The sequence below is a fragment of the Pleurodeles waltl genome, chromosome 7 (assembly GCF_031143425.1).
Source record: "Pleurodeles waltl isolate 20211129_DDA chromosome 7, aPleWal1.hap1.20221129, whole genome shotgun sequence".
Lineage (NCBI taxonomy): Eukaryota > Metazoa > Chordata > Amphibia > Caudata > Salamandridae > Pleurodeles > Pleurodeles waltl.
This window is the reverse complement of record NC_090446.1, coordinates 1382713207-1383260663: the sequence shown is the minus strand read 5'-3', so window position 1 is coordinate 1383260663 and position 547457 is coordinate 1382713207. Positions and strand designations below refer to the sequence as shown.

At 45.4% G+C, this 547457-nt stretch overlaps 1 protein-coding gene across 10 annotated transcripts; it reads left to right on the top strand.

Annotated features, from left to right (window-relative positions):
- The first annotated feature begins 80833 nt into the window (after positions 1-80833).
- LOC138246371 (carnitine O-palmitoyltransferase 1, liver isoform-like) lies at positions 80834-470490 on the top strand. Of its 10 annotated transcripts, none has more exons than XM_069200931.1 (20): positions 80835-81864; positions 161796-161822; positions 177885-178047; positions 182197-182336; positions 184590-184761; positions 185553-185654; positions 207713-207850; positions 218561-218638; positions 268769-268876; positions 271811-271898; positions 290663-290858; positions 319350-319538; positions 338496-338601; positions 338731-338847; positions 376862-377026; positions 395414-395548; positions 396161-396313; positions 413064-413177; positions 413564-413656; positions 466590-470490. In XM_069200931.1, the coding sequence occupies exons 3-20, from the start codon at positions 177907-177909 to the stop codon at positions 466677-466679; spliced, it is 2325 nt and encodes a 774-aa protein (XP_069057032.1). In that variant the 5' UTR covers positions 80835-81864; positions 161796-161822; positions 177885-177906; the 3' UTR covers positions 466680-470490. The 10 variants fall into 10 exon arrangements, with proteins under 10 accessions (XP_069057035.1, XP_069057032.1, XP_069057029.1 ...); XM_069200928.1 differs by having other exon boundaries at positions 177882-178047; XM_069200932.1 differs by lacking the exon at positions 80835-81864 and adding an exon at positions 93505-93610.
- Positions 470491-547457: the final 76967 nt, after the last annotated feature.

Genomic DNA, 547457 nt, shown 5'->3' with positions numbered 1-547457 from the left:
AAAGGTGAGTGTGATGGTATTGTTTTTTTCCATGCATTTACAGATTGCAACATTGTATCTGCATTTGCAGGTCGTGGCAAGAAAACAGGTTGGGAAATGTGGCAACATTTTCAGGCTGTCACTGAAACATTTAGGTGGTCATTCTGACCCTGGCGGTCTTTGACCGCCAGGGCGGAGGACCGCGGGAGCACCGCCGACAGGCCGGCGGTGCTCCAATGGGGATTCCGACCGCGGCGGTAAAGCCGCGGTCGGACCGGCACCACTGGCGGGGTCCCGCCAGTGTACCGCGGCCCCATTGAATCCTCCGCGGCGGCGCAGCTTGCTGCACCGCCGCGGAGATTCCGACCCCCCCTACCGCCATCCAGATCCCGGCGGTCGGACCGCCGAGATCCGGATGGCGGTAGGGGGGGTCGCGGGGCCCCTGGGGGCCCCTGCAGTGCCCATGCCACTGGCATGGGCATTGCAGGGGCCCCCGTAAGAGGGCCCCTACATGTATTTCACTGTCTGCTGCGCAGACAGTGAAATACGCGACGGGTGCAACTGCACCCGTCGCACAGCTTCCACTCCGCCGGCTCGATTCCGAGCCGGCTTCATCGTGGAAGCCTCTTTCCCGCTGGGCTGGCTGGCGGTCTGAAGGCGACCGCCCGCCAGCCCAGCGGGAAAGTCAGAATTACCGCCGCGGTCTTTCGACCGCGGAACGGTAACCTGACGGCGGGACTTTGGCGGGCGGCCTCCGCCGCCCGCCAAGGTCAGAATGAGGGCCTTATTAAGCTCTCTCATCACATATTTCAAATAACCGCTCCAGTCAGCTTCAGCAATTTGTAATTAGATTATACAATAAAAACATTAAAACAGATTCTGTTAACAAGTGTTGAAGAATGATTGTGACCAAACTTAATTGGTCTCTAGACAATGGACCACCAAGTGAGGCTGCTCTTTTACATCACAGCAAGAGAGCTATTTTCCAAGCGGGTTGTGTGTGGTCTCAGTGGTGGAATGTGTATCCTGGTATCCTTGTCCCAGCTCAGTGGGATGGGAGAGGGAAGATTCTGGGTATGAACCTCTGTGGCCACGTTTGCCTGATGCTTCAAAATACTGCAAGGAACTTGTTAAGTGTGGATGTAAAACATTGTGTACCTCTGTGGCCACTTTTGCCTGATGCTTCAAAATACTGCAAGGAACTTGTTAAGTGTGGATGTAAAACATTGTGTACCTCTGTGGCCACTTTTGCCTGATGCTTCAAAGTACTGCAAGGAAATTGTTAAGTGTGGATGTAAAACATTGTGTACCTCTGTGGCCACTTTTGCCTGATGCTTCAAAGTACTGCAAGGAACTTGTTAAGTGTGGATGTAAAACATATTTAGCTGTTCAAAAGTTAAGGGGGGTGAACAAGTTATGTGGAACCCCCTATATATTTACCATATAATATATACAAGCCCTCCTGCTGACTTTTAATGTTGACACAATTTGCTTACTTTCTAAACTGCACCACTGATTAATCTTAAAATCTACAGCCTTTCATGGCTGGTGCTTACCTTTGCTTAAAGCAATGTAGAAGACAAACAAATATAGAAGCGGAAACATGCATGGCTGCTGTGCTTGCTCGGAATTCTCCACTCCACAATACAATGTGTTTTTTACCTTTCCTTTATTTTAATTTCTTTTTATTTCTTCGAGTGTTAGTTTATCGAAGCATTTTGCCAATGTCCTAACTTTTCTATTTGTTTTGCCATGTTCTACTAGCATGGTTGAAATAAAAAAGTGCTACGAGTCTCGTCACTGTGCTTTATTTTACTTTCACCCATGCTGCATAGAAGCTGCGCTGCTGTACAACTTGGCAAAAACACTGACAAGTGTAATAGATTTTGTAGCGGCCGCATCACACACCACATCACGGACCACATCACACACCACATCACGGACCGCATCACACACCACATCACACACCACATCACACACCACATCACACACCACATCACACACCACATCACAGACCGCATCACACACCACATCACAGACCGCATCACACACCACATCACGGACCGCATCACACACCACATCACACACCACATCACGCACCGCATCACAGACCGCATCACACACCACATCACACACCACATCACTGACCGCATCACACATCACATCACAGACCGCATCACACACCACATCACACACCACATCACACACCACATCACGGACCGCATCACGGACCACATCACACACCACATCACGCACCACATCACACACCACATCACGGACCGCATCATGGACCGCATCACACACCACATCACACACCACATCACACACCACATCACGCACCGCATTTGAATATGAATTTTAGATTAGCATTTTATGCTTGGATACAAGAGTGATTAGTAATTATCATAAACAGCACCTGTTGTTTCAAGAGGTTCCCATCTTCTCCATTAGCGGAGTCGAGGGGGTGGGGAGGAGGAGTAGCGGTGACTCCTCAGTTCTGATCCTCAGCGAAGGTGCTCCCTTGCCCACTGTGTGCTCTGTAGATCTGGTCTGGGTGGTCCGCAGTGCTTAATTTGTGCTTGTTGTTTCCGGTGCTGAGCAGCAACACTTATTTTTGAGGGCCGGGCTTATTGTTCTGCCCCAAGCATTTGCTGCGAGCAAAAGACACATATAGGAAAGACGGAGGAAGAGAAAAACGAAAAAGCATCACAATGGGAGAAAGTGTAAAGCTGCTGGAGTGAACTGAAGGGGCAGGGAGTGGCTGTAAATGGATTAGAGCGGCCCGAGGTGGCTTCAGAATTACGCTGCCTCAGTACGCTGCGTTCCCACATTTAATTGCAGCAGCCGCGTGTTTAAAGGGAGGGCTTTGGGCACCAGCACATTTTTATTTACAAATTAAGCACTGATGGTCCGTACAGGGCTGCCCTTGTCCTGTGGATGTTCTCAGTGGCACCTCAGCAATGGAGGCTGAGACGTCCGCCCTCCGTCAAACTTCCACAGTCAGACACACGCAACATTTACACAGAGCACACATTGCATACAGTCCAGCCATCTGTATATTAGACAAACGCAAGCAGACACCCACCACACACATGCAAACTTCAAGCAGTACCGACGCCCATGCAGCACACTGCACAGGGACTCACACTGCAGACACATTAACATGTACTATGTATAGCATTCACACAACGCACAATGGTGGCACAATGACACAGTGAACACAGGTTAGAAGTACACAGAACGGAGACTTGGGAGATTGTAGGCACATGCGCACTATATAGATACATACACGACAAAGATGAACACACATTACACGCAACACAAACATAAAAGGTGGCTACAAAGCAAAGCAATACTCACAAAACAGGACCAACGACTACAAATTTTCCAATTTACACTACAGAGATGCGGGCACATGCACTATCCAGGGCATAACAAAGGTGCGAACTCTACAAACACAGCGGTGGCGCACATTCAAGGACACATAAACAATGTCTAATGTTATACACAACACTGGGCATATCTGATGGGAATCTGCGGCACTGACCTCCTTTGCAGTCCAAGATGGAGCAGCTGTGGTGTGCAGAAACTAACACCTACCATATTTCCCAATGCAATTCGAGCTCAATTTCACAGTAGTAAACTAGAGACGTGACAGGCTAAATTACTTTTTATTTATCTAAAAATTCCACTAATTCATGTCCGTTTCTTTCAGCAGTGCCATATGGAGCTTCTTTTCATCAAACATACATTAGCTCATTGTTTGATCTTCATGATCATCTGGTTGCTCGAGCTAACTTTGTTTCGCTCCAGACTGGTTTGTGATTTAGATGTTTATGCACGGGTAGGTTTTCTATTCTTCACAGCTACTCTCAAATTAAAGAGTAGCACAATGAAAGAGTAGCGCTATGATGCGGTCAGAGCTGGCTACTTCATAGCGCTTTTTCCATGACTTTCCGCTATGCTGAGCAGCAGCCGTGCTGCTATACAGCATGGCTAAAAGATATTGAAATTGACAACACCAATATTTCTCACTTTGCCAAGAGCTATTGGTGCTGCCAATGCTTGTTAATCTATGAGGGCAGCACTCCAGTATGCATGATGATGTAGCAATGAGGTTCTTACGTTCCTGCCCTCCTCGCGCCAGGCACACGCTGGTACTCTGCAGGTTGCAGATTCTATGAGGATAGCTCTGTAGTTGTTGGAGTACATGGTGTACCCAATATACAACCAATGGGCGAGAGTGTCCCCCCTTCAGTGTACCAGGGTGTATAACAACTACCTAGTAAGGAAGTAAGGGGCATATTTATACTCTGTTTGCGCCGAATGTGCGTCAAAAGTTTTGACGCACATTTGGCGCAAACATTGCCCCATATTTAAACTTTGATGCCCGAGCCCACTAACACCAAAATTCCGCTGTGTGCGTAATTTTCTGGATGCGGTAAACCGCCTTGCGTTAATGACATGCAAGGTAGGCATTCCCGTCCAAAAAATGAGTTAGACACACGTGCAGCATATTTATCCAACCGCGCAAAAATCCTGCCCGGCTGTGAGGCGGAGTCGGAAAATGACGCACAGCCCGATTTGCGGAAAAAAATAACGCCTGGGTCAGGGCAGGCGTTAAAATGGGGCAAACACACCAGTACTTAAGGAAAACACACAGAAGCAACAGCAGAGCTCCAAAAGGAAGACATGGAGGTGCTATTCATCCAGCATGCACGCAGACGCAGACGCAGAGCACAGGACCAACAACAGCAGCTTCTACAACACCAGCAGGGACCCCAAAGGCACCGCAGAAGACAGGAGAGGATATTCCGCACCAGGACAACCCTTCTGGGACTCCGGCAACAAGACATCATCCAGAGGTACAGGCTCAACTGGCAAGCCATTCAGCAGCTGCTGCGCAACATTGAGCCACAATTGGCACCCAGCTTGCAGACACCCCACACCATTCCACCAGAAACCAAGCTGCTAGCTGTACTCCACATGTTGGCAAGTGGCTCCTTCCAAACCACTGGTGCCCTGGTTGCCGGGATCTCACAGCCCTCATTCTCTGCCTTCCTACCTAAGGTACTGGATGCCATCATCTCCCTCACACCCCGCCACATCAGCTTTCCCAACACACAGCAGAAGCAGCAGGAGACCAAACAGGGGTTCTACCAAATCAACGGCTTCCCACACATGCTTGGTTCCATTGACTGCACACATGTACGCCTTGTGCCACCTGCTGCAACCAAACATCTATACCGCAACAGGAAGCACAAATACTCCATCAATGTGCAGGCCATTGTCGATCACCGGGGATTGATCACCAACAACATGTCAAAGTATCCTGGGAGTGTACATGATTAATTCATCTTCCACCACTGCACCATCAATCAACACTTCCAGGATGGACGATATGGAAATGGCCTACTTGTTGGTAAGTACAGAAACCTACTTATATACACACAGCAACCCTCTAGGACAAACAACACATACACCACTACATTGACACGTGGCCAGGAACACACTGAGGTAGTGACACCGCTAGGCATGTTTGATATCCTCACCCATTTGGATACACACCTATGGACAAATGACACAACCAAATATCAACAGATGCCACTCCACAGACACAATGGAACAATTTAAAACAACACAATGACATTGACATGGCCTCAACTGGCAGTACAACTTGGAAGATTAATCTTTCAATATCACATCACTCCTGCTCTCACATTGCCCACTACCAATAAGCAAGTGGACTGTGCTAAGAACACATATTGATGTGACAATATTGAAAGTGCACATTTCTACACATACGGATTGAGAAAATTTCACACACACACAACAGATGTACAGGCATATGGACCTTCTGACAATCAAAATAACAACCTCACAACCAAGTTAGCTAGTTGAACTAGAACATGTTCAATCATATAGGTACACGTTAGAACCGGAGTCGACTTGGCAAGGGCAGAGAAATAGGTCTGCAGAGAATTTGTCACACATGGGAAATTTGTGCATAGTCAGTTGTCAACACGTCAGTGCTGACAACGTATGGAGATGTGTTGTACATTGTCACCTAGCCAAATCTAAGGGCCTTACTGATGTTTAACTAATTCTATTGCACATGTGACATTGGATGGGATGTCCAGGGTAAATAGGTGCAACCATGTTACCACCACTGTGGAATTGATTCTGTGTATGGAAGTATCATGTCACCCCCAGTTAAGACACCTCTTTCACATGACATAATGCAAGGGAATACACAATGTACTGCAACTCTACAAAAATACTGCTGACATCCGGTCAATCAGCCAAACAGCAGTTCAGATAAAGGAAACAACCCAACGCTGATGGTACATCCTAGAAGCCTAGGATTCCATACAATAACACAAACACAGATGAGTCACAGACAACACAAGAGAACAACTGCTATGCAAAGTGATAATCATGGTGCAAGCAACATCAACATTTTCTCACTCATTTTCTCTTTCAGCTGATCAGGGGTATGGGACCCAGCCATGGATCATGACCCCATTTGCAATCCCAAGCACAGCATCAGAGCGTGTCTATAATGAGGCACATCGGAGGACACGCACCATAGTCAAAAGGACCTTTGGCATCCTGAAGTCAAGATTCAGGTCCCTCGACATCACCGGAAGCAGCCTCCTATACTCACCTGAAATGGTGTGCAAAATCATTTTGACCTGTGCCATCCTGCACAACATATGTGTAAGAAGGAACATTCCCCTATATGAACCCGACCCACAAATGCCTGAAGACGAGGAAGAGGAGGATGCTGTCCATCAACAAGAGGGGGACCATCCAAACACAGCTGTGGGATTCTGTCGGAGACAACATATTGTCCAAAGTTTCTTTTAACTCTACTCATCCATCACTACTGTCTTACCATATGTCAATAAACACCTATACTATTCACTATATCATGGTCTGGGTAATCATTTTTGCATAACATTATCCTTAACAATCAGAATCAGAGTGTAGCCTCATGGAGCATTTCAGAAATACAGATTAGGATACAGAAAAATCCACATCATATTTGATGGGTATGAATGTACACCCAACTTCACACACACTCTAAATAACATGTATCCTGTCCATTTCACATTTGAAGGGCAATATCAGATGAGCACAGCTATTTAACACATACATGTTGGCAACATGGTTCATTTCAGCATATGGCACACAACTAAGACACCATCATTCAATAAGGTAAAAAAATGCCTCATACATGAGGCAGTGGATGTGCTATTGCATTGGTAACAAGAAGGTATGACCAGACCCTTGACATCAGTAAGTGTTACATCAGCTATCTTTGCAAGGAGTATGTGTGACCAGAATTCCATATAAGCAGCAAATGGATAGCACAAGTGCCCCAGGTATGACTAGCATTGCTCACAAGACATCCCCTGCACATGCCAGCCGAGGTCATAAGTCCTGCCACTGCCATGCTCCCTGTCTCACCCCACCCTTCTTCAGAGTGCCCTGGAAATGGAATATGTGTACCCAGATAATCACTCATCTACACACACCCAGACTCACATTCTGAATCCCTCTTTAGTATGGTATGCCATAGTCATTGATCTTCTGTCTGCATGGACTTCTGGTTGAATAATGCTCTGCCTTGTAGTCTGTAGGACCTGTAATCACCTGTACATTGCTTCCTATGTGAAAGGTACTGTCGGTCCTTTGAACTTGATTCTCACCTACAGGACTTGTGAGAGACTGAGGCTGTACACACCTGTGAGCACTTCCATGCAGACCAGCCATTTGAACACGCACTGCCCTTGCAGCTCCCTGGAACGGCATAGAAACTGCCATTATAATTATAACACTGTACTGCATTGCCGTATAAATCACTTGTGTAACACAGGCCTTGGGTTATTGTGTTACGTTCCAACACACAGGAAAAACACAGTTTTCATTTTCCACAGTGTTGTTACAGCTTTGACCAGTCTCAGTCTGCTCATTGTGTATTTGCCTTGTTAAATTTGTGTTCCTGATTGACCCTGCATCCTGTTAGCCTGACTGGTTCCTGTCTTTGCGTTACCATAAAGGTTCCCTGTGGCTACATTTGTCTCATAGTTGCTTTCCAAATCCTCACTTTTCTCCTGGGGTATTGTGTCAGGTAGGTCTACAATGAATACTCAAATACATTGTAGAGTGTAATCAGTTTACTTATCGTATCATGGGGTGGAACTTGTCTTCAAATACCCTAATCATGGCCCATCCCTTGTCTGGGTTTCATGTATGCATGAGTGACAAATAGTGACAGTGTACCATGGCTGTATGCATGGTTTGGGTATGGTGCCTCCAGCACAACAAACAACGTCAGATAATGTGCATGAAATGTCAACACATGTTAGTACCCTGACAGTCCACACGCTGATTCACATTGCCCCCAACATATTGATGGGGCTTGCGTGGTGAATAGCTGTGAGATTAATCAGCACAGAGGCACTGATGTTCCCGGCTGCTGTGGGAATTTTAGAGGCCACCCTGTGTACAAATGCGAGTAAACCTGCTGGTTTAAAATTCCTGATCCATTCACTTTGTCAGCACCCCAAGGTTGCCCTGTTGTCAGTCTCATAACACGTCTGCAGTGCCATAGCTGGACTATCCTCATGTGTGTTCACAATTCCTCTTTGGCTTTCCTTCAATTCAGCTGTGAAGGATACTTTGTAAATGCAGGAAATGGCTCCACAGACTCATGACTAGACCTGCACATAACTGTGACAACATGGATTCCAGTATTGACTCAGGCTGCACATGGCCCTACACACTTGAACCGGACACTCTTGTGCAATTAACCACTGGAAATATGTGCACATGTGCTGCTTGGTCTGCTGGTCCTCCACTGCCACAGGAGAAACATGGCTCCTTTATGTGACTCCAACTGTGGCTTGACATGACATTTGTGGATTGTATTTGGGACTCGGTGTCACAAACACCGTACCCACATAGCATTATCCAATGCCTGACTCATGGGTAGTATACAAACAAGTGCCTAGGAAGTAGTATCCAACATTCTAGGACATGTGATGGCTTAGTCTTGGAACATTGCCATGATCAACCGTCTTCTATCTATCCTGTGCATGGTTTGTCACTGGTGATGCTTATGTCCCAAAAAACCTAGGAAGTTCACACAGCATTTGTTGCTACTTGTATGACAAACACATTTCCTTTCTCATTTCCACACTGAATAGCATCTGATGGCTGGACACATTGACTCCACATGCATACAAGCAGATTTGAGAAAACGCGTGATGTTCACACAGTGGGACAACTACATTAGTAAGAGCCAATTCACACACATTGACACATAGGCATTGAGTTACTGTATTGAGTTACGTAGACTTGCTATCCTCTATTGACACAAAACATGCCCAAACTGGGTAATACCTATTTGTATTCCACACGTTTGGCCATCTATTGCGTCAGTGAAGAGTGCAAATCCGGTACAACAACTAGACGAATAGCATCTGATGGCTGGACACATTGACTCCACATGCATACAAGCAGATTTGAGAAAACGCGTGATGTTCACACAGTGGGACAACTACATTAGTAAGAGCCAATTCACACACATTGACACATAGGCATTGAGTTACTGTATTGAGTTACGTAGACTTGCTATCCTCTATTGACACAAAACATGCCCAAACTGGGTAATACCTATTTGTATTCCACACGTTTGGCCATCTATTGCGTCAGTGAAGAGTGCAAATCCGGTACAACTACTAGACTCCTCAGTAGTATGATCTGTCACATACACCGGAATGCACAGTGTAGGTGACAACAGCCAATCTCTGTATTGTCACACCTGTCATGTACTATTACAAATGAAAAATTACCCAAACCCAGTCAAAGACAGAAATTTTGACAAGTACGTGTCAAAAAATGACGCATATGCGTCGAAAAAGACGCTCATTGCCATGATACATCCATTGGCCCTGAGCGGTAATTCCCACACTGTACCCCATGAAATTGGTTAAGTATGAAAAATATTAGAAAATATGGATGCAGGGTCATTTCTAAGCGTGTGCGTAAAAGAAAATGACGCACAGACTGTAAGCGTTATAATATTTTGACGCATAAGAATAAAAACACCCCGTATTTGAGGTAGGAAGTGATGTAACAGGATAGCCTGTTTACCGAATTGGTACAGTGGGTGTACTTTCACTTTCATTTTGCAGTCTGTGATATTTCCTGACTGTGTGGCTGTGTTTTGACTTGTCTCTCTGTGCATTTTGTGATTTTGTCTCTTGTGTGGTCTTTAAATTGTCTTTTGGTGTTTCCTAAGTGTCTGTGGTATCCTGTGTAAGTGTATTTTTTGTCATTTCTGGTGTATAAATTTGTATTTGTACTGTTGGGAGTCTGTTGTGGGTAATGTTAGTTTGGGGATAGTTGGGCTGTTTTCTGTTTTTTTGTTTTCATTTCCCTCTCCTACTTTCCCTCCATTCTCCTCTGTACCCCTTTATTCCCTTTTTTTTGCAAGCATGTTGGGTAGGCCTCATCTTGGCAGGATGGGAGTGGAGGAGCTGGGGGGATTTATTTGGCTGGTGTGCCACTTCCTACCTTTAAGGATAGAAGCAGGCGGGCGTGTGATACAGGGGTATCAAACAGAGGCAAGGAGGCTCCAGTGGACAAAGGTCCTGTACCATCTCAAGAGAATCTACAACACACCGCGCAATGACCACCAGCTGAAACATCGTTGGGCTGACCTGGTTGCCAGGGAGCAAGACCTGCTGGACCACCTGGGGATTGTGATTGGTGGCCCTGTTGGTGAGTTCAATTCAGAGAAATGTGCACATTTAAATGCTCTGTAGTGACAGTAGCAGATTTGTTCATATGATGCAGGCAATGTTTTTGGACATGTGGAATGCAAGTTAAACATACAGTTGCCATGAGTTATACAATAATTCCTACACATTACCGTCATTTGTTGACGCAACAGCTGCACTAACTTACAAAACACAACAGGAGCCTGTAAATTAGTGCTGCCTTCACGTCAATAGATGATGCAAATGTGGCTCTAACATATGGTCTGTGAGTGTACCAGGAAAGACATGTTTTTAATCGAGATATTTTCAAGAAATAATGTGTCCCTCAATTATTTCGGATACATGTCTGAACTGGATTCTGACACATACGTACCAAGTTATAGCTGACCTCAGGTAACATCTGATGTTTGGGCTTTGTTGTGCCACAATTAAATTAGGGATGGATGACAAAAGTAATGCACACGGGTTCATATCTAAATGGTAGGTGCAACTTACCATAGCTGTTGCACGTAAAATGAAGCAAATTATACAAATTGAGGGGTAACAACTATCCCTGGCCCTCTGTACATTGTACCTGTGTGTTTTACATTGGTCTTAGTCACAATAGCTGGGTGACTGGTATTGTAGTCCTCCAGGAAAGTGGCTTTGCATGTCTCTCATGGATACACATGATGCGAGGAATACACTCCATGAATGAGTCTGCAAACAAATGATGGAGCATGTTTGCCACCACATGATAGTTAGGGCCAATGCATGTGTGCAGATATGTGTGTATCACTCACTGGAGTGCCCGGGTCTGTACATGTTTGCAGTGGTATGTCAGATGCAGTATCATCATGTCTGAGAGGCTTGACTTTCTGATTTAATCTTAACCACTGTAATTGTATTTGGAAGTGTTGTACAGTGCACAGACATTGAGCACATTTCTTCCTTCTATGCTTTACAGGTGGACCTGCACCCTACACTATCGGAGAGGTGGCTCGATTTGTGGACCCAGACATCTCCAGTAAGTGTTGATATTTCTGTTCGGTGTTGTGTTCGCTGCTGTTGTGTGATTGACTACTGTGGGTTGGACACATAGCAAGGCGTGATGCGCTGGTCAATGATCAGATATGTTCCTTGAGTGGAGTATAATTTTTTTCCCATCTTTGAGTTTGGCAATCATTAGTGTATAGTCATAATTTGGGATTGTAGGGCAGCCCTGTAGGCACAGCCATGTGAATAGGGTGACTTTTGTGGATAAAACTTAAATTCAGAAAATGGAGCAGAGGACCATATTTGTGATTTAGTCAGCAAGTCAGACCCTGATTCTCACAGAATAGGGATGCCAAAGTCTTACCCACAGACTTCAGCTTCCCTATTCACTAATGAACATGTTTGACTGTATGTTTGACTTCCTAGCAGCATGTAGCTCCACATGTTGTGCTATGTGTATGAGGCACTTGAGTACAATGGCTTAGGTGTGCATACAGCTTATGGCCAGATGTGTGCTTGCATCTCTCTGCTTGTTGTAAGTCATGAGTTACTGGTAGGAAATTATGTTGACAATTGTCAGCATTTCCAAACATAAGTGTGGATGGGATTGCCCAAGGTTTGGGTGTATCCTAGTTGGACATCCTCCTTACCTGTGGTGGACTGCCCAAACCCATGTACAGCTGTCCAAAGCTTCCTGGGTGTCCTTGATGTTTGAAAGTATTTGTTGCTTGTCCACCACCCCCATCCCCTCCGGCACAGGCGTAGGGTTGTGAAAATTGTACCTAGGACTGATGGTCCAAGTTTAGTACACATACATGTAAATCTGTAAGTCACTTGTCCAAAACTAGGATACCCACTCATGATTAGCAACTGCATTCTATCCCGGCAATTCCATTTACAACTCGCAGATCTTGTGGCCCTTGATTGTCATCCAGAAATTAGTCATTAGTTGGCCTGTCACTGGTGGAGGACTTGCAGCATTTTGTTACGTGACAAATGGCTGAACAATGATGCATAGGTCATTTAAGTTGTTACCCATTATTGCTGTGCTGTTTGATAGGACATGTGTAGGCTGCATTGGCATGTACTTCCTCAGGGACAATCAGTGATCTGTATGATGATATGGGCTGTTTCTGGTACATTAGATGTATTGTCTGATTTACTTCTGGAGCCATATCACACACTGAAGTACCTAATGTTTGGTTTTATATTTGTTTTAACAGCTGCCAATATGAATCCCATCCAGATTCTGGAGTTTCAGCGCAGGGCGATGCGTTACCGCCACATTCTGGATGTGTAGTCTGGGTTCCGCAACATGGTAAGGCGTTATCGCCATGAAAGAGCCTCCGGAGTGTGGAGGGCATTTGCCCAAGAGGGCCCTTCGGTGTCCACCACAGCCACCACCACCAGCACCACCACTACCACCCAGGTGGCACCAACCTTAGCAGGCACCTTAGCTGGACCGTCAACCTCCACTGCTCCAGGACCTGTCACAGCACCACCTGCACCTCCTCCTACAGGAATGGCACCGACAAGGGGACATACTTCTTCAACTGGCACCCAGACCGCCCCTGCTGCAGCCATTGACACAGCAGATTTTCAGCGGATGCAACGGAACTTGGATCGTATGTTGAGGAAAATGACCAGGCTGCAGCAGGAGGAGGCATAAGTGAACAGGAGGGTGCGTGCCATAAAGAAGACCCTGTGGAGGGCGAACCTGTAAACATTTTACCCTCAGCCATGATTCCCTCCCCTCCCTCCTCTTTCCTGGTTCTTTTCATTAGTGGGTTTAGGGGGCTTAGTGTTAGATTAAAATAGGCTGTTAGTTTAGTTAGTAGTAGTGGGTGGGAGGGTGGGGGTATGATACTTTTAATATCTGTTTTTTATTATGTGTGTGGGTGGGTGGGGGAAGATGTTGGGGTTTTGGTGTTTAAAAAAATAAATATATAAGATATAAAAATACAAAAATATATACATTTTAGTATAAGATAGGATGTGTTTAGGTTAGTATATGTTGTCCTCCATGTGTCCCGTCTTATAAGGGGGGTGGGTGTTTGATGTTTAGATCGTTTCGTGAAATGTGATAAGTAAGTTTAGCTTAGGTTAGTTAGGGCCAGTTGTGGATAATGTGTAGTTAGGATAGGTTAGGTTAGGTTAGGTTAGGTAAGGTGTTTCCCCTGGTTTTAGCTTCTGGTTTCACAGTTTAATAATTATTTAGGTAACCCTTTACAGTATGTGTCACGTGCTTGGGGATCAGGGCCTTGGCATGGGTGAACAGTGTCTCTTTAGTATTAGCTTTTGTGTCCCATCCTGCAACCAAATCCCAATTGAGCTGTTACATTGGCAGCTACACCAAAGCTACTTTGCTACGATTCTGCCATCCATTGCACCCACTACTCAAGGTTACTATGTATCCCAAAGTGTTGTTAATTTTTGATGTATGTTTTCAATCTCACATACTTTGCTACCAGAATTGGTATTGAGGACACTGTGTTAAGTCTGCCTGCAGCCTGATGTCCAAGCGAATCCTTATAAGGTGAGTGGTAGTATGCTCTCATGTAGTATGGTATACATAACTCACACCTATCATTTGTTACAATGTTCAGCCTGGTTACATATTTGTACGTACACTCATACACACCCATTCATGCAGTGTGGTGTGTGTTAGGTAAAATTTGGGTCATATGTCACATACGTAAGTTTTGGCTTGAAGAAAAAGTTGAAGGCAATAATTTTTGGCTTAGACATCCCTTAAGGAAGCGTTATTCTGTCCAACACAGCATTATGGTGTATAGTTTCTATTTTCCTCAGAATTAACCCTCAGGAAGGGCAGATGATGGTACAATCCAGACCACAGTGCATAGTTATTAGCCAACATTCTTTCAGGTCAGTTGTATTGACAATCTATAATCATTGACCTGAGGTAAACATCACTGATGGCCATCACGGTTGATATGTCACATTACACAGAGACAAAGTTGTTGTGTAAGTGCTATTTATTTGAACTTGCTGTAGTGCTATATGTACATTGTCCATGATTGTGAGTCAATTAGTGTGACACCTTCCATTGTGATCCTACACAAGTGCAAAAGGACATGTCATTGGACATGCTGGGGTGAAGTGTCAGACAGTGCAGATGGACAGGATTTGCCAATGAGTTAGTGAGAGACAATCACAGGGCAGGGTGACAAGATAAACAGTGGGCTGAAGAACACTGCTTGAATGCAGTTGTTGCAAGACTGGCATGTTACAAAGCACAAGACCTTGGTAATAGGTGGCCATGTGGCAGGGACTAGTGCTACCGGGTACTTTTACAGGTGAAAGTGATCTGTTCCACATCTTCATCTTCTGATGTGTGTGTCGTCTCCTCTGCCCTTGGTGGTGGTGGTTGTGAAGGGGCAACACACACCTCAGTGTTTGAAGACGTGGAGTCAGACACCCCGGTAGCTGCCAACTGTGGGGCTACTAAGGGCAGTACTGCAGCAAGGAGGAGCTGCTGGTTCTTAAGTATAGCAGCCACATCACTGTGGTAGGCAGCCAGGTCGGCCCTGAGGGGTTCAATATTGCATTTGTGCACGTGTTGACAGGATTTGTTGTTGTAGGTGTTGTGTCAACTGTCTTACAGCTGTGCTGATTTCCTTCAACCTTTTTTCAAGTTCCTGCAAGATTGATGTTCGCCCTTGCATGGCTGCTGCCTGTTCTGCAGTTGACATCATGCACAAACGCACCCCCTCTAGGCTGGCTGCCATATTTTCCATCCCCACCCGCACCTCCTTGGCCAGCTCCCGCTGTACTCCAACTACAGTTCTCTCAAAGCTGGTGCCGGTGTTGTCAGAGTCCTCAGCTGTGTTGGAGCTGGCAGGTCGGACAATTGGAGTGGTGGGTGGGTCCTCTGTGATGGCTGCTACTTCTGTGCTCCTCCTTGTGACTGAAGGTGGGGTCTGGAGGGTCCAAAGGACATCTTGGAGGGTCTGCTGGCTGATGTTTGTCAGCTCATCATCCATGTCATCAGGGAAGTCCAGGACAGGCATATCTGCAGGAGAGCCATCGTCCTCTGCAATGAGATATGGTACAATTAGTGTGTGTGTGTTGTGGGATTTGTAAGGTGACGTGCCTGCCTTCCTATTAGTTTCACATTGTGATCTTGGTTCCTGTTCATTGTTCCTGTCTTTCATATTAGCATTCTCCCAGGCCTATGCCCCACCTGCATGTCACATGTATTGTGGTCAGTTTGGGGACTTATCAGCATCACATCCTCTAGGTGTTGTTTCTGGCCTATTTGTGAAGTGCCACCTTCTTGTCCTACTCAACCCTCCGTCTACTTCCATTCTCATGGTGAGGCCTTTCACTGGCTGTGGGTGTTCTGATGGCACTTGCACCACACTTAACAATCTGGAACTGACCCAATCTCAGATATTTCACATCCACCTATATGTTGCTGAGACCTAGCATATACTATGTATTGCATTGGCATGGCACAATACGGGTCTCAGCATTGGTAGTGTGTACTGCTGATGTTGGGAAATGTGTGCTATATTGGATTGCACTAATGGTCCTAGCAGTGTTCCATTTCCTCCTCTGACTATGCGGGTGTATTTCACTAGCCAGTTACATATGTCCTCCCCCTCAATGCTGTTGTCTGAGCAGTATGACATTTGGGATGTTGCATGGTGTCATTGGAGCTATTGTGACCCAGGCATAGGGTGGACCCTGACATATGCAGCATGGGTATGACATTAGTGCTGTGTACCTCATAATGTTTATGACAATTGCTGATGTTTGTAGCAACTATGGACATTCACATTTGACAGGATTGGAACATTTGTATTGATTTCAGGGGATTGATAACGTTGTCATCCTGAACCCTCCAATTTGGGTGTGGTTGATCCATAGGGACGTTACTGCCATTAGCTACTTGACCTGCACACACAGCGGAGGTGGTAGTGGCAACTGTTGTCAATGTTAAATTCCACTTGCAGATATGGCCTGAGATTGTTAATCTGGCCCTAGTTCATGTAGGGAGAATACTGGCTGACGTGTGACAGCAGGCCAGTTTAACATTGTACCCTACCCTCATGGCCTGGCTTTACCTTTCCAACATCCTTGGCATGGCAGCATACCCCCATGAAAAGGTTGTTGGTGTAGTGTAGTACTGTGCCCCAGGTTTCCTCTGAAGGGGTTATGCAACGTACTGTGCCCCTTTACCCATGCCACTCCCTGAATATCATGACTTACATGCATTGTGTAGTAGGTATGTCACCCCCCCCGGTTGCAGTTAACAATTAGGCATTTTAGTTCCCCATGCAACTTACCCTGCATATGTGTTGTCTCCTGGTAGTCTGTGCTGTCCTGTCCTAGAATCCCTGTCACGATCTCCTCAGGGATGACGGCTGCCACCATCTCCTCCATTTGGTCCAGGGCCTCCTGCGGTGCTGGACTCCACCACCAGTCTACAGTGCTGCCTTCCTGTTCCTGGCCATCTTTTCCTTGGTTCTGCGCTTGCAGTCATGCCAGCGTTTCTTGCACTCTATGACTGTTCTCCGTACTTCTGCCACACTGTTGATCTTGTCAACAATTTGTTGCCATATTGCCTCTCTCCTACTAATTAGCAACTTTGAGGTGACAAACAGTAGGTGCTGGTGTTCCGTCACCTCTTTCACCAGAATTTCCTGCTCCTCTGCACTGAAGCAACACTTTCTTTTCTTCTTCTCCCTGTCCTGGGTCTTGTTTGGGCCCTTCTGGCAGGTTCCTGGTCTGTTGTCATCTTCCTGGGGTCTGCGCAAGCATCTGGGATCCGTTTTGGCTCTCCTTAGCACATTTTGGTGTGTTTGTGCTGCTTTTTGACGCAATTGCCTAAAAAAACGGCATGTATCCAGTTTGCGACGTCGGAAACCGGCTCACAGTCATTTTCGCTACATTAACTTTGTTTTTCTTTATGACTTGATGCATTGATTTGAGTAAAAACAAATGACTCACAACTGTGGTTTGTGCCGCCGTGCGTCAAAGTATACATTTGACACCTGAGCGGCGCAAATAAATGGCGTTAGCAAGCTGTAAAATTTTTGACGCAAAACTGCACCGACGCAGTTTTGCGTCAAAAAGTATAAATATGGCCCTAAGCTTCTTAAAATCAATGCTTAATTTGAACTGGTGGTTTCCGGTGCGGGGCACCGGAACTTATGTTTGAGGGGCGGCCTTATTCTTCTGCCTCAAGCATTTACTGCGAGCAAAAGTCACATATGGGTAAGACAGAGGAAGAGAAAAACGAAAAGGCGTCACAAAGGCAGAAAGCTGCAAGAGTGAGCTGAAGGGGCAGGGGGTGGCTGTAAATGGATTAAAGAGGCCCGAGATGGCTTCAGGATTACGCTGCCTCAGTATTCTGTGCCCGCACATTTAATTACAGCAGCTGCGTGTTTCATTGGAGTGCTTTGGCCACGGCACGCTTTTATTTACACATTAAGCACTGCTTAAAATGTTGCCATGGTCTAATGTCAGAAGAATGGGGACTGGAGTGTTTAGATCCTGTATCTATGACCCGGTCTATTTTTTTGTGTGAGAGGATAATTAGGAGACTTGAGACAGGCCTGAGCAGCCTACCTTCTCCCCCTGAGTATATAAAAATGTCTTTGTGTGCCACGTTTTAGGACCGGCTTTGAGAAAGGGTTTCTTAAAGAGAAAATATACTTTTCCTGTGGAAAAAAAAGCTAAATTGGGCCTCTGCTTAAAAGCAATGCACCTGAGCGTGCAGTTTTGTACCCCATGTGCAATTACGCCAGCAGAAATTTCAATACACGGGTGTAAGAATTCAGGACAGTTTTTCCTCATCCTCTGAGTGGCGCAGCTTACAGACCTCCTGCAACAAACTGTTCTGAATTCTGCCCAGTGGTACATTTGCTCAGGTGCGGGTGCAAATGTATGACTTATTTTGAGAATCAGGTACTCTATGCCTCAATTGCATATGAGAGGGTAACACACTGACAGCTAGAAGCATATAGAAAAACAGCTAATTGAAACACACCAATAAATACATCCATGAAAAATATACATACAAATAATAAACACCAAACAAGAGACAAATGGCGCTGGATTAAGTGCTGAAACACAGAGGCCAAATGACATGCATTGTGGGTACCTTAGGGGTACTTATGTGGTAAGCAGAAGCAAAGCAAGGATGCCATGGGCCCTGATGCAAGGGAAGACAATGTGCCCTTTGACTGCTCCAGGGATAGTAAAACACAGCGATTTACAGCAGTGGTTCCCAAACTTTTTCGACCCGCGGCTCCCTTGACCAATTGGCCGTTGGCCACGGTTCCCCATTACATTACATTTATTTGGCAGGCGGGAGGGGGGGACTACAGTGTGCACTGTAATTCTCATTCATCAGCCTTCTAGCAGAGACGTTGTATAATGATGGCTAATGCAGCATGAGTTCACAGTGAGGGAAAAGAGAATACATTAAAATGCTAAATGCAATCCTGGCAGATTGTTGTTTCTGTACACCATCAGACACTGAAAGAGGATATGTATAAATTCCTACTGAATACATTCTGGAACCAAAATTATATCAATTTGTTGCAGGGGTAAGCCTGGGAATCTATGATAATTTAAAGGCCTGACTGACTGTTACTAACACAGGAATGTAGAAAAACATGTTAACACCAGCATGTTTCACTACTTCAAAAGAGAGTAAAATATCAGCAGTATTCCAGGAAAGCTGAAAGAATGCAACAATGAAAACAAAACTGAGGGGCATATTTATACTCTGTTTGCACCGAATTAGTGTCATTTTTTTTAACTCTAATTCGGTGCAAAACTAACTCCATATTTATACTTTGGTGCTAGACCCCTCTAGCACCAAATTTATGGAGTTAAAGTCATTTTTTGAAAGTGGAGACCTACTTTGCCTTAATGAGATGCAAGGTAGGCGTTCCCATGCAAGAAATGAGTCTATGGCCTTAACGCCATATTTAGGAGCATATTTATACTCTGCTGCATATTTATACTCTGTTTGCACCGAATTAGTGTCATTTCTTTTACTCTAATTCAGTGCAAAACTAACTCCATATTTATACTTTGGTGCTAGACCCATCTAGCACTAAGGCCCTGATTTAAACTTTTTTTGCACCGGATTAACGTCATTTCATGACACAAAAGTGGCGCAAACTTACAAAATATTGGCCCTTATTCATACTTTTTGCTGCAAAACTGCAGTAACTCAGTTTTGCACCAAAACGTTTAGCACCGGCTTGCACCATTTCTGTGCACCAGCCGGGCACCATATTTATGGAATGGTGCAAGCCGGTGCAAAGGGTAGGCTAGAGTTTTAAAAAATTACTTTAGTCGGGTGGGTCTGGCAGTATAGAAGAAAAGGGTTTAGCACCAAAAAATGGCTTTAGGCAGGTTAGAGTAAAAAAAAATTACTCTAACCAGATTAGCGTCATTTTATGGTGCTAAACCTACCATGCCACATGACTCCTGCCTTAGAAAAGGCAGGAGTCATGCCCACCACCCCAGTGGCCAGCACAGAGGACAGGGGTCCCCTGGGCATGGCCACTGCACCCTGTGACATGTATGGGGCCCATTTCAGGGCCCCCTATGGCACTTTAAAAAATAAAGGCCCATATTTATACTTTTTGACACAAAACTGCGCCAACGCAGTTTTGCGTCAAAAAAATTAGCTCCGGCTAACGCCATTCTGAAGCGCCATGCAGGCGCCGTATTTATTCAATGACGTTAGCCGGCGTTAGCCGCCGGCGCTGTCTGGTGTGCGTTAAAAAAAACAAAGTACACCAGGCAGCGCCGGCGTAGGGGGAAAATGGCGTATGGGCGTCCAGAAATGGTGCAAGTCAGGCTGAGGCGAAAAAATCGCCACAACCCGATTTGCGCCATTTTTTTACGACGCCCATCCCCCATTGAAATGACTCCTGTCTTAGCAAAGACAGGAGTCATGCCCCCTTGCCCAATGGCCATGCCCAGGGGACTTCTGTCCCCTGGGCATGGTCATTGGGCATAGTGGCATGTAGGGGGGCACAAATCAGGCCCCCCTATGCCACAAAAAAAAATAAAAAAATATACTTACCTGGACTTACCTTAATGTCCCTGGGGTGGGTCCCTCCATCCTTGGGTGTCCTCCTGGGGTGGGCAAGGGTGGCAGTGGGTGTCCCTGGGGGCAGGGGAGGGCACCTCTGGGCTCATTCTGAGCCCACAGGTCCCTTAACGCCTGCCCTGACCCAGGCGCTAAAATCCGGCGCAAATGCGTGTTTTTTAGACCCGCCCACTCCCGGGCGTCATTTTTGCCCGGGAGTATAAATACGACGCATATGCATCGCAGTCATTTTTTAAGACGGGAACGCCTACCTTGCATATCATTAACGCAAGGAAGGTGTTCACGCAAAAAAATGACGCTAACTCCATGAACTTTGGCGCTAGACGCGTCTAACGCCAAAGTATAAATATGGAGTTAGTTTTGCGTCGAATTTGCGTCGAAAAAAACGACGCAAATTTGGCGCAAACGGAGTATAAATATGCCCCAAAATGCACTTACCTGTACTTACCTGGGAAGGGGTCCCCCATCCTCGCAGTCCCTCTAGTGTGGGTGGGGGTGCCCCTAGGGCCTAGGCAGGGCACCTCTGGGCTTATTCCATGGTGTTCCACCATGGAAATAGGGCCACAGGTCCCCTAACGCCTGCCCTGACCCAGGTCTTAAAAAATGGGGCAAAGCAAGCTTTGCCCCATTTTTTGACCCCTCCTCCCTCCCTTGCACCATTTTTACATGGGAGTATAAATATGGTGTTAAGGCCATAGAGTCATTTTTTTGCACTGGAACGCCTACCTTGCATCTCATTAAGGCAAGGTAGGTTTCCACTTCCAAAAAATGACTTTAACTCCATAAATTTGGTGCTAGATGGGTGTAGCACCAAAGTATAAATATGGAGTTAGTTTTGCACTGAATTAGAGTTTTTAAAAAATGACGCTAATTCAGTGCAAACAGAGTATAAATATGCCCCTTAGCGTCAAAAAATTATGCTAATCTGGTCAGAATCATTTATTTTGACTCAAAACTGCCTAACGTCATTTTTTTTTAAGCTAGCATACCCTTTGCACCGGCTTGCACCATTCCATAAATATGGTGCCCAGCTGGTGCTAAAAAATGGTGCAAGCCGGTGCAAACATTTTTGGGGCAAAACTGCCTTAGTGCAGTTTTGCACCAAAAAGTATAAATAAGGCCCTGAGTCTCCTTGAGTGTGTAGGGCAGGGATACCATTCTTCTCAAAAACTGCACTTGTTGTCTGGATGAGGTGGCTTACAAAAGTGGAAACACAGAAAAGTAGAATTAAAACTGTCCTTCAGCAATAAAAATGATGCAACTAGAGCTGATGCTCCGAAGTCTGTGCTCATACTGTCATCTGGTGGCTATTACAGTAACTGCAGTTCATTGAAACGATCTGCAAAGGTTCACTGCTGAACAAGGTGTTCAGCGTTGACAGTTTTGAAGTGACCGTGGCGCCCCTGGCTGAGATTGGTGGCACACTGGGGTGCCACAGCAGACAGTTTGGGAACCAATGATTTACAGGGTTCAAGATGCACCTCAGGGCTGTGGGCCCTGGTGCCACTACACCTGCTGCATCAATGGTACCTGCACCCCTGTGTAGTGATACTTCACAGACTCTTAAATATCCTTTTGAATCCGCCCTAAAACTTCTAAAATGGAAAAATTTGGGAATACTCACATAAGTTCATACAAACAGAGAGGGCAGTGTCCTCATTGCACTTTTACTAGTAGGGAGTTGGGCATTTTGGAGCCAAGTCACAGAGGAGTACACTGCGCAAAGCACAGAAAGAGTTTATTGCAGCTTCTATCACCACAGCAACCAACAAACCTCATGAACTTTCCAAGGTTGGGAGTTCCTTTGTGGCACCCAGCGCTCTACAAAATGTTAAGACCCCCTCTGCAACACTGTGTGAAAAACTCTTGGAGTTCTTTGTCAAAACAATTTAATTAATTTATGAGAAATGTCCTGCCCATGTGGTGCCCGGTCAGAAAACTGACAAGACTCACCTTCAGGCCTCATACTTGAGAGATTTGCTTCTCTTATGCTTTCTGATGTGTCCGCTTCTTTGGCTAGATGCAAATCGGGGTCTCATACTGACCCCTGTCTCCCTGACATTCTGAAGCGAGTGGCAACTCTTAGGCCCGTATTTATACTCCGTTTGCGCCGAATTAGCGTCGTTTTTTTCGACGCAAATTCGGCGCAAAACTAACGCCATATTTATACTTTGGCGTTAGACGCGTCTAGCGCCAAAGTATGGGCAAATAGCGTCATTTTTTTGCGTGAACGCCTTCCTTGCGTTAATGAGATGCAAGGAAGGCGTTCCCGTCTAAAAAAATGACGGCGACGCAAATGCGTCGTATTTATACTCCCGGGCAAAAGTCACGCCCGGGAGGTGGCGGGTCAAAAAACCCCGCATTTGCGCCACTATTTAACGCCTGGGTCAGGGTAGGCGTTAAGGGGCCTGTGGGCTCAAAATGAGCCCACAGGTGCCCTCCCCTGCCCCCAGGGACCCCCCCTGCCACCCCTGCCCACCCCAGGAGGACACCCAAGGATGGAGGGACCCACCCCAGGGACATTCAGGTAAGTTCAGGTAAGTATAATTTTTTATATTTTTTAATTTTTTTTGGGTGGCATAGGGGGGCCTTATTTGTGCCCCCCTACATGCCACTATGCCCAATGACCATGCCCAGGGGACATAAGTCCCCTGGGCATGGCCATTGGGCAAGGGGGCATGACTCCTGTCTTTACTAAGACAGGAGTCATTTAAATGGCGTCTGGGCGGCGAAAATAATGGCGCAAATCGGGTTGAGGCGATTTTTTTGCCTCAACCTGACTTGCCCCATTTTAAGACGCCCTAACGCCATTTTCCCCCTACGCCGGCGCTGCCTGGTCTACGTGGTTTTTTTCCACGCACACCAGGCAGCGCCGGTCTGCTAGCGCCGGCTAACGCCATTCCATAAATACGGCGCCCGCATGGCGCTTCAGAATGGCGTTAGACGGCGCTAAATTTTTTGACGCTAAACTGCGTTAGCGCAGTTTAGCGTCAAAAAGTATAAATATGGGCCTTACTGCTCCCATTTTACTTAAACTGTGGAATGCTTCGTTAGAGGGAGCCAAGGTGCCTCAGAATTGGAAGGAGGCAATGTTACTCCCATTCGTGAAGAAATCCAGTGCTGACCCACAGATGCTTAGCAATTTTCACCCGAGCTCCCTACTCCCTGCAACCAGTAAAATACTGAAAAAATGGGTTTATAGCCAAATTTTCACCTTCTTAGAAAGTAATAATTTACTCCATGATACCCAGTCGGGCTTCTGGGTGGGCTATAGCATCGAATCTGCCCTTTTCGAGGTCACTGACTTCATTAGGGTTAACCTTGACCAAGGCTTGATGGCCATGGTTGTCCTTCTTGATTTGTCAGGGACCTTTGATATGGTCTCCCAATCCATTCTCTTGCATCAACTCGGGAAAGTGAATATTCAAGGTTCTGCTTGGGCATGGTTGAAGTCCTATCTGGAGGACCGCTCTCAAAGGATTTTTCTCCCTCCCTTTTCATCCTCAGCCAAACGCCTCGTTTGTGGGGTTCCTCAGGGTTCGGTTATGAGCTCTACCCTTTTTAATATATATGTTGCTCCCTTCGCCAAATTAGTGGAAGCATGAGGCATAAGCATTACCTCCTATGCTTATGATACGCAGCTGATGCTTGCATTTAAGGAAAAGGAGTTGAGCACATTGGCTGTTTAAAGACTGACTGAGGACAGTGGGTGATTGGATAAGTGTGAACTGCCTCAGATTGAATTCAAGCAAAACTAAGATGTTTTTTTCGGGTCCATGGATTATTCAGACGCCAACAACTGGTGGCCACCTGAATTGTGGTCTCCTCCTTTCTCAGCATCGGTGGTAGGAAATCTAGGGGTTAAATTTGATTCTTTCCTTTCATTTGAAACCCAGATTGAAGCAGAGCCTGACAGCTGCTTCCTCATGTTGAAGACGGTTAAGAAAGTGTTGCATCTGATTCCACTGGACTGCCAACAATCTGTAATTCATGCGTTGGTGACATCAAAATTAGATTATGCTAACAGCCTCTATTTGGGCTTATAGATCATTCAAAATGCAGCTGCCGGGTTGATCATGAAGATCCCCTCTTGTGTCTCCGTGACACCCCCTCTATGAAGCCTTCGTTGGTTACCTATCAGCAGCCGCATTAAACTTAAAGTCCTCATGTTTGCTTTCAGAACCTTTGTGCAGAGAGGCCCTGGTTATCTAAGGAAGCCATTGCTGCCCTATGGTCAGGCTAGGTCATTCTGGTCCAATGGACAAAGACTTCTCTTGGTGCCCAGGATCTCTAGGGTTAGAAGAGATGGTCGGTCCTTCTCCTATTTAACTGCCAAACTTTGGAATTCCTTGTTTTCCTATCTGTGCTTTGCTCCTTGCGAACAGGCCTTCCGCAGACTCCTGAAGACCTATTTGTTTGATAACTAGGGTGTCATAGCCTGTATACAAGTTAGGGCCACGAGCGCCGGGGCGCTTTCATGGAGGCAGCCATGAGCTTCATGAGTTTATTGTATTGTATTATGAGTACAATGCAGTAGTAGTACTCCAGTAGTATCATGTACTCATAAATGCATTTACAAATCGGAACCACAAAGTCATAAAATGCACAAAATAACCAGTAAGAACAGCCTCCAAGCTGGCACTCAACAAAATCTAGCATATCAAAAACACTGACAAAAAAAATCCAAGTAGTACATGATAAGGGAAAGGAAACTCGGTAGTGGATGCAGCCAGCACAGAACAAAAACATTTGGATGCTGCAAGAGAGTAAACCAACCTAAGAGATCATGAAAGGAAGTAGCAAAGCGGGCTTGAGGGGAAAGCCACGGCCAGATCCTTGAAGGATTTTCAGGACATCTTTTACATCATGGAGCTAATTTACATAGTCGGTGGTTATCCTGAAAATCTGGAATGGTTCCAGTCCTCCTGGCTCTACAATGGCCATTCCAGAGATGGCGTACATGAATAAAGATCAGGGTGGACATTATATTTCTTTTATCCAACACACCAGTCCTTAGATGAGTACAGGAAAGAAAAGGCTCAATTCACAAGATTTGTGCACCCTAGTAAAAGTAAACATTAATTACATATATAGAAGGTCTTTCCAATCTGAAAATCCTGTTCCTGAGTCATAGAATCACACACATGATACATTTTCCTTGCGAGCAACTCTGCTCTGTGAAATAAGTTTATCAGTGTTTTCACATGATAAGTTGGTGCACCAACCTCTTGCAGGTCATTACCTACCCACAAATCTCTCATAAATGTTCTACAGTCAAACAAAGCAGCAAATGCGCATTCAAGGATTGAATGGTGAAGGGACATTCCCAAAATTGATAGGCATGTAGAAACTGGGATTTCTAGATAGGAAACTTAGGGGCATATTTACATGAAATTGGCGCATCAGTTTTATTGCGTCGCCCTTGCCCCACCTAACAACACCATAGGTGCCCTGTAGTTATGATACAGCACACCATGGTGCACATTAGGCCAATAATGTAAAAATGTTTGATGCTATTGTGGCGCTTTGCTGCACTAGCGTAAACATTTTTGACGTTAGTGCAGTAAAGTGCAAGGAGGCCCTGCTTGGAGCAGGCATTACAAATGACGTAAAAAATGGCACAGTGAAATCTTGTAGATTTCACTGCACCATTTTTGCAGGCCTCTTAACCCTCTCCTTGCATTCATTGCTCATAATGTTGTGCAAGGGGTCACAAAGTGGGGCAATGTATACATTGTGCCACTTTGTAAATATGGCGCAGCAAAAATTGCATCCTTGAACCACATTAGCATAAAAAAAATTATGCTAGTGTGGCGCAAGGGCCTTGTAAATCTGGCCCTTATTTCCTTCGTGTAGAAACAAAATCAAAACGTTTAGAAGTGCGAACAAGTCCATTGTTATGTACTAGAGTACTCTTCAAAAACTGCGACTGATGTGAATTTCGCAGAATATTCCTGGAATCATTTCTAAATTCAGAAATTTACTATTAACATACACATAAGCACAAAGGCATAATTACTGATTTTTACTGGAGATATTTGTGAACTGGGTCCAAAGTTCTTTTCCATTCAAGGAATAAAGTGCACAATAATCTCTTCCTAAGCATGAACCTGTGAAGTCTCTGCTCATGGATGAAGCTCTTCACTTCCTTCACCTGGCCTTTGTGCATGCTGATTGCCAGGCTCTGCGTCTTCCACTCAATTCGTCACTGTCCTTGGCAAGGAGGCAACTCCAAATTCCAAACTAGGATACTTCATGGTACAAAGTTATTCCTTTAAGGGTTGCCAAAGGCTGACCGACACTGCCACCTAGTGTACATAATGTATAACTGCTCATGGGAAAATGTATCTCAATAAGTGCAACTGCATATTTTTTCCGCGCAAGGAAATATGCTTTTAACCATGGGGAAACCGCTTTCAACACAGGCCTGCAAATTTTGGGATGGTCCGTTCGTATTTCTACCATGGAAAGACATATACCTCTGGTCTTTCTTGGCTTGGTGAGTTGCTGGAAGACTCACCCGGAGTTTCGGCCAAGTTCTGCCAGCTGCCGTGTGGGTGGAGTATTTATCTCGCCCGTGGTTCACCAACAGTAATTTGGCGGCGCAAGTGAGATTTGGCGTCCTTTAGCATGATTCTCAGTTGCTACACGGGCAACCTGTGAATTGTCCCCAACGTGGGCAGTCGCGACCGTTCGTTGTCAGAAAGCTGCCATTTGAGTAGAAAATCTAATAGAGTTCCAGCAAATCGACTCAAGAAGCAGCACCCTCTGACGTGGTGCATGGCGTGATACAAGCTCCTGGCGCTAAAAATCAGTGCAAGCAGTACTACATGCCTGTTTATGCCCAGTTAGCTGAATCTCGCAGAGAGTTCATGGAACTGCACGGAATTCCACAGTGTGAGTCTCCGCGAGTTCCACCCACCCCTACTTGTCTAGTTAACTCCCTGGATCCTGACTCTCTGTCTCACTCGACTCTTTGCCTTCAGACTCCCCTACCCCACTGAGTTACATGGTGGAATGTAATTTCTCTCTGGGCTATCCAATCTCGGAGTCTCTTTCCATCCTTATATTGCTTAGTATATTCAAAATAAAATGGGCACTTTACTAAAAGTTATGTTAAAAATGAGGTGCCCAATATCTTGTGTGTATGTGCAAGGTTTAGGAACTAGCTAATTGGTATTATTGAACTGAAAGGATGACTAACAGAGTGTGCAAGATAGTCATATTATTATTTTAGCAAATCAGTTGACGTAAGTCACACTGCTTGAATGTCAAACTCTGCTTGACAGGTCTGCTTGGGATTTGCATATAAGGGGGCCTCCCCTGTCACAGGCCAATGTTAAATGACCCCTGCAGGGCCCCTTCTATGTTCCCCCAACAAGGTAGGCCCCAATCACAGTGGGCCTCTTTCTGAAATTATGGTGTCAAATCCTGCTGCAGTGTCAAATCCTGCTCGACAGGTCTGCTGGAGTTTTACAAAGAACACTTGGCATGCACTTCCACAGGCGAAAAGAGGATGCAAGGCAATTTTTGTGTATTCACTGTTTGGCTGCTGGAAAATCATGCTTTTTTCTATCAGACTTCTGTCTGTGGGTTCATTCGGGGTACAGCGACTGTCCCAAACTGTATTTAGGTGTTAGATGTGGGAGGACACTAGGATTGCCATAGTACATACCCAGCCTTCAGAGCCCAAGTTTAGTATGGCCCATGAGCCATCTTGAAAATGCCTAAAATGGGTAGGGTTAGCCCCAGGAACCTTTAGGGGATCCCCAGGAGTCATTCCCACACACACACATGTGCAAGGCATAAACGTGGCATCTCCAGGCATCCACTTTAGAACAGTACTGGACCTAAGGAAGATCAGAAGAGGACTGAACCTGCTGTTTGCAACCTGAAAAGAGCCCTGGAAGACTGGACCTGCCCTCTCTCATTTACCTAGAAATTGTGTTGAACCCCAAGGCTCATAAGGCTATTTAAGCTCCAGGGACACACCATGCTACAAGAGGCCTTTTCCGCAACAGACAAACTGACCAGTGGCAACTGAACTTGGACTGGACCCTTCTGCATGCCATCAATGTGGGGAAAATGTGATTTTTTAGCTAAATTTGAGGTTTGCTGAGGGTTCTAGGTAAGAAAACACTGGGGGATCCACGCAAGTAACACCTCCCTGGACTTCCTCGGGTGTCTAGTTTTCAGAAACATCTAGGTTTGGTAGATTATCCTAGATGACTGCTGAACCGATGATAACGTGTCCCGTCTTAAATAATTAATTAGTCTGGGACTCGTTTTAGGCCAATTAATCTTTTGACCCTGATTGAAGACACCTCAGGACGAGTCAATTAATCAACATAGCAATCAATAGAACAATAACATCATCAATACTCACTATAATAAATCTATTCCATTTGGATAATGGCATAAGTAAGAATCAAATCACACCAAGATCTCTCAGTCATGAAAAACCACACAATTTTTTGTAAGATTTATGATATTTATTACCTATTGGTTACACTCTACTAGTAAGTTTATTAGTCTCAAAACCAGAAAACACATCAACACGTTTATAATATGACAACTCGAATAAGATTTCATCAAAGCAAAAATCATAAACATTAGAACAAAGCACAACGTCAACATGGGTTAAACTTAACTGAATATCATTAGCGCATTATTCAACAAAGCATAGATTCCGTCATTTGTCTATTTGCGTCCGTTTAGTGAATTCCTTAACTAACCTCGAATCAGCATTAGCATGTTGGGCTTCATGCAAAACAATTTAGCAACACAAATTTCGAAACATCTAACTATGGTCTCTATCAAAAAAAGCAGTTGGTACCTAGAAAGAAAAAGCAAACAGACAATTACAATTTCATCATCATATAGTTACCCTCCGTAATGGGTCAGCATAGAGAGTCAGTCTTCGTCCTCAGGACAACAGTTGATTCGCCATCAGCCAAGAAACACAGCAAAGTTCAGTAAGACGGCCAATAAGGGACACTTCTCTCATAAGGAGGAAAAGTATGAATCAGGCAAGGCAAAGCAAGGATAGTTCGAAGAATTAAACCGCAAAGTCTTTAAGACAGAGTGGCAAAGTGTCTAGGCAATAGCAAAGGCACGTAAAGGCTGATTTCTTCTTGTGTCCTACGATTTTATCAAACTTGTTGTACAGTCCCCTAATTTCCAATTGGGCAAGTTTTGGTGCACCATTATCTCCATCCAATGGTTTACTTGTCGCCTCATTAAGATTATCATCTCATAACAGTTCTCACGTAGTTTATTGGCTTCAGTAATTGACGTCCCCAATGGGTAGAATGTCAGGTACAATTTCATGTTCTCGCGGTCCTCTCACAGACCCAGTCAGTAGTTCCATTGTCTATACCAGTTCAGGCGACCTTGTACCTGTTGCAAGTTTACACTGTTGCATTCGGCAAGAATGTCTCCTTGAGCAAGTCGAGTCTCATGAGAAAGAATTTACTATGGTTACACACATCTTCTAGCTTCTTGAAAAGTACAACTACATGTCCTTCAGCAAGTCAGCACATTGCACATTAGAAAAACACATTTAATATGAAACCAGACAGCTAGGCCCAACTCATGCTAACTAAGGCCTAGTGATTAATTAGAAAAACCTTAACGTATAACCCTTGATACCAATACAAATCATACATTAGTACATTAATATCTCAGTATTAGTCAGTTTCATTTATAATCGTATACGTTGGTGGCCACTCCTCGTGGGCACATTTCAAACACACGTTTAGTAAAAGCACATTAATATAATTTCTATGCGGCATCATTATGCATTAATTCGTAAACATTTTATGTTAATTTTGATTATAAAACTACACTCCAACACCGAGGACCAAAAACGCAGGTGCCCCCCCCTGCAAAACCAGGTAGTTTCATAATTGATAATTTCGATATGTCTATGTAGTGTTTTGGGGAATTCCCTGTCGCGGTCACTAGGCCTACCCGCACAGGTGAGGTACCATTTTCATCAGGAGATGTGGGGAAATGCTGGGTAGAAGGAAGTTTGTGGCTCCCCTCAGATTCCAGAACTTTGCAGCACAGAAATGTGAGGAAAAAGTGTTTTTTTGCCAGATTTTGAGGTGTGCAAAGGATTCTGGATAACAGAACCTAGTGAGAGCCCCACAAGTCACCCCATTCTAAATTTCCCTATGTGTCTAGTTTTAAAAAATGTATAGGTTTGCTAGGTTTCCCTAGGTGCCGGCTGAGCTAGAGGCCAAAATCCACAGCTAGGCACTTTCCAAAAAATATGTCAGATTTCGATGTAAAAATGTGATGTGTCCATGTTACGTTTCCTGTCGCGACCACTAGGCCTACCCACACAAGTGAGGTACCATTTGTATTGGGAGACTTGGGGGAACACAGAATAGAAAAACAAGTGTTATTGCCCCTTGTCTTTCTCTACATGTGTTCCTTCCAAAGGTAAGACAGTGTGTAAAAAAGATGTCTATTTGATAAATGCTCTGTAATTCACATGCTAGTATAGGGACCCCAGAATTCAGAGATGTGCGAATAACCACTACTTCTCAACACCTTATCTTGTGCCCATTTTGGGAATACAAAGGTTTCCTTGATACCTATTTTTCACTCTTTGTATTTCACCAAATGAATTGCTGTATACCAGGTAACCATTGAAAACCCATTGCAAGGTGCAGCTAATTTATTGGCCCTGGGTACCTAGGTTTCTTGATGAACCTACAAGTCCTATATATCCCCGCAACCAAAAGAATCCAGCAGACATAACAGCATATTGCTTTCAAAAATCTGCCACAGCTAGAAAAAGTTATAGAAGAAAACTTGGACAGAAATGGCTTTTTTCACCTCAATTTCAATATTTCTTTATTTGAGCTGTTACGTTCTGTAGGAAAACCTCGAAGGATCAACACAAATGACCCCTTATTGAATTCAGAATATTGCCTACTTTTCAGTAACGTTTAGCTGTCCAGGATCTAGCATTGGTTTCATACCCATTTCTGTCACTAACTGGAAGGAGGCTAAAAGCACAAAAAATTGAAAAATTTGGTTTTCAGATTCAAGTCTGCCTGTTCCTGAATGCTGGTAAGATGTTGATTTTAGCACCGCAAACCCTTTGTTGATGCCATTTTCAGGGGGAAAAACACATGCTTTCTTCTGCAGCCGTTTTTCCCATTCTTTTTTAAAAAAACTACATTTTATCTGTATTTTGGCTAATTTCTTGGTCTCCTCCAAGGGAACCCACAAACCCTGGGTACCTCTAGAATCCATAGGATGTTGGAAAAAAAGGACGCAAATTTGGCATGGGTAGCTTATGTGGACAAAACGTTATGAGGGCCTAAGTGCCAACTACCCCGATTGGCCAAAAAAAGGCTTGGCACAGGAGGGGGAAAAGGCCTGGCAGAGAAGGGGTTAAGTACTGAATAAATATTTTGTATTCATTGTCTCTAAGTTAAGCCTGTCTGCTTTGTGCCATTGGTACCCGATGGTTCAGCTTGAGTTAATTGCGAGACTTTGGGCCAACACAAAATTATATTAATTTTTGAAGTCACTTTGTGCGTCAATTAACAGTACCAATTATTATTTGATTAGGGAAAGGGGCAGTAATCAAGTAGTAGATCCTTTTTCTTTTGTTGACAGAAATTCTACTTTTAACTATATCCATACAGATTGCAGAAACAATTTAACAAAGTTCCTCAAAAATCCCTAGTAGATGTATGAAGGCTTTGTCACCCTGGCATCACAGAGTATAATTTATTTTCTTCTTTTCATAGTCTTAATCAAGAATTGATTACATAGCTTTGAGCAAGATAACTCAACAGGCAGTTAGTGCAGAAATTGGTGCAATCCTCATCTCAGACCAGTCCTTAGTACTCTTGATCTTGTTCCTGTACTAACAAAAAGAAACAGCTGATAATTTAACAATGCTTGACTAAATAACTCTAAAGTTATAGATTCTTTTCAAATGTGTGTGCAACATTTTTTTGTTATTAACAAAGCAAAAGATTTTTCCATTCCATTGATATGGGATTCATTCAGAGCTTCATCTAGGGACTTCATTATTAATTTAATTTCTTCTAGGGCAAGCAAATGATCAAAAATTAAGATACATAACACAAAACATTAACATTTTAAGGAAGTCTTACTATACATCTAACTACAAGCAAAAGTTTCATTTGTTTCCTTATTTTTGAGATTGAGTGCTAAACATTATTTGGGACAAAACATGTCGGGAAAACTACTTACCAATTATTTAAAAGTTTAAAAAGAGAGAATGAGAATACAGTGTATTTATAATAATCAAAAATCTTTATGACATAAAGATTCTGATCTTACTAGGATATGTTTTGATTTTTATAACTCTCTTTCTCCTGATACTGTTCCAGCAGAAGAAGAAATATCATTTTACGTTGCATCAGTATATAAAGAATTTTCTACTGATATTGATTTATCCTCTTTGAAACTGATATCTCTATAGAGGAAATTAGAACTGCTCTAAATTCACACACAAAAACATAAAGCAGCAGGGCCTGATCATTTTTCATTCAAATTTAGTCTACATTTCTCTCACATTTTAGTTCCCAAATTATTGGAATTATTGTTTTTTTTCTCAGATGTTAAAACATATCACTGTTGCTTTCAGGATTCTCCAATCTCATTGCTCCAAAAGAAAACAAAAACCCCCAATGTTGTACAAATTAGAGGCCAATTACCTAAACTATTAGGATGTGAACAATCTGTTTTTTTTTTAATGGCACGCCCATTACTGATAAGGCAACAACTTTATTTAATATCCTTAGAAAATCTTATGCTTATGGTAACATGAGTTTCCACCCGCTGGCCTAGTGGACAACAGCCTACAGCATTGTCTTTGGCTCGTAATCGAGCCAGGAGCAATGCTGTAGAGCCCAGGTTGCCCCAGCACCCTTGCAATGTTCCCTGTCTGCAAAGCTGGCCGGAGGTCCCCCTGCACTGCCCATGCTAAGTGCTAAGTGCATGGTGCTCCCTGCACCCGTTCTCCACCAGCACTTTCATGGCATTGGTACCGCCAGGCGGTCTGGTGCCACCGCCAGACTGCCTGGATCTCCGATCCTGGCGGAGCTGGCAGTTCCTTGGCAGCCCAACCGCCAGAGTTGTAATGTGGTGGTCAGACTGTCATCCGCAAATCTGGTGGTCTAGTGACCGCTTTAATTAACCTGTTGAATCGTTGTCATATTGTGGTTGATTAGAATCTATAAAAAGAAAATAGTCCTCTTAATTTTATATACCATATCATTGATACTTGTAAATATTGCAATTAATTACTTTAAAAAGATTGATACTTTTTTATTCAGATTTTTATGAAATCAATAACATTTGTGTATATCACTGTCAAAGCTGTGACTTAACAAGTCAGAAGGTGGTGTAACTTTTAGTCAAGATTTGGCTTACAATGAGGCCTTTCTTGTTTCTTGGTTCCCAAGTACCAGAGGTAATGCCGACCCTTTGTAGTCGTCACAATGCTGCTGGCACAAGGAAACCCTGGACAGTAAGGGCGTACAGGAGGGAGCCTCAAGGAGAAAAACCTGATTGGTTAAAAACCTCCTCTACGAATACACAGTTGGAGCTTGAAAGTAGTGCCGGAGTTAGGAGCTGGGTCCTGAGAGAGTGGACTAGATTAGAGGGCAGGAGCCAAAAAAGAAGCACAGACTGGCCCGAAGGCTGGAACTTAGCAAGGACTGAGCTGGAATAAGTAAGGCTTTAAGCAAAGGCTGGAGCAAAGGCTGGATCAAGCGCTGGAACAGGTGCTGGAGCAGAGACTGGAATGGGGCCTGGAATGAGAGCTGATGCACTCACGAAGGAAGAAGATCAGGAGGAAAAGCACACAACAAAGAACATTCGAAGCACTCAAGAGCAAGGATGTGGCAGAAAACACCTCCTTTTATAGCGGAGGAACAGAATGCTATCTCAAACTTCCCATCACTTCCATCTTGGATTGGGAAAAAGTCTCTTCCCTCCATTCAACCTCTGCCATCTTCCTTTGGGAAGAACAATACCTCCAATTCTTGTTACTACAGGGGTCGGCTGGGGGCAAGACTGCACCAGGCCTGAAACTCAAAGAGAGATACAAACTCCATTGCCTCCAAGGAAAAGAGTGTTTACGAGACAGCCTCCTGGCATCCCCCAAGGCTCCTCCCTAAGCCCAACACGCTTGAATATCACTTGCAGACATTGTGTGATCGCATGACATCAACATCATCTCCTACACTGATGACACACAGCTCTTCCTCTCTCTCTCTGAACGGACCCCACCAAGATGAAGACCAGCTTCTACAAACCACAAATGTCACTAACTTAACCTGCACGTAACAACTGGTAGCTTGGCAAAAAAGCAGCCAGGCTTAATTTAGATGCACTGTGTTAAGTATTTTACATACAGTAATTAAGTGAAAACACAATGCAAGAGATACCCCACACCAATTTAGAAAACAGTGTAAAATAAAATAAATAACATCAGACCAAATTACACCTATCCAGTCAGTAGAACTGGAGATATGCAATAAAAAAAATACTGGCAAGCAGTATAAAACGCTAACTGTGGGTATTTGGTACCACTAGACTGGGAGAAAGTCACAGGTTCAGGCCGACCACGATGCAAGGACCGGTTACAGTGACCAGGTCAGTCCTGCTGAAAAAGTTACCTTCTCAAAGTCTAGCATGGAGAGTTTAAAACATCAGGATTTTACAGGAGGAGCTCAACTGATGTCAGCCAAGGGTCCATGAACTGAGGAGGTGCCTCTTGGGGATCAGGAACTCACTCCAGCAGAGGCCAGCATGGCATGGCTAAGGCAGATCCAGCTGCAGGCCCAGTGGCAGCAGTTCAGCTGAGAAGTTGCAAGGAGGCCTCTAGAGCATTTTGTGTCCTTGTAGCTCAAAACAGGAGGAATCACTCTGGTAGTCCTGGGTCTTTCAAGCAGCAGGGCAGTCCTCTGCGGAACAAGGCAGGACTCAAGCAGCAGGGTAGTCCTCTAAAGATCGCAGCAGCCTTCAAGCAGCAGGGCAGTCCTATGAACAACAAGGCAGGCCTCAAGCAGCAGGAAAGTCCTCTGAAGTAAATGGCAGGGCTTCTGAAGTTTTCCACAGGTTCAGTAGTGTACTGAAGAGTGAGTCCGGTCCTATTTTTATACCTGGTGTCAGCTTTGAAGTGGAAGAAACTTCTAAAGTGTTCCCCCCCACCAGTTGATTATGGAATTTCCTTCCTCCCTCCCAGGCTCCAAGGGATCTAGGGTAACAATTGACTGGTGTCAAGTTCTTTGTGAGTGCCTCTGAAATGTAAGTGGGGCAGGGATCAACTCTGACCCTCCCATTCTGACAGGATGGCCCTCTCCCAGCTACACAGAGGTATTATTGTTCACTGTCTGGGCCCAGTATACATTCCTGATGAGGGTGCAATTAACAGGCCCTGCCAGCTAGAAGCTCCTAGAAGGACTCAGAATATTTAGGGTAGGAAAGTGTCAACTTTCTAAAAGTGGCCTTTTCAAAATTATAGCTTGCAATCTGACTTTACCATTAAAGAGGACTTTATATTACAACTCATTTGCCTCCAAACAAGAGATTTATACTTGTTCCCAATCACAAGTTAGCACTTAGTAAATGTTATAAGGTAACCCAATGTTATCCTATGGGAGAGGTAGGGCTCAGAATAGTGAAAAACAAATGTAGGAGTTTTTCACTACCAGGACATGTAAAACTTAAATGCACCCTGCCTTATTGGCTGTTTAGGGCCTACCCTAGGAGGGACTTATATGGTTTTAAAAAGTTAGTGGACATTTAGAACTGCACCCAGACTGCAATGGCAGGCCCGAGACATGTTTTAAAAAGCTACTTAAGTGGGTGACACAACAAGAGCTGCAGCTCCACTAGTAGCACTCAATATCCAGGCCCTGGGTACAAGTGGTACCCTATACATGGGACTTACAAGCAAATTAAATGTACCAATCAGGTGTAAGCTAATTTTACCATGTTTGAAGGAGAGAGCACTTAAGCTCTGGTTAGCAGTGCTAAAGTGCACAGAATCCCAAAAGACAACAAAAATGCATAGAGAAAATAGGAGGGGAGAAGGCAAAAAGTTTGGGGGTGACCCTCCAGAGCGGGCCAGTTCCAACAGTTAATGTAAAAGCAATCTTGCTTCACACTTAGTAACACTATAGAGCATATAAATAGAAAACATGATAAACTGACACACTTTGAATAAGTTGTGGAAACATCGTAAGGGCCTGAGGGTAATCTTGAATATTCTATTTTAAAAACTTTCAATACAAATCACTTACTTTGATGATATAGTCCTATGTACTTAAGTGAAACACTGAGAAATCTGTAGATTTTTTTCTTTTCATGTTGGAGCCTTTATCATATATTGTCTTGACATTTGTTGCCTAATTTACATCTTTTGATGTCTCTGCTCATGGTTTGGCTCTCAGAGCGAAACCAGACTCTGGCTTGTGTCCTCTTCAGAAATGCAGTTTCCCCTAACCCTCGTGCCTGCCCCACATAAATGAGATATCCCAAGCATTCTTATGTCTTCAGTCTGGGTGTAAAGTGTAGAATGCCCATGTGTTTCTTACTGGCAAAATAGCAGCCAGTCAATGTATCCATGAATACAAGAGCAAATGCTTATTGGTCAAAGGGCAGCCAATAGAAATGGCTAAAACAATCTTGTATTTCAGCCATTATGATTGACCACCCTTTGTCTACTCAGAATTGATGTGTGTTGAGGCTATTTGCTGATTAAATGGCTAAAATACCCTTTACCTTCCTGGACAGCTTAGTAGAATTCTGGCAGTATTTTATTAAAGTGAAATACTTGATTCTAATTGTGGATTTTGCCAGAATTTAGAGCCAGACCCAGTACATGACCTAATTTCTGTTGTACTGCTCCACTTCGTTGGTCGCCCTGGCTCCCATCTATTTGCTTCCCATCCCATTTTAGTCTCCCCTCACAGGCGCCCTCCTTTCTGTCCCTCTCTCCCTGATCCCTATATCTCTATTCTAGATGTAATGCATATGAGTCAAGCTGGCTGGTGTCAGGAATAGCTTGCCTTGTAGACCACATTGTTGATTTTGTTTAACCCCTTCGCTGCCAGTCCTTTTCCCCCTCAGGTGGCAAACCTTTTTTTGGCTGTTTTGGGCAGTTCGCTCTTAGGCCTTCATAACGTTATGTCCACATAAGCTACCCACGCCAAATTTGCGTCCTTTTTTTCCAATACAGTAGGGATTCTAGAGGTGCCCAGACTTCACGGGTTTCCCTGAAGGAGACCAATAAATTAGCCAAAATACAGCAAAAAGTTTTTTTTTTTTTTTAAATGGGATAAAAGGGCTGCAGAAGAAGGCTTGTGGTTTTTTTTTCTCCTGAAAATGGCATCGACAAAGGGTTTGCAGTGCTAAAATCACCATCTTCCCAACTTTCAGAAACAGGCAGACTTACATCAGAAAAACCCATTTTTCAACACATTTTTGGCATTTTACTGGGACATATCCCATTTTATCTATTTTTTCTGCTTTCAGCCTTCTTCCAGTTAGTGACAGAAATGGGTTGTCCTACAGACAAAAACAGCTGAAATAAAAAAAAAAATGAAATTGAGGTTAAAAAAAAAGCATTTTTTCTTCACATTTTACTCTGTAACTTTTTCATGCGGAGTCAGATTTTTTAAAGCAATATACTGTCACGTCTGCTGGACTCTTCTGATTGCGGGGTTATATGGGGCTTGTAGGTTAATCAAGAACCCAAGGTACTCAGAGCCAATAAATGAGCTGCACCTTGCAATGGGTTTTCATTCTATACCCGGTATACAGCAATTCATTTGCTGAAATATAAAGAGTGAAACATAGGTATCAAGAAAACCTTTGTATTTTCAAAATGGGCACAAGGTAAGGTGTTGAGAAGCAGTGGTTCTTTGCACATCTATAAATTACGGGGTGCACATACTAGCATGTTAATTACAGGCCATTTCTCAAATAGACGTCTTTTTTACACACTGTCTTACATTTGGAAGGAAAAAATGTAGTGAAAGACAAGGGGCAATAACACTTGTTTTGCTATTCTGTGTTCCCCAAAGTCTCCAGATAAAAATGGTACCTCACTTGCGTGGGTAGGCCTAATGCTCGCAACAGGAAATGCAACATGGACACATCACATCTTTACATTGAAATCTGACATGTTTTTTGCAAAGTCAATAGCTGTAGATTTTGGCCTCTAGCTCAGCCGGCACCTAGGGAAACCTACCAAACCTGTGCATTTTTTAAAACTAGACACCTAGGGAAATCCAGGATGCAGTGACTTGTGGGGCTCTCACTAGGTTCTGTTACCCAGAATCCTTTGCAAACCTCAAAATTTGGCCAAAAAAACACTTTTTCCTCACATTTTGGTGACAGAAAGCTCTGGAATCTTGGAGGAGCCACACATTTCCTTCCACCCACTGTTCCCCCAGGTTCCCGATAAAAATGGTACCTCACTTGTCTGGGTAGGCCTAACGCCCCCAACAGGATATGCCCCAAAACACAACGTGGACACATCACATTTTCCCAAAGAAAATAGAGCTGTTTTTTGGAAAGTGCCTAGCTGTGTATTTTGGCCTCTAACTCAGCGGCACCTAAGGAAACCTACCAAACCTGTGCATTTCTGAAAACTAGATACCTAGGGGAATCCAAGATGGGGTGACTTGTAGGGCTCTCCCAAGCTTCTGTAACCCAGAATCCTTTGCAACCCTCACAATTCGGCCAAAAAAACACCTTTTCCCCACATTTTGGTGACAGAAAGTTCTGGAATCTGAGAGGAGCCACAAATGTCCTTCCACGCGACATTCTTCCCAAGTCTCCCGATAAAAATGGTACCTCACTTGTGTGGGTAGGCCTAGCGCCCGCGACAGGGAATGCCCCAAAACACAACGTGGACACATCACATTTTCCAAAAGAAAACAGAGCTGTTTTTTGGAAAGTGCCTAGCTGTGGATTTTGGCCTCTAGCTCAGCTAGAACCTAAGGAAACCTACCAAACCTGTGTATTTTTTAAAACTAGACACCTAGGGGAATCCAAGATGGGGTAACTTGTGGGGCTCTCACTAGGTTCTGCAACCCAGAATCCTTTGCAAACCTTAAAATGTGGCCAAAAACCACTTTTTCCTCATATTTTGGTGACAGAAAGTTCTGGAATCTCAAAGGAGCCACACATTTCCTTCCACCCAGCCTTCCCCCAAGTCTCCCGATAACAATGGTACCTCACTTGTGTGAGTAGGCTTAGCACCAGCGACAGGAGATGCCCCAAAACACAACATGGACACATCACATTTTCCCAAAGAAAACAGAGCGGTGTTTTGGAAAGTGCCTAGCTGTGTATTTTGGCCTCTAGCTCAGCCGGCACCTAAGGAAACCTACCAAACCTGTGCATTTTTTAAAACTAGACACCTAGGGGAATCCAAGATGGGGTGACTTATGGGGCTCTTACCAGGTTCTGTTACCCAGAATCCTTTGCAAACCTCAAAATGTGGCCAAAAAAGCACTTTTTCCTCACATTTCGGTGACAGAAAGTTCTGGAACCTGAGAGGAGCCTCTAATTTCCTTCCACCTAGCATTCCCCCAAGTTTCCTGATAAAAATGGTACCTCACTTGTGTGGGTAGGCCTAGAGCCCGCAAAAGGAAGTGCCCCAATACACTCTCTGGACACATCAAAATTATCAAATACAAAACTACCTTTTTTGCCGGGGGGCATCTGCGTTTTTGGTCCTTGGCTCAGCAGCCATACAGGGAAACCTACCAAACCCAGACATTTCTGAAAACTAGACACCTGAGGCAGTCCAGAGAGGTGTGACTTGGATCCCATAGTGTTTTCTTACCCAGAATCCTCAGCAAACCTCAAATTTAGCAGAAAAATCAAAATGTTCCCACATTTCTGTGTGGGATCACCTCACTGGGACAAACTGCCTACCATTGCCTACCACCCAACGTTTCCCCCAGTCTCCCGATAAAAATGATACTTCACTTGTGTAGGTGGGCCAAGTGCCTGTGACAGGGGACAGCCAAAAACATGCTGAAATTGAGGGGGAACCAAAGCGGGTCCAAAACGGCAATTTAAAAAAAAAATGCTGAGTGGTAGGAATTTTGTGGATTCCTGCAGATTCTGGAAGGTTCCATCACAAAAATGTGGAACAAATATGTGATTTCAAGCAAAGTTGGAGGTTTGCAGGGCATTGTGGGTAAGAAAATGGTGCAGGGTGCACGTGAAGCACACCACCCTGGATGTTTAGTTTTCAGATGTGTCTAGGTCTTGTGGATTTTTCAACATCACAGCGTCCCAATCCAAAAAGTGCAGCCCTCACCATTCCAAGTAGGACGATTTTGAGAGTTAGCCAAGCTCTCATGGCCCAAATGTAAAACCAAAACACCAAATAATCAAATATCCTCTTGCTTGCCATGGGATAAGATGTTTTAGTGTGTGGGGGGAGAGCTGAAAGACTGTTACCCCCTTCAGTTGGGGTGGGGCATAACCATGCCCATACTGGTTGGTAGCCACCACCACACTACTTTTTTTTTTTAATTCCCTGGCATCTAGTAGACATTCTGCCCCCCCGGAGAGTGGATCGGGGGTAATTGCCCTGTCTCTGTCCCTTGGGGGCAGATGGCCCTTCCAAAAATAAGGGGGGGGGGCAGATTTGTTCAACACTAATGTGCCCACTTGGGGAGCGACCCTTGCCAAAGGGGCTGCCCCCCAAACAAAACACACATACACACACACCAATCCCTGGTGCCTAAGTGGATTCTGACTAATAGAAATAGGCCGATTTGCCCCCAAGCGGGGCAGAAGTGGCCTAAAATTAATTTTACCCCGCCAGGGGAGCAACACTTGCCTAAGGGGTCGCTCTCCTTGCGTGAAATTGGCGCAAAAAAAAATCCCTGGTGCCTAGTAGTTTCTGCCCCCTTGGGGGAAGATCAGCCTAATAAAAATAGACCAATCTTCCCCCAAGGGGGGCATAAATAGCCTAAAATAAATTTGACCCCAAGGGGAACGACCCTTGCCTAAGGGATCGCTCCCCTTGCATGAAACTGACACATAAAAATAAAAATCCCTGGTGTGTAGTGGTTTCTGCCCCCCTTGGGGGCAGATTGGCCTAATATAAATAGGCCAATGTGCCCCAAAGGGGGGCAGAAATGGCCTAAATACAATTTGCCCCGCAGGGGAGTGACCCTTGCCCAAGGGGTTGCTCCCCATTTATAAAAAATAAAGTAAACAAAAAAAATATATATCCCTGGTGTCTAGGGGTTTCTGCCCCCCCCGAGGGCAGATCGGTGTAATTATAATAGGCCGATCTGCCCAAGGCCAAAAAATATTTTGCCCCCCTGGGGACAGCCCTTGCCCAAGGGGCTGCTCCCCTTATGCGTAAAATACAAAGAAAAAAAAACTGGTGTCTAGTGGGAATTTAGTCTGCCGCGATTGCGATTGTGCAGCAGAAATGCTGAGAAAGACATCAAAGGAAAGGAAAGGCATTTCCTTTCCTTTGATGCCTCTCTCGGCCCCTCCAAGTGATCGGAGGAGAAATGCAGAAGCATTTCTCCTCCGATCGGCGTTGGAAGCTGAGCTTCCAGTACGGAGGAGCAAACCTCTGATGAGGTCAGCACCCAATTGCGTGCTGATGTCATCAGACGCCACTGGGTGGTCAGGGGGGGTGGGTGGAAGGGGAAGTGATTCCCCTTCCATCCCTGCACTGGGGGCGCCGAGGCGAGGCTCATGGGGGGAGCGCTATGAGCCAGTCCAAGAACCATTACGTCCTTGGCGCCTCAGTGTCGCAGCCAAGGACGTAACCTTTTGATTTGTCAAAAGAAATAATTACAGTGCAGGAAGAAGACATTGTGTTGCATGTAACTATCTAGGGACAATATATAGTTTGGAGCAGGTGGCAAAAGCAGAGAATAACAGGAGTGTCCCTGGGGTTCCACACTAAAAAACTATCGATGGTACTCTGAAAAACTCTCTGAAGAGAGCATTTAACTAAAGTCCTCCAAATTCTGAATAACAGACCATTACAAAATGCTGAAACTGCCCTGATGAAAATGTTAACTCAGATACAACCACATGTGGCCACCAACACCATTGTGTACTGGGAAATAAAACCCAGAGCTTCAGATCCTAACAGAGCTTCACCAGAATATGCAGGTCTTGACCTACATGCTTACAAAATTGCTCAACTTGTCATAGGTACAGTCTATGGAGGATTGGTGAGGAAGGGGACTGCCCCAGTCCTTCTGACAGTACAAGGAACGGGAGGTTTTGGTTCAACTGACAAAAATCCTGATGCTAAGGTGCGGGTAGAATGGCCCTCAGAACCTGCAGAAATTATAGCCAAGGGCCCTAATATTGTTCTGATGATCATAAAACTAAGGAAAGGAAAAGGGGATCACATTTCAGGTGACAAATGTTATTTGCAAGAAAGATCATACTACGACTTGCCTCTGACTATGAGTGTGCCGTGTGCTCTCCCTTTGGGCATGTGCGTGTGCGGTTGGGTGAGACAGCACCCCCAAACTGAACCTGATTGATCAATCATGTTGTGCAACACCCCTGCTGCTTTTGAAGGGCAATACCTAAGGATCCATTTGGCACCAATTGTGCTTCACAGATCAAAGTTCTGCATGGGAATAATGCAGAATACCATGGATGTCCTATCAACCTGTTTGATTGCAATTCTAATGGAACAAACAATATGGCTTGTTATCACCTGTTGACTGCTGCCAGTCACATTAAGCATGTTTAAGTTGCCAGTTGGTTGACTATTCTCGTATGGGAACCTCACTTTTACTTACATTCCAGCAAACATTACAGGTGAACTGTGTACCTTTACATGATTAGGGCTCATGTTTCCATCTAATTCTATACCAATTTGTTATCTTAGAGACACGATTCAATCAGTTATTATCCCAATCAGAATATATAAGCTTCAGTCTTTTTATTATAGGTGTGTCTGGTTTAACTGTTTATAATATCAATAAGTTAATCCCACTTCCATTGCTTTATAGTGATTGCTATAGTCATTTCATTATGTTGCTGTGTACAATGCATACCTGATTTGCTTGTAATGTTTTTTTTTCATTTTTTTTAAAAAGAGAGGTTGATTTTAGGAATATATAAGGTATATGAATCATTGCCAAAAGGGTGGAGTGTTATGATATGTGAGTTTTGACCACTGACTCCATGTTGCACTTAGCCTAGCAGCACACCATCACATCAGTGACCTCCAACTTCATTTTGCCTATTGACTTTATTTTAGCATTAGCCACTGCCACGTTAAAAGCTGCAAGTAGTTTTCCACATTGTGCAATGTGCACATGTTTTTTTTTTTAATGTTCTTTCCCACTAAAGGCTTAGGCTGATAAGAATGTACTAAAACAGCAGGGAACAGTCTTGTTTTGAATTGGCACCTTGGGATTGTGGCCAAGTCCCGACGTGTTATTTTCAAAGCTGGCCTAAAGCAATTAGCATTTTTTGAATAAATAAACTTCTGCAGTGAGAGGGAGGTTCTAGAATTTTCCTCTCTTGTTTGTTCAAAGTATAAGAGGCCGAGACCAGATGGACCAGGGACTGGGAGTGTTAGCAGATCTCAGGCATATCGAGGACGCAGGAGTGTGTCATCCTTCCTGTGAATAAAATTGATCTCTCTCTCTCCTCGATCGATTCTGGGATCTGGCGATCTGATGCTGAATAGGAGAGAGATGAAGCAGTTGTGCCCTTGCCTCATGGTGATGCATATTTTTGTATTCATTATTTGCTTTGCATTATAATATAGAAACATATATTTGCGGTGTATATTGCAGTGGAGAATCATTTGTACATGTTTTCATTTCATTGCTGTGACCGTTTTTAAACGTGTGCTTACAGCATGCTAATTTCCTTTTACGAACCTTGCAACGTGAAATAATGAATGTCTTCTTCGGACAAAGAAGTGCATTTCAGAGATTTTTGTCAGTGCATGAGTGTCATAACAGGGAGGTAATTCCAGGATTTAGCTGCAACTGTTGCTTCGGCGGATGTGGGGGGGTGTTAGAGAGAGGGAGGCGGAGTGCAGGAATTTGGAGTGCTGGTGGAAGTTCAGACAGGGGTTGATGTAGGCTGGTTCCTACGACAATACTCTGTGCCACTGCTGACATTTTGGCACCGCCTTTGCTGATACTAGATGCATGTTATGAATGATATGGAGGCTAAGTGCTCTCTAGGTACACTTTTTCATGGCACACATGTTTTTTGTCATTGTTAAATTCTGGGACTGAGAAAAACTATGGTGTAGCAGTAGTGGTCACTGATTCTCACTTTAGTCCTTAGTTAAAAACAAGAAGAGTTTTTTTTTTGCATCAAGGGGAACATGGTGAAGGAGTGGATTTGACAACTTGCATAGAGATTGAGGGGGGAGTTTGTCAAACAGCGCCTCTGCATCTTGAGACCAAAAAAGTTTGCTCAAAGCTAAGACGCCTGGTGTTATGAAGGTACGTGTGGATACGAAGCTTTCTAGCAGAGCAGATCACATCCACTAGAGAATAGATCTCAGCAGATCTCAAAGGAGCCTGATGGTTTTCCAAGCTCTAAGTCAATACTGGATACCAGTAGCTACACCTCCCTGAGGACTCGAGATATGTTACCATGCTATCCATCCATGGCTCTCTGAAATGACACTCTGAATTTTGGGATGACGTCCAGTGCTGAAGTGTTTCAAAATGGCATCAGAGAAAACCCAAAATGACATAAGAGGAAATCAGTGTGTCATCATCATCAATGATGGGATACTGATGTACAGATTGGCAGTATCATGAACGTCTGAATATGGTGCTCAGACTAATCCATAAAAATAGATTTACACTTCAACAAGACAAGTGTCAATTCTGGAAGCCCAGGCTGCATTTGTTTTTACAAGTTTATGATTGGCAAGGTTTTTGTAAAGGCGAAAAAACATAAATGACATAAACGCAGTCTCTGCATGCAACCAGAACTTTTTAAGGGTGATTTTGCATCAGGTAACTGGCGCTCCCTCTCAAATTAAACCAACAATTATCCAAGCGGTGCCCAATCACTGGGAAATCCCCCAAAAAACCCAGAATGATAACAGCAACTGTTATCCAATATATTAAATTAGAGCGGCACTCAACAATGTTCCTAATACAAAATATTTGATAGTTATAAATGTCCATAAATGAGATAGTCCTCCATAAATTCAACCATAGTGTTCTTTATTCTTCTTGAAAGTTCTTGTATCCAAAATTGTTCATATCACTGTCCCTTCACACCGTCCCAGTCAACACGTGTTTCGTCTGGGGAATACCCCTTGACTTCTTCAGGACTTTCTTATCTCGAAATAGATAGTCACATACGTAGAAATATGTGTTTAGTTGATGATCATTCAATGATTATTATGCTGCAATGTGTAATCTTACTATGTATATTACAAGTACTAAATTTATTTGGATTCCCCTGATGTGGAGGAAGCGTATCCAGTTTTGGTTGAACTACAAACCGCGAGTACCTCGGAAAAGTGTGCAAAAAAAAAAGAATTTACACTTCAACAAGACAAGTCTCAATCCTGGAAGCCTAGCCTGCATTTGTTTGTACAAGTTTATGATTGCCAAGGTTTTTGCAAAGGCAAAAAACATAAATGACATAAACGCAGTCTCTGAGCCACTGAATATTCATGATGTAAGACAAATTCCAGGCATCAACACATAGAGTAGGAGGTACATTTGTAATCTGGCTTCTCTTACTTTAAGTTTCTGTGAGATAAGATGGAATCACAATAGATTGAAAGACATCAAAAATGTTTCCAAACGGTCAGGAATGACCTTGATGGGATATTTCAACCCACATTAGAAGCGGGAACCCATACTAGATTGAGGTTCCTGAAGACTCGAAAATGTGCTACTGCAAAAGACTTGATTTGGGTGGTGTGCGCTTACCACACACTAGTGGGCGTCTGAATTGTAATTCTCCCCCACAGAAGAGATATCAGGAGTACTGGTCCTTTCTCATCCATCTAGATTCAGCAGCTCAAGTTAGCCAGTTCTTCTAGATGTCGAAAAGAATACTTTTGAAGTGCTGTACAACGGGCTTGACTTCTTTCTTGAAGTGATGTCTAACCAGCTGTCCCTTACCAAGCCAAAACTATGAAAACAAATTTGAAACATGTTAATAACATAAGTGTAGATGTAAAATAAAAAAATCATACTTCAATCAGATTTTTGGGCCTGAAAAATGTACAGTCCAAATGCATAAAATGTCTATAAATACAGATTTATTCAATCTAAGAAGTGGGAAACAACTATGATGAGAGGCACATCTGAGAAAGTGTTAGTTCGAAATACTTTTAAGTAACTCATAAATCAATGTTTCATTTTACATGCTTTCATCATTGAACACAAATGTGATTTCCTGTTTGAGAAAATCTGGGATTCAAATATGCATTAAAAGAACGCTCAGTGCTAAAATCCACAATACTCCGCTTAGACTTTTCATGTGGATTTCACAGAGGGATGGGGTGAAATCCATCAGTTCTAATCAAGCAGCACTGTGTTCAAGTCTTCTTCCTTTTAGTCACGCAAACTCCATATAGCGCTATAGATCATTATTAAGACACCGTGAACCTACATCCTGCCATGTTGGGTGCTGAAAAATCAGGCAGAGTTACTTAATGTCCATCAAAATCAAAGAAATGAGCTGCAGCATAGTGTATGTATGCACAAAGCGCGTCCCTGGCATTCTTGATGGCTTTTCGTCCAACAGCGCCACTGCTTGGAAATTGGGGATCCTTAACAGAACTCACGATTTCTTGGAAATGTGATCTAGCAGCTGCCTCTTATCTACAACACTGTAGATTTTCCTAGTAATGATAAAGAATAGGCTGCATTTTATTAAAGTTTTAGAGGCATGTATTATGCTTTCTCTTCTTGCTTTACTTTAAATAGCAGAAGTCAAGATATCACATATGGATTAGGAACAAAACCCAATAGTAGAACAACATTACAACAATAATTAAACAATTAGAGGTGTGATACCTCTTTATAAACTATTTTGATTGCAGAGTGAGAAGACATAGAAAGTATAAAATTAATAAAAAAATTATAAAACATAGGCAATATTGGAAAAACAATAGACACTGCTGCAAAAAAAGTAAACAATTCTTGAGAAAAGACTGTGAAACTGTTCTTTGGAGGAAATGATGCAGATTGTCTTGTACTATGCAAAACATTTGAAGAAGGTGGAGATGGACCAGTCTTCCTGTTGTAGGATACCTCTGAAAACTTCTTATGCAGAGGCACTTGCTGCAGAAGTGGACATTAGAGGGAGGGAAAACAAACAAAGGCCCTCATTATGTACATGGCTGTCTGGACCGTCATGCCGGCGGTGGCGGTAATTGCCACCAATGGCATGGCGGTCCAGACCACCATATAATGAACGTGGCTGAACCGCCATGTTTGAAACGCCGCCACCGCCAGGCTTCCGCCACCAGGCAGCCTGGCGATGGGGTGGCGGCGTTTCTGATCCGACTGGGCAGCGCTGCCGGTCGGATAATGAGTCATATTCAACCATCCTGATTGACTTAGGGCCCCCATGCACAGCCCCGTCGCGCATTTCACTGCCTCATTTGCACCCGCCGCACTGCTACATTGCCGCCAGCTCCATTTGGAGCCGGCATCAATGTTCAGGCCCTGCATTCAGCTGGGCCGGCGGGCGGAAACACTGTTTCCGCCCGCTGGCCCAGCTGGATGTTGGTAATGTAGCCAGTGGGGGGTTCTGCGTGCTGGCGGTCTTCTGTTGACCATCAGCTCCAATCGTAATGACCCCCAAAGTTACTAGAATTGTAAGGTGGAATAATACTCGCCTCCGTGTCTTTAATAAAATTAAGACTTTAGGAAAATCTACATTTTATGGCAAGACCAGAGGCTCATATTATGCATCTTTAAAGCATGTTGATAACCACAGAAGAGGCAGTATTAACAGGTTTACAATAAAACGTATGAAAAGTTCTGTCATTTGACCAATCAGCCGATCTCAGAATGTCCTCTAAACGTGAACTGCCAAAAAGGCCTTAGATGTGACAGCACCTTCAGAAGAAGATGTCCAAATTTGGAAGTGTCAATGGCTGGTAATGACATAATCCATCTAACGCAGCAAGCAAGTGTAGGGTAAGAGACAGGTTTGTGTGGTTTCCTAAAAGAGATAAGGAGTTGGGAGTCTGAGGACGTTCTGGGAAGCATGGTCTTTTGTTCATATATTTTTTAAACAATTACCTACACACAATTTGGGTTGAGTTGGACAATAGGTTTAAACACAGTAGTCAAATTCGTTTTTGTGCATTTCCTTATATTAAACAAAACACCTGTGGGATGAAAATGACAAGAAGAAATATCTAAGAATCTTACATCTGAAAGATGTTTGATGGAAACTAAAAACAGTAACATTGTTAACTTGGAAGATAGCATTTTGACAGATAGCAAAATATCTTCTGGCCAATTATTTACCATTTGAAAAACCAAATGAACATACTGCAATTGCCTATATTTCGGAAGAGGAGGATTACAAAAAATGTACTCCCTTTAAAAGTCGGCTACAAGAGGCTGTTCTCCAACTGGTTTTCCATTAATACGGGGATGGTTTGCCAAAAGTCGCTGCATGATACATGCTGACTGGATGGTAGGTTTTTCCTTCACTAGAATGTGATGCCACAAAATGAATGATTAGGGTGACATCTGCTTAAAAAGAATTGAAAGAGTTTCCCAAACAACAGCTTCACCAAACAGTTCAAGTTGATTTGTATGCCTTTGAAGTTCCTGTGGCCCAGGACTTACTGGTGTAGTTTGCAGCTTCTGGCGAAATGTGTGAAGCAGCCCGTGGTGTCATGTTACCTTCCAGGTCAAAATGGTTAGGATATGTCCAATATTAATTTGTGCATGTGACCGTCCAGATTCAGATGTAGGCTGGGAAAAGACTAGATTAACATTGGGAAATCCACTGAGGGTTCCAAGAGAGATGGGTATCTTACCTGTGACTGCAGCTACTAAGACGGTCAGGAATTGTTGGTGGGTGCTGGCTAGGCTGGTGATAGGGAAGACAAAGGAGGCAGAATACTGGTAGAGAGCAGCCCAAGATCACACAGAGAGTCAGAGGAGAGAGGCGATTAAAAGGAGAAGCTCTATTCAAGGGAATAATAGAGAGAAGGCTCAGAAAGAACATGCAATGTGGCACCCAAACTAACACCTCAGGACAAACGTGCAAGATATATATATGACTTGACGGATCACCCCGAAACGTTTCATGCGCAACAAGAATCACCAAGGCACTTAAAAGAAAAATTCTGTGAAGATTTGTCAAACGGTGCCACAGATAGAGGCAAGTCAAAAAACGCTTTTTCTATGGAAACATGGTCTTAACTATAACTACCTACTGGTGACTGCCATTAGGTCCAATATATATATATATATATATATATATATATATATATATATATATATATATATATATATATATATATATCACTGAGAAGAGGTCCTGCTATTCTTCCTGCGCTCGCCTGTCGAGGTTGGTGCACAGAACAATGGGTGCAGGACCCATTTAAAAATTACCATCACTTGATAATCAAACACTGGCACTCCATGCAGTTACTGTTCTTTATTCACTCCAAGAGTCCATTCCATATCATAAGACCATCATAACACAAAAACAACAAAAATGGGGCAACGCGTTTCAACCTTAATGGTCTTCTTCCTTGGCCCACAAAGTATAGCAAAAAAGCACCAACCATGTGGCCCCTCCTATTTCAAACATAACTAGTACCCCCCATCAGGAACATAGAAGAAATCCTTTTTTTTTTCTTTTTTATTATTTATTCTCCTCCTCCTTACTCTATTCCTTCTTCTTCTACCCCATATATCATATATTTCCTATTTGCCTTCTCTAATTACATATTTTTTTTACAAATTTTTAATCTCATTTGTCCCATACACAAAATACCAACATAACCACAATATTGCTTATTTAACTGATTAGATGGCACATGGACTGTGCTATAAAATAAAATAATACAACATAATTCAGAGCCCTGAACAAATCTACTCTATCACACCTCATAAAATCCGACTAGCCAATATGAACAAACAGTTCCTCGTCCTTGTTCAATCCCCAAGGATGGCGACTATTTAATTGAATAATATATTCTGATTCCAACTTCCTCAATTGCCTCACTCTATCTCCACCCCTTGGGGTATTCTGCACCCTGTCAATACCAACAAATGTCATCTTTTCCACCTTCCCACCATGAGCCAGATTGCAGTGGCGAGCAACCGGGTATGTTACATCATTCTTCGCTATTGCTCTCCAATGCTCAAGAATCCGCTTCTTGAGGGGAAAAATTGTGCTCCCCACATATTGTAGCCCACATGGGCATACAATAACATAAATAGCAAAATCTGAAGTACAACTTAGAAATTTTCTAATGTTCTCCTTTTTCCCTGTGGGTAACAGATAATCCTTACGGTTGGTGCTGTGTCTGCATGCTTTACATTTGCCGCATTTATAGAAACCCTGTTGCTTGTCCAAGAAGGTTCCCTTCAATTTACACATATAACTGCGTACCAAAATATCTTTCAAAGAGCTACTCTTCCTATAAGTTACCATAGGAAGAGGACTCACTAACTGTCCAATCACCTTATCTGCCTTGATCAGATGCCAGTGTTTAGTTAGAATCTTTCTAACTTTCAGTAAATACGCATTAAAAGTAGTCACAAATCTTGGGGAATTAATTTCAGTGTCTTTCTTATTCGGCATCAATAACACTTCCCTACGAACTGCCTCTACCTTTCGGCAGGCATTCTTAATAATTTTATTTGGGTACCCCCTAGATCTGAACCTTTGTACCATTATCTCTTGTTCCCTTTCAAACCTTTGAGGTGTACTACAATTTCTATTCGCTCTCAGCAATTCCCCATAAGATATGCTCCATTTAACACTGGACGGGTGGTGGCTTAGGGCATGTAAGATACAGTTGCAAGCTGTGGTTTTTCTATACAATCTGGTTTGTAGAGTGCCTGCTTCGACCCTGACCTCCACATCCAAGAATTCCATAACCTGCTTGTGTGTTTTATACGTAAAATATAAATTTAAACTATTTTTTGGAAACCAATTTAGAAAATCAAATAGCAGTGGTTCTGGACCATCCCAGATCATAAATATATCATCCATATACCGTGTCCAGAAGATGATATGCTGGAACCATTTAACATTTTCATCCACCATAACAAATTGTGTCTCCCACCACCCCATGAAGAGGCAGGCATAACTTGGAGCAAAGCAACTCCCCATCGCAGTCCCAGTTGTTTGCCTATACCATTGAACTTCATACATGAAAAAGTTATTTTCCAAACAAAACCTTAACATTTGCAAAAGCAACTCAGAATGTTCAAGGAGTCTTATAGGTTTGTCCCTGAAAAAATGTCTACACGTCTGAATTCCCTTATCATGTGGGATGCAGGTATACAATGATACAACGTCAATGGTTACCATAATATACTGAGTTTGCCAAGGAATAGCTTGTATTTTTGTTAGAAAATCTGTGGTATCTCTACAATAGGAGGTCAGACTGAAGACATAAGGGCTTAAGAAATGATCTAAATATATAGAAGCATTCTCCAACAGACTCCCTCTCGCTGACACTATAGGTTAACCTGGGGGATTTTCAATATCCTTATGTATCTTGGGTAACATGTAAAAACAAGGTGCCAATGGTTTCCGCACCAATAAAAACTTAAACTCATCCTCAGAAATTAGACCCCTGTTGACACTTTCCAATAATAAACCGTGAAACCTGGTTATTGATTCTCAATACAAAGTCACAGTGGATATCTCATAACGATTAGAGTTTAACAATTGTCTTTCTGCTTCCTGTTGGTACTTCTGTGCATCCCACAACACCACATTACCCCCCATGTCGGCAAGCTTAATAACAAAAGCGGTTGCTTTCTTTAAAGACATTAGTGCTGAACGTTGACCTGAAGTTAAGTTCTTTGTGAACACATCATCCGCCGTCCTCCACAATTTGAACAAATTGAAAATCACCACTTCATGGAAAGCATCAATATTGTCATGTGGCAAAATTGGATTACATCTGGATTTCAGTTTAAAATTACTACCACTCATACTGCCTGTTTGTAAACCCAAATCACCCAATAACTCAGTATCTGTTGCCCAAGTTATTTCCCCTACTTACAGCTCACGTAAAGCAGCTAGACCATCTATATCAGTGATAGTCAATTCTGAAGTGCCACCTGTGTTGACCGCTTCCTTTCTCTGTGTAATAGATATATCTTTCTGTTGTGCAAAGATGTTCATTAGCTTTAATTTTCTTACTAGATGAAAGACATCAATTTGTGTTTTCGTATAATTAAAATTCGCTGTCGGGCAAAAAGATAAGCCTAGTTCCAATACTGTTCTTTCATCCTGGGATAGTACGTGAGATGAGATATTGACTACTGTCAGTTTTCTATCATTCTTAATTTCTTCCTCCTATTCTGATGCGTGTTTTTGCCATTCGCTTTTTCGCTTTCTTGCTGACATGCCACTTCTCCTGGTCTTCTTATTTCTCCGCCTTCTCCCCTGCCTGGCGGGGGGTTTCTCTGTGGTCTTTGGCTCATTTGTAAAAAACGATACTCCTCCAAAGTTGTGAACGGTTGTCCTGTCAAATTGCTTGGGCCCGGTACCTCCTCCACATCGGAGATATTCTCCACACTGGACTCTGACGAGGACACCTCCTGTCGTCGTAAGGCTTCTCCCTGTCTGTAGTCCCTTCTTACTTGATCAAATCTTCTGCTAAAAGTAAGGATGCGTCCCATTGCATAATCATTTTTTATCACATAGGAATTTCCTCCTCTTCCTTGCCTTTGTTTCTTCTTCATACTTTTGAGTCGCTCCTCCATATCCATACAGAATTTTTTTATGTAATCTTGTGCCTCGTGCAGTTCCAAGTTTCTCCTTAACTTATCAATTTCCTCACTGGTCTGTGTTAATTCCATCAATGCATATTTAGACAACAATTCTAACATACTTTTGCATGTTGACGCCATTAAGAGTGACCATTCCTCCAGCAACTTAGCATGCGGATTGATATGCGTTGGAGTAATCAATATTCTAATGCCACGAGGAACCCGGCCAACCTCAATGTAGTTATCCAGTGAAATTACCTCCCATGCTCTATTGATCTCTTTCTTCTTAAGTTTCTCAAGTTGCCACAATTGTTGTTTCAGGGACACTACCCCCTGTGGCACCCCATCCTTGCTCCCATAAATTCCAGGTGTTGCACTGCTAGCAGTTTCATCAAATAAGCTCCGTGCCTCCTCCATCCTCTGGCGCAACGCCTCACTCATATTTGTGCTGGTGGAATTTTATGAGGTGTGATAGAGTAGATTTGTTCAGGGCTCTGAATTATTTTGTATTATTTTATTTTATAGCACGGTCCATGTGACATCTAATCAGTTAAATAAGCAATATTGTGGATATGTTGGTATTTTGTATATGGGACAGACAAGATTAAAAATATGTAAAAAGAAATATGTAATTAGAGAAGACAAATAGGAAATATATGATATTTGGGGTAGAAGAAAAAGGAATAGAGTAAGGAGGAGAAGGAGAGAAAATAATAAAAAAGAAAAAGAAAAAAAAAATGATTTCTATGTTCATGATGGGGTGTACTAGTTATGTTTGAAATAGGAGGGGCCACACGGTTGGTGCTTTTTTGCTATTCTTTGTGGGCCAATGAAGAAGACCGTTAAGGTTGAAACGTGTTGCCCCATTTTTGTTGTTTTTGTGTTATGATGGTCTTATGATATGGAATGGACTCTTGGAGTGAATAAAGAACAGTAACTGCATGGAGTGCTAGCGTTTGATTATCAAGTGATAGTAATATATATATATACATATATTTATATCACCATCAACTTTTCTCCGTATGAAAAGCCTAATCCAAACAGGGCGGTGACGGCACAGAGGGACGAAGAACCCTCTCAAACATTCCAACAATTTTCTCCACCATGAAGAAAAGCACCAAACTCCGGTTAAAAGTGAAATGAGGCATTATTTATTTTCAGAAGCGAAAGTTCTTGCATTTCCCTGACGCGTTTCAGCATCTCAGTTTCAGCCTTAATCATAGGTGCTTCCGTTTAAAAATAGCCATGTGATGTAACCCATCTTTTGTATCGTGGCATTAAAGACACATAGGGGGTCATTCCGACCCCGGCGGTCAAGGATGCGGGAGCACCGCCAACAGGCTGGCGGTGCCCCGCAGGGCATTCTGACCGCGGCGGTTTGGCCGCGGTCAGAAGAGGAAAACCGGCGGTTTCCCGCTGCCCTGGGGAATCCCCCAGCGCCGCCATGGGGATTCCGACACCCCATACCGCCATCCTGTTCCTGTGGGGGTAAGAGGGCCCCACAAAGAATTTCAGTGTCTGCTGTGCAGACACTGAAATTCGTGACGGGTGCAACTGCACCCGTCGCACCTTCCCACTCCGCCGGCTCCATTCGGAGCCGGCTTCCTCGTGGGAAGGGGTTTCCCGCTGGGCTGGCGGGCGGCCTCCTGGCGGTCGCCCGCCAGCCAAGCGGGAATACCAGAATGGCCTCCGCGGTCAGCGGGCGGCTACCGCCGCCCGCCAGCCTCAGAATGAGGCCCATAGTCGCTTTTAGTTGTTCAGTCTTACATGCAACGCAAAATTTCAAAATTTCAAAATTCCACTGCCAAAGTGTCAATATTTATTTCCATCGGTCCGAGTACACTATGGGGGTTATTACAACTTTGGAGGAGGTGTTAATCCGTCCCAAATGTGACGGATATACCAGCCGTATACGAGTTCCATAGGATATAATGGACTCGTAATACGGCTGTTGGTATATCCGTCACTTTACCGTCACTTTTGGGACGGATTAACACCTCCTCCAAAGTTGTAATAACCCCCTATGTATCCATATTTATCATCAAATTATTGCTCATATTTTTCGCTTCCCATTTAATCATTGCCACGTTTCCATCGCAATGTTTCTTTCATTTTTAGAGTGCTTGGCAATAAACATCTTCAGTTTACTTGGAAAGTGTCTCTGAATATCCAATTTCATTTTAAGACACTCTGCAGCTGATCATACTTATATGCCTTTTGATTATAGTCCAGATAACCTGTGCTTTCCTTTTTGCATGCCTCACAAACACTAATTAACCATCCCTTGCCCGATTTTCATGTTAAACACAGTTCTATAATTCATTTTGTGGTCGGAGTATCCATATCTTTCAATATACAATGTGATGAAACTGGCGGATCTGGCTTCAACCGTGTAAATCACCATCAACTTTTCTCCGTATGAAAAGCCTAATCCAAACAGGGCGGTCACGGCACAGAGGGACGAAGAACCCTCTCAAAAATCCGGTTAAAAGTTAAATGAGGCATTATTTATTTACAGTAGCGAAAGTTCTTGCATTTCCCTGACGCGTTGCGGCATCTCAGTTTCAGCCTTAATCATAGGTGCTTCAGTTTAAAAATAGCCACGTGATGTAACCCCTCTTTTGTATCATGATATGAAGTTATAAATCTTATCTTTATATTTTCTTTCTTAGTGTCGTCAATCTTCTCGACCAAAAGGTCATCCCTTTTGATCTGTCTAACTCTCTTCACAGCTTTTTGTATAACAGCCTGTGAATAGCCTCTTTCCATAAATCTTTTTGTCATTACTTAGACCTCATTCTCAAATGTGACATCCAAACTCCAGTTCCTTCTAGCTCGTAGTAGTTCCCCGTATGGAATACTGTAAATTACATTTTTTGGGTGACTACTCATAGCATTTAGTAGGCTATTCCCTGCAGTGTCTTTCCTATATAATTCACATTCCAATTTGCGATTCATTACCTTAACTCCCACATCCAGAAATTCCAACTCAGCTGAATTAATTGTACAGCTGAACTTAAGATTCAATTGATTGTCATTCAGTTCCTCAACAAATTTCAAAGCTGATTCCTTATTACCTTTCCATATGCAAAAAATATCGTCAATATATCTTACCCACAGGACTGCTCGGTCTTCAAAACCTACGATATTCCAGACCACCTGTTCCTCCCACCAGCCCAGGTATACACCCGCGTAGCTAGGGGCGAAACAGGTCCCCATCGCAGTCCCCTGGCACTGACGGTATAGGGTATTGTTGAAAATGAAGAAATTATAAGTCAGACACATCTGTACCATATCTAAAATCATTTCCGTGTGTAAAAGATATGATAATGACCTTGCCCTCAAAAAATGTCTCACTGCTTCAATACCCTTCTCATGTGGTATACATGTATATAGGCTATTCACATCTAAACTTAAAAGAAGATAATCTTCCTCCCATCCTATTCCATTCATTATCCGTAAAAAAAATCTCTTGTATCTTTTATATAGGACGGTAAGGCCTCCACAAGGGGACGTAAAAAATAATCTACAAACTTCGAGACATTTTCCAGCAGGCTCCCACTAGAAGATACAATGGGCCTCCCGGGTGGATTTTTAGCATTCTTATGTAATTTAGGTAAAAAATAAATTGCTGCAGTTTTAGGGAATTCAACCTTCAAAAATTGGTACTCATCCCATTCAATCAAACCAAGTTCTTCCCATTCGTCTAATCTGTCAAATACTTTTTTCTTAGCAGATAACATTTCGTTTTTATCCACCACTGAATAGCTCTCTTTATCTTGCAGTTGCCTTAATCCCTCCTTCAAGTAATCATCCCTAGATAGAATTACAACATTTCCCCCTTTGTCAGACTTTTTAATTATCATACTATTATCGCTCTACAACGACTCAATCGCTTTTCGGTGCTTCATTGATAAATTATCATATTTTGATCTCCTCTTGTACCTTAAAGCTTTTAAACATCCAATCACACCCTTCTCAAAAACATTAATTGCATCACAATTTACTTGTGGTGAGAAAGTCGATTTGGGTTTGAAATTACTTGGACATCTCTCATCAATTTCAATTCCCATTTGAGATAAATTCATAATTGGATCCTTTTCTGCTTTTATACTCTCATCAAGTTCACACAACGTGTGTAACAATCCAATGTCTCCAATTACTAAATTGGAAGGCCTATTCATAATACTTTTATCTCGCTCCTTCACTTTAGTTTCAAACCACTTTTTTAACTTTAATTTTCTCACAAAATGAAAAAAATCAATGCGACTTTGTGTATAATCAAATTGCATGACTGGGCAAAATGACCTAATGCTAACACTTCATGTTCTCTATCAGAGATATTTCTATTCGAGAGATTAACAACTGTCATTCTTTGTGTTATTTCATTGACGTTTGGCCTCTTGTCTGTACTCCCATGGAACCTTCCTTTGATTCCCTGAAACCTCTCCTTAGTTTTCCACCTCTTCCTCGTCCTGGTTGAACTTCTCTTCCTCTTCCCGCTTGGCCCATTGATCTCCCTCGGGCTATTAAGTCAAACTCCTTTAAAACATTGTCTTTTACTCCACCACTGTCCGACTGTGAGGAGATATCACTCTCACTTCGCTCACTATCACGTACCTCTTTAGTCACTTCCTTTTGTGTTTCTTGCAGCCACTTACTTGCTACAGTCCAGATATCTTTAATCAGGCAAACAAACAAAAATGGCAATGAATCCTCCAACGCATTTCAGGAGACTTCTTTTTGAAGGAATTATATTGATTATATATATATATATATATATATATATATATATATATATATATATATATATATATATATATATATATATATATATATATATATATATATTTAAAACAACATAAACAATAAAGGGTGGGGTAAAGCACTCAGGAGCGCCACAGGGTAAGACTGAAGCTCAGTAAGTTCCTCACCCACAATTGCTCTTACAGAATCTGACTGCTAATACCCATGTTTTTGATATACATGCAAAGGAAGGGTCTGTGGAGCTGACCCCTATTGTGATGTCATAAAAAGTAACAAAGAAAATACCGAAACACCACCTAGGTTGTCAGCTGAGTACACGGATCCTGGCATTCAAGCAGGAACATGTATGGCAGTAACAGCGAGGGTGTAGAACTAAATGCAACCACGATAGACAAGAAGCTAGCAAGGAGGAGTCCTTAACAGGAAAGAAGGGAAAACAAAGAGCACACTTGTCAGAAAGCAAGTAACAAACATACAAGACAGCAGGAAAACAACCATCTAGGAACTGGAACAAGGAAATGGAAAGTAAGTCTAGGACTGGGAAGAGGAAAATACAGAAGGAGAGGCTTCAAGGGAGCGCAAGACGAGCTAGTGCAGGAATAAGAAAACAAGGAAACACAGCTGGCAGAAATAGTTAAACGAACAAGTAGCTGAGGCTCGGGAGTCAAGTAGCACTGCTGGGAGTGCTAGTTCAGGAACAAGGATTAGCTAATGTTCAAAAGACAAGGTAGCATTGCGGGGAGTGCTAGTTCAAGACCAAGGATGTGCTACAGCTTATGAACAGGAACAAGGATAGCTACAGCCCAGGAACAAAAACAATTACAGCTCAGGAACAAGGAATAACTACAGCTCAGGAACAAGGAAAAAAGAATAAAAAAAACTCAGGAAACAAGGGAGGAATAACTAAGGCTCTGGAACAGGAACAAGGAAGAACTGTGGTTCAGAAACTTCTGGAAACAAGAGTCATTTTACCAGACAACAGCTACAATGACCAACACTGGACTGAAAGTAGCTGAGGCTTAAAAGGGCTCACAGTAATCACATGCATGTGCTGAATTCCTCTACCCATCCTTGGCCTGCAAGGATGGAGACGAAGCAGTGAGCTTGGGATTCTAGGTAATGGAGTTCCAAGCAAAAGCAGACTGGCTTCCACAAAACCCGGATTAGATTGGGAATGGATGGTAATTTGCAAATAGCATCCAAATGGTTGGAAGTCAGGATATGCCTGCAGGAAAAGGTCTGGAAGCTTATTAGAGCATTGGAAAGTTCCACAATTTGGCCCACTGTTGATGGGCATGAGAGTGCAGGAAGCAAACACTAACAAGCCTTCCGATGTCTTATCTGAGTCATAACCATGTTAAACACGAGGAACGGAGGAAATGCATAGTTGTTTCCTTGGGACCAACCCTGTAGAAAGGCATCCAAAGCTAGTGCTAAATTATCCGGTCTCCAGCTGAAAAACCTCTGTAGATGAAAATTACGTCTGGAAGTGAACAAGTGTATTTTGAATGGACTCCATTTGAGAAAGAGCTTCTTGAAAATGGAAGGATGAAGTCTATAATCTCTTGTATCCTGCAAATACTGGGAGTGCCAATTTGTGATGGTATTTAGAGACCCGAGGAGATATTCTGCTCTTAACAAAATTTTGTGAGCAAGGCAAAGTTCCCGAAAACCTTTGGTGAGTTCTGCCAGGTGTTTGGATTTTGTACCTCTGCGATGATTTAAATGTCTCACTGCTGTGAGATTGCCCATCCAAAGAAGAATGGAACAACTTACCTTGCTTTCTGCAAAGCTCTGGATTGCAAATGAACCTGCAAGCATAAGACAGAAACCTTGAGATTTGAGATGAGCAACCACTGGTTTCATCACCTTTGTAAAACACCATGGTGCTAAATACAAACTGTTCAGAAGGACAGAAAATTGATATTTTTCCCTCCCATTGAAACTGAAGATACTTCCAGAAACAAGAATGTACAGGGATATGTATATGTCCTGCAAATCTAAAAGGACCATCCAATTATTTTATAACAGAGAATTCCTAAAATGAATGAATGATAGGCTCCAACTTGAAATGAATGAATGATAGGCTCCAACTTGAAATGATGGCAGACAACAAACAGATTGAAATCCCTCAGATTTATCACAAGTCTCATTTTCTTGTTTTTCTTTTGTGCCAGAAATATACTGTTTAAAAAACCTTTTGGGTGTAAGGAGGTTTCTTGAATCAACTGTTTGTGTAAAAGATTTTGAATTTCTTTGGCTACTATATAATTGATTTTGTTGGAAAATGCTAAAGGTGAAGATAGATAAGCCTGAAAAGGAGTGGTGTAAAGCTCTATAGAATAGCTGTGATCCTTGTCCAGTACACAATTGCACTTTGTGGAGAATAACTTTTTTTAAACTGCCTACAGAAATAAGGCTAATATTTTGACTTACATGTTGTATTTTTGGCTCTATACACTCTCCAACCCCTTGAGTCTCTGCCTCAATAAGGGTAATATTGGGATTGGAAGTCCTGAGAACCATGGCAGGAAAAGCCTCTGAATGTTTTATTCCTGTGGAAATGAATGGCAAAGTGGCTCCTGCCTCTGTCAGCCCTGGCAAAAACCTGTTGTCCAAAAACCTTATGTAGAGACTGTGGCGCTTTGTCCAGAGATGTGAATGCAGTAAAACACTTGCTTAGTTCTTCTTAAAAGAATCTCCAAATAGTAAACCTTCAGCTTTAACCCCAGCATCCACCACAGCTAAATTTGACAATTTAGGTTGGCCCTTTTGGCCTGGAAGGTAACCAGACAGCCTGGGCTGATTCAGGCATTTCATCTGAAGCAGCAAACTACATAAGTAACTCATGGGGCATAGGAAATACAAAGGCATCCAGTTTTAGGAGGAGTCCTTCTCTCCTTTGGTGGGTCATAGTGGAATTAGCATTTTCCAACAGACAAATGACCCTCTGAGACCACAAGGATAACTCCTCAGTGGCTATTATTGAGTTCTCAAAAATGCTGACTCAGCCATGTCCAGAATACGAGCAGTGGTTCCCAACCTTTTGACTTCTGTGGACCCCCGCTTTATCATTAGTAGAACTCGGGGACCCCCACTGAATCATTATTGGAATCCGGGGACCCCCACTGAGTCATTAGTGAAAGCTGGGGACCTAATCTGTTAATATTATTTATTTTTCTAAGCAGTTGCGGACCCCCTGAGAAGGCTTCACGGACCCCCAGGGGTCCACGGACCACAGGTTGGGAACCACTGCTGTATTTTATTGGTTAAACTTTTAGGAACCTTTTTACTCATAGGAGATAGAAACCCCTGCTTTGGAGGAGGCATTGGAGGAACCAAGTCCTCTGCCATGAGTGAGGAACTCTCACCAACCAATAGAGCATTTTAAAACTTTTTTGAAGTCACATCATCTTTGTTTGAAGTAAAATAATTATTCTTTAAGGTAGATGTTTTGACTGACATATTATGTGCCTTATGCTTTCTGCATTCCCTGCAGAATGGGCCAAACAATTTTTTTACATGATATTTTTTACAGTATCCTCAATATTTTTTGTCATTTTATTCATATAGGAGGATACAGCTTGTTCTACAGAGGATTGAATTAAAGAGTTTAAATTATTACAGAAATCCTTACCCTCTTCATCTTTATCATTATAGAAAGTTGAGGTGTTAGTAAATTCCATAATAAAATATGTATATATTATTATAAATAATAATTACAGTTTAGTAGTTAGATTAATTTAGTATATTTCTTTAAATACAAAATTTGATGGACGCACTATGGGGCAAACACTTAACCTGCATCAAACGAGTTAAAACTTCTAGGAAGAAAGTCTGGGCTTTGGAGAGAAACCCACTTCTACAAGGAAAAAAACTGTTGTGACAAAATGGAGAAGCCTCCGTCCTCTCTGAGGCTGAGGGCGGGGTTCCACAAAGCCACACACATAAGAGGCGTCAACCTCCTAACAGGATCTCTTGTCAGGGAGGAGGCGGCTCTAAAGCATCTTCGACCACTTTCACAGAATCTTCTCAGCAAAGGAATGGCCAGGCGAGGAAGTGGAATGTGCTCTGATTGAGTAAACAGTGGGCAATCGGTCCAGAAAGAAAAGTGAGCAGCGAGCCACCCATCCGGGAAAGTAGAAGGGATGAGTGTGCATGAGGAAGAAAAAGGCTGTCAGGAAATAACGGTCAGAGGGTATGAAAGAGCAGTTGCGCACTATAAATTAGTTAACTTGCACTAATTATGATTAAAGACTCTAATATTAAAAGGCATAATATATGTAAATATACACCAGTAAAGAAATAATGACGATGCTGAGAATGAATACTTATCTTGATTGTGAGCAGCAAGAAAAGAGGATTGTTTGCACTCAAGATAGGTGTTATAGAGGTATTTCACCTCTGATTGATTAATGATTGTTCTAATTTGTTCTTCCATTGGCTTTTGTTCCTAAGCCTTATAGGATACATAGGCCCATATTTATGTAAAATGACGCACAACTGCAATTTAATGCGAGATACTGTCATTCCCAAGCGCCATCCGTGCACCATATTTAAAAAATGATGGACGATGACGCTAAGGAACGGCTAGCGTCATAAAAGATTACGCTACCCGGTGATGGATGGCGATACAAACAATGGTGCTAGTGGGCCAAAAATGATGCTAGACTGATTAGCAGCAAATAAAATCTGCCGCTAGTCAGCCTAGGGTCATTTTTCGGTTGCACAAGCAGCCAAATAATTATACCTGTCTAAGAATAGACAGGTGACAGTACCACAACCACAATGTCCAACACAGGGGACCAGTGTCCCCAGGACAACCCCAACAGAACCAGTACAAGCCGGGTGGGGGCAAATAAAAGGCCCCCAGTGACACACAGCAGACAAGCATGTGCACAGTTGATATCGGAGGCACCCCAATCAAAGCTCTCATCGACACCAGTGCCTCTGTCAACATCATGAACTCTGCCCAGTTTGAAAGAATCATGCCACAACCAAAACTAGGGCCGCACAAATCTACATATATGGGGCAACAGGGCCTCTGTTACTGAGAGGAGTTATAGAGGTAATGGTGAAGAACGACAGAAAATCAACATGGGCACGATTTCATATAACCAGAGGCAACACGGGTACTCTCCTTGACTGCCACACTGCAGAAGACCTGTAGCTAATTTATTTTGTGCAGCAGCTGCATGAATCGCATGCTGGGGACGTTCTACAAGAGCTCCCCCAGCTCTTCGAGGAGATGGGTATTTGAAAGACTTAAAGGTACACATTGACAAGAACATGAGACTCATGGCACTCAGACACCAATGGGTGCTGTTCCACCTGTGGCTGGTGGTGGAGAAAGAGAAGGATCAACTTGAACAGCAAGAGGTGAGTGAGAATGTCACTGAGCCAACACCTTGGGTCTCACCTCTTGTGATAGCCCCCAAGCCCAAACAAAATGGAACCATCAGAATGTGTGTTGACATGTGGCTCCCGAATAAGGCCATATGCAGGGGGCAGCATATAACCCTGACTGTTGACGATATAGTAGTGGACCTCAATGCGATCTACCACCAACTTGAGCTTGACCCATCTCACTGCTACACAACCACATTTCAATGCATGTAGGGCTCTCTAGATATAAGCATTTGAACTCTGGAATATTGTCAGCAGCAGGGGTGTTTCAGAATGTCATCTGTGAAACCCTCTCTGGTCTGTCGGAGTGCTAAACATTAGCAATGACATTTTGATATTTTCTGATGCACTTGAGGACCACCACATATGGCTCACGGCGACCTTCAAGTAGCTAGCAGACTGGCGGCTAATGTTGCATAAGCAAAAGTGCTTGTTCTACACCAACTCCATTGAGTTATTTGGATACCTGTTCTCCAGTGAAAGCCTACAAGTAGACTGTAACAGCCTACCCGAACAGATCACAACAGAGTATGTAAGTTTGAGTTGTTTATTGAAAAAACAACTGGATAGGATTTGTCATTGGGATGCTTTGAAAATAAAAGCTGGGAATACAAAGTATCTGCGGATACACAGTCTGGAGTTACATCACTCCTCTTTTCCTTCTCAATGACTTTGTCTTTCTAAGGCCGTTGGTCTCTCCTCTCCTCTTCTACTCCCCTTTCTGTAGGACCCTCCGTAAACAAAAAGAGGTATTTTACCTATCTGGAATATCAGGCTATTACCCACCACCCTTCACCAGTGAAGTTGTGCCTTTTAACGTGTGTGACATAGTCGCAATCTCAGGGCCCTCACCTGGCCCCTGTGTATCATGTAAATCCAACCCATCACCGTGGTCCCTTTACCCCCATTTAACAAACATGCAACGGATCACTTGCCTTGTGCTACGGCTCGTCCCCTGAGCCATAGTGCTGTCGACCTCAGCATCCTCTCCCTTGGGGCCAACAAGGTGGGAACAGACATGCAGTCAGCTCTGCTCCCTTGCTTCCTAATGGTTTCTCACCACAACACCCTCTCGAGGGCAACAGTCCTGACCTCTTTCATTCTTGCCACTTGAACTGCTTCGTATGTGTCAGGCTCCTGACCATCCGCTGGGCTCTTTCTTGCACATCTCGGTGTCCTGTTCACTCATTGCATCTTTGCTTGGGTCGGCCTCTTCTTCCATCTCAACATTCCCTTTTGAATCAGCATTACCTCTCCCATATAGCGGCCACAGGGGCATGACCCAGGAATTCGCACAGATGAGCACAACCAGGTGACTAGAACTGCACCCTCCTCATAATGCCGGGAAATGGCCTTGGTCATCTAGGGCTCCTCGGCATACCACTGGACGGCCCTTCCACATAGACCCAAAGAAAGTTGAAGCCATCCAGAACACTGCTGTCCCACAAAACGCATTTGAGGAGCTTCCTCCAGCTGGCCACTTACTATGGATGTTTTATCCCAACCTTTGCAACCCTTTCAGAGCTACTGAGAGCTCTGACGAAGCCCAATGCTCAGTGGGATTGGGACTCTCGCACTTCCATAGCATTCCGAAAAGTAAAGGAGGCGCTACTGGCAGATGCCACCATGATGGATTTCAATCCAAGGTGCAGGACAGAACTAGTGGTGAACGCAAGCCCCGTTTTGCTTGGTGCTGTGCTCATGCAAGAAAAGAGTGAAGGATCGTTGGTCCCTACCACCTACGCAAGTAGGGCAATGATAGGCACAGAGACCAGATAAGCACCGATTGAGTGTGAGGCGCTAGTAATCTAGTGGGCTTGCTGCCATTTTCATTTGTACCTGTGCCAACAGAGTTCTGGGTCGTGACTGACCACAAGCCACTTGTCCCGCTGTTTGCTGGCACAGCCAGGAATGGGCCTTCTTGCATCAAGTGGCGGGCTGTGCAGCTCCAGACATACACATTTGAGACTGTATACCATCTGGCTGTGAATAACCCATCAGACTACCTCTCAAGGCACCTGCAACACAAGCTGGCTCTAGGGAAACAGGAGAAGACAAAGGGGCAGAGGATTTTGTAAGGATGGTGGTACATGAGACCTGCCCACAAGTGCTTTCGATTGAGGAGATCCTGAAAGCCACTGAGCAGGACAGAGGCATGTTGAGAACAAAAGAAGCATTCTGTGGGAGGCAGTAGCGCAACTTCTTGGAAGGCACCAAATCACTGAATGCTGATGAACAAGTGTAGGAGGCTGGCCTGGCTTATAGTGGGTACTTGATGGTACTTACACCTTGTGCCAGGTCCAGTTATCCCTTATTAGTAGATTAGTAGATTAGTAGTGTTCTAGCAGCTTAGGTCGATAGAGGTAGCTACAGCAGAGCAGCTTAGGCTGAACTAGGAGACATGCAAAGCTCCTACTATACCACTTATATCATATAGGTACTATATCATAAAAATCAAAATACTCAGAGTTACTTAAAATAAAGGTACTTTATTTCAGTGACAATGTGCCAAAAATATCTCAGAGGATATACTCCCTTAGGAGGTAAGTAGAATACACAAAATATACACACAAACCAAAATCAGGTAAGTAAACAGTTAGAAAAGTAGTGCAAACACTGTAGAATACAATAGGATGCAATAGGCCTAGGGGCAACACAAACTATATACTAAGAAAGTGGAATGAGAACCACTTAGGGACCACTGGCCTAGTGTAGTGTGTAGAGGGTTGCTGGGAGTGTAAGAAAACACTAAGGGTGTCCAAAATACCCCACCCCAAGACCCTGAAAAGTAGGAGGAAAGTGACCCTACTTCCCCAGAAACACACTAAAGTCGTGATAGGAGATTCTGCAAAGACCACAACAGACTGCAAAGCACTAAAGACGGATTCCTGGACCTGAAGACCTGTAAAGGAAGGGGACCAAGTCCAAGAGTCGTGAAAGTGTCCGGGGGGCAGGAGCCCACTAAACCCCGGATGAAGGTGCAAAATGGCTGCCTCTTGGTGGAAGAAGCTGAAGATTCTGCAAAAACTGAAGATGCCAGGAACTTCTCCTTTGCGCAGAAGATGTCCCACAGCGTGCTGGAGGATGCAGAGTTGTTTCTTTGGAGAAAGACCGCAAACAAGCCTTGCTAGCTGCAAAGGTCGCGGTTGAAGAAAAAGGGTGCTGCCCTGGCCCAGGAAGTACCAGGAGGTCGCCACTTGGAAGAAGAGACAGAGGGGGCCCTCAGCAACACAGAGAGCCCACGCACAAGAAGGCAGCACCCGCAGAAGTACTTGAACATGGGTTCAAGAAAACTGAGCACGGCGGTCATCTCAACATCACAAAAGAGGGTCCCACAAAGCTGGTGGTCAACTCAGCGAGTTGAGCAATGCAGGACGGAGTACTGGGGACCTGGGCTAGGCTGTGCATGAAGGATTCCTTGCAAAAGTGCACAGAAGCCCTAGCAGCTGCAGTTTACGCGGTGCACAGGATTACTGTCTGGAGAGGGGAGGCAGACTTACCTCCTCCAAATTTGGACAATTGGACCACTGGACAGTCTGGGTCACTTGGGTCCACCACCTGTGTTCCAGGGGCCACGCTCGTCAGAATAAGAGGGGTCCCAGAGTACTGGTGATGCTGAAGTTTGGTGCCTGCTGGAGCATGGGGAAGATTCCGTCGACCCACAGGAGATTTCGTCTTGGCTTCCAGTGCAGGCTGAAGGCAGACAGCCACCAGAGCATGCACTACCAGGAAACAGTTGAGAAAGCCGACAGGATTAGGCGATACAATGTCGCTGGTAGTCTTCTTGCTACTTTGTTGCAGTTTTGTAGGTGTCCTGGAGCAGTCAGCGGTCGATCCTTGGCAGAAGTCGAAGAGGGAGATGCAGAGGAACTCTGGTGAATTCTTGCACATCGTTATCTGAGGAAAAGCCCACAGGAGAGACCACTAAATAGCCCTCAAAGGAGGATTGGCCCCCTAGTCAGGTAAGCACCTATCAGGAGGGTTCTCTGACGTCATCTGCTGGCACTGGCCACTCAGAGGCCTCCATTGTGCCCTCACACCTCTGGATTCAAGATGGCAGAGGTCTGGGACACACTGGAGGAGCTCTGGGCACCACCTCTGGGGTGGTGTTGGACAGGGGAGTGGTCACTCCCCTTTCCTTTGTCCAGTTTCACACCAGAGCAGGGACTGGGGGTTTCCTGAACCGGTGTGGACTGGCTTATGCAAGGAGGGCACCATCTGTGCCCTTCAAAGCATTTCCAGAAGCTACTCCTCCCCAGCCCTTAACACCTGTTTCCAAAGGGAGAGGGTGTAACACTCTCTCTCCGAGGAAATTCTTTGTTCTGCCTTCCTGGGACTGGGTTGCCCAGACCCCACGAGGACAGAAGCCTGTCTGTGGGTTGGCAGCAGCAGTAGCTGCAGAGAAAACCCCCGAGAGCTGGTTTGGCAGTACCCGGGGTCCATAGTGGAGCCCCAGGGATGCATGGGATTGGCACCCCAATACCAGATTTGGCATGGGGGACAATTCCATGATCTTAGACATGTTACATGGCCGTATTCAGAGTTAACATTGTGAAGCTACATATAGGTATTGACCTATATGTAGTGCACACGTGTAATGGTGTCCCCGCACTTACAAAGTCCGGGGAAATTGCCCTGAACTATGTGGGGGCACCTTGGCTAGTGCCAGGGTGCCCTCATACTTAGTAACTTTGCACCTAACCATCACTCAGTGAGGGTTAGACATATAGGTGACTTATAAGTTACTTAAGTGCAGTGTAAAATGGCTGTGGAATAACGTGGATGTTATTTTACTCAGGCTGCAGTGGCAGTCCTGTGTAAGATTTGTCTGGGCTCCCTATGGGTGGCAAGAGAAATGCTGCAGCCCATAGGGATCTCCTGGAACCCCAATACCCTGGGTACCTAGGTACCATATACTAGGGAATTATAAGGGTGTTCCGGTGTGCCAATTAGAATTGGTGAAAATTGTCACTAGCCTATAGTGACTATTTTAAAGGCAGAGAAAGCATAAGCACTGAGGTTCTGATTAGTAGAGCCTCAGTGAGACAGTTAGCCACTACACAGGGACACACATTCAGGCCACAAACTATGAGCACTGGGGTCCTGGCTAGCAGAATCCCAGTGCGACAGGCAAAAACAAACTGACATACAAGTAAAAATGGGGGTAACATGCCAGGCAAGATGGTACTTTCCAACACAACCCTCTTTCCCCCCCAAACGAGGGACAATAAGGCTACCCTTGCCCAGATAAGTCTTCATTGTCTAAGTGGAAATATCTGGAGAGTCCATCTGCATTGGAGTGGGTATTCCCAGGTCTATATTCCACTGTATAGTCCATTCCCTGTAGGGAGATGGACCACCTCAAAAATTTTGGTTTTTCACCTTTCATTTGTTTAAGCCATAATAGAGGTGTGTGGTCTGTCTGAACAATAAAGTGAGTACCAAACAGGTAGGGTCTCAACTTTTTCAGTGCCCAGACCACAGCAAAGGCCTCCCTCTCTATGGCAGACCAAAGCTTTTCTCTTGGGGTCAACCCCCCGCTGATAAAAGCAACAGGTTGATCCTGGCCCTCAGTGTTAAGCTATGATAGAACTGCCCCTACCCCTAATTCAAAAGCATCAGTCTGGACTATGAATTTCTTGGAGTAATAAGGGCTTTTTAGGACAGGTGCTGAGCACATGGCCTGTTTTAGCTCATCAAAAGCCTTTTGACAGCTAGCTCTCCACAATACCTTTTTAGGCATCTTTTTACTAGTGAGGTCATTAAAAGGAGCAGCAATGGAGCCATAGTTCTTAATGAGCCTGTGAGGTCTAGGTAAGGCTCTTACCTGGGTTTGAGTTTTAGGGGGAGCCCATTCCATAATGGTCTAGATCATCCCCTGCAGTGGTACAATCTGTTCCCCACCTACCAGGTGGCCCAGATAAACCACTTTCCCCTGCCCTATCTGGCACTTTGAAGCATTGATAGTGAGGCCTGCCTTTTGAAGGGCCTCCAAAACTTTCCTTTGGATGGACCCAGCGCTCTTTCCCAGGTGGAGCTAAAGATAGCTATATCATCTAGATATGCTGCACTAAAAGCTTCCAAACCTTGCAGGACTGGGTTCACCAACCTCTGAAAAGTGGCAGGTGCATTTTTCAAACCAAAGGGCATAACAGTGAACTGATAGTGCCCTCTGATGGTGGAAAATGCTGTTTTAGGTTTAGCATCTTCTGACAACTTAATCTGCCAATACCCTGCAGTGAAGTCAAAAGTACTTAGATACTTGGCAGAAGCCAGTGTATCTATAAGCTCATCTGCCCTGGATATAGGGTGAGCATCAGTTTTGGTTACTTGATTGAGACCCTTATAGTCAACACAAAACCTCATTTCTTTTTATCATCTTTAGTGTGAGGTTTTGGGACAAGTACCACTGGGCTAGCCCAAGGGCTCTCAGAAGGTTCAATCACTCCCAGATCCAACATTTTCTGTACCTCTTGTTTTATGCAATCCCTGACATGGTCAGGCTGCCTATAAATCTTACTTTTGACAGGTAAACTGTCTCCAGTGGTGATTGTGTGCTAACACCAGGTAGTTGTACCTGGAATCAGTGAGAAGAGGTCAGATAATTGGCCTTGATTTATACTGTTGTCCTTCTGCTCAACAATAAGGCAATCTGTAAGCACCACTCCCTCAACTAAGCCATCAGCTTCAGTGGTGGAGAAGAGGTCAGGGAGAGGGTCACTCCCTTCTTCCTGCCCCCTCATCAGTTGCCATGAGCAGGGTTAAGCCAGCCCTGTCGTAGTAAGGTTTCAGGCAATTGACATGGAGCGCCCTAAAGGGACTCCTGGCAGTGCCCAGGTCTACCAAATAGGTGACCTCACCTTTCTTTTCAACAATGATATGGGGTCCACTCCATTTGTCCTGGAGGGCTCTTGGGGCCACAGGCACCAATACCCACACCTTCTGTCCTGGGTGGTACTGGCTCAGGACAGCCTTCTGGTCATGCCATTGCTTTTGGAGCTCTTGGATGGCCTGAAGGTTTTTATTGGCCTTTTTCATATACTCAGCCATTCTGGATCTCAGGCCAAGTATATAGTCAGCTATGTCCTGTTTAGGAGCTTTTAAAGGTTGTTCCCAACCCTCCTTTACAAGAGCAAGAGGACCTCTTACAGGGTGCCCAAAGAGGAGTTAAAAGGGGCTGAAGCCCACTCCTTTTTGGGGTACCTCCCTGTAAGCAAAAAGGAGGCAAGGTAACAGGATCTCCCATCTCCTTCTGAGTTTTTCAGGGAGTCCCATTATCATAACTTTGAGAGTTTTATTAAACCTCTCAACCAGACCATTTGTTTGTGGATGGTAAGGGGTGGTAAACTTGTAGGTTACACCACACTCCTTCCACATTGCTTTGAGGTATGCAGACATGAAGTTACTACCACTGTCTGACACCACTTCCTTAGGGAAACCCACCCTGGAAAAGATTCCCAGGAGGGCCTTTGCCACTGCAGGAGCTGTATTGGTCCTTAAGGGGATGGCTTCAGGATGCCTAGTGGCATGGTCCACTACCACAAGGATGAATCTATTGCCTGAAGATGTTGGAGGGTCAAGGGGGCCAACTATGTTAACCCCTACCCTTTCAAAGGGCACACCAACCACTGGAAGTGGGATTAAGGGAACCTTTGGAGTGCCACCAGTCTTGCCACTGACTTGGCAGGTCACACAAGAGCGACAAAACTCTTTAGTGTCCTCTGACATATCAAATCAAATCAAAATCAAATCATTAACATTTATAAAGCGCGCTACTCACCCGTGCGGGTCTCAAGGCGCTAGGGGGGAAAGGGGGGGTTATCGCTGCTCGAACAGCCAAGTCTTTAGGAGTCTCCGGAAAGCGGAGTGGTCCTGGGTGGTCCTGAGGCTGGTGGGGAGGGAGTTCCAGGTCTTGGCCGCCAGGAAGGAGAAAGATCTCCCACCCGCCGTGGAGCGGCGGGTGCGAGGGACGGCAGCAAGTGCGAGGCCAGCGGAGCGGAGGGGGCGGTGGGGACGTAGAAGCTGAGGCGTCTGTTGAGGTATTCCGGTCCCTTGTTGTGGAGGGCTTTGTGTGCGTGGGTGAGAAGACGGAAGGTGATCCTTTTGCTGACTGGGAGCCAATGCAGGTGTCTCAGGTGTGCGGAGATGTGGCTGTTGCGGGGTACGTCGAGGATGAGGCGGGCCGAGGCGTTTTGGATGCGTTGCAGGCGGTTTTGGAGTTTGGCGGTGGTCCCGGCGTAGAGGGTGTTGCCGTAGTCCAGGCGACTCGTGACAAGGGCGTGGGTCGCGGTTTTTCTGGTGTCGGCGGGGATCCAGCGGAAGATCTTGCGGAGCATGCGGAGAGTGAGGAAGCAGGCGGAGGACACGGCGTTGACTTGCTTGGTCATGGTGAGAAGAGGGTCCAAGATGAAGCCGAGGTTGCGGGCGTGGTCTGCGGGGGTCGGTGCGGTGCCGAGGGCCGTGGGCCACCAGGAGTCGTCCCAGGCGGACGGGGTGTTGCCGAGGATGAGGACTTCCGTTTTTTCAGAGTTCAGCTTTAGGCGGCTGAGCCTCATCCAATCTGCGACGTCCTTCATACCCTCTTGTAGGTTGGTCTTGGCGCTGGCGGGGTCCTTGGTGAGGGAGAGTACAAGTTGGGTGTCGTCGGCGTAGGAGGTGATGATGATGTCGTGCTTGCGTACGATGTCGGCGAGGGGGCTCATGTAGACATTGAAGAGTGTCGGGCTGAGCGATGAGCCTTGAGGTACGCCGCAGATGATCTTGGTGGGTTCTGAGCGAAACGGAGGGAGGTAAACTCTTTGGGAGCGGTTAGCGAGGAAGGAGGCGATCCAGTCCAGGGCCTGGCCTTGGATCCCGGTGGAGCGTAGGCGGGTGATTAGGGTGCGGTGACAGACGGTGTCAAAGGCAGCCGAGAGGTCGAGGAGAATGAGGGCGACTGTTTCACCGTTGTCCATCAGGGTTCTGATGTCGTCTGTGACTGAGATGAGGGCGGTTTCCGTGCTGTGGTTGGTTCGGAATCCGGTTTGTGAAGGGTCGAGCAGGTTGTTGTCTTCCAGGAAGGTGGTCAGCTGTTTGTTGACGGTCTTTTCTATTACCTTGGCTGGGAAAGGTAGAAGAGAGATGGGGCGGAAGTTTTTCAGGTCGCTTGGGTCAGCCGTAGGTTTCTTTAGTAGGGCGTTGACTTCAGCGTGCTTCCAGCATTCGGGGAAGGTAGCAGAAGAAAAAGAAGAGTTGATGACGGTCTGGAGGTGCGGGGCGATGATGTCGTCGGCTTTGTTAAAGATGAAGTGCGGGCAGGGGTCCGAAGGGGCGCCGGAGTGGATAGAGTTCATGATGGATTTGGTTTCTTCCGTGTTGATGTGGGTCCAGTTGTTGAGGGTGGTGTCCGGGGAAGCGGGTTCAGTGGTGTATGGTTGGGTCTGGTGTCCGAAGCTGTCGTGGAGGTCGCTGATCTTGCGATGGAAGAAAGTGGCGAGGGATTCGCACAAATCCTGTGAGGGCGTGACGGCGTTGGCGCTGGCGCTGGGGTTGGAGAACTCTTTGACGATGCTGAAGAGTTCTCTGCTGTTGTGGCTGTTTTTGTCTAGTCTGTCGGTGAAAAAGTTCCTTTTGGCAGTGCGGATCAGGTGGTGGTGTTCGCGTGTAGCGTTCTTGAGGGCGGTCATGTTGTCAGCGGTGTGGTCCTTGCGCCAGGCCTTCTCAAGGGCACGACAAGTTTTCTTTGATTCTTTGAGGGTGTCAGAGAACCAGAGAGGTTTTTTGGTGTTGGTCTGTCGATGCGTGCGTTTGAGGGGAGCAAGGTTGTCAGCGCAGTTGGAGATCCAGATCATATGAGGCCAGAGAAACAGGGGGACAAGTCTTTCCCAAGTTTTCGTCTGGCCCAAATGCCCAGCCAAAGGAATGTCATGTGCCAAGGTAAGAAGAAACTCTCTGTACTGCAAGGGAATGACCAATCTCCTGGCAGCTCCAGGTTTAGGGTCCCTTGACTCTGTGTACAAGAGGTTGTCTTCCCAATATACCTTATGGCTATCACTGACATCCCCATTCTGCTGTTTGACAGCTTGCTGTCTTAAACCCTCTAATGTGGGACAGGTTTGCTGTGCCACACTCAGCTCTTCCCTGGCAGGCCCCCCTGCACCCAAAAGCTCAGCAGTGTCTGCTGCCAGCTCCTCTTGTGTAGGTTCTGCACAGGGAGAGGATTCCTCTTCCTCCAAAGGGGAATCATCTATAGAGGGAGGGATAGTGGGCAGGGATTTACCCTGTCTACCCCTAGTTTTTGGGAGCACTTGGTCCATTGTTCCAGGATCCAAGTTTCCCAGTCCTTTTTGCTTTTTGGCCTGAGCCCTTGTCAAAGCAAAAATATGCCCAGGAAAGCCCAGCATTGCTGCATGAGCCTCCAACTCCACTTCTGCCCAAGCTGATGTTTCCATATCATTGCCTAGTAAGCAATCTACAGGTAATTCCGTGGCTACCATAACTTTCTTTGGACCAGTAACCCCCCCACCCCTCCAATTGAGATTCACAACAGCCATGGGGTGGCTAAGAGTGTTGTTATGAGCATCAGTCACTTGGTATTGCTGACCAAGTAGGTGTTGATCAGGGTGGACCCGTTTTTCTATCACCATAGTTACACTGGCTCCTGTGTCCCTGTAGGCCTCAACCTCAACACCATTGATTAGGGGTAGTTGATTGTACTTATCTATATTTAGGGGACAAGCAACCAAGGTGGAAAAGTCAATGCCACCATCAGAGACTAAAACAGCCTCTGTGGTCTCCCTAACAAGACCAACCCCAACTACATTACCAATAGTGAGCACAGCTACACCCTTGGATTGGCTATTTGTAATAGATTTCCCACCACCACTGCTATTACTAGGGGCACTAGGGGTTGCAGTTGGGGTTGTGGTGGTGGGAGGTTTGGTGTTTTTCTTTGGACAAGCGGAATCACTTGCCCAATGGCCTTTTACTTTACATAAATAACACCAAGGCTTTTTCTGATTGTTTGAAGAGGATTTGGACCCACCACCCCCAGAGGATTTTTGTGGGCCTGATGAAGACTCAGAATGTTTACTTTTGTCCCCACCCTTGTCAGAAGACTTACCATCCTTATTCTTGCCATCCTTGTCACCCCCTGTATGAACTTTTCTGTTCACTCTTGTTCTGACCCATTTGTCTGCCTTCTTTCCCAATTCTTGGGGAGAGGTCAGATCTGAGTCTACCAAGTACTGGTGCAACAAATCAGACACACAATTGTTAAGAATATGCTCTCTCAGGATCAGATTATACAGGCTTTCATAGTCAGATGCTTTACTGCCATGTAACCAACCCTCCACGGCCTACACTGAACAGTCAACAAAATCTGTCCAGTCTTGAGAGGACTCTTTTCTGGTGTCTCTGAATTAAATCCTGTATTGTTCAGTGGTTAAGCCAAATTCATCCAAGAGTGCATCCTTCAAAACTTAGTAATTATTGGCATCACTTTCTCTGACAGAAAGGAGCCTATCCCTACCCTTTCCAGTGAAAGATAGCCACAAGGTAGCAGCCCACTGCCTTTGGGACCAACTATACCATACAGGCCCTCTCAAGTGCAGCAAACCACTTTTTAATGTCACCCCCCTCCTTATAAGGAGGTTTCTGGAATCTTGCTTTGTAACAGGATTACTATCTGAAACACTGCTGCTGCCACCATGGCGAACCAACCCCATTCTCTGTCTTTCCCTCTATATATATAGGGATTCCCTGTCTAAGACTAGCTGCTGCTGTTTAAGCTTCAGTCTGGTCTCTTCCAACTTCAGCTTTCTGAGTTCCCTTCCCATTAAGTTATCCTCAGGGTGGGAGGCTTGGGAATGTTTGGATACAGAGGAAACGTGGGAACTGGCAGAGAGAGACCTGTCCCTAACTGGCTGGACCCTAGTAACCTGGCCTTTAGGAGTGAAAGATGCCTTACTAATGTGTGAATCTCTCCCACTACCAGTGTCACTAGGAGGCCTGCTAGAGGGCAGGTCTTTGTAAGAACCCTCCCCAATCTCTTCAGGGAATTCCTCTGAGTCTGACTGGGCAGCTTCCCCTCCTACCTCATTCTCCTGAGATGGGCCAGACTGGTTCTGGTCACGTTCTAAGAGCAGGTTAAAGAGGAATTCTTTTGTAGGATTCTTACCAATGCTTAAACCTCTTTCTAAGCAGAGACCCCTCAAACTTTTGTTGTTTAAACTCTCATAGGTTGCCTGGACAACTTTGGGAGTGAGCTCTACTGAAGACATGATAGAAAAGGTTTAAGACAGAGAGAGAAAAAGCTTTAGAACTTTTGAAAGTACAGAGGAAAACTTTTTCAAACTTTTTAGAAAACTTTTTAAAGTTTTCAGAACTTTTCAGAAACTTAGTAGAAAGTTTTAGAGCAGAAAAGTAAACTGTTTTGGTTCAATGTACATATATTGAAATATGTGGTATATGTTTTTCTTATGAAAAGCACTAAATGACAAAGTGGTAAAGCAGTTACAAGTACTTATCCCACCGCTGCACCACCAATGTAGGAAGCTGGCCTGGCTTATAGTGGGTACCTTGTGGTACTTACACCTTGTGCCAGGTCCAGTTATCCCCCATTAGTAGAATAGAGGTGTTTCTAGCAGCTTAGGCTGTTAGAGGTAGCTATAGCTGAGCAGCTTAGGCTGAACTAGGAAACATGCAAATCTCCTACTATACCACTTATATCATATAGCACTATATCACAAGAAAACACAATACTAGGAGTTACTAAAAATAAAGGTACTTTATTTTAGTGACAATATGCCAAAAGTATCTCAGAGGATACCCTCACTTAGGAGGTAAGTAAGATACACAAATTATATGTACAAACACCCAAATCAGGTAAGTAACAGTAAGAAAAGTAGTGCAAACAATGTAGAATCACAATAGTATGCAATAGGTAGAAATAGGCCTAGGGGCAACACAAACCATAATACTCCAAAAGTGGAATGCGAATCACGAATGGACCCCAGGCCTATGGTAGGTTGTAGAGGGTCGCTGGGACTGTGAGAAAACAGTAAGGGTGTCCAAAATACCCCACCCCAAGACCCTGAAAGGTAGGAGTAAAGTTACCCTACTACCCCAGAAAGACAGTATAGTCGAGATAGGGGATTCTGCAAGAACCACAACTGCTACCAAAGCACTGAAGATGGATTCCTGGACCTGAGGACCTGTGAAGGAAGAGGACCAAGTCCAAGAGTCACGCAAGTGTCTAGGGGGGGGCAGGAGCCCACTAAACCCCGGATGAAGGTGCAAAAGGGCTGCCTCTGGGTAGAAGAAGCCGAAGATTCTGCAACAACGAAAGGTGCCAGGAACTTCTCCTTTGGTCAGAAGATGTCCCACGACGTGCTGGAGGATGCAGGAGTGTTTCCACACAGAAATACCGCAAACAAGCCTTGCTAGCTGCAAGAGTCGCGGTTGAGGATTTTGGGTGCTGCTGGGGCCCAGGAAGGACCAGGATATCGCCCCTTGGAGGAGGAGACAGAGGGGGCGCTCAGCAACTCAGAGAGCCCCCACAGAAGCAGGCAGCACCCGCAGAAGTACCGGAACAGGCACTTAGAAGACCTGAGGACAGCGGTCGACTCAGAGTCACAAAGGAGGGTCCCACGACGTCAGAGTCCAACTCAGCGAGTTGGGCAATGCAGGAAGGAGTGCTGGGGACCCAGGCTAGGCTGTGCACAAAGGAATCCTTGGAAAAGTGCACAGAAGCCGGAGCAGCTGCAGATCACGCAGTACACAGTTTTGCTGTCTGGTGTGGGGAGGCAAGGACTTACCTCCACCAAATTTGGACAGAAAGGCCACTGGACTGTGGGAGATACTTGGACCCAGCTCCTGTGTTCAGGAGATCACGCTTGTCAGGATGAGAGGGGACCCAGAGGACCGGTGATGCAGAAGTTTGGTGCCTGAGTTGGGAGGGGAAAGATTCCGTCGACCCACAGGAGATTTCTTCTTGGCTTCCAGTGCAGGGTGAAGGCAGACAGCCCTCAGAACATGCACCACCAGGAAACAGTCGAGAAAGCTGGCAGGATGAGGCGCTACAATGTTGCTGGTAGTCGTCTTGCTACTTTGTTGCGATTTTGCAGGCGTCCTGGAGCAGTCAGCAGTCAATCCTTGGCATAATTCGAAGAGGGAAGTGCAGAGGAACTCTGGTGAGCTCTTGCATTCATTATCTGAGGAATAGCCCAGAGGAGAGACCCTAAATAGCCCCAAAAGGAGGATTGGCTACTGAGAGAGGTAAGGACCTATCAGGAGGGGTCTCTGACGTCACCTGCTGGCACTGGCCACTCAGAGCTGTCCATTGTGCCCCAACACCTCTGAATCCAAGATGGCAGAGGTCTGGGACACACTGGAAGTGCTCTGGGCACCTCCCCTGGGAGGTGCTGGTCAGGGGAGTGGTCTCTCCCCTTTCCTTTGTCCAGTTTCGCGCCAGAGCAGGGCTGGGGGATCCCTGAACCGGTGTAGACTGGCTTATGCAGAGATGGGCACCATCTGTGCCCATCAAATCATTTCCAGAGGCTGGGGGAGGCTACTCCTCCCCAGTCCTTCACACCTATTTCCAAAGGGAGAGGGTGTAACACCCTCTCTCAGAGGAAATCCTTTGTTCTGCCTTCCTGGGACCAGGCTGCCCAGGCCCCAGGGGGGCAGAAACCTGTCTGAGGGGTTGGCAGCAGCAGCATCTGCAGTGGAGACCCCGGAAAGCAAGTTTGGCAGTACCCAGGTTCTGTGCTAGAGGACCCCGGGATGCATGGAATTGTCACCCCAATACCAGAATGGTATTGGGGTGACAATTCCATGATCCTAGACATGTTACATGGCCATGTTCGGAGTTACCATGGTGATGCTACATATAGGTATTGACCTATATGTAGTGCACGTGTGTAATGGTGTCCCCGCACTCACAAAGTCCGGGGAATTTGCCCTGAACAATGTGGGGGCACCTTGGCTAGTGCCAGGGTGGCCACACACTAAGTAACTTGGCACCCAACCTTCACCAAGTGAGGGTTAGACATATAGGTGAATTATAAGTTACTTATGTGAAGTAAAAATGGCTGTGAAATAACGTGGACGTTATTTCACTCAGGCTGCAGTGGCAGTCCTGTGTAAGAATTGTCTGAGCTCCCTATGGGTGGCAAAAGAAATGCTGCAGCCCATAGGGATCTCCTGGAACCCCAATACCCTGGGTACCTAGGTACCATATACAAGGGAATTATAGGGGTGTTCCAGTGTGCCAAAGAGAATTGGTCAAATTAGTCACTAGCTTGCAGTGACAATTTTAAAGCAGAGAGAGAGCATAATTACTGAGATTCTGGTTAGCAGAGCCTCAGTGATACAGTTAGGCACCACACAGGGAACACATACAGGGCATACATTATGAGCACTGGGGTCCTGCCTGGCAGGATCCCAGTGACACATAGGCAAAAACAAACATACATACAGTGAAAATGGGAGTAACATGCCAGGCAAGATGGTACTTTCCTACAATGCTGCACAGGACCACAAAGTGCACCCCGAGTGATCTGCTGATGCGAAGACCCACCTGGGATGTCTTCCCTGCAGGACCTAGATGGAACCCAGCCACCATTGATGTACAGACTATCTATGAGAAGAGAAAGGCCATGAATGACCGTGCAAGTCAAGCATGCAAAGGAGCAGAACTGGTGTTGGGAGACAAGGTGATCATGCAAGACTGTCACCCATGGTGGAAGTTCTGCACGCCATTTGAGAAGAAGGTGTGGAAGGTCAACATCCAAGGGATGATGGTCATCGTCCAGCGAGGACAATCCACCATAGCCAGGAATGTCTCCTGGTTCAAGTGAATTGGGACCTGGACAATTGATCTGGATGACAGCCAAGAGTCAATGAATGAAACGCTTGAAGCAGATAGTGTGGAGCCCAGAACTTGGCAGGTCACGATACAAGAGGAGCAAGAGCATGCAGTGGCTGTGTTAAGGGTGACAAGCCCCTGGTAGGTGGCGGATCTGGGGGCATTGACACAGGCACTCCTCTAAGTCAGGAGTCAGGTGCCCAAAGCCGGAAGAATGAACTCAGACCTAACCCTTAGACAAAGTCTGAGAGACTATTCCTGTTGTATTCCAGAGAAAAGTTTCCGGATTGTCCTATTATAATAAAAGTTGGAAGGGATGTGGAGTGCCACCCGGCCTCTATGATAATTTGTATCAAGCATACAACCAAGAGCCAGGCGTGGCCGGAATTTACAACTAAAGGAAGAAGTCATGATCGCTTAGGTTCACTCCGGGGTAACACGGTATTCCAGGGTGCGTGTGTGTGTCTCACCTCCCTGCATACATGAAAATACCCGCTCCAAGAGGGAGACTACCGATTTTTGAAGGAAAAAATTGCTCTATTTTGGGTACCCCCACCTGTAATGGCTCCGCTTCAATAGACGTCAATGGTAGAATTACATTGTCCAGCTTATGTATGTCATTGTTGTACTAGCAGAGACCCCGCAGCGGATGCCACAATAACCTGTTTAGATTTACAATATATTTTCAAAATACACATTGATATTCAAAATATAATCGAAAATATTAGACTGCTATATACACTAAACATTGAAATATACGTTTTGTTTGCTGTAGGACTCGTTGTTCTTACGTAAGCGGTCGTGGCTTTAAAGTGTAGATTACATTCATTTTAAATACTATTATCAACATGGCCGAAACGTTTGCCTATCAGCTCAAGTTGTAGTGTTGTCCTTCTTCCGTTTCGCTGTTACTGCCACATCTTAGTCCTTCGTTTACGTTCAGGCGCTCTTAGGTCCCGTAGTCCTTCGTTTACCTTGAGACGAGCCCTTCGGTCCCGTGACGTCTCTCTGGCAGCGCGACAACGCGTGGCAGAAGCATTGTGACTTCACTGGCTGGAACGCTCGGTGCCAGGAGGCGGGGGGGTGATTGGGGCACGCGCCGAGACAGAAGCGGGAACATCCAAGGATGCTTTAGGGAAGGGGGAGGGCGGGACCACGAGACTGAAGGGACGTTAACACTCACCGGGGGGAGAGGACCAAGGGAGGGCCACTGACCGGCACCGAAAACGGTTATCCTCAATTAAAGAAGAGGAGGACCAAGTTAAGGGCGTTAGCACTCGAAGGACGAATTAACTAATAGGAGAAGCACCAATAAAGAATCTATAAGAGGAAAGAAAAAGTTTTAAGTGCCTGCGGAGGGGCAAGAGGTCTAAGGAGAGACGAAAGGAACGAGGGTTTTTATGGGTGGTAGAGTATGAGTAAGAAAGGGGTAAAATAGAGAGGGCCATTGACTCCCTGGAGAGTGGCAGTAAACCGCTGGAGATTCGTTATCTGTAAGGGAGGGTCGGGGGGCGTTAATAGCGCATAATGGCGGGCGTTAATAGCGGGCTGGCGCGAGGATAGCGATGTTGATAGCAGGCAGGGCGGAAAAATAGAAGAACAGTGGAATAATACCTAGTGGGTGCTATTTCTGCTACGAAAGGGAGTGGCAAAGAGCCACGGTGATAAACTATAGTTAAGAATTAACAGATGTTGGCGGAAACGGGGATGTGTAGGTTTCTGGTTATAGAATAATAACTGGGAGTGGTTAGTTACATGAAGGACAGGGGAGGTTGGTCAAGACGGGAATAGCAAGGGGCAGATGAGGGCCGGGCTTCGCTGGGAAGGGCAATCAAAAAGGAACTAGATTACACAGAGGAGGCACATGGGAGGGAATAGGCTTTCATCATAGCGTGGCCCCTGCACATCTCACAGGCCAAGGCTTCACCGAACGCGCCCTTTGGTGCCAGTGGGCGTTTGAAGGGGTCTCTGGACTTCTGTCGCTGTGGATTGTACAGAAAGGCACCCTTAGCGCTTGTGAGTATTCAAACATCCCTGTCTGCTTTTCTCATCTGGGGCAATCCCTCCATTATCCATCCCTATTGTGGTTACACTTATTTTCTTTCTTTAAAAGGCAAAGAATTTAGGTGTGCTCAAATAATTTAATAGTTAAAAGGGTGTTACTCATAAGTATTAAATGTGCTACACAGAGTGATATGCACATACATATGCAAATGTAGGAAGAGTGTCTGTTAGTAAAATAAAGTACCACCAACTGTACAATATAGGTTGTTTCAGTCGGAGTTTAGTGACCATTTAAAGGCACAGTGCGGCTCATTTGGAGCATTTTGCTGTTTTAATTTGTGACCCCCTCAAACATGGTGTATATATAGACAAAAGGAATCAACACAAACGAAGTATGGCTGTTGTCCCCCCCCCACACACTTTTTAGATTAATTATGTCGTGTTTTTAATATCCCGAACTGACGTTTTTCTACCTAAAGACACAGTAACATTACTTTCACTAAAATTGAAAACCAGTGGATTACGTTGCACTGAACTGAAGTCTGTTTGGTGATGGTGAAGTGTAGCACTTCATTTTCCTTGTTTATGAGACATGCAAAGGGAGATTTCACACACCCAGTTTGGGAACATAGATGTATATAAACAAATGGCTAATAGTCATTCTAGACTGAGAGGCCAGAGACCTAAAGAATAAGCAAGTGTTGCCGGGGTGCTTGACACCTGAAAGAAATGTAAATGTGCACTCTTGTTAATTAGCAGATCTCAAAGTTGTTTGAGAGCCAGTATATGCTTGAATTTATTAAGTTATTTGAAGCTTGATGCTGATCAAGATTTAAGCTTTTTGAGAGGTCAGATAAATGTTTCACTAACTAAGCTCTGGAGTTCATCTTTTTAATGTCTGGTTATAGCAAAGACTTGCACTAGGCACAGTCTACATATTACAAAAGATATACAATTTGAAAACACTTGTTACCTGTTGAATCTTTTTGCACATTTTGTGTCAGCCTATTTTATAATTCAATGCAATATTAAATTAACATATTTACTGTGCATTATGTTACAGGCTTGTACCTTGTAGCACCGTAGATGCACATCACTATGTATCACCACTCCAACCAGGATTCAATTCTGAAACTCTAGATACATACACACGAAGACATCTGCAGTCGCATTAGCCTATTAAGCTTTCATAATGTTAGTGCATTTTCCACCCATTAGTTTAACTTGTAATTATTTTTAATTTAAGTTGTGTACGTTATAACTTATACGCGGCACCCAGAAGGTTAAAGGCCAACAAAATAATTAACAGAATATTTTATTATTTTCAGCCAGATACGTCTCTGACCCCGCCCCTTCACTCACTGACCCCTGCTCCCATTACACTCTGGATCATAGTTTCCATACATTTTTTTAATCCCCTTCAACCTCTTTTATAGCTGAAGCAATGCTCAGTTTCAGGAAAATTAAAGTGCAGAGGCACTCAGCAGATGGTCCCTGCAATCTCTTACGTTTAGATTGCCATTTAAGGCAGGACGCCAAGGCACTGTCACTGGTCGCCTGGCTTGTAGAGACATCGAGGAACACTCTGCTACCTCTGATTAGACCCATCCGTATGCAAATCAGCGTTGGACCTGCGCCATAAAGAAAAGTCCAGCTACAACTGCCAAGCCAGGTCCTTGCTGAACTGAAACACAAACAAACCAAGACCAGTATCGGCCTATCTGGGCTTTTTCAGTCAGGTGCAGCTTAGTCATAGTGGCACACCCACTTGTGGGCTTACCCTTAGCCACTTAGGGCATTTAGTCAAACACACAAAAGTTGATGGGAGGAATTATTGCAAGTAGTCGCTTCATTTCTGTGAGAAAGGTCTGAATAAAGCTATGATTTAAAACCAGGCATGAATAAAGGCAGCAGACTACCAGAAGGGTATGCTGGCTGGCTGGCTGGCTGTCATTGCGAGTGACACTGCAGCAAATGTATGAGCTAAAAACTTTAGCCACCCATTGTACCAGCTGCCAGTTCACAGAAATGGGGAGCTGTGATGTTAATGGTCCTCTACAAATGGTTTGAGTTTTGAAACATGGTATACTGAATGTATTTTCCATATGGATGGAAGATATAATTGAACAGCTACGGAGGATAAGTGTAGGCAAGGGAGAGTGGACAAAAAATGTGTAAAAAAAAAAGACACAATCCCCTACAGAAAACAGTAGTGTAGGTCAATAATTACAGCTAGCATTCTCTTTCATAGGTTTTGGCCCGACGAGTACTTTCTGCGATCTTATGTTACGCTTGAAAAACCCTCATAAGTTCTGTTGCACCTGGGGGCAAGATGGTAAAACGTGGGCCACCACAGAACACATGGGTGAGATTTCATACATGCAGAACAATGATGTTACCTTGATGGTGTTGAGTATTAACATAGCTAAATTCTGAAAGTTTATCCCATTGTTCTGTGCAAACATCATACATTTTGGTGCAGGATCTGATTTACACGTTGTTTTTCAGCATTCTAAGATAACAAGAAGCTAGGACATGCTGTCTAAAGAGAGTCGTACAGTTTTGCCAAATAAATGTATGCATTGTTAACCATGGTCAGATACAATAGTAGTTGAGGATGAAGTGTCTTTCCATTCCATTTCCGGCTGTGCATATCTTTTAGAGAAGGCAAAACATTTGCCGTTGTCGATAATACCTTAACCATTACCATGACCTTCGTTAATGTATCATGATGAATGCATTAAAGTCGGTAGCAATTGCGGTTTAAGACTGGGAGCAATGGGAAAGAGAAATAGGAAGCCGGAATGATTGATGTTTAGGAATTTATTTTGAGCGTTCATTGTACTGCATCCTCATTTGAGGAGTGCTACTAAAAGTATCATGTCAAATTGCAAAATATATTTTACCATGTGATGATCTCAGACAGCGATACTGTGGTAAACGGTCAAGGCTACATGTAGTTCCCAACATGACCCTTAAGGATTCTTTGTAGAAATACACTTCTTCCTGTTTTTGTTGGCGTGGTCTTGTGGAAGGATTCAAGGCATTCAAAATCCATAGTATTAATGCGGTTCTTTCATGTTGGCAAGAGTGGACTGGGCAAGCCTGATGATGTTTGTTAGAAATGTTTACTCCAGTGACTCTTCTTTTCTGGGTAACATTGTATCATGTTCATGTTGAATTTAGCGTACGTTTTACCGGTATTATGTTGCTTGTGCTAGGCAACTACTTTCAGCTGGTGGCTGCAGGTGCTCTGTTTCAGGGGACCTAGTGCGGCCCATTTTGGCAGTCCCGTGGTGCAGTGTGGTCGACCTACCAGGTGGTGGCATACGCCGGTCGCACGTGCAGCCGGCGAAGAGGGAATTTTTAAAGCTGCAAGTCTCTGCGCATCTGGCATTAAATCTGACTCTCAATATTTTCTTGAAGGAAAAAATATGGGGAGAATTGCCAAGAGGAACATCGTTGAGGTAAAGACTGCATGCGGAGTATTTCACCAGTAGTTGATTAATCTTTGAAAGGCAGCAGGTGCCTTGCAATGTCCAAAGGGCATACGTCACTGCTTTTGCTGGCCAAATGAAGTCCTGAAATCAACCGCTTGTGTGTGTATATATATATATTTTTTTTTTAAATAAGAAGCAAATTATAGGCTTCACATAAATCTCGTGTGGTTATGATGTTAGCAACCTTAATAGACTTAGAGATATTGCTGGTGAGTAGTAATGCGTACTGCTTCTTAATGGTTAATACATGGCGACATAAACCACAGTAGAGGGGAAGGGAGAGGGACCAACACACGTCCTCCCCAAACTGACCATTAGAGTTGAAGATGATTGACCTTCATTCTTCTTGGGTAATGTTTTTCTGTCTTCTAGTAATCAATGTGCCTGGCAGATTTATTAGAAAAAATCAAATTTCGGCCTTGGAGTTATATCATGAGCAGTGTGTCCCCTGCTCCCTTATAAAACCTATTCGATTTTAGAATGGCTTTCACTGAAGACTGAGTATAAATATTAGAAGACAGAAAGGGCTGGGGTGATACCCAAGGATCACTGTACGTCAGACTAAGGCAGTGAAGAATAAGGTGAGTACATTTGGTGGTAGGCACCTCTGAAGAGCCACATTTGATTACTGCTTCGCCAAGCACAATAGTAATATGGAATGGTTTGTGGTTTAAAAGGATGAGAGCCTCAACACTAACTTTATCCAACTTGAGTCAACTACTGCCAGCAGAATGAAATCTGCCACCCAAGGGGGAGCAGGAAAGAATGCTTGTACTGTAGCACACGTGTAGAAAAGAGATAGCACATGGATGACGTTTGTATAGCATGAATGCAGTAGGGGAGTTTAGAAAGTTCTGTCCATACTCCAGCTTGCCTCACCAAGGAATGGTAATGCCTTCAATAGGTATACAAGATGCATGAAAAGTACTGAACTGAGAACAGTAGCGCTCAAGGATGGCTGCAGTAAAAGGATGGACAAGGCTAACCACTGTAGCTACTACACGAATTCGTTATGGGGATATAGCATGCAATAAATCATCATACTGGAGCATGAATACAGTAAACAGAAGACTATGGAATAGGTAGACCCCAGCATGAATGTGGCAAGTGCCTTTTTCAGGGAGTATCAGTACCGGAGCATGCTACAGTAAGGGGATGGAACAAGGAATGGCAATACTCCAGCATGAATGAAGTAAGACGATTGAGCAAGGAATGGCTAGCAGTGAGACAAATGACTGACAATTATCAATAGTTCAGAATACCTGATGTAAGGATGAGGAGCTCACATGCCATCACCCCAGAATGCCTGAAGTAAAGGATGAGTCAAAGAATGATAATTTTAGCATTCCTGCAGTGAGTAGATAAAGTACCAAGTGGCAATATCCTGCATGCTGGAATAAGTGGAAGGAGCAAGGAATGACCGTACTGGACAGTGCTTAAATAAAGTGTACATGGTGGAATAGCAATACACTATCTAAATTCCTGTAGGGGTATATTGAAAAAGCTGACAATACTACAGAATGGTTCAATGAGGGCTGGAGCGGGGAATGGGAATGCTCCAGCCTTCCTCTATTAAAGAGATGGGACAAGTGTGGTCCTGCTTCTCTCTTCATTTTTTTAATTGTGCTTTTTTTTTTAATCATCTCAGACAAGCATAAGCAAAGCCAACAGGTATTTACCAAGCTGTTGCAATCGTAATATATATTTTAGTGAATAGTGCAAGCATATGCCACAAAATAACAAGAATACAAAAAAAGGAAACATGCTGCCGTCTGTATGTGTTCGGTATTTGCTTGCAATAAAAAATGTAAAAATATCAACTATTACATATGCTGTTACTGCAACAATGTGTGCTTCTCAGTAGCAGGTGTGTGTAGAACAGGTATAGAAAAATGTTTTAGTTTTAATATGTTACTGACAAATATATTTCTTATTGTTCCAAAGAAAAGGTCTGTTTCGTTTTCAGTTACTGAAATCTGAAAACCTAGTTTAAACATATAGGAATAACTAAAAATAAAAGAGAGAGGATGGAAAGACGAGCACTGGCAAAGCCGGTAGATTTAATCTATACAAGAGATAGTGTTTTTTTCAATGTCTTTCAGCCACGTTATACGGAAGCATGGAGTAGAGCGGCATAGTGCAAAGTCAAGTGGTGTAGAGTGGCGCACACTCCACTCTACTAGTAGAGTTGCATAGAGTGGAGTGGCTAGACTAAAATTGCATAGATTGGCTTGGCATGGTGTTGAGAGCTAGTGAGTAGAGTGGCTTAGAGTTACTTAGTGGAGTAGTGTGCAGTGGTGTAGAGTAGAATGGTGCAGTGGCATAGAATCCTACAGCATAGAGTAATGTAGAGTAGAATGGTGTAGTGTGCAGTAGCGTAGAGTAGAATGCTGTGGTGTAGAGTGCAGTGGTGCAGATTAGAACTCTGTGGCATAGAGAGCAGTGGGGAAAAGTAGAGTGGCATTGAGAAGATGGGTGGAGCGTAAATTAGTGTGGTGTAGAGTGCAGTAGTGCATTGGACTGGAATAGAGTGCAGTGGTGCATAGAGTGCAGTGTCATAGAGTGGTGAAGAGCAGAGCGATATAGTGTGCAGTGAGTTAGAGTAGAGTGGTTCAGTAGCATAGAGTGCAGGGCCACAGAGTACAGAGTAGGGAAGTGGAAGGGAATAGAGGAAACATGGAAAGAAGATGGTCGGAGGAATAGAAGCTACATGGACGGGGGCGTTATAGGAGATGGACTGAAAAAAACAAGTACTCATATAGTGTTTGAATACACAGAAAAAATAGCTCCAGAAACTGGAGCAGTGGATGGACCATGCTCCATGGGATGGCCAAACACATAAAGAGGAAATGACATGATGTCCACATGCCATGACAAATGGGAGCGAAGCAAACTAGAGTTATGCTGAAGCTAACAAATGGTAAGCTATGGGTGTGCTCTAACCCACTGTATGTAAACAAGTCTCGTTGAAACAGCTTATGTGCTGTGTAGGGAAAACCTTAAACATTGGCTATTTAAAGTATTGGCTTCCTCAAGCATAGGCACAGAAGTGCACTTCTAAGTGGACGTGCTCATGAGAGTAGGGAAATGCCTTCACTCACAGTGAAACTGAGCTAATGATTGAAGTGTGGTTGTTCTATGCAGTTGTGGGTAGAAGCAAAATGTTAATGACAGTTTAGCAGGCCAATAGATGAAGAGCTCTGATCCGAACTCCCTCATAGATATATATATATTTATTCCATATGGTTACTACTGTTTCCCCTAAATATTCTACAAAGGAATTCCTTCCTCGTAGTATGTTGTAGAACTTTAAATTTCCAACAAAGTTAACAATTTGACCTTGCTTTGGCCCTTTCTGCATTACAGTAAAGCAGCGGAAAAGAATGAGGAATAAATTAGCATTTTTAGGTTCAAGCCTGTGGGAGCATGCGCTAGTGCACGTGTCTCACTTGCGAGACACTGTTGTTAACAAAAATGGCTTGGAGCCTGCCCATCACTTACTATTTGTTGGCTTGTGTGGCATTCTTAATTTGTCGCTTCCTCACTTTCTGCGGAGCGGGGATCAATCGCTGATTGAATCAACGTAATCATTGCCTGCCCTTTACTCCTGACATGATCGAGGTACTATTTCGTTTTATTTTAGTGCCATCCATGCAATCAAAAGGCTTGTGGCTGGCAAAAACATTCTCAGCAAGACAAACACAACTACAAAGATTTATTTGGTATGGTTAACTTTCTTTTATTTTGCCAAGTCTTCTTTTCTCACTTTGCACTCATGTTTTCTTTTGTTTTTGCTTGTGGATGTTCTCAAAAGATGAGGATTATCTTATTGCAAAGCGGCATTATTTATTTCTTCTGCATAGTTTCTGAAGTGCTTTAACACATATCAATGCCAAAACCACCCCCTGAATCCAATCCACTCCAGTCCATCATAGACCCATCTTCCTAATTCCAATCCAAAACAGTCTACTCCACTCTAATCTTCCACACTCCACTGTGTCCTCCTCCAGTCCAAACAATCTGCCGCACTCCAGTCCAATATCATCACACAAGTAGTCTTTCAGGGGAAGTGTAGACCTTGAATTCCACGACAAGTAATGAAATAAAAACCCACCAGATAGTTAAGGGTTTTTGTCGCTAATAACCTTTTATTAAAACTTAAACAAAATAATTCCCTATTATTAAGTAATTCTTCATTTGATATGCTTGAGAAAAAGATTATTGTAAAAAAAATGAAAACTTTATAGGAAAAACCTTTTTTGTTGCATGTACATAGGTGCTCCTATAAAGTGATGGTGCAGTGAAGGTGAGCAAAGTGAGTATAAAGTACACCCAGTGTAATTTGTTTATTTACAAATATGTGGGTGAACCGAATCTTATGATCTTTAATACAACACCCGAAATAGCGATGTTAAAAATCACAACATAATGTTCAACAGTCCACATTAAAACATGTCGGCGTTTTGACCCAGAACACTATATTCATTAAAAACAGATCATCAGGACAAAACGTCTGTAAAGGAAGCACCTAAAAGCGAGAAATTACAAATAATGACATGGCATTCTTATGTACATAATGTATATTAATCATAATTGCTCAAATTAAACAGGCCTGAATCAGGAACAATATCCGCAAACCTGTAAGATCCATGCGAAAGTGAATTAAACAGTGGTATGGAGTGCTTCCATTCAGAAACCACAGAGACAAAAGCTTTTCAAATTGAGCGAGCACAAGTCCCTTGGCCGTTAGTTCACCTTGTCAAGGGTGCTACTTTGCTATATAAAGACGAAAAATGATCCAAAGTCCCTAGGTCAGTGCTATCTCGATATAGCTCATGAAAACAAGCACAGACTTACAATATATTCTGCTTGATCTGGAACCAACCACTAATCATTTAAAAATAAGCATCTAAAGGGCACATGTCTGTGTCATCTCTTCCCCAAAGGCCTAGAAAGGTAAAAGAATCTAATGAAATTATGAAGAAAACTTAACGTGGGACGATCAAGTCCCTTTCTTGGTGAAGCCCAAAGCGTGCAACTGGTGCAGCCCTTCTGAATGCAGGGTCCATGTGTAGGCCAGGGGTCCAGCAGAGCAGTCTTTCTTCATCTTGTCTCTTCCTCCAGCAAGGATCTGAAGTTCGGGGCAGCTCTTCCATATTTATTCTTGCTCCTGGGGTGAAAAGCAGAGGGGTGCTCCTTTCTGATCATGTGCAACCCACTTCTCTCTTGAGTGACCACTTCTTGGGAAGTATGGCAAAAATAAATCCAAGGGAGCAACATTCCTCCAAAATCCAAGATGGCAAAAATTCAGTCTTAGAGTTTAGGTCTGGCTGAATCCACCCACAGGTGTGGCTAAGCTTCCCTTAACACACCCCTTTCCAGCCCCTCTCTAAATCTAATCAGGGGGCACCTGACTGTCCGGGGCTGCAGGAAATGGGGGTAGGTCGAGTTGCTGTCCCAACTATACTTCCCTCTTTTAAAGTCCAGTTTGGCTGCTCTCACTCCATCGTGTTATACCATCTGTTTTGGCAGTTCTCCTCCCACTAGACGCTTTATTTGTTTCAGTCCAGGCCACTTCACACCTCATCAAGGCTGCCTTGCCCAGGCTGCCAAAGGCTGACCAATTAGAGAAGGGCACTACAGGGCTGAAGTAATAACTTTTAGCAAGAGTTCTACAACTTTTCCTTTCCAAGTTATATTACATTTAACAGTGGCAAGTTGTTGGATTTACTATAACTTTTCATTTGGTACCAAACATGCTATGTTTAGCCCCTTCCTATGGAAGCTAAGACTTTATTATTTTAAAATATAGTCTATCCGTGTTAGGCCATGGAGCCCATTCGCTACAATAGGGAAAGCGGATTTGGCTATTTTTCCCTCACCAGGGTTTATACAACATCTTTTGTAAAGTCCCTGCTTATAGTTTGGGCATACCTTAGGGGTTCCTTATATGTAAAAGTAATGTAGTGTAGGACTTTGGAAGTACTTTTAGTTCCAAAGTCAAATTTGGGGTTAACTTTAACTTAAAAGCAGCAGGCAAGGCAGGGTGGCTTTTAAAATGACACTGGGCACCACAGCAGTGAACCTGAGTGTACTGTCTATACTGTGGCCACTAAACCTACACGCCCTACCATTTACTAGGAACTTATAGGTAGGGTGGTACAGCCAGTTATGATTAGCCTACTCCGCATATATTATTTTAATGAGAGCACAGGCCCTGAGACTGTTCAGAGTCAGGAACCCACCAGTAAGAGTGAAAAATGGGGCAAAAAGTTACGAGCCTTCTGCAATCAGCCCAGTTTTCCCACATCATCTTACCCAGGACCAAGAGTAACTGGGTTGCCCCTTTTTGGGTTTTAAATTACCACTCCAGTCCAAAGCAGTCTGCCCCGTTCCAATCCAAAACAATATGCCTCACTTCAAACTAAAACAGTCTCCCCACTCCAGTCTGCCCCGCTCCAATCCAAATTAATTTGCCCTACTCCAATCCAAAACAATCTGCCCCACCCCAATTCACCACAATCTGCCCCATGCCAGTCCAATCCCTCGCCACAATCCACTCCCTCCATCCCAGTCCACTCCACTCTACCACACCCACCTCCAATCCACCTCAGTTCACCCACACTCCAATCCAGCCCACCACAATCTAATGTACTCCAGTTCAACTGCACCCCACTCCCTCCTCAATCCACCCCACTCAATCAAATTCACCCCACTACACTGAAAAACCGAAACAATCTGTCCCGCTCTAATTTGCCCCACGTCAATCTGTCTGACTCCAATTTGACCCACTTAATTCAAAACAATATTCCCCACTCATTCCAGTCCACCACACCCAAAGCCAATCCACCCCACACTAATCCAGCCAAGTCCTATCTACCCACCTCCAGTCCACCCCACTTCATTGCAATCCACCTCAGTCTGGTTCACCCCAATACAATCCACCACACTGCAGTCCAATCCACCCCACTCTTATTCACCCCACCCCCACTGTACTCCACTCCATCGCAGTCCACCCAATCCAGTACACTGCACCACTATTTTGGTCCACCCCAATCCAATTGAATCCAGTTCAATCCACCCTACTCCACTGCAGTCCAATCCATTCTACTCCAGTCCACCCCACTCTACCCCGTTCCAGTTCACCCCACCCCACTCAATCAAGTCCATCCAGCCCACTACAATCCACCCCAAAAAAGTCCAATCCACCCACCCCAGGCCATTCCACTCCACCTCAGCCCTTTACTCCCCACTACAGTCCACTCCAACCACTCTACTCCAGTCCAGTCCACCCACCCTAATTCACCCCACTCCAACCACCTTCTGTAATTCATCCACCCTACCCCAGTCCTGTCACTGCAGTGCAGTCCACCCAGTCTAAATCAGTCTAATCCACACCACTCTAGTACACCCCAATCCATTTCATTTTACCCCACTTCAATACAGTTCCACCCATCCATCCAGTCCACTGGACTCCACTCAGTCTAACACACTCTACCCCCAATCCAATCAACTCCAGTCCACCCGACTGCCTCATTCCACTCCTAACCCAATGCACTCTCAGTCCACTCTTGCGCCTCTGCACTCTATAACACTCTGCCACTGAACTCTACTCAAGGACACTCTACTCCCCCCTACTCCAACAAATCTAGTCTACAACATTCTATCTCTTCCCCCCCCCCCCAAAAAAAAACAAACTCTAAAACAATCCAAGCCACTAACATTAGCCATGCTGAACAGCAGCCACACTGTTGTACCTAATAGCAAAAACACATTGCCACAGTAGCTCTTATGTATTCGAGACTTATCGGCTTTGCCAGTGCTTGTTTCCGAAGTGACTGTGAACGCGGCGCCGCTGTGTGCGCCGTTCCCTGGCACACAGCTCTAGTACTGCTCGCCAGGCACTAATGCCACTGTTGTATTTACTATGAGATCCGGTACTTATCACCTCTGAGGCCTCGGCAAAAAACGCCAGGTACTTGTACAAGTCTCGTTGCCACCAGGAAGGTGAACGCACGCCCTCTCCCCCTTCCCCCCTCCCCCTTGTCCCCTTTCACCTGCTTACTGATCCCGGGCAGCCCTATAGGCGGAGGCGTTGCTGACTGCTAATGCAAACAGGCCAGACCTGTTTGGAGAGACCCGGGACCTGACTTGCCATTCTCGCTCTTGCAGACGTGTGCAGGGAGGTGCGAGGACAGTGCTTCGTTCACTCCATGTCCTGAAGTCTTCTCGTTCCAAGGGGCCCTCTACAAGATCGGGTAGGTTGGAGTGGGCGAATGCTCAAAAGGGGGCTCGGTGGCTAACCGCCCATGCTTTGCCTCGAGAAACCTTCGAGTTTGCTACACAGTGTTTCATAGCGCGTGGGCAGTTGCGCTTAGCGATGGCTGTGTTTTGTTCCCGCTCATGCCGGGCAGAGTCTCGCGCACTTGCCTGCTCAGTCTCCCCACCCCTCAAACGATGTGGCCAAGGCCTAATCGGCTCTGCCCCCTGGCATTGACATCCCTTTTGTTTTATGTCGTGCTTTCTGTGCCTGAGTGCGTGTGTGGATTGCTTAATCACCTTTACTTGGCAGCTCGCGTTCCAAACTGATAAGGCTCCAGATAATTGGGTGGATTTAAGGCTTGCATTTTTTTTAAAATCACGGAGGATCGTTTACGGAATCTTCTGACGCAACCTCTTCTGCTCATCAAGTTCTCTGGGACCACGGATTAAGCTTTTGTCATTGCCCATCAGTATTACTGAAACCCCTCGCACATCCCACCAGTGCTGGAGCCTCTTGCACTGGCCTCCTGGGCGCATCCAGCTTCAGACTGCTCGTGACTGTGGCCTGATTGCTCACTGTTCAGACCCTTCAGTTGCTGCCCTCTAGTGTATGTGTAGTTTGCCACACTGCACGCCAAAGAGACTCCCAACTTCGCACCCTTCCCACCTGTGAACATGTAGCATCTTGTGCTGCCGACCAGTTTTCTTCTAGGTATTACCTCTGCCCACTAGTGAGTATCTAACTTCTGCCTCTGCCCAACAGCACACACCAAAGGTATCCCACAAGTTTTAGTTCTCTGCGTTCAGTGTTCTGAGCACAAGTAACAACTGTTGTTTTATGGGGACATGTACAACTGCAGCAGTTAAAAAGGGCACCTTGTTAAGTTCGGAGGCAAAATATGAGAATTCACCAAAAAAGTAGTATCTGTTGCTGAACCATCAAAACTGATTAAGCCACTTAAGAAGGGCAGATCTAGTGCTCCTACCTCCAGGTAGTTTCAAACATTTCTCAGCTCATTTAACGCATTCAGTGGTTCTTGACTGTCAGGCCCTGGTAGATGATTGCTTGTGCCCTAGCTTTGTGCAGCATTCATGCATCTGATGATGAGGGTTCCTACTGCTTAGACTTTGGTCTGTGTTGGCCTGGTATCTTGTGCACATCTGCCTAAGTTGTGTTTTGGTGGTAGAATCTTGCACATGGTGATGTAAGGGGTTGCACGCCACTGGACTAGTGATTTTTTTTTTTTTTGGCATTTGCCAAGACCTTTTTGATTTTACCAAAATGATCTGGATAGAATACTTAGGTCTAGGAACTTTTAGCCAGCCCTCTTCGTTTGTTGGTCTGTTGTTGTCATTCACATTTTTTTTCTACCCACTACAGTATGGAGCAAGGGGTCGTGCGTAAACCTTGGTAAACCTCTGAGCTCTATGACCCACATCTCATGACCAATCTGACCACAATTTGAGGGGGGACAGGCAGCGTCCTTCAAAACCATAGCCTCCAGGAGAGCTTTGAAGACTTCACTGCATCTCTGAGTGATGGCATTCTGCCCTGTCACAAGGAGCACATCCACATACAAAGTAGTTTTCAAAATGTCAGAGGCTAATGGCACTGTGTTATTTGAAGACCAAAAATATTTTGCTTAAAACGATTGAATTTGTTTTTAGTTTGAGGACACCGCAAGCAAAACATGTTGGCGGTATTGCGGACCTTTTGGCTTTGGCATTGTTGATGCTTGTACTCGCCTCTCTGTTTTGTTAGGTTGGCTGCTTGCATAGCTCTCGATACCATTACTGATTCTGCTAATAGTCCTGAGCGCAACTGTCTCAAATGTGATATTTGCATGACCTTCCAATTCCTTGTTCTTAAATCTTTTGAATGTGTCATTGCAATACTTGGTATTTCAATTCACATTTACGTTAGAAAACCATGTGCTTTAGCACCTCTCTGTGTAATTCTAAAACATCTAGGATTGGCACACCCTTCTGTGACGGTTGTGATTATTAGCTAATATATGTACAGCTCAGTATATGACAGTGCTTTAGTCTTTTGGTGGTGTCATTCCTAGGGGGTCAAATGTTTGTGTCAGCTTGAGATACTTTATTTTCATACCGCTCCATGTTGGTGGTTCCTGGTGCTTGCAGTGTTATTTCTGGCAACCTGAGATTTTTTATTTGCAGAACGCACTACGAGGAATTTCTGGCAGATGTATATGTGCCAACTCTATTATTTGCGCACCTATTTGAATACAACATTGATGCTGGCTGACTTATGTATGCTTTTCTCTGTTGACAGACCCAGTAGTTGCCCAGAGGTTGGCCGTCTATTTCTATTGATGCGTTTGTTATGCGTGGGTCTGTGCTAGACTGTTTTGGCCTTTGTACAGAGGTGACCATGTTGACCTTTACAAATGTTTCATTTTTCAGTATTAACAATGAGGTTTGGGAACTAAGTTGGCTTGGCAGGAGATACTTCTACGGATTCTCTATTTTTCAGATCTCAGCATTAAATTGTAAATTGTGGCAGTCATGCAGGAAGCATTCTTTCATGTCTCCCTTTTATGTTTGTTTACTTTTACTTCAGCCTAAATTGTAGGTACGATCCCTAAAGCAGTTGAAGCTAGTCTACGTGTTAAGTCAAAACACGCTTTTTGCTGGTAGCAATCACTCCAAGCTCTTTAACATTCTGCGGAGAGTGGCATTTGGCCTCAAGAGACGAAACCCGGTCTCTTCTTTTCTCCTATTGGCTTCCTTTTTGGGCCACAATTAAGAATCTGTCTCAGACTTTGTAAGGCCTAATTGGAAAGGTTCACGTGTATTGTGCCTTCTTGGGTAAACCTCTGAGCTCCACGACCCACAGCTCATGACCAATCTGATCAAAATTTGAGGGTTGACAGGTAGCGTCTCTCAAAACCACAGCTTCCTGGAGAGCTTTAAAGGCTTCTCTGCATCTTTTTAATCCCCGGGAGTGCTCGCCCTGGTTCTTTTTCATGGGTGGCTGGTTTTTCATCTGTGCCAACACATTTTGGTGTGTACACCCGTGCCTCAGGGTAACCCTCGTTAGTGCTGTCTATCACGCGGTTTGCTCGGGTATCTAACACAGGTCAGTCATGCCTGAGTTGGGGGAATGGCTTGTATATTTTTAGGGTGCATCTGATTGACGATGTGGCTTGGTTTTTGTGAATCTCATTGCATACCGTGTTATATTAAAACTCAACCTATGTTTTCAAGATATCATGGTGTAGACGATTTATACTGAATTTTTATTTAAAAAGTAATTTCTTATCTCATGATTTATAACAATTCTCTTTTGTGAGCATCTGAAATTTTGGTCACATAGTCTCATGCCATTCATCAATGAGCCCAGCAAATCTGTACTCGATGTTACATTGACCCTCATGCTAGTTATTTCCAGTGCAAGTTTAAAAAACTTAGTGGGTGCTCTGTGCGCCTCAGAGCTGTTGGCCATGGTATTGACTCATCTTTGGAACAATATGGACCCTCCGGTCCTTTCTCAGTCTCCTTGGTTTGCATCCTGTTAAAATGTATTGAGACCCAATACCTTTACCCTCCCATGTAACCTCTGCAGGTGCTCCTGTTCGAAGTGTGAGGGACTTCTTGAATAAAAATATCAAAACATTAGCTATGACATCCTTTGTGAGCCTGTGCCACATCCTTTACTAAGGGTTTAAAAAAAAAAAAAAAATGTTTCACATATAGCTTACAACAAGTAACAAGAACAACAGGAATGTAACAGCACCCAAGTGCCTGATCTGTAATACTGTATAGTCCGTCATCCAAATGCACAAGAAACAGGATATCTTAATAGATACAATACTCCAACCAAGCAATACATTGCAGTATATGACTGTCGCAATTGTGGAAAACTTCTGGACAATGATGAACTGATAAACACAGAGAGGTGGAAACAAGCATTTCAGCAATCACAATATAGTACTTAATAGTATGTGTCCAAGTGTGGACAAACAACAGTACAGCTAGTTCCAAAACTGTGCGAGCTCGGCGCCAACTACATCCCAAGCGGTGCGTTCTGTACGTGAAGAAATGCCTGTAAAGGTGCCCATGTGTCAATGGGTCGTACATTCGCCGGCAGTAAGTCCCAGTAAATGTTCAGTTGTTCCTGGCAGTACGTCGCATCATTCAGCCAATCCGCCTTGTGCAGGCTGCGATCGCGCCCCCAACACATGGCAACTCTGGGCCAAAATAAGTAGCAGTCCCACCAACTTTCTACAGTGAGGCTCTATGTCCTTAATATATCCTAGAAGTGCAAGCACTGGGGTGCGCGGGAGCACTAGGCCAACCATCTCATCAATCACATCAAACACCTCCTGCCAGAAGGCCTGAATGACTCTGCACTTCCAAGCAGAGTGCCAAAAGTTTGCATCTATTGCCGCGCATCTAGGGTAACTTAAGTCTGACCACAAACCCATGTGACAAAGCTGCTGCGGAGTATACTATAATCGATTTAATAAACTTGAATTGTATAAAGCGCAGCCAATAATTGGGGGATAGGGCGCACATATGTGCACAGCAGTATTTCCAGATATCATCAGACAGGGACATATCAAAATCATGTTCCCATTGCGCGGCCTAGTAAAGGGAGCATAAGTCTGCATAGTTGCGTATAATTGAGTGACGAGTCGCCTAGGCGTTGGGACGGAGTATTTCAGCTCCAGCGCCTGAAACACCAGAGGAGATTAAGGAAAATCACTCTTCTGTGCGTGAACCGCAGCTCGGATCTGTAAATATGTAAAATGGTATAATGCAGTGTTGTAGAGTTCACAGAGCGCTGCTGCGGGGGTCACAAATTGGCCCTCTGGGTACAAGAAGCCTATAGTAGTCGGCTGCATATTGCGAAGGCACCTTCGCACATCACCAATACCCCGTGACCAGCAGAGCGGGCTGGTCTAGAAGCAGCATATAGGGGGTATACAGAGTTAAAGCCCCAGTACGGCCTGAGAGCGCCCGTAAAGCCAGGGTCTTAAAACCATGTCAATGCTTGTTCGCGGGGGTAAGACTAATGCCCTGGAGGCAGATAATGGATAGGATGGGTCCAGAAGTGAGCAAGTTGCACCTGGGCACAATTGTAATATAATTCGAAGTCCGGAGGTGCCAGACCACCCAACTCAAAGGGCTGGGTCAGCATGTTCCATGAGATTCTGGGCTGCCGTCCCACCCACACCAGCGATAGTAACAACGAGCGAAACCTCTTTTTAAAACAAGAAGTGAGAGGAAGGGGGATATTAATGAATAAATAAATAAAATTTAGACAGGACCACCAACTTGCTGATCGCGATCCGCCCCTTGAGCGAGAGGGGAAGAGAACGCTAAGCTGTGATCTTGTCCTCAAACCGGAAGATTGCTCTACCATAGTTTTCAGTCCAAAGGTCATTCACCTCTGCCCAGCCAGATCCCCAGGTAACGCACTGGCTCTGTTGCCCAGTGAAGCAGGTACCTCAAGGCGTGCAGGACTATGGCGTCCATCAGTGGAAATACAACTGATTTCGTCCAATTTATTGCAATGCCTGAAAGCTGACTGAACCATATAAACTCTAATACAATAGCGTCCAGATTATTATGTGAGTCCTTCACATAAAAGGTAACAACGTTGGCGTACATCGATACCAAGATGGGGTACTGCCACAAGGACAACCCCTTGTTACTGTGATGCAGTCATAATCGCTTGGCTAGTGGCTCCATTGCCAACGCAAAATGCAGTGGCAAGAGGGAGAAACCCTTTCGGCTGCCCCTGAAGATCAGGAAGGATTCAGTGACACGCCCAATGATTCACAATCTCGCCGCTGGGTTCGAATAAAGTAATCAAATCAGTTGAATAAACATGGGGCTAAGTCCCAACTGGGCCAGCAGCGTGAAGAAGGGCCATGTGAGGGAGTCAAATGCCTTGGTTGCATCTAAAAAAATAAATTGCCACAGCACAACCTTCTGGGTTCATCAACTGGGCCACTGCAAAGAAAGTTCGTAAGAAAGTTGAGTGGCCAGGTACGAACCCCGACGGGTCCGGCAGCACAATGGTAGGGTGCAGAGGCTGTAGTCTAGATGCAAGCAGTTTCGCCAGAATCTTATTATCCACATCTATTAATGACGGCAGCCTATAAAAATTGCAAAATCTAGGATCTTTCCTGGGCTTTAATATAGTGATAATGAGCGCCTCTCAAAGCGAGGAGGAAGAGTGCACCCTTGAGGAATTCCACAAGCATTTCTAGCAAATGCGGCACCAGCAGTACTGCATATTCCTTATAAAAGCCTGCCGTAAGCCAGGCAAGTCCCGGTGACTTGCCGCTTTAGAACCCACATATCACTTGAATGACATCTTCCTCAGGGAATGGGGAGTCCAGGTACTCCCTGTGTTCTTTTCCCAGCCATAGAAGGCTGATCAAATCGAAATAATCAGTGTAACTGAGGACCATTCGTCAAGGAATACAGAGAGGAATAAAAGTCCTTCATAATGCGTTGAACTTCATCTGTCCCCGCATTTGACCACATCCTCCCTCCCCCCCCCCCCCCCCCCACCCGCCCAAGGTTTACACAGCAACGAGGCAAGCACCTTACCAGCGCATTGTCCCTCGTCATAGCGCCTCACAGTTGTCTCCCTCCCCAGAAAACAGACTTCACGTTGTGTAGACTCATCATACTGTGACATCTTGTCCCTGGCCTCCGCTTGGAGGGCACTGTGTAGTGACTTGTAAAAGTGTCTTTCCAGAGATGCAAGTTGACCCTCCAGTGCAGCCAACTTGCGGCGAAACGCCCAGAGCATGCCATGCTGCTTGGAAATATATATTTCCCGGAGGACTACCTTAAAAGCTTCTCAGAGAGTACTGGGAGATGACACCGATCCCTTGTTCAGGGTAAAATAGTCAACAATGGCCTCCCGCATATCCATCCTGAATTCCTGTTTGACAATGCAACAGAAGGGAGACGCCTCGTAAAGGTTCTCCTTACACTCCTGGGAATCCACAGCTCTAAAAACACTGGAGAGTGGTCTGATAATGTTTGCGGCAGGTGTCTAACTTCCGCTGTCTAGTGCTGCGGGTCTCTAGTGCCAAGCCATAAGTCAATGTGGGACCTGCTATTATGAACAGTATTGACGCAGGTGCCTTCTATAAGCATACCATGCTTAGCGCGCCAGATATAAACTAGGGCATGCTCTGTCATAATATCGTTCAAAACTTTTGCAGCAGCCGGGTGTGGGGGTCATACGCAACTACCACGGTCCACAGCTGGATCAAGCTTCACATGAGTTGCCCCTCTCTCCTCTCCACCCCCCCCAATAGTAATGTCCCGAGCCAAGTATGGCCGCTAAGTGCCATAACTCTGTGAAAAATTCTGGGTTGCCCACATTATGGCCATAAACGGACACCAGCCGGAATGGTCTAACAAAAATCACTCTTGAGATCAGAACATAGCGCCCCTCCGGGTCGCAAATCACTACCCTGGTACGCCATGACAACCTCATGTGGATAATGATTGCAACACCGCGAGCATAGCAAGAATACGCAGCCATGTAGCTCTCTCCCATCTATCCCGCACGCAGCCGTGACCTAGACTCCACAGCCAAGTGGACCTCCTGTAACATACAAATATCTATGCCATGTCAGTGCAGATATGCCGACGTCAAGCACATTTCACGCATATCATTCAGCCCCCTTATGTTCCAGGACAAGCAGTGAAACTTTGTACTCTCGTTTTTGAGGCAACATGCGAAAACCCTCAAACCTTGGTCACACCTACCTCCCCGCCAAGGAACTGCCCGACACGCATGTGTGGGTAAGGGAAAAAAAGGGAGCAAAGGCAACTCCACATTAAACTCAGTGTATAACATCCTACATACCACCTACCGCCCACGTCCGCCTCCCAATCGGGCTAATCAGCCTACACCCTCCCAGATTATTCCCACAAATAATGTAAATAACCGGGAGCCCAACAGTAGCCATGGACTCATCCTTGGCGGCACCAAAGAGACCAGAATTCCCTTCCCAACATAGGGATGGGTAGATGGGAGACCAAATAAATGTGGAAAACAGAACCAACCAATACCACCAGTCATAATGCATAATTTTCCAGGACAGGGGCTAGCCAGCTATATAGTATGCAACCAGAATAGTCTATGCTCAATCATTGTCACTCAGACATCCCCCGTTCTCTCCGTCACCCTCTGGGGCAGCCGATTCTGATTTCCTGGGGATAGTTTTCACGAATATTTCACAGCCTGCCTGAGATCTGTGAAGAAATGCAGCTTTCTGTTGTGTTAAATCCTCAATTTTGTAGGTAGATTAATAAATACTTAGCAACAGTTCGGTTCACCGGCAGGAGGTCCCTGCATGCTGCCTGAATTCCAGGGGTGTCATCTGGATAGATGGTAAGTTTGTTGTTATGGACAATTGGGTTGCGCTCTCTGGACAGGCAGAGAACCGTATTGCGGCCTCTGTACTTTAGGAGGCGCACTATGATGGGTCAGGCCCTGTTGGAGACAGCAAGGCGAGAGATCTGTGCGCCCACTCCACCACCAGCACTGAGGACAGGGCACTGGCGAAAAGCAACTTCAGCACGTCCTCCATATGTCCCATGTCTGTGGATTCAGGGATACCTAGGATACGGGGGATGTTCCTTCTCGAGCGCGCCTCAAAGTCCTTGTTTTTCTTATGGATCACATTAAGCACGTGCTCCATCTGAAGAAGTTGTTCGTCAGAAGCATGGCGTCCATCCTCTAGGTCAGAAGTGCAGGTCTCCACCTGATCCAGCCAGGTATCATGGGTCCTCTTCCATATCCTTTAACTGGTCCATGCGATCAGTGAGATGGTCCCAACTTTGTGTCTATGCCAGCAAGGCTTTGCTTGAGGTCCAAGAACATAGCCTTAATGGTCAAAGATTGCGCCTCCTCCTCTGGAATTGAATCAGTTGCAACCTCGTCCAAACTGTCTCTACTAACATGCCTGGGTTGTGAGTTTTTTTGTTTGCTTATGGTCAGTTTTCCCCATGCTGCAGTCTCCCAACACGGCTGGTCACACCACAGGTAGGGTGATATTCAAGATCAGTAATCCCATGCTCCCGGAAACCTTTGCTTTGCGATTTCTCGCATCCAGTGTAAGAGTGCCCAACAGCACTTCTGATTACGGCTGCAGATGAGGGTGCCCTGTGAGTGCCCTCTCCTTCCTGCCTGGCAGCCCTGTAATCTCCACCGCCCTCTGAAACTGATTGAGCAGCACGCCTCCGCACTCACCAGGCACGCTCACCTCTCTTATGTCACAGCCAAGTCCAGCCAGGTCTTGGCCACACGCAGCCCAGGTACATGCCTATCCAGCTCACCAGCTACAGAGCAGCGCTAGTCTCTGTGTCCTCCGTGCCAGTGTCAGGTCGCAGATCGCCCAGCACTTCCCCATGGTGATCCTCCCTCCTACAGGTACAATCAGGTCGGTCCCGAGTCATGCTTCACTCACCGAACATACGCACCGTTCGGGCCACAGTCTTCAGGGCCGCAGTCTGGGTGGGTGCTAATCCAGGCAGCACCCCCCTCCAGGGCTGCAACGAGAGCCACTCTAACTTCAAGCAGGCCCAGTGCTTCACCCACCACACAATCAGCGCAGCAACCGCCACACTCGCCAGGGCCTCTCTTCTACCTCTGTCAGCAGTTGGGGAGAGGGTGGGGGGGGTTGGGCACCCATCAGCGCTCCCTGGCCAGCAGCTCCGTGGCTGCAGGGAAGACGGGCCCCAGCCAGCAGAGCCAGCCAAAAGGCCTGCGCAGGCAGGGCATTCTCTCCGCTGTAGACCCCTAGGCTGTGAGCAGCCCCGTGGCCCGCCACCTTCGGCTTCAGCGTGGCCGCTGATCAGAAGGTCTGACTCCATGGCCTGTGCCACAGGACCTCAAAGCACCCTGTTGCAGCACGTCCACAGCAGCCGATGGTTCTCAGGGTGAGGAGAGATGCAGGATTTATTTTCTTATCCCGCAAAGCCTCACGAAGTGGTGGCCATCTTGCATCCCGGCCACGTCCCTCATCTTTTACTAAGGTTACCGTAATTTTTAGCTCATTGCATACAGGTGCCACAGGACCATGCTATACACGCTGGTGATGGCTCCTCTTGATTCTGCCTTATTAAACCTCTCCTGGCTAGATTTCACTGGTTGCCAATCAAAGACTGTATACCGTTCAAGACTTTATGCGTGATCCACCATACCATGTATAGCCAGTCTCCAACCTTTATTAAAGACAGGCTTCAGTTATAACCACCTACCAGTCATTTGAGATTTTGTAACGCTCTTCTTTTAGAGTCTCTGAATTAAATACAACCTGTATTGTGGACACAGGTCCCCTGGTGTAGCTCCTGGGCTGTGGAACTCACTCCTTTTGGACATCATCCTAATCCCCTCTCCAATAATCTTCCACCAGCCCTTTATGATGTGGCTCTTTAAATACAGACTGTGCTTATTTTTCCTTTGAGGTCTGGCTTAACCTATATAACGTAAGCTTTGTCTCCGCCCAGAGCATTATCTCTCTTGCCCATCATATTGTTGGCTATTCAGTGTATCATTCTACCACATATAAAGTACTTGCACGATGCATAGAGAACTGTTTTACATCTAAAAAGTACACCGAATCATCACTGTTTAAATTATTTATCTCACAAATGCATTGTATGCAGAGAACATTTGTTTTTGTTTTTCATTGCAGCTGATGTTTTCATATTTTACTTAGGACTCAAAATGCAAGCAAGACCCATTATTGCTTTTGTGAGTTCTTGGTTAGGACTTCAGCTTGCAACATTTAGCACCAAGAAAGGTTGTAAGGTTGAATATGTGCATAGTGAAATGCATAAAAAACTACTTTTGAAGGAAAACGTTACCGCATAGCACTACAAAAATGCTCACCGAATGTGTGCTAATTAGGTTTTGCCCAATAGGTACTCCATTCTTGAAAGACCTTTCGCAGGAAAAGCATGGTAATAACCCATCTCGATTAGATCGGGGACTAAAGATTGCTGGTTGGAGAGTTTGAAACACAATTCGGTTTTCTGGCACGATGAACCCATAAGAATAATTAACTTTAAATACGGTGGTCTTTGCTTGACTTCTCTCTGTGCATTTCAAACACTACGGTTCATTTGGCATCCTCCATGTGCATGCTTTCCTTATCTCTAGCCTTTGTCTTTCGACAGAAAACTACCTCTAAATAATGCCACCCCATAAAAAGATTAACACTGCCACTTAATTGCCATCTTTTAGATAAGTGGAGGACGCAGGACTGTGTGGGACCCAGCTGACTTCCTCCCCAGCCATCCCCAAGTATCAAAGTATAGCTACTCTATTTCTTATGTCGTTTTAATTTCAGGTCAGAAGTTAAAATTCTAGTTATGTAGCTCACTTATTTATGACCCAGCATCCAGGGTTATATACAAACTTCAAGCCTTAAGTTTAGATACTTATTCGTTTTTTTTACCAAACTTTTCTTCTTCTAAGGGTACTAGAAAGGGTTCTTATATATTAAAAAATATTTATTTGTAAGTGCTGTTTCAATGGATATTGGTGTAATCACTTATATAGATGGACACATACAAATCTCTTACATACGGGGCTTGGGGAAATCAAACTGACTCCAAGCCATAGTTTATCTCTTAAGTGACATGCAGGGTTTATTTCCTTGATAGCATTGCGTCAATGAGTCAGGTTTCAGCTAACTCCCAACCAGCTCTGAACTCACAGTACACAAAGCGTGGGCACTTCTGAATGTCAAATTAAATCCTGTCTGTAATAGTTTTTGGATCCCTTATTTCTCTAACTCCGATTCACAGGTTGGTGTGAACATTTTTAAAAAACCTATAAGGTCTTGATTTAAAGTAAGGACTTAGGCCTTTAGTTACTGTGCTGCCAACTGAGATGAGAACTTTAGACTTTTGTCACTGTAAGCATATATGTTTGTTATCCTCCTCTTCTTGAATTATTCCCAAGCCAGCCATTGCTTGGAGAGAGCCTCTGGCTAACTTGGTTAGCTGTTGCTATGAGATCTGTTGCTCTCTGTTTCGATCTAACAATAATGTTTGAGACTGTCCGCTTAGAGCCAAAAATTAAGTTTGACTTTGGGAGCCAGTTTTGCCTACAGCCTCAGGAAAGTTTGCTTCAATGCCAGTTCTCTGACTAAATGAATTTCATTCTTGTACTGTGTAGATGCCACACTGTTGTAATGTGCCTGCTGCGATGTGTCAGCTGCTGTTTGTTTGGAGGAGAGTTCCAGAGACCAGGTCACTGTTTGACCATGGCTCTGGACCTACTCCCCTTCAAAAAGCCTTACTAAACCTGAGTTGTTAGGGATTTCCCTGCCAGACAACTTCCTGCTTGTGGAATCCCCAAGAGAAAACAAGCTGTCAAATCTGCTTTCTTGCTTTTAGGTATACCATGCAATTCCAAAAAGCTCCCCCAGAAACCTATTTGGTCTCTTGTCTGAGAAGTACCTGCCTGTATCCATTTCCTTGAGGCCTGTGTGCGTGGAGAAGCACCAGTGAAATTATTACAGTTTAAGAAGGAGGATACTGTAGTTCCCCTATGTAGTATTTTATAGGGCTTACTACACCTGTATGTAAAACAAAAATTGCATTCTGTACGATCTGGGTATTACTAAAATCTATATTTCTGAAGCCCATTTTATCTTAAACCTTTATGTGAGTTTTGTATTAGTCAATCTCACGAGTACTCACTAACATTTTCCAAGGGGCCAGAAACTTCAGTCTGTGGCATGACCAAGGGCTACATTGATGCCAGCAGTGTGGTGGTCAGGGTTGGGGAGGTGTAAAGTGGGTGTAGGGAAGTGACGCCTGTACATCTTGTGGTTGAATTTCACCTAGGATCAAGCCCAGCTTCCCCACTTGATTAAATTGTGTGATCCTCGGCAATTGTTTTTTTTCCACTTTGCTTCTTTTTTCTTCATTATCACGTATAAGAGGAACTCGAAATGTGACTTGAGGATGTACCCTGTAGAAAACCTTCTCTTGTGTTTGATTGAATAAAGTATAATATTGTTCATATACAATAGTAACCCAGGCCAGCCAGAGGGTGCACATAGCAACTAACTTGCATGCTTAGTTCACTATTGGTATTCATGGTGTTTGAAAACTGTCACTTAAAAAAACACTTCAGTGAACTGCTTTACTTCTGATGTACTAAGTTGAACCGCTTTTGCACGTTCATAAAATACACTTTTTGTACTTTGAAATGACTTTAAGATATTTTTACACGTTGGTTGCATGAAAAGCTTTAAAAGTGAAGGTGCTCTTAAATTAAGTGGTACAGGACACCTGCTGTGCATTTTTATTTTTAACTTCGAGTTGTCTGTAAATAAATGCTTACAATGTAATTAACCCCTTTGCTGCCAGGCCTTTTCCCCATCAGGTGCCAGGCCTTTTCTTTGGCTATTTGGGGCAGTTTGTGCTTAGGTCCTCATACCTTTTTGGCCATATAAGCTACCCGTGCCAAATTTGCGTCATTTTTTTCCAACAACCTAGGGATTCTAGAGGTGCCCAGAGTTTGTGGAGTCCCCTGAAGGAGACCAAGAAATTAGCTAAAATACAGCGAAATTTTCGTTTTTTTTTTTTTTTTGGGGTTCTGCAACCGTTCTGTCCAGGGCACCCGAGGGGATAATATCTTTACAAATGTTAGTGCTTTGTAAACAACAGCCTAGTGCTGCAGTTCAACTTGGGGTTGCAAGTGAAGGTCAGAAGGGTGGCATGTGGCTCCCAGGCTATACTTTGATTATCACTGGTCTATTATACTGTGCGTGAAGCAAGTTGAAAATAATGACTTGCATATTTACACAAGCTCTGCCCTCGTGGCACAAAAAATAGACAAGTCACTATTCTCCACTGCACCATCCAAGATTAAAATCTGTAGCTCTCCGGTTACACACTGGCCTCTGCAGTGCATGACTTAATAGAGGCTTCACAATGACTTATAGTGCATTTCCCACTGAATTACATTTTTAAAAATTTGTCATTTAAGATACGTGTTATTTTATATGTAGCTACCTGACTGTGAAAGACCAAAAAAATTTACAGAATATTTTGTGTTTTTAGCCACACCTTTGACCCCCACCCCCATACTCATTGCCCATGCCCCGCTGCATGCAGCATCATAGTTCCCATACTTTTTTTAATGCACTTCTACCACTGAGGAGGAAGTAGGCTGGTTGGTGTGCTGAGAAACAGTCTATTCAATCCACTACCACAGGCCTAGCGGCTCCATATGATGCTGTGAGAATTTCTACCTGCAAAGGGTGCCTAGGTTTAGAGATCTGTTGCCACTGTTCTAATCCGAATTGTTGAGCTATCACCATCCTTTACTCATTGCCCCAAGACAGGACCGAAACACATATCTGCCAGACATCACGTGGGTGAGGAGTTCAAGATGCCCGATGGGTAGACCACTCAGGAAGACTTAGCCTGCCTCTGGTTCACATTTGAGCAACCACATCCCCTTTGTGAGTCTTAAAGACTGTAGGCCTTCTTGTGATTGATTTCCCCCTACGCAACCCTCCACTGTGACACGCGCGCACAGTTGGATCAGTCCGTGGCTGCACACCCTCTTGTTTCATTTCAGCCATTGTGCTTGTCGATCCAATATTCTTCCATGGTAACCCCGCCCCCCCCCAAGACGGCCCATTCCCAAAAATACTTAATAGCACATGAATCCATTTCTTGATTTGGGAAATGTTGGCTGCAGTTTATTAATATTTATTTGCAGCCTATTCTCCTTTACTTTTATGAGGGCCATAAATCATTGTCATATCACAGGCATTCAAATAATAGGCCAAGATTTGCCATAAATCATGTTGCCATCCACGAGGTTGAAAGTCCATGAGTTCATTGCTTACATTTAGGTCATAATCACTTTTGACATATTAACAACCCCATAAATTGCCGATACCTGCATTCAAGCGTTTAGTCCTTTAGGTATCTTGCACCTTGGCATTGACGTTATTCCTTTTTTATGTAGGAGGATGCTCATTTCCTTTTAGGCTTAACTCCGTACCTTGGTTAGTCCTTGTGTCCAGCTCTCCAGCAGACCTGGGCTTTCATGTATCTTCCCCCCAACTGCCTTACCCCAGGCATCCCAAGGTAAGTAGGCCTCCACCCTGCTGTGTTGGGTGTGGCCTTTCTTGTTCTTTAATGCTCCTTTCCCCTGCAACCCTTGGACCCAGCCTGCAACATTTGTACCTTGTGTTTAGGGCGGGTAGGTGTCCTCTTTAAATAGCTGCCCGGCCGCCCAGGTAAGGGCGAGTTCTGGGGTGGCAGGCCACTTTTGAGCCCTCACCTATGCCCCTGGGACACAGTGGGGGAAATTCAAAAGATACTTTGTACACCATTGGGCCATCCTTGTTTATTGCCCCCTTTCCGCTCCCCCCACCCACCCCTGTGCCGAGGCTCGGAAGGACGGGGGGTGAGTGAAGGATTGGGGGGAGCCACTTCGGTTCCCCCCCCCCCCCTTTCTCTGCACACCCGTTTGGTACTCTTTTCTCGAGGGCTTTGGAGGGATTTCTGCTTTAGCCCATTGTGGCCCCTTCAGGTGCGGCCCTTCGCCCAGATATACTGCCCACCAGTGCATCCCTTTCCCATGGCACCCAGCCATTTCACATAGGCTAGCTTGTATAGTCTAATCTATGGTATTCTGCCATAGACTGATTTCCATACGCTTCAGCTCCATCCCTCAGCTACTGTGACCGGCGACCGACTGCTGTAACCCCTGGAAACATCATCACACTGGTACATAGGCCCATAATTAGCAGTGTTGCCCCAAACATTCAGCTGAATGTTAAGCCATTCTCACGGCGACCAGGCACCATGCTAGGGTTTCTTGCATAGGTAATCCAATTTCTGTTTATTTAGTGAACACAAAGTATTCAGTGTATCACACTAGTGGTCATGATCTATCTTAATATTGTCTATTATGCAGTATATCGAACAGTATTAAAACACATTTGCACTTAGTAGGAATAATAATCTTAAAGATGGACCACTGATTGGACAACAGTATTATCTCCAGTATTTCAGTGCTACCTGTATCACACTGAAACTGTGCATCTTTACTGTTTGCTCTTGCTGCCCTTTGAAAGCCCGAGCCCACGGATGCCCGTGGGATTTCAGTGAACGTGCATAGTTTAAGGTTCTACTATGTCCACTTCTAGCCAATGATGGTCCAGCCGTCTCTGAATCCTGTAGGCACAGCCGCCGGACCGTTAGAGCTCATATTGGAACGCCGCTAAAAATGAAACAAAAGTCAAGTGATAACGGGGGGGTTTCCAGCTGGCCAGCCCAGTCCTGATATTCCTTCGCAGACAATAGTCTCTTCTTCACCTCCGTACAGAACAGTGAACGCTTAGCACTTCATTTCCTCGCCCCAACTGGACTGTCGCCAGGCGGGGTCTCCGTTTTCCTCACCACTTCCTTTGTCACTCGGTTCTTCTACATAGCCCGGCTCTCAGTTCAAGGGCTGGCAGATTCCTGGGCCTGGCGGCTGTCGCCTGCTTCCTCCTGGTCTGGGGCAATGATTTACCAGCTAGTGAGCGTCGTTCAAAAATGCACACCTCGGCACGGGGCGAGAGGCCGCTCCCCTCAGGGGCCCACGGGGACTCTTGAGTTTTTCCGTCAGAGCCCGCCACGGCCTCGGCACCTCGCACCTCGCCTCCTCCCACGCCGGGCGCGCGTGACGCGGGCGAGACTTCCTGTGGCCTGTCGGCAGTGTGGCTTTCCGCAGGGTAGTCATAAATAGATATGTCGCCTGGCTGGAAAGGAGCCCGTCGAAATGCTCTGATCCAGGCCCAGCTACAAAACGAGCGCTCAGAAGCTTTTATTAAAGGGAAGGAAGCCTCCTCTTTCACAGCCGCTAGGAAAGGTATACTTTCGTTCTTAGTCACATAGAAATGCCGATTATGCTCTTTTTGGATCGTGCAGTCTATTTTTTTAATAACGAGCATTTGCAATGCAGTCGGTGTCCCTTTTGCGAGAGTTAAAGCTATTGGAGTTGTAAATTATAATGTTTTTTAGCCATGTGTTTTGGTTTGGAGTAGAAAAACATTTCCTTTGTACAAAAAGATAAAATAAGTGACGTGTTTTTAAGCGTATGTATGTATGTGTGTCTTTGTTTATGCAAATCAACGTAAGCGGATTGTATTAGCCAGCAATCTATTTCATATCATAGAAACCTCTTTTATTACGAAACGAGTGAATGCCCTCCGGTTTGCTCTAGTTGAAAGAGCACATTCATTAGAGACTCCCAATCTGCCACACTAGTATCCCGGCCCCCTCGTGTGCTTCAGCTAGAACCTCAGGAGAAGAAGTGGCTATCAGCACAGACATGGAACTGAGTTTCAGCGATGGCCTTTAAAAAGCGAATCCCTTTCTTTCACCTCATAGTTGCCATTTCAATTCTGGAGCAGACTGGTAATGACCAAACTCTTTTACCGGATGACAGCGAGTAGACGGGGCAACAGCCTTGAAGCTGCAGCGCCGTTGTCGTACGTGAGTTAACGCACGAGGCCGGAGGGACAGAGCTAGTCTGTCTTCTATGTTTAGACGCCTCATGACGCCACAACCAATCTGTAACGAGGACGGTCGTGACGTCAGGCGGCGGCGCGGCGGAAAGGCAGAGGCGCGAGAAAGCGCGGTGTTGCGGCCGGCCGGCTGCTCGTGGGCCTTATTTCTTGTGGCAAGAATAAAAGATATTAACATGAAATCTGCCTCCTTCGCATCCTTCATACTTGCCACTACAAATGGCGACGAGGGTCACAGCTTCTACCAAGGCCCACGAGTGTAGCCCACCTTACCTGGTGTTTCGGGAGGCCAGTGGAAAGCGCTGATATCTCTTCACTGGGACTACGTGCAACCCCTAAGGCGCTGATGCTGCGGTCTCCACACGATTGACTTCGACGACTCCTACCGTTCTGCGCAGCCCAGTAGCCTCCCGCTTTCCGGCCATGTCGCAGACAGGTCATATCTGCGTACCTCCTCTCTTCCTGGACTCTCCCGGTAAGCCATGCATGAAGTGGAAAGGATGGCTGCGCGCATTTGAGAACTATATTATCTCAATTGATGGTCAAGGGTATAGCCCCGAACGGAAAAAGTCGTTGCTATTCGGACTGTTGGGGAAGGCTGGGCAAGAGAAAATCATCATGAAAGATGTCCGTGTGGATGGGGCCGAAGGCACGGATGATGTTGATGAGTGGCAAACTCACGAAGCCAGGGATGTAGTCATTGATGAGGAGGAATGTGTGAATACGCCTTCCAGGCCAGGAATAAGTGGACAGGCGAGTGCGGAGCGATGCGAGAAGGCATGGCGTGGCTTGACGGCTGCCTCAGGACAGAATGGCTGCAGGCCCGAATCTGTGGAGAGCGACAGTCACAATGTAATGGGGTCAAGCCTAGAGGATGCGTGCGCCGTCAAGGCGAATTCACTTCAGTATGTTACTCCGAGCAGGCCAATTAGGCGTATCCGAGCACCCAAGAGGTTCGAAGATTTTGTTATGAGGTGAAGTTCCTTAAGTTTCTTGTTCTGTTGAAAAGGGAGATGTCGTACGTGAGTTAACGCACGAGGCCGGAGGGACAGAGCTAGTCTGTCTTCTATGTTTAGACGCCTCATGACGCCACGACCAATCTGTAACGAGGACGGTCGTGACGTCAGGGGGCGGCGCGGCGGAAAGGCAGAGGCGCGAGAAAGCGCGGTGTTGCGGCCGGCCGGCTGCTCGTGGGCCTTATTTCTTGTGGCAAGAATAAAAGATATTAACATGAAATCTGCCTCCTTCGCATCCTTCATACTTGCCACTACAGCCGTGGAAACGTTTTAAGGGAATTTAGTTTACAAACGAACCCTTCCAGTAAGGCACAGTGTGCCTGTCAACATCTCTAAGGCACTGGGTAGCTAAACAAGATGTGAAAGCTCCTACGGAGGGGGGCGCTTTGCTCATAAAGGTCTGAATGACGTTTGAGAATAGAAGTGCAAGTGACTAACCAGGATCCGTGTCACAGACAGAGTCTGTGGGTATTTAAAGGAGCTGCACTAAAGCTACACTTTAGGAGAAAAAACACATTTCCCCTTGAGCTTTACGAAGGGACATCCACAGTTCGGTGCTTAATTTGAGCTTTGTTTAAGTACATTTCGCCATATTCGAAACAAATCACTTCTTTATAAAAGCAGACATTTAAGCACCTGCATTCGGGGACTGTTGAGCAACTACAGAAGGTGAAGGAACCATCTCCTCTACTTTATTTTTTAAACCCAGGACATTTTAAATTGGATGCACAATTAAGACCTTTCGGCTCTACCATTGCTTGTTTTACATTGCCAAGGATCCTGCAGCTCCCCAGCAATAAAGTTTTACAAAACACATGATAAAATAAAACTACCATTGGCCAAGTCAAAATTCTGACAGCCAACAACAGACCTACTGGTTTCCCCAGTGTTTGCTCACCATGTCGGGAAAAATCAGAGCTGCATTTTTGGGATAAGCTTCTTATTAAAAGGTGGATTTCTCACTTGACAGCCCTCAAATGGATACTTGGATTATTCATAGGAAAACCGCTAAACAAATATTCCAACTCTTGCAACAATGGGAGGACGTGGTAACGCTTGTTTCATGTATATGTTTCTACTGTTTCTTTAGATCACTTTCAGCAGATGATAAAAAAAAAAATCTTGATTTCAGGTAAAGGTCTGAGAGAGTGACAAAAACACTTTTTGCGTGATCACTGGGTTTCTTTGTCTTCGACTTCAGCCAATTTGCCATTACTCGTCAAAGCTTCTTGACAGTCAGTTCAGGCTCAAAACAATGAGTAATTGTTCGCCCCTGACTTGAGGGCCTAAAGATTAGTTATGCCGTTCTGAGAAATAAGAGCAAGAAAAAACAGAAAGATTCTACACCAAGTAAGACGTAGAGCTGTCGTGCTCTGTCAAAACAAAGTTGGATGTGAATGAAAGAAAGGGTCTACTTGTGTTAGGCAGACAAAGGAGATCTTACAGCAGAGTTAGACCACTAGAAAAATATTACTCTTTTTACAGGTCAAGAGTAAGTTATTTGCATAAACAGTTGACATTCCTTTAAAATGTTGCTATGGGGCACTGTTATAGTATGGCAATGACAGAGCTAGTTTCTCCCTGTTAAGAAATTTTAGCGGAAGCAGGAAACCAATCAGAAGTGCAATGGCGGAAAAAATGATGGGATTTTAGAGAAATATGATTAATATTAACACCTCTCACGTGTGCTATTACTTATGCACAGAAGTGATTGTGTAGGCATTTTAAGTTAAAAGTGTGACGGGCAATCACCTATTGAGTAGGGCTGTGTGAAGCTGAGAGCAAGCCTCAATTGATGTCTCTCATGTTTACCAATCCCATACAAAGCGCTCCAATAGTGCTGATTAAGTTTGCACTGAGTAATACTTGAAAGCGACATGGAGCGCAAAGGGGAGAGACAAGAGAGTAGCTCGATCTTAAAATGAAACAAATAGTAGTCCAGAAACCATGCGTAAAACACAGATGCTGCATATGTTAATAGCAGTTGGCTGGTTCCCTCGAGGAGGGCTAAACACCGGAAAAGACATGACACATGCATGCCTTTTACAAATGAACTCAAGGGAATTTTAAAAGGCAAGCCCAGAAACCAATGAAAGTGATGGGTGTGGTTAAGGTCCACAGAATAGATCACAAAAGGTCAGAAGCGCTTGCGCACTCAACCTAAAAAGAGAATAGCACTTGTTGCCAAATTCTGTCATCACTGAGGTGAAAGTTGAGATTCAGATGTGGGGCTTTTACCCCTACTCCCCCGCCTTGTCTCAGCCTTTTCTCCTGTACACTTCTACCTCCCGCCCTTCTAGCTACCTCCATGCGGAGCTGTAAATCTGAACGTGCCAAAAGACCTGTTGAAGGGTGTGATTTAGGCATAGATTAGGCCTGGCCACAAAATTAAAAGTGGCCGTCACTAGCGAGTTAGATGGCTAAAAAGCATCCCACATTTGCAAACTAGGGCAGTTGTGTACTTTAAAGACACACTGCATAGGTGTTTGGGCAAAATATGGGAGACTGCATGCATTTGTGCTTGTTGTAGTTTATGTAGGAGAAATGAACAGTAAAAAAACTGCTCACCTGATGATAAAACTGGCCCACAAACACATCAACACAGCCTTTCACTTATCTATCAGACCAGCCCTTCAGGCACTGCCATATTTCCCTATAGGCCAGTCGATCCTGACCTGTGTGTCACATAAACCGGTTGCTAGAGCCTGTCATTCCAGTCTGACCATGATTATCTCCTGGTTGTTTTACAGCATTCTTACCTCGCCCCTCCTCTTCACTGCACCGCATCTCTAGGCGGTGCCCTCCTAGCTATGTTAGGCATCTGCTGTAAAGCTGAATAGGTCAAAAGGCCAGTAGTTTACAGGGCATACGTCTTTCTCTTTCCGCCCTGATTCCAATCGCTTGTTTGTTAGTTAACACTGCTTCCTCACTGCACACCCCAGCTCTAGCTGTTCTTTCTAGCTTAATACTGTGCTGCAAATCAGGATTGGGGAAAAAGATGCTTGCAGTTGCATAGGCAGACATGTCTTTTTCTAATTCCGACCTTACCCTGCTTGCCCCTCCGTTGCTTGGTGATGCCACTCCTTCCATTCTCTGCATCTCTAGCCCTCGCGCTACTCAATCATGACATGCTGGATGAGCCCGTCGTGCTCCTTTCCTGCTCGGATTCCAACCAACTCTTCTTTCCCCAGCTCCTCTCCTTTTCTCTGTCGCCTCTTATCCCTTTATGTCTTAGTTGCCACGATTCTGCACCCTAAAGCTGATCATAAGAAAAGAGTCCAAGGACTAGCAGCTTTTCCTCACTCTGAAATGTTTTCCTTTCCTTCGCTTCCCTCCTTCCCCTACCACGTTAGTGGGTCTACTCAGTCTCTATGGAACAGAGGAACATGAGCCCCTTCTCAACCCAAGGTCTTCATATGTCTTGGTGCTGGACGTGGGCAGTAACATCACAGAGGATGGAAATCTTAGTGGATCTATATGTAGTCAGATGGTCTTTTCATTGCCCCAACTCCTTTCTGCTAATCCCTTTTTTTGCGGGGGGGGGGGGGGGTTTGCTTCCTTGCCGTTTTGACAGACTGTGTTTACAGCTCAGAGGGCGTATTCAGTTCTGTGGGTAGGCCTAAAGCCATTTTGAGACGCATCCAGAATGGTGTTCTTCCAAAAACTTATCCAGGATGCTTATTGGGATACAATGAGGGGTTTTAAAGCAGGGGAAGACTTTAGCATGCTTCGAGGGGCCAGACACTGAGGCAGATAAGTGGAGATTAATCATTTCTAAAAAAAAAAGGAAGGGAGTACAAGATTCTAGAGGCTTAAGATGAAATCTGGTCTGATGGGGTCATCAGGAGAGCCAGATTTAACTTGGCTACACAGGATATGTAAAGAGGACAGGTAGAGGAAAGGCAAAGTGCTCTGTGTGACCTTAGGACTGTTGTTCTTTGGCAGAACAGTACAGTCCGACCCATCAGAAGTGATGTTAGAGGTGAAGAGGGAATAAGTATCCTTGATTTTACCAATAAAATAATTTGATAGTTTATCGCAGTGTTCGCTTGAGGCTACAATAGTTTCAACCGTAGCACTGGCTTCATTATGCTGTTGACTAGGTTGAACATTTCTTTCGTGGGATTGTTGCTATTGCAGATTTTCTTTAAAAATAACTCCGACCTGGCCTTCATAGTAAGCTTGTTATATGCTTTAATAGTTGACATATATTGTGCTTTGGAGGAGGGACTATAAGTTTTTCTCCAGGACCACTCTAGAACAGTGGTTCCCTAACCTTTTGACTTCTGTGGACCCCCACTTTATCATTACTGGAACCCCCACTGGATCATTATTTGAATTCAGGGACCCCCAACTGGGTCATTACTGAAAGGTAGGGACCTAATCTGCTAATATTATTTAATTCTCTAAGTAGTCGCGGACCCCCTGAGAAGGCTTCGCGGACCCTCAGGCTTACCCGGACCACAGGTGGGGAACCACTGCTCTAGAACCTTAGTGTTTTTTAGAAGTAACAATTGCTCATTGAACCATGGAGCAGAATGCTCCTTTTTTGACTGGAATCAGGCTGCCAGAGTGTTATTTTATAGTCATTTCTTTCTTTCTTTATTAAAATATTGATACGTTTTGGCCTATATCATTTGGGCCTCCTCAGGACAAAATACAAGGGACTGCATTATCCCTATCACCTAAAAAAAAATATTCAGAGCATATACAAAAAACGTTTTCGAATTATTATTTTTTTACCAATATTCACACCATGGTCTTATTGGACAGGCTGTATTGCTCTATCATAATTAGCAAACCCTAGTTGTAATAAATATAATCTGCGTGATTTAACCAATAATTAAATTTCTTCCTATTTGTGTTGCTGTATCAGTGCTACCCTAGATATGGTCAAATTTTGTCTTCCCCCGGAGTGGAGAGTGCCGGACATTCATCCTATGATACCAATGTTTCAGCTTCTGTCCTGGATTTCAGTGAGGATGGCATTGAGGCTGCTTGGTCTATTGACTTCCTGCATCCTGCTACTCTACCACGTCAGATGGTACATGCAGGCTCAGCAGTGTTACCCGAAGGCACAGTGTGCACAGCATCAGTGAAACCTATTGGATTCCATCCAGGCTTCAAAGGAGACTGCAAAAAATCTGCAGCGATTGCTGATGGACTCCCAGTTGGCCAGTGGCTAATACCTCTCCCTACCCCACCCAGCAGACAGTGGTCACGGATACATCACTATTGGGCTGGAGAAGCTGTCTGGGAGAGGTGGAGATTAGAGGACTCTGGTCTCTGGCAGAAACCCACATCCACCTGTTGATCTGCTTGGTGTTGAATGACTTTCTGTCATCCATCAAAGGGAGTCTAAAACAGGTGCTTACAGACATCACTATCACCGTGTAGTATCAAGCTGCCACGCTAGGAGTATCAACTGTTGCAGAAACTGGGCAGGGTCCTGCAGTCCGGACTTAGCATGCTGGACCTCCATGTGAGGAGAATGAGCTGCAGCAGCTAGTCTCCTTCTGTTTTCATCCTAGAATTGTTGATGTGATTCTGACGTCCAGGCAGCCATCTAGGAAAGCAGGGTAGGCGGGGCACTGGGACAAGTTTGTGGCTTGGTGGGGGCACCTATGAAATTGACCTGCTACAAGCAAAGCTAGCTGAAGTGTTTTGTCATTGGCCAAGTCAGGGCTTGTGTTGGTTGTTGTTAACCCCTTCGCTGACAGGCCTATTCCCCCTCCTGTGCCAAGCCTTTTTTTGGTTATTTGGGGTAGTCCGCGCTTAGGCCTTCGTAACATTTTGTCCACATAAGCTACCCACGCTAAATCTGCATACTTTTTTTCCCAACATCCCTGGGTTTCTAGAGGTACCTAGAGTTTGTGGGCTCCCTTGTAGGAGACCAAAAAATAAGCCAAAATACAGCTAACATTTTGTATTTAAAAAAAAAAAAAGGGGGGGGCTGCAGAAGAAAGCATGTGTATTTTTATCCCTGGAAATGGCATCAACAAAGGATTTGCCTTGCTAAAAATCACCATCCTTCCAGCTTCCAGGAACAGGCAGACTTGAATCCGAAAACGACATTTTTCAACACAATTTTGGCATTTTACTGGGACATATCCCATTTTTACTATTTTTCTTGTGCTTTCAGCCTCCTTCCAATTAATGACAAATGGGTGTGAAACCAATGCTGGATCCCAGACAGCTAATCATTCCTGAAAAGTATACAAAATTCTGAATTCAGCAAGGGGTCATTTGTATAGACCAATCAAGGTTTTCAGCTAAAATAAATTAAAAAACAATTGAAATTGAGGTTAAAAAAAGAGCCATTTCTGTTCATGTTTTCTTCTATAACTTTTTTCCAGCTATGGCAGATTTTTCAAAGCAACATACTGTTACGTCTGCTAGACTCTTCTTGTTGCGGTTATGTATAGGGCTTGTATGTTTATCAAGAACCCTAGGTGCCCAGAGCCAATAAAGTAGCTGCACCTAGCAATGAGTTTTCATTGTATACTGGGTATACAGCAATTCATTTGGTGAAATATAGAGAGTGAAAAATAGGTATCAAGGAAACCTTTTGTATTTCAAAAATGGGCACAAGAAAAGGTGTTGCACATCTCTGAATTCCGGGGTCCCCATACTAGCATTTGAATTAGAGGGCATTTCTCAAATAGACGTCTTTTCTACACACTGTCTTACATTTCGAAGCATGAAATGTAGAGAAAGGCAAGGGGCAATAATGCTTGTTCTGCTATTCTGTGTTCCCCCAAAATGGTATCTCACTTGTGTGGGTAGGCCTAATGCCCGCTACAGGAAACGCAACATGGACACATCACATTTTTTCACTGAAATCTGATGTCTTTTTTTTTTTTGGAAAGTGCCTAGCTGTGGATTTTGGCCTCCAGCTCAGCCAACACCTAGGGAAACCTAGCAAACCTATACATTTTTGAAAATTAGACACCTAAGGGAATTTTGAATGGGGGTGACTTGTGGGCTCTCACCCAGTTCTGTTACCCAGAATCCTTTGCAAACCACAGCATTTGGCAAAAAAACACTTTTTCCTCACATTTCGGTGATAGAAAGTTCTGGAATGTGAGAGGAGCCACACAGCATTCCCCCAAGTCTCCCGATAAAAATGGTACCTCACTTGTGTGGGTAGGCCTAGTGCCCGCAACAGGAAATGCCCCAAAACACAATTTGGACACATGACACTTTTCCAATGTAAACAAATGTGTTCTTTGCAAAGTGCCTTGCTGTGGATTTTGGCCTCTAGCTCAGCCAGAACCTAAGGAAACCTAGCAAACCTGTACATTGTTAGAAAGTAGATACCTAGGGGAACCCAGGATGGGGGACCTTGTGGCGCTCTCACAAGGTTCTGTTACCCAGAATCCTCAGCAAACCTCAAAATTTGGCAAAAAGAACACTTTCCTCACATTTCGGTGCTGCAAAGCTCTGGAATCTGAGTGGAGCCACAAACTTCCTTCTAACCAGCATTCCCCCACATCGCCCAGTAAAAGTTGGTACCTCACTTGTATGGGTAGGCCTAGTGCCCGTGACAGGAAATGTCCCCAGAACACTACGTGGACACATCAAAATGATCAAATACAAAACTACCTGTTTTGGGGGAGAGGGGCACCTGTTTTTTTGGACCTGGGCTCAGCAGCATCTAGGGAAGCCTCCCAAACCCAGACATTTCTGAAAACTAGACACCTGAGGGAGTCCAGGGAGGTGTGAATTGCGTGGATCCCCCAGTGTTTTCATGCCCAGAATCCTCAGCAAACTTCAAATGTAGCTAAAAAATCACATGTTCCCCACATTTCTGTGTGGGATGACCGCACCAGCACACATTTTCTACCACTCAACGTTCCCCTCAGTCTCCTGATAAAAATGATACTTCACTTGTGTAGCTGGGCGTAGTGCCTGTGTCAGGGAAGAGCCAAAAAGATGTCAAAATTGAGGGTGAAAAAAAGGGATCCAATAGGGCAGTTGCAAAAAATGTTTTTAGGCTGACAACTGGGGCAGAATTTTTATCGGTATAGATGAGACCATGCTGGGTGGTAGGAATTTTCTGGATTCCTGCAGATTCTGGAAGGTTCCATCACAAAAATGTGGGGTTTCAAGTAAAGTTGGAGGTTTGTAGGGCATTGTGGGTTAGCAAATGGTGTGGTGTGCGTGTGAAGCACACCACCCTGGACTCACCCAGATGTTTAGTTTTCAGATGTGTTAGGTCTAGTAGATTATTCTACAGGGCAGCGTCCCAAAGTCCAAAAAGCGCAGGCTTCACCATTCCAAGTGCTCATACTGGTTGGTAGCCACCACCCCACTTTTTTTTTTTTTTTTTAAATTCCCTGGCATTTAGTAGGCTTTCTGACCCCCTCCCCCCCGGGGAGTGTATCGGAGTATTTGCCCCATCTGCCCACCGGTGGGCAGAAAAACTTTCACTATTTATTTGGGGTGGGGTTATAGCCATTCCCCCACCCTCTCTTTTTTTCTATTATTCTTTTTTTAAATTAAATCTTCTTTGGTCTTTGCTGGGCTTTGTGCCCCCATTGGGGGCATATGGGCCTTACACAAATAGGTGGATCTACCTCCAAGGGGGACAGAAATGGCCACCAGTAGTGGCCCCCCATGGGGAAGGACCCTTGCCCAAAGGGCTGCCCCTCCAAACAAAACACACACACACCAATCCCTTGTGCTTAAGCGGTTTCCTAATACAAATAGGCCGATCTGCCCCAAAGGGGGGCAGAAGGCAGAAATGGCCTTAATTAAATTTTCCTCCCGGTAGAGGCCCTTTGCCTAAAGGTGAGCTCCCCATCTGTAAAAAAAAAATAAAAAAAATCCCCGTGCCTAGTGGTTTCTGCCCCCCCCCGGGGGCAGATTTGCCTAATTAAAATAGGCTTATCTGCCCCCAAAGGGGTGCAGAAAAGGCCTGAAATAAATTTGCCCCCCACAGGAGCGACCCTTGTGTGAAATTGGGGCAAAACAAAATCCCTGGTGTCTAGGGGTTTCTGCTTGCCCACGGGGCAGCTCGGCCTAAGAAAAATAAGATTATCTTCCCCCAAGTGGGGCAGAAATGATTCCGATCCACCCAGGGGAGCGACCCTTGCCTAAGGCGTTGCTCCCCACTGTAAACAAGTAAAAAAAAAATATATATATATATATATATCTATCCCTGGTGTCTAGTGGCTTCTGCCCTCCCCTGGAGGCAGATCGGCCTAATTGAAATAGGCTGATCTGGCCCCCGGGAGGGGTGGGGTGCAGAAAAGGCTTTTTTTTTAAAAATGCCCCCCAGGGGAGCGACCCTTGCTCAAAGGGTCATTTGACTTTATTGTTTATATGAAAAAAAAACACACTCCCTGTTGTCTAGTGGGCATTGCTGCAGCCCAGTTGCTTTATGATAGGGCTGCAGAAATGCTCAAAGACATGAAAGGAAAGGCCTTTACTTTACTTTCATGTCTCTCTGCCATCCCCCAACCCCCGATCGAAAGAGAAATGAAAGCATTTCTCTTCAACCGCGCTGCGCAATGGGGCGGCCTCTGATGAGGTCCATGTGCGATCGCACGCTGATGTCATTAGAAGTCACTGGGATGGGGGCGATGGTGGAAGGGGATGCGATTCCCCTTCCATCCTTGCCCTGGGGATGTGGGTGGAAGGCTATCGGAGGGAGCGCTAGCGCTTCCCTCGAGGGCCAGTACAAGGACTTAATGGTTATGTCCATGGCGCCTGAATGTTGCGCTGCGGGACGTAACCATTAAGTCCTTGGCGGGGAAGGGGATAAAGGCTATTTGTTGACTCTTTCAACAATTTTGAGGTTGCTGGATCAGCATTCTTTGATTAAATCACCTGTTGTGAAGCAGCTTTCTAAAGGTGTACACCGTATGCTTCCACCACAACCCTTTGTGGTTCCACAGTGTGACTTGAATTTGGTCATCACTTTTCTAATGTATACCCCACTTGAGCCAATGCTATTCCTCTTGGCCCTTAAAATTATTTTTCTGGTCACGATCATGTTAGCTTGTCTGCATGAGTGAGCTGCAGGCCCTCTCGGCCCAGCAGTAGAAGGAGAAAGGGGACGAAGGAAGAGGATGAAGCTGAAGTGGAGAGTAAATGAGTGGCAAGGGGGTGAGTAAAGATGAAGGGGAGACAGTGGGTCTTCCCATCCTAATAAAACAAAAAATATTTTGAAAGGCAGTGAATGAGCTCCAAGATCTGTGATAGGTTTTTGAACACATTTGACAAACTCAGGTTTTCATCTCCTCATGCAAAAAAAATATATTTTTTGTATTCCACTCTTAGACGACGTGATTTTTGCACTGTTAGAATAGGAAACCACAAGAACATCTTTATTCTTGTTTTCTACCTTAATACGAAACATGATTTTGATTACATTTTTGGGGTTTTCTGATGCAATATAAGTTGTGTTCTGAGGTGTGACAGGTAAAATACCAGGATCACGCATGCCTGTGTGATTGATGGACTCTGCCCATTGAGAGCGGAGTTACTGAACTAGAAATTATACATTTGTTTTGAGATTGACCCAGATCTTTCATTTTCGCTTACTAATACTTTATGGTACCTTTATAACTGACTTATGTCATCATCCTCTGTCTGTCACTCATTGTGCCTTCCGACCATTCCCCGAATACTTCCTGGGTAGGAAGTTCCCATCCATGTGCTTTTTTTATGATATTATTTTTAAAAATACCTCTCGTTTTGGCTGTCTGTCGCTCGGTTTTGTGCTCCGACAGCTTCCTTCTCTATTCTTGTGTCCTCTGTTACCACTCTATGCCCAATCCTCATTCTCTTTTCTGTCAGCTCAGTTGCCCCTACCATACACCCATAGTACTCCATTGTTTCTGTGCACCTTCCTATCTGCTTCATTATTTTTTAAAATATTTTTTCTTTATTTGCAATTGCTTGTGTCTGGCATCTGCATTCTTCTGCGGGGCAATTCGCTTCCTGGCCTCTTGCTCCCTATCCTCCCATTCCAAACCCCTGTGCGTTTTTTTTATAAACTTTTCTGAGAGATCCTGGGAAACCACATATTGCTATTGGGCCACCCGCTTATTTTAGTTTCAAGTGCATACTTTTTTTTGGTTTTCAATTCGCAGTTAAAATGACCATTACCGATCTTGGAGCTGTAAATTAAAATGATAAAATAGGTGCTGATGCGTGCCCACGCATGCACATGCATGGGAAGACAACTTGAAATGCTTTTTCTTTGATTGCTCCCTGTATATGTGTGCATAGGACTGAGTGCTCCTGCAGCCACCTTGAATGATTTTTCTTAGAAAACAGTCGAAGATGGCTTCCTCTGCATTGTAACTCACCGTCTACAATTTTCGTGTTTTTTTTTCCCCAATAACTGTGCCAGAACTTGTTGTCTTTAATTCAAACCGTGGTCTCACTACTGAATGCACAAAAGTTATTTCCATGTAGCATAGTGGTACTGGTGCCTGGTTGGACTTAGTCATGGGGCGTGGTCACTATGTTCTCCTCATCTATAACCTGCCTTAATAAAGAATTGCTTCAGAAAAAGGAAAAGTTACCAAAAAGTTTTTCGCAAGATAACATACACTGAGTCATGAGGATCAGCCTGTTGTGTAAGGCCAAAGTCACTGTTGTCATTACTGGCTGAAACAGGAAGTTGTATTTGGACCTCTCAATGGGACTGCCTATAGACCTATTTATTCGCAGACATTGTAGTTGACAGGATATTCGATTTCTAAGGGTTTGAAATGGAATGGCAGTTGCCAGCTATGAATCGACATCAAATAATAACAAATCCTATGACAGTTTCTTTATTTTCTTGCTGCTATCCCCTTAATGAGTAGAGGAAAATATAGAATTTTGGACCCTGATGTGCAGATCTTCATGAAAAATTGCAAACCATAGTTCTGTGTGAATATGTATACAAATTAATATACTTCTCTAAGGTATGAGAAGGTGGTCTAGGAAATTGGGGCGCCAATACTGGATTTGTTGGCGAAGGATAAACATGCATGTGGAACATTATCACGTGAACTCCATCACTGCTTCTGCTTGTATTACTGGCGGGGTTCTTCCAGCTGTAGCATGAAACTTATATTGGGTGCTCTTCTTTTTTGCACGTCCCAACTTACTTGTGCACTTTGAGAAGTTTTGGGAATGTTGGTAAAAGGGCTCGATATTGTGACTAAGCCGGGGTACTTGGCCTCAGCAGAATTGTAATCTTTACAAAGATTGAACTCTTATTACCGGATCTGTTTTGGCTCTGTTGTGCCAGGCAACATTAAGAAAATGTTTTCTTGGCTATATAAGTAGGAATGGCATGGCATGCGGTACAGGTTGGCAGCCCAAAGTAACCCTGAAAAGAGCAACTGCCTGCCAGCTGCATTTTGAGACAAAACTGCACCTTATATGCAGCTGGTATTTGTTGCAACCTGAAGAAATGCTAAGATGCATACTGTAGCAGGTGATGCGAGATCCTTTCAGAAACTGGGTTTTATTTGTTGTTAATGCCAGACATACCGCATCAAGACGACTTCTCATTAGTTTAGTGTTTGGCATATGTTCTTTAACAAAGTTCGTATTTTTCTCCTTGCAATGGTATGTGTAATCAGTTTTTGTTTCAGCGGTCAACTCCTGTTTCAATTAGGCAATTGACTACTGTGCTTTGCTTACTTGATTATGAAAGGGATGAGCATGCTTGAAGGGGTTAAAATGAGGACCAGGTGCACAAACGGACAGGGTGCAAATAGTGGCCTCGAATTGTATTTGTGCTGTGTCTCTGAAATTGCGATGAAACATATATTATGATGGTCATAGGGAAAACTCTCCAATTGCGGTCGAGGAACGGCCTGCCTAGTGAATATTAATTAAGCAGATCGCTATTTGTGGCACTCTGTGATTGGCTGCAGATTCAGTAGTGGTAGCCTGTAAAAGAACATCAGACCACCAAACCTGTTTGTGTTCCCAAACAAGTAGCAATATATTTTGTTTAGGTCCACTGTTTTATTTTTTTTTATTTTTTTTTTAATAAATTAAAATATACAGAAATAAACAATAATGTCGGGAGTCTTTACCAACTGCACAAATTAGGTGGTGATAGGATCCTTCTCAAAAACCCCTTACAGCATGAACTGGAACAATTGTTTAGCTAGAGTTTAGAGCGTATAAGAAGGACGAGTGTTAATGAGAAAAACAAAACCACATCAAAAGGTTGCGCTCCAATAAGCAGCAGCACTTGTACATTTTTACTGACATAGTTAAAACATTGTGGTCAGTATAGGCAAAAGAGTGCAAACAGAGGTGTAAAAATATGCATAAGCAGAGCATGTGAGTGACTAGGAAGGGAGGAAATGAAGAACAGAGAAGAATAGTACCTTTTAAAAGGTGTAATTGTTGTTCCCTGTGCAACCTAACCTATTCTCTCGAGTGGTGCCTAAAACAGAGTAACAAGAGTTGTAGTAGATTTTCTGACAATATTCTTATTTATTGCAAATGTGTGACTAGCGACACCAGTACGGGCTGATGGGCACATCTTAGGTGAGACATGCCTCACAGTGTGTGAATAGCTAGATGCTCAGGATTTCTGTTCAGATATTGAGTTTATTGGCGATGAGGTGTGTGTTTCAACTCAAGCTGCAGTTAACTCAGTTGGCTGAGGAGCCACATGTATGCCAAGTGTAGTTGTAACAAAGTCGAGTTCTGTGTGAATCTTAAATGTCTCCGATGTGAGAACTTATGTTGTCCAAAACTAGACATGAGTTTACAACTAAAGAACATGTGCTTGAGGAAACTGTGTTTCTTACAATTCCAACATATGTTGTAAGACTCCAGACCTAACATGGCTGACCAGGTCTCCTTGGACAAGCCAGATTGTCCTCAGATTGTAATGAGGACATTTTATTCTTGTTAGTTGGCGTAATAATCTTATATATTTTCGATGGCAGGTGCCTCGGGGAAGCCCATAATGCTGCTATGGCTGTGATGGGAAGAGCGTGGATTCTCCGAGGACACCGAACTCTCGTTTTACATAAGAGAACTATCTGGCTTTATCAGTTCAGTTAGTTCTCTGTAAGTGTTGAAAAGGTGAACCAACTTTTAAGTCTGTCACTATTTTGTCATTTAAACCTGAGGACCCTGGAAACTTTAAGTTCCTGTATCATTTCCTCAGCCGAGGAAGCAGGAAGCCTTGATTGAAATATCAAGTTATTTCTCAGTTTACGTTGCATTCTGTCAAAACTTTAGAAATACATGTTGGCTGTTGGCTGTACTAATTCCTCTATATAAAGAAAACCAAGCATCATTCCTTCTTGCAGATGTAATAGCACTCTAGAAGCCTGTTTTCAAGTCATCAAGTTCATAAATTAAAACAGATTCTACCGAGAAGCTGGACCTAAGGAAAGAAGGGTAGAGTGTGACACAGTCACTCCTAAAGTTATGATTGATTAGTGTGTTAAAGGAGATGGCACTAAAAGTTTGCTTCAATGGCGTCTGTCAGCAATTCCAACTTCTTATGTTGAGCTGTTAAAGCAGGACTCGCTTGCAGCTATCCATATTTGGATTCTAAAGTGGCAACATAAGATTTTGTGGTTCACCGGTAACTGTTGAAACTATTAGTAACTCTCCATCTTTACTTCACACTCAGTTTATATCAAGTCAGCCCTATAATTTTTAATCAGACTTCAGTGACTTGATCCGCGGAAGGCAGCTTCCCTTAACAAAATACACTCCAAATCTTTTTGATGAATATATAACCTGATCGTTTCTGCTCCCATCTTTGCACATTTCCCTCAATTCCCTGTACCTCATTTCATTGCCCTGCAATTTCTTGCTCAATTTGTGTTTACTTCTTTCCTGTCTTTATGTTTCTTGGGTTTTTAGTGTACCATTAAAAAGATGATGTCATTATATAATCGAGAAAGAGGTTTGGAATTGACATAGTAGTCCGATGACTAATTTATTTCATACTTTGTAATGTTTCTAACCATGAATACCCAAGTAGTTAAACCTGTGCATTACATTCTTTTTTCATTATGGGGCACCGTTTTTGTTTAGAGTGCTTGTACATGAATGGACTGGAGATAACGTTTCATTGGAAGAGACCGACGATGTGTTTTAGTGGCTAACTGAAAAGAGGAACTGCAAGGTGTGTTCCGTATTTTTGCCCCCTGCGACCCCAACGGGAATGCTTGATCTTCAGTATTATTGACATGAATTGCATTAATGCACTGATGGAGCGTTATACAGATGTGATTTTTGTCCGCTTCCGTTTAATTCTTGCATCTACTGATCTTTATTCAGAGGATTTTATGATGCCCTTTTGATGCTTACGGTAGGTGATTAGGTCTACTGAAAGCATTTTCTTGGTAGAAGAGTTCAGTATTCAGAATGCTGCGTATTCAATTATTTGTATATATGTGGAAGGTTTAGGAGGCGAGTTGTGGAAAAGTATTCACCCTGGCAGAGTTAAACATGATCTGAAATTCCTCAGGCCTAACTGAGAAAAGGTTGCAATAGGGATTTGTATATTTAAAAATAAGATGATTTAAAGGTTGAAGTATAATGTGATAGAGTGATAACAGAAGAATTGTGTCCTTCAGAAACTGTGGCATTACTGTTCGTTGTAGGCATTTAGTACTTTGGGGACAGTGCCTTGAAATGAGTTGCTAATACCTTTTCAATTCACAGTAGAACTGGCCTTTTCTTTCAGTTGCTTTTGTTTCTCTGGTGTTGGTCTTCATATTGTATTTTAAATGTACATGGTACATCTTTTCTTGTAGGGCTTTCCGTATCTCTCCCATCTCTTCTATTGTGGTAGTAGAGATGGGTAAAAGATTCATTTAATTACACTCCTTGGCAGAGAAGACCTCTAACCCAAGAGTTCCACTTTTTATTATTTTATAAACCAGATCTCCGTCAGTATGAATCAAGGGAAGTTTCTTGCTGTGTGCTTAGAAGCACAGGAGCCTTGCACATGTGCAAGCCAAGCTCACTGAATTGTTGGTGCTGCTCATTTTAGGTTTGTATTTCGGGGATAATCATCTCAAAGAGTCACAATCTTGGAGGTTGGGGTGGGGTAGAACACTTAGGCCAGTTTGCTCACATCTGTCAAAAGAAATATATTGTCATAACTGTTCTTCATTTTAGAACATAAGACATTACTTAATTTAAGGAGTTATGCTTAGTAACTTCATGAGGTCTTATGGCCTAAATTGGGTGGTCACTCTTAACTTTTTGCCTGCCTCCCTCCACTTTTTGGAGACAGTTTTTTGCTGGTTTTAGGACTCTGCGCACTTTACCACTTCTAACCAGTGCTAAAGTGCATATGCTCTCTCCCTTTAAACATGATGACATTGGATCATACCCAATTGGATTATTTAATATACTTATAAGTCCCTAGTAAAGTGCACTATATGTGCCCATGGCCTGTAGATTAAATGCTACTAGTGGGCCTGCAGCACCGATTGTGCCACCCACTTAAGTAGCTCCTTAACCATGTCTCAGGCCTGCCATTGCTAGGCCTGTGTGTGCAGTTTCACTGCTAATTTGACTTGACATTTAAAAGTCCCTCCAAGACTAAAACTCCCCTTTTTCTACATATGTCACCCCTAAGCTAGGCCCTAGGTAACCCATAGGGCAGGGTGCCGTGTAGACAAAAGGCAGGACATGTACCTGTGTAGTTTACATGTCCTGGTAGTGTAAAACTCCTAAATTCGTATTTGTGCTGCTGTGTGGCCTTTCTCCTTTCATAGGCTAACATTAGGGCTACCCTCATATACTGTTTGAGTGGTAGCTGCTGATCTGAAAGGAGTAGTAAGGTCATATTTAGTATGGCCAGAATGGTAAAAATCCTGCTGACAGGCGAAGTTGGATTTAATATTACTATTTTAGAAATGCCACTTTTAGAAAGTGAGCATTTCTCTGCACTTAAATCCTTCTGTGCCTTACAATCCATGTCTGACTAGGTTCAGTTGACAGCTCCCTTGTGTATTCACTCAGACAAACTCCAAACACAGGATGCTCAGCCTCACTTGCATACATCTGCATTTTGAATGGGTCTTCCTGGGCTGAGAGGGAGGAGGGCCTGACACTTTTATTTCAAAGGACAGTAGCCTGCACTCACACAAAGGACTGCCACACTCCCTACTGGGACCCTGGCAGACAGGATTGAACTGAAAGGGGACTTTGTGCACTTTTAAACCATTCTTTGAAGTCTCCCCCCACTTCAAAGGGACATTTGGGTATTTGAACAGGGCCTCTGCCTCTAACGACTCAGACACTTCCTGGAGAAGAGAACCCGAACCAGAACCTGCACCCTGCCAAGAAGAACTGCCTGGCTGCCCAAAGGACTCACCTGACTGCTTTCTGTGAAGGACTACTGACTTGCTGATGCTCTGCTGCCTTGCTGCTCTCTGGCTGTGCTGAGAAGTGCTCTCCAACGGCTGGGATAGAGCTTCCCTCCGATTCCTTTAAGTCTCGGGACCAAAACGACTTAATTTCTGCAAGAACTACTCCCTGTGCGGCGTAAATCGACGCACAGCCGGCAGAAAACAACACACAGCCTGCATTGCAGTGAAAAATTCACCGCACACCGAACAGGAACAACGCAGCCTGACTTTGCAAGGAGAAGATCGATGCAGCGCCAGCGTAGCGACTGGAAATTCAACGCACGGCCCACTGGATCGACGCACAGCTGGGTCGGAACGAGGCAGCCGGACTTCCTGAGAGGAATCGACGCAGCACTTGCAGTGCGGTAGAAATTTCCACACAGTGTCCACTGGATTGATGCAGCCCCTGTGACTTCGTCCTGCCAGCATCTGATTTCAACACATCGCTCCAGGGGGGTCTGAAAACCCTGCAACCCGAAGAAGATCCAAGACAGAGTGCCGGAAATCGACGCAAAGCCTTCCCTGCTTGAAATAAACAACACATCGCTACGTGCGGCCCGAGAAGTCAACGCACACCTCCCTGTTTTCCACGCATGTCCTGCTCCTCTGCAGTTCCTTGTGGAGATTTTTAACGCAAACCAGGTACCTTGTGCTTGCAAGAGAAAGACATTTGTTGCTTTTAAGAGACTAAAGACACTTTATTTAAATTTTACAGTGATATTTCCAAATATACTTATTGCATCTTAATCGTTTTGACCTGCATCTTACTAGATAAATATTATATATTTGTCCAAACACTGTGTGGTGTATTTTTGTGGTGTTCTACTGTGTTATTGCATGATTTATTGCACAAATACTTTACACATTGCCTTTTAAGTTAAGCCTGACTGCTCAGTGCCCGGCTACCAGAGGGTGGGCACAGGATGATTTGGATTTGTGTGGCTTACCCCGACTAGAATGAGGGTCTTTGCTTGGACAGGGGGTGACCTGACTGCCAACCAAAGATGCCATTTCTAACAAAAAACATGATAGTTGCTGCACACATCTCAAATCTAGGTCTATGTTTGTATATGAGGAATTCAGGTACATAACTTGACTGGGAAAGGGTTACAACCAAGCATAGTGTTGGGTCTTGATAATAAAAGTCACACAGTTTCTTACTCTGTTCATGGTTTGTGGTGGAGTGCTGTCCCTTCAGGCAGGTGAAATCATGGTCTTGGCAGAACTCCAGACTCTGTCCATGTTGAGTATTGACACAAGGGGTGACTGCTACTAGTACACGAACATAGGGTTGTAGGAGACACATAAGCCCTTTCACCTCTTCTTTAAGCTAGGCCAGGATTAAGCATAGTGTAGCATTAGTCGGTACTAAAAGCATAATGTAACATTAGTCAGTGCTGCTCTGGAAAACAGCAGGGGGACAGAAACCTTCCTACTTCTGCTTCTTCTTCTGGGGTCACTCGATAAAACAAAGAGGGGTGTGGTGGTTGCATGGACACTTAGGCTTCCATGCCTCTTCTCTGACTCATCTCAAAGATTAGAGGTATAACCGTGGCAAAAGACACACTGGCCCTCATGTGCTTCTTCGTCCACTTGAGGTAATGAAGGTACAACAGTGGGCAAAGGCCAGGCAATTCTTCAGACTATTTATCAGCCGCTTGGGAGAATGCAGGTGCAACAACAACTATAAGGGCATTAACTCTTTTCTTCAGTGCTTCTTGGTGCTACAATCTGCAGATGGGATTGCAGTTCCTCAGGCCTTTGGTCTCAGTAAACGTGATATCAACAGACTTTCCCCACAGAAGTGCACACTGCTGACCGGAATGAAATTCATGTCATAACCAGTAGTTTCTCCCCAACTAGGTCGTAGCCTCCTTTTTTTTTTTTTTCTTCAGGTTGCAGCAACAAGAAGCCATGACTTCTCTCAGAAATCCCAAATAAAAATACAGACTCAAGGACATTAGGCCACATAGGCCATAGCATTCGATTTTGGATGAAGCATATAATACAATTTGGAAGTCTTAGCACAGGTAACACTGGGTTCAGAAGGTAGTACAGGATTTTGGCTGCAAACATGGTTGGTCCACTATTACATGCTGGTACAGAGAAACATTCCTCCTTTTAGTGTTTCTGGTTTGGGGCATGAATGAAATCTAGCAAAACACACTTTACTGACCATGAGATTTGAAAGTGGTAAAGGTATTCACAATGGGGAAGTAGTTGAAAGATTCCTCTAAGGTATTTCGCTCTGCTTGAGGCATGGGCAACCAAGATGGTCGGCAGGACATGCCTCAGAGGCACTCCAATATCCCTTGTAGACATCCTGTAAAATTTTGGCTGAATCCTGACCACACATTGTGCATCCAGAGCTGATATACTGTGAGCTCGCTGGCTGTGAGACTCTGGTGGGCTTGCCGTCACAGTATTTTGGATCTGTGACCTGGCTCGGGGATCTGGGTATACCTTCTGCCCCTGGGCGCTCTGCCATGCTGCTGATGTCACCCTGAGCCAAGGGGGGGGGGGGGGGAAATCACTGAAAAAGTGCATGCAGCAGACATGCCCATGGATGGGCTCAAAATGGAGGTCTGCACGCTTAAACAACAGATGGCCAAGATGAGTACATTGATGTTGGAGCGCTAGGTGGAGGATGCCGAAGGACACTCCTGCTGAAATAATCTCTGACTAATAGGTTGCCCAGAGAAGGCAAAGGGCACCTCCACTGCAGATTTCTTAGAGAACTAGATCCAGAATGCATTAAAACCTTGGAGTCTCTCCGTCCTGTTCGAGGTGTAGAGAGTGCACAGAGCACTATCTGCATCCCTGCCCCTGTAGATTCTCAATTGTAGGGACAGGTACTGTGTTCTGAGAGCATTGAGGGAGACCACCGCAATACACTATGAAAATCCTAGAATTGCCTTTTACCCGGATTGTACTCAAAAGGTGCAAACAGAAAAAAAATATTTCCTGGAAGTAAAACAAAAACTTATGAATTTAAAATATATGCTGCTTTATCAGACACGTTTTGTAAGTAGTTGCTAATGGTAAATCTCATTTCTTTGAGTGACCCGAGGAGGTCTGGAGTTGGCTGGAGGTGTGGAACAATGTCATGTATGGAGGGGCTAGCAGACTGAGATGCTGCAAAGGGCATGTTGGAACTACAGGAAGATGCAGCAGCTGTGACTAGTCGGAGACCAAGGGAGAAAATTTGTGGAATACTCATTGCATTGTGAATTCAAGTGGATTTGGAGAAAAGGTATATCCTCCTACAGGGCATGTTAGATGGGTGGGAGGTGAGCATAGTTAACACATACTTGCCTAACATAGATGACAAATGTTGGACATGGCCCTTCTGAGGGAATTTCCATGAAACTTTTTGCTTTTTCCTCCCAGTTTTCTGCTGACTCTCTGCATGGCCTTAGGACTCTGGGCACTTTCCCACTGTACTGCAGTGGGAAAGTGCGCACACCCTTCTTACACATGCCAGGAAGAGGCGCTTAGATGGTTGGTTGAGGTGCTATATCCAAGAGTGCCTTCCACATACCCGGGGCGGGTACGGCCCTGGCTACTAGTGGGACGTTGCACTAATCATGCTACCCACCAGAATAGCCTATCAAGCTTGTATCTGGCCTGACAATGCAGGCCTGTGGAGGGGCAGTTGTTCCTGAGCTTAAGTTGGCACTTCTAACTTCGTGGCCAACCCTGCGAGGGCACTCCGCTACCCCTAGAGCACCCCCTGAGGGCAGAGCAGGTGGTAGGCGAAGGGCTGGGCAGGTACACATGGGTTTCCCTTGCCCCAGTAGTGAAGAACCCCCACGTGGGTTTTCCATACCTAGGGGATCAGCTCTTCCCATAGGTTTTGCTGATTTTCTGTCCAGCGAAGTTGGAGCTCTGGGCGCTTTTGCACTCTTAAGTACAGAGCAAAAGTGTGCGCACTTATCCTACATATGTTAGGAAGTGGTGCTTACCTGTGTGTGTGCGCACTTGCACCTATGGTGTTATTTAACATGAGACTAACCTGTCATAGCAGGCCTGTGTGTGTGCACTTGCACCTATGGTGTTCTTAACTATGATAGCAGCCTGTCGTACCAGGCCTGTGTGTGCACACTCGCACCTTTGGTGTTCTTAAATATGAGACCAACCTGTCCTAGCAGTCCTGTGAGGGCTCACTTGCACTTATAGTGTTCTTAAATATGGGACCAGCCTGTCGCACTAGGCCTGTGTGTGCGCACTTGCACCTAATGTGTTCTTAAACATGAGTCCAGGCTGTCATCGCAGGCCTGTGTGCTCACCTGGACCTATGGCATTCTTAAGTATAAATCCAGCTTGTCGTAACAGGCCTCTGTGTATGCATGTGAACCTATGGTGTTCTTAAACATACGTCCTGCCTTCCATTGCAGGCTTGTAGGTGCGCAAAGGCACTTATGCCCAGGGAGTGAAGAATAGCCATGTGTGTTTGCACTATCCATGAGAGCTGCTCTGCCCATGGGTTAACATTGGCAAAGTTTACCATTACTCCTAGCAGCATAATGTTTACTATCATTGTATTTGTCCTGACAAACCCCTGCCTATGGTAAGTGGTTTTGACAATAATAACTTAGAAATGCCACTTCTAAAAAGTGGGCAATATCTGTGCTGTAAAACATTTTCTGTGCCTTTTAAATTCGAATCTAGTCCACAGTAGGGGCTGGGGGAGCATTTATGTGCATTCCCCAGCGACCGCAATAAACCTTGGACACACAACATGGAATGACAAATTTCTGCTATTTGAGAGCCTGGCTGGATAGTATGGAGGGAGAGGTTCTGACACTTGTGTGGTGGACACTGCCATAGGAATCTGTAGTGCATGAGGAGCAATTACTGCCTTTGGAAGGGACCACGCGCCCCTCCTAAATGGTGGCTGTACTGACTGTCTGATGCTGTCTCACCCCAAAGTGTGCTCTCCAAGGGCTTGTCTGCTTGCCCCCCTGTCCTCTGTGGAGGTTCATCAGGACATCAAAGACCTCCTACAAGGGACCCATACCTTCTACCTGTGACACCTGGAGACCAGTGCCCTCTTAAGTGCCAACATTGTCTGCAGGATCCCATCTGGTAGTGGAGGGATGACCTAGCTAGCTAGACTCCAGTATTGTGCCTGGAGACCGGATTGGCTGGTGTGGAGCCCTAAAGGAACTGCCTGCGTTCCAGGAGTGCAGCCCTTTATCGTGGGGCCTCAGCATGCATACGCATCAGGTTGCGACCCTTGGAGGTGGGGGGCGTATCCGTACCAGTGCCGTATTCTGTCTGGTGTGGCACCACTGAACTTGTGCCTGTGTCGGTGACCGGAATTGTCTGGTGCGACTCAAGTCATCGCTCACCAGACATTGTGGCCCATTTCTGGGTGGGGGGTTGGCAGGGTTTGATGCGTGCTGAGGAATGGATTTATGTCCTGGAGTGCATGCCCTGGCTGGGTGCTGTTATGAACGGTGCAGGATCATGCCCGTGCTGGAAGGCATGGTGCAGAGACGTTTGAGTGAACTTCCAGAGTGATGGCCAAACCTCAATTTGTCGACTGCTGCCTGATAAGCCTGTTATCTATTCTTCCCTACCCCTTCACCCATCCCATCCCATCTTTTCCCAGGGACCCTGAATAAGTGTGGCTCTGACTGTGATCAGCCAAGGCTTCTTTAATGTCCGGTCTGTGAGGGTGAGGTAGAAGGGGTTGGTTGAAAGGTGGAGGGGGGTTTAGGACCACACTGTCTGAGAGTACAGTAACAATTGACCTGCCAGATATCAGTGCACTGCTTTAGGGGAGAGAGAGAGAGAGAGAGAAAGAGAGAGAGAAAGAGAGAGAGAAAGAGAGAGAGAAAGAGAGAGAGAAAGAGAGAGAGAAAGAGAGAGAGAAAGAGAGAGAGAAAGAGAGAGAGAAAGAGAGAGAGAAAGAGAGAGAGAAAGAGAGAGAAAGAGAGAGAAAGAGAGAGAGAGAGAGACACTCTGACACTCTGACACTCTGACACTCTGACACTCTGACACTCTGACACTCTGACACTCTGACACCTGGCAGAGAGGTGTGGAGTGAATGTGTGGGAGTGTGATTAACTGCACCGCATGATGGTATTGGTGTACACGTTGTTTCTTTGCCAAGACCTACATGGCACCAAAGGGGCAAGTAAATTATAGAAGCAACCTGTCCCATGGACAAGTAGATATTTTATTAAATTCACCACCCCTGCTGACAACAGTAATTGTTTTCTGCCCCAGCAAGCACTGATCTGGAGAGAGCTCCCCTCATTCAATTTTTGACTGGCTTGTTAAGACTTTTTGCAGGCTCTTTTTTTTCAAGTTTCTACTCTTGATACTTCAAGGATGTTCTCCAGAAAGACTGACTTCAAGCCCTGGCAGGATTTGCCATTACCTGCTTTGCTGGCAGTCCATGTCAGACAGGTGGGATCTGTAGATAGTCTGAAGGTTCTACTCCCTCCCATTCGAGACTACGCCTCTATCCATGCCGCTGTCCTTCAATCGCATGATAGATAATTTTTTGTCCCTTCTTAGAAAGGAAGTTACAGCTCTCTTGTCCAAGGGAGCCATAGAGAGGGTTCCAGTGCCAGAAGTAGGCTGTGGTTGTTATTCCTGCTACTTTCTGGACCCGAGCAAGGGCAAGGGTCTTTGCCCTATCCTAAACCTTCAATCCCTTCCTCAAGAAGTAGTTCAAGATGCTCACACTGGATCAGTGACTATCTGCTCTGGGCCTAGTAGACTGGATGGTAGCGTTGGACTTGCAGGGCTCTTATTTTCATATCCCTGTCCTGGCTGCCCACTGACGTTACTTTTGGTTTGCAGTAGGCCATACGTACCCCTTTGGCCTTAGCAGCACCGCTTCAGATGTTCACCAAGGTGATGGCAGTGGTTGCAGCTCATCTGTGGATAACAGGGGTTCTAGTTTTCCCCTATTTCCACAACTGGCTGTTGAAGGCAGGCTTGCCCCCAGGCTGTCTCCTCCCACCTACAGACTATGGTGGACCTCCTTCATTCTCTAGGGTTCACTGTAATTGTGTGGAAGTCACACCTGACTCCCTTTCAGATGCTCCCTTTCATGGGAGCTGTTATGGGCACAGTGCAGTTTTGGGTTTATCCTTCCAAGCCATATGTCCAGGATATTCGGGCTATGATACTGATATTTCAGCATCTATCCTGGATTTGGGTGGGAATGACACTGAGGCTCCTGGGCCTCATTGCCTCTTGCATTCTGCTGGTGACACGTGCCCCATGGCATGAGAGCTCTGCATTGGGACCGGAAATTCCAGTGGGCATAGCATCAGGATAATCTCTCTGACAAGATCCAGATCTCGGAAAGAACTGTGAAAGATCTGCAATGGTGTTTAATGAACCATGATAGGGTCGGAGACAGATCTCCCTCCCTTCCCTAACCAGCTCTCATAGTAGTGACTGATGTGTCACTCCTAGGATGGGGTGTCTCTGGGAGAGGTGGGCATCAGAGGCATCTGGTCTTTGGCGGAAACCGGACTTTACATCAAACTGTTGGAGCTCTGTGCGATCCGTCTGGCTTTAAAAGCCTTTCTTCTGTCTATCAAAGGAAAAATTGTGCAGGTATTCATGAACAACACCATCACCATGTGGTACTGCAACAAGCAGGGCGGGTGGGGTTATAGACCCTTTTACAAGAGGCTCTGCACCTCAAGAAGTGGCTGGAACAGCGGGGCATATCCCTGGTGGTTCAACATCCGGCAGGATCTCTGATGGCCAGAGCAGACAGTGAGCTGAAAATGTGTAGTGGGTCACGAATTGAGTCTCCATCCGGAGGTGGCACAGGGTCTCCTTTAGCAGTAGGGTGAGCCTTGGTTAGATTTCTGCAGAGAACACACAAAATCATCAGTTTTGCGTGTTGGAGTTTCCAAGGTGGCAATTGCTTGGAAACGCGATTGGTCTTGAGTGGAACTCTGGCCTCCTGTACGTCTTTCTGTCCATAATGGGATCACGAACGACTGGGCCCAAGTATTTTTTGTGGCTGCAGACTGGGCCCAAGTAGTTTTTGTGGCTGCAGACTGGGCATGGATAGTGTGGTATCCCGAGCTGCTGAGCATGCCCATCAATCCTCCAATCAGACTGCCCTTTCTGGAGGATCCTATGTCTCAGCAGTAGGGGACAATTCTCCACCTCAACCTGTCCACTCTCCGCTTTCTTGCCTGGAGATTGAGCTCAACAGTTGACAGCTTCTGACATTCCTCTCGACGTCTGTATTGTAATCTTGGAAGCCAGGCGTCCCTCCACCAAACCAGTATGTGCCTGTCATTGGAAGAAATTTGTGGCATGGTGGACAAACATGTCTGTTGACCCCCCTTTCCGCTCCTCTCTCTGAGGTCCTGTTCATACTTTCTCTGACCCAGCAGGGCTCTGCTATGGTCACTCCTAAAGGTTATTTGTCTGCCGTTTCTGCTTTTTGGAGGGTGCTTCATCAACCTTCTTTGTTTAAGGCCCCTATTGTACATAGGTTCCTTATAGGTCTTGCTCATCTTTTTTTCTTTTTCCCCATTCATTGTGGCCTGATGGGATCTGCATTTGTTTTTGACCTTTCTGATGTGCTCTCCTTTTGAGCCTCTCCACAAGTGTCCTCTCATGCTTCTCACTTTGAAAACTGCCTTCCTTGTGGCCATTACATCTGCCCACGGGGTGAGTGAGCTGCAGGCATTGTCATCTAAGCCACCCTATCTTTCTGTGTGTCCTGACAAAAAGTGGCGATTTGCACCATGGCCTCTTGTCTGCCAAAAGTTGTTACACCCTTTTCATGTAGGCCAAACCATAATCTTGCCTACTTTTTTTTTTTCTTTTTACACCCCTGCATTCTGCTAAGGGAGAAGAGAGACTCCATCACCTGAACCCAAAAAGAGTGTTGCTGTTGTACCTTGAGCATACAAAACAGTTCCAGGTGGATGTCCAACCCTTTATATAGGGTGTGTGGGTGCGAAGGGTCAGGTAGTGCAGAAGTGGACCATCTCCAGATAGGTCATACTCTGCATTAGGATCTACTACACAGTGACCAAAAAGCAACCCCCTGAGTGTTTGGGTGCTCATTCTACTCAAGCAAAAGCTGTGACTGTTGCATTAGAGAAGTGTGGCACAATGGTTAGAGCGGCAGACCCTGAAGTGGAGATCTGGCTCAAGACCAGGGTTCAAGTCCCGCTTCGGCAGGTCTTGGGCTCAATTCCCTTGGACCAGATCATTCTCGCCTCGGTGCCTAATCTAATTAATGGGTCCCGCTCTGCAACTCTGGGCAATAGCTTGCTTAATCTCCACAACGGCCCCAACAGCGCTTGGATGCCTGGCTTCACCCTGGGGGTGCCCAGGAGTGGGCACCTCACAGGGAAAAGCCAGGAGGGGTTCCATAGCGGTATGACTACAGCGCCTTGAGACCCTAACTGGTGAGTAGTGCGCTTTACAAGTGCAAAGTTTACAGTTTATTAGCACACGGAGTTCCAGTCCTTGACATGTTGGGCTGCAACATGGGCACTTCACCACACTTTTACCAAACACTATTGCCTGGACAGTCAGGTCAATAACCATTAAGGGTATTGGCCTGGTTTACTTGTCCCCAGAGATCTGTTTATGTCTACTTTAACTCACACTTTCCATTATTCTGGAGCCTGATTTCTTCAGGTTCCAAGAATCAGGCATCAGTCGTATCAGAGGGGTTCTTTTTTTATTTTATGACACTACTAAATTGTGGAACTTCCTGCCCTGCTACTTTGTGGTTTGCATCTGATTACTTCTCTTTTAGAAAGCTTTCGAAACATTCCTGTTTCAGCAACAGTAGTGCAATTACTTATTATGTTAGTTTTTAGTGTCAGGACATCCAGTTTCTGGGGTAACAGCACGGTTTAAAGGAATAAATTATTAAATCAGTCAAGAGGGTTGAGCCTTAGGATGCCATTCAGACCGACCTTTCCCTGGGCCAGAGGTGGCTTAGACAATGGGATGGAACCTCATCTGTAGGGAAGTCCCTCAGACCTTTGCAGATTTGAAGGTGGAAGTCTGGTACTGGGAATGCCCTTCATGTGCATTTGAATTGAGAGGAGCGAGTTGAACCCTAGTGTTTTCCTTCATCATTGTGTAGATTGAGAAGGGCAAGTTGAGCCCTGGGATAAGCAGGTTTATCCCTGTGATAGGCAAGTTGATTCCCCTGAGATGCCATTCATACCTATCACATTGAAATAAGTTGGCAGAAGCATGGTGACATTAATGCGTGCACATATTGATATGTGTGGATGTATCCTGGGATTGTCCTTCTGATCAGTGTAGATAGGGAAGGGTGGTTCGAGTCATGGGGCTGTCTTTCAGATTATTGTAGTGTGATGGGTGTGTCTGACTGTGAGCCTATTTCTCTGGCTGAGAGAAGTGGGTGAGCCATGAGCTATTACTCAAACTTCAAAGTTGGAGGTTCATTTATGGGAATGCCCCTCAGGCCGGTGTGCGTTAACGTGGCCAGAAGATTGGTGTGGTTAGCACTGATGTCTGCTGACCCTGCAGAACGCAGCAGAGAAAGATTTGATTCCACCCTTACCACTTACTCAAACACAAAACAAGCAAGAGGTGTGCAAGGTCTTAATTCAAATATAGGAAACGCTCCTGAGTCTGAGATTTTCTGCACGCCTCTCATTTGCGGTGCTTAGTATTGCTACTGCAATTTCTCGCCCTAAAGCAGTGTTTGTGTTGTCTGTGAGCTCTTGAGAAGGGAAAACACCTATTATTTCATGCTGCAACCAGACATTCATCCTTACCCTGCTTGTGTCGGGAACCTCTCTTCTAGGCTTTAGCAGCACATTCTCTTGGAAAAAAAAATAGCTAAGTTCCTGGGGCTGACGAAGAGCATGGTAACTCAGAGCAGTTGCCTTGTTTATAGTATGTTAGCCTCTCTGTCGGTGCACACTGTGAAGCCAAAATCAATCACTTACCTTCAATAATTGTTTTTAGGGTCGAGCCTACGTCACATGCGTATCGCTAGCGAGACGCTTTAGGTATTAGAAAAGGGCTCGGAGCCCCGTCGATGTCACGTCAGTGTCTTTCATTGGCAAGTTGGCTTGCCTGTTAGAATCCGCTTCTTTTGATTAGTGGAAGGCACGAATACGTCATGCCTTTTCCATGGTTAGCCCTCCTCGAGTGCAGCAACTAAATACAGAAAACATGCGAGGCTCGCTGGGGTTGTGGACTACTTTTTCTCTGTTTTCGGAGCGCGATCTCGCTGGGCAGAAGTTGAGCGCTCCGTTAATTGCACTTTTGCCGGTTACGATCATAATTGCACTTTTGTGTGAACTGTACAGCGCGATAGCGCTGTTTTTTCCTTTTATTGCAGGGAAAATCCCGTTGGGACAAATGCGAGACCCTAGTGCATTGCAAATGCTTGTTTTTTTTTGTTTGTTTTTTTGCATCTTGTGAAGTACTGAGAAGTGTCTGTTCAGGATATACCTTTCTGATTCTCTGCTAATCAGGGTGTTTCCCTCAGAGGAAACGTTACCTTTAAAGATTAATACAATATGGTTTTTGGGTGTGGCATTTGTAATTTAATCTACTGGTCCAAAGGACAAAAATGTAACGTAACTCTACATGACCTGAAAAAAGGTCTCCTTGGCCCACGTAGCCCGTATTTCAATTATAAAGGCTAACAGCGAATAAAATAGGCTTTTGTTTGGAACAAAAAAACTGACCAACTATAGCAATGCTTCGCAAAAATGTTTTAAACGAAACATAATTTTATTACTGAGAAAATTGCTATTATCCTTATTCTTCCAGTGCGTACTGAAAGACGACAGTAAATGCTCTTCAGTAACTGGCTTCTGGGACTGCTATTTTGGACATCCTTGTCCACAAAGAAAGTTGAATCCCTTTTGCATTTCCATCAATTTTGCACTGAAGACAGGACAGAAAAGATCATATATTCGGTGCAGTCGTAGAGGTTCTGTCTATTGTCACATACTTGCCGAATCGCTCAAATAGTGGAGGCTACATTCTGATATCAAGATGTTGCACATAATTCGAGGCTCAGTGTATCCTGTCAGACAGTTTAAATTTCACAACAGGTGCACTATCCGAATATTTCAAAATACTATGCCAGTCTTACTTTCCAATGATCATCATGTAGAGCTGTAATTTCAAGTTGGCCCTTGTTCAAAAATACACTGCTGCGCCTGATTCACATTTGCTGAAATTGAAATAATGTCCAAAATGATGCAGTCAGTGGTTCCCAGAAGTGTACTATAGTGGGACACATGCTTGCATAAAGATTATTTACTTGGGGCATGGAAATACTCGTTATGGCAATGCTTCTTTGAACTGGACCACATATGAAACTAGATCATCACTCTGGGCAGTGTGTTAACTGCAGCAGGTGAATTTGGAATGGGAAACAAATACGATTCCAAACATTTTTGTTTCTTCACCCGGCATTCGCCACCTGAAAGAAGCAGTCATCAGTTTTTTATTTATCACCCCATGTCTGTCACAATGTCACGCAAGACCAGGAGCAGCAGGACCCCAGAGTGTGTTTTTTTTTTTTTTTTTTTTTTTTTTTTTTACCTGTCAGTCTTCAGGTAAGTGAAGTGATTCTGAATCTGCAGTTGGGCCTTTTGTGACTACACTGATTTTGTTTCCCACACCGACTTTAGTTTTCCCCTTCACCAGTTGCTGTTTCAAGAAATTGTATTCATTCTGAGGTCTTACTAGCTCAGATCTCTCAATTCCTTCTTAATTGGTTCTTCTGTTATTGTCTTACCGACGGCACAAAAACACAACCCACTGCACAGCCACATATCCCGGCACAGACAAACATTTTTCTGCTCAGCTTTAGGGGCACACCCTGCATAAACCCCCAATTAAAACCTGTATTTCCCTTCCTTTCTCAATTACACTTGAAAATGCATTTCTGTAATCTGAATGGTATAAGAACATGAACTAGGCCTATTGCATAAACAGTATTTAAAACCTATTAGGCATATGCAATGTTACTTTGGGAATATACAAATGTACTGTCAACAACCCACTATATACTATCTGTCGCTGAGGAGAAACTTCATTTATGTGCAACAAGATCACCACAGCAGAAACTGTACATCAATTCTCCCATAGAACCACACATTTTTGTGTCAGTTAGAAATAGCGGCCTGAAGCAAACTGTTATAATGTGATAAAACTTCACTGGCTACTACTGCTCAAGGGCGACACTTCTTAGTGGGGGTTCTTGCAGATATCAAGTATGCCTGGTAGGGACCCCAAATATCTTTAGGGCGACTGCATTGTGGCACTAATTCACAGTACACGTCTGAATGTACATTACAAAATGTCATGCTTCTGTGCCAACCTGCATGTGTAGTAAAGGAGCCACAGGCCCGCCTTATGGCTATCCGGTGTTTGACTAGCAACAAACCAAGCGCCACCAGACGTTTCACGGTCTTCTGCACTTCCTTGACAAACCCCAACAAGGTCGCCAACAGACCAATTGTCCGCGCTTCCTTGGTAATAGTCACAAACACAGTGAATACTGCTTAGAAAAATGTCTGCACGCTGGGACAGTACCAGGCTAGGTGTGCAAACTCTGCATCTCCCGCCCAACAGCGTTGGCATCAGGCACTATCCTGGAGGCTGTAGCGACAATGGCCCTCCAGAGTGTAGTGTACTCTGTTTATGTATTTAGTATGTAATAGCTTGTGCCTGCTATATAATGAAATCTTTGTCATATTGCAACAATATTCCCATTGCTGGTCGCTTTCTGAGAGTCCATGATCCCGCTGCCCCTTCAGTCTAGCCTGCTGCGTGTCTGGTCTACAGGCGTCTTGTGTGTACGCAGAGACACCAAGCGCCTGGTTGTAGTGGACTGCAATAGAGATGTCAGAGCAGCCATCTCCGGAAGTTCCAGAACGTCGTTGCCCAGTAATTCTCGCATTGCACTATGCACTCTGTGGTATTGAAATTTCGTTAATGCAGTGGGCCCGTCAAGGCCACACCCACAATAGTTCCTGTGCAGATGCATACCTTCTCCTGCAACGATAAACACAATGCACAATCAGTCTGCACACACCACCTGCAGATACACACTCCATGCACTGACGCACATACACCTGTCTGCATAAACATGCACAGTTCTCCCGTAGACGAAAACTCATCTCCTATTGATAGACACAGAGGGATTCTCCCAGCCAAGAGATCCACCCATTGCTCTCTACAAAGTCACACTGTTGAAACGCACACACAGTTCGCATACAATGAACTTCCTCCCTCCCATATATCATATAGGTAAACACAGTTGCCTCAAAGGCACCTCTAGATATCTCTTTTTCAAGGTGATGAGGGTTGTGGGGGACATCTCACCCTGTCCACTCAAGTCATTACAGTCTGCGGTTGGAAGTCCCTGAAGAGATTTTAAACAGAAGCAGTCGGAGCTCGTTTGGATTAAGAACTAGCAAGATTTATTGTTAGGCTGGGACTCACAAGCTGTAACAGTGGCTAAGTCATTTGTGTGCCATGCAGAGACTAAAATTCACTGACTGACTCTGAAAGGTCTGTATGACATGTTCCTAACTTGGAAATACCGATAAATCAAGATATTGCGAAAGAAAAGTGTGAAAAAAGGCACACATCTTCCAGTCTAAGGAGGGGTCATTCTGCAAACATATGATAAGGAAACTGCCATCTAAGAAGCGTGCAGAAGGGTAATGGTTCATATAGATTTGTGGCAGGAATATCCATGAGACAGGCCAGAATCCATAGCAGACTTTCAAGTTAGCCACTGACTTATATACAGCAGGGAGTACCTTATCCCATATATTTCATGATTACACCATCACCCGCCCCACTAACCACTTCAAACCTTGGTGCGTAGTTCTTTCATGTGACCGTGACAGCATGTTTGCAAAGATGAATAAAAATAGAACCTCAAGTGCAAAATTAAACACGAGAAACCTGTTGAATGTTTCAAGAAGATATTAGAAACAGTTCAATTAAAAAAGTTCTGGTTTGCATTTAAATGCTGCATGGGTGCTTACCCCACCTCCCACCACCTCTCTCAGCTATTGTTTTTAACTCACCCCCACCCTCGTTGTTTTTAATCGGCTGCTTTCCCCATCGCTTTAGTCATTCAAATGGTTTCACCATACTCGCCCGAGCTGTTTGTTATTTGTTCCCTGCTTCCTGCTGTCCATTGTTTGTGCTTTCTTCCCCTCGCCCTTCGCCTAACTTTCCAAAACAATAATAAAACAACCCCATCAAAAACGCTGCACATACGCCAGAATTTAATTGAAGCTCTTAATTTGGACGCGCAGAGACGGTTGACGCGAACACTGGTGGGTAGATCTTGTAGGCCTCACGTTTTAGGAGCTGGAATGTTGGTTCCGGGGCGGGTGCTATTTATTGATTGCTCATGGTGTGGAAGGGGGTTCAGTGAAGTGTATGCACATCTGCAGCTTGCACGGTGTCCCAGGAGCACTCCACACTTCCTACGTTGTTGAAATTGGAGTGCATTTCAGGAAAGCTCTTTCTTGCTTCTATTGGTTGTTTTTCACTACGAGACTCAATAACAAATCTACGGCTGCGAATCAGAAAGGCTCAGTTCTGTCCACTCATTTGACTTACTCCAAACAGTTCCCCATGGGATCCGCAGTCATGCCAACCCTCCCGATTCAGACGGGAGACTAACGATTTCAAGGCTAGTCTCCTGCCTCCTGATTCTTGCATGCAAAAACCTGATTTCTCAGTGAGCTTCTGCCGACGGGGACTGGTCTTTTGTGACTTGGAGTATGAACTGCCAGTAACCTACCTGCTCATGCAGGCCAGTGATCAACAGTTTTGTCACTCTCTCTCTCTCTGCCTGCCATAGCGCTTTCTCTTTGCTCCTGACAGGTAAGTAAACACACGATGTAAATTTGCATTTCTGATAACTGACCCCTCACCCTGCAGCAGCACACTTGCAAGTCCCACACAAGACGATAAACCCGATTTGGACATCAATGAAGGCCAATGGGAGAAATACGTTCTCCCAATGTGTGTTTTTTTTTTTTTTTCTCTTGTAAAATTGTTGGCGTGTATAGTCAGCGTCTTCCCTATGAGCACCGTTTAAAATATTCCCCTTGGCATCTTTCGGACCATCTGTTCATTTCGTTCCACTTCAGTCATTTAAAAAACACCTGATTTATTTAGAGGGGTCTTTTGCTACAACGGGAAGCATCACAGAGTGAACCATCAGAGGCACACATTTTTTTTCACAGCTGCAACTCAGCCTGGGCTCGGAGTTTGTAGCTGCCCGATCTCCGCTGTACAACCTTCAGGGTGCTGGACTCATGAACAGTCAGCCCCACACCACCAACATGCCCCGCACCACTGTGCTAACTCGGGCTCGGGTTTTGTCGAACACTGCAATAAGTGTTCACAGTCTATCTGATTGTGTTGTCGGTTTGGGGCCGCCCCGTCCCACTAGGCAGACTGGGCTGCCGGGTCTTTGCTGAGAACCCTGCTGGAAGCTGGGCGTGTAGCTGGGGGCCTACCGGGTCTTTGCTGAGAACCCTGCTGGAAGCTGGGCGTGTAGCTGGGGGCCTATTCCAGTAAGAACGTGCCGGGTCTTTGCTGAGAACCCTGCTGGAAGCTGGGCGTGTAACTGGGGGCCTACCGGGTCTTTGCTGAGAACCCTGCTGGAAGCTGGGCGTGTAGCTGGGGGCCTACCGGGTCTTTGCTGAGAACCCTGCTGGAAGCTGGGCGTGTAGCTGGGGGCCTATTCCAGTAAGAACGTGCCGGGTCTTTGCTGAGAACCCTGCTGGAAGCTGGGCGTGTAACTGGGGGCCTACCGGGTCTTTGCTGAGAACCCTGCTGGAAGCTGGGCGTGTAGCTGGGGGCCTACCGGGTCTTTGCTGAGAACCCTGCTGGAAGCTGGGCGTGTAGCTGGGGGCCTATTCCAGTAAGAACGTGCCGGGTCTTTGCTGAGAACCCTGCTGGAAGCTGGGCGTGTAACTGGGGGCCTACCAGGTCTTTGCTGAGAACCCTGCTGGAAGCTGGGCTTGTAGCTGGGGGCCTATTCCAGTAAGAACGTGCCGGGTCTTTGCTGAGAGCCCTGCTGGAAGCTGGGCGTGTAGCTGGGGGCCTACCGGGTCTTTGCTGAGAACCCTGCTGGAAGCTGGGCGTGTAGCTGGGGGCCTACCGGGTCTTTGCTGAGAACCCTGCTGGAAGCTGGGCATGTAGCTGGGGGCCTATTCCAGTAAGAACGTGCAGTGCCTTTGCTTACAGAGCAGCTGGGGGACGGGGGCAAGGAGTGTGAGCGCAGACCACATGCTCCTTCAGCCTCAGCTATCAAAACACTATTCTGCTGACTTTTTCTCAGCGTGATATAGGTAGGAAAAGCCTGTATCATCTTGTAGCTTACGTGGTCAAATATTTGGTGACGTGCAAGACACTTGAGGCTTTGTACCCACAAAAAAATACATGCAAATATGAAATTTCTGATGGATACAACTACCTGTGGATTCCTCACCTAATGAATACTCCCATGGCGCCAGCATTCGACGGAAATCTTCTTACTAGTCTCTGCACGTCGACGAGGACGTCACTCCAGCCCACGCGACGCCGTCTGACGTCATACAGGCAATAAGAGGTCCTCGACGACGTGCGGACGTCAGTTCCCTTTTTTCCGTGCATTCGAAACGGTTATCTTCGAGGGAGCAACTGTTACTTTTGTGGTTACAGTGTATTTTTGCTGCGTAGTCTTTCGCTGTGGTAATAATGTCGCAGAGAAAGTCTGGATTCAAGCCTTGTCGTGAGTGTGGGGGCAAGATGTCGGTGACGGATCCTCATTCCGATTGCCTTTGGTGTTTGAGCTCCGACCACGACGTCTCGACTTGTGATTCATGCCAGCACATGAATCCAAAGGCCCTCAAGGAACGTGAGGCGAAGCTGTTTATGGCGAAATCAAAGGAGAAGCATCACAAGAAGTCTTCTTCTCCAAGACATCGGCGTCATCGAGACTCCCGGCGCCGTAGAGAATCTCGGCGTCATTCGAAGGAGACTCGTTCCAGGTCTTCGGATCGGCGCCGAAGGACATGGGAGATCAGTCCCACGGTTACGCCGCATCCTTCGATGCCGTTGCCCTCTCCGGCGTCTCCAACTTCACCTGGACAGGCGTCGGTGATTGAGGTTCTGGAGCCTCAGGTGTTTTCTCCGGTGTTGCAGACGTCGAGGCCGGCGTCGGGGTCGCCTCCGAGACAGGCACCCCAGTATCCGGCTTTTCCCACCCCTGGAGCCGATAGTTCCGCATTCTTGAATGCGATGTATGCCATCTTCCAACAGATGGCTCCAGGGGGTGCTCCGGCTGGGCCTTTGGCCTTTTCATTGGGTGATCCTGCGCCTCTTCGGCCGGCACCCTTTATGCCCTTTCTCCCTTTTGGGAACGTGGGCTCGGCGCCAGTGTCGGCGCCGGTGGCCGCTCCGGTGGCTTCAGGATTGGCCCCAGAGATTTCCATCCCGTCGACGTCGGGATTTCGGCCTGTGACTCCGGTGGGTCCATCTGCTTCAGCTCCTCTTTCGTCGGCGCCGAAGTTACCTGTGGCGCTGGACGCGGTGTCGGTGGCTTCTGAAGATCGGCGCCGATCTTCGACTTCGGCGGAGGCATTGTCGACTCCGCGTATTGAACAACGGCTTCATTCGAGGAGACGTGCTCTCCGTTTATTAGAGGAGCAGGAGTACCAACGAGCCCTGGAGGAAGGAGAGCTAGAGGACTCGGGTGATGGGCTGCGTGGTCTGGAGTCGGCCAGTGGGCTGGACACTTCCCCTGAGTGGCATCTTTCGTCCCCGGGAGAATACACTGAGGAGGCTGCTTCCTTTCATGCAGTGGTACGGAAGGCAGCTAGTTTTTTGGACCTGCCTTTGCCGGTGGTGGAGGCTAAACAAAACCTTTTAACAGAGGTGCTACATCCGGCCTCAGCTGCGGCGGAGCCTCTTCTGCCATTTAATGACGCTCTGCTGGATCCGGTGTTAGAGGTGTGGAAGAGGCCGGCATCTTCCCCAGCAGTTCACAGAGCCGTGGCCAGGAGGTATCGGGCGGCTCCGACTGACCCTGGTTTTCTATCTAGACACCCTACGCCGGAGAGCTTGGTGGTGCAGGCCTCCTGTTCATCCAAATCAGCGCCTGGTTCTTTCCCGACGGTGCCTGGGGACAGAGATTCTAAGAAACTAGAGGCGCAGTCCAAGAAGATTTTTTCGTCCTGCAGTCTGGCGTTAAAAGCCACCAATGCAACCTGTATCCTGGGGAGGTATATTCATGCTCTGATGGATGACATTTCCTCATCATTTACAGAGCTTCCCCAGGGTCTTTTGGATCTTGTTTCAAATGCCCAGGCTGCTGCGACCCAGATTATCCAGACGGGACTGGATACCACCGACTCGGTAGCCAGAGCAATGGGCACAACTGTGGTGGCAAGGAGACAGGCCTGGCTCCGTAACTCGGGCTTTTCTGCGGATGTACAGTCCACATTGTTGGATCTCCCGTTTGATGGGGACAAACTGTTTGGAGCCAAGGCTGATTCGGCCTTGGAACGTTTTAAGGAAAGCAGGGCCACGGCTAAGTCGTTAGGGCTCCAAGCTCCTTCTTCCACGGCCTCTTCCAGATTTTTCAGGAGGTTTCGTGGATTTGGGCGTGGCTCTTCCTCCTCTTCCTTTCGGGGAAGATATCAGCAACCTGCCTCTTCCCATCCCTATAGATCTTTTAGGGGGAGAGGTAGGGTCCGCACCAGAGGAGCCTCTCAGCAGCACTCTGCCTCTTCCTCATCCTCTGGCGGGGTGCAGCAGGGGAAGCAGCCTTAGGCTTCCACCATTTCCCACTCACTCCTCTCCTGTAGGGGGAAGATTACAGCATTTTCTCACCAAATGGAAGACTGTTACAACGGACACTTGGGTTCTCAGTATTGTGGGAAAAGGCTACACCCTTCCCTTTCGGGAGTTCCCGTCCCTCATCCCGCCCCGTCCTTCTTATTGTTCAGAAGAACACCTCCTGTTGCTAGAACAGGAGGTACAAGCCCTCCTTTCAAAGGGCGCGGTGGAGTTGGTCCCAGAGCAGGAAAGGGGTCGAGGATGTTACTCAAGGTATTTCCTGATTCCCAAGAAGGATGGTCGTTTGAGACCAATCCTGGACCTGAGGATCTTGAATTGGTTCCTCAAGCAGGAAAAGTTCAAGATGCTGACCCTAGCACAGGTGCTTTTGGCGTTGAACAAGGAAGACTGGATGGTGTCTGTCGACTTGCAGGATGCTTACTTTCATATCCCGATACTCAAGTCACACAGGAAGTATCTCCGGTTTGTGGTGGGATCGCAGCACTATCAGTTTGCGGTCCTTCCGTTTGGTCTTACTTCAGCACCTCGAGTCTTCACGAAGGTGATGTCGGTGGTTGCGGCAGAGCTCAGAAGGAAGGGGATAGCAGTATTCCCTTACTTGGACGACTGGTTGATCAAAGCCAAGTCCCCAGAGCTTGTGTCGCATCATCTGCAGTCAACAACTGTAGGAAGTTGGCTCTGTATGTGCTATTTCAAAGTAAGGAATAGCATGCACAGAGTCCAAGGGTTCCCCTTAGAGGTAAAATAGTGGTAAAAATAGATAATACTAATGCTCTATTTTGTGGTAGTGTGGTCGAGCAGTAGGCTTATCCAAGGAGTAGTGTTAAGCATTTGTTGTACATACACATAGACAATAAATGAGGTACACACACTCAGAGACAAATCCAGCCAATAGGTTTTTATATAGAAAAATATCTTTTCTTAGTTTATTTTAAGAACCACAGGTTCAAATTCTACATGTAATATCTCATTCGAAAGGTATTGCAGGTAAGTACTTTAGGAACTTCAAATCATAAAAATTGCATGTATACTTTTCAAGTTATTGACAAATAGCTGTTTTAAAAGTGGACACTTAGTGCAATTTTCACAGTTCCTAGGGGAGGTAAGTATTTGTTAGGTTAACCAGGTAAGTAAGACACTTACAGGGCTTAGTTCTTGGTCCAAGGTAGCCCACCGTTGGGGGTTCAGAGCAACCCCAAAGTTACCACACCAGCAGCTCAGGGCCGGTCAGGTGCAGAGTTCAAAGTGGTGCCCAAAACGCATAGGCTAGAATGGAGAGAAGGGGGTGCCCCGGTTCCGGTCTGCTTGCAGGTAAGTACCCGCGTCTTCGGAGGGCAGACCAGGGGGGTTTTGTAGGGCACCGGGGGGGACACAAGTCCACACAGAAATTTCACCCTCAGCAGCGCGGGGGCGGCCGGGTGCAGTGTAGGAACAGGCGTCGGGTTCGCAATGTTAGTCTATGAGAGATCTCGGGATCTCTTCAGCGCTGCAGGCAGGCAAGGGGGGGATTCCTCGGGGAAACCTCCACTTGGGCAAGGGAGAGGGACTCCTGGGGGTCACTTCTCCAGTGAAAGTCCGGTCCTTCAGGTCCTGGGGGCTGCGGGTGCAGGGTCTCTCCCAGGCGTCGGGACTTTAGGTTCAAAGAGTCGCGGTCAGGGGAAGCCTCGGGATTCCCTCTGCAGGCGGCGCTGTGGGGGCTCAGGGGGGACAGGTTTTGGTACTCACAGTATCAGAGTAGTCCTGGGGTCCCTCCTGAGGTGTCGGATCTCCACCAGCCGAGTCGGGGTCGCCGGGTGCAGTGTTGCAAGTCTCACGCTTCTTGCGGGGAGCTTGCAGGGTTCTTTAAAGCTGCTGGAAACGAAGTTGCAGCTTTTCTTGGAGCAGGTCCGCTGTCCTCGGGAGTTTCTTGTCTTTTCGAAGCAGGGGCAGTCCTCAGAGGATGTCGAGGTCGCTGGTCCCTTTGGAAGGCGTCGCTGGAGCAGGATCTTTGGAAGGCAGGAGACAGGCCGGTGAGTTTCTGGAGCCAAGGCAGTTGTCGTCTTCTGGTCTTCCTCTGCAGGGGTTTTTCAGCTAGGCAGTCCTTCTTCTTGTAGTTGCAGGAATCTAATTTTCTAGGGTTCAGGGTAGCCCTTAAATACTAAATTTAAGGGCGTGTTTAGGTCTGGGGGGTTAGTAGCCAATGGCTACTAGCCCGGAGGGTGGGTACACCCTCTTTGTGCCTCCTCCCAAGGGGAGGGGGTCACAATCCTAACCCTATTGGGGGAATCCTCCATCTGCAAGATGGAGGATTTCTAAAAGTTAGAGTCACTTCAGCTCAGGACACCTTAGGGGCTGTCCTGACTGGCCAGTGACTCCTCCTTGTTGCTTTCTTTGTTCCCTCCAGCCTTGCCGCCAAAAGTGGGGGCCGTGGCCGGAGGGGGCGGGCAACTCCACTAAGCTGGAGTGCCCTGCTGGGCTGTGACAAAGGGGGGAGCCTTTGAGGCTCACCGCCAGGTGTCACAGTTCCTGCCTGGGGGAGGTGTTAGCATCTCCACCCAGTGCAGGCTTTGTTACTGGCCTCAGAGTGACAAAGGCACTCTCCCCATGGGGCCAGCAACATGTCTCTAGTGTGGCAGGCTGCTGGAACCAGTCAGCCTACACAGATAGTTGGTTAAGTTTCAGGGGGCACCTCTAAGGTGCCCTCTGTGGTGTATTTTACAATAAAATGTACACTGGCATCAGTGTGCATTTATTGTGCTGAGAAGTTTGATACCAAACTTCCCAGTTTTCAGTGTAGCCATTATGGTGCTGTGGAGTTCGTGTTTGACAGACTCCCAGACCATATACTCTTATGGCTACCCTGCACTTACAATGTCTAAGGTTTTGTTTAGACACTGTAGGGGTACCATGCTCATGCACTGGTACCCTCACCTATGGTATAGTGCACCCTGCCTTAGGGCTGTAAGGCCTGCTAGAGGGGTGTCTTACCTATACTGCATAGGCAGTGAGAGGCTGGCATGGCACCCTGAGGGGAGTGCCATGTCGACTTACTCGTTTTGTCCTCACTAGCACACACAAGCTGGCAAGCAGTGTGTCTGTGCTGAGTGAGAGGTCTCCAGGGTGGCATAAGACATGCTGCAGCCCTTAGAGACCTTCCTTGGCATCAGGGCCCTTGGTACTAGAAGTACCAGTTACAAGGGACTTATCTGAATGCCAGGGTGTGCCAATTGTGGATACAATGGTACATTTTAGGTGAAGGAACACTGGTGCTGGGGCCTGGTTAGCAGGGTCCCAGCACACTTCTCAGTCAAGTCAGCATCAGTATCAGGCAAAAAGTGGGGGGTAACTGCAACAGGGAGCCATTTCTTTACACAAGCCCCCCCCAGCCCACAGGCCAGGAGACTCAGCCCAAGCTGGGAGAGTCTTCCTAGTCTGTCAGGCGAGGAAGAGTAGGAGAAATAGGCTGGTTAGTTGCAGGGCCTACTCTGCCTTACATCCTTCTGTTCAGGTCATTCCCTTTGGGGAACTGACCTACTTCCACAGTGATAGGACCTAGTCTGAATTGCCTCTTGTCTGCCTCTTCAATGTCTCCACCCATTCTTTCTATTTTGGTCTTAGAGGTATCCACCTCTGCTAACCTTATCTTGGCCAGGGTTACCCCTAGCTTACCCAGAGAGGTTACCCAGAGCTGGAGTAACCCCACCATGACCAATAGGGTCAGGGGGCCTAACTTGCTATTTGGCATGGGGTCAGACCACCATGCTAAGGATAGTGCAGCCATAAAGGCTAACACCCAGCAGAGGCCACTGACAGCTGTCAGTGCCCAGAACCACACCTTTAGCTCTTCACCTAAAAGGGAAGGGGCTAAGTTACAGGCTTCTTTGGGTTCAGGTTGCCTGTCTGCTGTATTGGAGTGGGGGGTTACCACATCTTGTAGTAAACACCCTTCTTCCACTCTTTCTTCTGTTAGCTGAGGAGCCACCCACTCAGGTTTAACAGTTGCCTGACTAGCCAGGACTTCTTGTGGGTCAGGTTGGACTTTATCAGGGCCATTTTTGGAGTTCTCCCCTACTGGAGCAGAATCTCCTTGGCTTGCTGTAACCTTGGCTAAAGGTTGTCCACCCTTCCTACTCTGTTTTCTTTTCTTCTTCTTCTGGGGCCTGCTTGCATTTACTGCAGAGGCAGGACTTCCAGAATCCTTGGGAGAGGACTGGCACGGGACCAGTTCCTCTCTTGAGCTCTGACTAACCTCTGGGTAGTCATTTCCAAGGAGACAATCAAGGGGGAGGTCTGTACTGACTACTACCCTTCTCCAGCTAAGAGTGCCACCCACTTCTATGGGCACTAAAGCCACAGGCCTCTTAGTGACCCTGTCTAGGCTAACTCTTACCCTGGCAGTCTCACCTGGGATGTACTGGTTTGAGAGCACCAGCCTGTCATGCACAATAGTGTGACTGGCACAAGTGTCTCTCAGGGCAGTGGTTGGGATTCCATTCACCAGTAGGTGGTGGAAGTGTCTGCTTCCCTCTGGAATCTCCAACTCACCTGTTGGGCCCTGTTTCCAGTTGAAGGCTAGGAAGACCTCCTCATCTGAGGAGTCATCTCCCATGGCTACACTGGTTACCCCTGGAATCTTGTTCTGGGGTTTGTTTTTGGGACAAGAAGTGTCCTTGGTGTGGTGCCCAGACTGTTTACAGTTGTGGCACCATGCCTTAGTGGCATCCCAGTTCTTACCCTGGTACCCACCTTTGTTTTGGGTTGTGTCTTGGGGCCCACCCACCTGTTCTGGTTTTTGGGGGCCTACAGAGGACTCTTTTTCTTTGTTTCTAGTGTCACCCACTTTCTCCTGGGGAGTTTTTGTAACCCCTTTCTTTTGGTCACCCCCAGTGGAAGTTTTGGTTACCCTAGTCTTGACCCAGTGGTCTGCCTTCTTTCCCAATTCTTGGGGAGAAATTGGACCTAGGTCTACCAGATACTGATGCAACTTTTCATTGAAGCAGTTACTTAAAATGTGTTCTTTCATAAACAAATTATAAAGCCCAACATAGTCACACACTTCATTTCCAGTTAACCAACCATCTAGTGTTTTTACTGAGTAGTCTACAAAATCAACCCAGGTCTGGCTCGAGGATTTTTGAGCCCCCCTGAATCTAATTCTATACTCCTCAGTGGAGAATCCAAAGCCCTCAATCAGGGTACCCTTCATGAGGTCATAAGATTCTACATCTTTTCCAGAGAGTGTGAGGAGTCTATCCCTACACTTTCCAGTGAACATTTCCCAAAGGAGAGCACCCCAGTGAGATCTGTTTACTTTTCTGGTTACACAAGCCCTCTCAAAAGCTGTGAACCATTTGGTGATGTCATCACCATCTTCATATTTTGTTACAATCCCTTTGGGGATTTTTAGGATGTCAGGAGAATCTCTGACCCTATTTAAGTTGCTGCCACCATTGATGGGACCTAGGCCCATCTCTTTTCTTTCCCTTTCTATGGCTAGGAGCTGCTTTTCCAAAGCCAATCTTTTGACCATCCTGGCTAACAGGGGGTCATCCTCACTGAGAGCATCCTCAGTGATTTCAGAAATGCTGGACCCTCCTGTGAGGGAAGCAACATTTCTGACTATCATTTTTGGAGACAGGGCTTGAGAGGCCCTGGTCTCCCTATTTAGGACTGGAAGGGGGGAATTGCCCTCCAAGTCACTAATTTCTTCCTCTGTGAAGTCATCCTCAGAGGGGTTGGCTTTTTCAAACTCTGCCAACAGCTCCTGGAGCTGAATTTTGGTAGGTCTGGAGCCAATGGTTATTTTCTTTATATTACAGAGAGACCTTAGCTCCCTCATCTTAAGATGGAGGTAAGGTGTGGTGTCGAGTTCCACCACATTCATCTCTGTATCAGACATTATTTTGCTAAAAGTTGGAAGACTTTTTAAAGAATCTAAAACTGTTTCTAGAATCTAATTTCAAACCTTTAACAAACTTTTAAACTCTAAAAGACAATGCTAAACAGGGACTTAACACACAAGGCCCTAGCAGGACTTTTAAGAATTTAGAAAAATTTCAAATTGCAAAAATGAATTTCTAATGACAATTTTGGAATTTGTCGTGTGATCAGGTATTGGCTGAGTAGTCCAGCAAATGCAAAGTCTTGTACCCCACCGCTGATCCACCAATGTAGGAAGTTGGCTCTGTATGTGCTATTTCAAAGTAAGGAATAGCATGCACAGAGTCCAAGGGTTCCCCTTAGAGGTAAAATAGTGGTAAAAATAGATAATACTAATGCTCTATTTTGTGGTAGTGTGGTCGAGCAGTAGGCTTATCCAAGGAGTAGTGTTAAGCATTTGTTGTACATACACATAGACAATAAATGAGGTACACACACTCAGAGACAAATCCAGCCAATAGGTTTTTATATAGAAAAATATCTTTTCTTAGTTTATTTTAAGAACCACAGGTTCAAATTCTACATGTAATATCTCATTCGAAAGGTATTGCAGGTAAGTACTTTAGGAACTTCAAATCATAAAAATTGCATGTATACTTTTCAAGTTATTGACAAATAGCTGTTTTAAAAGTGGACACAGTGCAATTTTCACAGTTCCTAGGGGAGGTAAGTATTTGTTAGGTTAACCAGGTAAGTAAGACACTTACAGGGCTTAGTTCTTGGTCCAAGGTAGCCCACCGTTGGGGGTTCAGAGCAACCCCAAAGTTACCACACCAGCAGCTCAGGGCCGGTCAGGTGCAGAGTTCAAAGTGGTGCCCAAAACGCATAGGCTAGAATGGAGAGAAGGGGGTGCCCCGGTTCCGGTCTGCTTGCAGGTAAGTACCCGCGTCTTCGGAGGGCAGACCAGGGGGGTTTTGTAGGGCACCGGGGGGGACACAAGTCCACACAGAAATTTCACCCTCAGCAGCGCGGGGGCGGCCGGGTGCAGTGTAGGAACAGGCGTCGGGTTCGCAATGTTAGTCTATGAGAGATCTCGGGATCTCTTCAGCGCTGCAGGCAGGCAAGGGGGGGATTCCTCGGGGAAACCTCCACTTGGGCAAGGGAGAGGGACTCCTGGGGGTCACTTCTCCAGTGAAAGTCCGGTCCTTCAGGTCCTGGGGGCTGCGGGTGCAGGGTCTCTCCCAGGCGTCGGGACTTTAGGTTCAAAGAGTCGCGGTCAGGGGAAGCCTCGGGATTCCCTCTGCAGGCGGCGCTGTGGGGGCTCAGGGGGGACAGGTTTTGGTACTCACAGTATCAGAGTAGTCCTGGGGTCCCTCCTGAGGTGTCGGATCTCCACCAGCCGAGTCGGGGTCGCCGGGTGCAGTGTTGCAAGTCTCACGCTTCTTGCGGGGAGCTTGCAGGGTTCTTTAAAGCTGCTGGAAACGAAGTTGCAGCTTTTCTTGGAGCAGGTCCGCTGTCCTCGGGAGTTTCTTGTCTTTTCGAAGCAGGGGCAGTCCTCAGAGGATGTCGAGGTCGCTGGTCCCTTTGGAAGGCGTCGCTGGAGCAGGATCTTTGGAAGGCAGGAGACAGGCCGGTGAGTTTCTGGAGCCAAGGCAGTTGTCGTCTTCTGGTCTTCCTCTGCAGGGGTTTTTCAGCTAGGCAGTCCTTCTTCTTGTAGTTGCAGGAATCTAATTTTCTAGGGTTCAGGGTAGCCCTTAAATACTAAATTTAAGGGCGTGTTTAGGTCTGGGGGGTTAGTAGCCAATGGCTACTAGCCCGGAGGGTGGGTACACCCTCTTTGTGCCTCCTCCCAAGGGGAGGGGGTCACAATCCTAACCCTATTGGGGGAATCCTCCATCTGCAAGATGGAGGATTTCTAAAAGTTAGAGTCACTTCAGCTCAGGACACCTTAGGGGCTGTCCTGACTGGCCAGTGACTCCTCCTTGTTGCTTTCTTTGTTCCCTCCAGCCTTGCCGCCAAAAGTGGGGGCCGTGGCCGGAGGGGGCGGGCAACTCCACTAAGCTGGAGTGCCCTGCTGGGCTGTGACAAAGGGGGGAGCCTTTGAGGCTCACCGCCAGGTGTCACAGTTCCTGCCTGGGGGAGGTGTTAGCATCTCCACCCAGTGCAGGCTTTGTTACTGGCCTCAGAGTGACAAAGGCACTCTCCCCATGGGGCCAGCAACATGTCTCTAGTGTGGCAGGCTGCTGGAACCAGTCAGCCTACACAGATAGTTGGTTAAGTTTCAGGGGGCACCTCTAAGGTGCCCTCTGTGGTGTATTTTACAATAAAATGTACACTGGCATCAGTGTGCATTTATTGTGCTGAGAAGTTTGATACCAAACTTCCCAGTTTTCAGTGTAGCCATTATGGTGCTGTGGAGTTCGTGTTTGACAGACTCCCAGACCATATACTCTTATGGCTACCCTGCACTTACAATGTCTAAGGTTTTGTTTAGACACTGTAGGGGTACCATGCTCATGCACTGGTACCCTCACCTATGGTATAGTGCACCCTGCCTTAGGGCTGTAAGGCCTGCTAGAGGGGTGTCTTACCTATACTGCATAGGCAGTGAGAGGCTGGCATGGCACCCTGAGGGGAGTGCCATGTCGACTTACTCGTTTTGTCCTCACTAGCACACACAAGCTGGCAAGCAGTGTGTCTGTGCTGAGTGAGAGGTCTCCAGGGTGGCATAAGACATGCTGCAGCCCTTAGAGACCTTCCTTGGCATCAGGGCCCTTGGTACTAGAAGTACCAGTTACAAGGGACTTATCTGAATGCCAGGGTGTGCCAATTGTGGATACAATGGTACATTTTAGGTGAAGGAACACTGGTGCTGGGGCCTGGTTAGCAGGGTCCCAGCACACTTCTCAGTCAAGTCAGCATCAGTATCAGGCAAAAAGTGGGGGGTAACTGCAACAGGGAGCCATTTCTTTACAACAACCCAGTTGTTGTTCGACCTGGGTTTTTCGGTGAACGAGCCCAAATCTCACCTAGAGCCCTCTCAGCGCCTCCTGTTCATAGGGGCAGTACTGGATACAACATTGGGTCGGGCCATTCCTCCGCCTCACAGGATTTGGTTCCAATGTTTCGAAATGGAGCGGTAGTTCCAGTCCTCAAGGTCCTTCGTCTGCTCGGTCTGTTTGCCTCCTGCATTCTGTTGGTCACGCATGCTCGCTGGCACATGAGGGCTCTTCAGTGGTGCCTCCGAAGGCAGTGGTCTCAATACAAAGGGGATCTAGAGAGTACTGTCAAGATCTCCAGAGATGCTGCTGTGGATTTGAAGTGGTGGATTGCAAGCAACAATCTTTCACAAGGAAAGCCGTTCCAGCAGTCGCCACCAGTGGCCACAGTCATAACGGATGCTTCCACTCTAAGGTGGGGAGCTCATCTGGGGGATCTGGAGATCAAAGGTCTTTGGTCCCCAGAGGAACAGATGTTTCACATCAATCTGTTAGAGTTACGGGCTGTACGTCTGGCTCTCAAGGCCTTCCTCCCTTCCCTTCGTGGTCAGTCGGTACAGGTCCTAACGGACAATACTACCACGATGTGGTACATAAACAAGCAGGGAGGAGTGGGGTCGTACCTTCTCTGCAGAGAAGCTCTTCGACTATGGTCCTGGGCAAAGGACCATCAGATTTGCTTGATAGCAAACCATCTGGCCGGAGTCTTGAACGTGCGTGCGGACAGTCTCAGTCGCCATTTCTCGGCAGACCACGAGTGGCGTCTCCATCCAGATCAAGTCAGTTTCATCTTCCAGAGGTGGGGGTTTCCTCGGGTAGATCTGTTCGCCACTCGAGAGAATGCGCATTGTCAGTTATTCTGCAGCCTCCAGTATCCGATGCAGGGAACGTTGGGGGACGCGTTTCAAATAACCTGGTGCGGCCAGTTGCTTTACGCGTTTCCTCCCATACCCTTGATTCCTCGAGTATTGAGGAAGATTCGCCAGGACCGGGCTCTAGTCATCCTAATAGCTCCGGATTGGCCAAGGAGGGTATGGTACTCCGACCTTCTCCAACTCTCAATGTGCCCTCCGCTCCGTCTCCCTTTCAGGGCAGACCTCCTCTCGCAGTCGCAGGGGCAGGTTCTACACCCCAACCTCCAGAGTCTGCACCTACATGCCTGGAGATTGAACGGGGCAACCTGAGTTCCTTCTCTCTCCCACCTGAGGTAGTGGATGTTATATTAGCGGCCAGGCGACACTCCACTAAATCTATCTACGCTAATAGATGGTCTAAATTTGTTGCGTGGTGTGGAGAGAGGCAGATTGATCCTTTGCATGCTCATCTATCGGACGTTTTGTCTTTTGCTCTGTCTCTAGCGCAGAAAGGTTGTGCAGTGGCTACCATTAAGGGTTATTTATCGGCCTTGTCAGCCTTCATATGTCTTCCAGACCAACCATCTTTATTTAAATCCCCTATTGTTATCAGATTCTTGAAAGGTCTTCTAAATAAATATCCTCCAAAGCCATTCGTTATGCCGCAATGGGATTTGTCCTTGGTCCTGACTTTCCTTATGGGGTCCCCTTTTGAACCTATGCATTCTTGCCCCTTAAGGTATTTGTTTTTAAAAACAGTCTTCCTGATAGCTATAACATCAGCAAGGAGAGTGAGTGAGTTGCAGGCCTTATCAGTAAAGCCCCCTTATACAACTTTTTATGGTGATAAGGTGGTGTTGAGGACCAAGGCTGCTTTCCTCCCGAAGGTTGTTTCACCCTTCCATTTGGCTCAGGCAATTACTTTGTCCACGTTCTATCCTCCGCCTCATCCTTCCAAAGAGGAAGAAAGACTGCACCGTCTGGACCCAAAGAGGGCGTTGAGCTTCTTTATTGATAGAACAAAGGATTTCAGGCTGGAGGATCAGCTGTTTATTGGATACGTGGGCAAGAGGAGAGGAAAGGCAGTCCACAAGAGAACACTATCCAGGTGGGTTGTTCTTTGCATTAAAATATGTTACGCTTTGGCAAAGAAGGATCCTCCTGAGGGCATTAGAGCTCATTCCACCAGAGCTAAGTCGGCCACTTCGGCCTTGGCCAGAGGTGTTCCTGTGGTCGACATCTGCAAGGCCGCAACTTGGTCGTCCCTTCACACTTTTGCAAAACATTACTGTTTGGATTCTGAGGTTGGAAGGGACGGCCATTTTGCACGGTCGGTGCTGCAGGATTTCTTGGTTTGACCATTTCGGCACCCACCACCGGGAGTGGTACTGCTTTGGGACTCTATTCATTAGGTGAGGAATCCACAGGTAGTTGTATCCATCAGAAGAACGAGTTACTTACCTTCGGTAACGACTTTTCTGGTGGATACATTAGCTACCTGTGGATGCCTCACGGTCCCACCCGCCTCCCCGTTGCCTTTCTGGTCTTACCAAGTAATCCTTGAGTGCGCTCCTCTTGGTCTTCGAGGGTGCAATAGAGGTTGTGTATAATATATTTATATATGTATATATCTTTGTGTATATACTTGATGTGTATATATATATTTTAAAAGGAGAGAGTTATATATATATATAAAAAAGATTTACAGTTATTCATGCAATGTTGTGTATTTTTACAATGTAATGGGATGTTGCCTTGCTCTTTCATTGCATTGCCTGGTTGTTCTCATGCACGTAAAAAATGATTGGTACTGACGTCCGCACGTCGTCGAGGACCTCTTATTGCCTGTATGACGTCAGACGGCGTCGCGTGGGCTGGAGTGACGTCCTCGTCGACGTGCAGAGACTAGTAAGAAGATTTCCGTCGAATGCTGGCGCCATGGGAGTATTCATTAGGTGAGGAATCCACAGGTAGCTAATGTATCCACCAGAAAAGTCGTTACCGAAGGTAAGTAACTCGTTCATTTATAACTTTTATCGTATAATGCAAGATTTTGGTTTAACAGTTAGATTCAAATGCATTAAGGCATGGTTCATTCAGAGCTTCTCTTATAAAATGGCTGACTGGATGCTAGTGTTAATTGCTGTTTAAATTGCCACCTTTATTTGATTTTAACCCGTGGCATTGAAGCACCTCACCGTAGATATCATCTTTTCTGTTGCCACCAAGGAACAGTACTGTCTTAACATCACCAACTGTGCTTTTTAGGTCGAGCCTAGGCAGCGCAAGTGTGCTGTCTCCGGACATGTTGTAATCTACTTCTGTGGGCTTTCTCCACTCCTATAACTTTCATTTGTTCCTTGGCTTGTTTTTCACAATAGGCTTGATTTTGTAGGTAAATGCTGCATGTTTGTCCTGCATTGAAGCTGCTTTGTGACCGCCTTAGAGGCCGACCCTGTTACATGGATTATTGCATGATGGACCGTATACCATAGTGTGGTGCTCTGCTTTTTTCTTTTGCTTCTCCGCTTCACGCCCCTTGTCCGTGCAATGTTTCTTCCTCTTCCTTGTTTTTGAGCATGCTACTGTTTCTTTGTGGTGACTGTGGCCAAAGGCTGCAAGCTGGAGTTTTTCATTTACATTTTTTGTTTTTGTTTTTTTGTTTCATATAGTCGAACTCGATCGGAGGAGTGCTTTACGTGAGTACCACTTACGTACAAGTTTAGCAGTTGAAAAATATACAAACGGATGCTTTTTAAATAGAAAAAACAGATCTTCATCATGACTCTCCCAGCACAGCAGGAGAGCCAATACTACAATATTCACTGCCCCACAATGCTTTGCGGAGCATTTCCTTTACAAAACATTTTGGCCTATAACTTAGCCTCTGGTGGTCCTACGACAGTGGAATCACCACCAAACTGCTCAGCACACACACTCTTTCTGTCTAGGTAATCTCTGGGTCCCCACGCTAGAATGGGGGGCGATCCCAAAATATTAACCATTCCCACCATTCAGTGTCTTTTTAAGCGCTCATGGTTTGAACTTTTGTTTTATAGCTGGGAGTAGTTTTGTGTTTTTAAGGACCTTGTTCATCATAATATTGCAGTAGGCCTGCTTGGCCTGAAAATGTGTAAGGCACTACTCCCTCTAAGGGCTGTCTATATGCAGTGCTTTAAATGGAAAAATAGAAGTGCAGGTACTCTCTATCTGAGTACCTGCTTGTTTCTGAGAAGTTCCGGTACTCTCCAATTAAAAGTATTACGTTTTTCTTGAGATATGCCGGTACTCTCCCTCTCAAAATAAAAAAGTGCCGGTACTCAGTACCGGAGAGTACCGGCCCATTTAAAGCACTGACTATATGGTTATATCACCATGTTTCTTCAAGTGCTATTTTTATTGTGGTGCCCTCTAGGGGCTATTCTGAGCGTTGCAGTGAAGCTACTACAATATTTGCTGCACTTGGAAACTCCCCTCTTAATGATTTGCGGGGAATTCTTTTTACAAAACATTTTTGCCCATAACACCCCTTGTGGTGGTCCAAGAACAATGGGACCAACATCAAAATGTTCAGCATGACGCGCTCTTTCTGTCTAGGTTATCTCTTGGCTCCCATACTAGGTTGGGGGGGGACCCCACAATAATGACCCCTCCCACCATTCAGTGTCATCTTAAGTTCTCTCATGGCTGGAACTTTTGTTTTACAGCTGTTAGTTTGTGTTTTAAGGGCCCTGTTTGTAATATTATTCTAGTATGCCTGCTAGGCCTGAAAATGTATAATGCATGTAAGGAAATGCCTCCTTGGCATGGTTACCCCCTGACTTTTTGCCTTTGCTGATGCCAAGTTATGATTTGAAAGTGTGCTGAGGCCTGCTAACCAGGCCCCAGCAGCAGTGTTCTTTCCCTAAAACTGTACCTTTGTTTCCACAATTGGCACACCCTGGCATCCAGGTAAGTCCCTTGTAACTGGCACCCCTGGTACCAAGGGCCCTGATGCCAGGGAAGGTCTCTAAGGGCAGCAGCACGTCTTATGCCACCCTGGGGACCCCTCACTCAGCACAGACACACTGCTTGCCAGCTTGTGTGTGCTGGTGGGGAGAAAATGACTAAGTCGACATGGCACTCCCCTCAGAGTGCCATGCCAACCTCACACTGCCTTTGGCATTGATAAGTCACCCCTCTAGCAGGCCTTGCAGCCCTAAGGCAGGGTGCACTATACCATAAGTGAGGGCATAGGTGCATGAGCACTATGCCCCTACAGTGTCTAAGCAAAACCTTAGACATTGTAAGTGCAGGGTAGCCATAAGAGTATATGGTCTGTGAGTCTGTCATACACGAACTCCACAGCACCATAATGGCTACACTGAAAACTGGAAAGTTTGGTATCAAACTTCTCAGCACAATAAATGCACACTGATGCCAGTGTACATTTTATTGTGAAATACACCCCAGAGGACATCTTAGAGATGTCCCCTGAAAACATACCCGACTTCCAGTATGGGCTGACTAGTTTTGCCAGCCTGCCACACACCAGACATGTTGCTGGCCACATGGGGAGAGTGCCTTTGTCACTCTGTGGCTAGTAACAAAGCCTGTACTGGGTGGAGGTGCTTCTCACCTCCCCCTGCAGGAACTGTAACACCTGGCGGTGAGCCTCAAAGGCTCACCCCCTTTGTTACAGTGCCACAGGGCATTCCAGCTAGTGGAGATGCCCGCCCCCTCCGGCCACGACCCCACTTTTGGCGGCAAGACCGGAGGAGATAATGAGAAAAACAAGGAGTCGTCACTGGCCAGTCAGGACAACCCCTAAGGTGTCCTGAGGTGACTCTGACTTTTAGAAATCCTCCATCTTGCAGATGGAGGATTCCCCCAATAGGATTAGGGATGTTCCCCCCCCCTTCCCTCAGGGAGGAGGCACAAAGAGGGTGTAGCCACTGGCTACTATGCCCATCCAGACCTAAACACACCCCTAAATTGAGTATTTGGGGGCCCCCAGAACCTAGGAAAATAGATTCCTGCAACCTGAAGACGAAGAAGGACTGCTGACCTGAAAGCCCTGCAGAGAAGACGGAGACACCAACTGCTTTGGCCCCAGCCCTACCGGTCTGTCTCCCCACTTCAAGAAAAACTGCAACAGCGACGCGTTCCCCAGGGTCCAGCGACCTCTGAAGCCTCAGAGGACTACCCTGCATCTAAAAGGACCTAGAACTCCCGAGGACAGTGGCTCTGCTCCAAAGAAGAAACAACTTTGCAACAAAGAAACAACTTTTAAAGGACTGCATGTTTCCTGCCGGAAGCGTGAGACTTTCCACTCTGCACCCGACGCCCCCGGCTCTACCTGCGGAGAAACAACACTACAGGGAGGACTTGACTGCGACCCTGTGAGTAGCCAGAGTTGACCCCCCCCTGAGCCCCCCCAGCGACGCCTGCAGAGGGAATCCAGAGGCTCCCCCTGACCGCGACTGCTTGTTTCTCCCTACTCAAGACACTGCAGCCCCCAGGACCTGAAGGATCCGACCTCCAGTGCAGAAGATACCCCCCAGGTGGCCCTCTCCCTTGCCCAGGTGGTGGCTACCCCGAGGAGCCCCCCCCCTTCCCCCCTTGCCTGCCTGCTTCGCTGAAGAGACCCCTGGGTCTCCCATTGAACTCCATTGCAAACCCAATGCCTGTTTGCACTCTGCACCCGGCCGCTCCGTGCCGCTGAGGGTGTACTTTCTGTGCTGACTTGTATCCCCCCTGGTGCCCTACAAAACCCCCCTGGTCTGCCCTCCGAAGACGCGGGTACTTACCTGCTGGCCGACTGGAACCGGGGCACCCCCTTCTCCATTGAAGCCTATGCATTTTGGGGACCACTTTGACCTCTGCACCTGACCGGCCCTGAGCTGCTGGTGTGGTAACTTTGGGGTTGCCCTGAACCCCCAATGCTGGGCTACCTTGGACCCAACTTTGAACCTTGTAGGTGGTTTACTTAGCTGCAAAACTAACAAATACTTACCTCCTCAGGAACTGTTGAAATTTGCACTGCGTTTAGTTTTAAAATAGCTTATTGCCATTTTTGCCAAAACTGTACATGCTATTTTGCTGATTCAATGTTCCTATGATACCTAAGTGAAGTACCTTTCATTTGAAGTATTCATAGTTTATTTTAAGAACCACAGGTTCAAGATTTACAAAGAAAATATATTTTTCTATACAAAAATCTATTGGCCTGGAATTGTCTTTGAGTGTGTGTTCCTCATTTATTGCCTGTGTGTGTACAACAAATGCTTAACACTACCCTCTGATAAGCCTACTGCTCGACCACACTACCACAAAATAGAGCATTAGAATTATCTCTTTTTGCCACTATCTTACCTCTAAGGGGAACCCTTGGACTCTGTGCATGCTATTTCTTACTTTGAAATAGTACATACAGAGCCAACTTCCTACAATGCAGTACGCCATTCTAGGTGCTAAATATATGGTTACACTGCATTACATTCTGCCTTTCTGTTTTCATGTGGTTATGCTCTAGGGGATGACTATATGGTTACATGACCATGTGTTTCTTAGACATGCTGTTTTTATTGTGCTAAGCATTACAGTCAAGGCACTACGACAGTTACTGCACACTGAAACTCTCCCTATAATGCTTTGCAGGTCCGTCCTTTTATGAAACATTTTTGCCCAAAACTCACCGCGTGGTGGTCCTAGGACAAGGGAACCACCATCAAAACTGTCAGCACGAAATGCTCTTTCTGTCTAGGTCATCTATGGGTCCCCGCAGGAGGTTTGTGGGGACCTCAAAATAATATTATAAAAAAATATAATAAACAATGGCAATATTATTATTTGCTGCAGACAGAGGAAGAAGGTGAATGGAAATGCTTGAGTTATGTGCAGAACCACTGAAATTATGTGGCAGAGAGGACCAGCTATGCTGCAGGGTTGACCAACTTATCTGGCAAGAAAAGTCCAGATATGCATTTACAACGCCAATAGCTCTAACTCAGGCAAATGCGAGACCTATTGCATTGCAAATGCTTGTTAGGTTTTGCCCACACAGTGCTAGCGCTGTGCTTGCAAACTCTCTTGTATTGTTAAAAAAAAAATATATATATATATATATATTTTGCATAGGTGAAACCTATTGGGTTTGCAAATGCTTGTTATAGCTTTTAGGTGCATACGTATTGTTTTCCAACAAAGTCTGGTTTATTGTAGCAAATGTATGCACATGATATTTTCTTTAACAAGTAGTTCCTTGGCAGCTTTCTGTGGCTTAGCTGCTGATGTGTACATGATTGAGGCCTGTAACCTTATCTTGCTGATAGCCTCTGAGGATTCTTCTCAATATAGTTGCTGTTTAGTATGTTCTTGACATAACCAAATGTAAAAAGGTCTTCAACTTATCCTGACGACTTCTTCCCTTCTTGTGCTGTTGCGTAGATTATGTGCAGAAAGTACAACTTAGCATTTGGCTGAATTCAACCCAAGTTAAAACTTCTCTGAATCTTTAATGAGCCATATTCTATTCCAGTCGAGTTATCAGTTTCCTTTGACGTGTTTTTTTTTATTTTTATTTATCAGCCATCTCTCCTCCCATCTCCTGTGAAGTAGTCTTTGTAGTATTTCTCTTATCTTACTATATGTCACATAAGTGCATATATTGGGAGGTACAGCCGACAAGTGCATTAATTTAAAAAGAGTCCTATAACAACTGTCTGTTACGACTAACTGATAAATTCAGACCCTAGCCTGGATGTACATGTGAACGTTTCATCCTATCAGGAGTGATAGGTGTAAGCAGCTGGGTAATGAATGTGAAAAATGCGAAAAATGTTGAAGCAGCTTGACCATTGCATTAATTAAGTGTCCTACCTAGAAAAGCATTTGAACTTTCGTACTGAGTGCTAGTGTCCATGTTCAATTCCAGCATCAAGTTGAAAGGTGGTGTGCAAGAGAAAACTTGTCAGGTGGATGGAGCAGCACAATGCATTATTGTCTGTTGCCAGGATACAAATGGAGAAAGTATACAAAGCCGAACCGCTGATGGCTAGAAAGCAGGTTCCTTAGACATTGAATCAGACTATTTCCCATATGTGTTATCTAGTTGAAATCTCTGTGCATCTCTTATGTATGGTTATACATCTGCATATTTATATATTTAACTCCCACTGCAGAGAAAAATACATTAACTTACTTTCCCACACCAGCACTCTGATTCATCCTATTCCTCTTCCAAAATATCCCCTACCTCCACTCTGTCATCCCGAACCTCTTTTAATACTATGAACTTCCAAATAATCCTTTCCAAACTCTCCCCTCCTCGATCCTTCATTTATCCTACTCATCCAACTAACAGGATTTTCGACTCCTCTCAAACTTCTTTTACTACTATTAATTCCCAAATAATCCTTTATAAACTCTTGTCTCCTCTAACCATCCCTTATCCTACTCATCCAAGTAACCGATTTGCTTGTCTACCACTCCCAATAAGCATTTATATTTCCCTCTACTAAGCCACCACTAATCCACTTTTGGAGTAGTGTACTATTTTCCGAAAAAAGCCTTATCAGGCATAGTATGTGCTATATAAATACAACTACATAGCCCGGGCTCCCTTTCCAAGTAGTGATGCAGCAGCTGTCCATGCCCTGCCTCTCCCAGTGCTGACTGAGCTCCTGCCCTCGATCCAGGTGAAGGTTCACCTCCCCGCACCCAGGAGTGTACGTTTACCGTCACATTCCTTTCTAGGGAGGGAGCTCAGAAGCCCACACTGAGCTGTGAAATGTTTGTGAGTTTACTGCCTACTGGCACATGCCATCTGTAATCCTTCTGTAGCATACACTTCTGGCCAGGCTCCGCAAGAGGTCCAGCCCCGAGTTAGTAGACTCATCTTCAATATGTGTTGTTTGCTTGGAACAACAGCTCTTTTGGTTTTCGACCCTTTCCAGTGAATGATATGAACTGTGTAAAGAAACCGATTGTGTCCTCACTAGTAGTGTGAGTAAGTAGCTCGTGCTCGTCAGATAAGCCAGCTACGAAATTGAATATTTGTGAAGGGTAGAAGGTGTCGTGTACAACTAAATTTGTCATCTAGATGGAAATTGAGGGTATGATTGGTATAAAGTCTTTTTGATGTAAAGTTAATTGCAGATAAGGACTTGTGGGGGAAATGAACTTTGACTTCTGAAGTGTTTCTGACTTAATAAATATATGCATTTCTAGTCGCCTCTTTTTGTCCTGTCAGTAAGTAAATGTAGGTATCAGCATGTATTTGGTAAAACCTCGTGCTAAATCTTATTTGGCCCCCTATTTTTTACCTGTCCTATGCTGACTGGCAATCATTTTGTACGATTTCTTCAACCTTAATATAATGATGCCTCAACCAAACACCCCACTGTAAAACCATTGCATTCTTTACCCTCACCCCCTCTTCTGTTTGTCTGACAAGTTGTATTCTTAATTTTGTTTGGGAATATAGTGAACACTTCTAATTTGTATTGTTTTTCCCTTACTCATCAGTGTCATATTTCGGTCTTTTGGTTTCTTTGTATAATATAAACACACAAGACTTTGTCTCTTTAGCATTCTTGTATTTTTGTCTATTTTCACCTTTGCTTCCATGACTTATTCCCTACTTTTGGCAGATGTTGTAGACCTACTTCTCTGATCACGTTACTATCCTTCCTAGTTTCACACAGATGCTCACCTCCCACCCATGTCTGTCGGCTCTTGAGATCCAGAGTACTCTGTCGCCTTCTTTTTGTTTGCTAGTGTGGCTTAGTGGTTTGAAAAGTCCGATGCCTCCTTATTTTCACCCGTATGCTTCCACAGTGCTAAGGCCTCCTGGAGAGCATCTCCCATCTTTGGAAAGGTGAGCTTCTTGGACTCGGTGGATCTCGCCTTTCTGTGGTGGGCCCTGCTGTGTTCTTTGCTTGAGTTAAGGTGTTTTTTTTTTTAAACATTAGACCCTGGAGTTCTCCTTCGTAAACATATACAACATGGTACTGCATTATGAGTCAGCTCTGTGAGTAGCTTCCTAAGGCAGCTTAATGTGAGCCTCCGAAAGAGAGACCTAGATAGCTTTATCCCCTAGTTATGAAAGCAAGGGTGGTACCGCATTATGTGCTGGGACAGAGAGAGAGGTGCTTGATCTGTTATGCCTCAAGTTGGGGGCATGGATACAGTTAGACAATCACATTTTGCTGATCCTGAAATTCCAAAGTGTGAAGGTTAGTTAAAATATAGAGGTTGAATGGTTCCTCTAAAACAGAGATACTTAAAGTATGGCCTGGGGGCCGCTTGAGCCCCTTCTGACCTTTACATGCAACCACCTGGTAAACATCAGCAATGGGCTGCTGTTTAGTTGACTGAACACAAACATTCAGAATTTACACCTGTTTTTCCCAACCTTCTGACTTCTGTGGACCCCCCACTTTATCATTACTGGAACCTAGGGACCCCCACTTAATCATTATTGGTATCCGGGAACCCCCCACTGAGTCATTACTGAAAGCTGGGGGACCTAATCTGTTAATATTATTTAATTTTTTAAGCAGTCGCGGACCCCCTGCTTAGGCTTCGCTGACTCCCAGGGGTCCCTGGACCACAGGTTGGGGAACCACTAATTTACATGTTAACTAAAGTAAAGGAAAAAAAGTTGTCCTACACAGCTTGGCTTTTGGAACATGTACGTTTTTAAAGGCATTGTGCAAAAAAAGATGTTCAAAAAGTGTATTTTTTTTTTTTTTTTACATACAAAAGTGTTTCACCCTAGTACATCATATTGTATCACTGCATTGAGGGGCTTTTATTAGAAGTGATAGTGTTTCATGCCTCTTCCCGCCCCACCAACAGTGCGATTTTTGATCAGAGGCAAGTAATAAGTCATGTGCACCCACTGAGTGGCTTAGGTTCTATTTGGAACAACATTATAGTTTATTAAATCAAACGCAAGAAGCCTTTGTACAGTACACATCCTAAACTCATATATTTGAAGGTGCTGTTGTATGTGAGGAAAAGGAGGCAAAGCGAAATAAAACAGTTTCCTGAGAGCACACAATTGGTCAAACGGATGAGCCGGGATTGGTCCCACTTTTTTTGGTTTCATAGGGTATAATTTTGCAACTACAGGAGTATCTCTTCCGCTCATGTTTTATAGCAAAAGTAAATGCTCTGTCTTTATTTCTTGAGGTTAGAATGTGGGTGGCAAACAAGTGACATGAAGGCTCAGTTCGTTATGACCTCTAGGATATAAGGGAACCTTGAGTAGAGCCAGGCAAGGCTGGAGCTGGGCTGAAGCCTGTTGTGGCCCCTCCAGCTCTTACACAATTACAAAAAATTATACTTCGGCATAGGAAGGATATGATTTGACCTTCAAAGTAACACCATGAATATCCACATTATGTACATGCTTCGCTTCCTCTACACCCACCTTAACTGCCCCCAATCCTTACCCTGCTGGCATCAGTGCGGCCCTCAGTCCTGCCATAGACTGACATTTTTGGCCCCTGGGAAAATATTTGTGAATACCCATGCTTTAAAGGATTTCATCCTCCTTTAATAGCTACACTGAAATTCACGTTTGGTTGAATTGTGGGCTGAAATTCAGGTCCGACTAGTCTAACCAGTGCTGCACGTGTCTGCATTCTGGTACTTGTTTGTGTTTTGCATTATAAAAGCAGGATTACATGTAGTTCGATGGCATCTGTCGCTGTAGATACACATGGTATGCATGAGCTCGCCATCTGGTGTTGGGTCGGAGTGTTACAAGTTGTTTTTCTTCGAAGAAGTGTTTTCGAGTCACGGGACCGAGTGACTCCACCTTCTGTGCTCATTGCGCATGGGCGTCGACTCCATCTTCGATTGTTTTCTTTCCGCCATCGGGTTCGGACGTGTTCCTGTCGCTCCGAGTTTCGGAACGGAAAGATAGCTGAAGACGGAAGATTTTCGACGGTATCGTTGCGATCCGGTTAGAGATAGACACATACGACGACGCGTTGAACATCGGAGCGCTTCGGTGCCCTTCGGGGTAGATTTCGGCACCCCGTCGGGGCCTAGTCGGCCCGACCGCGTGGAGGACAACGCCGATGGAACGGACCCCGTTTCGATTCTGCCCCGAATGCCACAACAAATATCCTTATACGGACCTACACTCGGTCTGTAATCTGTGCCTGTCACCCGAGCACAGCGAAGAATCCTGTGAGGCCTGTCGGGCGTTCCGGTCCCGAAAAACTCTGCGCGACCGTCGAGCGAGAAGACTGCAGATGGCGTCCACGCCAAAAGAGCGTCGACAGTTCGAGACAGAAGAGGAACAGGAGGAATCCTTTTCCATCCAGGATTCAGACTCCGACGAGCTACACTCTACAAGAACTGTGAGTAAGACGTCGAGATCAAACCTTAAAAAAGGAAAGAAGGCCCAGGAGACGCCACTGCCAACCGGCCATGGCTCCACCCAAATTCTCGGTGACCAACAATCGGCACCGAAAAAGGCCCATTCAGTGTCGAGATCGTCCGACTCCGGTCGAGACACCGGCACGCAGCCTCCTCGAGACCGAGAGAGTGCTAAACAGAAGCATCGACACCGAGAGTTCGGTGTCGACACGGATCGACGCCGAGACAGTGGCGCCGAAGACCATAGAGGCCCAGAATTTTCGGCACAGAAAAAGAGGAAGGTTACCTCGGAGCCGAAAAAACAATCGACAGGGTTTTCGGAGCCGAAAAAAGCGACATCAGACCCTGTTTCTGGCTCCTACACTGAAGAGCATTCTATGTCTTCTCAAATGAAGAAACATAGATTTGAACAAGAACTGCAATCCACTGACGTGGATCACACGCAAAAGCGTATCTTTATTCAGCAGGGGACTGGGAAGATCAGTACCCTTCCACCTGTCAAACGAAAGAGAACGCTTCAGTTTACTCCTCAGCAACAAACAGCACAAAAGGTAACACCTCCTCCCTCGCCTCCACCTGTAACTCCGGCTTCGCCAACTTACACCCCGTCACATTCGCCAGCTCACACCGCCATGAGCCACGATGACCAAGATCAGGATGCGTGGGACTTGTACGACGCACCAGTGTCTGATAACAGCCCAGACACATACCCAACTAGGCCATCACCACCGGAAGACAGCACAGCCTACTCACAAGTGGTGGCTAGAGCAGCACTATTCCATAATGTGGAACTACACTCGGAACAAGTAGAGGATGATTTTTTATTTAACACCCTCTCCTCAACCCACAGCTCCTACCAAAGCCTGCCGATGCTCCCAGGCATGCTACGCCATGCAAAGGACATTTTCAAGGAGCCAGTTAAAAGTAGGGCAGTGACGCCTAGGGTGGACAAAAAGTATAAGGCGCCTCCTACGGACCCCGTATTCATCACCTCTCAGCTGCCACCAGACTCTGTGGTGGTAGGGGCTGCCAGAAAACGGGCAAACTCACACACTTCTGGGGATGCACCTCCCCCAGATAAAGAAAGTAGGAAGTTCGATGCAGCCGGGAAGAGGGTTGCTGTCCAAGCAGCAAACCAGTGGCGCATCGCAAATTCACAAGCGCTGCTAGCGCGATACGACAGAGCCCACTGGGATGAGATGCAGCATCTCATTGAACATCTCCCAAAAGATCTGCAAAAAAGAGCAAAACAGGTTGTTGAGGAGGGTCAAAACATTTCCAACAATCAAATACGCTCCTCCATGGATGCAGCAGACACGGCCGCAAGAACCATTAATACGTCGGTTACCATCCGTAGGCACGCATGGCTCAGAACGTCTGGATTCAAGCCAGAAATTCAGCAGGCAGTGCTTAACATGCCAGTAAACGAGAAACTTCTGTTCGGTCCGGAGGTCGACACAGCCATAGAAAAGCTCAAAAAGGACACTGACACTGCCAAGGCCATGGGCGCACTCTACTCCCCGCAGAGCAGAGGATCTTATAACACCTTCCGCAAAACACCTTTTAGAGGAGGGTTTCGGGGTCAGGCCACACAAGCTAGCACCTCACAGTCCGCACCGCCCACCTACCAGGGACAGTACAGGGGAGGTTTTCGGGGCCAGTATAGAGGGGGGCAATTTCCTAGGAATAGAGGAAGATTTCAAAGCCCCAAAACCACTACCAACAAGCAGTGACTCACACGTCACTCACCCCTCCCACACAACACCAGTGGGGGGGAGGATACATCAATATTACGAAGCATGGGACAAAATAACTACAGACACATGGGTCCTAGCAATTATCCAACATGGTTATTGCATAGAATTCATGCAATTCCCTCCAGACATACCACCAAAATCACAAAATTTATCAAAATACCATTCACAGCTTCTAGAGATAGAAGTTCAAGCACTACTGCAAAAAAATGCAATAGAATTAGTACCAAGCACACAAATAAACACAGGAGTTTATTCACTGTACTTCTTGATACCAAAAAAGGACGAAACACTGAGACCAATTCTAGACCTCAGGGTAGTAAACACATTCATCAAATCAGACCACTTTCACATGGTCACACTACAAGAAGTGTTACCATTGCTCAGAAAACACGACTACATGACAATCCTAGACCTCAAGGACGCATATTTCCATATACCAATACATCAATCACACAGGAAATATCTAAGGTTTGTATTCAAAGGAATACATTACCAATTCAAAGTATTGCCTTTTGGTTTAACAACCGCTCCAAGAGTATTCACAAAATGCCTAGCAGTAGTCGCTGCACACATCAGAAGGCAGCAAATACATGTGTTCCCGTATCTAGACGACTGGCTAATCAAAACCAGTTCGCTCACACAATGCTCAAACCACACAAATCAAGTCATACAAACCCTCTACAATCTAGGGTTCACCGTCAACTTTGCAAAATCAAACATTCTGCCAAGCAAAGTACAGCAATATCTAGGAGCCATAATAGACACGACAAAAGGAGTAGCAACGCCAACTCCACAAAGGATCCACAATTTCAACAGGGTCATTCAACACATGTCTCCAAACCAAACAATACAAGCAAGAACAATACTACAGCTCCTAGGCATGATGTCCTCATGCATAGCCATTGTCCCAAACGCAAGACTGCACATGAGGCCCTTACAACAGTGCCTAGCCTCACAGTGGTCTCAAGCACAGGGTCACCTTCTAGATCTGGTGTTGCTAGACCGCCAAACTTACCTATCGCTTCTATGGTGGAACAGTATAAATTTAAACATAGGGCGGCCTTTCCAAGACCCAGTGCCACAGTACGTAATAACAACAGATGCTTCCATGACAGGGTGGGGAGCACATCTCAATCAACACAACATAAGAGGACAATGGAACATACATCAAACAAAACTGCATATAAATCATCTAGAATTATTAGCAGTTTTTCAAGCACTAAAAGCTTTCCAACCAATCATAACCCACAAATACATCCTTGTCAAAACAGACAACATGACAACGATGTATTATCTAAACAAACAAGGAGGAACACATTCAACGCAGTTAAGCTTGTTAGCTCAACAAATATGGAAGTGGGCAATCCACCATCAAATTGGTCTAATAGCACAGTTTATTCCGGGGATCCAGAATCAGCTGGCAGACAATCTCTCTCGAGATCACCAGCAAGTCCACGAATGGGAAATCCACCCACAAATTCTGAACACCTACTTCACACTCTGGGGAACACCACAAATAGACTTATTTGCAACAAAAGAGAACGCAAAATGCCAAAACTTCGCGTCCAGATACCCACACAAGCAATCCCAAGGCAATGCCCTATGGATGAACTGGTCAGGAATATTTGCTTACGCTTTTCCTCCTCTCCCTCTCCTTCCTTACCTAGTAAACAAATTGAGTCAAAACAAACTCAAACTCATTTTAATAGCACCAACGTGGGCAAGACAACCCTGGTACACAACACTGCTAGATCTGTCTGTAGTACCACACATCAAACTGCCCAACAAACCAGATCTGTTAACGCAACACAACCAACAGATCAGACACCCGGACCCAGCATCGCTGAATCTAGCAATCTGGCTCCTGAAATCCTAGAATTCGGACACTTACAACTTAGCCAAGAGTGTATGGAAGTCATAAAGCAGGCCAGAAGGCCATCCACTAGACACTGCTACGCAAGTAAGTGGAAAAGATTTGTTTGGTACTGCCATCATAATCAGATACAACCACTAGAGGCAACTCCAAAACATATAGTAAATTACTTGCTCCATTTACAAAAAGCAAAGCTAGCCTTCTCTTCTATTAAAATACATCTTGCAGCAATATCTGCATACCTGCAAACTACATATTCAACTTCCTTGTATAGGATACCAGTTATCAAAGCATTCATAGAAGGGCTTAAAAGAATTATACCACCAAGAACACCACCTGTTCCTTCATGGAACCTAAACGTGGTTCTAACAAGACTCATGGGCCCACCTTTCGAACCCATGCACTCTTGCGGAATACAATTCCTCACCTGGAAAGTTGCCTTTCTCATCGCCATTACATCTCTAAGAAGAGTAAGTGAAATTCAAGCGTTCACAACACAAGAGCCTTTTATACAAATACATAAAAATAAGGTCGTCCTACGACCTAATCCAAAATTTTTACCAAAAGTTATTTCTCCATTCCATCTAAATCAAACGGTAGAACTACCAGTATTCTTCCCACAGCCAGATTCTGTGGCTGAAAGAGCACTACATACATTAGATGTCAAAAGAGCATTAATGTACTACATTGACAGAACGAAGAACATCAGAAAAACTAAACAGCTATTTATTGCATTCCAAAAACCTCATGCAGGTAACCCAATATCAAAACAAGGTATAGCCAGATGGATAGTTAAATGCATCCAAATCTGCTACCTTAAAGCAAAAAGACAACTGCCCATTACTCCCAGGGCACATTCAACAAGGAAAAAAGGTGCTTCAATGGCCTTTTTAGGAAACATCCCAATGCAAGAAATATGTAAGGAAGCCACTTGGTCTACGCCTCACACATTCACCAAACACTACTGTATAGATGTGCTATCCGCACAACAAGCTACAGTAGGTCAAGCTGTATTAAGAACTCTATTTCAGACAACTTCTACTCCTACAGGCTAAACCACCGCTTATGGGGAACTAACTGCTTACTAGTCTATGCATACCATGTGTATCTACAGCGACAGATGCCATCGAACTGAAAATGTCACTTACCCAGTGTACATCTGTTCGTGGCATCAGTCGCTGAGATTCACATGGACCCACCCACCTCCCCGGAAGCCTGTAGCAGTTCAGAAGTTACCTTCAATTTTGTACATTTATATATATATTACTTAATCCTTTAATAGGTACATACTTACATTTTTCATTGCGCGGGCACTATTACTATAGTACAACTCCTACCTCACCCTCTGCGGGGAAAACAATCGAAGATGGAGTCGACGCCCATGCGCAATGAGCACAGAAGGTGGAGTCACTCGGTCCCGTGACTCGAAAACACTTCTTCGAAGAAAAACAACTTGTAACACTCCGACCCAACACCAGATGGCGAGCTCATGCATACCATGTGAATCTCAGCGACTGATGCCACGAACAGATGTACACTGGGTAAGTGACATTTTCATTTGACAGCAACAACAAAAAAAATCTGGATGACCAAGCCTCACCTGAAGCGGGGAACTCAAGCGCCGCCTGTGCACGAAATACCTGTCGTGCCCGAGATTTCTTGACCTTTCCGAAGGGGTTGAAATGGTCAGTCCTAGCGTTTATTAAACGCAGACACAAAGATGAAATCTTCACTCGCGGGAACAGAGGTTATTCCGGGCTATATGTTTCCTTCTGAAGGTGCCGTTATATCGCAGATGTGTGAATGCTGTTTTTTGTTCGATCTTTCGAAGGAACCCCGAGAGACGACTTCTCCTCACCCTCAGACCCCCTCCGTCTCCAGGACTGCTGCTGTGAGCTCCACACGCGGGGGCACCGCGGAGACCTCGCTAGCGCTTGGCAGGTCCACTTCTAGAACTGTCTTCAGTGTTGGGCACCCTTTACAGACGTGTCCGCATGAAATCCTAGCCGGGGCCTCCTTTGTCCTTGCATAGTACTTTAATTTTGCTCTCTAATATACTTTCTAATTGTATCAGTCAAGGCGGTTCCTATTTAAGCAAAATCTACCTACATTCGAAAATGTCAATGTTTTTGTCGTTTTACAGTCCTGTAATGTGTAATTTTCTTGGTTTCTCGTGAAAAAATACTTTCCACTTTCAATCTCGAGCACGCTGCTGTCTTTGTGCGAGGTATCCTAGCGTGGCTCGCGTCTCCTGCAGGGACTGCGCCCCGCCTTGGCGCGTTATCGCTGCCTTATCGGGAGTAATTCCCCGGTAGTCGGCCGCTGGCTGTCTCCTTCCGCGCAGCGCCTTGTGCCTATGGGCGCGGGTTGCTGACTTGGCCTTGAACAGGCGATACCGTATCTCCACGGGAGCGGCGGCGAAAGCAGGGCAGTAAAACCGATACTGTGTCTTTAACCGAGGATTTGCAGACGGTGCGTTACCTAAGGAGGTTTCAACTCCAAGCTTTAGCCACTTTCTGCAGCTCGGACTCTTGTCTAAGCGGGGAATGAGGGAGCAGTGAGGGATTGAACCTACACGGCTCAAGTGCTCGGCTGTTCCACGTGGTTCTCCGTGTCAGGTGCATTCGGATGAGAAGTCAGTTTGCTGTGGTGTTGTGTAGGGATGATTGCACAGCCTGATGTCTGATGCCGTGTGCTGGTGATCTTAAAGTCTATTCAGCTGAACTGTTTTTTTCTTCTTTGTACCCTAGCAGAGGGGGACGTTACATCGCTATCATGGCAGAAGCCCACCAGGCCGTCGCTTTCCAGTTCACAGTCACCCCCGAGGGCATTGACCTGCGGCTCAGCCATGGGGTGCTCAAACAGATCTTCCTCTCTGGACTGCGCTCCTGGAAGAAGAGATTTGCACGACTTAAGGTGAGACACGAGTGATTCTTCGTACAGTGCAAGAAGTTGTGCACTTGAATGGAAGCGTACCAAAAGCACACATTGTGCACTGCATACATTCAACTCACTGCACCGCATAAAAGCACACACAACACGCATCTTCGGTTTTCGCCATCACAAAATAGCATCTTATTTTCAGAGACACAACACACAACACACAACATGAACCGGATACGCAGTCCAAGGGAACAAACACGTACAGAAATGCTGAGCTATGAGAAAAAGGCCAGAGCTGGAAAAGCATAAGTACTGCCAACGGTACAGTACCCTTGGAGTGTGTGAGACTGTAGGGCCGTGCCCCCGCCTGTCCTAGTGGGGTATTAGCACGTAGATGGACATTACTGTATGCACCCAAGAACAATAAGCAAGTAGGCCTGTATATGTTACGTTTTTGTGTTGTCTGACAAAGGCACTGAGTTTTAAGACTGGGACAACGGAGATGGTGACGATAAACTAGTGCAGGGGTGTGGAATTTATTAAAATATCTACTTGTCCAGGGGACAGGTTGCTTCTCAAATCTACTTGTCCTGTAAAAAGATCTACTTGTCCCTTTGGTGCCATGTAGTGTGGCGACAAATTATGGCAGCAATTAATAGCCTCTCTGATTATGCCAGGGCTACTACCATAGTAGGGCTTGAATACTTGGAGTTTCAATCACTACTGTAGCAATTTCCTTATTTTGCCACCTTTCTGCAGATCTGCATACTGGGGCTGGAGGAAGCAGTAAGCAATAGTTCCAGGGCTGGAATACCTTTGAGTCTGCAAACCTACTAACCTGCATGTTTTAAAGATTTTTACCAGCTTCTCTCTAATATTTTCCCATAATAAGAAAGGTTGGACATTTACTCCTGACAATGGCAGAATTAGAACTTCTTCCAGGGTTGGGAAGAAAGTGGCTGGAGGGAAAATGAACTTGCAAATGCTCAATAGATTTTCACATGAGCACATCTACACATCGTATTTACCCACGCTAAAATACAGTTCACAAATATTTTATAGGGGTACGACATATACCATGGGTGCACTTTTGTGACTTTCTTTAAGAATTTGGGGCCACAAGTAGGTAGGTTCAGATTTGTGACCTGCAAATTGCGAGTCGCAAATCCGAATGTAGGATGGTGTCCTTGACACCATCTGTGATTCGCAAGGGCTTCGCAAATGCCCACATCATGAATAATCATGAGGTGGGTCGCAATTTGCGACCCCCTCACGAATGGTGGCCTGCTGGAGACAGCAGACCACCATGTCTGTGACTGCTTTTCAATAAAGCAGTTTTTTTGGGTTTTTTTTGTAATGCAGCCAGTTTTCCTTAAAGGAAAACGAGATGCATAACAAAAATGAAAAATGAAACGTTTTCGTTTCATTTTTTCAGAGCAGGCAGTGGTCCGCAGGACCACTGCCTGCTCTGAAAAAATGTTTACAGTGACATTCACAATGGGGAAGGAGTCCCATGGGGATCCCTTCCCCTTTGCGAAAGTGTTAGCACCCATTTGAAATGGGTGCAAACTGCGATTGGTTTGCGCTCGCGTTCGCGGTACATTGCACTGCGAGTTGCAATTAGGAAGGGAACACCCCTTACTAATTGCGAGTCGCAAACCCGTTTTGTGATTCGGTAACCAGGTTACTGAATCGCAAAACTGGGTTTGTGCATCGCAATGTGCTTTTTGCATGTCGCAAACAGCAAAAGTCGCTGTTTGCGACATGCAAAAAGCTACCTACATGTGGGTCTTGGTCCCTAATTAGGTCTGGTGTTAACAAAGACATTTTGTTTTTATTAAACTTCTATTTCTCTCTCTTTCGGCTGGCTTTACTGTGAGTGATCGCATTCTGCTCTTCCACAAGGAGCATATTGCCACACAAAGTAGTTTTGTTCAGTGTCAGGAACTACTGTGGCAATCAGTGACGTAACGAAACTGGAGGGTGCCCCTTTGCAAAGAACATGGAGGAGCCTCCTCTCCAGACTCACTCAGGGCAGGTGCTGTGCTGACGGGGCCCCCTTGAGGGCAGCTGCGGGGCCTTTGTTATGCCGCTGGTGGCAACGTGTGCTTTAAGAGTTCAAAAACTTTTTGGGGGGGTTTTGCCAATGTTTGTTACAATGTTGAGGGCCTGGTAGCTCCCACAACAATAAAGTGTTACAAAAGCCATGTCAAAACAAGACACGCATTGATGAAACTAAAAGACTTATAAAAGTATGTCAGATCAGTTTACTTTGTCAGTGTTTGTTTATTTTCATGCTTCCCATAATCGTGTTGAAAATGGTTACACTGATTTTCCATTAGAAATATTTTTGGGAAATACTAGCATGCATCAACACATTTTACTAAATGACACTTCATTTGCATATAATCAGAGAGCATTCTGGGAGCATTATACTTAGCCTCTTAGCCTAAACTTTTCAAACATGTGTGTACACGTTTTTTTTTTTGTACTGGAACCAACGTCAGTAGTGAAGTGTGACCTTAAAACATTTATTTACAGCAAGCACCCTAATAATGAAGGCTTTCAAATAATGAACCATAAATACAAGTTCGAACAGCATTATCTTTTGGAAACACATTACCTCAACTGCAGAGAGTTCAACTCTCTGTAAACAGGCAGCCAAAGGGTTTGTGCTGCAGGGGGTTGGGCCTACTTGTCCCAAGGACAAAGTAAACATGAAAACTTGTTGCCCTTGACCCCAAACAAGATGTCCCGGGCGTCGGGCGATAGGAATTCCACATCCCTGAGTGTGGCATCCATATAGGTCTTGACAAAAGCCCCGTAACCACATGGACTGAAACATGTTGATACACGTTAGGGTGCAATGATACTAAACTCCTTTAAGAAAAACACCCACCTAACATTTTTAATCATAACGGAGGTACCCAAGATTAGAGAGATACTGGGATCCCCTCCAGGTATTTTTAACTTTTCACTGAGAGACCCCATCATATGTAATATCACAGGTGTCCCCTAGAATGTGATTGAGCCCATCCCGGTTTCTAGGGAGCAGGATGCGACCTAACGCTGAAGCATCACACACACACTCACAACACGCACACAATGCTTCTCTTGTTTCCCTCACTGTTGTATGAAACTTCACCCAGCATGGTACCACTGACATGGCAGACAATAGTTAGAAATGTTTGCTTGTCATTTGTTTGAGTATTTACTTAAGTTGGAAAACTTTCGCATATTTCATGAACTTTATGTATATATATATATGTGTGTGTGTGTGTGTGTGTGTGTGTGTGTATATATATATATATATATATATATATATATATATATATCTGTGGTTATGGAGACAGTTCTGGTGGACCTCATTAGAACGAAGATGATGTGACTGGGTCATCATTAAAGCCGCCAATCTCCCAATTCCCTAAATGCTGGAGATAAAAGTAGATTTTTTTTTTCACATCATCTACCACTTTGCCAACTCTGATGCAAACATTCTTTATTTTATAGAACTTGTCCATATTGGATTCATGCCCCAGTCACTGCCACACCTGCCTGACTTACTACGCTTAGCGTTGGATGGATAGAAGTTTGCATATATGCACTGTTTACATGGGACTCGAGAAAGGGAAATCATGTCAGCTCGGTTGGATTTGCATTCCCCTCCTTTCCCTGTCCCAGTACTATAATTGGAATGCTCAAGGTGATTGGTAGCATAGGAGCAGGGACCTCATGCCACTTAGGCGCCCCCCCCAGGGAATTATTTACCCAGGTTTTATAGTTTTCACTCTGCAGCCTTGTCATTACGTTAAAACCGTAATTCGGTTTACTAATTAGTGGGCTCTGATCTTTTGCCTTGCAATTATCCAATACCCAATACAAAATGAAACGTTAGGGTGGGGATACTTTATGCTGATTTTAATACCATTTCAATATGACTTTCTACATTTTGAGGGATATTTAACATTTGAAAATGCATTATTTTCCATCACTATTGCAAAACTCAGTGTTGGAAGATCATCTGTACTAATGACCATCGGTGCATGAGGCTTGTGCTCTCATGTTGGTTGTATGAGCTGCAAGTAAGTTAGTTGCACAGCAGTCACTTGCTTCAATTTGTAGAGAACTCTAGGATGGGAGATTAGCAACAAGAAGTGTGTAATGTGGTGTTCTTGGTTTCAGAATACCTTTGTTACCGGTGTGTATCCTGCCAGTCCTTCCAGTTGGCTCTTTGTTGTCATCACCATCATGGGGACGATGTACGCCCGTGTGGATCCTTCCATGGGCATGATCGGAAAGATAAAGGAACAAATGCCTGTTAGGTATGTGGCTGTGTCCTAATAATTTCCTGGTTTGATGCTTCCTCCTTTTTTCCTAATTCCCATTTTTTTCTCTTAAATTAATTTTAATTTCATTTTTAATATGGAGATTTCACCAAAACTGTTCTAAAAGTGTCACTGGTCAATTATTCATGAATAAATTAAAATCTATAGATAAAACGAGCAAAATACACATAATGAAGCTAAATCGGAATTAATCTGAAGTAAAGCACGCAGGACATGCAAATGATGCAAGCAATTTTTGAAGATGAACCAAACTGGCCAAATAATGGGCTTCAGGGATAGCCATACACGTAATGTCTCTATTAAGGATCATTACTGAGAATGCCGGAGAGAAACTGGGCACGTGGTAGTGAAGGAACACCGGGATGAATATGAGAGGCAGATCACACAACCCAAAATGGTAAATATAGAGACGTTGGAGGACTAACAGAGGTGCCTGAGAGGATGAATGTATTTTCAAAACACTAAGAAGAGAAAATTATGGATGAACAAGGAGTCAATAAAAAATAGATAAGAATAATGAAGATATGAGTAGAAAATGGGAGCCGAAAGATCAGTTGCCCTGCACCTATCGAAGGGAAGTATTTTGGAGTCTAAGGAGAATAGTCGCACAAGGAAAGTACCAAGGTAAGATTCAGGGTTTTGATAGCTTGAAAAGCAAGACATTTTGTACATTTTATGGAGCTGATCTCTGTGTCTGTAAGGAACAAAGTGTGTGGTGAGATCGCTGGAGAAGAACTGAAGTTAATTCTAAAATGATCTGCTTTGTTTGCCTATAAAAAAAGGGCTGGAGGAACCGAGAAAATTCTTAGATGAGAATATGAGCTCTCTTTTATAGATTGGGGAAGAGTATCATAAGGTTGAACAATAGCAGTAAAAAAGTGTTTACTTGTAGTTGAGGTGTAAGTGAAGAGAATTGGCAGAGATCCAGGATTTGACAGAAGAACGACCATTAGAAACAGTACAAAGATGAGAAAAAGAAGAAAGATTTGTGAATCATCTGTGGAAAAGTGGCAGGATAGGCCAAGATGAGACTTTGAAGGACACCTAAGGAGTAAACACTGTACCCCATGAAGCACCTTTAAGAAATAGGAAGGCAAGTACATCATGACAGCCCAAGAAATGTGCTAAGAACATATCACTTAAGGGAGAACCAAGATACTGTAAGTCTAGAGATGATACTCTGATGTAGTGAATGCAGAAACTTTGACAACAGTGACTTTTGTAGTGAGCTGGTTGAAAGTTAGAATAAAAATAGAAAAGACTAGCAGTCAAAGAATTTATAAATGTGATGATTGATAATCATTTTAGTAGGTTGAAGAGACACACAATTTTCCACCTTATGTTTTTACTACTGTAATAGGGACATTGACTGGCAGGTGCTTTTATGAAATACTGAATGGTGATATTCATAAAAATAAATTTATCTGAGAGTAAAAAGTGAAAACATTTCTTCAGCATGGAATAGAAACACGAAAGGATGGGTGAAACTCGAAATAATTGGTGAAAACACTTTTTGTGTTGACCAGAAAAGTGAAAGGGTTCAGGTTACGATAAAGAAGAGGAAGAAGTTCTGAATATAGGAAAGCGAGATACCAGTGTGAAGGTAGCATGGATGAAACATAAGATGTAGAATAGAATAGTAATGTCTGGTTAGATGTAATTGGCAAGGTGACTGGGTCTGGTCAAGTCTGGATATTAGTGACCTTTCCTAAAAGTGTCCTCTGTTTTTACTTTGTCCGTTTTATTTGAATTCTTTGCCTCAGAATTTCCTATATTTTTTCTATCTTGCTTTCTTTCTCCTCAATATTTCACTTTTACTCTTTCTATATCTGTGCTGTCCTTTATGAAATTAATCATACATAGCGTTAGGCATGCTCTCCATGTTTACAGATCACTGTCTCAGTGACTGTCCCGTAATTCTAGGTGTCCTGTCACTGATGTCGGTCTCTGTCCATTCAGATATGCCTATGAAGTCTGTTCTGCTTCAGTGACTTGCATTGGTTTCTGTTTACCTCCCAGGCACATTAGACCCTGTGATGGCTCCTGCTTTGTTTCAGACAGACCCCGTGTGATACATTCTTCCTGGTGATTAGTGTCTTTGATGCCTCCTATCAAACAGATCAGTTTATTATGCCCTACTCTGTGGTATTTTCCCCTGTCCATAATTGCCTAATTTTGTCTCCTTCTGCTATTCTGTGACATTTATCTTCTTTTCTCTTTCATTTATAGCACCTATTTGTCTCACCAAGGACAAAGTATCCTGAGTGCCCTGCTCTTTTCAACTGGTCTTTGGCTGGCTCTCATCCTAACCATGCGCTTCATTTTGAAGCAGCTCCTGTCCTACCATGGCTGGATGTTCGAACAACACGGGCATATGTCAGTGAGCACCAAGCTATGGCTGGTATGTTTCTTTGATTTATATTTGTCTCTCTAAGTGGCAGGTACTAGTTGCTTAGTCGTTTTTACAAAGGTTTTGTTGTTGTTTGTATGACGGTTAAACATTTTTAAAATCAACCTAACCATAAAACCTACAGCACAGCTTTGGGAGAGGCTGGAATCGTATACTTATTTTTTATGTATGTTAGCAGTGCAAGATGGCATCAAAGCAAAATGATCAAAACCGTGAAGCAAGGGAAGTGGATGTTTTTTTAGAAGATTAGGACTGCGTGTAAGGGATGTGATGGTTCATTCAATAAGTAGGAAGAGATCTGTATTTTTGTGGTTGAGGGAAGAATTCTGTTGGATCAGTGGTTGGGTGGGAAAAGCTTGGACAGGAACAGCTTGAATTGTTTGGTTTTTGGGTTGGAAGAGGCTGAATGATGCTCTGGATAAAAATATGGAGATATTTGATGGTTTATGGCCGGGTGAGAAGATGTTAGTTGGTTTGGGATTTAGATGTATCAAGTGGATTGTTGGATGCAGGCAGATCAGAGGTTGTAGGGGATTAGTTAATAAAGATTTAGTGGCCCACTAAAATACTGGGAAGAGATAATAGTCTATTCTTGAAATGGCTAGAGAACTGATGGCTAATTGGGTGGGCAGTAACTGGTCATATAGTTTGGTGGGCATATGTTGGCTGGTTCGGGGTTTGTCTGAAGACACGAGGCAGTGTTATGATAGGAAGGGAGGATGGTAGATTTTGAGGAGATAATACATTTGTAATGTTGTAATGTTTTTGTTTTCTGTCCACAGACTATGGTAAAAATCTTCTCAGGTCGAAAGCCCATGTTGTACAGTTTTCAGGCTTGTCTTCCTCGTCTGCCTGTTCCTAGCATCAAGGCCACCATGCAGAGGGTGAGTCTAGAGTCCCAAACAGCTCCAGTGCAGGGAGAGAGCTGAATATATATAGGCGTGAATACCTCCAATCTGTTATTATAAGGACATTGCAAGTCACACAAGAGTTCATTGACCATATAAACTGTCTATAAATATTTTATTCCCTATAATACACAATCTCAATATCACCCTTCGCACAAACTGCTTAGATTCTTAGTGCGTTGCTCTTTCGTGTTAAAGAGGTAGGTAGGATGTTTGCAGACATAAAGAATCTGTAGTGCAAAATTAACCACACCAAAAAGCAGTTGGATATTTACATATTACGGCACATTTATGGTTTTGCATGCAATTCATGCATGTAACATGTTTGGGTTCTACATTTTGAGTTTAGAATTACTCTTTAGTCAGTATACAGTTTTTTGTAGCGCTTCCCTATGTTTTTAGTACTGGAGACCTGGTAGCACACTGTCAGCCATTGACCACCTGACGCCAAACCTCGTGCACAACATCTAACATTATGTATAGCGGCTACACTGTAAATTCACACTCATGCAACCATGAACAACAAAGTGAGTAACCATCTAGTCTATCTCCAAGAAAGGGTTTTGCAGCCTATAAAGCATTATACAAATAATACAAATCAAGACACTCCATCTGGTGATGCTTAAATGATAAATATTCACTAAAATCCCATAACAATACATTGTAACAAAAGTTGGGAGTTTAGAGGTCCTCTTTCACTTGACTGTGCTCTATAGGTGAGCAGAGGCTGCCACTTAAAAATGTCTTTCTGATTGTTCCTCTTTCGGATTTTTAAGGGATTCTTTGAGGCAGTAACATACAAATAAATTAAACCTTTGGAAGAATGAAAGCAAAGGGGATATGTTCAATAAATAATTATTTCCCGATGTCTGTGTAACATGTTTCTTTACCACAATGCACCAACCCGGTCTGTTTCTGCACCTGACAGAGGAAGATGTCAGAGACATTTCTGCCTATTGCCCATATTCATTCTGAATTCCCATCTCTCAGATTATTTTTTTTTGTTTTGTTTGGGCTTGAAGGCCAATCTGTGAGACGTTTTGGGTTCTTTTCAGTGGGTGAGCTGACGGTTACTCTCTATATTCTACTCTGTTCTCCTTCCCACAAGTTATTCGCATCAGCACTCTTGCTCAAAATTAAGACACTTTTAGACCTCCGAGTTCTAGGGTCATTTCCTTCCTGTGAACAAGATGGGTAGGTGTGCAAATTGTCTTCACCTCTTAAATCTTTTTCTACCCATGGCAACTTTCAAGATGAGACGACCTCAGTTTACTTGGGTATGGCCTCTGTGCTATAGAGTTACAGGGTGTGCACTTCATACGTCTATCTGGAAGTCGCACAGAAGGTACTATTTTTTTTTTATGGCTAAATACAACCCGAGTGCTACACCATATGGATTCATCATAATCAAAACAATATGTGCCAGCTTCAAATGAAAGGAGATCCATAATTTACTACTATATACATTTCGGATAAATCAAAACCTCTTACTTTCAAATCTATCTTGTGATTATACTGTAGGTCACCTTCTTGCTCTTTCTTTGTGTATGCAACAGAATATTAAGTTTATTTTATACCATCCAGAGTATTGTACCACTTCAGAATGAATTGATCTACCACAACATAGAGGTTGTACAAGGTGCGTGTGGTCACTCATAAAAGGCTTAAAATCTTTTTTGAAGACTTACTCCCTCTGTCTTCTTACTGGCCTTATGAGACTTAAATAACAAAATACCCCAACATCATATATTATACACTAGAGAAATAACCTTTTCTTGTCATTTTACAGCTGTCATGGGAAAGTTCTGTGTGCCTTTTGTCCTGTCCATGACAACAATGAGTGTACCTGTTGGACGGGGTGGGGGAAATATTTTGTTCTCTAACTAATAAAGCTTTGAAAAACTTGAAGAGGGAGTTTTGACAGTTACATAATTGAATGCCATTTCCTCAATTCTTTAATTAAAGTAATTCCCGGCCTTAAACTGTTTAAGCATTGAGAGTGAGATAGGTTGCAAATAGTAAGTAATCCCACCAAAATGCATGGATTTTGATCCAGTTCCAACTTTGCTGCAACAAATGTGCAACCGTTTTCCAAGACAAGACTGGCAGCGTTTCCCAAACTGTTGGTTATGAACCAATTTTGGTAGGTTGTGAAAGTCCGAGCAATAAATAGATGCCTTTAAATTCTGTATTTATGGTGTCACATTTTCTGCACTTCAGAAACAGAGGTCAAATGTCAGCCTATGTCTTCAGACAAACTCTCTGTTTGCCACTCAAGCAGGTTTTGACATCCATGGACAATGGGCAATGCTTTTTCGATCGGTTGGTCCAAGATATTTGCTTGTGCCTTTTTTCCTTTCCCCTGGTACCCAGGGTGTAGAAGAAGGCAAAGGTAGAACATTGTACTCTGATCCTCAGACGCTCCGATGTGGCCTTGCCAGTACTGGTACAACGAGTTGCCGCAGTTGACAGTACGTTCAGCCATTCCTTTTAAGGTGCATCCCAGGATCTTGTCCAGACATCATAGAAATATTCTCCATCACCATCCCAAGTCGCTGAACTTGACAGAATGGGATCTGACTACCTAGAATTTGGCCATTTGGTTTTATCACAAGAGCGTAACATATTCTGGTGCAGGCTCGCGCTTCAGCGACCAATAAGGCTCACAACGCTAAAGAGAAGCATTTCTGTGCCTTGTGCAGGAATAAGGGTCATCATACGCTTTAAATAAAACCTTCTCATATCCTGCCATATTTGTTAAGTTTGCTCGAAAGTGGTCTCAAATATTCTTCAGTCAGGGTTCATCCGGCTGCAGTCTCAAGATTTAGAGGGACTGACAGTTCGACATCTGCTTTGTTTTCCCAAAGGATCATTAAGCAGCTCATGAAAAGGATTTAGAGAGCATTTCCACCTCTTTGACATCCTCTGGTTCCATGAGTACCTAATACCGTCCTCCGACAGCTGATGTTACCTCTTTTTGAGCCTATACATGGAGTGGACTTTAAATTTGTTTCATGGAAGACGGCACTACTCCTGGCTCTGACATCCGCTAGGAGAATCAGAGAGATTCAGGAATTCACTGGCAGAGAACCTTTTCCATGGTTCACTAAAGACAGTGATACTTTCCTAAATTAATTCCTAACATACCTACTGAGTTCCATTTGAATAAATGCCATTCTTAGATCCTTCTTTCCCCATATGTCTTCACCAGCAGAGGTTCATTACCTTCTCTAGACTTGAGTAGATAGACAAAACAAAGGGCATACGTACAGCAGACCACGTATTTATATCACTTGCACAACTTCAAAAAGGCCAAGCTATGTCCTGTCAGCCTGTATTGCTTTCTGTCACGCCAAAGCCATTCGTCCTCTCCAGGGAAGAGTAAGGAAGCTTTCCGCCAGGGCGTGGCTTCAACTGCAGCGCTCTGTGCTGGGGTGTCTTGGAGAGACATCTGCCATACAGCCACCAGGATGAGGAGACATACCTTTCCGAAGTATTACTGCCTAGACGTGGACGCAGAAGCTGACCCAGCAGTGGGATAGGCAGTCCTGAGAAACCTGTTACATTAAAGGTGAGCCTGCTTCCCGCTTTGATGCATTTCATAATGTGTTCTGCTTGCTGTTCTGATTCAGGTATATAAATATGTAAAAGATTAGTGTTGGAGAAGAAATGTTACTTACCTGTATCTCCAGGTCTCCAACATTGATATTTTTTATATATTCATATGCGACCTTCCCTCCTGCCCCGTCAGAGGCTCATTGTATTTTGTTCTCACACTCTTGAAACTTCCAACTTATTGGCTGAAGTTTGGGTTCTTTCAAATGAGGTAGATGTGTTAATATACTATGTTGTTTCAGGCCTATGGCCGTTTTATTTTATACACTGTATGTTGTGTGTATGTTTACAGTGTATACTGTTATTTTAATGTACCAGGAATTCCCACCCTGATGCTGGGAATGAATCAAGCATGTGAATATATAAAATATATAAATGTTGGAGAACTGGCGTTAGAGTTGAGTTAAGTAACTCATTTCTTCCTTTAGTTCCTACTGCCAGCTTCAAAATGAGTTCAGATTCTAGTGGGCTAAAGGCCGGGCTTCTCATAGGATTTCTGCTTGTGGCACTTCCATTTCAGACCACTTCTTACAGGCTTCTGAAAGTATGGTTGTAGGATGGAGAATGCCTACAATTACACACACGTTTTGTGGTCTGCTCAAGACCTTTTCTATGGGTGAGCATTACGATCTCAAGACGGTCCGTGTAGAGCAAAATTCCTTTCTTCCTTACCTCCAAGGGAAATTTGTGTATGAATGGACAACACAGCCACTGTTGTTTGTTTGAACATTCAGGGATGGACTAGCTTTTTTTGCTTACAGTCCAAATGTGGGTTATTCCTCTCGCTGCATTCCACTCCGAAGGAAAGTGGAGTATGGAAGTGGATACGCTGAATAGGCTTTTCTATGCTGCTGATGAATAGTATAACAAGTGAAAGGTGGCACACATATGGAAGGTAGGACATAAGAATGGAGCTTTCCTCAGGTAGTCTGCCATAGAGAAGAATTCCCAGAATCTCCATTTTACATTTCGCATAAGAGCAGCCACAGGATCTTGAGGGGTTACACGATAGGGTAATAATAGGATTTTTTATTTCTGATGGATACAACTACCTGTGGATTCCTCACCTTATGAATTCTCCCAATGCGCCAGCATGCGATGGAAACCCTCTTCCCAGCCGTTTACTTCGGTGAGGACGTCACAATTGCACAGCTTTGCACGCGACTCCGTCTGACGTCATCGTGGCAACAAGAAGTCTTCGCTGGCGTGCTGACATTAGTTCCCTTTTTTCCGTGCCTTCGACGCAAACGATTTTCTCCTAGCTCTTAAGAAGCTACTGTTTCGAAGGTGTCTTATTGTACTGTTACAATGTCTCCTTCTAAGAAGTCAGGGTTTAAACCTTGTCGTGAGTGCGGGGGTCGTATGTCTGTGTTCGGACCCTCACGATGACTGTTTATGGTGTCTCATTTCGGACCACGATGTAGAAGAATGCGTGTCTTGCCAAAGGATGAATCCGAAGGCGCTGAAAGAAAAATAAGCTAATTTATTTTTAGCTACGGTGAAAAAAGGACACAGAAGTCACTGATGGTCCAAGACTAGGGACTCGTCATCCCATAAGTCGTTGAGGTCACACAAGCAGCGGCTCCGGCATGACTGTCGACATTGTTCTTCTAGAGATCAGTCTTGATCTCGGTCTCCATCTAGATAGCGTTGTTCACCGTGGGAGGTTAGGCCTACTGTAACTCCCCAGCCTGGGGTTCAGGAGTTGGTGGCACGGGTTCCGGATTTGACCCAAGTGCCGCATGAAGATCAAAGGTTTCCTGCCTTCCAGACTCCGGGAACGGATCCAGTGGGGTTTCTGAATGCCATGTTCACTATTTTTAATAAGAGTATGGCCCCTGCTGGTGCACCGGCTGGTCCCACGGGTCCTTTGGCATTCTCCATGGGCTCTCCGGCTCCATACAAGTCGGCTCAGTTCGTGTCTTTTTGTCAGGCTGAGGGGGCCCGATCGGTTCCGATGGCATCACCTTATGGGCGGATGGCGCCGATGACGGTGCCTCATATGCCGACGGAACTGATGGAGTCAATTCGGGTGCCGGATGGGTCCAGGTTGGGACGGAGTGCATCTCCTTGTTCTCCCTTAATGCGCCAATCTGTTTTTAAGCCGGCGTTGTCAACTATCTGTCGACGCAGAGGTTGGAGGCCCAGTTGAGGAGGAGAGCACTGCGGCTCTTGGAACAGCAAGAGTACCAGAGACAGCTATTGGAGGAAGGTGAGATTGCTGAGCCCTTTGGAGAATTTCAGGACCTGGACTCAGCTAGTGGGCTGGACACTTCCCCGGAGTGGGATCTTTTAATCCCCGGGGGAATTTACGGAAGAAGCGGCTCCCTTCCATTCGGTTATTAAGAAGGCTGCAGATTTTTTGGAGCTTCCATTGCCAGCTGCTGAAGTTAAAACAAACATTTTTACTGAAGTCTTACATCTTGTCTCTACTTCAGCGGAGCCCTTGCTCCCTTTCAATGATGCTCTTACAGAGCCTATTTTAGAGGTCTGGGGAAAGCCTGTTAGATCGCCAACTTTGCCCAGAACTGTAGCAAGGAAGTACAGTGTTGCTCCTGGGGATCCAGGATTTTTGTCACAGCATCCGACTCCTGAGAGCGTGGTGGTCAAGGCTTCTTGTTCAGCTCGTTCTGCACCAGGCTCCTTTCCTGTTACTCCATCGGACAGGGAGTTCAAGAGGATGGAGCAAGTGGCTAAAAAGACTTTCTCATCTTGTAGTATGGCCCTAAAATTGGTCAATGCTACCTGTGTGTTGGGTAGATATGTGCACGCCCTGATGGACACGGCTAGAGCTGTAGTGCCTAACGTGCCGCAGGATATGCAGGGGCAGTTCTACGAGCTCCTGTTGGACACCCAAGCTGTGGCCAAACAGATCATCCAGTCTGGTCTGGATACTAGAGACTCAGTGGCCAGGGCAATGGGTACTGGAGTCGCCACCAGTAGGGATGCGTGGCTAAGGTCTTCTGGGTTTTCGACAGATGTCCAGGCAACTTCATTGGACCTCCCTTTCGACGGTGAAAAGTTGTTTGGTGCCAAAGCAGACACTCCCTTACAGCGCTTCAAAGATTGTAGGGCCGAAGTCTTTGGGACTGCAAGCTTTCACATCTAGTTCTTTCAGATCCTTTAGAAGGTTTAGGGGGTTTGGCCTTGGAGCTGCTTGTGGTGGAAGACCTCAATCCACAACTCAACAGCCTTCCAACCTTCCTTATAGGTCCTGTAGAGGGTGGGGGAGGGTTAGGACAGGAGGAGCCACCCAGCAGCACCCTGCCTCATCCTCTTCCTGTGGGGGAGCAGAACATGGAAAGCAGCCTTAGTTTTCCATCCATTTTAAGTCTTGCTTCTCCCTTAGGGGGAAGGTTATTTCATTTTCTCCACGAGTGGGAGTTAGTCACATCAGACTCCTGGGTACTGAATATTGTGGGGAAAAGGGTATGCCCTTACTTTTCTGTAGTTTCCCCCTCATATCCCTGCACGTCCTTTGTTTTGTTCAGAAGATCATCTCCTCTTGTTGCAGCAGGAGGTTAAAGCCCCTTTTTTAAAAAGCGCAGTGGAGTTGGTTCCAGAGCAGGAAAAGAGGTCAGGGTTGCTATTGAGATTTCCTTTTTCCCAAGAAGGTTGGTCGATTGAAGCCTATCCTGGATCTGAGGATTTTGAATTGGTTTCTCAAGCCAGAGAAATTCAAGATGCTGACTCTAGCGCAGGTGCTTCTGGTCTTGAACAAAGAGGACTGGATGGTGTCTGTCGACTTGCAGGATTCTTACTTTCTTATTCCCATTCCCATTCTCAATCACGCAGGAAGTATCTTCATTTTGTGGTGGGGTCACAACACTACCAGTTTGCGATCCTTCCTTTTGGCCTTACTTCCGCACCTAGAGACTTCACGAAGGCGATGGAGCTGCATGCAGCAAATCTCAGAAGGAAGGGAATATCTGTATTTCCTTACCTGAACGATTGGCTGATCAAAGCCACGTCCCTAGAGCTTGTGCTGCATCACCTCCAAATGACAACGCAGTTGTTCAGTCTGGGCTTTACGGTAAACGTGCCCAAGTCTCACCTGGAGCCCTCTCAATTCCACCTGGGGCAGTATTGGATACAACATTGAATCAGGCCTATCCTCCGCCTCAGCGGATTCAGGACATTCAGGCGTTGATTCCAATGTTTCAAAATGGAGCAGTTGTTCCAGTCCTCAAGGCCCTACATCTGCTCGGTCTTTTCGCTTCTTGCATTCTGTTGGTCACTCATGCACGCTGGCACATGAGGGCTCTTCATTGGTGGCTCAGCAAGCAGTGATTTCAACACAAAGGGGGATCTTGAGGAGTCGATAACTATCTCCAGAGACGCTGCAATGGATCTATGATGGTGGACTGTGGGCGGCAACCTTTCTCAGGGAAGGCTGTTTTCTCTTCCACCACCGGTAGCCACGGTCATTACGGATGCTTCCACTCTAGGGTGGGGTGCTCATCTTGGGGACCTGGAGATCAAAGGTCATTGGTCTCCAGTGGAACTTGGCAATATGTCTGGCTCTCAAGGCTTTCCTCCCGTCCCTTGGCGGCCGGTCAGTTCAAGTCTTGACGGACAACACTACTGCGATGTGGGACGTCAACAAGCAAGGAGGTGTATGGTCGTACCTTCTCTGCCGAGAGGCACTGCGGCTCTGGTCCTGGGCGCAGGACCATCAGATTTGTATAGTAGCAAATCATCTGGCCAGAGTTCTCAGTGTACGTGCGGACAGTCTATCGGCATTTCTTGGCTGATCACGAGTGGTGTCTCCATCCGGACCTGGTTCTTCACATCTTCCTGATGTGGGGTTTTCCAAAGATTGACCTGTTTGCCACTTGGGAGAACGCACACTGCCCGTCTTTCTGCAGCCTCCAGCATCTGGTGCAAGAAGTGTTGTGGGGCGCGTTTCAGATGTCTTGGTGCAACCAGTTGCTTTACATGTCCCCCCCCCCCCCCCCATACCTTTGATTCCTCAGGTTCTGAGAAAGATTCGCCAAGATTGGGCTCAAGTCATTTTGATTGCTCCGGATTGGCCGAGAAGGGTGTGGTACACAGACCTGCTCCAACTCTCACTGTGCCCTCTGCTTCATCTCCCTCACAGAGCAGACCTCCTCTCGCAGTTGCAGGGGCAGGTTCTACACCCCCACCTCCAGAGCCTGCACCTACATGCCTGGAGATGGAACGGGGCAATCTGGGTTCCTTTTCACTCCTGCCAGAAGTGGTGGATGTTATCTTATTGGCAAGGCGACACTCCGCCAAGAATGTTTATGCCGGCAGATGGGAGAAATTTGTGGCTTGGTGTGGAGAGCGACAAATTGATCCCTTGAAAGCCCATTTGTCTGATGTTCTGATATTTGCCTTTACTTTAGCACGGAAGGGTTGTGCATTTGTGACTGTCAAGGGCTATTTATCGGCGCTCTCTGCATTTCTGTGCCTTCCTGATCAACCTTCTTTGTTCATATAGCCTATAGTTGTTAGGTTCTTAAAAGGCCTAATTAATAAGTTTCCTCCCACTCTGTTTTTTTTATGCCTCAGTGTGGATTTAAATTTGGTTTTGACTTTAATGGGTTTACCGTTTGAACCTATGTATTCTTGTCCTTTAAGGTTGTTTGCTTTAGGCTCTTAATGTCAAACCTCCCTTTACGTCATTCTATGCTGACAAAGTGGTGTTGAGTACCACAGTGGCTTTCCTTCCTAAGGTTGTCACTCCCTTCCATATGGGGCAGTCTATTACTCTTTCATCCTTCTAGCTTCCTCCTCAACCTTCAAAAGAGGAAGAAAGACTCCATCGCTTAGACCCGAGAAGAGCTCTCAGTTTCTATGTTGAAAGAACAAAGGACTTTAGTTTAAATGACCAACTCAAGATAAAAGGCAGAGCTGTCTATCAAAAAAAAACATATCCAGGTGGGTCATTCTTTGCATTAAGATCTGTTATTCATTGGCAAAGAAGGTTCCTCCTGAGGGTATTGGAGCTCATTTCACCAGGGGTAAGTCTGCCACTTCGGCATTTGCTAGAAGTGTTCCTGTAGTGGATATTTGCAAGGCAGCAACTTGGGCTTCACTCTATACTTGCGCAAAGCATTATTGCTTGGATTTGGAAGTTAGGAGGGACGGCCGTTTTGCACGATCTGTGCTGCAGGATTTCTTGGTGTGACCGGTCAGGCACCCACCTCAGAGTGCGGTACTGCTTTGAGACTGATAAGGTGAGGAATCCACAGGTTGTTGTATCCATCAGAAGAACAAGTTACCTTCGTTAACGTTTTTTTCTGGTGTATACAGTAGCTACCTGTGGATTCTTCACAGTCCCATCCGCCTCCCCGTTGGCTGTCGGGTCATACCAAGACTTCTTTATTATAAATGTATATACGTGTTTGATTATTTTTTATATAAATAAATGTTGTATTTATTTATATTATATTTGTATTGCAATATGTATGTGTGTATGTATATATATATGTGTGTGTGTGTGTGTGTGTGTATATATATATATATATATATATATATATATGTTCGATGGCATGTGTAGCTGCAGATACACATGCTTTGCACATCCCGACATCTAGTGTTGGGCTCGGAGTGTTACAAGTTGTTTTTCTTCGAAGAAGTCTTTTCGAGTCACGAGATCGAGGGACTCCTCCCCTTTCGGCTCCATTGCGCATGGGCGTCGACTCCATCTTACATTGTTTTCTTTCCACCATCGGGTTCGGACGTGTTCCTTTTCGCTCCGCGTTTCGGAAAGATAGTTAGAATCTCGGAAAATTCTACGGTATTGTTTGCGTTCGGTATCGGGTTAGTTACAACAGATCGACACCGAATTTTGAAGAGCTCCGGTGGCCCTTAGGGGTTTTTGATGCCCCGTCGGGGCCTGGTCGGCCCGACCACGTGTCTCTTCAAGGCTAATGGAACGGACCCCATTCCGCTTCTGATCCAAATGTTACAACATGTATCCTTACACAGATCTGTATCTGGTCTGTAACTTGTGTTTGTCTCCAGAACAAAAAGAAGATACTTGTGAAGCCTGTCGAGCGTTTCGGTCGAGGAAGACATTAAGAGACCGAAGAGCGAGAAGACTACAGATGGCGTCGGCGCCGACAGGACAAAAACACTTGGAGGAGGAAGAAGAAACCTTCTCCATCGAGGAATCGGACGAGGTCGATCCCGAGCAGATGCCGAAAACCGTGAGTAAGATGTCGACACACAAAACTCACGGAAAAACCGCTAAAGCCCAGGGGACGCCACCGCCAGCAGGCCATGGCTTAACCTGAAAAATAGGTGACCGATCATCGGCACCGAAAAAGGGCACGCATGTATCTAAGACACCCGACTCCGGTCGAGGTACCGGCACAGAGCAGACTCGACCCCGAGACAGCGGGTCAGAGCAAGTTCGGCACCGAGAGGGCGGCACCGAAACGAGTCGGCACCCGGAGACCGGAATGCCGAAAATTTTAAAAAGTGTCGTCTGAGCCGAAAAAGACTGCCGAAAAAGTTTCCATTCCGAAACATCCGGCCTCAGAACCGAAAACAAGTTCCTACACAGAGGAACAGGGACTGTCCTCACAAATGCAAGGACATAGGTTCGGACAAGAACTAGAGTCAATGGAGCCAGACTACACTCACAGAAGGCTCCACATCCAAAAGGACACAGGGAAGATAAGTACTCTTCACCCAATTAGGATGAAAAGAAGACTTGCCTTTCAAGAAAAAGAGAAGCAGCCACAGGCAAAGGTGGCAAGACAAGTAACACCGCCACCATCTCCACCACGCTCAACGCACACATCACTGGTAGCCACTCCACCACTGATGCAGTCCCTAACTCATACTGGAATGAGTCAGGATGATCCAGACCCATGGGATCTTTGATGCGCCAGTATCAGATAACAGCCCAGACTGTTATCCAGTGAGACCGTTGCCACCTGACGACCGTACAGCCTACACACAGGTGGTGTCAAGAGCAGCTGCGTTTCATGTCACCCTGCATGCAGAGCCTATTGAGGATGACTTTTTATTTAACACACTATCCTCCACACATAGCCAATACCAAAGTCTCCCTATGCTACCTGGAATGCTAAAACACTCCAAACAGGAGCCTGTAAAGGGCAGGGCCATAACTCCAAGGGTGGAGAAGAAATACAAGCCACCGCCAACAGACCCTGTAAACATCACGCAGCAATTAACACCAGACTCTGTGGTAGTAGGGGCAGCTCGCAAGAGAGCGAACTCGCACACCTCAGGAGACGCACCACCTCCAGACAAGGAGAGTCGCAAGTTCGACGCTGCGGGGAAAAGGGTTGCAGCACAAGCGGCCAACCAATGGCGCATTGCCAACTCACAGGCATTGCTGGCGAGATATGATAGGGCTCATTGGGACGAAATGCAACATTTCATTGAACACTTACCCAAAGAGTTCCAAAAAAGGGCACAACAGGTGGTGGAGGAAGGACAGAGTATCTCGAACAATCAGATACGCTCGACAATGGATGCAGCAGATACAGCTGCTAGGACAGTAAATACAGCAGTGACCATAAGGAGACACGCATGGCTGCGTACATCAGGATTCAAGCCGTAAATACAACAAACCGTGCTGAATATGCCATTTAACGGACAGCAGTTGTTTGGGCCGGCGGTGGACACTGCTATCGAAAAACTTAAAAAGGACACTGATACGGCCAAAGCCATGGGCGCACTCTATTCCCCACAGAGCAGAGGCACATTTCGTAAAACACAGTTTCAAGGACAAAGCACAGAACCCACAACCTCACAAACAAGGCCCACTTATCAGAGCCAATATCAGCGGGGAAGTTTTCGGGGACAATATAGAGGGGGCCAATTCCAAAAGAGTAGAGGAAAGGTCCAAAGTCCCAAAACTCCTCAAAACAAGCAGTGACTTGGACGTCACAAATCCCCAACACTTAACACCTGTTGGGGGGAGACTAACCAAGTTCTACAAACATTAGGAGGAAATAACAACAGACACTAGCAATTATCCAGCATGGTTATTGCATAGAATTTCTCAAATTCCCTCCAAATGTCCCACCGAAAACACACAATATGTCAAAACAACACATGGATCTTCTAGAACTAGAGGTCCAAGCGTTGTTACAAAAAGATGCAATAGAACTGGTACCAATTCATCAGAGAGGAACAGGAGTTTACTCGCTGTACTTTCTCATACCCAAAAAGGACAAAACTCTAAGACCTATATTAGATCTCAGAACATTAAATACCTACATCAAATCAGATCACTTTCACATGATGACATTACAGGACGTAATCCCATTGCTCAAACAACAAGACTACATGACAACACTAGACCTAAAGGATGCATACTTCCATATACCGATACATCCTTCACACAGAAAGTACTTAAGGTTTGTATTCCAAGGGGTACATTACCAATTCAAAGTGTTGCCATTCGGGATAACAACTGCGCCAAGAGTTTTTACAAAATGCCTGGCAGTAGTGGCTGCACATATCTGGAGGCAGCAAATACATGTGTTCCCGTACCTAGACGATTGGTTAATCAAAACCAACACGCAAGAACGGTGTTAACAACACACAAAGTATGTCATAGAAACTCTCCACAAACTAGGTTTCTCACTCAACTACACAGTCACACCTTCAGCCGTGTCAAACACAGCAATACTTAGGGGCGACAATCAACACAACAAAAGGGATTGCCACTCCAAGTCCACAAAGGGTACAGACATTTCACAAGGTAATACAGGCCATGTATCCAAAACAAAAGATACAAGTCAAGATGGTGATGAAACTACTAGGCATGATGTCCTCATGCATAGCCATTGTCCCAAACGCAAGGTTGCACATGCGGCCCTTACAACAGTGCCTAGCATCACAATGGACACAGGCACAGGGTCAACTTCTAGATCTAGTGTTGATAGACCGCAAAACATACACCTCGCTTCAATGGTGGAACAATATAAATTTAAACCAAGGGCGGCCTTTCCAAGACCCAGTGCCTCAATACGTAATAACAGATGACATGATAGGGTGGAGAGCACACCTCAATCAACACAGCATCCAAGGACAATGGGACACTCAGCAAAAACAGTTTCACATAAATCATTTAGAAGTACTGGCAGTATTTCTAGCATTGAAAGCATTTCAACCCATAATAAGCCACAAACACATTCTTGTCAAAACAGACAACATGACAACAATGTATTATCTGAACAAACAGGGAGGAACACACTCAACACAGTTGTCTCCTGGCACAGAGAATATGGCATTGGGCGATTCACAACCACATTCGCCTAATAGCACAGTTTATTCCAGGGATTCAGAATCAGTTAGCAGACAATCTCTCTCTGGATCACCAACAGATCCACGAATGAGAGATTCACCCACAAATACTAAACACTTACTTCCAAAGATGGGGAACACCACAAATAGACCTGTTTGCAACAAAAGAAAACGCAAAATGCCAAAACTTCGCATCCAGGTACCCACAAGATCAATCTCAGGGCAATGCGTTATGGATGAGCTGGTCAGGGATATTTGCATACGCTTTTCCCCTTCTCCCACTCCTTCCGTATCTAGTAAACAAATTGAGTCAAAACAAACTCATACTAATAGCACCAACCTGGGCAAGACAACCTTGCTACACAACACTATTAGACCTCTCAGTAGTGCCTCATATCAAGCTTCCAAACAGACCAGATCTGTTAACTCAACACAAACAACAGATCAGGCATCCAAATCCAGCATCACTGAATCTAGCGATTTGGCTCCTGATGTCTTAGAATTCGGACATCTAGACCTTACACAGGAATGTATGGAGGTCATAAAACAAGCAAGAAAACCAACCACAAGACATTGCTATGCAAATAAGTGGAAAAGATTTGTTTATTATTGCCATAATCATCAAATTCAACCATTACATGCATCTGCTAAAGACATCGTAAGCTACTTACTGCATTTACAAAAGTCAAAGCTAGCTTTTTCATCCATTAAAATACATCTTACCGCAATTTCAGCTTATCTGCAAATTACGCACTCAACTTCATTATTTAGGATCCCAGTCATAAAATCATTTATGGAGGGCCTAAAGAGAATTATTCCACCAAGAACGCCACCAGTTCCTTCGTGGAACCTTAACATTGTCTTAACACGACTCATGGGTCCACCTTTTGAACCCATGCACTCATGTGTGAGACAATATTTAACATGGAAAGTAGCGTTTCTCATTGCCATCGCATCTCTAAGACGAGTAAGTGAAATACAGGCATTTACCATACAAGAACCCTTTATTCATATACACAAGCATAAAGTAGTTTTACGAACTAACCCAAAGTTCTTACCAAAAGTCCTATCACGGTTTCACTTAAATCAAACAGTAGAACTACCAGTGTTCTTTCCAGAACCAGATTCTGTAGCTGAAAATGCACTACTTACATTAGACATCAAAAGAGCTTTAATGCACTACATTGATAGAACAAAACAAATACGGAAAAAAAAAAAATGTTCGTTGCTTTTCAAAAACCTCATACAGGGAATCCAATATCCAAACAAGGCATTGCCAGATGGATAGTTAAATGTATTCAAACCTGTTATCTCAAAGCAAAAAGAGAACTGCCTATTACACCAAAGGCACATTCAATTAGGAAAAAAGGTGCTACTATGGCCTTTCTAGGAAACATTCCAATGACTGAAATATGGAAGGCAGCCACATGGTCTACACCTCATACATTCACCAAACATTACTGCGTGGATGTGTTAACAACACAACAAGCCACAGTAGGACAAGCAGTACTACGAACTTTATTTCAAACAACTTCAACTCCTACAGGCTGAGCCGCCGCTTTTGGGGAGATAACTGCTTACTAGTCTATGCAAAGCATGTGTATCTGCAGCTACACATGCCATCGAACAGAAAATGTCACTTACCCAGTGTACATCTGTTTGTGGCATGAGACGCTGCAGATTCACATGCGCCCACCCGCCTCCCCGGGAGCCTGTAGCCGTTTCGAAGTTGATCTTGAACATTTGTAAATTTGAAAATATATAACTTTAAACCACATTATGTACATATATATTTACTCCATTGCATGGGCACTATTACTATAATACACAACTCCTACCTCACCCTCTGCGGGGAAAACAATCTAAGATGGAGTCGACGCCCATGCGCAATAGAGCCGAAAGGGGAGGAGTCCCTCGATCTCGTGACTCGAAAAGACTTCTTCGAAGAAAAACAACTTGTAACACTCCGAGCCCAACACTAGATGGCGGGATGTGCAAAGCATGTGAATCTGCAGTGTCTCATGCCATGAACAGATGTACATTGGGTAAGTGACATTTTCCATATATATATATATATATATATATATAATGCTTTCGTGAGTTGTGTTTTCATCTGTTCGCCTCAAAGGCACGTAAAAAAAAGGACGTGAAGAGCTGGGAAGAAAGTTTCCGTCTAATGCTGACGCATTAGGAGAATTCATAAGGAAGTCCCCAGAAGTTCTTGAACCCCAGCAATATTCCTAGCCTGTACAATGTTCATCTGTTTTCGATTCTGATTTTCACAGCAATTGAGCCCATCAAAAGCATTTTATAGATTGTCTGTTTGTTTTTCCTAAACATTGAGACACTAGAGAAGCATTCTGCTTTAAAGATTTAGCTTTTCAGTTGGGCCTTAGCTTGATCATAGCTGCTTGTATGAACAGGTCTTGTAGATCTTCAGCTTTGTAAAACAGTTACTTGCTGAATTGGAAAACTGCATTCTTATGTATAAACTCTATTCCCAGAACGACCAGAGAGCACCATGCTGCCGTTTAAATAGCCCCGTCTTTTTGGTGAGAGCTATGATTGGAATACATTCTTCACCTATTTTGCAACCTAGACCATTGGGTTCTTGACTGCAGGGATGCTAGAAATCTAGATATATCCATGTAGGTGCATCTGTGGTGCCTTTACAAAGACCCACCCAGACATTTGTAGCTTAACACGTTGCCCGCAAAGGACGTAATGGTTACGCCCCTTGGCGCAGCGCTCGGGTGCCACGGACATAACAATTATGTCCTTGTGCCGGCCGGCGGGGGAAGCGTTAGCGCTACCCCCCGAGGGCCTCACACACCTCGCCCAGGGCAGGGCTGGAAGGGGAATCGCCTATTTTTATTAGGCCAATCAGAAACCACTAGACACCAGGGATTTGTTTTTTTTTAACGATAATTTCTCTAAAGGGGAGCGACCCCTTAGGCAAGGGTCACTCCCCTGGGGGGCAAATTTATTTTAGGCCATTTTAATTAGGCCGATCTTCCCCCCAAGGGGGGCAGAAACCACTAGGCACCAGGGATTTGTTTTTTTTTTACATTTTATTTTTTAAAGATGAGAAGAGACCCCTAAAGCAAGGGTCGCTCTCCTGGAGGGCAAATTTATTTTAGGACATTTCTGCCGATCGGCTTATTTCAGAAACCACTTAGGCACCAGGGATTGGTGTGTTTGTTTTGTTTGGGGGGCTGCCCCTTGGGCAGGAGTTGCTCCCCTTGGGGGCAGATCAGCCTATTTTTTGTAAGGTCCATCTGCCCCCAAGAGGGCCGAAAGCCCACCAGACACCATGGAAGAATTTTGTTTTTTAAAAAGAGGGTGGGGTATGGCCATAAGCCCATCCCAAATAAATGGGCACCAAATTGTTCTGCCCCCTGTGGGCAGATGGGACAGTTACCCCAGATATCCTCCCTTGTGGGGAAGGGGGGGGGGGTAGATGGGGGGGGTTAGGGGTCAGAAAGCCTACTAGATGCAAGGGAATTAAAAAAAAAAAAAAAAAAAAAAATAGTGAGCTCGTGGCAACCAGCCATTAGGGGCATGGTTATGTCCCAACCCCAATTGAAGGAGGTAACAGTCTTTCAGCTCTCCCCCGCACACTAAAAGAGCTTATCCCAACGACAAGCAAGAGGACATTTGATTATTTTGGGTTTAGGTTTTAAATTTGGGCCATGAGAGCTTGTTTAACTCTCAAAATCGTCCCACTTGGAATGGTGAGGGCTGCACTTTTTGGATTTAGAGACGCTGCCCTGTAGAAAAATCTACGAGACCTAGACACATCTGAAAACTAAACTTTGCTTGAAATCACACATTTCCCCCACATTTTTGTGATGGAACCGTGTGGAATCTGCAGGAATCCACACAATTTCTACCACCCAGCAATGTCGCATCTATATCAATAAAAATTCTGCCCCACTTGTCAGCCTAAAAACAATTTTTGTTTTTTCCAAACTGCCCTTTTGGACCTACTTTGATTCCCCCTCAGTTTCAACATGTTTTTGGCTCCTCTCTGTCACAGGCACTTGCCCCACCTACACAAGTGAGATATCATTTTTTATCGGGAGACTGAGAGAAAGGTTGAGTGGTAGGAAATTTGTGCGGTGATCCCACACAGAAATGTGGGGAAAATGTGATTTTTTTTTATTTCTTTTTTAATTATTTTTTAAGCAAAATTTGTGGTTTGCTGAGGATTCTGGGTAAGAAAACACTGGGTGATCCATGCAAGCCACACCTACCTGGACCCTTGGGTGTCTAGTTTTCAGAAATGTCTGGGTTTGGTAGGTTTCCCTAAATGGCTGCTGAGCCCAGGAGCAAAAACAGGTATTTTTGTATTTGATAATTTTGATGATGTGTCCATGTAGTGTTTTGGGGCATTTCCTGTTGCGGGCACTTGGTCTACCCACACAAGTGAGGTACAATTTTTATTGGGAGATGTGGGGGGAATGCTATGTAGAAGGAAGTTTGTGGCTCCCCTCAGATTCCAGAACTTTGCAGCATGGAAATGGTACAAAAGTGTTTTTCTTTTTTTTGCTAAATTTTGAGGTTTGCTAAGGATTCTGGGTAACAGAACCTGGTGAGAGCTCCACAAGTCACCCCATCCTGCATTACCCTAGGTGTCTATTTTTTTAAAAAATGCACAGGTTTGGTAGGTTTCCCTAGGTGCCGGCTGAGCTAGAGGCCATAATCCACAGCTAGGCACTTTCCAAAAAACACATCAGATTTCACTGTAAAAATGTAATGCATCCATGTTGTGTTTTCCGGCATTTCCTGTCACAGGCATTAGGCCTATCCACAAAAGCGAGATACCATTTTTATTGGGAGACTTGGGGGAACACAGAATAGAAGAACAAGTGTTATTGCCCCTTGTCCTTCTCTACATTTTCTCCTTCCGTATGTAAGACAGTGTGTTATAAAGACGTATTTGAGAAATGCCCTGTAAGTCACATGCTAGTATGGGGACCCCGGAATTCAGCGATGTGCAAATAACCACTGCTTCTCAACACCTTTTCTTGTGCCCATTATGGAAATACAGAGGTTTCCTTGATACCTATTTTTCACTCTTTGTATTTCACCAAATAAATAGCTGTACACCCGGTATAGAATGAAAACCCATTGCAAGGTGCAGCTCATTTATTAGCTCTGGGTACCTAGGGATCTTGATGATCCTACAAGCCCTATATATCCCCACAACCAAAAGAGTCCAGCAGACGTAACGGTGTATTGCTTTAAAAAACTGCCATAGCTGGAAAAAGTTATAGAAGATAACAGACAGAAATGATATATTTTTTTTTAACTTCAATTTCAATTTTGTTTTTTAGCTGTTACTTTCTGTAGGAAAACCTTGAAGGATCTACACAATGACCCCTTACTGAACTCAGAAGTTAGTCTATTTTTCTGAAATGTTTAGCTGTCCGGAATCCAGCATTGGTTTCATACCCATTTCTATCACTAACTGGAAGGAGGCTGATAGCACAAAAAATAGTAAAAATGGGGTATGTCCCAATAAAATGCCAAAATTGTGTTTAAAAATGTGGGTTTCTGATTCAAGCCTGCCTGTTCCTGAAAGCTGGGAACTTGGTGATTTTCGAACCGCAAACCCTTTGTTGATGCCGTTTTCAGGGAAAAAACACATGCTATCTTCATCAGCCCTTTTTTCCTTTTTTTTTTGAAAAAATTATTTTTTTTCTTTATTTTGTCTAATGTCTTGGTCTTCTGCAGGGGAACCCACAAACTCTGGGTACCTCTAGAATCCCTAGGATGTTAGGAAAAAGAAAAAGGACACATTTGGCGTGGGTAGCTTACGTGAACAAAAAGTTATGGGGGCCTAAGCATGAACTGCCTGAAATAGCCAAAAAAAAAGGCTTGGCACAGGAGGGGGTGTAGGGGGACGGGGGGGGGGAGCTGGCAGTGAAGGGATTAAGAATCTGGGCACTCCTTATTCTTGTGAGTAATACTCGGTCACTCCCTTGGTCCATTTTCTTGAAAAAGATTTAGCATCAGCCACGTAGTTCTACTTAATCTTTGTGCTTGGAGCCTAATGCAACATACATTCACTTTGCCCTGTATAACACCCCATTATTCTTATCCAGTTCGGAAGCTGGGAGAGCAGAATGAAAGAGGAATAATAATGACCACATAGTAATGCAATTACTTTTAGTGATTGTTACTCTCCCCCTTTGTTAGTTTTGCTCTAACTTTGCCTTCCGGAGAGAAACATGATAGATTTGGACCGAGATGATTTGTGATCCTCAAGTGGGGGGTGGGGGGGGGGGCAGACCTGCACATTAAGTAGGAATGGAGTCAGTGATACATTTTAATAGAATGGCATTGTTTTGTTCATCCTATGGCGCAGGCCATTCCCACCACTTGTGAATAATGGAAAGGAGTGAACTACACATACTGTGTTCATGGTTGCTCCCAGGATGCCCACCTGTTATGGTTTTTTGAACCTCAGTAAAACTGCACAAATACCCCAGCTTGTTATCCATGAAGCGAACTTCAGTGATAGTACTGCCTGGTAGCACACTTCCCCTACCGATCTCTAAACTTGAGTTCACCGTAAGTCCCAAAGATATGGATGTGCTAATAATCAGACGTTGCTACTTAGGAGGTTACAGGTATTTCTGGATTGCCACTGGCAAATAGGAAGAAATCATCTAAGTATAAATGTCTGGTAATTACCAATGCTGATTAACTATTGTTGTATAGTGTATTTTTCACAGGCAAGGGCATCCTCTCCAAATTCCTGTGCTACAGAGTTCCAACTTGTATTTTGAGTTGACTATCATTGCTGTGGAAATAACCTTTACTATCGCCAACAGAAGCTAGCATTCTGTATGTCCTCTGTCCTAACAGTACCGAGACAGCAAACAAGGCTGCCTGGTGGTCTTATGTAATGTTTGAAAGTGCTATGCTTTCTGGATATTTTTCCACAACAATTTGCTTCATGTGATTTCTGGTTTTACATTTCCTATTATATTTTGGGCCTTAAATTCTCAACATGAAAAGTACAGTTGGCTTTTAAAAGGGAAAAAAAAAAACCCAGGTGGCTGAAATATAGTCCATTGCTGTATTACTACAGGTAAGTTAACTTTTCAGTTATGCCACACTTTTATTCCTGAGGCAGTGATAGTTTGCTGAACTTTCTTACTCGGAGAACATTGCAGCCATAACTTTATTTTTTATTCTTCTATTTTATGTCCTCCTGTCACCTCAAATAAGGACACTTTTACCCTGGACTGCGACTTGTGCTTATGTCTGTGTCGACTACAGTCAATTGCACAGGCTTTAACTCTTTACCTTGGCTTCCCTAGCCACTACTCACTTGAGCGGTATAATCATTGGACATGGTATTCTTCATCAAGTTTCAAGCACATAAAAAAAACTCTTTCCTCTGTCCCCTTTTTGCTCTTTTTACTATTGTTATCAAATTCCCTAAAATACCTCACTGACTTCCACCAGTCACACCAAGTAAGGATTGAGCGTTGACACCACTATAATGTGAAAAATGCAGGGTCAAGTGACCTGTAGATTAATTACACATCCTTCTGTTGCTAATTGATGTACTGTACTTCTGTTGCATGAGGGTCTTCACTGTATGACATCATCAAGTTTTAAGCATTCCTGATCCTCTGGTCACCACAGAGTACACTCTCAGTTATGATACAGAGGAACCCCTGCAATTCTAGGCATGTCTCATGTCCTTAGTGCTGAAACCCTATCCCTCCCTTATAGTTCATGCTAGGCACCCACACCCAGCTCTAATGGTGTTGCTGAGTCCTCACTTAACCCTCTTCCTTTTCGCCAATCCTCTAAATGCTTTTTGACATACCTCTAAATCAGTGCACCTCAATCATGACCTGTATTTCCCCTGATATACCAACCCTGGGAGCCACCCTCACTCTGCTGTTTCTCAGCCCTGCCCTGAAGCTCACTTAAGCCCAATCACAGCTTTATAAATATGATTTCAAAAATAGTTACTCTTCCCAGGCCCTCCGAATCATTGGGTTTGATAGTATTTGTGTGCCATGAGTATCATTGTAACGTTGCATTCATGCCATGTGGTGATATTTGAATAGCCTTTGTTGCTATGTGGAATGTTCTGAGTGCGCCCTGATCGGAATCTTTTTGTCCAACAGTACTTGGAGTCTGTCAAGCCTCTAATGGATGATGATCAATTCAAAAGGATGACTGCCTTGGCAAAGGACTTTGAGGTGAACCTAGCTCCCCGGCTGCAGTGGTACCTGAGGCTGAAATCTTGGTGGGCGTCTAACTACGTAAGAGGAATTATTTCAGTTGAAACTTTCTTTTAAGTATGTTTCCTCTCATTTTTCAGCTCTCAGATTGTGGCTGCAGCCTTCGTCTTAACTCATGCTCAGAAATTGTTCTCAGGTTCAAGATATGGCATATTATCATACAAAGCTTCTTTGATCTGGTTGTTGTCTCTTTCATACTTGGCACCAGTGTCATACTTCGATTTTCTCTATAGCACATTATTGTTTTTTCCAGATTCGGATGAGTGAGTGGGTGTAAAAAGACACTGTTGAATGGCGACACTAGACACTTAATTACTCAATCTCTATTTTCACTACTGCCATGTTTCCTGTCTAGGTCTCCCTCCCTTCTCTGTTTCTGTTTCAACATGTGGTAGAACCTTTTCTATTTTCAAGCCCATCAGATCGTTGACTCCAAAGGTTGCATGGAACTGTTGGACCTTTGTTGTGCATAATAAGACTAAGCAGATACATATGTGTCTTACGAATTCTATATTCCTCCTTTCTGAGTCAGTCACACATTCTTGGGTAGCTTCTCTTGGTACCTAGCAGTGTCCATCATCTTGGAAATACAGCCAATATGAAAGCATTCTATACATATTCCTTTAAACTCCATCTCAGTAGAAGATTTGGTGGTCGGGGTTACAGAAACCCAGTGCATTTGTGAACTACAAAAGTGACTATGAAAATGTACACAATTAGTTTGGAAAGATTGTCTTTTGTTATAAATGGGGTCTGTAGTTGGCAGTGGTTTGCACCCCATCCCTCACTCTAGTCAGGGTAAGGGAGCCACACAGCTAAGATAACCCCTGCTTACCCCCTTAGTAGGTTGGCAAGAGCAGTCAAGCTTATCTTAGAGGCAAAGTCAGGGGTGTGTAATTTAATAAAATATCTACTTGACCGTAGGACAGGTTGCTTCTTAAATTTACTTGTCCTGTAAAAAATCTACTTGTCCCTTTGGTGTCATGTAGTGCGGCAACAAATTACGGCAGCAATCTCATTAAGTAAGAGCTCTGATAATAGCATGTTTTAAGGACTTTCACCACCTCTTCTCTAATCTTTTCCCATAATGAGAAATTTGGAAATTTATTCCTGACAAGGGCAAAAGTAGAAGTTCTTCCAGGGTTGGGGAAAAAAGTGGTTAGAGTGAAAGTGAACTTGTAAACGCTCAATAGATTTTCACATTGGCAAATTTACACATGCATATTTGCGTGTGCTAAAATACAGTTCGCAAATATTTTCTAAGAGTACGATTTCCTGGTCTACCTCTGTAAGTTCTTGTGAATTTATCAAGGCCTCTAATTCAAAGGCATACCATGGGTACACTTTTGTGACTTTCTTTAAGAATCGGGTCCCTAATTAGGTCTGGCATTAACAAAGACCTTTTGTTTTTATTAAACTTTTATTTCTGTCTCTATCAGTTGGTTTTACTGTGAGTGATCGCATTGTGCTCATCCACAAGGATCATATTGGCACACAAAATAGTTCTGTTCATTGCCAGGAACCACTGTGGGAATCAGTGGCGTAACAAAACTGGATGGGGCGCCCCTGCAAAGAACATGGAGGCCCCCCTCTAGACTCACTCAGGGCAAGTACTGTGCTGAGGGTGCCCCATGGAGGTGGTCTGCGGGGCCTTTATGCCGTTGGTGGCAATGTGTGCTTTTTGAGGCCAAAAACATTTTTCTTTTTGCCAGGGTTTGCTACAATGGTGAGAGCCTGGCAGCTCCCACAAAAATAAAGTGTTACAAAAGCCATGTCAGAACAAGAGAGGCATGGGTGAAATCAAAAGGCTCACAAAAATTTTTTTTTGGATCAGTTGGCTTTGCCACTGCTTGTTTATTTTCATGTTTCTTATAATCGTGTTTAAAATGGTAACCATGATTTTCCATTAGGAATATTTTTTTTAAAATACTAGCATGCACCAACACATTTTACTGAATGATGCTTCAAAGAAATAGCACCTAAAATGATAGATGCGAAACGTTTTTGTTTTTATCCCCATTTCCATTTTTTTCTGAATATTTTATTTTGAAAGCAACAAATGATAACTCTTGCTTATAAGCTTCTGGAAACATTTGCATCTAATCAGAGAGCATTCTGGGAGCATTATACTTAGCCTCATATTGTTAAACTTTTCTAATGTGTGTACACTTTTTTTTTTTTCTTTTTTTTTACTGGAACCACTGTCAGTACTACAGTGTGGCCTTAAAACATTTATTTATAGCGCTCACCCTAGTAATGAAGACTTTTAATTATTGAACCATAAAACAAGTTTGAACAGCATTAACATATGGAGACACATATTATGTTAACTGCAGACAGTTCCCTTCTCTGTAAACTGGCAGGCAAGGGGTTTGTGCTGTAGGGGGGTTTGGCCTACGTGTCCCAAGGACAAGATAAACATGAAAACTTGTTGCCCTTGACACCAAACAATATGTCCCGGATGTCGGGCGATAGGAATTCTACCCCCCTGAAAGTATACACACACACCACACATGCACACACACTCTCACTCTCAGTCCACACCAGTTTACAAAAAATAGCCAATATTTTTCTGAGTAAAACAAGACCAAAACAAAAAAAATCTAACATGCACAAGAAAAGATAAGAATTTTTAAAGGTTAAATCTCAATAAAAGTGCTTAGAAATACAATAACTACAACTAGGGCTATCACAGCGTCGTTGACTGAGTCGCTTCCAGCAGTCCGACACCACTTGTGAGGGAGTGTGGGTCGGTCATGGAGTCGCACAAACCCCAGGCACAGTACCTTTGGTAAACAATGAAACAAAGACGTTGTACGGAGTAGGGAAAGTGAGGCGTTGCTGGAGCCAGTGTGGCGTCTGTTCCTTACTGCTACCAGGGAGGTGAGGCCGTCCATTCCTTACTGCCAGGCAAGGGAGGTGAGGCGTCAATTCCTTATGGTTACAGGGGAGGTGATACAGCATTGGTGGTGAAGTGTCAGTGCCTTATGATCCAGCAGAGTCAATGAATCCAGAAGGTCAAGACACGAGGCGTCAGCTTTGCTGTGTCATGATTACACCATGGGGCCACAGGTGCTCTGGCGGAGTCCGGTGTCCCAGACGTTGGGGATACAGCACTCAGGACTCACACTGTGCCGGGACTTCAGAGGCACTGCAGCAGCATCGGGCCTGCCTTGTCAGTCGTGGTTGTTGGGAGTCAGCAGGGACTGTGAATCCTATTACAGACAGCGGCACCGGTTCAGAAGTCACTTCTGAATCCATGCACTTGGTTTCGTTTTGGATACACCAGAAATAATTCCCAAGCGCCCAGTAACTGGATTTGGCACCACCTTGTGAGTCATTACTCTCTGCAAGAGAGCCCAGGTGCTTGCTGATGAAGTCTTTTATGTCCCTGAGCCTTCTTAACAGGAGGCAAGCTCAGTTCAAGGTCTTAGAGAACCTTGGAAAGCAGGATGTAGAAACTAAATTCCAGTCCTTTCACTCCCAGGACAGAAGCAGCAAGCACCAGGCCAGCACAGCAAAGCAACAGGCAGAGCGGCAGTCCCTCCTACTACATATCTCTCTTCTTCCTGGCAGAATATCCTCAGTCCAGAAGTGCTCTAAAGTTTTAGTCTCCAAGGCCCAATACTTATACTCATTTCTGCCTTTGAAGTGGGCACACTTCAAAGGAAAGTCTTTGTAGTGCACAAGAGGCCCCAGACCAAATCCAGGGGGTTGGAGACTGCTTTGTGTCTATTCAGGTGCAATTGTCAGTTCCTCCCTCCACTCTAGCCGAGGAAGACCCATCAGGATATGCAGGGCACGCCTCATCTCCGTGTGTGTGACTGTCTAGAGTGTATTCACAAGCATCCCAACTGTCATTCTGACCCAGACGTGTATTCCATAGGAAGACAGAGGCACAGAATGGTTAAGCAAGAAAATGCCTACTTTCTAAAAGTGGCATTTTCAAACTTAAAATTTAAAAACCAACCTCACCAAACGATGTATTTTTGAATTTTGAGTTCAGAGACCCTAAACTCCTTATTTCTGGCTGCTCCCAATGGGAAATTACACTTGAAAGATGTTTCAAGACAATCCCCATGTTAACCTATGGGGGAGATAGACCTTGCAACAGTGAAACCAAATTTAGCAGTATATCGTTACCAGGACATGTAAAACCTATTGATACATGCCTACCTTTTAAATATGCTGCACCCTCCCCATGGGGCTGCCTAAGGCTTATCTTAGGGGTGACGTACATGTAGTAAAAGGGAAGGTTTGGGCCTAGCAAGTGGGTACACTTGCCAGATTGAACTGGCAGTTCCAAACTGCCCACACAGACACTACAGTGGCAGGTCTGAGACAGGTTTACATGGCTACTCAAGTGGCTGGCACCATCAGTGCTACAGGCCCACGAATAGCATTTGATTCACTGGCCCTGAACACCTCAAGTGCTCTTTACTAGGGATTTACTAGTAAATCAAATATACCAATCATAGATAAGCCAATTACAAATCCAATTTAGACTGAGAGCACTTGCACTTTGGCACTGGCCAGCAGTGGTAAAGTGCCCAGAATCCTAAAGCCAGCAAAAACTAAGTTGAGCAAAGGATCAAAACTGGAGGTTAGAAGCCAATAAGATAGGGGAAACCACACAGAGAGCTGACAGTTCTAACATCTGTGAAATAATCAAAAATAAAAAACACAATTTTTCATGATCTGTGAATTCTCTCTGGCCCTGATGTTAGAGTCATAGCAATTGCACCACCTTCCCAGAACTTGATACTACTTACCGGGACTGACCTTGTTCCTTGCTTATTTTTTAGCATATTTTAAAAACATTTGAGGGCCGTAAGTGACCCTGTGACCTCCACTAAACAAATGTTTGGTGGTCGATGGCTGTCACAATGAGCTATGTGATCCTCAAAGGATGCTGACCCAAAAGTTTTTTTTCTTTTAAAAATTGTTTTTTCTCAGCAAAGTACATCAGTGATCAGCAGAAAAGTAAATACAAAAAACAGTACACAGTGTAGTGGAACAAAAACAATACTAGCAGCAAGAATGACAACCAATCACCAGTGGCAGAAATTAGTTACAGTTCAGAAGAAATCCACAGTTTAGGGCACAAGTCAATAGCAGCTACAATAATCCCAAATCCAGAGCGGCCTACAATTTTCATTGCAATTATGTTAATATAACATTAATTTTAGACCGGAAATTAGACCCTCATACAGTTAGTGTTGTGCAATAAATAACAGTAATATCGGTCCTCAGTCTATTCATGAGAAGAACGCAGCAGCCGGGTTTCTTGAATAATAAAAAAAAAAAAATAACAGCAGCTTTCAAAATGTCATTTTGCTACACTTCAGCTGCCTGCATCCAAGTAGTTAGTGGAGCCCAAATTCTGGCTCCTGTGCTGTTACTTACATCCTTTCATTTTATACAGAGAGGTTTTGATATGATAAATTGCTAATAATCTTAATTTCCACATCGAAAATTTTGGGGGTGGGGGGGTTAGCGCTTAGCCATTCAGATGTTATATTTATTCGAGCAACAGCAAAGGCAATAAATAGAAAGCACAATTCCCGTCTAAGTACTTCATTGTTATCCAGTCTCTCCGGCACCCTCAGAATCACAAGGGAAGGTGTGCTAGACATCAAAACCCAGTACTAACCCCCCAAATCTTTAAATTTCCTGTATAAATATTGCTAATTTTTGGCATTAAAAAACATATGGACGATCTCTGCATCCACGCTTCCACAATTGCATTTACCACCTTGTCTGCCTGCCACATACCAACCCTTGCTGGTGTATGATACAGAAGAAATATAGTTTTAAAGTGTTGACTCTTGAGATTAGTTGTTAGCAGTGCCCTGTTAGACAAATCATAAGATTCCTGGACTCATTGACCCTCTGCACCCAACCTGATCTCCTGTTTCCTATTCTGTAGCTCTAAGTCATACGGAGATGCCTGTATTAATGGGTCATAGATCAAACCATTTTTATCTCTGCAAATTACTGCTTCAACTTAAGGAATTTTCAATAATGTCTTTGTATTCCTTCTGTTCTTAAATGAAAAGTCTAGTATCTGAAGAAATTTAAAACCCAAAACCTTGAGTAGAAATCTAAATTGTACGTTTAGAATGCCACTGAAAAATTATCAACATTTTTTAGGTCCCCACCCAACAGCTACACAATGCAACAGGTATCCTTACATTTTTCCTGAGACCATGATCTGTGTGTGCCATTGTCACTGAAATTGCTTCTGTTATGCAAGTTAAGATCCTTTGCCCTCTCCATCTTCATAATTGGGTTCCAGTGCAGGCTGAATCTAGATGGCAGCTGAAAGAAGCTGACTCCCTATATATAGTGTGCTAAAATGAAGTACACTGTGCAAAGAGTCCAGTGGATCCCCAAAGGTTTGCAGAAATAGATAGGTCTAGTGCTCTTTTTGTGGTAGTGTTGGCGAGCAGTAAACCTTATCAAAGGAGTTGTGTTAAGCATTTGTTCTTCTCACAAAGGCAGTGAATGAGACACACACTCAAAAAATAAATCTGAGACCAATTTAGAAAAATAACGGTTACTTTTGTATATGCTTTGAATCAAAGAACTTCATTATAAGGTAAACTGTTTTCATATTAAAAATACTTTGCTGTTTCAAAATTCAACAATTTTCAAAGTCTTCAGTGTTAATCTACAGGAGGAAAACAAGAATGCAGTTTCATAGGTAGGTACACAAATTTCAATCCCAATCTTCAGGGTTTTAGACTAGCAGTGGGCAATGCTCAGGTTAGTACCAGGAGTGCACCCACAGCGGCCCGGGGCGACTGGGTTCAGAGGTCAAAGTCTGAGTCTGTGCCCAATGTTACTCAATGGAGACTTGTGAGGAGGGGTTGATGATGTGCTGCTCACAGGTAGGTACAAGTGGTGTTTCCGAGGGATGAGGTGAGCTGGGGGGGGAAGGGAGTGGGCTGTGGTTGTGGGGGCACAAGGCAGCACTAAGCTTACACCCTCAGCAGCGCAGGGTTGGCCAGGGGCAAAGTGCCAACACAGCTTTAGGCACCCAATGCTATCCAATGGAGATAGTGGGTATCCGCTGAAGCACTGCTTACAGGTGAGTAAAGCGGGGTTAAGTGTCGGTCTCCTGGGGTTGAGGTGAGTACAAGGGGGGTGCCACAAGGCAGCTCCAAACTTAAACTGTAGGTGGCACAGAGGTGGTCGGGTGCAGAGTGCCAATACAGGATCGGGTGCCTAATGTTATTCAATCGAGAGGATGACTTTCAGAAACTGACTGCAGGCTCTGGCCAGGAGGCTGGGAGAGGTCAACTCACAGCTGCCCAGATAAGTTGAGATGCCAGGGATTGTGGTTCAGCTCCCGTAGGCACAGTGGCTCCAGGTGCAGAGGTGTCTTTTGTCAATAGAAACAGCCAACCAGGCAGGTCGTGGTCAGGGGGGAGCCCTCAGATTTATGCTGCAGGCATTGATGTGGAGCCTGGCTGGAGTCAGCCCACAGTGGACTCTTCGTCAGAAGCGCTGGGGAACCTTCACTGGATTGGTGGGCCACTGGGACTCAGGCCAGGGGCGTCAGGTGCAGAGGTGGTCCCAGGTGGCGGTTTCGCAGTTATTCTTTTAATATGACTTTTGGACAGAACTGCTGTCAACAGGAGTTCTTGTGCTTTATTGAAGGCAGGCAGTCATTCCCAAGGCTTTGGAGGTCTCTGGGCTGCAGGACAAGTCGTCTCTTTGTGCAGGTTCTTTGAAGACTGCAGACAGGCCAGTAGGGCTGTGGCCAAGTCAGTGTATGTCTTCAGTCTTTTCTGCACGTGCGGCTTTGTGGTGTCCAGCTTTTATTAGGTCGACAAGAATCTCATTCTAGAGTTCAGGGGTGCCACCTAAATACTGAATTTAGGGGTGTTACAGGGAGTGCCAGGTGGTAGAGAATGACCTACTCACTTTTAGGGTGACTACACCCTTCCTATGACTACTTACTTTGGGAGGTGGGCATAGCCCTAACCCTATTGGTCTAATTCCTTCCATGCAGGATGGAGGAATTTAAAAAGTAGTGCCCACTTCAGCTCGTCCACCCTAGGGGTTAGACTGGGGGTCTGCCTCCTACACCATTTGGAGAGGCCTGGGTCGCATTTCAAAGGTGGTGAAGCCTTTGAAGCTCCCCTCCCTGAAATGTCCATCTAGCGTGGGAGAAGAGGTCACACCTCTGCCCAGGGCAGACCTTTGTTCTGAGCCCTCGAGAGCATTGGCTCTCAGCTCAGGGGGCCAGAACTCGGTCTTAAGTTGGCTGTACTGGTTTTGACCAGTCAGTGCCCACGCTAGGAGTTGGTAGGTTTTTCAGGGGGGCATCTGTAATGTGCCCTCTGAGTGCATGTATTAATAAATCTATCACTGAATTCAGTGAGAGTTTATTAAAATAAGGTGTTTGATACCAAACATCCCTACTGTCATGAAGCCGTCATGTAGCTGGGGAACTCGTAATGACCAGTATCCAGCACTTCTTCTTAAAATGGCTTCACTGTTCATTTACTATTTCTGCGAATCAACCAAGACATAGCAGGGACATACCTGCTCAGGCAGGTATGGCCTCGTAATGCACCCTGCCTTTAGGGCTGGAAGACCTCCTAGAGGGGTGACTTACATATATTGCATACAGTGCAAAGTGGGCAGGACACACAGGCTGTGAGCCATGCCGCGTTTTTCATTTTGGTTCTGCACCAAGACGCGCAGCCTGTGAAAGCAACACAGTGTGCACTTAGTGAGGGGGTCTCTGAGGGTGGAAACATTTGTGCTGCAGCCCTCAGGGGCCTTCCTTCAGTACCCCATGCCCTAAGTACCGGGGGTACCATTTACTAGGAACTTATGGTGGTAGCTAAAGTTTTGGCAATTGGGGAAAACGACTGTGCAGTTTTAGGGAAAGAGATCTGGCACTGGGGACCTGTTTAATAGGGATACAGTGCACTTACAGTCAAAATTGCACCCGAAACCAGGCAAAAAGTGGGGGATGTCCATATCAAAGGAGGTACTTTCCTACAACAGCTTTTTGACCGCTGCAGTGTTACAACTTGTATGGCTACCAGTTCTGATGGATACTTCTAAATGCAGATTTCCAACATTGTGATCTCTCCAGGCGTCAAACTGAATTTGGAAATTCTTGCAGTAGCACCTGCGCACCCAGCACCATTGGCCCTCCTTCACAACTTCATTCCACTTCCAAACATGAGAACCCTCCATGCTGTTCAGGAGGTCACCTGCTATCGAATTTGGTTCTCTTGCTTAAGCCTTATTGCTTTACATAAATTATTTTGGCAGTTTGCAAGGATGTCACCATCAAAGACAACAGGTTTCCAGCCGTCTTCTGTGCCTGGTTATAGACCAGCAAAATTCTTCCCTGTGGAGCTTCAGCTCCAGACATAATTCCAAGCCTGACAAGTGCTCCATGATGCTTCCATAAGCTTTCTGGAAGAGTGTAGCCAAGCCGTGGTACCAGGCACAAGAAGCAGGGTCACTTCTGATTCACATCGTGAGGACAGGTGGCTGGCCCTCGTTCAGGTCGTTCTAATCAGGTAAGTTAAAGGCGAATTCAAGAGGCAAAAAAAAAAAAGACCGTGCAAGCATGGCTGTTTTTTGACATCCCGGTACTCTTCTCTAGAGTGTGGCCATTAATTCGATGTTTGGGAAGCCAAGATACCAGCTTTGCCTTTTTCTTTGGACCAGATGCTAAACCTGGAGCCGATGGGCCCCAAGTTCCCCTGTACATCATTGATTCCATGGTTAGTTGTGGCCTTCAGAGAGGCCATACTAAAGATTTACATATTCATTCTGGCTTTCTCTGAGCTGCATTTTGGCCCCACTGACCATCAGTTTAACTTCTGCCAGTGGGCTTTTAGTGGCCCAACTGGCTAACAGTCAGTCCGCTACACCTCCAGTGGCACAGGGTGTTCCTCAACTTCTCTGTCACAGGCCTTTCAAGTAGCTTTTCGATCTGCACCGTCTTTAGCTCCAGTTATATTGATTCCAGCTCCTGTTTGGGCTTCTACTACTTTTAATTTTTTGGGCTTCGTCTTTGGCTGTCTTTTTGTTCCTCTCTTTCTAAGCCCTTTCTGCCATTTGGTAGACTTACACCCGTCCTTGTAACCTCCTGACAATCTGATTTTCTTTTTTTTGTTGTTTTTAATAACATTCTCTTACTGTTCAGTTTGCTATTTCACATCTTGCCCCCTCGTGTCTAGCTGCCTTGCTCCTCCATTTAGCCCATTTGTGTCTAAATTTAGGTTCGACATTGCTTACATGTGTGCCTAATAATTTTCTGACTCTTTGCTCTCCCTTTCTTGTACCAGACCATATCTTTGTTCTTTCTATTGCTTTTCCTTATCTCAATGTCAGAATTTCTCCTTCACTTGTGTTTTGGTATCACTCTCCCTCATGTCATCTTATCCTCTTTGTTCTTGTCTCTCCATTGCTCTGTTCCCTCTTAAGTTTTTTCGCATCTATATTTGTTCCTTTTAGTGTTCTTTTCAAAGCTCTCACATATTCAGAATCTGTCTTTTCACTCATGCCTTGGTACTTCTTCTTCAATTTTCATGCCTACTTCCTGTGGCTACATTCCTCTTTCCCTCTTATGTCTGCTTACCTCGATTCTTGACTTGTCTGTTGCTGTTTGTTGTTCTCTTGTTTCTGCTTTGTTGCTTCAAGTTTCTCTCCAGTTTATTTGCTTGAATTAATTCTTTTAATTTATTTCAGGTAAGCGATTGGTGGGAAGAATATATTTATCTGCGTGGACGAAGTCCTATCATGGTGAACAGCAACTACTATGCTATGGTAAGACCTATTTCTTCTAGCTACCTTTGCTTTTTTTCTAAACATATCATTCCCCTCAATAATACCTCATTGTACAACACAACGTTAGAGCTTTTTTCCTCTACAGTTCATCATGGTGCAGTTATTTGGATACCGGTCTTTCTGTACTATACTTGTCAAACATACCCTAGTATTTCTAAGGTCCCTGTGTCAGACAAGCATGTAATGAAGTCTGTACCATAGTATTTCTAAGGTGCCTGTGTCTGCCACGCAATTAATGAAGCCCATACATTACACTACAATGGTATTGCCATTACTTTTTTGTACTGCCTCTTGCTTTCCCTCATTAACACCTGGTTGTGAATTCCTGTGCAGCCAGGCACTACTAAAGAATGTTTCTTTGAAAAGAAATGTCATTTTAAAACTGTTTGTGCAAGGGTCCCTGTGACCTACCCTTCTGCATAATAACGGAAACACACATCCTACCCAACATATCAGAAGAGTGGAGAGCAAAGTTTTGTCATCTGTATTGATACCTCTTTCAGTGTCTGCACAGGGGCATTCTTGCATTTTCTTTTTGTAGCAAAAACTGAAGATATAAGAATAGCCAAATCTTAGAAGAAAGCAGAGCATAATTAATTGCCAGCTTTGGTAATGACACCGGCTTAACTGGTCTGGACTTATATGCCATTAGACCTGGCGTTCTTGAGCAATTTACTTTCAGTCTCATGGGCATAAAGTATCCCCTCCGAACACCAGTGTGAAATGCACTATTTCTTCCTTCCACCATAGTGTGTGCTTAGTGCTTTAAGAGGAGGAACTAAGGGCCATATGTGCTAAGATAATTGTTGCAAAAACAATTTGCTGCCTTTTTGTGTGTGACCAGAATCTAGCTTTGCATACCAACCTATGTACTAATAGAAGTGTTCGTAAAATAGGGCTTGAAGAAGGATGATCACATTACCCTCATACCAGTGGCAGTCCATTGGTTCCCCTCCCACTCTGCACCATCTTCAAAACCAGTTGCACCATTGAGAAATCGTAATGACCAGTACTTCCGCTTATCTTGTAGACAAGCTCACTGTCTCCAATGGTTTCTGCTCTTTACGGTCGGTACACCCTCAGACTGCAGACATAGAAGTATACAAAGGAGAAAAAACCCAGAAAGCCTTTCCTGTTTATGCACCCACCATCTGGAATCATATTGTATCCATAAGGCCACCTCAAGGTTGTTTCAGTTTCGGGAAGACCTGAAGACACACCCCTTTAATGAACAATGCATCACGATGCATTAACCATGCACAAATCACCTATCACTAGTTTTTGTCTTTGACCCTGTGCACTCCGCTGTCTTTTGGTTAGGTTTGCATTGTAGAAATACTGCATATTTACATCTGTATGTACATAGGGATAGGCAGGTGGTTGCAGAACTGGCTTTCTTCTGCTTATTCGTTAGGCAGGGTGTAAATTGTGACCTCAACCAAATGGCTGCAGTGACCGGAATGATGGCTTGGGAGGGACAGCATTCTACCATCCATGTCACAACATTGAGCCCTAAGCCAAGCCTGAAAAAGCACCAAACTTTGAAGTTCCAGCAGGTGAAACTTTTCTACTCGGAGAGCCACACTTTACTACCAGTAAGCCATTGGCGAAGGACACCAAGCCATGTAAACCATCACCACCACCTCAACCCCAAGGCACCAACAGTCCTGCCTTGGAACCAAAGTCAGTGCCAAGGCTGCCAGTCACACCCACCCAGAGGTCGGCACAGAAGGAACTTTTAACTCCAAGGTTGGAGTCTAGTAAGGAACTGATCCTGCAGCTCCCAGAGTTCTCACGTGTGAAATATAATATCTTCATCCATCCATCTACTGAGGAAATCCTTACCGCCCCGTCACAAGAGCAGCTAATAATTCACCCTTCCAAGTCCTGAAAAAGAGAAGGCTGACTTTTGAAGATCAGCTATCTTGAGACTCCCTCCCCACTTCTTTTTCTATTCCAAAGAGAGCCATGAATAGGGACATCAGTCCACTGCTACTACCCTCTGCCCCTAAAATTGTGGCTCCATCCCCATGCACTCATACACCCCTCCACACCCAGAATCTCCCCAGTCAGATCAGAAAAGCCCATCCTACCCCAAGGACTCTTATTTTGAACTAGAAGTGTCTTGGAAAAGTGAGGACCCTGGGGAAGATTGCTGGGTTGACCTTCCAGATGACCCATTCCCCGTTAAGGTGACCCTACAACATCTAGTAATTTTGAGGAGTGCATAGCTATAATGTTAAATTGCATATGGTGCAGGAGGATGATGATTTCTTCTTCACACGGAGAGGTGATTCCTCTTAATGTTTCAAGACATGCACACAACTGCCACAAATAACTTTAAAGATCTAATGGAGGCTGGGGTTGTCATTTCCTCCCCATTACCCCTTTGTTTTCCCTTTTCCCCCCACCTCACCACCAAAGGTATAGAGAAAGTTCAAAGCATCCACAGATGACCTTGTATACATTAGGGACCAGGTTCCATCTCACTCGCTGGTGGTCAACATGGTGAGAAAATAAGCCTCCATATGCACATTAGACAGGCAATGCTCCTTCCCTGGAGAAGGAGAGCAGTAAGCTAAATGCAGTGGCAGCTGTCACACAGTCAAGAATCGCAAATTCTTGGCTTCCTCTTCTGATAAAACTACCACCATTGGGAGATTTGGGAGACAATGGAGGAGTTGATCAAACGCCTCCATAAGGTCCATCAGAAAAAGGGACAAGGACTTGTGGCTGAATTTAAAAGATCTCCATTGTGATCATAAGGTGTACGTTGGATGATGTAAATATTGCCTTGAAGGAGATCAATACACATATCCTCCATGAAATCCTGTTTGGTTATGAATTTCTGGCTTCAGGGCAGAATTTCAGCAACGTGTTCTAAAAATACCCTTCAACGAAAAACATAGTTTTGGGCCGCATGCCAATACCATGCTAGAAAATATATAAACAGAATGGGGGCCTGTTCGTCAGAACGATGTCCCATTCTATACCCCCCTCCCTTTGAATACACTTGTGCCCCTTATCATTCAAGACCTGTCAGGGTAATTATGAAGTGTTTCCCTTCTCCATTGGTAGGACATGGCCTCCAACAAGTGGGTGATTTCATTCCACCGTAGCATCACAGCACACCCTCATATGCGAACATCTGCGTCTAATGATGGAGGAAATACAGGCACTTCTCGACAAGAGTGCCATTTAGCTGGTGCTCCCACACTAGTGTGCTGAAGAAGTATACTCCCTGGACTATTTGATCCCCCAAAAAGGATTCGACCTTAAGGCCAGTCTTGTACCTAATGCCATTAAATCACTATATAATATCAGAGTACTTCTACATGGGCACCCTGCACTACATCATTCCTTAGCTCGAAGAGGGGACTTCATGGCGGTCCTCGATCTGAAGGATGGCCTACTTCCACATCCCCATATATCCAGTCCATCACTGATATCTCTGATTTGGGGTAAATGGACCACACTACCTTTTGGGGTAACCACAGCCCCAAGGGTGTTCACAAAGTGTTTAGTGGTGATGGCAGCGCATTTGCGCAGAAACACCTCATGTCTTTTCATAGCTAGATGACTGGCTGATCAAAACCAGCTGATCAAGACCAGCATGGCAGTCAGTCTGGCGTGCTGTGCTTTTTGGACAGCTTTTCCTCCCCCTCCCTGGATCCTCTATGTGGTCAGGAAAAGCGGCAAGTGTCAGTGACCCTCATTTTGGTGCCACCAACCTCGCAAGACAACCATGATCGTTCATGCTGCTGGAGATGTCAATGCATCTGCACAATATACTTCCACTGAGGCCAGATCTTCTGTCTCAGCATCTGGGTCAGCTTATGCATTCAGACCCCCAGACAACTCAAACTACTGATCTGGTACCTGAAGCATTAGAGATCAGTTACCTCAAACTTCCACAAATGTATGCAAATACTGCACGAGGTGCTTAAACCCACTAATCTCCTGCTACACCACCAAGTGGAAAAGATTTGGTGGACACCCTTAAAGTCTCTCTCCAAGATCTCATTCGCTATCCACTACATTTACAGAAAGCAAGATTGGCATACATACCCAGCTGTTTATATCTCGCAGTGGTGCTGCTTGCACGTAAAATAGGAAACATTTGTCACTCTTCAAAATCCATGTCAATAAGTCCTTCATGAAAGGCCTCAAGAGTGTCATCCCTTCAAAGACCTATCCAGAGCCTTTTTGGAACTTGAATGTAGTCTTCACTAGACTTATGGGCCCTCCTTTTGAACCATTCCATTCATGTGACATAAAGTTCTAGATATGGCGTGTGCCCTCTTTGGTGGTCATTACTCTGGGAAAGATTAGTGAGTCTCAGCCCTTGATTAGAAAAGAACCTTTCATCCAGGATCATAGAGATAAGTCAGTCCTGAGAAGTAACCCAAAATTCGTACGAAAGGTTTCCCTGTTCTATGTAGGGCAAACTACTGAGATGTCCATTTATGTCCTGTACCCCGACTCTATAGCAGAAAGGGCATTACATGCATGAAACACACTCAGCCACACATAGAAAATCCTGTTTCCAAGGCAGTCATTTCCAGATGGCTTGTGAAATGTATCTATACCTCCTCCGCTAAGGTCAAGCCTTTACTTGGCCAAACTATATTAAAAACCTTATTTCAAAAGGCTGCATATCTGTTTACTAGCCAGTGCTTAGGGGAGAAACTGCTTTTCCATAGCTGCCTTTCCATAGCTGCCAAGTTTTCATTTTGCTTACTTATGACATTTCCATGGTTTTAGGGTGATTATGTGTGACATTCTATTGCCTTATGTGTGACACTTTATCAGCATGTAAAACCAAGCAGAGGAGTCTCTGTGATGACTTAAAATACCAGAATTGACTTCCTTTTGTGCACGGTGGCACTGTATAAATGACCGCATTTCTCTGAAGTCCAAATGGGAGGCCACTAACTAACATACGTATTGTAATTTGATTATACCAGAAATAACTGGCATCTTTCAAACCTTTAACCCATCACCTCATTGTTATTTAATGTAACTTCTGAAATGGGAACAGTATGCCCAGAAGTGAGTCCAGTACACACTCTCCTACATTTTCTTCCTCCCACTAAAGGATACAACCTGGGCCAATGAGGAACCCACTTCAGCCATTGGCTAACTTCACTGTGAGGGACAACATTCTGCCCTTTCTCAAGTAGCACATGCATATACAAAGCATTTCCCTTTAGTTCCATGGACTACTGTGGTACTGTGTGCTTTTTGAGACCAAAGATAAAATATATCTTTTAGTAAATGTTTCTTTAGACAGACGCATCCCAACAAAAACGTTTTGCACAAATCTTGAGAAAACAAGGTTGACAAAGCCAAAAGGCTGTGGGCCAACACCATACCATATTATTAATTGTGTTAAGTTAAGCCGCACCAGCAAAGACACTGGAGTATGAGGAGTATATCAGCAGCCCGAGGATCTCTGTATGCCACTGGTTGCACAGCAGAGCAGCTCCAGTCATCCAGCCCAGACCCTGGACCAGCAGGGCTGGTAAGTAGCATGAGGTTTGCCATGCAGTTACACAAAGGATTTTTTTTTTTTTTTTACTTACATATAACTCTTCCAGTATTGGTATCTTTCATAGGTTCATATGCTTGAATCAGAATAGTTAGCAGTTACATAATATATACTTTAATATCATATTTATATCTTATCACAGCGGATGGTGGGTATAAATATACATATCATCATGCATGGGTCACCTTATTGGAAGAGATTGCATAGTACCGCTTGTCCCACAGCTGCATCACTGCGTCGCGACAAGTCCAGGCAGTAATCTTGAGTGAACTTATGTCTATTTTTGCAAGTCACTGCATGGCATATGTTTTGAATAGGCACTTTATGTGCTTGATTAGACCTGCAGTGGGGGAAAGAAAATCAGACAGTCGGACCACTCTTGTGGTCAGCCTGGTCTATTCCATCGTCCCTTGGGTGCAGGTTGTCTCTTTGTGGCAGTGGTTTCTGGCTCAGACACAAACAAGCCTTGGTGTGCTTGCAACTGCTCTGGTACATTGGGAATTGGTGGCGAGTGCCTTCTGGTGGGCTTGGCGTCTCCAAACCTTGCGTGGAGGCAAGTCTGTCCTCCTGGGGCATGGTATCTTCCTCCTGTGTGGCTGCTGTGTTGGTGGATTGGTGGTTAGCAGATCAGTGGACCGGATGTCGCAGTTGGTGTCTACAGGATGCAGGGAAGTGGCTCCGTCACTCCTGCTGGCTGGTTTAAGAAGTGCTGACAGCCTTCTGAAAGTTTTGAGAGAGGTGCAGCTGCAGAACGAGTTGGGTCTGGGCGATTGTCGGGACAGCACCAGGTAAGCAGGGTTTGATGTCCTTTTTCAGGCAGATGAGTCTAATGTCCTGGTGTTAGAAGCTACCTAAACACTGAATTTATGGGCATTCAGGGAATATAGTAGTAACCCAAAGGGCTATTACCTCTGGGGTGACTACACCCCCTATATGACAACTTCCTGTGGGGCGTGGTCATAACCCTGTCCCAGAGATCCTAATCCCACCAAAAACAAAATGGTGGAACCCTTCCTTCATGGAGCACATCAAGCAACCTAAATTAGTGTGGCTAGCCTGGTAGTGCAGCATGCCTACTACATAACTAATTTCCCACCTTTCCTGGTGCCAAATGGGCCTCAGGGCAGGGGGCGGCATCTCCCCGGTGTGGGGGAAGCTAGGATTGTATATGAATGGCAGCAGGGACTTTGACGTCCCTGTCCTTGGTATGCAGATTCACTAGCCATCCTGCTGGAGGAGGTGATAATATCTTCCTCTAAAACAGGTATTGTTTCTGGCCTCTGACAGCGTGGGGCTCTCACCTTCAGGGGGTCAGAAACCCATCTGTTTTGGCAGGCTGGTTGATACCAGTCAGCCAGCACACTAGAGGACTAGTAGATTTTCAGAGGGCATCTTTAAGGGGTCCTCTGGGTGTGTGGCATAATAGATCCATTGCTGGCATCAGTATGGGCTTATTAAGATGGGGTGTTTGATACCAAACACCATAGGTTTCAGTGAAGCCATTATGTAACTGGGGAACTCGTAATGATGAGTGTCCATTGCATAACTCAAGATGACTTCCCTGTTCACATGTAGCATCTAGTAATCGAACTAGACATCACTGGGGCATATCTGCGCATGCAGATATGTTCTCACATCGGATGTAATGCACCCTGCCTTAATAGGGCTCTAAGGCCTGCTGTAGGGGTGCCTTATAGATATATTGGGTGCAGAGACTTGGGCATGACACACGGAGTGTGCCATGTCATGTTTTCATTCATGCCGTGCACCATGACGCAGTCTGCAAAGGCAGGCTGTGTGCAGTTTGTAGGAGGGTCCCTCAGAGTGGTACAATACATGCTGCAGCCCTTTTTTTTTTTACCATTTCTGGTACCCAGGCTGTAGTACCACGTGTACTATTTACTTGTGTGCAATTCAACCTTTTACCTTGTTTTAGGGAAAGAGCACTGGCACTGGGGTTCTGTTTAGCAGGAACCCAGTGCACCTTCGGTTGATAAATCTCTGTCGGAGGCAAACAAATGTGGATGACCATGTCAAAAGATGAACTTTCCTAGTCTTAACCTTTTCTCTCAAAGTCCTACCAGACCTAGAGTGACATCATTGAATAGCTGTAGATATCCATCTTGCTAAGCTTGCCTTGGAAACCGGGCCTCCTTTGTTATGTTTTCCATATGCAACATTTGATTTCTGGCCTCTAATTGCAAATAAAACTTTAAACATCTCTTTACATCTAACATATGCAAAGTTCTTTCTGCAGGTGTTTGCGGATGTGGGAAAAAAATGTCTTAAGTTATAGATAGCACCTTGATTCTAAGAACTAATCCAATGTCCATTCCTAAAGTTCTTTTTGGGGAGACTACCACAACGCTTTCTATGGCGGTATCGCCACTCTTCTCCTCAGAAGACTTCAGACCATACAAAACATACAGAACACTGCAGCCAGACTCTTCCTGGATCTCCTCGAAAGGACCCACATCACCCTCCACCTCCCCAACCAGCAGAGATGCCAGTTCAAGATCCTCTCGCACCCCTACAAAGCCCTAAATGATCGAGGCCTGCTCTAAATCAACCATCGATTGAACTTCCACCTGCTCACAGGACACTTTTGCTCTGCCTCATGCGCCCTCGCACACACCCCCTGCATTCATCGCAGTGGGGGCTGCGCCTTCTCCTGCATCGCCACCAAGACCTGGAACGACCTTCCCGCTCCACCCCCGAACAGCACCCTCCCTGGTGGACTTCAGAAAGAAACTCAAGACCTGGCTTTTCGATAGACACACCACTCTCAGCACCCAGGGACCCCTAGGGGTGATAGTGCCTCTCTATACTAATACTTATGGATTGATGACATCCTGCTGAGAAGTGATTTCAGAAGGCGAACAGAAACGGACGTTCTTTTTGACATGTTTTGTGCCAACGTCATGAGTTTATTTTGTCTTCTTACAAGAATGCCTTGTTTTGGAATGTATCCAGAATTGCTCCCAGAAAAATTATCTTTGTTGATGGACAAAGGAGACACTTTTGGCAATTGGCTGTTAGGCCCAAAGATTGGAACGTTTGTAATCAGGTCATTGTAGCTTTTGACGTTTGGTGTGCAGATGGTGCTTTTACTAGCCAATCATCGAGGTACGGAAAGATCTGGAGGCCTTTTTGTATTAAGTGGGCTGCCACTTGGGTGAGACATTTCGTAAAAATCTGGGAAGCTGACCGGAGACTAAATGGGAGCACGTTGAATTGATAGTGAGTGCCGACTACCATGATTCTGAGAAATTTGGGATGTTCCTATTGAATAGGGCTATATAAATAAGCATCCTTCAGATGTAGGCTTGTCGTGTAATTTTTCTTAAAGGCACCCCTGCTTACCATAATTAGCATCTCCTTCCGGAGTAGACTGAGATGAGGTGGGAGCCCTCGTTTTAATGGAGTGGTAGGTGGAATCTGGGTGAACTCTCAACATATTACCATATTTGATAAGATCCAGGACCCATTTGTCTAATTCTATGTTCTGCCATTGATGAGAAAATGTTTACATTTTTTCTCCCACAGAATGGTGTCCTCTGTGGGGGGCATAACTATCACTATAAAATCATCACTCTTCTGCCAGTGTCTCTTGCCTGCGCTGTCTGCTTTGTCCTTGCGGGTTGCTTGGAGTAGGCTGCCACTGGCAGCATCATATGTGGTTGGTGTTGCGGGTAAGCTGGCTGAAAGGGGTGCTGAAAGGGGTGCTGAAAGGGACAAGTCTGATACCTCAGGTATCCTCCTCGATATGAATAAGTGCCTTTTCCTCTGGCCTCTCTGAAAGGTGCTTTTTGAAATTGTAATGTGCTCATAGATCTTGTGGTGTCAGTGTCTGCCTTCATTGCTGGTAAGACGTTGTCGACGTGCTTTCCAAACTGAGCTTCACCATTATATGGCATATCTAATATTTTTGTTTGCTCCTCAGGTTTAAATGTTATGGCCTAAGGCGACTGATCCTGCCAGATATTCGAACCCTATTTAAGCTATATCCACTGCACAATGTATGATTTCCGAAGAGGATAATTCTCCCTCCTGTAGAATCTTCTTTGCATCTGCCCTATTTTCCTCCAGCAGGAAATCCATGTATGTGGCAATGTCTGACCACATCTGGCAGTCATATCTGCCCAGTTTTTCAAGTGATTTGGTCACTTGTACACTTGCTTCTGAGATAGTTGAGAACCTTTTCCCAGTGTTATCGAGGCATCAATCAATAAAAAAATTTATTAAGCGCACTACTCACCTGGGAGGGTCTCAAGGTGCTGAATTGGGGGGGGGGGCAAAGGGGGAATGCCGTATTACTGCTCAAAAAAACATGTTTTTAGGAGCTTTCTGAAGGTCAGGAGGTACTGGGTCTTGCGTAGGTTGGTGGGGAGAGAGTTCCAGGTCTTGAGGGCGAGGTAGGAGAAGGATCTGCCTCCGGAGGTCGGTACGTTAGATGTGTGGGACTAGGGTGAGGTCAGCAGAGCGGAGGAGACGAGTGGGTGTGTGGAAGTTCACTCGTTCGTTGAGGTTGGCTGGTCCAGTGTTGTGGAGGGATTTGTGAGCGTGGATGAGGACTTTGAAGACGATCCTTTTTCTGATGGGCAGCCAGTGAAGGGATCTGAGGTGAGCGGAGATGTGTTTGTGTCGTGGGAGGGTGAGGATGAGACGTGTGGCTGCGTTCTGGATATGCTGAAGTTTTCTGCTGAAGCTTGGCTGTGGTACCAGCATAGAGGGGTTTTCTTAGTCTAATCTGCTTCCGATGAGTGCCTGGGTGACGTTTTTTCTGGTTTCTAGTGGAATCCATTTGAAGGCCTTCAGTAGCACGCGAAGGGTGTTGAAACAGGCGGATGATATTGTGTTGATTTGCTGGGCCATGGAGAGAGATGAGTCTAGGATGATGCCGAGGTTGTGTGCGTTGGTGGAGGGTGTTAGGGGTGATCCGAGGGTGGTGGGCCACCAGGAGTCATCCCATACCGTCTTGTTGGGGCCGAAGATGCCAGATCTCTGTTTTGTTGGAGTTGAGTTTGAGGTGGCTTCCTGGTGAGGGAGATGACGAGCTGGGTGTCGCCTGCGTACGAGATGATGGTGATTCTGTGGGGGCGGAGGGTGTTGGTGAGCGGGGCCATGTAAATGTTGAAGAGGGTAGGGCTGAGGGAGGACCCTGTAAATGATCTTGGTTGCTGGGGACTGGAAGGGTGGGAGGCGGACTTACTGGGTTCTTTCAGTGAGGAAGGAGGTGAGCCAGTCTAGGGCCTTGTGCCGGATTCCTGCGTCGGAAAGGCGCGCGCGGAGGAATTGGTGGCAAACAGTGTTGAAGGCTGCAGAGAGGTCCAGGAGGATGAGAGCGATGGTCTCGCCCTTGTCGACTCTGGTTCTGATGTCGTCGTTGCAGGCGAAGAGGGCGGTCTCAGTGCTATGGTTATTGCAAAATCCAGACTGGGAGGCGTTGAGTGCGTTGTTTTTCTCTAGGAAGTGAGACAGTTGGGCGTTCACTATCTTCTCAGCGACCTTGGCGGGGAAGGGGAGAAGAGAGATGGGGCGGTAGTTGATGAGGTCTTCCGGGTCTGCTTTGGGTTTTTTGAGGAGTGCGGTGACTTCGGCATGCTTCCAAGTGTCTGGGAAGGTTGCGGTGTCGAAGGAGCTGTTCATTATGGCACGGAGCTGGGGAGCGATGATTGGGCTGGCTTTGTTGAAGATGTGGTGGGGGCGGGGGTCTGTGGGGGAGCCTGAGTCGATGAAGTTCATGTTTTTTTTTTGGTTTCTTCGCTGTTGGTAGGGGTCCAGGTGAGGAGTAGGGTGAAGTGGGGGGTTGTTGTGTTGTCGGTCATGTCTGTGGTGGTGATGGTGGGAGCGGATGGTGTGAAACTGTTGTATACGTAAGATTTTGTGGTGGAAGTAGTTGGAGAGGGAATTGCAGAGATTTTGTGTGTGGGGGGGGTCGATGGTGCAGGATTTGGGTTTGGTTAGATCTTTGATGATGGTAAAGAGTTCCTTGCTGTTATGCAAGTTACTATCTATGCGTTCTTTGTAGTAAGCCCTTTTGGTGGCCCGGATGAGTTGTTGGTGTTTGTGTATGGCAGTTTTGAGGGTGGAGAAGTTGTTCATGGAGGGCTTTTGGCGCCATGCTGTCTCAGTTTTGCAGCATTCACGCTTGGAGTTCAGTGGTGAACCAGGGGGCGGTCTTGATGTTGCGGGTTTGTTGTTACTTTTCAGTGGGGCAAGGGAGTCTGCGCAGGTTGTTAGCCAGTGTGTGAGGTTGTGAGCAGCGATGTTGGGGTTGTTTGTGAATGGGGGTGATTTTTGTGTGAGCTTGGCATTCAGGTGTTCTATGGGGATCTTGTCCCACATTCGGTAGTGGGTGGTGTTGATGGTAGTGGGTGGGGGGTTTCGTGAAGAAAAGTGGGCGCAGTGGTGGTCGGTCCACTGGAGTTCGGTGGTGTGTGTGACTGATGTGGTTGCTGGAGGTGAAGATTGTGTCCAGCATGTGTCCTACTGAGTGAGTGGGTGAGGTGACCAGTTGTTTGAGTCTTAGGTTTGTGAGGTTGTCTAGCAGGGCTGTGGAGTTGTGGTTGTGGCTGTTTTCAAGGTGAAAGTTGAAGTCACAAGGAGAATATAGTCTGTAGAGGTGAGGGCGTCGGAGCTGATGGTATCAGTGATGGCGTCACAGAAATGGGGGCGTGGGCCTGGTGGTCTGTAAATGAGGGTTCCTCTGAGGGTGGTGTTGGCGTTTATGCGAAATAAGATGTGTAGGTTTTCTGTGTTGTCTAGGGTGTCGAGGGTGTTGGTGGTGATCTTGATGGTGCTCTTGTGTATGATGGCGATGCCTCCTCCTGGTTTATTTATGCTGTCTCTGCGGGAGATTTTGTAGCCTTCTGGGACGGCTATGACTGTTGGGTTCTGATGAGGGGTTCATGCAAGTTTCCGTAAGGAAGGCGATGTCAGGGGAGTGTGTTGTGATCAAGTCCCAGAGCTCGATGGCGTGCTTGTGGACGGAGCAGGTGTTAAGGAGTATGCAGTTAAGGTGGTTGCGAGGGATGTTGTAGTTGTGCGTGTAGGTGTTGTTGGTGTTTGTGGGAGTGCAGGAGAAGCGGCATACGTGACATGTGAAAGGTCCCTGTGTGTGCTTGGGGTTGGCCTGAGTGCAGGTGGGGTGTTGTCCTGGATTGAGGGCGTGGAGTTTGGTGGAGGAGTAATGCTGCCTCTGGGGGTCGGGGCAGCGAAGGCCAGGAGGACTGGCGCTGGGCGCAGTCCAGGTGCAGACAGGCTTGCCTCTGACGCGCCCGCGGCGCAGCCGCCCTTATGAAGCGTAGGTGGGAGGGGGTGGCCAGTGGGACTGCGAGGGGGGGCGGGGCCGTAGGGGACGCAGGAACGGGGGTACCGGCAAGAGCCGGAGGGAGAAGAAAGGCAGCAAAAACAGCAGAAACGAAGTGGGGCACAAGGAGGGCACAAATACAAATTAAATCACATGTCTTTGTCAGGCGGGGTTGCTATTGGTGAGGAAGGGTTCTTTGATCGGCACTGTGCAGCCTGTGCGATGACAGAACCTGGTTTTGCCTATCCAACCAGACATGCTGGTGAGTTCTTGGGAGCTTTGTATTTCTTATCCATTCTTGGAAGAACTGATGTGACTATGGCAGGAGTTAAAATTATCTTTATTCCTTCCTCCCAGATGTAATCAACAATTGAGATTGCCCATACAGCTTTTATAGATTGTTCTTTAAAATCATATAGAAAACAATTGGATTGTTTGATTGTTATTAGAAATTGGAATCGTTCGGCTGCTCTGTCCATAAGGGTATGGAAACCCTCAATAACATCTGTTGGGGAGTCCACCGGTTGTGGTGCAGGAAGTGAAGGTGTCAGAATGAGACAATCGTCCCATTCATTGGACACTAATTATCTAGAATTTCACCTTCTTCTTTGTCATCCGAGGAGACGGCTCTTCCTGAAGAGGCATGGCAATATTTGATACCGGGGTCATTCTTGGAGTGGCAGATGGTGGCTTAGATCCAGGTGATCTTGGTATAGGAGGTTGTGGACACTTCAGAGATTGTTTACCTTACAGGTTCAGGGAGGCATTTATAGTAATCCTGCAACTTGCCCTGCAGTTCTTGCACTAGAGCCACAGACACCTTGCACCATGCCCTCTGGAGTTGGAGTTGGAGTTGGAGGTGGAGCGAAGTGGGGAAATTGCTCCAGATATTGTCTATGCTTTTCTATATATTGCTGACTTTCATAGCCATTCTCAGTCCGATTCATCTTCTTCCTGGTACTTGACTTGAAGTTCTGAAGGACATTGAGATGTACCAATGGTTCATCATCATTGCCAGACTCCTTCACATCTAATAGATGACTTGCTAACAAGGGAGACACCATGCTAGGTGAAGTATGTTCTGAGTGTAACATTTCTTTTAGTGATTTGTCTATTGTTGACAGTATCGTTGATGTTATCACCAGTTCCAGTGTAAGGTGTAATATAGGCGGTTTCTTCTGCAGTTTTGTAATCTATAGCTGTTTTTGCCACTGATTGTGCTGTCAATGAGGTCTTTGCCGATGAGGTCATCGTCAACGATGTTGGTAAGGTGGTTATCGAGAAGGTTCTCGCCCGAGCTGGTGTAGTAGACATTATTGTTGTCAATGTCATTGACACTGCCATCAATGATGATTTTGATGGCAGTGGTGTTGTTGATGAGACTTTCCTTGCCAGTTTAGATTTTGCCATGACAGGTTCTGAATAGGATTTCTCAGGATGTAATGCCAGGCTGAATAGGGAGTTAAAGGCTTTCAACTAGTAGCCCTTAAGAAAGGTTATATCCTCCTTCTCTCTATGAGAAGTGCCTTTCCAAGACTCCTGGTGAGTCTTTTTCATGACTTTTCTGTGCGCCTCTGGTGACCTTTGGTGCAACGTCTCCCTTTCATTTGATCTCTCTTGTGAGGTAACAGTATCCTCACTGTTCTCATCAGAAATGACAGCTGTTTTAGATATAAATTTTTGTAACCACAATAACAACCTCCCTTTTTGATCTTCGTGAATTTTAGATGAAAGTGTAAAGCAGATTTTACAGTCCTTTAACTTGTTGGCAGGGTGAAGGCAATACATATACTCCTTGTGAGGGTCTTAAGAGTGAAGCCTTTACTTTCCACAGGTCTCACAAGGTTTGAAAAGTCATTTTTTCAATGGTTCTGACATTTTAGTGCCAGGTGCTGAGAAATTAAACAGGAGTAATCTTGATAGAGTATAGCTGAAGAACTGAGCAGAGCTCAGGGAGACTCTCTTTCACATGTCATGTGGTATAAAATATGTGGGACTTTTGGTCTAACTTCAACTTTGTGAATGAGGCCCAATGTCTCTTGTCATTATAAGCTATGTATGCTACTTCTACTGCTTTAGAAGGTACTGTGGGACGCCCACCTTGAGGACTGGGAATTATTCAAGCATGTGAATCTTTGAAAGATCCAATACTGGAGAAATGGTGTTACAGGTGTGAAAGGGGCAAGGGCTGTTGCCAAGACTAAATGTTCTAAACATTGGTTAAACCCAATATCATTGTATGTATAACTTGCTGACTCCTCATCACACTGTAATATGAAAGCCTGAGGTCCTGTTGGACTACATTGCATTCCATTCACCACAGAGAGAAGCGCCTTCAGAGAGAGGTTACAACACCCTTCTGTCACTGGCTCCACGGGAGAGGGTCGAGCAGGGCTTGAGCCAGGACTAGGCCATGCAACAACTGCCATGAGCAGAGCAACAGCACTGAGCAAGCAGAGTCTGGTCCTGGGTCAGAAAGAGAGGGTAGTGGGCTGTCTCAGCAGAGGTGGGTGGCATCCATCACTCTGCTGCACATATCTGTACCATCCACATACACAAACACACACAATATACATCTATATGTGGTTAGGTGGCAAATTAGGGTATACATTTGACTGCACATTGGTGAGACCCTCTCAGTTTGCACCAAATAACGTTTCTTGAGAAATGAAGAAACCTTCAATTACACAATAGTGTTGGACGATCTTTAATGTTTAAATAAGACTTTCTTTTTTTTCGGTGCCAACTCCCTCTAGACTGTTTAAAAGGGTTGTCCTTGGCTTGGTACACAAAAGGCTAGTGCTTTTAATGTTTAAATGATGTTTACACTCAGGATTGCATGTTTAAGTTGCCTGCCTTGAATTAGGTGCAATATGTATAATGATGTTTCTTACTACAGTTTACATCCTCTGATTGCTTACTATTTCAGAAAGCTTTCTTCCACTATACTTCTAAAATTCTGCATGGAAAATTGACCTTGACTTACTCCTGCATGATTACCCTTTTCTTTTTTCAGAGTGACCCTCTTCTTAACTTCCATCCACTGCATGCCTTCTATTTCTGAGTGTAGCCTCCTGCCGGTCTGCCTGAATCCTTCTTTGTATTTCTGCAGTTGGTTAATACCTAATTTCATGGATCACAACCTCTCCTCTTTACAAACCCTATCTCTATAATTTAACATTACCTAATCTCGGCCATCTTCTCGATCTCACCATCCATTCAACTGAAATCCATAGCCCCCCATTAATTACCACATGTAACTGGAATTAATATATAACAAAGAAACTGGAGTGAATGCTTATAATTTCTTCTTGAGTGCAGGTTTTAATCTCATAACCACTGATTTAACTACTAACCTTGTATCCCGGAATAGTGTGCTAATCCCCATTAAGCACTTCAATGCCTCGTGAGGGGTTGTAAGTGTTATATAAACACAATACAGTGTAGAATGTGCTAATTATAGCATCATGTCAGCCTCTGCAGTCAGCATTCAATTACTGCTTTGTGCTGTCACATAGACTAACTGTAGGAAGTTGGCTCTGTATGCACTATTTCAAAGTAAGGAATAGTATGCACAGAGTCCAAGGGTTCCCCTTAGAGGTAAGATAGTGGCAAAAAGAGATAATACTAATGCTCTATTTTGTGGTAGTGTGGTCGAGCAGTAGGCTTATCAAAGGAGTAGTGTTAAGCATTTGTTGTACATACACACAGGCAATAAATGAGGAACACACACTCAGGGACAAATCCAGCCAATAGGTTTTGTTATAGAAAAATATATGTTCGATGGCATCTGTCGCTGTATATACGCATGTTTTGCATAGCTCGCCATCTGGTGTTGGGCCGGAGTGTTACAAGTTGTTTTTCTTCGAAGAAGTCTTTTGAGTCACGGGACCGAGTGACTCCTCCTTTTGTCTCCATTGCGCATGGGCGTCGACTCCATCTTCGATTGTTTTTTTTCCGCCATCGGGTTCGGACGTGTTCCTGTCGCTCCGAGTTTCGGAACGGAAAGATAGCTAATTTCAGAAGATTTTTCGTCGGTATTGTTGCGTTCGGGATCGGCGTAGTTAGATTCAACACCGCGTCTAAGATTGAAGAGCTCCGGTGCCCTTCGGGGTAATTTTTTCGATCCCCCGTCGGGGCCTGGTCGGCCCGACCGCGTGCAGAAGAACGCCGATGGAACGGACCCCGTTCCGTTTCTGTCCCAAATGCCACAATAAATACCCCTATACAGACCAACACTTGGTCTGCAACCTGTGCCTGTCACCTGAGCACAGTGAAGACACCTGCGAGGCCTGTCGTGCGTTCCGGTCCCGAAAAACACTCCGAGACCGTCGAGCCAGAAGACTTCAGATGGCGTCCGCGCCGACAGCCCACCGGGAGTTCGAGGAACAAGAAGAGGAGGGAACCTTTTCGATCCAAGAATCGGACTCCGAAGGATTCGACGATACACAAACCGTGAGTAAGACGTCGAAAACCACTCAGAAGAAGATTTACAAGGCCCAGGGGACGCCACTGCCACCAGGCCATGGCTTGACCCATAAATTCGGTGACCGACCGTCGGCACCGAAAAAGGCCCAAACAGTGCCGAGATCGTCCGACTCCGGTCGAGACACCGGCACGCAGACTTCTCGGGACCGAGAAAGTGCTGGAGACAAGCATCGACACCGAGATACCGGTGTAGACACGGCTCGACGCCGCGACAGCGGCACCGAAGAAGATCGACGCCGAGAGGTTTCGGCCCCGAAAAAGAAAAAAGTCACCTCGGAGCCGAAAAAAGATGCAGACAGGGTTTCGGTGCCAAAACAAACTGCAACCGACCCAGTTTCAGGCTCTTATACAGAGAGCACTCGCTAACCTCCCAAATGCAAAAGCATAGGTTTGAGGAAGAGCTACACTCAACTGATGTAGACCATACGCAAAAGCGTATTTTCATACAGCAGGGGACAGGAAAAATAAGCACCCTTCCCCCTATTAGAAGAAAGAGAAGATTGGAGTTCCAAACTGAACAAACACCACAAACAAAAGTGGTGAAAAAAGTTACCCCACCACCCTCTCCTCCACCTGTGATTAACGTCTCACCAGCACAAACTCCATCACATTCCCCAGCTCACACCACCATGAGCCAGGATGACCAAGATCAAGACGCATGGGACTTATACGACGCCCCAGTGTCAGATAACAGTCCGGAGGCATACCCTACGAAGCCATCTCCACCAGAGGACAGCACTGCGTATTCTCAAGTGGTGGCTAGAGCAGCACAATTTCACAATGTAAGCCTCCACTCAGAACAGGTCGAGGATGACTTTTTATTCAACACACTCTCCTCCACCCACAGCTCCTACTAAAGCCTGCCTATGCTCCCTGGTATGCTCCGGCACGCAAAAGAAATCTTTAAGGAGCCGGTCAAAAGTAGGGCAATCACACCAAGAGTGGAAAAAAAGTATAAGGCGCCTCCTACAGACCCGGCTTTCATCACTACACAGCTGCCACCAGACTCTGTCGTTGTAGGAGCAGCTAGGAAAAGGGCCAACTCCCACACATCTGGAGATGCACCACCCCCAGATAAAGAAAGCCGCAAGTTCGATGCAGCTGGTAAGGGAGTCGCAGCACAAGCTGCAAACCAGTGGCGCATCGCTAACTCCCAGGCACTACTTGCGCGCTATGACAGAGCCCATGGGGATGAGATGCAACATCTCATTGACCATCTGCCCAAGGACCTACAAAATAGGGCAAAACAAGTGGTTGAGGAGGGACAGACCATTTCCAACAACCAAATCCGCTCCTCCATGGACGCTGCAGATACAGCTGCACGGACAATTAATACATCTGTAACTATCAGAAGGCATGCATGGCTCCGAACGTCTGAATTTAAACCAGAGATTCAGCAAGCAGTTCTCAATATGCCTTTTAACGAAAAAGAACTGTTCGGTCCAGAAGTGGACACAGCGATTGAGAAACTCAAAAAAGACACGGACACTGCTAAAGCCATGGGCGCACTCTACTCCCCGCAGAGCAGAGGGAATTACAGCACATTCCGTAAAACACCCTTTAGAGGGGGGTTTCGGGGTCAGAGCACACAAGCCAACACCTCACAGGCAACACCGTCCAGTTACCAGGGACAATATAGAGGAGGGCAATTCCCTAGGAATAGAGGAAAATTTCAAAGCCCCAAAACCCCTACTACTAAGCAGTGACTCACATGTCACTCACCCCCTCCACACAACACCAGTTGGGGGAAGAATAAGTCATTATTATAAAGCATGGGAGGAAATCACTACAGACACTTGGGTTCTAGCAATTATCCAACATGGTTATTGCATAGAATTTCTACAATTCCCTCCAAACATACCACCAAAAGCACAAAATTTGACAAAACATCATTCCAATCTCCTGGAGATAGAAGTGCAGGCACTATTGCAAAAGAATGCAATCGAATTAGTGCCAAACACACAAATAAACACAGGAGTTTACTCACTGTACTTTCTGATACCAAAGAAGGACAAAACGCTGAGACCAATCCTAGACCTCAGAATAGTGAACACATTCATCAAATCAGACCACTTTCACATGGTCACACTACAAGAAGTATTACCATTGCTAAAACTACACGACTACATGACAACTTTAGACCTCAAGGACGCGTATTTCCATATACCAATACACCCATCGCACAGGAAATACCTAAGGTTTGTATTCAAAGGAATACATTACCAATTCAAGGTACTGCCTTTCGGATTAACAACCGCACCAAGAGTCTTTACCAAATGTCTAGCGGTAGTCGCTGCACACATCAGAAGGCAGCAAATACATGTGTTCCCATATCTGGATGACTGGCTAATCAAGGCCCATTCGTTAATAGAGTGCTCAAATCACACAAATCAGATCATACAAACCCTCTTCAAACTAGGGTTCACCGTCAACTTCACGAAATCCAACATTCTGCCGTGCAAGGTACAACAATACCTAGGAGCCATAATAGACACAACAATAGGAGTAGCCACTCCAAGTCCCCAAAGAATTCAAAATTTCAACACCATCATACAACGCATGTATCCAACACAAAAGATACAAGCAAAGATGATATTACAACTCCTAGGCATGATGTCTTCATGCATAGCCATTGTCCCAAACGCAAGACTTCACATGAGGCCCTTACAACAGTGCCTAGCATCACAGTGGTCTCAAGCACAGGGTCATTTTCTAGATCTGGTGTTAATAGACCGCAAAAACTTACCTCTCACTTCTGTGGTGGAACAACATAAATTTAAACAAAGGGCGGCCTTTCCAAGACCCAGTGCCACAATACGTAATAACAGATGCTTCCATGACAGGGTGGGGAGCACACCTCGATCAACACAGCATACAAGGACAATGGAACGTACATCAAACAAAACTGCATATAAATCACCTAGAACTTCTAGCAGTTTTTCAAGCACTAAAAGCTTTCCAACCAATAATAGTTCACAAATACATTCTCGTCAAGACGGACAACATGACAACAATGTATTATCTAAACAAGCAAGGGGGGACGCACTCCACGCAGTTAAGCCTGCTAGCACAAAAAATTTGGCGTTGGGCAATTCACAAGCAAATTCGCCTAATAGCACAATTTATACCAGGGATCCAAAATCAACTCGCAGACAATCTCTCTCGAGATCACCAACAGGTCCACGAATGGGAAATTCACCCCCAAATTCTGAACACCTATTTCAAACTCTGGGGAACACCTCAAATAGACTTGTTTGCGACGAAGGAGAACACAAAATGCCAAAACTTCGCATCCAGATACCCACACAAACAGTCCCAAGGCAATGCCCTATGGATGAACTGGTCAGGGATATTTGCTTACGCTTTTCCTCCTCTCCCTCTCCTTCCTTACCTGGTAAACAAACTCAGTCAAAACAAACTCAAACTCATATTAATAGCACCAACTTGGGCAAGGCAACCCTGGTACACAACGCTGCTAGACCTATCAGTAGTACCCTACATCAAATTGCCCAACAGGCCAGATCTGTTGACACAACACAACCAAAAGATCAGACCCCCAGATCCAGCATCGCTGAATCTAGCAATCTGGCTCCTGAAATCCTAGAATTCGGGCACTTACAACTTACCCAAGAATGTATGGAAGTCATAAAGCAAGCCAGAAGGCCATCCACCAGGCACTGCTATGCAAGTAAATGGAAGAGGTTTGTTTGCTACTGCCATATTAATCAAATACAACCATTACACACAACTCCAGAACATGTAGTGGGTTACTTGCTTCACTTACAAAAATCTGACCTGGCTTTCTCTTCCATTAAAATACACCTTGCAGCAATATCTGCATACCTGCAGACTACCTATTCAACTTCCCTATATAAGATACCAGTCATTAAAGCATTCATGGAGGGCCTTAGGAGAATTATACCACCAAGAACACCACCTGTTCCTTCATGGAACCTAAATGTTGTCCTAACTAGACTTATGGGTCCACCTTTTGAACCCATGCACTCCTGCGAAATACAGTTCCTAACCTGGAAGGTTGCATTTCTCATCGCCATTACTTCCCTAAGAAGAGTAAGCGAGATTCAGGCGTTTACAATACAAGAACCTTTTATACAACTACACAAGAATAAGGTCGTCCTAAGGACTAATCCTAAATTTTTGCCAAAGGTTATTTCACCGTTCCATCTAAATCAAACAGTGGAACTTCCAGTGTTCTTTCCACAGCCAGATACCGTAGCTGAAAGGGCACTACATACATTAGATGTCAAAAGAGCATTAATGTATTACATTGACAGAACAAAGAACATCAGAAAGACTAAACAACTATTTATTGCATTTCAAAAACCTCATGCAGGAAACCCAATATCAAAACAAGGTATAGCCAGATGGATAGTTAAATGCATCCAAATCTGCTACCTTAAAGCTAAACGACAGCTGCCCATTACACCAAGGGCACACTCAACCAGAAAGAAAGGTGCTACCATGGCCTTTCTAGGAAACATCCCAATGCAAGAAATATGTAAGGCAGCCACATGGTCTACGCCTCACACATTCACCAAGCACTACTGTGTAGACGTGTTATCCGCACAACAAGCCACAGTAGGTCAAGCCGTATTAAGAACATTATTTCAAACTACTTCCACTCCTACAGGCTGAGCCACCGCTTTTGGGGAGATAACTGCTTACTAGTCTATGCAAAACATGCGTATCTACAGCGACAGATGCCATCGAACTGAAAATGTCACTTACCCAGTGTACATCTGTTCGTGGCATCAGTCGCTGTAGATTCGCATGTGCCCACCCGCCTCCCCGGGAGCCTGTAGCAGTTTGGAAGTTACCTTCAACTATTTGTATATGTATCATCTCAACCTTAAATAGGTACATACTTAGTCACTCCATTGCATGGGCACTATTACTACAATTCAACTCCTACCTCACCCTCTGCGGGGAAAAACAATCGAAGATGGAGTCGACGCCCATGCGCAATGGAGACAAAAGGAGGAGTCACTCGGTCCCTTGACTCGAAAGACTTCTTCGAAGAAAAACAACTTGTAACACTCCGGCCCAACACCAGATGGCGAGCTATGCAAAACATGCGAATCCACAGCGACTGATGCCACGAACAGATGTACACTGGGTAAGTGACATTTTCATTTCTTAGTTTATTTTAAGAACCACAGGTTCAAATTCTACATGTAATATCTCATTTGAAAGGTATTGCAGGTAAGTACTTTAGGAACTTTGAATAATTACAGTAGCATATATACTTTTCACATAAAACACAGCTGTTTTAAAAGTGGACACACTGCAATTTTCACAGTTCCTGGGGGAGGTCAAGTATTGTTAGTTTTAGCAGGTAAGTAAATTACCTACAGGGTTCAGTTTTGGGTCCAAGGTAGCCCACCGTTGGGGGTTCAGAGCAACCCCAAAGTTACCACACCAGCAGCTCAGGGCCGGTCAGGTGCAGAGGTCAAAGAGGTGCCCAAAACACATAGGCTTCAATGGAGAGAAGGGGGTGCCCCGGTTCCAGTCTGCCAGCAGGTAAGTACCCGCGTCTTCGGAGGGCAGACCAGGGGGGTTTTGTAGGGCACCGGGGGGGACACAAGTCCACACAGAAAGTACACCCTCAGCAGCGCGGGGGCGGCCGGGTGCAGTGTGCAAACAAGCGTCGGGTTCTCTGTAGATTTCAATGGGAGACCAAGGGGTCTCTTCAGCGGTGCAGGCAGGCAAGGGGGGGGGGGCTCCTCGGGTAGCCACCACCTAGGCAAGGGAGAGGGCCTCCTGGGGGTCACTCCTGCACTGAAGTTCTGTTCCTTCAGGTGCTGGGGGCTGCGGGTGCAGGGTCTTTTCCAGCCGTCGGGACTTTAGGATCAGGTAGTCGCGGTCAGGGGGAGCCTCGGGATTCCCTCTGCAGGCGTCGCTGTGGGGGCTCAGGGGGGACAACTTTGGTTACTCACAGTCTCAGAGTCGCCGGAGGGTCCTCCCTGAGGTGTTGGTTCTCCACCAGTCGAGTCGGGGTCGCCGGGTGCAGTGTTGCAAGTCTCACACTTCTTGCGGGGATTGCAGGGGTCTTTAAATCTGCTCCTCTGTAACAAAGTTGCAGTCTTTTTGGAGCAGGGCCGCTGTCCTCGGGAGTTTCTTGTCTTTCTTGAAGCAGGGCAGTCCTCTGAGGATTCAGAGGCAGCTGGTCCTTGGGAAAGCATCGCTGGAGCAGGTTTCTTTAGAAGGCAGGAGACAGGCCGGTAGGACTGGGGCCAAATCAGTTGGTGTCTTCTTTTCTTCTTCTGCAGGGGTCTTTCAGCTCAGCAGTCCTCTTCTTGTAGTTTCAGGAATCTAAATTCTTAGGTTCAGGGGAGCCCTTAAATACAAAATTTAAGGGCGTGTTTAGGTCTGGGGGGTTAGTAGCCAATGGCTACTAGCCCTGAGGGTGGGTACACCCTCTTTGTGCCTCCTCCCAAGGGGAGGGGGTCACAATCCTATCCCTATTGGGGGAATCCTCCATCTGCAAGATGGAGGATTTCTAAAAGTTAGAGTCACTTCAGCTCAGGACACCTTAGGGGCTGTCCTGACTGGCCAGTGACTCCTCCTTGTTATTCTCATTATTTCCTCCGGCCTTGCCGCCAAAAGTGGGGCCGTGGCCGGAGGGGGCGGGCAACTCCACTAGCTGGAGTGCCCTGCGGTGCTGGAACAAAGGGGGTGAGCCTTTGAGGCTCACCGCCAGGTGTTACAGCTCCTGCCTGGGGGAGGTGTTAGCATCTCCACCCAGTGCAGGCTTTGTTACTGGCCTCAGAGTGACAAAGGCACTCTCCCCATGGGGCCAGCAACATGTCTCGGTTGTGGCAGGCTGCTGGAACCAGTCAGCCTACACAGATAGTCGGTTAAGGTTTCAGGGGGCACCTCTAAGGTGCCCTCTGGGGGTGTATTTTACAATAAAATGTACACTGGCATCAGTGTGCATTTATTGTGCTGAGAAGTTTGATACCAAACTTCCCAGTTTTCAGTGTAGCCATTATGGTGCTGGGGAGTTCGTGTTTGACAAACTCCCAGACCATATACTCTTATGGCTACCCTGCACTTACAATGTCTAAGGTTTGGCTTAGACACTGTAGGGGCACAGTGCTCATGCACTGGTGCCCTCACCTATGGTATAGTGCACCCTGCCTTAGGGCTGTAAGGCCTGCTAGAGGGGTGACTTATCTATACTTGCATAGGCAGTGAGAGGCTGGCGTGGCACCCTGAGGGGAGTGCCATGTCGACTTACTCATTTTGTTCTCACCAGCACACACAAGCTGGCAAGCAGTGTGTCTGTGCTGAGTGAGGGGCCCCCAGGGTGGCATAAGACATGCTGCAGCCCTTAGAGACCTTCCCTGGCATCAGGGCCCTTGTTACCAGAGGTACCAGTTACAAGGGACTTACCTGGATGCCAGGGTGTGCCAATTGTGGATACAAAAGTACAGGTTAGGGAAAGAACACTGGTGCTGGGGCCTTGTTAGCAGGCCTCAGCACACTTTCAATTCAAAACATAGCATCAGCAAAGGCAAAAAGTCAGGGGGTAACCATGCCAAGGAGGCATTTCCTTACACTAACTCTAGAATGTTCAACTCATGTTTGACTATTTGTATCAATACAGTATACAATTTGTTAATTATAGCATCCTGTCTGACTCTGGTGCCAGCATTCAGTTGCTGCTCCTTATGGTGCCATGTGCCAACTTAGGAATGGTCATATCATTTGTCAGCTCTGCGGGTCAGCCCTGCCTGGCTCCACCAGCATGGAGCTACTGTTCAGACTCTTTAACATGTTGTTTGATAGAAAAGGGGTAAACCTGGAGATTACTACAGGAAAGTCTAGTAAACCTAGAAATTAAATGCAGAAGGATTCAAATGAGACCAATAAGTGTGCAGGATCCGTATAGTAACAAGGCTTCATGTGGCAAAGGATGCATATACATATGTTTGAGGCATGTGTGGATGTAAATAGGCATGCTTTGCATACTCATGTCTGCTAGTGTTTGATATGTGCAGGTTGCTTTTCTTTGAAGAAATCTTTCGATTCGCGACTCCTCCTTTTGGTGATACTGCGTATGGGCATAGATTCCATTGTTAGTTTTTTTTCCCACTTTCTGGTTCAGACGTGTGTGCTGACACGATGGTTCCAGACTGGTAACGGTACTCTTTTGACTTGTGCTTTACCCTTGTTGGTATTGTTTTTGATCCTGCTTTCCTATTTTGCATATTGAGGAATAGCTACATCTATGGTTGAGTCAACACGCTTCGACCGCGGCCCCTTAGGTTCTCGCCCTTTGTGCCATCTTCCTCAGTCTTCCCCAGTTTCTCCAAAGAATGCCCCACTGGTGATGGAACGGACAGTATTCAGATTCTGCCCTTGCTGTCCCCAAACAGACTTACATCAGGTATGTAACCTGTTTTTGTCCCCAGAACACAGGGAGGAGGATCGCTAGGCTTGTTGATCTTTCCGTTCCTAGAAAACTGTACGAGATTGTTGGACATGCCATCTAGAAATGCAGAGGAGAAGCTTTGAAGACAGTCCTGATATCTTCGGCCATGAAGACATCAGTTTAGAAGGAGAACAATGCCCACAGGCATCCGCTGCGGAAGAAGAGCCTTCCTCTCTGGAGGGCAGTTTCGACTCTGATCTCAAAGTCCACCTGGAGATGCAGGAAGTTACACCGACTCAACAGTCCTTGAGTATGGGCCCCCATCTCTCCCTCAGTCCCATGCTGAACATTGTAAAAGACACACGGCCCCCTCTGAACAAGAGGGCCTTGGTCAACCACTGCGTTCTGGCCATGGTTGGCACTGAGTAACACGTTTCAGACGCCCCGCTGAAACACCAGCCAAATCCAAAACCTTTAGCATAGAGCACGTCCGCGCCGAGCTGACAGTGGTTATGAGCAGACTGTTGATGTCCACCACATAGACTCCGAGTAGAACTCCGGTGCCGAAATACAAACATTGTTGGACCTGAAAATGTCGAAGGCGGCTACAAACGCGATTCTGGAAAGACAATCAAGCCTAACCTTCACAAACTGCAGGAGAAGCCGCCATTCCTCCACCAGTCAAAAGACAGTTGTCTTTCGAAGAGGCCCTCCAGAGAGAGGAAGCAATTGGACTAAGCAACTCATCCTTTGCCTCTTCCGTCATCACCGCCACAACATTCGCTACCACACCATTCATTGTCTCCACCACACTCTGAGATCCCCTAGACATCTCATTTCAGGGATCCCCACAATATTATACAGGTGACCACATTGCAGGGTATGACACCTTTGGGATAACACCATACACCTATGATATAGAAACTCCAGGTGATAAGGACCTGGCAGCTCAGCTCGACAGTGGGTTAAGCGTCACAGGAACATCGTAACGTCTCTTTCAGTGGTGCCTTTCAGAATCCTGACTTCCCACCAGCATTCCACTTGCAGTGTTGTGAGTTTTTCCCTTCATCAAACATTGAACAAAAAAATATTTTTCATAACTTTGAACATAATAAAAACAGTGTAACTGGATCAAAGAATATAGTCTTCTGCATGAACCTTAAACAGGATGTAAAGAACTAGAAAACATTGTCTGAATAAACCAGAGAAAGTCCAGTAACATTGCATAATAAAATTTCACATAGGAGCTTGCATATTAATTTTAGCATAGTTACAAGAACTTCCCTTAATTCAGATATGCAAAGGTATAATAGACTGCTGTGGATGTTTATCTATACCGGATCAGATTTCTATGTTGGTGGACACTCCTCCTATTTCTGTTAAGTTTCATTTTGAATAGATTAAGAAAACTCAAGTACCTTATCTTTCTGTGGGAGCAAATGTTTTTTTGAAGTATCTTGACCAGAATGTGGATATGAACTAAACTGTTGAGGAAGGAGTTTTACAGCTTAGAACAATTCCACCAATGACCGCCTTCCATTCGAACAGCATTGCTGCAAACTCTCCACTTTTACTGGGTTAGAACATTTTGAATCTCCTTTTTTGAGATGATAACTTTTTTTAATTCTCACATAATCACCTACAACAACTGTTTTTTACAACACTTTCTTTCTAGTTTCAAAATACATTTTTGTTTATGCTGAGCAAGTGGCACATTGTTCCTCATTAGAGTAGCCATATCTTTCACCTCTACTTTTTGTTTCAACCATCTTGACATCCAGGCTGGTCTGAAATCTGTAGCTGGCTTCCTGCCCCTAAGGAGCACAATTGGAGAAAACCAAAGTAGAGGACTGAGGTGTAGTAGGATAAAATCACAACATGGTTGGAATAGTTGTGCTAACCTCTCACTTGTTCTGAAACACCCAACGTACACACTCACCCAACACTCTGGCAAAGCACTTGAAAAGACCATTGCTTTGGGGATGATAAATTGAGCTGCTAAGATGTTTATTGCTGCTAGAAACTCTTGGACTTCGGAGGAGACAAACTGTACTCTATCTGAAACTTACCACTGTGGGAAACCTTCCCTCATGCATACATCTTTTAAGAACTTTAGCACTGTTTTAGATTTAGGTTCACCAATGAATCTTACCTCCAGACATTTAGTGTAATAAACAATAAGTACCAAAGAAACTTGAGAGGGAAAAGAATAAGAAGGGCTCACAAAGTCAATTCCAATTTTTAGCCATGGTCTAGAAGGAAGTTAAATGGAAGTTGGAGGAGGAGTGGATATTTTCAACGCTTTATCACTGGTGGAACACACTGCACAGTCCTTGACTAACATGTCAATATCTTTGTCCATTTGGGGCCACCAGAATGCAGACCATACCCCACGGTTCATAAAAGTAGCCCCCACATGCCCATTGTGGGCTCATTCCAAAATTTAATGTTTGCGTAGTGACAGGGGCAATCAGTTTGTTTGATTTCATAACTAACCCATCTTCTAGGGACAATTTTTCAGCAACTTTGCAGAAGTGTTGGATACTGGGAGCCGGCATTTTGTCTTTTGACCAACCTTCTATCATATACTTAGAAACATGACCAAACACCACATCGTCTTGTGTGTTCGACTTCCACTCATACTCAGAAAATGGTCCCACCTTACTCAGTTCCACAGAGGCTACCAAGCAACTTTCATCCTCAAGTTCACATAAATCAACACCTGATGTGTTGTCTTTGATAGGAAAATGAGACAGATAATCAGCTCTTCCATGCTTCCCTCCTGGAATTTGCTGAACATCAACTTGAATTTGCAACAAGCGTGCAGAGAACTTCACAGTTCTGGGTGTGTTGTTTTTAACGTTGTTCCCCCTCAGAATGTGCACTAACGGCTTCTGATCAATCTGAATCACAAACTGGGTTCCCCACAGGTACATGCAAAACTTTTCAATAGCCCACCTACACACTAATAGTTCTTTTTCAATTAATCCATAGTGACACTCTGGCTCACGAGGAACCCTTGAGGCAAAGCCGATAGTATGTTGTACTTTGCCTGTTCTTTGGGTAAGAAGAGCACCCAATCTACTGTTGCTGACATCAACCATCAGCACATATGTGAGTGCGGGATCATATGATTTGAGAGACTCCGCACTTGGCTTGATCAGATGCACTGGCACACTCTTCATTGTAACAAAACTCCCCCTCTTTCTTTAAATGGGTCTAACTTTGAACGGAAAGTCCTTGATAAATCGTGAATAAAATTCACACAACCGAAGGAAGCTTTTAACACCAACTTTGTCCAAAGGTGGTGCTGCTTGTAAGATAGCATTGATCAATCACGGTTTAGGCCTGATGCCAGAGCTTGAGATCTACATTCTCTTTTAATAACTCACACTTTTCTTTCCTTAACACAATTCTCTGTTGGTGGAACAGTGAAAGAACTTGTTTGAGTGTGTCATCATGTGTTTGCTTATCATGAGCAAATATTAGTACATCATCCTGGAATATAGCACGTTCGTCATCTCCTTAAGAGTTGTCACAGTCACTATCTGGAAGACTGAAGCTGCTGATGCCAAAACAAATGGCCTTCTGCAATACTGGTACATTCCTGGTGGTGAAACAAACACAGTAAAATGACGGGATTCAAGCTCCAACTCTGTTAGGTGGTATGCTGAAATTAAATCTAATTTAAAAAAATACTAACCTCCAGCAACTGAAGACGAAACTTAATTAATTTTGGCAACAGGATAGGAATCAACTCGTATCTCTTTGTTGAGGGCACGAAGGTCAATAGACACTCTTAAATCTCCATTCCTTTTGCATGCAGCCACTAGTGGAGATAACCACAATGAGATCTTCACTTGTTCAGTATTCTCTTTCTTTGCCAACATCTCCAGTTCCTTCTCTAAATCATCATGCACACTAAAAGGCACATCCCTCATCTTATATTTTATGGGCATGGCACCCTCTAACTTTAATTCTGTGTCTTAACTCTTTGATCCTTCCCAGTTAACCTGAAAAAACTCAAGGGAAAAGTTTTTTAACAATTCTTCAACTATATCAACATTTCTTTTGACCATTACTTTTTCTTTGGTTCCTGGTTTTAACACCATACCAAATAACCCTTGGTGAAACCACCCAAGGAAATTTAGTCCTTTGACTGCTACGTAAACTTTGCCATGAATGCATCCTCCTTTGAACCACATTGTAACTTCAAAGTATCCTAACAAATCGGATACTGGCGAGCAATCAGTAGGTAGTAGAGTTTGGTCATTCCAAGCATACTAGTAGAGTAGAACAGTTCTTTGGTGATCATAGTAATGCTGACACTGAAGTCAACTAGAAGATGCAACACTTTGTCTCGCACTTCGATATCTACACAATGGTTGATGCAGTCAGAAGGATCGGCACTTTTCACATTGTTTTGACCAACTGCAAGAACCATATATGGTGCATTTCTTAACTTTGGAACGTTTTGCACCTTGACACATGTTGGGAAAATTTCCATTTTGCTGCACAATCTACCTGAGATATCTTTAGCAGGACAAGTTTTTTGTGAATAAGATTACCATACCTGAAACATGTATTAGATTGACAAAAAAATTAATATGATTTATTTTTACCGTAGGATGGTGAAAAAAAAACAAAAAAACTTTGTCTTTCTTGCACTGAATGGGATTACTCTTTATCTTCAAATTCCTTCACTGACTTAAAAAAAAATTTGTCTTTCTTGCACTGAATGGGAATACTCTATCTTCAAATTCCTTCACTGACTTGAAAGATGTTTCTATACTCTTGGCGATCTTAATGCATTCAATAAGTGAAAGGTTACTTAAAGACAACAGCTTCTGGCAAATAGCTTTGTCAGTGCATTAAGAAATAAACTGATCCCTAATAAGCTGATCACTAAAATTCTCAGACTCTCATTCTGCCTCAAGTTTCCGTAAAGCTGAGATATATATAGTAGATTTCTGTGACTTCTTGAAGAACTAATGTCTGGAAGCCACCAAGCTCAGTGGGACATCAAATCTGGTTTTGAATTTTTTGACATCTGCTTGAAAATCATCCAGCTCTTCCTCTCCTGGATCTTAAACTGGCAAATCTGGTAGATGTTTATACTTAGATCTGCCCTCAAAGCCTAGCAAATTAAGTAGTAAAAATTTATTTTTGCTCAGGTCTGAATCTTACAGCCCCGGTTGCACAAAGATACGTCTCAAAGGCATCGAACCACTGCCTCCACAGGATAGGAGGTTCCCTGAGTGTCTAAAAATGGAGGTGGTGGTGAAACCGATTGCATGTCTGCAGTTACGTACTGAAACTGAAAATATTATGTATACAATCTTCAGAAATTCACTACTATATTGGAGAGGATGACAGCTGAAAAAAAACTAGATTAGAATTTGACCTTATTTGACCTTATAAAGGTATGCACCTCACCGTGTGCCACTGAAGTGTTGATATGGTAATAAGACTGTTCTATAAAGTTGCATGTAGTAAATAAAGACAAACTTCTTCTGCGTCAACATGTGTTCTTATCTTCGAATATTCTCCAGTGCCCGCACAATCAATCAGATGCAACCAGATACTTTGAAATTGCTTACAAAATTGATGTGCACATCACCGTGTACAGGTAAGAAGAGGCGCTTTCTGTAACTCCTGTGAAGCTGAAACACTCTGTAATGTGAGTGGCAACAAAATAAAACGTGACCGGGACTGTACTTAGTCTTATAGAATTAGCCAAGTGAATACATACGGGCTCTAGATGCCTGCCTAAAATGCTGATGTGAATCAGATTGTTGATAACTTGCCTCTTGGCATGTCCTGCATTGAATGAGTGCGTCTCCTTCTGCTCCTTTAAGTCTGCTCTTGCTCCTACACGGGCGCCGGTACAGGAAACCCGCTGTGACTTGATGGGAGAGGCGCAACAGTTTCGCCCAAAACCACGTTTAACATTAGCAAAGGCACAGCACTGGCAGACACGTCACGGGGACCTTCCTTGATGGCAGCGGTATGTGTAGGTTCTGTCAAGGGGTGGCTTTGTATGGTCATCACCACAAATAATGTGGTAATGATGACACTGGAGACAATTAGTTGGTAATTAAAGTATTTAATTACATATAGAAACCCCCGTTATAGCACAGCTCAACAGCGGCTTAAGCCTCACAGGAACATTGTAACTTCTTTCAACTGTGCCTGACTTCACACTAGAATTCCACTGGGAGTGTTGCAAGCTAAACAGGGGCGTTGCATGCGGGTGTGAAGTCAAGGATAATAAAGTAGGGCTGCTGCCTCTCATGATGTACAACTCCACATAGAACCTCAAGAAGAGAATTTCCTCTTTGAGACACTTTTATCTACGCACAGGCCCACCCAGTACTTAATCATGCTAAAGGGCATGTTATGCTATACTGCAGACATTTTTAAAGACGTGGTTAGGGCTGGGATAATTACACCTAGGAACGATTAAAAAAAAAAAAATCAAATCCTCCCCATACGATCATATTCATATATATATATATATATATATATATATATATATATGTATGTATATGTTGGACGGCATGTGTAGCTGCAGATACACATGCTGTGCACATCCCACCATCTGGTGTTGGGCTCGGAGTGTTACAAGTTGTTTTTCTTCGAAGAAGTCTTTTCGAGTCACGAGATCGAGGGACTCCTCCCATTTCGGCTCCATTGCGCATGGGCGTTGACTCCATCTTAGATTATTTTTTTTCCGCCATCGGGTTCGGACGTGTTCCTTTTCGCTCCATGTTTCGGGTCGGAAAGTTAGTTTGAATCTCGGAAAAATCGTCGGTATTGTTTGCATTCGGTATCGGGTTAGTTACAACACATCGACACCGACTTTTGAAGCGCTCCGGTGGCCCTTTGGTTTTTTTTCGATTCTCCGTCGGGGCCTGGTCGGCCCGGCCACGTGTCTCTTCAAGGCTGCTGGAACGGACCCCATTCCGCTTCTGCCCAAAATGTCATAACCAGTATCCGTATACAGATCAGCATCTGGTCTGTAACTTGTGTCTGTCTCCAGAGCACAAGGAGGATACCTGTGAAGCCTGTCGAGCGTTTCGGTCGAGGAAGACATTAAGAGACCGAAGAGCAAGAAGATTGCATATGGCGTCGGCGCCGACAGGACAAGGGAGTTTTGAGGAGGAAGAAGAAACCTTCTCCATCCAGGAATCGGACTCGGACGAGCTCGATCCCGAAGAAACGCCGAAAACCGTGAGTAAAATATCGAAACATAAAACTCACGAGAAGACAACAAAAGCCCGGGGGACGCCACCGCCAACAGGCCATGGCTTAACCCGAAAAATAGGTGACCGATCATTGGCACCTAAAAAGGGCACGCTTGTGGTGAAGTCATCCGACTCCAGTCGAGATACCGCCACACAGCAATCTCGGGCCCGAGACAGCGGCTCCGAGCAGATTCAGCACCGAGACAGTGGCACCGAAATGGGTCGGCACCGAGACACCACGACGCCGAAAATAAAGAAGGTTTCCTCGGAGCCCAAAAAGGCGACCGAAAAGGTTTCGATTCCGAAACATCCAGCCTCGGAACCGAAAACAGGTTCCTACACAGAGGAACAGGGATTGTCCTCCCAGATGCAAAAACATAAGTTCGGAGAAGAACTTGAATCAGTAGAGCCAGACTACACTCAAAGAAGGCTACACATTCAAAAGGACACAGGGAAGATAAGCCCTCTTCCCCCAATTAAGATGAAAAGAAGACTTGCCTTTCAAGAAAAGGACAAGCAGCCACAGGCAAAGGTGGCAAGACAAACAACTCCACCACCATCAGTGCACACATCACCGGTAGCCACTTCACCACTGATGCAATCCCCGACTCATACTGCAATGAGTCAAGATGATCCCGACGCATGGGACCTTTATGATGCTCCTGTATCAGATAACAGCCCAGACTGTTATCCTGCGAGGCCGTTGCCACCTGAAGACAGTACATCATACACGCAGGTGGTCTCAAGGGCAGCTGTTTTTCATAACGTCACCTTGCATGCAGAACCAATTGAGGATGACTTTGTATAATACACTATCCTCCACTCATAGCCAATACCAAAGCTTACCTATGCTCCCGGGAATGCTAAAACATTCCAAACAAATATTTCAGGATCCTGTAAAAGGCAGAGCCATAACTCCAAGGCTGGAGAAGAAGTACAAGCCACCGCCAACAGACCCTGTTTATATTACGCAGCAATTAACACCAGACTCTGTGGTTGTCAGGGCAGCTCGCTAGAGAGCAAACTCTCATACCTCGGGAGACGCACCACCTCCAGACAAGGAGAGTCGCAAATTCGATGCTGCGGGTAAAAGGGTTGCAGCACAAGCAGCAAACCAATGGCGCATTGCCAACTCACAAGCACTTTTGGCAAGATACGATAGAGCTCATTGGGACGAAATGCAGCATTTCAGAGAACACTTACCTAAAGAGTTCCAGAAAAGGGCACAACAAGTGGTGGAAGAAGGATAAAGTATCTCCAATAATCAGATACGGTCAGCAATGGATGCAGAAGATACGGCTGCAAGGACAGTAAATACTGCAATAACAATAAGGAGACACGCATGGTTGCGTACGTCAGGATTCAAGCCGGAAATACAACAAGCCGTGCTGAATATGCCCTTTAATGAACAGCAGTTGTTTGGGCCGGAAGTCGACACTGCTATTGAGAAACTCAAAAAAGATACTGATACGGCAAAAGCCATGGGCGCACTCTACTCCCCACAGAGCAGAGGCACATTTCGCAAAACACAATTTAGGGGAGGGTTTCGAGGTCAACCTCCAGAGGCCACAACCTCACAAGCAAGGCCCACTTATCAAAGCCAATATCAGCGGGGAGGTTTTCGGGGGCAATATAGAGGGGGACAATTCCAAAAGAATAGAGGAAAGTTCCAAAGCCCCAAAACTCCTCAAAACAAGCAGTGACTTCCAAGTCACACATCCCCAACACATAACACCTGTGGGGGGGAGACTAAGCCAATTTTACAAACATTGGGAGGAGATAACAACAGACACTTGGGTACTGGCAATTATCCAGCATTGTTATTGCATAGAATTTCTCAAATTCCCTCCAAACGTCCCACCGAAAACACACAATATGTCAAAACAACATATAGATCTTCTAGGACTAGAAGTTCAGGCATTGCTACAGAAAGAAGCAATAGAATTAGTACCAAACCAACAGAAAGGAACAGGAGTTTACTCTCTGTACTTTCTCATACCCAAAAAAGACAAGAGTCTGAGACCTATATTAGATCTCAGAACATTAAATACCTACATCAAATCAGATCACTTTCACATGGTGACATTACAGGACGTAATCCCACTGCTCAAACAACAAGACTACATGACAACACTAGACCTAAAGGATGCATATTTCCATATACCGATACAGCCTTCACACAGAAAGTACTTAAGGTTTGTATTCCAAGGGGTACATTACCAATTCAAGGTGTTGCCATTTGGAATAACAACTGCACCAAGAGTTTTTACAAAATGCCTGGCAGTCGTAGCTGCACATATCAGAAGGCAGCAAATACATGTGTTCCCGTACCTAGACGATTGGTTAATCAAAACCAACACACTAGAACAGTGTTCACAACACACAAAGTATGTCATAGAAACCCTCCACAAACTAGGTTTCTCAATCAACTACACAAAGTCACACCTTCTGCCGTGTCCGACACAGCAATACTTAGGGGCGACAATCAACACAGCAAAAGGGATTGCCACTCCAAGCCCACAAAGGGTTCAGGCTTTTCACAATGTAATACAGGCCATGTATCCAAAACAAAAAATACAAGTCAAAATGGTGATGAAACTCCTAGGCATGATGTCCTCATGCATTGCCATTGTCCCAAACGCAAGGTTTCACATGCGACCTTTACAACAGTGCCTAGCATCACAATGGTCACAGGCACAGGGTCACCTTCTAGATCTGGTGTTGGTAGACCGCCAAACATACACCTCGCTTCAATGGTGGAACAGTATAAATTTAAACCAAGGGCGGCCTTTCCAAGACCCAGTGCCACAATATGTAATAACGACAGATGCCTCCATGATAGGGTGGGGAGCACACCTCAATCAACACAGCATCCAAGGACAATGGGACACTCAGCAAAAACAGTTTCACATAAATCACTTAGAACTATTGGCAGTATTTCTAGCGCTGAAAGCATTTCAACCCATAATAAGCCACAAACACATTTTTGTCAAAACAGACATGACAACGATGTATTACCTAAACAAACAGGGAGGGACACACTCAACACAGTTGTGTCTCCAGGCACAGAGAATATGGCATTGGGCGATTCACAACCACATTCGCCTAATAGCACAATTTATTCCAGGAATTCAGAATCAGTTAGCAGACAATCTCTCTCTGGATCACCAACAGATCCACGAATGGGAGATTCACCCCCAAATACTGAACACTTACTTCCAAATGTGGGGAACACCACAAATAGATCTATTTGCAACAAAGGAAAACGCAAAATGCCGAAACTTCGCATCCAGGTACCCACAAGATCAGTCTCAGGGCAATGCGTTATGGATGAGTTGGTCAGGGATATTTGCTTACGCTTTTCCCCCTCTCCCACTCCTTCCATATCTGGTAAACAAGTTGAGTCAAAACAAACTCAGACTCATACTAATTGCACCAACATGGGCAAGACAACCTTGGTACACAACACTACTAGACCTCTCAGTAGTGCCTCATGTCAAACTACCAAACAGACCAGATCTGTTAACGCAACACAAACAACAGATCAGACATCCAAATCCAGCATCGTTGAGTCTAGCAATTTGGCTCCTGAAGTCCTAGAGTTCGGACACTTAGACATTACACAGGAATGTATGGAGGTCATAAAACATGCTAGGAAACCTACCACTAGACGTTGCTATGCAAATAAGTGGAAAAGATTTGTTTATTACTGCCATAATAATCAAATTCAACCCTTACACACATCTGCCAAAGACATCGTTAGATACTTACTACATTTGCAAAAGTCAAAGCTAGCTTTTTCGTCCATTAAGATACATCTTACCGCAATTTCAGCTCACCTGCAAATTACGCACTCAACTTCACTATTTAGGATACCAGTCATAAAAGCGTTTATAGAAGGCCTAAAGAGAATTATACCACCAAGAACACCACCAGTTCCTTCATGGAACCTCAACATTGTCTTAACACGACTCATGGGTCCACCTTTTGAGCCCATGCACTCTTGTGAAATGCAATACTTAACATGGAAAGTTGCATTTTTAATTGCCATCACATCTCTAAGAAGAGTAAGTGAGATTCAAGCATTTACCATACAAGAACCATTTATTCAAATACACAAGCATAAAGTAGTTCTACGGACAAATCCTAAATTTTTACCAAAAGTCATATCACTGTTCCACTTGAATCAAACAGTAGAATTACCAGTGTTCTTCCCACAGCCAGATTCTGTAGCTGAAAGAGCACTACATACATTAGACATCAAAAGAGCGTTAATGTACTACATTGACAGAACAAAACTAATTCGAAAAACAAAACAATTATTTATTGCTTTCCAAAAACCTCATACAGGAAATCCAATTTCTAAACAAGGCATTGCTAGATGGATAGTTAAGTGCATTCAAACCTGTTATCTTAAAGCAAAAAGAGAACTGCCTATTACACCAAAGGCACACTCAACTAGAAAGAAAGGGGCTACCATGGCCTTTCTAGGAAATATTCCAATGACCGAAATATGTAAGGCAGCTACATGGTCTACGCCTCATACATTTACCAAATACTACTGTGTAGATGTGTTAACGGCACAACAAGCCACAGTAGGTCAAGCAGTACTACGAACATTGTTTCAAACAACTTCAACTCCTATAGGCTGAACCACCGCTTTTGGGGAGATAACTGCTTACTAGTCTATGCACAGCATGTGTATCTGCAGCTACACATGCCATTGAACGGAAAATTTCACTTACCCAGTGTACATCTGTTCGTGGCATTAGTCGCTGCAGATTCACATGCGCCCACCCGCCACCCCGGGAGCCTGTAGCCGTTTAGAAGTTGATCTTAAACATTTGTAAATTTGTAAATATAATATTTTAAACTACATTATGTACATACGTATTCACTCCATTGCATGGGCACTATTACTAGCATACACAACTCCTACCTCACCCTCTGCGGGGAAAACAATCTAAGATGGAGTCGACGCCCATGCGCAATGGAGCCGAAATGGGAGGAGTCCCTCGATCTCGTGACTCGAAAAGACTTCTTCGAAGAAAAACAACTTGTAACACTCCGAGCCGAACACCAGATGGCGGGATGTGCACAGCATGTGAATCTGCAGCGACTAATGCCACGAACAGATGTACACTGGGTAAGTGACATTTTACATATATATATAAAGTACCACCACACTCACTGATGATTACAACTGCTCGCAAGCAGGCCAACTCACAGGCTACCGGAGAAGCCCCGCCGCCTAATTAAGAAAGTAAACATATTGATGTGGCAGGGAAAAGGCTTGTGGCACAATCCGCCAATCACAGGTGCATTGCCAACTCAATGGGTCTGTCGTCGAAACAACCGCGCACACTTTGAGATGGAAGATCTCCTCTGTCTCCAAAAGCAAGCTAATATCAAACACCTCCATACGATGTGCACTGGATTGTGCCGATGTGGCAGCCAGAGGCATCAACACCATTATTCTACTTTGACGCCACGTATGGCTTCGTAGTTCTGACTTTAATTCAGAGGTGTAAATTAGCCTAGTTAATTTCCCGTTCAACAAAGTGCATCTCTTCGGTCCCCAAGTTGACCAGACCTTAAAGGAAATTTAAAAAGACACTGAGATGGTGAAATCAATGGGGGCCCTCCAAACATCTACGCCCCATGGCTCTTTTCACTGCTCCAGCTTTTGTGGAGGCTCCAGAGTCTCCTGAGCCGCCGCTTCCTCCTCCTAACACCACAGTCATAGCCAACAATCTTCTCCAAGAGGTTACTTTGAGACTCATACAGAGGCAACACAGCCAAGGATAGAAGCAAGGGTGCTTCCCCCACATGGCCGAACACCCACCACTAAACAATGACTTCCCTCTCCTCCCACCCCCATATCATATAACACTTGTCGGGGGTTGTTTACAGGATTTTCTACCCACATGACAGTCAATAATACCAGAATAATGAGTGCTGAACATTATTCAACCTGGCTGTTGTCTGTAACTCACTACCACACCTCCCAAGATTCCACCTCACACTCACAGACTATCAATGGAACATCAAACATTGCTCAAACCGAAAGATCAAGCTCTTCTACTCAAAGGAACTAAAGAACCCATCCCTCATCAACACCACGGCAGAGGAGTTCACTCCCTAATACACAAAAAGGAAAGTTCCTTTTGGCCAATCCTGGATCTAAGGCTACTAAACGAATGCATCCTATTGGAACACTTCCACCTGGCCACCTTACAAGATGTGATTTAATTTCCTCCAACAGGACGACTTTATGACTACACAAGATATAAAAGCAGCATATTTTAACATACCAGTAAACCCAGCTCATTGCAAATATATCAGGTTTCTGGTGGGTGTCGAACATTATCAGTTAAAAGTCCTCCACTTCGGAGTGTCTTCTGCACCTTGAGTGTTCACCAAGTGTCTAGCTGTAATAGCAGCCCATCTATGCAGACAAAAGATAGACGTGTTTTCATACCTGGACAATTTGCTTATCAAAGCCAACACTCATCAACATTGTCAACAATACACTCAGATTACATTAGATCTGCTCCACTGCTTGGAATTCACCATCCGTGTTCTCCAGTCTCACCTACAAGCTCTACAGATACAACCATATGTAGGGCCTATTCTGAACACCCAAATAGGGCCAGCTTATCTCAATTCTGCAATAGTTCAGATTTTTCAAACACTGTTACCTCCGTTTCAGACAAATCAGCAGATAACAGCGAGGACAGTCATGCGCCTCTCAGGGATGAAGGCCTTTTCTATTGCCATAGTACCCCATGGCCCCCTACACATGGGTCTGTTACAGCAATGTTTAGCTCAGTAGTGGGTCTCAGTCAAAGGGTCAATTGGAGGATCACATGTTGATAGACCGCCAAACTCATCACTCTTTGCAGTGGTGGAATACCATGACGTTGAAGGGTTGGCCTTTTCTCAACCCTGTTCCCGCATAACTGTCACAACAGACGCATCACTCATGGGATTGAGTGCACATACAAAGAACCTCACAATACAGGGTATATGGAACTCACACCCTGGTGTCTACATATCACCTTACTTGAGCTTCAAGATGTTCACGTAGCCTCAAGAGCATTCCTACCGCACCTCATTCACAAGGTTGTCCTAGTCCAGATGGACAACCTGACAGCCACGTACTATCCACAAAATCAGGAGGGAGGTGTTTAGGGTGGAGTGGGAGGCACGGGGTGGGAGGCACTGTCTTTGCAACTATAACAGCTATCACAGACCATTTGGAGATGAGCATACATCCATCACAACATTCATCTGTTAGCAGAATATCTACCAGGCACAGACAAAGATTTTTCACTCCTTCTCAGCAGGAAGCAGCTACAATTCCACAAGTGGGAACTAGTCACCACACCTTCAAACATCTCACCTCGAAAACACAAACTCTCATGGAACATCGAAACCTGGTCAGACAGGAGGTGCAGGCTCTGCTTCACAAATTAGCCATAGAGCTGGTCGTTCTTCAGCATCAAGACTCAGGAGTTTACTCTCTCTATTTTCTCGTCCCCAAAAAAGATGCATCATTATGGCCCATCTTAGACCTCAGGCTCTTAAATCATTACATCCCATCAGAGTACTTCAACATTGTCACACTTCAGAACATGATTCCATTGCTCTAACAATGTTTGTGAGCAGTAGACTTAAAGGACGCCTACTTTCACATCCCAATCCATCCAGCTCACCGCAAATACCTCATGTTTGTTTTAGCTGGAAGTCATTACCAGTTCAAGGGGCTCCCATTTAGTCACTATCGCACCCCGTGTGTTCACTAAATGCCAAGCAGTAGTAGCAGCACATCTGCGCAGGCAGAGCATTCATGTCTTCTCAAATCTGGATGATTGGCTCATCAAGGCCAGTACACTTCCCCTGTGTCACCATCACACTCAGACTACCTTAGATCTTCTCCAGCAACTAGGGTTTACCATCAACATAAAATAACACCTTCAAGCTCCACAGATTCAGCCATTTTTAACACAATTGGTATTAGCCTAGCCAAATGTAGTCAGGATCCAGCACATCCAAGTTCTACTACAACAGTTTCAACCCAATCAACACAACAGTCAAATCAATTATGAGACTCTTAGGCATGATGGCATCATGGATTGCTATAGTGCCACATACTTGACTACAAATGCACCTCCCTCATGAATGTCTGGCACGCCAGTGGTCTCACAGGGTCAGTTACAGGATCTAGTGTTGGTAGATAGCCGCACTCATCACACTCTGCAGTTGTGGAATACACATAACCTGTTAAAGTGGCAGCCGTTCCTCACCCCTGTCCCCATATCATTCTTGCAGCGGACGCGTCTCTCACAGGATGGGGTGCTCACCTACAGGATCTCACAGTTCAGCTTCTCTGGGACATCAAACACCAGGGTCTCTACATCAACTAACCTGAGCTTCAAGCTGTTCACCAAGCATTGAAAGCGTTCCTAACTCACCTGATAGGCAAGGTTGTCTTGGTTCGGATGGACATGACAGCTGTGTACTATCTACTAAAACAGCGGGTGACACACTCTACAGTTATCACGCCTATCTCAGACTTTGGCATTGGGCAATAAGTCACACCATCCATCTGCTAGCGGAACACCTCCCAGGGACTAACAACGACTTTGCCACTTCCTCAGCAGTATGCAGCAACAATCCCACAAGTGGGTACTTTACCCCCAAGTCCTCCTCCAATACTTACACAAATGGAGGTTTCCACAGATAGACCTGTTTACAGCCACAGACAATGCAAAATGCCCAGACTTCACCTCCAGATTCCCACACCCAGTATGCAAGGGCAATGCTTGATGTATAAACTGGTCAGGGATATTTGCCCACGTTTTTCCACCTCTCCCTCTTCGTTTGTGGTTCAAAAGCTCTGAGACACGTCTTTCACCCTTATTCTGGTAGCTCCCATTTGGGCTTCTCAACCATGGTTTGCCACACTCCTCGAGCTCTCTGTAGTTCCCTATGCAAAGCTTCCCTTCAACCTGGACCTTCTCACTCAAAACCTTAGAAAAATCAGGCATCCAAATCCAAAGGAACTCAAGCTTGTGATTTGGCTCCTGGGGTCATAGAATTTGTTTACCTTAATCTCCCACCTGAATGTATGACCATTCTCAAAGAAGCTTGTAGACCTACAACTATAGTGTGTTATGCAGCTCAGAGGAAACTATTTGCTTTCTACTGCTGCAATGAACACATTGAGGCATTCCAAACAACTGTGCAAAACATTGTTTGCCATCTTCACCATTTACAGGCTTTGGGCTGCACTCAATATGCTTACATTTAGCTGCAGTGACTGCATATTTACAAAACAGGCAACACTTATCCTACTTCAAGGTACCAGTTATTGAGGCATTTATGGAAGGCCTTATAACAGTGAGCCCATCCAGAGTTTCCACCTGCACCTACATGGAATCTCAACATTGTATTCACCGGACTTATGGGTCCACCATTTGAACCATTACATAACTGCCCCCTCCAATTTCTATCTTGGAAGGTCGCATTTTTGGCGACCATTACTTCACTTACACGTGTCAATGAGATCAAGGAATTAACCTTAGTAGAACCTTTTTTCCTGCTACATAGAGATAAGATGATTCTTCAGACCAACCGAAAATTCCTCCCAAAGGTGGTTTCCTCTTTCGACCTCCATCAGTCAGTTGAATTACCTGTTTTCTTTCCGCAGCCAGATTCAGTTGTGGAAAGGGCACTCTATACACTGGATGTGAAAAGAACTCTGATGTATTATATTGATAGAATTTAGGAGTTTAGTAAAACCAAACAACTCTGTTGCTTTTTTGCCCCCTCACAAAGGAAAACCCATATCTAAATCCAGTATTCCTAGGTCGGTAATAAAATGCATTCAGACATGCTTGTGGCTTTCCTGGGCAATATCCCAATAGCTGACATTTTTAAGGCAGCTACATGGTCTCAACACCACACACTTTCACTAAACATTACTTTGTGGATATTTTACCACACCAACAATCTAATGTAGGACAAGCAGTGCTACGCACCCTTTTTCAAACAAATGCAATACCCACAGGTTAGCCAATGCTTTCTGGAGGGCACTGCTTTACAGTCTATGCCCAGCATTTAGCCATATATGCTTCAAACGAAATATGTTACCCTTTAAGCATCTGTTCGTGGCATGTAGTGCTGTTGATTTACATGCACCCACCCTCCTACCCAGATTCCTGTGGTCGTTGCAGTTCCTTCTTATAATTTCTTATGCATGAGTATCTCTCTACTAATACTCGCACTCCATTCTCACTAGACTGCGGGAAAACAATCTAACAATGGAGTTGATAACAATGCACATTATCACCAAGAAGAGGAGTCACTTTGCTCTATGCCTCGAAAGACTTCTTCGAAGAAAAACAACTTGCACACATTAGGACCCAACACTAGATGGCAGGAGCATGCAGAGCATGTGAATCTGCAGCACTGTGTGTCATGAACAGATGCCTACAGAGTAAGTAACATATTCCTTTCAGACCTTTAGGCCATCCACCGTCTGCAAGAGAAATGGCCCATTGACACCAAGCTGACGTGTAAAGTTTAGAAGTGCTGGGAGCCCAAGACTGGGAGATAAAGACCTCTGCTTGCTGCAGATGGCCATACAGACCCCAACGTCTCATGAAAGGCCCCATGTCACGAGCCAGAGAGACCCTTCATGAACAGAGGATGATGCCTCCCCAAGGAATTTGTCAAGACATCCGGAAAGGGGGGAAGCTGAACTGTAAAGTCACACAAGAGGCCCCTCAAAGGCGAAAATCACAATTGGGTTCTCCAGGAAGGGGTCACACAAATTAAGGTCGCTCTCTGAAGCAGCACTTGAGTTGCCACACAAGGAGTCATCAAACTGGGAAAAAGGCATACATTAAGCCCTGACCTCAGTTCTGAAGAAAAGCATCTATCGCTAAGACCAGAGAGTCTGGCCCTTAACTGTAAAACTGTGGGAGCTTAGAAATGAAATGTGAAGTGAACAGATCGATCCAACAAGGAACCTCAAATGTGTTGAAGCCAGCAAAAGAGAAGGTGATGAAGCTTCTAATCGCTTGGATCCCACAGTAACTTGGAGTTCCAGTTCGTGACTGCTTTGGCCCAGCTGGGAAGATGTTCTACAATCAATGTGGTCTTGCGCTGAAGGCAAAAATGCCAGAAGTCCATGGCAATTTCTGCCAGCATGAGCGATCTGTTGCCCCACAGTTTGTTGACATAGTGGACCGCAGATGCATTGTATCAGCAGAAGGACGTAGCCTGAGAACTTCTGAGGAGATAGCACTCTGATGGCAGAAGAACTCGCCAGTAGTTCTAGGCAGTTGATGTGTGATTGGAACTCCGATCAACAGCTCGCATTGGAGATCAAGCCGCCTCATCTGCTGGCATCTGATTCAATAATACCATCAGCTGGGAGCTGAATATCGCCCTACATTTCCATGCTTACATGTAGAATAATCAACATTCCGTTTTGCCCTGGTCTCCTGGGTCATCGGAATCATAACACAGTAGGACAAACCCTTCCTGAGGTAATGGATCTTGGGGTATTGAAGAGCCTGATAACATGGCCTAAACTGATTAGGCAAGAAGCCCCACCACACAAGCGATCTGCAACAATGAGACCCGAGATGAGTCTGCTCCAGCTTAACATCCCTGACATGGACAGGGCAACAGTAACTGCATCCTCATTAAATCTCTCTGGAAATCCAGGAGCTCTACTAAATGTGAGGAGTCATAGACTGTTTTCACATTCAGGAGAAACCCCAGTTGCTGAAGAAGAGAGATAGCCAGAGTCAAGTGGGACAGGAGAAGGTCCCTCTCCTGGACCAGGATCAGAAGGCTGTCTAGATAACGGAGATGCGCCACAAGCACATAAGAACTTCACAACAGCTTTCATCAAATTGGTGAAGCATCAACGGACGGATGACAGCCCGAAAGGAAGAGCTGAATTCTCATAGCAGCGGTTCCTCCACTGAAATTAAAGGAAATTTCTGTGTGGAGGAAAGATCAGAACTGTAAGGTAGGCATCCTACTGGTTGAGTCGAACCATTCACTCAGCCACCCAGTAGGAGGTCCCGGAGGAGGTGGCTACCTTACATTCTGAAGTGACGATAACACACCCAACTGTTGAACTCTGAGGTTCAGGTCCAGCCTGTGACACCCCTCCTCATTTGGAAACCACAAAAATGATACTGCAGAAACCATTTGGATGTTGAGAGAAGGGGTATATGGCCTTTTCCCTCAGGAGTCTTGAGTTTCCTCATCTGTGGCTCCCTGATCTGAAAGGGAAAAAGACAGTTGACATGAGGGAGCCTGTTGAGAGACAGTCCCATAGAACTCTGTTGGATAAACTTGCACTTTCTGGAGAACCCCGGAGTCTTGAGTGATCTGAGCCCAAAGGTGGACGCATCCAACCCCCACCCCCAAAAGAAACTTCTGACTTTGAAATCAGACTCACCTGTATAGAAATCTGCAATCTGCTGTTCGGTCCGGGTCAGAAAACCTCCTAGGCCATGCTCAACCCTGTGGCATCGGGGGTGAGTGTGATAGTAGGTAACACTGCCGGAGTCTTGTCAGTTAATTGCGGCGATCATCTAATCCACATTGGAGGCTTCGTAGGAAAGCCCGGCCGAATGAGTGACCTCGGTAGCCCCAGTCCCTGCCAAAAGAGCTTGTGTTAAATAACTTCTTTAGGGTCCACTGGACTTTGTTGAGGGCAGTGAAAGTTTTAACAAATTCGTCCAAGTCCTTGACAAAGGAGTCTCCGAAGAGGGGGCCAGTTAGCATTGCCCAGGTGGCACACTGGTCCACCGCGCAAGGACCTCTTTGTCAATGGGAACGTCAACTCTCAGCTCCAGAATCTTCGCTAGAGTGGCAGAGGTATCTAGTCAGCGATCTTAATATGAGCGTCAAGCCCTGTGAATGCCCTTCTTTGTGTTTTTGGAGAACTCTTAAGGAAATGAGTTAGTTTGTGTTGATCGCCTGTGTATCAGCTGCTTTATCATCCGGAGTCGGGCAGAGACACAATGGAGTGGAGCCTGGCCCAGACCTCTTTATCAAACCCCTTGCGGAGGTGGGCATGTATGTATGGGGCCTCTTTAGGGTGTGGAGTCCAGTCAATAGATCTGAGGTATCATCAGTGTTAAAGTCTGGGAGATCAACATGAGAGACATGATAGGATGGGTTGATCAGCGGGTCAATCTCTTTTTGGAGGGGCCCTCAGCAATGTCTGGAGAGGGAGCATGGGAAGGGGTGGATGGTATGGGTGTTTGGGGAGGAATCATCCCTCTGCTGAAGTACCGGATCAGGGTTAGAAGGGGGTTGGACCCAGATGGCATGCTGAAGATGTGGTCCAAGAAAGTTTGTGTGAGATGAACAAAAGTCTCAGAAGGAGGTCATTTGTCATCTGAGGCATTAGGGAGGATCTTTGAGGGGCCAGGAGTGGGCTTGAGGAGGGGAGTGGAAACAAGAGTGGGTGGAATGGGGAGACACACTGTAATAAGGCGAAGCTGTCTGGCAAAAGGTTGCAGGGCCAAATCAGTACCTTGTTCACGGAGATCTGGGCAGACAGAGGAATCGAGGGCCTCCGCTAGTTTTTAGGTCGAGCCTGCAAGCACTTTGACCTGTTGTAAGTAGTGTGGGCTTTTAACCAAGCCCACCTCACGCCCATCACTTTCACTCATTCGTGGGCTTGCCTTTCAAAAATACCTTAATGTCATTGATAATTGCTTTACGTTTGTCCCGCCTTGGGGCGGTTTTGTTATTGCTGTGCAGACTGACCCTGTTAAATGTATAATTACACGATTGTTGAAATACTTCTATGAGGGTGAGCTATTTTTTTCTTTTGTGTCTCCCCTTCGTGCTCCTTGGCAGCCATGGCCCTCACACCGCTCACAGTACAAACTCCATCAGCGGTATTGGAGCGCTGATCACATTGTTTACACTGTTACCCAATCAGAGTCATTTCTTTTGGCTTTCCCCTTCACTCTCCATAGCTTTCTCAAAAACTTGTGTAATTGATAAATGATTTAGGTAAAAAAACAAAAATCTGCAATGTGGCTCTCTCGGCACAACAGGAGAACCGATACTACAATATTCACAGCACTCGGGAAAAGTAGCCCCATAATGCTTTGAAACATTCTTTTGGAAAACATTTTTGCCCACAACTCAGGCTGTGGTGGTCCTAGGACAATGGGACCACCACCAAAGCATTCAGTGTGCCACACTCTTTATGTTTATAGGCCCCCACACTACATTATTGGGGAACCCAAAATAATAACCACTCCCTCCATTCAGTGACTTTTTTTAACCTCTCTCAGGGCTGGAACTTTTGTTTTACAGTTGAGAGGAGTTTGTGTTTTAAGGGTCTGGTTTGTAATATCATTGCAGTAGGCCAGGGCTAGCCCTGAAGATGTGTAATGCACTAAACCCTCTAGGGACTACATATATGGTTACACTACAATACTTTCAGCTATTTTCTTTTCATGTGGTTATGCTCTCTATGGGCTAACAAATGGTAAGGTAACCAGGTTTCTTACAAATGTTGTTTTCATTGTGGTGTCCTCCAGGGGGTGTTCTGAGCATTACAGTCTAATGTCAAACGTTTACTTCTGATAAAGGTGTTTGTTGGGTTTATATGATAATTGTATATGTTTTATAATCTCTCCTTATTGCAATTACGACCATGATTCCAGCCAACTTACCATCCTTATTACACTATGACTGAACACTCTTGAAATGTTTGGGTGACCCTTCCAATTTACTTCTCTCGTTACTCCTCCTTGGCTGTCTTGTTTTAGGAATTGTGTTAGCCAGCCAGCAACTCTGATGGTGGGGTGGTAAAAATGGTATTCTATTGGAGCTAGCATGGCAGATTTTAGTTAAGATGCTAAATGGCAAAATATTTGGCTGCAGATAGAGGAAGAGGGTAAATGGAATTTCTTTAGTTATATGCAGGGCCACTAGAATTATGTGACAGGAAAAAAACAAATTATGATGCAGGGTTGACCAATTTGTGTGGCAAGAAAAGTTCGGTTATGAATTTACAACGCCACTAGTTCTGACTCAAGCAAATGCGAGACCCATTGCATTGCAAATGCTTGTTTTCCTAGCATACATTCTTTGACAGTGTAGGGCTCATGTGGCCGTGGTATGCTGCAGAGAGAGAGGTTTAGAATGCCCTGGTGGGAAGCAGCCTTTACCACGATGGCCGAACACTGCGCTGCAGTTACAATGCGGCCGTTAAATTGAACGTGTCTCCACCACGCATTCCTTTAACATGCATGTCTTTACAGTGAATTTAAAGTCCTACGCTTTCCCTATTGTTGGGCAGACTGGCGTTGGAATAGTAAATTGTAGTGCTCCAGAGCCCAGTGCTTTCCCTAAGGCATGTCGTTGTAATGATATGCGTGGTAAAGGAATGCGTGATAAAGATCCATTTGTTGTAAAGACTGTGGAATAACAGCATGTGTGTTAAAGGCATGCATTGTTCTGATATGCAACCGGCCCTGGTTGCTCCGTGCGGCTCTCCTGACTGAAGGGAGGCCGCGTGGGGGCACAGTCTAAGCTGACAGGTGGCAGAGAGAGGACCGAGGCACGCCAGGCAGCCTCTGAAGGGGGAACATTCAGCACGTAGAATGCCATGAGCGCTGCTCATGCTGCAGTGAAAAAACAAAGCAATACCTAACAAGCGGGATGTACAGTAATGTAGAAAACACATCTAACAGTGGAAAGAACACTTAGTTTGGCTGCAGTATCAAAGAAAGAGGTTTCCTCGTGGGTTGGCTGTATTTTAGTGTCTGATGAGCCCTGATTGTTTGAGGGATTTATGGGAAATGTAGTTTCAGGTTTACTGTTATTTTATTGGGTGCTGAAATTTTGCAGTAAACTTAGAGAAGCATAATCTGAGTCTCCTGTCCTGAAATCGAATCAGCAATCTACAAGCAGTTAGTTACAGGTTAAGTAACAGTTTCCTTTCCTGAAATAAGCAGGATTAGCTGCCTTCTAGAAAGCACCCATACTATTTAATTAAAATTATTATATTTTTTCATTACAATTGCAAGCATATGACTTCAAAGTTAGCTGGTATGTTTTCATTTTTTCTCTTCCGTGCTTTATGCTTGGCAATTAAAAAACTAAATTATATGAGCTTGTTACGGCAGACCTGTTAGCTAGCTATACAAGTGCTTGTCTTTTAAGCCAGTGCAAACATGGAATCTCTGTTTTGTCCTCAACCTTTGATGGAGTCACTTTTAGGGCTTGTTATTATCATTTGCTTGTTTTTATTTTTTTTTATTTTTATGATCTAGCCTCTTGCTGCTTTCACCTAGTATACTTTTTTCCAGCAGGATGCTTTGTAAACGCTTTTTTGCATTTCACCTGCCTCTTACCAAGCAAGATATTCTTATAGTCCCTTAGGGACACATCCCCATCATTCCCCTGTAGTGGATTACACCCCCTCTCTCTTCCCTTTATTGCCTCACCTACCCCCAACGTTTACTCTGTCTAGCTTAGAAGCTGCTGCGCTGCCCTGCAGTCACCTTGAAGTCTTCATGATTGAGGGAGAGAGGGCTGTAGTCTGTACGCTGCTGGATCCTCTTGGTGGACAATTCCTATTGAGTACAGGAGAAGAAAGCTGTCTGCTCATGTGCTCGCTGGGCCCCTCCTCCCACAATCTCTTCTTTTAAAGTATGGTTTTCTGTGCCTCAGCCCACTTCATTTTGTTTGGCTGCTATCTTTTGGTGTTCGTCCATGCTTACGTCAACTTTGAAAAATATTAGACTACATTGGATGGAAAGAAACAGTTGTCTCTATTCCGTAGTACATGCTAGTAAACAGCTAACCCACACCTCCATTCCTGTTTTTTTTTCTTGGGGAACCTCTGTGATCAAATATTTGAGGCAAACACAGTTTTATAGGAGGGCATTTTTCACAATTATGTGGTTCAGCATATAGTTAGAATGAAATGGGTAACAGAATAGGGAGTAACTCAGAATTGCAGGAATTCTGTACAGTAGGTGTACATTATGTCTTTTTGACGTGTAGTAGATGTGCTTAATAATTAACCTTTTTCCATTCTTAGGATTTCCTCTATGTTACCCCGACTCCAATCCAGGCGGCTCGAGCAGGTAACACAGTCCATGCCCTCCTGCTGTACCGACGCAAGCTTTCTAGAGAGGAGATAAAGCCGGTAAGCAAGCTTGATTCTAATCATGACCAGAGTTTTCTGGGAAGCAAAAATGAGTCTCTTTATATAAAGAGAAGTGTTGTAACCCTCACTTTATAGAGCAGTGTATTGTATGTTTTAACAGGCAGTCTGCCTCTTCTGACAAAACAGAGCAACTGCCATACAGGGAAAGCAAGCTTCCTATATACATAATGAAAATATTCCCCCGCTATGCATGAAAAACATCCCCAGAGCCACCCAGCCTTGACAATGGCTGCAATCTGCTGTTCTCCATGTTGAAGCTCCACCATTTTGCCAGTCCTGAAGTTCAGTGAGGCATGGTGTTCTGTTCTGGACGTAGGAGCCCACTGAGTATCACAGGGTTCCCATTGTGTGATACAAACATGCTTGCTGATGGTGCTATAGATTGTTGTGGCACCCCAGCAACTGCAGAGTGGTGGCGCTGACACAGAGGGAATCCACATCAGATATCATTCATGAGGGAGAGAGAGAGTCCACCCGGGAACAAACACTCGGGGATAGTGTTGAACACTGGATATTTCTGTGAAGATTATTGGGTCACCGCCTACTCACATCAGCTTATTTTTGAGCCCCAGGGTGATAGGTGTGCTTTGTGGCAGAGAAAAAGGTGTGGAACATCTGATTCATAATAGCAGAAAGGCAGCACTACCTGGGAACGAGTCTGAGCCATATGCAAATGAATTCTTAATGGTGGGGCCCTTTGCCATGCTTCTGATGAAACCGATATTAACACAGTACTTCAGTACCGGAGTCACTGTATCTTCGTAGAGGCATCCTATGTAGTCTTAGTTGGCTTATAGAAATGTCACACAAGCAGAAGGACACTGAAGCGGACTCATTCTTAAAGCCCAAAATTCTACATAGTGAAGGGAAACCGGAACCAGGACCCAGATGAAATAATGGACATTATATGAGCTGTAGAGGGGCGAGAGGTTGCTGGTGAAATCAGTTAATTATCTGCAAGCTTATTCCACCACCATGCTAAGCAACAGTGAATAGGCTATTGTTGTGAAATTTAAAATGAAGGTACTAGCTGGGAGTGCTATACATTTGGAGCAAAGCTGGTTAAAATGCAGAATATTTGCTCTCTCAACAAATATCCAGATTGTAAAAGAGACCACTAAGACGACCTCAATGTAGTTCAGACAACGTACCTTGGAAATGTGACTTGAAACAAAGATTGCAAGTCTTCAAAATGCACAGATACACAATATAGGGCTGTTCTCTGATCAGGTCGGTAAGGATGTACTGACTAAACCGACTGAAGATCTGGGTGAACGAGAAATAACATGATTGGCTACTCTAGTCTGGTGAAGACCTTTAAACTACCAACTAAAGGTCCAGCTGGTGGATAAGTTAGTGGTAGAAATGTACTGGTGACTGAGGTCACCTGAAGGGTGGGATAAATTAAGAGCGATTGTGAAGAAAAAAAGCGTTCTTATCTGTGGGGTGTTGAATCTATACATTTCCTGCTCTGATAAATGACTAATCAGGGCTCTTGCTCGTTTACAAATATGCCCATAACGTGAACCTATTGGCCAGGTTCTGCTTCAGCTTTATCCACCGTACCATCTTGTAAAAACTCATAAGTGTTAGTCACCCACTGGCCTGAATATGTTGAGCATTTGCTCCTCTTCTAGTATGGCTGAGAGGTTTTATTCTTAGAGATTAAGCTGTAGGCAGTATTTCTTACTTTTGATTCGTATCTGGATGTGTATATTTTCTTCCCAAGAGCCCATTTTCTCTGGGTGACAGAGCTTGCTAGTCAGTTTTTTTTGTTTGAGGACAGATCATAACCAAATGCTGTTTGTTGATGCCAGAGATGCTTTGCTATTCCGTTCTGTTCATGTTGAACTATTCATCCAGCTTCTAGGGTTAGAGAGATGCATACATATACAGTATGTTATCTTATTATTAAAGTACTTGTAAGCACATTCAGTTGTTTGTCCCCATCAACCTGTAACAGAATGGGTGGCATACTTCTAATAAAGCCCATTCTTAGATGAGCTTAATTTGCCAAATGTATACCATGGACTGAAACTGACATCTTTATCTTGTATTTGCCAAAGCTAGTTTCATCTTGGAAGGCTGTCTGTCCCTTTTGTCTGTAGAGGCTCTGACCCAGGCAAACCAAATCCAGGGGCTTCCTATGAATTGGGAAATGGTAAGGATGCCCGTGTAAGGGTGTCCCCTGAACACCTTGGTCTAAAAAAGAAATGTTGGTTTAGTATTTCCCACCTGTTGCACTTCCGTTTTCATTCAAGTTACGTGTGACATTCAGTTCTGTGTGGCAAGAAAGAGGGCTGCTTGAAGCTTTTCTGTAATCAGTGACCTTCAATCCCATTTTTCTCTCTCGGTGAAGAAGAAATGTGTCCTCGTTGAACTTTTGTGTGGCCAACGATTAGCAGAGCAGAATTGTAATCCTCGATAAAAGTGTTATTGAAGCCTATTGACCAATTTTTTTTTTTAATGTATTATTTTGTTGTGTTTTCTCTGCAATGTCCAAAATAATTTTAAAGTTCGAAAAACATTATTCAAAACTGCTTGTTTTTCCTGAAAAATTCTGTAGAATGTTGCGGGGTAAATGCCCAGAATCCTAGAATTTCACTAAAAATATTTTGTTGAGATTTTGCACAAATGTACATAATGTAATTTTTTGTGCAATATGAGTGAACCGGTGTTCCTGTGTTGCCCATAAAAATATGCAGAATTCCTTTTAACGTGATGATTTTTATTCACTGAAGTAAGGGGTCAGGGCAATCGTCAGGGCAAGGGGTATGTGGGAGCTTTAACACTATTATGAAAATGTACTTGATATCCATGTCAATTATTTGCATTCTGTTATCTCCTCTTCATGGGCACCTTTTCGGCGTTGGCCTTGCATGACCCTTCCCTGCCCCCTTTCTCCGAGCACAGAGCAGGGTCCCTGGATCCATAATCCCGCTGTGCTCCGCCCAGTGGGAACGTTCCTTTAACACCACCCGCATTCCCAGAGAAGAAACCGGTAAGTGCAAGTAGGGGTCATAGAGACCCCGTGATGGTGGTGGGTGGTTCAGAAAAAAGGTGGACTCGCCTCTTTTTTTTCTATCTTATGCTGCTCCATTTTCTTCCGTTTATCTTTGTTTTGTTCACTTGGTTTTGAGCTTTATTTACCCAGTGAGGCACAACACACAGCAGTTCCATAGAAATCTTTCAGAATATGGAATACTTTAGTCCTAGTGTGGGAATCACTCTTTGTAGGAAACTATTTTATTAATTTTAAGTTTATATAAGAAATTGTGTCAGAGCAGCTGTGTTCAAAGTATCTCATCAATGCCGATGATTACTTGGTGTGTGTAATCTATTCCAGAAGTCCTTTGTAGTATGTCATTCGCTATATTTCCATACAGCTGTTGAACAAAATAAATTTTTCACGTTAGTATTAATTGTACAAGTTAAACAATGTGATTGGGGGGTCTGCTAGGGTTTATCGGTTTCTGTATCTGTTAATTAGACGCATACATTGTTGTCATGGGGTAGGAAGACCAGGAGTTCATGTGCCATATCAGCTAATTGTGTGCATGTTTGGGGATGACTCATAGTGAGGGTTCATACTCCAGCCGTTGGGGTCCAGTACTTAACCTTTCCTACTCCCCTTCTCCCAGTTATTCACGCTAAGTCCCTGGCCACCAACACCAGTAATAATCAAGCTAATGGTGGACTGCCATTGGTGATTCCATTATTGAAGGAAAGTAATATCTTTTACGAAGCCGGTGTGGTGCCTGTGCTGCTGCACCTTTTGCATTTCTCAGAATGAACCACTTCCCACTTGTAGTGTGGCACAGTGCGCAGCCTCTCTCCCAATTGCTTGTACTCTGGTTGATTTCCACTCATGGACTTTTACCTACCACAAGAGCTAGGCCAAAAACGTATTTCCAAGTTTCATCTTCTTCCGGCCGAGGTACAAAGCATAAGACAAGTTTCCAGATTTAAGTAAGGTCTCTGTTCGCTGCAGTGTGGATTCTAACATGTCCTTAGTCCTCTCCAGAACTCAGTTATGTTCTGGCAGGACCGGACCGTTTTGTATAACTTGGTTTAAGGGCAATTGGGCAATTGCACTGTGGGTATGCCCAGACGTGGGTCCCTTGCTCACTGTGCCAATGGATTCAAGCTAGCCTGGCTGATGAAGGGTGATACCCTGAAACCGGTCCCAGGATGCTTGTTTCGGGTACAGGGAGGACCTGGCCTGGCAGTTCGGGCTGGACTGTTCCCATGAGGAACAGGGTCAAGACTGATTTGCATATGGCTGGGTCCAAACTGGGGTGACATGATGAGCAAAAGAACAATGGATTAAACCCAGATCTGTGACTGGGGGTGAGTGTTTGCATTGTTCAGAACTCCTTCCATCATCCTTTTGTGTTGCTAAAGTTGCCCTATGTGAGAAGGGTATACCCAGACGTGGGTCCCTTGCTCACTGTGCTACTGGATTCAAGCTAGCCTGGCTGACGAAGGGTGATAACCTGAAACCAGTCCCAGGATACTTGTTTCGGGTACAGGGAGGACCTGGCCTGGCAGTTCAGGCTGGACTGTTCCCACGAGGAACAGGGTCAAGACTGATTTGCATATGGCTGGGTCCAAACTGGGGTGACATGGTGAGCAAAAGAACAATGGATTAAACCCACATCTGTCACTGGGGGTGAGTGATTGCATTGGTCAGCACTCCGTCCATCATCCTTTTGTGTTGCTGTGCTGAGTAGTACATCAGAGAGAGAACATGGGTTGAGTGAGAAATTGTCTATGCAAAAAATTGACTTGTCACTGCAGTATCAATAACCAGTCTTTATCCATCTAGTCTATAGCTATATCCTGTGACCATTCATGCCATAAGTCTATATGATCAGTGTTTGCATTGGCCAAAATCTCCTGTACAGTAATGTCACCGTAGTCCTTCATATCCCTACCTTGGGCAGCATCTGTAGGCAATTGGATGTGTTTGGTTCAGCAGAAACCTCCCCTTCCCTAATGAATCCATTGCTTTGACCAGGCCTCCATAAGTCATTACCTGACTTGCCATAACTCCTGTGTGTAATGCCAGATCTCTGAAAACTTTGAGGGTTTTGGATTCATACTGGTCCACCACGACCTGCATGCCGTGTATATTCCATCACACTGTCCATTTCTGTAGCAGTCTGAATAACACTTGAAGTGAAATACTTGGAGCATAGATCCTCTCCACAGACACCCTCTTCTTTCAGCGCGTCCAACAGACTGGAAACTTCATGCACTGCAGCCTTCTGTTTTTTTAATCTACGTTTTTCCCCCAAAAAGTGAAACACTGTTTTCACATAAATGTACAAATAATGGACGTCAAGCTTAAATCAGAATCGCAAAAAGTATGCACATTGGAGTATTACATTACTGGGCTGTGGTATGCAACCATTATAAGGAAATCAATTGCTTATAGCATAGTCTGTACCATATATGTTCTTGGATTATTATAATTTAGTACCAAAAACTATTTCCGAGGCAAATGTGACCGCATTGAGCACACCAGTAAAGTGGGAAGGAGAAAAGAAAAAAAAAGATGGGGAGGCTGGACAAGAGCAAATCACAGGTAGTGTTGTATAATGTGTAGTTTGTTACATTGTTTCGGTATGATCCCAAATGTATAGCCTGTTCTGCTTTTTTATTTAAAAGCATCTCTATGATGCCGGAGAAATCATCACAATAATCCATTCCGTGGGGCCTCTTTTCAAGGTGAAGTTTAAAAAAAACAAAAAACGGGGGGGTTCCTACTTCTCATCAGATTTAACATCACCTTTCCAGCGGCACCATTCTACGTTCTTGGGTCTAAATAGTGTACTATATAAAGTCATAACAATATTCCCATATGGCTTGTTTAAAGGCTGATATGCATGGTTTATAGCACCAGTATGCGGGTCCTGCAGAACCATATGTCAGAAGAGATATTTTCTTTGACTAAAAGGTTGTATCTATAATTACAATGTTAGGAGACGTATCGTTAATTAGGAAACTCAACTAATTGTGATCTGTTTTGTGACCACTGAAATCTTACATTATGCTCACTTGTTATAGGCATATTTCCTGTTGACTGGAAAGTAGTGGTGGTCTGACCACTATTAAATAAGTCTTCAGTGAATCAGTTCAACTTGGACATTCATCTCCTTATTTCCCAGCCTCTATATATATTATATTATTATATTATATATCCAAACTACTCAATCCCACTGCTGCAGAACTGGAGTTTTGGGCCAGAACACAGAAAATGTTAGAGCCCAAACACACCTGCATTTATTGGTGCCTTCTCTTTCAAAGACTGTTTCTGACTGCGGCCTTGGCGTTTCTACGTTATGTGGAGTCCTTTCTGTTCAAAATACCTCAACCCACCATGATTCCACCATGTTAGTGCAGTCTTAAGCTGGTCCACTGGGGCTAACTCAATGTTCAGCATTGCCATCCATATTGTTCACTCTTTAGATGCTCCCACCTGCAAAATTATTACAGGTATTATCAGGCTTGCTTTTTATCTATGCTAATACTACTCTGACTTGAATCTATCAAAACACCTTCTGTAACTATTTATCAATGGTCAGCTTGCTGATGGCCAGTGGCTTTCTGAAGATGAGCCCTTTTAAAACCGAGGTCTCTCTCACAACTTTAGACTCCTCATCTTGAAGAGGCTTAATTTTGGCCATTCGTAATAGGACCTAGTTCTAAACCAGTCTCTACAAATGAGAAACGTAGGCATCCTTATCAGCAGTTCAGGCAACCTATTTTATTGTCTCAGCTTTTTAAAATGCTGCTTACCACTCCTTGATCCTGGACAGCGGATTTAAACTGGAAAAACCTTTATCCAGACCGTAGTAATAGTCTGTATCGTGGATCTCCCAACACACGTCCTGTAACATTTTCAGTGGGTCACAAATGTATCTAGAGTTTTGTTTGGTATTAACCAACTGTTATTTACTTCTTGTTGCCAAACAGATTATTTTAAACAGCTGTGCATTGCACGTGGGGTAGTCTGTACTGCAATCCCTCAAACTCTTGCATGCAACTTACAGATCTACTGTTAACTTGCAAATTAATGCAGTGCAATTCTTTGAAGGCTTAGGATCGATTTTTGGGCCTTTTACGATGCTGCAGCCAGGTTCTGTAATGCACTCCCTCCATGACTTACATTAACACTAAATATTTATAGCTTTCACTGATTGCTATTGACAAGATTATTCAATTCTTATTTTTATCTGTTATTTTTTAATAACTGTTTTTATTTGCATTTTATATAAACACATTATCATGCCCCATCCGGCACATAGACAGTAAAAACATTGACATAGCAAGACACAACATAGGAAGGTCAAACAGATACAGCTTGGTCGTCTGTTGTATAAATTGAGGGTAGGGTTACCATCACAGTTAGGTCTGTCATTCCAAACATTCAGCAGTGTGATCTGCATACAAATTTCCCTGTCTTCCCAGTGGTGCATAGCCAAAAATCATAATATGCCCTCCAGGGGCCCCTTCCTTGATGAATTTTTTTCGACAACTACGGGCCTGATAAGTCACTTTTTCTGCCATCATATAGAGATTCATCCCTGCTTTCTGTTCAAATTCCCCTAAAATGCTACACCAATATACCTGAATATGTGAGCATATCCATAAGGTGTGCATTTAGGTGCCAACGTTCGCCCTGCAATGTATGGAGGTGGAGTCTCGCTCTGTCATAGTATGATTGATGCAGAATTTGGAATTGTATTAATCGTAGTCTGATACGTATGGCCACTTCGCGTGGGTGCATGAGAGAAGCCTCCCAAACAGTGTCATCTAGGGACCCCAGGTCTTCCTTCCACCTCTCTCAAGAGTCGTAACATATCTACCATGTTGTTATTCAATGTTTTCCCTTTGGAAATAGGCGTGACTGGCTTGGGAGGGGGGTAGCCTCTCCAAGCCACTGGTTTGCTTTGAAGGGCACATTTGGTGCCCTCTGTGCATAAACCAGTCCACACTGGTTCAGGGACCCCCAGTACCTGCTCTGGTGTGAAACTGGACAATGGAAAGGGGAGTGACCACTCCCCTGTCCATCACCACCCCAGGGGTGGTGCCCAGAACTCCTCCAGAGGGTCCCTGGGTTCTGCCATCCTGATTCCAAGTTCGACATGGAACTCTTGGAATATCTGAGTGGCCAGGCCAGGCAGGTGACTTCAGAGGTACCCTCTGATAGGTAGTTACCTGGTTAGGGGGACCAAGCCCCCTCTTTGGGCTATATAGGTTCTTCCTCTTGGGGGTGGGAGGGTCCGGGGGTCCTCAGATTCAGCTTGCAAGATTCCAGCAGGACTCCTCTGCAACCTCTGCTTTGACTTCTGGCCTTCGAACTGCGACTGGACCCTGTAGGAACCTACAAGCTGCAGATTTGCGAGGACGACTCTTCTGCAACATTGTATCCAGAGTTCCTGCCAGCTTTGCAATAGTTTCCTCGCTGTGCATCCTCAGAAGACTGCAACTCTTCAGCCTGCACAAAAAGAAGGAATCTCCCTTGGGGTGAATGCATCACTCCCCTGCATCCACAGGTACCTGGTTGCATCAATGACCGGCTGCGTGAATCTCCCCTCCTGAGTGGCGTGGATCCTGCATAACAGGTGATGGTCCAGGGAGTTTCCATTGGTCCTCTCTAACACCTGTCACACTTTGGTGGTGGTAAGTCCTTGCCACTCCACACAAGACCACACCCCTGTGCACTGCGTCCTTTGCAGCTGCCAAGGCTTGTTTGCTTCACTTCCAAGGAGAACTACAGGCAATGTGTAGCTCCAGCCCCCAGCACTCCCTACTGCAACTCCTGGGCCTCTGCGTGGTCCTCCGGCAATGTGGGAGCAACTTCTGTGGTGCTGCGTGGGCTGCTTCAGCGACTTCTCTGTCCTTGTCCCGTGGGGACACCTGTGGGTGCTGCCTCAGTTCCTGTGGGCCTTCTGCGACGCCGAGGGTCCCCTGTGACTCCCCCTCCTGGACCTAGCTGGTCCCCGATAGCACCTCTTTTCCTCCAAATGCGAATTTGCCTTTGCCAAGGCTGGTTGGTGGAAATCCTTCAACACCCGTCTACAATCCAGCTACCAGCTTTTGCACTCATCACGGACTTTTCTCTAGCTTCTGGGCTGCAGTTCTTCGTCGACCAACTCCAAAAGGTACATTTGGGTGGGTAGTATCTCCTACTCCCCCTGGACTCCGCAGACACTTTTGGACTTGGTTCCCTCTCTCCACAGGTCTCCATCTTCGGTAATCCATTGCTGGTTGCTTGCAGGCTTTTTCTGGGTGACTTCTTTGTCTTCTTTTCATTCTTTAGGGTGTTTTTGGGGAAATCCGGTGTTTTACTCATACATTCCTGGTCGCTGCGGGGTACTGTATTACTTGTGTGGTTTCCTAGTATTCCCAGCTCCCCTCTACACGATTTACTTACCTAAGTAGGGGTGCTGTATTCGCATTCCACTTACTTAATGGTTTGGGCTCCCCCCAGGACTAATATTGCTTATTGCTATTTTACACTGTTTTCCAATTTTTTTTTATCCTCTTACTTTTTATTAGTATATATATATTTATGTATCTATAGTGTATTTACTTACTTCCTATTTGAGGGTTGCCTCTCTAGTATTTTCTGATACTGTGTCCCGAAAATAAAGTACAGCCAAGTGTGTAAGTACTGTGTGACTGTAGTGGTATTGCATGAGCTTTGCATGCCTCCTAGATAAGCCTTGGCTGTTCATCCATATCTACCTCTAGAGAGCCTGGCTTCTAGACACTGCCTACACTTCACTAAGAGGGGGTACCTGGACCTGGTATAAGGTGTAAGTACCATAGGTACCCACCACACACTAGGCTAGCTTCCTACACTGCGGATACCTGCGTCGTGGAGTCTAGTGCAAAGGGTGTGATGGGAGACCGTTTTGCAGGCGGTGGAGAGGTCAATGAGGATGAGGGCTGTGGTTTTACCTCGGTTGAGGAGAGAGCAAATGTCATCCTTTGCTGTGAGGAGAGCGGTTTTGCGCTCAATGGATTTGGTGAGTTGGGCGTTGTTGGCCTTCTCAATGACTTTGGCTGGTAAGAGGAGCAGTGAGATGGGTCTATAGTTCTTGGGGTCTGTCGGGTTGGCTGAGGGCTTCTTCAGCAGTGGGTTGATTTCTGCGTGGTTCCAGCCTTCTGGTAAGGAGGCAGACTCGAAGGAGCAGTTGATGATGCAGCATAGTTCGGGGACAATGGTGACACTTGCTCGGTTGAAGATGTGGTGAGGGCATGCATCTGATGGGTCTCCGGAGTGGATGGATTTCATTATCTTAAGGGTGTCCGCTTTGGAGAGAGTGGTCCAGGTGTGCAGGGTCGGATGGGAACTGGATTCTTTGAGGGCAGTGGTTGAGGGTGGGAGGGTCTTGGGTGGCGAAGCTGTTGTAGATGTCCAATATGTTAAGGTGGAAGAAAGTGGCGAGGTTGTCGAAGAGGTCTTGAGAGGTGGGGAGATCTGTGGAGTCTGTGCTGGGTTTGGTGAATTCTTTGATCATGGTGAAGAGTTCTTTGCTATTGTGTGCGTTGGTGTTGATGCATTCCGGAATGGCTATTTCCTTTGTGATTCTGATGAGGTGGTGGTGTGCAGTGACAGATTATGAAGGCTACGTGGTCAGCCGGGGCCTTGCTGCTCCTCCATCTTTTCTCAAGCCTTCAGCATGTGCGCTTGGACTCTTGGAGGGTGGGGGAGAACCAACTGGCTTTCTTAGTGGAGGGGGTTGCTTGTCAGAGGGTTACTTGAGGGGTCGCCAGAATGTTAGCACAGTCTGAGATTCATTGGTGGCGGTTGCATGTAGATGAGTTGGCATCTGTGGTGGTGGTTGGCGCAGGGCGGTGGCGAGTTGGTCTTCGATGACCTTGTTCGAGCTTCTTCGTAGATGGCAGTGGGCCCAGTGGTGTTCGGTGGGTTTGGATGCAGTGGTCAGTCCAGTGCAGTTCAGAGGTGTGGGTGACGTAGATGTATTTTCTAGCGGAGAAGACTGGGTCGAGCATGTGTCCTGAGTGGGTTGGTGAAGTGAGCAGTTGTTGGAGTCCCAGGCGAGGTTCTCCAGTAGGGAAGATGTGTTGTGGTGGTTAGGGTTTTCCAGCTGGAAGTTGAGGTCGGCGAGAAGGAGAAAGTCAGTTGAGGCGAGGGCGTGATGTAGTCCGGGGGGGGGGGGGTGGGTGTCAATGGGGGGGGTAGTAGACAAGGGTGCCATGAAGGGTGATGTTCGGGTTTGTGTGGATCTGGAAATGGAGGTGCTCCATGCTGGGAACGTGGTTGTCTGACCTAGTAGTGAGGCAAAGGGTGTTTCTGTGGACGATGGCTTTGCCTCCTCCGGGACGGTTGAGGTGGTCCTTGTGTATGTTTTTGTAGTTGTTGGGAATGGCTGTGGCGATGTCTGTGCTGAGGTGGGGGGGGGGGTCGTCCAAGTTTCCGTAAAGAAGGCAATGTCTGGATGGATGGAGTTGAGCAGATCCCAGATTTCTACCTCGTTTGATGAGGAACGGGTGTTGATGAGGATGCAGCTGAGATGGTCAGTACCGGTATTGGGAGGAGTGTGGTTGGAGGATCCGGTGTGCGTAGCAGGAGAAGGCTCAGTTGTGGCAGGTGAACGGGCCTTGGGTGTCTTTTGGTGATGTGAGGTGGCATGCAGTCGGTCGTCCGGTGTTGAGGATGTGGAGGTTACCGGTGTCATAGTGATGAGAGGCGCTGGGACCAGGGTCCGTGGTGCTGGGCACGGTCCCTGTGTGGATGAGCACAGATGGGCTTGCATTTGGCATGTCTTTGGCCCGCCTTTGGCGAACAGCCGCCATTAAGAAGGGCAGGGAGATGGGAGGGGCTGGGAGGCGGGAAAAGTGACGCTGAGAGGGAGGGGGCTGAGGAGACGGGGAGGAAGGGATGGGAGTGTGTGAAGCAGCAGAAGGGGAACCCAGGGAAAACAATATTAAAATAGAAAAGGATAAAGGGAAAAAGGCACAAGAAACAAAGACAAAAACAGAAAAGAATTAAAATAGCAGAAGGCAATAAAAACAGACAGTGCTCACCAGTGGACCACTAGGGATGAGGTGCAGGTGGGAGCCTGTGGGTGGAGGAGGGCCTCAGGCATACATGTGCGTGAACCTGAACGCCACAAGGGGCAGCAGCAGACATAGTGCTGCGCCAGCAAGAAGGGCAGGGAGGTAGGAGAGACTGGTCCACTGTGAGGCGGGAAAAGCAGCTTTGAGAGGGGGGGTGGGGCCGCAGGGGCGGAAAGGGAGGGGAGTGCGAGAAATGGCAGCAGGGAAACCCACGGAAAACAAAAGGAAAGAAAAGGATAAAGGGAAAAGGGCACAAGAAACAGAGACAAATAGAAAAGAAAAAAAAGCACAAGAAGAAGGCAAGATAAACAGACTGAGCACACCAATCAGTTTGTAGAGCGCAACTCCTCATCCATGAGGGTCTCAAGGGGGATTGGGGGGGGGGGGGGGGGAGAGTTGTCGGACAGAGCCTCATCCGAAGAGCCACGTCTTGAGGTTCTTCCTGAAGATGGTGAGCGATGGACTTTGTCAGAGATGCATGGGTAGGTTGTTCCAGCTCTTTGCTGCGAGGTAGGTGAAGGACCTTCTTTCAGCAGTAGCTTTCCGTATGCGTGGGATGGTGGCCACTGCCTGTTGGGCGGAGCATAGGGGTCTGGCGGGGTTGTAGAAAGAAGAGCGGTGATCTAGGTAGGCCGGTCCGATGTTGTGAATGGCTTTGTAGGTGTAGGTGAGTAGCTTGGAGATGATTTGTTTTTCCACCGGGAGCCAGTGGAGGGTTCCTCAGGTACTGGGAGATATATTCCTGGCGGGGGAGGTTCAGGACGAGTCTGGTGGTGGCATTTTGGTTGTTTTGCAGCTTTCTGATTTTTTTTTTGTTGTAGTGCGACGTAAAGTGCGTTGCTGTTATCCCACTTGCTTGTGACTAAAGCGTGTATGACTGTCTTGTGGTAGTCTAATTGGATCCATTTGAAAATCTTTCGGAGTTGACCGAGGGTGTGCCAGCAGGAGAAGGTACCGCGTTTACCTGTTGGGTCATTGATAGGGAGGAGTCAAGGATGCAGGCTTGGTCAGTCAGAGAAGGCGGGGTCCTGAGAGAGGTGGGCCACCAGGAGTCTTCCCAGGCTGAGGTGGAGTTTCTGAAGATAAGCTCGGTCTTATCTGAGTTGAGCTTGAGGCAGCTCTCATATCCAAGCAGCGATGGCTTCCATTCCTGTGTGGAAGTTCCTCTTGGCCTCGTCTGGGTTTTCAGTTAGGAATATGATGAGTGGTCATCGGCGTATGACACAATGTTCATTCCGTGGCCTCTGATGATGGCTGCGAAGTGGGGTCATGTATACGTTGAAGAGTGTTGGGCTCAGAGAGGATCCCTGAGGAATTCCGCAGCTGACATCTGTAAGTTTGGATGTGTAGGGTGGGAGCCTGACTCTGTGTTCTTCTGGAGAGGGAGTGGAACCATGCCTGCGCCGTGGAGTCTGGTGCATAAGGTGCTGAGAGGTCGAGGAGTAGGAGTGCTGCGGTGTGGCCGTGGTCTAGTAGTGTGCGGATGTCATCAGTGGCTGTGGTTGCTGCGAAACGTGGACTGGGAGGTGTCCAGTGAGTTGACCTTGATGAATTGCCGCAGCTGTGAGTTAATGGCCTTTGCCAGTACTTTGCCGGGTAGGGTAACAATGAGATGGACCAGAAATTCTTTAGCTCTGATGAGTCAGCCGAGGGTTTCACAGGAGGGGGCGTACCTTGGCGTGTTTCCAGTCTTCGAGGAAAGTGGCTGTGTTGACGGAGCAGTTCATTGTCTTGTGAAGCTCAAGGGCGATGGATGTGCTGGCTCTGATGTAGATGGTGGGTCAGGGGTCTGTGGGAGCTGCGGAGTGAGTGCTTCTGTTTCCTCAGAGCTGAGAGTGGACCAGCTCTGGATGGTTTGGGTGGGTTCTTGGGGGTGTGGGTTGGTCTTCGTTTCTGATGCTGGGCTGGTTCTCCGTAAGGGAAATGTCGTAAATGTACTTGATTTTGTGGTAGAAGAAGAGGTTGCAGAGGTCTTGTGATGGCAAGGTGCTGGTGGCTTCGGAGGGGGGGATTGGTGAATTCCTTGATAATCATGAAGAGTTTCTTTGTTGCTGGTTTCGCTGTTGTCCATTTCTTTTCTAGGTGCCTGCAGGTGTGCTTGGATTCTGGGAGTTCGGTGGTGAAGCAGCAGGCTTTCTTTGGGATGCTCTTGGCCGATGTTGAAGAGAGGGGGGCTAGGGCGTTAGCGCATTTGGTAATCCAGGAGTTGAGGTTGCGTGCTGCAGTGTTGGCGTCATTGGAGGGAGGCAGGGGTGAATTGATGCCTGTTGTGGTGAGTTGCTCGTTGGTGATTTTATTCATTTCCTGTGGGGGGACCTTTGGGTGTGGATGCGGCTGCTGGGAGCGGTGATGATGTGTAGGCAGTGGTGGTCTGTAGGCAGTGGTGGTCTGTCCAGTCTGGGGTGGAGATGGTCTTGATGGTAATCCGGTTGCTTGAGGTAAAGATGGGGTCCAATGTGTGTCCTGCGGGGTGCGGTGATCAGTTGTCTGAGGCTGAGGGTTGCAAGGTTGGCGAGTTGGGAGGTGGCATTTTGGTCATTGAGGTCCTCAAAGTGGAAATTCAGGTAGCCGAGGAGGAGTTAGTCGGCGGACACCAGGACTTGGGGGATGGCGATTTTTACAGTGATGTTGATGAATGCTGGGCGGGGACCGGGCTCTCTGTAGACCAGGGTGCTGTGGATGGAGGAGTTGTGATTGTCGTGGATTAGGAAGTGAAGGTGTTCCATTCTGGTGCAGTGGTCCTCCGTGTTAACCATGATGAGTAATGAAGACCTGTACAATGGCAAGTCCACTGCCCGGAAGGGAGGGCCAGCCCTTCCTTAGGATGCTGTAGCCATCCGGGATAACATTGGCGATGTCTGGTCCAGAGGTGGGGGTTGGTCCAGGTCTCGGTAAGGAAATCAATGTCTGGTCCGGCAGTGTCGATCAGGTCCCAGAGTTCGGTGACGTACTTATGGAGGGAGCGTATATTCAGAAGGAGGCAGTTGATGAGGTTGTGGTGGACGTTGGTATTTCCAGGTGTGGGGGGTGTTTCTTCTGATTGTTGTAGCTGAAACTGAAGCTTCAGTTCCGGCAGGAGAAAGGTTGTGGGTGTTCTTGGGGGGATGTGGTGCAGCAGGTGCTGAGATGTTTGGTGTTGAGGCGGTGGAGGGTCTGGAAGTTGTAATGGAGGGTGGCCTGGGGACGGCTCGTCAGAGATCCAGGGTTTATGGCGCCAGACGCGCTCCAGGTGCGGATGGGCGCAGATGGGTTGCCTTTGACGTGCCTGCGGCACAGCCGCACCTGGACCGTACCCAGCGACAGAAAGCACTGGGCCACAAGGGATGAGACGCAGGTGGGAGCCTGCGGGTGGAGGAAGGCCTTAAACACACAAACTTGAACAGTGCGCGGAAGAGCAGCAGACAGGTGGTGCTGTACGGTGGGGAGGAACAGACACTAAATTGTTGGTAAATAAATGATGTATGTAATTTAAAACCTGCTCAGGCACCAGAAGACTTAAAATCAAAGGATTTTGTACAGTATGGGTAAGAGATTAGAATGTGTAATGGAATTGATGACGATTTGCTCAGCTAGTAAGGTAATGGAATGGAAATAGGTCCTTATGATGACATTGAGTATTTATATCAGAATTCAGTTGGATGTTATAAAAGTGTGCAATGAATAATAGTATGTTTATATTTAACTAACACTTCTGGAATGCTGCTTCTTGTTTCTTTGTGATGTTAATAATCATGGATGCCTGCTGCTAAGTTGTTAACACACCCTTGAATAAGCGCAACTTTAAAACACATGTTGGCTGTTCTTTACAGAGTGTTGCATATGCGATGACTGCTTCTGGCATGTTATAATTATTGTAAGTTACACTTATGATATCACCATCGTTATAAAAGTTTGGAGAAAGCATTAGTGTTTTAAAATATTGTAAACCAAGTTATCTCCGTAAATATATTTTGTACAGAGTTGAATTTATGTGTCTGTACATTTTGAAATACAAATGAAGTGCAGTCTACGAAAACTTGTGAATTGGGATTTTTGATTTATGTGAATATATCGTCTTGAAACTTTGGCTCCCCACTACAAAAGTACCTTGGGGCTTAGGATATCTTTGATGCAACTTTTAATGGTCACATTCACCCAAGTGCTACTGTTTACATACATTTTGTTTATTGTTTAAAGAAATCTGATCTGGATGATTGCACTGGGCATCAGCTGAAGCCCAGGCCACATTTTCCACCGTAATCGTTTTTTGATGGAATACTTAGTCCTTGTTACTCAGTGACTGAAAGTAACATTTACAACAACATTTCCATAATAGAATCTAAATGCATGGTTACTAAGTGCCGACCTGGTCTGCAGTGTGTGCTGTTTGACTTCGAATAAGCATAAAGCTCAGCTCAAAGTGAACAAAATCTAAAGAAAATTGGATTTCCAAGACTGGCGCTTTGGTGAAAGTGTGTTGCCCTGCCACTGTCCTGTCTAGGCCTTGTTATCTTTGTTATTTGAATTAATATCAGTTTGACCCGCTGGCATTTTGCTTAATACTTATTGTATGTTTCTTTTCTCTTCTCCTTGTGTTCTTGCCTCTGTGTTTCTGCATGTGTCTGTGTCACTTACACTTTCTACTGTTCTGCTGTTTCTCCATTAATTGCCACCTTTTACTTACCATCTTTTATTCTCTGTATTGCTTGCTCTCTTTTGCGTTTACTACTTGTCTTGCAATATTCGTCTTTCTCTCTGCCTGTCCTTTCTTTGCATGCATCTGTCTTCTGCTCTACACCCACTTGTCCTGTACCCCCTCCTCACAGCTGATGATCCAAGACTCCATACCTATGTGCTCTGCCCAGTTCGAGCACATGTTTAATACAACACGCATCCCTGGAATCAACACAGGTAGGAGCTTTCATGTGAATTAATAGGTAGAATATGACCACCACAATCACTCCATAATTCTGAAACTTAGTCACAGTTCTGAATCAACAGTTCATAGCTGACGCTCCCTGCACTAACATTTTCAGCTCTGTAAGAAAGCCAGAAACCGCCTCAATCCATGCTTAATCTTCTACATTTTTTTTCAATAACATAAGTGGAGTACATGTCTAATGTTAACCTTTCCTAGAATCCTGGAGACCAACCCGCAACCCACTCCTGGTACCTACGTTCACAACAATTCAGAAACACCACATGACTTAATGTAGTTCCCTGCATTCCCCTCACTACAGTGCTTGAACAATCCAGAGATTTTCGCTCACTTCATTGACTACCTTGTAGATACACTTGTTGAATTCCCATTTACTGTGTCACTCTTTGCAGTTCTTTATGAAAACCTCATTGTGTTTCACTACCTATATTAATCTCCACAACCCTTTAGACTCCACTACTTGACATAAACATCCCACCAGACACACTGTTTTTAAGTCATAAAGAAGGGTCTTGGACCACATAGCTCCTTCCTACAGCTGCTGTTTATCTTATCTTTGGCCTTGCCTAATTATCAGAGTGTTAATCATCCATGATAATCTTTGTGTCTTCAGAAGTGATTCTATATTAATTGGTGATCTACTCTGCATGATGACAATGGTATTGGTTCTGTTATTAGGTTTAACAATTTGCTAGCTATGCACATAGGTACGGAGCGAGTAACGGGGTAAGGCTGTTAGCAGAGCTTCATCCTTGGATCATCTTCATATTCATAAGCATTAGAATAGCTCCACATATGCTCAGAATCACATGACCTATTTTATTTGAATATACATATACAATTTTCATTATTTTTTTTTTTTTTTAAACAAGCTATTAAAAAACATGCCTATTGAAGACAGGATTTTCTGATTTTATAAGGCTGTAATTATAATTGTATTTAAAATTGATAAAACACATTTATTCAAATACCACTTTCTTCACTCCATACCCAAAAATAGAAATCTGATTAGTTCATTTTTTTCAGCTTGTGATCTTCTTGCTCTGGAAATTCAAGCATGCAAACATGTTAAACATACCATTGCTGGAGAATCCAGTAGCAGTAGCTCCTATGCCCAAAAATGCACACCAGTATTAGTTACACAGTTATTTTTTCTTCAGTGCAGTGATCCCTCAACCTAGCTGTGCCTTTTTAGGCAAAGAGATGAAGACTGTTTGCGCTGTCTAGTTAAGCTCATCCTCTGCTTCCAGACCAAAGATACTGGAAAACACTATGTCAGAATAGGAAGAACATGCTGTCACCATCACCAGAACACATGTGATCTAGATCAGAGTCCCTAGATGCCAACCCTCTTCCTCCTCTGTAAGATGACCTCCCTACATCTCAGCTTCTGTAGCTTAAAGTGATGCCCCTCTACTGCCCTTACCTGTGCCTCCATCTCACGGTGACATTGGGCAAAGGTGTCACAACCTCAAAAATCATAACCTCTCAACTGCAAATCTCAATAGTTCTCCTCGTCAGCACAACAGTATAAAAGGACAAGATTTGCCATAAGCATGTAAATATGGTGGATACCAGGGCCAGAGAATATCAACAGCTTTTTGCAGTTCTGTAAAAATCCCCAGGGACTGGAAGATAGAGAGACTGATTTTGTCTCCACCTGACAATGCAGTGGAGGAAATGTATCAAACTAACATTCAAAATGACAGAGTAAAAAAAAAAAAAGACAAACTTGTAATTCAGTTGATCAAATATTGTAGAGAATGGCTACTAACTCAAATTTCGACGTTCCTAACCAGCGTTCGACCCGGTATGACCTTTCATCTGCCACACATTGGCACCATTAAGTACATAGTTTGATCAAGAAAATTGCAGTATTCAGGAAACGCCTTCCTCTAATTTTTAGAGAAATAAGAGACGCAGAGGAGGAGGTCACACTAAACAAAGAGATCAAGAATGAAGCACAGATTCAAAATTGTCCCCCATTTACAGCAATGGGATAGTGCCACATAGAGTTGCATATACCAACCACCAGGACCATGGGGAAGCTCATTTGCTTCAAGATCTGCAATCAGTACTCCCAAGTATAAAGTTCTTTTCGATGATATGTCAGTAGTGGGAGATTAAAAAGGATAATTGTGTACCCATATCTTGATGATTAGCCAATCAAATACTTATTTTGTCAAAGAAGATGGAAGATTTACAGAACATACAGAACAGAAGTTCTGTGTGTTCTGTGCTGTTTAAATGAACTGCCAAAAAATGAAAACCACCACGGTCCAATTGATCCAATATTTATATTTGGTCAAATAAGTGGTTCACCTCTAAGTGTTCAGAACACCTTGGCAGGCCAGTTAAGTATATCCATTGGAGTACAGACGGTATACAGACTGGTAAACTAGAAATACCTTCAATCTGGTTGAATCTCACACAATACAAGACAGATCTCCTGTCTTAGTCTCAATAGCATCATGCATTTGCATAACCTCATCATCCCAAAGACCACATTCTACATTTGGCCAATTAATAAATGTGTGAAATATTACTTTGTGAGTAATGATACACAATCAGAATGGCTATTTGTAAGTCATGGGGCTGTTGGTAATGGTTCTCCATTCTCAAAATAATCCACTGCTCGATTTGTTTGGATCAAATGAAGGTAAAAAAAGATCTTTCAAAGTAACTAGTAGATTCTGTCTGCTGGTCGTGTTTTTGCAAATAAATTTTTAAGAGTGAAAAGAGAAACTGAGAAGGGTGTAATGTTGATTGATTGATCCAAATATAGTTAATGCAGTCCATCTCAGATATGAACATATTTTCTAACCAGGACAGTTATTATATTTTTACAAAACACAGAGAGAAAGAACAGTTGCTTGATGGTATGGAGTTAAATATTTTGGCCAGTGCAGCTGGAAAGGACCGATTTGAAGATTGCATGGTTCAGACATTTTCAGTCATCAGCTGTATGAATCTTTGCTTATGGATTCCCTAAAACCACTGGATGGAGGGGATAGCTGTCTTGTGAAGGGCAAGTTTGGGAGTCTTGGCCCTTGTAGGTGCTCAGGATAGTTTGAAATGGATTCTAGCCTTCAGCGGAAGCCCATGAACTTTCTTAAGAGTTGTGATAATGTGCACAAATTCTTCTGTCTGTTGACCTAAATGACTGCTTTTAGAAGAGTCAGGCAGGATGCGGGACTGCTAACAGTTGGGTATTTTGAAGATGACCTGTAATACAACCATATCTTCAATAGCAGTACCAAAGACATTTGGAGTGAGAAGCAGGTTTATTTCATTAGAAATAATTGGACATCGCAGCATGTACTTAGAATGCACATGTTGGGAGGAGTAGTTTAACATCAGTCTTGGTGATTTTACCTGTTTTAGAGGAGAAGTTGTTTTCAAGATTAGCATGCCATGACATGTTCCACTTGGTGAGGTGTTTTGGTGTAACAGGTCATTGGTTAGTCTTATTGGGGTTGAACCTGAAGCTCAGTGACAACAAAGAATGTATCCGGTTACGTTGTTTGAGATTCTCCCACATAACTGAGTAACTAACTGGGTGTCGTCCACATACTGATCTATGTTATCGCTGTGTCCTCCACCTGGAGATCCAGCTGCTCTACTACAGATTTAAAAGAATATGAGGTAGAGTAAATCCTTTAAGGAAAAGAAAGTGCTTTCCACATATCTTTATTAGGTGGCCCATATTGCGTCAAAAGGCAGTCCCCCAGATAACCATGGGGACCATGAGGATCCTGTAATCATTCATATCTGAAACAGTGGAGAGTTCCAGAAATATGTGCCACAGTAGTCCTTTCATCAACTATGCATAATGTGCCCTCATTAGCCTGAGTGTTGCCAATTTCAATGCAGGTTGCAGATTGGGAGCCTGATTGGTAGGGAGCGAGGAAGCTGAGGCATCCACATCATTGTTTTTGATTGGTTGGATGGTTATGTATTTCTGAAGGGCTGTTCTTGGAAGGTGCCGGGGTAAGGCATGGGATGGAAGTTGATCTTGATGTTTTTGATGACTTTGATCAGTCCACATCAATAATTTTTTAAAACATCAGAAACCGAGGAGAATATTGGCTAGTGTAGCCCTAAAAAAAAAATACAGTCTAGCCCTTTTGGCTGAAAAAAGAGGCAAAGCATCCACTGCTATCCTTATGGCATCCACATCATGGCCAAACATTACTGAATTGATTCCAAAGTGAATACCTTAATAATCAAGGGCTCTCTGTGCAGGATCAGAATTCCGCAATTTTCTCAGTTTTTCCTGGTTTACTTGCCTTTAGAGTAGATGATTGTGCTTGTAAATCTGTTTATTCATGCCAAAAAAGAACTTTGACAGAAAAATGAAAGTTACTTGCATTTGATGTAGTCATGGTTATTAAATTTAAATTGAGGAGTTTACTAAATTCCTCATAGAAGCAGTTCACGATTCCTATATGTAGTTTAATAATGTCATTTGTGCCTAGGTGGCAAAGGAGGTGAGGGAGCAGTCTGTCCAGAATACTCTGTAGCATCAGGTCATCTAGGCATAAGGTGATGGTGAGTCTAGAATAAGGCTAGTCCTAAAGGCACAGCGAGTGTGAGAAACTAGGTGTAATTTAGGCACTCATTTACCAATGCACGTGCCACAGTGATATATCTGGGTGGTATATCCTTTCTTTGAGGAAATTTGTGTTGGGAGGAGGGGGGACACAGCTGTCCTGTTGCTTTCTTGACTTGGTCTACCTCTGCAGATGTCATTCAACATTACGTGGACAGTGAGCACATTGTGGTGTATCACCGAGGACGCTTCTTTCGAGTCTGGGTCTATGTTGGTGGACGTCTCCTGAAGCCTCGGGAGCTGGAGGTACAGTTCCAGCGCATCCTCGATGACGAGAGCCCTCCACAACCAGGAGAAGAGAAGCTGGCAGCCTTAACAGCTGGGGACAGGTGAGAGGAGATTGCAGGTCACTTTCTCTGTTAGAAAGATCTGTGATCTTTCATGTTACTTTTTATTGATCTTTGCCCTTCAGATTATGAAAACCTGCTTCGTAACAGGTTCTCAAGAAACATCTGGGAACTGATTTTATTTTATTTCACATGTGAATGGTATACAGAAGTATATATCCAGTTCCTGTAACAGTAACGTAGGAAGCTGACAGTCACTGGCTATGAAAACTAGAGTTTTGCTTGTGTTACACTGATCTTTAACGTAAATCTGGACAAAATGTACTTCATTAAATGCATTTGTGCATAATTTTATTCTATGAAGAATTCAGTCTTCAGGTGAAGTCATGGGACCTTTTATAAACCTTGTTTTTTTATTGTAAATGATTAGTAAAGCCCCACACCTCTCCAGAGAGCTCAGTTATGTAAAGCACAGGCTATCATCATATCCCATTAACATTTCCCGCATTGTTATAGGTACCTCTTCATATGCACCTGGAATTATATCCAGAGTTCTTATGTTGGACCGCATTAAACCGACTTTGTGTTTTTGTACTTCTTTTAAAACCTTTGTATAAGGCAATCCATAGTCTGCCAAAGCCTTTATCACCACACTACTACATTTTATCATGCAGGAGGGTGCAGTATTTTACTCCTTGACTGCCTCCTCCCCTAGTAGCACTAAATTTTGTTTTTCATTTGCCCAACTACTACTCTCTTAATATTCCACGTATCTTACAGCACTCATTTAATTGGAGCTCACCTTGGTGAAATGAGCTTTTTGGCCGAACACCCTACGACCTCCTTTCCATTTTGAGTACACCTTATTATTTGCCAAACAATTCTCATGCAAACATTTGTAACACATCCCTTTAACAGCTCATGCAGCACCATTATATACATTGTTGCACTTTTCTTTCCTGTCTTCCCCCCCCCTTTGCTTCACATAACCTTGTTCTTCACTCCCTTTTTTGCCATTGCCAACCTCACACAATTCGTGTTCATTTCAGCTCCTTGCTCTACTATAATAGGTTACAAGATAGCCACAAACTCTATTGTATTTTGTGATAGCATAATTTAGTGTCAGTAGATCCCATACTTAGTCACATTGGCACAGGCGCAGACAGGAAAGAAATTTGAAGAAAAATAGAACTTCTAAGGATGATTTCTTGATACTGAATTGCCTCGGGACAACACATCACATCAGCCAAAAGAAAATATACCAATACTGTCAGTGGCCTAGTACCAGCTATCTCTTGTAAAGAAAGCCAAACTGTTTCTTGCAGAAAGCGACTTGTACTCTGGCATCTACATGGTGATAATGTCCTGCACCACGGCCTCTCAGATTCTTCACTGGGACCCTGCAGTCGTCAGCACATATCATCCTAGGCCTGAAGAATTATAATCACATTAACCCTTATATTGGTGGTCTTCCATTGGTTCCCCTTGCCAGAACAAGCAGCATCTTCATTCAGCACCTTGAGACCCTAAGGATGATTATCAGCGCTTTACAAGTCCTGATTGATTGAACTTTAAAATCAGTGGCATCTTTACAAGGTATCATGACCAGCACCTCCTTTTATCTTGCAGTGAAGCATACCTGCAGCCAGCACACTATCAGGCTGCAGACTAAAGTGTCAAAAGAATAAAGACAGCAGGCCTTTTCCAGCTATGCACCAAGGATATGAAACATACCCTAAATCCATCACGACCGTCCCGACTCTGCTCCGATTTAGGAAAGGGTTGAAGACTTGCCTCTTTAAAGACCATTACTTTACAATGTATTAACCATCCTCAACCCAGATTCCTCTCTCTAGGAGATCACATTTTCTGCTTGGTCAGGCCATATTTTTCACCTTTCACATGACCCTATATTTCTGCTGGCTTTAGGACTCTGTGTACTTTACCCCTATTAACTACTAGTAAAGTGCCTGTGCTCCCTCTCTAAACGCGGTCGAATTGGTATATTCCTAATTGGTAAAACCATAAGTTCCTAGTGTATGGTACAGAATGTTCCCAGGGCATATGAGTTGAATGTCACTAGTTGGCTGCAGCACCTATTGTGCCATTCACTACTGTGACTGTGTAAAACATGGCTTCAGGCCTGCCAGCGTAGTCTGAATGTAGCTGAGTAAAACAGTACAATTCACCCTGTTAAAATGAACCCTTTTGGGGAGTCAAAAATAGGCCTAGGTCGGAGTAATTTAGGTAATTCTGTTTTACTTAGCAGATTCTGTTTTACTTAGCAGCGGAATTGTCTGTAATAACATGATTACGCCCACTACATAATAAAAAGTAATTTGTAAGGGGGGGGATCCTATTGCAAGAGCATATTTAGCGAGCGGGAGTGGCTGTTTATGTTCTGTTGCATTTGGCGCTTAGTACAAAATGCATCCTTTTGTCCATTTTGGAAGCAAGGTTGCATTTTCTGCTAAGAAACTAGTGTAAATGCTGGCAGTGAGTTGGGGGAAAATTCGACTCTAAATTCACATTTAGCAAGCAGGTGCTTGCCACTCATGTTCTGTTGCATTTAGCGCTATATTTTATCACGAAATGCATCCTCGCATCTATGTTTGCTATATGTAAATAGCACTAATGAAGAATTACTCATCTTGTGTAATTTTGTATAGTCCTGTGAAATTTTTGATAAGTCCAAGTGATTACGCTAAATGGAGTTACTCCCAGTGTAGGACGTTGGCTCTGTATATACTATCTCAAAGTGAGAGATAGTGTGCACAGAGTCCAGGGGTTCCCCTTAGAGGTAAGATAGTGGCAAAATTAGCTAACTCGAATGCTCTATTTTGTGGTAGTGTGGTTGAGCAGTAGGCTTATTAGAGGGTAGTGTTAAACATTTGTTAGAAACACACACTCAAAGACTTAACTCCAGGCCAATAGTTTTTTTATAGAAAAATATTTTTTTCAGAACCACAAGTTCAAGATTTGAAGTAAATACATAAAATGCAAGGTACTCCACACAGGTAAGTTTGGAACTTTGAATTAGAGCAATAACATATACAATTTAAGTTAAAATGGCAATAAGCTATTTTAAAAGTGGACATTGCAAAAATCAACAGTTCCTGGGGGAGGTAAGTAATGGTTAGTTTGTCAGGTAAGTAAGGCACTTACAAGCCTAAGTTCCTGGGCATAGGCAGCTCACCGTTGGGGGTTCAAGGCAACCCCAAAGTTACCACACCAGCAGCTCAGGGCCTGTCAGGTGCAGAGGTCAAAGAGGTGCCCAAAACTCATAGGCGCCTATGAAGAACAGGGGTGCTCCAGTTCCAGTCTGCCAGGTAAGTGTACCTGTGTCTTCGGGGGGCAGACCAGGGGGGGGGGGGATATGTAGAGCACTGGGGGGGACACAAGTAGGCACACAAAACACACCCTCAGCGGCACAGGGGTGGCCGGGTGCAGTGTGCAAAGCAGGCTTTGGGTTTTGTATAGGATTCAATGGAGGGACCCGGGGTCACTCTAGCAGTGCAGGCAGGGCACAGGGGGGCTTCTCAGGCCAGCCACCGTCTGGGCTAGGCAGCGGGTCGCCTGAGGGTCACTCCTGCACGGAGGTTCGGTTCCTTCTGGTCCTGGGGGCTGCGGGAGCAGTGCTTGGTCCAGGCGTCGGGTCCCTTGTTACAGGCGGTCACGGTCAGGGGGACCCTCTGGATTCTCTCTGCATGCGTCGCTGTTGGGGTCCAGGTGGGTCGTCTCTGGCTACTCACAAGGTCGCAGTCACCGGGGAGTCCTCCCTGTGGTGTTAACTGGAGCTTGAGCCGGGGGTGTCGGGTGCAGAGTGTGAAGTCTCACGCTTCCAGCGGGAAACGTGAGGTCTTTGAAAGTTGCAGAAAAGTTGCAATATTGTTGCTGTTGTTGAGCAGAGCCGCAGCTCACAGGAATTTCTTGGTCCTTTAGTTCAGGGCAGTCCTCCAATGCTTCAGAGGTCGCTGGTCACAGTTGAATGCGTCGCTGTTGCAGTTTTCTTCGAGTCAGGAGACAGGCCAGTAGGGCTTGGGCTAAAGCAGTTGTCTCCGTCGTCTCTGCAGGGCTTTCAGGTCAGCAGTCCTTATTTCTGATGGATACAAACTACCTGTGGATTCCTCACCTTATGAATTCGTCCTTGCGCCAGCATCCAATGGAAAATCTTCTTCCCAGCTCTCCATGTCAACGAGGATGTCACAATCGCATGGCTCCATGTGACTCCGTCTGAAGTCACCGTGCCAATAAGAGGTCCTCGCCGGCGTGCTGAGATCAGTTTCCTTTTTTCCGTGCCTTCGACGCTAACTGTTTTTTCCTGGCTAGCTTTGGTTGGTGTATCTACTGTAGCTCTTGTGGTTACAGTGTCTCCCCAGAGGAAATCTGGGTTTAAGCCATGCAGAGAGTGTCGTGGTCGGATGTCGGTCACAGACCCACATGAAGATTGCCTTTGGTGCCTTAGCTCTGAGCATGACGTTGAGGAGTGTGCGTCATGCCAGAGCATGAACCCTAAGGCATTGAAGGAGAGGGAGGCCAAGCTCTTTTTGGCAAAAGCTAAAAAGAGTCATAGAGGCCATAAGAGATCATCTTCCCACGCTTCTTCGAAGAAGCATAAGAAGCGGTGCCATCACGACTCTCGGCGCCGTTCGGCTCGGAGTCGTTCGAGATCAAGGTCCCCATCTCGTCAGTGCCATGATAAGTGGGAAGTGAGCTCGACGGTGACTCCGGAGGCTCCTCTGGCGCCGCCCGTCTATGAGGTGGCTCCTAATAGTCCTCGATTCTCTCCGGCTCCGCAGGATTCAGAACAGACAGCAACAGGAGCAAGACCAGCGGTATCCTGCCTTCCCGGCGCTGGGAGCGGATCCAGCGGCATTTTTAAATGCCATGTATGTGGTCTTTCAGACAATGGCCCCTGGTGGTGGTGCACCGGCTGGTCCCACGGGGCCATTGGCGTTTGGTTTGGTCTTCCCGGCTCCGTACAAGACAGCACCGTTTATGCTGTTTGGCCCGGCTGAAAGTAACGGGCCGACGCCAATGTTTTCACCTCGGGGTGCTTTGTCTATGGCATCACCAACTGGGCCCTTACTATCGCCGCGTCGGCCGGCGCCGATGACATCTCCCTGCCAGCCGGCTCTGGTGGAGGCACCTTTGGAGTCCGTGCCGACGTCTGCTCCAAGTGATGGGTCTCGGAGTTAACCTTCCTCTACAGTGCCTTGTCGGAATTTGAAGGTGGTGTATTCAACGTCAGCAAATTCAATGTCGACGCCGAGGTTGGAGCTGCGTTTGAGATCTCACAGGAAGGCCTTGCATCTCCTGGAAGAATACCGGAGACGGCGGGAGGAAGGTGAACTTGTCGAGCCCTTGGGAGAGTATGAGGGCTTGGAGTCGGCCAGTGGGCTGGATACTTCCCCGGAATGGGACTTAGTCTTCGCCAGGAGAGTTCACAGAAGAGGCAGCAACTTTTCACTCTGTGATTAAAAAGGCTGCAGACTTTTTGGAACTGCCTTTGGCTGCAGCGGAGATAAAGACCAACTTGTTAACTGAAGTGCTGCATCCCTCTACAACTTCTGCTGACCCTTTGCTGCCTTTCAATGAGGCATTAACAGAACCCATCTTAGACCTGTGGAGAAAGCCGGTTTCGTCTCCAGTGGTTAATAGAGCTGTGGCTAGGAGGCATAGAGGAGCGCCTGGTGAGCCAGGGTTTTTGTCACGCCATCCAACCTCGGAGAGTCTGGTAGTTCAGGCCTCTTGCTCCACATGGTCTGCCCCTAGGTCTTTCCCTGTGAACCCATCTGATGGGGAATCCAAGCGGATGGAGCAATCTGCGAAAAATACCTTTTCATCTTGCAGTGTGGCTCTTAAGGCTGCGACCGCTACCTGTGTGCTGGGCAGGTATGTCCACGCCCTCATGGATTCAGCAAAGGCTATGGTTGTAGATCTGCCTCCGGAGATTCAAATACCATTTGGGGCGCTCCTTTCTGATGCACAGGCAGCGGCAAAGCAGATTATTCAGTCTGGTTTGGACTCCATAGACTCTGTGGCCAGGGCAGTGGGAACATCTATTACTACCAGACGGCACGCTTGAATAAGGTCTTCGGGTTTCTCAGCTGATGTTCAGAACACATTATTAGACTTGCCCTTTGATGGAGAAAGGCTGTTTGGCGAGAAAGCAGATTCTGCCCTGCAATGTTTTGAGGACAGCCGGGCCACGATGAAGTCCTTAGAGTTAGAATCCACTTCTGCTACCCCTTTTAGATCCTTTCGCAGGTTTAGGGGGTTCGGTTGTGGGGCAGCTTTTCGAAGGCCCCAGTCTTCAGACAACAGCCTGACAATCTTCCATATCGATCCTTTAGAGGGCAGGGGAGGGCTACAGCTCGAGGGGCCGCCCAGCAGCACCCTTCGTCAACCTCTTCCTCTGGAGGACAACAGCAAGGGAAGCAGTCCTAGTTTTCCCCACTTTATCGACCATACCTCTCCTGTAGGGGGAAGGCTACGTCTTTTTCTTCACGTGTGGGAGTCGATTACATCGGACTCATGGGCACTGAATATTGTGAGAAAGGGATATGCTCTCCCTTTTCAGGAGTTTCCTCCTCCCATCCCTCCCCGTCCCTCGTTTTGTTCAGAAGACCATCTCTTGTTGCAACAGGAGGTTCAGACCCTATTGTCAAAAGGTGCAGTGGGTTCAAGTCCTGACGGACAACACGACTGCGATTTGGTACATCAACAAGCAGGGAGGAGTAGGGTCGTACCTTCTATGCAGAGAGGCTCTGCGGCTCTGGTCCTGGGCTCAGGACCATCAGAATTGCTTGATGGCAAATCATTTGGCCGGAGTCTTGAATGTTTGTGCTAGGGCACTTCTCGGCCGATCACGAGTGGCGTCTCCATCCAGACCTGGTTCTTTACATCTTTCAGATGTGGGAGATCTCCTCAGGTAGATCTGTTTTCCACTCGGGAGAACGCGTGCTGCCTGACATTCTGCAGCCTCCAGTATCCGGTGCAAGGAGCGTTGGGGGACGCGTTTCAGATGTCCTGGTACAGCTAGTTGCTTTACACGTTTCCCCCCGTACCCTTGATTCCTCAGGTTCTGAGGAAGATTTGCCAAGACCGGGCCCAAGTCATCTTAATAGCTCCGGATTGGCCAAGAAGGGTGTGGTACACAGACCTTCTCCAACTCTCACTGTGCCCACCGCTCTGTTTCCCTCACAGGGCAGACCTCCTCTCGCAGTCGCAGGGGTAGGTTCTACACCCTCACCTCCAGAGCTCGCACCTTCATGCCTGGAGATTGAACGGGGCAACATGAGTTCCTTTTCTCTCCCACCGGATGTAGTGGATGTTATTTTATCAGCCAGGTGACACTCCACTAAGACCATTTATGCCAGTAGGTGGGCAAAATGTGTGATTTGTTGTGGAGAGAGACAGATTGATCCCTTGAAGGCCCACCTTTCTGATATTTTATTATTAGAATGGTTGTACAGTGGCTACAGTTAAGGGTTATTTGTCTGCCATATCAGCTTTTCTTTGCCTCCCGGATCAGCCCTCTCTGTTTAAGTCACCTATTGTAATTAGGTTTCTAAAGGGTTTGCTTAATATTTTTCCACCCACGCCTTTTCATATGCCTCAGTGGGATCTAAATCTCGTTTTAACTTACTTGATGGGTTCCCCTTTCGAGCCCATGCACTCTTGCCTGTTAAGGTTGTTAGTTCTTAAGACTGTTTTACTAGTTGCAATAACCTTAGCTAGGCGGGTTAGTGAGCTTCAAGCTCTTTCTGTGAAACCCCCCTTTTACCTTGTTTTTCCCTGATAAAGTGGTACTGAAAACCAGGGCGGCTTTCCTGCCAAAAAGTTGTCACTCCTTTTCATATGGGGCAAACGATTACCCTTCCATCCTTCTACCCTCCTCACCCCTCAAAGGAGGAAGAGAGAGACTCCCATCGATTGGACCCCAGAAGGACTCTGTTTTTACATTGAGAGGACGAAAGAGTTTCGCCTGGAGGATCAGCTGTTCGTGGGATATGTGGGACAGCGAAAGGGCAGAGCAGTCCATAAAAGAACTATCGCCAGGTGGGTCATTCTTGGTATCAAGGTTTGCTACTCGTTTGCAAAGAAAATTCCCCCGGAGGGTATCGGAGCCCATTCCACCAGGGCTAAGGCAACCACTTCGGCCCTGGCAAGGGGTGTTCCATTGGTGGACATTGGTAAAGCGGCGACTTGGGCATCCCTCCATACCTTCGCAAAACATTACTGTTTGGATTTGGAGGTTAGAAGGGACGGCCGTTTCGCGCGTTCTGTATTTCAGGATTTCTTAGTGTAATCAGGCAGGCACCCTCCTCCTAGTGCGGTACTACTTTGGGACTCTATTCATAAGGTGAGGAATCCACAGGTAGTTTGTATCCATCAGAAGAACAAATTACTTACCTTCGGTAACGCTTTTTCTGGTGGATACAGTAGCTACTTGTGGATTCTTCACAGTCGCACCCGCCTCCCCGTTGCCTGCCTGATTGCACTAGGATGTGTGGTATTTGTATATATGAATTTTTAATATATATATATATATATATGTTCGATGGCATGTGTAGCTGCAGATACACATGCTGTGCACAGTCCGCCGTCTGGTGTTGGGCTCGGAGTGTTACAAGTTGTTTTTCTTTGAAGAAGTCTTTTCGAGTCACGAGACCGAGGGACTCCTCCCCTTTCGGTTCCATTGCGCATGGGCGTCGACTCCATCTTAGATTGTTTTTTTTCCGCCATCGGGTTCGGACGTGTTCCTTTTCGCTCCGTGTTTCGGGTCGGAAAGTTAGTTAGAATCTCGGAAAAAAACATCGGTATTGTTGCGTTCGGTATCGGGTTAGTTAGAACAAATCGACACCAAATTTTGAAGAGCTCTGGTGGCCCTTTGGGGTAATTTCGATCCCCCGTCAGGGCCTGGTCGGCCCGACCGCGTGCGACTTCGACACTGATGGAACGGACCCCGTTCCGATTCTGTCCAAAATGCCATAACAAATATCCATATACGGATCAGCATTTGGTCTGTAACTTGTGCTTGTCCCCCGAGCACAAGGAGGATACGTGTGAGGCCTGTCGAGCGTTTCGGTCCCGGAAGACGCTGAGAGACCGAAGAGCCAGAAGACTACAAATGGCATCCACGCCCACAGGTCCACATCGGTTCGAGGAGGAAGAAGAAGAAACTTTCTCCATCCACGAGTCGGATTCCGAAGAACTCGACGCCGAAGAAACGTCAACCGCGAGTAAGACGTCAAAAATTAGGACTCACGAAAAGTCCATAAAAGCACAGGGGACGCCACCGCCGACAGGCCTTGGCTTAACCCAAAAACAAGGTGACCGAGCCAAGGCACCGAAAACGGGCATGCTGGTGTCAAAGTCATCCGACTCCGGTCGTGATACCGCCACACAGCAACCTCGGAGGCGAGACAGCGGCTCTGAAAAACCTCGGCACAAAGACGGCGCCGAAAAGGTTCGGCACAGAGACACCGAGCCGAAGCAAAAGAAAATTTCTTCGGAGCCGAAAAGAACTTCCGAAAAGATTTCGGTCCCAAAACACGCAGCCTCGGAGCCGAAAAGTGGTTCCTATACAGAGGAACAAGGGCTAACCACCCAATTACATAGCTTTGGAGAGGACCTTCAAACTGTGGAACATGACCACACACAGAGAAGGCTTCATATCCATGAAGATACAGGGAAGATAACCACTCTTCCCCCAATCAAGATCAAAAGGAAACTTACCTTTCAACAAGGGGACAAGCAACCACAGGCAAAGGTGGCAAGGAGAACAACCCCACCACCTTCACCACCATCAACACATGCATCACCAGCAACCACTCCACCACTACTGCACTCACCAGCTCATACAATGAGTCAGGATGACCCCGATGCATGGGATCTCTACGACGCTCCAGTGTCTGACAACAGCCCAGACTCTTATCCCACAAAGCCTTCGCCACCTGAAGACAGTACATCTTATACACAGGTGGTCGCAAGAGCAGCCGAGTTTCACAATGTATCATTACATTCGGAACCAATTGAGGATGACTTTCTCTTTAATACCCTATCCGCAACCCATAGCCAGTACCAAAGTCTTCCCATGCTCCCAGGAACGCTAAGACATTCGAAACAAATATTTCAGGATCCTGTTAAAGGCAGGGCCATAACTCCAAGGGTGGAGAAAAAATACAAGCCACCACCCACGGATCCTATATATATTACAACACAACTGACACCGGACTCAGTAGTTGTGGGGGCAGCTCGTAAGAGAGCCAACTCTCATACCTCAGGCGACGCACCACCTCCGGACAAAGAGAGCCGCAAGTTTGATGCTGCGGGTAAAAGGGTTGCAGCACAAGCAGCAAATCAGTGGCGTATGGCCAACTCTCAGGCACTTTTGGCAAGATACGACAGGGCTCATTGGGATGAAATGCAACATTTCATCGAACACTTACCCAAGGAGTTCCAAAAAAGAGCGCAACAAGTGGTGGAAGAGGGGCAAAGTATCTCCAACAATCAGATAGGGTCTTCCATGGATGCAGCAGACACAGCTGCAAGGACAATAAACACCGCAGTTACAATAAGAAGGCACACATGGCTACGCACTTCTGGGTTCAAACCGGAAATCCAACAGGCTGTGCTCAATATGCCGTTTAATGAACAGCAATTGTTTGGGCCGGAGGTAGACACTGCCATTGAGAAACTCAAAAAGGACACCGATACAGCCAAAGCCATAGGCGCACTCTACTCCCCGCAGAGCAGAGGCACATTTAGGAAAACACCTTTTAGGGGAGGGTTTCGAGGTCAACCCACAGAAGCCACAACCTCTCAAACAAGACCTACCTACCAGGGGCAATATCAGAGGGGAGGTATTCGCGGACAATTTAGAGGGGGCCAATTCCCAAAAAATAGAGGAAAATTTCAAGGCGCCAAAAACCCCTCAAACTAAACAGTGACTCACAAGTCACACACCCCCATCACATAACACCTGTGGGGGGAAGACTAAGCCAGTTTTACTAACTTTGGGAGGAAATAACAACAGATACTTGGGTACTAGCAATTATCCAGCATGGTTATTGCATAGAATTTCACCAATTCCCTCCAAACGTCCCACCGAAAACACACAAGATGTCAAAACAACATATAGATCTTCTAGGACTAGAAGTTCAAGCACTGCTACAAAAGGACGCAATAGAATTAGTACCAATTCAACAAAAGAACACAGGAGTTTACTCACTGTACTTTCTAATACCCAAAAAGGACAAAACTCTGAGACCAATACTAGATCTCAGAACACTAAATACCTACATAAAATCAGACCACTTTCACATGGTCACGCTACAAGACGTAATCCCACTGCTCAAACAGCAAGACTACATGACAACATTAGATCTAAAGGATGCGTATTTCCATATACCAATACATCCTTCACACAGGAAATACCTAAGGTTTGTATTTCAAGGAATACATTACCAATTCAAAGTGTTACCATTGGGAATAACAACTGCGCCAAGAGTTTTTACAAAATGCCTGGCAGTAGTAGCTGCGCATATCAGAAGGCAGCAAATACATGTTTTCCCGTACTTAGACGACTGGCTAATCAAAACCAACACGCTAAAACAGTGTTCACAGCACACAAAATATGTCATACAAACCCTTCACAGGCTAGGTTTCTCCATCAACTACGCGAAGTCACACCTTCTGCCGTGTCAAACGCAGCAATACTTAGGAGCGACAATCAACACAGCAAAAGGGATTGCCACTCCAAGTCCACAACGGGTTCAAACATTTCACAAAGTAATACAGGCCATGTATCCAACACAGAAGATACAAGTCAGAATGATAATGAAACTACTAGGCATGATGTCTTCATGCATAGCCATTGTCCCAAACGCAAGGTTACACATGCGGCCCTTACAACAGTGCCTAGCATCACAATGGTCACAAGCACAGGGTCAACTTCTAGATCTGGTGTTGATAGACCGCCAAACATACATCTCGCTTCTATGGTGGAACAGTACAAATTTAAACCAAGGGCGTCCTTTCCAAGACCCAGTGCCACAATACGTCATAACAGATGCTTCCATGACAGGGTGGGGAGCACACCTCAATCAACACAGCATCCAAGGACAATGGGACATACATCAGAGACAGTTTCACATAAATCACTTGGAAATGTTAGCAGTATTTCTAGCGCTGAAAGCATTTCAACCCATAATAACCCAGAAATACATTCTTGTCAAAACAGACAACATGACAACAATGTATTATCTAAACAAACAAGGAGGGACACACTCAACACAGTTGTGCCTCCTAACACAGAAAATATGGCATTGGGCGATTCACAACCACATTCGCCTAATAGCACAATTTATTCCAGGGATTCAGAACCAGTTGGCAGACAATCTCTCTCGAGATCACCAACAAACCCACGAATGGGAAATTCACCCCCAAATAATAAACAATTACTTTCAGATTTGGGGGACACCTCAAATAGATCTATTTGCAACAAAGGAAAACTCAAAATGCCAAAACTTTGCATCCAGGTACCCACAAGATCAATCCCAAGGGAATGCTCTATGGATGAACTGGTCAGGGATCTTTGCATACGCTTTTCCCCCTCTCCCTCTCCTTCCATATGTAGTAAACAGGTTGAGTCAAAACAAACTCAAACTCATACTAATAACACCAACATGGGCAAGGCAACCTTGGTACACGACACTACTAGACCTGTCAGTAGTACCTCATGTCAAACTACCCAACAAACCAGATCTGTTGACGCAACACAAACAACAGATCAGACATCCAAATCCAGCATCCTTGAATCTAGCAATTTGGCTCCTGAAATCCTAGAATTCAGACACTTGCACCTCACACAAGAATGTATGGAGGTCATAAAACAAGCTAGAAAACCTACCACTAGACACTGCTATGCAAACAAGTGGAAAAGATTCGTGTATTACTGCCAGAATAATCAAATTCAGCCATTACACGCATCTCCAAAAGATATAGTAGGATATTTACTACATTTGCAAAAATCAAATCTAGCCTTCTCTTCCATAAAGATACATCTCACAGCAATATCAGCTTACCTTCAAATTACTCATTCAACTTCACTATTTAAAATACCAGTCATTAAAGCGTTTATGGAAGGCTTAAAAAGGATCATACCACCAAGGACACCACCTGTTCCTTCATGGAACCTCAACATTGTCTTAACAACTCATGGGTCCACCTTTCGAGCCCATGCATTCTTGTGAAATGCAATACTTAACGTGGAAAGTTGCATTTTTGATTGCCATCACACCTCTAAGAAGAGTGAGCGAGATTCAGGCATTTACCATACAAGAACCATTTATTCAGATACATAAAAATAAAGTGGTTCTAAGAACAAATCCTAGATTTTTACCAAAAGTTGTCTCACCGTTCCACTTAAATCAAACGGTAGAATTACCAGTGTTCTTCCCACAACCAGATTCTGTAGCTGAAAGAGCACTACATACATTAGACATCAAGAGAGCACTAATGTACTACATTGACAGAACAAAACTAATTAGAAAAACAAAACAACTATTTATTGCCTTTCAAAAACCTCATACAGGAAATCCAATTTCAAAACAAGGCATTGCCAGGTGGATAGTTAAGTGTATTCAAACCTGCTATCTTAAAGCAAAGAGAGAGCTGCCTATTACACCAAAGGCACACTCAACCAGAAAGAAAGGGGCTACCATGGCTTTTCTAGGAAATATTCCAATGAACGAAATATGTAAGGCAGCAACATGGTCTACGCCTCATACATTTACCAAGCACTACTGTGTAGATGTGTTAACTGCACAACAAGCCACAGTAGGTCAGGCTGTACTAAGAACATTATTTCAAACTACTTCAACTCCTACAGGCTGAACCACCGCTTTTGGGGAGACAACTGCTTACTAGTCTATGCACAGCATGTGTATCTGCAGCTACACATGCCATCGAACAGAAAATGTCACTTACCCAGTGTACATCTGTTTGTGGCATGAGTCGCTGCAGATTCACATGCGCCCACCCACCTCCCCGGGAGCCTGTAGCCGTTTAGAAGTAGATCTTCAACAATTGTACATTTGTAAATATATTACTTTAACCTTTATTATGTACATACGTATTCATTCCATTGCATGGGCACTATGACTAACATACACAACTCCTACCTCACCCTCTGCGGGGAAAACAATCTAAGATGGAGTCGACGCCCTTGCGCAATGGAACCGAAAGGGGAGGAGTCCCTCGGTCTCGTGACTCGAAAAGACTTCTTCGAAGAAAAACAACTTGTAACACTCCGAGCCCAACACCAGACGGCGGACTGTGCACAGCATGTGAATCTGCAGCGACTCATGCCACAAACAGATGTACACTGGGTAAGTGACATTTTCCATATATATATATTTTATGTATATATATATATATATATATATATATATATATATATATATATATATATATATAGATATATATATATATATATATATATATATATATATATATATAGATATATATATATATATATATATATAGATATATATATTTTATGTGTATATATATATATATATATATGTGTGTGTAGATTTTGATTTTCTCGTATTGGTTAATGATGTGTTTGATTATGTGGCATCATGAAGGATTTTTGTATGTATACATCTATTTGTGTTATTGTTGGTCGGTTCTCACCGGTTCGCCTCAAAGCCGCGTAAAAATGGGTGAAACCGACGTCAGCACGACGGCGAGGACCTTTTATTGGCACGTGACGTCAGACGGAGTCACAATGAGTCGTGCGATTGTGACGTCCTCGTCGACGTGGAGAGCTGGAAAGAAGATTTTCCGTCGGATGCTGGTGCAAGGACGAATTCATAAGGTGAGGAATCCACAGGTAGCTATTGTATCCACCAGAAAAGCGTTACCAAAGGTAAGTAGCTTGTTCTTCAGGTTGCAGGAATCTGATTTCCTGGGTTCCAGGGTGCCCCTAAATACTAGATTTAGGGGTGTGTTTAGGTCAGGAGGGCAGTAGCCATTAGCTACTGTCCTGGAGGGTGGCTACACCCTCTTTGTGCCTCCTCCCTGAGGGAAGGGGGGCACATTCCTAATCCTATTGGGGGAATCCTCCAAACTTAAGATGGAGGATTTCTAAAGGCAGGGGTCACCTCAGCTCAGGGCACCTTAGGGGCAGTCCTGACTGGTGGGTGACTCCTCCTTGTTATCCTAATTATCTCCCCAGCCTTGCCACCAAAAGTGAGGGCAGTGGCCGGAGGGGCGGACATCTCCAATAGCTGGGATGCCCTGGGGTGCTGTAACAAAAGGCATGAGCCTTTGAGGCTCACTGCCAGGTGTTACAGTTCCTGCTGGGGGAGGTGAGAAGCACCTCCATCCAGTACAGTCTTTGTTCCTGGCCACAAAGTGACAAAGGCACTCTCCCCATGTGGCCAGAAACTCGTCTGGTTGTGGCAGGCTGGCAGAAACTGGTCAGCCTAGCACTAAGAGTTGGACTGGTATTCAGGGAGCATCTCTAATATGCCCTCTGGGTGCATTTTACAATAAATTCCACACTGGCATCAGTGTGAATTTATTGTGCTGAGAAGTTTGATACCTAACTTCCCAGATTTCAGTGTAGCCATTATGGAGCTGTGCAGTTCGTGTTTGACAAACTCCCAGACCATATACTCTTATGGCTACCCTGCACTTACAGTGTCTAAGGATTTGCTTAGACACTGTAGGGGCATAGTGCTCATGCACGTATGCCCTCACCTGTTGTATAGTGCACCCTGCCTTAGGGCTGCAAGGCCTGCTAGAGCGGTGAATTACCTATGCCACAGGCAGTGTGAGGTTGGCATGGCACTCTGAGGGAAGTGCCATGTCGACTTATTCATTTTCTCCCCATCATCACACACTGTTTGTGAGGCAGTGTGCATGTGTTGAGTGAGGGGTCCCCAGGGTGGCATAATACATATGCAGCCCTTAGAGACCTTCTCTGGCATCATGGCCCTTGGTACCAGGGGTACCAGTTCCAAGGGACTTATCTGAGTGCCAGGGCTGTGCCAGTTGTAGAAGGAAAGGTACATTTTAGGGAAAGAACACTGGTGCTGGGGCCTGGCTAGCAGGGTCCCTACACACTTTCAATCATAACTAGCATCAGCAAAAGGCAAAACGTCAGGGTGTAATCATGCCAAGGAGGCATTTCCTTACACCCAGCCCTAGTCAAAATCCCCCTTTTGAATTATTGATGTCACCCCTATGTAAACCGTGTAGTCTACAAGGCAGGGTGCCTGGTATTTAAAAGTAGGACATATAGAAATTTAACATGTCCTCAAAGTGGCTCTCACCCAAAAGTAATTTTTCACTGTGTTAGGCTTAGCAGTTTTATGTTGAAAACCAGAGCACAGGTTGAAATCCTAATACTGTGTCTCAGGAAAGGGACTATCTGGAAAAATAATTAACAATTTTTAAGTTATTAAGAATGCAATTGAGTAGTGAAGTTGGATTTTTAACGACTATTTTTGAGAAGTAACTTATAGAAAGTTTAATTTTCCATGCCTGGAGTTCCTGGAGGCTAATTTACATTTCCTCTCAAACTTCACTCAGCCAGGGATTAGCATTTGAATAGATATGAAAAAGGTATAAAATGCTTTACAGGATCAAACAATCGGCTCACCTTAATGGGTAGAGATGGTTCCTTTGGACTTCAACAAATATGCAGTGTGGGGGCTGTGTGCATTGTTTTTGACATTAGTGTCAAATCCTGCTTGATTGTCAAAGGCTGTTTGACAGCTCTGCTGGTTTCTTTTTAAATTGTATTTTTATTTGCTTTCTCAAAATGCCACAAATACAGTAAAGTATTAATATTATGTTAGTGGTCTGAAAGCTTACCAACATGATTGACCAGGCTTACAACATAGAACAGTGAGCACACAGTTATTATTCACAAACTAAGATCTGCCTGCCTTTGAGCTCTTATAGTGATGTATTACATAGCTTTGCTGGATTTTGTGAAATATATCTCAGTCCCCATGACTCTAAATTACTAAATTCGTAGAGATTTCAGTTACTGTTGATGTTGTAGGTGTTTCTTCTACATGTCTTGTCCAGCCAGGTATGTTCTAAGGGCCACCGATATCTCTTTGGGCCATGAGGTTATTGGGAGCATAAGTGTGTAGGTTTCTACGTGGTTGTTGCATTTTGTCAGATCTCATAGTCAATCATGGACCTTAGATGTACTTTGGCAACACCAGTGTTTCCCCACCTTAAATTTGCCAAGAGCACTGCAAGTTTTGTAAAGCATCTGGTACCTTTGTGTGTACATAACTCAATAGTGTTATTAATGGATTAACCAGCAAGTATTGTTCTGCAGTGTGATCCAGCAGGCCCAGGACCTCCTGTCAGTAGGACGGCACAGGGGGGAAACTCCCTAGTCAGGTTTAGGAAGCCTTTGTGCTCTGCAATTTTTATTTTTTATTTTTTTTAAGTCCTCATCCAACCATATGGCAAACCAGATATCGTCCTGGGGGCCTCCTCCTAAACGTCCAATGACCTCAGGGCGAGCTACCATTTCAGGCTCCATCTGGGAATGTCCGGGTCTCTGGGTTTGTATCTTTAATAACTCTCTCCCAGAGCCCTTCTACGAGCGGCCGTGGATGTAATCATGGGACGTAGAATTTATCTTCTTTCCAGCCACCTTTTTAGTGGACCCCAAAACCTACTTCTCTTACTTTCCTTTTTACTAGCTCCCAAATCCAAAGTAGCATTATATACCAAGGCGTCTACCCAATCCGTATAAGTTGGAGGAGAGGTGCTGATCGATTTCCTGCATATCTCCCTCCTAGCCAACAATATCATATAGAAAAGCAATTTAGCATTGTTCCTACCCAGCCCTGTTGGGGCAGGAAGGCATCCAAAAACAACCAGATAGGTTCACCTGGCAAGTAGTCAATAAAATCCCTTTGATGTGAGTTTGTAACCTCCTTGCATCCACCAGTCCATTGTCTACCATTCCCTCTTCTACTGCTTGTGCAGCCTGTTTACCATGCTAGGGAGACGTTGCTGATCTGTCGTTTTCAGAGTCCAAGTATATATTTAAATCCCCTCCCTAGAGCAACACAGAGGGAGAAAGGGTGTGTATATGGCGCCACATGTTTTTTAAGAAGCCAGGGTCGTCTACATTAGCTGCAGAGGTGTTCACTAATTTAATGCGCGTGCCATGTAACACCCCTTGAGCAATTGCCGGTCGGCCCTGATAGTCAGCCACTGAGTGCGTCACTGTAAAGGGGATCCCCCACTTCACCATCACCAGAACTCCCCAGCATAAGAAGAGTATGACGAAAACAAGCAATAGCCCGCCCACCAAGATCCAGATGATGTCAAGTGCACAGACTTAGTGGGTCTCCTAGAGAAGCACAATCTGAATATCATGTCTATCTAAATAGTTGAACACTAGACGTATTATTTTAGGATTATTTAACCCACGGATGTTCCATGTCACTAAGTTTGCTCTACCCCCATGTCTGGCCACCATAAAGAGTGATGCATAACGTATGTTTGATCGAGCAGCAAGAGCCTAGTGTGTGAAATTGATGATTAGGTAGAGTAGTTATCATTTGCAATGTTGCAAACATGCCTCCTAACTCAGACCCACCCACTTCAGCATTACCACCCTGCCAAAGGCATTCTTATTTTAGCAACAAATCAAATGTGTAGACCATCTCGTCCAGACTAGTCACAGAAGTAGTTGAATCGCCTCCCTAGCTTAAGGGGAGCAGCTCCATCAGAGCATCTCCTCCGCATGTAGCAACGTCAGACTGTTTATATCACTGGTGTTTCTTCAGTATCTGACTCATTGGAGTGTCTATTACCTTTCTGTGTGGAGAGCAATTAGTGTAGTCTGTAGCTGCTTTGGGTGTCTTAAAGATTTGTTTTTTCCTCTTGTAATAGACACAGAACCTCTCCAGGTAGAGCATGGCATACAGGATAGGTGCCTTTTGTAACTGGTTTTTAACTGGTTGGAACTTGCATCACACCACCTGTACTGCCATTGTGAAGCCGGGGTAGAAGGCTATCTGGTTCCCTTGATAGTTGATGTCTTGTCTCCCTCGAAGGATTGCATCACGGTCATGATAATTAAGTAGTTTTGCTATGGGGTGAGGTGGTGCCCTGGGAGTCAGCCTCGCCGTTATTGAATATGTGCTTGTTCCACAACCAGTAATGTAGAAAGATTTTCGGCGCCAAATATTGCAGTCGACATCGTCTCAACGTATATCTCCAACTTCCCTGTGTTGGTGGATTCTGGCACCCCAGTGATGCGCAGATTATTTCTGCGTGAGTGCGCCTTTAGGTCTTGATTTTTTAGCTTGGATAAGTGCTATGACCTTTTCCATAGTCAGACATTTAGTTTTAACAGAGTTTAGAATGTATTCTGCTGTCCCAATCCTCTGCTGCACATCTGTGATTCTCGCCGCTTGTTTGTCCAACTTAATGGACATGTGATCACTGCGGAGGTTTAGGCTGTCTATTTTACCGTCTCTGAATTGGAGGCTGCTTTGCATCGCCAGTAAGGTCGGCTCCAGCATGGACATGTCATGCGAGCCTGAAGGCTTTTCATGGTCGAGGATAGAGTCCTGCTCCTGTTTTAGTGGATTGTCGGGTTTCAAAATTGAGGTGCAACTGATTTCTGTCGGTCTTCCCCATTTTCCTTGGTTGCGCCGTGTCAGTAGCAGTGCAATTGTCTGGCAGGCGCCACGATTTATGCTGCATGTATTCTATGCGGTACAAGAACACGTCAGTGGTCATCCTTGCAGTTGCTGGGCTGCCTTCAAAACCTCAGGAGCTTGAGTGATTCAGATGTACAGCAGTAGGCCTCAGTTGAGATGTTGACAAGACACAATATCAAACAGCCCCGTACATGCATTGCCAGTTATCTCTGACAGTGCTGTGCTTTTGTTCTCACTCTTTCACATAGCATGCCAGGAGAATGTCTGCAGGTATTAATAATAGATTCTGATGGCTAGCCAAGTGCACCAGTATTTTTGATAAATGTCACCCACACCATTTGCTCCTTCTACAGCCCACACTTCCATGTTCTCCTGGAATGTGTTGTCCCATTGCGCACCCAGGTAGCCAGTGCATTTGTCAGAGGCATCTGTCGGCTATAGTGACCAAGAGGCCACATAGTGTCACAGAGCATTCACTTGTGAGCCTCTTGAATCCTCCACGCTGTCTACTGGTGGGCCATGCAGTATCCCTCTGTACCGGCCCCAAATTGTCTAGGTCCAGTGTTGACTCACTGCACCGCATACTGATCAGCTCTGGCCATTGGCCCCGATGCAGCAGTCCTTCAGAGAGAGCCTAGTGCACTCGTGAGTTACTGCATAACCTCTCCGTCCTTTGAAGTGCCATGGCTGCCAGACCCCCTGGGAACCATGCTGCGCAGGCCGCACTGCCCCGTACCTTAAACGGTCGCCTTCTGGTGTCCTCTAGTAGACACTGCTCGGCTCTCAGGCAGCAGCTTTGGTCTTTAATCCCGCCTCAGGGATCTCACTCCAGCCACATCAGAACAGTAGCTCTGCACGTCCCTCGGCAGCTGGTATGCCTCTGAGCAGCTTCCGCCCTGCCTCTCCTGACAGCCACCAGTCAAATGTGAGATGGGGCGCTCAGCCTCTCAGGGCTCCGGCGACACAGCACCACAGTTTGATAAGGTGGGCAATTCTTCTGTTGTGTGTTTAGCTGGACCAGCAGCAATCATGGCCCCCAGCTGTTCTCAGCTTGTCTCCAAGGCCTTCTCTGCAGCACGGTTACCTCGCTCTCTTGGCGCTGTGGCCTGTACGACAGGAGTTGCAGGCTCCCAGCACCGTCTAACAGTTCTGCGAAGGCGCTTCAAAGTGTCGTCCAGGTCTTCTCATTCTTTTGCCTCGGTTGCAGTCCAATTTACTGTGTTTAGAGTGCAGGATGGCATGATAAATGACAGCTTTTCATGCCCGGCCAGCAGCGCTGCACTAAAGTGTGGCCATCTTGCCATGGGCTCTCTGGCGTCCCCCCTACTTAAAACTTTAAATAATCATATCTCGGGTTCTCGGTATTGAATTTTTGTCATGTTGGAGTCTTTTTTGTATTATTACATTTTATTCTGTCTTTCTAATGTGCTTTTGGATTTTTATTGTTTTCCTTTTTGGCTTTATTACTTATTTGCTACTGCATAAATACTATACTTTAAGCCTGTCTGTTTTATGCCATAGCTAATAGGAGTTGTTAATTTAATGAGTGCTGGGCTGTCCTTGCACAGTGCACAAAACAGCAAAGCACCACAGACCATTACTACTAGTTTAGTCTCGATTTAAATAAGAGGGTTAAATAGTGGGCAAGTGATAAAGAAAAACAAAACAGTTAGAACCAGAAGACCTTGAATAATGTCAGAGTGAAAGGCAGAATTAAGACGCATATAAGATAATTGTAATGTAGCGTTGTAGGTAACATAAGAATTCAGTTTTGGCTTCTACCGCAAAAACGGAACCCATTAAACTGCTGGAAACAGCCATGTACTGTAGTTGGTAAGCTATTCCATAGCTTTGACTGGGCAACTGAAAATGTTTTTCCACTTAGTCGTGCAACATAATCTTGCAAAATAACTGAAAACCTACCTGTTTAGAATTCAGTATGAGGTTTGGGCTGCCACCGTTCTGATCTTTATATGCAGCTAGCACCGGGACACTCTTGAGTAGCTGTGCGCTTTATACGTTTTATTTATTCATTTTTATTCATTCATAAATTATATAAAGATTTTTACCATCGCATTTACTTGCTCACTCATAGTAAGTTGTCAAATTGGACCGCTTGGTTTCCACACATTGACCTAGGATGGGCCTTTCTCCTAAAAACCTTGGCAGAGAAGACAAATCTCATATAAGGGACTCAATATGAATTGATTCAAATTGTTAATGTTTCAACAATTTTGAGGCAGTTGTAGATATTGTCTGCTTTCGTTTTCAAATCCCCATCTATTTTAAAAGTAATTTGGATGTCATCCACATACATCTGAACTGATAACCCATGTGCAGAAATCAGTACTGCTCAAAGAGGCAGTATAAAGATAAAAAGGTAGTGGATGTCAGATCTTCTCATAACTACATCCTATGTTCTGAATAACCACAGTTGAAGTATACGTGTGTCCACCTGTTCTGTAAAGAAAACTTTGAAACAAAGTTACAGGGACAATATGTGCTTTAAAAAAAAAATCTGGCATAATACTTGTATTCAGAGAAGTGTTAGTATCTCGTTTCCAGATTTTAGCAACAATATTTGTCAGTTTTCTGTAACATCTGCTCCTGAACTTGTTGGCTTACTCTTCTTTATTAAAGTGTGACATTGAATCTGTCAGCAGAGAAAAATGAGAGTGTACTGGGCAGACACTTGTCACAATTGCAGTTGTCATTACAATTCTACTTCATTGAGTGACATTGATCAACATTTATATTTTATGAACATAAACTTAAACATTTAAGATGGAATGTCATCAAGTTGTTGCCATAATTCAGCTTGAGTGACTGGTAAGTTGTATTTTTCATGTGCATTATGTAGTCGATCAAAAATGTTTTTGTGGCCTATGTGTTTGTAGATACACATGCTGTGCACCCTCCTGTCATCTAGTGTTTGGCTCAGACATTTGAAACGTTTTTCTTCAAAGAAGTCTTTCGAGTCACAAGGTATTGTGGCTTCTCCTCTTAGTGGTAATATACATGGTCATTTTCCCCATTGTTGGGTTGTTTTTACCAAAGCTCTAGTTTTCATTGCCTTTGCGAAGCCTAATGACTGTGGAGCCAACTATTCTTTGAAGAAGCAAAAGATTCTACTCTATTTGAAAACATCACTAACTCAGTATCATAATGAAGGGAGTCAAGGGATCTGCCTTGTGGTGCGCCCAATCGTCTTCTACGCCTGTCTAGGGAATGTGCCACGGGGAAGTTGGATCGGACTCCATTCTGAAAGTGTCTTCAGTGCATTGCGAAATAACCTCACAACGACCACCATCAAGTCACACAAAAAAGGATTGCCCGTCATGTCAGCAGTTTGTCAAAAAAATATACTCTGAGTGTAGGAAGCTGGCTCTTTATATAGTGGACCAGAATGAGGTACACTGTACATTGAGTTTAGGCAAACCCCAGATGTATCACAGAGGCACATAAGACATCCCAAATGCTGTCTGGGATAGTGTGATTGAGCAGTTAGGCATATCGAAGGGTCGTGCTAAGCATGTATGGCACACACTCGTATATTAAGTGAGACACACACTCAATAAAGAAATCCGACACCGATTTATAAAAAATAACATATACTTACATACAAATTTTGATCCCAGGATCACCGGAATCAGGTGAGTACTTTTTGAGTTACGAATTTTTAGAGTTTGCAAAAGTTGACACCTAGTGCATTTTTCAGATGTGGCAATGTTTCCCTCTGGAGGGAGAACAAGCACTGCATACAGGTACTCCTATGCGGAGTGGGCATCACCATGTCCAGAGTTCTTAAATTCCACCACACATAAGATAGTGAACTTTCTAGGCTGGGTCCACTTCAGACTGGTCACCCTTGGGGTGTGTGCAGTCTGGAAACGTAGCACGCCGCCTGCATAGCTCATTTTCCTGCCTGTCCAGGTGCCAAATGGGCCCTAAGGCAGGGGTATTGGCATCCTCCTTTGAGGATAGCCAGTTCTGCATACCAAAGGCAGTGGGCTTCTTTGACGCCTCCTGCCTTGGAATTCAGATTTGTATGCCCTCCCTGTTGGGATTCAAAAAGTGTACTCGAACTCTGTCTATGGTGAGCCACTTTTTATCATATGTGAGAATCAAGAAAAGGTGACTATACAATATATTTGTCTGGGATCACACAATATGAGACCTGTTTATGGGTGAAGTACATTATAGCTAGGTCGAGTAGATTATTCAAGTTACTCCACCTGCAGGTCTAGTAAACATTTTATGATTTTTCGAAGCCTGGAGGGGTGTGTTAACACTCTTGCCAGAGCAGGCTTTGTTTGTGACCTACATAGAGCAAAGGCTGGGGGTCAGACTCTCGTCTGTTGGTGGCAGCCCAGCTAGAACTAGTCAGTGAGCCCACTAGCAGTTGGTAAGTTTTCAGGGGGCACTTCTAAGGTGCCCTCTGGGTGCATGGTAAACCCATCACTGGAATCAGTGAGGGTTTATTAATACAAGATGTGTGATACCAAACATTCCTAGTTTCAATGAACTCATCATGTAGCTGAGGAACTCCTATTGACCAGTGTCCATCCCTTGTATTTAAAATGGTTTCCCTCACACTTACTATGAATAATAATCGACAAAGGCAGAAGAGAGACATATCTACTTTTGCAGATATGCCCACACATGGTATATAATGCACCTTGCCTTAGGGATGTAAGGCCTGCTGTAGGGGGTGACGTACAAATAATAAATGCAGTGTTTAAGGGACATGGCACACATGCTGTGTGCCATGTCATGTTTTCACTTTGGGAGCACCTTGTCACGCAGCCTGCAATGGCAGTCTGCATGAGGTGGGTGCTGGGTCCCTTAAAGTGGCACAAGTTGTGCTGCTGCTCTTAGGGACGCCTCTTTAGTACCCGGTACCAGAGGTACCATTTACAAGGGACTTAGGTGCTAAAGAGGCCTGGCCACTTGGGGATCAAGTGGCCAGGTGTCTTTTTTTGGGGGAAGGAACACTAGCACTGGGGACCTGGTTAGTAGGAACCCAGTACACTTCAGTCAAAGTTGCATCAAAAAACAGGCAAAAAGTGTTTGTGGGGGGGCAGGGGGGTAGTTCTTAGGAGAGGAGGAACTGGTTGACACCAAGCAAGAGGAGGAGTGTGTTTTTATTGAGCCTGCATTACTTTGCCTCAGCATCCTTCAAAGCCCTTGACATCAACACAGGAACAGGATCTAGTGCGAGACTGAAGACCAGTCCAAGGGTTGTGAGCACTCGAGGCCATGTCACCCAAGGTCACCCTAAATACCAACAAGGGGCAGCAGAGCCACACACTGTAGGGGGGGCAGCAGGGATACACAGCACACACCTCTAGGTGTTCTGCAACCAGCTGATTATGGGCACTGAGATAGGGCTCCTAGCCAAAAGACCAAGCATTGCTCCAGCTCCAGTACATGATTTGGCATTGAAATCCTTGGCACCAAAATCTCCAGCGCTGGAGAGGACATAAATGAAAGAACACAAGGAACTATCTGCATCAAGATGTGCTGAAAAAATAATCACAGATAACTACTGAGAAACAGGAAGGTTCTCTCTGTGAAAAATTAGAGCAAGTCCTGGACCAAGATCAAAGGACAATCTATTTTAATCCCCTCAGACTGGAAAGCTCACCACCTCTACATAAAGAAAGTTTGAGTTGGAGGAGCCTACCATATTTCCACAAAAGAAGAAACTTGTGGCTCACAAAGGCATCAGTCCTCCACCACCACCATCTTAGACTCATTCATAACATTCTCTACATCATTCGCAACCACAATCTCCTTCAGGGTCTGCACTCTTAGACATGGGGAGTCAAAACCCATACTCTCTTGCGGCGGCTTTGGAAGCCAATATACCTTCTGCATATCATAACATTCCCATAAACGCTGCTCACTGCCGCTGTCTGTGGTTACTTGTTAGAGGATGCCATGTCAGATTCAAAGTTTTGCCTTTTTGGGTCCCCACCACTCCAGGGGTATTCACAAAATGCCTAGGTTGTAGTAGCCGCACATCTAAGGAGACAAAGCATTCAAATGCTCAGACAAATCCAAGTGTATGAAGTATACACAAGCCACCACTCTCTCTTTTCCACAGACCAGGATTTACAATAAACATGACATAATTCCACCTGGAACCACTTCAGGCTCAACCTTAACTTGGAGTGATTGTCAATTCAGTTTTGGCCAAAGCCTTCCCCAATCAACAGAGGGTTCTGAACTTCCAGAACCAACTTGCTCTTTTCAACCACATTGTTACCTGACAGTCAAGATCGTAATCCATCTCCTAGAAATGATAGCGTCCTGTATAGCCATTGTCCCACAGGACAGACTGCATATGCACAGTTTACAGGACTGTTTTGCACCCCAGTGGTTACAAGCCAATTCAGTCCAGGGTCTCACTCTCTGCAATGGTGGAACATGGACAGCCTGTTGCAGGCAAGGGTTGTGAACGTTTCCGCACAAATTGCTCCACATTAACTTATAGGAACTACTAACAATACAACTAGCGCCAAGTCTTTAATCAAAACAATTCAGCACGAAGTAGGTCTCATAAAGACAGATAACATGACAGCCATGTATTATCTACAGAAACAAGGGGGTTCTCTCTTCAGCTGTCCCAGCTTGCAAAGTGTATATTGAATCGAGCTATTCACCACCACATTTACCTCTTGGCATAGTATCTCCCAGGAGTGGACAAGAGCTTTTCAGACCTCCTAATCCGGATGCAGCAACAAGTCCATGAGTGGGAACTCTGCCCATGTGTTCTGATACCACTGCTTCAAACTTGGGGGACCGCCAGACTAGATCTATTTTTGCCACGGCATAAAATGCCATAACTTAGCTTCTATTTTTATCACCCACAGTCCAAAGGCAATGTACTATGGATGAATTGGTCAGGGATCTTTGCTTACTCTTTTTCCATCTCTCCCACTCATACCATATGGTTTGAGGAAGCTCAGGTGGAAGTCCCTCACCTTGGTTCAAATAGTTCTCCAGCATTGGATCTGCCATAGTCACATGCCTGAATAATCTCATGTCAGACTGGGAGCCCCTCTTAATTTCCAAAAGCAGCATGTTCTTAACAGGTAAGTAACTTATATCCTTATCTGTAGTTCCTCACGAGAGGCTCCCGAGCAGTGAGGACGTTCGCCCGCCGGTACTGGGGAAAGTCAGACATCCAAATCCCAGACTGCTCAATCTATGAGTCTGGCTCCTGAGGTCCTAGAGTTTAGTTTCCTAAAGTTACCATAGGAAAGTATGTACATCCTCAAAGAGGCAAGGCGACCTACCACTAACACAGGTTATGTGGCTAATTGGAAGACATTTGTCCACTACTGTAGTACACAGCACACTAATCCCCTAAAACCTGCATTACAAAACCTGGTATGCTATTTCCTGCACTTACAAAAGGCAGTGTTAGCTTACACATCTTTACAGCTACACTTAGAAGCTAGTGTGGCATATCTCCAGAACAGGGAGCAGGAGTCACTCATGTTAAAGCATTCACAGAGGGTTTAAAGGGGATAATGCTTCCAAATTTACCACCTGCTCCAATCTGGAATCTTAATCTTAATGTGGTACCTACCAGACGCATGGGCCTCATTTTAAATCTTTACACTCTGGTCCACTTCAGTTTTTGTTATGGAAAGTCACTTTTTTGGTAGCAATAGCTTCCTTAAGAAGAATCTGACAAATACATGCCTGACTCTAGAAAACCTTTCTTTCAGGGACACCAAAATAAGAGTGGTCCTCCAAAACTAACTCTAAATTCCTGCCAAAAGTAGTGCTTCTTTTCACTTGAACCAAACTATTTAGTTACCAGTTTTCTTTTCAGATCCAGTCGCTTTAGCGGAAAAATCGCTTCATGCACTAGATGTAAAACGAGAACTTATGTATTACATTGACAGAAGTAAGTTATTTTGTAAAACACAATTGCTTATTGCCTTCGCAGAACCTAGGAAGGGTCAAGCAATATCTAAAGCAGGAATTGCTAGATGGATAGTTAGACGCACTCAGACATGTTTCATCAAGGCAGGAAGGACATTATCTGTTCCATCAAAATCGCACTCCACTAGGAAAAGGGTACTTCCATGGCTTTTCTGGGTAACATTTCCATTCCTGGCACCCACAAAGCAGCTACATGGTCAGCCATACACATATTCATTAAAAAGTACTGTGTGGATAGCCTAGCACACCAACGAACATGTAGGACAGACCATATTCAGAGCTTAACTTCAAGCTTCTGCATCATCCAGTGATTAGCCACCGCTATGTAAGAACTGCTTTTCAGTGCAGACACATGCTACAGATGGATTTATGTTACCCTCTATGCATCTGTTTGAAGCATGTAGTACTGTAGACTCCCATGTGAATAAGTAAATGGTTGGCTCAGATGCTGTTTTTACTGTGTTTATTGTACACATTTTCTTTCTATCCTCTTACAATGTGTGGTCAGAGAGAAAGAGCCACAATAGCTAGTGTTTTCAAACTGTTGCGAATGTCCAAGTCCAGCGCTAGATGGCATTGTATGCACAGCATGTGAATCTACAGCCCTTCATGCCACAAACAGATGCTTACAGGGTAAGTAACATAATACTTATGTAATACAGTTTGACTATTAAGTCATCAATTCTTTTTCTTATAGGTAATACAGCTGCTCCCATAATACTGTGACTTTTTCCTGATCCTTTTGAGTACAGGAGGATAACCATAATGTAGATTTCTCTAAATGTTATGGCTTACATAGCAGACACTTGTAGCATGCTGTGCTCTGTTTTTTTTCTAGAACCGCCTGGGCTAAAGCTCGAGAGTCTTATTTCAAGAGTGGCAAAAACAGCGTTGCTCTGGACGTGGTGGAAAAGGCAGCCTTCTTTCTCACTCTGGATGACAGTGAGCAGGGGCTGCGCAATGAGGACCCTGTTGGGTCTTTGGATGCCTATGCCAAGTCGCTACTGCACGGGAAATGTTATGACAGGTGAGGAGTGTTTACTGAGCTGTTTTATGTTGTACTATAGCCTGCTTCTGTTTGAACGGTTTCTTCCTAGTAAACATCTCTGTACGGGTTTTGTATCTGTACACTTGTACCTTGGAAGTACTTCTCTTGTTCGTTAATCCCCTATTCTGGCATTGTACCTATTGTTTTGTCACACAAATTACAACTCAGGCGTGACTCTACAAGGTGTGCTTTCCCACCCACTGGTGGCACAAGTGAACTCTATTTAAAGCACAAGTGATGATTTGAAAGCCTTGCTTTTGTGTTACTAACATCATATAAAGGGACCAGGGGCGTTGTGGTAACAGTAACAAACCTTATTTCGTTTTTCACAGAATCGCACATATTATAGGACTACATGACATCTGGTTTAGACCTGTTAAGGGCCCAAAGCACCAAATTCCTCTTTATCTCGTTACCCAGGCTGTTAACGTTCCAAGTTAATAACGTTAATGTTTGTGTATGTGTCATGGTGGATGCATTCATTTCCCTGTTGTGGGGATCGGAGCCTCCATGTTCAGCATATTGATAGTGCCCTCCGTCCCTTGGCATGTTGTGTCATGATAAATTCCCAAACTCGGCTCCCACCATTCCTTACTGTATAGTGATTGTAAAACTAACCAACTCCCCTACTCACTGTATGTTTTAATTCCAAACCTGAACAATAACAAACAAGTATATGCAACCTTCAATGGGGTGCAGCTACAGGCCACTCTTAAGAAGCAGTCAACATGCCGAGGCGATACCTTGTACAGCATGTAGGTAGTGTACGCAATTCTGGCACCACCCAAAGCCCACAACCCTGGAGCCAGTTCCAGTCTTATCGGACCTCATCATTAAATGGAACAGTGATCATCCCAGATGTTGCAATGTCATAGGTGTCACAAGGGTCAATAGGTCATATTCTGACTCTTGTTCTGTTTCAGTTCGAGCTGAGATACTGCTCTCCTCCTCCAACATCAAAGCTGTCTACCTGTTACTCAGGGCCCCTGTGCATTCCTGGAACTCCTTGACCGTTTTCTCCTTTGCCGCCTTTATCTGTTCCTTGGTGGGGGAGGTCATGTTAGTCTTCCTGTTTTTGCGGTGTATGGATCCAGTCTCCAACCCCCTCACCTCCATCCCCTGGTGGTGGACCAGATAGCAATCGTCGTCGCTCGAGCCACAATCATGTCTCCTGCTCTGACATCAAGAAGTGGGCCTTCCCTTCATGTTCCCCATGCAGCTTTGCCGAATAAAGAAGTGCTTACCTGAGATCCAGTTGGCCTAGGGCACCCTCTTGATCGGCAGAAATGCCTCACACTGCGCTAGATTTGTGTAGTCTGGGTATAAATGCACCTCACTCTCATCTGTCCTCCATGGGCATATTTCCTTGCTACCTGGAGGATAACATCCATGTCTCTGAAGTTCATCACACCTTCTATTCTGACATTATGGGGACGGGACCTGCTCTCTGCATCCTCCATCCTACTCGCCAGTGGTTTCACCTTCTTCTCCATGGGGAAGTATTTCTGGGTAAGATCCTTGACCTGCGGCAGGGCAGCATTCAACTGTTAATCCGACTCCTAACTCAGTCCCTCAATTTCCTATTTTTTTCTCTCCGTAGTCCCATCTCACCCGCCACCGTGGCTATCTGAGTTTCTAAGCATGACTTTGTATCCTTAATAGCTTGTAGGACAGTCACCGTGTACATGGCCAGAGAGACACTGTCCTCACTGTTCACAGACATATCTGTCTCAGTGGCACCTGTACCCGTGGGAGCCCCCTTGACACTGCGTGGGCGAACCATGTCCACTGTCTCACCGAACGGTTTTGTATGTTCACGCAGTTGGTGTAGAGCAACACAAGTTCACAGCCACCTCTGATACAACCTGAACCGTATAGTTCCCGCAGTGTCCCAATTCAGCATGGATTGCTCCACCACCATCTCTACTGTGCCATCCACTTTCGATCTTGTGGCATAACACGCATTCTGTACCGTAACTGGAGCAGTCACGCCTCCCAGCTCTCAGATATGCCCCCAAAGTTTCACCACTCACAGCACCTGTATCACTGAGACGCAGTTTAAGACAAGGTGTGGTGCCCCGAGGGGCCTCCAGTGACTGTGTCCCTGCGTGGGGGTCATCCGAGTATGCCGATACACCCTTGGGGCGTCCTACTTTGGAGTCCTCAGTTGTTCTTTTACACTAGATTCCCCGGCTATGTACCGCCATCAATAGTATGTGCAGCCCCTCCATGCCATATATGAAGTGTGACTCAGTTAGCAAGTTTATTCCTCCAGGCAGTCCTTAAATTCCTCAGGCCACGCTGCTAAGGCGCCGTCAGATCTGTTATTCTCCTGCAACCTGAGGCTCTACTCTATTCCTTCCACTTGTTCTGCTTCCCAGGGGCTCCAACAATCAGTACAGAAGTGAGCCTCATGGCAATGTGTCCCAGCCTGGTGGTACAGGGCATCAGCTGGCATCTTTCCCAGACTTTAAAGTCATGCCCAGGCGGTGATCGGGTGTTTCCCCATCTGAAACACCCTCTCAGTCCTAGTGTGTCCCACAGGCATTTATGTCTCAGTTTAGTCCCTCTGTGGCCCTCAACTTCCACAGTCTATAGAGCATCTCCCGCTCTCCTGTAGTTAATTGGCCTGCAGGGCCGCGATCTAGCCACTGAGCTCTGCAGTCTTCGGCTTAAGGAGTAGAGTGATTCTCCAGCCACCTTATGCCTCTCTTCCCCTCCCCTCCACCCACCATCCCCGCATCCGCTTGGTCACAACCTTATCTTGTCCTGCACCATTTCAATCCCACTGTGGCTGCTGTGTGATAGGGCTCTATTACAGCCTGCAATACTTTGCCAGATCCAATCTTGACTCTGCAGCAAAAGCGCAAGGAAAGTGCCCATTGAGACACATTGAAAGAAAAAGTGAATAGATAAATATATATCTCCAGAGGGGAGTGGGGTACACCTTTGGGGGAGGAAATGAGAATTATGTGAGAACAGCAAGGAAAATGACAAGAATATTTCTCTAAGGGAATAACTGGCGTAAAGCACCTAAAGCCTGACTCCATTTTATGTAGGCCTGACTTCATCTTGGCTAATGGATATCGCCATCTTCTCATTCTTAAACAATGGAGTAATCCATCTTTCCCAATTTATGCAGAATCATTGTCACGTTTGCCAGTATTTCAAGGAAACACACCTTATGGGAGTGCAGCACTGCAGCATGGGGAGGGGGAGGTATAGACTAGCAGGGTATGTGCACCACACCACGAGTACAAGAGGTGTGATGATTCTACTTAGGAAAACGCTCCCATTTTGTGTTAGACGCTCATGGACAGACACAGGTGGCTGCTACATGGCAATCTTGAGTGACCTTGAGGGGGAAGTATTGTTACTGATCAATATTTATGCTACCTCTTTACCCCCAAGACTCCAGTCGGCCACCTAGGCGCTGGGGCTGTGAGATATTTGGAGGAAGCTCCACACTACAGAGAAAGAATATTCCTCTTTTTTCTAGGGTGCAAAAGAAGCACTCAAGACTAGATTATTTCGTCACAACGGATAAATCCTTCCTCAGATTTATTGATACTTGGCCAGAGGTATCAGCAACCATTCGCCTTTGCGAGTGACGCTGAAGGTCAATATCAAGATATTGAGACCAAAGGAGATATGGAAAATGGAAACGTAGTGCTTTTCCTATGTCCAAGAAGTTAAGTGCCTGGGTAAAGTATCTAGGCTTTACTTGAAGGAAAAGAGGAACTCCGTGGAAAGCCCGGTAACGCTCAGGGAGGCCTATAAGGCCACACTCAGGTGGGTCGTAATCACAGGGGAAGTGAGGAATAGAGTGGAGAGACATGCTAGGGAAGGACGTATGTGGAGACACTGACTTCCTCCAGTAAGACAGCCATGGACTTAAAGAGGGCAGAGTATCAGACAGTGGCCAATTATGAGCTTAGGGTGGCCTATCTGGTAAAACGAAAGAAAATGTATGAACGATGGAACAAGACTGGTAAACTGCTCGCATGGATCAGCAGTAAAGAGACAGCAAGTTTGTTAGTCAAGGAAATAAGAACGGAGTCTGCCGTCATGGTGAAGGAGAGCTTTGAGAAAGTAGAAGAGTTTGCCAGACATCCCAAAACCTTTTACGCTTCCCATATGTGGGCTGCAGATCAGGAAGTACTAGCATTTATAGCCGACTGGCCTATGAGGCGATTGGTGGAGGGCCATATAAGAGAATTGGAGGCAGACATTACGGTGGAGGAAATTTCCTTTGCTATGGGTCATATGCAATCCAGGAAGGCTCTGGGCCCAAATTGGGTTCCCAATAGAGTTCTTCAAAAAAGACTACGTAGGTGTACAGTGGCCCTTCTTCACTCAGCCTTTGTGACCACGTTCCGGGAAGGAAAGCTAACGGACAATATGCCCTAGGCAACAGTGGTACTTACCTCGAAGGCAGGAAAACCTGCAGCTAAATGAGACTTCTATTGTCCCATTTCATTATTAAACACAGATATTAAGGTTCTATCCAAGTTCTGGGAATCTGTCTGCAGGAATGGAGACGGAACCCGTGCCCCTGGACCAGAATGGCTTTCCAGGTTGATCGACAAGACTGAACCTGAGACTATTACACAATGATTTGGCAGCCTTAGAGAAATCGGCAGCTGGCAGAGTAACCCTGCCACTGGACGCTAATAAGGTCTTTGGCACAGTGGAATGGGCACACCTTTTTAGAGTGTTGGCTAAGATGGGATTTGGCCTCCAATACCTCCAATGGGCTAAACTGCTGCATGACTTCGAGCAAGAGTACACATTAATGGTTAGATATTTCAGGAGTTTGCAGGTGCACCCATCAAGGATGTTAATTTTCGCCTATGTTGTTCACCCTGGCTACTGGGGCACTGGCGGAATGGGTGTGGGTGGATACACAGTACTGCTGTGGGGTTGGCCAGGCGGTAATGGAAGTGTCAAGGATATGTCATTATATGCCAATGACATCTCACTTTACCTGCTGAATGTAACCCTAACACTAGATAGGCTGCAGGATATTTTTCGCATATTCGGGGATCACTTGGGCTTTGTCAGTAATTGCTATTAATTGGGACACATCCCTATTGTTTCTGGTTCAAATATCTGGGGATGTGGATAACAAAAAGGCAGGCCCTGTACTATGAAGCAAATCTGAGCCCTCTGCCCTGAAAATTAGAGCAATATGTAAAACTTTTCAGTTTTTGCTTCTCACTCTGTTAGGAAAGACTGCAATGTTTAAGATGGTGGCTTTCCCCAGGTTTCTGAATACACTTCAGACCGGCCCTTGGAATTGGATGAGGATGATAGACAGGAAGCTTGGGAGTTCCCTGCAATGGTAGTAATAAAGGCGAGATTCAGTTTGATCCTGCTCAAGATCCTACACTGCACCTATTATAAATGCACTCTACTTTGTAGAATTGGTAGAATTAAGGATGCAGACTGCTTTAGAGGGTGCGGACTGGAAGGAACATTCCCACACCCAGCACTGGAGTTGCCCCCACATACAACCCTTCTGGGAAGAACTTGGAAATTCTTGCACGGGGCAAAGGGCTCCCCGTGGAGCTGCAGCCAAGACTGACATTTCAAGGGATATGGTGCCCAACAGACCATTCCCGATACCAGAAGGTTCTAGTGAACCTGGGTTGCATGGTGGCAAAGAGATATTGCTCAGAAATGGGAATCTGGAGTGCCCCTACATACCAGAATTGTGTGCAAGTCATGGAATTCTGCGGATTGATGGAAAAGTAAATTTATAAGGGGAGAGGGTGCGGATGGGATATGACGGAGGGTAGTAGTGGGGAGGGGGAGGCGGAGGAGGTGCCAGTTAACCACAAATAGGGGAAAGACATAACAGTTGTTTTGGTGACAGTTGTGATAACCATATATGACTGGAAAGGAAGATACTATATTATACAGAATGCATAGGTTGGATCATGTTGCATGCATATGATGCCCGAAGCTTGGGACGTAATGGGGTGGGTGATTGTTGAGATTTTCATATTTGTTGTATCTGTTGCATGGCAAAATCAATAAAACATAGCTTAAAAAAAACAAAAGGTTGTGACCAGGCAAGTGAGTATGTGCCAAGGCTTATTGTGCCAGGGATAAGTATGCGAAAACTGCATTACAGGTCAGTTTAATAGGGCAAGTATAAGGAATGGTCATGTTAAGGATATGACAGTTTGTGACTAGGTAGAGCAAGATTGTGTTAGTGACAGGATAGCAACTTCAAAGTTTGAGAGGTGTCAGAATGAGATTAAAAAATAGCAAGCTTGATTGAACTCCACATAGCAGAACTCTCTTTTTAGCAAACTATTCACCTGCAAACAATGCTTCCCGATCTAATGTATGTAGGAAGTTGGCTCTTTTTATAGTGGGCTAAAATGAGGTACACTGTGTCAAAAGCCCAAGTAACCCCAATTGGTTTACAGAGGCACAAATGACCACACTAAATGCTCCCTTTTGGGGTAGTGTGGGAGAGACGTGCAGTCTTGTCAGAGGGTAGTGCTAAGCATTTGTTGTGCTCACAGAGGAAATAATAATCTGGGGCACAGGTACCTCTTCTTGGACGTCTGCGGCATTGGGCTGGCCTGGTGGCTCCGTCAGTAGACTGGACTCTTCTGTTTCGGTGTCTGTGGACGGCAGGGGAGTAGCTTTTCTACTCCAGGGGAGATCGCTGCCAGTTTGTGAAGGGCTGGCAGTCTACTGGGGTTCTTGGCCGGTGCTCAGCTGTAGGACGAGTCACTGTGGTGTGATTGTCAAAAGTGGTGTGGGCAGGCACAGTTTGGCGACAAAAGTCCACATTAAGTCTTATTTTCTCACTTTCTTGAGGCTCTTCTTTGTCCTGATCTTGTGGATCTGTCCAATCTGAGTTACTGGTATCAGAGGTGCTACCTAAATACTCAATTTAAGGGCGAGTGACGGGTAGTAGGTAATGTTGCAAGCCATCCAACTTGAATATATTTATTAGTTTTATATGCTAAGTGATGTATAGCTCACCTGTATATTTATGCTGTCTTTGGGTCACCAGTTGGATATCCGCCGTTCAGCATATTTCCTTAGCAACTGGTCCATGTGTCTTATCCAGTCCCTGCACCCACACATTATTTACCTTCATCGCTAACTATATTAGAGCGAAGAGGGGTGATGTGGGCTTGGCTCCTGTGTTTATTTATTTTTATTTTTTTACAAAAATGGGCAAACAGTGCCACTTTACAGAAGCTGTACAAGATGATACTATTTCCTCTTCTTCCTTTCAAGGCTGCTATCTCCAGCTCTGTGCACTAGAGAAATGTTAAGCTTTCTTGTCAGCCTTGCTATTTTAGAAACATTAAAACTGAAAACATAGCAATTGAGTACACCCAAGTCCTATTTGTTGCCCCTAAAGCTTCTTACAAGCAGTAGCTAATATTTAACACGACTATATTCCCATGTCACAAGGTCTGTTTTGCATACATTATTACACAAAGTCCCTGCCACATACAGCAATCTCAAATTGTCAGACCCCTCTCCAATGAAGGTATATTGAGACTCACAAGGTGCTAGAACCTTCTTAGTGGCTTTACTGTACAGAAAGAGGTGTCTTTTGACTGATATTCCTCAACCGTTCGGGTAATGGAAGTGTAAATGCTACACAAGTGATTTATTCACAGAGCCCTGGACACAGGCTCCTTTTTTTCTAAATTGTGTTAACAGTGGTGTTAAAAAATAATTAAAATGTAGTGCTGTTACGAGCTAAAACCAGAGTTGCCGCTAAGACATTCCATATTATGTAACAAGGTAATGTGACCTAGACTTGGCCTGATGTGTGCTCTTTTTAACACCCACATTGAAGAGTTCTAGTTGCGTAATCTCTTAAAAAAAAAAAAAAAAAAAAAAGCATCAGTTAAACTTGAAAGGTTTTCAATGTTACGCTTCATGGGCCTAAAAAGTATGCTACTTACCTTACAAATTATTATATTTCTAGCCTTTACAGTCCTACTAATGGGAAGTTCTCCAATAAGACAGTATCTGGGAGCAGGTCCCAAAACTCTTAAGAGCTTTGAAAGCTTCACTACAGGAGTTTGTGAATTGGAAACTCAGCCCCTCCTATTTCTAGCCGCTGTCACCCATACATGGTACTGCACTGATTTTCGTTTTTTCCTCTGTGCCCGATGCTGTTTCATGGGCAGGGCAGCAATGAAAGAAAGGACGTTAGTTCATATTACTAGAATGGCGTAAGGGCTAACTATCCTGTAGTTACTACAGTGATTAATAGACCTATTCTTACATCCCAATTTCTTCTGCTCTATGCAATATCGAGAAGGGCTACCATTTACAGAGGGAAGAAGAAATAATCTGTCTCCATATAATTGAACAAAATACATTGTTTAGCATGACTCGACTAAACTGGGTGTGTCTCTAGGGCCAACAGCAAAGAAATATTGTTAGTAAAGATGAGCTGGCTGCTTTACTAATAAGATTGGTGCATGGCTGGAGATCGAATATTCGGGAGGATGCAAATGTATCCAACAATTTATATGACCTATTAAATCTGTTTATGAATGGAGAGTCCACATAAGTCTGAACAGTTATGAACTGGCTAAAATCATTTATTCTATTAAAGTAAACATTTAAGGCTTATTCGACATCCAGGGTGTGCAGTATCTTCTCTCTTTTGGAAATTGAGTTTGGAACAAATAGTCAAACAGCATTCCTGGTTTGGATGAAGTTCTGACAATTTCAAATGGACTTTTATGAATGTTGTTAGAACATTAGATCACAAGTCCTAAAGCCTGCTTATTCTACAAGCTGATATTGCTATTAGATACCAGTTTTCCAAGTATTTTGTTGCATGTCATCTTTATCTATAATCTTGTGGTGGTTTGTGGCTAAGAGCATGTAGGACTATGATTAGTGCCTATGTATAATTTTCAGATCAGTGGTAACAATCTTGGCAGACAAGCCAATAGAGATACAAATAGTTCTATTAAACTTGTTTATGGATTGATATAATTATCCAAAGCCTTGTAGCAGAAGTGCAACAACATGTATTTTTCAGTGGTTGTAAGCTAAATATTAAGGTCCTAGGTACTCCATCCACTGATTTTGAGGTTTGATGAAGGATGTCACTCAGATCTTGTGATAAGATGGCCGTCGTTGGAGTAAGAGACTAATGCACGAGTCACACCTCCCCTTTGTGAAAAACTGACATGGCAGCCTAAATGTGATGATTACAATTATTTCACATGACATTCTCCTGCACAACTTTATCATTTCATTGATTCTTTCAAAGATGTGGAAAGCTGTGCAGAAATGTTCCTTAATGAATAAAAAAAATATTAGGTATTCCTTAGAGCACTGTTTCCCAAAGTGTGGGTTGCAAACTGATGTTTGGTGGGTTGTGAAAGTGCAAGCAATAAATAAAGGTGGCTTTATATTCTGTATTTATCTTCTCACATTTCCTGCCCTCTAATGACAAAGATCAAATGTCAGGCTATGCCTACTGACAAATTGCTGCTTACATGTTTTTAAAAGGGGGATTGCTTTTTACACATTCCTCTCCGTTTGCAGAGAAAGAAAGGTAAAGTGAATTATGTGACAATCTTGCTGCAGTACAGTCAGTGTGGAATGAAGACTGCAAGATGTAATGTTATTGTAACACACAGCAAAATGTAAATACCTGTACACATTCAGCAGTCCTGAAAGCAAAAATGACACATTTCTCTTGTAAGGGATTTCCATTTATGGTCCTAAGCTCTAAATAGTCCCGCCCGCTTGCGGGGACCCCAGAGCACTTCTTCATAATATATCCTCTTAAGTGGAGATGTTTGCCTTTCTTCAGGAAGGCCTGTAGAGTCACTTGAGAGAGAAAATTAGAATGCAGCCTATTGGGATAGGCTACAATGGCCTTAGATCTTCCTCTTTAGTTTAAATAAAAAAAATTTTAAAAAGGGCCATGAGATTACATCAATATCATTTGCTGTATTATTATTATTTTTTTTTTTTTAGTAAAAACAGCATAAATGTCTTTCACAAACCCTTTTTTGGAGTAACACAGAGATGAAGCGACCTAGGACAGTGTAGTCCCATAGGCTGCCATTATTTGAGTGAAAATAGAGCCTGTGTCTTTAAGAAGCCATCTTTGTTTGACAAGTGCCCTGCCTGTGGGAGAAAGTAGACCAAAACAGACCCCCTATCTCAACTCATGTTCATGCCATCACTGCAAGACTTTTCCAGACCAACCCTGAGAGACGGGGAGAAAATCTGACTACATGTTACCAAGGAGCAGCAAAGACAGCAAGCTTCATCTGAAAGTAGGACCTCGGGGTGAGGAGAGTGTCCATCCTCTACCAGGGCCCTGCCAGCTGTCTCTCATACTTCCAGAAAGAAACCGACAGCGCAGGAAAGACACTGGTCTTGGTCGACATCAAGGGGATCAAAGTTAATCAGAGGTACAGCACCCTTACCTGATTGCCGTCATCCGCATGCTTGACGTTGAGGAAGCATCGAAGAACAACGCTTACACATGAGACAACGTGGACACACAGGCCTCGTTCGACGTTGAGGAATCCATCTATATTTCAACGTCATCACTCGCCATCAAGGTCCCCATTGACATCAACACACCGTCCTAGATCGCAGTCAAGGGCAACATTGATGTCAAGACACTGTCATTGATTACCGTCAATGAGTAAATCGACTATGAGGCATCAGAGGAGATCACCGTCGAGGCATAGAAAATCGACATTGAGGTGTCTTCCCCCATCTGTAACATTACAGGAGGCAAGGGAAAAGAGAAGCATTTATTCCTCAGCTGATTCGGAATATTCCAGGACATACTCTCCTTCTTCAAGGGGTGAGCCTCATTCTCCTCCTCCTCTTCCTCTGCCATTACCATCTACGTCAACTCCGAATGTGCCTCCTTCACCAGCACTACTCCCGCAACCATGTCATATTTCCAGATCAGGGTCCAGGTCATGTCACCACTCAAATAGGCACTGACATAATTCGAGGCACTCATCAGCTAACCGCCATGGTTGTCATTCGCGTTCCCGATCTTACCATCACACCACTGACACATCTTCCACTTCAACTGGAAGATATTCAACAACACTGTCCGACTCTCCACCATCTCGAGTTTCACCGATGACCAACATTGCAGCTTTTCAGGAGATGTTGGTGAGGGGAGCTGCAAAACTAAATATACCCATATTTTCGAGACGCTTCAGCACACTCAACCCTGTCCACTGTTGCCAGGTCTCCTTGAAACAGCCACAGTTAAACCGGCCCCTATCCAGACTTCAAAAGAAGTGTCGCACTCCGGAACAAGATCCTGCTTTCCAACTGACAGATCCTACACCAGATTCAGTGATTATAGTAGCGGCAAAGAAACAACACACCACTACTCCCACCTCTACAGTACCACCAGATAAGGAGAGTTGCAAGTTGGACTCTGTAGGTCCTAAAATGTGCAGTTACGCAGCCACCTCCATGAAAGAAGCCAGTGCAGCTGCCCTTTTAGGCAGATACGATATGTCACTCTGGGAATCAATGCAACAGTTTGCTGAGCATCTCCTCAGGTATAAGAGAGGATTTTATGGAAATCCTAAGTGAAGGTTTAATGGTACCCAATCAAGTGATTAGTGCTGCAGCAGAGTCATCCATCTTAGTGCTACATGAGTATTGCCACGGGGTCGCTCTCCGTACACATTTTTGACTCTGCCTTACTACCCTCAAACCAGAAGCACTAACCAAGAATAATAAATCTCCCTTTCTCTGCACCACACTTTTTGGAAGCAATACGGATGACGAAATGGCTAGAATGAAGGTGGACACTTTAAAGATAGTCAACTTAGAGCGGCCCAGGGAATAAAGAAAATGATTCTGACCCTACCAACGTTGTACCTATTCGTACCTACCCTCCCCTTCTGTTACCCACTCCGGTAGGGGGAAGTATCCAACATCACCTGACAGAGTGGCAAAACATCACTCAAGACGCCTGGGTTCTGAATATTGTTCACAATGGATCCTGTCTCAGATTCAGCCCCTATTGTCCATTCCGCCGAAACCATCCAGATTCCAAATCTCTCAATTACAAGCAGAGGTGACCATCCTCTTACAGAAGCAGGCAGTGGAGCACGCACCTCCTCTCCAACGAGGGACTGGAATCTATTCCAGGTGTTATCTTGTCAAAAAGAAAGAAAAGAATAAATTCAGACTCATTCTCGACCTCAAAACATTCAACAAATGGATTTGGCGAGAAAAGTTCTGGATGCTGACTTTACACCAAATTTATCCCTAACTACACTAAGGGGATTGGCTATGCTCCATCGACCTTCAAGACGCATACTTTCACATTCTAATTGCCAGAAAGCACTGCAAGATCTTGAGGTTTGTAGTAGGTCAAGACCACTACCATTACAAAGTCCTTACGTTTGGTCTCTAGGCAGCACCCGGAAAATTCTCAAAGTGCATGGCAGTGGTGGCTCCCCATCTGTAGAAAAGCAAAATATTACCTAGACGATTGGCTGATCAAGGTGTTCATGTCTCAAGAAGCTCAGCTTCACTACTATTCAACTTGCAGTCTCCTCAAAAGATTAGGCCTGCAAGTAAACTGCAGCAAGTCAAATTCTGTCCTGGTTCAGACATTGCACTACCTGGGAACGATCTTCGAAACCTTGCAGGAAAGAGTGTATTCTTCGGAAGAGAGACGTTTATCGATCCTTCGGAAATGTCATTCTCTCATGACATCTTGTCGTCCAACAGTGAGAACAATATCCTCTCTCCTAGACCTTGCATCTTCCTCACACAGAATGCTCGTCCCCACGTGTGACCTTTGCAGGAATGTCTTGAGGACCTGAGGACCTGGGGACCAGCTGACAGGCAATTGGGAGGACAGAATATAATTATCTTGTCATGCAAAGCTGTCCCTAAAGTGGTGGTGTTCCTCAGAGAACCTGCTTTGGGGGGATGTCTTCATCAGGAGGTTCCTTCACAAACCATAGTAATGGACGCTTCACTTCTAGGCTGGAGGGCTCACATGGACAACATCCAGATCCAGGGCACATGGTCGGGAAAGAGTCCACATACCATATCAACCTTCTGAAGCCACACGCAGACCATCTAATGCTCAAAGCATTTCATCTGTCTTTCAAAACCAACTCCCTGCTGGTACAAACAGACAATGCGACAACCATGTACTACCTCAACAAGCAGGGAGGAACGAGGTCCAGACTGCTTTTGCACGAAGCCCAGACAGTATGGAAATGGATTATAGCCAGAAATCTAACGATCATTGGTAAGCATCTTCCAGGTGTGCCGAATGCCCAGGCAGACTCTCAGCAGGATTCTGCAAGAAAATCACAAATGGGTTTTGCACAACGATGTCATTCACAACTTATTTCATCTGTGGGGCACACCTTCTACCGACCTTTTTGCCACTGCAAAAATCAAAGAATGCCAAAGCTTTGCCTCGAGGTATTACCAACCAGGGACGCTAGGGAATGCCCTATGGATCGACTGACTGGTCCAGCAATTTTTTTAAGCTTTTCCACCGATTTCCCCAATACCAGCAGTTCTCATCAAGCATTCCAGGTTAAGAGCCAAGATGGTCCTAATAGCTCCAGAGTGGCCATGTCAGTGATGGTTTACAGACCTCCTTCGCTGGTCCATCCGTCCACATCTCAGGCTGCCATGCAGAACAGAACAGCACTCCTGACAAAGTTCCAAAGATAGATACTACAACCCAATCTCTCCTCCTTGAATTTGGCGACATGGCTCCTGAGATAGTACAGTATGGACACTTGAATCTGCCAAAGGAATGCACAGACATCCTCAAAGAGGCTAAGCGACCTTCCATTGGTTCCTCATATACCTTCAAGTGGAAGAGATTCTGCATTTGGTGTTCCTCCAAGAACTAGACCCCACTTCTTGCCAGGAGGATGTCGTACTGCCACACTTGCTCCATCTGGCAAAATCTGGCTTGCAGTTTTCCCCTTTAAAGGTTCACCTGACAGCTCTCAATGCCTAGTTTAGTTTAGTTTATAGATTTGTAGAGCTCATGGCTACCCGGGGGCATCCCAGCGCTAAAGTACACCATGAATGTCGGAAGAGCCAGGGGAAGCAGATTAACCGGGAAAGAGAATGGTTTTCAACTTCCTTCTAAAGAGAAGTTCAGAGGATTCCTGACCGCTTTCAAAGGGCAGGGCATTCCAGAGCCGAGCAGCCCTGAAGGAGAATGAATTATCTCCCCATGATCTCTTGACCGAAGGGATGTAAACCTGTCGAGAAGAACGAGATCTAAGAGGTCTAAGGGGTGAGTAAAGAAAGATCTGTTTTCTAAAGGAAAGGGGACCCTTATTGTGTAAGGCTCTGAACAAGACACAGAGCTTTAAACTGAATGCGCTGCTTAATCGGGAGCCAGTGAAGAGCTGCAAGTGCTGGTTTAGCGGAAAGATGCCTTGGGGTATTCATGAGAAGTCTAGCTGCCGCGTTCTGCGTAACCTGCAGCCTCTTTATTACATAATCTGGAGAACTAAGATATAGAGAGTTCCCGTAGTCCAGGCGAGAACTAGGGCTTGTACAAGAATTCTTCTGGCAGCGAATGGCAGAAGTCCAAGAATCTTCCTGACACTTCTAATTAAGCCGAAGCACATCGAGGAGATTCTTTTAGCTTGTGGCTCCATAGTTAAGTGTGGGTCAAGCAGAAAGCGAGGCTTTTTACTTGTGTTATTGGAGGAGGCAGGCTGTTAAAAGCCTCAGAGTACATAGCCAGAGGGGCGGTAGGGGCGCCATTGCCTATAGTCATTACCTCTGATTTGCTGTCATTAAATTTCAGTTTCGACAGGGTCATCCAGTCCCCAATATCTTTCATGCAGTCGGCCAGGTTGGCAGAGGGGGAGTCCCTACTACTAGAGAGGGAAACCGCCAATTGCGTGTCATCAACATAAGTGACCATAGAGAGGTTATAAGGAGCGACGACTGTGGCCAAGGATGACAGATAGATGTTAAACAAGGTGGGGCTTAAAGATGAACCCTGCGGGACTCCACAAGATAGAGACCTGACGTCAGACAAAAAAGAGCGATCCAAGACTTGAAAGGATCTTCCCGTGAGGAAGGAGGAGAGCCAGGCAAGGGCTGGACCTCCTAACCCTATCTTGGAAAGTCTATCAAGGAGAAGAGTATGATCGACAGTGTCAAATGATGCACTAAGATCAAGGAGGATAATAGCAGCATGACCACCTTGATCTAGAAGTTGCCGAGCAGATTCAGTTACAGTAAGGAGTGCCGATTCTGTACTGTGATGGGTTCTGAAACCCATTTGAGAAGGATGTAAATGATTGTGGCTCTCAAGATGCCTGGTCAATTACAGGTTCACGTGCTTCTCCAGAATGTTTGCCAATATAGGAAGAAGGGCAATGGGTCGATAATTATCCAAGACAGAGGGATCCAATTTTGGTTTTTTTAAGAGAGGCTTTATGAGTGCATATTTGAGGGAACTGGGAAGAATACCAGCGGACAAGGAATTATTAAGTATTTCTGTCAAAGGACCAACAACAATATCTGCTGCCTTCAAAAGAATAGAAGGAGGGGCCGGGTCCAAGGGAGAACCCAATTTGATATTAGCAAGAAAATTCCGAATCCGTGTACCTGTGAGGGGGTAAAAATTGGTTAACTGGGTCATACCCGTAGGAGAATTCATCTCCTGCACCATGAGATTATTCTGAGAGGGAGATGGAGGAAAACCGGAGTATATATTGTTAATCTTGTCTTGAAAGTGAGCCGCTAATACATTACTATGCATAATAGAAGCTTCCACCGGGGAGGGCGGCATAGGGGGTATAGTGAGCTCCCTAAAGATCTGAAAGATTTATTTCTGAGAAGTGGACAAGTTCTCTATTCTACTGCTGTAATATAGAGCTTGTGTTGTCTTAATATTATGATGGTAAGATCTAATAGCTGATCTATAGGCTTCTTTAGCAGAAGGATTATAATCTTTTCTCCAAATTCGCTCCAATTTTTTACAGTTCTTTCTAAGGTCCAATAGAGAAGACGAAAACCAGGGACTAGACTTATGAGCAGGTTTTTTCACCTACATGCCTACAGAAAATGTCACAAACCTCTTTTTTCAAAATCACAGTCATCAAAGATTTTCTAGAATGCTCGAATTTCTTTTTCTTTCTTTCTCTCTCCCATGAGGCGTCCCTCATCTCCCTGGGAGCTTAATATTGTACTCTCTGGGCTCATGCATGATCCTATTGAACCTCTTCACAAAGCATCCCTGCAACACCTCTCCTGGAAAACAACTTTCCTTGTAGCAATAACATTGGCTTGCAGAGTCCGTGAAATCCATGCTTTGTTCTCACAAACCATACAGACTTCAACAAAGTGGTTATGAGAACTCATCTCAAATTTTTTCCAAAGGTTATGTCAGATGTTCACATTAATCAGACTATATATCTTCCAACTTTTTTCCAGAATCCCTCTACTCCAGCGGAAAGATCTCTCCATTCCCTGGATGTAAGAAGAGTTTTCAAATTTGACCTAAACAAGACACCAGACATTTGTAGATTGAACCAGCTGTTTATCAACTATGATCCGGTCTGTACAGGTTTAGCCTCTTCTAAACAGTCATCTCCTGTTGGATTTTTTTCTTGCATCCTCTTATGTTATCAAAAGGCTAATAAAACATTATCAGCTAAGCCTGAAACACACTCCACTAGGTGTAAAGCAGCTGCAACTGCTGTTTAAAAAAATATATATATATACACCTACCGTAGAGATTTGCAAAGCAGCTACCTGGAGATCTGTTCACACATGCATTAAGCACGACTGCTTCGATTCAGATGCCAGAGCAGATGCTCAAGTAGGTCAGGCTGCCCATAGTAATCTGTTTGTTTGGAAGGGCATTGCTTCTTGTCCCCTCTACTGCCTCAGCAGGGATGAGCTTGCTACTCTATTCAGTGCTCATCACTATAAATGAAAATCCAGTGTGGGACAAGGAATAGTTTTTTTTACCTATAACTCTAGTTCTCTCATGGGGGAATTCCCATTCTAGTCATAAGCAACCCATCCTCCTCCCCAGTGGATTGGACAAAGTTAATCAATACTCCAAAAGTGGCCACACACACACACACACACACACACCACACCACACCACACCACACCACACCCCCCTACCTGAAGCAACTGTCACCTGTTCAGCATAATGGGATACTGGTGGTCTCTGTCTTCTTAAAGACTCAGACTATATTTTCACTCATATAATGGCAGCCTATGGGACTACACTGTCCAAGGTTGCTTCATCTCTGTTACACTAAAAAAGGATTTGTGAAAGACAATTATGCTGTTTTTACTAAAACATCAAATTATGTTTAGTTGTAATCACTTGGACCCTTTTCTTTTAGCTAATGATGAAGGTTTGAGGCCATTTGTAGCCTATCACTATAGGCTGCATAATAATTTTCTCTCAAGTGACTCTGCAGCCCTTCTCGAATAAAGGCAAACATCTTCACTTAAGAGGATATATTATGAAGAAGTGCTCCGTGGTTCCCGCACGTGTGCACGACTATTCAGTGCTTATTACTATAATGTAAATTCCCATACGAGAGAACTGGAGTTAAAGGTAAGAAACTATTCCTTATTTATAATTCTGAAGTGTGATAGAAACAAAGATTTTATTAGGCTCAAAATAAATCAGGACCCTCTACTTGGTATTGCCAGACGATAAATATTCACTGAAACCCGATTTCCACTCACTCATTTGAGTGCAATATCGTTTTATCAGTAAAACTGTGTATCTCTGCAAATTTAGTAGCGGTTGCCAAAGCGCTACCACACAATGCTTTAGTTAGATTAAAAAATCTCCTGCCTCATGTGCATTAAAGCTAGATGTGTTGCAAACAATTGCCATGCTTAAAAGTGGGTTGTGGTTCTAAAATATTAGGGAAACAGCCTTAAAGGTTAGATCTTTCCTCATCCTTGATGGAAGGAAGAGTATGCTTTGAACCTTCTTTCATTTTACCCTTCTTGTCCTGCAAGATTGCATAGATAATCTCCATATCTCCTAGCTAAAATTCTGAAATGTCTTCTGGGAACAACTGAGCTGATTCTAGAGAAGAAAACTGACTTTCCTGAAAGTGTTTTAACATTTCCCAAGAGCACCAGGAGTGTCAGATCAGTATTACACCTTTCAAGCAGAATCAATATCTCTGTCTAGTCTTTCCACATGTTGCCTCATCTTGGAGCATTCCTGATTTGGGAAATAGCTGGTGGTCTCTAAGATATATATTCCTAGTAAGGCAGAACTTTGTCGTTTTCAATATTTTCCTTGTTTATAAACCATAATATGGCCGTGAAGGGTATCTCACCTCTGAACAACAGATGTTTACGGTCATCCAACTTGTTGCTGCTCATTTTGTCAACCTCTTGGGATGAAAAGCAGAGTGGAGATGCCAAGATTTACACCTCTGACTGCGAGGTCCAACACAGATACCTGCTTAGTATGCCTTTATCCACTGAGCCATAAGACTCACCCCCATGTTTTGTCTGGGAACTTGTGTCTGATTGGTAGAAATCTGCAGGGTCTAAGATTTTCTGTCAGTCAGAAGTCTGGTTTGATTCAGTACAGTGAACTTCTTTATATAGTGTGGTGTTAAACTCTGTCGGTCTGCTGTCTTGATTTTAAAATCCCTGTAAAGTTTCAGACTTATCATAATATTTTACATCTAGATTACCGTTTTACATCTAGATTACCCTTTTGGGTGTTGAAGCTATCTCTATTTTCTTAGAAAAGTGTTAGACCGCTACACAGACTAGTAGTTGATCTGTTGGAGGTGTGAGTGTGACTGCTTCATTTAATTTCATGAACATACTGTAAATGTATTGGAGAAGTAGGATATTGTGTTCACACATGATCTTTTTCATTTGTCTCCTCCCTCTATGTAGGTGGTTTGACAAATCTTTTACCTTTATCGTGTTTAAGAATGGGAAGGTTGGTCTAAATGCAGAGCACTCCTGGGCAGACGCCCCTATTATTGGACACCTGTGGGAGGTATGTAAAGGGTGATTGGTGTTGCATATGCATTATCATCATCCATACTCAAATGATTTCCTGCCTGTCACCCATATAATACTTTGAGTCTTCAGCCTGTCTGACTTTATGGTTACCTTTCCTCATCAGTCAGTGCTGGCAACCGATTGCTTCCAGTTGGGATATAACGCAGAAGGGCATTGCAAAGGAGAGACCGATGGAGTACAGCCATCTCCACAGAGGCTACAGTGGAATATATCTAATGAGGTTAGTTTTCAATACTTACAAGATATTTAGTGACTTCAGTGAGATGAGAACCTTTGCCCAAATTGCAAGAACCCTAACCTACTAATGTTTTGTTCCTGACTGTCCACAAGAGTTTCTGAAGTTGACTAACCTGGGACAGATTACGGATCTGTTGAACTCCTTGTAGGGAAGTTTCATCGAGGTGACTTATGAGCAAAGGATTAAATCCATGTATAATATTTTATTAATATTTCTTCCACTGAGTAACTTTGAATGACCCATTTGTGTCTAATGCATTACCTCTGCAGTGCGGAGAACATCAACAGATTGTCCAAGTCATTAATGAGGATAAGGCTTCTGGTGAAAGCACCAGAAGCCTTTTCCTTTAAAAAAAAAAATCTGTTTTCCTTGTATCCCGAATTTTATTATTTTATTATTATTATAAAAAATTTGACACATTGCGTGGACAGTGCTCTGATATTGCAACAAATTAAAACCAGACAGCGTGTGTTTTCCTGTTGATTGGTGCTTAATGGCCCCTTTCCAGCACTTCCTTTCCGTAGTTCAGGGGTCTCCAAACTTTTCAGTATAAGGGCCACATCGTATTTTTTTTACAAAATTCAAGGACTGATAGCAGTTTTATAAATGAATGAGTAAAATTTAAATAAATGCATAAGGTTTATGGGATCTTTTTTGTTATCAGCATAATGTGGCATTTGCAAAGAAATAATGCTTTGCTTATACTGAGAAATGATAAACGAGTAAACATTTCAAACATTAGCAAATACTGTGATTAAAATAATCATTTACTCTAATGTAGATAAGGAAAGCAGGCTATTCATTTTTAGGTAATTTTAAATATTGAAAAATAAAACGTTTACATAAATCGAGAATTTCTCCAGTTTTGTAGCACGGAATAAGCAAAATAAACACTCTAAGAAAGAGCTTCATTAAAACAAAGCAAAGAAATTCAAAATAAACTTGTGCCATTTATAAAGGTTGACCAAAAATAAATTGTCTGCACCTTCGTACCAATTTTGGCAATTGCAGATTTCTGCAGTATGGAATATCTGCACTAGAAACTTGCATTTTTCAAAGATCTGGCATACACAAAATTGCTGGCCCAAAATGTACAATAAGGATGATTCAAGGGGCTCTGCTTCTTCTTACAGGCTGCCAAAGGAATTGAATATATATGTTCAATGGCATGTGTAGCTGCATATACACATGATTTGCTTAAGACCGATTGGCCTGTGGGCCATAATTTGGAGACCCCTGCTCTGGTTGATTCCTAGTGAATAGGGGATTGTATCAGGATTGCAGTCCGAAAGTAGGGATTCACCTACTAGATGCAAAGAAAATATTTGGGTTGGGGTAGCTAACCAGCTGGTTAGCTCAGTAGCTAATGGACCTGAGCTAACCAGTTCCGCCCTCCTCCCCCTCGCCCCTCTTGGGGGATGAGGAGGGTGGCAGAAAGTCCACTATACACCAATGAAAAATGGCTAGAATTAAGAGGACAAGCTCCCAATCCATAATAGTCCCAGCAGTCTTTCTGCCTACCCTCCCATCCCTACTCCCCTGGGTGGACTGTCCCCTAGACACAAGGGAAAAATGTCCATCCTGAGAAGTGTGGAAATGCTGTATGTTGGGCTTTTTGTAGATTCCCACAGATTCCAGAATTGTTATTGACAGAAATGAGAGAAATGTGATTTTAGCCAAAAATTGAGGTTTGCAGGGCATTGTGGGTAAGAAAATGTAGTGGGATCTACACAAGTGACTCCATCTTAGACTCGTCTGGGCGTCTAGTTTTCAGTAATGCCCATGTATGCTAGGTTTCCCTCTGGTGGTGGGCGAACCTGGGCCCAAATTCTGCAGCTACTCAAACTGCCAAAATGGGTATTTTCTCAGGGCACAAATATGATGTCTCCACATCACATTTTGGGTTTTTTTGTGTTGAGGGTGCAGGCCCAGCCACCCAAATGGGGGGCCAGTTTTATCAAGAGCAGTGTGGTAGTACAAAATAATAGAATGTTTTCTCTGCATTTTTGACTTTCAAGTGTAAGAGTGTGTGCAAGAATGAACATATTTTGTAAAATGCCCTCTCGATCTGTTAATTGTAAGGGTAACCCAAAATTCAGATTGGACAAATAACCACTTTTATTAGTCTGAATATAACATGCACATTTAAAAAAGACATAGGTTTCCTTCATACCTACTTTTCATGTACTAGATTTTACCCCTTGAAGTACTGCGTGATCAGTATTCTGCCAGTCAGTTTTTGGACTACCAACCAACACTATCTCTGCACCCAGAAAGGTCTTTTGGATGTAACAGTACATTACTTCTCTGAATCTGCCGTTGGAGTGAAAAAGCACAGATGAAAATGGCACCACTATTTTTTCAAACTTTAATTTTTTTTTATTTCAGCAGTTCGTCTCTTTTGGAAAAACAATGGCGATCTACTTAATTAACCACTTGCTGAATTCAGTATTTTGTCTACCTTTATAAAATGTATAGCTTTCTGGTGACACTGATGGGTTTCAAACCTGTTTCAACCACCAACTGCAAGTAAGTTGAAATCACAAAAAATAGGAAAAAATAAAGTATCAATTATAAAAATGCAAAAACCGAGGTGAGAAAATTTGGTTTTCATTTACAATCTGGTCATTCCTGAAAGCTGGGAAGATGGTGATCTTAGAATACCACACCTTTTTGTTGATGCCATTTTTAGAGAAAAAAAAACGCTTTCATGTGCAGCGCTCTTTTCTTCATTTATCCAAAGCACAAAAGTTTTCAATATTCTGGCTATTTACTCAGTTCTCTCCGGTGGAATCCACAAACCCAGTTTACCATTGAAATCATTAAGATAGGGAACAGAAGACGCAAATTTGGCCTGGGTACCTTTTTTTAGAAAATGGTATGAACACATAAGTGTGAAGTGCCAAAAAAAATTAAAAAACAGATCAGCACTGAGGGTGAAAATGCTTCAGCAGCTAAGGGATTAATTCCACAAAAAGAAAATAGGTGAAGGGTATTCTCTGAACTTTGTAATGCTCCATCTGAATCTGTTAGGACCTGACCTGCTGTTTGTTTCTTCCATGTTTAGAGTTAATTTGAAACACCCCTTCCAATTCAAAATGTAATTTCCTTGCAGCTGGAGGATCTGGCTCTGTTACATTTCCATTTTGTTTCTTTCTTACCTAATTATCTGTACTACTATTGATTTTAATTACTTATAGGAACAACACCACAAATATAATGAGATGTAAGTACATTTGACTACTTAATTGTAAGTGTCAGTTGGCCTTTCTAAAGTTACTCAAAAAGGAGAAGCAGTAAGCATACAGAGGAAGATAATTCCAGATGTTTGGAACTAGAAGTGCAAATCTGTAGTTGCCTTTGTATGCCTGTATGCAGTTATTTAGCAAATACTAATGGCTCAGCGTAGTGGCCAACTGGGTTTAAGCTGAGGTATTTTTTCTGAAGGCATCTGTGGTGCCATTCCTAATAGGACCAACAAGATGAAGCAGTGGAGTTCATAGTTCATACTGCAGACCTCTGTATGCCAGTGAAGGAAGCACCAAAGCATGCGTTGAATTCAAAAGTAAAATATCAAGTTTCAGAATTATGTACCAGCTGCCTGATCAGCTGAGCAGCCGAGCCCCTAAAGAGAGTGTTACATAGAACGAATTTCAATTAATGGATTGTCCAAAAGCGATTTGACTAAGAGGTATGTAGAGGAGATAGAAAAGTTTGAAAACTCTTGACCATTGTCTGTTTGCTAGTTCCAAAGTCTAGATCCCACCAGAAACTCAGATTTTTATTACGTGGTTGACATAAATGGTGGAAAGCCTGATCAAGACTGGGAGATAGAAGATAGGGAGGGTAGAAGACAATCCTATTTAGATTTCAAACACCCATGACAAGTTTCAAAACCTTCCTTAGGAGTCTCTGTGTTTGACACACAAATAAATAGGATGTTCCACTATTTGTCTGTGAGGTTGAAGCAGTGGTGGTACTCTGAGAAACATAGCATAAGGGAGAAATGTGTGAAAAACTTAAATGATCCCACCATCACCTAATGACCCTGATCGTCTGAACATATCTAAACCACCTCAAACCCTGAAAAGTCCCTGCCCTAAAATAAGCCAGCTGACACATGAGTCCACAGTGTTAAAAGCTACCGACAGTTCCAGCATAATTGTGAGTGACCATTTTTCCAGTTAGCCTGCTCAAAGGTACCATCAACAGTGCCATCTCAGTTGTCTGCTTGGGGAAGAAACCAGGTGACTGCAAGTCCATAGGCTGGCTGCATAATGATCTTGGAAACCACGATAACTCAAGTGAAATGAAAATTGGAGGAAGCACTGTTTCAAAGTAATTTATTTCTTGTTTGTGTCTTATAGAATCCTTCAGTGAAGGTGAAACAGATCCAAAGCTAGGAAAAAGAGGAATTTTAGCCACGGGCATTCATAACTGTTTACACTTTGCTAGGTAGTGAGTCAGCTGGGAGAAGGTTTAGAATTTTGAACATGAGATGTGGTCTTTGGCCCTGTTAAGATGAATTCACTTTGGCAGTGGAACCCAACCTATGTTCTGGGGACCCTTGGGGTTCCGTGAAGCCTCCTCAGTGGGTCCAAGTCTGCGGGTCCCTGGACTCCAATAATGATTTGGTGGGGGTCCCTGGGTTCCAGGAATGATAAAGTGAGAGTACACAGAAGTCAAAACTTCGTCTATCTGCACTATGGAGTGCAGTTTGAAGAAGGCGACAGCAGTCTTATGCCTAGCTTTACAGCTGGTGAGCGCTGGGTTTCCCAATTTTAGAAAGCACAAAAAAGTTTGTAGCTAGTAAAAGCAGGTTTTTACATTGGGTGATATTCAGAGCACTGCACATACATTCAAAGCATCTGAAGCTGTCTTGCACTATTACCTCTTTAGAGTTGTAGCACCTTGCTTTCATGGTTTGAGTCAGTGTCACAAATAATGGAGTATATTAAAATTGGCATACATTCACTTTAGAAACAGAATCTTAGCTGGCAGTGCCTAGGTCAGATTGACAAGGTGTGGTTAAGTATGCCGGAGGTCTGTTTTTGTGCGGTAGAGGGGCTGGGGGACGTATAATTGAAACCCCAGAAGGTGTTTTAGCTAAGAAGGCCTGGATTCTAGTTCTGGGCAGCAAATATGTTTTCCAGAATAGTGAAAGTCTGCAACAGTAAAGTTGAGTTCATAAGTTCTTAAATGAACCCAGATCCGTTACGTATCCTTGTTATGTGAGGGACAAGAGAGGAGAAATTTGTTCTCCTCTGAAGATCAGTTATTTCTGTTAGAAGTTTGTTTTAATTATCTGTTTTATACCTCCTTGGTTCACTTTAAGCAATTTGTGTCATCCTTTTGTTGTATAGACCTGGACTTCTCCCGTTTGTCAAGAGATACATTATTCCTAGAAGATGACTCACATTTAGTAGTCATACTTAATGCAAGCCTGACTGCATTCATCGTGCTATCTCTTCAACCTCCCTCTTGTTGAGATCCCATAGATTGCCTACTCACACCACATCCTGTGCCCTTGCATAGGATCCGCAACTTGCCCAGTGTAATTGTCCAAATGCTGTTCCATCTGAAGGATGTAAGAAGGGGCATATGCAATCCAGGTGTGTAAAAGTAAACCAAAAAATTCTGCCCTATAGCATGCTGATGGTAAAGAACTCTAAACAATTGATAAAATGTAGCAAACATATATCAGTAACAGACCTTGTCCTGTGTAAAATGTTTTTACGCATTGAATCATTAGCCGTGTGGGCTGAAATCCGACTGAAGCCATAGAGAAGAGAAACCTTTGTGGATATCTAAGGGGGACTGAAGCAGACTTCTGACTTAATTTTGGGCTGGAAGTTCTCACTTCTGGACAAGGTACTTACGGTGCAGAGCCTTTGTATCCACTTAAAGGCTTCCTCTCTAGTTCAAGAGCTATCAATCAGCCATTCATAGACAGCTACACATGCCATTGAACATATATATTCAATTCCTTTGGCAGCCTGTAAGAAGAAGCAGAGCCCCTTGAATCATCCTTATTGTACATTTTGGGCCAGCAATTTTGTGTATGCCAGATCTTTGAAAAATGCAAGTTTCTAGTGCAGATATTCCATACTGCACTGAAGAACCCAAAACTACATCTGCATTCACAAGGCGCACCGTAACAGATTTAAATAAAATGTTTGAAATAATCCCTTATAAAACCAGTCTCAGAGCCATACGGGAGGAGCCTTCTGCATCCCAAAAAACACACAAGGACTAAGATAAAAATGAGAAAAGCATAATTTATTACTGTATTCTGATGCCACGTTTAAACGTTTGTGTAATCCATTGATTGCTAATGGTATCCAGTTTTCAGTCATCCTGACACTGTTAACATGACTTTGAGATTTTGAAAAGAATTTCATTTATCCTAATTTCTCTGTCCGTTCAGAGTATTTTTAATTTGTTTTTTTTTTTTTTCAAAACCCTGAGAAGGTTTCTCATATGCTACCTCTTTAGCTTTTGTCAGATGACTTCTAACAAATATACAGCAGTGGTTTCATGTGTTTTGTAGGACACTGGGTTTTTGTTGCAGTAGTCACCCCCACTTGTTGCCTGGTATTTGATGCAACTTTGGAGTTTGCTTGGTTCCTACTATCCAGGTCCCCAGTGCCAGTGTTCTTTCTCCAAAAATGCACAATTGTTTCCCCAATTGGCAATACCTTTGGCATCCCTGTAAGTCCTTAGCAAATGGTAACACAGGTACCTGGGGGATGGGTACCAAAGAGGTTCTCCAAAGGCTGCGGCATGTATTGTGCCACCCTCAGGGACCCCTCACCTAGCACATGCAGACTGCCATTGCAGGCTGCATGCCTTGGTGCAGCTAAAAGTGAAAACACAACATGTCCCCCTTCACTGTATGCAATATATGTAAGTCACCCCAACAGCAGTCCTTACAGCCCAAGAGCAGATATGTCCCTGCCAGGTTTTTTTTGATTCTTAAACCTAGTAAGGGATCAAGGAAGCCATTTTAAATTCATGTGCTGGACATTGGTCAAACGAGTTCCCCAGCTACATGACAGATTCACTGAAACTAGGGATGTTTGGTATCAAACATATTGTATTAATAACCCCTCTATGATTCCAGTGATAGATTTATTAATACATGCACCCAGAGGGCACCTTATAGGTGCCCTCTGAAAAACCTATCATCTACCTGTGTGCTGGCTGACTAGTTTTAACTAGCCTGTCACCAACAGACAGGTTTCTGAACTCCAGGCATGCTATCGGGCGGTTAGAAACAAAGCCTGCTCTGGCAGGGGTGTTACCACACCCCTCCCAAAAGGGTGACCTACAAATCTGCATTCCAAGGCAGTCGACTTCAAAGAGGCCCACCACTCTTGGTTTGCAGACCAGCTTCCCTGTTAGAGATGGGCTTTCTGGCTGGCTAGGGTAGGTACCTCAGCCAGGCCAACCCACTGCTCTAATCAGGGCAAGTAAGTTACACACAAAAGATAACCTGTGCTCACACCCAATAGCTTGGCACAGAGCAGTCAGGCTTATCCCCAGAGGGCATTTGTAAAGCGTTTGCACAACACACGCATGCCAGTGACACAATTAGATAAACCACAAAAGAGACTCCATGCAAGGTTATGCCAAAAATAGATTCCTATATTATTATATATTACGATATGAATCACAATTGCTGTGTAGATATATATTTGTTCGATGGCATGTGTAGCTGCGGATACACATGCTATGCATAGCTCTTCCGACATCTAGTGTTGGGCTCTGAGTGTTACAAGAAGTCTTTTCGGAGTCATGGGATTGAGTGACTCCTCCTCTCGGTTACGGTGCGAATGGGCATAGACTCCATTGTTAGATTGTTTTCTTTCCGCTCTCAGGTTCGGACGTGTTTCCTCTTGATCTGAGATTTCGATTAGGAAAACCTTAGAAAACTTATTTAATCGTCTGTATTGTTTCAATTGCGTTTTCCACCTAGCATCAAACCGATAGTACCGTTGGAATCTACATTTTGCCCTTCTGAGCACGTGCGCCCGATTCGGGCCTGTTCGGGCCTACCACGTGGAAGCCTGATGGATTGGACTCCATTTTGATTCTGCCCTCAGTGCCACGTGAAGTTCCCATATACAGACCAATATCTGGTTTGTAATTTGTGCCTTTCTCCGGACCACCGAGAAGAAGATTGCGAGGCCTGTCGATAGTTTTGATCAAAGTAGCCCTTGAGAGATCGCAGAGCCCGAAGATTAGAAATGGCGTCAAAGTACAGAACATCTAGACGTCCTGGAAGAAGAACAGACGCAGACAGTCTCCATTCGAGATACTGACTCCGAGCAAGAATATACGCCTATCACTGCTGGCCAGCACGTGAGTATGTCTGCCCCTACACCCATATATAAGAAACTACTGAAGGCCTTGGGTACACCACTGCCGGAAGGCCATGGTTCAGCCTGAAAATACACGGTTGTTGACCGACCTTCGGTTTTGGCGCAGAAAAAGGCCACTCATCCATCCACTGCGGAGTCGAGCAAGTTGGTTAAAAGTTCCACCTCAGACTCCAGTAAGTGCCCTCACTCCTCGTAGTCGAAGATTCGATGCCCTGCTTCGGAGCTGAAACAGCCGACTTCATTTTCGGGACCAAAAAAAATTCAGACTTCGGAACCGAAACAATCCTCATACACAGAGGAACAAGGACTTTCAAGCAGACTTAAACAAATCTCGAAGCCGATGCAAGAATCTTATAAGCCTTCTGATGAGGACACTGAGATTCAGCCAATATTGAAGGTTATGGATGAAAGACAATCTAGGATACATATACATAAAGAGACTGGCCGAATTATTACTGCACCTTCTTTAAAAACTAAAAGAAAGCTGGCTTTTTAAGAGGAATTAGAATCTGCTCAACCACCAGCAAAAGTTCAAAAACAAAAGGAGAAACCAGCACCTGTCCCTACTTCTCCTCATTCCCCACAGCTTTCTTTTTCATCTCCACACAATAGTCCACCACCATTGACTTCTCCAACACACTTACAATACTCTCATGGACATACTGTGGATCCTTGGGATCTATATGACCCAGATCCTATTCCAGACAATGATCCTGACCTATACCCCTCTAAGCCTTCTCCACCAGAGGACACCACTGCCTACGCACAGGTAGTTTCTAGGGCAGCTGCTTACCATGGGCTGCTTATGCACACTGAGCCCCTAGAGGAGGACTTCTTGTTCAACACTGTCTTCCACCCACTCTAGATACCAGTGCCTCCCCATGTTGCCTGGAATGGTCAAACATGCCGACCAAATGTTTAGTGAGCCCATCAAAGCTAGAGTAATTACTCCCAGGATTGACAAAAAATACAAACCTGCTCCTACAGACCCAGACTACATCACACATCAAGTTCCTCCAGACTCAGTAGTGGTGAGTGTGGCTAAGAAAAGAGCTAGCAGCGAATCATCAGGAGATGCTCCTCCACCTGATAAGGAGAGTAGAAAGTTTGATGCAGCTGGAAAGAGAGTAGCCACACAAGCGGTTAACCAATGGCGAATTGCAAATTCGCAAGCACTTCTTGCCAGATATGATAGAGCCCACTGGGATGAGATGCAAGAATTCATACAGCACCTCCCAAAAGAGCATCATAAGAGAGCACAACAGGTTGTAGAAGAGGGACAGGTCATAAGTAACAACCAGATATGGGCTGCCCTCAATACTGCTGATACAGTCGCAAGGAGTGTAAATACTGCCATTACAATAAGAACGCATGCATGGTTACGCTCTTCTGGTTTCAAAACAGAAATTCAACAGGCAGTAATTAACATGCCTTTTGATTAAAAAAAACACTTATTTGGGCCTGAAGTAGATACCACCATCGAAAAACTGAGAAAAGACACAGATACTGCCAAAGCAATGGGGGCATTACACACCATATCATATTGAGGCTCCTTTCATAGGTCACAGTTTAGAGGAGGACTTAAACCACAATCCTCTGAAGTTTCTACCTCCCATTCAAAGCAGTGGCAACTGCAGTAAAAATATCAAACGGGGGGTTAGAGGATCCTATAGAGCAGTGGTTCCCAACCTTTTGAGTTCTGTGGACCCCCACTTTAGCATTAATGGAACTCGGGGACCCCCACTGAATCGTCATGGGAATCTGGGGACCCCCGCCTGAGTCATTACTGAAAGCTGGGGACCTAATCTGTCAATATTTGTTAATATTTTTTAATTTTTTATGCGGACACCCTGAGAAGGCTTCATGGACCCCCAGGGGTCCTCGGACCACAGGTTGGGAACCATTGCTATAGAGGACAATATTTCAGAAATGGAGGCAAGTTCCAAGCCTCAAACCAAGCCACTACACCATCCAAACATTGACTTCTTTCCCACCCCACCACCACACACATCTCCTGTGGGAGGAAGACTACAGCAATTCCTCTCTCATTGGCAAAATATCACCACAGACAATTGGGTGTTATGAATTATCCTGAATGGCTATTGCCTAGAATTAATCTCCACCCCTCCAAACATTCCACCACGTTACCACAGATTGTCCCCAGAACACAAAGTTCTGTTGCAACAGGAGGTACAATCCCTACTACTAAAACAAGCAATAGAATTGGTCCCACAATCGCAGCACGGAACAGGAGTATACTCACTATACTTCCTCATTCCCCATAAAGATGGCACTCTGAGGCCCATCCTAGACCTCAGGCCTGTCTATCTATACATCCTGTCAGAACATTTTCACATGGTAACTCTGCAGGATGTCATTCCACTACTACAGAAACAAGATTACATGACTGCTTTAGATCTCAAAGATGCATATTTCCTTATACCCAACTAAAGTAAACGCACCTTCAGACAATAAGACAACACGCCAAAAATAGAAAACACAAGACTAAAAATAAGACTAAATGACTTAAAATTCTATATTTTATTAAATCACAACCTGATATATATATAAAAATATGATGTATGAACATCCAGTATCCCCTAGGACAGAGAAAACAGTTAAAAGAAAAAAAAAACACCCAGTCACACAAACGCAAACATACTGAGTAAAATGACAGCCTAGACAAAACAGTAGATGATTACATCATTTCCAATAAACATAAGATACTCTCCCCTTGGGATAATATCCCCAAGAATTCATTCAACAGAATAGTGGTTCTTCAATAATCACAATGTAAATGTCCAAAGAAAACGTTTTTCGCATTCTTATTGGGAAAAAATCCTCTATTGAAAAAGTTTTTCTAATGGATTAATGGAATTTATCCTTGATGAGCCAAAGTTCCCAAAATGGAAAAGAAATCCAGCTCACAGAAAATACCTCAGGTTCGTCATAGCAGGAAAACCAGTTCAAAGTTTTGCCATTCGGCAGAACAGCTCCAAGAGTGTTCACAAAATGTCTAGCAGTAGTAGCAGCCTACATAAGAAGACAACACATTCACGCCTTTCCATATCTAGATGATTGGCTAATAAAATCAAGCAATTTTACAGAATGCCAACAACGCACTTGGTATGTAATAGAAACCCTGCATACACTAGGGTTCACTCTAAATTATCAGAAATCACACCTTCAACCAGCACAGGTAGAGCCTTACCTAGGTGCTATTCTAAATACTCAAAAAGCCCTCCCTAGTATATCCAAATACACAAAGGATACACGCTTTACAAAATCTCATCCCACACATACAGCCAAATCAATAATACACTGTAAGATTTATCATGAAAATTCTAGGGATGATGGCATCGTGCATAGTCATAGTTCCACATGCAAGACTAAACATGAGACCTTTACAACAATGCCTCTCACAACAATAGTCTCAGGCACACGGCCAACTTCAAGATCTAGTGTTGATGGACCGTCAGACACACATATCCCTTCAATGGTGGAATCTCAGCAATCTAATGAAGAGCCGGTCATTTTAAGGCCTTGTGTCTCAGACCATAATAACAACAGATGCATAAATGATAGGTTGGGTAGCTCATCTGAACAATCATACTGTTCAAGGGGAATGGGATCCCAAACAGAAACAACTTCACATAAACCACTTAGAATTATTGGGTGTGTTTCTTGCCCTAAAAGCGTTTCATACCCTTCTCAAACAGAAGACTGTTCTGATAAAGAGAGACAACATGACCACCATGTATTACCCCAAACAGGGCGGGACACATTCATCTGTTAGCAGAATACATTCCAGGAATAGACAATCGGCTAGCGGATCTCCTAAGCAGGAGTCACCAACAAACTCACGAATGGGAGATTCACTCCCAAGTACTTCAAACTTACTTTCAAAAGTGGGGAACACCAGAAATAGACTTTTTCATAACATAAAAAACCCAGACATCCACATCCCCTATCCAAGGGCAATGCTCTATGGATCAATTGTTCAGGGATATTTGCTTACGCTTTCCCCCCCTCTCCCACTCCTTCCCTTTCTGGTCAGCAAACTATATCAGACATCTCTGACCATGATGCTCCTAGCCCCAACATGGGCATGTCAACATTGGCACAGAACACTCCTAGACCTGTCTGTAGTACCTCATACCAAACTCCCAAACAGACCAGACTTGTTAACACAAAACAAAGGTCAAATAAGGCACCCAAACCCCTATGTTCAGTTTAGCGATTTGGCTCCTGAAGTCATAGAATTTGGTTACCTAAAACTCCCATCAGAATGTATAGAAGTGATTAAGGAGGCACGTAAACGTACTAGTAGACAATGTTATGCTAACAAATGGAAAAGATTTGTCTACTACTGTCAATGTAAAAATACTGGTCCACTTACAGCATCTATACAAGATATTTTATGCTACTTACTTCATTTGCAACAATCAAATTTAGCTTTCTCATCCATCAAAATCCACCTTACTACAATATCTGCGTACTTAAAAACTATTCAACACACTTCTCTATTCAGAGTTCCTGTTATTAGGCCTTCATGGAAGGATTAAAACACATTATTCCACCTAAAACACCACCTGTTCCTTCTTAGAATTTAAATATTGTACTTACCAGACTCATGGGCCCACCTTTTGAGTCCATGCACTCTTGTCAAATTCAATTTTTAACATGGAAGGTTGCCTTCCTTGTAGCTATTACTTCTTTACGGAGAGTTAGTGAAATACAAGCATTCACTCTTGGGGAACCTTTTTCCAAGTACACAAACATAAAGTTGTACCTAGGACAAATCCAACATTTCTACCAAAAGTAGTATCTCCTTTTCACATCAACCAAACAGTGGAATTAACAGTCTTCTTTCCACAGCCAGACTCAGTTGCAGAAAGAGCTCTTCGTACTCTAGATCTCAAAAGAGCTCTTATAAACAAAACAAATTTTCATTGCTTTTTAACAACCACATAAAGGCAATCCTATATCTAAACAAGGCTTAGCAAGATGGATTGTTAGATGCATACAAACATGCTACATCAAAGCAAAAAGAGAACTTTTGATCACTCCTAGAGCACATTCTACAAGAAAGAAAGGTGCGTCAATGGCATTTTTAGGAAACATACCAATGGCTGATATATGTAAAGCGGCCACATGGTAAACTCCTCATATATTTACAAAACACTATTGTGTTGATGTTTTCTCACAGCAACAGGCTAATGTAGGCCAGGTTGTTTTAAGAACACTATTTCAAACAACTTCAACTCCTATAGGCTAGCCACCGCTATATTTTGGAAGGACTAACTCCTTTATACTCTGCATAGAATGTGTATCTGCGGCTACACATGCCATCAAACGGAAAATGTCACTTACCCAGTGTACATCTGTTCGTGGCATGTAGTGCTGCAGAGTCACATTCACCCTCCCTCCTCCCCGGAAGCCTGTAGTTTAAGTTTTAACATTTGTACATATGTAGATACATTTACATTTGCATGGACATCTTTTTCTATTCTTATACTCTATCACTCCTTCCTTCACCCTTTGCGGGAAAACAGTCTAACAATGGAGTTGATGCCCATGCGCACTGTAACCGAGAGGACTCTGAAAAGACTTCTTCAAAGAAAAACAACTTTTAACACTTCGAGCGCAACACTAGATGTTGGAAGAACTATGCATAGCATGTGAATCTGCAGCACTACATGCCACGAACAGCTGTACACTGGGTAAGTGACATTTTCCATAAATATCATTGGGCCAAAGCAATACTATATGCACCACTACTGTGCAGACACATATATCTATCATTGGGCAGAAATGGTATAAAACACAAATACTGTGCAGATTCAGCCACTACTGAGACATTACTGTTATCTTGGGCAAATGCAGGGTGAACAAAAGCACCTAATCTCACAGTAATGATCGTAAGTTAAATATGTATAGAGAAGGACATGTGGATGACTAGCTGTCTTTCTAAGTACATCGGTCACCACATGGTGGAGGAGTCCTCTTTGTTGCAATAACACATAAATCAACATAATCATAACCATGGGAGTGTAGCACTCCTGGACTCCTACTATGCTTTATATGTTAATCTGGGGAGCCTGAATGGCAAGTCAGCCCTGTAGGCTGCAGGAATACTGCTGCACGCCCACTTCCAATACTACGATGCTGTTGCGGCGACCTCCCGGATGTCACTACCACCTCGGGACCGAGGAAGAAGGGCAACTTCTCCACAATGCTGTGGCCACGGGGCAGGGCAAGCCCATTGTCAGGCCTGGGAGCACTGGGCAGGAAAAGGCACCTTGTTGGAGGAATTCCAGTCCCCCTGTAGGCACTGAGCGAAGGACTGCATTAGGTCGGGCAGAGCATCATTGGTCCTCGGCTCTATTCTCTGCGGGTGCGTGAGTACTGCTGTCAGATTTTCTTCCTGAACTCCGTGCGTCCAGCCACTCTCAAGGGCCCAATTTGGGGAGGGGGGTATATAGGGTCTACACGGCTGGCAACAAAGTACCCAGACTGGCAGGAAGGGCGCTTCCTTTCTGACAGCATAAGTCGCAGTATCCCCTCACTGAGGAGAACCCAGGTTTCCACAAAGTCAACATTGACTGCTTTCTCCTTGCCTGCACTGAACTGGGCTTCCCCTGTATCCCCTGGCAGGGTAGAAGTGTGCAGGGAAGAAGGGCTCACCATTGGCCAAGTAGATCCAAATAGAGTGCTCACCATGCATTCAGTGTGGCCTCCACCAGCCCTCAACTCACATGTGTGCAATGAGTGCAAAAGCTCTCTTCACATGCTGGGCAGATGAAAACAAAGGAGCAGAAAACTGCGCTCCCCCAGCTCTGTGCTCCTTGAGAGGTACTTGAGGGTCATAAAGGGGAAGGCAGGCCAGCACAGTGTAGCATATGGATAATTGCCGGTCCCTCCTGGCAGTCCCACAGAACCTGGGCAGTCCAGAGTCTGGGAACAGGCTGGCAGCAGGGCAACATACATAAAAGCAATCCAGATGAGTCCTTTCGGCCACCCAACTTACACCAGGCAGCAGGGCAACAAATGAAGAGCAGTCCAGATGAGCCATTGGTGCAGTTCAGATGTCCTTTTGTTCAGGGGTGTAACTTCAGAGTCCTTTCAAGTCAAGCACAACTCCCTTTCAACCCAGCCCTGTCCCCAGACATCAGTGGGGGGGGCGGGGGGGGAATCAGTCCATTGTTCGAAGGCAGGACACAGCCTATTCACATGTTACGTGTGAATGACCCTCCCTCTCCCCAGCCCAGTAAGACTATCAGTATGCAGATGCCTCTTCTGTTAGACCCAACCCCTCCTGTGTGATGGCTTTCTGGAAAGTTTGTCCCATGTGGAGCTGTCCATCTGCCCCAGATGTGGATTGAGGTCAGGCTGCAAAAGCACTAGTCATAAGCACAGAAACAAATCCACCCATACCAATAAGCAGGAATTTTCACTATCATTCCAACCATACTAATCATCGCCATGCTATTCCTCATATATCAAAAGATACCACTTAGACATATGTCAGGGCATTTCCAATGCAGTCCTATGAGAGAAGCAGCACTCACAGTAGTGAGAAACTAAATAGGCTGTTTGCCACTACTAGGACATGTAGTACGTAAAGACATTTTTGGCCTACCTTTTACATATACAGCACCCTGCCCATAGGGCTAGATAGGCCCTACCTTGGAGACTTAGGTGTAGCAAAAAGGAGTTTTAGCCTTGGCAAGTAGTTTGGCTTGTCACGTCAATGTGACAGTAATTACTCACACAAGCCTTGCAGTTGCAGGCCTGAGACATGTTTGAAAGGCTACTTCTGTGGGTGGCGCAATCTCTGCTGCAGGCCCACTAGTAGCATTTTATTTACAGACCCTGGGTATATGGTATACCATTCTACAAGGGACTTATGGGTAAATTAAATAAGCCAAGCAGGTGTAAACCAATTATACCAATTTGTAGTGAAGAGAGGACATGCACTTTAGCACTAATTAGCAGTGGTAAAGCACCCAGAGTCCTAAAGCCAACACAAAGGATCAGAAAGGCAAAAACTTTGGGGATAACCCAGCAGTAAGGGTAATTTCCAACATTCCCTCACAAGGGTACTTGGACAGACGGGAAAATTAGTGGTCAGGAATGCATGTCCGCTCTAAGGTCAGTTCCACCCCTAAGGTGAGCTGCCTGAACTGGACATGAAATTTAAGTCTGCCATCTTAGTGATGGCAAAAATAGGAACTCTGAACAGGGTAGGCCCACTTCCCACATGAAGTGTTCATATAGGGGTCATAGTGACCCCAGCAGTAAGTAATCCATTGGCTACTATGACCCTTAATTCAGTATTTAGGGGAGCCCCTGGCACCAGGAAGATCAAATTCCTGCTGACCTTAGAAGAAGTACACTCATGAGCTGCGAAAACAAAGACTGAGGAAGTAGTAACTGAGTTGGCACCAGCCCTGCCGACCTGTCTACTGTTCTCACCGAATTATGTAAAAGTCGTCTACTCCTGCAATCTGTCATGCCTCCAAAAGCCTGGGAGGACTGCCTGTCTTCAACAGAGACACAGGAAATGCAGTGGAGCAGCAGAGCTGCTTTCCTGAATCCTACAGGCACCCCAAGAGATGTAATAGACTCTGGACCATTAAAACCTGACACCGGAAAGCACCGCTGCTGCCTAACCCAAGTTGAAGTGGGCCAACGTTGCCAGCATGGTCCCTTCACCTTGGACTTGCCCACTGTGGACTCACCGATACCTCCTGCAGCCTCTGTTTGCTGGCCCCTTCAACCGCAAGTGTTCCCGGTGATGAAAATCCGAGGCCTCAAGACACTTCCGCATATGTTGCCCCTGGCCTGTCAAGAAAAGTACCTAAGGTGTCCCCATGTACCTGAACATCGTGAGAGCTGAGCCCACTTGCCGGTTCAGTCTGACAGGCTGCCAATCCAAACCTGCAGCCTCTTTTTAACCGGACCGATCCCCATTGACTAACATTGGACATCCAACACTGTATTGCACCTCTTCACCCGGCCGCCCCAGTGCCACCTCATGTGACCTGTTGGTGTGGCCTTGGACCTTGCCCCAAGCTTACCTTAAGTCCAGGAGATTGGTCCTGTAAGACGCTCTGAAGTGCCCAAACACACTGTCTCTTCTCCCCCCCCCCCCCCCCCCCCCCTTAGGATAACATTGGGCACCTAACGCTGAAAAGCACCTCTGCACCTGGCCACCCCAATGCCGCCCGAGGTGACCAGTTGGTGCTGCCTTGGAACTTGCCTCATACTTACCTTAAGTTCAGGAGATTGGTCCCGTACGTTTCTGTACTATACCTGTATGCAGTATTTTATTTTCCTTCATAGGATAACATTGCTGCCTCTGAAAAATGCACTGTTGACTTTCATGTTTTAAAAGTATTTCTCTTGCAAAACGTACTTAGCTGATCGTATTCATTCTGATAATTATATGTATAGATATGTGCTATTTTTATAAATTGATGTGGATCTTCTGTTGAGTCGTGTACATCAATTAATGACTGTGTGTGTATTTGCAGATGTCTAACACTCCTCTCTGATAAGCATAAGGCTGCTCGACCACACTACCCCCTAATAGAGCACCTTGGGAAGCCCCTGTCCACTCATAAGGGAACCCTTGGACTCTTTGCATGGTATATCTCATTTTGGTATACCATATATGAGCCGGTTTCCTACAACACTGTCCCTTTACCTTATGTTCTGATGCCTGCCACTAATGATTCCTTTTCTTCACTGATTCATTTACAAGACAATATTTCACCAAATCACGTTGCTCATGAAATGACCAGAACATCTGAGGTTGTTTACAAAAGTACTGACAGTCTTATAATTTGGAGCTGTCTCCACAGCATGCGCTTTGTCACCACCATCTGCCTCTTCCTGTAAATTAAATCATAGAACTTTAACTGAAGGTCATTTAGCTTTTTAAAGACATACGAGAATGCTTTATTTGATTGTCTTAAGAGACCAGCCTTCCAGAAGAGTCCCACTTTTAAAAACCTCAGATGATGACTACAAGCTTGACTCGATATGGCAAAGGAACTCATTGTCCAGAGTTCAAGGGTCATAGGAAATAGCCTACACATCAGTTATCTCAAATTAATATTTGAGTGTCAGGTAATTTATCTTTTTCTCCATGGGAGTGATGTTCATATTGGAATAGACAGCAAAGTTGCTTTGTTTTAGCTAAACAGGTAATGAGGAACCTAGACTCCCTCTTTATCAGCTGGAAATGTAGCTACTAGCCAAGTTCTTCAGAACAAATTTCTCTGTTATTTTCCTCTTTGAGTGGAGGAAAAAAACAGGACTTTTCACCAAAAAGATGATGTCTTAGTGTTCCCAATTTGTGGTTGAGGAGAGATTCTCTAGGGGATACTGTCCTACTCCAGTGTTCTGAGAAATTACTTATGCCTTTTCTCCCACTGTGGGTACAGCGAGTGACTGCATGAATCGGCAGTGGAATACCTGGGTGTGTGTACGGACTGTACGTCAATGCAAAGATGAGGGCTAGGGGAGTTTTATTGGCCTGCAGGACTTCACTACCAATACACATTATTAATACACAAAGAAACACCTGGGACTGGGAAAAAGCAGAGAAAGAGAAACCTAGCTAACACTGATATTCCTTTTTAGGACAAATTCTCTCACCCACTAGAGCTGGCATGCTTCACCAAAACCCGCTCTCTAGAGGTCAGAAATAAAAGCCTGTCCAGGCTGGAGTCACCCTTCCCCACAGGATGACCTGTATTCCAAGGCAGAGAGCTTCAAAGAAGCCCACTGCCTTTGGTATGCAGATCTGGCTTTCCGAAGTGGAAAATGCCTTTCTGCCCTAGGACTCATCTGGCACCTGGACAGGTAGGAAAATGAGCTATGTAGGAGGCGCATCACATTTCCAGACTGAGAACACCCCTTTGGTGACCAACCTGAAGTGAACATGACTTAAAAAATGCTCCCATCTTGCGTGTGGTGGAATTTAGGAACTCTGGACAGGGTGATTCCCACTTCCCAGAGGAAGTGGTCATTTAAGACGTGTAGTGATCCCAAAGGTAAGTAGCCCATTGGTTACTACTCTTCACTCCCCTTGATGCCCCCCAAATTGAGTATTTAGGGGACCCCCTGATACCAGGACCTCAGATCTTCGCTGGACACAAAAGAAGTGGACAAGAAGCCTGCTGAACCCGTGAACCAAGGAGCACGACTGACTTGGCACCAACCCTGCCGGGCTGCCTGCCGCACCTGACCCTCAAGGAGCTGCAGCCTCCAAGGAGAGCTGCCAGTGCTTCGCAAATCACCATGAAGAACTCCCTTGGAGTAGAGGAGCTGCTCCCCTGCATCCGCAGGCACTGGAGAGATCTGAGAGGACTGGAACCACCAGAAACCCGGCACAGGCGTTACCACTGCACCCGAGCCACCTACCTAGGGTTGAAGTAGACCAACGGTGTCAGCGTGGTCCCCAGGCCCTCCAGAGACAAAGACCACCCTGAGTTTGCCCACTGTGGACTTAGAGATGGCATCTGCAGCTTGTTTCCGCAGATTCCCGCCCCCGCAAACCGCCAGTGACCAGGAGACAGAAACCCAACACCTCTGCACCCGTCTGCCCCAGGCCAAGGAGAAGAGAGCCAAGGGTTTCCCCACATCTTCCAGCCTCGTGAGACCTGAGCCCACTTGTTGGCTTGGTCGGACTGGATCTCCTTTCCACGCCTGCAGACTTTCTGTAGGGCCCCCTGCAACTGCAAGGAGCTCCAACACTTGATCCGATGCCAAAAGATGCTACTGCACCTGCGCCCTACAACTTGACTAGGAGTGGACTGATGGTGTCCTCACTTGCCCGAGGACCTCAAGGATCATGCCCCCCCGTGGATTCCTCTGGACTGATCTTCCAGTCCATCCCTGCAGCAACTTTGTAACCGGACCGATCCTCATTAACTTGAATGTAACACCAGACGCAATAATACCTCTGCACCCGGATGCACTAGAACCTCCTGAGGTGACCTGTTGGTGTGGCCTTAAACACTGCACCATACTCTCCTCAAGTCTTGGAGATTGGTCCCATAAGTCGCTGTACTTTACCTGTATGCCATGCTTGTACTTTTTCCATAACATAACATTACCGAATCTGAAAACTGCACTGTTTACTTCTGAAAACTCTAAAAAAAAAAAAAAAAGTAATCTATATGCTGAAAAATTGGTAGCAAAGTTTTTTTATAAAAGAAAGGTTTTTTATATAAATTGGTGTTGGATCTCTTTGAGTCTCATTTACTGTATGAGTGTGTGCCTTACATGCTTAGCTCTACCCTCTGATAATCCTAACTGCCCAATTACACTACCCAGAAAGAGAGCTTTTTGGGTGTCATTTGTGCCTCTGTGATACCTCTGGGGATTGCTTGGACTGTTTGCACAGTTCACCTCATTTTGGTCCACTACAGGTCCCAGTAAAATTCAAGGGCAGATCCACTGTAAATCAACCCACAATCATCAGGTGTTGTACTACAACTCAAGGGACCCTGGTGTGAGGCTCAGGGTGTGCCCTGTCCATGAAAGAGGCCTGTATTGGGATACTCGTCCAAAAGAATTGAAGGGCAAATTCAATAAGTTGAAAGCAGTACTGGGTTTATTTCAGTTATATGCCAAGAAAAGGAAACTCCATCCACAACGTCAAAGATCCATCTGCCAACGACCATCTCAGTCAGGTTGGAATGTCAAGAACGTTCCAAGCCACTGACACAGTGACAGAATGGGGAGGGGGGGAGGAATATACCAATAAACACGATACACATAGAGACAGGGCATACAATGAAAAGGCAACTGATAGAGAAGCAATACACAATACCACAAGGCCCTCTCAGAAACATCCATAAACAGGTTCAAGGTTCTGGGAACCACTGATTGTTTTTGCATTTTTCCTCTTATGAGCATGTGTGTTGATCAGAAGCGATATATAGAGGTCTTGACAAATTTCAGTGCACCTCTGTTAAGGGTCTAGTTGGCAGAAACATGTTAACCTATATTTAATGACACACTCAAGCAGGTTAATTGGCCATTGCAGTGTCCTTCTCTTTTTAATCCTGACCTAGGCATGCATAAATAAAGCTGCACGCCTATCCTGGAGTCAGTTTTAATCACTTTTTGAATGCTCTGGGAACCTCACCACACTTTAGTTCACAATAAAATTTCTACCAACTCCTTCAAAACATCCAAAGAGCTCCTGCCTCTCATTGAGGGAGTTGGAGTCCGCACCTTGATTAGCTGTCATGGTGTGTCGAGAATCCCAATAATGAAGAATGACACCTCTGGTGGGTGAGGAAATTTGTCCTGAAAAAGGGATATCCTTGTGCAGCCACTTTTCTCTTTCTGTACTACTTCCCAGACCTAGGTGTTTCTTGTGTGTTAGTGCACTGACTATGCACCATCTCTGTGTGGTGCACAATCAGTTTGATGACTGATGGCCTCTTTGGGCACCCGCATCTGTAATATGGCATAGTTTGAAGGATTCCCTCATTTGCATAGTCACGCACCCCTGCAAAAGAGATCAGATATCCTTGGGATTGATCAAGTGCAGGTTTGAGCCATATTTCAGAAGTGCCCCCTTTCCACGTGTCTGTGACCCCTTGTCTAATACCAAAGTGCCCAGAGGTGGAAAAAGTAGGTAGACACATTGTTTCACCCTGTTTCACCCTACTTTTTATCCTACAAACCCAGGTGGTTGTGCAGCTCAATGCTGATCTTATAAACCTCTAGAGCCATCTATTTTTTTGGCTCAACTTCTCTTTTATATAACTGTATTCTTACAGGTCTGTATCTCCTGGGTCTACATGAGACGGTTGATTCTAAAGTAAGCAATAGACCATTCCGTCCCAGTACTAACATTCTGATAGTTTTCTTGCGGAAGATTCCTTACCTTAGAACAATCCTGAGGCGTCAGACTGGATCCAGAAATTGTTTGTGAGCTGTACCCCTGCGCACCAGTTGGTGGCATCATTGGGCTCTGCTTGGTGCCATCCACACCAGGAGTGACGTGCATAGTGCCTAAATAGGTGCCACTCCAGCATTCTGACAATGGTTCTTTTCTTTTTGTGCCTGTAAGCGAAGATCCGAAGACCTACCTCCTGTCTTTTTGGACTGACCATTTTTCGACTTTTTATCAAGATTTGAGTACTTGTCTCCTGGTGCATCAGGATGTCCTCTAGGAAAACTGGTTTCAAACCGTGCCGTGCCTGCTACAAACATATGCAGGTGTCAGATCCTGATATGGTGTGCCTCTGGTGCGCGGAGCACTACAAAAACGCCAAGGCCTGCGTTGACTTCCACACCAAGGCCTTGAGGGAGCAGTCCCTCAAGTTCCTTGTTGCGCGACTCTCAAGACCTCCATTGAGAGTAAGGTCCAGAGATCATTTGCAGAGCCACTCGTTATCTGAGTCCCACAGACACAAGAAGATCAAGAAGTTGACGACCTCTTTGACTTCACCACGTCTGTCGAAGTCATCTGACGAGCTGAGACTTCAGTATTCAAGGCCTAGCTTTGTGGTGGTGTTTGCACCTGGGCAGTCTCCACGCCTCCCAGAGTTTCCAGGAGTGCCCCCTCCCAGTTACAAGAGTTTTGTGGGGCCATGCACCTCATATTTGGGCCGGCCCATCCCTGCTCAACTGCCTTCGGGCCTTGCTTAGCATCTTTGATAATAGGGTTTTCTGTTCCACCAGCCTAGCATTGTGGTAGGTGAACACCACATGCCCGTTGGGCCATTATACCCACACAATCAGGGATTCGGTTGCACAAGTGCTGCCAGTGGTCTCAGGGGAGGCCTTTATGGTGGAAGCCACGGTTCCCACAGACGTAGTACAGGCAGCAGGAAATGGAGCCAGTCCACCGCGCCCCAGCACCTGCAGCCTCCAAATCCCTTTAGTATGTCCCCTGACCATCATGGGCATCTGGGGAGCCTGGGGGTGGGGATACGCCATCACCTGCACCACTGGAGGAAAGTTGGGTTTTGCAGCTTGTTGAGAGGGAGGGGCTACTCCCTCTCCTTTGTGGATGCCCCTTCCCCCCCCCCCCCAAACCACCCCCCGTCCGCACATCCCACCTACTTGTGGCAAGCCTACAGAGGACCGCCTCTCATTTGTCCGTCCGAAGGTGTTAGCTCTTTTGGCCAAGTGGGCTATAGAGAAGGTGCCGGCATCAGAATTAGATTGTGGTTGCTATTCCCACTAGTTTCTTGAGCCTAAGAAGGATGGAGGTTTTTCATCCTATTCTAGACCTGCACCTTCTCAGTCTCTTCCTGAAAAAGTATATAAATTCAGAATGCTGCCACTCGCACCATCCTGTCTGCCCTTGACCCAGGAAGCTGGGTGGCATTGGTGGACTTGCATGATTTGTATTTTGACATCCCGACCTCCCTGCCCACAGGTGTTTCCTGTGGTTCACTGTCGCCTAAAGGGGTGGCGGTGGTTGCAGTGCATCTGCAGAGATCAGGAATTCCAATCTTTCCGTATCTCAACGACTGGCTTGCCCCAGGCATTCGTCTACCACATTCAGACTATGGTGAACCCATCTGCACACACTGGGATTCGCTATCAACATGTCCAAGTAACATCGGACTCCTTCTTAGATGCTCCCTTTCAACCCAACCGTTCTGGACACGCAGTTTTGGGCCTTTCCTTCCCAGCAGCAAGTCGAGGATATTCAGACTGGGAAACTGATGATTCACCTGCTGTAGTGGAGTCCGTTGAGACTTCTTGTGACACATGCCCTTTGGCATATGAGGATTCTGCAGTGGGCCCTGAAGTTCCAGTAGGCACCGCTTCAAGAGGATCTCTCAGACATGGTCCGGATCTCAGCAGGAACTGCAAAAGACCTGTAGTAGAGGCTAACAAACCGCAATTGGGTCAGTGGCAGACCTCTTCCCCAATCTGAGCTGACAGATGCGTCACTTCTGGATTGAAGCACTCATCTAGGAGAGGCAGAGATCTGAGGACTCTGGTCTCTGGCTGAATCTGGACTCCACATTAACCAGTTGGCTCTCCGAGTGATCTGTCTGGCATTGAAGGCCTTTCTTCCTTAGTCAGGGAGAGTCTGGTACAGATGTTCACGGACAACACCACCACTAAATGGTATTACAACAAACTAGACAGGGCGAGGGTTGTGAGTTCTCAGTCAAGAGGCTGTGGGCATGGCTGAAACGTCAGGGCATTTCCCTGGTGGTTCAACACCTGGTAGGCTGTCTGTACGTTAGGGCGTATGAACTCGGCCATCGATGCGTAGTGGATCACTAATGGTGTCTCAGTCTGGAGGCAGTACAGGATCTCTTTCTAGAATGGCGAGAGCCTTGGATGGATCTATTTACCTCTGTCAGGACCTGCAACATCAAGAGTTTTGTGCACTTCAGTTTCCAAGGCTAGTCTCGATCAGAGACTCTTTTTGTCTCAAGTGGAGTTCAGGCCTCCTGTACGCTTTTATGCCAACATCACTTCTGTTCAGATTTCTCAAGAAGATCAGGAACGACCAGCCCCAGTCAATATTGTGGCTCCGGATTGGGCATGGAGAGTGGGCATGGAGCTGTTGAGCATGGGTCTTCTGATCAGGCTGCCTCTTCGGTAGGATCTTCTGTCACAGCAACAGGGCAGGGTTCTGCACTGAGTGTGAAAATTTTTTTCCTTCATGCTTGGAGATTGAGCAGTCACAGTTTTCATCCTATCTCCCGAAGTCTGCAATGTTATCTTGGCAGCCAGGTGCCCCTCCTGCAAGACTGTATACGCCTGCCGTTGGAACAAGTTTCAGGCATTGTGTACAGATAAACACGTTGACACTATATTTGCACCCCCTTCCCGGGTTCTGTTGTTTATTCTAATCCTATCCCAGAAGGGCTCTGCTTTGGGCACATTGAAAGGTTACCTGTCTGCAATTTCGGCATTTTTAGTGGTTGCCAGATCAGCCATCCCTTTTGTCATCCCCTTTTGTAAATAGGTTTCTCCAAGGCCTTCAACATATGTTCTCACCACCAGCTTCTTTCATTATGCCACTGTGGGACCTCAAAGTAGTTCTCAATATGTGCTCCCTTTGAGCCGCTACATGGCCTTTCTAATGGTGATAATATCCGCCCGGAGGGTCAAAGAGGTCCAGGCACTGTCACCACATCCTCCATACCATCTACCCAGAGAAACTGGTCCTTCACACTAAAGCATCCTTCTGCCTGATCAGCCAGTCAATCAATCATGTCCTTTGTAAAGCACAACACTTTCACCCCTTAAGGAATCCGGGCACTGCTGATGCCATGTCTCTGTCGAAGAGGCATATCTTGAGTTTGCTTCTGAAATCTACCAGGGAGGGCGATGTTCAGAGGTGGAGGGGCAGTGTATTCCAGGACTTGGCAGTGGAGTAGGAGTAGGAGTGGCCCCTGCTGTAGGTGGGCGGGTGCAGGGGTGAGGGCGAGGTTGAGATTGGATGAGCGCAGGTGTCTTGAGGGGATGTGGATTCTGACACAGTGGTTGATGTAGGACGATCCTAGATGATGGAAGGCTTTGTATGAGTGTGAGGATTTTAAACTGGCATCGTTTCTGATTTGGGAGCCAGTGGAAGGTTTCTGAGGTGTGTGGTGATGATGCTGGAGCGTTTTGGGGAGGTTTATTATTAGTCGGACTGCAGTATTCTGTAGTGTTTGGAGTCTTTTGAGTAGCTGGGTGGAGATTCCGACTGAGAGAGAATTGCTGTATTCTAAGCAGCTGGTGATCAGTGTATGGGTGACTATTTTCCTGGTGTTGATAGGGATTCATTTGAAAATTCTGCTGAGCGTTCTGAGCTTTTGGAAGCAGGATGAGCCAACTGAGTTAAATTGTATGTTTGTGGTTAGTTGACTGTCGAGGAGGGTGCCGAGGTTTCAGACGTGGACTGATGGAGTAGGACAGAGTTCAACTGGCCACCAGCTATGGTCCCTTACGGAGTTTTTTTTCCCGAAGATCAGGACTTCGGATTTGTCGGTGTTTAGTTTGAGGCAACTGTGCTTCATCGATGTTGCTACATTGGTCATGGTGTTGCAGAAGTTGGTTTTGGCATGTGTGGGTCCTCATAGAGTGAGAAGATCAGTTGAGTGTCATCTGCATAGACTATGTTAAGTCAGTGGGATCGGACAATGTTTTCCAGGGGTCATGTAGATGTTAAAGAAGGTTGGGCTGAGGGAAGATCCTTGGGGTAGGCCGCAGGTGGTGCTCTTGGGTTCAGAGGTGCAAGGAAGGAGGCGGATGCTCTGGGTTCTGCCAGTGAGGAATCAGGCGATCCATTTGAGGGCGTTCTGTTACATGCCTATGTTTTGTAGTCTGTTGATGAGAGTGTAGTGGGAGTCTGTTGAATGCTGCAAAGAGGTCTAGGAGGACGAGAGCTGCTGTTTCTCCTCGGCATTGGAGGATCTTGATGTCATACGTGGCAGCGGACAGTGCGGTCTCCGTACTGTGGTTGGACCAGAATCCTGATTGTGAGGAGTCGAGTAGGTGGTTTAGTTTGAGGTATGCGGTGAGCTGTTGGTTGATGGCTTTCTCTAGTAATTTTGCCAGGTTGAGGAGCAGGCAGATCAGTATCTACCGGCAATGACGCAAGACCAAGGAGCCCTCTGACAGAGCAGCTCCCAAGACCGTCCTAAACAACTACCACTGCCACATCAAGGCAGCCAATTGAACAGCAATCAACATCCGCATCGACACTGCAGCCAATCATGCTAAAGAGCTCTTAAAGATGGTCAAGGAATTCTCCAACCCTACAGCCACAGAGACCACTATCCACTCCTCCCAAGAACTCTGTGACGCTCTCTCACACTATTTCCACAGCAAAATCACCACCATTTACAGCAACTTCGACCCCCAACCCACCAAGCCCAGCCTGGGTAACCTCCCTCTGTCAGCAAGCACCAACCCCTCGATATCTTCATGGTCCCTGATCACAACACGTACCACTGCAGCTATCATGCCGTCCATCCACCCAGGGGCACACACCGACCCCTGCCCCCACCGTCTCCAACACTGGAACCCACATCATCTGCCCAGAACTAACCAATATCCCCAACAAGTCCATCACCACAGCAACATACCTAGACAGATGGAAACATGCAGAAGTCAAACCACTCCTAAAGAAACTTTCCACCAAACTCAAAAACTACAGACTGATCTCCCTGCTCCCCTACCAGGTAAAACTACTAGAGAAAGCCTGGTAGATGGTTTATGTTTGCTAATGTTGGAATTTTTCGGAAAAAAATAAATAAATAAAAAGGAGAATAGTACAGCTCACTGTTACTGGAACAGATGCCTCAGCACCACTTGTCCCACTGCCACATCTCCTTGAGACGACTCCTCCAGGTAATAGTGCTTCGTGAAAGTGTACGCACACCTGTAGGTAGCCGCCCTGCAAATGTCCTGTATGGGCACACCAGCGAAGAGCGCAGCCGAAGCTGCAACAGCTCTAGTGGAGTGTGCAAACGATGTTATGCGCATGGGCTTCCCTGCAGCTTTGTGGCAATAGTCAATAGAACTAGATATCTATCTAGAAATTCCTTGTTTAGAAATCGGCTGCCTTTTTCTGGGGGCACTGAATGACACAAATATTTGGCTTGTTTTCCTAAAACTTCTCATCCTGTCCAGATAAAACTTAAGACATCTTTTGACGTCCAAGGACTGCAGGGATCTTTCCACTGCCGTTGATGGATTTGGAAAATATAACTTTATAATAACTTTCTGGTTGATATGAAAGTCAGAAGGAACCTTGGGTATAGATTTTGGATTTGTTCTCAAAATTACTGCATCATCTTTAAACTGCACAAAAGGGCTTTGGATTGTGAAAGCTTGAATCTCGCTAACTCTTCTAGCCGAGGTCAGGGCAAGAAGAAGTGCAACCCTCCATGACAAGAACTTCAAGTCTGCCCTGTGAGTGGGTTCAAATGGATGCTTCATCAATTGCAACAAAACTATACTAAGCCGCCAGGATGGCGGTGGCGGTCTGACTGGCGGAAAAGAACGAAAAAACCCTTTAAGGAACTGCTTCAGAATTCTCGTTGACCACAGAGATGGTGAATTTCCTGATCGCCTGTAACATGAAGTAGCAGCTAAGTGGACCCTAATTGAAGAGTTTGTCAAACCTTGTCTGGCTAAAGGAAGAAGATAAGGAAGCACTTGTTCCAGCGATGAGGTAAAAGGATGAACCTGCGTCTGCACCACAACAAAATCTTCTCCATTTAAGCCGATATGACTTAATGGTGTTATCAGCTGCCGGTCTGGCCAGAATGACCCTACAGTCGGAAGAAATGTTCACATGTTCAAATTCATGGTGGTCAGGAGCCCGGTAGTCAAAAGAAGCAATGCTGGATCTGGGTGGAGAACCTGACCACTGTCCATTGTTAACAGGGGAGGTATTACTGGAAGAGGTATGCTGCGCCTCTCTGACAGGAGAAGTAACTCTGTAAACGATGCTACTTTGGTCATGCTGGTGCAATCCAAAGTATCCTGCAGTTCTCGTTCTTGATCTTGGCCAGGACTCTCGGAATGAAGGGAATGGGAGGAAAAGCGTAAGCATAAATTCCTGACCATGCTATTGAAAATGCTTTCTTCCAAGAGCCCGGATGGTGATCCCGACTTGCATATTACAGGCATTTTGCATTCTGGGGAGTGGCAAACAGATCAAGGTTTGGTTTTCCCAACTGAAGTAAGATGCGATCTAGCACAGCTTGATTTAGCTCCCATTCATGATTGGATGACTTCTGTCTGCTGAGAGAATCTGCAATGACGTTCAGAGCCCCCGGAAGGTGCTCTGCTCGAAGATGCATACGATGAGATTCTCAAGATAACAGGGATCAGGTTCCCACCGTTTGTTCAGATAGTGCATCGTCGTGGTGTTGTCTTTACCTCTGAGCACCGACAAATTATTTATTTGGGAGAAAGGCTCGAAGCGTTAAGTGAACTGCTTTTAGTTCGAGGTAGTTGATATGATAAATCTTTTGATGAGCGTCCCGTCTGCCTTTGACTGATAGATGCTGAAGGAAGGCTCCCCAACCTTCAAGGGATGCATCTGTTGTGATCACCCATAGGACCAGTGGTGGAAGAAAAGACAAACCTTTTTTGAACAAGACTGGCTAAAGAGATCAGTTTCCTCTGTTGCTCTTTTGTAGGAGCTGCTTTGGAACTGGACGTGTCTAGGACTGCTCCTAGGAAAGTCCTTACTTTCAGGGTTTGGAGAGCTGACTTGCTGTGATAGTTAGGCCTAGCTTGGTAAATAGGCCTGTGCAAGCCTCTGTCGCTTTCCGAGTCTGCGAGCTGGATCTTGCCTTGATGAGCCAGTCATCCAGATATGGAAGACCTGAAATTTGTGCCTTCTGAGGAAAACCGCTACTGGAGCCAGGCACTTGGTGAAAATTCTGTGGGCCGATTTGAGGCTGAAAGGAAGTACCTTGAACTGGAAATGGTCCCCGGCTACCACGAATCTAAAGAGCCTCTGTGGTAAGGGTCCTTAAGGGTGCTGTTGCCTGATTGGCTGGACTTTGGGTCTTTATAAATGACATTAAAAAGCTATTAAAATGAATGTATTTAACATTAACTCTTATGTAGAATTTTATCTGTTGCTTTCTATGTTAAAGTAGGGCTCCCACTTCGCTGATGGGAAATGATTCAAGCATGTGAATCTGTGAAAGGTACCAATACTGGAGAACTACAGCCCCAGATAAGTAACGTGTTTTCTTCCATACCGGCCCACCCATCCTCCCCGCTTTGCAGACAGATGTCATTTCACAGTGCTGTTTCCCTTTTAAGGCCCCAAGTTTAATACACCAGTGGTCAGTGTTCTTCATGGTTCCACGCTTTATGGTTCTAAGTAGAAAAAAGAAAGTGACAAAGCACTGGCGTGGTGTCTAAATAGGCACCGCCCGTGTCACTTGTGGCACGGACGATGCCACACAGAGTTAAACGACACTACCTACCAGTGCGCAGGGTTACTGCTCACAAACAAGTTCTAGGTCCAGTCTGATGCTTTGGGATTATTCTAAGATAAGGAATCTGCGGCTAGATAGTTGCTACCAGATAAGGCATTACCGAAGGTAAGTAACTTATTTATCTGGTTCGTATTAAACTGGCCTGGGGATGCCGGAGAATCACAGATTAAAGTAGTGCTGTTGTGGGTGATGCCAGGAAGGCCTCCACTAAAACTCATATAGAACAATTTGGTTAAGTTCTGGTACTTTGAATCTCTTATTTGAAACTGTCTGACATGGGGGTTTGAACACGTTGCTGTAAAACCACTTACAGCCACAGCAGCATATCTTCCCAAACAGACAATAACCCTTGTGTAACAAAATAAAATTGGCAGTAAAGAGGCAGGTTGATGGCTTATTTAACATTCATTTTCCCATCAAAAATCCTGCTTCACAATGTGCTATTAAGTTTGATTCTAACCTCTCATATGAATAAGCCTTTAAACCTGTGTCTTCTGGTGACATTGGCTTTCTTACTTAGAAGACAGATATTATGTTTGTAGTTTCCTCCCCTAAAGTGATGGGCATTATATTATGGTTTTTTTTATGTAGTGTTATGTAACAGCAAGGTGGTCTTTCAATTGTCCTTTTCTTTATTCTGAAAGCATAAATGTGTAAAATGGGTTCTAAATTAAACAGACCACCAAGCTTTCTCAGCTGTGAAATTAGTTCACAACTTGAGTGTTCCTAGATCTTTAGAACCACTGTTTCAAAAGTCTAATTCTTCCAAAGTTTCATAGTCATCACGTGGTCAATACATAACAAGAAACAAAACGAAGATGCTGCTGTCATTCTTAATCTTAAAACTATCAAGCCACCGAAACTAGAGGAGTTCTAACTTTTGTAAGATCTCAAGCACTAGCATGAAGGCAGCAACAGTGGATTTTTGGTGACTTTTTCCCACTGCATATATGTGTATCACAGCTACGTGGGCTACTCGTCATCCTTTTTGCACACACAGCTCTATCTCTCTTTCTTAAAAACATAAACACAAGCTGTGTAATGCACTGTGCCCCACCATAGTAAGATATCCTTAAGCGCTTCTGCATCCCTTTTCGTCGAAACTTGCTGTCCACCGAGTAAGAACTTCAGTCACGCCCTCTCTTTTAGTACCACCACATCCTCTCTTCACTGTGCAACGCCTTCGACCAGATACCTCGGTCACTCCGCCCTAAGCTCCTGTCTTTCTGTAGCCACAGTTAATTCATATAGCCACACCATTCCGTCACTCCACAGCACCAGTAAGAACTACTTCAGACTTAGGCGAAATGTCTTATATTTTTGCTTATCAATAGCCCCCCATAAACATTTCCAATGAAAATATAGCTTTACAGACATCACAGCTTTACACCCCTGAACCAATTTACATGTTACTTTTGAAGGTCAAACATCATTAGACATACCTTCCTTTTTGTGTAGGGTTTCATGCATATTTGGCACACCGAGTCAGTTATCAGCACTTCAGAAATTATATTTGCATGGCGTTGTAAATATTGGAGATATTTGTGAAGAACTGGAAATCATTACTTTGATGAAATGGGTGGGGAGAAGGGATGAGTTGCATTCAGTGCCATAGTGGAAAATGATGTCCATTCCCCCCACTCCACGCACAATTTGAAGTCCCTTAGTTTTCCGTATCTCACAGATAATTATTGGTTTTGGTTTAAACGGGCCCCAATGAAGGGTTGGGGCCCCTGTGCACTGCAGGTGCCTGCATTATGCCACTGTTTGCACCACGGGAACACCACCATTTCCTTTCATACTATGCTGTGTTATGGAACACGTGCATCTCACCTGTAAGAGTATCCTGGCACAAATGGCATATGGTGAACGGATAATATGAGCATTGGGAGGCCACAAAAGGTAATATAGGACTTTCAGTATGTTGAGGAGCTACCAACCCTGTGGCAGGTTGAGACGCGCTGGGAACATCGTATTGCTGCCTGACTTGCCTGACCTTGCCTGCCTGGAGGAAGGGGCGGGCTCTGAGCCCCTTTAAAACAACTATCGCGCTCCCGCCCTGCGGGACGTGCTGGGAACACCGTTTTGCTGCCTGACTTGCCTGACTTTGCCTGCCTGGAGGAAGGGGCGGGCTCTGAGCCCCTTTAAAACAGCTATTGCGTTCCCGCCCTGCGGGACGCGCCCGGGCCAAGGGCAGGCCCGTCCTTCGCCCGTCATCGACAGGAAGAGGCTGGGCTGGGCCCCCCCTCTATCATCTTATTTTTCATCTGGAGGTAAAAAACTCTGGGAGCTATTAAAGGAGGCGTCACACACGCATCACACATTACTATTTAAAATGGGAAAAAGAAAGATCAGTCTCCAAAAAAGGGAAGGTGGGTCCAGCCTCTTAGCCCAGTCTTCTATCACCAGTTATTTATCCTCTGTAATGGGGGCTATTAAATCCAAACTGGAGCAAGTTGAAGAAAGGATTGGGGCTGTCCAAAAAACTGTTCAGCAGCCCCCATTGGAACCTATTGTTCATATAATTACTAATTCAAAGGAGGGGTCACCTTCTTTGGCCCGCTTATTAATACCACTTACCGTGATATGTCTTCACATATCCCACCTAAACCCCCTGCTCAAAGTGTTAATTCATCCTTGGAATGTTCCCCAGCGCTTTCCCCCCCACTGAAGGGGAGAGCGGGTAAAAGGTCTAAGAATTTAAAAAAAGATGTCGGGTCTCAAAAAGAGAATTCATACTTCACCGATAATTAGCCCCAATGAATCATTTGTTTTGGTTACACCAAATAAACCCCTTAAAAGCATTGATGCTTATAGTGACCCCTCTGGTGTAATAGACTCTATACTCGAATCTTTTTGTGCTACCCTTGAGGAGAAACTTATTACCCTGATTACCAAAAAACTTGGCTGTTTCTGTAATAATGTGCTTAGCACTCTTGCCCAGTTACCTAATTCAGGAGTATTAAGAGAGGGAAATGTACCTACCCGGGATGTGGCATCAAATGAAAATTTATCTCAAGACTCCGGTACACTGATGGCCAAATCTTTGATTATATCTGGCCAAGGTAATGCTGTGACCAAGCAGCCGCAAGTAACCCCCAAGGAAGTTCTCACTAGGCCCAAATCCTCCATTATCAAACAAATCTATTTATCAAGCAGATGTATTGCATTTACTTCCTGATTGTATTCCTTATGTTTTGGTGTTAACAAACGTGCCTCCTTTGGGTAGAAACCAAAAAGAAGGAAACCAAAAAGAAGACACCCATGCTCCGATAAGGAAATGTGCACACTGGTTGAAATCTAAATTTACGGTTAAATATCATCCAAATAATAAGATCCTTATGGCGCGTAGAGTGAAGCAGGTTGGCCATCGAAGAAATCTGGATGATGGAGATTGCGTTGTAATCAATTTTGTCAACCCGTATTCAGTTGATCACCTTTTGGCAAATTTAGACTATTTTAATTTTTTAGATAATGGGATCCAACTACACTCCCTGTGCCATTTTTATGACTACTCCCTTTTTCCACAACACTTTAATGTTGTCCCTACTACTCGCAGCTCATTTCCAGCTAGGCCATCTGTGCAGGTGAATGTTCCTTCTAGCAACTGTCCCTTGGTCTTTAATTCTCTTGATGAGAATGATTGACCCACGGCTATCGCCAGCCTGGGTCCAAAAAATTTGTTGAGATTAACGCCTGATGACGACCAAGATGAATTTATACAGGAAGAAAGAGAGATCATTTATGATACCTTCCATTTAAACTATACTGACAAAAAGCCTATATCTTTGATTAGTTGGAATATTGCAGGGTTTCGGTCTAAAATAAACGACCAAGAATGGACTAGTTTTATATCATCCTATGACATTTGTCTACAGGAAACTTGGTCAAAAGATACGTTCCTTTTGGATGGGTATACAACTCTTTACCAGCTGGCATTAACTTCCTCTATGGGAAGAGCACGAGGAGGGCTTTTAGTGCTTGTATCCTTAAATTTACCATCATTGAAGGCTTCCTTAATTTGGTCTTCACCTTATTTTATGATTGTTCTTTTATCCATTAGGGGGTGTAAAGACATTCTGATTTAAAATTTCTATAACAATGTCCCACGTGGTCTCCTTAAAGGAATGTTAGAGGACGCTGTTGATTTTATTGATTCTTCCACCAAATTACAGGATGAATATTTAGTTGTCTTATGGGTTGATTTTAATACTCCCCTATGTTGTCAGGAAAATTTAGAATTGTGTGCAATTCCCAATGAAGGTAGAGAGGCGTTAATCCACTTTACTCATTCACCTGAAGGAGAAGCTCTGAACTCCTTTCTGTGTAATTCTGACCTGGTCCATGTTAAGGAGAAAGCGGCACCAGACTCTTTAAATGTTCCAACTTTCATAGGGAATGCGAAAGGGAGTACTATTGATTTTATTCTTATTGGCTCCCCAGATTATCATTTAATCTGTTATTTTAAGATAATTCCTCACTGTGCCAGTGACCACAATCCCCTGTGTATTAACCTAGACTTAAATATAGATCAGGTATCTAGGGATAAGGGATTGAGAAGAAATACAACCTTTTATACAAACTCTGGTCAACGTCTGAAGTGGGACAAAATAAATCCAACGACTTTCAATCAAGAAATTATAAGATCTAGGCTTGACTCCATTAACATATGTTTATCTCAGCAGTCTGACCACAACCATATAGTTCATGAATTTGAACTATTAAGTAATGCTATTTCACATGCCCTTGTGGTGGACAGGCCTACTATGGGTTTGCCCGCACACAGATGGTTTGATTTTGTGTGTTCAACTGCTCTCAAAAAACTAAAAGATGCCCTTAAATCAGTTCCTACTTCCTGTTATTTAATTAAATTAGCTAGGGCTGAGTATAAGGCCACCTTGGAAAAAAGGAAATCAGAGATAAGGTCTAAGGCGTGGGAAGAGCTACAGGCTGCGTCCGATCTGAAGGACACTTAAAAATTTTGGAAGGTGGTGAATCATTCTTATTTCTCGGACAGTAACACTAAGGTTGACGATTGTCTTATCACAGAAGAAGCTTGGTTGAACCACTTTAGGAAAGTTTTTGATCCAGACAACGACTTTCTGACTAAGGAAGAAAATAATACCAACCCCAACATAATTTACATGAGATCCTTGGAGCCATTAATCGTTCAAAACAAGGGAAGGCTCCTGGCCCTGATGTTGTTCCCATCGATATTTTAAAATCTATGCCTAATCTTTGGGGCCCCTTAGTTACAAATGTCCTAAGAAGTGTTGTTAAAGGAAACATACCTCCTTCCTGGAAACTGGCAATTATTATTCCTATTTTTAAAAAGGGTAATAGACAAGATCCTTTCTGTTACAGACCAATATCTTTGATGGATTCCACGGCCAAGATCCTGGGCAGTGTGATTTTGTCCCGCCTGGAGGATTGGGTCCTACAGATACAGATTTTATCTCCAATTCAATTTGGTTTCAGACCCGGTTTGGGCACAGTTGAGCAAGTATTAAAGTTGAATCTTATTCTTAGCAAATATGTAACTGCCAAAAGGGAGTCAATTCATATGGCTTTTATTGACTTAGCTAGCGCATTTGACTTGGTAAACAGGGAGAAGTTGTGGCAAATCATGGAAACCCTGGGGTGTGACGTGACTCTATTGGAACTTATGAAGCGCCTTCTTTAGGACTTAAAGGTTTCAGTTCCGTTTGGCCCATTGGGACAGAGAACTTCCCTCATTCCCTCTTTTAGGGGAGTAAGACAGGGATGTATCTTGCCCCCCTTTCTTTTTTTAATATATATAAATGGGCTCTATGACTTTCTGATAAAAAATGGGAAGGATATGCCAAAGATGGGTCAGAGATTGCTCCCAGTTTTGTTATATGCAGATGTTGCTGTACTTATTGCACGCACTGCTAACGGTTTACAAGGCTTGTTGGACCTTTTTCTGAACTTTATGATGGACCTCGAGTCAATTACTCCAAGACATTTGTTATGATATGTGGCTCCCGAAATACTAAATCTAAACAATTTATTATGGGGGGCAATAATATTAATAAGGTGAGTGATTTCTGTTACCTAGGTATGCATTTAAGTTCTTCTATGCTTTGGAATACCCACCTTAATTTTAAGACCCAACAAATGGCAAGGAATATGGAAGCGATTTTTCGATTTGCTCGTAAACTGGGTCATAGACCATTTCCTCAGATTATGACGCTATATAATTCTAAGTGTGCCTCAGCAGCTCTATATGGAGCTGGTGTCTGGGGCCACATCAGAGTACCTACTCTCCAACGTATCGAGAATAAATTTATGCGCTGTTGATGGTACCTAAGTGTATAGCAAACATCATTATCCACGAGGAGTTGGGTCAATGCTTTTTAGAGAACACAGTTTCTATTGCCCCTCTTTTGTTGTGGATTAGATGTTGGACGAATCCAGCGGCGAGTCTTGTACAGGAATGTATTACTGAATGTATACAGCTGGCCAATTCGAACAGGATTCCCCGGCTTTCATATTTGCGATAGTCTTTTGATAAGCTGGGGCTTAAGTATATGTTTGATGAACCACAACTGCTAACCACAACTGCTAGGTCTTTGCTGAAATCACGATACTCTGAGCATACCTTAGACATAAGACTTCATACCTGTCTGAAATTGAAATCTTTAGATTCTTATACCCAGATTGTTACGGCCTTATATATAGAAACCTATCTGACCTGGTTTTCATGTCCAAACATGTATTCTCTGTTAACCTTTTTTAGACTAAATTTGCTTTGAACTAGCATCACAGGGACAGGGTGGTAAATCTTTTTGCCAAATACACTGATTCAGAAAGGCCACCTTAAAATGAATCAAAGTACTTCCCACTTTTTTTCTTTTTTTTTCTCTTTATGCCACCCCGAGGAATGCTTTTATCTTACCTATTTTACGTCATTAAGACCGATCCATTATCAGGAAGCTTTGATACATCTTCAGAAATTATCAAATGACAAAATTTGTTTTCAGGTATTAAATTTTATCAGATCATCTATTGTTATTCGGAAACGTTACTAATAATTTTTGTAATTTATTAATCTATTTATGCTGACTCTTAGAATTTATTTCTGTTTTAAAATCTTAGATTTTATATTTGGTATAGTATAGATTCTCCCACAGGGAGAAAGGTTGTTTAGTATATTTCAGGGTAGCTAAAAAGTTTTTTGGTTTTGTATTATATGATCTTAGTTAATGTTCTGATAAGAATACTGGAATATTCTGCGAATGAGGAACTTGGACTAGATCACTTTGCCCTTTTTTTGTATAATATATGTAAGATATGATGTTATGAGCTGTTATCTTAATCCCTTTTGTTTGTTCACTTGGATATGTGATTTTAATTTGTACTTTTATGGCAAATGCCGAATAAAGATCTTTGACTGACTGATACCAACAGTTTTTTTTTTTTTCGCCAGTAGAGCCAGGTGAGGCTCTGTCGGCAGAAACAAAGCAGTTCTCCATGATGTGAAGGACTTGTGAGGTGGGAAACGTCAAAAGATTGTCAGAGCCAGCAAAGTGTCTGCTTTATAAGTTGCCTTATGCATGCTGTCTTACCATTTTCTCTTATTTCCTAATGTTCATTCTAATTGCCCTTTCTCTCCTGTAGTGCCAGGATGCAATAAGTTGCTCACTGGGTGTGGCACAGGCACTGGCAGACGACGTGGATTTCCATGTTTTCCCATTTAAAGACTTTGGCAAAGGACTAATTAAGAAATGCAAGACCAGCCCTGATGCATTCATTCAGGTTGCTCTGCAGCTGGCACATTACAGGGTAAGAGCCTCTTTTTCTGTTTTTTGGTCTTGGGTTTCCTAGTCTTTTGTTTCTTTATCACTATGCTTTTCAGTGGTTAGCTTTTGTTTCTGAAGATGCTTATGTGTTTGTCCCTCTTCCTCATGTCTATTTCTCTGATTTGTTATCCTTATTCCTATTTGTCTATCCATCTGGCTTCATGGTTTCTGATTTGTCAGCCTATATAGTTTCTGAAATGTTTTTCATTTACTTCTGTAAAACTATGCTGATTCTTCTCCCCCTTGATGTCTGTTTTATTTGGGGCATATTTTAACTTTTGTTTGACTCTAGAGTTCTTGTACATTTTCTGATCATCATAGTTTATCTCTACAGTTTTTTTCTTGTTCACTTTTTCTGTAGTCCAAATTTGTATTTCCCTCCGTCTGTGTTTAGGGTTTTTATTTGTTTCACTCCGTCTACGATCACTGATCCATGTTCTCTTGCAACTTCTTGAGTTTTATCCACATCCCCTTGACTTTGTTATCTATGGTTTGTGATAGTCCTGAAATCTCTCAGACCTTGGAGATCCATCATGTAGGACCCTTGAGGATCTCTGGTAAACAGGCATTAAGACCCATCAGTTCCCTCCTTGCTCCCACCCTACCATCAGTCTAGACTGCTGTTGGAGATTCGGAGGCTGCCCTGAATTTAATCAATAATTTATTGAGTGATTATTCAGTGGTTCTAATCCAGTGGTTCCCAGCCTGTGGTCTGGGGACCCTGGGGTTCCGCAAAGCCTCGCCAGGGGGGCCGCGACTGCTTAGAAAACGAAATAATTTTAACAGATTGGGTTCCCAGCTTTCAATAATGATGCAAAGGTGGTGGGGACGGGGAGGGGCGATTGGGGGATTTCCGGATTCCAATAAAGATTCAGTGGGGGTCACCAGGTTCCACTAATGAATAAGCGGGGGCATAGAAGTCTAAAGGTTGGGAACCACTGTTCTAATCCATTCAACAACAGTCACAGAAAGGCCTCCTTGATCAGGGAAGACACCATCCATGAAGCTCACGCTATTGAAGCATTTGTGAAACCCACGTCAACTGAGATATTATAGGCGGGGTGGGGTGCTCACCTCCACAAAATGACGGTACAGGGCATCAGGACCCCTCAGTACCAGAGATACTGCATAAACTACCAGGGACTGCCAGTCCTTCATCTAGTCTTCAAAGCATTCCTCAATCTGATCCAAAACAAGACAGTCCTAATAAAGATGGACAACATGGCAGCCTTGTATTGCATCCAGATGTAGGTGGGGCACTCACACCCAGGTCTCTGCACTGGCACTGGGCAAACCACACAATATTCACCTGTTGCTGGGAGTAGAGAATGACTTTGCAGACCTGCTAAACAACGAGTTCACAAGTGGAAACTCCACCCATCAGTCCTTTATAAAAATAGAAAATAAAGTTCATGTATGTGGTATTTCTGTAGTGTACTTTGACAAAAATAATAGAGCATATTTGACGCTGTGTATCTGCTTATGATTTATTGCATTACATGTTTCATATGTATTTGATTTAACAAAAGGTGATTCACAAAAACCAGGATGCAAGTGGCTAAACGTGGGCAGTAAGGTAAAATCACATTGGAGGCCTTCTGACTATTAGGAAAAAAAAATATTTACTTTGCTATCTGCGAGACAGTAAATTGTTTTCCTGTGTTATTACTGCTGTATTGCGGTAATAAACTCAAAATCTGAATCTTATACTGAAGTAATGTGGCAATGTGTTTTTATTAGTACAGTTAATTTAAATGTGTTCATGGATCACACTGTAAATCTCTTTTGATATCCCAAACACCACACAGCTTGAGTAATTAAAAGCATTTGTGAGGAGGATAAAGGGAGAACAAAGCTTTGCAAACTGCTTTTCTCCTAACATACACAAACCTGGGAGATCCATCCCAATGATGGCTACAGTAAAGGAGTGCATGATCTCAGAGGTATTGAGTAGACACAAGCTGTCTTTGTCAGGGAAAACAATTGTGTGTCTTGCCTTCATAGAGTACTCCGTCTAGTTGAGTACAGAATAGAATCCTCCACCCTTAAGGATCTCCTTCATTTGACACATTACAGTTTCTGTTGCCATTGCTGAGTAATGAGAAACAGATCTACATGAGAATCCTGTGTTCCCTTAGTGAGAGGGGTTTCTAGCTGAATGCATTTGAGGTCTCTTGCACTCGTAGGTAAAGTTCTACTGTGATCTTGTCTGTTTTAGAGTTGCCTTTTGAAGTCCCACAGTGGGTAACACATCCCCTTCAAGATTTTCACTAGAGGGGAAGAATCTTCAGAATTATGAAACTGTCTTCTCGCCAATTGTTAGAGGATGGCCGATGTCCCTTCATTCTCTTGAATTTCTTATTTGAATTCATCTTGAGCAATTGTAAAACTATCCCGGGACCTTAATTATTGTATTTTCGTCAGTGGCGTTCATCCTCAAGTTATGAAGAGTGGCATCATAACCGAAAACACTCAAATTTTCTGTGCCTCTCATTTGGCAGTGAAAGAATTGTTTTCATATTCTGCAAAGATCATCTTGCTTTCTTTTTTTCTTTTTTTCCCTTTTTTTTCACACAGTTTGCAAAACAGCATCAATAGGGGGCATTGTCTAGCAATGTCTGCTCCCTTAATTTTCTCTCTTTTAGATGGAAGGAGCTCTCTACCAATTATTTCTGTCTTTCAGACCTTCCCTTTTAATGTCTTGGGCACAGTAGGGTAATTTGGGACCCTCCCAGGGTTCCGTTTTTTTGCAAGCCTAGCTGCTGTGGTCATTAGCAAGAATGACTGCCTAGGAGTGGAGCTGTTCCAGAGCTCTGAGGTTGACTGACGTCCACAGCAAGCTCCCCCTCACAATGTCAGGCACTAAACATCTTTTAGAATTTTCTTGAAAAGAGAGAAGACTTTGTAGTAACTGAGGCAGAATACTTTGTGTTGATAAGCTTCTTTATTCACATAGGCAGTTAACAAGCGATAAACCCCAGCGTCGATCTCCAAAGATCACTGGCCTCGTTGGAATATTACTTCCATTCCATAAGAATCATCCCATTCTTTGGTCCACCCATCTTACACTATTCAATATTTACATGTATGAAAATTACTTACTAAAACTATATATAAATAAATTAAATGCATAACATGCTATTTTGATGTTATGACAGTAAGGGAAAACGTATTTAATATCTGATCGGTGAGACGTTATAGAGAGGTTACCTAGTACTCTTCTGTTTCGCTGACCTTACATAAACTTACAAACCTTCATTCCTTCTGTTTATCCAATGTAACCACAGATCTCTTCACTTTTAAAACCTTCTGCTCTTGGGAGAACTTGCTTTCTTCTTCAGAAACATTGCCAGTTTTCTTCATCACCCAATCTCCATACTTAAAATTCATATTCTTCACATCTTTAGGATTATCATAATTTTCCTCACATGCTCTCTGTAAATTTTCACTCATTTTCATACTTTTGCAATTCACCCATACCTGATTCCTATTTTGTAACCCGATGAGAGATTCCTTTGTAGCTGGTTCTCTCCCTTTAAGACCTATGAACAGAGACACTCCAGTCATGGAATGGAATGAGGTGTGACTCTGAAGGTGGATATAATTTTATCCAACTCATTCTTCCACATGAAATCATTTGTCAAAGACAATTATGTTATCCATTACAATATTATTCACTCTTTATGAATAATACGTTTCTGCCTGTGGGCAGAACAATGCTACTTTTTCATGTATGATGCCGAAGTTCATCAAATACTCTGACCTGGATGTGGAAACAAATTGCACCCAGTTGTCAGGAACTAACACCTTAAGTACTCCTTCCTCTAAAAATACTTCTCTCAAAAATTTCCCAACATTGCTTGTGTTAATTTGTTCCATAAACTTGACTACAAGCCATTTACTGTAATAAACCACCAGAAATCGATCTTTTTTTCTTAGTCTATCTATTGGACTGTTGAAATCCACAGCCATTCTTTCACATGGCCTGCCTGGTAGTTCTATACATTTTAAAGGTGGATGTCTAATCACCTTGGTTTTGTCACTATTACCACAAGCACTGCAGTCTCTCCTCCACCTCTCTGTCCATGTTAGGCCTCCAAGAAATTGCCTCAACCTCCTCTTTGTCATGCTCCTACCTAGATATCAGTCATGCATAATATTCATCAATTTCGTCCTCAATATGCTAGGTGGAACAATGTAATCATGCCTTTGACTTTTGTCACCTTGAATGCTCAGTTAATCTTTTACTACAGGATACTGCTTTACACTTTCACTCAATGCACCTGACTGTTCCCATCCGTTTCTTAAGCAGTATTAACTCGCCATACATTACATCACGTGCCATAGCCTCTTCCTATTCATTCTCATTAATAACAATTCTCCTTCCACACAGAATTTTGACTCTCCATTTCATTTGTGAGTAAAACATCTTCTACTGGTAATCTTGATAAACAATCCGCCTCAGTATTTTTCTTGCCTTTCACATACTCTATTGTAAAATTAAAATCCATAACTGACTTCAACTATTTTGTTATTCAGGAAATTACACTGCCCTCCAACTCCAGCCACACTTGAAGATGTGCAGCAATGGTTTGTGGTCCATTCGGAGGCACACAGTAATCTCCAAACATACCAGAAGTGGTCCATAACCCAACAACACGCTAATGCTTCTTTCTCTATTGCCAAGTATGATTTGTAGGAAAGTGGCTCTTTTTGACATGGTCACCCCCACTTTTTGAATGAATGATGGGGTATTTATATAGCACACAGCTACTCCGTGTCCCGGTGATTTAGCATCAAATGTTGGAACAGTGACCGAGCTTGAGCCACTGTCTATTCCTTCCCCTCCCCACCAGCCACTAGTTACGTTTTTAAATATATATTTGTTGTAAACATCATTCCTCTGTCATTACTCTCACTTGTCTTGGTAGCTGGATCCACTTCTTGCCTGATATTTGATGCAATTTTGACAGAAGTGCACTGGGTTCTTGCTAACTAGGTGCCCAGTGCCAGATCTCTTTCCCTAAAGCTGTGCAGTTGAACCCAATTGACAATACCTTTAGCGATCCTATTAGACCCTAGTAGATAGTACCCCTGATACCTAGGGCATGGGTACTAAAGAGAGACCCTAAGGGCTGCAGCATGTAAAGTGCTACCCTAAGGCATCCCTCACCACACTCATGCAAGCTGCATGATATGGTGCAGATAAAAGTGAAAACACAACACTACATGCAGTATATGTAAGTCATCCCGGCAGGAGGCCTTACAGCTCTAAGGCAGGGTGCATTATACTGAATGTGTGGACATTTGCATGAGCAGATATGCCCCTGTGATGTTTAAATCAATTATTAGACATTACAAGTGAATAGGGAAGCCATCTTAAGGTATGTACTGGGCACTGGTCAAAACAAGTGTCCCAACTACATCATGGCTTCACTTCAAGCTCTGGTATTTGTTATCAAACACCTTGCATTCATAACCCCATACTGATTCCAGTGATGGATTTATTATTGCATACACCCTCAAAGATACTCCTCGAAACCTACTGTCCTCTAGTGTACTATACAGCCTGCCACCACAGACAGGATTCTGACCCCCTGCAGGTGAGAGCCCTCACTCGCATAGGACAGAGACAACGCCTGCTCTGGAAGAAGGTCTTCACACCTCCTTCAAAGCAGTATGGCTAGTAATTTAGCATACCAAGGCCACGGACTTCAAAGTCCTAGCCGCCTAAGATCGGTGACCCCACCACCCCCTCTAACACTTCAGGATGCCACCCCATGCCCTGAAGCGCATTTGGCACCAGGACATGCAGGAAATTAGCTATGATAGGAGGCGTTGGAGTACACTCAGGCCAGACACATCCGTAAGGTGAGCTGCCTGATGTGCCACACTCCAGGAAAATTCCGCCATCTTGGTGACAGGGTTATGCCTACTCCCCAAAAGTGTTCATATTAGGGGTATAGTGACACCAAGGGTGAGTAGCCCATTGCCTACTTCCCGTCACTCCCCTTAACGCCCCTAAATATAATATTTAGGGTAGCCCCTGGCACCAGGAAATTACATTCTACTGACCTGAGGAGAACACCACCAAAGCGCAGCGAAAAGCAAAAACTGAGGAGCAGCAAGTGACTTGGCTCCCAACCCTGGCAGCATGCCTGCTGACCTTAACAGTTGCACCAAAGTTGTCTAGTCCTGGAGCTGCTCTGCCTCCAAAAGATTGGGAGTTCTGTAAGCACTTCAAGGAACAACCAGCATCTCCTGTGGAGTAACAGAGCTACACCCCTGCACCCTGCAGGCACCCAAGAAGAACTGAAAGCCCTGGACCGCAAAAATCTGACACCTAAAACCACCACTGCACCCCTACCCCCAATCCAGTCAAAGTGGGCCAACGGTGCCAACGAGGTCCCGAGATCCTCCAAAGCTGAACCCCACATTGGATTTGGCCAGGCTGGTCCCCCATTTGCAGCCTCTTCTGAGTAGGAACCAACAACTGCGAGAAGTCTTCACACCATGACCCCACCGGACAAAGACCCTCTGCACACACACCCAACCCCCAGCCCCCAAGTTCCAGTGGACTGACAGTGTGGTTGCATGTCCAAGGCTCAAGAATTGAGCTCCTCTCTAGCCAGACTGGTCACCCAGTCCCCACTTGAATCCTCTTTTCCTCCAGGGCAGTTTCCCATTAAAGTGAAAAGGACACCCAACACTGTAACTCACCTCTGCACCAGGACGCCCCAGTGCCTCCCGAAGTGAACTCTTGGTGCCACCTTGGACCTTGCCTCATACTCACCTCAACTCCCAAAAAGTGGTCCTGTAATGTAGGAAAGTAGCATCTTTCTGACATAGTTACCCCCACCTTTTGCCTGGTGTCAGTATGTTTTGACTGTAGTACACTAGGGTCCTGCTCTCCAGGACCCCAGTGTCTGTGCACTCTCCTCTAAATGCGGTTGCTGGTAAACCTTTACTCCCCACAATTGGCATACTGGTGCACCCATGTAAGTGCCTAGTATATGGTTCTTAGGTACCCAAGGCATTGATATTCCAAGGGACTCCCATGGGCTGCAGCATGTATTGTGCCACCCACATGAGCCCATGCAAACTGTCTGCAGGCCTGTCATTGCAGCCTGTGTGAAATGCTGCATGCACCTTTCACTGAAGATATAAGGTTTGCCTTATATCCTGGTCACTGCACTTAGACACTCAGTCACCCCTCTGGTAGGCCCTTCAGCCCAAGGGCAGGGTGCATAACCCTAAGTGTAAGGGTACCCCTGCATGAGCAGGGTGCCCCTACAAACCCCAGACTCCATTCCCTGGGCTTTGTAAGTGCAGGGGTACGTAGAGGACAATGTTCGACACGCGTGGTCCAACTACATAATGGCTTCTCCGAACCTAGGCATGTTAGGTATCAAATACGTTGGAATCATGCAACTACACCGATTCCAGTGCTAGTTGCATTATCCCATGTGCTCTGGGGGGTTCCTTAGAGGATCCCCCAGTTCTGCCTGTGCAACCTTACGGGGGTCTGGCCAGACACTGTTCTGCTCTCCTGCTGGTGAGCCTAAGTTGGGCAGGGGAAGGTAAAACAAAGGATTTCTGGTGTGACCACCTCTCCCTTTGAAATAGGTGTCTATGGACTGGGGCGGGGTGACCAACTCAGGAGACTGTGGGTCCCTGCTGCAGCCACTGGAACAGAATGCCTGTGCACTGTGACTTTTGCTCTTGCCAAGCTTTGTTTGCTCTTCCTCCTAGGAAATATTCAGATTCCAAGAAGCCCCAGCGGCCAGCACTCTGCCACTCCAATATCAGCTTCCACTCTGCAGCTCCTGCGACATGGGACTCCTGTTTTGTTGTGCTGTTGGGGCCTTCCTGTGCCTGCTGCCAGTGGATCACTCATGTGGGGGCTCCATCGACTCAGGCTGGCTTTTCTTCTCATTGAAGGGCTGCCCTAATTCTTTTCCAAGAGTTGAGTCACTAGGACCTTGCTGGCCCTCAGAAACCTACAACTTACCTTACAACTGCTATTTGCATTCCCCAAGGCTTGTTGGTGGCCCTGCTGGTCACTGGCCCTCCTGCACTCCGGAAACCAATGTGAGACAGCTTGTGGGTGACGCCAAGGATCTCCTGCATCCCCCTGGACTTCTCCTTCACTGTCCTTTAGGAACTGCACCTCGAAGAGGGTGGGCATTCACGTCTGAAATCCACTTTCTGGTTCCACCGACCTTGTCCACGTGTTGTGACAGCAGCTGGACCATCGAGGCTTCCATTGACTCCTACGAGGTTTTCCAACACCACTTCACCCCTATGCACCTGGGCTCCCTGTTATAGGTACTCTGGTCTTCTTGGTATCCAGGGGTGGGGGCACTCTCTAACCTTTCTTGTGCCAACTGGTTTCCGCAGAGCTCACTGGGAAGGGTCCTGATTCCATTAAAATCCAACTGGCATGGTCCTGTTTTAGCCTGTGGGATGCCCGGCTTGATACTGGCTATACACCCAGGCGCCTCCAGGATTACAGTTACCACTGGTATTTTCTTAATCCCCGAGCCCCTGGATTCCTAACACACTTCCCTTGGTTGGGCACCTCCACTCATATACCATTTTGTTAGTATATGGTTTGTTCCCTCCCCTTAGGACCACATGTACTCAAATGCTATTTTTGATTGTTTCCAAGTGTATATTTTGTGTGTAGATATCTCAAAGTGGAGGTGTAAGGAAATGCCTCCTTGGCATGGTTACCCCCTGACTTTTTGCCTTTGCTGATGCTAAGTTTTGATTTGAAAGTGTGCTGAGGCCTGCTAACCAGGCCCCAGCACCGGTGTTCTTTCCCTAACCTGTACTTTTGTTTTCACAATTGGCACACCCTGGCATCCAGGTAAGTCCCTTGTAACTGGTACCCCTAGTACCAAGGGCCCTGATGCCAGGGAAGGTCTCAAAGGTTTGCAGCATATCTTATGCCACCCTGGGGACCCCTCACTCAGCACAGACACACTGATTGCCAGCTTGTGTGTGCTGGTGAGGACAAAACGAGTAAGTCGACATGGCACTCCCCTCAGGGTGCCATGCCAACCTCACACTGCCTATGTAGTATAGATAAGTCACCCCTCTAGCAGGCCTTACAGCCCTAAGGCAGGGTGCACTATACCATAGGTGAGGGCACAAGTGCATGAGCACTGTGCCCCTACAGTGTCTAAGCCAAACCTTAGACATTGTAAGTGCAGGGTAGCCATAAGAGTATATGGTCTGGGAGTCTGTCATATACGAACTCCACAGAACCATAGTGGCTACACTGAAAACTGGGAAGTTTGGTATCAAACTTCTCAGCACAATAAATGCACACTGATTCCAGTGTACATTTTATTGTAACCTACACCCCAGAGGGCACCTTAGAGGTGCCCCCCTGAAACCTTAACCAACTACCCGTGTAGGCTGACTGGTTTTAGCAGCCTGCCACACTCGAGACATGTTGCTGGCCACATGGGGAGGGTGCCTTTGTCACTCTGTGGATAGTAACAAAGCCTGTACTGGGTGGAGGTGCTTTACTCCTCCCCCTGCAGGAACTGTAACACCTGGCGGTGAGCCTCAAAGGCTCACCCCCTTTGTTACAGCACCACAGGGCACTCCAGCTAGTGGAGTTGCCCGCCCCCTCCGGCCATGGCCCTACTTTTGGCGGCAAGGCCGGAGGAGATAATGAGAAAAACAAGGAGTCGTCACTGGCCAGTCAGGACAGCCCCTAAGGTGTCCTGAGCTGAGGTGACTCTGAATTTTAGAAATCCTCCATCTTGCAGATGGAGGATTCCCCCAATAGGGATAGGAATGTGACCCCCTCCCCTTGGGAGGAGGCACAAAGAGGGTGTACCCACCCTCAGGGCTAGTAGCCATTGGCTACTAACCCCCCCAGACCTAAACACGCCCTTAAATTTAGTATTTAAAGGCTCCCCAGAACCTAGGAACTCGGATTCCTGCAACCTAAGAAGAAAAGGACTGCTAAGCTGAAAAACCCAGCAGAGAAGCCAGAGACACCAACTGCTTTGGCCCCAGCTCTACCGCCCTGTCTCCCCACTTCTAAAGATACTGCTCCAGCGACGCTCTCCCCAGGGACCAGCGACCTCTGAATCCTCAGAGGACTGCCCTGCTCTAGAAGGACCAAGAAACTCCCGAGGACAGTGGCTCTGTTCACCCAAGACTGCAACGTTGTTTCAAAGGAGCAACTTTAAAACAACTGCGTTTCCCACCGGAAGCGTGAGACTTGCTACTCTGCACCCGACGCCCCCGGCTCGACTTGTGGAGAAACAACACTTCAGGGAGAACTCCCCGGCGACTGAGAGACCGTGAGTAGCCAGAGTTGCCCCTCCTGAGCCCCCAGAGGGGCTCCCCCTGACCGCGACTGCCTATTTCTCAGATCCCGACGCCTGGAAAAGACTCTGCACCCGCAGCCCCCAGGACCTGAAGGATCTGAACTCCAGTGCAGGAGTGACCCCCAGGAGGCCCTCTCCCTTGCCCAGGTGGTGGCTACCCCGAGGAGCCCCCCCCTTGCCTGCCTGCATCGCTGAAGAGACCCCTTGGTCTCCCATTGATTTCAACGACAAACCTGACGCGTGTTTGCACAGTGCACCCGGCCGCCCCGTGCTGCTGAAGGTGTACTTTCTGTGCTAACTTGTGTCCTCCCCCCGGTGCCCTACAAAACCCCCTTGGTCTGCCCTCCGAAGACGCGGGTACTTACCTGCTGGCAGACTGGAACCGGGGCACCCCCTTCTCCATTGAAGCCTATGCGTTTTGGGCACCACTTTGACCTCTGCACCTGACCGGCCCTGAGCTGCTGGTGTGGTAACTTTGGGGTTGCTCTGAACCCCCAACGGTGGGCTACTTTGGACCCAAACTTGAACCCCGTAGGTGGTTTACTTACCTGCAAGAACTAACAAACTCTTACTCCCACTAGGAACTGTGAAAAAATTGCACTAAGTGTCTAGTTTTAAAATAGCTATATGTGATTTATTTGAAAAGTATATATGCTATTGTGATTATTCAAAGTTCCTAAAGTACCTATCTGCAATACCTTTCATTTGAAGTATTACATGTAAAATTTGAACCTGTGGTTCTTAAAATAAACTAAGAAAATATATTTTTCTATACAAAAACCTATTGGCCTGGAATTGTCTTTGAGTGTGTGTTCTTCATTTATTGCTTGTGTATGTACAACAAATGCTTAACACTACTCCTTTGATAAGCCTCCTGCTCGACCACACTATCACAAAATAGAACATTAGTATTATCTCTTTTTGCCACTATCTTACCTCTAAGGGGAACCCTTGGACTCTGTGCATACTATTCCTTACTTTGAAATAGTGCATACAGAGCCAACTTCCTACAGGAGGTGTACCAACATTAGTATAGTCTTTAGTGTTGTAATAAAGAAACCTTTATTTTTCCATCACCTGGTGTGGTTCTTTCTTGTGTACATTTACTGACTGACTATTTTGTTGCAAGTGCTTTGCACTCCTTATAGATAAGCTTTAGCTGCTCACCAAAGCTACCCCTAGAGAGCTCTTGCTATCTGGACACCTAAACACTATCACTAAGGGTTGCCTGCACTCAGTATAGGGCTCCACACCATAGGTGTACACTGTACACTGAGCCAGCCCCCTACATGTAAGTCGTTGCTAAGTGCCCAAATGCAATATGTTTCTTTCCCCATAAGAGGATAACATTACCTTGTTAAAGTCAATACAAATGTATTTTCTGTAGACTTAAAAATTTCTAACTTAGAGTACTTACCCAGTGACGAAGTACTTAGTGGTAGAAAATACATAAAAATGAGGTTTTTTTTTTATTTTTTTAAATGGGTGTGGATTTATTGAGAGAGAGAGATCGTGCGTGCCTATCATTTATTGACTGTATGCAACAAATGTCTAACACTCCCCTTTGATTAGCCTCAGCTGCTAGCCACGCTACACAAATAGAGCGTTTGGGATTTTTAGAGATAGCCCTGCCCACTTCCAAGGGGATACCTGGACTCTTTATATAGTATACCAAAAAGAGGTAAGAGCCAGCTTCCTACATGACTGCTCAGCTCCTTGTAGTTGTCGAGATGCAAAGCCGCACTTCAGTATTTCAGCATGGGGGCTGTGGGCCTGACTTTAATTTTATTTACACAGTGCACACTTGTTTTGGTTGCTTCTGATACTGTCATTGCAAGGGTGTAGGGTCTGCTTGATTTCTTTGGCACAGAACCATGTGGCACCAAAAAAACCCTGTCTGTGCTAAGCCAGGCCACTGGTGCTAGGTATGTTCAGTAGGAGTCACGACCTGCTCTGCTTGCCAGCTGGGGCTCCCAGTATTTGATGAGAAGCACTGAGCGCTCAGTGACTGGTCTCAAGCAGTGGATGGTGATAGCCTGCAATTGCCCAGGATGTCACTTGAGGCAGTGTTCGGGCTAAAAGTGTATGTTTTTCATGTGTAAGTACCACTTGGTTTTCAGTGTGTGCAGACTGAGGCAGTGGTTTCTGTGTGAGATGTAGTAGGTGCTTTCACTGCATTGCGGGGCGCCCGCTTCATGGCTGCCATGAGCTGCCATGCTTCAGTATTTCAGCACTGGTGTAACATTGCTCATGCACCAGGATTCGCACCTCATGTTTTGCTTGGGACAATTCAATAAATCATTAATATCCATTTGGAATATGGCTGAAAGGAGCAAGGAATGTGGGGCATTTGTGAAAAACACTCCTGGCCATTTTCATGATGGAAATATGACCAAATAACTGTTTACTGAAACGGGTCACTCCTTTCGTTGGAAACAAAAAACATCTCTGTATCAAAGCAGAGCAAAAACTCAAGACTCAGAAAATAGACTTAAACTGTAGTTTCTATTTCATTTGTGTGCACAGAAACAACAGTATTATTTATGACTAATCACAGTAGCCATCACTGCCAAGCACGACAACCTGTGGTGGACAACCTCGGCGTGCACTGATGACTGTGGCCAGAGGCGTCAATCCAGCGAGCAGCTAAAGGAAAAAAAAGGCATTTTTAGTTTGAGCGCACATGCGCTCTGGCCTGTTGGAATCTATCTGTGGGCTTTAAATCACGCCCACCGCACGCCCATCACTATCACTCATTCATGGGCTTGTCTTTCAAAAATTCTCTATCATCATTGGTAAATGCTTTACATTTGTCCCTCCTTGGGGCAGTTTTGTTACTACCTTGCCCATCGACCCCGTTACGTGAATAATTGCACTTTTGCTGATACGTTTCACCACAAGCGGACTTCTTTTTCCTTTTGTCTCTCTCCTTGGCACTCATTGCGGCCGTGGTGCTTTGAATTGGCTTGCTTATGTCAACTGTTTTACTTTTCATTTTCAATTTAAGTGGCAAGAAAAGTCCAGTTGGGAATTTCCAATGCTAATAGCTCTAACCTGAGCAAACACGAGACCCATTGCATTGCAAATGTTTGTTTCAATATGAGGTGAGCATAGAGGGGGCTTGCAGTGGAACGAGGACCTGCATGTGTATCCCGCACCCTGCACTGTGATGATTGCATTTTATGCGCACCATACAAGGGTAATTTGTAATTTCTGCTTGTTTAACAAAAACTTCTGACATTTCATATAACGGTGCAGCAGAGTTCAGGCATGGATCAATTTGTTTGCTCAGTACCGTTATGTAGCTGAAAGACGGAGGAGCTTATAAGGAATAAATGTTTTCAGCAATATTCTTGATGTTTTGTGGTCTCCAGGTGCAGAGCAAACTGACAATCGGCTGTCACACACAAAACAGGATATGTAATGTTGCTTTTCTTATTAACTGCTTGGTTCTAATAAATAACTATCCTGTCATCTATCTTTTGGTCCAGCTGTGTGCTTAAGTCAGTGAGATGGAGCACCCTCACAACTACCTCCCCCGCCCCCCAAATATGACAAATGGCCCCTTTGTGCCACAAGCAGTGCTGTAAGAATGTAAAGGGAGTTCTTAGTTCACATGCTTTTGTTTGTTTACATTGTCCCTAGCCTGTGTGCTGGTCTTTCTGGTTGAGGTGCCTCTGGCTCAGTTGTTAATCGTGGTTCTTGTAGGATGCACTTATTTTTGGGCATGGATTGATGTTTCTTAGGGAATTCTAGTTAGACGTTTTAATGACGTTAAATGATTTAGAACGTGACCTGAGCCACAATACATAATGTCACATTAGGCCAGGTTGTCAGTTTACTCAGGCTGTTATTTTGGTCACATTTGTCCTTTGTGAACTCTCTGCACCCTGTCTTAGCTGCCTGCCTCCCTCCCTCCCTTCCTTGCCTTGGATTTTCTTTACCAAGTGTACCTACCTGTGTGCTGAGAGCAAGAGTGGAGGATTGCTTGTAATTGCTTGTAGGCTAGGCACCCAGCTCTACCAGAGTTCCGCAATCCTTAGAGACAGTGCCCACGTCTGCTCCATACTGGGATCCCACTCGCAGCTTTATCACTATACCTCAGCTCACACACTCAAAGTCCTTAGCCGTGGCCGTGCCAGAACCCCACACACCATGTCTGCCAGAGCACCTCATTTCTTGCAGTCAGTTCACCCTACTGCTCCAGTACTGGGATTTTGGGCACATCTCTATCAGTGCACCTCAGTTCACACACTCCAAGCCCTCAGCCGTGGCTGTGCCAGAACCCCACACACCCTGTCTGCCAGAGCACCTGTGTTCTTACAGTCCGTACACTCTGCTGTTCCAGTACTAGGCCCTTGGGGGCAGCTCCATCAATTCACCCAAGTTCTACCCCACAAGGTCACTTCTTTTCCTATGCTGAGACCCCACTCACATACAGCTCCATTACAGCAGCTCAATTCTAATATTTAGACCCACTGCCAAGCCAATACAGAACCCAAAAGAGCAGGACTCAGGTCAGCCAGTGCACCTCAAGTCTAACATCCCCAACACCGCTGTTGCTGGGAACTACCATATCTCTGCCAGAATCTATAAATTCTAACTTTCAGTACACATTTCTTCTCAGTACTGAGGCTCGCACTCATGCCCTTCAGGACTCCTACTTCTGTGGTTCAGAGGCAATGCCACTCCCATTCTGGGCCCTACTTGCAGCTTCACCAGGCCACCTCCAGGCTAACACTTAGCAACACTGGCACACTAATACTAGGTTCCACACATAGCTCCATTAAAATACCTCACATCTGACCTTGTGTGCCTGTTACTATTCCAATACTGCAGCCCACATACAACTCTGTCAGTGCACCTCAACCTGCAACACCCCATTATTCCAATATCAGGAATTACACAGCGCTCTGTTTCTCATTCCTCACCCTCTGCCTTTCTGTAATTCCAGCACTGGCCCAGGACACAACTCTGTCTGTACCCCAGATCCTGATTTGAAGCACCTGAAAATATAGCTGTATTGGGGTTCACATACAACTCTGCTAATGCACCTCCTGCTGTTACACACATTGACTTCTTTTTGAGGACGTGGAGGAGCCAATTAAATCTATCCTTAGCTGCCATCTTTATTTGGGAAGGTCTGTTTCACTTATCTCACTCCGTTCTTTCCTTAACTCTGTTATCTCCCAATGTTTTCCTTCTCCCCCACTTTTCTTTTTCCAGCTCTTAAAATCCACACACTAACAGTTTCGCTTTCTTTCAACTGTTGTTCTACTCCTCTCCCTTAAAAAAAAAAAAACACAAAAAAAACCCTCTTCCTCTTGCAACCTCCTCTTTGCAAAAACGTGGTTATTTCTTTCCTTGTTTCGTTCATCTTTTGTCTTTATCAGGCGTTTATTCTTTAACTATTTTTTCTCTTCCCACCATTCTTTCTTAGTTTTTTTGCTTGCTCTTTCCTTTGACTCTATGCATCCTTTCACCTTTTAAAAAAAAAGATTTTTCTACCTTCCTTTCTTTCTCTGGTGTTTTACTTATCTGTCAATTCACGTTTTTACTACAAATCCCTCTTTTTCCCATCTGTATGTGGAAGCAGCAAGTTACTTGTCGGGACCCGAAGTTTCAAAGTGGTTTTCCTATTCTGTGTCAGTGGGAAATGTCAGTACATACATGCACTGGTTCTTTCGCTGCTCGTTTCTCTCACCATCTTTTTCTTCAATGTTCATTTTTCTCTTTCTTTTCACACTTCCATCATTATTTTTCCTTTTTATCTTTCGTTCGCTAGCTGCCTTCCCTTTTTTGTCTTTCACACTTGCTCGATTTCTTCTTAGTGGTGTTTTCATTTTCTTGTTCTTTCTTTCCTTTCTCTCTTTTATTTCTTTGGGACCCCTTCTCTTACTTCCTTTTGTCTTTTGTATTCCTTTCGCTTCTCCTTTTCTGCCCCATCTGCTTTATTTCCTGAGGCCTAGTTATCAATGGAGCAACAGGTGTAGTCGGACCGGGTTCCAGAGACCTCGGGACCTTACTCTTCTCTAATTACTGCTGTTCTTTCCTACCGAAATTGCAGTTAACCATTTGCCTTTCTTACTCCAGGGCCCCTGACACCGTTACCACGCCACTTGTCCTCTCCATCTTTACTCCCGACTCCCTCTTTCCTTTTACCCTCCAATCCACCCCAAATTATATTTTTGCTATGGTGTTTTGTGCGTTACACACTAATGCCACAAGTTTATTTCTGATAAAGGTTTACGTGATAATTGTATATGTTTTAAGATAGAGGAAGAAGGTAATTGGAGGTGCTTTAGTTATATGCAGGGCCACTGGAATTATATGGCAGGAAGAGACGCAATTATGAGGCAGGGTTGACCAATTTGTGTCAAGAAAAGTCCAGGTATGAATTTACAATGCCAATAGCTCTAAATCAGGAAAATGCAAGACCTATTGTATTACAAATGCTTGTTTTTACTCTTTCTTCTTGCTTGGCATTCTCGTAGATGATACCTTTCCAGGGATAGGTGTCACTGCACACTGTCTGCCTCCTGCACACACGCTTGTTGCCAATTTATGTTGTAACGTACGCAGAATCCTTTGTGTTGATATGCTTCTTTATTCACATAAGACGTTAACAAGTGGTAAAAACCCCAAGCATCGATCTCCTAAGACCACTGGCCTCATTGGAAAATTACTTCCATTAGCATTCCATAAGCATTGTCCCATTTTCTGGTCCGATACATCGCCACAGACTTGATGTCATCCACTCAGTTATGTGGACTTTAGTTGGGCTACATTAGACACTCATGTAGTACATACCAGGCCTTCTGAATCCAAGATGACTACTCTTAATTAGTATAGAAGCCTCTCGCTGAACAGCAGAACACTTTGACCTTATGATGCTCTGTTGTGCCCAGTTTGAGCCAGTTGTTGACGGTGGGTAACACTGGCTCTTATATTTTTTTATAGAATTGCATCTTATAGTGGGTTAAAACTTTCAAGTACAAGGGTGGAATCCTTGGTGGATCATTCATGGTAGGCCGCTGAGTTCTGCAGAAGTAAAAGAATAGCTGTATGAAACAGAGGAGCTGGGTCTGGATCAAAGGATACAGGAACATCGTGACCCTGAACGTTGTCAGTCTCATCCATTGAAGCTTACTGTTCTATCCCTTAACTGTTCTCTGCACTGACCAAATATATCCACTCAGGACGCTGTCCACTAAGCGTTGTATCTGGGAACAGCTTGTCTGAGGTACTAACTGCTGAGTTTCGCAGAACTCGGGGTTCCGTTGCTGGAAAATGCTGGAACAAAGACTCCACAGAACAGGTTGGATCACACCAGTCAAGAGCTGTAAAGAAGAGGAGTTGCCAGGACCACCCTGCCAAGAGCCACTTTCAGGGTCATGCTAATCCCTCCTTTGCAGTTGCCAGCCCGATGGGCAGTAGAAATACTAGGGGCATGAGAGTTTGTGCTGTGACACGGGGAGGGTTCTCATGGACCATGTGCTGCCACCTGTACTCCTGAAGATGGAAAGTTGCATGCAAGTTAACTTTTCTGTTTGGTAGCCTTTACCCTGAAAACTAATAACTAAAATGTATATTGCCTGCTGAGTAGTCTCTTATTTTAGAATGATGCCATTTGTGGCTTTTTATCATTGCTTTTCATTTACTTGACTGCCAAATAGGTGATGCATTCTGCATTTATTGTGCCTTACATTGGAGATCTCGATTTGACGTTTAGATTAGTCATGCTTTGTCAAAACGTGTTTAGCTATAATTTATACTGCCTCCCCAATGTAGGTAAAAAAAGTATTTCTAATCATTGGTATGAGTGAAGAAGACAATGACCGTTGGTTCGTCTTTCTTGCATGTTTGCTATAGTTTGTTTCTTTTCTTGCTCTTTTTTGTTATGAGAGCCTCGACATTTATGGATATGTAGCCAGGGTGCAGATCACAGTTGCATACACAGCTGGTTTGTGCATAGCTTCCGTACCAGTAATACTGTTCCCATTTCTACTCCCCAGGACAAAAGGAAGTTCTGTCTAACATATGAAGCCTCTATGACCCGCCTCTTCCGAGAGGGAAGAACCGAAACTGTACGGTCTTGCACTGTTGAGTCCTCAAATTTTGTGTTGGCTATGATGGATCCATCTCAAAAGGTGAGTAGCAATATTTAATCACTGGACTAATCTGAGATATCCTTGGTAAAACAGTTACACATGTGTCAAGATAAGCAAAGAGAAGAGGTAGCCCCTATAAACTAAAATTACAGTTACTTGAGGATGTGCCACTAGAGGGAAGATACAGTTGCTTACCTTTACAGATGTGAAGAAAAGGAGAGGCTGAGACAAAACACATCCTGACTCTGAAAAATGAAGACTGGTAACCACGTCTTTTGTGAATAGATACTTGTACCTTTGGACATGGGAAACTCGAATAAGACTGCTCCCTACAATTATGGGTACAGCTAGGACACACTGCTTTACCTAGAGTGATATGTACATAGTGTTCATATCTTCATTCTCAGAGCAAGAAACAGGCAACTTCGGAAGCCTGAGCGGAGTAGACAGGGCTATATTCCCTGCGCTTCAAAATGCAGACATAATATACTTCCGTATTCTGAGGAGGACATTTGTTTTTAGAAAGAAAGGCAGTGCTCATTTTTATTAGTGTCTATGTGGTATAGAGAATAGTTTTTGAACGTGCACACACTACAAACACTCTCATGTTCATAGTATTCTTGTTTTTTTCTAATTTCCTATTAACACTAGGATGAGGATCGCCTCAAGCTGTTCAAGGTTGCTGCAGATAAGCATCAAATGCTCTACAGGAATGCCATGACTGGCTCAGGAATCGACCGCCATCTTTTCTGTCTCTACGTTGTATCCAAATACCTACAAGTAGACTCGCCTTTCTTAAAGGAGGTATAGTGTCAATTTCACGTGTGCACCTTAACCACTCCATCACACCTAGCATCCTCATACGTCTGCCTCTGGGTTATGAGATCACATGCACCATTAATAAAGTGTATGCCTCTGTATTATGTTTCATTAGGCTGGGTTTACATCCACTGCAGTAGCAGCACATGCTCACATCAAGTGATCCTATATACAGTAAACCTGTATTATACTTTGTGGTTCCCATCCATGACCTTCATAAATGTTCCTATGAGCACGTTTGTAGAACACGATTTTGTTGTGCAGCATTAATGTAACTATTTGCTCAAGTTATACTATTAATGGCCACCCAGCAGCACTCAATGTACAAATGTTCAGTAGCATTTTTTCAAACTAAATAATGCCCTGATATACCTGGATCAGGATACTATTTCCACATACTCTGCTGCAGTGTTACATGTATCTGTGCTCAAACATCCAGCCCCATGTGCTCTGTATTACTGTACCCACAGTCACTTTATTTGTACTCCGTGGTTGCAAGACCAGGTATGTTAACCAGCTATTACAATACTCAGACCTCATATGCCTGTGTCCCAGGGCTGATACTTTACTTAGAGTAAACTGCCAATCTCTTTCATAGCATTCTGTCTGATATTCACAAATAACAGAATATCTGCATTTGCAAGGGATCCCAAAACACATTGTGGATTATATATGTTGAATTGCAAAAATAATTTTAAAAAGATAGGCATATGGAAGACAACATTCTGTTGTATTTAGTTTGTGTAACTGGTTAAACCAAAATAGTAATACAAATACATTTGGCTAAGAATAGCTTTTTAAAGATAAAAAGAAAAATTAAGTGCCTATATTTTACTTTCACAACATACACGTTTTAGAATTCCAGATGCTGCTTGGTCCAGTTATGTAGCACAGGGTACGCCAGGCAGTTTGCTTACAGAGGCTTTTCATTTCATTACAAACTTCTTTTTTCATTGAGGTTTCTGTACACATTCAGCTTCTTATCAAATCTGATCAGTTCTCCAACTGTTTTTCTTAATTTAAGATTTTGTTTCTGTTCTCCCATTGATGTTCCACTCATCATTTGTTTTCTCTAACCACCATGCCAGCTCTTTTTGTTTGTTGAGATTGCTGTGGTTGGATAAATACTAGAATGACAATCATGGCAGTTATATTTTATATTCAAGATTCTCATATCGTTAAGTGCATCATCTATTGAAACGTGTTACAGCAAGTGCCAAGAAAAGACTTCCTCTGGCTCCACTTCGTCTGTCAGGGTATGGAAGTATGATTTGTCTTCTTGAGCAATAGGTAAGACCAAGTCTGACCCTCTGTCACCCTCTAGCTTCCCACCCTCAGACTAACTTTAATAGAAATATTGCTCAAAATCAGTGTCAAGGTCCTTGACACGACTCCGTTCAACAGAGTGATTTTCAAAGCCCTCATGTTTGACATGAATACAGTCTTTGGCATTACTTTCCATAGAAGTTATGCTTGACGGTAAGGTCTGGGTTTCCCACATTCCTGTGCCACACCCTTAGTCTTTTGACATTGAGGTGTCTTACCTACTGCTGAGCATTAGGTCCTCAAGAAGGATAAGAACTCTGTCCAATTCTTCTGAGTGCACTGTTTATTTGACTAGACTGCTTCTGCTTATTTGAGCATCAAATTATCTGCTTCCTCTAAAACTACTGAAGCCAACAATAAGCACCAAGGAAACAGCACAACCTCTCCAGCCTGTTGCCCCCACATCGCTGAAGCATAAGGCTTTGTCCTGAAAAAAGAGGTACAACACACCAAGGGATTAGAGACCTTTTAAAGAAGAGGAAGCCTGCCTGAGGAACTGTGAAATCCGACACCAGAAGCGACCGCTACACTCGAAGCCCCTGGCCCGAGTCCAAATGGTCCACCCGTCCAGTGAAGGTTCCCTGGCGCTTCGGGGCGGACCACTGCCTGACTCACCAACAGCCTTAATCTGAGCGATCTCTCCAACAATGCTTGGTGTGCTGATTCTGACATCTAAAGGCACCCCTGCACTCAGAGCCCCTGGGCCTTGGGGAGCTAAACCAACAGTGTCCCTACGATCCCTGGCATCTCAACTTAGCTGGGCAGCTGTGGGTTGACCTCCACCCCTAGCCTCCTGGCCAGAGCCTGCAGCCCATTTTTGGAAGCCATCTTCTCCGTTGAACTACACTGGGCACCTGATGCTGTGTTGGCACTCTGCACCCAGCTGCCCCTGAGCCGCTGAGGGTGTAAGTTTGGTGCTGACTTGCCCCACCCCCCCCCACCCCCCCCCCCCGCCCCCCCACCCCCCCGTACTTAACGCCAGGAGATCAGCCTATGACCCCGCTTTACTCACCTGTGAGCAGCGCTGCAGCAGATACCCTCTAAAAGCATTGGCCACCCAGTATCAAGTTGGCACTCTGCCCCTCGCCGCCCCTGTGCCTGTGACGGTGTAAGTTTGGTGCCGATTTGTGGGTCACCTTTAGCCCCCCCTCTCTACTTCAACCTCTGTTGGTGCACCTTGGATACCGACCTGAACCCTGCCCAGTGCTAGTCTAAACCCCTGAGGAAAGGGACCGTAAGTCATGTGCTTACCTGACCTACACCACCATTACTTCGTATTAAAAGGTTTGTATCTCCTTGTTTTAAATAACATCCAAAATGACGAATAGTGGTAGGCGCCAGATGGAGCGGAATATATGGGGCTTCCTTTTTCAAATATTTCATCCTAATGATGACCTGACTCTGATGAATATAGTGTTTTGGGTCGAAACGTCAACATTCTTTGATGTGGACTGTTGATCATTGTGTTGTCTTCCTACATCGTCGTTTTGGATGTTATTTAACCCCTTCGCTGCCAGGCCTTTTCCCCCTCAGGTGCCAGGCCTTTTTTTGGCTATTTGGGGCAGGGTGTGCTTAGGCCCTCATAACGTTTTGTCCACATAAGCTACCCACGCCAAATTTGCGTCCTTTTTTCCCAACATCCTAGAGATTCTAGAGGTACCTAGACTTTGTGGGTTCCCCTGAAGGAGACCAAGAAATTTGCCAAAATACAATGAAAATTTAGATAAAAAGAAAATGGAAAAAAGGGCTGCAGAAGAAGGCTTGTGGTTTTTTTCCCTGAAATTGGCGTCTACAAAGGGTTTGCAGTGCTAAAATCACCAGCTTTCAGGAACAGGCAGACTTGAATCAGAAAACCCAATGTTCGATGGCATCTGTCGCTGTAGATACACATGTTGTGCATAGCCCGCCATCTGGTGTTGGGTCGGAGTGTTACAAGTTGTTTTTCTTCGAAGAAGTCTTTCGAGTCACGGGACCGAGGGACTCCTCCTCTTTGTCTCCATTGCGCATGGGCGTCGACTCCATCTTCGATTGTTTTCTTTCCGCCATCGGGTTCGGACGTGTTCCTTTCGCTCCGGGTTTCGGAACGGAAAGTTAGCTAAATATCGGAAAATTACGTCTGTATTGTTGCGTTCGGGATCGGCTTAGTTAGAATCAACACCGAATCGAAGAGTGAAGAGCTCCGGTACCCTTCGGGGTAGTTTTCGATCCCCCGTTGGGGCCTGGTCGGCCCGACCGCGTGTGAAACAACGCTGATGGAACGGACCCTGTTCCGTTTCTGTCCTAAATGCCACAACAAATACCCGTATACAGACCAACATTTGGTCTGTAACCTGTGCCTGTCGCCTGAGCACAGTGAAGAGACTTGCGAGGCCTGTCGTGCGTTTCGGTCCCGAAAAACACTCCGTGACCATCGAGCCAGAAGACTGCAGATGGCGTCCACGCCGACAGCTCACCGAGAGTTCGAGGAACAAGAGGAAGAAGGAACCTTCTCGATCCATGACTCGGACTCCGAGGAATTCGACGAACATAAAACTGTGAGTAAGACGTCGAAGCCAGCACACAAGAAAAGTGACAAGGCCCAGGGGACGCCACTGCCACCAGGCCATGGCTCGACCCATAAATTCGGTGACCGACCATCGGCACTGAAAAAGGCCGAAATGGTGCTGAGAACGTCCGACTCCGGTCGAGACACCGGCACGCAGCCTTCTCGGGACCGAGACAGTGCTGCTGAAAAACGTCGACGCCGAGATAGCGGAGCCGAAACTTCTCGACGCAGAGACAGCGGCACCGAGGAAGATCGACGCCGAGAGGGTTCGACTCCGAAAAAGAAGAAGGTCACCTCGGAGCCGAAAAGGAGTACAGACAGGGTTTCGGTGCCAAAACGACCCGCAACCGACCCAACTACCGGTTCCTATTCAGAGGAGCAATCACTGTCCTCTCAGCTGCGAAAGCATAGATTTGAGGAAGAGTTGCAATCCACCGAAGTGGACCACACTCAGAAACGTATCTTTATACAGGAAGGAACAGGGAAAATAAGCACCCTTCCCCCTATTAGGAGAAAAAGGAGATTGGAGTTTCAGTCAGACCAAGCACCACAAACGAAAATGGTGAAAAAGGTAACTCCGCCACCCTCTCCTCCACCTGTAACTAACGTTTCACCGGCACAAACTCCATCACATTCCCCGGCTCACACCACCATGAGCCAAGGTGACCAGGACCAAGACGCTTGGGACTTATACGACGCCCCAGTGTCGGACAACAGTCCAGAGGCGTATCCTACAAAGCCCTCACCACCGGAAGATAGCACAGCATACTCACAAGTGGTGGCTAGAGCAGCAGAGTTCCACAACGTGTCCCTACACTCGGAACCAGTCGAGGATGATTTCTTATTCAACACCCTCTCCTCCACCCATAGCTCCTACCAAAGCCTGCCTATGCTCCCAGGAATGCTTCGGCACGCAAAGGAAATCTTCAAGGAGCCGGTCAAGAGTAGAGCAATAACACCAAGAGTGGATAAGAAATATAAAGCACCTCCCACAGACCCTGTTTTCATCACCTCACAGCTGCCACCAGATTCCGTCGTAGTAGGAGCAGCTCGCAAGCGAGCCAACTCCCACACATCTGGGGATGCACCACCCCCAGATAAAGAGAGCCGCAAGTTCGATGCAGCCGGAAAGAGAGTCGCAGTACAAGCTGCAAACCAGTGGCGCATCGCTAACTCTCAAGCACTACTTGCGCGCTATGACAGAGCCCATTGGGACGAGATGCAACACCTCATTGAGCATCTACCCAAAGAGCTACAAAAAAGGGCGAAACAAGTGGTTGAGGAAGGACAGAACATATCTAATAATCAGATACGCTCCTCTATGGATGCAGCGGACACAGCTGCAAGAACAATTAACACATCTGTGACTATAAGAAGGCAGGCATGGCTACGAACGTCTGGTTTTAAACCAGAGATACAGCAGGCAGTGCTCAATATGCCATTCAATGAGAAACAACTGTTCGGACCAGAAGTGGACACGGCAATTGAGAAACTCAAAAAGGACACTGACACTGCTAAAGCCATGGGCGCACTCTACTCCCCGCAGAGCAGAGGCACTTACAGCACCTTCCGCAAAACAACCTTTAGAGGGGGGTTTCGGGGTCAGGCCACACAAGCCAGCACCTCACAGGCAACACCGTCCAGCTACCAGGGACAGTACCAAAGGGGAGGCTTTCGGGGCCAATACAGAGGACAATTCCCTAGGAATAGGGGAAAATTTCAAAGCCCCATAACCCCTACAACCAAACAGTGACTCACATGTCACTCATCCCCTCCACACAACACCAGTGGGGGGAAGAATAGGTCAGTATTACCAAGCATGGGAGGAGATCACTACAGACGCTTGGGTCTTAGCAATTATCCAACATGGTTATTGCATAGAATTTCTACAAATCCCTCCAAACATACCACCAAAAGCACAGAATTTATCAAAACAACATTCAGACCTTCTGGAAATAGAAGTTCAAGCATTATTGCAAAAGAACGCAATAGAACTAGTACCAAAGACACAAATAAACACAGGAGTTTATTCACTGTACTTCCTAATACCAAAAAAGGACAAAACACTGAGACCAATCCTAGACCTCAGAACACTAAACACCTACATCAAATCAGAACACTTTCACATGGTCACGCTACAAGAAGTGTTACCATAGCTAAAGCAACAGGACTACATGACCACCTTAGATCTCAAAGACGCGTATTTCCACATACCAATACATCGGTCGCACAGGAAATACCTAAGGTTCGTATTCAAAGGAATACATTACCAATTCAAAGTATTGCCCTTCGGTTTAACAACTGCACCAAGAGTCTTCACAAAGTGCCTAGCAGTAGTGGCTGCACACATCAGAAGGCAGCAAATACACGTATTCCCGTATCTAGACGACAGGCTAATCAAGACCGACTCACTGACAAGGTGCTCACACCACACAGATCCGGTCATACAAACCCTCTACAAACTCGGTTTCACCATCAACTATGCAAAATCACACATTCTGCAGTGCAAGGTACAACAATATCTAGGAGCCACAATAGATACAACAAAGGGAATAGCCACTCCAAGTCCACAAAGGGTTCAACATTTCCAAAAGATTATACAACGCATGTATCCAACACAAAAAATACAGGCGAAGATGATATTACAACTACTAGGCATGATGTCCTCATGCATAGCCATTGTCCCACACGCACGGTTGCACATGCGGCCCTTACAACAGTGCCTAGCATCACAATGGTCTCAAGCACAGGGTCAGCTTCTAGATCTGGTGTTGATAGACCGCCTAACATACCTCTCGCTTCTATGGTGGAACAACATAAATTTAAACAAAGGGCGGCCTTTCCAAGACCCTGTGCCACAATACGTGATAACAACAGATGCTTCCATGACAGGGTGGGGAGCACACCTCAATCACCACAGCATACAAGGACAATGGGACGTACATCAAAGAAAGCTGCATATAAATCACCTCGAACTACTAGCAGTTTTCCAAGCATTAAAAGCATTTCAACCAATCATAACTCACAAATACATTCTCGTCAAAACAGACAACATGACAACAATGTATTATCTAAACAAACAGGGGGGGACACACTCGACACAGCTGTGCCTGCTGGCACAAAAAATATGGCAATGGGCAATTCACAACCACATTCGCCTAATAGCACAGTTTATTCCAGGGATCCAGAATCAACTTGCAGACAATCTCTCGAGATCACCAACAGGTCCCCGAGTGGGAAATTCACCCCCAAATTCTAAACACTTACTTCAAACGTTGGGGAACACCTCAAATAGACTTATTTGCAACAAAGGAGAACGCAAAATGCCAAAACTTTGCATTCAGATACCCACACAGGCAGTCTCAAGGCAATGCCCTATGGATGAACTGGTCAGGGATATTTGCGTACGCTTTTCCCCCTCTCCCTCTCCTTCCATATCTAGTAAACAAATTGAGTCAAAACAAACTCAAACTCATACTGATAGCACCAATGTGGGCAAGGCAACCATGGTACACAACACTGCTAGACCTATCAGTAGTACCCCACGTCAAGTTGCCCAACAGGCCAGATCTGTTAACGCAACACAAACAACAGATCAGGCATCCAAACCCAGCATCGCTGAATCTAGCAATCTGGCTCCTGAAATCCTAGAATTCGGACACTTAAACCTCACACAAGAATGTATGGAAGTCATAAAGCAAGCCAGAAGACCATCCACTAGACACTGCTATGCAAGCAAATGGAAAAGATTTGTTTGCTACTGCCATCATAATCAAATTCAACCGTTACACGCATCTCCAAAAGATGTGGTGGGTTACTTACTACACTTACAAAAATCGAACCTGGCCTTCTCTTCCATTAAAATACACCTAGCAGCGATATCTGCATACCTGCAGATTACCCATTCAACTTCACTATTTAGGATACCTGTCATTAAAGCATTTATGGAAGGCCTCAAAAGAATTATACCACCAAGGACACCACCCGTTCCTTCATGGAACCTCAACATCGTCTTAACAAGACTCATGGGTCCACCCTTTGAACCTATGCACTCTTGCGAAATACAATTCCTAACATGGAAAGTTGCATTTCTCATCGCCATCACATCTCTAAGAAGAGTAAGTGAAATTCAGGCGTTTACAATACAAGAACCTTTTATCCAACTACACAAAGATAAAGTAGTCCTAAGGACCAATCCTAAATTTTTGCCAAAGTTTATTTCACCGTTCCACCTAAATCAAACGGTAGAGCTACCAGTGTTCTTCCCACAGCCAGATTCCATAGCTGAAAGGGCACTACATACATTAGACGTCAAAAGAGCACTAATGTACTACATCGACAGAACTAAAAACATCAGGAAAACTAAACAACTGTTTATTGCATTTCAAAAACCTCACGCAGGAAACCCAATATCGAAACAGGGTATAGCCAGATGGATAGTTAAGTGCATCCAAATCTGCTACCTTAAAGCAAAAAGACAACTGCCCATTACACCAAGGACACACTCAACCAGAAAGAAAGGCGCTACCATGGCCTTCCTAGGGAATATTCCAATGCACGAAATATGTAAGGCAGCCACATGGTCTACGCCTCACACATTTACCAAGCACTACTGTGTAGACGTGCTATCAGCACAACAAGCCACAGTAGGTCAAGCCGTACTAAGAACCTTATTTCAGACTACTTCCACTCCTACAGGCTGAGCCACCGCTTTTGGGGAGATAACTGCTTACTAGTCTATGCACAACATGTGTATCTACAGCGACAGATGCCATCGAACTGAAAATGTCACTTACCCAGTGTACATCTGTTCGTGGCATCAGTCGCTGGAGATTCACATGTGCCCACCCACCTCCCCGGGAGCCTGTCGCCTTTAGCCGTTTGGAAGTTAGCTTCAACTTTGTACATTTGTAAATATATTAAATCTTAGATAGGTACATACTTATTCACTCCATTGCATGGGCACTATTACTAACAAACAACTCCTACCTCACCCTCTGCGGGGAAAACAATCGAAGATGGAGTCGACGCCCATGCGCAATGGAGACAAAGAGGAGGAGTCCCTCGGTCCCGTGACTCGAAAGACTTCTTCAAAGAAAAACAACTTGTAACACTCCGACCCAACACCAGATGGCGGGCTATGCACAACATGTGAATCTCCAGCGACTGATGCCACGAACAGATGTACACTGGGTAAGTGACATTTTCATTGTCAACATAATTTTGGCATTTTACTGGGACATACCCCATTTTTACGATTTTTTTGTGCTTTCAGCCTCCTTCCAGTCAGTGACAGAAATGGGTGTGAAACCAATGCTGGATCCCAGAAACCTAAATATTTCTGAAAAGTAGACAAAATTCTGAATTCCGCAATGGGTAATTTGTGTAGATCCTACAAGGATTTCCTACAGAAAATAACAACTGAATAAAAACATATTAAAATTGAGGTTAAAAAAACAGCAGTTTTTCTCTACGTTTTACTCTTTTTCCTGCAATGTCAGATGTTTGAAAGCAATATACCGTTACGTCTGCTTGACTCTTCTGGTTGCAGGGATATATAGGGCTTTTAGGTTCATCAAGAACCCTAGGTACCCAGAGCCAATAAATGAGCTGCACCTTGCAGTGAGTTTTCATTCTATAGCTGGTATACAGCAATTCATTTGCTGAAATATAAAGAGTCAAAAATAGGTATCAAGAAAACCTTTGTATTTCCAAAATGGGCACAAGATAAGGTGTTGAGGAGCAGTGGTTATTTGCACATCTCTGAATTCTGGGGTGCCCATACTAGCATGTGAATTACAGGGCATTTCTCAAATAGACGTCTTTTTTACACACTGTCTTGTATTTGGAAGGAAAAAATGTAGAGAAAGACAAGGGGCAATATCACTTGTTTTGCTATTCTATGTTCCCCCAAGTCTCCCGATAAAAATGGTACCTCACTTGTGTGGGTAGGCCTAGTGCCCGCGACAGGAAATGCCCCAAAACACAAAGGGGGGACACATTACATTTTCTCAAAGAAAACAGGTGTTTTTTGCAAAGTGCCTACCTGTGGATTTTGGCCTCTAGCTCAGCTGCCACATAGGGAAACTTACCAAACCTGTGCATTTTTGAAAACTAGAGACCTAGGGGAATCCAAGACGGGGTGACTTGTCGGGCACTCACCAGGTTCTCTTACCCAGAATCCTTTGCAAACCTCAAAATGTGTCTAAAAAAACACTTTCTCCTCACAGTTCGGTGACAAAGTTCTGGAATCTGAGAGGAGACACAAATTTCCTTCCACCCAGCGTTCCCCCAAATCTCCCGATTAAAAACGGTACCTCACTTGTGTGGGTAGGCATTGTGCTCGCAACAGGAAATGCCACAAAACACTCTCTGGACACATCAAAATGATCAAATAGAAAACTTCCTGTTTTTTCTGGGGGGAGAGGGGGCACCTGCGTTTTTGGTCCTGGACTCAGCAGCCATCTAGGGAAACCTACCAGACCCAGACATTTCTGAAAACTAGACACCCGAGGGAGTAAAGGGAGGTGTAACTTGCGTGGATCCCCCAATATTTTCTTACCCAGAATCCTCAGCAAACCTCAAATTTAGCTTTAAAAAATCACATTTTCCCCACATTTCTGTGTGGGATCACTGCACCGGGACAACATTCCCCGCAGTCTCCTGGTAAAAATGATACCTCACTTGTGTAGGTGGGTCAAGTGTTTGTGACAGGGAAGAGCCAAAAACACGTCAAAATTGAGGGGGAACCAAAGTGGGTCCATAAGGGCAGTTTGAAAAAAAATATATATATTTTTAGGCTGACAAGTGCAGCAGAACTTTTATCAGTATAGATGAGACAATGCTGGGTGGTAGGAATTTTGTGGATTACTGCAGGTTTCGGAAGGTTCCATCACAAAAATGTGGGAAAAATGTGTGCCTTCCAGCAAAGTTTCAGGTTTGCAGGGCATTGTGGGTAAGGAAATGGTGTGGGGTGCATGTGAAGCACACCAACCTGGAATCAATTAGATGTTTAGTTTTCAGATGTGTCTAGGTCTGGAGATTTTTCTCCATGGCAGCGTCACAAAGTAAAAAAAAAAAACTGCAGCCTTCACCATTACAAGTGGGACGATTTTGAGAGTTACCAAGCTCTTATGGCTCAAATGTGAAACAAAAACCAAATATAATCAAATGTCCTCTTGCTTGCCAAGGGATAAGATGTTTTAGTGTGCAGGGGAGAGCTGAAAGACTTCAATTCGGGTGGGGGCATAACCAGTCCCATACTGGTTGGTAGCCACCACTCCACTGTTTTCTCTTATTTTTTTTATTCCCTGGCATCTAGTAGACTTTCTGTTCCCCTGGGGTGTGGATCGGGGGTAATTGCCCAATCTGCCCACTGGTGGGCAGAACAACTTTGGGCACATTTATGTGGGGTGGGGGTATGGCCATACCACCAACCTCTAATTTTGAAAAACAAATCTTCCCTGGTCTCTGGTGGGCTTTCTGCTCCCCTTGGGGGCAGATGGGCCTTCCAAAATAGGCCAATGTTCCCCCAAGGGGGGCAGTTATGGCCAACAGTAATGTGCCCCCATGGGGAGAGACCCTTGCCTAAGGGGCTGCCCCCTCCGAACAAAACACACACCAATCCATGGTGTCTAGAGGTTTCTGCCCCCTTTGGGGGCAGATTGGCCTAACAAAAATAGGCTGATGTGCCCCCAAGGGCAGAAAAGGCCTAAATACAATTTGGCCCCAGGGGAGCAACCCTTGTCTAAGGGGTCGCTCCCTATACATAAAAACATAAAGTAAATAAAAAATATATATATCCCTGGTGTCTAAAGGTTTCTGCCCCCCCCCCCCCCCGGGGGCGGATCCGGCTAATTATATTAGGCCGATCCTCCTCCAGGGGGGCAGAAAAGGCCTAAAACGACCAGCTCGTCCTGGGCACAGAAGCGGTTAAGACAATGAGATCCGGTTCAGCCACATTTGTATATAAATGTATACATCACACTGTTGCACTTTGAATTCACCCTACTCACTTTCACTGCACCGTCACGATACAGGAGCACCTATGTATAAGCAACACTATTTTCCTTGATAAGCTTTCTTTAAAAAAAATATTTTATTTTCAGATATAAACCTTTTAAGAAATAATGATTTAGTTTAAATTTGAATAAAGATTACAAATGACTGAACAAAAACCTTACCTAGGAGGAAGGTTTTTCATTCATTATTTGCCATGGAAGTCAAGGGCTACACTTTCCCTGCAAGGACCACTTGTTACCTCTTTGGTTCAAAGCATATATAGCAGCAACTGTTATTTTTCTAAGTTGGTCTTGGATTTATTATGTTGTGTGTGTGTGTGTCTCATTTATTGACTCTGAGTGCAACAAATGCTTAATACGACTCCTTGATAAGCCTAGCTGCTCGCACATGTTACCACAAATAGAGCTCTAGACCTAGCTATTTCAGCCTCTTCACATCTTTGGGGCTTCACTGGACTCACTGCATATTGCTCTTCATTTTCGTGCACTACGTAGAGAACCAGCGTCCTACAGATGCCATTATTGTTCCCAGTGCTCATCCACATCTTTGCTCCATTCTCACAGGTGACATGGGTCACGCCATCCCAGATCACGAGCTAGGTCTTTCACAGGATCTCATAGATCTAGAGATACTACTTTCATGTCAACAAGAGGATATTCTCCAACATTGTCTGACTCACCACTGTGTCCTATCGCCCCAGTGGGTGACATTACAACCTTCCAAAAAGTCCTCGTATAAGGGGCAGCCAAACTGAATATTCAGATGTTGTGACTGTAATATTTGAGACATAACACCAAGGGACAGTCTCAAGACCACGACTACCACTAGTCCTCGGCCTCCTAGACCCACCCATGGAGCTGTTTTTGACACCTCCATCAGTTAAGCCTGCTTCGTTGAGGCTTCATATGAAATACCGGCCTCCAGATCAAGATCCCCTAGCCCTCCATACCTATCCTCCATACCCGTCCTCCTCTAGACTCTGTGGTAATCTTAGTAGCTAAAAAGCACTACTCCACTTATCAGTCTTCATCTATTCCTCCTGATAAGGAGAGCAAGAAGCTAGACTCTGCAGGCCGCAAAGTCTGCAAGACTGCAACAACATCCATGACAGCATCCAGTGCTAATGCACTCTTGGGCAGATTTGACACAGTCCTCTGGGACTCCATCTGACGTTTCGTTGAACATCTTCCCAGAGACAAAAAAGAGGATTTCATGGAGATAGTCAACAAGAACGCAGTGGTTACCAAATAGGTCACAGGTGCAGCAGCAGATTCTTCTTTTCTAGCCGCACATGAATACTGTCACTGTGTGACCTTAAGGAGAAATGCATGGCTCCACGTAACATCACTCAAACCGGAGTCTCAGCAACGGATCCAGAACTTACAGTTGTCCGGTTCCACTCTCTTTTGAAGTCACACCATGATGTGATGGTGCAAATGAAAACTGAGATGGAAACCCTTAAATCAGTGGGTCTAAAGAGATCAAAAGAAACAATCTTTCTGCCCCTATTGACTCTTTTACCCTCAGAGGATTCAAACCCCTCATTGGTACTCTGGTCTATCTCAGCAACAACACCAATGATTGATTGTACCAAAAACCATGTAAGACGACGAGAGGATGCTCTACCCAACAGCCTTCTCAAGAGACTAAAAAGGCACCAACATCCAAGCCCTGAGTCCTTTCAGCTCCCTCTTCCAATACCCACTCCAGTAGGGGGAAGTATTTCTCGTTATCTGACAGAGTGGCAAAACACCACCAAGATGCTTGGGTTCTGAATAGTGTACAAAATGGGTATTCTCAGGTTCAACAGCCCACAACTGTCCCTACCTCTGAAACAGTCCAATTTCCATCTCCCATTGCTACGGTCTGAAGTCAGCATTCTAGTAAAGAAGGCGCTGGTGGAAGCTGTTCCTCACAAGTAGCAGGGGACAGGCATTTACTCACGGCATTTCCTGGTGAGAAAGAAAGGATAAAACAGATTCAGACCCATACGCCACCTCAAAGCAACCAACAAGAGAATTCGGCAAGAAAAGTTCTGGATTCTGGCATTACATCAGATCTACCCCAATTACACCAGGGAGAATGGCTTTGCTCCATCAACCTTCAAGATGCAAACTTTCATATTCCAATCAGCAGAAAGCATCAACATTTCTTGAGGTTCGTTTGGGGGAAGGACACTTACCAGTACAGAGTACTTCCAACTGCCCTAAAGTCAGCATCCAGAACATTCTCAAAGTGCATGGCAGTTGTGGCGGCCCATCTCAGGAAGCACCAAATCTTTGTCTACCCATATCTAGACAATTGGCTCATAAAGGTGTCAATTTCCCAAGAAGCCCAATGTCATTACAATGGGACCTGCAACCTAGATCAATGATAGGGGCTTCACAGAAACCACAACCAGTCCACACCCACTTCAGTTGAGACTTTACATTATTTGGTAGCCTCCATGGACACAATGCAGGCAAAAGTATGTTATTTGGAAGAGAAACATGCATCTATCCTTCAGAAGTGGCTCTCTCTCATGAAGGTATTTAATCCAACACTGAGGGCAGTGTCCTCTCTTCTCTGCTCAATGGTCTTTTTCATCTGCCTCACTCCTCCCTCACCTCCACATGTGGCCTCTCCAAGAATGCCTCGAAGACCAGTGGGACCAACTAACAGGCAACTGGGAGGACAAGATCAAGCAGTCCCTTCATGCAAAACAGTCCCTCAAATGGTGGTGCTCTGTAGCCAGTCTCCTGCAAGGGATGCTGTTTCATCAACAGGTTCCCTCTCAAAACCTTAGTGACCGGTGTAGCATTACTAGGATGGGGAGCTCACATAGATCACCTCCAAATTCAGGGCATGTGGTCTCAGACAGAAATGACCTATCACATTGATCTCCTCAAGCCATGCACAGTTCACCAAGCACTCAAGGGCTTTTGCATGTCATTCATGACTCCGACCCTGCTTGCTCAGACAATACAACCAACATGTACTTTCTCAACAAGCAGGGAGGAACGAGGTACAGGCCCTTGTTGTGCAAGGCTGAAGTGATTTGGAGGTGGCTCTTAGCCAGGAATCTGAAGATCACAGCAACTCACCTCCCAGGTGTCCAAAAAGCTCAGGCAGACACTCCCAGCAGAATTCTGGTAGAAAATGACGAATGGGTCTTGCAACACAATGTCGTACAAAACATCTTACAAATATGTAGCACTCCAACCATCGAGTTGTTTGCCGCCTCAGAAAACAGGCTTGGCCACGCAAAGGGTGGGCTTAGTAGCCTTCTCGGAAGGGATCTTGTTTCACCAGACACACCCATCTCCAAGACAAAAACAAGGTTAAAACAAGTAGGACTTTGGGGCTCCAACTAGTAGATGGTGGAATATCCACAGCATGTGAATCTAGAAGAAATTTCATGCCACAAAACCCCTTCTTCAAAGAACAACTTGCAGTGCCCAAGCCCAACACTAGATGTCAGGAATGTGCACATGCTGCAAACATCTTATCTAGGGGGCCTATGGGGTTCTAACTTAACGATGGAGGGAAGTGAGATCACTGTCTTACCCACAGAGACTATTGTAAGCAAACAAGGTTTAGCTCAGACCACATAAGTTACTATCTGGTAGGACACCCTGGAGCTGGACCACCACAAAAGCTGGGTTAAATGAAGAACAAAATCTTAAAGGGATGCAGCGAGAGTGTGCTCTTCAGGCAGAATGACCATTCAGCCAACCTGCACTTACAGAATTATTTAGGGAAGCTAGTGTGGACTTCAAGGAATCCTCGTTTGTGTTTCTGGACTCACTGGGCTGGTTGGGGGTGCCACGAAGTTTATAGTGAAAGCATGTGTCAGACTGTGCATTCTTATTGCCCTGTCTAAGGTACTCTATACCTGTAAGTTCACTTTCGATTGTCATGTACACCAAACCAAATTTCCACATGTTTGTATCGTAATTCACCTTCTCCTGTAGATGAGCTTGCTCCCATCATTTATATGAAAGTTATTCAATATTGTGTAAAAAAACAAAATAGGAAACCCAAGAAACTCCTAGTTAGTTATTGTCGTAGCAAAGGCTTAGTAACCTGTAAACGACACATTTCTAGGTAGTTAGTTTCATCCATTTGCTGTTGAAAGATTAACAGACTCCTTCTGTGTAGCCAAATATCTTACTATACAGCCTTGTTAAAAAATGTCTACATTATTGATATCTGGTACATGGCGGTCAAATGGATTGACCACCATATAGCAGTAATGCCTAACGTTACTGTTTAGTCTCTCACTCAGAGACTGACATAGATCTTGCTTCTTTGTGAAACCTGTATGCATGTATTAACTGGTCTTTTTAACTTGTCTCCTCTTCTCTTTTTCTAATTTTCTGCCCCCTTGGTTTGAAGGTGAGCTTTCCATTCTATTCACTGTTTAGAGATATTAACTAGGGTCCTGTGATTTGAAAGTGAAGATAATGACTTGTAATCCTGATTCTCTTTATATATTGTTTTGAGAAGCAACTGAGAGGCAAAGGGGTCAATGTTTATGTATTTAAGCTTTTGCAGTATATAAACACTTCATCCAACAGTGCATCTTGGCATTGAGCCAGCATATGTCTTTATTTCCTGTATCTTCATGTTTTATACTGCATGGGCTTGCAAATTGAAAGGTTTTTACATGCTGCTATAGGTAGCTTCTAAAGAGTTCCAGGTTGAACACAGCTCCTCTGGGTCTTTTAAAGTGACTTAATGTACACTACTATGATCACTCATAACCATCACTTAACACGTCCTGTTTCATGGTGTGTGAGGTAATTTGCTAAGAGTGTTTTGTTCATAATTTGTCTTTTCCTATTCCTTTCTTATCGACAGGTACTATCGGAACCGTGGCGTCTCTCCACCAGCCAGACTCCTGTTCAACTGACACAGCTATTTGACTTGGTGAATTACCCGGAGTACGTCTCCTGTGGAGGAGGCTTCGGGCCGGTCAGTATAAAGTTATCTTTTTGAGCTAGAAAGCAAGCTGTATTTTCTGGGAGATTAAAATCCAGTTCCCCTTTTATTTGGGTGGGAGAGAATGTTGGACGTTTCGAATGCATATTGCATATGGTTAATTGTGGCTGGCTGTAGATAGATCACATGCGTGGTGCTTCTCTTTCCAGTGGAATATCTGGGACTGTGTGGCCCTACATACTTAATACCCTTTGTATGCCTGGCTAGGCAGTTGCTAGGCCCATTATTCTACTTACCTTTCAGACACAGCTGAGCATTGTCTATCTATTTACTTCCTAGGGCCCTAAGTCTGTTTTCTGCTCCTACAGCTTTCCTAGTGGCTAGCAGTCTTTGACTTTGCATTTTCTCATTTCTTCTAGGTGGCTGATGATGGATATGGTGTCTCCTATATCATTGTTGGAGAAGATCTCATTAATTTCCATGTGTCTTGCAAGTATTCGGGACATCAGACGGTATGTGTGTATTGTTACATGTATGTGTAATTTATACCTCCCTACTTTCTGTGTGTGGGTGTGAAGGTGTGAGGGCAGGAGTTTATTGCCCTCCTGAGGGTAATCAGTTGTTTGAGGTACAATGTGTCTACATCAATGCCCATGCCCGATGATAGACTCCATTTAATTTGGCTGCACTTTTATTATATATATATATATTTTTTGTTATTGTTTTATTTCCATTTGTTTGTATGGCTGATGCTATGCTTTCTTTCTTATCACGATCCTTGCACTCTTATCACAGGCAGTAAGGGTGGCTGGTGGTGGTGTCAGCTTGAGTCTAGTCCAAAAGTACAGGTGTTTTTACCTCCACCCCTCTTCTGGCATTCTCCTGCTACTGGTGTCAGTTACGCTTCCTTGTGTGAATAAGAGTACATATGGTGGATCTCTTAGTTGTTTTGTTGACATGAGATCATGCATGTTATTCCCGAGAACCTCACTGGTTTTTAGCTTTGGATGAAGGAGCCTCTCTTTAGTAGAGAGAGTGCAGCCTACCAATTTCACCCTCTTCCTCTGGCTACCATGCTAGGCTCTCTGTACCCACTACTGCTCCAGTAGTTTTATAAGAGGTTCTCCCATCTTTGGGGTCACACCACAGTCCTGTAGGAGTGATAAGTGGCATCTGTATTAACTGCACAGCTGCGGGACTTTTAAGATTCATCTTTGTACCAGCAGTTGGTGAGAATTTCTCCCATCAGAATGTGAACTTCATGGCGGACATATTCGACTTGTCTGACCTTTCAGACCAGGAGCAACTTATCAGGAATTGCAAACCTATCCCAACGCCCCCAGGATCGGAGTATGACATTCTTTGAGATCCCCCTGGTTTTCTTTTCCACTAGTTATCCTATTTTGTGAATACTGACAACAGTTCACGTGATCTCTGATACTAAGGAGCCCCTTAAACTTCAAATTTGTTCTCCTCAGGTAAATCCATTTAGTGGGTCCTGAATGGAATTTCTTCCGTTGGTCGGTCTAATTTGTAGTCTCCGGAATGTAATCACTCTGCAGAAGCCCTGGCTGATGGCAGCTTAAGTAGAATTTTGGATACTTTGTCTACTGGTTTTCCCATATAAATTAAGCCAATGGGACTAGAATAGACTGCAGACCCTTTGTGTTCATTACTTTCTGTATTTATTGATTTTTAGCAAACTCTAGGCGTATAATCTTTTCCAGTATTAATTGCGATCATTGGAATGTGTGCACAGGATAAATACTTGGCAAATACCGCCATTGAACCGGTAGGAGTACCTGTAGGTATTCATGAATGTTTAATTTTTGTAGATTCAAAATGAAGGATTGTTGGTGCCCCTGAGGACATCACATACTGGTTCGTTGTTAAAGGTTTCTCCCCAGAGCAGCCCCCGGAAAGTGTTACCACTGCAGTATTGTCTAGGGAGGATTGTCTCAAACACGTCTCTGAAAAGGGAAGCTCCCCCAGCCTTTTTGGATGGATCCTTTGGATCTGGAGGATGGACTGACTTTGATTGGCAATAGATTTTTCCCCCACTATTTGAACTCTGAAATATAAGCTGGGGCTTCATCAAGCAAATTTAACATGCAGACTGCTGCTATTTGTTGCCTGTGTCCTCACTGTTAGGAGGAAACCCTGCTGAAGCTCTTCAGACCTTCACAGATGTGGCTAACCTTGCCTTTTTGGAAGCCACCAAACAGCCCAGTAAGTTCAGACACACCAACGAGGATTTCATAGAGTCCACACTAGCTTCCCTAAATATTTCTGTAAGTGCAGGTGAGCTGAATGGTCATTCTGCCGAGAGCGCACTCCATCACTGCATCCCTTTATGAGTTTGTTCTTTGTTTAACCCAGCTTTTGTGGTGGTCCAGCACCATGGGGCCCTACCAGATAGCAACTTATGTGGTCTGAGCTAAACCCTGCATGCTTACAATAGTCTCTGTGGGTAAGACGGTGATCTCACTTCCCCTCATCGTCACCCTAAGTTAGGACCCCGACAATCTCTCAGATAAGATGTTTGCAACATGTGCCACATTCCTGCCTTCGAGTGTTAGGCTGGGCATGGCAATTTTTTCTTTGAGGAAGGGGTTTTGCAGCATGAAATCTCTTCCAGAGTTACATGCTGTGCATATTCCACCATCTAGTGGTTGGAGCTGGAAAGTCCTACTTGTTTTAAACTTTTTTTCTTGGAGATTGGTGTGTCTGGTGAAACCAGATCCCTTGCGAGTAGGCTCTTAAGCCCCTTCCCCCCCTATGCGTGGCCAGGCCTTCAGATAATTTTTTTACACCTTGGAACTTGGAGGTGTATGATATGCAGCAGAAGGAGACCGAGGGAAGAAGACCCCAGGAACGAACGACATTAACATGGGAGATAGGAATAATGTTGGTGAAGGGAAACATCCTGATTTTGTGTGCTCCAGATGTTTAGCCATTTTCAGCCTGCCATAAATACTTTATTTGTTCGAGACTTCTAGTTGCAGATTCCTTACCTTTGAATTTCCCCAGGCGTCTGACTGGATCCGAAGATTTTTCTTCGAGCACTCGGGTCACAAACAGAAGAAGTCGAAGAAGGCCAATCGTTCTTCGATTTCATCCCGTTGCTCGGACGATATGGTGCGGGAAGAGCGTCGACGCTCTAGGCCTCTGTTCTCGGAGCCTTCATCTGAGTCGGCTCCGCATTTCCTCGGCTTCCCAGGAGCTGGAGCCACCCCTGCCCAGCTCAAGGAATTTAATGAGGCAATGTGCCTCATTTTTGGGAAGACAGACCCACCTTCAGCGCCCTCGGGCACAGGTGAGTTGGTGGGGGCCCCCTCGGGTTCAAAGTCGTCTGCTTCGGCCATGGCTGTAAAGGGCCCCTCTGGATCCAATTGCTGATCTGTCCCGATGCTGGTCGTGCCACAGCGACCTTCCCCGGCGTTGGGTCAGACGTCGACACTCCTGACATCGGTTGGGCCCACAGTCGACGTTGATCCCATCCTCATACCGGACAACCCGGAGCTGGAACGGCTTTGCTCAATGCTGATTCCGTCCTCTATGGGCTCTCCTGGGCCCACGGTTGATCCAGACCCTAATGCTTGTCGGTATGGATACAGGGAGAGCATGGAGGGGACACTGGGCCCTTAAGAATAACAGCTTGGCCCCCAAATGGACTGGGTGCAGGATTTGGGTGATGCCAGTGGTCTACACACCTCCCCTGACACTGGTATGCTCTCTCCTCCTACCGTGGCTACAGGGGAGGGTGCTTCTTATTCCATGGTGGTGAGACGGGCGGCTGAGGTCCTGGACCTCAGCTACCTTCTGTGGAGGTTAGGCCTAATATCCTAACGGATGTGCTTCAGCCGGGGTCTTCCTCTCCCGAGACCCTTCTTCCCTTTAATGAGGCACTGACAGACTTCCTTTTGGGTTCTTGGTCCAGGCCCAGAACAGGGGCTTCTATGATTAGGGCGATAACCCGCCCCCATCGGCCTGTGCCGTCAGACCCAAAATTCCTCACCCAACACCCCACACCTGAGAGCCTTGTCATTCAGGCTTCCTCTTCATCTGGCCCATTCCCTGCGGCACCCCCAGATAGGGAATCAAAAAGACTGGATAATTTGGGGGAAGAAGTCGTTTTCTCCCAACAGTCCCAAGTGCTGCATAGAGTTCCGGAGGAGGCCCGGACTATCCTTTCTCAAGCCGTAACAGATGGGAGGGATGCAGCGAAGTTCATGATTCGTTGTTGACCAGATACGATCGACTCTCTGGGCATATCGGTTGCATTTGCGGTGGCATTGAGATGCCACGCCTGGCTGAGAACATCTGGCTTTTCAGGGGATGTCCAGCAATCCTTTGGCACACGGAGACAAGGCGGACTCTGCGCTCGAGTGCTTTAAGGATTCCCGAGCCACGGCCCGCTCCCTTGGCCTCGCGCCCACTTCTAGACCCCAATAGTCTGCCTTTCGCCCCTTTCGTGGCTACAGAAGAGGCACCAACCCGCATCCTTCCCCTCCCCCCCCAGCCATCGACTGCGCATGCTGTACAGTGCCTGCGCAGACGTGGGATCCCACGCCCCGGGGATCAGGGAGTCATCGGGTCACCCAATCCACCCCCACCCCTTCTCAGCTTCCAAACCTTCCTAGTCTGCAGGTAGACCAGGAACCAGTTGGCGGCAAGATTCACCATCACCTGCCCCAATGGCAATCCATTACCTCAGACAGGTGGGTCCTCCAGATTGTCCGAAGGGGCTACTCCCTCCCCTTTGAGACACTTCCTCCGGCCACGCCACCTTCATACAATTGAATATCGAAAGCTCATATGGTGCTTCTCCGCAAGGAAGTCCAAGCCCTTTGGGCCAAAGGAGCTATAGAGAGGGTTCCGTTGCCAGAAGTAGGTCGTGGTTGCTATTCCCATTACTTTCTGGTGCCGATAAACGACAAAGGTCTTCGTCCTATATTAGATCTTCGGTCCCTCAACCTCTTTCTCAAAAAGGAGACGTTCAAAATGGGGACATTGGCTCAGGTCGTATCTGCCCTGGATTCCGGAGATTGGATTGTAGCGTTGGACTTACACGACACATACTTCCATATTCCTGTCTTGTTGGCCCACAGACATTACCTATGATTCGTGGTAGGTCACGATCACTTTCAGTTTACCGTGTTCCCCTTCAGCCTTACCAGTGCCCCTTGGGTGTTCACGAAAGTGATGATAGTGGTGGCAGCTCATCTGCGCATTTTAGGGTTCCCAGTCTTCCCCTGTCTCGACAATTTGGCTGTTGAAGGTGAACGCGCCCCAGAGACGTCTTCCACCTCCAGACTACGGTGAACCTTTTGCATTTGCTGGAGTTCACTATCAACGTGCCGAAGTCACATCTGACTCCTTCTCAGACTCTCCCTTTCATCAGAGCTGTTCTGGATACAGTGCAGTTTCGGGCATATCCTCCTTAAAAGCGAGTCCATGATATTCAGGCTATGATACCGATGTTTCGGCCTCTGTCCTGGATTTCGGTGATAATGACTCTGAGGCTAATGGGCCTTATGGCCTCCTGCATCCAGCTGGTTCTAAATGCCAGATGTCATATGCGGGCTGTGTAGTGGGACCTGAAGTTCTAGTGAGCGTAGCATCAGGGGAATCTCTCCAACAAGATCCAGATCTCGGAAGGAACTGCAAGAGACCTGCAGTGGATGCTAACCAAACAGGATTGGTTCAAGGGCAGATCCCTCTCCTTTCCCCAACTAGATCTTAGTCGTGACAGATGCATCACACCTGGGATGGGGCGGCCACATGGGAGAGGCGGAGATCTGAGGCCTCTGGTCTCCGGCGGAATTCGGGCTCCATATCAATCATCTGGAGCTCCGAGCGATTCGACTAGCATTAAAAGCATTCCTTCCCTCTCTCAAGGGGAAAGCAGTGCAAGTGTTCACAGACAACACCACCGCCATGTAGTATTGCAACAAACAAGGCGGAGTGGGGTCGTGGAGCCTTTCTCAAGAGGCTCTTTGCCTCTGGACTTGGCTGGAACATCAGGGCATTTCCCTGGTGGTTCAACACCTGGCGGGCTCTTTGAGTGCCAGAGCAGATTAACTCAGCCGACGATGCATGGTCGATCACGAATGGCGTGAGGGTTTTTGCTTCAGTGGGGAGAACCTTGGTTAAACTTGTTCGCCTCTGTAGAGAATGTGCAATGTCCGCTGTTTTGCGCGTTGGAGTTTCCAAGCCAGCACTGCCTCTGCGACGCCTTTCGTCGCAAGTGGAATTCAGGCCTCCTGTACACCTTTCCGACCATACCACTTCTGCCCAGAGTTCTGAAGATCAAGCAAGGCTGGGCCCAAGTTATACTGGTGGCTCTGGACTGGGCACGAACAGTCTGGTATCCCGAGCTGTTCAGCATGGTAATAGCTCCTATGATCAGACTTCCTCTTCGGGAGGATCTTCTGTCGCAGCAGCATGGGAGGGTCCTCCATCTGTACCTGTCCACCTCCTTGCGTAGAGATTGAGCAGTGATAGTTGACGTTTTTTGACTTGCCACCTGAAGTCTGTAATGTTATCTTGGCAGCCAGGCGTCCCTCAACCAAAACTGTATACGCCTGTCGTTGGAAGAAATTTGTGACAAGGCGCATCGACCATTCTGTCGACCCTTTATCGACTCCTTTTTCTCAAGTCTTTCTCTTTATTCTTTTCCTTGCCCAGCAGGGTTCCACCCTGGGCACTCTTAAGGGATAGCTTTCTGCTTTCTTTGCTTTCTTGAGGTTACCAGATTAGATGTCCTTATTTAAATCTCCTATAGTTGGGAGGTTTCTTAAAGGTCTCACACATATCTTTCCTCCTATCCCATTAATCATGCCCCAGTGGGATCAAAGCCTGCTATTAACATACCTTATGTGTACTCCATTTGAGCCGCTTCACAACTGACCTTTATGGCTCTTAACTATTGAGACTGTCTTTTTAGTTGCCATTACCTCTGCCAACAAGGTAAGTGAGCTCCAGGCTCTGTCATCTAAGCCACCTTTCCTGGCTATACATCCTGACAAAGTGGTACTTAGCACAAGGGCTTCTTTCCTACCTAAAGTAGCGACACCCTTCCATGTCAGACAGTGAATCTCCTTGCCTACCTTTTTTGCACCCCCACATCCCTCTCATGAAGAGGAGAGACTCCTCCGTCTGGACCCAAAAAGAGCGTTGGCGTTCTACCTTGATCGTACCAAAGACTTCCAGGTGAACAATCAACTCTTTGTGGGATATGTGGGTGCAAAGAAGGGGGAAGCGGTGCAGAAGAGGACCATTTCACGATGGGTACTCTTATGCACGAAAATGTGCTACGCTCTGGATTAAAAGCAACCTCCTGAAGGTTTGCGCACTCACTTCACCAGAGCTACTGCTGCTACCACAGCGTTAGCACGGGGCGTTCCAGTCCTGGACATGTCAGACAGCAACATGGGCATCCCTGCACACTACTGCCTGGACAGTCGGGTCCGAAGGGACAGCTACTTTGGACGTTCGGTCCTGCAGGACTTCTTGGTGTGATCTTGGTTTGCAGCCCACCACCGGGGATGGTATTTCTTGGGTATCTATTCAAAGGTAAGAAATCTGCAACTAGAAGTTTCTATCAGATGTACAAGTTACTTACCTTCCTTAACGATATATGTGGTAGAGACATGTTCTAGTTGCAGATTTCTTACTGGCCCGCCCATCCTCCCCTCTCTGCGAACTGATTTCTAGGGACAGGAACTTCCCCTTAACGGCCCTAGTTTTGGAGCACCACTCTTTGTTCTTCATGGCTCCCTGCTACTGGCGTGGAAAGTTGTGAAAAGAAACTGACGCCAGTGCACCAGGGTGGCACCTATATATGACCACGGCGTCATCACGGCGAAAACAACGCCAATGACTCCTGCGGTTCAACCGACGCCACCTGACGGCGCGTAGAGGTACTGCTCGAATTAAAATCTCCGGATCCAGTCTGACGCATGGGGAAATTAAAAGGTAAGGAATCCACAACTAGAATATGTCTCTACCAGATACATCCTTAACAAAGGCAAGTAACTTGTACAGTTTCACTCAATACTCTCTGCATCTCTTCAGCAACAATTATTGTCCGCTTCTGCCCTTTTGTAAATGCAGATTTTTATAGCATGTTCAGAGAGAACAAAATATGTGATGGATCAACAGGTGTGTTGCGTTAAGACATAATAAAGATGATCAAAACAATGGTAGGCTTTCAAACTTATTTGCAGTAGCACATCATTGGGCCAGTGATACTCAATGGCAGTTTCTGTAAAGCGCTTTTTAAATGCATTTTACAGCTAACTGACTCTGTCAAAGTGTAATGTTTAAAGTTTGTTAAATAATGTTTCATATGGTTGAATAAGCAAAGTTAACTTAGGCTTTTCGAGTACTTTAATTATTTTGGATGGCATCAGTGTGTGTGGCCACATTTGTGTCTTTACACAGAAGATTGTTAGAGGCAGGATGTGGCCACGATGCTGATGGAGTTGGACGCTCTGTAATGGAGCTCCACACCAGCCCATCATAAATCCTTCCTTCATCCTGACCATAGCGGCATGACCCATACGGCCAATACAAACCCTGACTGCATGCCAGCCGCAGAGACCCCTTGGTCCACCGCAAGGGGAAGTGCAACCCGGAGGGGATGACTGCGGTGTTGTCGGCCTGCTGCAAGGAACAAGCCTCGAGGCCTGCAATTGGACACTGCAGCAAATGAGGGCAAGAAGGTGCACACAGAGAGGGGCCCGCCCTTGACCCCGCATGGCGAGGAGAACCAGAGCCTGCCATATCTTTGCTTGGGGAAAGGCAGCCGCATAACTATGAATGGCCCACCACTGTGTGCCTACGGAGAATGCAACCTCATGGTGTGACTGCTCTCCAGGACAGACTGCTCTTCCTGCAGATCTGGGGAATGAGTGTGGGGTGAACTGGCTCGGACCCACCTGGAACCTGGGGCTCTTGGGAGGCATTTTTGAGCTACTATGATAGGCTAAAGGGGAGTGCACGCGCTGAAGTCATGGTCAAGAATAAAGACCCCAGTCCCACCCATCAGGGGAAGTGGGACTGATACACGACGGTGGTAACTTCCCCTCCTCCAGAGAGCTCTGCATCGCCCATGCCCGATAATGCAACCCTGCTCTTGGTGATGCAGTCCTCCAGCAAAGCCCTACTCTGCCAGGATCTGTGTACTATGACTGGGAGAGTCTCCAGCGGAATCCCAGATTCAAAACCCTCCACAAAGCAGTGACTGAGACCCGAGTTGTCAACAAGACTGTGCTTTGGTGACTGGAAGACCCTAAAAACAGGGCTTAACATAACAATTTACGCTATGTGGGATTTCGGGAGGGTGTGGAGGGCTCCAACATGTTGCAGTTTCTGACTGATTGCGCATGACCCTTCATCAAGTAAACATTGACTCCTGGTTTGTGATAGAATGGGCCCGTCAAGCACTGGGGAACCGCCCTCCTCCTGGGCCTCTCCCTCGAAGGGTGATAGCACGATTTTTAAACTACTAGGACAGAGATGTGACCCTAGGGGAAGGAAGCAAACTTGGCAAGATTGCACCATGACAACTCCAGAATTCTCATCTTTCCTGATTATACTAGGGAAGTCCAAAAGCAGCGGCGCCCCTTTGACAATGTCAAGGCCAGACTACGAGGCCTCCAGCTGAAATATATGCTCCTGTTTCCAGCCAAGTTAAAAGTTCTCTTCCAGGGGCAATCCTTGTTTTTTCAATCCACAGACGAAGCCGGGACCTGTTTAGAGGAACCGATCCAGAGACGAGAGCATGGATCCTGACCCTTTGCAGGGGCCCGTCCAAAAGAACTAAGGTGACCCTGGCAGTAAGGCATGCAGTCCCACCAGAAAAGACCCAGATCCACCATTGTGAAGATGCTCAAACTAGACTGCACAGACCAAAAGAGTGAATTTGCTGACCAGGAAACAGAACTTGCCAATGCTGACGGGGGAAAGAGTCAGGACTCCAACAGTGAGGGTCCCCATTCTTTGGCACCCTCAAATACTCATGAAGACGTTCCGGTTATTGCGTGACAGAATCTACCTACTGCAAGTGATCAGGCAATACCATGATGTACAGCATGGCACATTATCCTGGGCCTGCAGATTGTGGAACTGCGTTCACCACGCCCCTAACTGTCAGCTCTAGGTGCATGGAGTTGAACTTTGTGTTAACACTCACTGGGCCACTGTTAAAAGGGATAGTTGGCCCTTCGGCTATCGTTCTTACTATTTTGAAGTAATTGAATCAGTGGCTGTGGGTGGTGGGATACAGACCTCTCAACTACCGTTACTGAGCAGTTACTATATTAATTTATGGGGGTTTTGCTCACGGGGGTCCTTGTGGGATGGGGACAAGGGGTTGTACAGGGTATTAGGTTTGATGTTTCAACTGCATGAAGGAGGTTCCATTTCACTCTAGGCAGGGTTACCACAGCAATGGTCCACACCGCAATCCAACTAGCTCAATACACGTTGCGTCATTCCACAGGTAAGAGATGAGCACCTGCCTTACTCCCGTCGTCCTCTCTCAAACATACAGAATCAGCACCCAGATGGCAGACACTAAGGCAGTGTCCATACTCTCTCCTAGAATGTGAATGGCCTGGGGGACAGAGTCAAAAGGGGCCTAGTGGTCCAAAACATTAAACAACTCCAACCATTGGTTGTCCTCCTCCAGGAAACCCACCTCAGCGACACACACTGTAAATTCCTGGGGAAGGGAGCCCATGTAGCAATAGCACACTTAGGTCTAGACGGGTAGCCATCCTGGTTAATAAAAACCCTCCCTTTATAATTCTACAAAAATGCACAGACTTGCTGGGAAGAAATGTTGGAGTCAGGGGTCACTGGGACTGACAAGATGTCACACTAATTAGTGTTTATGCCCCTGCTTCCAAGTTGCTAAACTTGAAAAAAGTGGCTTGATATCCTTCTAGAGTCCTCCTCCACACTTAATGTGGTTGGAGGAGACGTCAGTGACGTACTGACGCCCAAGCTTAATAGAACAATCTCAATGAACTCGGCCACACGCCCCACGCACTTATCCCGTTTCACGACCACACTGGGCCTCTCTGACCTTTGAAGGAGGTTTCACCCGTTTGAGAGAACCTACTCCTCAGGGGCTCATAGTGTTCTCTCACCTTGATTATATCTTTTCCCCTGCTGGCAAAGTAGGTTTGACACTCAAAGCTGCACGTTTGGCCTCCCCCCTAAATTGGGCTGAAGACATAGAAGGGGTATGGGATGGAAACTATATGCTAGTGACCTACGAGACACCTAATATATCCTCATCTGAAAATGCGACCTCTCCAAGAACAATTAGAAGCACAGTGGATTCAGTTGGAGGGACATTTCAACGACATGAAACAGATCACATCTGTCATGCAAACATCCTTTCCCTAGTGGATTATCTCCAACAATCTTTCTGCAGCACTAAAGTTCCTTTCTCCCACTTCAGAATACGTCATTACAATAGATGCTTCTCTAGGAGGATGGGGAGTTCATTTGCAAGACCTGCAAATTCAGGGCAATTGGACCCCAGATCAGTCAAAGCAACATATCAACTCCCTCGAGCTCAAAGTAATCTTTCTAGCTCTTCAAGCATTCCTACCGAGAATTTACAGCTCCTCAGTGTTGATAAAAACAGACAACACGATGAACATGCATTATCTCAACAAACAGGGAGGTACAAAATCCAGATTCTTTCCCATGAAGCTCAAAATATCTGGCAGTGGGCATTAGCTCATCAAGTGACCTTAAAAGTGGAACATCTCCCAGGAGTTCACAACTATCTAGCAGACACCTTGAGAAGAACACCCCAGCCCTGTCACAAATGGGAGTTAAAGCAGCATATCCTTGATACCATATTTCAGAAATAGGGCAAGCCCAACCTCAATCTATTTGTATCACAAGAGAACAAGAAATGTTGGTTTTACACCAGCAGGTACCCTCAAAAGGGATCTTGAGGGAATGTCGTTTCGATGCAGTGGTCTGAGATTTCTGCCTACGCTTCTCCCCCAATCCCTCTTATTCCCAGGATTCTCAGAAAAATTAAACATGAACCTTGCCAGCTGATACTCATTGCTCCATGATGGCTGAGACAACACTGGTTTACCAAGAACCTGATGTTGTCAGTAGACAAACACATTCAACTCAAGCCTCAGCTAGACCTGTTGTCGATGAACACTCAGTGGGTCTTTCATCCAGACACGATTTCTCTGCATTTATCAGCCTGGCTCCTGAGCACCACGAACTACAACACCTAGATATTTTAGAGGATTGTCGCAAAATTCTGGCGAGGGCTAAAGCTGATTCCACTAACAGAACCTATGACCTCAATTGAAGCGTTTTTTTCTTTGGTGCAAGAAATTTAACATACATCCTAGTACATCTCCTCCTGAGTAGGTGTTACTGTATGTATTATCATTAGCCAAATCCAGTCTAGCAAATTCATCTGTCAAGATTAATTTAACTGCTATTTCCAGCTACATACAAACTTTGGGATCTTCTTCGTTATGGTCACACAGATTAATCATCCAATTTCTTAAAGGGGTTTTCCGAACATATCCTCCAACAAGATCACCGCCTTCTGCATGGCAGCTTAACACCATATTATCTCAATTGATGAAAAGTCCATTTGAACCTGTTCACAGGGCTCAGTTAAAATTCCTTACCTGGAAGGTGGCTCTCTTACTTGCTCTCAGCTGTAGCAGAAGAGTAACTGAACTACAAGCGTTCACTTTTAAAGAACCTTTCTTGCAATTCAAGTATACCATGGTAAGCCTGCAAACTAATCCCAGGTTCATACCAAAAGCTCCTACTGACTCATCTAAATCAGCCGGTTATACTTAAAACTTTGTTTCCCAATCCTCATGCACCAGCGGAACAAAGTCTTCATACTCTTGACGTCAAGAGATGTTTAAAATTATGTTTAAAATTTGACTTACATCGAACAAAACATATGCATACTACTGATCAACTTTTTGTGGCCAAAGGTAACAATAATGAAGGTGGACCAGTCTCCAAGTCCACCATAGCAAGATGGATTTAATCGGCCATTCAATTCTGCCATTCTAAGGTGTGCAGACCCTTAAGATAGAAGACTAGAGCACACTCTATGAAAGCAATTGCGACAACAGCAGCCTTTTTTGCTGGAGTGTCCACTGAAAATATATGTTCAGTGGCATGTGTAGCTGCAGATACACATGCTGTGCATAGTCCGCCGTCTGGTGTTGGGTCGGAGTGTTACAAGTTGTTTTTCTTCGAAGAAGTCTTTTCGAGTCACGAGACCGAGGGATTTCTCCCACTTTGGTTCCATTGCGCATGGGCGTCGACTCCATCTTAGATTGTTTTTTTTCCGCCATCGGGTTCGGACGTGTTCCTTTTCGCTCCGTGTTTCGGGTCGGAAAGTTAGTCAGAATCAACGGAAAATTCGTCGGTATTGTTTCGTTCGGTATCGGGATAGTTAGGGCAAATTGACACCGAGCCTTAAAGAGCTCCGGTAACCCTTCGGGGTATTTTCGATCCCCCGTCGGGGCCTGGTCGGCCCGACCACGTGCAACATCGAGACTGATGGAACGGACCCCGTTCCGATTCTGTCCTAAATGCCACAGTAAATATCCTTATACAGACCAACATTTGGTCTGTAACTTGTGCCTGTCCCCCGAGCACAAGGAAGAGTCGTGTGAGGCCTGTCGCGCGTTTCGGTCGAGAAAAACGCTCAGGGACCGAAGAGTCAGGAGGTTACAGATGGCTTCCACGCCGACAGGACAACAAGGGTTCGAGGAGGAAGAAAAAGAAGAAACTTTCTCCATCCGCGATTCGGATTCCGAAGAATTCGACGTCGACGAGCAACCAACCGTGAGTAAGACGTCGAAAGAAAGAACACACGAAAAAACAGACAAAGCCCAGGGGACGCCACTGCCAACAGGCCATGGCTCAACCCATAAAGTAGGTGACCGTCCATCGGCACCGAAAAAGGGCGAGCTGGTGCCGAGATCGTCCGACTCAGGTCGAGACACAGGCACGCAGCAATCTCGGGACCGAGAAAGTGCCGCACAAAAGGGTCGACACCGAGACAGCGGCACCCAAGCTGCTCGGCACAGAGACAGCGGCACCCAAGCTGCTCGGCACAGAGATAGCGGCACCGAAGATGGTCGACACCGAGAGGGTACGACACCGAAAAAGAGAAAGATCTCGTCGGAGCCGAAAACAACAAAAGACACGGTTTCGGTGCCAAAACGCCCAGTAACCGAACCGAAAGCCAGTTCCTACTCAGAGGAACAATCACTGTCCTCCCAACTACAAAGACACAGATTTGAGGAGGAATTACAAACAACAGATGTAGATCACACGCAAAAGCGGATCTTTATACAAAGTGGTACAGGGAAGATCAGCACTCTTCCCCCAATCAGAAGAAAAAGGAAACTAGATTTCCAACAACAAGAAAAGACACCACACGCAAAAGTGGTAAAGAAGGTAACTCCACCACCGGCAACTCATATATCGCCGGCACAGACTCCGCCACAATCACCAGCACATACCACCATGAGCCAAGATGATCAGGACGCATGGGATCTCTATGACGCTCCAGTATCGGACAATAGCCCTGAGTCGTACCCCACTAAGCCCTCACCACCTGAGGACAGTACAGCATATGCACAGGTGGTAGCTAGGGCAGCAGAGTTTCATAATGTATCGCTACATTCAGAGCCTATCGAGGATGACTTCCTCTTTAACACCCTGTCCTCCACCCATAGCAATTATCAAAGCCTTCCTATGCTCCCGGGAATGCTAAGGCACGCTAAACAAATTTTTAAGGAGCCAGTTAAAAGCAGAGCAATAACTCCAAGGGTGGAGAAGAAATACAAGGCACCGCCCACAGACCCTGCTTTTATTACATCACAACTGACACCAGATTCAGTTGTCGTAGGAGCAGCTCGTAAAAGAGCCAACTCGCACACATCAGGCGACGCACCACCTCCTGACAAGGAGAGCCGCAAGTTTGATGCAGCGGGAAAAAGGGTTGCAGCACAAGCTGCAAATCAATGGCGCATCGCCAACTCGCAAGCACTCCTAGCGCGATATGACAGAGCCCATTGGGACGAGATGCAGCATCTCATCGAGCACCTCCCCAAAGAATTCCAGAAACGGGCAAAACAAGTGGTCGAAGAGGGACAGAATATATCCAACAACCAAATCCGTTCTTCTATGGATGCAGCAGCTACAGCTGCAAGAACAATAAATACTGCTGTAACAATAAGGAGGCACGCATGGTTGCGCACATCCGGCTTCAAACCTGAGATACAACAGGCAGTGCTCAATATGCCGTTCAATGAACAGCAATTGTTTGGCCCAGAAGTGGACACTGCAATTGAAAAATTAAAAAAGGACACTGACACAGCTAAAGCCATGGGCGCACTCTATTCCCCGCAGGGCAGAGGCACATTTGGCACATTTCGCAAAACTACTTTCAGAGGAGGGTTTCGAGGTCAAGCCACAGAAGCCAGCACCTCACAATCAAGACCACCTCCCTACCAGGGACAATATCAAAGGGGTGGCTTTCGGGGCCAATACAGAGGGGGCCAATTCCCAAGAAACCGGGGAAAGTTTCAAGGTCCAAAAACCCCTCCAAATAAACAGTGACTCACAGGTCACACAACCCCTTCACACAACACCAGTGGGGGGAAGACTAATCCACACAAATCATGGGAAGAAATAACAACAGACACTTGGGTCTTAGCAATTATCCAACATGGTTATTGCATAGAATTTCTCCAACTCCCTCCAAATGTCCCACCGAAAACACAATATGTCAAAACAGCATATAGACCTTCTAGGACTAGAAGTTCAAGCATTACTGCAAAAAGACGCAATAGAATTAGTACCAAAAACACAAAAGAACACAGGAGTTTACTCACTGTACTTTCTAATACCAAAAAAGGACAAAACTCTGAGACCAATATTAGATCTCAGAACACTAAACACCTACATCAAATCAGACCACTTTCACATGGTCACGTTACAAGACGTAATACCACTACTGAAACAGCAAGACTACATGACAACGTTAGATCTAAAAGACGCGTATTTCCATATACCGATACATCCCTCGCACAGGAAATACCTAAGGTTCGTATTCAAAGGAATACATTACCAATTCAAAGTGTTGCCATTCGGAATAACAACAGCACCAAGAGTCTTTACAAAATGTCTAGCAGTAGTAGCTGCACATATCAGGAGGCAGCAAATACACGTGTTTCCGTACCTAGACGATTGGTTAATCAAAACCAACTCGCTAACAAAGTGTTCACACCACACAGATTGTTATACAAACCCTTTACAAACTAGGTTTCTCCATCAACTATGCAAAGTCACACCTTTTGCCTCGTCAAACACAGCAATACTTAGGAGCGACAATCAACACAACAAAAGGGATAGCCACTCCAAGTCCACAAAGGGTTCAAAATTTTCACAAGGTGATACAAGCTATGTATCCAACACAAAAGATACACGCAAAGATGGTATTAAAACTCCTAGGCATGATGTCCTCATGCATAGCCATTGTCCCAAACGCAAGATTGCACATGCGGCCCTTACAACAGTGCCTAGCATCACAATGGTCACATGCACAGGGTCAACTTCTAGATCTGGTGTTGATAGACCGCCAAACATACATCTCGCTTCTATGGTGGAACAGTACAAATTTAAACAAAGGGCGGCCTTTCCAAGACCCAGTGCCACAACACGTAATAACAACAGATGCTTCCATGACAGGGTGGGGAGCACACCTCAATCAACACAGCATACAAGGACAATGGGACGTACATCAAAGAAAGTTTCATATAAATCACCTAGAATTGTTAGCAGTATTTCTAGCGTTGAAAGCATTCCAACCAATGATAACCCACAAATACATTCTTGTCAAAACAGACAACATGACGACAATGTATTATTTAAACAAACAGGGGGGAACACACTCGACACAGTTGTGTCTCCCAACACAAAAAATATGGCATTGGGCAATTCACAACCACATTCGCCTAATAGCACAGTTTATTCCAGGGATCCAGAACCAGCTAGCAGACAATCTCTCTCGGGATCACCAACAGGTCCACGAATGGGAAATTCACCCCCAAATCCTGAACACTTACTTCCAAATTTGGGGAACACCTCAAATAGATCTATTTGCAACAAAAGAAAACGCAAAATGCCAAAACTTCGCATCCAGGTACCCACACCGCGAATCTCAAGGCAATGCTCTATGGATGAGTTGGTCAGGGATATTTGCGTACGCTTTTCCCCCTCTCCCTCTCCTTCCATATCTAGTAAACAGATTGAGTCAAAACAAACTCAAAGTCATACTAATAGCACCAACATGGGCAAGACAACCTTGGTATACCACACTACTAGACCTGTCAGTAGTACCTCTTGTCAAACTACCCAATAGGCCAGATCTGTTAACACAACACAAACAACAGATCAGGCATCCAAACCCAGCATCGCTGAATCTAGCAATTTGGCTCCTGAAATCCTAGAATTTGGACACTTAAACCTTACACAAGAGTGTATGGCGGTCATAAAACAAGCTAGAAGACCATCCACTAGACACTGCTATGCAAGTAAATGGAAAAGATTTGTTTGTTACTGCCATAATAATCAAGTCCAACCATTGCATGCATCTCCAAAAGATGTAGTAGGATATTTACTACATTTACAAAAATCAAATCTAGCTTTCTCTTCCATAAAAATACATCTCGCAGCAATATCTGCTTACCTGCAGATTACTCATTCAACTTCCCTATTTAGAATACCTGTCATTAAAGCGTTTATGGAGGGCCTAAAGAGAATTATACCACCAAGGACACCACCTGTTCCTTCATGGAACCTCAACATTGTCTTGACAAGGCTCATGGGTCCACCTTTCGAACCCATGCATTCTTGTGAAATGCAATACTTAACGTGGAAAGTTGCATTTCTCATTGCCATCACATCTCTAAGAAGAGTAAGTGAAATATAGGCGTTTACCATACAAGAACCATTTATTCAAATACACAAACATAAGGTCGTTCTAAGAACAAATCAAAAATTCTTACCAAAGGTTATCTCACCATTCCACTTAAACCAAACAGTGGAATTACCAGTGTTCTTCCCACAGCCAGATTCAATAGCTGAAAGAGCACTACATACATTAGACATCAAAAGAGCGCTAATGTACTACATTGACAGGACAAAAGAAATTAGGAAGACAAAACAACTGTTTATTGCCTTTCAAAAACCTCATACAGGAAATCCAATTTCAAAACAAGGTATCGCCAGATGGATAGTAAAGTGCATCCAAACCTGCTATCTTAAAGCAAAAAGAGAACTGCCTATTACACCAAAGGCACACTCAACCAGAAAGAAAGGTGCTACTATGGCCTTTCTCGGAAATATTCCAATGACCGAAATATGTAAGGCAGCAACATGGTCTACGCCTCATACATTTACTAAACACTACTGTGTAGATGTGTTATCTGCACAACAGGCCACAGTAGGTCAAGCCGTACTAAGAAATTTATTTCAAACTACTTCCACTCCTACAGGCTGAACCACCGCTTTTGGGGAGATAACTGCTTACTAGTCTATGCACATCATGTGTATCTGCAGCTACACATGCCACCGAACAGAAAATGTCACTTACCCAGTGTACATCTGTTCGTGGCATTAGTCGCTGCAGATTCACATGCGCCCACCCTCCTCCCCGGGAGCCTGTAGCCGTTTAGAAGTAGATCTTGAACATTTGTACATTTGTAAATATATTACATTAAACCTTCATTTTGTACATACGTATTTATTCCATTGCATGGGCACTATTAATAGCATACACAACTCCTACCTCACCCTCTGCGGGGAAAACAATCTAAGATGGAGTCGACGCCCATGCGCAATGGAACCAAAGTGGGAGGAGTCCCTCGGTCTCGTGACTCGAAAAGACTTCTTCGAAGAAAAACAACTTGTAACACTCCGACCCAACACCAGACGGCGGACTATGCACAGCATGTGAATCTGCAGCGACTAATGCCACGAACAGATGTACACTGGGTAAGTGACATTTTCCATATGCCGTGCTGCAACCTGGAGGAGCAGACACATTTTCACCCAGCACTCCTGTCTGGATTCAGCACAGACCACTGATACATCTGTGGGTCAAGCGGTACCCCTGCATCTTTTCTAATAAGGTGAGACTGGTATATAATGTATAATGTTGTACCCACAATCCACTATTGTATGCATTTATATTTTATATAAATTTATTGCACTGCTGACTATTCTAATTCAAGCAGGTGAATCTATGAAAGATACCCCAATACTAGAGAATAAATGTGTTACTTACCTGTAACTCCATTTCTCCAGGATTGGTATCTTTCATAGGTTCACATGTGACCCACCGTCCTCCCCTAGAGACTCTCCTTCTTGGCCTGTGAGGTTTAACCCACTAGTGCTTTGAAAATCTAATAGAAGATGCATCTATTGGGAGTATTCCAGAGGGTACTGCCATCTGATTGCTCTCTTTTTTTTTTTTTTTTTTTAAACATACCTAGGCTATTAAGCTAAACTCTGTATTCCCTTTACAGCCTTATTGTACTGACCTATACTGCTTACTATGACACCTTGTGACTCCCACTTCGACGGGTATTGACTCAACCATGTGAATCTATAAAAGATACCAATACTGGAGAATGGGAGTTACAAGTAAGTAACAGGGTATATACTTTGACAGGTGCCACCTCCATGCTATAAAAAGGGCTAAAGATCCGTACTGTCTGCGATGCGATGCGAATTCTTAGGGTTCATTTCCTCATACACTCTGGGACTGTCCCCGCATACAGGATTACTGAACCACAATCATGGAGAGTTTATCCACACCAATTCCTCTGGATCCCAAATTCCTCCTCCTGGGGATCCCAAACAACGTTAATATCCGTAGGGCCCAACCTTTGTTGTATAACCTCAGATTGGTGGTCTCCAAGAGGGACATAGCCTGACATTGGGGGTCCGGAGAATGCTCCACGTTACAGCAATTGTAAAGGGCCATGGATATGTACACGGCGTCTGAAAAGTCACATATGTCAGTAGGGTTTTCCCTGGAAATTCCATAAAGTATGGTGCAAATGGCTGGAGTATTACTCTCTAGAAGTGTTGTCATTCCATGAGACACAGGAGGTGGTTTCAGTGAGACTCTGTGTATTATTATGATGTGATGTGGGGTATACTCTGGTATTCTGTCTCATCCGAACAATGTGAAAATAAGTGTCTGTAGGGGAAGGGGAGGAGGGCACAGAAAGAGGGTGGTTAAGATTTCTTTTGTTTCTTTATGGAAAACAGGGTCATTCTTCGGTACCGCTGTCCATCATTTGCCCTTTGTTGTATTTGTTTTCTTCCTGAACGTAATAAAAACATAGATTAAAAAAAGGTTTGTTAGAGGCTCCTTCAATAAGAAGTAAGTTCCATCACTTACTCCTCATTTAGCCTCATAAATCAATTGTCCAAAAGCAATGCAAATAATCCTGTGCTCTCTTCAGAGCCTCACGGCACAGAACACTTTTATAAAGGGAAGTGAGTTCAAGCCAGGCCAAAACAAACTCTAGAGCAGTTTAATGGCCACATGTGTTTTCTTTTAAAACTCTGCTGTGTTCTTCAATAACCGTGTAGATGCAGAACTTGCAGGCTATCAGCAAATATTGAAAAACAATAGAAGGGATGATAGGCTGTGTGTAAATGATTCACGTTGTAGGTACTTAAGGGCATATATATGTTTAGAAGCACACAATATACATTTGGGAACATGCATGTTCATTTGTCTTCATCTACAAAAGAAATACTCCATGTAAGCAGCAAAGTGAAACAAAGGCTTGTGTTTCTTTTGCATTCCACTTCCTAACCAAGCTGCCTTTTCCTACACTATGACACCATGTGATCTAAAGCAGTTGAATTTGTGCTTATAGTGGCATAAACAATGATTTAACTGACAATTTAAAAAAAAAAGGCACACAGTGTTGTTACTGAGCGTCTTAACTAATACAGACAGTTCTACTTGCACTTTCAGAAGAACAACTCCATTGTGTTTACTGCTGAAACTAACACTGAACATTTACAGTTCTTAAATTCAAAACGGGGGACAAGTTAAAGGGGCTTGCACAACTTTAAAAAGGCTCACAAATTGTGGATCAGCAGTTCTGCACTACTACAGCCCTTTTCAGTTAGAGTAGAAAATAAAGAAAATTCAATGTTTATATTTAAAAAATAATAATAAGATAAAATAAAAATAATGTGGTAAGGTAGGGGGTTATTTCTGAGGATGAGGATAGTATTGTTTCCCTCAGGGGACACTGTTAAGGTCAAACACTTCATAAAACCTCCACAGTCAATTTCAGTAGGACATTCATGGGGCACATCATATGAACCATATCTTGCACACACCACAAGGCTTAGAAATGTAAAATTATAGTATGTGCATGCTGCACAAGGCATGCTCAGTTACCTTACATCATGCTTTACCCACATCACTTTTCTTTACAAATTACATTTGAAGGCAGAATCTTGTAAAGAAAGTGTTACACAGAGTAACCTCTGGTGAGAAGTGCTAGGAGTTTGTAGAAAAAAAATAATACAAGGATATCATGTTTAAGTAATTAACTATTGGCCACCTACCTGTGCAACACATGCAGGAAAGGTAACATGAGGATCTGCATACAACACATCTTTACATTGTTATAAAGCAGTTCTGTTTTCCACACTGTGTGCGGCCATACCATGATATGTTGAAACTTGTAACAAGACGTGACATGGGTCACTCTTGCTATCTACCCTTACTGGGCAAGAAATCAAGAATTCTTACTGCTAGCACAGACCCTTGACAACATCATCCTGCAATAGTACATTTCTTTCAATAGCAGTTTATTAGAAAATCATTCATTAACATCATCCTGCGATTTTAAGAATGAAATAAGGGTAAATATTCTCTATTCTACAGTTTATCTTCAGAAACGTCCACTAGAGATCTGATTACCTGACAGTACCCTTAGAATCCCTGTACACAGAGCCATTTGACATTGCTTTCATCTAAACAGAATGGAAGGTGCACTCTTTTCTTTTAAAATACAACCTTAGTTTCAAGGTTTTACACACAATTTTGCTGATGGTGTTAACCTTAGGACGCTTTGACCTTGGACTTCTGCTACCACACAGCAGGGATGAGAGCACCTTCTAGACAAAGCAAAGCCCAAAAGTGTTTGGGGTTGCATCCCTATATGATTCAAATGCTAAAGGTTAAGATATTCATAACTAAGGCAATCACAGGTTCAAATATAAACCATAATGTACATTATTATGCCTTATCACAACAAACTTGTGGTAATGAAATGTTAACATTTCCCACACTATTTAAAGACCAACTTTGCTATAGAACAAAAATATAACTACAGCAAACAGTGTCCTTTGCTAAGGTATATTCCACAGCAGTGTCATGCCCCAAGGCAATAGAATTATAGGCATAAAGATACAAGAGTGACATTCGTTGGTGAAGCAATGTCTCCTGGGTCACATTGCAACAGAAAGAAAACAAAAATTTGGGCCACCACCTGACTTCAAAAGATGATTGTGTGTGATACAAGTCTATAATTTGACTTCCAGTGAGCATCAACATGGGCAAAAGCGGCCATTAAGGTCAGTGAAAGGTCCCCTCTGCGCGATGTCCGAGGAGGATCAAGTCTGTGTAAAGCAATCCACGCTTCCTCTGACAATCTAGTACGTGTTATGGACCACATTACAAATTCCAAACAAGGCCCAGCTACGTCACCTAAATGACTTTGGAAATCAGTCCACTTGTAATTTGTCTTAGAAGGCAAGACAAACTTCAAGACAACCTTTATAAAGAGACCACCTTATGATTATTCAAGGGAGAGTAGCACTGATGGCATGTTGACCACCTCAACAAAATAAAAAATAAATTTTATAAAAAAGCATCATACTCCCATGGAAGGTGATCAACTGACTGCAGTTGTGTCGAGCAAATACCCAGCTAAATGTATGGTTCTTCTGACACCCACACCCCGGACAATAAGCATGAAACTTTGAGTCATGTAGGTATACCATACCATTTTTCCTCCTAATTACAAGAACAGTCACACAACAGGGAATAAAACATACTAGTGGTTGGGAGAGCTGAAATCAGAACATCACAATTACAAATACAGTTGAAGCATATTGAGGGCACAGAAATGGAACAAAATGTAAAAAGTTAGTTTCATGCTAATTAAGTGCATAAACAGACTTCCTCTCTAGGTTAGTGATGCAGCAGCTAGTAGTCATCGCTGATCATATTCCATAAACTCTGTTGTACTAACTACTGACCTTCGGTTCCAGAGCAGTGTGCTTCTCGGCAATAAAAGCACTTCAATACCTCGTCTGGGGTGGTAAGCACTACATAAATACCTTTACAATTATAGTTATATATCTATACAAGCAAAGATCTAATATGGAAGACTTGTCACTATTCAAACTTCACTCTCTCTTCCACAAGGGGTAAATACCACTACATAGCCTGTGCATAGCATGTGAATCTAGAAGAGATTTCATGCTGGAAAAGAAACAAGTTACTTACCTGTAATGAAGGTTTTGCAGCCTGAAGCTCTTCTAGATTCACCTATGACCCTCCCACCTCCCCATTGAAGGAAGACGCAGTAAAAAAAATAAAGGGCAGGGGAGAGTGAGTTATGAAACATACAAATAATTATAAATAGACCCAAATAACTACACTCAATATATACATATGTACTTTGGGCTGATTCAGTTCTTCAGGGAGCCCAGATATACCACACTCGACTTAAAGGAGAGCACTTTTATGTTCTCATATAATAATGTTTACAGTCTGCTATCAAACGACAGAATGATAGTACCAAAAATAACTATTACTCTTCTGTTGCAAACCTACACAGGAATGACCAAAATAAAAAATAGTGAATATATGTATGTGTATATACATGTATGTATTTATGTGTGGGTTTATATATTATATTGTAATAAAGGGGCAATGGCCCATATACCATCACTTATACCCTACTGCCAAAATAAAATACTCTTCTCTTAGATCATTAAGAGGATGTGGCAGGGCACTTGCTGCTAAACAGGTCCAGTGGCAGTAGGGGGTTTGTGGACACAGGATCACACCCACACACTATAAATAAGTTTTAAGATCAATATATACATTCTAAAGCAACAATCAAACATATTGAGGAACTAGAATATCAGGACTTCATGACAGCATATTGCCATTAACTTCAAATATAATAAGCCAAATTACCTCAGAGTTCAAGAACACTTCTTCAGCATTTTACATTACCTCAGTAGGGAGAAATTTTAAAGAATTAATAAAAAAAAAAAGTGCCACCTTCCAGTACAGACATACTTACATATAAAGCATACAATACAGCTATAACTGTCATACACAATATGATGCAGTAAAAAAGAATCTGAAGGCGTGTCCACGCAAAGGAGAGTTTTATAGCCTCCTCTTGATGGATCTGGTTTCTCCAGTTACTCATCTCCAAGGGAAAAAAAGGTTAAAACAAGTTGGACTTTCCAGCTCCAACCACTACATAATGGAATATACACACCATGTGAATCTAGAAGAGCCTCAGGCTCCAAAACCTTTGTTACAGGTAAGTAATTGTTTCCTTCAGTTTTAGGACAGACTCCCAATGCAGATTGTGTTTTTTGCAGTCATTGAGTTCTGACATATTTCCGCAGCCATTATGCATCAAAGAAGGAACCAACAAACAAGTCACCTTTAGTGATAAGTCATAGAGTATTTTAGAGACTACATGGGATAAGGCATTGCTATGTTGAAGCTGAATCATTTGAAGAGGTTTAGAGCAGGGCTTCTAAGAATGATCTATGTTGATGGAGGCTATGAAGAACACACCTGCAGGTCCTTAGAAGGTGATATCTCTATCACCATCCTTGCACAATGTTAGAGGGCTATAGGCTTTCAGTTTAAGAAGATTTTTTACAAATACACAAAGGAATTTGCACTTAAAATGCAGCCTTGTTTTTTTTTTTTTAGCAAAAATACTGCCACCTTTTCATGTTAATTAGCCCATCGAACTACCTTCTTTCTTCCCACAAACACAAATGCTGGCTGAGAGCTCTCCAAATTTTACGTTAGAAAAGCCATTATGTAATACATTCACTGTACCAAGACCACTGAAGAAAAATAAGCTACTTTTGCAGCCCAGTCTGTAGTGTATTGTATGTATATTAATCACCACTCAAAGAGCACAATCTACATGTACAGAAGTTGCCCCAGTGGCTTTTCCTGTGTACTATCATATTAGAACACATGCCATCTATCCACATGTCCTGTGCAACAAGAAACACAAGTCGGACAAACTGTACTTAAAATATTGTTCCAGACATCATCAGCCACCACATTAAGGGGATAGGTACTGCAACAATACATGTAACAATCTTTGGAGCTAGTAGTGCTGTAGATTCACACCCAACCTACTCATCTCTCTGGATGCGATCAAGTGGTAGAATGTCTGATACTTATAAAACTAGTCAGTTAAATGTTTATTTTGTGTTCTGACGCACATGGCAGGCATCAAATTGCTTAACGCATTAGCACCTACCCAAAGGGAAAAAATGCAGTCTGAGGTGGATTCTATGTTCTGATGCATTGTAGGTTTCAGGAGCTGTATAACAAATTACTTCGAAAATGAAATTCCTTCTTTGAAGAAATAAATCTTTGAACATCTGAGCCCAACGCTATATGGCAGGAGTGTGCACAGTATGTGAATCTACTGCATCCAAGCCAGAGTTCATGGACACCAGCGTGCCACTCCTGCTTTTGTGAATCCAGTGCACCTCAAACCCTTTTTGGTCCTCCTGGACGGGCTGCGGATCTGGTACAGTGTCACAGATCTTTAAAAGGTCCAACATGTATAACTTGCACTGCCGTACATGTCCAGTGTCATTAGTGATGTACAATGTGAGGTCAAAAACCGTGCATCATAGCGGTGCAAGTTATGCTTATGTCAGTATTTATATTTTTATTAGAAGACCTACGTTTAACTCAACTTTAACCTTTGTTTTTTTTCACAGAATTTCTACTTTTTTTTTACTTTATTTTTTATTTAATTTAAAGTAAAACCTTACTACCTTACTTACATATAACTGCACTTTAACCCTGGGTTGGTTTGCGTGAGTTTCTATGTTCTTTTTTTTTATTTTTTAGCCTATTACGGTATGTCTGCAGTCAACCCACCGCGCAGGACTCCTAAGGCCATGAGTAACTAGGGGTGGGGTGGTAAGCTGCAGGGACAGGTTTGCAGCCAACCCCCTGCCGTGCACAGCCTTTGAAGCCCTGTAATGGCAGCAGCATTTTTCTTCATGTTGTGACCAATCAGTCACATTGCTTGGTCCCGGGCTGCCCCTCGGAACCAGAATGCCTTTTTGATTTTTTATTTTTTTTATTTTTTTTGTTTTTTTTGTTTTTTTTAATAACCTGCGCAGTCGTACAGCAGTATATATCACTATTTTTTTAACTGTAATTTCTATAAACCAGCTGAACAGATTTACACCAATTTCCAAAGGCATTCTTTCTGCACAAATAACAAGCTCTCTGCCAAATTTGGTGTAATGCTGTTCAGCTGTGTTTTTTTTCTATATATGAGCCTCATTTTCCTTATGACAGTTGCATAGGGAAAATAGTGTTTTGGCACACCCACACACTTTTTTTCCTCAGCCCCAGCTTGACAGATTGTTGTGTAGCCCTTTTAGCTATAGCTCCATGCACGTTATTTTAACACACTACGCCAAGCCGCTGTGCACTCTAACCTAGATATAGTTTATTCGGCTTTATTTTATTATTGTTACAAATAGCCACTTTTACGGTCTTGCTTTATTTTCTGTTTATCTAACTGTTTTTGCCTAGGCCAGCACTCTGTTCTCAAACAAGACATTCTTGCTCACTTTGTGCTTCTTCCAAGGCTACAGCATGGTACATTGCCGGTGAACGTGGTAGAACTTTAGTCTCCAACATTCGTAGAAAACACACATCCTTACGTAGGAACATTTTCTCAGCACACCAGCTGTGTTGTTATAAAAACACTTCCTTGTCCCTTACACGTTAGACCGAGATTCCAGCCAGAGAACCACAACTGTATGCTGATAGCCAAATGCTTCGCCACAGATGCTAACGCAGACCGCAGGCCTTTGCTTAGGTATGGGGGGATGATGTCTTCCCAGGGGATCCTGAAGGGCTTAACATGCTTCGCTCTATCATAGCCTAGGGAAGAGTTAGTCTATCAACCGTAGTGACAATATGATAGCGTTATTTCTATGCTTCACTCTCCTCATCACAATTTTAATACTATTATGCTGTGTCGTCCTGGTTATTGCAGCTCATGCTTTGCTATCTAAGATGCAGTTGTTTTATTAAAATCATTATTGAAACATATACTGCCCCTGCTTGTCATTTTTTATGAGACTAACGTAACTGAGACAAACGGATGAGACCTGAGTGACCACGGTTTCCCTTAAAAAACAATTATGTCATACACTCGGCTTCCCAGTCATCCCTGCCCTCGGGTAGAGATGAGGCCCTGCTAGTTGTCCGGAGCAAAACCTGTATTGGAGCGACAGGTGTCACCTGCAGTGTGTCAGACTTAGTCTCCCACACCACTGGCGATTCTGCTGCTCAAAATCCAGTAGTCTCATTAGAATAATGAGAGCCTATGCGACAAGATCACCCTGAAACTTTTCCTTTACAGGAAGGAACGGAGGTGGATGAACGTCTTCTTTTTTTAAAAACATTTTTTTAAAGTATTTTTATTTTTGTGAAGATCCATCTAACAGTGCCAAAGTTACTAGCAAAAGAAGATACATTCTTTCTATGGATTTCCAACTTACATATAACTAACTAGACACTTGCGACTGCCAATCACATGATCCTTAATGGAACAGGGACATATGCTGTAGTTTGAGTCAATCAAGATTTCCTACATTGAAAAACTAGGATTACAACTAAGTAACATTTCATTATTCAGTGTACTGCAGTTATCATGTTATTATATCTATGCAGGCACTGCCTAACCTTATCAATGGTGGTGTAATTAAGTTTCTGTGTTCTAAGGATGCTGCAGAAGTTTATAATCATTTCTTGATAGCCACAAATCTGTTGTGCACATACCCAGGGATGCTGATTTACTGCTATGGCCCCTGTAATCGGTCAGGCATAGTGGAATTACATCACGGAATTCCTCAAAGTCTGATTCCAAGTGGGTCGGATTTTCGACATCCAGTTTTTCCGGATAAGAGTTTACAGTTTGCCGATTTCGCATAGTAAAATTGAATGACTTATTCCCTGTGTTTTTTTCTGACGGGGAGGAGAATACAGTGCTCTTCTTGCCAGAAACCACTTTACCCTTCCATCCCCTACTATTCCCCCATCCCACTGAGTGGTCCTCGCATACATGTACCACCTGCTCAGAGCAGGTGGTAAATTTACGGAGTAAACCCCATAGAACTGGGAATTCTGTGTTATTACCCACACTAATTGCCCATTCCACACGGTTTAACATGTAATTGGACAATGCTGATTTCGATTTATTGTACAGTAAGAGTAACTGCAGTAAATCTGCCTCAATACTGTGCAGTTCATAATTAGGGACTTTATTGCTTTCCATTATCTTTAAATTGTTTACTTTATACCATGCGAGTCTCCATTTACACTGTGCATAGATTTAAATATTTTTGAGTCATTAACAAAGTGCTATGGACACAACGGTAGGTGGGCTTCAACATCTGTATTGCAACTGCAATAATTGTATTGTACCCTTGATTGACTTGTCCTGTTCCAACTCACTTGAGTTTGTCTTTCTCTACCAGTAGTTTTATGGAGGTGTAATTAGGTCATTTCTCCTTAGCAGACTGATCGCCCTGTGCCCTAGTTAGTGGGGAATACACACTTGCAGGGCTTGGTGGGCACCTTCACGCCACAAGCAAAAGCCTCACAATCTGAATCCAAGTTTTGCCTTCATGATGTCTTAATAGTCCGCGTTGCATCTTCTGGGATGCTCTGACCCACCTTACACTGTGTTAGCTCCCTGCAAATGCCTTTCAGTTCCTCAGTCTTCTGTAGCTCCTGTGAGGAGAAAGCAAGCCTAATCAGTCTTTCCTCCCAGCTAAGCAGTAGCACTAGATTTGTAGCATGTGTGGTTATAAGGACACATTCTTTGCTTATTCCTGTCATCTAATGTTGGGCTTAGACGTTGCAGCTTGTTTTTCTTTTTCTTTTTTAAACCTTTCCATCCATCCAGCGCACAGAAAATATCTCAGGTTTGTAATGCAAGGGAAAAATATCCAGTTCAAGGTGTTACCTTTCGGGATAACAGCTCCCAGAGTATTTACAAAATGCCTTGCCGTATTTGCAACCTACATAAGAAGGCAACATATCCATGTCTTTCCCTATCTCGACGACTGGCTTATAAAATCCAGCAGTCAAACACAGTGTCAACACCATACATGTTATGTAATACAGACCCTACACACACACTAGGGTTCTCAATAAACTACCAAAAATCTCACTTACAACCAGCGCAGGTTCAACAGTATTTAGGAGCCACATTAAATACCCAAACAGCACTTGCAAGCCCAAGTCCACAAAGAATACAATCATTCCACAATATATTACCACAAATCCAGCCAAACCAACAGTACACAGTCAAATTTGTCATGAAACTGTTGGGCATGATGGCATCATGCAAACCATTGTCCCCAATGCAAGACTAAACATGCAGCCCTTACAACAGTGCCTTGCAAAATAATGGTCACAGGCACATGGTCAACTTCAAGATCTAGTGTTTATAGACCACCAAACATGCATGTCCCTTCAGTGGTGGAATTCCACAAATCTAACAAAAGGGCGGCCATTTCAAGACCCTGTGCCTCAGACCATAATTACAACAGATGCATCAATGACTGGTTGGTGAGCTCACCTAAACAATCACAGCATTCAAGGTCAATGGGATGTCAAGCACAAACAGCTACACATAACCCACTTGAAGTTATTAGCTGTCTTTTTAGCACTCAAAGCTTTTCAACCTCTTCTCACACAGACGAATGTTCTTATCAAAACAGACAGCATGACAACCATGTACTATCTAAACAAACAGGGAGGGACACATTCATCCCAACTCTCCCTTCTAGCCCAACAAATTTGGAAATGGGCAATTCACAATCAAATTCATCTGTTAGCACAATACATTCCAGGGACAGACAATCAATTGGTAGACATCCTCAACAGAAATCACCAACAAACACACAAATGGGAGTTTCATCCTCAAGTACTTCAAAAATTCTTTCAAAAGTGGGGAACACCAAACCTAGATCTGTTCGCTCCAAGGGAACACACAAAATGCCAAAACTTTGCATCCAGACACGCAGATACCCTATCCAAGGGCAATGCTGTATGGATCAGTTGGTCAGAGATATTTGCATACGCTTTTCCCCCCCTCTCCCACTCCTTCCATTTCTAGTCATCAAGTTGCATAAAAATTCACTCAACATGATATTCATAGCACCAACATGGGCATGTCAACCATGGTACACAACATTATTAGATCTGTCAGTAGTACCACACTCCAAACCAATGCTTAATTTGTAAATAAAAAGGTGCTGGTGCTCAAAGCCCTCCTCTTAAACACTCGGCTGCTGCAATTAAATCTGCGAACACGGAATACTGAGGCAGCGTAATCCCGATGCCATCTCTGACCTCTTCAATCCATTTAAAGCCACTCCCTGCCCTTTCAGCTCACACCTGAAGTTTTCTGCTTTCCCTCATCGTGACGCTTTTTCGTTTTTCTCTTCCTCCGTCTTTCCCAAACATGTGTTTTGCTCTCAGCAGATACTTGATGCAGAAGACTAAGCGCCGGCCCTTAAAAATAAGTGCCGGTGCTCAGCACCTGAAACAACAAGCACAAATTAAGCACTGCTCCAAAGTCCCAGCCAGACCGGATCTGTTGACACACAACAGAGGTCAAATGAGACATCCAAAAAACTCAATCTAGCAATTTGGCTCCTGAGGTCATACAGTTTGGATATTTACAACTATCATCAGAATGTATGGAAGTTATTAAACAAGCAAGAAAACCCATTACTAGACCGTGCTAGGCAAACAAATTGAAAAGATTTGTAAATTACTGTCAATCTAAACATATTGACCCTCTTACAGCATCAATACAAGACATTGTATGCCACTTACTTCATCTGCAAAAATCACATTTAGCATTCTCTTCAATAACAATATATCTTACTGCAATTTCAGCATATTTGCAAAATATACAGCACAGCTCCTCATTTAGAGTTCCTGTCATTAAAGCTTTCATGGAAGGTTTGAAACGTATCATTCCACCCAGAACACCACCAGTCCCTTCTTGGAATCTAAATATAGTGCTTACACAGCTTATTGGACCACCATTTAAGCCTTGCACTCCTGCCAAATGCAATTCTTAACATGGAAAGTTGCTTTCCTCGTGGCAATTACTTCTTTAAGAAGAGTAAGTGAAATCCAAGCCTTTACTATTGAAGAACCGTTCTTCCAAGTACACATGCATGAAGTGGTACTAAGAACAAACCTAAAATTTCTTCCAAAGGTTATATCACCATTTCATATCAATCAAACATTAGAACTGCCAGTCTTCTTCCCAAAGCCAGATTCTGTGGCAGAAAGAGTTCTACACACTAGACATCAAAAGCGCTTTAATGTACTATATAGACAGAACTAAGCCATTTAGAAAGACTAAACAACTCTTTGTAGCTTTCCAGAAACCTCATACAGGCAATCGCATATCAAAACAAGGTTTAGCAAGATGGATTGTAAGATGTATCCAAACATGCTACATTCAAGCGAAAAGACAACTCTTAGTTACTCCTAAAGCACATTCTATAAGGAAAAAAGGTGCTACAATGGCTTTCTTAGGGAATATACCAATGGCTGAAATATGTAATGCAGCCACTTGGTCAACACCACATACATTCACTAAACACTACTGTGTAGACGTTTTATCACGACAACAAGCCACAATAGGCCAAGCAGTACTCATTATTTCAAACAACTTCAACTCCTACAGGCTAACTACTGCTATTTTTATGGGAGGACAAACTGCTTTGTAGTCTATGCACAGCATGTGTATCTGCAGCTACACATGCCATTGAATGGAAAATGTCACTTACCCAGTGTACATCTGTTCGTGGCATGTTCCGCTGCAGATTCACATGCACCCTCCCACCTCCCCGGGAGCGTGTAGTCGTTAAAGTTACAAACATTTGTACATGTGTATATATATATTTGCATTAGCATATGGACATCTGTTATCTTTTACCTATATACTCTATCACTCCTTCCTTACCGTCTGCGGGAAAACAATCTAACAATGGAGTCGATGCCCATGTGCAATGGAACCGAAGAGGAGTCACTTGATCTCGTGACTCAAACACTTCTTCGAAGAAAAACAACTTGTAACACTCAGAGCCCAACACTAGATTTCAGGAATAATGCACAGCATGTGAATCTGCAGGGGAACATGCCTTGAACAGATGTACACTGGGTAAGTGACATTTTCCATACAGTTGCATCAAGGAAACTTGGTGTGTTTGATAGATTGTCAAGATGCCTACTGTTGCATCCCAATTTCTATAAAACATGGGAAATTTCTCTGTTTCAAAGTAGGATCTTGACACTATCAGCGCAGTGTCCTAACTTTCAGCCTAAAATCAGCTCTACGAACCTTCTCCAAGTATATGGCAGCTGTCACAGCGGATTTAAGGAAATAGGGGATCTTTATTTATCCTTACCTAGACGATTGGCTGGGAATAAACATATTTTCACCATCAGAGTTGAACACTACCAGATTTGTGTCGAAACATTATTCAGTCTGAGTCTACAGGTCAGCTTCAGAAAGTCTACAGTATGCCCAGTTCAAAAGCTTCATTACCTGGGAGCAATACTGGATACAAAGTCCACAAAAGTGGATCGTTCGGAGGAGAGACTATTGTCAATCAGTCTGAAGTGTTGCAGTCTTCTATCAGCTCGCCATATATCATCAAGACAGTTTCCACGTCTACTGGTGTCGATGGCCTCTTGCATCTTCATAGTCCCTCACACATGACTACACATGAGGCCTCTCCAGCAATGTCTGCAAGACCAGTGGAATCAACCCTCCAGCCAATGGGAAAAAAGCTAACTCTAACACAGGCTGCAAATCAATCTCTCCCATTGTGGTCTCAACAGAAGAACCTGGTGGTAGGGGTACCATTCCATCAGGATGTACCAAGTCAGACACTAATCACAGATGCTTCTCTCTAGGGATGGGATACTTATATGGGCTTCCTGCAGACCCAGGGAATTTGGTCAGACAAGGGAAAGACTTGTTTACTCAATATGCTGGAATTGAGAGCAGTTTACCTGCCACTAAGGTCACTTTTCCCATCAATAACCATTAACTCTCCATGTTCAAACTGACATCACAACAACTATGCATTACCTGATCAAGGTGGGAGGGACTCACTCTCCCCCTTTATCTCTCGAGGCCAAGCCATTTGAAAATGATTACTATCCAGGAATTTAACCATGACAGCCATTTATCTTCCAGGGGTTCAAAGTAGCCAAGCAGACTTTTCTCAGTCGATTTGTCTACAAAACTCTTGACTGGGTCTTAAAGGAGAAAGTCTTGCAAGTCATTTTTCAGGAATGGGGATACCTTCAAATAGGATTGTTCGCAGACAAAAACAACAAAAAATGTCATGATTGTGCATCCAGATTTGTTCAACCAGGGTTGAAGGGGAATGTTCTTTTGATAAGTTGGTCAGGTAAATTTCTCTACGCATTTTCCCCCTGTTCCTGTCCATGCAAGCAGTGATTGTAAAACTGTACAAGTCTAGATCCAGGATGATAATTAAAGCACCAGAAAGACCTCATCAGTGGTGGTTAGTGGACCTTTTGCATCTGTTAGACAGGCCACACAAGAGACTGTTGTGCTAATAGAATCTCCTGTGCAACTTCAGAGGACAGATACTGCATCGCTACGTTCCATTACTGAACTTTACTGCATGGCTCCTGAATTCCTCCACTATAGACATTTAGGTCTTTCTCAGGACTGTATTAACATTTTAAGCGAGGCTAAAAGACCTTCCATTAGAAAAGCGTATGCCTTTAAGTGAACAAGGTTTACTTATGGTGTATCCAGAACAAACAGTCTGATTTTGTGCCAAGAGGACGTGGTCATACCTTATCTTCTTCAGGTAGCTAAATCAGGCCTACAATTTTCTTCCCTTCAGGTGCATCATGCAGCCATTTCAGCCTATAGAAAATCTCTATCACAGAAATTTTTCTTTAAAGTTACAGTGACCAATAAGTTTTTAGAAGGGCTTTAAAATGTGTTTCCACCAATTCGGTCACTCTGTCCTCCCTGGGAACTTGATATTGTTCACTCCAAACCAATCGGTCCCCCGTTCAAACCGATATATGAAGCCTCTTTGCAACATCTCTCATGGAAAGCAGCATTCTTGTGTCCATCACTTCAGCATGCAGGGTTAGTGGAATTGAGGTGTTATGTTATGAAGAACCATACACAGTTTTTCATTAAGAGTGGTGAAAAGAACTCAACCCAGCTTCCTTCCAAAGGTAGTTTCAGACTTTCACATTAATCAAAACATCTCATTACCTACTTTATTCCTTAATCCATCTATTCCAGTTGAAAGTTCTTTACACTCTTGATGTTTAACGAGTTTGGAAGTTCTTTCTAGATAAAACAAAAACACATTAGGAGGCCAGTTCACCTGTTTATCTATTATGGCCCAGTGAGAACAGGTTTAGCTTGACCTAACCGGGCTACTTCTTGGTGGGTAATTACTTGAATACTCCTCTCATATCAACCAGCTCAAAAAAGTTACCTAGTGCCTCTAAAGCTTATTTTACTAGGGGAAAGACTGCAACCACAACTCTTTTAAGGAATGTACCTAGTTCAGAAATATGCAAAGCCGCTACATGGAGGTCTGTTCATGCTATCTGATAGTCTTCTTGTTGCAGGTTTCTTACCTTAAAATTCTCCCCAGGCTTCAGTCTATCTGGAGATTTTTCCTCGAGCAGTACCCCTGTGCACCATTAAATGGTGTAATGGGTCATATATAGGCACCACCCCGACACGCTGATGACAGTTCTTTCCTTTCTGCACCAGCCTTTGCGCAGATCTGAAGAAGAGCACAGGTCACTTTTTGAATGGCTTTTTCAATTTTGTCAAAGATGTTTTGACATTCTGGTGCATTGAGATGTTGTCATGGAAGATTGGGTTCAAGCCGTGCGACTCCTGTCATCGAATGATGTCCATTGCAGATCCGCCCCTTGTGTCTTTGGTGTTTGGAGCATGACCACAACCTGAAATCGTGCTCCGAGTGTCAGGCCATGAACCCGAAGGCTTTGAGGGAATGGTCCCTGTAAGGAAATGCCTCCTTGGCATGGTTGCCCCCTGACTTTTTGCCTTTGCTGATGCTATGTTTACAATTGAAAGTGTGCTGAGGCCTGCTAACCAGGCCCCAGCACCAGTGTTCTTTCCCTAACCTGTACTTTTGTATCCACAATTGGCAGACCCTGGCATCCAGATAAGTCCCTTGTAACTGGTACTTCTAGTACCAAGGGCCCTGATGCCAAGGAAGGTCTCTAAGGGCTGCAGCATGTCTTATGCCACCCTGGAGACCTCTCACTCAGCACAGACACACTGCTTGCCAGCTTGTGTGTGCTAGTGAGGACAAAACGAGTAAGTCGACATGGCACTCCCCTCAGGGTGCCATGCCAGCCTCTCACTGCCTATGCAGTATAGGTAAGACACCCCTCTAGCAGGCCTTACAGCCCTAAGGCAGGGTGCACTATACCATAGGTGAGGGTACCAGTGCATGAGCATGGTACCCCTACAGTGTCTAAACAAAACCTTAGACATTGTAAGTGCAGGGTAGCCATAAGAGTATATGGTCTGGGAGTTTGTCAAACACGAACTCCACAGCACCATAATGGCTACACTGAAAACTGGGAAGTTTGGTACCAAACTTCTCAGCACAATAAATGCACACTGATGCCAGTGTACATTTTATTGTAAAATACACCCCAGAGGGCACCTTAGAGGTGCCCCCTGAAACTTAACCGACTATCTGTGTAGGCTGACTAGTTCCAGCAGCCTGCCACACCAGAGACATGTTGCTGGCCCCATGGGGAGAGTGCCTTTGTCACTCTGAGGCCAGTAACAAAGCCTGCACTGGGTGGAGATGCTAACACCTCCCCCAGGCAGGAGCTGTAACACCTGGCGGTGAGCCTCAAAGGCTCACCCCTTTGTCACAGCACCGCAGGACACTCCAGCTAGTGGAGTTGCCCTCCGGCCCGGCCCCCACTTTTGGCGGCAAGGCCGGAGAAAATAATGAGAATAACAAGGAGGAGTCACTGGCCAGTCAGGACAGCCCCTAAGGTGTCCTGAGCTGAGGTGACTCTGACTTTTAGAAATCCTCCATCTTGCAGATGGAGGATTCCCCCAATAGGGTTAGGATTGTGACCCCCTCCCCTTGGGAGGAGGCACCAAGAGGGTGTACCCACCCTCAGGGCTAGTAGCCATTGGCTACTAACCCCCCAGACCTAAACACGCCCTTAAATTTAGTATTTAAGGGCTACCCTGAACCCTAGAAAATTAGATTCCTGCAACTACAAGAAGAAGGACTGCCTAGCTGAAAACCCCTGCAGAGGAAGACCAGAAGACAACTGCCTTGGCTCCAGAAACTCACCGGCCTGTCTCCTGCCTTCCAAAGATCCTGCTCCAGCGATGCCTTCCAAAGGGACCAGCGACCTCGACATCCTCTGAGGACTGCCCCTGCTTCGAAAAGACAAGAAACTCCCGAGGACAGCGGACCTGCTCCAAGAAAGGCTGCAACTTTGTTTCCAGCAGCCTTGAAAGAACCCTGCAAGCTCCCCGCAAGAAGCGTGAGACTTGCAACACTGCACCCGGCGACCCCGACTCGGCTGGTGGAGATCCAACACATCAGGAGGGACCCCAGGACTACTCTGATACTGTGAGTACCAAAACCTGTCCCCCCTGAGCCCCGACAGCGCCGCCTGCAGAGGGAATCCCGAGGCTTCCCCTGACCGCGACTCTTTGAATCCAAAGTCCCGACGCCTGGGAGAGACCCTGCACCCGCAGCCCCCAGGACCTGAAGGACCGGACTTTCACTGGAGAAGTGACCCCCAGGAGTCCCTCTCCCTTGCCCAAGTGGAGGTTTCCCCGAGGAACCCCCCCCTTGCCGGCCTGCAGCGCTGAAGAGATCCCGAGATCTCTCATAGACTAACATTGCGAACCCGACGCTTGTTTCTACACTGCACCCGGCCGCCCCCGCGCTGCTGAGGGTGAAATTTCTGTGTGGGCTTGTGTCCCCCCCCCGGTGCCCTACAAAACCCCCCTGGTCTGCCCTCCGAAGACGCGGGTACTTACCTGCAAGCAGACCGGAACCGGGGCACCCCCTTCTCTCCATTCTAGCCTATGCGTTTTGGGCACCGCTTTGAACTCTGCACCTGACCGGCCCTGAGCTGCTGGTGTGGTGACTTTGGGGTTGCTCTGAACCCCCAACGGTGGGCTACCTTGGACCAAGAACTGAACCCTGTAAGTGTCCTACTTACCTGGTAAAACTAACAAAAACTTACCTCCCCCAGGAACTGTGAAAATTGCACTAAGTGTCCACTTTTAAAGCAGCTATTTGTCAATAACTTGAAAAGTATACATGCAATTTTGATGATTTGAAGTTCCTAAAGTACTTACCTGCAATACCTTTCGAATGAGATATTACATGTAGAATTTGAACCTGTGGTTCTTAAAATAAACTAAGAAAATATATTTTTCTATACAAAAACCTATTGGCTGGATTTGTCTCTGAGTGTGTGTACCTCATTTATTGTCTATGTGTATGTACAACAAATGCTTAACACTACTCCTTGGATAAGCCTACTGCTCGACCACACTACCACCAAATAGAGCATTAGTATTATCTCTTTTTACCACTATTTTACCTCTAAGGGGAACCCTTGGACTCTGTGCATGCTATTCCTTACTTTGAAATAGCACATACAGAGCCAACTTCCTACATTGGTGGCAGCGGTGGGATACAAGACTTTGCATTTGCTGAACTACTCAGCCAATACCTGATCACACGACAAATTCCAAAATTGTCATTAGAAATTGATTTTTGCAATTTGAAAAGTTTTCTAAATTCTTAAAAGACCTGCTAGGGCCTTGTGTTAGATCCTGTTTAGCATTTCTTTTAGAGTTTAAAAGTTTGTAAAAGTTTGAATTAGATTCTAGAACCAGTTGTAGATTCTTAAAAAGTATTCCAACTTTTAGAAACAAAATGTCTAGCACAGATGTGACTGTGGTGGAACTCGACACCACACCTTACCTCCATCTTAAGATGAGGGAGCTAAGGTCACTCTGTAAAATAAAGAAAATAACAATGGGCCCCAAACCTACCAAAATACAGCTCCAGGAGCTTTTGGCAGAGTTTGAAAAGGCCAACCCCTCTGAGGGTGGCAACTCAGAGGAAGAAGATAGTGACTTGGAGGAAAATTCCCCCCTACCAGTCCTATCTAGGGAGAACAGGGTCCCTCAAACCCTGACTCCAAAAATAATAGTCAGAGATGCTGGTTCCCTCACAGGAGAGACCAACACCTCTGAAATCACTGAGGATAGCCCCAGTGAAGAGGACATCCAGTTAGCCAGGATGGCCAAAAGATTGGCTTTGGAAAGACAGATCCTAGCCATAGAGAGGGAAAGACAAGAGATGGGCCTAGGACCCATCAATGGTGGCAGCAACATAAATAGGGTCAGAGATTCTCCTGACATGTTGAAAATCCCTAAAGGGATTGTAACTAAATATGAAGATGGTGATGACATCACCAAATGGTTCACAGCTTTTGAGAGGGCTTGTGTAACCAGAAAAGTGAACAGATCTCACTGGGGTGCTCTCCTTTGGGAAATGTTCACAGGAAAGTGTAGGGATAGACTCCTCACACTCTCTGGACAAGATGCAGAATCTTATGACCTCATGAAGGGTACCCTGATTGAGGGCTTTGGATTCTCCACTGAGGAGTATAGGATTAGATTCAGGGGGGCTCAAAAATCCTCGAGCCAGACCTGGGTTGACTTTGTAGACTACTCAGTGAAAACACTAGATGGTTGGATTCAAGGCAGTGGTGTAAGTAATTATGATGGGCTGTACAATTTATTTGTGAAAGAACACCTGTTAAGTAATTGTTTCAATGATAAACTGCATCAGCATCTGGTAGACCTAGGACCAATTTCTCCCCAAGAATTGGGAAAGAAGGCGGACCATTGGGTCAAGACAAGGGTGTCCAAGACTTCAACAGGGGGTGACCAAAAGAAAGGGGTCACAAAGACTCCCCAGGGGAAGGGTGATGAGACAACCAAAACTAAAAATAGTAAAGAGTCTTCTACAGGCCCCCAAAAACCTGCACAGGAGGGTGGGCCCAGAGCCTCTTCACAAAACAATGGGTACAAGGGTAAAAACTTTGATCCCAAAAAGGCCTGGTGTCATAGCTGTAAACAGCATGGACACCAAACTGTAGACAAGGCCTGTCCCAAGAAAGGTTCCACTCCAAACTCCCATCCAGGTAATACTGGTATGGCTAGTCTCCAAGTGGGATCAACAGTGTGCCCAGAGCCAATCAGGGTCCACACTGAAGCTACTCTAGTTTCTGAGGGTGGGGTGGATTTAGCCACACTAGCTGTCTGGCCGCCTAACATGCAAAAATACAGACAGCAACTCTTAATTAATGGGACTAGAATAGAGGGCCTGAGGGATACAGGTGCCAGTGTCACCATGGTGACAGAGAAACTGGTTTCCCCTGGCCAATACCTGACTGGAAAAACTTACACAGTCACCAACGCTGACAATCAGAGAAAAGTACATCCCATGGCAATGGTTACTTTAGAATGGGGAGGGGTCAATGGCCTGAAACAGGTGGTGGTCTCCTCAAATATCCCAGTGGACTGTCTGCTTGGAAATGACCTGGAGTCCTCAGCATGGGCTGAGGTAGAACTAAAAACCCATGCAGCAATGCTGGGTATCCCTGAACTGGTGTGTGTGAAAACAAGAGCACAATGCAAGGCACAGGGTGAACAAGTAGAGCTGGAGTCTGGAAGAATGGCCCAGCCTACCAAGAGAACAGGAAAGTCAGTTGGGAAACCAACTGCAACACAGCAAAAGAAAGGGAACCTCTCTTCTCAGGAAGAAGTTCTGCCCTCTGAGGGAACTGAGCCTTTGGAGCTTGAACCTTACCAGGTTGAGCTCTTAGGCCCAGGGGGACCCTCAAGGGAGGAGCTGTGTAAGGGACAAGAAACCTGTCCCTCTCTTGAAGGCCTTAGGCAGCAAGCTGCTGAAGAGTCCAAAGGCAAGAAAAATGGAACACATAGGGTCTATTGGGAAGATGGACTCCTGTACACTGAGGCCAGAGACCCCAAACCTGGTGCCACTAGGAGAGTGGTAGTGCCTCAGCTGTTCAGGAAGTTCATCCTAACATTGGCCCATGACATTCCCCTTGCTGGACATTTGGGACAAACCAAGACGTGGGAGAGGTTAGTCAACCACTTCTACTGGCCCAATATGTCCAACATGGTTAAGGAGTTTTGCCTCTCCTGCCCCACCTGTCAAGCCAGTGGTAAGACAGGTGGGCATCCAAAGGCCCCCCTCATTCCACTTCCAGTGGTGGGGGTTCCCTTTGAAAGAGTGGGTGTGGACCTAGTTGGTCCACTAGAACCTCCCACAGCCTCAGAAAATATGTATATCCTGGTAGTAGTGGATCATGCTACCAGGTATCCTGAAGCTATTCCCCTTAGGTCGACTACTGCCCCTGCAGTAGCCAAGGCCCTCATTGGTATCTTTACCAGAGTGGGTTTCCCTAAGGAGGTGGTGTCTGACAGAGGTACCAACTTCATGTCAGCATACCTAAAGCACATGTGGAATGAGTGTGGGGTGACTTATAAATTCACTACACCATACCATCCACAAACTAATGGCTTAGTTGAGAGATTCAGCAAGACATTAAAGGGCATGATCATGGGGCTCCCAGAAAAACTCAAAAGGAGATGGGATGTCCTCTTGCCATGTCTGCTTTTCGCTTACAGAGAGGTGCCACAGAAGGGAGTAGGATTCTCACCCTTTGAACTTCTGTTTGGTCATCCTGTAAGAGGACCACTTGCTCTTGTTAAAGAAGGCTGGGAGAGACCTCTCCATGAGCCTAAACAGGACATAGTGGACTATGTACTTGGCCTTCGCTCTAGAATGGCAGAGTACATGGAAAAGGCAACCAAAAACCTTGAGGCCAGCCAACAGCTCCAGAAGTTTTGGTATGACCAAAAGGCTGCACTGGTTGAGTTCCAACCAGGGCAGAAAGTCTGGGTTCTGGAGCCTGTGGCTCCCAGGGCACTCCAGGACAAATGGAGTGGCCCTTACCCAGTACTAGAAAGGAAGAGTCAGGTCACCTACCTGGTGGACCTGGGCACAAGCAGGAGCCCCAAGAGGGTGATCCATGTGAACCGCCTTAAGCTCTTCCATGACAGGGCTGATGTGAATCTGTTGATGGTAACAGATGAGGATCAGGAGGCAGAGAGTGAACCTCTCCCTGATCTTCTGTCATCAGACCCAAAAGATGGCACAGTAGATGGAGTGATCTACTCAGACACCCTCTCTGGCCAACAGCAAGCTGATTGTAGGAGAGTCCTACAACAGTTTCCTGAACTCTTCTCCTTAACCCCTGGTCAGACACACCTGTGTACCCATGATGTGGACACAGGAGACAGCATGCCTGTCAAGAACAAAATCTTTAGACAATCTGACCATGTTAAGGAAAGCATCAAGGTGGAAGTCCACAAGATGCTGGAATTGGGAGTAATTGAGCGCTCTGACAGCCCCTGGGCTAGCCCAGTGGTCTTAGTCCCCAAACCTCACACCAAAGATGGAAAGAAAGAGATGAGGTTTTGTGTGGACTACAGAGGGCTCAATTCTGTCACCAAGACAGATGCTCATCCAATTCCAAGAGCTGATGAGCTCATAGACAAATTAGGTGCTGCCAAATTCCTAAGTACCTTTGACTTGACAGCAGGGTACTGGCAAATAAAAATGGCACCTGGAGCAAAAGAGAAAACAGCATTCTCCACACCTGATGGGCATTATCAGTTTACTGTTATGCCCTTTGGTTTAAAGAATGCCCCTGCCACCTTCCAAAGGTTGGTGAATCAAGTCCTTGCTGGCTTGGAGTCCTTTAGCACAGCTTATCTTGATGATATTGCTGTCTTTAGCTCCACCTGGCAGGATCACCTGGTCCACCTGAAGAAGGTTTTGAAGGCTCTGCAATCTGCAGGCCTCTCTATCAAGGCATCCAAATGCCAGATAGGGCAGGGAACTGTGGTTTACTTGGGCCACCTTGTAGGTGGAGGCCAAGTTCAGCCACTCCAACCCAAGATCCAGACTATTCTGGACTGGGTAGCTCCAAAAACCCAGACTCAAGTCAGGGCATTCCTTGGCTTGACTGGGTATTACAGGAGGTTTGTGAAGGGATATGGATCCATTGTGACAGCCCTCACTGAACTCACCTCCAAGAAAATGCCCAAGAAAGTGAACTGGACTGTGGAATGCCAACAGGCCTTTGACACCCTGAAACAGGCAATGTGCTCAGCACTAGTTCTAAAAGCTCCAGATTATTCTAAGCAGTTCATTGTGCAGACTGATGCCTCTGAACATGGGATAGGGGCAGTTTTGTCCCAAACAAATGATGATGGCCTTGACCAGCCTGTTGCTTTCATTAGCAGGAGGTTACTCCCCAGGGAGCAGCGTTGGAGTGCCATTGAGAGGGAGGCCTTTGCTGTGGTTTGGTCCCTGAAGAAGCTGAGACCATACCTCTTTGGGACTCACTTCCTAGTTCAAACTGACCACAGACCTCTCAAATGGCTGATGCAAATGAAAGGTGAAAATCCTAAACTGTTGAGGTGGTCCATCTCCCTACAGGGAATGGACTTTATAGTGGAACACAGACCTGGGACTGCCCATGCCAATGCAGATGGCCTTTCCAGGTTCTTCCACTTAGAAAATGAAGACTCTCTTGGGAAAGGTTAGTCTCATCCTCTTTCGTTTGGGGGGGGGTTGTGTAAGGAAATGCCTCCTTGGCATGGTTGCCCCCTGACTTTTTGCCTTTGCTGATGCTATGTTTACAATTGAAAGTGTGCTGAGGCCTGCTAACCAGGCCCCAGCACCAGTGTTCTTTCCCTAACCTGTACTTTTGTATCCACAATTGGCAGACCCTGGCATCCAGATAAGTCCCTTGTAACTGGTACTTCTAGTACCAAGGGCCCTGATGCCAAGGAAGGTCTCTAAGGGCTGCAGCATGTCTTATGCCACCCTGGAGACCTCTCACTCAGCACAGACACACTGCTTGCCAGCTTGTGTGTGCTAGTGAGGACAAAACGAGTAAGTCGACATGGCACTCCCCTCAGGGTGCCATGCCAGCCTCTCACTGCCTATGCAGTATAGGTAAGACACCCCTCTAGCAGGCCTTACAGCCCTAAGGCAGGGTGCACTATACCATAGGTGAGGGTACCAGTGCATGAGCATGGTACCCCTACAGTGTCTAAACAAAACCTTAGACATTGTAAGTGCAGGGTAGCCATAAGAGTATATGGTCTGGGAGTTTGTCAAACACGAACTCCACAGCACCATAATGGCTACACTGAAAACTGGGAAGTTTGGTACCAAACTTCTCAGCACAATAAATGCACACTGATGCCAGTGTACATTTTATTGTAAAATACACCCCAGAGGGCACCTTAGAGGTGCCCCCTGAAACTTAACCGACTATCTGTGTAGGCTGACTAGTTCCAGCAGCCTGCCACACCAGAGACATGTTGCTGGCCCCATGGGGAGAGTGCCTTTGTCACTCTGAGGCCAGTAACAAAGCCTGCACTGGGTGGAGATGCTAACACCTCCCCCAGGCAGGAGCTGTAACACCTGGCGGTGAGCCTCAAAGGCTCACCCCTTTGTCACAGCACCGCAGGACACTCCAGCTAGTGGAGTTGCCCGCCCCCTCCGGCCCGGCCCCCACTTTTGGCGGCAAGGCCGGAGAAAATAATGAGAATAACAAGGAGGAGTCACTGGCCAGTCAGGACAGCCCCTAAGGTGTCCTGAGCTGAGGTGACTCTGACTTTTAGAAATCCTCCATCTTGCAGATGGAGGATTCCCCCAATAGGGTTAGGATTGTGACCCCCTCCCCTTGGGAGGAGGCACCAAGAGGGTGTACCCACCCTCAGGGCTAGTAGCCATTGGCTACTAACCCCCCAGACCTAAACACGCCCTTAAATTTAGTATTTAAGGGCTACCCTGAACCCTAGAAAATTAGATTCCTGCAACTACAAGAAGAAGGACTGCCTAGCTGAAAACCCCTGCAGAGGAAGACCAGAAGACGACAACTGCCTTGGCTCCAGAAACTCACCGGCCTGTCTCCTGCCTTCCAAAGATCCTGCTCCAGCGACGCCTTCCAAAGGGACCAGCGACCTCGACATCCTCTGAGGACTGCCCCTGCTTCGAAAAGACAAGAAACTCCCGAGGACAGCGGACCTGCTCCAAGAAAGGCTGCAACTTTGTTTCCAGCAGCCTTGAAAGAACCCTGCAAGCTCCCCGCAAGAAGCGTGAGACTTGCAACACTGCACCCGGCGACCCCGACTCGGCTGGTGGAGATCCAACACCTCAGGAGGGACCCCAGGACTACTCTGATACTGTGAGTACCAAAACCTGTCCCCCCTGAGCCCCGACAGCGCCGCCTGCAGAGGGAATCCCGAGGCTTCCCCTGACCGCGACTCTTTGAATCCAAAGTCCCGACGCCTGGGAGAGACCCTGCACCCGCAGCCCCCAGGACCTGAAGGACCGGACTTTCACTGGAGAAGTGACCCCCAGGAGTCCCTCTCCCTTGCCCAAGTGGAGGTTTCCCCGAGGAACCCCCCCCTTGCCGGCCTGCAGCGCTGAAGAGATCCCGAGATCTCTCATAGACTAACATTGCGAACCCGACGCTTGTTTCTACACTGCACCCGGCCGCCCCCGCGCTGCTGAGGGTGAAATTTCTGTGTGGGCTTGTGTCCCCCCCGGTGCCCTACAAAACCCCCCTGGTCTGCCCTCCGAAGACGCGGGTACTTACCTGCAAGCAGACCGGAACCGGGGCACCCCCTTCTCTCCATTCTAGCCTATGCGTTTTGGGCACCGCTTTGAACTCTGCACCTGACCGGCCCTGAGCTGCTGGTGTGGTGACTTTGGGGTTGCTCTGAACCCCCAACGGTGGGCTACCTTGGACCAAGAACTGAACCCTGTAAGTGTCCTACTTACCTGGTAAAACTAACAAAAACTTACCTCCCCCAGGAACTGTGAAAATTGCACTGTGTCCACTTTTAAAGCAGCTATTTGTCAATAACTTGAAAAGTATACATGCAATTTTTATGATTTGAAGTTCCTAAAGTACTTACCTGCAATACCTTTCGAATGAGATATTACATGTAGAATTTGAACCTGTGGTTCTTAAAATAAACTAAGAAAAGATATTTTTCTATACAAAAACCTATTGGCTGGATTTGTCTCTGAGTGTGTGTACCTCATTTATTGTCTATGTGTATGTACAACAAATGCTTAACACTACTCCTTGGATAAGCCTACTGCTCGACCACACTACCACAAAATAGAGCATTAGTATTATCTCTTTTTACCACTATTTTACCTCTAAGGGGAACCCTTGGACTCTGTGCATGCTATTCCTTACTTTGAAATAGCACATACAGAGCCAACTTCCTACAGTCCCTAAAGCTTCTTGCAGCCCGGCGCTCGACTCCACATTGCTTCCGGTCTCAGTTGAGAGGAAGGTTCAGAGACCGTGCACAGAGCCCACACTCATTGTCCCAATCGAAATCTTCGGGACGCTCTGGTAAGCATAAGAAGTCGTCGAAGAAGAGCAAATGTTCTTCGACTTCACTCCATCGGTCAGATGACGAGATGTGGGAAAAGTTGTGTTGTCGCTCTAAGCCTCGGTCGTTAGAGCTTACTTCTGGGTCGGCTCTGCGCCTTCCTGAGTTTCCGGGAGCCGGAGCAACCACTGCCCAACTCCTCGAGTTCTATGAGGCCATGTGTCATTTTTGGTCAGTCCGTCCCTGCTGGAGCGCTTTTGGGCTTCGCAGGGTCAGAAGGGGCCCCCTCTGGTTCCATGGCTTCGGCTCTGGAGGGTACACTTGGAACTTTTTTTCTGGATCTGCACTGCTGTTGGTTGTACCACCATGATCTTCCCTGATGGTGCAGACATCAAAGTTCCCGCTGATCGCGGGCCCATGCGTCGTCCTCGATGCCTTTCTTATTGCTGACTCCTGAACGGAGCCGGACCAGCGTCACTCAGTGCCAATTCCAACTTCGACAGGAACCTTACTCCCTAGATCGGATCCTGACCCATATTTTTGTGGGTGCAGTGAAAGTATGGAGGGGTCGCAGGACCCTTCTGAATACCAGCTGATGGCCCATGAACTGGGCTCAGGACCTGGGTGAATCCAGTTGTCTAGACACTTCCCTTGATGCTGGCTTACTTTCTCCCCCTACCGTGGCTATGGAAGAGGGGACATCGTATTAATTGGTGGTGAGGAGAGCGGCTGAGGTCCTGGGCCTCGACCTGCCTTCTGTGGCTATCAGGACCATCCTCCTTACTGAGTTGCTTCAGCCTGTGGCTTCCTCTTTAGAACCCCTCTTGCTCTTCAATGAGGCCATCACTGATGTCCTCCTGTGGACTTGGTCAGCACAGGGGCTCCTGTTAATAGGACTATCGCACGCTGCTATAGGCCTTGCCTAATGACCCAGTATTCCTGACCCACCATCCACCACTGAGAGCCTGGTTATCCAGACCTCTACATCCCTATGTGATTTCCCTTCCGCACCTCTGGATAAGGAATCGAAAAGACTGGATCAGCTTGGGAAGAAAATGTTCTCTTCCTCCAGTCTGGCATTGCAGTCTATGAACACCGCTTGCCCGTTTGGTGGTAATACCCATACTTTATGTGGCATGGTTGTACAGGTACTGCCACAGGCCTGGTTCATTTTCTCTCAAACTGTTGCTGATGGGAAGGATGTAGCTAAGTTCACGAAACAATGTGGGCTGGATACGACCGCCTCACTGAGTAAACGGGTTACATCATGGTGGCCTTGAGGCGCCGGGCTTGGTTGATTATGTCTGGCTTTTCTGGGGATATCCAACCTGTGCTTATGAACATTCCCCTCAATGGCACTCATCTCTTCAGAGACAAAGCAGACTGCACTCAAGCGCTTCAAGGTGTCCAGGCTATGGCTCGGTCCTTGGGTCTCACAGCTGCCCCTTGCCCCCCTCAGTCTGCTTTTTGCCCCCTTTCGTGGCGATAGAAGGGGCACCCAACTATGTCCCTTTCCCTCCAGCCACCATGCTGCGCATTCTGCCCAGCCTCTGCATGGCTGGGGACGTAGGATCAAATGTCCTCGTGGATCAGGGGACCAGTGGTCGGCACAGCCCACCACCCCTCCCGATGCAGCCTCCAGACCTTCCTAGTCAAATGCTTCACCGCCAGGGGCCAGTCGGAGGCAGGATTCGCCATCACTGTACCCGCTGGGAATCAATCAGGTCAAACAGGTGGGTTTTGCAAATAGACCAAAGAGGCTACTCCCACCAAAGAGGCTACTCCCTCCCCTTTTAGATTACCCGTCCTTAAATGCCACCCTTAGGATCGAAGACGGAGGATCACCTGGCACTTCTCGTGAGGAGGTTACTGCTCTCTTGGCCAACGGAGCCATAAAGAGGGTCCCTGTGCCAGACGTAGACAGTGGTTGTTAGTACAGATTCTTTCTGGTGCCCAAAAAGGACAAAGACCTATGCCCTATACTAGACCTCCGGTCCCTCATTCTCCTCCTCAGAATGTAGGTCGTCAAAATGCTCACTAGCTCAGGTCCTATCTGCCTTGGACCCACCCTTGGGCCCAGGAGACTGGATGGTAGCGTTGACTTGCAGGACAAATGTTTCCATATTCCCATCCTGCCTGCCCACAGCTGTTACATGCGGTTTACAGTAGGCCGCAAGCATTTTCAGTTTACTGTGCTCCCCTTTGGCCTTACCTGCGCCCCTCGGATGTTCACCAAAGTGATGGCGGTGGTCCCAGCTCATTTGCGCAGGTTAGGAGCTTCAGTCTTCTTATAACTGGACAACTGGCTGTTGAAGGTGGGTTCACCCCAGGCTGCCTTCTCCCACCCCCAGACTACTGCAGACCACCTGCATTCAATGGGGTTCACTATAAACGTGCCAAAGTCACACCTGACTCCCTCTCAAATGCTCCCATTCATCGGAGCAGTTCTGGACACAGTGCAGTTTCAGGCGTATCCTCCTGAGCAGCGAGTCAGCGTATTCAGACTGTTATACCGATGTTTCAGCCTCTGTCCTGGATTTTTTGGTGAGAATAACTGAGGTTGCTGGGCCTCATGGCCTCCTGCTGGTGAAACATGCCAGATGGCATATGTGGGCTCTGCAGTGGGACCTGAAGATTCAGTGGGCGCAGCAGCACGGAAATCTTGCCGTCATGGTCCAAATCTGGGATGGAACTGCACAAGATCTGCAGGTGTGGCTTTTGAACTGCAATCGTGTCGGAGGCAGATCCCTCTCCCTTCCCCAATTAGATCCAACAATAGTGAGAGATGAGTCACTTCTGGGATGGTGGGGCACATGGGAGAGGTGTAGATTATAGGCATCTGCTTTCCAGGGGAGTCAGGGCTCCATATCAATCTTTTGTAACTTAAGGCGATAAGGCTAGCATTCGTTCCCTTTCTCAAAGGGAAAGTGGTGCAGGTGTTCAGGGACAACACCACCGCCATGTGGTACTGCAACATGGAGGGCAGGGTGGGGTTGTGGACCCTTTGTCAGGAGGCTCTACGCCTCTGGACATGGCTAGAATGTCAGGGCCTATCCCTGGTGGTTCAGCATCTGGCGGGCTCTCTAAGTGACTGAGTAGACAAACTCAGCCGGCAACGCCTGGTCAATAACAAATGGCGTCTCTAACAGGAGGTGGTGCAAGGTCTTTTTTTTTTTTTTTAGCAATGGGGATAGCCTTGGTTAGATCTGTTCGCCTCCACAGAGTGCGCGCAATATCAGCTGTTTTGCTCATTGGAGTTTCCAAGGTAGCACTCACTTGCTGAAGCTTTTAGTCTCGGGTGGAACTTAGGCATCCTTTACACCTCTCTGCCAATACCATGTCTGCCCAGAGTTCTCAAGGAGATCAAGAACAACTGGGCCCAAGTAATTATTGTGGCTCCAGACTAGGCTCAAAGAGTCTGGTATCCAGAGCTCTTGAGCTTGGCCATCAATCTGCCATTAGACTGCCCCTTTGGGAGGATTTTGTGTCGCAGCAGCAGGGGGCGGTTCTCCACCAAAACCTGTCTAGTCTTTGCTTTCTTGCGTGGAGATTTAGCTGCAGCAGTTGACAGCTTTTGACCTTTCACCCGAAGTCTGTAACATTATTTCAAAAAGGGCCCTATAAAAACTTTGAAGAGCAGGGGTATGTTTTAGCCACCACCAATAAAGAATAGGTCTTAAGTTGGCCTTAAGCTCAGTAGCTTTGATACCCAAGTCCCAACGTAAAGAGAGAAGGGGGTTGATTTTTGGTAAAGACAATAAAGATCTCAAGCAGCTATTTTCAACAGACACCAGAGAGGTAAGCCCCATAACTCAGCCCCATAAAGGGTGCTTCCTACCACCTTTGAACTGTATATAATAATAGTTGGAGAGACATGCTTTGCCTTTGAGTAATTATAAAACTTAGTTACTGCTGCAGCGTGCAGGCAAAACTTAATGACTGCTTTTCTTTACTTGGGCAGACCTGGACATTTTTGTGGTGAGTAACTCCTAGATAATTGAGCAAGAGACCCTTTCCAGGTTAGAACTGCGCAGCCTTCTAGAGCCTTTAAATGATTTGTCGGGGTTTATAGACATACATTTGGTTTTAGAATGATTAATCTCCATCCCCTGTCCAGACAAAAGGCCTCAAAATGGTCTATAGGGGCCTGCAGGCGTGCTGGGGTTTTAAAAACAATAGTGTGTCGTCTGCAAAGAGTAGCAGAGGAATCCTTTGGCCAATAAATCAGGGGGCATAGTTTTTACAATTCTCCAAGTAGGCTGCAACATTGTTTAAGTAAAGGGAGAATAAAGTGTGGGCAAGGACGCACCCCTGCCGAACCCCCTTGTGGGCTCCTATTCGTTCCATAAGTTCTTCCTGGGGTCCCCATCTGACTTCATAAAAGCAAATTAAAATGGCAAGTGTACACCATTATGGTCTAAGACTTCAGTTTGCAGCGTGGGACCAAATCAAACGTGGACTTTAGATCCACAAACACAACATAAAGATGTTGCTTCTGTAGAACTACGTGCTTCCAGTAGATTGTTAAAAACTTCAGTATCTGTGTCATTTGTTGTTGAGGCTCATCCAGCCTACAGAACATAAATATTTTACTCTGGTATTACTTTTCCACCAGCACTGCAGATTTCTTTCCTAAAACCAGTTTGTAAAAAGGACAGGCCATTTTGCTCCTCAATCCATTGATCTAATCCATTTAATATCTGTCTACAGAAGACAGTCTGTAATGCATCGATTAGGCTAATAGCCCTGTAATTTACTGGGAGATCCCTAGAGCCTCTCTTATAGAGTGGAATTATTTCTGTGCCTTTCCAGCCACATGGAATTACTGCACCTAGCAGGATAGCGTTATTCAATTTATTGATATACTTGGCCCAGGCCTCATTGTCAGCAAGGAAAAGATTGCCTGGGATTCTATCCAGGCCAGCTGCTTTACAGGGAACCATACTGTTGATAGCCCTCACTATTTCCTTGTGGTCAACTAACTTGAGATTTCAGATGGGGGTACTCATTGTCGCTGATGGACACCTAGGGTGTATTTCAACCTTGGGACCTAGACTGTATACATTGGAGAAATTATTCCATATGTGAGATTGGATGGAACTAGCCAGCAGATTTTTCCCACTCTGGCCCTAGTTGGCCACTGTGTGAATGGTGGGAGAGGGATTCTTTGGGTTCTTGGGATGAGGTGATCCATTTAAGGGCATTTCCATGGATACCGATTTAGTGGACTGGTGATTAAGATGTGGGAGACTGTTTTGAAGGCAGCTGATAGGTCCAGGAGGATGAGAACTGCTGTTTCGCTGCTGTCTAGGAGGGCCCAGGTGTCATCGGTGGCTGCAGTCAGGGCCATTTCCGTGTGGTTGTTGGCTTGGAATCTGAATTGAGAGGGGTCCATGAAGCTGTAGTGTTCCAAGTGTTTGGTGAGTTGCTCGCTGATTGTCTTTTTAAGAACCTCCACCGGAGATGGACCGGTAGTACTTTGGATCTGCTGCATCAGTGGATGGTTTATTCAGGAGGGGCTCTCCCTTCAGCGTGTTTACTGCCTTCAAAGAAGGAGGCTGTGATGATGGAAACGTTCAAGTCTTCCTTGAGCTCATTGCCAAGCTTCTTGCTACCTAGGTTGAAGATGTGGTGAGGACATAAGTCTGAGGCTACCCCAGAGTGTGTAGTTATGATGGAAATTGTGTTTAGAGAGGGTCCGAATGGGTGAGCATGTGTTCGAGGTTTGTGTTTGTGGGTGTGAGTAGGCTGATGCTGTCAGCAGCAGGGAGTTACGGTTTAAAGTTCTAGAAAATGGCTGAGATCTTGTTGTGGAAGAAGTCTGCCAGGGTGTCACACTGTTCATGGGAAGTGGTGAGGCTGTGCCCAGTTGCTGCAGGGTTGGAGAACTCCTTCAGGATAGTGAATAACTCCTTCCTGCGATTTGAGCTGGCTTTTATGTGGTCTGAGAGGGTAGTTCTTTGTTTCTCTCAGGCGGTGGTGGTACTGTTTGAGTGTGGTTTTGAAAGTGATATGGTCTTCTGTCTTTTCACTAGTATGCCACTTCCTTTCTACTTTCCAGCAGCTGCGTTAGGAGGATTTCTGCTCTGCTGTGAACCAGTTAGGTACTTTGGGATTGGCTGGTTTGCTGGGGGCGATTTTGTAGGCGCATTCCATGATCCACTGGAAGAAGTTCTTTGCAACCTGTTCTGGGTTGAATTATATATCCTGGGGGTGAGAGTTAAGATCATTGTTCCACTGGTCTTCTGATACCCTTTTCCAGTGGGGTGGAGGAGAGGATGTTTGGGTTTGAAGTTCTCGTGAATGCTGAGATCTTGTTGTGGAAAAAGTTCATCAGGGTGTCACTGTTCTTTGGAGGGGGGTGATGTTCCTGGTGGCTGCTGGGTTGGAGAACTCCTTCACAGTGGTGAAGAACTCCTTGCTATGATTTGTGATGGCTTCTGTGTGGTCTCTCAGAGCGTTCTTCATTGTTTCAACAATAATATCTCATTTAAAATAGTTATCTTTCTCATCTCTTTGTGTACTGCAGTCTGTCTGAGCGCTAGGACATGTCTTGAGATACTCCATTTGCGTGCTTTATAAATGTCCTACAAAAATATAGTTACAAAACAAAAGTACAATTGGCTCCAGGTGAAGGACTATTCCTGTGGCATTTGTTAACCTGGCGACATAGTTTACTGATATGCTTAACATATAAGTGCCATAAAAACCAAAAGTGATAAAAATTAAATAATGTAGAAAGTTAAAGCTTAGTAAAGGCGAAGTACTCTTAATATTTCATGTAGGCTAAGTTAACATCTTTTTTGTGTTTTATCTGCAGCTCTCCTACATCTTGAGTCTCCTGTTTTTTCGCTTCTGTCACTATCTCTCTTTTGTCTCGCCTTTATGGATCCCTCTCCTTGTAATTTTGCTCACTTTGAATCTGAGACCATTCTATGTATTTCTCACTTTCCCTGTTATCCTTTGCCTCAGTTATCTCTCGCTCTGCCTTACCTCAATGTCTCACTCTTTCCTTTCTACCCTTTTTGACTAATGGTAGCTGCGACTCTAGTTAGCTTAACTGGTGATTTTTGTGTGCCTCACATGTAGATTGCAAAGTACTGGGTTTCGCCCAGCTCATATGGCCCAAATTGCATATACGTGTTTTTTGTGTGATCGTTCTGTACAAGCTTTATTGTTGAATATTAACCAGATGTGTCCATGCAAACGTCTGTACTCTGGTAATTAACTATTGTTAAGAATTGTATTCATTCTTTAGTCGGCAGTCCCTTATGTGACAATGTTGATGCTGTGAGCTGTTGTCCTATATTTTTCAGTATTAATCATTGGCTGTTTTGTGCCTTTGCAGGATGCACACCGGTTTGGCGGAAACATCCGCCGTGCACTTAATGACATCTTGGCCCTATTTCCTGTTGGCAAAAGCAACCAAAAGAAGTAGAGAAGCGTCCGTCCAACAGCTGCTCTGTGCTTGAGAGTCCTTTCCCAGTGCCAAAAAAAACTTTTCCAGGAGAACGCCCAATAAATTGCAGCACACAGCAATGGGTTGTTTGTCTCACCTTGTTGGATTCCGCTGACTCAATCAAAAAGGATCCTGCGCTTAAAAGGAAATTCATGACTCAGCACAAACGCGGGTGAACACTCGCAGCAGTCAATGGTGATAGCACAACTACATGTAAGAGGCAGATAAAAACCACACTCACCCACTGTTGCTCACTTACACAAAACACAGCCCGACATACCACCCAAGTACGCCCTCTCCCAAAAGTGAAATCAAAACTGCATTGGGTAGAGTTGATGGTCAGTGCACACCTTCACTTGCACACTTTTCAGAAAGTGTCTGCATCCGCACATACCGCACAGATAAGTATGTTTGCGACTGGCCAGGAAAGGAAGCTGAAAGCTGAAGGAAATGTTGGCTTATTGGAAGTTGTGTATGTGAGTTGGTGCCTTATATTTAAAGACATTTCTTTCCCTTTTATCATTTTAAAGTAGGAGCCTACATCGCTCGGTTTTGGAGCAGGTTCTGGTGACAGCATCCATTATCCCCCACATCTGTTCCTGGTGTTGATTCAAGGATCCCTGAGACTTTCAATGAACTGTACCTACTTGGAAGGCTATTGCCGTGCATTAATTTGAAAATTAATAACACTTGGAAACCGAGGGCAGAACATAGTCCTAAAATGAAGTTAATTCCCTTCATATGGCAATCTGAGCTGGACACGAAGTACAGACATAACTAACAGTTGTATGACAATCTGCCACCCATTTACCAAGTTCTGCTGTGAGCTGAAGTATGTGTTCTCCCTACCAGTGGAGGGGCCATCGCTATTGTATAACTTCCTTACAGCGCCATTGTTTGACCTTATAGTTTGTTCTCTACCCCACCGTCTTTGGTTGACTGTACCAGTGTCTGCCAGGACGAAGATAATCTGCACCTGTTCCGGCTTACTGGTGCTAAAAGCACCAGTCCTTGGCAATTAATGTGTACTCGGTTCAATTACCGCTGGTAAAACAGTTCAGTTGTTATCAAACGTAAGCCATTTAATTGATTAGTGTGTCAATGTGCCATGGGATGAGTTTTCCACCAATACTGAAACGGGAAGGCGTTTGATAGATATTTTCTATATTATATGTTCTATAGGAGGCTTCAACCCATAAGTTGTGGCTTTGTGGTTGCAGATCAAAAATACCAAAACATTTATCATGAGGACTTCTGATGTATCTTTGACCTATTTGATATGAGCTTATCTGCAGACAGAGTTTCTTCAAATTTTCAACGTCTCCCTTGTGCAAAAGCTAATGCAGTGCATCTCTCACCCATGGTGTAGACTCAAATACTGTGTTCACCTCCTGGGTTATAGCTATTTGCAGGCGTGACCAGTATGTTCATCAAACATATGTTCAGGGGACCACATCAGACTTGGACGCAGTATTCATCTAGTGCATTTGTATCTTTCTTCTGTAGGAATGAATTCATGTTTACCTGCATTGCTCCCAGACCGGCTGATACTTGAATACTTCCAACCCTCATTCATGATTCTTTGCCCAGATCAGACTGGAATGCTCTGTTCACCTCATGCATGGTCCCTGACCTTGATCGGACTTCAACGCCATGCTCACTACACTTAGGGTTTCCAGACCTTGGTCAGACTTGCACACACTGTGGCATCATTCGTGGGTCTTCTTTTTGGTCATACTTGAATATTTCACTCTCTTCATAAATTGTTCCGAGACCCTCACAGCTCGAAAACCATTACCTCATTTATGGGTCTCATTCTTTTGCAGACTTGAATATCATGCTTTAATACTGCATAGTTTAAAGATTGTATCTGATTTGGAGACCATACTTAACACATGCAACAGCCACAGTTTTGTGCAGAGTGATACTTTTATAGTTGATGATAGTACAGTCTGCCCACTGCTATTGGCTTTTTAGATAGTCTGAACATATAGCTTATTAATGTAAGTCATGACAGCTAATGGTAAATGTTCAATTTACTCAGTGCAGCAAAATACTTTCTTAAGGTTTCTACATGCCATCTATCTCCTGAGAGTATGATAAAAAAAATGCAATAGTTGCTATTTAGAAAACTGGAATGAATGTATTTCTTACTGCTCAACTGCCAGTGCAGGTCAGTTAATAGAAGACAATTGACTTTCCTCCTAGCAATTCATCCAGTGAGGGTAAACCGGACAGCCTTCCTGTTATTCGTCCTTTCATTCACGTATATTGACCTGCCATATATGAATAGTTCAGGACTCTGATTTTAGGCACTGCTGTATTCCAACACTGGCTTGTGATTTGATCTCGGCTAATAGAGGTGCTCTGCCAAATATTTACATAGAATAACATCAGTTTTGTTTTGTAAAATAACAGAGTTGCATCAATGTTTTGTAATATGGTATTCTTCCTTCGAAACTAACATACAGTTTTTTTCCCCCAGTATTGGACAGCAGGGTATTCAGTAATAACCAAAAGACTGACCCTTTTCATTATGTGAAAAGGGATCTGTTTGACGAATACACACATGGTGTTCTGTCGTTGAGTCCTAGAAATATGGGCAGATGCTTCATAAATTTAGCAGTCAGAATGAAGTGAACCTGTTTTTTCCTGAAAAAAGATTATCGGACAATGCAGCCTGATATAGATCTGTTTTTTCCCACATAACGATTATCCGCATTGTCTATTCAGCAAAAAATGGAATTGGCCTGGTTTACTCTGTGTAATGATTTGTAGACCCGATCTGTGAAAAATAGTTTTGGTTTATCTTGAGTGTAGGAGACCTTGCTAGGAAACATTCCATCCATGAAAAGAAATAAAGGTTGTTGATCCTGGACACTCCTCCATGCCTTGATGCAGCACAGGGCGAGGGTTGATGTGTTTTAGCCTGAAAAGCCACTCGCAGGCTCCCATCAGTTTGGCACTGATAGACCTGTTTACACACTGTTTAGCATTGATAGACCTGTGGAAAGTCGTCATGAGCATAATTTCATGCCATTCGCAGTAGATGATGTGCCTGTGGTTTAGGTATTTATTAACTATTGAACATGACAGGTGGTGCAGACGAGGAGTTACTGTTGGTTCCTCTTTAGAATATTCTGCACATCCCTGATCTTCTAACGCTCTTGGCTGAACCCCATTATTTCTTTACTCTGCTTAATTACTGAAGAATTGCTTATGAAAACCTCCATGTTGATTCTCAGCATCTTCAGACTCTAACCTTGAACCAGTTAAGATCACTCAGTGCTTCCTTTGTATGAGACGCAGAAACTGAGAGTCCTTTGTCTCCATCCATTACTGAGAAACGTAAGGCCTTTTCATAAGTGGTCAGTGAAGACTTGCCAAAACCTTTTATATTGAATTTCCATAAACCCCTACAACCATGGAGTTTTTGGCTCTACAGAGTCAAAACCAGCAGCCTTCTCTGGCAAAATGCACCATCCACAAAATAAAAACTCCTCCTGCCCTATTAACTTGTTCCTGTCATCTCAACTTTGTATATTCCAACATGCTTGTGCTCTGTGCCGCTGAGATATTGGGGCCATGCCTTCTTCCTAAATAGAATCTTGAATGTATTAATCTCTTGTCACAGAAAGGGAAGAAATTGCTATTTTTCCTTTTTAAGCTATCCTATCTAGTTATTCTTTCCTGTTTTTACAGTAGCTCTAAAGCTAATGTTTATTGCCGTTATCAATGCAATGTACAAATAAAGAACAACTTGAGGGCTATTAAAGGCCAGTATTTAAAACTTGATGCAATGAGAATCTTTTTTTCTTGTACACTTGTACATTAGTGTCTCAATTATGCCATCAACTGTCTCGCCGTATTGCAACATGCACCTAATATTGGGCCACAAATAAGGCAGACTGTCACCCAATGTATACAGCAATGTAAGGAAGAAAAAGCAATAATTAATTATAGTTATTTTTAATAACATTATTAACAATAAGAATAATCTGGTCCGTGGCAGAATCTTCAAACACACTTTCTCCACTTGACTGCATTATCCATAATTCCACTTTTCATGGGTACTTTTAATTAGAGATCGCTCACCTTAGAATATCCCCCAGGTGTCAAGACTGGATTTGTCAATTGTTTTTTTTACATTATATATATATTTTTTTATTGCAGTGCTCCTGTGTGCCTCTAGATGGTGTTGTGCGGCTCCGCATTGGTTTTACTCGACCTTATCCCGACACTGACCCCATAGAGAATGCACCAACACATCATGGTGCAAGTCACGTGCCGTTGAGGTCACTGGCCACAAAGGATATTCTTCAGTAGGTTCTGATGCACCCTGAACTGCCCAGGTTGTCATCAGCCCCACAGCAAATCAAGGTCATATAGCACATTTTCAGTATGCCTCCAGCTTGCCCAGTGCACCTTCAAGCCACACAGAAGGTGAGCGTCATTGCAGAAACTGGACGTCTTTGCAGATTGCCCCACACTTTTTGCCCTTTTTGGAACTACTAGATGCTGTTTTTCAACTGACAGTGCACTGAGGCCTGCCAATCAGGCATCAGTGCTGGTGCTCTTTCCTTTAAAACAGGGTAGGATTGTTTTACAATTGGCACAGAACTTTAGCACCCCTGAAAGTCCCTAGTGAATATACCCCTGGTACCTAGGGCATGGGTACAAAAGGGGGTCCCCTAAGGGCTACAACGTATCTTCACCCTAAGGGCCCCACACACAAATTGCACACAGCATGCCATTGCAGACTACGTGTCACAGTTCAAGCCATGAGTGAAAACCCGACATGGCACCCTCGTTGTGTGCCATGCCAAGGTCACTCCATGTATTATATGCAAGTCACCCCTACAACAGGCCTTTAGAGCCCCATGGCAGGGTGCATAATAATACCTGTGAGGGCATGTCTGCATGAGCACATATGCCCCTGTGATGTCTGGTTCCATTGCCAGATACTGCAAGTGAACAGGGAAGCCATCTTAAGTTAAATTCCAGTCACTGTGAGTTACCTAGCTACATAAGGGCTTCACTGAAAACTAAGTTGTATGATTCCAGTGTTGGATTTATTAATACATGAACCCAGACCATACCTTGGAGGTACCCCCTGAAACCTACTATTCCTTTAGTGTACTGGCTGACTGGTATCAACAAGTCTACCACCACAGCCGAATTTCCGGCCCCCTGAAGCGCTTTGAGACCTTCACAGGTGAGTAGTGCACTTTACAAGTTTCTGATTGATTGATTGATTGGAGGTTCTTGGAGGTCAGTTTACACCTGCACCAGCACGATGACTAGTGAATGTGCATACCATAGCTAGGGCCTTCAAAGTCCCTGCCGCCTCTGATATGCAAACTCGGCTTCCCCAAGACCTTTGAGAGGCAACCCCTTGCCCCTAGGCCCATCTTGCACCAGGATAGGTGGGATAGTCAGGAGGCGTGTTACATGTCACGCTAGTCACACCATTAGGGTGGGCTACCGGAAGTGAACACAAAAAGGAGAATTCTTCCATCTTGTGCTTGTGGTGGAATTAGGAGCTCTGGTACAGGATGATGTCCACTCTCAACAGGAAGTGGTCATCTAGGGTGTGTAGTGACCCCAAGGGTAAGAAGCCCATTGGCTACTACCCTTCACTCACCTTAACACCCCTAAATTGAGTATTTGGGTGGCCCCCTGACACCAGACAATCAGATTTGACTACTGGGAACTGAGGAAGATGGAAGGAGGAGTGAAGAGAGTGAAAACTGAAGAGCTGCACCAAAGATTGGTGCAAAACCCTGCCAGACTGCTTGCACTTCAACCATCACTGGGACCGACTTCTTAAAGTGCTGGGCATCCTCCCCTAAGCTCTAAGACTGCTCAGTACCTCAATAACCAGAAAAGATCCCCCTTGTAACAGAGGAGCTTCTCCCCTACATCCACAGGCACCGTTCGCAAAGTCCAGTACCCTGTCTCGTTAGCCATCGGGCCTCCCAAGGGAACAACTAGCCAGGAGAAGATTGTTTGGGGCACATGAAGTCAGCCCGCCACTTCACTGCCATCCCGAGGTGCTAACCCCTCCTGGTTTCTCCCCACACCTATACCCGGGGTACTGGACCCCCTGTAACAACTACAGTTTTTTGGTGGTACAATCTGAACTTCAACAGCAAAAAGGCAGACCTACCATCGAGGGACTTCAGGAGCCACAATGCCAGCCTCAAGAGTGGTCCCACTTTCCTGTTACCCCTCTTCACCAGGTCACCAAGTCACAGAGTGAGTCTCCGTCCACCGCAACCCATTACCTCAAACCACCACTGCACCTGAGCCCCACAGCCCAAGTCAGGCAACAGTGCCAACGGGGTCCTCAGAAGCTGTGCCTACCCTTACTGAGTACCACCCATACTGGTGCCTCAGTTGCCGCCTGCAACCTCTTTTTGCATGGATCAAGAACAGCAAGAGTCTTCAACAGCGCAACCCCGCTAGACAAAGCACCACTACACATGAGCCCCCGAGTTCGAGTGGACTGAATGTGTGCCCAAGTCCCTTAAGACCTGAGACTCCCTTTGTATTCAGCCGAACTGACCTCCCAGTCCCCGCTTGTATCCTCTTTGTAACTGGACTGTTTCCCATTGAAGTGACTGGGGCACCTGATTCCAAAACACACCTTTACACCCAGACGCCCCAGTGCTTCCCGAGGTGACCTGGTGGCCTTGGACCTTGCACCATACTCATCTTATGTCCAGGAGAACAGTCCTGTAAGTCGTTGCTAAGTGACCCTGTGTAGTATATGTTTATTCCCCATAGGATAACATTACTGCTTGAAGCCCACAGTATGTGTATTTTACTGTGACTTTAAAGTTTATAACTCGAAAAGTACTTAACCCAACTACGATGATCCTGGTGTCTAAATGTATATAAAACTCTGGCATTTTTATACATTGGCATCGGATTTCTTTAAGAGTCTTGCTTACATTGCTGTGTGTGCACAATAAATGTTTAACTCTTCTCTGATAAAACCGCTCGCCCACACTACCACACAAAACAGAGCTTTTGGGATCATTTATTGTCATGCCTGTAAACCAATAAGTGGTGCCTGGACTATCTGCATATTGGTCCCTTACATTGGTACACTACATTGATAGCCAGCTTCCTACACTTATGGAATAGCAGGAGCCTCCATTTGGGTTACCAGTGTTAAATTCCTCCCTGTTACAGTTTTGTTACTGGGTGCAAATCAACTCTTATACAGACTTCCACACACGTTCCCGGCACCTAAACACCATTGTCACTACTACTGGCACTAGAGGGCCATCAGTGTTGATACCAGTGCCAGACCCAATGTTGCACTAAAATTCAAAAGAGCAACTGCTCTTCATACAGCCTGACTTTAATCCTGTGCCTCTACCATGTCTTAACTACCAGCAGAGTCTCCATTAACTTTCTGGTTCTGGCTCATCCTGTTCAGAACAAGTGGCACCTGAGGATACTTATGATAATGTTGAGGAGGGGACTTGTTTCCTCATTATACTAATGATTCCCTATACCTTGATTTATAAAACAGTGGGCATGGTACCTCTCTTGAGACGGAGCTTGACTCGCCGTATGCCTAACGGAAGAGTGTGTTTCATGTGCAGTGGTGGTTTGCAAGGTGGCTTAGGTTATAGATTTGTAGATGCCCTCCATTAAGACTATGACACATTTTCTAACAGAGATCCTGCAGTCTGGGTCAGTGACATCAGAACCCTTGTTTCTATTCATTGAAGCCCTCATGGATGCATTGATGGCTTCATGATTGAAGCCATGTTCTTGGCTCCCTGTTAGTCGGCAAGTAGTCATATGACACAAGCCTGCGCCTGGATTTCCTCACCTAGCACTCAACTCCGGAAAGTACCATTGCACAGCCTTCAACCAGAAACTTTCCTAAATGTTTTCTAGCCAGTTGACCAGATGGAGAATTCAAAATGATTCATGCTATTGGCAAGCAAATGTTTTCTTCTGCCATCATGGAATGGCGGTTTTATAGGACGTGGCCCAAAGACTTTAGAGGCTTTGGTCAGAAGATCCATGTTGGGCAGAATACAATAAAATACATCATGCTTGCAGGCTTAGACCGCAAGGATTTCATTGGTGGATCATTTGGTGCCAGTGTCATACTCTGCAGACACACCTGGTAGAGGTCGGCTGGATTTTCTGGCCATGTCTCGATATCATTGCTGGATATGCCCTTCATTTGATGGATCACTTTTCGGACAGATGGCATCTCAGAACTGGAACAGTTTAAAGATATTTGGGCCACTGCCCATTCCTTGGGGCTTTGGACCTCTGCCAAAACATTCTTCCATCAGTTCCAAATAGTTAGGGGCAACTGTAAGGAGTTAGCCTTGTAGGTAACACCAACCTTCCCAGTCTATGGTGCTGCAGACAGGCAAATTCTTTCAGGGCTGTGGATGAGGCATTAACAGACATTGCACAGACCAGGTGTGGCACCAGTCCTACAACAGCCATCAAGGCACTTTAATTTATCTTCAGTAGTTCACCCTTGACCGGTCAGAGGCAGGATTCAGTATTTCCTTCCAGGATAACAATCCATTTGTCTGAAGGAGTCGTTTTACAGATTATTTAAAGGGACTTTCCTATGAGTTTAATCCTCCACCCTGCATCCCTCCTATACCATTATGAATTTCAGAGAAGCTTCTGTCCAGCCTGCTGCCGGAGATACACCTCTCACTCATGAGTGCCATTGAACAGGTACCAGTCTCCGAGAGAAGTGAGGATTGTTGAGGTGAGCGTTGTTCTTCACCCTGCTTCTTCATCTCAAAAAGTGGATGGGGGCCTCAAGTCTATTCTGAACCATACATCCATGAATTCCTTCTGTGAAAGTTAAAATTTAGAATGCTCACATGAATTGGAATCCTATCTGTTGTGAACCCAGGAGCCTGGATGTTGTCCTAGGACGTCCAGAATGTGTTTTTTCATATACCTGTTCTGCAGTTAGTGTTACCTGCCATTTAAGGTGGGCCAGGAACACTTTCAATTGGACTTTCTCCACTTTTGGCCTCCACTACATCTCTTAGGCATTCACAAAAGTGATGGCAGTGGTCACTGTCCATGTTTTGATGTTAGGAGTGACGACTGTCTGCTGAAAGCAGGTTCGCTAGTGTCAGTCGTAGACCACCTTTGCTTGATGCCATAACTCCTAGCATGTTTCAGTTTCCCCATAAACCAGACAACATCCCATTTGGTTTTGGAGAAATCCTGGAAATGGTTAGTATCTGATAGAGACTTCTAGCTACAGATTCCTTACCTTTGAATTCTCCCCTGGTGCCAGACTCGATCCAAAAGATTTTCGTGAGCAGTACCTTTATGCACCGGTATGTGGTGTAGATCGGCTCCGTGCTTGTCTGTCATCATCCATGCTAGAAATGATGATGCGGATCCTATATAGGCGCCACCCAGACAAGCTGACATCAGTTTTCTTTTTTCCACGCCAGCCAGCGCTGATCAGAAGAAAGCTACCCCTCAGTCGGTTTTTTTAGAGTTATTTTTTTTTATTTTTTTTTATTTTTTACTTTTGTCTAATTGTTTTGGAGATCACTCCTGGTCTGTTGAGAGATGTCTAAAAAGACTGGGTTCAAGCCCTGCGGTTCCTGTCATCGGGGGATGTCTGTGACAGATTCCACACCTACTGTGCTTGTGGTGTCTGGAGCGCAACCATGACCCAGAGTTATGCGCTGAGTGCTGGGCCTTGCATCTGAAGGCAGCCCAGCACGTGACTGCACAGGTCGAGGTCTTAGATGAGAGGAAGGTCCTGAGACCATTTACAGAGTCCAAAGATGTTGTCATCCCTCTCAGTCCTCCGGGTTATCGGGTAAGTTGAGGCACAAGAAAAAAGGAAGCATTTGAAGCGCTCTTTGGAGCTTTGTCATTCTATGCCTCATTTTTCTGAACCTGCGCCTGGGTGGACTCCATGCCTCCCGGGTTTCCAGGAGCTGGAGCAAATCCTGCCCACAGAATTTTGAGACCATGTGCCTCATTTTTGGGTAGTCCAACCCTACTGGCGCACCCTCTGGCCCTGCGGGATCAGAGAGGGCCCGGTTAGGTTCTGCACCAGCGGCTTCAGCCTCTGTGCCTTGGAGATCCAGTCCCGGATCCAGACCGGCAGTAGTCGGCAGTAGACTTTAGTTCAGTCCGCCGAGAGCAGAGGTCATCACCCCTGGGGGTCAGAAAGTGTCTTGTGTAGGTAGGCAAGTTAAATTTAGTCAGCCAGCACACGGGTAGTGGTAGGTTTTCAGGGGGTACCTCTAAGATGCCCTGTAGGTGTCCATGTATTAATAAATCCTTCACTGGAATCCATGAGAGTTTATTAATATAAGATGTTTGATACCAGACACCCCTGTATTCATTGAAGCCATCATGTAGCTGTGGAACTCAAACTGACCAGTGTCCAGCACACGTACTTAAAATGGCTTCCCTGTACACTCACTGTGTCTGTGAATCAACATAGCGGGGGACATATCTGCTCTTGTAGGTACTCCCACACATGTAATATAATGCACCCTGCCTTAGGGCTATAAGGCCTGCTCTAGGGGTGACTTACATCTATTGCATGCAGTGTCAGGAGACTTGGCACACAGACTGTGCCATTTGTTTTTAGCTGCACCAAGACAAGCAGCTTGTAATGGCAGTTTTGCTTGTGCTAGGTGTGGGGTCACTGAGTGAGGCAAAATACACGCTGGAGCTCTTGGGACCCTTTTTCTTACCCATGCCCTAAGTTTAGGAGTATCATTCACTAGGGACTTGTAGGGCTGCCAAAGGTATGATAATTGTCCATTTTCTACAGAAAGATCTGGCACTGGGGACATGGTTAGCAGGAACCCAGTGCCCTTTCAGACAAAATTTCTTTGCTTACAAGGCAAAGAGTGAGGGTAACCAAGTCAAAAAGGGGCACTTTCCTCCAGCCATTAAGATCTTAAGTTTGGTTCTGACGTTTTTGATGTGTCCTCCCTTTGAGCCTCTTAACAACTGTCCCCTTAGGCTTCTAACATTGAAAGCAGCCTTCCTGGTAGCAATTACATCTGCCCCCAGAGTGAGTGAGCGGCAGGCCTTCTTTTCTAAGCTGTCCTACCTCTTTATCCTGACAAATTGTTTCTGTGCACCAGAGCCTTCATACTTCTGAAAGTGGGCACGTCTTTTTTTAATCTAGACCAGTCAATTACCTTGCCTACTTTTTATGTACCCCACATCCTTGTAAGGAAGAGGAACGACTCTACCGCCTGGACCCAAAAAAGAACGTTGGTGTTCTTCCTCAATCGTACGAAAGAGTTCCAGGTGGATGACTCTTTGTAGGATATGTGGGTTCAAAGAAAGGTGGGCAGTACAGAAGCATTGTACTCTACATTAAAATCTGCTGTGTACTGGCCAAAAAGCAACCCTCTAAGAGTTTGTACGCTCATTAAACTGGAGCTAATGCTGTGACAACTGTGTTAGCACTTGGAGTTCCAGTCCTGTACATCTGTCAGGCAGCAACGTAGGCATCTCTGCACATGTTTAGTGAACACTACTGCCTGGATAGCCGGGTCCATAGGGAATGGCACTATGCCCATTCGTTCCTGCAGGACTTTCTTGTACGGAGACCCCACATCAGGGATGGTATTGCTTTGGTATCTATTCAGAGGTAAGGAATCCTCAGCTAGAAGTCTCTATCAGGTGGACAAGTTACTTGCCTTCGGTATCGCCTTATCTGGTAGAGATTATATCTAGCTGCAGATTCCCTACCGACACAAACTCCACCCCCCTTACCCAACCCCCACCTCCCCCAAATCACCCACAGCCAGGGACTTCCCTTTCAGGGCACTAGTTTTGATACACCAGTGGTCAGTGTTTTTCATGGCTCCGTGCTTCTGGCGTGGAAGGTTGTCAAACGAAACTGACATCGGCAAGCCTGGGTGGAGCCTATATAGGAACTGTAATGTAATTTCCTGCATGGACAACACCAACAACAGATGTGGAGCCGATTGACACCTCCTATCGGCACGCAGGGGAACTAATCACAAAAATGTTCTGGATCCAGTCTGATGCCTGGGGAGAGTTCAAAGGTAAGGAATCTTCACTAGATATAGTCACCACCAGATAGGGTGTTACTGAAGGTAAGTAACTTGCCCTTCATGGCTCTTCCTCCACCACAAGTCCATAACATTTGGGCGACAATCCTGCTATTTCCAACTTGATCCTTGATTTTGGTGAGGGTGGCTTTGAGGCTTCTAGGCCTCATAGGCTCATGCATCCGCCTTGTCAACTCCGCCAGGTGGCACATGTAGACCCTGCAATTGAAACTGAAATCCCAGTGGGCCCAGCATCAAAGCTACCTCCCCCCAAGCTGACAGGGTTGACGGACACATCGCTACTGGGAAGGAGGTCAGAGGCCTGGCAGATCACAAGTGGCATCTCCATCCCAACGTCACACAGGGCATATTTGGGCAGTGAGGAGAACCAGGTGACTATCTAGTTTGCACCATCAAGAACATTAGATATCAGCAGTTTTGTGTGTTGAAGTTTACAGAACAGCACTAACTAGAAGACACATTCTGATTGGAATGGAAAAGGGATTTCTGTAAATCTTCCCGCCACTACCTCGCCTGCCTTGAGTTCTTAAGAAGTCTGGCCCCAAGTCATCCTAGTTGCCACAGATTCAGAGGGAGAGTGCTCAGAATAACAGTTTGGGAGGACATGTCTCAGCAACAGGTCAGGATCCTTCATTTGATCCTTCTCAACTTGCACCTCAAGGCATGGAAAATGGTGACAATGGAATGCATTTGGCTTGCAGTCTGGGGGTGGTGAGTGACATCCTTGCTTTGAGAAGCCTTTCCATGAAATCCATCTTTGCTGTTGGTGCTGTGATAAGTTAATAACGTATTGTGTTGGCCAGGACACAGACCCATTACAATTGAAGCTGTGATACATTCCTTTGTTTCCTCTGTCTTTATATTGACACGTTCTCACAGTGGGCTCTGTAAAAATTTACTTTTCGCCCGCTAGCCTTTCTTACGTTTGTTGGACCAACCGACCTTGTTTAAATCATCTGTTGTGACTTGGTTTATTAAAGGTTTGGCCCACATGCTACCTCCAAAGCAGTTTGTGATGCCTTAGTGTGAGACTTTACCTTGGTCTTGACATTTCTTATGTGTGCACCTGTCCCATGGGCTCTCATTATCCTAATGAGGGTTTTGGATTTGGGCGGCAGTATCACCTGAATTGTGGGGAACTGAGTCCAATCCTACAACATGTGACAACTGTTGGCCTAATCCATTTGCGGCCAACTAGCAGTACCTCATCTCTGCCCAAGAGTGGGGACGATTTGTGGCAACCGGGCGCATGACAAGATGACTTCTCATGGAAATCGTGGTGGATCAGATCTCGTCCTTTTCTCTGTTACATTAGTCTCACACAAGCAAAGACAAATGGAGGCAGGGAATGGTTCAATAGGATTTATTGAATCAGCTGTGTCTTAGATAAAATGGCATGAAGTGCAATAACTAGAATGATGAAATACTAGAAGCAAAATGGTGACAAGGAAAGCGAAACACAGGAAAAGTCCCATCATACTGTCACTATACACAATATATGCAATTCCTACCTAAGCTATGTTAGAGCACAGCAGGATAGGCCGTAATCCGCCCTTCATGATTCTCCCCTGGGGGTACTGCTTTCGTGCAGAGGAGGAGGGGCTGCCGCCACACGTCAGGGCAAGGAGCCCTTTAAATCATTTGGTGCGCTCCCGCGGGTAGCGCTTTCGTGCAGAGGAGGAGGAGGGGCTGCCGCCACACGTCAGGGCAAGGAGCCCTTTAAATCATTTGGTGCGCTCCCGCCGCGCGGGAGATGCCCGGGCCAAGGGCGGGCCCGTCCTTGCCCGGAGGAGACTGGGCCGGGACACCCCCCGAAGTTCTGTCCTTTTGATATTTGGTGTGGCATAGAGGCCTTAGGAATTTCTTTTGCATAGTTTGTCTGGTATCACTTGATCTCGAGCTCCACTTAGCACCAAAGGGGCTAGTGGAGCAAGCTACTACTTCCTCTCGCTGCTAGGGGCTTCCTTCTCTCCTGTCACCATTTGTACTTGACACTAGGAACCAGGGCTGGGCCATTGGATAGACGATATGGGGAAGAGGAAGGCCGATGATGTATCAGTACCCCAGTCTCGGGTTAAAAAACCCAAGAAATGTTCTGTTGGGAAAGCGGAGGGATGTCCCAAGACAAATCTACAGCAATTTAAATCAATCGACTCATTGTTTGAAGAGGTAGAGGCTATACTGAGGAGTCCCTCTGTTACGGGTCTTTCCATATCGGATACCATTCCTCCCAAAAAGATTCCTGACCTCTTCAAAAAAAAAACTCAGATGCATAGAACAGAGGTTAAGGCTGATTTACATCCTCCTCCCCACTTCCAGGGTGTAATTCCTTCACTCTTGGAGATTTCACCATCCTTGGTGGAAACTAATGGATGTTTATCTGTAGAAGGTGCACCCTATTTGAGGTGCACGTCCCCACCTCCTATTGTTATTCCTTGCTCAAATAGGTTTTCGGTTCTGTCCTCTGATTCTGTAAGTCCTGGACATTCACAAACCCTACTTGTAGAGGGAACCGACAAAGACTCTTTGGATGGAAAGATGGGCAACAACGAAGCTTCTCAATTGACTATCATTTCTCAGAAAATAGATGACGTTAAGTGTCTGTTGGTATCTTTGATGAACAAAATTGCTGGACTCTATGATCAAAAGTCTTGTTGTAATTGCATTGTGCCACATGAGTCTGCCCCATCCTCTGATTTATTGATGGAAACTAAAAAACCTAGTCCTCCTACCGTAGGTGATAAATTGACATCCTCTTCTAAACATAACATCGCTAGGGGAAGAAATGGTAGCTCCACAACGCACAGTAAGTCTGCTTGTCAGACCATGTTCTCCACCCATGAGCGAGTTTCCAAACCAGGTATAAATAAGTGTGGATCCATCTCTGGTCGGGGGGACAAAGGTACTCCTTGCCCAATAACCTCTCAGCTAAATCTAGGGGGATTGCCCCCTGCAGCAAGTTGTTGTGTTAGTTCCCATTCTGCCACTTACCCTGATCATTTGTCACTCTTGCAGACCTGTGACATCAAGGGAAGGTTAAGAAGGAGGAGGGAAGATGCCACCATATATTTGACTAGGGTGCCAAAGCTACCTCAGGGCAATAGAGAGTCGAGTGACTCTCTAACAAAGTCATTTATTGGATTCGCTCCCAGAGGAACTGTCTCTCTGTAATCCAGTCTGATATACGCGAGGCACACAGACATAATCAGTTAGGGTCGGATTTTGATTATATTTCGATTCTTTTTAATGATAGCAGTCTAGTTAATGATCTCCTGGCCTTCGACACACGGACAGGTACACTATGTATAGATAGGGAACCGAAACTTAGACTCAGTAGTCAGCCGCCTGGGGCCCCGCTATGTAGAGGATGTTGTACATCTGGAACTATTGTAGCCGGGGTTATTCCCTCTTCAGATAATTCTGCAACATCTAATTCTGAGAACCCTTACCCCTTACTTTCTGAATCAGATTGACTGATTACCCCCTGTATAGTACTTCCTAAAAAAGCAAATGACAAATGTCATCCTATAGGGACTCCACTTCCCGTCTCTTTAATGAGATCCAAATTAACAACTACGCCTCCTAAAATCAATATTATCTCTTGGAATGTAGCAGGAATTAAGTCAAAGTTGGATGACACGGAATGGGTAAGCCTTATTAACAAACAAGATATCTGTCTTTTTCAAGAAACCTGGACTGCAGAACAGTTATCCATACAAGGCTTTACAACTTATTTTTCTGCTGCCCAACCTGCCTCCGGTGGCTTTGGAAGACAGATAGGAGGGTTAATGATTTTATTGAACAACAAGCTAGAATGTGACCACTCTATGATAAAGTTTAATTCTTATGATCTGCTGGGTGTGCAACTTACTTTCCGACCCGGATTCAGGCTGATAGTTCTGAATACCTATGCAAGATCCGTTCCCCGTGGGTCAGAATCAATGGTTCTCACCCAGTTGACGGACTACATAGAGCTTTTGGACCCTTCAGATCTCTTGATCATAGCAGGCGATTTCAATTGTTCCTTTGTGTTGGACAATACTATCAGTAATCTGACTACTGAAGAGGACGAACATTGGGGTATTCCCCAATCTAAGGAAATGGTGTTTTCTCCCGTTTCCTGTGTTGCATCTCAGTTGTCTTCCCTTTGCCTGAAACATGGCCTGAGAGAATGTAACGGCCGCACTAAATCTGATTCAGAGCGAGCCATCACTTTCAAGCGAGGGCTTTCCCTTAGCACTATTGATTATATCCTGGTGGACATTAGGCTATGGTCAAGTTCACTGGACATGGAAATTTTATCTCGCTTGGATAGCGATCATAATCCTCTGTGCCTTGTACTGACCAACCATGCATTCTTAAGAGTCCAGCACACAACGATTACTAATGTCCCACTCCCTTACCTGAACCATAGACGTTCTCGGGTCTGTTGGCCAAAGGTTGAATCCAATCCGTACTTGATTGGGGAAATATATTCATTATTTTTAAAACTCTTCGTAGATTACGAGGATCAAGAAGCCCCTGACATTCCTATTATGTCTATCCACATTAAATTGGTGGATTCCCTACAAGGTATCTTCTATAGGGAAACCCCTTCCAAATCGAGACCAGCTGATACCCCCCGTAGGGATTGGTATAATCAAGACTGTGTGCGAGCAAGATCTAATCTAAACAAGGCTGTAAAAAACTCTACTCAAGTGGCTATTAAAGAGGCCCGACGTAGGTATGCTAATGCCCTGAAACAAGCAAAAAAAGACTGGGATAATGAGATATGGCAGAAGCTGCTTGCAGCAGTCAAATACAAAGATGATAGTTCCTTTTGGCGGCTGTTGACCTCTAGTTCGAAAAGGGGCAATGATGATATCGGTATGTATATACAGCCCGAAAGATGGGTGTCCTATTTTTCTGGAATATACGCTCTGCCCGCATCGCAAGCTCCGGTGGATCCTGGATACGATGAGTGTTGGGCTGTTAACATGACCTCAACTGAGAGCATTGTTTTTACCTTAGCCGAAACAATAGCTGCAATCAATTCTTTGAGGCCAGCAAAAGCCCCTGGTCCAGATAAGATCCCAGGGGACCTGTTTAAATCAGAACCAAAGATATGGGCATGGTACATCAATTTATTGTCTAATGCCATAGCAGCTGGTAGCCCTATTCCAGATTCTTGGCGTGGCGCAGAAATAATACCGATTTATAAAAAGGGTGATGTAGGTTCACCTGCAAACTACCGTCCAATCAGCCTTATTGACATCCTTCAGAAGACGTTTGCCAAGCAAGTCTTAGATAGGCTTATCGATTGGATCCAAGACAACCAAATTTGATCCCCCTTACAGGCCGGTTTTCGGCCTAAAACTAATACCATGGACCAAGTCTTCAGACTGGCATTATTATTTTGGAAGTATGTCACCCTATCTAAGCAAAAACTTTATGTTGCCTTCGTAGATCTGAGATCTGCATTTGATCTTGTCCCAAGAGAGAAACTTTGGGGAGTATTAAATAAAATCGGTACCCCAGGAAACTTAGTGCATTTAATTAAAAGATTACATGAAAAAACATTTGTACAAGTTAGATGGGGTAATCAGGGGGAACTCACCGATAAAATAGAGATTAGGAGAGGAGTGTGTCAGGGCTGTGTTCTTGCCCCAACGTTATTTACATTGTTTATCAATGAGGTGGTGCAAGTCGTTACCAACTGCCAAAATGATGCTCCATCCTTGAATAACCATAAAATTCCAATTTTGCTATTTGCTGATGATTCCCTCCTGATCTCCAGAACTCCTATTGGTCTCCAGGTACTTGTGGATAAGTTTAGTTCATTCTGTGTTGACTATGGGCTTGAACTCAACCACAGCAAAACCAAACTCATGACCCTGGGCTGTGGTCCCACAAAGAGATACTCAATTTTCTATAATGGAACCCCCCTAGGTATGGTAAGCTCCATAGATTATTTGGGGGTGAGAATTAGCAATAACCTGTATTGGGGGCCCCAAATCGATAAAAGCTTAGCTCTTCTGGCACAGAGATCTGGGGGCATTTTACGCTTCCACAAGTCCACCTCTGAGAGAGTGATTACTCCAACTATTAAAATTTACCGAGCAAAGGCACAGAGCGCTGCGGTCTATGGGGCAGAAATTTGGGGGCCCTCGAACATTAGCAAGTTAGCAGTGGGGGAAAACAACTTTGTAAGGTCAATCTTGGCCTGTCCTCGCAGTACCCCACTGCTGCCAATGTTCTGGGACCTCGGCCTTCCACGCATTTCAGATGTAATTGCCCTACGACCATTGCTTTTCTGGGTCCGTGTATGGACCACCCCTGAGCTATCCACATACAAGGAGTCTATTCAAGACATTCTAGATAGACCAAATGTACTTAACATTTCCTGGTTTAACCACATCTCAAAATGGTTTCATAGATTGGGTCTTAGTGAGTTTTGGAGTCATCCAGAAAGTATAAGGAAGGATCAGAAGAATCATCTGAAAACTGTTTACTGGATACATGTCAGGGAAAACTATCTGCTGTGCTCAACACACAGCAGATTGACGTCACAATTCTTTGATTTTAAATGGTATCCATATTTGGAACTATTTATGGATACAATTCTTGATCCATTAAGTAAGAGTCTATATATTCAGTTCAGATATGGTTGTCTGCCTCTTAAGTCCTATGGCAGTACGCGGAGTGCGATCCCAAGTCCTGACACTTGCCCGAGCTGCAATCAAATTTCAGAATCTATTGTACATTTCATGTTTATATGCCCTGCTTATTTGATTGCGTGTCGGAAGTGGTTACGATCTGTGTGCAGTAATATGGGGACAAGACACTGTATTGTTGCCTTAAGGATCATGATGAGGGAAACTTCTCTCCCTCTATCTTGTGCGGTCAGCAAGTATATTGTAGCTGCTTGGCATATACGTACAAAACTTTTAGGGAAACAATGATCATGAGGACCAAATGCTTAAAAAAAAAAAAGTGTTTTAGCTGCCAAATTTTAAATACACACCTAGACTGAAATAAAACCCCATGTTGAATTTAAATGTTAGGTATTAGGGGGTTAGGTGCCTTTTTTTAAGGAAAATAATTTTATGTGTTTTAAGGTTGACATATATGTTTTTATCTCTTTCTTATCTTTTTTAACCTAATTCCTATTTGCTCTTTCATTTAAACGTTGGTTGTTTTGCTTTTATGGTTGAAAGTAACCGAATAAAGCTATGTGTTGATGATGATGATGATTCTCCCCCTTCCCCCCCCCCCCCCCCCCCCTTGGAAGACATCATCCCCCATACCCGAGTATGACAGTAGCAAGGAAGCCTGTTGTCTATAGAGACACCATCCCCATGTAGGCCAGGGTGCCGTTGGTCTCAGCAAGCAGCTGTAACGAAGTCAGACAGCGTGCGTTTGTGGTCATCTGGCGGGAACCTTCCTCTCACGTCCATGGGACAGGGAAATGTTTCTAATAAAACAGCTGATGTTCTGAGAAATGTCCCTACGTGTGTTTCTCTGAACATTAGAGACTAGGTCCCACTTGTGCTGACAGCACTATCTTGCTGCAGCCTTGAGGAAAGCACAAAGGGAAAAGAATGTTGTGCTAAGAAAAGCAATGCTTTCCTAGCAAAAGGTGTACTAGATAAAGAAGATAAAACATCGCCATGAATGTGGCAGATTGTAAAATAATAAAATTAAGCAGAATAAAATGTCACTGGGCCAAAGGCCACAAGCAGCAAGTTTAATTACTAAAATAACGTGCCCAGAGACATCACTAAAGTGGCCATACAATACCCTCCTCTTGTTGGTTCAGATGTGGTAAAGCAGCCTAGTTCCTATTTCAAAACTACTAAAATGCAATGCTTTAAAACATATATACATAAGTGTTAATTATGACAAGTTAACACACACTTAAACAAATAGAAACAAAGGAGATATTAGAAGAGGTCAATTTAGAGGCTAAGCAGTGGAACCAATAAAACATTATTTAAAAGCAAGTGTCAATTTGAAAATCTCTAATTACAATTTAAGCAAGGAAATGTTCCACTTCGGCAGGTGGTAATATGTCCAAATTGGTCCCAAGGAAAACCACAGAGCACTCATGTTCCAAAACCTGAGCTCCAGCCCAATGTTAAGTCAAGAGCTGCATGATCCACATAGGGCAGCTCATAGATAGCTTCCCGTAGCAAACACACCCTCAACGCACGTCTGGTAATGAGCCCTCAGCAAGAACATCAACAGATCAGCGTCCAATGAAAGTAAGCACTGCATAGAAAGGCAAACGTTCGTGAACATTCAAAAAGGCACCAGAAGCATCAAAACACGGGTTGCACACAATCTAAAACAGTCAAAAACACAGACCAGTTACACTCCAGTTCTTCCAGGAGTGGTGCTTCGAAATACTGCATCATGCATTCCCACACAGTTGTGCCATCAGTCCTTGTTGCAGTGGGACAGCCATTGCAAACAAAATACAGCAAGATGCCTCCTATTATTGCCAAAGTAATCGGAAATCCCTCAAAAATATCAAATGTATGGCTGAAGGTATTAAGCCAAATATAGAGGAGAAGGTACAAGCGAAACCAGAACCAAAAGCCTTGAAGTGTACAATCCCAGTAGTAATACATGTATTAAAAATTCGTCCCTCGAGTTAATTAAAGTGTCTTGGAAAGTTTTTATTTAAAAAGAGCTGTATCTCTGCATATGACCTCGCCACTTGGGATGCATAGGTCTCGCGTGCAGATGTCAGCGCCACATGTTTTTGAACAATAAAGCCTTTAGTCTGCTTATCTTGTCAACATTCACATTTGAAGTAGCACTATGAAGCCAAATATCTGCTACTTCCGTCTGTTGCATAGGGGGGGAAAAGAACATTCCCGCAACAGGTGACAATTTGGGAAACCGAAACGATGTGAGCAGTTCTGGCTCGCATTCCACAACAGCTCTTACTGTTAAGAAGCACATAGCTTCCATTAGAAAGCACCTGGAATGCTGGTCTAATCAAGGGGACTGGAACTCCCTTCAGATAGCAAGCCAAATTCACTGCTGAAGCATTACACACCATGTGCAAGGACAGCTGCCTACAAACCATCGAATGGCTAACAGAAGTCTCACATTCACTGCCGCTAAGGAAGACCTCTTTCATGCCATTGAAACATTTGTGCGAAAAGGGAAGCTTAAAAACTTTATGGATGTAACTATCTCCTAGCATTTCATATCTGCCTGCTGGAATGTGCTTCAAGCAGGAAGTGAATTGCAGTGTTGAAATAGGCAGCTTAATAACCCAGTGTATTAACCATTCAGCAGATGGGATTTCAGCCACAGAAAAAGGCACCTTTCCTAATTTCTTGATGTTTAGCATGACATATGTTGCTTCCTTGTTTGCCATTATTTGTTGCTGTTGTGTAAAATTAAATTCAGAAATATATCTCTCACACGGACGTTGCCAGGAAACGCAACCAGACTTTAGTGTCTGTAGTGTCCAACCTAGCTGCATAATGGATCTTACTTATCGGACTCTGTCCATGTTGTAAAAATGATGTGACTTTGCTCAATGTCTATTGCAGATGAAACAATGTTGTTTAAAGTGTACATGCGGTCGGACAAGGTGTTAATCCCATTATCCTCAATGGCAAATGCTTCTGTACATTTCAGGTACTACCCAGGAGTCCTCTAGGTCTGCTGTGCAGGATCAGCCATATGGTGTAGCCTGACACTGTTGATAGAGACAAAGCGATTTTCTTTGGAACCAGGCAGCAGTGGTAGAATAACAGTTCTGGTACCGTGTATTCCCAGGACTTGAACCGGCGCATGACAAGAAGGACCAAACTCCTTTTTCACAGCAATCTTTTCATGCACTAGATCCCCAACTTTTGGAATCCAGCCGGTTGGTGTAATTGGTGCATCCCCTATCCCCAAGGAGGCGACACTGGCAAATGTGTTGTCATCACGGAACTGTTGTAAGTCCTGCAAGACAGAAACACATTCATTTATGTCAAAGGTTGTAACTGTCGCCTCAGTGCCAGGGCAATCAAGATCTGGAACATGCACTTGTGTTCCAAACAGGCATTCATATGGGGTACGCCCTCCCTGGGACCTTCTAGGCAGATTATTAATCGCTCTCTGGACACCATACAGGTGATTAAGCCAACTATGGCCCGTGCCTAATACTCTAGTTGTTAAGGATTGCATTAAGTCCCGGTTTCTTCGCTCAATAACATTGTTTCTCTTGGGATGATATGGAGACTGATAATTTGGTGATTGTAGTTTTGCGAATTTTTCTAAAAATTGGGGCGCTAGGCTCTTGCCTTCATGTGATAATTCGTATCCCAAAAATAGGATACTAAGGAAGGCTATTTTTAAAAAAAATTTATTAAATTTGTAGCCTAATTCAACAAATCCCACAACAATGTGGCTCACCCATCTTATATGTTTAACAAGCTCATCATCTGTGAAGTAGATACCATCGATGTAGGACAATGCCTCAGGGTGTATGTCGTGTAAAATGGAAGTAACGAGAGTCGAAAACAATCCAGGACTGTTCTTATACCCTTGTGGGAGGCAGCAAAACTTTCTGTGAGCCTAAAGCGCTGAAAGTTAATTCTATACTTTCAGGTGCTATGTTTTGACCGAAAAAAACAATGGAAATATTCAAGGTTGTTTTGTGTTTTTTGCACACTATATTGTTAATACGTGCTGTACTGTGTGCACTTGGAATGGCAAATGTGTGTGTGTATAACGTTTTAAATGTCTGTAGTCTAAGACTATTCTATATGAATGGTCCGGTTTAGCTATGGGGAACAACAGGTTGTTCATTGGTGAGGCACAGGGTTCAATTACACCCTGGTACTCTAGCTGTGTGAGGATTACCATCACAGGTGTTCTAGCTTCAAGCTTTAGTGGGTGTTGTGGTTGGGATGTAATTGGTATTATATGTGGTTGGGAGAATCTTTATCCCACCCTACATGGTTGCTATATTCAATGGCGCAAGCCTCCCTGAGCTCTCTGGGAACAAGGGGTGAGAAAGAGGGTTCAATTACTTCTTCCCCATTTGGGAGATTACGGCCAATCTTTTTCGGCCAGTAAAATATCATGAATGGTAACAACACAATCCCAAAAGATAGTGTCAATTGTGCGCTGTGTCTCTTTCTAATTGTATTTTTAGTTTATACAGCCTATCGGTGTGGAGACGTGCAAGTTTGCAGTCTCAACTTGTAAAAAGTCATCAGTAACGTTCACTTCCAGATGCTCTTGAAGAATCTGACAACCTATTGTGATCTCTACCGGGCTGTCTAGCAGGTCCAGTGCCCACATCCTGTCCTTCAGTAAAGCTCTCATCCTGAGTGGCATTTCATATAGAAATCGCTGCCACTTTTTTCTTTTTGAATTGAGGTTTTTGTTGGGGAAGTTTCTCTTCTTTCTCAACAGAAACTTCTGATGAGCATTGTGACTCCTTTCTCGGTTTCACAGACTGTTCGCTGCCCTGACCGCCCACCTCTCACTACGTTTATCCAGTGAGTCCTGAAAGGAACAAGATTGGCGTGTATCAATATATTCATATCTATCAGGCGTTTTTATATGATCTCTATTTCTAAGATTATGGTGATTTTGAGGGGTCTCCAAATGCGGAGATTCTCCCATGTCTTTTTTAGGTGTTTGTTTTTGCTTATCCCTGCGTTTTTTAGAATCCTCAGAAGCTTGCTTGGTAAAATCCTTATGGGACTCGTGCTGTAAATGTGGTTGCTAGGTCTGGCTCCCAGACTATCCTGAGTAATACTAGAGTAGGCCTTGGCAATAATCTTTGGTAGCTTGCGTTCTTGATTCTGTACAGGAATGTCCCGCAGCCGCATGCTAGTGCTACTGCTTCACCTTTAAGATTACTTAATATTATTCAAGATACAGTGGATATATTCCCCATTAATTGCATCCCTAAATTCAGGTCTGGGGCAGTCCCGTATTCATCTTGAATCTGTTTTAAGATTTCCAGAAGATTGGCAAATATTGGTGTACCATGCGCAGTAGTATAGAGCATGGCAAATATCGTGCCCCAAGTATTGCAGTTATCTACTGTGGAAACCATCCCAAATGGCAAGCATATAGTGAGATTTATGTGTTTATCCTGAGGACCCCTCACGTTTGAAACATACCGCCTCTATATCTGATCTGATCTGAAGGTGAGGAATATGCAGTTAGAAGTATTTATCAGAAGCAAGTTACCTTCAGTAATGCTCTTTCTGGTAGATATTGCTTCCAACTGAAATTCCTGATTGCCCCATCCCCTATCCCAACACCCAACCAAATACCCCCGCCCCATTCTGTGGAGTGGCTGATGATGTCTAAAAACATCACGGGTTGGAGATCAGCACACTGTCCCAATCAACTGTTTTATGCTGTACATCTGAAGGTGGGAAAAGGGAAAGACAAAAAACTGAAATCAGAGCCCAGTGATGGTACTTGTATGTGGCTCCTCTCCTCCACTTCTGGAGCAGTTTGGGAGTCTCTGCTGAGACTCACTACATCAGAAGCACTGCTGAACAAGTCTTCCGATCCTGGAGAATGTTTTTAAGTTGAGAACTCTGCAGTTAGGTAGAGTATCTACCTGAAAAAGTGTTACAGAAAGTCAGTAATTTGTTATTTTCTGCCTCACCACTTTTGATGGATCTGCATGAATTTGAGGATATCACAAATAATCTCAACTTAATGTGCAAAATGTCATGCATGTTCATCATACAGTTGAATAGTTTTTAACAAATAAATGGCTAGTCATCTGACAAGGAATACAAGTGTTTCAAGCCCACCTGGCATTTTTTCCAATTCCATTATCTCAAAAAGTCTTAAACTGATTAAAACCAAATCACAAAGCATGTGTTTTATGAGTAAAGTTCTGCTTACATACCAGGTTTGGCATAAATCTGTTAAGCATTTTTTTTTTTTGCTATAGCTAAGCACTGCCTTTTAACTTGTTTTCCCCCTGCACGGAAGTGCACAACAAATTGGCACACTAGACCTCAGTAGCACAGGCTAAGCAAGTGCCACCATATCCATCTCTTGAGCACCAAACTGCACAGGGGTGCCTGTAAATAAATCTATATCCACTGAAAGAATACACATGTAATGATCATTTATGGTTTAACAATCACAAAACTGAACAAGACCTAGAATCCCCCAGTTGTGGTGCAAAGTACACACCATAACTCTTGTTGCCATTATTTCAGGATGTGGGGTATGGACGCTGTGTCCTCCAGAAAATATTAAAGAGCATATACAGGGGCAAGGCAGGGGCAAGGCAGACATCTTGATCCCCAGTCCGTATGGGTGTGTGTGTGTGTGTGTGTTTGTGGGGCAGGGGAGAGGGGTTTGGGGGTTCAGCTGTGGTGCAGTTTCTCAACCCATTCTTTGAGTAAATATCAAATATTTAAATGAGTTGTGAGATCGGCAGATACTTTTGGGGGATTTTGGAACCCCAACACCGTAGATGGTGGCTGGAGTCTCTGGTACTGAGTCCATCAACGCCGTCCATAAGGTGTTAGAAATCTACAGAGAATCCAGGGTGAGCTTCGCCGACTGGTGCTTTGCCTATCACTGATTCATGGACATAGATTCAGACCCACAGATTTTCTAAAAGGTGGCATGGGTCGGAGAAGCTTCCTTTGGATCTGTAGTTCTAAATAATTAAATGAATAAATAAGTAAGGCCAATCCATATGGACCAACCCTTCAGTCAAAGGGTGTGCCCAGTGGGGTTGCCTGTTTGCAGTGGGCAGGCAAGTTGTAAGCTCTTTGGTCAATCTCTGCTGCACATGGCTGAAGGCTGTGCACTTTGAGGGATGTCTACCTGTGGGTGTTGGTCAGATCCTGTGGCCAGCCCACGCTGTTCACGGCCAATGGTCATGCACATTGGGGATTGGCCACCTGTGGTGGCTTAGGTGCAGATGACATAGACAGCAAGGGTTTGAAATTAAGTACATCATCAAAAATTCAATTCACCACAAAAAAAAAAAAGTAAAAACTGATTTATGGTTCTAGCTCAAACTGACAAATCTATTTAAATTATTGAGTTATGATAATTAGAGCACACACACACACCCTAACTCATTCTGTCCACTTTGTTCAAAATATCAGTTTGCCAATGGTATAGAAACAAAGAAAACAACAATGAAGATGACAGCATGGTGTGAGACTCATGTTATGAGTGTGTGTGTTGGTAACCATAACTGTTGGATTTCAGGGGTTCCATGAGTGAGTCTGAAGCATAACCAAACCATAACTTCATTTTTCACTATTTTTTCAGTGAATACATATATGCATGTACAATTATATCCAGGTTAATGTTTTGAGCATGAATATATTATTGGTTATCATTATGTACCTGTGATGTAATATGTTGACTCTCAGTGTAAATATTGAAAAACTTACCTGCAAAGTAGTGGCTCCCGTGTTAGATTCAAAGTACAGAGAGTGCACCAGCAAACAGCTTCCAGGCCTGTCTCTGTGGGTAGTTTGTTGGCTGTGTTGGGACTTGTGTGGTTTCTTAGAGTAAATACCTGGATCATTTCCCAACCAAGGGCGGAGAGGATTTTATGGATATGCTAAATGCAGCTGATTGCTAATTTAATGAACTAGTGGTAGGATACATCATAGTGCAGACTTACATCCTTCAATACAAACACACAACAGAAAATCCTGGATCTTGAGTTTTCAGGCATATCTCTCTTTGGAACTCATATGGTCATGGAGATGGGGCGGAGACATCAATTCCAGCCAAACTGGTGGAAAGGAAAGCCTTGAGAGGAGACTGCAGGAGAGACCAGTAGCAGATATACCATAATTCAAAAGGTACAAATTATTAGTTGCAACATCTGGTATTACCTATCTTCGCCAAAGAAAACCACTGCTACAGGAAATGCCCTTGTGACAACTCTGCCTTCAGTTCTTTGCACCACAGTGATCAAAAACATAAGCTCATGTCTTAAATAGACTGCAACAAAAGAGAAATGGTTACTGGCTTAAATGTAAACATTTTCAAGCATCATCCCATGCAAATCATCAAACTCTTAAGCCCAGCATTGAATAGTGCAGGATGTGCAGCATTTGATACGGAAGAATCAGCACTTGTTAATTCTTGGTGAAGAAGGCCCAAAGAGACATTACCAAAAACAAATATTTAAAACTGTGAACAAAAGGATTAGTCTAGTGATGGTCAAAATTCTGATGCTTCATCAAAGTATCCCTTCCCTTTAGCAGGAAAACTGGATAGTTACAGTAGACTCACGAGATTTTGTATTCGTAGCATGTGTTGGACATAGATACATATGCTTAGCATACCCCTGCGATCTAGTGTTGGACTTGTTTTCCTTCGAAGGAGTCTTTCAAGTCACAAGGTACTTTGTCTCCTCTTATAGTCTGTTTGCACATGGTCATCTTTTCCTGTGTTAGATTGTTTTTCTCCACCATCTGATTAGGATGTCGACCTTAGAGCTCAAGCACCAAAGCTTTAATTCTTGCCACAAGGCCTTACCGGTGCACTGACTCATAATCCTTTGAATGAAGACACAACATCGACGTAATCTGCCTGCGGAGGCTTGGGCCTAGTTTGAACTTGGCTTCTGCCTCTGCCAACATCTTCTTTCACTCAATGACACAGAGTGATGGAAAAGACTCCCTTCAGTTTCTGCCCTAAGTGCCATGCCAAGTACTCCAGGCAGGATCAACACTTGGTCTGTAATCTCTGCCTGTCCCCAGAGCACGACTGACAGTTCACTGAGGCCTGCTAATCAGACCTCAGTCCCAGGGTTCTTTTCTTAAAACAAAGTTATCTGACTGTTAATGTAGGAGGCTGACCCTCTATGTAGTGTGGAAAGCTATGCACACTGTGCAGGGGGTCCAGGCAACCACATGTTGTTTTACAGGGGTAAAAACTAGACCACCTAATGCTCTAATTTTTATGGTAGCTTGGTCGAGCAGTTAGGCCAACCTTGGAGAAGTGCAAAGTATTTGTTGTACTAAGCATCAATCGTGCAACACACACACACTGAAAGAAATAACTTGAGACCAATTTATAGGAATACTTCAAAGTTTTTTATATAAATTTTAAGACCAAGATCATCGGATTTGGTTACGTACTTTTCTATATGAGTTTTTTTAATTTAATAAGTCTTTTTGTGCATAATTACACATCATAGGAATCAATGGAGGATGACCTCTAAAAATACATATAAAATCACACAGTTGGTTTACTAAGGTCTTCTTTTGCAGGTTGGTCGAGGTCGTCGGTGGGCACACAGTGCCAGCTGGAGAAGTTTGTGCGGCTCCCAGTTCCGGCAGGAGCAGCGGAAAAAGGTCTCTGGAGCTGGTGCAGGGCCACTGCGAGGAACCACATGGAAAAGCAGGTCCCAAGGTAAGTTTAATGGTGAATCCTGGGGGTCCCTTTGTAGTGTTGAGGTAGCAAGGGGTGGAAGACCCTTACAGCACAGCAGGCTCTTCGGTGCAGGGCACAGAGTGGCTGAATGCAGGGCGAATCGGTGATCCAGGAGCTGTGCGCAATGATGCCCTCAGAAGCAGGAGGTAGGTTGGTTCAAGGGTCGTTTGCAGGACAACGGGGGCACTCTGGCAGGTGGTCCGGGTTGTGTCTGGAGACTCTCGACTAGGGCTTCCTCCTGATCCTTTTTCAGTCCCAGGTGAACTGTGCACTTTCCTGAGGGAGGGGGTGTTAGCACCTCTACCCAGGAAGGGCTTTGTTCTGTATCCCAGAGGGCAGGAGCCCTCATCTCAGGAGTACAGATTTGTGTCTGGCAGTGGCAGGCTGGTCAGGACCAGTCAGCAACCATGCCAGGTTAGTTAGCTTTTGCAGAGGCACCTCTAAGGTGTCCCCTGGGTACATTTTATAATAAATCCAACACTGGTACCAGTTTGGATTTATAATTCTGAGTTGTTTGATACCAAACAACCCAGGGTTCAGAGCGGCCATCATATAGCTGTAAAACTTGTACTGACCAGTGTCCAGCGCATGCATTTAATATGGCTGCTCGGTTCACTCACTACGTCCCAGGTTTGGCAAGGACATAGTGGGGGCATATTGCTCATACAGCTATGCCCTCACTTACAGTATAGTGCACCCTGCCTTAGCGCTGGGAGGCCTGCCAGAGGGGTGTCTTACCTATATTGCATGCAGTGTGTAGTGGACAGGCTACACAGGCAGTGTGCATGTCGAGTTTGCATTTTAGGATTGCACCAGGACACTCAGCCTGCAGTGCTAGAGCTGGGTGCATCTGGATGTATGGCCCTAGAGGGTGGTACAATCAGTGCTGCTGCCTCTAAGGGCCTATGCCCTGGGTACCTTAGTACCATTTACTAGGGACTTCTAGTGGCAGCTAAAGGTGTTGCAAATTACCTTTGCAGTTTTTAGGGAAAGAACACTGGCACTGGGAACCTGATTAGCAGAATCCTGATGCACTCCAGACAAAATTGCATCCAGAAACCAGGCAAAAAGTGTGTATGGGGGCGTTGCAACAAAGTGCCAGTTTCCCACAGTTTGCAGTTGGCACAAGACCATAGCACCCCTGGAAGTCCCTAGTAAATGGTACCCCTGGTACCTAGGGCATGGGTACTAATAAAGACAGTCCCTAAGGGCTGCAGCATATCTTATGCCACCCTAAGGGATCCACATACAAATTGCATACAGCCTGCCATCGCAGACTGCATACCCTGAGTGAAAGTCATTGTGTGCCATGCCAAAGTCACTGCATGCATTATATGTAAGTCACCCCTACAGTAGGCCCTGAAAGCTCTAAGGCAGGGTGCATTATAATACATGTGAGGGTATGTCTGCATGAGCCGAAATGCCCCTGTGATGTCTAGTTCTATTACTAGATATTGCAAGTGACCAGACAGCTATTTTAGAACATGTACTGGACACTGGTCATTGTGAGTGACCCAGCTAGATGATGACTGCACGGAAAATAATAGTGTTTGGTATGAATACCTCATAGCCATACTGATGCCAGTATTGGATTTAATATGACGAGCACTTAGGGGGGCATCTTAGAGGTGTCCCCTGAAACCTATTAGTCCTCTAGTGTGCTGGGTAACTGGTGGTGACCAGCCTGCCACCACAGGCTAGTTTCTTACCCTCTAGAGGTGAGAACTCCAGCTGTCCTACGTCAGAAACAGTGCCTGCTCTGGAAGGTGTTTAATTCTGCATACCAAGGCCAGGGACTTCAAAGTCCCTGCTGCCTTTGATATGCAACCCTAGCTTCCCCCAAATATGGGAGAGGCAACCCCCCACTTGCTCTGAGGCCTATCTGGCATCAGGACAGGCAGGAAATTAGATAGTCAGGAGGCGTTTTGCACATGCAGGCTGGACACACCCCTGGGGGGGGGGGGCAGCCTGAAGTGAACATAAAAAATAGAATTCAACTATCTTGTGTGTGGAGGAATTAGGAACTCTTGGACGTTTGATGCACACTCCTCACAGGAAGTGGTCATCTATTGTGTGTAAGTACCCCAATAGTAAGTAACACACTGGCTACTACCCTTCAATCTCCCTAATGCCCCTCAATTGAGTAATTATTGGTGCCCCTTACACTAGGAGAGCAGAACAAGGCAAGACTTCAACTACTGGTAACGAAGGAAGAAAGAAGACGGACCGAAAAGTGCAAGAACTGAAGACCTACACCAAAGATTAGCATAAAACACTGCCAGGCTACTTGTACTTTGACAGTCACTGGACCAACTTCACCCAGAGGTGGACAACCTCCCCAAAACTTTTGGAGGGCTGTGTCTCAACAACCAGGAAAGAATTCCCTTAGAGCAGAGGAGCTACTCCCCTGCATCTGCAGGCACCAAAAGCAGCTGTCTGGTCCACGGTGTTGCTAACCATCAGGTCTACCAAGGGAGCCAGTTACCAGGAAGAGGTCACCGATGCTCTAGGAGGTCATCCCACTCTCCCCAGCGAGTTCCATGACACTGAACCCTCCAGGAGCCTAACAGCACCATTACCCTGGGTACTGGAGCAGTTGCAGCAGCCAAAGCTTGTTGGGTCCAGTTTGGGCACCAATGCTGAGGACCTGCTTGTCTAGGGACTTCAGGAACAGTAGGTCCCACACTGAAAGTGGCCCAGCTGTCCTGTTTTAAACCAAGAAACAGAGGAGCCTCTAACTGTTGCAACCCAATGCCTCACAGCACCTGTGCACCCGAGCCCCACATCCTGAGACTGAGGGCGGTGACAGTGCCATCGGGATCCTTAGACCTTCCAAAGCTGAGCCCACCCTTGGGTTTGGCAAAACTGGACTCCCATATACTCTGTTAAGCCTAATTTATGGCCCACACTACCACAAAAGGGAGCTTTTAGGATTATTATTTAAACCCCTGTCAGCCAATATAGGTTGTCCCCTTACATTAGTACACTACATAGACAGCTAGCTTCCTACAGGCAGCAAAGGGACCGCTGCTGGGCCCATTCCACGATGCAAGCGCACAGAGTGGAAGAATGCAAGCGCACTGCGCTCAATCTCTTGGCCCGAGGCTGGACCACCTCTCTCAATCGCCAGGGGTGTGGGGCTACTTCTCTCAGCATCCCATGTGAACTCGTCCACTTCAGGCCCTTCCTCCAGATCTTCTGCGAGGTTCACCTGGTCGCTTTGTCAAGTCCTATGAAAGCTGTTATCATGGTCCCAGTATCTGTCTGACAGTGCATACGCCAGGTTCATATGGCATGCAAAATTTCCAGCCCGGTTTGCAATCTTTCAGGATCACTTTGTCACCAACCTGGAGGTACAAAACTTTGGCTCCCCTTCTCCGGCTGGCCCGCTCATTGCCCCTTCTTAGTCTGGGCTGGGCATGCGCAGGATGAAATGGGGTCGGCTGCCACTCTGGGGAGGTAGGTAACACATTCCGCCTCACACCATCCAGCATCAATGTCCACGGTGTTTGGTGCAGTGTGGGGTGCTCTGATACTCTCTGAGAAAACGGTGAAGGCTCACCTCAGGGTCAAGGGCCTCAAGGACAGCTATCTAGAATGTCTTATTCAGGGTGCGCGTGAATCGCTCCACTTCCCCCTTAGCCTGTGGCCATTGGGGCTTGATGCGCCTGTGATGTATTCCAAGGTCTACCAGCAATGCTTGAAAATCATCTCCCCGAAAGGGGGTCTGTTGTTCACCTTTATGTCTCCTGGGAGCCTGAATATGGCAAAGACTTTCTCAAGCACGGGTGCCACATTTGCAAATGCAGTCGAGCTAATGACCTCCAATAGCGGGTATCTGAAGTATCCATCCACCAAGATCATGGTGACACGCCCAACTGGCAAACTGCCAAAGTCAAGGCTACTTTGGACCAAGGCTTGTCAGACGCTTCTTCTGTCTCAATGGGGGCTGGTACCTCTGGAATGCTGCTAAGCTGTCACCTGGGGCACTGTCTTACTATGACCTCCACTTCCAGTTCGAGGTCCGGGAACCACACCTGATGGCCACCATGGGCAATCTGCATGACCCTACGATTCAGAGTCTTGGAAATCACCAGCTGATGCCCCTTCAGTACCAGTCTTTCTCGGGTGGAGCTGAGTTCTCTGCAAATTCTCCATATTTTCCAAAGTCTTTCTCGCTCAGCCTCTGCCCACCTGTCAACTCCGTTTATGAAGTCGGTCCACAAACCCCTTTCTAGGGATTCTTTCACTCTCACCAGCACCACGTCTTCCCCAACAGCCTCAGCGATCTCCTTGAGACTGATGTGTTTTGGGCAACTTTTGTTTGCAGTCGTGCCGATGTGCACCTCCGTGGTCTCGTCATCATAGAGACTGCCACCGGCTGTCATTGGATGTCGAGATAGAAAATCTTTCGGATTCCTTGCCCCTGGTCTGTACACGACTTCCACACAGTATGACTGCAGTTGCACAGCCCACCGTTCAATGTTTAGAGGTAGGTGAGGAGTAGTACCTCTGAAAAGTAGCACTAGGGGCTGATGGTCCATGATTACTGTGAACGGCCTCCCACACAAGTATACAGGAAAATGTTGACACGTTGTAGGAAGATTGCTCTGTATATACTATCTCAAAGTGAGCGATAGTGTGCACAGAGTCCAGGGGTTCCCCTTAGAGGTTGATAGTGGCAATAAAAGATAATACTAATGCTCTATTTGTCATAGTGTTGTCGAGCAATGGGCTTATCAGAGGGTAGTGTTAAGCATTTGTTGTACACACACAGGCAATAAATGAGAACACACACTCAAAGACTTAACTCCAGGCCAATAGGTTTTTATATAGAAAAATATTATTTTCTTAATTTATTTTAGAACCACAAGATTCAGAATTCAAGTAAGTACATATATTGTAAGGGACTTGGCATAGGTAAATATAGAACTTTGAATGAACACAGTTTGGCATAAAATGGCAATAAGCTATTTTAAAAGTGGACACTGCAAAATTAAACAGTTCCTGGGAGAGGTAAGAAAAGCTTTGTTTGTCAGGTAAGTAAAGCACTTACAAGTTCAGTCTCTGGGGCATAGGCAGTCCACCGTTGGGGATTCAAGTCAACCCCAAACACCTAGCACCAGCAACACAGCGCCGATCAGGTGCAGAAGTCAAAGAGGAGCCCAAATAACATAGGCGCCTATGGAGACTAGGGATGCTCCGGTTCCAGTCTGCTAGCAGGTAAGTACCTGCGTCCTCTGGGAGCAGACCAGGGGGTTTTTGTAGGGGGAGGGGAGTCCCAAACAGGCACACAAAATACGCCCTCAGTGGCACAGGGGCGGCCGGGTGCAGTGTGCAAAGGAGGTGTTGGATTTTGCATTGAAATCAATGGAGGGACCCGGGGGTCACTCTGGCGATGCAGGCAGGGCACAGGGCCGGGGCTTCTTGGGCCAGTCACTGACTGGGAAAAGAGGAGGGCCGCCTGCTAGTCACTCCTGCACCGGTAGTTGGTTCCTCTCGAGCCTGGGGGCTGCAGGTGCAGTGCTTCTTCCAGGCGCCGGGTTCTTTGTTACTGGGCAGTCGCGGTCAGGGGGCATCCTCTGGATTCTCTCTGCAGGCGTCGCCGTGGGGGTCTTCTAAGGGTGGACACACTGTGGGAGTCGCTTGGGGTCCTCTCTGCAGTGTTGGTTTCTCTGGACACGGGCCGGGGCGTCGTGTTCAGAGTGTTAGGGATTCGCTCTTCAGGAGTGAGGTAGGAGTCCCTTTAAAGATGGCTTCTTCTTGGTTGTCTTAGACAGAGCCACTGTCCACAGGAGTTTCTTGGTCCTTTGGGTTGCAGGGCAGTCCTCTGAGTTTGGCAGAGGTCGCTGGGCCCGCTGGATGCGTCGCTGTTGCAGGTTCTCTAAATCTGGAGACAGGCCGGTAGGGCTGGGGCCAAAGCAGTTGTCATCTCCTTCTTCTCTGTTGGGTTTTCAGGTCAGCAGTCCTTCTTCTTGTTAGGTCTTCAGGAATCTGATTTCCTGGGTTCAGGGTCACCCCTAAATACTAAATTTAGGGGTATGTTAGGGCTGGAGGGCAGTAGCCAATGGCTACTGTCCTTGAGGGTGGCTACACCCTCCTTGTGCCTCCTCCCTTTGAGGAGGGGGCACATCCCTATTCCTGTTGGGTAAATCCTCCAAAAGAAGATGGAGGATTTTCCAAGGAGAGGGTCACTTCAGCTCTGGTCACCTTAGGGGTGGGCCTGGCTGAGGGGATGGCTCCTCCTTGTTTTTGTCATTATCTCCCCGGACTTGCCGCCAAAAGTCTGGGGAGCGGGCATCTCCACTAGCTTGAGTGCCCTGGGGCATTTTAACACGATGCCTGAGCCTTGGAGGCTCACTGCTAGGTGTTACAGTTCCTGCAGGGGGAGGTGTGAAGCACCTCCACCCAGTGCAGGCTTTGTTTCTGGCCCCAGGAGGTCAGAAGCTCGTACCTCAGTGGCAGGCTGGCACAGACCAGTCAGTCCTGCACTGAAGGATTGGGTAAAATACAAGGGCCATCTCTAAGATGCCCTCTGAGTGCGTTTTGTAATAAATACAGCACTGGCATCAGTGTGGATTTATTATTCGGAGAAGTTTGATAGTAAACTTCCCAGTGTTCAGTGTAGCCATTATGGAACTGTGGAGTTCGTTTTGACAAACTCCCAGACCAGATACTTAATATGGCCACACTGTACTTACAATGCTTACAATGTCTAAGGATGGACTTAGACAGTGTAGGGGCATATTGCTCATGCAGCTATGCCCTCACCTGTGGTATAGTGCACCGTGCCTTAGGGCTTTAAGGCCTGTTAGAGGGGTGACTTACCAATGCCACAGGCAGTATTTTGGGTGCATGGCATCCTGAGGGGGATGCCATGTCGATGTTGCCTTTTTCTCCCCACCAACGCACACAATCTGCAATGACAGTGTGCATGTGTTAGGAGAGGGGTCCCTTAGGGTGGCACAACACATGCTGCAGCCCCTAGGGGCCTTCCCTGGTCACAGGGCCCTTGGTACCACTGGTACCTTTTACAAGGGACTTATCTGTGTGCCAGGGGTGTGCCAATTGTGGAAACAATGGTACATTTCTAGTGAAAGAACACTGTGCTGGGGCCTGGTTAGCAGGGTCCCAGCATACTTCTCAGTCAAGTCAGCATCAATATCAGGCAAAAAGTGGGGGGGGTAATTGCAACAAAGAGCCATTTTCCTACACACGCCCACTTGATGGCCAGGGCCTTCTGTTCTGTCCATGCATAGCGTTATTCAGTTGGAGTGAAGGCTTGACTGGCGTATGCTAAGGGTGCCTACTGTCCTGGGTCAGCCTCTTGAGTTAACACTGCGCCTTAGCCTACTGGACTGGCATCAACGATTAACCCTGTTTTCCTTGCTGGGTCAAAGTAGACCATTGTGGTGTTATCGAGTAGTGCCGACTTCAGCATTCAGAACGTTTCCTCCTCTCAGGTGCCCCATTGGCATGGTGTGTCAGTTTTTGTGAGCGCTCTTAGAGGTTCTGAGAGAGTTGCCTAGTTCGGGATGAATCTCCCACAGTATGTGACCATCCCCAGGAAGCTTCTCACCTTCGTCACATTCCAAGGAGCCAGCACCTGCTTGATTGTGGATCCACCTTGACGACCTTCTGATTGAAGATGTAGCCAAAGAATTCCATGGTGGGTTTGAAGAAAGAGCACTTTTTTTCTGTTGAGCCTGAGGTCATGCTCTAATAGTCGTCTAAGTGTTGCTTCCACAGGGCAGCGGTGCTCCACAGCAGTGGCAGAATGAATTAGAATGTTGCCGCTCATATTCATAACCCCAGTCAGTTCTGATACCGGCTTCCTGATCGCATCTTGAAAGATCTCGGCCAAGAATATTCCAAAACGGAGTCGTTTATACCGTCTCAGTCCATGGTGTGTGGAGAATGTTATGTAGTGGTCAAGTTTGGAAAACCACTTTCACCCATTCAGGTCAGCGATTATATCATCAGTGGTTGGTGTGATGTCTCTCATGCTTGATGGCGGCATTGGGGAGCCTCATATCAACACAGTCTTATTTTTCCCTGTTGTTTTGGATTCTCGGTTATCACCAGAGGTGACACCCATGGTGTGGGTCCTGTCAACTTCTCGATTACCCCAAGTTCTTCTAGCTTCTGAGTTCCTGCTCCACAAGCGGGTGAAGATGGAAAGGGATGCGGTGGTGCCTGAGAGTAATTGGTTTGACTGCTCGATCTATATGAAGTCGGATCAGGGGTGCCTTCAGTCACCCTAGGCTAGTGACCAGCTCAGGAAATTGTTTTAGCAGTTCATCAACTTGGACATCTAGTAAACACCATACAAAAGAGACCAGCCACAGGTCCTCAGCCGAGTGACTGCTGAGCAGGATGTCTTCTTCAGGGGCTATGATGTGAAACATGGCTTGAATTTCGCAGACACCCGCCTTGACTGTCACAGACATCTTACCTTTTATCGGAAGTGGGGTATCGCTTCGCTCTCATACGTGAAAATCCTAGTTTTGGATTTCACCAGTGTTGGTCGTGGCCAAAGGCATCAGTAATGCTGAATGCATTACATTGACCGAGGCCCCGGTGTCTATGAGCACTGTCACCGTGGACCCCTCGATGTTGATTTCACAAGTCGGCTGGGGCCTGCGGTGTCGCTTGAGGTTTTCAGTGAAGGATATTAAAAATGCCTCGTCCCTCTCGTCCTCTTCCAATGAATCTTCGGGCCAGTCCCGGCTGGCCTGCTGCCATGGGTTGCATGGTCTGGGGTCCTCCAACGCCAGTTGTTCAATAGCCTTGTGCCACTCGCGTTGCCCTCTCGTACCTCTGCCTCTGTAGATTCCCCTGCAGGCAGACGCCAAGTGATTGGATAGCCCACAGTTAGAGCATATCCTTCCCCATGCAGGACACTCCTTCAGAGGGCGTTCTTCCTTCCCACAATAGTTACATTGTCTGCTCTGCTTCGCCACAGGGTGTGTCCAGTTGCTTATTCTCAGTGGCCGGGTCTTCACCAGATCAGCCTGTTCTACTTTTATGACCGGTTGTTTTTCAGCTGCTTGTGCATTGGCGAGGTCCATCTCATCCACCCTGGCCTCCGATAGTTCATGCGACTGCAACATGACAAGGATGTTTTCCAGGGTGGTATTAGGCTGCCTTAGAATGAGGCCTATTAGCACCTTGCTTCTGCACCAGTGAATGATTTGAGGACAGATTTATTTCGGTTGATCATCCGCTGAACAGGTGCTTGCGAGTTCTCGAAGCCGGATGTAGAATTGGTCAATAGACTTGCACTCCTTTTGGCGTTCTTGTCTGAGCTTGAAGCGCTCAATATTAGGGTTAAATTGGGGGTCAAAGTGGGCAGTCAGGGCACTCACCGCTGCGTCATAGTCGTCCATTGCCCCAGTGTCCGGCAGGTGCTTAAACAGTTTATAGATCTCATTGCCCCCAAAATGGAGTAGTAGTGACCATTTGACAGCTCCGTCGCGCTCCCTGGTGGCTATAAAGCAGTTCTCCAGCCAGTCAATTGACAGCTTCCACCGTGGTGAGGCGGTCGTGGGGTCAGCCAATTCACTGAATGGTAGCAGTGCACCTACCATGTTGTGCTGGGGCTCGAGTTGGGCATGGCCAGGCCAGGGCCAGCTGTCTGTGCCTGGTCATCTGCCATTGGGCCGGTGTGGTTATCAGCTTGTATAATTACAGTTCTTCGTTATATTTTTCATATATATATTTTTTTTTTCTCTGCGCTGTTTCAGGGTTGTCTGACTCTGGTGTGTACTCGCTTCCCCACTGTTCTTGCTGTCTTGTCTGTAGGTCATGTGGGGGGGGGCATCCAGCAGCTTTTGGGTTTATTTCTTCTTATTTTTTTACCTCCTCTGGGTTAGCACCGATGCTGCAGATGCGTCGGGCAGGCTCCCCGGAGTGTGCGAGAGTCGACTTCCCACCCTCGTCACCAGTGTTCTGGGGTAACACACTGGCTTGTCGTTGCTGCGCAGTGACTCACACACTGTGTCTAGGTGTGGAGCAGACTGACTCTCACAGTCCGCCCCTTTTATTTATAGTTGCGACACGCCATGGACCTGGAAGTGCGTCGCACATCCAGGCCACGGCATACCACCACACAACTAGACAGGTCCTTATTTACTACATACATGAGCACCAGTTGCGTTACACAAGGACTTCAAAATTATAGGAAGCTTTGCTGTGTAGGCAGATTTCCTGACGTTGGAAACTGCAGCCGGAGGTTTGTTCTGATGCCGACGTCCGGGTTTCCTTTTTACTTCTGTTGCGGGCACACGAGGAGCGGCTGCGTCTGCGCCATGGCAACCAGCCATGACGCTGAGGCGGTAAAAGCCGCGTTTCGCGTATTAGGTGAAGCCGGCCGAGCCGACCTCCTTAGGCCTGGGGTTTTGGACCAGGCCTGGGTCAGAATGGTGCGCCGACGCGCAGCGCGTCAGGCCGGGTAGCGGCAGTTGTGGCCGCATGCTCCTCATCAGAAAGGGCTAAAAAGCCAAAAAAAACGGCGCCGGGGCGGGCACGAGGTGCAGCCTCCCCCACCAGCCAAATGGAGGAAGGGGAGGGCACCATCAATGAGGCTGAGCAATTTGAGGAGGGGGGTGCAGGAGATCAACAGGGGTGGCAGTGAGGGAACACAAGAGCAGCCAGTGGGGGAAGGAGACCCACTGCTGGACCAAGGGGCCCAGGAGCTGCCGGGGCCCAGTGTAGAGGTGGCCCCCATGGACCTGTCCCTTCCCAGAGATGGGGCCAACATGGCAGGAACCCCTGTGCCACCAGTAAAAAAGAAGGGCAAGGGCCCCAAACAGGGTGGTGGCCCAGTTAAAGCCAAGGCAGGCACAGGGCAGTCCAAGAAGGCTGGGGGGGGGGGGTGGAGCTGGAGCGCCCTCAGCTGGTTTGGAACATGGTGGCCCCAGGCAGGTTGGACATGAGCGAGGCATGAGATTTGGAGTCCAGGATAAGGGAACAGCGCCGCATAGTGGCAGAAACAGAGGACAGGTAGGCCCAATTGTGCATGGACCGGGAGGTTGCTGGGGCAAGTGGCAGGCAGTTAAAGAGGCCAGCAGAGAGTGCAGGGAGCTCAGGGCCCACGCCACAGGCTTCAGGCTGGGGCAGTTGGGTTTGGGTACCACAAGTGGAGAGTGAGAAGGGCCAGGAGGCTGGTGCGGCCGGAGGTTTAGGCAGCGGGATGGGTGCCAGTGGCGCACACGGCCACGATTGGCGCGAAATGTCAATGCCAATGTTTGAGATTGACAGAAAGAAGGTGATGCCAATGGGGCGCAACACGGCCTCTGCACGTTGGTCTGAAGCACTAGAGGGGCCTTCGGTGGCCTTCTCTACACCGCAGGATCAGGGCAGCGCAGAGATGGTGTGCGCCATGAGGGACATGAGGAAGGTTCGTTGAATTACATGGTGATGAGTGGTGGTTTTGACAGCAGGTTGGAGATGGGTGAGGAGGATGTGTTGGAACTCGATTATGATGAAGACTTGGATGAATGGGAAGACGGGTAGATTCGGGAGGCAGAGGTGAGCAGCGTGAGAGGGAGGGGGAGAGGACACAGGAGCGGCACAACCCCTCTTTCCGTTTCTATTTTGCAGGATCAGGTGATTGGTGGTGAACAACAATAAGGGCAGCGGGGGCCGGCACGTGGTCGAGGGGCCCGGAAGGTTTCACGGCCTTTGGGGGCACAAGGAAGAGGTAAGGGGCAATGGTGGTCGGTTTGGGGGGGATGGCGTGGGCTTCGGTGGAGCCCCTACATGTAAGTCCATAGGGGTGGGTGATTTTTCAATTCTTGATACACCAACGGACAAAGGCTCTCAGGGTGGAGAAAGTGGGAAGGACCAACAAGCAAATACCACAGCGGGGGCGAAGGGGGGGTCCAAGGTAACAGGTGAGGCTGCAGGGTCAGACGACAAAGAGGGTGGTGGACACAAGAGGTGGCTTCCATATATGGGTTTGGCTATGCCTTTGGGTTCGCATGTTGCGGACAAAACGAAGGCGAGAATACGTGGATGTGTTTAAGCTCTTACACAGGGATATCCAAAGAGGGCCCTAAAGAAGAGGAGTGGGAGCTAGCACGGAGACCGAGGGTTCCAACTACAATGGATAATTGAACCTCAGCATTTTAGATTTTCGCAAGTATATACTGCAAGAAGTTCCAGGCTAGGGCCATAGCACTTTTCAAATATATGGATATCATACGGAAAGCGCAGATGCACTTCGGTAGTTTTGCCTGGTTGAGCTATGAGGAGGAGCTCAGGGCTCAGGTGAGTGTCAATCCTGATAAGCCATGGGGAGATGTAGAGCCAGAGTTATGGATGCAGTGGATGGTGTCGTTGCAGTCCACTGCGTCTACGCATACCGGCAGCGGCCTGCCTGTGGTTTATAAGCCGTTTCAGGCTCATCCTGCCAAAGGAGGGGTGGGCGTAGGTCAGTGAACCCCGACACCTACGACAGGAGCTTGCTGGAACTTTAACAAAGGTTTCTGTTCCAGACAACCATGCAAATTTAAACATGATTGCTCCAAATGCGGGGGCCGTCACCCGGTTACACAATGTTTTTCGCTCTCCAGCCCAACAGAGCAATGGAAGAGCGTCCAAAGGCAGAGGCATGTAGGGCAATCCTGTACCAAAGGGCTCCTATGCCAATTAATTTGGATTTTCTCCTGCCCTGGCTCCATACATATCCTGACAGGGCCACTGCTGTTAAACTAGCAAGGGGTTTCCAGGAGGGTTTTCGGGTCAGCTATCAAGGTCCGCGTATGAGGCGGTGGGCAGACATCTTGCGGTCTGCAAAAGAATTGCCACATGTTGTAAGAAGTAAATTGGATAAAGAAGTGTCATTATGCAGAATTGCAGGGCCATTTTATTACTGGCCAAGTTAAACTCCTATGATCTCCCCGTTAGGAGTAGTGCCAAAGAAGGCTCCAGGTGAATTTCGGCTGATCCACCATTTGTCATGGCCAGAGGGCACATCTGTCAATGATTTCATTGCATCAGAGGACACCAGGGTAGTTTATGCATCAGTGGATGATGCCATAAAATTGGATCAGAGGGTGTGGCAAGGGGGCGGAGTTGGCAAAGTGTGACATCCAATCAGCGTTCAGGCTACTGCCCATACATCCAGAAGACTTTAACTTGCTGGGGATGCAGTTTGATGGGGCCATTTATGTGGACAGGGTCCTCCCTATGGGTTGAGCTATATCTTGTGCCCTGTTTGAGGCATTTAGTACTTTCCTGCAATGGGATTTCGTCAAAGTGAGTGGGCATTGTGCGGTGACCCATTATTTGGACAATTTTCTGTTTGTAGGGACAGTTGCTTCTGGGGCTTGCGGGAATGCTTTGTTGGCCTTTCAGGAATTGTCACGACAAATGGGGGTGCCTTTGGCTCCGGAAAAGACCGTAGGACCACAGTCAGTCCTCACATGCTTGGGCATTGAGCTAGATTCCATTACCTTGACAGCCAGACTACCAGCGCAAAAAGTCAATGAAATGCTTGAATTTCTGGGTACTGTGAGGGACTCACGTAAAATCGAGCTGCGCACTGCACAGAAGCTGCTAGGTTACCTCAATTTTGCTTGCAAGGTAGTCAGGGGCGGCAGGACTTTCTGTAGGAGGCTGGGTCTGGCTATGTCTGAAGCAGTATTGCCACACCACAGAATACGAGTGTCTGTGGGTTTGAGAGAGGATGTGAGTGTGTGGGAAAGCTTCTTGATGCATTTTAATGGGGTATCCATGTTTTTCTGTGAGGAAGAGACAGTGTAGCAGGTGCAAATATTTTCAGATGCAGCAGGAGCAAAGGGTTTTGGGATTTTCTGGGATTGCAGGTGGTGTGCCGAAACATGGCCTGCACAATGGAAGCAACAAGGGAGGAGTATTGCTTTTTTGGATTTTTTTTCCCCTCCTGGTGGCAATGGCAGTATGGGGGCAGGAGCTAGCTAACAGAACAGTGCTTTTTAGGGTTGACAACATGACAGTCGTAGAACTCGTCAACAGACAGAGGGCAAGGGACCTTAGGGTTTTGCGCTTGTTGCGGCAGTTCATGCTGCAGTGTTTGTCTTTGAATGTAGTTTTTAAAGCTGCTCACATACTAGGGGTATACAATGAGATTGCGGATTCCCTGTCTCGTTCACAGTGGCAGCGTTTTCGCAACTTGGCACAAGGAGCAGAGCGGAACAAGACTGCGGTCCCGGCAGACATGTGGGAGTGGGGGGGCATGATGGTCACAGGGCTGGTGGAGATGTCCTTATCAGAATCCACTCGACGGAGTTACCGGCTGGCATGGTTGGATTTTCATTTGAGTTGTTTTCAGGAACTTTTTGGTTGCAGATGATAAACAGTTAGAGCTGCATGTATGGTGTAGATGTTCTTTGGAGCTTTCTGTGTGTCGGAATTGTTGGGGGTCAGGAGAGAAGTAGGAGTGCGGTTTAAGGAGGTTTGCTTGCATGGAGATCGGTTGGGGATTTGGCTTAGACGTTCGAAGACTGACCAGCTAGGGAAGGGTAAATGGGTGTGGTTGGAGAAAGGGGGCAATGTTTTGGCTTGTCCAGTACTGGAGTGGATGAGCTTTCAAGGTATGAGGTTTTCCCCTAGAGAGGCAGGGGTGTTTGTACACAAGTCTGGGTCCAAACTTACAAGTTTTCAGTTTCTACACGTTTTGAGGATGGCTCTGGGGCGGACCGGCCGTCGAGCTGTGGATTTTGGCATGCAATCATTCCGAATCGGGCAGCTACTGCAGCTGAACATTTGGGTTGGGACTGGGCTAAGATCAGGGAGATAGGCCATTAGAAGTCGAGGTGCTGTGAGCGTTATGTGAGGCCCTGAGGGTTTGAATAGGGGCATCAGTGGTTTTGGCAAGGGGGAGGGAGGTCAACTTTTGAAAACATGCTTTACAGATCTTTTTCCTCTACAGGAGATGTGTCCGGTCCATCGAATGGCAAGATGGTTACATGGCTTGTAGGCCATTCCTTTATCCATTGGGCAGCAAAATTTGCAGAAAAACTAAAATTTACGGTCGGGCCTTGGGACTTCCCATTAACCAACATGAAGTTTTGTGGTGGGAAAAAAGCGGCATGAGGTGGGGTAACCTGCTTCCTTTCATTACATCTAGCTTGCCGAACTGGGGTTGTCCTGATTTGTTAATTATTCACTTGGGAGAAAATGATCTGGTTAAACTGTCAGGACTCACACTACTGCAACACATGCAGAGAGACTTGGAACTCATCAAGCAGAGGTTGCATGGCACCTGTTTGGTATGGACGGAGTTTGTACCTCGTTGAGTGTGGAGGGGCAGTCAAGTATGGAGCCATGGAGCGGGCTCGCAGGAAGCTCAACAGAGCTATGAGGGTTTTTTGCTGGACACAAGGGATAAAAATCTTGAAACATGAGGACATAACAGAGCAGGATGAGGCACTCTTCAGGGCCGACGGGGTACATTTGTCAACATTAGGGAACGCTTATTATTTGATGGATTTGAGGTTGTTGGTTGGGGATCTGTGGGGTGAAAGCATGTGGGTCAGAGAGCGAGAGTAAGGCAGTTATGTTGCAGTAGTGTGTTTTTTGGGGTGGGGCAGCAAAACGCCAAATGGGTTTGTGCTGGTTGGCAGTAGATGGGGGAGGGTGGTGAGTCAGATGCGGGCTTGACCACCCTTCCAGGGAATAAACAAGCAGGTGACGGCTCTGAGTGGGGGAATGCACGAACTAAGTGGGGCATGAAAGGAAAAGGGGAGTGTGTAGGGGAATGGAAGCAAAATGAGGGTTTGAAGTGGAAGGATGAGCGAGGAAATGTTAAAGGGTGGGCGTTATTAAAGTTGGGGTTTCGAACTGAAAGTTAAGGTTATGTTATTGTTGCAATCCTGTCCTAAATAAATGACCTTTTGCACTAAATGGTTGTCACTGAATTATGTCCCGATGGAGGGGCCCGCGGAGAGAGAGAGACTCGCTCTAGTCTCTCTGCGGGTTCTTTTGGGAGAGGGAAGTGACGACGCGGGACAGGATAGGAAGAAGATAAGTGGGGGTGGGTTTTAGGGGTGGGAAGTAAAAGAGGGTGTGGGGGGAGGGACCGGCCTCTTTTCCGCGCCGATCATCACGCGGTTAGGTTTTGGCCTCCCATCCACCCGGCAAAGGATTAAAGATGTGAGATGAGCGAAATTTTTGACTAAGTGAAAGCAGGGGTAGGTGGGCTGATCGTCAGTTAGGGCAGGTTTGCGAGGAAGGGCAAGCAGTAGATGGGGAAGGGTGGTGAGTCAGATGCAGGCTTGGCCATCCTTCCAGGGAATAAACAAGCAGGTGAAGGCTCTGAGTGGGGGTACGCACAAACCAAGTGGGGCATGAAAGGAAAAGGGGAGTGTGTAGGGGAATGGAAGCAAAATGAGGGTTTGGAGTGGAAGGATGAGCGAGGAAATGTTAAAGGGTGGGCGTTATTGAAGTTGGGGTTTCGAACTGAAAGTTAAGGTTATGTTATTGTTGCAATCCTGTCCTAAATAAATGACCTATTGCACTAAATGGTTGTCACTGAATTATGTCCTGAAGCGCTGTGCTCATCAGCTTCCGAGCATACCTGATTCAGGGTCCTTCAGGCACCCAGACGCTTGACATGATGCAGTAAATCTTCAGAAACTGCTAAGGGTTCAGGGCACAAGGCCTCTCCCTGCCTGTGGGGTGGAGGGGGTATCAGGGGAAGACGCAAAGACACAGTTTGGCTTCTGGAAGGCCAGAACATTGTCAGATGTATCCAGGCACAATGCAGTGCTTTAAATGGAGATTAAGTGAAAGTCACTGGCGTAACAGGCCCCGTTGCGGGGGCGAGCTCCAGGGGACACCCTCAGCACAGTACACTGTGCATGGGCGACAGGACCCCAACTGGGTCTGGGGGGGCGGAGCCCCCTCCAGGTACTTTGCACAGAGGCTCCTCGAGTTTCATTAGGCCACTGGTGCAGGTCCTGGCCCTACTGAGCTGTGAATCGGGGGTGGGCTGAAGCAGGGGTACGGGCAGGGTGAGGAGGAGAAAGCGTTTAATAAATCTTCTTTCTCAGTCCTCCACTTCTCATCATTTTATAATTATGTCTTATGTCTTTCCCTTTTTGGCTTTTTACACCTCTTTGTTTCTCTCGTCTCCTTTCCTCCACCTCGTTATTTTCCTCTACTGTCATCACTTTCTTCTTTCCTTTTCTCCCCGTCGCTCCTTCCCATTTCTCTGTTGTTTTGTCCTTCCTTCTTCTCTTTTGCCTAGTCTCTATCCTCCCGAGGAGGCTTTGCGGACCCCCAGGGGACCCAGACCACAGGTTGGGAACCACTGCCCTAAAATATCCCTACAAAGAGCCAAAAAAGGCGCCCACAATGACCTATCATAGCTGCCCCTCTGCCTCAAGCAGATGCCCTAAGGCCAGTCTGGCTGCTGAGGGCCACCTCCTTTTGCACTGGGGTCTGGCTAAAATGAGAAATGGGAATGAGCACTGTGCGTGGCATTTTTTTCGTCAGGTCAGTAAGTGGTGCAGTGCCAATTTATCCCTCTTCTTAGTAGACATACAGAGCCAGGCACTGCTTTGGTGTGCACTTGTTCTGGGCCCTCCTGATTAGAGGACGGGTGCTCCCTCCCTGAGACCTGCATTCACTCTCCAGGTCCAACACCTTAAAGTTGGTATTCCACAACAGATTAATGGCACACCGGTCCCATCCATCACAGCGTTACTGCTTCTGATGGATCAGCTTCAGGATCTGTTTCCCTGACCTCATAAGCACCATGCCTGACACGGCTGGCGCCAAGAGGTACAAAACGGCCACGCAGGCCCAGGATCGGGGAATTGTAAAGAAAGTAACAGTGGTAGAGCAGAGATCAGAAGCCAATGTTGTGGCCTGGACCCCTAACTCCAGACAGGGCCTCTTGAGGCATTTTTATATAAACTCTCCACACAAGTAAGGTGAGGAATAAAAGTATAGGTTTACTTGGCAAGCGTCTCAGAACCGGAGCGTGGCTATCCCTCGGCCAGTCTACCACCCACTTCCGTCCCAGGAATGCCAGCTCTACCACTGGAACTTAGAACACAGAATGACTTGGCACTTTAAGTTCCAATTGCAAATCATAACACATCTTCCTCCTTTACAAATAATACATAGAATAAGAAAATCAAATACAACAAGCGCAAAACAAACACAAAAATCAATAACTGCAAAGAATAAGAAAATCAGTTCCAAACATACTCTAAGTAATAAAATTATACAAAGAAACAATGGAAAAACAATCTTACATTTAACATATTTAGGGCCTGATTACGACCTTGGCGGATGGGATACTCTGTCACAAGCGTGACGGATATCCTGCCTGCTGTTTTACAAGTTCCATAGGATATAATGGAACTTGTAATACAGCGGGCGGGATATCCGTCACGTATGTGACGGAGTATCCCATCCGCCAAGGTCGTATTCAGGCCTATAATCTCCTAAATATGAAGGAAGTTGACAAATCCTCCTACTCCTTCTTACTTCCACTGAATGGTTGGATTCTAAACCCACCTGAACCCCACTATCTCCTCTATCCCTCATATTCTCAGATACTTGCCTATTGCCACACAATTCATCATCCGACATCAACATGGAAATATTTCTAACCTGCTTTTCTCTATTTATATCACACTGCCCAACTCCCTGGTACAAGGGTACCCGTCTATTATTCAATTTTTCTCCATTTTCTAAGACAGCAAAGAATCTATTGACATTTACAGCTCTGTAGGGGCCCTTGAATTTTACCAGCCCTCTTCTTTTCTGTCCATAAAGAACTTTCACCCAATCTCCAACTCTTACACGTCCTTGAATCTCTATATTATTTTCTTTTTTACTATTATTCTGAATTCTTTCATGTGACCTTCTCACTATTTCCTTAATCCATGTTGGAACCAGCTTGGTTCCTGGCAACCTTCCACGCATCAATTGAAATGGTGTACTGCCTGTCACACTATGTTCACTCGTTCTATATGCCCACACCATTTCTGTGACCATTCTCTCTACATTTTGCTTACTCGCCAAGGCCATCTGACTAGTTCCTTTAACTGATCTACTAGCTCTCTCCATCATACCTTAATCCTAATGTCTCCAGGAACGTTTTCATTTCATGTGAGGTCAGCTGTGTACCATTATCAGTTATCAAAACTGAGGGAATTCCTTCTTCACTAAACACCTTCTGTAAACTAACTATTACTGCTTTAGTGGTTATTTCTCTCCTGAACTTCACCATCAACCATTTAACCCCTTCACTGCCAGGCCTTTTCCCCTCCTGTGCCTAGACTTTTTTTGGCTATTTGGGGCAGTTCGCGCTTAGGCCCTCACAACTTTGTGTTCACATAAGCTACCCATGTCAAATTTGCGTCCTTTTTTCCAACATCCTAGGGGTTCTAGAGGTACCCAGACTTTGTGGGTTACCCTGAAGGAGACCAAGAAATTAGCCAAAATACAGTCAAAATTTCTTTTTTTTTCCAAACAAGAAGGAGGCTCGTGTTTTTTCCCCCTGAAAAAGGCATCAACAAAGGGTTTGTGGTGGTAAAATCACCATCTTCCCAGCTTTCAGGAACAGGCAGACTTGAATTAGAAAACCCAATTTTTCAACACAATTTTGACATTTACTGTTTTTTGTGCTTTCAGCCTCCTCCCAGTTAGTGACCGAAATGGGTGAGAAACCAGTGCTGGATCCCAGGAAGCTAAACATTTCTGAAAGGTAGATAACATTCTGAATTCAGCAAGGGGTCATTTGTGTAGATCCTACAAGTGTTTCCTACAGAAAATAACAGCTGAAATAAAATAACATTGAAATTGAGGTGAAAAAAACAGCAATTGTTCTCCACGTTTTACTCTGTAACTTTTTCCTACGATGTTAAATTTTTTAAAGCAATATACCGTTAAGTCAGCTGGACTCTTCTGGTTGCAGGAATATATAAGGCTTGCAGGTTCATCAAGAACCCTAGGTACCCAGAGCCAATAAATGAGCTGCACCTTGCAATGGGTTTTCATTCTATACCGGGTATACAGCAATTCATTTGCGGAAATATAAAAAGTGAAAAATAGGTATCAAGAAAACCTTTGTATTTCCAAAATGGCCACAAGATAAGGTGTTGAGAAGCAGTGGTGATTTGCACATCTCTGAATTCCGGGGTGCCCATACTAGCATGTGAATTACAGGGCATTTCTCAAATAGACTTCTTTTTTACACACTGTCTTACATTTGGAAGGAAATAATGTAGAGAAAGACACGGGGAAATAACACTTGTTTTGCTATTCTGTGTTCCCCCAAGTCTCCCGATACAAAATGGTACCTCACTTGCGTGGGTAGGCCTAGTGCCCGCGACAGGAAATGCCCCAAAACACAACGTGGACACATCACATTTTCACAAAGAAAACAGCTGGTTTTTTTGCAAAGTGGCTAGCTGTGGATTTTGGCCTCTAGCTCAGCTGGCACAGAAGGAAACCTAGCAAACCTGTGCAGTTTTGAAAACTAGACACCTAGGGGAATCCAAGATGGGGTGACTTTTGGGGCTCTGAATAGGTTCTCTTACCCAGAATCCTTTTCAAACCTCAAAATGTGGCCAAAAAACACTTTTTCCTCTCATTTCGGTGACAGAAAGTTCTGGAATCGGAGAGGAGCCACAAATTTCCTTCCACCCAGTGTTCCTTCAAGTCTCCCGATAAAAAAGGTACCTCACTTGTGGGGGTAGGCCTAGTGCGCGCAACAGGAAAAGCCCCAAAACACAATGTGGACACATGACATTTTCACAAAGAAAACAGAGGTGTTTTTTGCAAAGTGCCTACCTGTGGATTTTGGCCTCTAGCTCAGCCGGCACCTAGGGAAACCTAGCAAACCTGCACAGTTTTGAAAACTAGACACCTAGGGAAATCCAAGATGAGGTGACTTGTGGGGCTCTGACCAGGTTCTGTTACCCAGAATCCTTTTCAAACCTCAAAATGTGGCCAAAAAACACTTTTTCCTCTCATTTCGGTGACAGAAAGTTCAGGAATCTGAGAGGACCCACAAACTTCCTTCCACCCAGCGTTTCCCTAAGTCTCCCGATAAAAATGGTACCTCACTTGTGGGGGAAGGCCTAGCGCATGCGAAAGGAAATGTCCCAAAACACTATCTGGACACATCAATATTATCAAATACAAAACAACCATTTTATGTGTGTTGGGGGGGGTGCACCTGTGTTTTTGGTCCTGGGCTCAGCAGCCTTCTAGGGAAACCTACCAAACCCATGACATTTCTGAAAACTAGACACCCGAGGGAGTCCAGTGAGGTGTGACCTGCGTGGATCCCCCAATGTTTTCTTACCCAGAATCCACAGCAAACCTCAAATTTAGCTAAAAATAAATAAATATATTTTTCCCTCATTTCTGTGTGGGATCACCGCAGTGGGACACATTTCATACCATCCAATGTTCCCCTCAGTTTCCTGGTAAAAATGATACCTCATTTGTGTAGGTGGGCCAAGTGCTTGTGAAAGGGAAGAGCCAAAAACATGTCGATATTGAGGGGGAACCAAAAAGGGTCCAAAAGTGCAGTTTGCAGAAAACATTTTTAGTCTGACAAGTGCAGCAGAATTTGTATCGGTATAGATGAGACAATCCTGGGTGGTAGGAATTTTGTAGATTCCTGCAGATTCCGGAAGATTCCATCACAAAAACGTGGGAAAAATGTGTGATTTCCGGCAAAGTTGGAGGTTTGCAGGGCATTGTGGGTACAAGAATGGTGTGGGGTGCTTGTGAAATACACCACCCTGGAATCACCCAGATGTTTAGTTTTTCAGATGTGTCTAGGTCTTGTGGATTTTTCTACATGGCAGCGTCCCAAAGTCCATAAAGTGCAGCCCTCACCATTCTAAGTGGGACGATTTTGAGAGTTAGCCAAGCTCTCATGACCCAAATGTAAACCCAAAACCCAAAAATAATCAAATGTCTTCTTGCTTGCTGTGGGATAAGATTTTTTAGTGTGCGGGGGAGAACTGAAAGACTGTGGGGGTATAACCAGGCCCATACTGGTTGGTTGCCACCACCCCAATATTGTTGGTTTTGTTTTTTAATTCCCTGGCATCTAGTAGACTTTCTGCTCCCCCCCCGGGTGTGGATCAGGGGTAATTGCCCCATCTGCCCACTGGTGGGCAGAAGACCTTTAGTCCCATTTTTTTGGCCATACCCCCACCCTCTTATTTTGGAAAATAACTTCTCTGGTCTCTGGTGGGCTTTCTGCCCCCCCCCCCCTCGGTGGCAGATGGGCCTTCCAAAAATAGGTCCATCTGCCCCCAAGGGGGGCAGATATGGCCAACAGTAATGTGTCCCCAGGGGAGCGACCGTTACCCAAGGGGCTGCCCCCCTAAAGAAAACACATGCATACACACACACACCAATCCCTGGTGCCTAAGTGGCTTCTGCCCCCGGTCTAAATACAATTTGCCCCCCAGGGGAGCGACCCTTGCCTAAGGGGTCGCTCCCCACCTCTAAAAAACAAAACAAAAAACTTTTTTTTTAATCCCTGGCGCTTAGAGGTTTCTGCCCTCCCTGGGGGCAGATCGGCCTAATAACAATAGGCCGATCTGCCCCCGGGGGGCAGAAGTGGCCTAAAATAAATTTGCCCCCCTCGGGGAGTGACCCTTGCCTAAGGGGTCGCTCCCCCTGCGTGAAATTGGCGCAAAAAAAAAAGATCCCTGGTGCGTAGTGGTTTCTGCCCCCTTTGGGGGCAGATTGGACTAACAAAAATCCGCTGATCTGCCCCCAAAGGGGGCAGAAATGGTCTAAATACAATTTGCCCCACAGGGGAGCGACCCTTGCCTAAGGGGTCGTTCCCCACCTCTAAAAAAACAAAACAAACAAAAAAAAACTTTACAAATGTATCCCTAGCGCCTAGAGGTTACTGGCCAAATAACAATAGGACAATCTGCCCTCAGGGGGGCAGAAATGGCCTAAAATAAATTTGCCCCCCCCCCCGGGGAGCGACCCTTGCCTAAGAGGTCACTCCCCTTGCGTGAAATAGGCGCAAAAAAAAAGATCCCCTGTGTCTAGTGGTTTCTGCCCCCCTTGGGGGCAGATTGGCCTAAATAAATCGGCCGATCTGCCCCCAAGAGGGGCAGAAATGGTCTAAATACAATTCGCCCCACAGGGGACCGACCCTTACCTAAGGGGTCGCTCCTCACTTCTAAAAAACAAAACAACAAAAAAACAAAAAAATGGATCCCTGGCGCCTAGCGGTTTCTGCCCCCCATGTGGGCAGATCGGCCGAATAACAATAGGCTGATTTGCCCCCAAGGGGGGCAGTAATGGTCTAAATACAATGTGCCCCCCAGGGGAGCGACCCTTGCCTAAGGGGTTGCTCCCCACCTCTAAAAAAAAAAAAAAAAAATTATCCCTGGCACCCCCGGGGGCAGATCGGCCTAATAACAATAGGCCGATCTGCCCCAAGGGGGGGCAGAAATGTCCTAAAATAAATTTGCTCCCCCGTCCCCGGGAGCGACCCTTGCCTAAGGGGTCGCTCCCCTTCCGTGAATTTGCTGTAAAAAAACACACACAAAAAACTCCATGGTGTCCAGTGGTTTCTGCCCCCCTTGGGGGCAGACTAGGCTCATACAAATAGGCTGATCAGCCCCCCAGGGGGGCAGAAATGGCCTAAATACTATTTTCCCCCTAGGGAGCGACCCAACTCTAACAAAACAAAAAAAACAACAACAAAAAATTATCCCTGGCACCACTCACGCACTCCACATCACACACCCCCAAAACACATTACCCAACACACCCTCACCAACACACATCACAGAACAACCATGGCACCACAAAGACACCACTGTTTCACAGAGGAGGAGCTAAGGGTCATGGTGGAGGAAATCGTCAGGGTAGAGCCACAGCTATTTGAAGCACAGGTGCAGCAGATATCAATAGCCAGGAAGATGGAGCTATGGTGGAGAATCGTGGACAGGGTCAATGCCGTGGGGCAGCACCCAGAACTAGGGATGACATCAGGAAGAGGTGGAATGACCTACGGGGGAAGGTATATTTGACACCAGCTCACTATCCAGAGGACTGGCTGTGGACCCCCACCTCCTCCCCCACAACTTGCAGTATGGGAGGAGCAAGTCTTGGCAATACTGCATCCTAAGGGCTTGTCCGCAGTCGGAGGAGGACTGGACTCTGGTAAGTCAACTCTCCACTATTATCACCCCCCTACCTGCATGTCATCACATACCCTCACCCTCACCCTCATCCTCACTCCCATCACTCAACAACAACCCACACACCCCACCATCACAACTCACTCATCCCAATGCCAAGCCCTGCATGCTGTACCAATGCATGGACACCCCTCACAGCCCTGCATGGACACTCATCACTAAAGCATGCACAGCATAGAGAATTAACTATCCCACTATACACTTATATACACAAGTGAAAGCTGGCAGGGCAAATCCAACCGTAGAGGGGAAGCCACGGCTGTACAATATGTCAGACACAGAAACCATAACACATCATTTACATCCCCACAGGTACCCCAGCCAATGTCAGCGGAGAGGAGGTGCCAGCACTATCCAGTCCCCCAACTGAAGAGGCCCACAGTGATGATAGCAACTGGTCTTCAGGATCTGGATGACCTACCTGGCCCATCAGGGACCACTGGACACCCGGTTCCCAAGGCCCAGTCACACACCACCTCAGAGTCTCCCCCATCAGGAAACGCCACTGCAGCACCACCTTGTGTACCCATACCTCTGTCCCCAGGACACGTCAATCAGCAGTGTGTCCAACTCTACAGGGACCCCAAGGCACACCTCGCTCCCAAGACAATCAGGGACCTGGGGTCAGTGGCAGTGGACACACGGTTCAGGGGACAGAGGTACAGGCCACCAGGGACACTGGGAGGACTGCTGTGCGCCAGGGAGAGGCCAGGCCCAGGGAACCGACTCTCCAGGAGGCACTCGCAGAGATCCTGGGAGCCTATCAACATTTCCAGGACACGATGGGCCAGATCCTGGACAACGTGCAGGAGAACAGGCGGCTGCAGAAGCGACAGTACCAGGGGATCAGGGAGGACTTGCAGGCCATCAACACCACCCTGATCTCCATAGCAGGGGTGCTGTCAGACATGGCCAACATTATGAGGGAGGAAGTCTCACACCAGTGGGCCCTTACCACTAGCCAGACATCTGAACAGCCATCCACTTCTGCTGCCACTAGTGGCCAGGACGCCCCGCCACAGGACTCACAAGTCACCAGCACTCCTCCACCTGCAGAAGGTGAAACACCCCGCAAACATTCCCTGTGATCCAGACAGAAGCCAGAGACTCTTGCCAAGACTCCCACCAGGAAATGAGACTCTCCTGATTGTCCCCCTTGTGTCCCACCCTGTCCCCCTTGAACCGCCATTGCTTCCCTTCCTGTGGCCCCTTGGACAATGCACCTGTCACAGGACTCACAGGCCACCAGCACCCCTCCCCCTGCAGAAGGTGAACTACCCAGCAAACATTCCCTGCGATCCAGACAGAAGCTGCCATTGCTTCCCTTCCTATGGCCCCATGGACAATACACCTGTGCTACAAACAGATTGGAACAATACCCTAGACTTTCCTCCATCATCACCATATCCCATTGCACTTTTACCCTATATGTTAGCACTTCAATAAACACCCTTTGGAAAAAAAAAACATTTGGAGTATGTCATGTATATCAAATATGTATTAATTGAAACAGGTACAAATATTGCAAATTAACTATACAGGGAATGAGCATAGATTAATGACCTGTAGCTGGCTGTAGTGATCACACCAGGAGTATATGTCAGGTCACCAACAGCTGCAAAATGAATTGCCAGAGGGAACAGTAAGTGGGCATAGAAGTGGGAAATATCAGCATGCCATTGCCATATAGAATACAACCAAAGTCATTGAAATGTAAAGTTACACTGTCCTACCTGTGTGTCGTTGGAAGTATTGATGGATCACAGATGTTCTGTTGTCCTCATCCTCTGCCTCCTCATCCTCACTGTCCACAGGGTCTACTGCTGGCACACGGGCATCTCCAGCCTCCTCCTTCTACAGAAATGGGACATGGTGTCTGAGGGGCAGGTTAAGCGCCATGCAGCATGACACTACTATCTAGCAGACCTTCTTGGGTGAGTAGCACAGGGATCCACTTGTGAGGTGATCCTTCTGGTTCACCCATGTGCCTTATTATAACCTTCTTCTTTCCTTGTCCTGGCATTCCTCATAGGGGTCAGCAGCCATGATAAGTTTGGGTAACCAGAGTCACCTGCAAATATTGAGGGACAACATTTAGCCACACACTATCCCATATGGACAACACCATAGGCATACACCAACATATACTGGGTGGGAACCAGGGCTCACCTATTAGCCACACCTTGTGCCTCTGTAGTTGGCCCATCCCATTTGGGATGCTGCTATTCCTCAGGACAAAGGCATCATGCACCGACCCAGGGTACTTAGCATTGACGTGGGAGATGTACTGGTCTGCCAAGCACACCATCTGAACAGTCATGGAGTGGAAACTCTTAGGATTCATGAACACCTGTTCATTCTGCCAGGGGTTGGGGGGACAAATGCAATATATGTTCCATCAATTCCCCCAATTATGTTGGGGATAAGTCCCATTGCATAAAACTCAGCATTCACTGTGGCCAAATCCTCAACCTGTGGGAAAACAATGTAGCTGCACATGTGCTTTATTAGGGCAGATAACACTTTTGTCAGCACTACTGAGAACATTGGCTGTGACATTCCTGCTGCCAAGCCCACTGTCACGTGGAAAGAACCAGTTGCCAGGGAATGGAGTACTGATAGCACTTGCACAAGAGGGGGGGATCCCAGTGGGGTGACGGATAGCAGATATCAGGTCAGGCTCCGATTGGGCACACAGCCCTGTGATTGTGGCCCTGTCAAATCTATAGGTGAGGAGATTGTGCCTGTCCTCCAGTGTTGCCAAGTCCACCAGGGGTCTATACATGGGGGTATGTCTCCATCTCCTATTCATCCACAGTGGTGGGAATCTAAGGGACAAAAGAGTGAGGAGCCGGTCACAAACTGAACAATGGAGCTACAACAGTAGTTTGCATCCTGTAAACATGTAATGGGTCAGTGTGATTTGTCCAGTGTGTGCTAATATCTCTTGTGACGCAGCATTATTCCAGAGGCATGACTCGCCACCCCCCCTGAAATGGCGTCAGCCTCTCCTGTGTGGAGGGACAGGTGGGAGTGAGGTAATTCCGCTGATGTTATGCACCGTTGAGGGAGGCAGTCGGGAACCGCCATGCAACTCCTCATTGGTTGTAATTGGGCCCTATGGGTTACAGTGGCCAATGGTGATCTACGCTGGCAGTGACGGTATGCACCGCCACAGACGTGATCGCCATTTTCTATCATATTCCTCACTTGCTACCTGAGGAGAGGAACTACACTGCATGTGCTGCTGTGACCTGTGTCTGGAACGTACCATGGCCTGTGTGACTGGGGAGAGGGCCCCAGCCTTCATTTTGGAGGAGTTGGAGAGACTGGTGGATCAGTTCCTACCCCAGTACGTACTGCTGTATGGGCCTCCAGACCAACAAGTAAGTACACTGTGGGCACGTTGCATGTGTCATTGATGCATGGAGTGGTGTGTGTGAAGGCCTCGGGTAAGGGGAGTGGGTGGATGTCCTCTTGGCAGCGTACAGGTTGTGTGCTGGGTCATGTGTGTGCCAATGGTGATGGGTACGGGTATGGTGGGCCATATGTGTAACAGGCTGGACTGTTTGTCTAATGGTATTTTCCTGTGTATATTGCCTCTGCAGGTCAGCGCCCATCAAAAGAAGGGTATATGGCGTGCCATCGCCAAGGAGGTGCGGACCCAGGGGGTCTATGGCAGGCAGAGCACCCACTTTCACAAACGGTTGGAGGACCTGAGACTCTGGGCACAGAAGACGGTGGAGGTCCAGCTGGGGATGGCCTCCCAACGAGGAAGGGGTGCCTGTTGAACCCTGACCCCCCCCCCTATGGTCCACATACTGATCCCCTGAGGTGCCTGCCTATTTACCAACTGATGCCCCTGCAGTGTTCTCTCCATGTTGAAGCAGGTAACAAGTGGGGCCTTGGACTTTGGCCTTGTGGGCCATGCAAAATGAGGACTGGGCTGTGTCTCTTGTTTTGTAAATTTGTATATATATGTTATATTGCCTAAATTATTATTTCTACTGTGTTAATCTTATGACAAACACTTTGGCGAATTCGTTTTGTCCTTGCATTTTTCTGTCGATTTAGGGGGATTAACTTGTTTTCTTGTGCAACTGGGTGTGTGTGTGTGTGTGTGTCTGTCTGTCTGTCTGTCTGTCTGTCCTGCGTGTGTGTCAGTCTCCTTTCCTCCCCCCATCCCTTGTGTGCTAAGCGGCTGTCCTCATCGTCTTTGCCGGCATTGGTGTTCGTGGTAGAGCAGAACGTAGAATATCATCGGAAAAACATGCAGTTCAGGTTCCATGGCGGCGTGGTTCTTCCCTGTGTCTCCAATGGTGAGTCCTTTCACTTCTAAGGTCTGTTTCCGCCAGGCTTTTGATGTCGTTGGTACTGCCCAAGAAAAGGTGGCAGATTGTGTAGTTGTAATATGGTGGGCAGAACTTTGATGCCTGGCTGTAGGCGGCTACAGTCGTGGTGGCTGTTGTTTCCGCCCTGGCGGTCGGTGTGGTACGTTGGCTGTCTTTCGGAGATCTTTCCGCCATGGTCATAATTTGGTGGTAGTTACCGAACGCCAGGGTTGTAATGAGGGCATTAGTCTCAAAATCAAATGATAAACATACAGAAACAACACTGGCTGATCAAAGCGACAAAAGAATTGCAATCTAATCAGAGCTTCATCCACTACACATTATAAGGTTACAGTACAAATTAATAGCAAGAACAACTGCGCAAATGATTTAACATACATTTAGAATTCAGCAAAGAAAAGACATCAACTGTTATTACATATAGAGAGCATAATCAGTGAGAACTCTATCTAACATCAGATTAGAATAGCATGTTTGGACTTTATGCAAGAGAGTTTAGTCAACACAAATTTGGAAAAACATCTAGCTATGGCTCTGTCAAAATTAGAAACAAAAGCAAATAGACGTCACAATCAATAATATAGTATTCTTGTCCTCAATATAGTTCATCAGGCTGTGACAGTCTTCATCAATAGGACATCAGTTCTGACAGAAAGGCATCAGGTTTGGCATCAAAGTTCAGAAAAGCAAAGTTTCTTTAGGCAATATAGTTAAGCACATCTCTTCACAGGAAAAATGGGTAAAATGGGATGTCTCCTCTCAGTGCAGTCCGGATAAGTTAGATTTCCTAAACTACTTCCCATGTCCCTGTTGGTTAATGAATCGCATGTTCGCATTTAGTCCAATGAAAATAAAACCCTAAATCTACACTCCTACTAGTACATGGTCCACATGTCAATGATTGGCTCCTCGTCTCCTGTTCCTAGTTTGGCTTGTCAGGTATCAATAATGTTGCAGCCTATACTCCAGTCAGTGCATCCATTGTCTTCTCCTGGGAGGGTCAGTATTACACACATTACATTAAACATTGTTTCACTAGAAAGTACATCATCTTCTAGCAAACAGTTCTCATGAGAAAGGGTTTTAGCTATGAGCACTTGGTCAGCACAGTGGAAAATCACAATTTAATTCTCTAAGCGTCCATTTTATAAATTGATTAAGAAATGCAGCTTGACATGAGGCTGTGCAACTAGGCCAAGACCTCACTAAGTTACGGCCTACGATTAATAAAGCTAATACATAATTCATAACCTTTAATATGACATATTACTACATTAATCAAACATAAGCTCATCATTTCATATTATTAAGCTATTGATAAGTGCACTTTGTGAACATTGACAGCCACAATGGTGGGTGCACCTTCAAATGTGTGCATTACTTTTCTCTAAGTTAATTCATTTTCTATGCAAATTCAACACTCAGAATACATGAATAATCATTATTGATTTCAGCGTTAATATTTGGCGCGAAGATGTGCGTGCCATTGGAGTCAGTAGGGATGCACTGCTCCTCAGCTGTCAGAGTGGGAGCACATAAACGGCTTCATCAGTAGCAGTCGGGCAGTATCTGTGCTGCTTAAAATGCCACCTCCATTGAGACTGCCTTATTGCCTTTATGAGTATAGGTACTCTCCTCAGCCGAGGAGAATCTCCGGTACAGAAATGGAGAAAATTATGCAGAGTGAGTGCAGGCCCATTTGAAGCACTAGGCACAGGTGGATAGCGCAACATGACTGTGCTACTGACAAGCTGGCGGGGCTCGGGTTGAAGGGGTATAGGTTGAGTCATGCTTCTATTCAGTCCTTAATTTGTCAATAAAAACGTGCCGGTGCCCAAAGCACTCCTCTGAAACATGCAGCTGCTGTAATAAAATGTGCGAACCCGGAATACTGAGGCAACATAACCCTGAAGCCATTTCGGGCCTCTTTAATCCATTTACAGCCACTCTCCTGTCCCTTCAGCTCACTCGTGCAACATTTGTACTTTCTTCTTTTGTGACACTTTTTAGTTTTTCATCTTTGTCTGTCTTTCCTATATGTGTCTTTTGCTCTCATTAAATAAGGGATGGTGTCCCGCACCAGAAAACACCGGCTACAAATTAAGCACTTGAGTGCCTGAATTACAATAAGCTTATTACTAAGCATTCAAGGATCTGGGGTCGTAGGGGCAGGCGAAATGGAAATAAGATATCCAAGAGAGAAGCAATATGAGCCGTATATATTGTTTTTCACCAAACTCCTCTATCAAAGAGATCTGTTTTTTTTCCAAAAGTTGTTTCATATTTCACACACCAATCGGACAACTTTGTTGCTACCGTCTTCCATAACCCACCCTTTCAAGTGGAGGGAAATCCTCGATCCTTTAGACGTTAAGAGAGCCAGAAAGGCCAGACACACACACAGCCAAAACAACTATGGCCCTCATTACAACCCTGGCAGTCGGTGTTAAAGCAGCTGTAATATCGCAAACAGGACGGCGGGAAAAAAAATGGGATTACGACCGTGGTGGAAACCGCCAACATAGACAGCCACTTTAACACTCTGACCACCACGGCGGTAGAAACAAAACTGCGGCAGTAACCGCCAACAGACAGGCGGAAGACAAAGTACCGCCCACCGTATTTCAAGACACCTATCTGCCACCTTTTCCGGGGTGGAACCAACACGATCAAAAGCACAGCGGAAACAGTACACAGAAGGGAAAACACTCACCTCTCGACACCCAACGAGGAACCAGGATGCCTTGGAGCCCAAACTACGCGTCCTGCCCATGCTGGTGTATCTTCTCATCTACAAGGAGTACGAATGGCGGCGGCGGCGACGACCACAGTGAGTACTGCTCCTACAACACAGGGAGGGGGGGAAGGAAAGAGAGTGACACACACACGTAACACCCCCACCCTCACCCTCACACCCAACAACATACACACAAAGAGATGCATCAACATTACAAATACACCTCCCACCCCCAGGACGAACGCAAGGACAAAAGGAAATGATTGTAACGATTGTAATCATTAAAAATCCATTAGTCAAAAGTAAAAAATCAGTATATACAAATATGTACACCAACTACACAAGTCTGGATAGTGCACCTATCATTGTCCGTGGCCCACTGGGCCCAAAATTCATGGGCGAAGCCCACACATGATACCTAACTCGAAACGGAGAGAACACTGCTGGGGCATCAGATCGAAAATACACAGGCACCTCATGGGGAGGGGGGCACCTCAGCCTGATGAACACACGACACCACTGCTGTACGAGGGGGCTCCATGCCCACTGCTTTATCCTGGGAGTGCAAAGCCACAGTCTCACAAGTCTCTCCAGTGGGTGGTTTGCCCACTGCCTAATCCTGGGGAGTGCAAAGCCACAGTCTCACAAGTCTCTCCAGTGGGTGGTTTGCCCACTGCTTAATCCTGGGAGTGCAAAGCCACAGTCTCAAAGGTCTCTCCAGTGGGTGGTTTGCCAATTGCTTTCTCCTGGGGAGTGCAAAGCCACAGTCTCTCAAGTGGATAACAGTCTCCACTGGTTCTGGAGGGGGCCTGGTGCCCAGAGTGCTTCATCCTGCCAAGGACTGAGGTAGTGGATGTCAATCTCCACTGGTTCTGGAGGGGGCCTGGTGCCCATAGTGCTCCACGTGCAGTGTGGCTGGTACAATTCCCTCACCTGGGTGTGCGTGCCACAAAATTGGCGAGGGTCAGGTAGCATGATATGCCATGGAGGCAGCGAAATACCCCACATTGCTGCGGCTTCGCATTCCACCTGCAGGTGCAAACAGTGATGGAAGTCATGCCTCATGGAGGCTGCCCAGGGTACAGGAACTCACCTCGAGCCTCAGACGACTGACCACTGGGGATGGTAGCCATGTCAGCGGTGGTGCCAGTGTCTGAGGACGCCGCAGGGCCGGTGGCGGTGCTTGCGGCAGTGTCTGTGGCGGCGGTGCTTTCGGTGGTGTCAGTGGTGGCGGTGCATGGGTCAGCACCTGCTGAGGGACAAAGCAGGACATCTCCTGCAGCCTCGGATGGCTGCCCACTGTTGATGAGGCTGGGGACTGTCGATGAGGCTGTAGACGTGCCGGGGGTAGTGCAGGTGGCAGTTGTGGTGGCGGGGCAGATAGCGGTGTTCGCCTCCATACAGGTTGGCGTGGTCGTAGACAGAAGGGGTGACACTGGTCCCTCAGTCGGTGCCACCATGCCCTCTCCTGACCTGCTCTTCTGCTTTTGGCCCTTCCCCACCTTTGATGGTGCTGCAGTTGTCTTGCCACTATCCCCTTTGGTTTTTGCTGAGCCCTTGGTGGCTGGTATTTTCGGCTTCTCCCTCTGGGATGTGGGCTCCTTTTTCACCTTGGCAGGTGGCGGAATGTCCTTGCCCCCGCTACGTGGCACACTGGCAGCCCTGATGGGTGGCACACTCAATGACCCCGCAGTTGCTGGCACCACTGTGCCTGGGGATGTGGTGGCTGAGGTGCTGGGCTGGGACTAGGAAAGCCTGGCCCTAGGTAAAGGACGGGGGGAGGTGTAGGGAAGAGGTCAATGTTAGCCAGGAAGAGTTTTTTTAGACACACTGGGATGGGAAGATGGAGGGGGTTTGGGAGTGGAGGTAGAGGTAGTAGTTGTAGGAGGCGTACGTCTGCTGAATTTGGGTGAAGGTGCATGGGCCGGAGGCTGTTGTAAGGTGGATGGCTGTTGGGTGGGTGTATGCCTGCATTTGTGTACTTTAGGAGGAGGGCTCACTGACACACTGGGAGAGGACACTGGGGATGTGTGAACGGTATTGGGGGTGGTCAGTGCACGTGAGCGGTGTGTGGAGATGGGCATGCTGGTGATGGAGGTAGTGGCTGAGGATGTAGTGCATGCAGGTGTGAGTGGAGATGAGACAGGGAGAGAGGAGGAGGACGTGGAGGAGGGGGACACAGTAGAGGCAGTGGATGTTGGGGTGTCTGCATGGGGATGGTGCTTGTGTGAGTGCCTGTGGGATGTGTGGTGCTTATGTTTGCCATGTCCACTCTTGTGTGTTGATGTGTGTGCATGCTGGTCTGATGGTGTGCTTGGGATAGGCTGAGGTACAGGGGATTGGGTCTGGGTGGAGGAGGTTGGAGGGGGAGGCTGGACACAGGGACTGCCATCAGTGCTGAGGCCAGAGCCTGAAATGCTCTCTGTTGGGCTACCTACCCAAAATGAATGCCCTCCAGGTATGCATTTGTTTGCTGCAAATGCCTCTCTACACCCTGGATGGCATTCACAATGGTAGATTGCTCAACAGTGAGGAATCTCAGGAGGTCAATAGCCTCCGCACTGAGGGCAGCAGGGCTGACTGGAGCAGGGCCTGAGGTGCCTGGGGCGAAGGAGATGCCCACCGTCCTAGGTGAGCGGGCACAGAAAACACGCTGAGGGGCTGCTGGGAGGGCAGTGCTGGTGGGGGGGGGGGGTGGCGGCTGTACCTGTTGACGCGGTGGGCACAGAGGTGCCCGCCACTGCAAGGGAGCTCCCATCAGAGGAGGAGTCGCTGTCACTGCTGTCTGCTCCTGTCCCCGCTGTGGAGCTCCCCTCACCCTCCGTCCCACTGGTGGCTTCAGACTCCGTTGCTTCACCCTCCAGGGCCAAGTGGGTTGCAGCTCCCTCCTACTCCGGTGCCAATGCTCCTCTGCCTGATGATGCTATTGCACACAAGAACAGGGAGACCACAAAAAGGGGGGGAAGACAGAAGAAAGACATGTTCAGTGCATGCAACACCACTACCGTTGGCGGACACAACACACATGGAGCAGCCCTCTGCACTACGCCATGCACTGACAGTTCCTAGAACTTTCAGCTGCCATGGGATACAAGGCCTAAGACCAATTCTGCACACCTGGAAGTCACAGGAGCCTGACTAGGTGTAGATGGCTCTTATCACTGGTGGGGTTGGGGTGCCACATAGCCTGCCTCACAAGGGACCTTGCCTACCAAGTTCGCCCCGGCCTAGGGGAACCCACTGCCCACCTCCCCCACCCAGACACCTTGTAATGCACACAGAGTCAGCTGAATGAGAGTGTACTCACCCCCTTGTGGCTGCTGTGATGCCGTCAAGCACCCATCCAACTCCAGATAGGCCACCGCCAGAATCCGGAACATGAGGGGGGTCATGGTGCGACTGGCACCCCGGACCCCAGCTGGGCCTCTGCTGTCTTCTTGCTCCAGCGGCGCAGGTCCTCCCATCTTTTACGGCAGTGGGTGCTCCGTCTATGGTAGACCCCCAGGGTCCGGACGCATTGCCCACCATTTCTCACCCATGCCCTGACGCACATACACTCACCATCCGCACATGCAGGCCTCCGGCCCCCCTTGTATCTTCCATCCACACCACTCTAAACATGCATTGCCCATGCAGTATGCTCACAGTGTACTCACCTGTTTGTCTGGAGGACCGTACAGTTGCGTGTACTGGGGGAGGACCTCATCCACTAGTTTCTCCAACTCCTCCAAAGTGAAGGCAGGGGCCCTTTCCCCAGACACATGAGCCATTGTCTCTTCCAGACAAAGGTCACAGCAGCACTTGCAGTGTAGGCCCTCTCCTGTTGAAGGTCAGGTATCAAGTGAGGGAACAGACAGAAAATAGTGGTCACGTCCGCGGCGGTGCGTACCGTCACCGCCGGCGTACATCGTCATTGGCTCCTGGGACCCATAGGGCCCAATGTTAATCAATGCAGAATTGCGCCGTGGTCTTCGACCGCCCACCGCAACAGTGTGCAACGCCAGCGCAGTTACCTCATATCCCCTTGTCCCACTTTACAGGTCAGGCATCCGCCATTTCAGGGGGCCACATGGGATGAATGTTAACTGCGTCACACCTATCTGGGCCGGGAATATAGACAGATACCGGCGCATTGCGGATTAATAAAGTTTCTGCAAATAACAAATTGTGATTCCTCAGTGTTGGATGACTCTCTGCTCTCTGTTCTCCTCCATAGGGCACGTCTGCTGGGGCAAGTGATGAGATGGCAGCATCCTCCGGTGTACAGACCCCTGGTGGACCTGTCGACAATGGAAGAGAGACACATCCTAGGCCCATACAGGCTTGATCGTGCAACAATCCAGGAACTGTGTACCCAGTTTGAGCCAGACCTGATGTCAGCTATCCGCCATCCCACAGGGATACCCCCTCTAGTGCAGGTCCTGTCTGTACTCCATTTCCTGGCCAGTGGGTCTTTTCAAACAACAGTGGCCATGGCATCAGGGATGTCCCAGCCAATGTTCTCTAACGTGTTGTCTGCCCTGCTGAAACACATGCGCAGCTACATCGTTTTCCCTCAGGTGGAGAATTTGCCCACAGTGAAAGGTGACTTCTATGCCCTGGGACACATCCCCAACATCATTGGTGCCACTGATGGGACACATGTGGCATATGTCCCCCCGCAGGAATGAACAGGTGTATAGAAACCGGAAGAGCTACCATTCGATGAATGTGCAGATGGTGTGTTTGGCAGACCAGTACGTCTCCCATGTCAATGCCAAGTATCCTGGCTCTGTGCATGACGCTTACGTTTTGAGAAATAGCAGCATCCCTCATATGATGGGGTAACTCCAGAGGCACTGTGTGTGGCTAATAGGTGAGGGCAAGGTCCCAATACAGTTGACATAGGTGTCTGGGTATGGGGCTGTCCCTAAGGGTTAGTGTGTGTCTAACAGTTATCCATCGACATTTGTAGGTGACTCTGGTTACCCCAACCTGTCATGGCTACTGACCCCAGTGAGGAATCCCAGGACAAGGGCAGAGGAACGCTACAATGAGGCACATGGGCGAACTAGGAGGGTGATCGAATGCACCTTCGGCCTCCTGAAGGCCAGATTCCGGTGCCTCCATCTGACAGGTGGCTCCCTATACTACTCACTGAAGAAGGTGGGCCAGATAATCGTGGCCTGCTGTATGCTGCACAACCTGGCTTTGAGACGGCAGGTGCCTTTTCTGCAGGAGGATGGGCCAGATGGTGGTCTTGTGGCAGCTGTGGAGCCTGTGGACAGTGAAGAAGAGGATATCGACAACCGAAACAACATCATGCAATACTTCCCGTGAGACACAGGTAAGAAGATGTAACTGCTTCCCACATCTCATACTGTTGTTTAAGCTAGCATACGTCTGTCATTTTCACTCAGTGTATGGACCCTGACTTGTCACTTTGACTTTCCATTTCACAGATCTGGGTCCCACTTTGTGCCCACTGCTCTGTTTACTCCTGGCCTACAGCTGTGCTACATTGGTATGTGAACAAGCACATTGACATTGCTATATTCCATAGTTGTTGCAATTACACATTTGTGAAAGTACAGACTGACTCCAGATTGTGTTGTGATTGTAGTGTGTTTATTCCTGTGCAAATAAGTGGAGGTGGGTTGTAAAATGGGCTGGGGTGATGGTGGAGGAATGTCCATGGCAGAGTCCAGTCTATTTGTTTCACAGGTGCATTGTCCAAACGGGTATAGGAAGTGGAGCAATGGCAGTTTAAGGATGGACAGGGTGACATAGTGGGACAGAAGGGTGACATTCAGGGGAGTCTCATTTCCTGGTGGGGGTCTTGGCAATGTTCTCTGTCTTGTTCCTGGTTCTCAGGGACCGTTTGCAGGGTGGTTCTCCATCTGCGGGGGGTGGTGCTGGTGTCCTGTTGTTCCTGTGGCGGTGCCTCCTGTCCACTTGCACCAGCAGACGTGGAGGGCTGTTCATCGCCCAGGCTAGTGTCAGGGGGCCCTTGTTGTGCCACTGTGTCCCTCCTGGTGTTGAGAAGGTCTGCCTGCACCCCTGAAATGGTGACCAGTGTGGTGTTAATGGATTTAAAGTCCTCCCTGTTCCTCCTGCAGTCGCTGGGTCTCCTGAAACTTGGCCAGTACCATTGCCATGGTCTCCTGGGAATGATGGTATGCTCCCATGATGTTGGAGAGTGCCTCGTGGAGGGCCTGTCCCCCCCGTTACACCGCAGTCCTACCAGTTTCCCTGTTATCCTGTGCCTCTGTCCCCTGAACCGTGAGCCCACTGCCACTGCCCCCAGGTCCCTGATCATCCTGTGTTAGTGGGTTTGCCTGGGTTCCATGTAGTGGTGGACACACTGCTGATTGACGTGTCCTGGGGACAGAGGGATGGGCCCGCTGGGTGGGTGCTGTGCTGGTGTTTCCTGAGGTGGGAGGGTCTGTGGTGGCTTGTGACAGTGGCAGGGGAACCGACTGTCCCGAGGTCCGAGATGGGCTGGGCTGGTCATCTTGATCCAGGCGTGCAGAGCTGATGTCATCACTGTGGGCCTCTTATGTGGGGGGACTGGATATGTCTGGCACCTCTTGCCGGTGACGTTGGGTAGGGGTCCTGTTGGGGTGTAAATGCATAGTTATTGTATCTGTGTGTGCCATTGTGTGCAATAGGTGAGTGACCCTCTACTCCAGTGCTTGCATTATTCGCTTGGTCCTTGTGTGATTGGTGATTTTGGGGCATGATTGAGTCTCTGTACTGGACATGCTTGGGTCATGGGTGTCCATGCATTGGTGTTACAAGCAGGGCTTGGTTTTGGGATGTGTGGGTTGTGTTGGTGGGGTATCTGTGGGTTGTTGGGGTGATGGGTGTGAGGGTAAGGGTGGGAGTATGTGATGGCATGCAGGTGGAGTGGGGGGGATAAGGTAGTAAAGATTTGCCTTACCAGAGTCCAGTCCTCCTGCTACTCCTGCGAGGCCCTCAGGATGCAGTATTGCCAAGACTTGCTCCTCCCATGTTGTTAGTTGTGGGGGAGGAGGTGGGGGTCCACCGCCAGTCCTCTGTACAGCAATCTGGTGTCTTGAGACCACGGAACGCACCTTCCCCCGTAGGTCCTTCCACCTCTTCCTGATATCCTCCTGTGTTCTTGGATGCTGTCCCACTGCGTTTACCCTGTTGACAATTCTTCGCCATAGCTCCATCTTCCTTGCAATGGTTGTCTGCTGCACCTGTGATCCGAATAATTGTGGCTCTATTCGGATGATTTCCTCCACCATGACCCTGAGCTCCTCCTCAGAGAACCTGGGGTGTCTTTGAGGTGCCATGATGTGGTGTGGGTGATGTGTGAGGTGGTGTCTGTTGTGATGTGTGAGGGGATGTGTTGGTATGTGTTGTGTGGGGTGCGTGGATGTTGTGTAAGTGATGGTGTTGTGTGTCTGTGGATGCTGGTGTTGTTTTTGGTAGTGTCTCTCTCTGGCCTGCTTTCAAATTTCTGGTAGTAAGGGTTTGTGGGTAATGTGGGTGTGTGTTTTATATTGGATTGGGTGTGTGGGAGTGGTGTGTGTATGTGTATCAAGTGTGTGTAATTTGAATTGTCCAATGTGGTTGTGTTTTGTAAGTGTGTGTGTATTTTGAGCACGGCGGTGTGTACCGCCAATGGTTTACTGCGTTTGAAAGACCGCTGCATTGATTCGTGGGTCGTGATAGTGTGGGCGTATTCTTGATGGCGTGACGGTGTCGGTTTTGTTATCGCCAGTTTATCACTGACCTTTGGTGTGGCGGACTTGTGTGGGTGTCTGTATTGTGGCGGATTCCAAGCTGTGGGTCGTAATACCTGTAGCGGAATTCCGCGGCTGCAGCGGTATGTTGGCGGTCTTCTGCACGGCGGTAAGTGGGATTTACTGCCAGGGTTGTAATGAGGGCCTATGACTTTTTCTTTATGAAGCAATCCAGGGGTACATGAATCCATCCTCTTGTACAACAGCTTGTGGTCGGAATGCTTTTCCTTTTATTTTTTTAGATTACACCTGGAAATACCACATATACATTAATGAGTATTACATTGTTAAATAGTCATTTTCCTTTTCTTCCAGTATGAAGTGCTTAGTAAATCGCTCTTGTCACCCCGAATTACAAACCTGGCATTGCTAGCATCACCTGCAAAGTAGATGAACGAATATACTGGGTGAATCCTATTGTAAACAAGAAAATAAAAACACAATACTCCCGACAAAAATCCCAGCAGGTCCACCCAATACCAACAAGCTGACCCAGTGACATGAACATGGGCGACTCGTGTTAATGGGCACAAGGGGTGTGTTGCTCTACAACCCTCTGTGGAGAGGAAAGAACACGGAAAAAACAGGGACCAGCTGAAAAGAAATGACTGCTCCCAGACAGTGTATGGAATCTCTTGGGTGAACTCTGGTGAACTTTGCAGATGTCTTACTGAAAGTGCCAACCAGGTGAGGGGTGCAAGATGATGAGGGCAAGGAAGTAGTGGGTGGCAACAATTTGCTGGTCATCACAGAGGGGCATGCTGTAGGAGGGATTCAGGGGCCTGCTGTTCTTGCAGTAACACATGTTTTGTACTAAATTTGCTTTCACTTTGAAAAATACATTATTGAGCTGAGCACAGCTCCTTATCTCACTCCTTTGCTGCCGTACAGGCCCAAGAGAAGGAAGGAACTGTTGTGTTACTGACTAGGCCTCCAGAATGCTGAGCAGGGCTCAGCTGTAAAACACAGGACACGGTGTATGTAGTACTCTCCTGACCACGAGGTCCCCCCCCCCGGGGTCCTTTTATTACATCGCTCGTGACATCACTGCCACAACCATTGTGGCTGACAGTAACAAGGTCCATATTTAAAACACCCCTTCGGTACTACATGTGTTGGTATTTCCCATCCTCAACATAACATTTGTCCTTTACCCAGACATCAAAATAAAATAAAATACAACTTGCCTCTAAAAAAAAAAAAAAAAAAAAGAAGATATTGGAATCATTGTGTCAAAACCGTAGAAAGAAAACTAGGGCAACAATAAATCAGAATGAGGCAAACAGGGTAGTCCGCTCCATCAGCTTCCTTAGTTCAGTACAAAACCTCGCAAACAGGTGGACCCCACTGGACATGGTCTGAGATGCCATCTCTCTGTCCCTTGATGACGAGGACCCCCATCAGTGTCTGCTGGTTCTTCCTGCTGTGGAGGGTCATCAGGAACAGCTGTATTGCTTGAACCTCCCTTCATTGCATTTTTGCAGGAAACAGGAGAATCTAGAGTCAGTTGGCGCCCATCAGCCTCCTGAGGGGATGCCATAGTCGAAGCAGAGATATGGTCCCTCATTCGTCTTGAAGACAAATTATCATCATTTCCCAAGTCCTCAACTGGGGTCACATGTGGGTAATCAGCAGCACCCACCATTTGGTTCATACATGGAGCACTAGGACTCACCCTGGTTGTGGCGTGTGGCATAAGGTAATATTCTCCCAGGAGAGCATACAGAGCACACTCCAAGTTTTGACCATTGGCTAGTGCAATTCTTAGGGCATTAATGTTTCTCCTTCGCTGTTTGCCTGGGGCCAATGGGGAGTAATATTCCGGTGATGAATGGCTCAGGATTGCAAGTATTCAGCAAACTACTGACTGGAGAAGAGGGGACCACTGTTGGTTTGGAGTTCACTCCACAGGCCATGAGTGGCCATGACATTTACCAGTCATTGGATTGTCTGGCTAGCTGTCTATGATTTTTTACCTCAGGGTTTTTCAAGAAGTAATCTATAATCACTAGCTTGTGTCAGCCATCTGGTAGGCTTCCAAACTCAGCACTGGCTCTGTGCTAAGGTAATGGGGGAATGGTCTATCTAATTATAGGTGCTGGTGACTCTGCAGGACCAGCAGCTTGACACAGCAGGCATTATCGTACTGTCCATTCCATCAGTCATCCAAGCCAGGAAACCATACCTTGCACCTAAGGCCGGACGTGTTTTTAACAACCCCCTGGTGGGCAGTGTGAGCGAGGTTGACCACCTGTTGTTGCATTGTTCTCAGAATCACCAGAAGGGGACCTCTCAGTAAGCACCCCTCTGGAGATATATCCAGTTCAAACAAACATTATGCAGTGATGCCAGAGTCTGTTGTGCTTCCTCAGTACATTAGGAGGCTTTTTGAGTGAGGGTGTGCCAATTTCCTGATGCCACTGCTGAGATCGCCAACCTCAGACATTCATCAGCAGTGGTGACCTCAATGCTGTCTTCTAGGAAGATGGGCAGTGGCCTCGACCATTCCACCACCAGCCAAACATACTCCTTCACGACAGCCCTAAGACCAGTGGGGTTCATATCCACCGACAGTTTGGACTCACAGCTTGGGTCAAAATAAGCTAATGTAGTGTCTGCAGACAGAGGTTGCTTGGTCCTCTAACAAGCATGTTCTTGGGTAGGCCCCTAACTCCATACTGCGCTGGCTTTTGTTAGTTCTCAAAGTAGTGAGAGTGGTCAAATTCTGGATAAACCATCCACAGTAACTGACCAACCCTAAGAAACTACATACACCTGTGACACTGGTAGGCGTTGGTGCTGACTGAATTTCCTGGACGTTGACTGGATCAGGCATGACTCCATTCTCAGAGAAACTGAACACAAAAAAAAGCTATTTCTTTCCAGAGGAAGGCACTTTTATCTCTGTGTAGTGTGAGGCCATTGTCCCGCAACCATTGGGAATGTCACTCTCAATCTCTCAAGATGTTCTTGAATTGTAGGAGCATGCATGAGAATATCATCCCTGACGTTAATTACCCTTTCAAGGCCAGCAAACACCCCCCGATTGTGACTTGAAATACTTCAGCCGCACTTGACACTCTGAAACTGAGGCATTTGTACTTCCTCAAAGGCACAGTAGGTGGAGAATGTGGTGATTGCTCAGGATTCTGAGGCTAGCATTAACTGACAATATCCTGTTCAGAGATCCAGCATGGAAAACCTCCTTGAGCCATTGGCTTCTGCCATGATATCATCAACAGTGGGCGTTAGTTGTCATTCGCGCTGGATGGCCAGATTGGGTAACCCAATATCAACGCAAATTCAGACTTCCCTGGCTTCTTGGGTTTTCATGCCACACGATCAGGGACACCCAGGGTGGTGGGCTATCAACCCTGTCAATGTCATCTTGTTCTAATTTCCTCAGGTCATCCTCCATCTTTGGGCACAGATGGAATGCCATCCTGCGATGTTTCAGAGAGACCGGCTGGATCGAGTCATCTATGTGGAGGTGTTTAAGACAGTCTTTGAGACACCTAATGCCATCAAACAACTGTGAGAATACAGTTACCAAATCGTTCTTGCTTCCTAAGTGCACACTGAAGGTAAAAGCAACTAGCTGGAGACGTTCAGCTTAACAACATTCCAGAACCACCCTTAGTGATGTACACCTTGTGCACGATCTCTGTTGTGAAGACTCCTGCAAACAGGAGCAGCATCGATGATCCAAAAGCAAAAACCTGTGTGGATGTGGGATGCAGAAAATGTTGCATAGGGTGTGTATTTAGGGCGGACTGTGCTAAAATGTTAATTGAGGCTTATGTGTCAATCAGAGCTAGCAGCTGATGGCCCGCAAGGAGAATGTTGCATTTGGATAAAAGCCTCTGGGGGTATTTTCCAGGTTGCATGGCGTGGATAAGATGAAAAGCTCCTTCTACGTTATCATCATCCATATCTTCTTCGTCATCATATATCCCTACTGCCTACATGACGTTCACTGACTTGAGTTTCTGAGCTTCTGAGATGCAGAGGAACATACACTTTAGCAAAATGTTTGGGTTTGTTGCATACCGAACATGTTTATACTTCTGCAGGACATGACTCCTGGTGCGGGTAGGGCCCACCACATCCGTAACACATCTTGGGAGCTGTTGCAGGCCTAGTGCTTGTCTTTTTCTTTCTTTCTCACAGCAGCCGCATCATTAACAGGCTCAACCTCCACCTGATGTTGTAGAGCCGCTTCCATGTGCACTGCACGCACTTGAGGGAGTTCTATGGACTGTCCCATCGTTAGCATGTCGCCCGTGGGCATCTCTGAGACTCGGAGGAATTTTTCTCTCAGCTTGACCAAGAGACAACCTTGAATGAATTGAACTCAAATTTCATCATTAGCGTCCAGCAATGTGCATGTACTAGCTACATCTTTAAGACGATCATAGAAACTGTCCATAGATTCCTCAGGCAGCTGCCAAGCTTTGTGCAACAAGAACCGCTTGAAGTGCGCACTTAGGGCAAGCACCTTGAAGTGCGCACTTATAGCCTGTTTCAGTGTATTGTATGTGAAAGGCAGGCCATCTTCAACCATGGACTTTTTCAGCTTATGAATGGCAGCACCTCCCAAGTGTAGAAGTATGGGACGCCATCTGTCATCGTCTAATGCCTCAGCCGCAATATACGTCTCCAGCCTCTCAACCCAATCTTGCCGCCTGAGCAGACGGAGGGCCATCTACCTACAAACGGCTCGAGGGCAAGCACATAGGCTACGTCAGTCTAGACAACACGCGTATCAGATAGCGCAGGATATACCAGCCACCAATACTGAGTAATGTGTAATAGATGTCTCACCTGACTAAATACCACGGTGACAGGTGTAATGTTGCACCAGTAGGGGCCATTTGATACACTATCAGGTGGGGAAAGACTCCCTCTTCTCAGTTGTGCTAGCCAGCCTGCATACAACCTCCTTCGCAATATCAAGGCGCTGTATGTGGCACAAGTACCGTGTGTGAGGCACGTCTGCGCCACGCTCGAGGCAGGATAGTAGAAACTCAGCGTTGAATAGAACACCCAACAGCTGCACTGGGAGTTAGGCAAAACACACCTCCAGGCGTTGGGATGGCCGGGAGCAACAGAAGACGCTCCGTGGTGAAGAATGCTGCGGGATGACCAGGGCAATGTGGGTGGAGGCAGTGAAAGACTCAGGAGCCGCAGGCGAGGCCGCGGGAGCAGCAGGGCACGCTCTTCGGGAGCGAAACAGGTAACGCTGCCGGCGGGGCAACAAGCTCAGCAGGGCACGTCCCCCCGCATTGAAGAGGCGCAGGCAATGCTGCGCGCGTGCGGCCAGAGCGGCAGCACACAGTCCTTCTGTGACGAGGCAATGAAGAAGCGCAGGGAAAGCTGCTTGCAGGCAGGCAAAGAGGTAAGGCCACAATCGGGGCAGCCTGGAGCAGCAGGACACACTGCGGCCGAGGGGGAAGAAAATAGGGGCACCGTTACCCCTGGACACAAACGGCACTTCATGAGCCTGCAGGGTGGGGTTGGATACCCCCTCGTCACCAATTGTTGTGTTAGCGACTAGACTTCTGGTATGCTGTGCAGCAGTAAAACACAGGACACCGTGTATGTGGTACTCTCCTGACCACATGGTCCGCGCCTCGAGTCCTTTTATTACATCGTGACATCACGGTCACGTGGCTGACAGTAACAGGGTGCACATTTAAGACTCTCCTTTGTTACTACGTGTGTTGGGATGTTCCATTTCCAACATAAGAGGAACTAGCTACAGACAACAATTGCACTGGTTGACTAAGAGGTAAGTATGCAGTTTAGCTTCTGCATCAGGGGCATCGAGGTGGGGTTCGTGACAGGGGCGGCCCCTCGCTATGGCGGCCCTCTGCTGAAGGCCGAAAAATAAAGCGATAATAAAAGCATTTTATTATTACTTTATTTTTCCGTTTAGTAAGGGTGGGGCCAGCCACCCCAACATCACTAGGGAGGAGGAGTGGTATGTGCACTTCTAAGTGAGCATGTCAGTTTGGCCGGCTATCCGAGGCTGGCCAAACTGACATGCACACTCAGAACTCTCCACCCAGCTGTCTTGCAGAGCTTGGTGGAGACCAAGGGCAGGCTCCCACTCCCTCCCTGAGTGGCATTTCTGCCCGCTCAGGCCAATCCCGGCACTTCTCTCATGCTGGGATGAGCATGACAGAGGCATCAGTATTGGGTGCGGAGGGGAGAAGAAGACAAGAGCAACTGAGGCAGTGGGAGTGGTGGAACACCGGGGTGGCAGGTAAGCTTTATTTTTTCATTTTTGTTGGTTCCCCCCTTTGCCCGTGTGGTGGCCCCTGCTCCCCCATCCCTTCCTGGCAGCAGCCGCTACTGGTTCTTGATGGGCCTCTTCTCTCTGCACCTAGGCTTGGGAGGGTGACTGAGTAAAGATGTGTGAATGGATGAAATGGTGGATGGATAGATGAATAAGTGGAAGGGTAGATGTAAGGATGGAAAAGTGAAAGGGAAAGAGGGTGAGAGTGAAAGGGAGGATGCGTGGGATGATGAATGAGTCAAAGGGTGGATGGATGAGTGAAAGTATAGATCGATGGATGATGAAAGAAAGGATGGATCGAAGAGTGAGTGAAAGGATGGATGGATGAATGGAAAGGTAAATGGATGGATAGAGCGAGTGAAAGTATGGATGGGTGAGTAAAAGGATATCTGAGTGAAAGGATGTATCTAAAGATGGATGAGTAAAACAATGGATGGGTGAGTGAAAGGCAGGGTAGATGGATGTCTGGATGAAAAGATGGATGGATGAGTGAAAGTGTGAATTGATGGATGGATGAATAGATAGATGGATGAGTGAGTGAGTGAAAGGATGGATGATTGAGTGAAAGGGAAAATGGAGTGATAGATGAGTGGATAGGTGAATAGATGGATGGCACAAAGGGTGGATGGATGGGTGTAAGGATGGGTGACTGATTGAAAGGGTGGATAGACATACAGGGAGTGCAGAATTATTAGGCAAATGAGTATTTTGACCACATCATCCTCTTTATGCATGTTGTCTTACTCCAAGCTGTATAGGCTCGAAAGCCTACTACCAATTAAGCATATTAGGTGATGTGCATCTCTGTAATGAGAAGGGGTGTGGTCTAATGACATCAACACCCTATATCAGGTGTGCATAATTATTAGGCAACTTCCTTTCCTTTGGCAAAATGGGTCAAAAGAAGGACTTGACAGGCTCAGAAAAGTCAAAAATAGTGAGATATCTTGCAGAGGGATGCAGCACTCTTAAAATTGCAAAGCTTCTGAAGCGTGATCATCAAACAATCAAGCGTTTCATTCAAAATAGTCAACAGGGTCGCAAGAAGCGTGTGGAAAAACCAAGGCGCAAAATAACTGCCCATGAACTGAGAAAAGTCAAGCGTGCAGCTGCCACGATGCCACTTGCCACCAGTTTGGCCATATTTCAGAGCTGCAATATCACTGGAGTGCCCAAAAGCACAAGGTGTGCAATACTCAGAGACATGGCCAAGGTAAGAAAGGCTGAAAGACGACCACCACTGAACAAGACACACAAGCTGAAACGTCAAGACTGGGCCAAGAAATATCTCAAGACTGATTTTTCTAAGGTTTTATGGACTGATGAAATGAGAGTGAGTCTTGATGGGCCAGATGGATGGGCCCGTGGCTGGATTGGTAAAGGCCAGAGAGCTCCAGTCCGACTCAGACGCCAGCAAGGTGGAGGTGGAGTACTGGTTTGGGCTGGTATCATCAAAGATGAGCTTGTGGGGCCTTTTCGGGTTGAGGATGGAGTCAAGCTCAACTCCCAGTCCTACTGCCAGTTCCTGGAAGACACCTTCTTCAAGCAGTGGTACAGGAAGAAGTCTGCATCCTTCAAGAAAAACATGATTTTCATGCAGGACAATGCTCCATCACACGCGTCCAAGTACTCCACAGCGTGGCTGGCAAGAAAGGGTATAAAAGAAGGAAATCTAATGACATGGCCTCCTTGTTCACCTGATCTGAACCCCATTGAGAACCTGTGGTCCATCATCAAATGTGAGATTTACAAGGAGGGAAAACAGTACACCTCTCTGAACAGTGTCTGGGAGGCTGTGGTTGTTGCTGCACGCAATGTTGATGGTGAACAGATCAAAACACTGACAGAATCCATGCATGGCAGGCTTTTGAGTGTCCTTGCAAAGAAAGGTGGCTATATTGGTCACTGATTTGTTTTTGTTTTGTTTTTGAATGTCAGAAATGTATATTTGTGAATGTTGAGATGTTATATTGGTTTCACTGGTAATAATAAATAATTGAAATGGGTATATATTTTTTTTTTGTTAAGTTGCCTAATAATTATGCACAGTAATAGTCACCTGCACACATAGATATCCTCCTAACATAGCTAAAACTAAAAACAAACTAAAAACTACTTCCAAAAATATTCAGCTTTGATATTAATGAGTTTTTTGGGTTCATTGAGAACATGGTTGTTGTTCAATAATAAAATTAATCCTCAAAAATACAACTTGCCTAATAATTCTGCACTCCCTGTATGAGCCGAAGGGAGGATGATGGATGAATGGAGTGAAGGGATGGATAGATGGAGCAAAAGGTTGGATGGATGAGTGAAAGGATGGGTGAGAGAAAGGATGGATGGAATGGGTGAATGGATGGGTGAAAGGGGGATGTATAATTGAAAGGATGGATGATTGAGTGAGTAGATACAATTGATTGATTGATATGTTTGAAGATGGATAGGTTTGGATACGGATGGGCGGACAGACGGAATGGTGACTGAATGGTGGATGAAAGATTGAATGGATGACAGAATGTAAAGGTCAAATGGTGGATATCATTGGGTAGATGAAAGCATAGATGCTTGAATGGAAGAGACAAACAAGCTCTTCTGGGAGGGTTGCAATGACTTGCTTTATTTGCTTGGTGCCATAACAGCTTTGGTTCGAAATGCGGGTATTGTAGTTTTCTGGCTTGTTCTGCGTTTTGCTGATAGAAGAGCCATTCTTAGTGAGGAAACATGGTAAGGAATATAGGGGGTGATTCTAAGTCTGGCGGGCGGCGGAGGCCGCCCGCCAGACTTCCCCCTCCAAAATACCGCTCCGCGGTCGGAAGACCGCTGAGGGTATTCTGGGTTTTGCACTGGGCTGGCGGGCGACCGCCAAAAGGCCGCCCGCCCGCCAGCCCAGTGCAAAATTACCTTCCCACGAGGACGCCGGCTCCGAATGGAGCCGGCGGAGTGGGAAGGTGCGACGGGTGCAGTGGCACCCGTCGCGAATTTCACTGTCTGCAATGCAGACAGTGAAATTCTTTGTGGGGCCCTCTTACGGGGGCCCCTGCAGTGCCCATGCCATTGGCATGGGCACTGCAGGGGCTCCCAGGGGCCCCACGACAACCCATACCGCCATCCTGTTCCTGTCGGGCGAACCCCCAGGAACAGGATGGCGGTATGGGCTGTCAGAATCCCCATGGCGGCGCAGCGAGCTGCGCCGCCATGGAGGATTCAAATGGGCAGCGGAAAACCGTCGGGAGACCGCCGGTTTTCCACTTCTGACCGCGGTCAAACCGCCGCGGTCAGAATGCCCAGCGGGGCACCGCCAGCCTGTTGGCGGTGCCCCCGTCATTTTAGCCCTGGCGGTCTTGGACCGCCAGGGTTAGAATGACCCCCATAATGTCTCTGCTAAAGTTGTCATATGCCCTGACCTGTGCATGATGGGGCTGCATAATGCATTAGTCTCTTTGCTAACACGTGCTCCCATTCCTCACCTAGTTCTTCTCTATCCTGGCTTTCATTATGCTTATTTGTGTCTTTTTGTTTTCTATGTATTACTTTCAGCATTTTTCAGAGGCCTGCGCAAAATCCCACTTCATTATTTAGGCGCTCCCTACTCATTCTCCTTTCACTCACTTTTATTTTCTGACCTTCTCAGGCCTTTCTCATAAGCACCACCCTCCTCTCAGTCTGGTTTGATTCTTCTTTACATTTCTTTTCCTACTTCTAGCAAGCTGGGGCATAGATACCATTAGTACAGCAGGTGCAGTTAAATCAGGGCCCTGAGGGCCTCACTGGACCCTCATAATTGCTGTATTTTACTACTGCAACAGCAGTCAAAAGGGTCATTCTTTGTTTGCACCAGGGCACGTGGCATTGTTGCTACACTACTGCTAACAGGCACCTACTCGCTTCAGATTCACATTTATAATAATCCTCATGCAGTTTTTTTTCATTATGTCGCACACTGTTCAGTGCTTTCACATCAACACTCTAGAAAGTTGATAAAGTGAAACACAATTTTGTGCTGCGCCTCTTCTTCTAGATGTTCAACTGTTCTGACAGAAATCACTCAAGAATGTAATTCGTACAATGGTTGAAAAGAAAGCAAACCAATTACTGGTCTCATTCACCAGATACAAAAGAACGAGGATGTTGGTAATACAATCAGTGCCAGTATCGAAGATATAAAACAATAATAAGTATAACAAAGGAATACTGAACAAGAAACATGAGAAAGAATAAGTGAACTAGGTAAGGAGCCTTCACATGTGTGAATCACAAATGTGAATTTTAGCCTTATCTATAATTGAAATCTGCACCATCCTCCATTCATTGCAACTCCTCAGGCTCACTCACTTGCAGTCAAGGCTGAGGAGGTGATGTCAGGTCCAAGGAGGCTCCGTCAATCCCTGAAAATGGGTTAGTGCTAGCATATTGTGGTATTCGCCAAGATGTCACGAAACTTGGCACCCCAGCTGCTCATTTAAAGGTCATTTGTTGTTGCTTGGTAGACATGAGTGATGGAGTAGATGCACTCTCTCTTCTGTCCCAGACTCTTTACTGGGGACAGTTTATTGGCTATTAGGCATCCTCTATTTTGCCTGTACAGCAATTGGATTTCTTCAATACCTGTGGGGTGTAGACAAAGACTGCCATGTGCTGGCTGATCTCTTTGCTCGAATCCCCTACAGAGCTACTTCTGTTTCTTGCTCGCAGGGTGTTATTTCGGTACACCATCTCCAATGGACGGTTCAGGGTGGCAGTGCGTCAGTGCCCATCCCTCCTCTCTTTGTTACTTGCTAACAAGCTGTACCACTCACAGCAAAGCATCCTAGAGCTGACCCTTTGGGCTATAAATGCCTCACGCTAATGAAAAGCTCAAGGGTGCCCCCTTAATCATCAGCTCATGCCCTGTCGACCAGCGTGATCCTGTGCAATTAGAGATCTGTTAGGAAACAGTACAGTTAGTGTCAAGTAGTTTTTAAGTAAAAATAAAAGTGAATGACTTGCGAAAATACATTTATCAAGATGTATTTTTGGTTCTCAGGTTTGAGGACAACATATTGTTGATTCTGTTTCCAGGCAGTTTATGCTGAGTAAGTAAGGACTATTTCCTCATACCTTGTAGAGGTGTGTAGGGAGTGTGAATACGCGGACTCACTCAAATTTGATCCTTTGGTTGATTGTTAAATAAAGCATCCCTTGCCTTGTTTCAGGATGAATGAACACACACACACCTCCCACACTCTTGCTCTCTCTTCTAGTATTAGTGATGTTAGTGAAGGTCATCACCTGACTCCCCTGGTTTAGTTCTAAAGTGCCAAAGTATGCAGGTTAAGCCTAATTTTCAAGGGGATATCTCAGAGTAGGCAATAATTGTCAATTCCAATAATTTCCAAACATTTGGTTCTCTCGTTTGATCAGATGTGATATTTATTGCATTGGGTGCTGGGCCCTCAAATTTGATGCATAGGGGTCCCTGGACCTGTGGCAGCTCTCCTTTATGGGCTCCACAGCTACACTACACCCTTCTTTTTTTCTAGTCAATTTTTAATAATTATTCCCTCTTGGTATCATAAAAATAAAATGCAGACCCGCTTTGGACCCAGCAACAAACTGAGGCAGCTAGTGACATTGTTTGATTGCTGACACAGGTGCTGCCAGCCATCAGAGATATTGTTCAGAGCTGGTGAAATTCCAGCTCTGTGTGACTATGAAGGTGAATTCAAGTGAGAGTCAATAAATGAGTGAGTCAGAGTGAGTGAATGAGTGATAGCAAGGATGAGTATTTGTGAAAATGAATGTGAATGAGGGCGAATGACAGCGAGTGTAACTGAGTGTCACCCTGTGTGACAGTACGAACGAGTAATTCAGAATGAGTGAGAATGAATGAGACTGAGTGAGACAGGGTGGGTCAGAGTAGAATGAGTGAGACTGCGTGAATAAGTGAGACTGAGTGAGTTTGAGTGAGACAGTAAACTGCAGGAAAGTGTGAGAGAGCCCTTCAATAAAAAGCTCATTGGATGTTTAGCGGAAGATTACGCCCCTATCACTTTTAAAGGTCACCAGCCACCACTGGAACCTGAGCTGACCAGAGCTTGCTTCAGAAATTTCACAATCTGCCTTACATCCTAACCTTTTTTGAGAAGGACTATCAGCATCACTCTGGGAGAAGCCCAGAGGCTGTGAACCTCTCGGAGGCTGCTTCAGGTACTTTTACTTAGATGCGGGGAGCCCTTTAAAGCGCGAGCCAGATGCCTGTCTCAGCTCAGGGTCCTCATGAACCTTTGAGCCCAGCACGATCCGAGCCCAACCCCTCCCTCTTAATTATGAATTGGGGCTGTGATAGACGCCCTCTCCTCACCCTCTCTCCAAGACGTTTGTCCCCATACTTCCAAAATAATCCTAACCTTTAGTGTCAGTTGCACGTTTTTCCAATGAACAAGAGGTAATGCTAGTAATTTACGTGGTTTGATTAAACTAGTCAAAAGCGTAGTCACCGAGTCAATGTCCCCCGTGCAAACCACTGCACCACATGCTGTAGTTGGGACGCCCAAATGTATGTGCAGAAGCATGGAGCTTGCATCCCCTCTACATTCCACGGCAGTCGCAATACCTCCAGGCTGATGCGTGTCCACCCCTCTGCCCAATATAGTGGACGGAGTAACTCATCTGGACGTCTAAAGCACGTCTCTGGTACACACACAGGCATGTGCTGCAATATATATAAAACTCTGGCCAACATAATCACGTTACTCAAGGCTATGCACCCCATCAAGGACCTCGGGAACTTCAACCACCTACGTATACTTCTGTCTAATGAAGCAATCATCTTTCCCAACCCAGGTTCATCTTTCTTAGAGTTTCTAAGTAGCTGTGTCCACAGAAAGGGAATTTCTGATTTCAACATGTGCAGTTAGTGGCGA

Bases quoted from the DNA above. Each gene is read 5' to 3' on its own strand.
- LOC138246371 (XM_069200927.1), top strand. From the start codon at position 177,907: ATGGCAGAAGCCCACCAGGCCGTCGCTTTCCAGTTCACAGTCACCCCC. The intron at 184,762-185,552 runs GTATGTTTCTTT...TTCTGTCCACAG, and splicing joins TGAGCACCAAGCTATGGCTG to ACTATGGTAAAAATCTTCTC. The intron at 395,549-396,160 runs GTGAGTAGCAAT...TATTAACACTAG, and splicing joins TGATGGATCCATCTCAAAAG to GATGAGGATCGCCTCAAGCT.